The sequence below is a fragment of the Geotrypetes seraphini genome, chromosome 11 (assembly GCF_902459505.1).
Source record: "Geotrypetes seraphini chromosome 11, aGeoSer1.1, whole genome shotgun sequence".
In the NCBI taxonomy this organism is placed as follows: Eukaryota; Metazoa; Chordata; class Amphibia; order Gymnophiona; family Dermophiidae; genus Geotrypetes; species Geotrypetes seraphini.
This window is the reverse complement of record NC_047094.1, coordinates 9305648-9882363: the sequence shown is the minus strand read 5'-3', so window position 1 is coordinate 9882363 and position 576716 is coordinate 9305648. Positions and strand designations below refer to the sequence as shown.

The window sequence follows — 576716 nt, the reverse complement described above, 5'->3', positions numbered from 1 at the left end:
GAATTGATACATAAACACTGCGTAACATGCACTATTAAATACACAATTAATACATGAAACAATCATTCCCCCCTCCCAATTATTAATAGAAGAAGAACTATTATGTGAATATAATTATAATAATAACAAAAATGGTTAAGTTCTATGTTAAACTGTACCTGTATATACCAGCATTGGGTGAATTTTCTTCATATAGACGGTTCATATATCCCAATAAATACGCTGCATCTGTCTTCAAAGTCACCATTTTCTGGATTCTATATATTCAGCGTGCTGCAAACTTTTTAAAGCTGCAGCACACTGAACGCTGGGTTCGCCGCTGGAGGGCATCCGGAAGTGCGCGGGCGTCGACATGACGACGTCATGCGCACGTGTGATTGTCCGATCACGTAGACATCTGCGGATGTGTTCCAGCCATGGTCCCCGGTTCTCCCATTGCCACCAGTGGTGGGGGTTCTGGAAAGATTCCAGGTGTTCTGCGAGACGCCCGATGGAGAGGCACCGGCGCAGGCTTCACTGCCTATAGGACGCGCCTCTCACTCACAAGGGAGCGGTTTCCTGTAAGCAGTCTGCCGTCACCTCTGGTCCTCGGGCGTCTCGCGGCACACCTGGAATCGGCAGCGGCACTTTGCTTTAACACCGGCACTCAAAGTTATGAATGCAATTTTAAATGAGTAAGGAGCCAATAGTGGTAAGAATTGTGGGATTATGGTTACTTTATTTATATCCAGCCTTTCTCCAAGGCAGGTGCCACTCAAATCCACACACAAGAAAATTCACAAAGAAGATACAAAGTGTGTAAGTAAAACCGCAGGGAAATATATATTAAATCTAAGCAGTTCAAACATTCTTGGCAATTTAATTTACACTTCTCCCTCGTCATTCGCGGGGGATATGGGCAGAGCCGGACCGCGAATGGTGAAAAATCGCGATTATCTGGCTCTGACCCACCCCCACCTCCCTGCCGCCTTGATGCCCTTACCTGGTGGTCTAGAGGGCTTTCGGGGCAGGAGCGATCTTCCAATGCTCCTGCCCCATGCAGATCGCCATCAGGAAATGGCTGTAGGGAGTTCCCGACATAGTCCTCGAGAGACTACGGGAACGCCCAGCAGCCATTTCCTCATGGCGATCTGCATGGGGCAGGGAGCGTAGGAAGATCGCTCCTGCCCGAAAGCCCGCTAGACCACCAGGTAAGGCCGGGAAGGCGGCAGGGAAGGATAAAATATGGGGTTTTTAAAAGTTTAGGACTGTTTTTTTAATTTTCCCCTCCCCAGAAAAAAATCATAATTATCTGAAACCGCAAATGGAGAAACCGCGAATGGGGGAGGGGGGAAGTGTATTTAGATTTTTATCCCGTCCTCCCAGTAGCTCAGAATGGTCTACAAGCAAACATTCACAGTGGAGTACATTTGGACAATACAAAGACTATACAGTAGTTTAAGTAGAAGTTTATAATGGAGAAGAGAGGGTTGAGGGGAGGGGGATTTAAGGGGGGCGAGGCGTAGACTGCGGTTGAATTTTAGTTGAAGAGGAGGGTCTTTACCGCTTTCTGGAAGGTCATCAATCAGTTCTGTAATACTAAAAAAAAAGCATAATTCGTTCCAGAAATATGCTCGTAAACCAAATTGCTCGTATATGTAATGTAATGTAATGTAATTTATTTCTTATATACCGCTACATCCGTTAGGTTCTAAGCGGTTTGAAGAAAATATACATTAAGTTTATAAATGAGAAGTAAGAAGGTACTTAAAAAAATTCCCTTACTGTCCCGAAGGCTCACAATCTAACTAAAGTACCTGGAAATTAATAAAGAAGAGAAAAATAAAGATGGTTGAAAAAAGAAAAATTCTATGTGAACTTATAGGATGGAAATGAAACTGACAGTGAAGAACTGTATGAAAAATACATATGAATGCAGTTAGAGAGGGTAGGTTACAATCTATTGATGGTATTTGTTTAATTGGAAGGTGTTAAGGTGGGTCATTTGGGGGAAGGTTATCTGAAGGTCAAAGAGGAGGGGTTAAGATATTTGGATGAATTTTTTGAAAAGCAGGGTTTTGATTTCTTTTCTGAATGTTTTGAAGTTGTCTGATATTGTCATGAGATTGGAGATGGAATGGTTGATTTTTGCTGCTTGTGTTGCCAGAAGGTTGTCAAACATTTTCTTGCGTTGTGTGCCTTTGAGTGGGGGGGAAGGCGAAAGGGTTCGAGGTTCTTCTAGTGTCTTGAGGTGGAGATTTGGTTTAAGCGGTTGTTTAGATAGGAGGGGGGAAGAGCCGTGTAATGCTTTGAATATCAGGCAGTGGAATTTGAATATGGATTCGTGCTTGTATGGGTAGCCAGTGAGAGTCTAAGAAGGAAGTAAGTAAGTAAGGGAAACTTGCTTTGATTCGTTCCACCTCCTTCCTCCCCCTGAGGCTACCGGCGCTGCTCCATAACCCCCCTCCCCCCCCCCCCCGCGATCCTACATCTCCCCCACCGAGCACCGAAATAACATCCCTTACCCCGATTTGACATCAGCACCGCACCAACACACAGGACATGCCGGTGCCCGAAGATCCTCCCTCTTGGCTGTGCTGGGCTGGGCGGATCTGAGAATCCCGGAGAGAGCGAGACCAGAAGGCCTTGAGCATGCGCAAATGCTCAAGGCCCAGTCCAGCCCAGCACAGGCAAGAGGGAGGATCTTCGAGCACGGTAACAAATCGGGGTAAGGGATGTTATTTTGGTGCTCGGGGGGGGAGATGTAGGATCATTGGGGGGGACATGAGCGGGGGGGATGCCGGATCGTGGGGTTGGCGCTTGTAAATCGAGTCAAACTTGGTTTCCGAGGTGCCGATTTTGCGAATGTTTTGCTCGTCTTTCAAAACACTCGTAACCGAGGTTTGACTGTACTAAAAAATAATAAAATGTTCATTTAAACTATTTAGATACCACTTATAGCCAGCCTTAGGTGGTTTACAATCAGGTACTCAAGCATTTTTTCCCTGTGTCCAGACGGGCCTCACACTATCTAATGCAGTGTTTCTCAATTTGGTCCTGGAGTCCCCCCCCCTTGTCAGTCAGGTTTTCAAGATATCTACAATGAATATGCATCAACTTGATTTGCATACACTGCCTCCATTATATGCAAATTTCTTGAATGCATATTCATTGTGGATACCCTGAAAACCTGACTGGCAAGGGGGGGGGGTTCTCCAGGACCGAGTTGAGAAACACTGATCTAATGGACCTGGGGCAATGGGGGATTAGGCAACTTGTCCGGGGTCACAAGGAGCAACCTGGGATTTGAACCCACAACCTCATGGTGCTGAGGCTGTAGCTCTAACCACTGCGCCACACACTCCCCATAATGAGAACATAGCTTAAGAATAGCTTTACTGGGTTAGACCAATGGTCCATCTAGCCCAGAATCTTGTTTCTAACAGTGGCCTATCCAGGTCCAAGTACCCGGCAAGATCCCAAGGAGAAAAACAGATTTTATGCTGCTTGTCCTAGGAATAAGCAGTGGATTTCCCCAAGCCATTTCAATAATGGCCTATGGACTTCTCTTTAAGGAAATTATTGAAACCTTTTTAAACCCCGTTAAGCTGATTTCACACATTCTCTGGCAACAAATTCCAGATTTTAATTGCATGTGTGAAGAAATATTTTCTCCAGTTTATTTTAAATCTGCTACTTAGTAGCTTCATCGCATACCCCCTAGTCCTAATACTTTGAAAGAGTAAAGAAGCGATTCACATCTTCCCTTTCCACTCCACTCAGTATTTTATAGACCTCTAACATATCTCCCTTGAGCTGCCTCTTCTCCAAGCTGAAGAGCCCTAGTCATTTTAGCCTTTCCTCAAAGAGAAATCGTTCCCATCCCTTTATATCATTTTGGTTGCCCTTCTCTGTACCTTTTCTACATCTTTTTTGAGATACGGTGACCAGCACTGCACCTAGTATTTGAGGCGTGGCGATACCATAGAGCAGGGGTGTCATAAAGTCCCTCCTCGAGGGCCGCAATCCAGTCGGGTTTTCAGGATTTCCCCAATGAATGTGCATGGAGATCTATTAGCATACAATGAAAGCAGTGCATGCAAATTCATTGGGGAAATCCTGAAACCCAACTGGACTGCGGCACTCCAGGAGGGGACTTTGACACCCCTGTTCTATTTGCTTCCCACTTTAACTGAGGGTTTCAACAATGGACATTTAGATCCTTTTCCTGGGCGATGACTTCTAACGTGAAACACTGCATTCATGTTCTGCTCATCTCATGATATTCCCAATTTGGCTGCATGTTTTAGAATCCAGGGGAGTTTCCTCTCTGATGGATGTAGCAGGACACAGGGTAGGTCTACGCCCTAAGGCCACCTACCCTGGAAGCGTGAGAATGGCCAGTGCTGCAGACACAAGGATGAAAGGTGACGTTTCTAAGTTCAGACACAACCAGGGCGGACAAAATCAATGATTTAAAAAATAAAAATAAAAAAAAATTTAATTAGATTTTGTAATTTAAATTGGATTTTTTTTTTGGTTTTTTTTTTAAATCTATCTAAAGATAATTTTCTATTTAATCATACAGTATGGTCCAAAAGTTATTCGTCACAAAATAAGGATTAGTTTTTAATTAAGCAGCATGAGCCTGCATATTCATGCAATGTTTAAATTTTTTAAGAAATAGATACCATTAATCCATTTATGTCGTCACAGACATGATTTAAATCAAGCCTTTCTGACTAGTAATTTAAATCAAATCCGCCCTGGACAGAACCAACGTTCACGGGTAACATTCAAAGAATTGCTGGCAGAACACAGACCTTGAGTATCTGCATTTTTCCTACTCTGTATCTCTCTTATTTTTTCTTTTCTTTTTTTTTTTTTGGGGGGGGGGGAGTTCCACCTGCCTGTCTTTAAGTCTAAACTTAAACTGTACCTATCCATTAAAGCATTCAGGCCACTGGATGCCTGTTACTGTCTGCTTGGATTTGCAGATTTAGCTCTGCGGTGTCGGAAAGTCAGTCTAAGTTTTTCTCTCTCTGGCTCTCTGTACCTTCTGTCTTCTCTTTCCTGTATTAATGAAGTTCCTTTCATTGCTTGTGATTTACTTAATTCCAAACTGCTCTAATAGTTTTCTCTATTAAGGCCAAGTCCATTTTTACTGGGCTTTTTAAAAGAAAGAAATGTAATGGACTGCTAAGGTTACAGAGTGTATCGCAGATCATCTAGAAATGAGCAAAGTTCCAGACATGGGGGAAAAGGAGACGTGACAGACCTATTTCTGACATTAATGGGAATACTCTCGATGGCTACACCACACACTGTCCCTGACCTCGTGCTCCATAAACATCCTCTCGTGTAGGCAGAGATAGTAGAAATGTGTAAAAGAGATATTGCCGAATAGAATAGGCCAAGATGTATTGCTTTCATTCCAGCATCTATTGACGTATACAGTTGAATAAACGGTAGTTTTTAATATAATCTAAAAATACAGCCTAGAGAACACTGTAATAACAGATTGAGTAGCTGCTTCCAATGCCCTTGGACAGCCTCTAAACTTAATCTGCCTGGAGGTTGCACTTAATCAGAATCTGTAGCACGAGATATATTTCAATTTCATTTGATAATGTGCCTTTTGCCACCATCCTTAAAAATTATCAAGACTCTTTAAACCGAGACAAAATACAGAATCGGCCTTTTAATAACGTATCTTAAAATATCGTCCAGCAAAACCCCTGAGAATTAGGGGCTTGGACGATCAAAAAGACAGGTCATCCAAGTGCTGACATTCGAAACGGATTTTAGACGTATCTAAAAATGACAAAGGCCTTTTCAGTGTTGGAGTACGCCCAGAGTAAAAAGGGGCATTTTTGAAGGAGTGGTTAAGGCGGGAGGTAGGCAGGATGTGGGCCAACCCTAGACTTAGTCGTCCTGCAGTGATAATCGAAAAGTTCAACGAGACTTCGTAGACAAAATTCATACGTTGTGACTTAGGTCAGTGGTTCCCAACCCTGTCCTGGAGGACTACCAGGCCAGTCGGGTTTTCAGGCTAGCCCTAATGAATATGCATGGAGCAGATTTGCATACCATTATATCCAGATCTCTCTCATGCATATTCATTAGGGCTAGCCTGAAAACCCGACTGGCCTGGTGGTCCTCCAGGAGAGGGTTGGGAACCACTGACTTAGGCGATTTAAAAACAGGTCTAAGTGCCCAGAAGGTATCCAAAGTGACTAGATAACAACTGTAGGTACAAAGCACAGACTCCCACACTCTCCCCCAGTGATCACGGACCCCTCCCTCCTAACCACCATAAAAATTGGAATAAAAATGTACATAGCTTCCTCCATAACATCAGCACCTGGCATAAGAAAGCCTAGTAGAGCAGCACAGAGGTGGCTTATGTAGTCGGGGGGGGGGGGGGGGGGGGGGGGGGCTAGTGAACCATAGAGAGGAGGATCCAGGCCCATAAGCCACTCTAACCACAACATTCATATGAGCCCACCAAACCCCCCTCTCCAACCCTACTGTACTGCCTTAGAGATGGCACCTGCAGCCATAAGGGCTATTGGGGTGGTAGACATGTGGGTATAGTGGGTTTTGGGGGGGCTCACTATGACCTATAAGGGAGTTGTGGCGAAATGTTTGTCACCCATTTTGTGAACTTACTGGGGTTGGATATTCATCATCGGTCTTTTCATGAATATTTTATTCAATACAGGCACAATTGCTTTTTAATTATTTTTATGTGGTAGCTCACTTATCTTTTCAGCCCGACGGCTACCCAGCCATTTCACTGCTCTCCTCGGGGCTAATACTCTTCAAAATGTCACTCTGCCCTGCGTCAGAAACATGAATTGCATTACAGTATAATTTCGCATTATACTAAACTAAAACTTTAGGTTTGTATACTGCATCTTCTCCGCAATCGTAGAGCTCGGCACGGTTTACAGGGCTAAGATAGAAAGGAACTCCAAAGGAGGGTTAAAGGATTAAGTGTAGAGAAGATATAGAGGGTTTTAGGGTGCCAGAGAGGGGGGGGGAAGTGTTACATTTTTGAGAAAAGCCAAGTTTTCAGATGTTATAACAGACTTCAAGGGAACCTGGAAACACAGTCCGTTATATCCAGAGTCTGTTATATCTAGAGTTGCATTTTTTTAAAACTTATTTAGATCAACTTGAAACAACGTTCAATCGATGAACAACAGTCACTGCACAAGCATATCGGCAACATCACTAGCGAAACTCTGCTAGCCGCGAGTAGCCCGCCGTGGAGCGGTGAACGGCCTTGTCCCTGCAGATAAGGGAGGGAACGTGCGCGGTCACTGATCGTGCGCAGCCCCTTCCCTCCTTCCTACGAATTTATCTCCCTCCCTCCCCCTTACCTTTGCGGCGCATTTTAAGGTTTCAGAGTACTTGTTGAAAGCCACCGGAGCCTACGTGCATCGCGTGCGTGTGTGGGCAGAAGCTTCTCCTCTGACGCAACTTCCGGTTGCATCAGAGGAGAAGCTTCCACACACACACGCATGCAGGCTCCGGCGGCTTTCAACGAGTATTCTGAAACCTTAAAACGTGCAAAGAAGGGGGAGGGAGGGAGATGCACGGAACGCGTGAGGGGTGCCAAAGGGCAGTGAGGTGGCGAGAGGGAAGGGTGGATGTTGCAGGGACAGGGGGGACGGGGTGGTGACAGTGACAGAATTTTTTCCCCGTGTCATTCTCTCATTTGGACTACCCTTTTTTGTGAAGCCATCATGTTTCTACGATTCTATGAAAAAACATGCACTGCCAAGGATAACTTATGCAAATTGTAACCTGGAAACTAGTTGATACAACTAGTAAACTTGTTCTGTAATTATGTCAAATTGTAACATGTCAACTATATAATATATATATATGTTTAATCTTTAAAGCCGTTCTGAGCTCTTTGGAGGACAACGGAATAGAAAACTAATTAAATAAATAAATAAGTGGGAGGCAGGCCTGAGACCCTCCCCTTCCCCTTCCATGCTCCTCCCCTTCCCCTCTCATGCTCCTCCCCCTTGCTTTTAAGCCTTGTGCCACTTACATGAGCCCTTACAGAATACCCTTGCAGGCACTCTGCACATTTACATGCCCAAGTGGCAAATGCTGTTGCCCAGTTACAGAACACAGTAACATAGTAAATGACGGCAGATAAATACCCAAGTGGTCCATCCAGTCTGCCCAACCATACATGCTCCATTAATTAATTTAGCTGAAATGGTCCTTTTTCTTAGATATTTCTGGGCCAGAAACCCAGAGCCCTGCACTGTCGTGAGCTTAGGTTCCATCTACTGGAGGCTCCATCAAAGCTCACTCCAGCCCATCTTAACCATCCCAGCCTTCGAAACCCTCCCCAGCCCGTCCTCTACCGAATGTCCATATATGGGACACAGGCTGTGCAAGTCTTCCCAGTGCTGGCCTTAGTTCCTTCAATGTATATCCATTATTTTCTGATTCGAGATCCTCTGTGTTCATCCCACACTTGTTGGAACTCTGTCACCGTTTTCTTCTCCACCACCTCCCTCAGGAGCGCATTCCTCCTTTTATGTGTGGTGAAAAACTAACTCGCTTGAAAAATTTAAAGCCAAACTTAAAAACTTTCCTCTTTAAAGATGCCTTTACTCTTTAGTATCAGCTTCCGCCTTCTAATCCCTTCATTCTTGTGAAGCTTTGAAACATCTAATACTTCTCTTGAAGCAATTCCCATCCTAATGTTTTTGCCACTCCCTATTTACCGTCCTTTTTTTTTTTTTTATTAATTTTACTTCGATGTATTTTAAATAACCTCTCCCTTTTAAATAACTTTCCTTTTGTTTCATGTACATTAACCTAAATTTGTCTAGGATTTTTAATATTTGATAAAATAGTGCTTTTATTTATTTATTTTAACTGTTCTCTTTATAATCTTTTTATATTGTCCACCGTTTAAAACACTTGTTTTGATAGACAGTATATCAAAAATAAAGAAACCTGAAACAAAGCACATCACCATGCTACACCATTGCTAACTTCACGAAGGGTGGTAGCAGCAGGATTTTATGAGGAAGATTAAGGGAAAGATGGAGTGCGCAAAGTATTTGCAGGTCTGGGAAAAAGCAGCTCGTCCGCCACAGAATTGGGACTGGGAAGACAATTCATCTTTCGGCAGGGCAAGGAGACTAAGAACAAAACGGCGAGAGTCCCAGTCTAAGCCTAGAAAATCTACAAGACTCAAGCTCTTCTGACAAGTAGGATGTGCAAAACTGCACCGTCCCGCTGTGCCATGCAGAGATGCCTGATGCATGGCTGTTACTGCTGCAAAAGGACTTCGGCCAAGAACTGAATCAAGGGCAGTCAAGCCCTTTTTTGGATTTTTGGCCTCATTCTTAATTTCTTTGAATTAGAGAATGACATGTGGACACATTTTTCCTCGTCCCCGCAGGAACTCATTTTCCCATCCTGTCCCGTCGAGTTCTTTTCCTGTCCCTGCCCCATTCCTGCAAGCTCCGTCCTCATCTGCACAAGCCTCAAACAATTTAAAATCATAAGGGTTCGAAGCTTGTGCGCTTAAGGCAGAGCTTACAGGAATAGGACAGAGACAGGGACAAGCGATAGGGACAAAACTCACAGGGATGGAAAGCAGAAACTGACTTCCGGTGGGGACAGGGAAAAATTTGTCCCCGTGTCATTCTCTACACTGCACCACTCTAGAAATCAAAATGTAGTAAAAGTGAGTCAAGTATAGGACAATCCAGCCATTGTGACATCACTGATGAGGTTGGCTCTTATTGGTGGAATGAGGCGCGCCTTTGTCACAATACCTGCTCTGGTTATCAGAGGCTGAAACTTTTCACACTATTTATGTATTCAGTTTTCTATACCAGTGTTCTTCAACCTTTTTACACCAGTGGACCGGCAGAAAAAAAAGAATTATTTTGTGGACCGGCAAACTACTAGGACTAAAATTTAAAAACCCCATTTCCGCCCCATCTCCGCGAGCTCGGTCCCCACAAATCATCTGATCCCATCCACACAAGCCTCAGTTATGATTTTATATTGAATGTATTTTATTAAAGTATAAAAAGAAACAATATTCTGTACAATTGTCATTTTATAAATACAAATAATTCAGAGCAGGATCAACAAAACCCCTGTCTCCCCTCCTCTTCACATATATCCCCTCTACTATCAAGAAAACTGAACAAGCCAAATTATTACAGAATGCTACATAGAAATATCATGCTAACAGAATACTGCAGTCACACATGACAGGAATAGTTTTAGGGGAGTGCAACTAGGGCAACTGCCCCCTGGTCAGAGAGCGCCCTAAGCCAGCTGGAAGCTAAAGAAGCACTGCCTGGGTTTTGCAGTCCCCAGTTATGTCTAACACCAGCTCTAGCAGGATATATATTTCAAATCTGATATATTCTAATCACAAAATAGAAATAAAATTATTTTTTTCTACCTTTTGTCGTCTCTGGTTTCTGCTTTCAATCTTCTTTTCACTCTCTTCCTTCCAGCGTCTGCCCTCTCTGTCTCTTCAATCCAGCATCTGCCCCTTCCATTCACTGTCTGTCCTCTCCCCCTTCCATATGGTATCTGTCTTCTTTCTATGCCCCTCTCCCCTTTCCATCCAGCTTGTGCCCCCTCTCTCCTTTTTACATGATTCATTCCAGCTTCACTGCTCTTCATTTTTATCTCTCCTACACCAGATCTATCATCGTTGTCCCTCTCTGCTTATTTTTCTGCTGACCCCTTCCTATCATCAATCTCTCTACTTTCTCATGCCTGTGTCTCCCCTTCCCCTCCTCTAATCTCTCTGCCAGCTGTTTCCTTCCTTTTTTCATTCTCCCTTCCCTCCTCCTCCTGTCCAGCAGTAACTCTCTTCCCTTCCTCCCCTCCCAGCAGCATCTCTCCTCCCTCTCCAGTAGCAGCTGTCCCTTTTTTCCCTTGCCCTGGAGCTTCCCAGATTCCTATCCCTCCTCCCCTCCCAGAAGCATCTCTCCTTCTCCTTCTCCCTCTCCAGTAGCAGCTGTCCCTTTTTTTCCTTGCCCAGCAGCTTCCCAGATTCCTTTCCCTCCTCCCCTCCCAGAAGCATCTCTCCTTCTCCCTCTCCAGTAGCAGCTGTCCCTTTTTTTCCCCCGCCCAGCAGCTTCCCAGATTCCTTTCCCTCCTCCCCTCCCAGAAGCATCTCTCCTTCTCCCTCTCCAGTAGCAGCTGTCCCTTTTCCCCCCCTGCCCAGCAGCTTCCCAGACTCTGATAGTGGTTTTCTCCCCTCCCAGCAGCTCTTCTTACTTCCCAGCGCAGCGATTCACGAAGGCAGCCTCGGGTCCTTTGTTGGGTCGCGCCGCCTCTGAGGAAAGAGGAAGTTGCATCATCAGAGGCAGCCGCGACTCATCAAAAGCCCCGAGGCTGCCTTCGTGAATCGCTGCGCTGGGAAGTAAAGGAGAGCTGCAGAGAGGGGAGAAAGCCACTGTCGGAGGCTCCCCAAGATCTCTCCGTCCCAGCGCAGACTTCGGATGTTGATCTTGCCGGCCCTGCGCGGACCGGCAGGAAGTTGAAGTCAGTCAGTCTTGCCGGCCCTGTGCGGACTGGCAAAAATTTCCTGCGGACCGACACCGGTCCGCGGACCAGCGGTTGAAGAACTGTGTTCTATACCGTTCTCCCAGGGAGCTCAGAATGGTTTACATTAATTTATTCAGGTACTGAAGCATTTTCCCTGTCTGTCCTGGTGGGCTCACAATCTATCTAATGTACCTGGGGCAATAGGGAGATTAAACTCTTTGTAAGGCTAATATCTTAATGCATTCTGCTTCATTTTTTCAATCAAGTTCCTTAGATTCAACTTGAGGTATTTTATCTGTTCTATGTATTACTTCTTTCCCTGCCATTATATTGTAAATGCTTTCTGTCTTTATCTGTTTTTAAGTGCATTATTCTAATTTGTATTTTAGCTGTATCCCATGTATTAAGCTCACCTTGTTGTGAACTGCCTAGAACTTTTTCGGTATGGCGGTATATAAGAATAAAATTATTATTATTAAATGACAAGGAGCAGCATGGGTTTGAACCCACAACCTTGGAGTGCTGAGGCTGTAGCTTTAACCACTGCGCCACTCTAGAAATCAAAATGTAGCAAAAGTGAGACAAGTGTAGGACAATCAAGCCATTGTGACATCACTGATGAGGATGGCTCTTATTGGTGGAATGAGGCATTATGACATCACAATACCAGCTCTGGCTATCAGAGTCTGAAGCTTTCCACACTATTTATTCAATTTTCTATACTGTTCTCCCAAGTAGAGAATGACATGGGGACAAATTTTTCCTGTCCCTGCCTCATTCCTGCAAGCTCTGTCCTCATCTGCATAAGCCTCAAACACTTTGAAATCATCAGTGTCCGAGGCTTGTGCAGTTAGGGCAGAGTTTACAGGAATGGAGTAAGGTCAGGGACAGTGACAAAACTCACAGGGACGTGACAGGAAAATTGAGTTCCTGCTGGGACGGGGCCAGATTTGTCCCCGTGTCATTCTCTACTTTGAATACTTGCACCATCGTTCTTTCGTAGTAAATGTATAAGCAGGGTATGCAGCGTAGCTAGCAGAAAGCGCCCAGCAAAACGAAGTAAAATGAGATACCGGTTTGCTTGCGTGAACTGCAAATGGGAACTGAAGTTTGACTTTTAAAAAACAACACACTTATTGCTCAGCCCCAGTGTACTGTAACTTTTCAGCGCTGGGATGCGAGAAATCACAATAGGATCGCCTCTGGACCCTTCGTACTAGCATGAGCCTTCCCTAAGCTGCCAGAGAAATCCACAGAAGAGCAAAATAGAAATCTAATCTGTTGCGTCTTCACAGTGTAGCTCTAACTCATCTGAAGGCAATGTTTATGGCACTGGATTCATGGAGTGCAGGACACTGCCAAAGACTCAGGTACAGACCTAATCAATGTATCATGTTCCTTTTTCTCTGCCTGGCAACGCACTCTATGGAACATTTCTCATGAACCTCGGAGGACAATAGTATTTATGCTTTTCCCCGTAAGGTAAAAGGACAGCTAGAGATGCACAGGCAGATCTCGGATACAGCTCCCTCTTGTCAATGATCTGTGTAGACCTCCTACCAGACAAGCCAAAGCTAGACAAGAGAAAGATCTACTAGCTGCTTTGGCTGAGGCTCATTGGTTGAGCTGCTGTCTCTGCACCCAGAGGTTGTGAGATCAAATCCCGGCGCTGCTACTTGTGACCCTGAGCAAGGGTGACCTGGTCGACATCGTATATCTAGATTTTCAGAAGGCTTTCGACAAGGTCCTGCATGAAAAATTGCAAGCCATGGAATCGAGGGCGATATATTCACGTGGATTAAAAACTGGTTGGCGGATAGGAAACAGAGAGGGAGGGGGGGGTAAATGGGCAATACTCAGACTGGAAAAGCGTCACGAGTGGAGTGCCGCAGGGTTCAGTGCTAGGACCCGTGCTCTTCAACATAAACGACCTAGAAATTGGCACAACGAGTGAAGTGATTAAATTTGCGGACGATACAAAGTTATTCGGAGTGGTGACTACACAGAAGGATTACGAAGACCTACGAGACAAACACACTCGCGGAATGGGCCACGAAATGGCAAATGAGGTTCAACGTGGATAAGTGCAAAGTGATGCATGTCGGTATCAAAAATCATATGCACGAATACAGGATGTCCGGTGGTATACTCTGGGAGAGCCCCCGGGAAAGAGATTTGGGAGTACTTGTAGACAATGTGTGGCAGCAGCAGCGGCGGCGAAGAGGGCAAACAGAATGCTAGGAATGATTAAAAAGGGGATTAGAGAATGAAAAGGGGAAAAAAAATCTGTCCCCGTCACTGCACCATCCCTGGCCCAACGTCCCATTCATCGTCTCGTCACCGTCCCCGCAGCATCCATACAAACCTCAGTACTGCAATATTTAGCTTATTCCTTCCTTAGAAATCAAAGTTCTGGCTGCTGAAATGGAGAAAGAGATGTTCATCTGGCAGGGGTTTGTTTATAAATTTTTATCAACACAACTAATATACTACTTTATCCTGAAGCAAAAAAGAAAAAAAAAAAAAGAAATAGATTTTTTTTTTCTACCTTTGTTGTCTGGTTTCTGCTTTCCTCATCTTCTCATTCAATTCCTTCCATCCACTGTCTCTCTTCTCTCTGCGTCTTCCATTTCTTCTATTACTGTGCCCTTTCTCCCCCCCCCTGCAAATTGGTCTGGCACCCATCTTCTTCCCTCCACTCCCCCCTTAGTCTGGCATCTCTGTCTTCTTCCCTGCCAGCATCTTCTCCCCACTCTCTCTTCCCCATTTCCCTTCAGCATCCTTCTCCCCCCCCTGTCTTCCTCATGTGCTTTCAGCGGTCCTTCTCCCCCCTGTCTTCCCCATGTGCTTTCAGCGTCCTTCTCCCCCTCTGTCTTCCCCATGTGCTTTCAGCGTCCTTCTCCCCCCTCTGTCTTCCCCATGTGCTTTCAGCATCCTTCTCCCCCTCTGTCTTCCCCATGTGCTTTCAGTGTCCTTCTCCCCCTCTGTCTTCCCCATGTGCTTTCAGCATCCTTCTCCCCCCCTGTCTTCCTCATGTGCTTTCAGCGTCCTTCTCCCCCCCTCTGTCTTCCCCATGTGCTTTCAGCATCCTTCTCCCCCCCTGTCTTCCCCATGTGCTTTCAGCATCCTTCTACCAACTCTGTCTTCCTCATGTCCTTTCAGCGTCCTTCTCCCAACTCTGTCTTCCCCATGTCCTTTCAGCGTCCTTCTTCCCACTCTGTTTTACCCATTTCCTTTCAGCATCTTTTCCTCTCCACCCCACCTTTCCTCTCTTTCTCCCTCCCTGCCCCTTGCCTTTGTGGCGCTTTCACCCTTCCACCCCCCCCAACTGCAGTGAGAACACCTCTTAGCGAGCGAAGTGAGCGCTGCCAGGTGCCCTGCAAAGCAGACACCATGGCAAACCACCCCCCACTGGCCACTTCATCGATAGCTGTGGTTCGCAAACTTTACGAAACCATGGCTTGAGGGCAACTGGAGGTGTGTGGATGTCGTCGCAACGACATCACATGCATGCATGACATCATCACATCGACACCTGAATCTCGTGCTGCACACTAGTGTGCCACGGCACACCGATGTATAGTTTCACACTTTGTTGCTTGGATATAAACAGTTGGAACACTTCTTTTTCTGGTGTGGATATTACGATGCCTCCTTATCTTGCATTTTTATCTACTGTATCAACTCATATATTTTTGTTAATAGAACCGTGAAGTGAAAAGAGCTTTGTCTGATTTTGTTTCATCTTCTTCAATGAGGAACATTAGTTTAGTTTAGGTCTGATAATTCTTGTGTATTGGGTTGACAGCCTTTATCTAGAGCAGGGGTGTCAAAGTCCCTCCTCGAGGGCCATAATTCAGTTGGGTTTTCAGGATTTCCCCAATGAATTTGCATGAGATTTGCATGCACTGCTTTCATTGTATGCTAATAGATCTCATGCATATTCATTGGGGAAATCCTGAAAACCCGACTGGATTGCGACCCTCGAGGAGGGACTTTGACACCCCTGGTCTAGAGGAAGCTCTGGTTAGTACTAGTCAGTATTTGAAGAGGTGTCATGATCTACAGCTGTTATCAACCTAGCTGCAGAATTCATTAATAACGGCTAGGCCTGACTCTTTGTATTAGCCACGCCAAGAAATAGGGCATTACAGTAATCCAATCTAGCCAGTATCATCCCCTGGGTCAACAATTCAAAAATCATGATATATCATGGATTTCAACCTACGCAAGAGGTGTAATTGAGCATAACCTATTTGAATGGTTAGACCAGCATCCACATTGACCCCTAACGACGACGTATCCTTTTTTACAATCAGCTGGACACCCATCGCATTCAAGCATTCTGGACATAACGTATCTTTATCTTTTCCCACTATTAGCATCTCAGTCTTGCCGACATTTAATTTTAATCCGTGAATTGTCATCCCAATCACAACATTCTTCGTGCACAAATCCAATCTCGTCCCAACTCCTTGACATTGTTTTCATTAAGGAAAGAAAACCAATATATCACCTGCATATAATCTGTAATGCACTCCTACGGTTGCCATGTAAAGATTAAACAACAAAGCCAAAAGGGACAATATCCCTGTGGAACCGGTAGCGAAGTAAAGAGGGGGGGACCGCCTTGGGTGCTGTGTCAGTGGGGGTGCCAGCACCTCCGCCCCACCCTGCCACATCATGCTCGCACCATCCTTCCCCCCCACCCCATACCTCTGTAGATCTTCTCCTGCCTGTTGCTCACGCCAGCCTGGTTCCCCTCTGAATCACTTCCGGGTCACGGGGTCAGGAAGTGACGACAGAGGGAAATCCAACGCTGACACGAGGAGCATGCTGCAGCAGTCACTTGCGCTGGTGAAGGTTTAGAGGTATGGGGCGCAGGGAGAGCGAACGTGTGGAGTGCGGCGGCGGGGAGGAGGCACGGAAGGAGCACCCCCTACCCTTACTATTAGTCGCCACTTTGTGGAACACCTCTCCCTATCAAAACTCTTTTCGAAATCATATTTACATGCCATCTACTATTCCTTCCTCTCCCTTAGAAATCCAAAGTACTTATTTATTGATTGATAGAAACGTAGAAAAATGAAGGCAAGTTACGCCTCTGCTTTTTCATTGTTGACTACCCTTCCTGAATCACTCCAGGCTGAATTGGAACATTAAAAATTCAGGACGTCTTTAAAAAACTCTCTTTACTCTAGCTTTTGAACAAAAGAGTCTCAGAGAACAGCAGGAAGGGCATGAAACCCAGGCCCCGTTTAATGAACACTGCATCTCCTCCTATTCCCCCTCCTGCACCTCCTGATTTCAATCTTTCCAGCCTCTGATGAGGCTCTCAGGGCACACCTAGTTTTTTGGGTTTTTTTGGCAACACGAGGCTTCACCATGAACACTTCCAGTTCTACAGAGGCCAAGGTGCTACACAACCCTTTGGAAAATGCAGGTGTGGCCGGGGCTCAGAAAGGGTGGGAAGCGCTGCAAAAGACATGTACTTAAGAACATAAGAATAGCCTTACTGGCTATTGGTCCATCTAGCTCCGTATCCCGTCTTCACGGAGGCCAATCCAAGTCACAAGTTCCTGGCAAAAACCCAAATAGTAGCAGCATTCCAGAACCCCAAAGAGTAGCAACATTCCATGCGGAATCCCCATAGAGTAGCAACATTCCATGCCACCGATCCAGGACACGCAGTGGCTTCCCCTATATCTGTCTGAACAGCGGACTATGGACTTTTCCTCCAGGAACTTGTCTAAATCTTTTTTTAAAACCAGCTACGCTAACTGCTCTTACCACATCCTCTGGGCAACGCATTCCAGAGCTTAACTCCCAGGGCAGGGGTAGTATTTGAATTTGGCTGCAAATATCGAACCACGCTCAGATTTGTAAAAAGAGACAACCCACAGAAGATGCAGAATCAAACCAAATGGACAGATTTCAATCAATCAGCCGACAACCAAAAGCAAGGGGTTAGTTACCAGGTCCTGCCAGACGTCCAATTTCCATAAACCACCACAAATCATACGTGAAGAGAGAAAGCTTTGAATTTGAGAAATTATTAGGACTTTGATGAAGCAGAGCACTTAATTTCCATGCTGAAGGCAGCGACTGCTGTGGGCATGGAGCATGGTTCAGTTTAAGAGTACACAGAAGAAAAAAAAACCTGCATATTCTGCCAGCACACAAATCAACCACTCCATTAAATGTTAAGTGCATCACATCGATATTTTCTGTGTTATGGACAGGGAATGGTGAAAAGATTTCCAGGTACTGCAATTACTCCTCAGAGACATACAAAGTGCTCCTCATTTAACATTTTGCTAAGCATGGGGTGAGAACCTGAGACACATGTCACTGGCCAGCAAGCCCAGAGACTCCATTTCATCGATTTTTTTTCCTGCCTCTCAAGCTGAAAGCCCTTTCTGCCTAGCAAATGGACCCGCTTTTGCAGACTCGCCTCTCTGTTCTTTGGCAGGTTTCAGGAGAAGTAATCCAGAGATATGTTTCCTATGGTCTCTATCTTGTCTTGATTAGATTCTATAGACAGAGGACAGTTGCTCACATACCACATATTTGTTCAGTGCTGTGTACATCAAGTGGTCTGCTATAAAACCAAGCACACTATAGACCCCCATATACAAGGATATGTATTACAAGCACCCTGAGCCAGTGTCTCACCTGGTCCAGCAGGGAGATACGAGAGAGAGAGAGAGAGAGAAAGAGAGACAAGGTGAGAGGGAAAGGAAAGATATTATGAGCGGGTGGGCAGGGCTGTGGAGTCGGAGTCGGAGGAAATTTCGGGTACCTGGAGTCGGAGTCAGATGTACAAAAAACTGAGGAGTCGGAACATTTATCTACCGACTCCATTTTTGAACTTGGCATACCAATCACGAGCGATTCTTTCAGCTATAGCACCCACTATATACACAGCACAAATGTTGCGAGCAGCTTCTGCGGCCTTAGAACCTTGATTAAAAGCAAAAAGGAAGGTGGTGTCGAAAATGCTCATTTCTCTCAACTTGACATTTCATTTTAACGATCTGAAAATTAACCAGTGCTGTGGAGTCGGAGTCGGAGTCAGAGGAAATTTAGGGTACCTGGAGTTGGAGTTGGAGTCGGAGTCTGAAGTACAAAAAACTGAGGAGTCGGAACATTTATCTACCGACTCCACAGCCCTGCGGGTGGGAATGCCAATGCAACAAGTTGGCTCAGGGTGCCACAGTCCCTTAACATAGAAGCATAGAAACATGACGGCAGATAAAGGCCAAATGGCCCATCCAGTCTGCCCATCCACAGTAACCATTGTCTCTTTCTTTCTCCGAGAGATCCCATGTGCCTATCCCACGCTGTCTCTGTCTCCACCACCTCTTCCGGGAGGCTGTTCCCCTTCATCCGTAAAAAAGTATTTTCTCAGATTACTCCAGAGCCTTTCGCCTCTTAACTTCATCCTATGCCCTCTCATTCCAGAACTTCCTTTCAAATGAGACTCGACTCTTGCGCATTTACATCATATAGGCATTTAAACATCTCTATCCTATCTCCCCTCTCCCGCCTTTCCTCCAAAGTCTGTCCCCATATGCCTTAAGATGAAGACGACACACCATTTTAGTAGCCTTCCTCTGGACCGACTCCATCCTTTTTATCTAATCTAATCTTCTATTTATGCATCACTCATACCTATACAGGCTCAAGGCGACTGTAAAGAGAGGTAAGAGGGGAGAGAAAGAGGAGGGAAGAGAGGGGAGGTGGATAGGTAGGAGGGAGAGGAAAGGGAGAGAGGAGGAAGGGGAAAGGGAGAGAGGAGAGGGTAAAGGAGATTAACTATCGAACAGATGGGTTTTCAGTTTTCTTCCGAAGATGATGTGGCAAGGTTCAGTTCTGGTCCTTTCTGTAAGGCCATTCCAAGTTTTGACTCAGGAAGGTAAGCATGGAGTGGAAAACTCTTTTATAGTGAAGATCTTTAGTGGATGGGAGATTTAGTAGCATCCGGTTGAGGGTTCGGCGGGAAGTAGACCATGCTATTGAGAAAAGCTGGATGAGGTGCGACCTCCAAAATTGTACACAATATTCTTTTTTTTTTCTCCACTCTTTAATGACTGCTACATCATGTATAACAATTCTAAATGGAGATTTCAAAAGCTTTGCCTCCAGCCTCATTTTTGTATACTGCGTTCTCTGATTTCCAGCTCAGAAACAGCTCTCCTACTTCTGGTTGCACCATTTAGCGATTCTGTTGTTGATTGGAGTTTTTATATAGCGATCAGACTTCATGTAGGCGGCGATCGTGTCCAAAGCCTCAACACGGTCAAGAAATGATGTCAGGTTTTGAAACTGCTCAAGGCATTTGGGCTCAAGCATTCGATGCTGATCCAGAACATCATACATAACGAAATCAACAAAGGTAATCTTCTCTCCGGCAAACCACTTCCTTTCGCACAAGAACTTGGAAAACTGCCTCAGTTTTTCAGGAAGTGCGTCAAGATAAGGCCCTTTCAGAATTTCAAAATTGGGATTATAGGCAATGGTTACAAGGCCCATTCGAAAGTCCAGAGCCTGATACAGGACCATATCCACCTTCATGATCTCCTCCTCATTCTCTCCACACAGCTTGTGTTTGCGCCCTATGTAGCGCAGAATGGCATGACTCTGAGTGAGTTTTTTATCACCATCAATTAGATATGTGATATTTGGAAAGTCCAGTCCCAGTTTCTCTTTGTCCTTGAGCCACTCACTTTTGTCATAGTCGGGAGCTTTTCCGCAGGAGTAGCGCTTTTCCTGGTACTTGGTGTCAGTGTATTCCAGCAGCATACGGATGGGATGTGCCAGCCCTCGGATGTCCCAGTAGCCCAGTATCATCGCCATCTTGGCTCAGTTGCGAACGAACTTGCTGGTTGTGGCGTCCGAGGCGAGCGGTACACAATATTCTAAATGAGGTCTCACCAGAGCCTTATACTTCCTTTTTCCTACTGGCCATACCTCTCCCTATGCACCCTAGTATCCTTCTAGCTTTTGCCGTCACCTTTTCGGCCACCTTAAGATCATCACATACAATCCCATCCAAGTTCCACTCCATCACATTAACCCAGAATATCATCGGTGGTTGTCGGAGGGGAGGAAGTTTGTTTTACCGCTGTATGAATCAGTTTGTTTTAGGATGATAATGTAGCTGTGTCATTTAACAGTGGTTCTAAGTTTTTATTTATACAGTTTATGATATCTCGTAGCTGTGTTATTTCTTTGGAGAAAGAAGGTGTGGCCTAGTGGTTAGAGCTGCAGCCTCAGCACCCTGAGGTTGTGGGTTCAAATCCCATACTGCTCCTGGGCAAGTCACTTAATCCTCCATTGTCCCAAGTACGTTAGGTAGATTGTGAGCCCGTTAGGACAGAGAGCGAGAATGCTTGAGGACCTAAATGTTAACTGCTTAGACAACCCTTTAGCGATTTATCAGCAATTCTGCTTTCAAGAAAGATATAGCGGCACTAGAAAAGGTTCAAAGAAGAGCGACCAAGACGGTAAAGGGGATGGAACTCCTCTCGTACGAGGAAAGACTAAAACAGTTACGCTCTTCAGCTTGGAAAAGAGACGGCTGAGGGGAGATAGGATTGAAGTCTACAAAATCCGGAGTGGAGTAGAACGGGTACAAGTGGATCGATTTTTCACTCCGTCAAAAATTACAAAGACTAGGGGGACACTCGGTGAAGTTACAGGGAAATATTTTTAAAACCAATAGGAGGAAATATTTTTTCACTCGGAGAATAGTTAAGCTCTGGAACGCGTTGCCAGAGGTTGTGGTAAAAGCGGATAGTGTGGCTGGTTTTAAGAAAGGTTTGGACAAGTTCCTGGAGGAAAAGTCCATAGTTTGTTATTAAGACATGGGGGAAGCCATTGCTTGCCCTGGATCGGTAGCATGGAATGTTGCTATTCTTTGGGGATTCTGCATGGAATGTTGCACCTATTTGGGGTTCCGGAATGTTGCTAATCTTTGAGATTCTGGAATGTTGCTACTCTGGGGATTCCGGAATCTTGCTACTCTTTGGGGATTCTGCATGGAATGTTGCACCTATTTGGGGTTCCGGAATGTTGCTAATCTTTGAGATTCTGGAATGTTGCTACTCTGGGGATTCCGGAATCTTGCTACTCTTTGAGATTTTGGAATGTTGCTACTCTTTGGGGATTCTGCATGGATTGTTGCACCTATTTGGGGTTCCGGAATGTTGCTAATCTTTGAGATTCTGGAATGTTGCTACTCTGGGGATTCCGGAATCTTGCTACTCTTTGGGGATTCTGCATGGAATGTTGCACCTATTTGGGGTTCCGGAATGTTGCTAATCTTTGAGATTCTGGAATGTTGCTACTCCTTGGGTTTTGGCCAGGTACTAGTGACCTGGATTGGCCACCGTGAGAACGGGCTACTGGGCTTGATGGACCATTGGCCTGACCCAGTAAGGCTATTCTTATGTTCTTACAGTATGTAGTTAAGAGTTCAGAAAATAATTTTTTTTTAAAGTTAAAACTGCTGAAATATTAGACGCAGGTAAACAGTGAACATAATGTAAAAAGTGATTAGAAAAGACGAAGCTCATTCTCTCTCTTCCCGGCTGTGCCATAGGCTTCGCAGCATGCTCCATATATGACCCAATTTTCCTACTTTTCTTTTCACAGCGGTCAGCGGTGTTGTGGCTTCAGATCTAAATTTAGCCCCCAAACAGCTGCGCAGTAAACTCACAAAGACAGAGAGAGGAAGAACCCTGTGGCACGGCCTAACAGAGACATTTAGCATACTTGAATAAAATAAATGACATATAATCTCGCATTACTGGATCACTTGTTTCATGCCCTGAAGCCAAGCAAGGAATCAATATTATACTGTTCAGTTGCGATAAAAAACACAGAAAAGTTATCAGTATTCTGACGGCTGACATAGAAAATTAAGCACACGGATAAGTGCTTTTATTTTAACCGAGTTTAAAATTAAAACTTATTAATTCAATTGAAAATAAACTGCATAAAGCTTAGTCAGTGAGGAGTGCTTCGTAACGACTAAAACTTTAAAATCGTTACCAAAGCTTGCGTAAGTTTCTGCTGATTAAAAGTGATCAAGAAACGGAAAAGCACATCTGATGACCTAAGTCAGGGGTAGGCAATTCCGGTCCTCAAGAGCCAGAGCCAGGCCAGGTTTTCAGGATATCCACAATGAATATGCATGAGAGAGATTTGCATCTCAAGGAGGCAGTGCATGCAAATCCATCTCATACATATTCATTGTGGATATCTTGAAAACCTGACCTGGCTCCGGCTCTCAAGGACTGGAATTGCCTACCCCTGGGTTAGTTCACACAGGGGTGGGCAACTCTGGTCCTCGAGGGCTGGAATCCAGTCGGGTTTTCAGGATTTCCCCAATGAATATGCATGAGATAGATTTGCATCTCAAGGAGGCAGTGCATGCAAATCCATCTCATACATATTCATTGTGGATATCTTGAAAACCTGACCTGGCTCCGGCTCTCAAGGACTGGAATTGCCTACCCCTGGGTTAGTTCACACAGGGGTGGGCAACTCCGGTCCTCGAGGGCTGGAATCCAGTCGGGTTTTCAGGATTTCCCCAATGAATATGCATGAGATAGATTTGCATCTCAAGGAGGCAGTGCATGCAAATCCATCTCATACATATTCATTGTGGATATCCTGAAAACCTGACCTGGCTCCGGCTCTCGAGGACCAGAATTGCCTACCCCTGACCTAAGTAATAGGTATTATGAAGAGATTATTGTTTATATTACTGGATTACTGTAATATTGTTTACTTGGCAGGAATACAGAAAAACTTGCAGAGACTGCGCATTGTTCAAAATGCAGCCGTCAGGCTGATTTTTGGCCTGAAGAGGTTTGATCATGTCACTGCTTTCTTCCACGAATTGAGTCGGTTGCCAGTGAAGGCTCGGATTAAGTTTAAGTTTGGATGCTTTTGTGACCAAATCCTATTTGGACTTATTCCCAATTATCTCACAAATTCATTTTCATTCACCACTGGTAAATATACTAGACTAGTGATTCCCAACCCTGTCCTGGAGGAACACCAGGCCAATCGGGTTTTCAGGCTAGCCCTAATGAATATGCATGAGAGAGATTTGCATATGATGGAAGTGATAGGCATGCAAATTTGCTTCATGCATATTCATTAGGGCTAGCCTGAAAACCCGATTGGCCTGGTGTTCCTCCAGGACAGGGTTGGGAACCACTGCCCTAATGAATATGCATGAGAGAGATTTGCATATGATGGAAGTGATAGGCATGCAAATTTGCTTCATGCATATTCATTAGGGCTAGCCTGAAAACCCGATTGGCCTGGTGTTCCTCCAGGACAGGGTTGGGAACCACTGCCCTAATGAATATGCATGAGAGAGATTTGCATATGATGGAAGTGATAGGCATGCAAATTTGCTTCATGCATATTCATTAGGGCTAGCCTGAAAACCCAATTGGCCTGGTGTTCCTCCAGGACAGGGTTGGGAACCACTGCCCTAATGAATATGCATGAGAGAGATTTGCATATGATGGAAGTGATAGGCATGCAAATTTGCTTCATGCATATTCATTAGGGCTAGCCTGAAAACCCGATTGGCCTGGTGTTCCTCCAGGACAGGGTTGGGAACCACTGCCCTAATGAATATGCATGAGAGAGATTTGCATATGATGGAAGTGATAGGCATGCAAATTTGCTTCATGCATATTCATTAGGGCTAGCCTGAAAACCCGATTGGCCTGGTGTTCCTCCAGGACAGGGTTGGGAACCACTGTACTAGACATTCAAACGCCAATTTTATTTTTCCATCTGTAAGAGGATGTAAATTGTAAAAGTTAGACAAGTTCCGGCTGAACCAGAACGTACTCAGGTAGGGCTGGTCTTTGACCTAAGGGCCACGGCGGGAACGGACTGCTGGGCACGATGGACCACAGGTCTGACCCAGCAGCGGTAATTCTTATGTACCACTCTTACCGGGCTGCGTCCTGGGGTAAATGTTTAAGTCTTTTAATCATGACTTCCAGTACCTTACATGGATTTTAGGAGGCATCTGGAAATGGTAATTAAGTTAATTCATCTCATTGTTTAAATTTCTTTTTTTTTGTAAACCGCGTAGAACTTTTCGGTCTTGCGGTATATAAGCGAATTGTAATGTAATGTTTGGTGTTAGGATAGTTACTGCATGTAATTAGCGTTACGAGACGTCCGGATTTACCGGGACAGGCCCTATTTTTAGAGAACATGTCCAGGCATCTGGCACTTTGTCCAGGTTTTGAAAAGCTTTGAGCTGGGAGCAGCTTTAGGGGGGCATCTTATTTATTTTATCTATTTATTCAATTTTCTATACCGTTCTCCCAAGGGAGCTCAGAACGGTTTACATGAAATTATTCATTTTTCCCAGTACCTGGGGCAAAGGGGAGGATTAGGTGACCTGCCCAGGGTCACAAGGAGCAGGGTGGGATTAGAACCCACAACCACAGGGTGCTGAGGCTGTAGCTTTAACCACTGTGCCACACACATCTCCCCCCCTGCACATGCGTGGATGCAACACAGTGACAAACAAGTGAACAGGTTGAGGGGGGCAGGGCAGAATTGGGTGGGCCTGGGGGTATGGTCATGTGTCCGGATTTTACTTCCATAAAATCTGGTAACCCTACATGTAATTAACTAGTCTTAGGGTCTACAATTGCCTATCCTAACTAACAAAAACTGTTTGTCCAGGGTTATCTCTTGGCAGAATTATTTTAAAAAGAATGAATTAACCCATTTGTGACCTAATAAGCAGACCGAGTGAACAGGAAACTGCAGGGCCAAGGAATAGAAGGAGATATACTAAGATGGATAGGCAAATGGCTGGAGAACAGAAGGCAGAGAGTGGGCATAAATGGGAAGTGACTAGCGGTGTGCCCCAGGGCTAGGTACTTGGGCCCATCTTATTTAATATTTTCATCAACAACCTAGAAGATGGAACATCAAGTGAGATCATCAAGCTTGCAGATGACACAAAGCTACACTGGGCCATCAAATCGCAGAAGGACAGTGAGGAACTCCAGAGTGACTTGAGCCGATTGGAGAATTGGGCAGATAAATGGCAGATGAAGTTTAATGTGGAAAAATGCAAAGTGATGCATTTAGGCAGAAAAAATAAGGAACACAAGTACAGTATGTCAGGTGCAACTCTGGGAAAAACCGAACAGGAAAAGGACCTGGGCGTATTAATCAATAGGACTCTGAAGCCGTTGGCGCAATGTGCAGCAGCAGCGAATAACACAAATAGAATGCTAGGCATGATAAAGAAGGGAATCATGAGTAGATCGGAGAAAGTTATAATGCCGCTTTATAGAGCATTGATCAGACCACACTTGGAATACTGTGTCCAACATTGGTCTCCCAACCTAAAGAAGGACATAAAACTGCTGGAGGGTGCAGAGACGAGCAACAAAGCTGGTGAAAGGGATGGAGAACCTGGATTACGAGGAACGACTTAAGAGACTGGGGTTGTTCTCCCTTGAGAAAAGGAGACTGCGAGGGGATATGATCGAGACTTTCAAAATACTGAAAGGAATCGACAAAATAGAGCAGGAAGAAAAATTATTTACAATGTCCAATGTGACAACAGACAAGAGGACATGGACTGAAGCTAAGGGGGGACAAGCCCAGGACAAATATCAGGAAGTTCTGCTTCACGCAACGAATGGTGGACACCTGGAATGCTCTCCCAAAGGAGGTTATTGCGGAATTCACCGTTCTACGATTTAAGGGTAAGTTAGACGTACATCTCCTTATGAGTGGCATAGAGTGACATGGGTAAAGGTAAGCTAGATGCACTTCTCTTTACGAGAAGTTTAAGAGTGATATGGGGGACTAAAACTATGCCAGGGTACACCTGGCAGGGCCTCCGCGTGTGCAGATCACCGGACTTGATGGACCTAGGGTCTGATCCAGAGATGGCACTTCTTATGTTCTAAATCATTATGATTTTAAAACTAGAAGCTGTGAACTGCTGAGTTTCAATTTTCCACTGACCATCAGGACCCCTCAGCAAAGTAAACTAAACTAAACTAAACCTTGGGTTTATATACCGCACCATCTCCACGAATGCGGAGCTCGGCACGGTTTACAGGAAGAAGGATGAGAGAGGAACTACAGTGGAGAGATTAAAGAGTTAGGTGTAAAGGGGGAAGGTGAGAGGCCTAAGAGGGGGGAAGTGTTACAGTTTTGAGAATAGCCAGGTTTTTAGGTGTTTGCGGAAGAGTTGGAGGGAGCTTGAGGTTCGGAGCGGGGAGGAAAGGTTATTCCAGAGCTCAGTGATTCTAAAGGGGAGGGATGACCCAAGTTTGCCTACATGGGAAATACCTTTTATGGAAGTGAAGGATAGTTTAAAAATTTGGGAGGATCTGGAGGAAGTAGGGGTTGGGGAGTTCCAGGATAGAGGGATAACGGCAGTACTGCTGAAACACGGCCTGTGTAGGGTCCAGTTATTAATTACCATTCCTGGGAGCAATTAGTGTATTGTGAAATGACTTTGGAATACGTTTCTTCTGCATCTAGGACCTTTCAGTTTTGAATTTTATGACTCCTGTTTCATCCAGGAGCTATTGTTTCACTTTTTTCACTTTTGATTTTAAAACCGAGGCAGAAGCTGCATGGAAAGCCTCAATCTACGCAGACACAGGACGGGTGGGAGGCAGAGCAAGAAGCAACTTGGCCCACGCCTACAGGTAGGCAGTGCAACAGAACCCCACGCCTTATGAGGGCAATTTTATAAGTGGCTGCCCCTAACAGGGCAGGAAAACACCTTTTTGTTTCTTATTAAGACACAGACTGCAGGGTGCCTGTGTGTCTCGAAAATAATGGCACCCACAAAGGACAAATTGCGCCTAGATTCTGTAGAGGTCACCCAAAGTGGAGCACAGATCACAGATCCAAACGCAAACTAATGAGCTAATTGGTAGTAATTAGGATTTATGCACCGATCTACTCCCATCAACAATTCTGAGCGGCGTACAACAAAAATCCACAAAGAGCAGCATAATCAAAGCATACGACTAAGTCCGATTTGGACGTAAGGCGCTAGCCGCCCAAAGTTGGCAGTGGAAAAATGTCCATTCTCGAAAAAATAAGTCCAAAGTAAAAAAAATTTTCTGAAAATCGTCCATTTTCCGAAAATCATCCAGCTGTTTGATCGTTGAGCCCTCCGGAACGTCTATCTTTATACCACATTCTCAGTCAAAAACTTGTCCAAGTCACAAACGTCCAGAACAAGACCTTTTAGACGTGGGAGGGACCGGCACTGTGATGGGCTGGTCACCCAGACATGGCAACACAGCGGTGGGGCACTTCACAGGGCACTGCTGTGAACTTCACCAAAAAGGGTGCCACATAAGCATCTCACAACTCCCTTATAGGTTAGGTTGAGCCCCCACAAAACTCACTATACCTAGCAATCTACAGCCCCAAAAGCCCTTATAGCTGCAGGTGGCACCTATATGGCAGGACAGTAGGGTTTTAGGGGGTTCACATTTTCCACCATAAATGTAGTGGTTGGAGCGTCTTATGGGCCTGGGTCCTCCTCTCTATGGTTCACTAGCCCCTCCCCCACAAACTACTTAAGCCACCTCTATGCAGGTCTACTAGGCTTTCCTATGCCAGGTGCTGACGTTCCGGAGGCAGGTATATACCATTTGAGGTGGTCAGTGATCACTGGGGGAGTGTGTGCGAGCATAAGAGGATCGCTCCTGTCCCGGTTCACTGCTGGACCACCAAGGGGTGCAAGGCAAGTCTTTTCAGGTGTGGTAGGGAGGTGGGGTGGTGAGGAGCTAGCCGGGACAGGACACGGGAGGGCTTACTCCTGTCCCTGCTTACCAATGGACCACCAGGGCTGAAGGTAGGTCCGGAAGATACCTGCAACCAGTCCGGGCCAGGGGGGGGGGGAATAACTTGAATATACAGTAAACCGAGACCCCCATTTTTGGCCCATTTCTTTTGCTGACAAAATTAGTAATTTGAATCACTTTTATTAATATAAGTAATAATGGACTTGTTTGCAAAATCAGAAAACCGATAAGCCTGAAAACAGAAATTTTATGCTTAATATATTACCTAAATTCATTATGTATGCAGCCACTTTAAAAGTACAGAAAGAAAGCAATTCCGCCTCTCGAACATTCAAATAAGTTTGATAAAAAGCCCCATAAAATTTTCAGAGCCCTCCCTAAATTCTGAATTTACGTGAGGCCCTAAGCTGTAGCTCATTTGTCTTCTAGGTAAATCTGGCACACGTGTAAACATAGACACACTCGCATATATTTCACTAAAGACACACAACCCACGACTCCACCCTAACGCCACCTCCGAGCACGCCTACCAAACACGCATATGCCAGCTTCTACTGTACATACTTCTTGACATGACCAAATTTTATGAGTCCTTTTCCATACATAAATCAGTGTTTTACGCAAGAAAAGGTTTTATTAAATCACCCTCTACAGGTCTCTTTAGAAGTATGCACTGTCAAAACTGTGATAGAAGTACCAGGAAACAGAAGTAACAGCAAGCCAAAAGTTAGGGAAAAAAAATCGTATAGATTAAGTCAGGGACGGATGACAAGTTTGTGGGCCCCTGGACCAACTAGCTCAGACAGACCCCCTGCCCCTTCTATGACATCAGGAGTACAATATATACATCAGCACAAGTGTTTTGCATTTATACAAGTGCTTGGACCAGTCTCACGGAAGAGATGGTGGAGACAGAGACTGTCTGAATTCAAGAAAGCCTGGGATAGTAACATAGTAACATAGTAGATGACGGCAGATAAAGACCCGAATGGTCCATCCAGTCTGCCCAACCTGATTCAATTTAAATTTTTTTTTTTTTTCTTCTTAGCTATTTCTGGGCGAGAATCCAAAGCTTTACCCGGTACTGTGCTTGGGATCCAACTGCCGAAATCTCTGTTAAGACTTACTCCAGCCCATCTACACCCTCCCAGCCATTGAAGCCCTCCCCAGCCCATCCCCCACCAAACGGCCATACATAGACGCAGACCGTACAAGTCTGCCCAGTAACTGGCCTAGTTCAATCTTTAATATTATTTTCTGATTCTAAATCTTCTGTGTTCATCCCACGCTTCTTTGAACTCAATCACAGTTTTACTCTCCACCACCTCTCTCGGGAGCGCATTCCAGGCATCCACCACCCTCTCCGTAAAGTAGAATTTCCTAACATTGCCTTTGAATCTACCACCCCTCAACCTCATATTATATCCTCTGGTTTTACCATTTTCCTTTCTCTGGAAAAGATTTTGTTCTACGTTAATACCCTTTAAGTATTTGAACATCTGAATCATATCTCTTAATCATATCACGTGGGATCTCTTAAGAGAGAGGAAGAGATAATGGTTACTGCAGATGAGCAGCCTGGATGGGTCATTTGGCCTTTATCTGCCTTCATGTTACAATGTTTTTGTAACCATAAGGTTCTATGACATCACAATGCAGGTGTAAAGAGCCTTAGCCTATAGGAAGAGGAGATGCAAATGTTAAGAGCCTTAGCCTATAGGGAGAGGAGGAGACAGTGGATGCTGCGGATGTGCCATTTGGCCTTTATCTGCCATCATGTTTCTATGACCTCACAATGCAGGTGTTAAGAGCCTTAGCCAATAGGAAGAGGAGATGCAAATGTTAAGAGCCTTAGCCAATAGGGAGAGGAGATAGTGGATGCTGCGGATGGGCCATTTAGCCTTTATCTGCCATCATGTTTCTATGTCCTCACAATGCAGGTGTTAAGAGCCTTAGCCAATAGGAAGAGGAGATGCAAATGTTAAGAGCCTTAGCCAATAGGGAGAGGAGATAGTGGATGCTGCGGATGGGCCATTTGGCCTTTATCTGCCATCATGTTTCTATGACCTCAAAATGCAGATGTAAAGAGCCTTAGCCTATAGGAAGAGGAGATGCCAATGTTAAGAGCCTTAGCCTATAGGGAGACGAGGAGATAGTGAATGCTGCGGATGGGCCATTTGGCTTGTATCTGCCGTCGTGTTTCCATGAAGTTACTGTTAGTGTTATAGGATTGACATGAGCATTAATAAACAGTAAACATCAGGGTTTCAGCGGAGTTTATAAATATATTTACCATGTTTCTGAAAAACACAACCACCAGACTGTACAGGTAAGCTGTTACGCAAAGCCCATCTCGATAATGAGAAGAGCCCCCCCGCCAGACCTTTGGATCGATCTCTGGGTAACACCAGACAGCAATGAATGTCTGCAATGTTACAAGAGGAAGAGGGAAAGACAGACCAGGAGGGCCGGTGCCATGAAGTTCTATTTACAGCTAAGAAACTACATTACGTGAAGCCACTGCATATCTAGAGATCAATGAAATCTGTCTGTGGCCTCAGTGCGTCACACACCGAGATGGCTGCTCACTAAGTGCCATTTATTCCTTCTAAAGAGTTGCATCTCTTTTATAAGATTTATTTTTCCTGCCTTGGGCTCTGAACTTTTTTCCCTTGCACTTCATAACTACGTCATCGCTGTCTCCACATACTAGAAGCTGCGAACCTATTATATAAGCCACAGATTCTGCCACAGCAAAACAAGGGTTCAATTAAATGCCAAAAGGAAATGATTTCACAATTTTCACCATAAATCAGGCTGTCTTCCTGATGATTTTTCCTTTTACAGATGCAAAAAAATTCATCCATTAAAGACAGGTTGAGTCCTTACCTGCAGAAAATACTTCTTGAGCTGTAGAGGTTCCTTTCGATTCGTCATTTTCATTTGAACCTCAAATTAATAATTTATTTAGGAGAAAGGAGTTTTTGGTTTGTTTTTTTTAGCTTAAACAACTCTAGTTCACTCATATTTTTGTGAACAAAATATTGTTCTGTCACTATAGTCCTTAATTACTTTCTCAGTTGGATTATTGCAATTCATTCTACTCGGATTCTTTCCTTAAAATGCAGAGGCAAACAGAATGCTAGGCATAATCAAGAAGGGTATTACAACCAGAACGAAAGAAGTTATCCTGCCATTGTATCGGGAAATGGTGCGCCCGCATCTGGAATACTGCGTCCAATATTGGTCACCGTACCTTAAGAAGGACATGGCGTTACTCGAGAGGGTTCAGAGGAGAGCGACGCGTCTGATAAAGGGGATGGAAAACCTTTCATACGCTGAGAGATTGGAGAAACTGGGACTCTTTTCCCTGGAGAAGAGGAGACTTAGAGGGGATATGATAGAGACTTATAAGATCATGAGGGGCATAGAGAGGGACAGATTCTTCAAACTTTCGAATAATAAAAGAACAAGAGGGCACTCGGAAAAGTTGAAAGGGGACAGATTCAAAACCAATGCTTGGAAGTTCTTCTTTACCCAACGTGTGGTGGACACCTGGAATGCGCTTCCAGAGGGCGTGATAGGGCAGAGTACGGTACTGGGGTTCAAGAAAGGATTGGACAATTTTCTGCTGGAAAAGGGGATAGAGGGGTACAGATAGAGGATTACTGCACAGGTCCTGGACCTGTTGGGCCGCCGCGTGAGCGGACTGCTGGGCATGATGGACCTCAGGTCTGACCCAGCAGAGGCATTGCTTATGTTCTTAGAAGGTTCCAGTTATTGCAGAATACAGCAGTCCGGATCATTCTTAGATCTAAAAACTATGATAGAGCATTTCCACTGTTGATAAGGTTTCACTGGATTAAGAACATAAGAATAGACTTACCAGGTCAGACCAATGGTCCCATCAAGCCCAGTAGCCAACTTGATCACTGTAACATTTTAGCCTATTTAGCAATTTCCCAAAAGAATATGCGATGTTTACAATTAATGCAAAATGCAGCGGTCAGACTGATCTTCGGGCTAAAGAAATTTGATCACGTGACACCTTATTACCGGCAGCTGCATTGGCTACCGATGGAAGCACGCGTAAAGTTTAAGTTCACCTGCCTCTGCTTTAAAGTACTATACAGACTAACCCCTAAATACATAACTGACCTTTTCTCCTTCTCAGTCAACAGACACAAGAGAAGCTCACATTTAAACTTCATTCCCCCCCAGTTAAAGGATGTAAACTGAAAAAACACCACCACCACCTTCTCTCACATCAGGCAGCATTATGGGGTAAAGATCTAGAACAATTGCTTTCACCCACTACTTATGAGGAATTCAGGAAGCGCCTAAAAACATATCTGTTCCTGAAGAATCTAGACAATTGACTCGTACAACTCATTCTCTTCACCTATTAACCACTTTCTTCCACCTCTGTTAAGTTCAATCAATTTGTACCTTTCTTTTATTCTTTTGTAAACCCCTTAGAACTTCACGGTCCTGCGGTATATAAACTGTTATTATTATTATTAGCCCATTCTCACGATGGCCAATCCAGGTCACTAGTACCTGGTAAAAACCCAAAAGAGTAGCAACAATCCAGAATCTCAAAGATTAGCAAGATTCCGGAACCCAAATAGGAGCAACATTCCATGCGGAATCCCCAACGTAGCAACATTCCATGCTACCAATCCAGGGCAAGCAAGGCTTCCCCCCCACCCCCCATGTCTTAATAACAGACTATGGACTTTTCCTCCAGGAATTTATCCAAACCAAGTTTGCATTGTTGCCCAATATTTAAGAGTCTGCAAAATTTGGCAAATCTGAATATTTGATTCACTTGTTAAAGTGGTTCATCTTGTGGTCAGACTTATTATTCATCAGACTGTGGTTTATTAAAACTTTTTTTTGGTTAAAAGTTTGTATTTTTAATGGGTTTTACACAGTTCTCTCTTATACCTCGCATTTCGTAAACATCTAAAAAAGCATTTCTTTTTTAGAACTATTTGATCCCAGGTTAAAGACCGTATTATCTTAATATTATTTCTAGTTAGTGTAATTTTTTAATGATTATTTTTGGGACAAAGCGGATTAATAATGCTCGAGATGAGTTTAGAAAAGCATCAACTAGTCGAACACCTTTGCCATTAATCTTATAAGACTTCTTACCAGATACCATTAGAAGATAAGAGGACTTCTCTTGTGTTCTTAAAGTGATAAGACCATTGGTCGTTGTGGTCCTTTGAGTGTGAAATAACCTGTAAGATGCTGAACCAAAGTATCAGAATGTTCCTGAATCAGGTTTTAAACCTCAGCAAATTTGGAACTCATGAAACAAGGGCCTCCAGGTACTGTATTTCATTTGTCTTAATAATGGCGAATTGACATCTGTTTTTGAAGATTATCCAGACTTTTTTTTTATTTTTTAAACCCTGCTAAGCTAACTGCTTTCCTGTGGACTTAGAACATTTTGATTCAATGGCAAATCAAGTCCATTGTAACTTTACTACCACAATGGACAATATGCGGCCAGATTCAAGCGGAAACTATTCTTCCTGCACATTCAAGCCTAGATTCAGTAAATTACGCCTCAAGTCAGGTGCCGTTATAATCTATGCTACAATAATATTCTGTAAAAGGTGCTCTTAGCTTTGGGCATGTGTGCTTACCCCTGCCAAAAGGTGGAGTAAATGCTGCTGCCCAACTGATAGCAATCCAAGTATTCCATAACACGGCATCTAATTTCTGGAAACACCTCTGCCCTCCTCATGCCCCTCCTACAGCCACTCCCCCTTTTGAGTTGCCTGCTACAAAATATAGTCATGCATGTTGTAGAGTAGGACATAGAGCAGATGTATGTGTAGCTCTTAATTAGTAACAATTAAATCCAACAACCAATTGACTAATTAGTTTATAGACGCATCTGCGATCCACGCCAAAATCTGGGTGACCTATACAGAGTATGGAGACAATGCAATCCCCCTTTCATTTGCCATGCTTCAATTCTTTGCATGCAGGGTCCGAGTCAGCTGTGGCAGTGTGGCACCAGTAAAGAAAAATAGAATATAAAAGCAGTGTCTCTCAAACTGTGTGCCACAGGAGATTCCAGAGCTTTATTTTTAAAAATTCCTTTCATAAGTATACACTAGAATAGATGGCATGTATGTCACATATGCAAGAGTCTGTCAATCTGTGTGCTTAAAGATACATCTCCCCGGACAAGCATCATTCTATGACATGTTTGGTCCTTGAAAATAGAGAATGACACGTTGACAAAATTCATCACCGTTCCCATCCCTGCGGATAACCATGGGAAAACATCTCGTGTCCTTTAATGTTTATCTCAACCTCAGTCCTTCTAAACCAGCATTCTTCAATGTAAGCCTTGAGGGTCAGTGGCTGGGCCCATTCATAGGATACTGAAGCCATTGTGACATCACTGATGAAGTTGGCTCTTATTGGTGGAATGAAGCATTATGACATCACAGTATCAGCTCTGGATACCAGAGACTGTCATTCTTTAGTGTCTGTCTCAACCTCAGTCCTTCTACACCAGTGTTCTTCAATGCAAGGCTTGAGGGTCAGTGGCTGGGCCCATTCATAGGATAATGAAGCCATTGTGACATCACTGACGAGGTTGGCTCTTATTGGTGGAATGAAGCATTATGACATCACAGTATCAGCTCTGGATACCAGAGACTGTCATTCTTTAGTGTCTACCTCAACCTCAGTCCTCCTACACCAGTGTTCTTCAATGCAAGGCTTGAGGGTCAGCAGCTGGGCCCATTTATCCTCTGATTCTTCCCTCTCTCCCATGGTTATTCATGGGGATGAGAACAGTGATGAATTCTGTCACCGTACCATTTTCTACTTGAAAACTAATGGCAAGCAATTTTATTTTTTTATGCAGCAGTTATCCTAACCTGAACAACAAAACAAATCAAGGCTTTGTTACTGTTTGGATCTTCTTATCTTTGCAAACTTAGATTTTCAGCTCAGAGTAATTAAATTGAAAAAAAGAGAACACCTGCAGATGGTGGATGTCAACTATCGAGACACATTTTGAGTTAATTTGCACTCAAAAACAAGCACATCCATCGCATTAATTAGCAATTCTATTATATCTACTTTAGTTTCACCATTACACTACATTGATGTCTTCTATTCCGCCAATACCTTTCAGTTCTAGGCAGTTTACAACAAGAAATTAGCCTGGGCATTCCCAGGGAGATTACAAGGTTGATAGCTATAGTATGCGTCGGGATCTGGGAAGGGTTGATACGGTTTGGTTAGATCTTTTGACAAATTTCTTGAATAGTAAGTATGTTTTTCAGTTCTTTCCTGAACGTTTTGTAGTTGGGCGTCGTGGTCAGCAGTTTAAAGAACTTTAAATAAATAACTCTCAAATTTTCCTCCCCTTTTACAAAACCGCGCAAGTTTTTAGTACCGGCCAGCGCACTTGAATGCTATGAACGTCAGAGCAGCACAGAGCATTCAGCGTGCCGGCCAGAACTAAAAAAAAACTCTCGCACGATTTTGTAAAAAAGAGTGGAGGAGGGTTAATTTTTTGTTGGTTTTGCAATATTATAATGTCAATTATAATGTGCCACGACAAACATTTGCTCCATTTAGTGTGCCGGAGTTTTAAAAAAGTTTGACACTGATGAAAGCATATATAGTTTATGAAATTGCACTATTACCAATGAAAATACTTCCCCCCAAAAAGGCATCTTGATGGTACGAGGTAGATGAATGCTGTGTGGATAAGGGGCAAGGGAAGATGGTTGAAGCACTAATAAAGGATAGCATAGTGCAACATCTGGAAAATCACGACCTGATGAGAGCTAGTCAACACGGCTTCAGGAAAGGGAAGTCATGTTTGACAAATTTAATTCAATTTTTTGAGGAGGTGAACAAACAAATCGATAACGGTGAACCGGTAGATATAATATATTTGGACTTCCAGAAAGCATTCGACAAGGTTCCACATGCAAGGCTTCTGAAGAAACTACAAAGCCATGGAATAGAAGGGGGATATACTAAGATGGATAGGCGGACGGTTGGAAAACAGATTGCAGAGGGTGGGCATAAATGGGAAGTTCTCGGATTGGGAAAAGGTGACAAGCGGTGTGCCCCAGGGTTCGGTTCTTGGGCCAATCTTGTTCAATATTTTCATAAACGACTTGGAAGAAGAAACAACAAAAGGACAGAGAAGAACTCCAGAGAGATTTGAACCAGCTAGAGAAATGGGCGGAAAATTGGCAGATGAAGTTTAATATAGAAAAATGCAAAGTGATGCACCTGGGCAAGAAGAACAAGGAACATGAATACAAAATGTTAGGTGCAGCATTGGGAAAGAGCGAGCAAGAAAGGGATCTGGGGGTACTGATAGACAAGAACCTGAAGCCGTCGGCTCAATGCGCAGCGGCGGCAAAGAAAGCAAACAGGATGTTGGGCATGATAAAGAAAGGAATCACGAGCAGATCGGTGGACGTCATAATGCCGCTTTACAGAGCAATGGTCAGACCACACTTGGAATACTGTATCCAACATTGGTCTCCCTACCTGAAGAAGGATATAACCCTGTTGGAAAGGGTGCAGAGGCGAGCCACGAAGCTAGTAAGAGGCATCGAGAATTTGGGCTACAATGAACGCCTCGAGAAGGCTGCGAGGGGATATGATAGAGACTTTCAAAATACTAAAAGGATTTGACAAAATAGAGCAACAAACATCGTTATTCACATTGTCAAATGTGATTTGGACAAGGGGTCATGGACTGAAACTGAGGGGCAACAGGCCCAGGACAAATATCAGAAAGTTCTGTTTCTCACAGCGAGTGGTGGACGCTTGGAATGCTCTCCCGGAGGGGGTTGTGTCTGAGACCACCATTTCAGGATTCATAGGCAAGTTGGATGCACACCTTCTTGCAAACCACATTGAGGGATACGGGTAAACAAGGTCTCAGTATGGAACCCCGGAATTGGCCTCCGCGTGTGCGGGTCGCCGGACAGGATGGACCTAGGGTCTGATCCGGCGAAGGCATTTCTTATGTTCTTATGCTAAATTTATTACAGAAAAAGGGGGAAAAAGCAGGTGAAGCACGGCTCATGGAATGCTTTCCAGCCCCTTCGTATGTGTGCGTATGCTTTGTGGTCTAGATATATGGGATGTCTCTACCTATACAGGAGAAGGGAGGGGCGATTTAAATGAAGCAATATCCAACTCTTTATTGGTACGAAAAGCTAATAGCACCTTCTATTTGTGTAGGGTGGATCAGTGCTTAAAAAGTATACACAAATATTTAGCCTTTTACAAAGAACCATGCCCCAATTATACATTCCAAGAAATGCTCTGAATGCTTACGCTCTTGGGTTCCACCTGCAACTGCTTTGGGCATATCCTGTGTAATTTAGGAAAACAAATCTGGTTGGCAACTATCCACTGGAGAAGTCTCGTACTAGCAGGTGCCTAATGAATCAGGTTCACCGACCTTCATGGTCGTGCAACCAAAAAAAAAAAAAGGCACAAGATACAACCAAAAAGGGGTTGAGATGAGACGACATATAAATGGCTGAAACAACCAGGCTTGACAAAAGTACTAGATAACACATAGCAGTGTTCAAAGAACCATGCCTGCCCCATGCACCGAGTCAGCAGAGCCAAAACAGGAGTGAAGCTGCAGCCGGAGCTGGACCGAGCCATGCTAGCAGGCCATGCGGAGATAGAGAATATTGAAGTACCAGCAAGCTGTATACATGGTACAGCTCAGCTTTGTGCTCTCTATCTCCACCTGCTGGTAGGTGGACATAATCCACTCATCTGGATTCATCGCAATATTTTAATTCATTCTTTAGTAATAGCAAAAATAGATTATTGCAATTCTTTGTTGCTTAATATCACTCAAAAAGAAAAACGACAACTGCAAATTGTTCAAAACACTGCTATAAAATTAATCTATGATGCCAGGAAATTCGACCATGTAACTCCATTTTTCATTGATGCACATTGGCTTCCTATTTGCCAGCGCATACAGTTTAAGGTTTTGCTACTTATATTTAAAAATTTGATATTCAATGAACCTCAGTGCATCTCAAAAATGTTAATTCCCCATAGTTCCGCACGCGCACTTAGATCATCTTCCCAAAATCTATTAGTTGTTCCCTCTTTAAAAATAATAGGCACTCGTAGATTAGATATGTTCTCTGTAGTGGGCCCCCAATGGTGGAATTCATTGCCCCAATACATAAAAATTGAAAAAGACATTTCCTCCTTCAAGAAATCCCTGAAAACATTTCTTTTTAAACAGGCTTTTAATATATAAAATTTATTTTATTATATCAATTTTTGTTTTAAGAATCCCCTTGCTCCTCAATGTTTTTCCCTTAAATGTGTTTCTCAATATAACAGATGTAACTTTAACCCCCCTTATCTTCCAATTGTTGTTGGTCTTGTCTTACTTCTAATGTTTATATATATACTGTATGTATTTTAACTTAACTTATTTTATTATTATGTACATTGCTTTGTATAAAGATATAGCGATTCATCAAATATTTAATAAACCTTGAAACCTTGAAATTGTTATTCTTGGAAGAATGAAGCTGGCAAGACTCTGACCACAGAGAATCTGAGTTTAAGCTTTAAAGGCAAGCTCATGAGGTTGAGCTTTTGGAAGATCTGAATATGTCTAGAGAGGGAATATTACAATTCTAGGCACATGGCACAGCAAGGTGGAAACCTCCAATGACTCTGGTTTCTGTGGCCTTGGAGGATAAGCAGCAGTCCCTACGCAGGAAAGGACGCAGTAGCCCAGGTTTAGGTCAGGATTACACACTCTCTCCCTTATCTCTGGAATTTTGTGTAACAGAACAGCAGCGTGGTGTTCAAAAACAAACATTCCTACATTATGTATGTGTGGATGGGTTCAGAGCAGGCGACAACATCTGAGAGCAAAACTCATATCCAGCAAGTATGGGTGGGAGGAAGAAATGGTGCTACTCAGAGCTTTAAAGACCTGCTGGGAAGTTACTGCAGAAATGGAGCTATTGAGACAGGCCAGGTGACTGACAGAACAGATCCCAGACGTTTTCAGTCACCAGTGGGCACTCCAGCTGCTTGTAACATTATTCTTCACATTCATCTGCAGAAGCCATGTCAGATTGGCGTACAGCAGAAAGGAGGTTTCACTGACTAGTTACAACAGCAGACTAAAAGCCAGGGAAGCTAGGGTTCAAATCTTGCCTCTGATATTAAAATGATAGCGTATAAAAAAATAAACAAACAAAAAAATCATCAACGTGGCCCATTCAGTCAGCCCAGGACAGATTCATCATCTTGGTTCTAGACGTACATATCAAATTTTAACTATGATCCTACACCCATATTCCCCATCTAATCTCTTAGGCCTTTTCTCAAATCTTTACAGAGAATGGCCAAAACCCTTCATGGCATTCGGGAGCTCACTTAAATTTTGTCGGCTTTATTGAAAAGTTTTGGTGTGGTTCCTGAGGAAGGGGCTTTTGTCCCTGAAACCAAGCCTGGTCGGACCTTTTCTGAAACAAGAGTTTCAGAAGCAAATAATTTCCAGTGATTCAGATTTAGTCTGTGAATTAACTTTGGACTAGAGAATGACACGGGAACAAATTTGTCCCCACCCAAACTCAAATTTTTCCACCCCGTCCCTGCGAGTTTTGTCGCTGTCCCTGTCCCATAAGTTCTTCCTTAATCGCACCAGTCTCGAACACATGATTTTTAAGCATTTGAGGCTTGTGCAGATGAGGACGGAGCTTAGGCATTGGTGGAATGAGGCCTTATGACATCACAATCTGAGTTCTAGCATGTTGCTACTTATGGTTTTAAAGTGTTTGAAGCTTGTGCAGATGAGGACGGAACTTAGGCATTGATGGAATGAGGCCTTATGACATCACAATCTGAGCTCTAGAATGTTGCTACTTAGGATTTTAAAGGGTCTGAGGCTTGTGCAGATGAGGACGGAGCTTGCAGGAAAGGGCCAGGGACAGGAAAAGAACTCACGGGGATGGGATGGAAAAATGAGTTCTCGTAGGGATGGGGAAAAATTTGTCCCCGTGTCATTCTCTACTTTGGACACTAAACTGCATACAAGCTAACTAAGTCCTGCTTACCTAATGCTTTTTCAGCTTCCTGTTCGGCTTCAGTTCTCAAGGCAAGTACAGGGTAAGAGCGCTACATAAACCTGTGTTTATTTGATGTTTGATAAAATTACACATTATAATTTTGCACTTCAGCACACATGTGAATTCGCAAGATGGTGTGTAGCTTATTGTGAGCTTTGCTCTCTTTGGAAAAGCCTTAGAAGCATCGCACTTGGGGCCCTTTGGAACTTTCTAAGCACTAATGCCTAAACCTCACACTGAGGATACACTTCACTCATATAATCTCCATTTTGAGTTTCTGTGGCACCTTTCCTGTACATATAGGCAAGTCTGCTCTGTGAACGTAGAGAGAGACGTTTAAATATATCACGGGACGCATCGAGGTGGAAGACGATATCTTCTTTCTTAAAGGACCTTCGACCTCAAGAGGTCATCCGCTGAAAATCAAAGGCGGGCAATTTCATGGCGACGCCAGGAAGTATTTCTTCACCGAAAGGGTGGTCGATCATTGGAATGAACTTCCACTGCAGGTGATTAACGCCAGCAGCGTGCTCGATTTTAAAAAGAAATGGGATATGCATGTGGGATCGCTAGCGGGGTGAAGTCTGAGGGTGGGTCATTAGCGTGGGCAGACTTGATGGGCTATAGCCCTTTTCTGCCGTCATATTCTATGTTTCTATGTTATAGCAGCAAAATAGGGTTGTAGGGGAGGATCTATTCATAAAACAGGAATCTGTCTTTTAAACAGGCAGTTCTGTAGACACACCATAACTTCAGGACCTTACTTTCACTTTTTGCGAACAAGTCATCAGATAACAAAGAACACCTCTAATGAATAATCTCAACAAGCATGTGAGATGGCAGACTTTGTACGCACTGCCCCTGCTTCACTCTAACAGATGAATTTGAGGTAAAACAAAGGAAAATTAATACACATATCCCTGGTAATGTATGCGAGTTACTGCTCACCCTACCTCATAAATATCTTGACAAAGAGCAGATAAGTGTATCCGCTTTTTGTATGATAGATCCCCTTCAACCTACCTCTAAGACTTCTGAACTGTCCTTGCAATGCACACACGGAGGGATTAGGAAGAAATTGGGAACAGATCATTTGTAAGAAACCCACCAAATTACTTTGACACGGTAACCTCAAATATCAAAAAGCTGTTCTTTCCTCTGACAGATGTTTACCACTAAAGCACAGGAGACAGGGTGAGGACACATTTTTATCTAATCCCTGTATGAGTCAGCAGAATTCCGGGTGGGCCTGAGTCCAATTCTGGGTGTTGGGGGCTTCTTGAGCCCATAGCTTGAAAATGATACGGGGAAAAATTTTTCCCCGTCCCCGTTGGAACTCATTTTCCTGTCCTTGCCCCGTTTCTGAAAGCTCCTCATCTGCACAAGCCTCAAACACTTTAAAATCATAAGTTTTCGAGGCTTGTGCGGTTAAGGCAGAGCTTACAGGAATGGGGCAGGGACAGGAAAAGAACTCGCAGGGACGGGATGGGAAAATGAGTTCCTACGGGGATGGGGATAAATTTGTCCCCGTGTCATCCTTTATCCAAAGCGGATGGGCATGATATTTTCTTTCCTGCCTCTCCCCCACCCCCAAACTCAAAATATAAATACCTAAGATGGCGAAACCGAAAACTACTTCCTCCAGTGGCTAGAACTCCTTCCAAGCTCAGCAGTCAGCAGCCACTGCTGGCCCCTCATACGTGCTCAGTTTTCGTGCACATGCGAGAGCTTGAAATGACAGCAGCAGCAGCAGCTCAGGGACACTGTCACCGGCTCCCGGAGGAGGAAGTCTTCAGCTGGGAGGGCTTGGGGATCCCTGCCAGCCGCAGCAAGAGTATGTCAATTTTAGATGGGCCTAAGCCCAATGTGGATGGGTCCCTGCCCATCCATGGCTACATCACTGGATCAGATATTTAAAAAAATAAAATAAAATTACTTAACCCCTTTCCTCTCCCATAAATTAACCCCCTTGGTATATCATACTTACCACATTCCAGAAAAGTGGGTTGAAAATAACGGACAGAACAGCTATAGCGAAATTTGAATCCATCAAATCGATGTACTTAAATGCTCCTGTCATAACTGAGTAATCAACCTGCAGGACACAGATCAGAATCTATTCAAATATCCACCTGTCTCTTCACCAAATCATTGTAACATGATCCGACGCCATCACATTAAAAATCATAAAATTATACTGCTGTGTCACCTTCTGATCACCCATCTCTCATCCCCTGTTTCTCACCCTCCTACCTTTTCCCTTGAAACCATCATTGAAATACTTAACCCTTCCCCCCCAACTTTACAAAGCCATGGTAGCAGCTGCCACACGGCAAACGTTCCGATGCCCTTTAAATCCCTAGGGGCATCGAAGCAATTACCACAGTGGCAGCTATGTAAAAGGCCCCCTTAATATGTTTCACTTATATATTCTGATACTGTCATCTTTTGCTCATGTCCTGACCAGATACTTGGAAAATGTAGTTTTAGTCCAATAAAAAAGGGAATCATCTTTTTCTTTTTTTTACACTTATTTTTCCTTTAAAATGGATTAACATGGCAATCATACTATTTTATCCAAAAAAACACTGAATCACTTTTTCACAGCAGTAAGCAATATAAATATACCAATTCAAATGCTGCTCTACATAACCTGAACTTATTTTAATGGTGAAAGACAAAGGAGTCCAACCAGTCTGTAGTGAATGTCAAAAGAAAAATCCACCGTCTGAAGAGCAGAGACCCAGCACGGTCCGTGTTTCGATTAACACCATCTTCCTCAGGGGTCGACAGAAAAGTGATCGCTGTGGGAAAAAAATGTCTTGAAAAACATTGCTTGAGATATTTTCTCTCCACAGCGATCACTTTTGTGTCGACCCCTGAGGAAGATATGTGAATCCATCCAAGGGTTCTGAAAGAATTAAAGGAGGAGATAGCGGAACTACTGCAGCAAATTTGCAACCTATCCCTGAAAACAGGAGTGATTCTGGAGGATTGGAAGATAGCCAACGTCACGCTCATCTTTAAAAAGGGATCAAGAGGTGACCCGGGAAACTACAGGCCAGTGAGTCTCACCTTGGTTCCGGGGAAAATGGCGGAAGCACTGATAAAAAAGAACATCGATGAACATTTGGAAAGAAACGAACTTCTGATAACCAGCCAACATGGTTTCTGCAGGGGGAGATCGTGCCTAACTAACTTATTGCACTTCTTCGAAGGAATTAACAAACAGATGAACAAAGGAGACCCCATAGACATCATATACCTGGATTTCCAAAAAGCCTTTGACAAGGTGTCTCACGAGCGTCTACTCCGGAAACTGAAGAACCATGGGGTGGACGGAGACGTACATAGATGAATCAGAAACTGGTTGGCGGGTAGGAAACAGAGGGTAGGTGTGAAGGGCCACTACTCGGACTGGAGGAGGGTCACGAGTGATGTTCCGCAGGGCTCGGTGCTCGGGCTGCTGCTATTTAATATATTCATAAATGATCCAGAAACAGGGACGAAGTGTGAGATAATAAAATTTGCGGATGACACCAAACTATTTAGTGGAGCTCGGACTAAAGAGGACTGCAAAGAATTGTAAAGGGACTTGAGCAAACTAGGGGAATGGGCAACGAGATGGCAGATGAAGTTCAACATTGAGAAATGTAAAGTATTGCATCTGGGAAGCAGAAACCCGAGGTACAACTATACAATGGGAGGGATGTTAGTGAACGAGAGTACCCAAGAAGGGACTTGGGGGTAATGGTGGACATGACAATGAAGCCGATGGCACAGTGAGCAGCGGCCGCTAAGAGAGCGAATAGAAAGCGAGGTATAATCAAAAAGGGTATTACGACCAGGACGAAAGAAGTTATCCTGCCACTGTATCAGGAAATGGTGCGCCCGCATCTGGAATACTGCGTCCAATATTGTCGCCGTACCTTAAGAAGGATATGGCGTTACTCGAGAGGGTTCAGAGGAGAGCGACACGTCTGATAAAAGGGATGGAAAACCTTTCATACGCCGAGAGATTGGAGAAACTGGGTCTCTTTTCCCTGGAGAAGAGGAGACTTAGAGGGGATATGATAGAGACTTATAAGATCATGAGGGGCATAGAGAAGGACAGATTCTTCAAACTTTCAAAAAATATAAGAACAAGAGGGCATTCAGAAAAACTGAAAGGGGACAGATTCAAGACAAATGCTAGGAAGTTCTTCTTTACCCAGCGTGTGGTGGACACCTGGAATGCGCTGCCAGAGGACGTAATAGGGCAGAGTAAGGTATTGGTGTTTAAGAAAGGATTGGACAATTTCCTGCTGGAAAAGGGGATAGAAAGGTATAAATAAAGGATCACTGCACAGTTCCTGGACCTGTTGGGCCACCGCATGAGCGGGCTGCTGGGCAAGATGGACCTCAGGTCTGACCCAGCAGAGGCATTGCTTATGTTCTTATGTGTAGGGTCCCCGCTCTTCAGAAGGTGGATTTTCTTTAATGCAACATTTTATTGACTGAATAAAGTGCCCACATCTTGTACGCCTGTTCCCTAGCATATGTCCATAAAATAATTTGGAAAACAGCTTGCTAAAAATTAATGCATTATTATTTAAAAAATAAAGACAAATATGGACGCTACTTCTACACTCTGTTGGGGGCTGAGCATCCATCCTTACAAGGAGACAGAACACCTTTTTTTTTTTTTGTTTTAAATAAATAGAACTTGATTTATGTAATAATTATTCTTAAGTCAAATATTTAAACTGCAATGTACTAGAATAAAAAGCACCTACAAAGTTTCAATTACTAGGTCTTTATAGCTGTGCCAAACTGAGATCTGAAAAATAAGTGTGTAAACAGGCCACTCTTAGGAAGGGAAGCAAAGAAATAAAGTTGCAATACAGCTGCCCGTAAAATGTGTGGTGCTTTCTCCAAGTGGATTCTACTGGCTTCAACGCCCAGAAAGAAAAGGCCTTCATTGCACAACTCTCATTTGGTCTTTGATGCTAATGTCTCCACTGTATAATTCCTTGCACTTATCCACAGTGAAAGGTGGCACAGATAAGGAAACCTAGGAAATGTCCAATTAATCAATCAATATAAGATGCAAGATAGAGTCGGGTGTTGTTCACTTGATGCAGGTTTTGTCAGTTTGCAAAGCACTGCTCATAAGGGAAGTGAGGTGGTCTCTGCAATCCCCACCCCCACCCCACTCCCCCGAGTGTCTTTTGATCCCCCCCCCCCTTCCCAGTAAGTAACCATGAAGAATACCTTCCTAAAATCCAAATTACTCAGCCCTCCACAGCAATCCAACTGTAACGCGGGAACTGCTAGCGCTAAAGAGCCCACAGGGTCCACCCGATCGCTCACGACCACCGCCATGAATAGCCTTTAGGCGGGGTTAAAGCGCCTCAGCCCACACGGCGGGAACACGTGGCTCCCCCTGAGCGAGCGACAGGCCACTTCCGCAAACCCGGCCGCCGTCCTCCCATTGGCCCGGCCGAGCAGCTCGGGGGATCCGATTGGTCCGACTCCTGCGCTGGAGCTCGCGCGCAGGCCCCAGGCGGCCGTTGAAGCTATTGTTAGCTCGGAAGCAGGAACTAGGCAAACGCCTGCTACAGCCTGGCTTCTCGGGGCAGTGGCAGTGGCAGACGTCGTTGCCTGGAATCAATTACCCGTGTTTGGCTTTCAAGCCCCTTCCCTTGTTTAAAAGCAGACGGAAAACCCAGTCCTTAACCTCACTCCTCTGCCCTCAAACCCGGACCCCTTAACGGTATCCATGATATCCTGTTTGTCAGTTTAGATTGTAAGCTCTTTGGAGCAGGGACTGTTTTCTTCTTTGCGACTCTGTACAGCGCTGTGTGCGTTTGGTAGCGCTATAGAAATACAGTAATTCATAGTAATAGTGTGAAGAGTTTCAGTCTTTGGGAAGCAGAACTGAGCTTGTGATGTCATAATGCCTCATTCCACCAATAAGAGCCAACCTCATCAGTGATGTCACAATGGCTTGATTGTCCTGTTCTCCCTCTGCATTCCAACCCAGCCAGCAGATTAACCCTTCCCCTTAACTATCCATGACATCCTGTTTGTTTAGATTGTAAGCTCTTTGGAGAAGGGACTGTCTTCTTTGTGACTCTGTACAGCACTGCATGTGTCTGGTAGCATTATGAAAATAATTCATAGTAGTAGTGTGAAGAGTTTCAGTCTTTGGAAAACAGAGCTGAGCTTGTGATGTCATAATGCCTCATTCCACCAATAAGAGCCAACCTCATCAGTGATGTCACAATGGCTTGATTGTCCTGTTCTCCCTCTGCATTCCAACCCAGCCAGCAGATTAACCCTTCCCCTTAACTGTATCCATGACATCCTGTTTGTTTGTCTTGGCTGTTTAGATTGTAAGCTCTTTCCAGCAGGGACTGTCTTCTTCCTTGTGACTCTGTACAGTGCTGTGTACGTCTGGTAGCGCTATAGAAATAATAGTTCTAGTTGCAAACCTAATCTTAAAAAAAACACACCCAGTTTGAGCCCCCTTAAATCTAATTGCACCACTTTCTCTCCTGAAATAGCCAGAATTCATGCTATTCTGGAATAATGAGGACTCATACTTTTGTTTGAAAGAAAAAAAAAATAGCTTCCACAAATTCCAAATTTTGGAAACAAGATGGGTCCTAATTCCCTATCCTTTTCCCCTTCAGTGATACATGTTGTACTCACTTTCATTCTCTTGCTAGACTGACCGGGTCACTGACCTCCTTGTTATGCTGTCAGTCCTAAAAGCTACAGGACAGGTCATGCATTGCACAACTGTCTGGGTAGGTTGCAGCTGCCTTGGTGTGTTATGGCAGCTGTTCAGGATGAATGCTCATTGTCTAAAACCTAAGAGTACTTGAGGCATGGGGAGGAAGTCTGGATGTTTTCCTTTTGCTGAAGTGACCCTCAATTTCAAATTTAATGAGAAGTGATCAGAGCTATATAATGATTTACATTGTTTTACATGATTGCTTTTAGGTAACACCATTTTGGACGATAAGGGGAAGCAGTTTATAAATGTTACAGAGCTGCCAAATTACCCATTTCTAAATTGAATAATCTAAGGAATACTTTTTTACAGAAAGGTTGTAGAGGTGGTGGGACAAAGACTGTCTGAATTCAAGAAAGTGTGGGACAACACGTGGGATCTCAGAGAGAGAGGAGGAGATAGTGATTGCTTCAGATGGGCAGACTGGATGGGCCATTTGGCTTTTATCTGCCATCAAGTTTCTATAACTATCAAGTTCTATGACATCACAATGTAGGTGTAAAGAGCCTTAGCCTATAGGAAGAGGAGATGCAAATGTTAAGAGTCTTAGCCAATAGGGAGAGGAGGATATAGTGGATGGGCACACTGGATGGGCTATTTGGTCTTTATCTGCCAGGGGTTCCCAAACCTCAGCCAGTCAGATTTTCTGGAAGCACTGCATGCAAATCAATCTCATGAATATTCATTGAAGATATCCTGGCTGGGATTCCCCCAGGACAAGTTTGGGAACCACTGGTTCTAAACGGAGAATCACCACAATCTGTAAACATGAGGCTTTCAACTATCTGTATCAGTCCAGTCTTTGGGACACACCCAGCCAGTCCAGCTTTCAGGATACCCATGATGAATATGCATGAGACAAATCTACATACAATATAGGTAGGGCACACGTTTATCTCATGCATATTCATTGCGGATATCCTGAAAATCTGACTGGCTAGGTGTGTCCCAAGGGTTGGGTTAACACCCTTTATCTATTTGGATTGGAACAAAATCCCCATCTCCCCCCCCAAAAAAAAAGTATTAAGAAAGAATTGAGAATGACCCATTTGGGGGTCTTTTTTTCTTTTTTTCTGCATTTGAAGTGACCGGATTGTGGTGACTGCAGCTTGTCTGTCAGTATTTCTCTGATTGGACCAGCTGGAAGAAAAAGGAGTGGCCAGTTTCACAGCTGAATGGCATCCCATGCTCATCCCTTTCAATGCACCGCAGCCTGTGTGAAAGAGGGATAAACAGAAAGGGATGCTTTCTTTTCCACTTGCTCTAAGATGAATTTGCAGTTTGAGAAGCTGCTCTGATTTTAAGAGTGTGCCTGCTCTGTCTTGCATTTTGTAGAAGACCCTGAGCTCTTTCAGAAGTCATATGGGTACACAGATCTGTACAGGCCACAATGCAACTTGTTCTGTTGAATGGAAACAATAGCGGTTCTGTGCTTGTTGCAGGTTTCCGGGTCTCATTGCGTCTTGTCAGGTAGAAACCGACGTTTCAGCCACCTGACAAGATGCAGTGAGACCCGAAAACCTGCAGCAAGCACAATGCCAGCTGCAGAAACCCTGAGAGAACAGGGAGAACGTCTTTAAACCCACCAGAGACTTTTCCATTCTATGGAAAAAAAGAGACCGACTGACTTTCACAACAAAATTCAAATTTCTGACCAACTGACTTTCCCCGCCACATTTCAGATTGGTGGACTGCCCTGTTCCCAATCAGGTCAGTAAACCCACTGTTTACAAAGACAAACTGCAGAGCTCACAGCATACCCTGAAGAAAGCCACAGCATGGTGGCTGAAACATCGGTTTCTAGACACAGCGAGACCCGGAAACCTGCAACCAGCACAATGTCAACTGCGGAAACCCTGAGATGTCTCTGGCTTCCATCTTCTTCCAAAGGCTGACAGAACCTAATATGGCCTCTGCAACCGGATTTTCAAATGTGTGCACTGTAGCAGTATCCTTAGACGGGCGTCTTCTCGAAATAAAGCGTTCTACTTTGCAGTTCCAAATTTATGGAACCATATGCCACGAGAGTTGAGATCAGAGGCAAATTAAAAAAAATTTAAAAATTATGGGCTCCTTTTATCAAGGTGCGGTAGGCGGTTAACGTGCGAAATACCGCGCGTTCAACCGCCTGCCGCGCTAGTCGCTAATGCCTCCATTGACCAGGCGTTAGTTTTTTGGCTTGTCGCAGGGATTAGCGCGTGATGAAATGTCCGACGCGCTAACCCCCCTTGATAAAAGGAGCCCTATGTTAAAAACAGTTTGTTTTAAAAGAAGCATTCGGGCATGATTTAAGTCAATCCGATATTACTCATATACTCTGAAATGTTCTTGATCTTCAGTTAGAAGTCGGGTGGAATTTTAAAGCTCAATGGTATTGTATGATCTTACTTAGGAGTGAATGCTTTTTGTAAGCGTGAATGTTCCTTAGTACGTTTGCTGTTTATATGAGCTAGGTCTATACTATCTAATTTTATTTTATTTTACTTTTAATGCATTCAGTTTGCAATTACACTCAGGTAGCAAAGCATTAGGAAGTAAAAAATGATTTTTCGGTGTCCCGCAGAGGCAGAGCTGGAATCCTAGTGTACAGGCTCATGTTTCTGCACACTGCTTCCCTGCGCTAAGGGCCAGATGAAACGAGAGCCAGTCGTGAGAGTTGTCTTTATATATAACAAACAGGTGTTTAAGCCTGTTACATTAACGGGTGCTAGAATATATATCTGTCTGTCTTTCTGTGTCTCTCCCTGCCCCTGTCTCTTTCTTCCTTTCTGTTTCTCTCCTTTCTTTCTATCTCTCTCCCTCCCGCTGTCTGTCTTTCTTTCTTTCTGTCTCTCTCCCTGCCTGCTGTCTTTTGTTCTCGTGCGCTGCCTGCCTGTCTTTCTTTGATCACGGATCACGCAGGTAGGAGTGCGCATGCATACTTAGGGTTTTATTATTAGTGATTTGCATTTTTTAAAACCCTTTTATGGATGACAAATTTTTATTTTTTTTTTTAGCTTTTCACATATTATACAGCCCAAAATAAAGTCACATCACCTCTTGGCCACCTCTGCCCACCTTCATTCTTTATTTAATTTCACTACCAAAACATTTAAACTGCTTAAAATCTGCCTCCCCCCCAAAGCAAACTCCCCTGTCCCACAGCACACCCCTCCCCCCAAAGCAAAGCAAGTTCACTCCCTGGCCCCCTTTCCCTCTCCCCCCCCTTCCTGTGCAGCAGCAGCATTTCCCTCCCCCCTTCCCTGTGCAGCAGCAGCATTCCCTCCTCCTCCAATCCCCTGTGTAGTGCTTGGGGCCGGTTCTGTACGTCGGGTGCCAAGGGCAGTGCTCAGGGCTTTCCTCTTCGTTGGCTTGCTGGTCCTCGGAGCGGCATGCAGGGCTACTGGTGCAGTGGGGGATCCCCCGGTTTTGCAGTGTCAGATCCGGCGCTAGTCGGGGTCGCTGATGCTGGCCTCCTCTCGTTGGGTCCCCACGCCGTCTGTGCATGCCGTGCATGAGGCCGCCAGTCCCGCCTCCTTTTTCTGCAGTTTGTATCTCCCGCCAGTACTGTTGGCTGCCTCGGCCCAGCTGGTTCCTAGACTGAACAGCGTGGGCCCCTTGCAGCAGGAGCTGAAAGCAGCGCTGGGGGGAGGGACGCTTACAGGGATCCTGTCCCTGGTGCAGAAGGAGCGGGCGGTGGGGAGGGCTATAGACATTGTATGCGTGCATGCGCACTCCTGCCGGCCATGGACCTACAGATGAGGGATCACGGATCACGCAGGTAAGAGTGCGCATGCGCGCTTAGGGTTTTATTACAGTAGATATGAGAACAGGTTTCAAACACAGCTCTAGTGTTTTAATTAAATTGAGAGGAAAAGATCTCAGATGCCTGCGCTGAATTAGAATAGAGATTCGCAGGTCAAGTTATCTTTCATTGATCGGAAAAACTTCTCAATTGATAAACATGAAATGTATAATAAATACTTGAAAATATTGATAATTCTTTTAAATAGCTTTTAAACCAGCAGTAAAAAAAGCATTAAATCAATGCACTTAAATCAAAGCTTGAAACTATTGTAAAACCCGACAGGACCTGTTTCACCAACGTTCTTGGCTTCTTCAGGGAACGTAAATACTAAAAAGAGACAAGTGCTGGTGAAAATATTGCCTTAAAATCACCAAACGTTGTTAACTATATTACAAAATTACATTGTACTCACTGTGTACAGCTTGACTGTCACTCCAATTCAAAATGGCGTCAGTGAATATCAGACGCCGAGCATGCGCTTTAAAACTAACGGAATGTGTGACGCCATGGCCCATTTAAAAAAGGAACCACTACTAGAAAATCTTCATTGTGATTTTTTTTTTTTTTTTACTGAAACAAGGGGATCAAACAAAGGAATTCCAGTCAACTGAACTGTTCAAACCAGAAGGTTGTAGAGAATTTAGCCTGAAGGGCCGCCGTGATTCGCGCAGTAATAATTTTCTTTGACGATCACCTCCCCGAACACACCTCTCTTCTTTATCAATGCATAGACATTTTAAATCTTCAAATCTGTGCTTAAAATGTATACAATGATCCACTATCGGGGCATTGGATTTACCTTTTTTAAGATGAGATTTATGCTCACACATTCTGCCAACTTGTATATGGCTAAATTTGAAGACATTTGGCTATTTCACTCTCATTTTTTGAATCGTTATTCGAATTCAGCGCAGTTCATCTGAGATCTTTTCCTTTCAATTGAATTAAAACACTAGAGCTGTGTTTGAAACCTGTTCTCATATTTGTTTATAGCAATTGAGGTTTCTTCCATGGTTTCATGAGTTGGTGTTTCTTTATATAAAACAGCCAAATGCCTTGAACTGGCCAGGTTAGAGTTTGCATGCTGTGGACCCCAGCTCAGGTTGTGCAGCTCTTTAAATGCATTTCAGAATTTCATTATATGTCTTAATAAGGCAAAGAGTCTAAATGGATGTGCAGACATACATGGAATCAGTAAAGCAGGATTTAATCAAGTTTTGTGTGCATTGTATACAATTAGCATTCAGAATTGTGCCCTTTTTCGAATTAATGAGTATTGCAAAATAATTGTCTTTTATTTTTATCATCTATTAAACATACAATACATTATCCTAACAGAGTATTAGGGTCTATCGAACATATTCTCTGTTCTTTTTTTTGCCCTTAATAGCCGCTAAACATTCCCATGGTAACAGAGGGACTACAACGATGATTATTATTATTACTACCATTTTAAGCTTATTGCACAAGAACTGGAACCAGTATCTACGTATAAAGCAAAAGTAAGCATAAGGGGCTACTGATGTTTTGGAGCAAAGAAAATAAAAATAAAAATCCTCACTTCCCGCTGTGTCTTTGGGGGGTGGGGGGTGTTTATATAGAGCATATTTATAGAGTAGGTTTATGTATGTGTATGTCTGTTGGTTATGTTTGTGTGCATGTGCATTTATGGTTCGTGTGTGTGTGTCCGGTACCTTTTTTATTTACATTTTACTTCAGAAGAAAACATAGATGATAAAGGGGATGGCACTCCTCTCGTATGAGGAAAGACTAAAATGGTTAGGGCTCTTCAGCTTGGAAAAGAGACGGCTGAGGGGAGATAGGATTGAAGTCTACAAAATCCTGAGTGGAGTAGAACGGGGTACAAGTGGATCGATTTTTCACTCCGTCAAAAATTACAAAGACATGGGGACACTCAATTAAGTTACAGGGAAATACTCTTAAAACCAATAGGAGGAATATTTTTTTCACTCAGAGAATAGTTAAGCTCTGGAACGTGTTGCCAGAGGTTTTGGTAAGAGCGGATAACGTAGCTGGTTTTAAGAAAGTTCCTGGAGGAAAAGTCCATAGTCTGTTATTGAGAAAGACGTGGGGGAAGCCACTGCTTGCCCTGGAAATGTACTATGGAATGTTACTACTCTGGGGATTCCCCCTTCCTCTCTCCCTCCCCTGCCCTGCATGTCTCTGCATCCAGTCTCACTCCCTCCCTGCCAGGTTCTGTACCCTGTCCCCCCCTCCCACCCAATGACTTGCAGGCCTCCACCTGGCCTGCCGTGAGACCTGGTGGTCCATTGGTGGCTGGGACAGGAGGGATCCCTCCCACCTCCTGTCCCAGCTGATTCTAAGAATTTTTACCTCCCTTCTGCCTCCCCCGCATACTTTTAGTATCCCTGGTGGTCCAGCGGTGAATCGTGGCAGAAGAGACCTTCCTTTGCTCCTGTCCATGCAGATCCGATAGGTGACTGGCTGCTGAAAGTTCATGGCAGTAAATCAGCTAGTGGCAGGCCAGCAACAGGTATGAGATGGGGGCGGGTCAGCGCTGACCCAAAATAATCTGAGACCCCATATTTGGGCCATTTTTTGGCCCCAAAATCTCAGTTTACATTCGATCATACACGGTACGTTTTAGCTGCACAACTGGGGATTGGGGGAGGTGCAGAAAATTCCCCCCTACAATGACAAAAGGAGAAATGTAGACGCTAAGAATTTGCCTTCTGAGAAATATGGAGTAAGAAAGTACAGTCAGGGCTGGTTTCCAGGGCAGTCAATATTCATCACATAGATTTGATTACATTTGGTAAATTTTCCAGTGGAACTATTTATGAGCAGAAGGTTCCTATGACATGGAACGACCTGGATCACAGCAGCTTATTAATCATGAATTAAGTGCATGTTGTACACATAGCAGCCTACGTGCTCATAATGGAGGAATAATGCAGGCATCAAACAGAACATTTTTGACATCTTCTCACATGCAGCTTAGGACACCAACCTCATAATATCTTTGCCCTAGAAAGCAGATCCATCCGTGGAGCTGAGCCCCACCATATTGATTCATAGGCCATGCATGCAAAACTCATGGAAGTGCAGCATGAACAATCCATAGGACCAGCCTATATGTACCCGAGGACAAATGAAACATAGAAACATGATGGCAGATAAAGGCCAAATGGCCCATCTCCATCATCCACTATCTCCTTCTCTCCCTATTGGCTATGGCTCTTAACATTTGCATCTCCTCTTCCTATTGGCTAAGGCTCTTCACACCTGCATTGTGAGGTCATAGAGCTTTATGGTTATAGAAACATGATGGCAGATAAAGGCCAAATGGCCCATCTGCAGCATCCACTATCTCCTCCTCTCCCTATTGGCTAAGGCTCTTAACATTTGCATCTCCTCTCCCTATTGGCTAAGGCTCTTCACACCTGCATTGTGAGGTCATAGAGCTTTATGGTTATAGAAACATGAAGGCAGATAAAGGCCAAATGGCCCATCCGCAGCATCCACTATCTCCTCCTCTCCCTAATGGTAAGGCTCTAAACATTTGCATCTCCTCTTCCTATAGGCTAAGGCTCTTTACACCTGCATTGTGAGGTCATAGAACTTTATGGTTATAGAAACATGATGGCAGATAAAGGCCAAATGGCCCATCCAGTCTGCCCATCCACAGTAACGAATATCTCTTTCTCTCTCTGAGAGTTCCCATGTGCCTATCCCAGGCCCTGTCTCCACAACCTCTTCCGGGAGACTGTTCCATGCATCTACCACCCTTTCTTGCAGAATTTGGGGGTTAGTTTCACTGTGCTCCAAGCATGTTTTGATGCAAAACAAAACAAAAAAAGCAAAAATATAAAAGTAAATATTGACTGCTGGCTTATGTCTCCAATTCTGGTAGCCTCAGAGAGCAATCCTATTGGATAATATTTCAGCTTTGCTCATTTATTACAGAACTGTAAACAAAAGGATACTTCGTTGTCCAAAATTGAGACTTTTTTTTTTTTTTTTTTTTAAGAGCAATTAAAAGAAACTTGCGATTCCATGGCAGCGAAGTGCAGAGGTACAAATGGGCACACTGGGTGACTTATTTCTGCCAACATTGTCTATGACGGCAAACCAAAAATTCTGGAATCTTATTTGAGTGGGTTGGGCAATCAAAGCTAAGGTCCAAATGGCAGTCCCAGGCCAACCAAAGCCAAATCAGCACTCGCCCAGAAATCCAGAGGAGATATATGACACTGGAGCAGAGAGACTGATAGCGCATCTCAGAAGAGAGACCTCGAGGTGATTGTGTCTAAGGATCGCGAGGCGGAAAAACAAGGTGACAAGGCTGTGGCTGGAGCCAGTAGGATGCTAGATAAGGTTACCAGGAGTCCGGATTTACCAGGACATGCCCTCTTTTTAAAGGGCATGTCTGGGCGTCTTTTCAAAACTGGGCACTTATTCCGGGTTTTGAAAAGCAGATTGCGTCAGGAGAGGCGTCTACGCTTGCAACACAGTGATGTCATCACTTCGCATGCGCTGGTGCCCTCCCTCCCGACGAGTAGGCTGAGGGGGGCGGAGCTAGGGGGTGAGGCTTAGGCGTGGCGTGGGCGTAATGGAGCAGGGATGGTTGGAACTGGGGGGGGCGGGTCTACGGGTCGTAAAATCTGGAACACCTACATAAAGAGGTATAACTAGCAAAAGAAAGGAGGTGTCGCTCCTGCACAAATTACCGGAGGTGTCCCATTTAGAGGACTGAGTTCAGTTTTGGAGGCTGTTATCTTGCTCAGGACATGAGAAAGACTTGAAGCAGTTTAGAGAAAAGTGACAAAAATGATATAGGGTTTGCGTGAAAAGACCTTCAAGAAGAGACTCGAGGACTTGGACATGTATATCCTAGAGGAAAGGAGGGATAGGGGTGATATGATAGAGATGCTATTAACATAGTAAATGACGGTAGATAAAGACCCGAACGGTCCATCCAATCGGCCCATTAGTTGTACCCATTAAAAAAATACATGATTAAATTAACTTGTCTCTTCTTTGATATTTCTGGGCCGTAGACTGTAAAGTCTGGTATTGTCCTAGGTTCCAAATGCTGACGTTGCCATCTAATCAAGCCATTGTGACATCACTGCTGAGGTTGGCTCTCAGGCATTGGTGGAATGAGGCATTATGACATCACAATCTCAGCTCTAGAATGTTGCTACTTAGGATTTTAAAGGGTTTGAGGCTTGTGCAGATGAGGATGGAGCTCAGGCATTGGTGGAATGAGGCATTATGACATCACAATCTGAGCTCTAGAATGTTGCTACTTAGGATTTTAAAGCATTTGAGGCTTGTGCAGATGAGGACGGGAGCTTAGGCATTAGCGGAATGAGGCATTATGACATCACAATCGGAGCTCTAGAATGTTGTTCCTTAGGATTTGAAAGGGTTTGAGGCTTGTGCAGATGAGGATAGAGCTCAGGCATTGGTGGAATGAGGCATTATGACATCACAATCTGAGCTCTAGAATGTTGCTACTTAGGATTTTAAAGCATTTGAGGCTTGTGCAGATGAGGACTGGAGCTTAGGCATTAGTGGAATGAGGCATTATGATATCACAATCTCAGCTCTGGAATATTGCTACTCTTTGGGTTTCTGCCAGGTAACATAGGAAATGACGGCAGATAAAGACCTGAACGGTCCATCCAGTCGGCCCATTAGTTATTCTCATTAAAAATACATGATTAAATTAACTTGTTTCTTCTTTTATACTTCTGGGCCATAGACTGTAAAGTCTGGTATTGTCCTAGGTTTCAAATGCTGAAGTTATCGTCCAAGCTCACTCCAGCCTATCCAACCAAACCGTTGTTTGCAGGATGTCTACCGTAAAGTCTGACCAGAAACGTCCTCATGTTCTATATTAGTGGAGTTCCCATTGATGCCCTCCCCAGCCCATCCTACACAGAATCACCATATATGGGACACAGACCGCACAAGTCTGTCCAATATCAGCCTTAGTTCTTTAATTTACATCCTTCATTTTCTAATTAGAGATCCTGTATTTTTATCCAGAGAAGGGTCCGCCCCGAGTGCATGCTCCAAGGGGGTGTACAGCTGGCCGCCTTCCTGCGCTGCTCCAAACGGCACCTCAGTGCGGCTGCCGTACTTAGAGCAGAGTCGGCAGTCGCGCTGAAATGAATGAAGGTCCCATGATGACTACGCCATCTACCGTCTCTGTTCCGGAAGAGGTAAGTGATGTCGGAGGGGGGGGGGGAGAGAGGAGGACTGGCAGCTGCAGTCATCGCGGGATCTTGCCGCAACTCCCTGCGTCTGCTTACCTCTTTCATCCGAAGCAGAACCGTGCTGATTTGGGATGGAGAAAGAAAGGAGCATAGTAGGGTGGTGAAGGGAGAGAACGGAGGTCAGGGTGTTATGGAAGGGTGTGGAGGGTGAGAAAGGGGGGTCAGGGTGGTATGGAAGTGTGTGGAGGGTGAGAAAGGGGGGTCAGGGTGGTATGGAAACATGGTGAAGGGTGAGAAAGGGGGTCAGGGTGGTATGGAAACATGGTGAAGGGTGAGAAATGGGACGCCAAATCGCCTCACGCATCTGAAATGGATTCCACAAGGTGGCTCTGAATTTGAACAATTCCGGTGAGGAGACGTCAGCACCGGAAATCCGTCATCACAGACGCTATTGCTGAGACAGAAGGTTAATGCTATCAGCATATTATTATTATTACAGGGGCGTCCCATTTTGAAAGGTATGTCCTTCTGATTTCGTTTGAGCTATATGAATTTTCACTTTGTTTAGAACACATAAGAATGCAAGGAAGAGATTTTTACTCGTGTGTTTTTCTAGAAGTCTGATCGGTCGGGATACACCCTGAGGCAGCATTGGTGTACCGATCAGCTGAAGATAAGTTGAAATATTTCTTCTATCTTTTATTTTTCATTAGCGAAGCACAGCATAAGGCTTTAACATACACTGAAGGTTTTTTGCCAATGAGGTGACCGCTCGACCCCCTTTAACAAAACACTTCGGTGGAGGTGGGAGAGCCCTTTCTGAGGCTTTTTCCTTCATTTTTGAGTTATTTTATAGCCTATGTTGTTCTGATATCATATTATAGGACATCACAGCAATCACTATTGAAAGTGTTTATATCTTTACATATGCTAGGTATGCCACTGGTAAGTACCGAAACTGTGGAACTAGAGGACATGAATTGAGGTTACAGGGGGGCTTGACCTAGGAGTAATGTCAGGAACTACTTTTTCACAGGATTCCTGAAAGAAAGAAAAGAAATCCAAACAACTTAGCCATGCTTAAGCGGCACATGAAGGAAGGCCAGTGCCAGGCAAATTTTTACAGTCTGTGCCCCGATTATGGAGCTCACTGGGCCGGAGCAGGCTTTGGCAACTGCCTTAGTTGAAAATGAAGCCAGTGCAGGGCAAACGTCTACAGTCTATGCCCTGAAAATGGCAAGGAGAGCTCAAAGACTATCCACCCAATATTCAGACCTTGGAAGGCGGCCGGCTGCCTCCTGCGGTCTGCGGTAAACCTGGACATTGAGTGTCAGCGCCATATCTAGTCACTGGCATTGAATTTCCAGGAAGGAAACAAACGAATGTTTTGGCTGTCATCACAGTACATAAGAACATATGAATTGCCGCTGCTGGGTCAGACCAATGGTCGGTCCATCGTGCCCAGCAGTCCGCTCACGCGGCGGCCCTCTGGTGAAAGACCAGCGCCCTAACTGAGACTAGCCCTACCTGCGTACGTCCTGGTTCAGCAGGAACTTGTCTAACTTTGTCTTGAATCCCTGGAGGAGAACCTCTCAAAACACCTTTCTAGACCAGTGTTCTTCAACCACCGGTCCATGGACCAGTGCCGGTCCACAGAAATTTCCTGCCGGTCCACAGGGCCAGCACGTGCATCAGGCTCAAAACAGTGTTCTTCAACCGCCGGTCCACGGTGCGATCGATGCGGCATTATCTTCGAGCCAGCTCCCTCTTCCTAACTGATTCAGTGCACAAAGCCACGGGCAGCGGCTCCTACGGGCATCCTGCGCCTGAACCGGAAGCCTTCTCTCTGACGTTGCAACGTCGGAGGGAAGGCTTCCAGATGAGGCACGGGACGTGCAAGGTGCAATTAGTACTATTATGGGGGCGAGGTCTGGGGTGGAGATTGGGTAGAGATGGGCGGGGTCTGGCCCACGACTTAGCCCAGTGTTCTTCAACCGCCGGTCCATGGACCGATGCCAGTCCACAGAATAATTCTTTTATTTCTGCCGGTCCATAGGTGTAAAAAGGTTGAAAAACACTGTTCTAGACCACCTCCACCTAGAAGACTCCGCTAGCAACAATCTTTGCTCGGTAAGAGAGGTCCCATATAGGGCTGGATTCATTCAGCCTTTCACCCGCTTGCTGTCGGTGGGGTCAAGGGTTAGTAAAGCAGCTCCTAGTCGGAAGTTTCATGGCACTAATACAATGGGAAATCCAACTGTTTTGCTTGAATTAGAACCATTTACTCCTATCTGTGTTTGCACAACCTAGCGGCCTGCAAGTAAGTTTCTGTTAAGGGAGCTGCTTTCTCTTGTAGCTTGTTCATGTATATAGTGGTCAATCATTTACCCAGATAAATGCCGATTGCTGTTATCTCATATCTGGTAATTACAGAATTAACAGTTAGAAACACAGAGTATGACGGCAGAAAAGGGCCGGCGGCCCAACAAGTCTGCCCACTCAAGAACCCTCCCTCCTTTGAGAATCCATCTTTTAAGCATAACTCTGCAGCAACCCCGCCTGTTTGTCCCATCGTCTCTTGAAGTCGAGCAGGTTACTGGCCTCGACCACCCGGCGTGGAAGACCATTCCATCGATCAATCACCCTTTCGGTGAAGAAGTATTTCCTGGTGTCACCATGAAATCTTCCCCCCTTAAGTTTTAGCGGATGCCCTCTTGTTGCTGTGGGACCCGTGATAAAAAAGATTTCTTCCTCCACCTCAATGCGGCCCGTGATATATTTGAATATTTCTATCATGTCCTCCCTTTCTCTGCGCTCTTCGAGAGAGTACAAGCGCATTTCTGCCAGATCTGCTTTATCTTGAACTGTTATTTACCAAAACCTCTCTCTCCCCACCACCATTATTTCATTTAGTTTGGAGGGAGGGGAGGAATTGTGACTTTTCTTCCTAGATTTAATGTATGTTTCCTGCACGGTTTTGTTTCTTGCTAAGTGTTAATGTTTAAAGGTTGGCCTCTTGCGAAAAACGCCTCTTTCCATAAATACTCTGGTTTGCCGCCCCTTTATGAGTTATTGCTGGACAGCTCCACAGGGCCCCCAGATGGCTGTAAATCAGGCGCCAGGGTCAGGTCCAAGTTCTCGTCATGTGTCAGTGCCAGCTTCTTCTTTTCTTCCCAGCTGAGAGGCGCAGCCTGAAGGAAGCGGGCAACAGCTGTCACTGGGGTGCCCCTATGAAGCTTTCATCAGCCATAGCCATGACTTCGGAAAATTCTGACTTTTTGGAAGTTAGCAAAAGCCATTTGCGCAGTCAGATAGCAATTTAATCTGGTACAAAGGCTCATCTACAGACCACGGTTCTCTTGCTGACTAAAAGCACATGTGATGGTATTTTCAAAACGACAAGAAAGTTGACCCTGATCCCTCCACAAAAGGAGATGCAACCCCAAAAAAAAACCCCACCTTGTGGAGAGTTGATGCCCAAGATGAAGGCTTTATTAGAACAAATAAATAATCCACATAAAAATGTCGAGGGCCTGAACCACTGGAAACATATGGACCCAACAGGGGTTCCTATAGGTCCTATAAGCAGACTTGTGGATTAAATAAAAGCAATTTACCTCTGCACTGGCGAGATGTACTCAAAAGCGAAAGTGAGAACATCTCGCCAGTGCAGAGATAATTGCTTTTATTTAATCCACAAGTCTGCTTATAGGACCTATAAGGACCCCTGAGGAAGACAATACAGTAGTGTCGAAACCTTGAATCAGCTAAAGCGAGGCAGTCAGTTGCAATATGTTAAACCACTGATGACCATACCACAAGCATGCTGAGTTTTCCCATGAGAACGGAGCATGCTCGTGGCGCCAGCATCAGTGGCTCAACAGGCTTTTCTGACTGGGCTGGGCTCTGGATTTCTTCAGCTGCCGGAGCTTGGGGATCTCCACCATAGTAACATAGTAACAAAGTAACATAGTAGATGACGGCAGATAAAGACCCGAATGGTCCATCCAGTCTGCCCAACCTGATTCAATTTAAATTTTTTAATTTTTTTCTTCTTAGCTATTTCTGGGCAAGAATCCATAGCTCTACCCGGTTCTGTGCTTGGGTTCCAACTGCCGAAATCTCTGTTAAGACTTACTCCAGCTCATCTACACTCTCCCGGCCATTGAAGCCCTCCCCAGCCCATCCTCCCCCAAACGGCCATACACAGACACAGACCATGCAAGTCTGCCCAGTTCTGGCCTTAGTTCAATATCTAATATTATTTTCTGATTCTAGATCCTCTGTGTTCATCCCACGCTTCTTTGAACTCAATCACAGTTTTCCTCTCCACCACCTCTCTCGGGAGCACATTCCAGGCATCCACCACCCTCTCCTTAAAGTAGAATTTCCTAACATTGCCTTTGAATCTACCACCCCTCAACCTCAAATTATGTCCTCTGGTTTTACCATTTTCCTTTCTCTGAAAAAGATTTTGTTCTACGTTAATACCCTTCAAGTATTTGAACGTCTGAATCATATCTCCCCTGTCTCTCCTTTCCTCTAGGGTATACATATTCAGGGCTTCCAGTCTCTCCTCATACGTCTCCTGGCGCAAGCCTCCTATCATTTTCGTCGCCCTCCTCTGGACCGCCTCAAGTCTTCTTACGTCTTTCGCCAGATACGGTCTCCAAAACTGAACACAATACTCCAAGTGGGGCCTCACCAATGACCTGTACAGGGGCATCAACACCTTCTTCCTTCTACTGACTACGCCTCTGTTTATACAGCCCAGAATCCTTCTGGCAGCAGCCACTGCCTTTTCACACTGTTTTTTCACCTTAGATCTTTGGACACTATCACCTCAAGGTCCCTCTCCCTGTCCGTGCATATCAGCTTCTCTCCTCCCAGCATATACGGTTCCTTCCTATTAATCCCCAAATGCATTACTCTGCATTTCTTTGCATTGAATTTTAGTTGCCAGGCATTAGACCATTCCTCTAACTTTTGCAGATCCTTTTTCATATTTTCCACTCCCTCTTCGGTGTCTACTCTGTTACAAATCTTGGTATCATCTGCAAAAAGGCACACTTTTCCTTCTAACCCTTCAGCAATGTCACTCACAAACATATTGAACAGGATTGGCCCCAGCACTGATCCCTGAGGGACTCCACTACTCACCTTTCTTTCCTTCGAGCGATTTCCATTAACCACCACCCTCTGGCGTCTGTCCGACAGCCAGTTTCTGACCCAGTTCACCACTTTGAGTCCTAACTTCAGCCCTTCAAGTTTGTTCGATGATTGATGTCCCTGACCACTGGGTGGGCCGGAGGCAAAAGTGGGTGGGCCCAGGCCCATCTGTGGCTACACTCTCGGGTCAGAGAAGGGAAAGTAATATGAATGCATGATTTTTCCACAACTACAACACTGGAAACTGGTACGACGAGTGAGGTGATTGCATTTCCGGATGATACAAAGTTATTCAGAGTAGTGAAGACACAGGGGGATTGCGAAGATCTGCAACGTGATATAACCACACTCGAGAAATGGGCAGCGACATGGCAAATGCGGTTCAACGTGGATAAGTGTAAGGTGATGCATGTTGGTAACAAAAATCTCAAGCACGAATACTTGGAGAGACCCCCCAGGAAAGAGACTTGGGAGTACTGGTCGACAAGTCGATGAAGCCGTCCGCACAATGCGCGGCAGCGGTGAAAAGGGCGAACAGAATGCTAGGAATGATTAAGAAGGGGATCGCAAACAGATCAGTGAAGGTTATCATGCTGCTGTACCGGGCCATGGTGCGCCCTCACCTGGAGTACTACATCTAACACTGGTCGCCGTACATGAAGAAGGACACGGTACTACTCGAAAGGGTCCAGAGAAGAGCGACTAGGATGGTTAAGGGGCTGGAGGAGTTGCTGTACAGTGAGAGATTAGAGGAACTGGGCCTCTTCATCCTTGAAAAGAGGAGACTGAGAGGGGACATGATCAAAACATTCAAGATACTGAAAGGAATAAACTTAGTAGATAAGGACAGGTTGTTCACCCTCTCCAAGGTAAGGAGAACGAGAGGGCACTCTCTAAAGTTAAAAGGGGATAGATTCCGTACAAATGTAAGGAAGTTCTTCTTCACCCAGAGAGTGGTGGAAAACTGGAACGCTCTTACGGAGACTGTTAATAGGGGAAAACATCCTCCAGGGATTCAAGACAAAGTTGGACAAGTTCCTGATTGAGAGGGGACATGATCAAAACATTCAAGGTACTGAAGGGAATAGACTTAGTAGAGAAAGAGAGATTGTTCACCCTCTCCAAGGTGAAAAGAACGAGAGGGCACTCTCTAAAGTTGAGAGGGGATAGATTTCGTACAAACGTAAGGAAGTTCTTCTTCACCCAGAGAGTGGTGGAAAACTGGAACGCTCTTACGGAGGCTGTTAATAGGGGAAAACACCCTCCAGGGATTCAAGACAAAGTTAGACAAGTTCCTGCTGAACTGGAACATATGCACCTGAGGCTGGACTCATTTAGAGCACTGGTCTTTGACCTAGGGGCCGCCACCTGAGCGGACTGCTGGGCACGATGGACCACTTGTCTGACCCAGCAGCGGCAATTCTTACGCTCATATGTGTTCCCCTTTTGACCATCTACGGAAAGGAGCAGGCACAATATACGTGGCCGCTTTTAGTTCTCTGAAAATATGCAAGTGAAAGGCAGTTCACATAACTGCACAGAAAAGTGTCACTGCACACTATTGAAACACCATTACAGAACATAAGAACATAAGAAGTTGCCACCACTGGGTCAGACCATTGGTCCATCGCGCCCAGCGGTCCGCTCTCGCGGCGGCCCGTCAGGTCTATGACCTGTAATGTGGTTCCTGTCCGTTTCTGTAACCCTCAATCCCCTTTTCTTTTAGGAACTTGTCTAAACCTTCCTTGAAACCCTGCAATGTGCTCTGGGCTATCACAACCTCCGGAAGCGTGTTCCATGTGTCCACCACCCTCTGGGTAAAAAAGAACCTTTGCAGAGGGTCATGTAGATCGCTCTGAATTGACTCTCCAGTCATTAGTGTTTCTGACGCTCTGCTTACCAGCAGGCGAAAGGGATTTAAAATGTCTCTTTTTAACTTTCTGGCACTGTTTATAATTCCTCTTGCTTGACAAGCAAATGAATCATTGTTTTAGATTTTCATAATGACAATCTAATTTGTTATAAGCAGCACTTGGTTGAATTTCACCATAAGAACATAAGACTTTCCATACTGGGACATAGCACAAGCCCAGCTTCCTGTTTCCAACAGTGGCCAACCCAGATCCCAACTACCTACTAGATCCCAAGTAGTTAAACAGGTTTTATGCTGCTTCTCCTAGGAATAAGCAGTGGATTTCCCCGAGCCATCCCAATAATGGCCTATGGACTTCTCTTTTAGGAAATTATCCAAGCCTTTTTTAAACCCCGCTAAGCTGATTTCACCACTTTCTCCGGCAATGAATTCCAGAGTTGAATTACACATTATGTAAAGAAATATTTTCTCCAGTTTGTTTTAAATCTACTACTTAGTAGCTTCATCATAAGCCCCCTAGTCCTAGTATTTACCCTTTTCCATTGAGAATATTGACCATGTAGACCTACTCTCTGTTTTCTGTCTTTCAACCAGCTCTTAATCCATAATAGGACATTTCCTCCTATCCCATGACTTTCTAATTTCCTCGGAAGTCTTTCATGAGATACTTTGTCAAACGCCTTTTCAAAACCCAAATACATATCAACCGGCTCATCTTTATCCACGTTTATTCACCCCTTTGGAGAAATGCAGTAGATTGGTAAGATTTCCCTTGATTAAATCCATGTTGGCTAGTGTACCATGTAACATGGGTGATAACTTTCACCATGCAAGAGTCAACTGGGAGTTAAATGTTATCAAGGTGGAAAAAATAAATCCCTTTCAGGTGGTATAAATTGCTTCTGGTACGGCTTTGCTTTTTCATTCTGACTTTATCATCCCGTGTGAAGCCTTAAATGTTTGATCCCTAAGGAACTACAAAGGGTGGCGATATCTGCTTTTTCATGCAGCAGTGCTCAAACACAATGGTAGGCTCTGATGTCTTTGAGCTGTTTTCAGTTTTAAACCCTGCTAAACACTGGGCTTTTCTCCAGCCTTGGCTCAATCTTGCATTTTGGCACTGGCCACCGTGGCTCTTTCCTCTAAAATAGGGAAGTTTTCTGGATGTGACAGAAGGAACACTTATGAACTATGTCACGCAGGGCGTGAATTCTGGTTCAATTTCACAAAACAGGGCTCACTTCAAGCTCTCCAACATCCCCTTCTAGCTCAAAACAACACATTATTTGAATTTAGCTCACATCTGTTTCTGTCGTAACTCAAGGTGACTGGCATTCAGAAACATTATGGACCGGATGTTTAGCCAGCAGAGGGCAGCATTTCTGGCGACTGTCTCTGAATTAGAGAGTTGCACGGGGACAGAAATTCCACCCATCCCCGCCAGGATCCTCTCCGTCCCTACCTGTCCCCGCCAGGATCCTTTCCATCCCCACCCGTCCCCGTCAGGATCCTCTCCGTCCCCACCCATCCCCGCAAGGAATTACCTCCATCCCCGCCCATCCCCATAAAAAGCAGCAATTACTTCCGACAGGATCATCAATTCCACAGTTTCTTTTGTGTTTGCACTGCTGTTTTCCTTGTGGAATCTCTTTGGTGGAACCCTTTTTTTGTTTTCTGTTCAGGTAATTAATTTATAAACCCCCTCTTTCTCAAAGGCTGACGTGTCCATTATATTATATGGACGAACCCTGCTTCCAAAGCCTTCCATCTCTTTGGGAGTCCCGTGGGCCAGAGGGGGATCCCCATGGGAGTCCCGTGGGTTAGGGGGATTCCCGCGGGACCCCCGCAGGACCCATGGGATTCCTGCGATTCCCGTTCCTGTGCAGACCTCTACTCTGAATATCAAGTTTCATTTATGGCTGGGGCAACTTAACTAGTTATTCCAATATTACGCATTAACCGGTTAAAGATAGGTGTAAAGAGGCAAAATCAAAAAAACGTCTAAGTCCGTTTTGGGCCTAGGGCGCTAGTCGCCCAAAGTCGACAGTTTCCAAAGTCCATTACTGAAAAATACGTCCAAAAATTAATTTTTCAAAAATCATCTACTTCGACGTCCAGTCGTTTGATTATACTTTACATTCTCATCCACAAAACTGTCCAAGTTCCAAACGCCTAGAACAAGAGCTTTTGGGCGTGGCAGGGAGCCAGCATTGTGATGGACTGGCCATCCAGACATGGCAACAGAGCAGTGGGGCACTTTACAGGGCACTGCTGTGAACTTCACAAAAAGGGTGCCATATAAACATCTCACCACAACTCCCTTGCAGGTCATGGACAGCCCCCCAAAACCTACTAGACCACCTGTCTACAATCCCAATAGCCCTTATGGCTGCAGAGTAAAGTTTTGGGTTTTTTTTGGTGGACTCAATTTTCCACCATAAATGTAGTGGTTAGAGTGGCTTATGGGCCTGGGTCCTCCTCTCTATGGTTCACTAGCCCAACCCCCAGACTATTTAACCCACCTCTGTGCAGCTCTACTAGGCTTTCCTATGCCAGGTGCTAATGTTCTGGAGGCAGGTATGTGCGTTTTTATTCCGATTTTTATGGCGGTGTGTGTGGGGGGGTGTCAGTGATCACTGAGGGAATGTGTGGGGGTCTGTATTTTATGTCTGCAGTGGTTATTTGGTCACTCTGAATACCTCCTAGGCACTTAGACCTGTTTTTAGATCGCCTAAGTCACAACGTATAAATTCCGTCTAGTCAGCCTCGTAAAACTTTCGATTATCCCAGCAGTACGACTAAGTCTAGGTCGGCCTACATCTCGCCCACCACTCCTTCAAAAATGCCCTTCAGCTCTGGGCGCACAGCGGGATTCAGAGACCTAAAAAAAATCTCTGGATGCATCTGAAAACCCGTTTTGATTATCAGCACTTGGACAACCTGTCTTTTAGGATTTGGGTGGGTTTTTAGACATTTTTCTGTTTCAATTATGAGCTCCATACTGTTTAGGTGGCCTATTTTAGCCTCTAAACATAGCTAGTTTGACGTTGAATATCCACGCATAGCCGCCTATGTCATGTGGCTAACGTGGATGAGAAAGCCAGTTATTCCCCGCTGAATACTCGCAGTTAGGTGCTAAAATCTAATCTAATCTAATCCTTAGGTTTGTATACCGCATCATCTCCACGTTCGTAGAGCTCGACGCGGTTTACAGTAGGAGAAATAGGAAGGAACTACAACAGAGGGTTAGAGGTAGAAGTGTGATGAAAATTTAGAGTTTCTTTGATTCCTAAGTTGGAGGGAGACTTACATTTTTTGAGAAAAGCCAGGTTTTCAGATGTTTGCGGAAAACTTGGAGAGAGCTCAAGTTCCGAAGAGGGGAGGTAAGGTTGTTCCAGAGCTCAGTGATTTTGAAGTGGAGGGAGGTCCCTAGCTTTCCTGTGTGGGAAATGCCTTTTAGCGAGGGGAAGGATAGTTTTAATTTGTGGGAGGATCTGGTGATATTAGGGTTTGAGGAATTCCAAGAAAGAGGGATAAAGGGAGGGAGGATACCATGTAGGATTTTGAAAGCTAAACAGGCGCATTTATGGTGGACCCTGGCGATTATCGGAAGCCAGTGGAGCTTGGCCAGGAGCAGGGAGACATGGCCAAATTTACTTTTAGCGAAGATGAGCTTGGCCGCGGCATTCTGAATCTGTTGGAGTCTGTGGAGGTTTTTCTTAGTTAGGCTTAAGTAGATAGAGTTGCAATAGTCCAATCTGGAGAGGATGATGGATTGGACAAGGAGGGCAAAATGTTTTTGATGGAAGCAGGATCTAACTTTCCTCAGCATGTGAAGACTGAAAAAGCATTTTTTTAACCAAAGATTGGAGGTGGTCATTGAAGGACAATGTGGAATCAATGATGATGCCCAATACCTTGCTCGAGAACTCAAGCTGCAGAGAGGAGCCAGAGGGTAGTGGGATAGCCTGGAGCTGTTTCTAGCCAGTCAAATAATTTTGAATATCAGCCTTTCCCTATCCTCAGAAGACGTTAAAATTTAATTTTTGTACCTGAGGCTCTAGAGAAGTTAAGAGATTTGACTGAGATCGCAAGTAGCATCGGTGGGTTTGGAATTGGGCTTCCCTGGCTGTTGGCCTGGAGTCTTAAACGCTAGGCCACTCTTTTGTTCCTTACGTGTCAGAACGCAAAGTTCAAAAAGCCATTTCTAAGACAACTTTCTCCAACATTTCCATAAAAGCACCGAGGATCTTGAGCAAGTTCAGCCATAATTATTTCCAAGAGGTCTTAAAAGATCAAAACTGCCTGTGGGTGTCTCTCCCTTGCCTGAGAACTTTAACTGCAGATAACGCCTCTGTTTACTATTTTGGAAGCACTGACATTTACTATGGGTAGTTCTTTTGGGGCAAGGCCTGTGAAAAGAGCAGAATGCAGATCCCTGATATTGAGGGTAATGAAGAACTGGGTTCAATTGTAAGCATGCACAAAAACAGAGCAAAACAATATCACTGCGAACGGAGGGAAAGCCTCAAAATCCCATCAGGGAGGAAACCCTCCTCTGGCCAGACAGGGCAAATCACTTCATAGGCATAAACTGTGTAAACAAATGTGTATATTGCACTTAAGCAAGTCACTTAAATCTTTAATCACTTGAATCTTTAAATGACGCTTATCTTTTAGTGGGTCTCCAAGAAGGGTGGCATAGAAAGTTGAAATATATCATAACTGTGTGGATTTAATTGGTGGTGTGATGGTGATGGTGTCTAGGAGTGCGGGGTAGACTGTAAATTAAATGAAAGAAAAATAAAATAAAATAAAAAAAATATATAGTATTTGTGTTTCTTTTTTTTTTCTATTTACAAGACCTAAATGACACAGAAAATGTTGTTTTAATGAAAGTGCATGGGTAAGTAGGTGGTACTTCCAGAAAGGTTTGGGAAACTCCAATCTACCTCGGAGCCAAACGATCCTGAAGGAGAAATAACAGCCCCGGTGGAGTTTCCTTCCAGTCTCCAGCCCTCACAGGTCAGGGGGCGGAGTTTCCTTCCAGTCTCCAGCCCTCACAGGTCAGGGGGTGGAGTTTAATTCCAGTCTCCAGCCCTCACAGGTCAGGGGGCGGAGTTTTATTCCAGTCTCCAGCCCTCACAGGTCAGGGGGCGGAGTTTCCTTCCAGTCTCTAGCCCTCACAGGTCAGACCTCAGCAGGTCTGCTTGGGGTTTAGTACCAGGCCTTCTGAAGGAAACCAGTCCCCTGACCTACTACTGGTAATGTTTCCCTGTGTCCCATTGTGACTACCATGTCTTCTACCAAGGAAAAATAGAATAGCCATTGCTTCGCATCTGCAGTTACTCCATGGATTTTAAAGTAAGTTTAAATAACCACATCTGAAGGAAGACATGATTAAAGAAGAACCCAAGAAGAAAAATCTTTGGTGTGTAAGACTTACAAAGAGTAAAAATCTAGATTTTCACTGGAAGGATGACCTATTTACCTTATCCAGAGGTCATCACAGACCGTCTTTGGTTCAGATGTTTACCGAAGGTGACTGTACGGTGTTTACATTTTCTCAGGACAAGATAATCGAAGAGAGTGGAACAGGAAAGAAGGCTGTTTACTAAAAGTTCATGTTTATGCAGTGAAACCTGTCTCTGATTACATTCGTCTGTGAACTGTTTTCACTTCTGGCCCATCCAATATAGAACCTTTAAGACATTAGTTTAGTGAGTCTGCATGTAATTCAGTCAGCGTAAAGGACGCCTTTAGTTAAACCGGATGACCTCAGCTAATCCTAAAGCACAGAGGGAAAGAAGTTTCTAGAAGCAGGTGCCATAGAAGCGAGACTTGGCACCAGTATAAGATCCCCAGAAGATACTAACCTAAGTCTACCTCTGAAGAGTGAGGTCGCCAAATTAATTTGTTCTTAGTGCAAGCATGAAACCTTGTTCTTCCATCAGACTCAGGATTTTGATGCAGATGCACTAGCCATGCGATAAAAATAACATCCCCCACCCCTGCAAAATCTCTTTATTTATTGCATTTCATATAATGCAGTAGGGGAGAGGAGACTGGGAGGTCAGAGTGGGGAAAGGCAGGCTATAAAGTTTTAATGAGGGTGTCATAAACTTTGGAGAGGTCTTAATTTGAATACTGTACATCAGATCCAAGGAAGAGAAGCAGAAGCATTACATTCACCTATCAAATATACATGAAATTAAAGAGGTGGGAATTAAAAGTGATCAGGAGAGGGAGAAAATTTTGTTTTGTAATAGTGACCCATGTCAGACGATCGCAGCCTGGCTCTTGAACAATTGCTTGGACTTAGATTTCATTCAGCTATCAATTGTTATGAGAAAAGGTTCCTTCAAGAGGTGCAGCAGAACATTGACTGTTCTGGGTTTATGGGCTATTAGGTCCCCAGCATTCTGCGATCCGCGTACAACAGAGACGGCACAGAAACAGACAGAAGTTGCCCACGCTAGCAGAGATAATACGGAGGTATGGGATAGGGGGGAAGGGATGGCGCGAGGGTGGCTTGGTGTGGCAGAGAGGTGCCAGTGCCCCCACCGACTTGGCGTCTGGAGCGGGCCGCACCCATCTTACTATGCCACTATCCCACTGCCAGACCTGCTGCCACCGTCCTCCCTCCTTCCAGGCCCAAAGCTATACACTTCTCCCTCCGTATTCGCTGTGATGGAGGATTAACAGACCCGCAAATGATTTTTTCCTGTTATTCGCGGTTTTCTATTAAAAACCATCGTGAATACAGTGAAACCACGAATAACATGGTGGGAAACCTGGCCTGTTACGGAAGGAGAGGCAAAACACGGTGAAGAAAGTGCCGGGAATCAGCAATTTTTTTCTGTAAGCGCTTGGAATCAGTGATTTCTCTTTGCAAGCTGATGTAATTTGGGGGGAGGAGCCAGCAAGCTACAAACCGCAAATAATCGAAACCACGATTGCTGAAACCGCGAATACGGAGGGAGAAGTGTAATGGGTTCAGCATTGATGAGCCTGGGCTCAAAGTGCTGCCTTCCTGCTGAGAGGTGGGGATGTGACAGCTTTTGAGATCACGCCTATAATAAAAAGACTATTAATGCACTGCCACTCTTCAAATTCTGCTCCCCTAGGCGGGTGCCTAGTACAGCTGCCTGTATTCTGTATCCTTTTCTCCCTTCCCAGCAAAGATTCCCTTTCTCCCCCCAAAAGCGCTGAATAACTGGGTACTCAAGAAATACCAGAAAAATCGCTTTAAAAATCCTAAAGTCTAAAAAGGGCAAAATTTATTTAATAGGGAAATATTTGCAAAATTGATGCCTTACTGGGCCAGGCCAATGGTCCATCAAGCCCAGCAGCCCGTTCTCACGGTGGCCAATCCAGGTCCCTAGTACCTGGCCAAAACCCAAGGAGTAGCAACATTCCAGAATCTCAAAGATTAGCAAGATTCCAGAACCCCAAATAGGAGCAACATTCCATGCGGAATCCCCAGAGTAGCAACATTCCATGCTACCGATCCAGGGCAAGCAGAGGCTTCCCCCATGTCTGTCTCAATAAGAAACTACGAGGGCTGTTCAAAAAGTATCAGACCTTTATCCATAAAAAATACTCGTATTCGGATACAATAATCTTATACTAATCTCCAAAGTTGTCCCCGTGGGCTCTCACACACTTCTTCCAACGGTTCTGCCGCTGTCAAAAGCAGCGCTGGAACGCTTCTTTTGAGATTGCTTGCAACTGGTCCGTCGCATTCTGCATGATGTCTTCTCTTGACTGAAATCTAGTCCCTTTCAGGGGCATTTTCAGCTTGGGGAAAAGCCAGAAGTCAGACGGAGCCCTGTCGGGAGAGTAGGGAGCCTGAGGAATCACAGGTGTGTTGTATTTGGCCAGGAAACTCCGTATCAAATGTGAATAATGGGCAAGTGCGTTATCGTGATGGAGCTGCCAATTGCCCACTGCCCACAGCTCCGGCCTTTTGCATCTCACAGCGTTACAAAGGCAACGCAGAACCACTTGGTAGTACCCCTTGGTGCTGTGTGGTGTGTACTCGTGATGAACCATGCCACTGGAGTCAAAGAAACCAATCGGCATGACTTTGACATTGCTGCGGACCTGCCTTGTTTTTTTTTGGCTTCAAGGATGTTGAATGCTTCCATTGTGATGACATCAACTTGGTTTCTGGGTCATACCCATAAACCCAGGACTCATCGCCAGTGATCACTGTGCTGAGGAAGTTGGGATCACTGTTGACAGTTTCCAGCATGTCCTGCGCGATCTCCAAACGGAGTTGCTTCTGCCCGATCGTTAAGCAGCTTTGGCACGAACTTCGCTGAAATTCTCCTGAAGCCCAAATCCTCAGTCAAAATGGAATGAACGGTTCCAATGCTGATGCTCGCCTCGTCTGCAAGTTCTCTGAACGTGATTCGACGGTCCTGCATCACCAGGGCCCTCACTTGGTCAATGACGATCTCATTTCTGGTTGTTGAGGGCCTACTAGAACATGCTTCACTCTCCACTGATGTGCGGCCATCTCTGGAGCGGTTGTACCATGCCTTTATCTGTGTGGTGCACATTGCTTCATCCCCGAAGGCCTGTTGAATCTTGCGGATCGTTTCCACTTGGGAATCACCAAGCTATACACAAAATTTAATGCAGTAGCGTTGTTCAACTTTTTCTGTCATTTTGTCAAAAATGAAAATCGGATGGCGCTCACTTACACTTCCTCACTTATCGGCGGTCTGCCGGCGACTGACAGCTACTGTAGGCGGGAAAAGATTCAAACATGCACATTAGGGTCGCCTACATACGTCCACCAAACCATGCCTCCCTAGCTTTATTTGTTTACGCAAGAAAAATTAAGGTCTGATACTTTTTGAACTGCCCTCTTATATAAGAGGGGACATGATCAAAACATTCAAAATACTGAAGGGAATAGACTTAGCAGATAAAGACAGATTGTTCACCCTCTCCAAGGTAGAGAGAACGAGAGGGCACGCTCTAAAGTTGAAAGGGGATAGATTCCGTACGAACATAAGGAGGTTCTTCTTCACCCAGAGAGTGATAGAAATCTGGAACGCTCTTCCGGAGGCTGTTATAGGGGAAAACACCCTCCAGGGTTTCAAGACAAAGTTGGACAAGTTCCTGCTAAACTGGAACGTAAGCAAGTGAGGCTGGACTCGTTTAGAGCACTGGTCTTTGACCTGGGGGGCCGCCGTGTGAGCAGACTGCTGGACACAATGGACCACTGGTCTGACCCAGCAGTGGTAATTCTTGTTCTTGTGAAAATCTAGTAACATAGTAACATAGTAGATGACGGCAGATAAAGACCCGAATGGTCCATCCAGTCTGCCCAACCTGATTCAATTTACATTTTTTAAAAAATTTATTTTTTTTTTTAAATTTTTTTTCTTCTTAGCTATTTCTGGGCAAGAATCCAAAGCTTTACCCGGTACTGTGCTTGGGTTCCAACTGCCGAAATCTCTGTTAAGACTTACTCCAGTCCATCTACACCCTCCCAGCCATTGAAGTCCTCCCCAGCCCATCCTCCACCAAACGGCCATATGCTAGTAATTGCCATACAATCTTGAGAGGTCTGCTAGGCAGGGCAGGATTAATTCGTCGAGGGCCCCTAGGCACACAAGAACACTGGGCCCCCTGCCCCGCGCCACCCCACCATGCGCCCAGACAGAAACAGGAAGCTGCGTCAGAGGGAAGCTTTGGGCAAGCAGCACTTGCAAAATTACAGTTCCCGTTGCCTTTCTTACCCATGTTGCTTGCTTGTCTTACTTTCTGTCGATGGGGGAGGGGCGTGTTGCCGATCAGGGGGGGGTCCCGCGTTGCCGATCGATGCTGGAGGGGTCCATTGCCGTTAGGAAAAAACAATGTTGCTGCCCTCCTTCATTGGGCCCCCCTGACCATTTTGGGCCCTAGGCAGGTGCCTACTAGGCCTATTGGTTAATCCTGCCCTGCCTCTAGGGTAAACCATGGGGCTGGGACTATACTGCTAGTCTGGACTAGCAGCCCTAACTCATCTTCCTCCCTCCCCACCCCTCTGTCTACTTTTTTGTCCCTAATCCATCAGAAAAGGCATGTTTCCCCCACGTGGTGGCACAAGAGATGGTGATACCACGTCATACCATTCCACTAGTACAGCCTTGTTCCCACCTGATGATGAAAAGAGTGTTTCAGGGCTTTCAAACTGCATGGCAATTGAGTTGCACTGAGAAAAAGAGAAACTCGGCTGCCCAAGCGATCGTTTCAGAAAACACACTTCTGAATAAACGACATAAAAGTGGCCGAAGGCTGGGGGGCAAAGAAGAGCGTTCTATTGCATGGTTTTGGCTGCTTCTTCTTATTTTATTGCAACACAGATCGTGGCTGGGATAGTCAATGTGGGACCTGTTCGAACCCCTCCCCCCCAAAAAAAAAAGGTCTGCATATTTCAGGGGTCTCAAAGTCCCTCCTTGAGGGCCGCAATCCAGTCGGGTTGTCAGGATTTCCCCAATGAATCTGCATGAGATCTATGTGCATGCACTGCTTTCAATGCATATTCATTGGGGAAATCCTGAAAACCCGACTGGATTGCAGCCCCTCAAGGAGGGACTTTGAGATCCCTGGCATATTTGTATCTATTTGCTCCCCCCAGTCCGGGACTTCTGTCGAAGTAGCATTGTACTGAAAACTCAGCGCCGGGTCATTTCGAGCTGGATCTCACAAGATCCGATTCCTCAGAGTTTACAACCCCGCCCCCCTGAGTGTCAGTCATTGTGCAATAGTGACACCTAGTGGCTGGGTTGTTGTTGTGTTTTTTTGTCCATGATTTACAGGGCTCCTCAAGGTAGGGCTGGGCTCATGCAAGTTGGGACTGAGGAACTATGAAATAGGAACAACTTCCCTGGTAGTTGTGAGTGAAGGAATGCAGGTAAAAATAAAAATGCTGGCTAGTACTTGGCTTTTTTCCAGGAAAAAGTCAAGTTCAAAAATCTTGGCATCCACAGGCTTTAAATGTATCTGAAATGCAAAAATAGGCAAAAGGAATTTATAGGTCTTAAAGTACAAATGTTTCCTGACAGAGGAATTTTTGTTAATGAAGCCTGGGATTACATCTATGGGTGCCACCTTTTATTTGAGGCACCCTTGTAAATGTATTGTTCTATATCAAGCTCTTAAATATGTCTCCTATGAACCAATCCAGTTGACAACCTTTTCGTCTTTATCCGGCTTGGAAAAAGAACAATCCTGAGCCCTGTTAACTCAATGCTTTGCCCAGCCTTTAAATCTTAAATTTGCTTTCGTTTCTCACTAGATTATAACATTTTGAATCTAATTTGAGGACTTGAGCATAATTAGTCTAATTCATTTTTTATTTTTTTTTTAATATTGTCTACAACGATGGAATATTTATATAACTAATTTTGCTTTCTGTACAAGTTATACTTGGTAATTAAGATTGAAAATCTAATAAATAAAAAATGCTGGCTAGTGGAAGAGTCTTAATCCCATTCCGATTTTTGTATTTAGTTTAAAATGTATCCCCTGCCTAAAAAGAGAACTAAACGGCTTACAATTCAAACATACATAACATAACATTGTGCTTGTTGACTGCGTAACCATTAGTTCAAAAAATTACTTATGAAAATCATAATAAATGGGATGAAAAAAGTTAATTGGTCAAGTATTTAGAAAATAGATAGGTTTTCAATTGAGATTTAAAGTCTTTACAAGAGTGCGCTGCAACCAACAAAGCTGCTTGGGATGCCGAAGTGTAATTGAGAAATTTTATACTTTTACAACCCAGGATTGAAGGACAATTAAACAAAAAATTGGTTTTTCTACTCTATCTGTATGAAGCCAAGGAAAATCTATTAACCAAGAAGTTATCCTGCCATTGTATCGGGCGATGGTGCGTCCGCATCTGGAGTACTGCGTCCAGTATTGGTCGCCGTATCTTAAGAAGGACATGGCGTTACTCGAGAGGGTTCAGAGGAGAGCGACGCGTCTGATAAAGGGGATGGAAAACCTTTCATACGCTGAGAAATTGGAGAAACTGGGTCTCTTTTCCCTGGAGAAGAGGAGACTTAGAGGGGATATGATAGAGACTTATAAGATCATGAAGGGCATAGAGAGAGTAGAGAGGGACAGAAAGAGAGAGAGAAAGGGAGACAGAGAGAAATAGAGAGAGAGAGAGAAAGGGAGACAGAGAGAAATAGAGAGAGAGATAGAAAAAAAGAGAGAGAGAAAGGGAGAGAGACAGAAATAGAGAGAGATAGATAGAGAAAGATTGGAGAAACTGGGACTCTTATCCCTGGAGAAGAGGAGACTTAGAGGGGATATGATAGAGACTTACAAGATCATGAAGGGCATAGAGGAAGTAGAGAGGAATAGATTCTTCAAACTTACAAAAAATAAAAGAATACGAGCAGTGGCGTACCTAGGGTATGTGGCACCCGGGGCCCATCATTTTTTGACACCCCCCCCCCCCCCCTCATGGAAAATTTTTTTTTTTTTTTTTTTTTGCAATAACCATGAAATGGAATAAATGGTCAGAATAGAAACAGGCAGTGAAAATTTTCTTTTATTGAACCTCATTTATGTAACCATTATTCCAAACATAACATAACATAAATTATGTCGGAATTGTCATGACATCAGAAGTACATATGGAGTAGTTGCAGGTGATGCTTGGGACAGTTCTGATTATGTTAGTTTGGTTTTATGTGTTTTTTGAATAGAAGGGTTTTTATTTCTTTTTTTAAGGTTTTGTAGTTTGTGGTCGAGGTCAATAGGTTGTAGAGTTGGGGGTCAAGTGTTGCAGCTCGAATGGCTAGGAGGTTGTCGAACAGTTTTTTTCTTTTGACGTTTTTGGTTGGAGGGTGTGTGAATGGTGCGTGAGTTCTCCTATGTCTGTTTGAAGTGGATTGAATTATTTAGCTGAAGAAATTAGTTACCCCCCCATTCCACACACATTAATTCTCTTCCATTTTTGTTCCCATTATAAAAAAACACTGATAAGTTCCCAGGAAAAAAATACATTAAAATAAGAAGTGAAAACAAAGGCCCCTACAGATGAGAACATAACATAAGAATAGCCTAACTGGGTCACACCAATGGTCCATCATGCCCAGTAGCCCATTCTCATGGTAGCCAATAGTGCTGCCCGATTCAGAGAAAAATATTTCATTCGATTCGATTCACCCTGTTGAATCGATTTTTCGATTAGATTCACTGTTAATGACACCGCTTTTTAAGTTTAAACAAAGTATAACAATAAATTTCACAACAACAATAAATTTCACAAAGTACTTAAAAAAAAAAAATCACATTTTTCCATTAAAGCAGTTCTGGAGACATTTGCTTGAACAGTCTTTTTTCCCAGTCCATAAGCAAGCAATATGAAAAAGATTTCCTTAATTATCTACTCAAACATTTTTGCTATTTACTTTCATTGTACCTAGACTATTATTCAGTAGAAAAAATTTAGTTTGTTCAATCAAGCAGAACATTCACTCATAGAAGTCCAATGTCCACACAGGATTTGATTGAACAAACCATATTTTTTCTACTGAATAATAGTTTAGGTATACTGAATAGCAAAAATGTTAAAGCCACACAGAAAAGCAGTAAAAGTCAATAGGTTCTCCAAGTGGGAACAACCTGATGTCTCAGCACTTGAGGAAAAGACCACGTAATAATGTTTATAAGATAAATCATATAAATGATTATACTGAAGCAGGGTGTCCTCAGCGTGAGAGGTAAGCGAGAGGAGAGAATTCTCCAGTGCTTTACACAATAAGGCTCCTCTGCCTGCAGTGCACACCATCATAGGACACCTCAGGTGTGCTCAAATTAATCAATGTGATAAATTAAACAGTGATAAACAATTGGTCAATCACAAGAGTGCAAGATCAAACAGGTTGTTCCCACTCAGAGAACCTATTGACTTTACTGCTTTTCTGTGTGAGTAGATAATTAAGCAAATTTCTGATAGCCTACAGAACTGATTCTCACCTTCCATCCCCAGCCCCCAAGACTTACCAGACCCCCCCTGCCGATGCATTTACTTACTGCCTGAACTGGATATTAAATCGTGGGGAAGAGAGGAGAAATGCGGGGAAAGAGCCAGCCAAAACTAGTATTTGTTGCTGCTGAGTGCACCAATCCAGGGCAAGCAGACGCTTCCCCCATGTCTTAATAACAGACAATGGACTTTTCCTCCAGGAATTTGTCCAAACCTTTCTTAAAACCAGCTACGCTATCTACTTTTAACATAACTTCTGGCCACTTCATTTTTAAGCTTAGATCTTTCCTTCCAAACAGAGACCTTGCTAGATGTCAAATACAGCACAAGGTAACTTCACATGGACTTAACTGTGCAGGAAATGAATCTCCTCATACACCCACCATATAGTGCAAAAATGTGCAAAGGTCTGTTTTTTTCTTTCGATCACTACATAGCCTAATGCCACACAAGCAGCGCTGTTACAAACATATTCTGAAGGTCAATGCTAAGGTTGACAAAGTTTCCTTCCTTGGACCAGAAGGAGATACTGACAAACCACTGGAAGAGATTCTAAAACAACTACCCAGAAATAACACCCAAAGACCCACTCAGTGTGTGAACCAGTTGAGTGGAGTGGACTAACTGGGGTGGAAATGGGCCCAGAGTTTGCTCAGCAGAATTTCCCAGACTACCTCTTCCTCTCAACACACTGACATGCTACCACCACCACCAACACTAGGAACACCTCACCGAGTATGCCAGCAATGCTTATAAACTTTATAAAACACATTATTATATTTTCTTATAAAGCATATATTTTAACTGAACTCAGCCTTGCCATTCACAAAAATAGAAAAGTTCCCATTTCAAGCTGTCTCATGTACACTTTTCAAATCTAACATATTGTAATCACAAAACAGAAAATAAAATTATTTTTTCTACCTTTTGTTCTCTGATCAATATTCAAATCTTGTTGGTCCCAGGCTCTTGTTGTCTTGCTTGCCAGGGTCTCCTTTCTCCATGCTAACCATCCGTCTGCCATCTCTGTTCTCCCCTTCCGTTTCCCTTCCCTCTCCCGGAGATCTGGCATCTTTCCTTTTTTTTGTCTCCATCCACAGATTCACCTTTTCTCAACTCCCCACCACCCCAGGATCCACCATCTCTCCCTTTCTGTTTCCAACTATCCTCCTATCCAGTATCTCTATCCCCCCTCCACACCATCCCCTGTTTCCAAGTTCTCTCCCTTTCTGTTCCTTCCCTCCCTAAATCCCATTATGCACCATCTCTCTCCCACTCCTCTGTTTTTAGACCCATTATTTCTAACCCCCAAAGTCTGGCATATGCACGTATCTTTGAACCCCCCCCTTCCCTCTCTCCCTCTGTGTACTTTTACACCAGGACCCCCCCTCCCCCGAAGGTCTGTCCCCCCTCAGAAGGGCTACACCCCACCCCTGAAGACCTGCACCCCCCGAAGGACTTTACCTCCCACCCGAAGGTCTGTCCCCCTCTGAACGCCTAAACCCCACCCCTGAAGGCCTGCACCCTCCCCGAAGGATTGTACCCCCCACCCGAAGGTCTGTCCCCCCCCTGAAGCCTGCACCCATCCCGAAGGCCTGCACCCACCCCGAATGCCTGCACCCACCCCGAAGGCCTGCACCCACCCCGAAGGCCTGCACCCCCGAAGGCCTGTCCCCCCCCTTGAAGGCCTGACCCCCCCTTGAAGGCCTGCCTGCTTGTCCCCCCTTGAAGGCCTATCCCCCCTTAAAGGTCTGCCTGTCCCACCCCCTTGTAGGCCTGTCCCCCCTTAAAGGTCTGCCTGTCCCACCCCCTTGTAGGCCTGTCCCCCCCTTGAAGGCCTGACCCCCCCTTGAAGGCCTGCCTGCTTGTCCCCCCTTGAAGGCCTGTCCCCCCCTTGAAGGTTGGCACCCCCCCAAAGGCCTGCACCCCCTTGAAGGCCTGTCCCACCCCCTTGTAGGCCTGTCCCCCCCTTGAAGGCCTGCCTGCTTGTCCCCCCTTGAAGGCCTGTCCCCCCCCTTGAAGGCCTGCACCCCCCCTTGAAGGTTGGCACCCCCCCAAAGGCCTGCACCCCCTTGAAGGCCTGTCCCACCCCCTTGTAGGCCTGTCCCCCCCTTGAAGGCCTGCCTGCCTGTCCCCCCCTTGAAGGCCTGCACCCCCTTGAAGGTCTGCACCCCCCCCGAAGGCCTGCACCCCCCCGAAGGCCTGTCCCCCCACTTGAAGGCCTGCCTGCCTGTCCCCCCCTTGAAGGCCTGCACCCCCTTGAAGGTCGGCACCCCCCCCTGAAGGCATGCACCCCCCCTGAAGGCCTGTCCGCCCTTGAAGGCCTGTCCCCCCCCCTTGTAGGCCTGCACCCCCTTGTAGGCCTGTCCCCCCCCCCCTTGTAGGCCTGTCCCCCCCTTGAAGGCCTGCCTGCCTGTCCCCCCCTTGAAGGCCTGCACCCCCTTGAAGGTCTGCACCCCCCCCCGAAGACCTGCACCCCCCCTTGAAGGCCTGCCTGCCTGCCTGTCACCCCCCTCCCCCTTGAAAGTCTGCCTGCCCGCCCGCCCACCCCACCCTGAAGGCCTGATGCCCCGACCCACCCCGAAGGACCATTCGCCCCCCTGGCCTCCCCGCACTACCTATGAAGCAGCCGCAGCAGGATCGCGACGTCAGCTATCTTTGCGCTGCTTAGGAGCTGCTTCCTGCGCCGGGCTACCTTAAGCTACTGCCCCCCCCCCACGCCCGAAGGACCGCTCGCCCCACTGACCTTCCAGCACACCTATGAAGCAGCCCGCAGCAGGATCGCGACGTCAGCAATCCCTCAGCTGCTTGGGCGCTGCTTCCTGCGCCGCGGTCCCGCCCCCTCCTCTGACGTCAGAGGAGGGACGGGACCGCGGCGCAGGAAGCAGCGCCCAAGCAGCTGAGGGATTGCTGACGTCGCGATCCTGCTGCGGGCTGCTTCATAGGTGTGCTGGAAGGTCAGTGGGGCGAGCGGTCCTTCGGGCGTGGGGGGGGGACTGAGCGGCAAGGCCGGGAACACCCCCTCAGGGCTGGTACCCGGGGCGGCCCGCCCCCCCCCGCCCCCCCCCTAGGTACGCCACTGAATACGAGGGCATTCAGAAAAGTTGAAAGGGGACAGATTCAAAACGAATGCTAGGAAGTTCTTCTTTACCCAACGTGTGGTGGACACCTGGAATGCGCTTCCAGAGAGCGTAATAGGGCAGAGTACGGTACTGGGGTTCAAGAAAGGATTGGACAATTTCCTGCTGGAAAAGGGGATAGAGGGTATAGATAGAAGATTACTGCACAGGTCCTGGACCTGTTGGGCCGCCATGTGAGCGGACTGCTGGGCAAGATGGACCTCAGGTCTGACCCAGCAGAGGCATTGCTTATGTTTTTATGTTCTTAAGTAATGAGGGGCTGTGGCGTAAAGAACCTTGTAACAGAAGCAGCCCAACTTGAACAACCCATGAGCCTCCATAGGCAGCCAGTGCAACTCACGGTAAAAAGGCGTGACGTGATCATACTTCTTCGAGCCATAGATCATTCGGACCGCTGTGTTCTGTACTAATACAAGTCTTGCTAGTTCTTTCTTAGTAATTGGCAGATAAATAATATTACAATAATCAAGAAGGCTTAGTAAAAGCGATTGACCCAATAATCTAAAAGCAGCAAATTCAAAATAAGATCTGATAGTTCGTAGTTTCCAAAGAGTGAAATAGCTTTTACGTACTACAGCATCTGTCTGAGTTTTCATAGCCCAGATTCGGGCAAATCTGGGCAGGTCTGACAAATTCAGGAAAGGAAATATGCAGATGGGGGCGACCGGAGGAACGCACCCATCTGCCCGCCCGTATCGCTGATGTGCGATCCCCGCGCATGCGTAGACATCTGCTTTCTCTGCAGATGGTCTGTGCATGTGTTTTGTGTCTTTTTTTTTTTTACTGGTTTTTGGACCCGACTCTCCTGCTCCTATCTCTGGCCAAGGTGGTCTGATCAAGCCAGGAGCGGCGAGCAGAAACTGCGGGGGTAAGGACGGCGAGGCAGAGGCTCCCGGGCTGAAAGGCTCTGCCTGCCTCTGGCACCCGGGCAGTAGCCTGCAGCTCTTTTGTAAAATGTGCCAGCAAGTGGCCTGCAGATAGTGCATGGCTGGGGAGCATAAGGGTTTATTCCATTGTTGGGGCACCTGGTAATTGCGACTCTTCCCTCTAAGATGGTTAAGGGGCTGGAGGAGTTGACATACAGTGAAAGATTAGAGAAACTGGGCCTTTTCTCCCTCGAACAGAGGAGATTGAGAGGGGACATGATCGAAACATTCAAGGTACTGAAGGGAATAGACTTAGTAGATAAGGACAGGTTGTTCACCCTCTCCAAGGTAGGGAGAACGAGAGGGCACTCCCTAAAGCTGAAAGGGGATAGATTCCATAGAAACGTAAGGAAGTTCTTCTTCACCCAGAGAGTGGCAGAAAACTGGAACGCTCTTCCGGAGTCTGTCATAGGGGAAAACACCCTCCAGGGATTCAAGACAAAGTTGGACAAGTTCCTGCTGAACTGGAACATACGCAGTTAGGGCACTGGTCTTTGACCTAAGGGCCACCACGTGACCGGACCGCTGGGCACGATGGACCACTGGTCTGACCCAACAGTGGCAATTCTTATGTTCTGGCTACGGTGCTAAATTGATTATGCAAGTTTAATTTTTGATCAACGATCATACCGAGGATTTTAATCTTATCTACCTCTTGATGTGTGTTATCTTTGATTCCGATAGGTGTTGCAAGCTGGAGACTGTCTCTCCAGGGGAAAAACATGGTTTTGGATTTTGCAGCATTCAAGGATAACATTCATTTAGCCAGTGGCAAATTTTAACAAGTTTCTGATTAAAATTGGAAATCTCTTCTGCTGCATTCTTCTTAACTTTCTCCTGACCATCTATAATAATAAAATGCTAAGCGCGCATGCGCACTCTCACCGCGTGTTCCCTGAGATCTGATCTGTCGGGAGGTGCCGGCAAGAGTGCGCATGCATGCTTACTACATATCCGAAGGTGCACTAGTGATGCGACAGGCGCGTTCGGCGGCGGGACATTTAGAGGCAGCCACAGAGGGGGAAAATAAAAGTGTACCATAGTCGTCAGAGGGCGCGGGGCAGCGGTCCGGGAATGACAGAAAAGGAGAAGCGAGAGTTGATGTCACTTGGAGATGGCCGCCGCAGCCCCTGTCACCGCCTAGGCCTCCCAGCTTTTCACACGCACCCTCCGAAGGGCTGGGGCACAAAGAGCGCCTTCTGCCCCCCCCCTCCCCGGGACGAACTGAGAAAGGGAGCCAGCCCGGCCTCCGCGACAGACCTGAGGAGCCCAGCAACTTTACGCCCTGGCTCTTGCGCTGACCCCGCCGCCCGGGACCCGAGTCCTTTGCTGCCTCCCCCCTTCCCTTCCCTTCCCTTCCCGCAGTCCTGACTACGAACCTGGCGATTCCAGCAGCGTGTGCAGCAGTCTTCACATGCTGCTTCGGGCCTTTCTACTGCCCTGATTTGCTCTGCCGCGTCTCTGACTGGAATCGCCGGGTTCGTAGTCGGGACCACGGGAAGGGAAAGGAAGGGGGGGGGCGGTAAGGGACTAAGGGAACTGGACAGACCGCGAGAAGGGAAAGGGGGGTAGGGGATACGCTACTGCTGCTGCATAGGGAAATGTTGTGGGGGGAGGGAATGCTGCTTTGGCTGCTGCACAGGGAAGTGGTGGGAGAGAAATGCTGTTGCATAGGAGGCAGGGAGAGAGACAGATAGATAGAAAGACAGACAGACAGACAGCGGGAGGAAGGGAGACAGAACGAAAAGAAGAAAGACACAGGGGCAGGGTGAGACACAGAAAGACAGACAGACAAAGGGGGCCAGGGACAGAGACAGACAGAAAGAAAGACAGTGGGAGGGAGAGAGAGACAGAAATAAAGACAGACATATATTCTAGCACCCGTTAATGTAACAGCTAAAATACTAGTCTCAAAGAATACCGTCAAGAACCTAACGGATGTAGCGGTATATAAGAAATAAATTACATTACATTACAAGCAAAATGATGCATCCAGATTATATGTGACCTACAGCTCTCCAGCACTTTTCAGACTTATTTCTTTCTGTTCTGTTTTCATTATTCAGTCACAACTCATCTTGTACCAGAATTGATGATAGATTATATGACAAAGCACGAAAAGATGTACCTGTCTGGACTACTTGCAGTTCTGCTTTAGGGCAGCTTTTGGGGGATTCAGTATGGTGCAGAACATTACGTGTGGTCAGATATGAGCTTAAAAAGCAATTTCGTTGCCTTTTATCCAAGTTCAGAAAAATGCGATGCAGTGATCTGGCTTAATTAGGAATTTTCTTCCACTGTTCATCGGCTTCAGTGTAATTAAGCTCTGGAGATGCAGCACAGAGGGACCTCAGCAATTAACTAGTTGGGCGAGTCAACCAATGAAAACCGTCCGCTCCTCCAGTGTCTGCAACAGCGCTCCCAACCAATTCAACGTGTAAAGGCCGGCAACGGCGGCTTAGTGCGTTTCATTCATACCGAGCGCACACAAACATGGACATTGTGTTTTGTAACGTCTGTGTCCTAGTTAGTTTGAAAGAGAAAGCACACGTTGCCCTCCCGGCCAGGCAGGTGCATGCTACATTAACAAGTACCGATTCAGTCCTTCGCCTATCAGAGCACACTGTTTCTGATGACCAAGTCCCAAGGTGTGTGTTTGGAAGGACTATTAGGTGAACTGTGTACCTTCATCATTGTTATTGGGTCTGCTTTTTTCACAAGGACAAGCTGTAGAGTGCAGGATGGTCCCCGAAGAGCAGAAGTAGTAGTCGGGGGTCCGAGGGGATGCCTGTTTTAGGCTGGGACTAAGACACGGAGACAGAATTTGCCCCCGTCCCCGTGAATAACCAGGGGAAACCATCCCGTGTCGTGCTTTAGTGTCTATCTCAACCTCAGTCCTTCTACACCAGAATTCTTCAATGCAAGGCTTGAGGGTCAGTGGCTGGGCCATTCGTACTATGATTCTTCCCTCTCTCCTTAAAGAATGACAGTGATTAACTGTGGGGACGGAGATAAATTCTGTCCCCATGTCATTCTCTAGAAGTACCTGGCAGAAACCCAAAGAGTAGCAACATTCCAGAGCTGAACTTCTGATGTCATAATGCCTCATTCCACCAATGCTTAAGAGCCAACCTCATCAGTGATGTCACAATGGCTTGACTGTCCTATACTTGGTTCACATAAGAATATAAGAATAGCCATACTAGGACAAAGTGAAGGTCCATCAAGCCCAGTATCCTGTTTCCAACAGTGGCCAACCCAGGTCCTGTTCTTTAGTGTCTGTCTCAACCTCAGTCCTTCTACACCAGAATTCTTCAATGCAAGGCTTGAGGGTCAGTGGCTGGGCCATTCGTACTATGATTCTTCCCTCTCTCCTTAAAGAATGACATGATGATGGTTTCCCATAGTTAACCGTTGGGACGGGGGCAGGGACAAATTCTTTACCTATTCAGTTCAAGGTGGAATTACATTACAAGAGGTTGGGTCAGGAACTCAGGAAGTTACGTTGGATAGTTTGATATGGGCATTCAATAGAGTTGCTGGTACAGGTTGATCAGTACACTTCAATCCCGTCTTTCTTGCCACACCATATGCCTGGAACAGGTTGCCTGAGTCAATACGTAATGGTCCGCCTCTAGCAGGAATGAAATCCAAGCTAAAAGCCCACTTTTTCGAAGCTGCTTAACTCCCACTCACTGTCAGATATCTTTACCCATTGGATCATTCCTTCTGCCAGAAACTCCCCAACCCTGAGATGTCGTGTGTCTGTCCAAATTAGATTGTAAGCTCTTCTGAGCAGGGGCAATCTATTGAATGTTCAATGTACAGTGCTGAGTATGCCTTTCAACGCTATAGAAATGATAATTAGTAGTAGTAGTATTAATAATTAATACAGTTAGGTCATAATAATAATTTATTCTTATACTAGTATTTTAGCCCGTTACATTAACGGGTGCTAGAATATATGTCTGTCTGTCTTTATTTCTGTCTCTCTCTCCCTCCTGCTGTCTTTCTTTCTGTCTGTCTCTGTCCCTGGCCCCCTTTGTCTGTCTGTCTTTCTGTGTCTCTCCCTGCCCCTGTATCTTTCTTCTTTTCTTTCTGTCTCCCTTCCTCCCGCTGTCTGTCTGTCTGTCTTTCTGTGTCTCTCCCTGCCCCTGTGTCTTTCTTCTTTTCGTTCTGTCTCCCTTCCTCCCGCTGTTTGTCTGTCTGTCTTTCTATCTATCTGTCTCTCTCCCTGCCTCCTATGCAGCAGCATTTCTCTCCCACCACTTCCCTGTGCAGCAGCCAAATCAGCATTCCCTCCCCTCCATTTCCCTCCCCCCACACCACTTCCCTGTGCAGCAGCACTAAGGTTTCCTCTACCCCCATTTCCCTTCCCGCGGTCTGTCCGGCTCCCTTAGTCCCTTTCTGCCCCCCTTCCTTTCCCTTCCCACGGTCCCGACTACGAACCTGGCGATTCCAGTCAGAGACGCGGCAGAGCAAATCAGGGCAGTAGAAGGGCCCGAAGCAGCGTGTGAAGACTGCTGCACACGCTGCTAGAATCGCCAGGTTGGTAGTTGGGACCGCGGGAAGGGAAGGGAAGGGGGGAGGCGGCAAAGGACTCGGTCCCGGGCGGCGGGATCAGCGCAAGAGACAGGGCAGAAAGTTGCTGGGCTCCTCAGTTCTGTCGCGGAGGCTGGGCTGGCTTCGTTTCTCAGTTCGTCCCGGGGAGTGGGGGGGGGAGGGTCAGAAGGCGCTCTTTGTGCCCCAGCCCTTCGGAGGGTACGTGTGAATAGCTGGGAGGCCTAGGCGGTGACAGGGGCTGCGGCGGCCGTCTCCGAGTGACACCAACTCTCGCTTCTCCTTTTCTGTCACTCCCGGACCGCTGCCCCGCGCCCTCTGATGACTATGGTACACTTTTATTTCCCCCCCTCTGTGACTGCCTCTAAATGTCCCGCCGCTGAATGCGCTTGTCGCGTCTCTAGTGCACCTTCGGATACGTAGTAAGCATGCATGCGCACTCTTGCCGGCACCTCCCGACAGATCAGATCTCAGGGAACACACAGTGAGAGTGCGCTTGCGCGTGTGCGCATTTTATTATTATAGATACTGCCAGACCATTAGTTCAAGGCAGTTTACAACTAGAGAAAACTGTATAATCAGTGGATCACAGACATAAATGTGTCAAATATCTCTCGGCAAATACAACAATAGCAACCAAGTCAGATATTTGCCAAACAGGTAAGTTTTCAAAAATGCTCTAAATGAGTGGAAAGACTTTGCATGGGGAATGAGAATATTCCAGCAAGAATTCATTGCACTGTCATCTGGACCTTTAATACTTACCTTTTGGAGATCTATTTGGGGACATATTAATTTGATTTTAGAGACTGTGATTCCGTTATCTTACGAAACAGTAATTTGTGGGACATTATCATCCCCTAAGCCACCAAGAGATAGACATAAAAACAGACTGTATCGGGCAATGGTGCGTCCACATCTTGAGTACTGAGTCCAGTATTGGTCACAATACCTTAAGAAGGATATGGCGTTACTCGAGAGAGTTCAGAGGAGAGCGACACGACTAATCAAGGGGATGGAAAGCCTTTCATACGCTGAGAGGTTGGAAAAACTGGGACTCTTTTCCCTGGAAAAGAGAAGATTAAGAGGGGATATGATAGAGACTTACAAGATCATGAAGGGCATAGAGAGAGTAGAGAGGGACAGATTCTTCAAACTTTCAGAAAATAAAAAAACAAGAGGGCATTCGGAAAAGTTGAGAGGGGACAAATTCAAAACAAATGCTAGGAAGTTCTTCTTTACACAGCGTGTGATGGACATCTGGAATGCGCTTCCAGATAGCGTAATAGGGCAGAGTACGGTACTGGGGTTTAAGAAAGGATTGGACAAATTCCTGCTGGAAAAGGGGATAGAGGGGTACAGATAGAGGATTACTGCACAGGTCCTGGACCTGTTGGGCCGCCGCATGAGCGGACTGCTGGGCACGATGGACCTCAGGTCTGACCCAGCGGAGGCATTTCTTATGTTCTTATGACTGTTTGGGATTATGACTGGGATAAATTGGAAAAACTTTGATCGCTTGAATTTTAGTTTCTGGTGGCACTGGTGTCTTTGTTATAGGATGGAACAAATGATCAACGGGGTAATACTACGGTATTTCAACTAACATGGGGTCCGTTGACTAATTTTATTAATAATAATTGAATGATTTATTAATACATTTCTGGTTATAACTTACCCATCCAAGGGGTGGGTGGGAGGGCTGGGGATATCTAAGATTTTTACAGATGTTATATTGGGAAAGGTTAATGAAGGAATCTCTCTCTATATATATAATAACTTTATTTTTCTAGGCGGTTCACATAGAAAGAAGGCTGGACAATCAGCGAATTACAGAATGCAAGAAGAAGGATGTTACATAATACATTGGGGTTATAAGGGGAAAGAATACTCGAGAGAGGTCATCTGATTAGGCGAGGAATTTGTCAAATAGAGCGGTTTGAATTGATTTTCGGAATGCGTTGTAGGTCCGTCTGGCTTTATTTATGTGGTTCCCAGCCAGGATCGCTCACTGTTTGCTTAGAACATGAAGGTTCTGTCTAGGAAGGATTTGTATTTGCAGCCTGTGATCTTTGGGTATGCAAAGATGTTTTTTTGTTTTTATTTTTGGGTATGCAAAGATGTTTTTGTATTTTTGTTTTTGGGTATGCAAAGATGTTTTTGTGTTTTTGTTTTTGGGTATGCAAAGATGTTTTTTGTTTTTGTTTTTGGGTATGCAAAGATGTTTTTGTGGTTTTGTTTTTGGGTATGCAAAGATGTTTTTTGTTTTTGTTTTTGGGTATGCAAAGATGTTTTTTGTTTTTGTGTATACAAAGATGTTTTTGTGTTTTTGGGTATGCAAAGATGTTTTTGTTTTTGTGTATGTAAAGATGTTTTTTGTTTTTGTTTTTGGGTATGCAAAGATGTTTTTTGTTTTTGTTTTTGGGTATGCAAAGATGTTTTTGTGCTTTTGTTTTTGGGTAAGCAAAGATGTTTTTGTTTTTGGGTATGCAAAGATGTTTTTGTGCTTTTGTTTTTGGGTAAGCAAAGATGTTTTTGTTTTTGGGTATGCAAAGATGTTTTTGTGCTTTTGTTTTTGGGTATGCAAAGATGTTTTTGTTTTTGGGTATGCAAAGATGTTTTTGTGTTTTTGTTTTTGGGTATGCAAAGATGTTTTTTTGTTTTTTGTTTTTGGGTATGCAAAGATGTTTTTTTGTTTTTGTTTTTGGGTATGTAAAGATGTTTTTTTGTTTTTTGTTTTTGGGTATGCAAAGATGTTTTTTTTGTTTTTGGGTATGCAAAGATGTTTTTGTGTTTTTGTTTTTGGGTATGCAAAGATGTTTTTGTTTTTGTGTATGCAAAGATGTTTTTGTTTTTGTGTATGCAAAGATGTTTTTTGTTTTTGTTTTTGGGTATGTAAAGATGTTTTTGTTTTTGAGTATGCAAAGATGTTTTTGTTTTTTTGTTTTTGGGTATGGAAAGATGCTTTTTATGTTTTCCTGTATAGTCACTTGGGGGGGGGGGAGGTGGGTAAAAATGATTGTTCATGTTTTCTGAAAGATGAATGTGCTTTTTCTTGACTCATTATATGTACATCTAATTGTTTATGGCATCGTTGATGGTTTGGAAAATCAATAAATTTTTTTTTTTTTAAAGAATTCATTGCACTAGCCTAGTTACAAAGACATATCCCTCTGTTTTACTACGCTAATCGCTAACGCGTCCATAAACTAACATGCACGCGTTAACGTTCAGCGCGTGCTAAATCGATTAGCGCACCTTAGTAAAAGAGCACCATAGTTCCAAGTTTAAGTAGGTCATCTTTGGCTCATCATTATGTCCCAGGAGTTGCATTGGACCGTTTAGTAACCGTTACGGTTACTTCTGGGCCGGCTCCCTGTCTTGGTGTAGAGGGCGGGGATAGCCCTAAGGCAAAAGGAGCAGGAGGCATAAGCTCGGGGTGGATGTGAATTATGAGGCCCTTATGAACCTGAAAAGCTCAACACTTAACACTGAAGAAGGGCTAGAATTATTTCCGTTTGCTGCACCGACTTTTTCCTTCCTACAGATGCAGGGCCGAGGGCAAGTAGCCTCATTACCCCAGCCTAAGGTCACCCCAAGGAGAGAAATCAGGATCAGAAACAGGGATAGGAGCAAGTGATGTTACTTTAAGGAAATTGGCAACCGGAGTCTTGGGCCAGCCCAGCAAAGCACAAGTCCACGCGGCCTGACTCAGCATGTGCAGGAACACGGTGCGCTCTACTGTTTATAAACACACAATCATTACTTTTTGCTGGGTGGCACATTAAGCTGAGTCGTGGTCAGCCATGCAAAAGGAAGTGACTCATGCCTTTCCCCTCTGATTGCCCCATGTGTGTGTTTGAGACCAGCTGGTCGTTTCTGCTTGCTACCAGTTTAATTAGAGATGTCAAGTGCTTAGTGATAGCCAGGCAAATCAGTGAAAATAATGGGTGGGATCAGGATGTTTTCGGTTAGGCATGTTGTAGGCTGCAAACAGCAAGTGAAGTAACGGACCTGGGCTTTCAGGGTGCCCAGACGGATTTCCAAAACCCGGCAGTCTGTCCGGAGGTTGGAAAGTCCCCAAGCTCGAGGCTGCGTCTGGAGGCCCTCAGCGCGTGCGTGGATGTTGGCGCAATGACATCAAATGCGCGTGCACGTGCATGTAATGTCATCGCATCAACGTCCGTGCATACACAGATGCCCTCCAGATGCCCTCTTGGGGCAGGAGACAGGAGGTTTGGCTGGGGATGGGGTAGGGCAGAGCTGGAGGCGGAACAGGGTGGAATGGGGCAAGGCCAGATGTTCACTGTTGTTTGTTTTATAGGAACTCTGGCAACCCTATCCTTACAATCTATCAGCTGGTAAACACAGCAAAATCCTCTGATCTCTACCCATTCCATCTGTACAACATTCCATGCAGCATCCCCCAAAGAGTAGCAAGATTCCAGAATCCCCAGAGTAGCAACATTCCATGCAGAATCCCCCAAAGAGTAGCAAGATTCCGGAATCCCCAGAGTAGCAACATTCCATGCAGAATCCCCCAAAGAGTAGCAAGATTCCGGAATCCCCAGAGTAGCAACATTCCATGCAGAATCCCCCAAAGAGTAGCAAGATTCCAGAATCCCCAGAGTAGCAACATTCCATGCAGAATCCCCCAAAGAGTAGCAAGATTCCGGAATCCCCAGAGTAGCAACATTCCATGCAGAATCCCCCAAAGAGTAGCAAGATTCCGGAATCCCCAGAGTAGCAACATTCCATGCAGAATCCCCCAAAGAGTAGCAAGATTCCGGAATCCCCAGAGTAGCAACATTCCATGCAGAATCCCCCAAAGAGTAGCAAGATTCCGGAATCCCCAGAGTAGCAACATTCCATGCAGAATCCCCCAAAGAGTAGCAAGATTCCAGAATCCCCAGAGTAGCAACATTCCATGCAGAATCCCCCAAAGAGTAGCAAGATTCCGGAATCCCCAGAGTAGCAACATTCCATGCAGAATCCCCCAAAGAGTAGCAAGATTCCTGAATCCCCAGAGTAGCAACATTCCATACAGAATCCCCCAAAGAGTAGCAAGATTTCAGAATCCCCAGAGTAGCAACATTCCATGCTACCGATCCAGAGCAATCAGTGGCTTCTCCCATGTCTTTCTGAATAAGAGACTATGGATTTTTCATCCAGGAATTTGTCCAAACCTTTCTTAAAACCAGACAAATCTGATCAGCTTCTGTTACTGGGTGACCAGAGAATTGGACAGAGAGTGCTAGACGTGGTGTATTTAGATTTTAACAAAGCCTTTGACGGTGTTCCACACAGGCATCTCATAAATAAACGGAGTGCTTTCAGGATGAGCCCCAAAGTGACGGACTGGGTCAGGAACTGCTTGAATGGAAGACGACAGAGGGTAGTGGTCAGTGGTTCTTGGGCCTGTTCTTTTTAACATTTTTGTAAGCGGTATTGCTGAAGGGCTGTCGGGTAAGATTTGTCTCGTTGCAGATATTAAATCTGCAATAGAACAGGCAATCCTGATAGTGTGAATAACATGAGGAAGGACCTAGCGAAGCATGAAAAATAGTCTGAAATTTGGCAGCTAAGATTTAATGCTGACATGTAAGGTCAGGCATTTGGGCTGCAAAAATCTGAGTGAACAGCACAGTTTAGGGCAGTGGTCTCAAACTCGTGGCCCGGGGGCCACATGCGGCCCGCCAGGTACTATTTTGAGGCCTTCGGTATGTTTATTATAATCACAAAAGTAAAATATGTCTCTTTAGCTATAAATTACAATATTATTATTAAAACTTAGCAAAAAGGAAAGAATTATAAACTATAAAGAGTTTTACCTCATGCAGAATTGTCATTTCTTTAATAAGACATTAACTATTTTTTTCTGCGGCCCTCCAAGTACCGCCATATCCAAAATGTGGCCCTGCAAAGGGTTTGAGTTTGAGACCACTGGTTTAGGGGGTGAAGAACTTTTGTGCACAAAAGAGGAGTGGGACTTCGGCATGATAGTATGTGATGATCTTAACAGGTTGAAAAGGCAACGGCGAAAGCTAGAAGGATATTAGGGAAAGATCTGGCCAGTAGGAAAAAGGAGGTATTGATGCACCTTTCTAAGACTCTGGGGAGACCTAATTTGGAATATTGTGTACAATTTTGGAGGCCGCACCTTCAAAAAGATAAAACCAGGATGGAGTCGGTCCAGAGGAAGGCTACTAAAATGGGGCATGGTCTTTGTCATAAGGCATATGGGGACAGACATAAGGATCTCAATATGTATACTTTAGAGGAAAGGCAGGAGAGGGGAGATATGATAGAGATGTTTAAATCTCAGTGTTATTAACCTAGTGGTGAAGAAGCTTCAACTGCATTAAAAAATGCTTTCAATATCAGATGGCAACCCAACGGGTTAGATTGAATTTTTGTTATTATATTATTTTTCTTGAGAGACGTTTAAATACCTACGTGGTGTAAATGCGCAAGAGTCGAGTCTTTCATTTGAAAGGAAGCTCTGGAATGAGAGGGCAGAGGATGAAGTTAAGAGATGATAGGCTGTGGAGTAATCTGAGGAAATACTTTTTAACAGAAAGGGTGGTAGATGCATGAAACAGTCTCCCAGAAGAGGTGGTGGAGACAGAGACTGTCTGAATTCAAGAAAGCGTGGAACAAGCACATGGGATCTTTTAGGGAGAGGAGGAGATAGTGGATGTGCAGATGGGCAGACTGGATGGGCCATTTGGCCTTTATCTGCCATCATGTTTCTATAACCATCAAGTTCTATGACATCACAATGCAGGTGTAAAGAGCCTTAGCCTATAGGAAGAGGAGATGCAAATGTTAAGAGCCTTAGCCAATAGAGAGAGGAGATAGTGGATGCTGCAGATGGGCCATTTGGCCTTTATCTGTCTTCACGTTTCTTTGTGTCTATGTAACATAAGAATAGCCATACTGGGTTAGACCAGTGGTCCAGCTAGTCCAGTTTCCTGTTTCCAACAGTCACCAATTCAGATCACAGTATCTGGCAGAAATCCAAATGTTAGCAACACTCCATGCTTCTGATCCAGGGCAAGAAGTGGTTTTCCCTATGCCTGTCTCAATAGCAGACTATAGAAATTTAAAAAAAAAAAAAAAAAGTAGCAGAAAAGGGCTATAGCCCACCAAGTCTGCCCATTCCAAGTATCCCCTCCCCTGAATTTACTCCCTTAAAGATCCCACGTGAGCATCCCATTTTCTCTTAAAATCCGTCACGCTGCTGGCCTTTATCACCTGGAGTGGGAGTCTGTTCCAATGATCCACTACTCTTTCGGTGAAGAAGTACTTCCTGGAGTCGCCATGAAACTTCCCTCCCCTGATTTTCAGCGGATGCCCTCTGGTGGTCGAAGGTCCCATGAGCCAGAAGATATCATCTTCTGACTCGATGCGTCCCGTGATGTACTTATATGTTTCAATCATATCTCCCTGTTCTCTTCTTTCCTCAAGTGAGTACAGCCGCAATTTTTTAAATCTTTCTTCATACGTGAGATCCTTGAGCCCCAAGACCATCCTGGTGGCCGTTCGCTGAACCGACTCGATCCTCAGCACGTCCTTTCGGTAGTGTGGTCTCCAAAACTGAACACAGTACTCCAAGTGAGGCCTCACCATGGCTCTGTACAACGGCATCATAACTTCAGGTCTCCTGCTGACGAAACCTCTGCGGATACACCCCATCATTTGTCTTGCCCTGGAGGAAGCCTTCTCCACTTGATTGGCAACCTTCATGTCCTCACTAATGATCACCCCTAGGTCGCGTTCCGCCGTGGTCCTAACCAAGGTCTCACCATTTAGTACATAAGTTCTACGCGGGTTTCTCTTACCCAGGTGCATTATCTTGCATTTTTTAGCATTGAAGCCTAGCTGCCAAGTAGTTGACCATTGTTCCAGCAACAGTAGGTCGTGTGTCATATTATCAGGTAATAAGCTTTTGCCTACTATGTTGCAAAGTTTGGCGTCGTCGGCGAACAGTGATACCCTTCCTCTAAGTCCTTGCGTCATATCTCTTATGAATAAGTTAAATAGAATCGGGTCCAGGACCAAGCCCTGCGGCACTCCACTGATCACGTCCGATGCTTCGGATGGGGTACCGTTCACCACCACCTTCTGAAGTCTACCGCTCAGCCAATCCCCAACCCATGTAGTTAGAGTGTCTCCTAATCCTATCGATTTCAGCTTGTTCAGTAATCTTCGATGAGGGACGCTATCAAATGCTTTACTGAAGTCCAAATATACCATGTCCAGTGACTCTCCGGCGTCCAGTTGTCTAGTAACCCAGTCAAAAAAGCTAATCAGATTAGATTGGCAGGATCTGCCCTGGGTGAACCCGTGTTGATGTGGATCACGCAGTTTTTCTTCGTCTAGGATTGTGTCAAGATTCTGTTTGATCAGTGTTTCCATGAGTTTACACACTATAGACGTGAGACTCACTGGTCTGTAGTTTGCTGTCTCTGTCCTGCAGCCCTTTTTGTGGAGTGGGATTACGTTGGCGGTTTTCCAGTCCAAGGGGACCCTTCCTGTGCTTAGGGAAAGATTGAAAAGAACAGATAATGGTTCTGCCAGGACTTCCCTTAACTCCCTGAGCATTCTGGGGTGTAGGTTATCCGGTCCCATGGCTTTGTTTACCTTGAGTCTTGATAGTTCGTCATAGACGCTACTGGGCGTAAATTCAAAATCTTGAAACGGGTCTTTCTGGTTATCTCCCGTCTGCAGCTGTGGACCAACTCCCGGCGCTTCGCGGGTGAACACTGAACAGAAGTATTTGTTTAGTAGTTCTGCCTTCTCAGAATCTGATTCCGCAAAGTTACCGTCCGATTGCTTCAGGCGTACTATCCCATCTTTGTTTCTTTTCCTGTCACTAATATAGCTGAAGAAAAATTTATCCCCTTTCTTAATTTTCCGTGCTAGCTCTTCCTCCATTCGGAGTTTGGCTTCTCTGACTGCTGTTTTGACAGCTTTAGATCTGCCTAGATAGTCCTCTTTCGCCCCATACCTCCAGGAACTTCTCCAATCCTTTTTTTAAACCCTGGAACACTTTCATTTATATCAGAACATAACAGCAGCCATACTGGGTCAGACCAATGGTCCATGTAGCCCTGTTTCCATCAGTTGCCAAACCCAAATAGTATAAACATTCCATGCTACTGATACCGATCCAGAGTAAGAAGTGGCTTCCCCAATGACTGTCTCAATAGCAGATTATGGACTTTTCCTCCAGGGACTTGTCCATACCTTAAACCCAGCTATGCTAAGTGATGTAACCTCATCCTCTGGCAAAGAGTTCCAGAGCTTAACTATTCTTTGAGAAAGACGCAAGGAGATGGAACAAGAGGTGAATCATCCTCTTTTGCTTCACCCCAACTAAAAACATTTGAGGAATTTTAGATCATGTTAGGTCAGTGTGTGATGCAGGGATGGTGTGAGGGGGGGGGTCTGTGTGTGATGCGTGCGTGTGTGATATGTGGATGAGATGTGTGGGGGAGGGTGCATAAGAAAGTCTATTGAAAAGTGCCTTGGGCTATGAACGCTATTCGTTAATGTCAGACAAAGTCATTGCAAAAGTGAGAGAAAGTCAATTAGTAGAAAATGTACAATCAGGAAAAGGTCAAAGGCAGAATATTCACCGTTTAATCAGATCATTAACTCTGCCAATAAGAGAAAACAAGAAGCAACAGAGCAGATTAAAAAAAAAAAAAAAATACCTTTGTCCAGAGATTCAGAACTGGTCTGCATTTAACACTGTCCTGGTCCACAGCTGGACCCCTAACTCCATCTTCCTTCATATGTTCTAGTCTTCCTTGCTGTCCTCAGTCACCGGACTATTCTAGAAGCAGCAGAATGCTACTACTACTACCACTTATCCTTTCTATCGTGCTGCCAGATGTACACAGCACTGTACATTAAACATATGAGACAATCCCTGCTCAATAGAGCTTACAATTAGAGAATGACACAGGGACAAATTTATCCCCATCCCTGTGGGAACTCATTTTCTCGTCCCATCCTGGCAAGTTTTTCCCCTGTCTCTGCCCCATTCCTACAAGCTCTGCTTCATCTGCACAAGCCTCAAACCCTTTAAAATCCTAAGTAGCAACATTCTAGAGCTCAGATTGTGATGTCATAATGCCTCATTCCACCAATGCCTAAGCTCCGTCCTCGTCTGCACAAGCCTCAAACCCTTTAAAATCCTAAGTAGCAACATTCTAGAGCTCAGATTGTGATGTCATAATGCCTCATTCCACCAATGTCTAAGCTCCGTCCTCATCTGTACAAGCCTCAAACCCTTTAAAATCCTAAGTAGCAACATTCTAGAGCTCAGGTTGTGATGTCATAATGCCTCATTCCACCAATGTCTAAGCTCCGTCCTCATCTGTACAAGCCTCAAACCCTTTAAAATCCTAAGTAGCAACATTCTAGAGCTCAGACTGTGATGTCATAATGCCTCATTCCACCAATGCCTAAGCTCCGTCCTCATCTGCACAAGCCTCAAACCCTTTAAAATCCTAAGTAGCAACATTCTAGAGCTCAGACTGTGATGTCATAATGCCTCATTCCACCAATGCCTAAGCTCCGTCCTCGTCTGCACAAGCCTCAAACCCTTTAAAATCCTAAGTAGCAACATTCTAGAGCTCAGATTGTGATGTCATAATGCCTCATTCCACCAATGTCTAAGCTCCGTCCTCGTCTGCACAAGCCTCAAACCCTTTAAAATCCTAAGTAGCAACATTCTAGAGCTCAGACTGTGATGTCATAATGCCTCATTCCACCAATGCCTAAGCTCCGTCCTCGTCTGCACAAGCCTCAAACCCTTTAAAATCCTAAGTAGCAACATTCTAGAGCTCAGATTGTGATGTCATAATGCCTCATTCCACCAATGTCTAAGCTCCGTCCTCATCTGTACAAGCCTCAAACCCTTTAAAATCCTAAGTAGCAACATTCTAGAGCTCAGACTGTGATGTCATAATGCCTCATTCCACCAATGCCTAAGCTCCGTCCTCGTCTGCACAAGCCTCAAACCCTTTAAAATCCTAAGTAGCAACATTCTAGAGCTCAGATTGTGATGTCATAATGCCTCATTCCACCAATGTCTAAGCTCCGTCCTCATCTGTACAAGCCTCAAACCCTTTAAAATCCTAAGTAGCAACATTCTAGAGCTCAGACTGTGATGTCATAATGCCTCATTCCACCAATGCCTAAGCTCCGTCCTCGTCTGCACAAGCCTCAAACCCTTTAAAATCCTAAGTAGCAACATTCTAGAGCTCAGATTGTGATGTCATAATGCCTCATTCCACCAATGTCTAAGCTCCGTCCTCGTCTGCACAAGCCTCAAACCCTTTAAAATCCTAAGTAGCAACATTCTAGAGCTCAGACTGTGATGTCATAATGCCTCATTCCACCAATGCCTAAGCTCCGTCCTCGTCTGCACAAGCCTCAAACCCTTTAAAATCCTAAGTAGCAACATTCTAGAGCTCAGATTGTGATGTCATAATGCCTCATTCCACCAATGTCTAAGCTCCGTCCTCATCTGTACAAGCCTCAAACCCTTTAAAATCCTAAGTAGCAACATTCTAGAGCTCAGACTGTGATGTCATAATGCCTCATTCCACCAATGCCTAAGCTCCGTCCTCGTCTGCACAAGCCTCAAACCCTTTAAAATCCTAAGTAGCAACATTCTAGAGCTCAGATTGTGATGTCATAATGCCTCATTCCACCAATGTCTAAGCTCCGTCCTCGTCTGCACAAGCCTCAAACACTTTAAAATCATAAGTGTTCAAGGCTTGTGCGGTTAAGGCAGAGCTTACAGGAATGGGGAAGGGATGGGACAGATGGAGAAATTGAGTTCCTGCGGGGACAGGGACAAAATATTTCCTCCTATCGATTTTTAAAGGATGATGGGTCTTATCGAATACCTTTCTTTGAAAGCTGTATGACCTGCTTTTTCTTGTTATGTAGTTTTCATGATGTTTTAAATTTATGTGTTACTGTGTGTGTTTCTCTTTTTTCTCTCTCTCTTTTTCTGGCTTTTGCCAGAGAGGTTCTGTTTGGTGATGATTTGTTAAAGTATGTTTTGTATTTTATTTGATTATGTATGTAACATTGGAACCCGCTTAGCATTTTTGGATTAGCGGGATATAAATATTTTAAATAAATAAATTTCCCTGTAACTTCATCAAGTGTCCCCTAGTCTTTGTAATTTGTGACGGAGTGAAGAATCGATCCGCTTGTACCTGTTCTATTCTTCTCACTTTTTCTGTTTTTAATATTCCAGCTATTGCTATTATATAAAATGGCGCCTCAGTGTCATGGTTATTAATGGCGATAGCGATTATTAGTGCAGGGAGCCACGCTGAATGCTCTGCGTTGCTCCCGATTCTCATAGAGTTCCTATGAGCGTCAGGAGCAGCGCGGAGCATTCAGCGTGGCTCCCTGCGCTAATAACCGCAATCACGGTTTGGTAAAAAGGGGGCATAATTTGCAGATGGGTATTCACATGTGCGGGTTCTGGGCAGAAATCAGCAAACATTTACACCCATAGGTCTTTTGCGGTTGAGGAAACGATTGCTCCCATTACCTCTACGACTGGTATGAGGGATCATCCCTTCATTCTAGGGGCATCCTCAATTCGTTCTGCTAGTATTCTATGAGGAAAAGTGCATGCGTTTTTTTCTTTCCAGAATACAGATGTTCATCCCTTTGTAATACTAAATGAAGAAAGAAAAGCCGCAGATGTTCATGAGGGAGAAACTCCAGAGTGGATCGATTTTTCACTAGGGGACACTCAATGAAGTTACAGGGAAATACTTTTAAAACCATTAGGAGGAAATATTTTTTCCCCTCAGAGAATAGTTAAGCTCTGGAACGCAGAGCTGGTTTTAAGAAAGGTTTGGACAAGTTCCTGGAGGAAAAGTCCATAGTCTGTTATTGAGAAAGACAAGGGGGAAGCCACTTCTCGCCCTGGATGGGTAGCATGGAATGTTTCTACTCTTTGGGAATTTTGCATGGAATGTTGCACCTATTTGGGGTTCTGGAATCTTGCTAATCTTTGAGATTCTGGAATGTTGTTACTCTGGGGATTCCGGAATCTTGCTACTCTTTGGGGATTCTGCATGGAATGTTGCTCCTATTTGGGGTTCCGGAATCTTGCTACTCTTTGGGGATTCTGCATAGAATGTTGCTCATATTTAGGGTTCCGGAATCTTGCTACTCTTTGGGGATTCTGCATAGAATGTTGCTCCTATTTGGGGTTCCGGAATCTTGCTACTCTTTGGGGATTCTACATAGAATGTTGCTCCTATTTGGGGTTCCGGAATCTTGCTACTCTTTGGGGATTCTGCATGGAAAGATGCTCCTATTTGGGGTTCTGGAATCTTGCTATCTTTGGGGATTCTGCATGGAATGTTGCTCCTATTTGGGGTTCCGGAATCTTGCTACTCTTTGGGGATTCTGCATGGAATGTTGCTCCTATTTGGGGTTCCGGAATCTTGCTACTCTTTGGGGATTCTGCATGGAATGTTGCTCCTATTTGGGGTTCCGGAATCTTGCTACTCTTTGGGGATTCTGCATGGAATGTTGCTCCTATTTGGGGTTCCGGAATCTTGCTACTCTTTGGGGATTCTGCATGGAATGTTGCTCCTATTTGGGGTTCTGGAATCTTGCTAATCTTTGAAATGCTGGAATGTTGCTACTCCTTGTGTTTTGGCCAGGTACTAGGGACCTGGATAGGCCACCGTGAGAACGGGCTACTGAGCTTGATGGACCATTGGTCTGATCCAGTAAGGCTATTCTTATATTCTTAAATACCATTGAGAGTTGCAAGAAGAGAACACGGCAGAGCTGGAGACTTGTGATCATGGCTCATCCCTATAATATGAGCAATCGACTGTTTTCTTTTACCGATGAGCTGATTCAATTTAAATTGCACACTGATGCAAAGAGAAATCACAGTAAGCTTCCTCCATCAGTACAGCTCACCGTGCACAGTACTGATAGGGAAATGAGAGGCAATCTATCACTGCAAGAGCTCTGTTTTCAGGCACAGTGTGTGAGCCTTGCTTACAGGCTCACCAGTCATCGCTGGCTTAGAGTCTATAAATGGAGATGTTTCTAAATTTGTCGGATCCATACTTGTCATACATGCTCATCTCTGCCACGACTCTCCCTCCTCTGTGCTCGTTCATTAAGAAATAAAAAAAAGAGCTCAAATTCATTTCAATCGATAGCAAAGACTCCAATGTTTCATGGTTCTAGGGCAGGGGTGGGCAACTCTGGTCCTCGAGGGCCGGAGTCCAGTCGGGTTTTCAGGATTTCCCCAATGAATATGCATTGAAAGCAGTGCATGCAAATAGATCTCATGCATATTCATTGTGGAAATCCTGAAAACCCGACTAGATTCCAGCCCTCGAGGACCGGAGTGGCAACCCCTGGTCTAGGGCTTCAGTCGGTTAAAACTCCTCAAATTCACATAGTGCAGGGAGGCTCATGATATCATCTTCAGTACTTCACACTGGTCCTGCCCTGTATTACTCTCGTCTGTGATGTTGTACACTCAGTGGTATAATAGGGGGGGGGGGGTGCGGACCACCCTGGATGCCAATTCGATGGGGGCACTGGCATCTCCCCGCCCTGCCACACCACGCCACCCTTGCGCCCTCTCTCACCCCCTACCTTGTACCTCCGCTAGCACAAGCAACGTCTGGCTTTTGCTTTCGTCAGCCTGGTTCCCCTCTGAATCACTTCTGGGTCACGGGGTCAAGGAAGTGATGTCAGAGGGAAATCCAATGCTGGCGTGAGGAGCATGCTGGCAGAAGCCACTCATGCTGGTGAACTTTAAGCGGTGCGGGGGCGGGGGGAGAGCAAGTGTGGAATGGGGGCAGGAAGGAGCGGGGGAGGGGAGCGGGAAAAGTTGGAGGTGGGCCGCCGTCGCCTCGGGTGCCTCCTACCTTTACTTCGCCACTGCGTACACTCTTCCAAATTTTGCACTATATGAGACCAACTGTGAGCAGAGGATTGATCTATTTCAATTTAGCTCACTCCTTGTGAATAGTATACAGTAGTCTTCCTCTACTGGCCCTCACCAGGTCAGGTTTTCAGGATTTCCCCCATGAATATGCATGAGATCTATTTTTGCAAATACAGTACCGTAATGGAGGCAATGCATGCAAATAGATCTCATGCATATTCATTGGGGAAATCCTGAAGCCAGTAGTGTGTGAAATCCCACACTATACAGCATACAACAGGGGTAGAGAACTCCGGTCCTCGAGAGCCGTATTCCAGTCGGGTTTTCAGGATTTCCCCAATGAATATGCATGAGATCTATTTGCATGCACTGCTTTCAATGCATATTCATTGGGGAAATCCAGACAACCCGACTGGATAGCGGCCCTTGAGGACCAATGTTGGACAACTCTGCTCTGCCATTTACCTTTGCAGCCCCCTCCCCCTCCCCCTCCCAAAACATGGCTGCCATTGCCTCTCTGAACCTGGGCATAGGAGCCATCTCTAAGGGAGCTGTGGGTACTTGAGCACCCCAAGTATTGAATAAGCGTCTTCATGTATTCATTTAATATACACTGTCACTTTACAGAGAGTATAAGCGGTTTACAACATTAAAATAACCATTATGAAGAAAAGAACGCCATAATACACATAGATAAAGACCCACCCGAGAAACCATCCCAGAGAGGACTCCTAAGAAAAACCCCGTTTAAACATCTTAGAAGCTTAAAAAAGAACACAGCCCCCCCTGTTCACATTCAGTCCTATCACTAGGCAACGGTCTCTGTTTCTGCTACAACCGTTTCAACCTTCCTTGAGAACAATCCCATTAGGCCTGAAGGAACAACTAGGCCTTTAAACGCTTTATCAATTGAGAAAAATATAACTCTTCCCTTAAGTTTTGTGGCAATGAATTCCACATACTTGGCATGACACACACACAGAAAGGCACCTTTCCAATTTTGCATATTTAAACTCTGGGACTTTAAGAAGAGAAGACCGGTTCAAACGTTGTATACAACTTTATTAATATAGCGAGCCTGATTGGCAAGCTTAGATGTCGAGCTGCAAGCACAATCGCCATTCGTTTGAGTCTTATACTGGCAACCAGTGATGCGTACCAGCAACGTGGTGACGTGGTCAGGCCGTCCACTTCCGTGAACCAACCGAATTGCAACATTCTGCAAAGTTTGCTGATCCAGGGAGAAATCATTTCCATTGGGTTTAGCAAATCCCGCCCCCCCAATAATTTTGAAAAGTTAGCATTGTAGTTGATTACTGAGCTGCATAAAATGTAGAAGTGATAATTTTCAGGTCAAGCTTCGACTCTCCCAGCCTTCATTGCCTTCTCCCCCAAGAGAATCAGTAGAGGGTGAAGAGAATCGGAATGCATTAAGTGGATAACACATTCATGCCCATTCCCCACCCCTGACACACCCCCTCCAGATAATAATACAAAAATATATATATTACACGCTTTACAGCAAGTGTTTCCATGTTAGGCTTAATGTCCTTTTGTAGACACACCCCTAAATTCTATATTTGGGACATAAGAACATAAGAATAGCCCAGATGGCCCATCAAGCCCAGCAGCCCGTTTCCACGGTGGTCAATCCAGGTCCCTAGTACCTGGCCAAAACCCAAGGAATAGCAACATTCCAGAATCTCAAACATTAGCAAGATTCCGGAACCCCAAATAGGAGCAACATTCCATGCAGAATCCCCAAAGAGTAGCAAGATTCCGGAATCCCCAGAGTAGCAACATTCCATGCTACCCATCCAGGGCAAGCAGTGGCTTCCCCCTTGTCTTGCTCAATAACAGACTATGGACTTTTCCTCCAGGAACTTGTCCAAACCTTTCTTAAAACCAGCTACGCTATCCGCTCTTACCACAACCTCTGGCAATGCGTTCCAGAGCTGAATTAGTCTCTGAGTGAAAAAATATTTCCTCCTATTGGTTTTAAAACTGATCTAAGGAGCCATAGTGGGAACTGAACCCAATTCCCATTGCTCTCAGCCCACCATTAGGCTGTTCCTCCACTCACTATCCTAGTCTGGGTTATGTTGTTCCAAAAAGGGTATCACAATCTTCAGATAATTTACACCTGACACAGGAAAGTTCTGGAATTAATGGAATGTTTGCCATTTAACTGCACTTGTTTTCAACAGGAATTGTTGCACAACTATGTTGCATGAGCTTCTGTTGAGACAATAACAGCAGTTACTGGAGATACAAAGTGTATCCACCATCTGCAATTCCTCTACAAAGAAGGTCTTTTAGAAGCCGGGCTGGCACGTGAACGAATCTGTCAGATTCGGGAAATTCTGCATGTGAGCTAGGAAAAAAAAGCCCAAGTGAGCTCATAAGCCTGATTGATCAGAAGGCGGCACGTGAGACGCAGGCATGAGCCGAAATCACAACAGCTCCAGGGCAGGCAGGGCAAAGCCCGTTGCAAGGATTAAAGAAGCGTCTTGCTTTGTTTTGTTTTTAACATAACATAACTTTATTCTTCTATACCTCCACAAATCAATCGAATTCTAGGCGGTTTACACAGAAGAGGGCTGGACAATCAGCAAAATACAATTAATTAAAAATACAATAGAATTCCTAAAATAGTCCATATAAAATTTTGATTAACAATGATGTCTCCATTTAGGAAATAAATTTATCAAACAACGTTGACTTGATTACTTTTCGAAACGCACCATATGACAACGTAACTCTACCAATACAATGACCCCACCAGGCCTGCTGATTACGGTGTCAGGTCAAAAGTGCGCCGGGACAAAGGTGCGCGCAGACAATTGAGCGCAGCGTGGAGGCGTGCACCACAGAAAATTACTGTTTTTAGGGCTTCGATGCGGGGGCGGCACTTTACTTAATAGAGATCACGCCGTGTTGTGGGGGCGTTGTGGGGGGTTTGGGGGGTTATAACCCCCCACATTTTACTGAAAACTTCACTTTTTCCCTGTTTTTAGGGAAAAAGTTAAGTTTACAGTAAAATGTGGGGGGTTACAACCCCCCAAACCCCCCACAATGCCGGCGCGATCTCTATTAAGTAAACTGGGGGGGGGGGGGCTCCCCAACAAAACCCCCCGTCGGAGCCCCTCGATAAAACTTTCGCCTTCTAAGCAGCCAAGCTGAACCCATGGCTAGCCCAAATGATATTCGAGGCCCCCACTTACCTTGCCTTCAGAAAACTACTCAAAACTTACCTATTCAGCAAACACGACCCTTAATTATCCCCTCACCCCTCATAACACCTCGCCCACCCCTGCTCCTCTCCTCCTTCACTTTTTTCCTACTCTCTACATCCTTTGTCTAGTTCGATCAAAGCTGCAATTTCTGATAAGTTGTTGTAAATCTACCCTTCATTGCAGACTGTTGTAAATTGTTGTAAATCTACCCTTCATTGCAGACTGTTGTAAATTGTTGTAAATCTACCCTTCATTGCAGACTGTTGTAAATTGTTGTAAATCTACCCTTCATTGCAGACTGTTGTAAATTGTTGTAAATCTACCCTTCATTGCAGACTGTTGTAAATTGTTGTAAATCTACCCTTCATTGCAGACTGTTGTAAATTGTTGTAAATCTACCCTTCATTGCAGACTGTTGTAAATTGTTGTAAATCTGCTTGTCAATGCAAGTCATTTTCTAATTGATGTAAACCGCCTAGAACTCGCTGGGTATGGCGGTATATAAGAATAAAATTATTATTATTATTATTAAAAACAGTAATTTTCTTCAGCGCGCGCCTCCATCTTGCGCTCAGTTGTCGGCGTGAGCCTTTGTCTTTCGCGGTGTTGTCTATGAACCGCTGATTACTTGCTTGAAATGCAAGAGTCCTATCCCAAAAAGTCTGATATCTGCAGCCAGTAATTTTTGGATAAACAAATAAATTGCTTTGCTAGTGAAAACATTTTGTTCTCTTGATCTCTGCAGACTGTGGATTCGGGTCTGTCTTCCATGCACCACATGTGCTGTGTGACGTAGAGATGTTTAAAAAGCAGGAGCACCAGTGACTTACTGGGCTAAGGATTATTACCGGAGCTCTTTTTAAGAAGACATATACCTTCCTATGTTGTTTGGATACAACAGGCCTAAGAGAGCAGGGTTTTAACTTTTACGTAGGTCAGAGGTGTCAAAGTCCCTCCTCGAAGGCCACAATCCAGTCGGTTTTTCAGGATTTTCGCAATGAATATGCATGAGATCTATTAGCATACAATGAAAGCAGTGCATGCAAATAAATCTCATGCATATTCATTGGGGAAATCCTGAAAACCCGACTGGATTGCGGCCCTTGAGGAGGGACTTTGACACCCCTGATGTAGGTGCTACATAAGTAGGGTTGCCATATGGCTCCAGAAAAAGGAGGACGGATTGAAACATCCAGGTTTTACTTCCAGTGAAAGCAACCTAATAGGACTCTGAGATCATATAACTTATGGGCAGACTGGATGAACCGTTCAGGTCTTTATCTGCCGTCATGTGCTATGTTACATCAAAATCAGCTTGAAGTCCCTGGATCAAGAGCTTCCTCAGATGCAGTTCCTAACCTTTTGAACGTCAGGCTTCACGGCTTCCTAGAGGAAACATCCCACTTCTCCTTCCAAAAACTGTTGAAATCAATTCTATTTCATCAGCATTATGGAACTCTATGCGATACGCCCCATAATCCGCAAATGAGCGTCTCCCACTAAATGCAATTTCTCCCTCTGACTATTTTGGTTTTATTTTGCTGGGTTTGTCTTATTTTATTTTATTTTTTTCTATTTCTTTTCTCCTGCCTGATATAGTCATTTATATCTATCTTGTTAAATTTAGTAACATAGTAGATGATGGCAGATAAAGACCCAAATGGTCCATCCAGTCTGCCCAACCTGATTCAATTAAAATTTTTTCTTCTTAGCTATTTCTGGGCAAGAATCCAAAGCTCTAACTGGTACTGTGCTTGGGTTCCAACTGCCGAAATCTCCGTCAAACCCTACTCCAGCCCATCTACACCCTCCCAGCCATTGAAACCCTCCCCAGCCCATCCTCCCCCAAATGGCCATATACAGACACAGACCGTGCAAGTCTGCCCAGTACTGGCCTATCTTTTTCTCTCTGCTTCCCTTTCCCTGGTTCTCTATATCCCTCGGGAGCTCCTTCTTCCTTGTCATCTTTCTGTTTTATATCTTTAATATATGAACGATGTTCTTTATCTCATAAATGCTTTAGTTTAGATTGTGAGTCCATTTGAGACAGAGAGTGAAGTCCAAAATTTCTAATGTATTTAACCCCCCTCCCTTTTACAAAACCGCAATAGCGGATTTTAGCGCAGGCTGGCACGCTGAATGCTCTGCGCTGCTCCCGACACTCATAGCCTTTATTCGTTGATAAACATGGTCCCAACAAGAAAGACATGGGGCAAGTCACTGCTTGCCCGGGATCGGTAGCACGGAATGTTGCTGCTCTGGGGATTCCGGAATCTTGCTACTCTTTGGGGATTCTACATGGAATGTTGCTCCTATTTAGGGTTCTGGAATCTTGCTACTCTTTGGGGATTCTGCATGGAATGTTGCTCCTAATTGGAGTTCCGGAATCTTGAGATTCTGGAATGTTGCTACTCCTTGGGTTTTGGCCAGGTACTAGGGACCTGGATTGGCCACCGTGAGATCGGGCTGCTGGGCTTTATGGACCATTGGTCTGACCCAGTAAGGCTAGTCTTTAAAAATTGTTAGACTCAACTCTTTGATAGACTGGTAACTTAATGCATTCTGCTTCATTTTTTCAATCAAGTTCCTTATATTCAACTTGATGTATTTTATCTGTTCAATGTATTTGAATCAAGAGTTCTGTTTAAGTTTTCATAATTTGTTGAATTTTTTTTTAAATAACCTGTACTGTTTGTATCATGTTCAATTGTTGTGAACCGCCTAGAACTTTCGGGTATGGCGGTATATAGAAATAAATGTATTATTATTATTAGTAGTCTTATGTTTTATGTCTCTGAACTGTATATTTGATATTCATATTTGGTGAATCATCTTTCTTGTTATATTTCGATATATTAAAGAGGCTTTGCTTTCCCTCTTTTTCAGTCATACAGGCCCATATACATCATTTGTTTAGCTCCTGAATAGCTTTGCTTTGGAGACTTTTCTCCTGATCATTTTCAAACCACTTCCTTGGGTGTACAGCGCTTTCCGCTGTATTCGCCTAAGAGCAGATCACGACCTCCCGAAACAAGCGTGGTTTTCAAAGGCAATATTTTTTGCACTTTTGTGTCATTGAGATGGTTAGACATACTGCAATCATGTCCGATGAATCACTAACCTTTCAGTGCATCGCTGGAGGCTGCATTAGAGAGGGAAAAAAAAATTAAAAGTTATTATTTCAAATTACGATTGCAACATGCAAAGCCAAGCCGTCTCAACCGTTTATTGTGTCTCCTTCACATTCTTCCATCTCACTCAAGTATAGCCCCTGGGCCCGATAAATGAGTTTCATATGAAATTAACTATTTGAGCACCGAGGGCGATCAGTGAAAATAAGAGATTACTAGCACAGAATTGAAATGATGTGCAATTGTGCCCAGTCCGAAGGAGCTGGAAGAACTGGATGCCCTCGTCGTTCTCAAGGCTTACGCCTAGGTCATTAGAGATGAATGTTTGTTAACTCCTGAACTCTTAATAAATCAGAAAAGACCATTTTGAAATTAAATTGTCAATGCTCAGATGGACCAGGAATGCTGGAGAGGATTCTTTCCATCCCAAATCCTCACGTATCTTCCCCCTTCCCATTTATTTTTAAATTTTATATTTTTAGTACTGTACACTTCTCCCTCCGCGGTTTCTATTATTCATGGTTTTTATCCTGCTGCTCCACCCCCTAATTATGTCAGAGGAAGATTCTAAACCAAACCTTAAGTTTATATACCGCAACCTCTCCACGGAAGTGGAGCTTGGCACGGTTTACAAGAACTTAAAATATAAGAAGAGAAAGGAAAAGGTTTACATGAGCTTATATATAGAATGGAAGAGTAAGGGGGAAAATAGAATTACATGTTAGAGAAGAGCCAAGTTTTCAGTTGCTTGCAGAATAGTTGGAGAGAGCCCAGGTTCCGCAACGGGATAGAAAGGTCGTTCCAGAGACCTGTGATTTTGAAGAAAAGAGATTTTCCGAGAATACCGCGTAGAGAGGGGAAGGATAGTTTATATCTTTGGGCGAGTCTGGTGGAGTCAGGACTCGAGGAGTTAAAGGATACTGGGATTAAGGGAGGAAGGATTCCGTGAATGATCTTAAAAGCCAGGCAGGAGCATTTGAAATGGATTCTGGATATCACTGGGAGCCAGTGAAGATTGGACAGGAGTGGGGAGACATGGTCAGATTTGCGTTTTGCAAAGATCAACTTGGCTGCAGTATTCTGGATAAGCTGGAGTCTTTGAAGACTTTATTTGTTAGGCATAAGTAAATGGCATTGCAGTAGTCGAGTTTGGAGAGGATGATGGATTGGACGAGGATGGCGAAATGTTTTTGGCAAAAGTAGGATCTTACTTTCCTCAGCATGTGGAGGCTGAAAAAGCATTCTCTAATATTGGCGGTTAAAATCGCGGCTGTAAATGGAATGATTTCAAAAATACGAGTCGTTCTAAAACAAACACGCATGCAAATGAGGTTTGTGGAGGGACACTACTAAATTTACATGAGATGAGTCACTGGCGATAGCAATCAGCGCATGCACCGAATAGACCACGGTAAGAGACACACATGTGCGCATGGGCCAGGAAAAGTACGCCGTAGGCATACATATCGTATGCATACGTCACATGAGGGGCAAAGAACTACCAGCAAACACCGCTTCGTTGTGTCATCATAGGCATGCCAATGCTATTGGATGAAGAGGAAGGGAAGGAAGAGGAGGTACAAGCGTCATCTTTCAACAAGCGCGCATAAGACATGCATTTAATACAAGCGCTCGAGAAGCGTGCTTTTGAGATCGTTTCCCCCCCCCCCCCCAAACTACTATATTCTATTTTACTGGAAAACAATTTTTTTAAAATTTTATGATGAGCTACAGCCATAAACACACACCTGAGACGTGCTTTGCACAGTACCAGCACCCCCGGACCAGCCAGTAATTTTTGGTCATCTTTCACCGGCGCTATGCTTGGGGAATCACCCAGCAATGATAGAGAATTGCCCCCGAGTGCTCCTTTAAATGAGGATGAGCCCATTTGACTACCACTTTAATATTTAAATATATTTGCATGGCAGAGTCGGAGTCTGCCAGGAAGCGACCATAGTGAGCTGTTCTGACAATTGGCTGGTAAGTTTTGAGAATCCTCCCCTTAGTGGCATTCTAAGACCGAATGGGTACGAGCCATTTAGTCTGTCTGCACCAACATTCTCAGGGTCAGATTTGTGTAATATAATATCCCAGAATCCTTTGCTTACACTCTGGACAGTGGCAGCACATAGCAATGTAATGCTGCCAGTGGCATTGAGGGTCATAAAACAACTTTCCAAGAAAATTTGTTTCTGATATACGAGAAGAAGCACCTAGAAGATGGTGTTTCAAGAAGCCAACCCTACGTGTAACACAAAAATGCCTAATTCGTTCTATCTCCTCTCTTCTCGACCTCCCTTCAATCAACATACTGATTCATTCCCTCGTCATCTCGACCCTAGACTATTGTAATGCTCTCTACCAAGGAATAACCCAGAAGCAAACCCGTCGCCTTCAATTAATACAAAACACCACTGTTAAACTTATCTACAAAAATACAATCATGTTACCCCTCTTTTCCATAAAGCCCATTGGTTGCCCATTACACACCGCTTCACCTATAAAATATTACTTCTTGCCTTTAAAACAAAGAACTCCCATCAACCAGCTTTCATCGATAAACTTTTAATCCCGTAGGCATCTTGCAGGACCCTTCGATCTAGCAATCAAAACCTGCTCACCATCCCTCCAATACGAGAACCCTTTTACGACGCCTTTCGCAAATCCATCTTCTCTGTCACAGCTCCCACATTGTGGAATGCTCTTCCCACCGATCTTCGTCTAGAAAACTCTTTAGATAGATTTAAATCCAAACTTAAAACGTTTCTTTTTAAAGACGCCTTTAATCCGTAAATCCCATTTCTTATGAAAATTGATTAGCCTTTGCCGAATTCTCAAGACAACCAAAACGCTTCCTTTGAAGCGACCCCCCCCCCCCAACCTAACTGTATTTCCCTTTCCCATTTTCCTCTTTTATTTTTATTTTCATCTCGATGTATTTATTCATCTCTCCCTCCCATCTTTTCCTAATGTATCATGTATGTTCACGCGTAAATGCTCCCCATTTTCTTAATTTAGTTAAGTTTTTTTTTTCTTTTCTTTTTTAAAATATTTATTACATTTTATTGTAAACCATCTAGATACCTGTATGATAAACGGTATATCGAAAATAAAGAAACATAGGTGCACTGTTTATAGAATACCGGCTAAAGATTACATGCATCGCTCCGTCATTGGCACACATGTACTATGTGCACTAGTATTGTATATACGGGGCTACATTTAGGCATTGTATTTATAGAATTGACTTTTGTTCTTATAAATTTATGCCTAATTTTTGAGCCCAGTGCTGAAAATCAGTGCTAAGCGGTGGCGTAGTAAGAGGAGGGAGGGGACGAAGGGCAGACCACCCCAGGCACCGTCTTGGTGGAGGTGCCAACACCTCTCCATTTCCCCGCCGCATTCGCGCCCTCGCTTCCCCACCCCCACCTCGCTAAATCTGTGCCAGCGCGAGCAGCTTTCCCAGCCTGCTGCTTGACGCTGGCCTGGCTCCCCTCCGAAATCACTTCCAGGTCACGGGGCCAGGAAGGGGCATCAGAGGCAAAGCCAACGCCGGCGCAAGCAGCAGGCCAGAGAAGCTGCTCGTGCTAGTGAAAATGTAACGAGGTACCGAGGGAAGGGAGTACGCGAGTGTGGGGTGGGTGTGGGGAAGAAGCGAGGGGGAGTTGAGAGGAGGGGGCAGGCGTGCACCTGCGAGGAAGTGCAAACCTATCTGTGAAATGTGTAGAAAAAGCAAGCAAGCATTTTGCAGGTCATTGCACGCCACAAAGACTGTGCACCTTGCACCATCACTGTGCGATTTTCTGGTGTGAACCTTGACACAGAAAAGATTTCCTTATTGCGGTCCCACAGGTAGAGCAACGTGTTCTTCATTTTCAAGGCCAAATGTGGATAGCACATCTTTAGAGAAGTCACAGGCTTGACGGTGACAGGTGACAGAAATTTATGGTTTCATTCAGGCTCGAACTGCTGCCTGGACAAGGTTCATCGACCTATCAAAAAAACATAAATGCAGCACCTCAGTAAAGCCGCGGCTCTGGCCTGTCATCAGAGAACATGTTGTGCCTCCATAAAAATTCTTCCTGTCCCATAGGAAGGAAGTCAGGAGAAGATGAATGAGGGTAGAATGAACTGTCGGTAAACCATGTTTAATAAACTTCATCAGAAAATATGAATGAGAGAAAGAAAGAAAGCACGGAAGGCCTGTGAAATATAAAACGTTGGTAAAGAACACGCAGGGCAGTGTTTCTCCACTCGGCCCTGGAGTCTCCCTTGCCAGTCAGGTTTTCAGGATATCCACAATGAATGTGCATGAAAGAAATCTGCTTATAATGGAGGCAGTGAATGCAAATCAAGTTGATGCATATTCATTGTGGAGGTCCTGAAACCCTGACTGGCAAGGGGGGACTCCAGGACTGAGTTGAGAAACACTGCCCTAGGGCTCAGAATCCAAAGGAGCTACACATGTGGAAGCATAAGAACATAAGAGTTGCCTCCACTGGGTCAGACCAGAGGTCCATCCCGCCCAGCGGTCCGCTCCCGCGGTGGCCCATCAGGTCCGCGACCTATGAAGTGGTTTCTGACCACTTTTATAACCTACCTCAAGTTCTATCTGTACCCCTCTATCCCCTTATCCTCCAGGAACCTATCCAAACCTTCCTTGAACCCCTGTACAGTGGAAGCTGCCATTAAATGTATAAGTTCCCATTTAGTTGATTTTCCATGGCACTGGGTTGATGTCCAGAAGGATTACAGAGACAAGTCGATAAAGCCGTCCACACAATGTGCTGCGGCGGCAAAAAGAGCGAACAGAATGCTAGGAATGATAAGGGGATCACAAACAGATCGGAGAAGGTGAGGGTGCACCATGGCCCGGTACAGCGGCATGTTGTACCGGGCCATGGTGTGCCCTCACCTGGAGTACTGGCCGCACTGGTTGCCGTACATAAAGAAGGAGATGGTACTACTCGAAAGGCTCCAGAGAAGAGCGACTAAGATGGTTAAGGGGCTGGAGGAGCTGCCGTACAGTGAAAGATTAGAGAAACTGGGCCTTTTCTCCCTCAAACGGAGGAGATTGAGAGGGGACATGATCGAAACATTCAAGGTACTGAAGTGAATAGACTTAGTAGATAAGGACAGGTTGTTCACCTTCTCCAAGGTAGGGAGAACGAGAGGGGACTCTCTAAAGTTGAAAGGAGATAGATTCTGTGTAAACGTAAGGAAGTTCTTCTTCACCCAGAGAGTGGTAGAAAGCTGGAATGCTCTTCCAGAGTCTGTCATAAGGGAAAACACCCTCCAGGGATTCAAGACAAAGTTAGACAAGTTCCTGCTGAACCAGAACATACTCAAGTAGAAATAGTCTCAGGGCGCTGGTCTTTGACCAGAGGGCTGCCGCGTGAGCGGACTGCTGGGCACGATATACCACTGGTCTGACCCAGCAGTGACAGTTCTTATGTTCTTAGGTAGCAGCCTCATGAGTTTTCATAGCTGTTTAGATTGTTACAAAGCTTGATGAGCGGATACGGGGATTCAACCAATGTTGGATTGAGTATGAGGATTTGGGTGCTTACCTAGAATGGTCAAAGACCAAAAACAGGGAGAGGCAGTATTCAGTGGGATAGCTGCCTCGTAAAAATATTCAGAGAAGTTGTCCAGGTATTTTATGTGGATTGTCAACCGATTTACCTGTATAAATTGGACCGCTGGCAAGAGCAGACATAGAGGGACCTTGTCGTCTGCATTTATCCCATAGCTGAAGAAAACTCTTCTCAGACAAGACTCATCCAGCCCATTCTTAGGTTGGAATTCCTTCAAGAAACCAGATTGGGATTACTTTAAAAGACTGTTTTGGCCAGGTACTAGTGACCTGGATTGTCCACCGTGAGAACGAGCTACTGGGCTTGATGGACCATTGGTCTGACCCAGTAAGACTATTCGTATGTTCTTAAGTACGTGAATTCGTATTGTTATTTAGGTTACTGTTCACCAAACATTATGAAACTAGCTCCACTGGATTTTCAATTAGATTTATTTAACTGGTTGCCCTATATGCTGGAGACAGGCGCATTTCGTACATATTGTAATCACCCCCATAGTTAAAAACTCTAAAGACTCAATTTCGTTAGTCAATAACTACAGACCAATAGCATCCATCCCTTTCTTTGTTCAATTAATGGAAGGTTTGGTCTACTTGGAGCACCATTCACTCTTACATGACTCTCAATCAGGCTTTCGTCCTTTGTACAGCACTAAAACGGTACTAGTAGCCATCTTGGATTTTTTTTTTACATATTTTGATTAGTAAGGGCACTAGTGCTTTGATAATTCAGTTTGACCTGAGCAGTGCATTTGATCTAGTTGATCATACAAAACCACTAGAATGCCTGGATGCTATCGCCCTTCAAGATAAAGTATACAATTGGTTTCAAGGATTTCTTTCCTTGCGTTCCTATCAGGTTCGGTTTAACGATGTCTGTTCTGGTAAGTGGAATAGTTCATGCGGTGTTCCGCAGGGCTTTCTGCTCTCTCCTCTGATTTTTCATGTATACCTGTCTTCACTGGGCTCTAGACCGTTTAATCGTGGGATTATACTGTTTAGTTATGCCAATGATATTTCGATTGTAATCCCTACTGTATCAGTCCTATAGTTGTCGAGGTATTTCAGATCATAGAAAAGTGAATGATGGAATTCAAGTAGAAACTTAATCCAGAGAAAACAAAATTCTTCTTTGCATCACCTTGCAAAAACAACATTGAGACCCCCCTAAGATGAAATGCAAGTACCTATCCGATCCAACCAACTATTAAGATCTCGGGGGTGATTCCGGATTAGAGAGTTGCACGGGGACAGAAATCCCACCCATCCCCGCCTGTCCCCGCCAGGATCCTCTCCATCCCCACCCGTCCCCGACAGGATCCTCTCCATCCCCACCCGTCCCTACCAGGATCCTCTCTGTCCCCACCCGTCCCCGACAGGATCCTTTCCGTTCCCACCCATCCCCGCAAGGAATTACTCCATCCCCGCCCGTCCCCATAAAAAGCAGCAATTACTTCTGACAGGATCATCAATTCCACAGTTTCTTTTGCTGTTTTCCTTGTGGAATCTCTTTGGTGGAACCCTTTTTTTGTTTTCTGTTCAGGTAATTAACTTATAAATCCCGTCTTTTACTAAGGCTGATGTGTCCATTATATTATATGGACGAACCCTGCTTCCAAAGCCTTCCATCCCCGTGGGAGTCCCGTTGGCTAGAGGGGGGTCCCCGTGGGAGTCCTGTGGGCCAGAGGGGGATCCCAGTGGGAGTCTCGTGGGTTGGGGGGGATTCCCGCGGGACCCCCGCGATCCCCGTTCCCGTGCAGACCTCTATTCCGGATCAGAATTTAACTATGAAAAATCAGGTCAATGCACTAGTGCGAAAGGGCTTCCACACGCTGTGGAAAGTGTGCACTATAATAAGAGCTTATCTTGACGCATCATCTTTCAAATTGTTGGTACAATCTCTAATGCTAAGTCAGCTGGATTATTTATTTATTTATATACTGCCTATCAAGGTTATTTAAGTGATTTACAATCAGGTACTCAGGCATTTTCCATGTCTGTCCCAGTGGGCTCAATGGAGGATTGAGTGACTTGGCCAGGGTTACAAGGAGCAGAGCGGGATTTGAACCCACAACCTCAGGGTGCTGAGACTGTAACACTGTCTATTTTACGGGTATCCAAAAGAATCTTTCTAGATGCAGAAGACTTAGACATCATTGGAATCTCTGAAACATGGTGGAATGAGGAAAGCAAATGGGATACAGCACTGCCGGGATTTAAGCTCTATCGCCAGGACAGGTCAGGACAGAAAGGAGGTGGAATAGCCCTATACATAAAAGAAACCATACAATCGACAAGAATAGACACAGCGGAGACGACCAACAAGTTGGAATCGCTATGGGTTAAAATACCAGGAAGAAAGGGACATGAAATAAAAATGGGCCTATACTATCGCCCACCCGGGCAAACTGGAGATATCGATAAGGAAATGGAAGCCGAGATGAAACAAGAATGCAAAAACGGTTGCACAGTTATTATGGGAGATTTCAACTACCCCGGGATAGACTGGAGTCTTGGAAACTCAAAATGCGCTAGGGAAACAGAATTCCTGGAGGCTACACAAGATTGCTTCATGGAGCAGCTTGTTAGAGAACCGACGAGAGGAAATGCCACTTTGGATCTAATCCTAAATGGGTTAATGGGACCAGCAAAGGAAGTGGAAGCAGTGGGACCGTTGGGAAACAGTGACCATAACATGATCAAGTTCAAGGTTGAAGCAGGAATACCAAAAGGAAAGAGAACCATGGCGACAACTTTCAACTTCAGAAAAGGAAACTATGAAGCAATGAAGAAAATGGTAAGGAAGAAACTTAGGAACACTTCCAAGAAATGGAGGATGGTAGAACATGCCTGGTCTTTTTTCAAGGACACGGTGAGCGAGGCGCAAAATCTGTACATCCCCAGATTCAGAAAGGGGAGCAAAAAGAGTCGAATAAAGGACCTGATATGGATGACTAAAATAGTGAAGGAAGCGATAAGTAATAAGAAAAATTCATTCAGGAGATGGAAAAAGGACAAAACTGAAGGAAACTGGATAGAGCACAGGAAGTATCAAAAAGAATGTCACCGTGTGGTTCGAAAAGCTAAAAGAGAGTATGAAGAGAAGTTAGCCAGGGAGACTCGTAATTTCAAACCGTTCTTCAGATATGTTAAAGGGAAACAGCCAGCTAGGGAGGAGGTGGGACCGCTGAATGATGGAGTCAGGAAGGGAGTAGTGAAGGAGGAGAAAGAAGTCGCGGAAAGACTGAACATGTTCTTTTCGTCTGTATTTACAAACGAAGACACAACCAACATACCGGAACCTGAGCAATTCTTCAATGGAAATCAAGTAGAAAAATTAACATTCATGGAAGTGAGCCTTGAAGATGTGCGCAGGCAGATAGAAAAACTAAAAATAGACAAATCTCCAGGTCCGGACGGAATCCATCCAAGGGTTCTGAAGGAACTAAAGGAGGAGATAGTAGAACTACTGCAGCAAATATGCAATCTATCCCTGAAAACAGGCGTGATCCCGGAGGATTGGAAGACGGCCAACATCACGCCCATCTTTAAAAAGGGATCAAGAGGTGACCCGGGAAACTACAGACTAGTGAGTCTGACCTTGGTTTCCGGAAAAATGGCGGAAGCACTGATAAAAGAAAGCATTGATGATCACTTGGAAAGAAACAAACTTCTTATAACCAGCCAACATGGTTTCTGCAGGGGGAGATCGTGCCTAACCAACTTACTACACTTCTTCGAAGGAATTAACAAACAGATGGACAGAGGTGACCCCATAGACATCATATACCTTGATTTCCAAAAAGCCTTTGACAAGGTGCCCCATGAACAATTACTCCGGAAACTGAAGAACCATGGGGTGGACGGAGACGTACATAGGTTTGATCAGAAACTGGTTGGCAGGTAGGAAACAAAGGGTAGGGTTGAAGGGACACTACTCTGACTGGAGGAGGGTCACGAGTGGTGTTCCGCAGGGCTCGGTGCTTGGGCCGCTGTTATTTAATATATTCATAAATGATCTAGAAACAGGGACGAAGTGTGAGATAATAAAATTTGCAGATGACACCAAACTATTTAGGGAAGCTCGGACTAAAGAGGACTGTGAGGAATTGCAAAGGGACTTGAACAAACTAGGAGAATGGGTGACAAAATGGCAAATGAAGTTCAACGTTGAGAAATGTAAAGTATTGCATGTGGGAAGCAGAAACCCGAGGTACAACTATACGATGGGAGGGATGTCATTGAATGAGAGTACCCAAGAGAGGGACTTGGGGGTAATGGTGGACAGGTCAATGAAGCCGACTGCACAGTGCGTAGCAGCCGCTAAGAGAGCGAATAAAATGCTAGGTATAATCAAGAAGGGTATTACAGCCAGGACGAAAGAAGTTATCCTGCCGCTGTATCGGGCGATGGTGCGCCCACATCTGGAATACTGTGTCCAGTTTGGTCGCCATATCTTAAGAAGGATATGGCTTTACTTGAGAGAGTTCAGAGAAGAGCGACACGTCTGATAAAAGGGATGGAAAACCTTTCGTACGCTGAGAGATTGGAGAAACTGGGTCTCTTTTCCCTGGAGAAGAGGAGACTTAGAGGGGATATGATAGAGACTTATAAGATCATGAGGGGCATAGAGAGAGTAGAGAGGGACAGATTCTTCAAACTTTCAAAAAATAAAAGAACAAGAGGCCATTCGGAAAAGTTGAAAGGGGACAGATTCAATACAAATGCCAGGAAGTTCTTCTTTACCCAACGTGTGGTGGACACTTGGAATGCGCTTCCAGAGGACGTTATAGGGCAGAATACAGTACTGGGATTTAAGAGAGGATTGGACATTTTCCTGCTGGAAAAGGGAATAGAAGGGTATAAATAGAGGATTACTGCTCAGGTCCTGGACCTGTTGGGCCGCCGCGTGAGTGGACTGCTGGGCACGATGGACCTCAGGTCTGACCCAGCAGAGGCATTGCTTATGTTGTTATGTTCTTATGTTCTTAGATTGTGTATCATTCATAACGCAGCTGTTTGACTCGTATTCGGTCAAGAAAGATGGACCATGTCAGCCCTATTCATCGTGAGCCACACTGGCTTCCTGTCGAGGCTCATGTGAAGTTTTAGTTTGGATGTATTTGTTATAAAATTTCATCCGGGCTAGAACCTAATTACTTAATAGATTCATTTCTTTTTGTCAATTCAAAGAGGTCCAGAGGTTCACATGCTTTTTTCACTTTCCCACCAGTTAAGGTTGTCAGTTTATTGTCAAATACTGTATATTTTATTGAGCTCAACAAAGAAAGACAGAATCACAATGCAATACAGAGAACAAGCTCGCATTTTGACAGGTAAAGCCACAACACAACTCCACCACTCCCACCCTCCCAACCCCCCCCCCAGTCCTCCTTCAAACTACAAACCATGGAGTGAACCACATGGGAAGTCATGTACAAAGACTCATAGATATGTAAGAACTGAAAAAGAGGTAAAGAACAGTATATCAACAGTTCAATAAGCAGCTACGAGCCAGGGGACGCATGGTGTTCCAAAATGGCTCCCAAATGCGCTGGAAAGAGCGCCCCCTGGCGAGGGGAGAAATCCAGCACACCCCTTTGTTCCCACCTCAGGAGTGTAATCAGACGACACCGCCACAGGGAGTAATCCAGCGCCTTCACCTCCAGCCATTCGAGCAGAATGCATTTCAGAGCAACGAGGAAAACAGCGGGGGGGAAATCATGGAGAGAAGCACCAAATAGAAACAATGGAGAACGTTGTATAGTGACGTTCCAGAGGCGCTCCACAAAAAGAAATATGGCGTCCCAAAAGGACCGAATAGTAAGACAGGTCCAAAACATATGTCCCAAACCAGCCTCAGGGGCCTGACAGCTAAGACAGGCAGCCGACGCTCGAAACCCAGAGAGATAAGCCCTCTTAGGAGAAATGTACAATCGTAAGACCAACTTATAATGTTGTTCCCAAAAAGTAGTATATTATGGGGTTTGGTTGTGTGTGGCTGCTGGTATGGATGAGTGTGTGTGTAGGGGGGGATGCTGTTCATAATTTGAGAAGGATAGGGGGTGGTTTCTGTGGGAGGAAGGGTGGGTTTGAGGCCGTCTCTGTTCGACGCTCGCTGAGAGGCATAAGAACACAGCTAGTGCAGTGGTCATTATGGTCTGGGTTTTGTTATTCTGGGAGGTGGGGGTTGGTGGGGCTTGGGGTGCGAGTTGGGCTCTTTTGGGGGTGGCTTGGGTACAGGTTGACCGCTTATAAGGGGGGGAAGCAGGGTGGGGGGAATAATTGCAAATCACTTATTGTACTATTTGGGGTTTTTTTGACCTTGTTGCGCTTCTGCTTTGTTGCCTTTGCTGGTTGTACGACAGTAAAAAACGATTTTCACTAAAAGTAGCATATTTACAAAAAGCAGACAATTTTCTAACAGCTTGTAATATCACATCAGCAGGCGATTCAGTATTGAGATCACCAGTCCAGGCATCTCGCAATCCAGAATGGTCAAGGAAAGGGGGTGTCAATTTATAAAGTACCATCCAGCATCCTGGGGCAAAGATCTTAAGTTAATGATTCTGGCCTCCGTTTCTTATCAAGATTTTAGGAAACAATTGAAAACACATTTATTTTCTGAATTTTTAGGGCACTGAAATATTTAATCATCTGGTTGTTTATTTAATTTTTGTGAACCGCAAAGAACTTAACAGTTTTGCGACAGAGAAATTTTATGTTATGTTCAGAAGAGAAACATCTCAGAGTCTCCCTCCCAGTCTTCAAATGAAATACCACATCTCGGTGTCTTCCCACTCAGAAATGAAACACCTCAGAGTCTCCATGTCCTTCCATTTATGGGGTTCAGAAGGGAAACACAGTCTCCAGTCGTCCATATCCCAGTGAACGATATTGGTCCACCATGAGGCCTTTTTTTCATTCACCTATATTTCTAGAAATTTACAATGTTATCCTTGGAAAAAGCTGGTTAGATGTATCCTAAAATATTTCCTTAGGGTCAACTTAATCCAGAAGAATCTCAATCCAACAGCTTTGAACTGGATCCCACCAACACTTCCTAAAATCCAGCATAAACAGATGGCTTCCTGACTACAGAGTCCTCACTGGGTCGCCTCCACCTGTGTCAAGTCAAGTCAGCATCACTCGATCCGTTCTTAATGAAATGTCATTGTTCTATTCTCGTTGTGGCGATCAAGGTGATTCACGGTCTCAGCGCTTGACAGACAAATGACAGAAACTGGGACTGTAAAGGGGTTGGTTGGCTGACTCTCCCTTTCATGTCTTCTCGACGCCAAGGTCACTGAGCCGAGCCAGGTTTTATGAAAGACTTGACATTCTCTATAAAGAAGAAAGAGGAATGTTAATTGGGCCTCTAATTACATGAGGTGAAGTTTATGACATGTGCTTGTTTTGAACACGTGTTTTTGGCAGCATGAGGACAGGAGAGGCTGGAAAGCGCCGGCTGGTTATTTAAGAGAGGAGATTTTACAGGGGCAGTGTTTCTGGCATAACAATGGCCGGAGAGATGTTTATACCCCACAAAATGAATGGAAGGCAGGTGCAATTTGTTCCTCCAGGTAATAGAATCCTTTATTTGGGTAATCAGCTGCACTTACAGGCCAGGGCAGGACGCCCTCCTGATCTCCACAAAGTGGATGGAAACAGGGCCTTCAATCATCGCTGGAAAGGCTGAAGAAACTGCCAGCGTGCATCAGATCACCCACCCTCCCATTCAATAAAGCTCGGCGCCGACAGTGGCGTAGCGAGGGTGAGAGGCACCCTTCCCCCACTCTGTTCTCTGCCCCCTCCCCCACATTTTCCCCGCCCCTCCCCCTTCCCTACCGCATACCTCTTTAAAATTCCCTGCCGCGAGCAGCGTCACCAACTTGCTGTCACGTTGGCTTCAGCTCTCTTGGCGCGGGACCCGTAAGCGACATCGGAGGGAGAGCAGGCGGTACTTTTTGGCCAGCTCAGGGGTTAACGCGTTAACCCCGCTAGCGCGGCTTGATAAAAGGAGCCCTAAGCCTTGGGTGCCAGGCCCCATTGGGGCTCGATCAGAACTCTTCTGATATCAGATCTGATACTCCTCTTACTCCTGCTCAGTACAAATGGATAGAGAAGATCAAGCTGCGTACTCCTGATCAAAAGTAGTCTATGGCAGAACAAGCGGAGGACAGGGTCGCTAATGTTACATTAAATGTGATTAGGAAGATTATACTCTGGATCCTTCCTGACTGGAAAGCTGAACGTTAATGACCTAAAAGTCATAAAGCAGCTGCTCTTATGCGTGGAAGCCGAAATGTCATTTCTGTGAAGTGATTTTTATCATTCTAGAGGCGTCTTCTGTAACACAGTAACCCAGCGTGGTAACCATGGCCACCTCCTGCGCTTTATTCCAGCCTTCTGAGAGGCCTGATGGTGCTGTGCACCACTGATCTTTGGGTCATAACCAAGTCTCAGATTGTATAAACTAAAAACACACTCAGAATTATTATTATTTCTCATGGGTTCTTCATCCGTCATGGGCAGAGAGAGGGTGTTCTCGCATTATCTACATTACCACCTGCTAACTCAGGGGTGCCCACACTTTTTGGGCTTGCGAGCTACTTTTAAAATGACCAAATCAAAATGATCTACCAACAATAACATTTTTAAAAAACACAAAGCACGCTGTACGCAGAGAAAATGTTAATTATCATTTATATTCCGCGGGTTTTCAAAGAGGTCAAGGCAGATGACTTTATGCAATGTCACCTCAGTAACAACTATACAAAAAATAGACAAATATACCCCTTCCCTTTTTACTAAACCGCGATAGCGGTTTTTAGCGCAGAGAGCTGCGCTGAATGCCCTGCGCTGCTCTCGATGCTCATAGGCTCCCTGCACTAAAAACCGCTATTGCGGTTTAGTAAAAGGGGACCATAGTACAAAATATAGGCAGTAGATATAAATTCTCAAAGCGGACACATTTTGATCACTAAATTGAAAATAAAATCATTTTTCCTACCTTTGTTGTCTGGTGATTTCATGAGTCTCTGGTTGCACTTTATTCTTCTGACTGTGCATCCAATATTTCTTCCCTTCTTTCAGCCTGCTGTATGCTTCCAGACCTCATTCCCTCCGCCAACTTTTTCTTCCTCTCTCCCTGCTCCCCTCCCCTTTCTTTCTTTCTGTCTCCCTGCCCCTTTCTTTCTTTCTTTTTCCCTTCTTTCTTTCTGTCTCCCTGCTCCCCCTTCTTTCTGTCTCCCTGCCTGCTCCCAAGCCACTACCGCCACCATCAGGGGACAGGCCTCCAAACCACCATCGCCGCAATCAAGGGAACAAGCCTCCAAACCACCACTGCCCCAAGCTCTTCCTGCTTCCCCACACAGAAGCGTCGGGCCGACCAGATTTTCTCTCCCCGATGTCATTTCTGACGTCGGAGAGGAAGTTCTGGGCCAGCCAGGCAGCAATTGGCTGGCCCGGAACTTCCTCTCCGACGTCAGAATTGACGTTGGGTGGGGGAAGTTGGTCGGCTTGGCGCTTCTGAGTCGGGAAGCAAGTAGAACGCGAAGGCTACGCGATCAACTTGCGTTGCCATCACGATCTACCGGTCGATCGCGATCAACCTTTTGGGCACCCCTGTGTTAACTGATTAGCACAGGAATACCGTAATCATTTTTGCATAAATTGCAAACTTTACAAAATACTGCGATTCAGTTGATTGTGGGGTTGAATAAAGGAGACAGAATTACACTGCGTTTGATAAAGCCTCCATTGGCGTCCAGTAGAAGCCAGGATACGCTTTACATTTTTTCATACGCAGTTTAAAATACACAAAGGCCATGCTATTCTGAAATAAGATCAGTGGCGTAGCGAGGGTAAGAGCCCCCCCCCCCCGGGGTCCTGCCACCGCCTGCACCCTCCTCTCTGTCCCCCCGCTCCTCCCGCACCAATCCCCCACCCCATGCCCTTCTTTCCACACACACACACACACACAAACCCGTTCCTTCCGCACCCCCATGTCACACTCGCACCATCCATTTTCACCCCGTACCTCTTGCAGCGTCAGAGAGAGAAGAACCATCGGCTCAGTTGTGGTGATGTGACGCGTGTAAACTGTATGTACTCGTATTGCAAGACCTCGCTCGTTTAGAACAGTCACTACACTCCCGCAGCGTCAGAGAGAGAAGAACCATTAGCTCAGTCGTGATGATGTGACGCGTGTATACTGTATGTACTCGTATTGCAAGACCTCGCTCGTTTAGAACAGTCACTACACTCTTGCAGTGTCAGAGAGAGAAGAACCATCGGCTCAGTCATGATGATGTGACGCGTGTATACGGTATGTACTCTTATTGCAAGACATTGCTTGTATATCAAGTTAAAATGTAATAAAATGTTTTGCTTGTCTTGTAAAACGCTTGCAATCCAAGGTTTTACTGTATATATATATACTATAATTATTGTTTCTGTATTGTCATATACTCATCTTTCTGTGTATTATTAGAAAGGCCAAATAGATTAGGAAAACAAGATGGCCCATAGCTCACACCGTAAACATTTGATTTCCTGTACTGAAGCCAGCAAAAACTGTGCGCAAGTTCAAGGTGAAGCAAATTCTTGCCTTTTAGGATATAAATCACAAATGTGTGCACAAAGGGCTTGAAATGTTCCCACTGGGATGATGAACAACCTTTGGTTTACAACCTGGTCTTAACTTTTGCTCTGCTCTCTGTGGAGTCCAACAGGTGAGATACATGGCTGCACACCTGCAGCCTCACATACCTCTGGCAGTGTCAACAACTACCTCCATGCCCTGCCCGTCCGGATGGTTTGCAGAGAAGTGAAAGCTATTTGGTAGAAGCTGTACTGGGGGGGGGGGGGGATAGGGCAATCAAAATTGCTGACTTTTTGTCTCATCTTGTCTTCTTTATTTAATCCACAACAAAAAGACAAACTTTTCTGCTGTCAATAAAAGCCTTGATGTTCAATATTCAGAACAGGACTGAAAATTCTAGTGGGCCTGGACCCACAGCTCACCTCATTGCTCTGAAAATGAGGGGAGTGTGTGGTGCAGTGATTAGAGCTGAAGCCTCAGCACCCTGAGGTCGTGGGTTCAAATCCCACACTGCTCCTTGTGACCCTGGGCAAGTCACTTAATCCCCCCATTGCCCCAGGTACATTAGATAGATTGTGAGCCCACTGGGACAGACAGGGAAAAATGCTTAAGTACCTGAATGTAAACCACATGCCTATAAGTGGTATATAGATACTATTAATAATTTTGAAACCTGAAAGAATGGCAAAAACACTTTAATTGAATTGGGACTATAAGAAAACTATGATAACACCGTTGTAGTTGAAAACAGGCCTATGAAGTTTCAAGTTTCATTAATTTTAATATACCGACCTTCGACGTGCACCTGGCCGGTTTACAATGCTAAAAATGAAAGGTTAAAATAAACTTTTGTAGGGGGAGGGGGGAATGTGAACAGTTAAACAAGTTCCTGCTGAACAAGAACGCGCGCTGGTAGGGCTAGTCGCAGTTAGGGCGCTGGTCTTTGACCAGAGGGCCGCCACGTGAGCGGACTGCTGGGCGCGATGGACCACTGGTCTGACCTAGCAGCGGCAAATCTTATGTTCTTATGAACATTAAATAGACAAATTACAAATACGAACATGAGCCTGAGGGGAAAGTTAATAATGACATCATTAAAAACAAATTAATTAAAGGGAAGGGGGGGGGGAGGATAAAACACCAGGAATGGGGATCCCTTCTTAAAAGCGGTTCGTGTTGATTTTGCAGTACAACACGGAACTGCATATATTTACCTGTGTCTGATGGTCCACAAAAATTCTCGACAGTTTCTCCAACAGACCAGGAAATTCTTTTTTCACCGAAAGGGTGGTTGATCGCTGGAATAGTCTTCCACTGGGGGCGATTGAGGCCAGCAGCGTGCCTGATTTTAAGGCCAAACGCGATCGACACGTGGGATCTATTCACAAGGCAAAGGTAGGGGAAGGTCATTGGGGTGGGCAGACTGGATGGGCCGTGGCCCTTATCTGCCCTCTATTTCTATGTTTCTATGTCCATCACTTTGGAGAAAAAGCTGACCCTCGTTGGCAGGGCTGGTCGTAGGCAGGGGCGAGAGGAGTGCTCGCGTAGGACCTTGCGGCCCCAGCGTGTAGAGAATGACACGGTTACCGGGACCGTGGATGTACTGCGGCAACCCAGGGTAAATCCCTTTCACACTTTCTTTTTAACCATAGGAACAAAACAAAGGACTCCTTTTATTAAGCCGCATTAGGGCTTTAGAAACATAGAAACATAGAAACATAGAAATAGACGGCAGATAAGGGCCACGGCCCATCTAGTCTGCCCACCCCAATGACCCTCCCCTACCTTTCTCTGTGAAGAGAACCCACGTGACGATCCCATTTTGTCTTAAAATCAGGCACGCTGCTGGCCTCAATCACCTGAAGTGGAAGACCATTCCAGCCATCTACCACTCTTTCGGTGAAAAAGTATTTTCTGGTGTCACCGTGCAGCTTCCCTCCTCTGATTTAACGGGGGGAATAGCGTGAACTAAAAACGCTTAGTAAGAGAAGCCCAAAGTCTTTTGCTCTCTTCCTCCTCCCCACCGATCTCGTACCTTTAACTAGCTGCAGCTCGTAACGCATTTTCCTGTGGCCAGCAGCAACTCACACGGGCTGCCTCCATGGCCTCCCTTCTGCCACTTCCCGCCCTCGCACTGTATTTTCCTGTTTAGCCTCATCCCTGGATCTTTTCTGAGTTATTATTTTCCCGTTATTCTCCTCTACGTTATGAGAATTGCAATTCCTAACTGTAATGGACTTGAACCGAATAATTTCTGGTTATTTTCAGGCGCCGTCTTGGTGAGGGTGCCAGCACGCCACGCTCGCGCCCTTCCTTCCCCGCCTGCCCCGCACCGCTTTAAAATCTTTGCCAGCGCGAGCAACTACTCTAGCCTGTTGTTCGCTCTGACCTGGCTCCCTCTGAAATCACTTCCAGGTCGCGGGGCCAGGAAATGACATCGGAGGGAAAGCCAATGCCAGCGCGGCAGCAGGCCGGAGAAGCTGCTCTTGCTGGCAAAGATGGGGATGGGAAGGGAGGACGTGCGTGTGGTGTGGGGGCGCAGAAGGAGCGGGGGGATGGAGAGGAGGGTACCGGGGTGCGCCATTCCTCCCTAGGCGCTGCCTACCCTTGCAATGCCACTGTTCCTATGGTAGCATTTTGCTTATTTGAACCAGTTTTTCTGTACAAGTGTTGCTTCGTTAGTCTTGAGTTGGGAGAGTTTGTTAGGCCATTGGACGTAACTTTTGCGCTATGTGCTAAGCCATTCCCAATTGTCTGGATTGCTTAAGAATTGTGCCTGGAGGTTGGCAAAAAAGAGGTGGAATAGGGTAGGGGTGGATGCAGAATGGAACGGGTTGGAGGCAGAGCAAGGCGGGGATGGGGACAGGTCCATGCGTCCAGGTTTTCCCATCCTTAAATATGGTAACCCTATACTGAGAGATAATACAAATTTTTCTGTAGAGATAAATAGTGCTTCTTTTAAGAATTGGGTGGAGTGGTGATAGAGGAGGATGAGGGTGTAGCTAAGGTTGTAAAGAAGTAAAAGTGTTTTTTCGTATTCCTGTTCGTTGTTTATTCTTGGTTCTTAGTAAACAATATGAGAAAAAGAAAGGGGGACAAGCAAGGGCGAAATGGTGACATTAAGAAAGCAATATCCATTAGGTTATATGGACATATTAAGACACTGCTTCTATAAGATTTGTAAGAGGATAAAAAAGAGGAGGGCGCCCCCTGATGGACTATGAGCAGAAAGCAGGGATGTGGACATAGGATTTTGGTGTGCAGGAAAGAATTTAGGTGGGAGAGGGGAGATATGATAGAGACGTTTAAATCAAAAATCTAGAACAAATGTTATTCGCCAAGTGGTGGAAATGCTCACAGAAAACCATTTCCTCAAAAGTGGAGAAAAGGCCTCAACTCTGTAATATGCAGACGGCAACCCAATGAGTTTTTAAGCCCTTCTTATTCTGTATCACAGGCAAAAAACTCCACTTATTTCAAAATGTTATTTTCAAAAACCAGGAAACATCCCACCACTGTGCACAGGGAAAAGGAAAAATAAACAAGAGACTAGAGATCACACTTATCTTCACAGTTGTTACACGGATCCATCCAGTCACATGATGTTCTTATTAAGTCACCTACAAATTTCCAGTGAAGATAAATGGCTGTACTTCCAACAAGGCTCTTGTTTCGCCAAACTATGGCTGCAAAGGGGAAATTCCACGACAAGCTCTCGTTCATTCTTGCTCCGTCCACTACTGGAAGTACAGCCATTTATCTTCACTGGAAATTTGTAGGTGACTTAATAAGAACATCACATCACTGTCATATTTCTATAAAGTTCTATGACATCACAATGCAGGGGTAAAGAGCCTTATTCTATTGGAAGAGGAGATACAAATGTTAAGAGCTATAGCCAATAGGGAGAGGAGGAGACAGTGGATGCTGTGGCCATTTGGCCTTTATCTGCCCTCATGTTTCTATAACCATAAAGCTCTATGACCTCACAATGCAGGTGTAAAGAGCCTTAGCCTATAGGAAGAGGAGATGCAAATGTTAAGAGCCTTAGCCAATAGGGAGAGGAGGAGATAGTGGACGCTGCAGATGGGCCATTTGGCCTTTATCTGCCATTATGTTTCTATAACCATCAAGTTCTATGACATCACAATGCAGGTGTAAGGAGCCTTAGCCAATAGGAAGAGGAGATGCAAATGTTAAGAGCCTTAGCCAATAGGGAGAGGAGGAGATAGTGGATGCTACGGATGGGCCATGTGGCCTATATCTGCCGCCATGTTTCTATAAATTACTGCATATATGCGAATTGAAAAGACTACACAAAGCTAAACTGCACCACATAAATAAGCCACCACATTTTGGCAAGTTTCCACTGAGGGAAACTCAATTCCCTCTGCAGGGTGTCCATATGGGCATCCTGGCACCCTGTCAGGAGCACAGAAAGTCTTTTTTCTTTTTTACTGAAAATTAGTTTCATCACCAGCACCTGCAAGTCTCAATTTGCCTTCGGTCTGGTAGATCAGGGGTGCCCAATACGTTGATCGCGATCGACCACTGATTGGGAAGACAATGCGAGTTGATTGCAGAGCCCATTCCTGGCTCTTTGATAGACTCGTGTTGCCGTCCCAATCTACCGGGGCAATCAGCCTTCCTCTCCCCAAAGTCCTCCACCGTTGCCCCAAGCTCTCCCTGCAGAAGCATCGGACCGAGCAGCATTCCGCTCCCCGACGTCAATTCTGATGTTGGAAAGGAAGTCCTGGGCCAGCCAATCGCTGCCTGGCTGGCCCGGAACTTCCTCTCTGATGTCAGAATTGACGTTGGGGAGCGGAATGCTGGTCAGCGCGACGCTTCTGCAGGGAGAGCTTGGGGCGGTGGTGGCTTGGAGGCCTGTTCCCCGATGGTGGCGGCGATAAACCTAGTGGCTTGGGGGACGGCAGAAAGAAAGAAAGAAGGGGGGCAGGGAGACAAAGAAAGAATGGAGACAGAAGGAAAGGGGGCATGAAGAGAGAAAGAAAGAAAGGGAGGCAGGGAGACAGAATGAAAGAAGGGGGCAGGGAGAAAAAAAGAAAAAGTTGGACTCATGGAAGGACAGAGATGTTGGTTGGGGAATGGAATGAGATCTGAAGTAGACGAAGCATACAGGAGGCTGAAAGAAGGGAAGAAATATTGGATGCACAGTCAGAAGAAGAAAGTGCAACCAGAGACTCATGAAATCACCAGACAAAAAGGTAGGAAAAATGATTTTATTTTCAATTTAGGGATCAAAATGTGTCCGTTTTGAGAATCTATATCTGCTGTCTATATTTTGCACTATGGCCCCCTTTTACTAAACCGCAATAGTGGTTTTTAGTGCAGGGAGCCTATGAACGTCGAGAGCAGCGCGGAGAATTCAGCACAGCTCCCTGCGCTAAAAACTGCTATCATGGTTTAGTAAAAAGGGAGGGGGGTATAGTTGTCTATATTTGTATGGTTGTTACTGAGATGACATTGCATAAAGTCATCTCCCTTGACCTCTTTGAAACCCCCCCCCCCCAAAAAAAAAATATGAATGATAATTAACATTTTCTCTGCCTTTCAGTGTGCTTTGTGTTTCTTTTTAAATTTTATTGTTGGTAGATCATTTTGACTTGGATATTTTAAAAGTAGCTCGCAAGCCCAAAAAGTGTGGGCACCCCTGAGGTAAATCATACCAAATTAGTGGCTTGCTTGGATGCTTTTGGCCTACAGGGTAATGTTCTCCGGTGGTTTAAAGGGTTCTTGGAATCCAGACAATATCAGGTTAAGTTTGATAATCAGTTTTCCTTTAACTGGAAAAACCCGAGTGGTGTGCCTCAGGGTTCCCCACTTTCACCCACATTATTTAATGTATATCTTTCCTTCCTGGGTTACAGCTTGGCTTTTCTCCAAAATGTAACCACTCCCTCCCTCTCCTCTACACTTAATCCCTTCTCTCTCCTCTTATTGCCAAGCTCCTCTTCTTCCCATTGTAACTCCTTTCTTTTGTAATTCCTGTAAACCGTGTCGAGCTCTACTTCTGTGGAGATGATGCGGTATACAAACTTAAGGTTTAGTTTAGTTTAGTTTAGTTTAACCTAGGTATAGAACTGTTCAGCTAAGCTGATGATATCACAATTATTATACCTTGAGGTACAGTTCTATCCAGGGCCGGATTGAGATGAAAAGAGGCCCTAGGCTATTCCACTTATGAGGCCCTTTCACCTCCCATTTTTAAGTTTGTAAATTACATGAGAGATAATAAAATACATCATTACTGTGATATATATCAATATGTTAAATGAAACATGTTGTTATTGGTACTAACTTTTATAAAAAATGTGACACGGATAACAAATAAAAAAAGTCGAGAACACTTATTTGGACATTTATTCTCAGCACCATATAAAGTACTTGTAACAATAACTAATCAAACATAACACACAACATTGCCCCTTCCTATGTCCATAGTGCCCCCAGTGCGTCCTTCCTCACCTCATCCCCCCTCCGATGCACGCCTGCCTCCCATCCCCCTTCCATTGAACACCCCCCCAATGCCATCCTACCTGCCTGCCTTCCATTAAACCCCCCCCACTCCACCTCCGATGCCAGCCTGACTGCCTCCCATCCCCCTTCCACTGAAACCCCCCACCCCCGATGCCAGTCTGGGCCGCCCTGTCCTGACGGAGCCACGTTTTGCCTCTCTCCCCGCGGGGCTGGGCTTTGCCCAGCTGTTTCCGGACTGACGTCTTTCCCTCCCCGATCCTCCTCCCAGGGCGAGAAAAAGAAAGGGAGAAGCCGAGTCGGCGCCCCCGTTGTGGCCGGAGCCGGTTCTGATCCCGAAGCGTAGAATTTCTCCTTATTTTCGGTTCAGTGTTTTAGTGTTCACTGTTTTTAGAATAGTGTAATTTTAATTTTGCTAACAATTTGAATGTAGGCCCCTCTTGATCTTGAGGCCCTAGGCTGAAGCCTAGTTAGCCTATAGGAAAATCCGGCCCTGGTTCTATCTCATATTTCTCATAAAATTGAGTCTGTGTTGAAACTGATGAGCTCTTGGATGCAGGACTTTAAACTCAAGCTCAACCCTGATAAGACAAAGTTTTTTTGTTGTGTCGCCACATGAGATAACTCACGAGCCATCGATTAATATAAATTCTACCTTATATATAATCCAACCAACAATTAAAATACTGGGAGCCATTTTTGATGAGCATCTGACCATGAAAAACCAAATAGATGCTGTGATACGCTTTGGAAATTGCTTCTTTGGGTTTTCTGCTTTTAAACTGTTGGTACAGTCTCTGTTACCGAGTCTTTTGGATTATTGCAATATTGTATACTTAACAATTCCAAAGAAAGACATGGCTAGACTTATACTGATCCAAAATACAGCGGTTAGAATGATCCTTGGTCTTAAAAAGTACGATCATGTAACTCCATTGTATTGTGAGCTGCATTGGTTGCCAACGGAGGCTCGTGTTTTGTTCAAGGTAGGTTGCTTTTGCTACAAGGTTATGTATGGAACCGCTCCATCTTCCATGGTTAACAGATTTTCTTTAGCATCTTATAAATACAGTAGGAAATCTCGTGCCCTGTTTACCTTTCCGTCCATACAGGGCTGTAAAAGTAAGCAATTTCATGACCATATTCTAGCATTCCAAGCGGCTTCACATGATAAAGAATTTCGATTATTATTGCTTGAAGCCCATTCTTACAAACATTTCAGAACTCAACTGAAAACCTATCTCTTTTCAAAATACTTGATCAAATAATTTCTCTCTAGTCATCCTTAAATTGTTCTTTTTTTTTATAATTCTTTATTCATTTTCAAACTTACAATAAGTGTGACAATATGTCCAAACAAATTAACAATAAAAATATATCACTTAATAATCATAAATGATACAAATGATATGTTCTTATCTCCCAACCTTCCCACCCTTTTCTAGCATATAATCAATACCTTATACAATATGTAACAATAAAATTACCCCCCTCCCCTCACAATTGAACTTGTAAATTTAAGGGAAAAAATGTCATCTAATCAGTACAATACTTTGTTAATGGCTCCCACACATCTTGAAATTTCCTGAAACATCCCCGCTGTATTGCAATAAATCTCTCCATTTTATAAACATGACATAAGGAATTCCACCAGAAATTATATTTTAATCTACTCCAATTTTTGGCTAGAATGGCAACTCGTTACAGTAAAGATAACAGAATATTAGCTGATACATGGAAAACATTGAGTTATATAAGTAATTTAACAACTATTCCAATTCACAAATCTACAAATCAATCTATATGGCTGAACTCTAAGATTCAAATTGGCGGAGAAAGGCTCGCCTGGAAGCATGGGATGATAGCAGGAATACGTCTATTAGATGATGTTATCTCTAATGGTAAAATGCTTGAATTTTCACAGTTGCAACATAAATATGGTCTTAATAAATCAGAATGTTTTAGATCAAGTTTATTCAAGTTTATTAAAAATTTGATTAATCGCTTAATCCACATTCTAAGCGATGTACATGTTACTAAAATTACAATAAAAGGGGAATAATACACTGAATAAAACTGAACATATTATTGACAAAAAAAAAAAAATACTATTGACAAAAACGAATAAAAAAAAACAAAACAAAACATGATACATGAGGAAAAGCGTGGGTAAAAGTTACAATATATTTTAAAGATAGAAGAACAAGTAGGGAAAATACATAAGGAAAGGAAAAGGCTGAATATTTCAGTAAAAGATTAGAGGTAAAAGAATTATTATTAATTTGAGTAGAAATGATTAAGTAGATGGTTGCAACTGAAGCAGGCCATTCAGGCGGGGTTTCCTGACTGGAAAAACCTTAATAATCATTTTAGTATGGAGTTCTTATGCTTTCAGGCGGACTTCTTGGGTCACCTTAAATTGTTCTTAATTTTTTTAACAAAATCTTTTGTAAACCGCGTAGAACTTATGCTTACGCAGTTAAGAAGTACGATGTTATGTTACCTTCCTTCACCTTGCTTTTTAAGCATGTAACTAAAGTCCTGTTTCAATAAATGCATCCAAAAAGCAGGCCTGGAAACTTGAGGAGAATGTGAAACCTGAGTGTTTGATTTCTTTAAGTGTGGTTTCAACCGTTGATTCTTTCAGTGCAGAAGGGAATAAACCCCTGAGACAGAGAAGTATTTACCATACTGGAAAGTCATGGTACAGCAGAAGTTTTGCAACCTCTGGATCCAGTTCACGGAAAGAAGGTTCAAAGCGCATGAGCAGGCTTTCCACTACTTGATTACTAAGGCAGTGGAAAGAATGCGAGACAAAGTGAGAAGTCAAATTCTCTCTTTAATGCAAACCTGAAATTTAATTTTTTCTTTTTAATCTTATTTAATTCACTTTCTATTCTGTTCTCCACAATGAGCTCAGAAAGGGCTACAGGTTAACATACATGGAGGGGCATTCCCACCCATGACATCTTTATTTATTTAAAAATTTCTTACTCACTGGGCAGGAGTGCGGAAAGATCGCTCCTGCCCACTGCTCCCCTGGACCACCAGGGATCAAATTTTTAGGGAGGCTATGCCCCCCCCCCCCCATTCTGGCACCTATGGATGTCACAATGGCTTGATTGTCCTATACTTGGCTCACTTTTGCTACATTTTGATTTCTAGAGTGGCGCAGTGGTTAAAGCTGCAGCCTCAGCACCCTGCGGTTGAGGGTTCAAACCCACACTGTTCCTTGTGACCCTGGGCAAGGTCACTTAATCCCCCCATTGCCCCAGGTACATTAGCTAGATTGTGAGCCCACCAGGACAGACAGAGAAAAATGCTTAAGTACCTGAATAAATTCATGTAAACAGGTCTGAGCTCCCCTGAGAGAACGGTATAGAAAACTGAATAAATCAATCAATCTTGTTTCCTCTTGGGCACCTGGGAGATATTGGTGAGGGGGGGGGGGATCAGGTCATATAACAATCCACCTGCTTAGTTCTGGATTCTACATCATTCTTAAGAACATAAGAACTGCCGCTGCTGGGTCAGACCAGTAGTCCTTCGTGCCCAGTAGTCCACTCCTGCGGCAGCCCTCTGGTCAAACACCAGCGCCCTAACTGAGTCCAGCCCTAGCTGCGTACGTTCCAGTTCCGCAGGGCTTGTCTATCTTTGTCTTGAATCCCTTGAGGGTGTTTTCCCCTACGACAGCCTCCAGAAGAGCGTTCCAGTTCTCTACCACCCTCTGGGTGAAGAAGAACTTCCTTACGTTTGTACAGAATCTATCTCCTTTTAACTTTAGAGAGTGCCCTCTCGTTCTCCCTACCTTGGAGAGTGTAAACAATCTGTCTTTATCTACTAAGTCTATTCCCTTCTTTATCTTCAGTGTTTCAATCATGTCCCCTCTGAGTCTCCTCTTTTCAAGGGAGAAGAGGCCCAGTTTCTCTAATCTCTCACTGTACGGCAACTCCTCCAGCCCCTTAACCACGTTCTGGTTCAGCAGGAACTTGTTCAACTTTGTCTTGAATCCCTGGAGGGTGTTTTCCCCAACGACGGCCTCCGGAAGAGTATTCCAGTTTTCTACCACTCTCTGGGTGAAGAAGAACTTCCTTACATTTCTACAGAATCGATCCCCTTTCAACTTTAAAGAGTGCTATCTCGTTCTCTCTACCTTGGAGAGGGTGAACAACCTGTCTTTATCTACTAAGTCTATTCCCTTCAGTATTTTGAATGTTTCTCCCACACTTTATACAAGTCGGCTCAAAGGTTTGCTTTGCTTATTCCAAGCATAATTTTTTTGGACACAGTGGAAAGTTGTGACGTCTTTCTGACTGAGGAGAGTTTTCCTGAGCCCTATACCTGGCTCTCACGTGCTTAGTGATTTTTCATCATACGCAGGTCAAGCAACAGAAAATGAATGGCCTTTTGCAAGCCAGAACTAATGAAAATTAGAGGGTGTGGCTTCCTGCCTGGGACATACTGTTCACAGGTCCTTTACTAAACGGATTTAGCACATTTGAACACAAACAGTGATATAAGACATTGGTCCAAAGTCAAATTGCAAAACACTTTATTTTTTGTCAAGAAAAATTTTCCCATAGAATATTTTGGCCTTGAATTACACAATAGTGAGTTAATTGCCCAGGCTGTCCGTGTTACACTGATGCAATGACTCCAATTAAGGTTTAATGATTTTATTAGTCTTTCCAGTTTGTGTAAGATAGGGTTCTTTTCTTCCTAGATCTACCATGAACAGCTGATAATCAAAAGTTCAGCCCAAGGAAACTTAAGCAACTTTCTAAGGCCACATGACAAGTGAAGGATAGAAGGGATTTCAAGGGGGGGGGGGGGTCTCAGAGCTCGATTAACACTATATTAGGTCCTGGGCAATCATATATCTGTAGAACCACTTACCATGGAGTTCCTCTCCCCCTCTCTCACATTTCTCCTCTTCATAATGAGCCGGGAAACCTGCAGAGTCTAGGCGTGGCCGCAGTCATAGTGTGTGAGTGAATATGGGGACCAGGTAAGCACATGCTTGGAATGGAATGGCTCAGTGGAGAGAACCAGAGAGCTGCCAAGTTACCCGATTCCGGGAGGGAGATTTATGACCAGTCCAGGATTTCTGATCACCTTAACCTGGTACATTATGGATAACCACGGGAAACCATTCCCATGTCATTCTTTAAAGAGACGGGGAAGAATCCGAGTATGAATGGGCACAGCTACTGACCCTCAAGGACATGGGTTGGCCACTGTTGGAAACAGGATTCTGGGCTTGATGGACCTTCGGTCTGTCCTAGTATGGCAATTCTTATGTTCTTATGTGAGCCAAGTGTAGGGTAGTTGAGCCACTGTGACATCACTGATGAGGTTGACTCTTAGGCATTGGTGGAATGAGGCATTATGACATCACAGTCTCAGCTCTGAAATGTTGCTACTATTTGGATTTCTGCCAGGTTCTTCTAGAGAATGACACAAGGACAGAATTTGTCCCTGTCCCTGTGGTTAACCACGAGAAACCATCCCCATGTCATTCTTTAAGGAGAGAGGGAAGAATCAGAGTACGAATGGGCCCAGCCACTGACTGACCCTCAAGCCTTGCATTGAAGAATTCTGGTGTAGAAGGACTGGGGCTGAGACAGACACTAAAGAAGGACAGTCTCTGGTATCCAGAGTTGATACTGTGATATCATAATGCTTCATTCCACCAATAACAGCCAACCTCATCAGTGATGTCACAATGGGTTCATTATCCTATACTTGGCTCACATAAGAATCAGAGTATGAATAGGTCCCACCTCTGACCCTCAAGCCTTGCACTGAAGAATGCTGGTGTAGAAGGACTAAGGTTGAGACAGACACTAAAGAAGGACATAGGATGGTTTTCCGCAGTTACCCATGGGGACAGGGACAATGACAAATTCTGTCATCGTGACATTCTCTTAAGCACTGATAGTTTCCTATGTGGAACCTTCACTTTGGAACTCTTTGCCCGAAGAATTTCACACTGCGTTATCTTACCTTGGTTTTCACGAACCCCCCACGAATCTCCCCTCACCACCCACCTCCCTGAGCCCCTGAGCCCTCAGCTCCCCCACTCTCTCTTCCCCTTCTCCTGTGCTCCAGGTCTCTCTTGTTCATTCTTTCTCTCTCTTTCCCTTCCCTCAGCTCCCCCACTCTCTCTTCCCCTTCTCCTGTGCTCCAGGTCTCTCTTGTTCACTCTTTCTCTCACTCTCTATTCCTTCTGTTCTCCGCCCCCTGCACCAGGGTCCATCATTTTTCCACTTTCCCCCTCATGATCCCTTGAGCCCACATAGATCCAACATCTGTAGGGAGCCCCACTATTTGCCCTTCTCCAGAATACTGACCATTTTACCCTACATTCTGTTTTCTATCTTTTAACCAGTTCTTAATCCATAATAAGACATTACCTCCAATCGCAAGACTTTCTAATATCCTCAGGAGTCTATCATGAGGTACTTTGTCAAATGCCTTTTGAAAATCCAAACATACGATATCAATCGTCTCGCCTTTATCCACATGTTTATTCACCCTTTCAAAGAAATATAGTAGTTTGGTGAGGAAAGATTTCCCTTGACTAAATCCATGTTGGCTTTGCCTCATTGAACTCCAGTAGCTGGGATGTATGGTCAGCGCCAGGCAGACCTCTATAGTCATGAAAATGGACACGACAGATCAGACTCGCGTATGCGTATTATATTCCACCTTGTTGGCAAGACTGGATGGACCCTGAAGATCTTTATCTGCCATCACCTCCTATGTTACTATTTCCTCCCATTTATTTTGAACGTCTTACTTTTATCATTGGCACTCAAATGCCCATCAATTCCTTCTTCCCAAGTTGGAGGGGGGTAAGGACCACTGAAACAACTTTCAATGTGGATTAAGCATTAGGTGGTCTCTGTACAGTCATTAAAGTAATCTGATTAGTGATTTACCAAATTCACCCACACAATACCATCTACATGCCAACTCAGACTACCATTAAGACCTGCTTCTGAACTGGGCCACTCAATTAGATGGTGACAATCTGGTTAAAATGAGGTAGCTGTAACCAGGGCAGGATTAATTCGTGGAGGGCCCCTAGGCACACAAGTACACTGGGCCCCCTGCGCCCAGGCGGAAACAGGAAGCTGCGTCAGAGGGAAGCAGCACCGCTTGCACAATTACAGTTCCCGTTGCCTTTCTTACCCGCGTTGCTTGCTTGTCTTACTTTCCGTTGATGGGGGGGCTGCGTTGCCGATTGGGGTGGGGCCCACATTGCCAATCGGGAGGCCTGCTTTGCCGATCGATGCTGGAGGGGCCCATTGCCGTTTGGAAAAAACAATGTTGATGCCCTCCTTCATCAGGCCCCCCTGACAATTTTGGGCCCTAGGCACGTGCCTACTTGGCCTATTGGTTAATCCTGCCCTGGCTGTAACCTGCGATTCCTTTAAACTTCTCCACTACCTATGGTATAGAAACATGATGGCAGATAAAGGCCACTATCTCCTCCTCTCCCTAATGGTTAAGGCTCTAACCATTTGCATCTTCTCTTCCTATAGGCTAAGGCTCTTTACACCTGTATTGTGAGGTCATAGAACTTTATGGTTATAGAAACATGATGGCAGATAACGGCCAAAAGGCCCATCCGCAGCATCCACTATCTCCTCCTCTCCCTATTGGCTAAGGCTCTTAACATTTGCATCTCCTCTTCCTATAGGCTAAGGCTCTTTACACCTGCATTGTGATGTCATAGAACTTGATGGTTATAGAAACATGATGGCAGATAAAGGCCCATCTGCAGCATCCACTATCTCCTCCTCTCCCTATTGGCTAAGGCTCTTAACATTTGCATCTCCTCTCCCTATTGGCTAAGGCTCTTAACATTTGCATCTCCTCTTCCTATAGGCTAAGGCTCTTTACACCTGCATTGTGATGTCATAGAACTTGATGGTTATAGAAACATGATGGCAGATAAAGGCCCATCTGCAGCATCCACTATCTCCTCCTCTCCCTATTGGCTAAGGCTCTTAACATTTGCATCTCCTCTCCCTATTGGCTAAGGCTCTTAACATTTGCATCTCCTCTTCCTATAGGCTAAGGCTCTTTACACCTGCATTGTGATGTCATAGAACTTGATGGTTATAGAAACATGATGGCAGATAAAGGCCCATCTGCAGCATCCACTATCTCCTCCTCTCCCTATTGGCTAAGGCTCTTAACATTTGCATCTCCTCTCCCTATTGGCTAAGGCTCTTAACATTTGCATCTCCTCTTCCTATAGGCTAAGGCTCTTTACACCTGCATTGTGATGTCATAGAACTTGATGGTTATAGAAACATGATGGCAGATAAAGGCCCATCTGCAGCATCCACTATCTCCTCCTCTCCCTATTGGCTAAGGCTCTTAACATTTGCATCTCCTCTCCCTATTGGCTAAGGCTCTTAACATTTGCATCTCCTCTTCCTTTAGGCTAAGGCTCTTTACACCTGCATTGTGATGTCATAGAACTTGATGGTTATAGAAACATGATGGCAGATAAAGGCCCATCTGCAGCATCCACTATCTCCTCCTCTCCCTATTGGCTAAGGCTCTTTACACCTGCATTGTGAGGTCATAGAGCTTTATGGTTATAGAAACATGATGGCAGCTAAAGGCCAAATGGCCCATCCAGTCTGCCCATCTGCAGTAACCATGATCTCTTGCTCTCTCTAAGAGATCCCACATGACTATCCCAAGCTTTCTTAAATTCAGACAGATTACTCTGGAGCCTATCACCTCTTAACTTCATCCTATGCCCTCTCATTCTAGAGCTTCCTTTCAAATGAAAGAGATTCTAAACTAAACTAAACCTTAGGTTTATATACCGCACCATCTCCGTAGACACAGAGCTCGGCACGGTTTACAGGATTTAGGATTCGTCTTTTGAAAATGTGCTCAGCTGAACCGTTGCTGCAATTCAAAATAACGCCATGGAAAAATTGAGATGGGCCTCCCTATAACACCAGCGATAGTTCAGCTGAGCACATTTTCATAAGACCCCCTGAAGAAGCCAAACGGGTCCCATCGGGCTTTACAGCATAGAAGAGCACTAAGATAAGTGCATCTATTTATTTATTCAATGCTGATTTAACAAGTACTTCACTATAAGCATATATTTTAAGTTCAGCATCTGAGAGGTTTTGGGGATCAATGAAAGATAACCTGACCTGCAAATGTTATTTGAATTTCTATTCTAAACAAACGCAGGCATCTGAGATCTTTTCCTCTCAATTAGTCGATCTCTTCAGTTGTGTTATAGAAACCTATTTTGATTTGTGTTGACACCACACAAAATCAAAATAGGTTTTTTCCGTTTATTATTAGCGTTCCACGCTTTAAAACAGCCACAGTAAAACCCCCTGACCCTCAGACGTTCACCTCCTGACCCTTTGTTGTTAAGCTTCCATTCTTGGATGTTGTGGGAATCCTCATACATCCGCAGGTTCTAATCGTTTCCCATTTCTCCCTGCTTTTTGGTAGAGCAGATATGAGGGATTCCTTAATCCTCTCTAAGCCGAGGTTGTCACTTCCCTCCTCTCAACGGCCCTACTCAGGTGAGACCTCCAGCTCCAAATGTAGAAGTCTAGATGGCGTCTTTCCAGCAATGTAGGAAAGGCAACGTTGCTTTATTTTTTTCTATGTTGAAATATCTCTGTATATGTCCATTCCAGACACACTTTATTGTACATTTGCGGGCAGTTTTCATTAATTGCTTTCAGTTGGTTCAATGGTGGAAAGATGGACAATATCATAGAGTACCATGAGCACTGAACTGAATAAAGAGAGAACATAAGGGGAGATATTATTAATATCATACCCTGTTCCTCTCTGTAGTTTTCCAGATGGTTGATCTTAAGTTTATGCCTACAACTGAGGAGCAATGGATCAGTGGACCCACAGTTTGTTGACTGAAGTTTGTTTAATTAAGATGATTTACTGACGAATCTTTTCCCATTCAGAGGCTCTCATACACTCAGTGGCAGAAAGGAGCCCTGGGACAGCTAAGGCTAAAAGTTACCCTTGGACCGGAGGGGAAGTTGGCGATGGTCAAAATATAAAGAGATCTCCCATGTTCCTACATCTCAGGGTGTCTGACATACTTTTGATACAAATCGAGTCGAGCTTTCTTGGACTGATGTCTCAGTATATAAAACCAAGCCTTAGATTAGATTAGATTAGATGTTCTTGGATTTGCAGACTTAAAGAGCTAACAGGAACTTACTGGAAGAGTTTGCAGTGAATACCGAGGAGCATCCTTCAGCCAACTCAAACAGAAAAATGTTCAGGTAAAGCTGGCAATAAGATCAATGCTCCCAAGGCCAGATTTCCTGTGAGGTAGAATAACAAGCAGACTCGTGACCTCTGCTGTCTGGCGGGCTTTGTACATCTGGAGGAATACCCTGCATGGTCACTGGTAGAGAGCAAAACTGACTCTGCAGCCATAATTCACTGCTCATTCAGCCAAAGGGGAAAATGAAAAGCCCGACCACCAAATGAGAGCAGCCTCCTCTCCCCCCAGAACAAGAAAAGCCCCCCTCCCAGAACCACTCGTAGGCCTTTCCCCCTGGAATTACTGTAACCCTAGTAGTCTAATGACTAGTCAGGGCAGGAGAGGTTCCCAGTTGCTTCTGCCGAGGCCCTCTGCCAAAATGGCTGCCATGATCTCTAGCAGCAGTCTCACCATCGCTCCTGTCCATGCTGCGGCTCCAATCTCAAAATGGTTGCTACAACCTCCAGCAGCAGTCTCGTGAGACTGCTATTAGAGATCGCTGTAGTGAAGGGGACACGGGCAGTCTGACCTGAGCCAGAGACGTACCTTGTGCAACATTCTCCTTAGTGTTCCCACCCTGCCTGGTGTAACATAGCCAAACAGGAGAGACAGGGCACAAGTTTGATGCCTTCATCTTCTTGGCTAAGGTATCCAGTAATCTGACCATGAGCGTCTTTGTTTAAGTTCATTTGATATTTCTGCCTCTTTCCAGAGAAAAGTACAAGACACACTAGATAAATAACATAAAATAAAGCAAAATGTTGAGCTGATTGGTCGTACTTAATTGTACGCTGGGTAGAAGGATGAAGCAAGATTCATTGAGCTACAAATTGAGGGGGGGGGGGAGAGAAGAATCTTGAAAGACATTGAACCTTCAAGAAGGAACTCCCGGCTAAAGGATGTGGAGGCAAATAGGAAATTCATAAAAAGAAATCTTCTTCCTTCAGATCAATGTCTTAAATGTGCATATTCTCCGGCCACTCTTGGACACCAGTTTAGGACATGTCCTATGGAGACCACTTTTTGGAAGCAGATGCATCAGCATATTGTTGACATTATACTTTTGTGATTGGACCGGAAAAGTTGTTTCCTTTGGACAATCTGCCACGTTTTTCTCCTAAAGGCTTTCAAGGATTCATGGATCGCGCTGTTCTGCTGGGAAAGAAAGTGATTTTGCATTGCTGGATCTCTCCCAATTCCTCTTCTCTTGCTCATTGGTGCACGCTTATGATACAGTAAGCGTCTATGGAAAGACTGTTGTTGACCTCTTTGGAAACCCTACCTGAACGGACGTTTTGCGCTCGGCGGGAGACGTTTTGGTCCACTTTAACTTCTAGGGCACGATACAAATTCAGAATGGACTTAAGAGAATTTTTGTCATTACACTTCAAGTGACTTTGATTGAAATGAACTATAAATTTCTTCTTCGACTCCATAGGTCCCCAGCTTATCTCCATTGAGCTAAAATTAGCCCCACAGACACTTGTCTTAAATGTAATCAACCCTCGGCCACATTGGGACATCAATTTTGGGCTTGTCCCATGGTGCAGGGCTTTTGGACTCAGCTGCAACAACACATTACCTCTATGTGGCATCATGGTTATACTCATGGTCCGGAGATGCTTTTTACCTTGGAACATCTTCCTCGGGTGTCCCCGAGGGGTTTCCGGGGATTCTTGGAAAGAGCCCTCTTGCTGGGGAAAAAAACTATTCTTCATTGTTGGATTGTACTGGACTCGCCAACCTTGTCCCATTGGCATACCCTTATAATCCATCAGGCTTCTATGGAGCGTCTTTCTTTGTCATCGTTGGATACGCCTAGGGGACGTATATATTGTTCCATTTGGGAGCCCTTTTGGCTCACTTTAACTCATAAAGCTCGTAGTAATTTGTTGAACCCATGACTTTTCAATTCTCTGGAAGATGGATTTCATCCTCATTGTGGAATTTGGGTGGGGGACGGGAGGGTGGAGGGGGGGGTGCACTTGTTATGCTCTTATGTACATTTCCTGTTCTTGAGATGTTAGTTTATTTTGGAAATTTTCAATAAAAACATTTAAATATAACTTCTAGGGCACGAAGTCATTTGTTAAATGTTTAATCTTCTTGAATCGTGACACACTGAAGCTGGATCGCATTTTGGTTACTGATTGATTGTAGAGGATGGGTAGGGGGAAGGGTGGGGGGATGGATGGGTGGGTTTCACTTGCTTATGTATATTCTTGTATTTTTGTGTACATCACTTGGTTTTCTTTGCATTGAAATTTAATAAAACACATTTTGGAAAAAAACCCAAAAAAGAAATCTCTTAAGAGGAAGGGTTGATTGAGGAGAGTAAGATAACAGCTATCCATGCATTGTGTCCTAGAAGTATTTTATTCCTAATGAATGACGCTTCAAGCACTTATCTTAGTGAGGCAAGGGACCGGGAAAGCAGAACAGTCTGCTCAGATGCAATCAGAGTTCTTTAATTGGGTTATTTTAGCACATACCTTGCCACAAATGACCCTCACTCCAAACCCAGGGTACGTGGAGAATGAGCTCAATCTCTCAGATGGAGCGCCAACACTTCAAAATTCCATTCTGACGCAGATCTTTGTTGAACTGGAATTAATTCCATTAAGAAACACGGTTGCCCTGGGCAGAGGAGAACCTAGAATTATCAATGATATTTCCACAATATCTCACCTGCACTCAACTCAAGCTGCCTTCTCCTCAACTACCCTTTCCTTCCAAAGCAGAGTAAAATTCTGGGTAGCATGGGTCCTGCTAATAGAAAGATCTAGTTTTAGGCCCCCACCCCCCAAAGAACATGCCACAGTTCAGATCTGTCTTATAACAAGAGACAGCGTGTTTCTATTATAATTTGTAAGTGATGTGCACAACTCAAGTACCCATGATCGGGGGGAGTTTCACATAGGAGACTTAGTTCAAAAGGGGCTTTTTCTTCATTTTGTACCTACAGAAAATAACTAATTTTTTGCGCAATGTTCACACAAAAAATATTATTCTCTTGCAGCAGGACTTGTGGAATGTCATCCTGTCCGCTGTAAATATTCTATTTTGTCCTCCTCAATTAAATAGAGAGAGGAGGAAATCAGAGGAAGCAATTAGGTCAGTCAGCAGAATCAGGAACAACTTGTACCAATCCAGCCCGGCATCCAGGTCTCCCATTGGTCTCTTTCTCCGAGTTCTGTTCTCTGTCAAGGTCTTTGAACTTTGTCATTCCTTAAACGGCAGGACCATCGGCTGGAATTCAGAGGGCACCTTGCCCTGATGGCTGTCTTTCACTTGCTGAAGCAGAAATCACAAATACTCTTTTATTTTTGGCATATGAGCAGATGCTGGAAAATGAGAAAACGCTTGAAAAGATGATGAGCAGGCTCAGAGAATAGTTAAGCTCTGGAACGCGTTGCCAGAGGTTGTGGTAAGAGTGGATAGCGTAGCTGGTTTTAAGAAAGGTTTGGACAAGTTCCTGGAGGAAAAGTCCACAGTCTGTTATTGAGAAAGACATGGGCGAAGCCTTGGAATGTTGCTACTCCTTGGGGTTCCAGAATCTTCAGGAAACCATACGGGTTGGAATTCTAAACTCCGAAAATGGTTTGTCAGCAAGAGCGGGTGAGATTCTGAAAAACATTAATTCTATCATCTTCCAGAGGCTGTTAAACAGTGATTTTGAGAGCCTCTGTAAGAAGGAAGGATTCATGTTTTTCAGAATCTCACCCGCTCTTGCTGACAAACCATTTTCGGACTTTAGAATTCCAGCCTGTATGGTTTCCTGAAGCAGCAGTCGAAACATGCCACGTCGAAACCAACCATTAGTTAAGTGGTTTTTCACTTCTTAAATATCTTTGAAGAGTGTTCAAGTTTTATTAATCACAAGTGACATTTTGCAAGAAAATTTAAAAATGGAGGATCAAGCAATGATTGGTTGGTTTGTTGACCCCTCCATGTCTCTGAGCTATATCCTACCAACACATAAAAATGGTTTTGTGAATGATTTTTGCCATTTAAATTTATAGTTTGATAAGCAGAGATCAGCAGTGGCTTTCTTACTGCTGAACCCAGAACCGAGGGCTGCTGACTCTTGCTCCACCAGCTCCTCACAGAGAAACAGAAAAGAAGTTACCCTTCTCTCACTGGAATTGCCTCATGGACATATTGACCAGTTCCTCTGCTACATTATTGTGGTCAGTCCTGGAGGGCAGTCCCTTCTACCCAAACCCCATCTGCTAGACACACAGACTGTGGCAAAGATGCAAACACCCTTTTCAGTTACAAGTAGAAAACAATGGGAGCAATTCATTGTGCCAGAGTGAATTTATTTTTATGGGCAGAAGACTTTTACGTGAATGTTCACAGAATTAGCTACATTAATAGCTCTCAAACCTGTTCCAGTGATCCCCAGCTAAATCAGCATATCTGTAATGAATATTCGTGAACTCAATTTGCATGGAGATTTCTCGCATGCTTGTTCATTCCTTTCTGGAAACGTCAATCGCTCCTCCTAAACTTACTTGCTCCACTTCATCACTGACGCTGAAACCGTGGATTGAAGACAAAGTTTTATTTTATTTTTCTTTCCAGCTTATGATTTATCTTTAATCTTATCTATTGTTTTGCCTTTTGTCTTAGTTTTGTTCTATTTCTATCATTTAAATTTCTCCAGAATTCTACTGTTCAACGGCTCCCCCTTCTGCTTCTATTCCTTTCTCTCCTCTCTTCTACCTTCCAAAGTATTTAGATCAATGCTGTCTTGTTAAAATGTTTATTTTATTTTTATTTTTCCTCTAACTCTACTTTTCACTTCTCTATTACCCTCCAGGTACTTTAGTTAGATTGTGAGCCTTCGGGACAGTAAGGGAATTTTTCAAGTACCTTTCTTATTTCTAATCTTAATGTATATTTTCTGTAAACCGCTTAGAACCTAACGGATGTAGCGGTATATAAGAAATAAATTACATTACATTACATTACATGGACCATTTGGCCTTCATTTGCCATCATGTTTCTAGGTTTCTATAACCATAAAGCTCTATGACATCACAATGCAGGCAAAGAGCCTTAGCCAATGGGAAGAAGATATGCAAATGTTAAGAGCCTTAGCCAATAGGGAGAGGAGGAGATAGTGGATGCTGCAGAATTCTACTGTTCAATGGCTCCCCCTTCTGCTTCTATTCCTTTCTCTCCTCTCTTCTACCTTCCAAAGTATTTAGATCAATGCTGTCTTGTTAAAATGTTTATTTTATTTTTATTTTTCCTCTAACTCTACTTTTCACTTCTCTATTACCCTCCAGGTACTTTAGTTAGATTGTGAGCCTTCGGGACAGTAAGGGAATTTTTCAAGTACCTTTCTTATTTCTAATCTTAATGTATATTTTCTGTAAACCGCTTAGAACCTAACGGATGTAGCGGTATATAAGAAATAAATTACATTACATTACATTACATATCTCTGAAACCCCCGATAAGGTTTGGGAAACTCTGATTTAAATCACTGACAGGACTAGATGTAAATGTTAATCTCTCTTCTCTCCTTTCCCTCACTCTCAACCATCCCCTCTTTTCACTTCTTCTCGCCCTAGTAAAACTTTTTCACTTTTCTTTTAAGTTTCAAGTTTAATGGTATGGTTTATGGTTTAAATTTATTTAATATACCACCCTTCCTTAAACAATGACAGAGCAATTAACAGTAATAAAATAACAATAAAAGATTAAAAATACACAACACACACACAAAACAAAACAACAGAAGAATGAACTCCAGCAATGATAAGAACTGGAAAACAATACAGAGAAGGAACATAAGAACATAAGAAAAGTCTTACTGGGTCAGACCAATGGTCCATCAAGCCCAATAGCCCGTTCTCATGGTGGCCAGTCCAGGTCCCTAGTACCTGGCCAAAACCCAAAGAGTCTCTCAAAGAGAATCTCAAAGATTTATTTATTTATTCAATTTTCTATACCGTTCTCCCAGGGAAGCATTTATTCAGGTACTCAAGCTAAACTAAACTAAACTAAACCTTAAGTTTATATACCGTGTCATCTCCACAGAAGTGGAGCTCGACACGGTTTACAGGAATTAAGAACAAAGAAAGGAACTCCAATGGAAGGAAGGAGGGCTTGGTAAACAGGAGAGAGGGGAGGGGGAAGTTACATTTTGGAGAAGAGCCAGGTTTTCAGATGTTTTCTGAAGTGTTGGAGGGAGGTCGAACTCCGAAGATGGGCAGTAAAGCTGTTCCACAGTTCGGTGATCCTGAAGAGGAGGGATGTTCCAAGTTTTCCTGTATGGGAAATGCCATTTAGAGAAGGGAAGAAGGATAGTTTGAATTTCTGAGTGGATCTGGTGGAATGGGTACTCGAGAGCCAAGATAGAGGAAAGAGGGGAGGAAGGATACCGTGAAGAGATTTGAAGGTAAGACAGGCGCATTTGTAACGAACCCTGAGGAAGACTGGGAGCCAGTGAAGCTTAGACAGAAGCGGGGAGACATGGTCGAATTTGCCTTTTGCGAAGATTAGTTTAGCTGCGGTGTTCTGAATCCGTTGAAGTCTGATAAGACTTTTCTTTGTTAGGCTTAGGTAGATGGAGTTGCAGTAATCAAGTCTGGAAAGAATGATGGATTGGACAAGGACAGCGAAATGTTGCTGGTGGAAGCAGGATCTGACTTTCCTTAGCATATGAAGATTGAAAAAGCATTTTTTTACTAGGGAGTTGATGTGGTCGTTAAAGGACAATGTAGAGTCAATGATGATTCCCAGAACTTTGCTAGAGTGCTCAAGCTGCAGATTGGTGCCGGAGGAAAGAGGGATGAGGGAGGGTAGATGATCCAATTTCGGGCCAAGCCAAAGAAGTTTTGTTTTGGTCTCATTTAGTTTCATTTGAACGGAGAGAGCCCAGGATTGGAGATTTGTTATGCAAGTTGAGATGTTATCAGAGAGGTTGGTGAGGTTAGAGTCAGTTTCAAGAAGGATAAGGATGTCGTCGGCATAGGTGTAGAGTGTCTCAGAGGTAGATAGTTGGAGGAGTTTCAGGGAGGACATATAGACATTGAAAAGAATCGGGGATAGAGGTGAACCCTGGGGGACTCCGCAGAGCGGTTTCCAAGGGGAGGATGAGGTATCATTCATGTTAACAAAGTAGGAGCGGGAACGTAAGAATTTTGAGAACCAATCTAGGACTGTGGAGTTTATGCCAATTTCGGAAAGTTGGAGGATTAGTATGTCGTGGTGGACAATGTCGAAAGCAGCAGAGAGGTCGAATTGAAGAAGGACAGCGAACTTGTTGCAGGAGTGGAGTTGTTGGACCTTTGAAATTAAAGAGGCTAAAAGAGATTCAGTGCTGTAGTTGGGTCTGAATCCATGTTGGTAGGGTAGGAGAATGGAGAATCTCTCAAGATAGGATGAGAGTTGGGTGGCGATGATGGATTCCAGCATTTTGGTCAGGAGTGGAATGTTGGCTATTGGGCGATAGCTGGAAGGAGTGGAGGGGTCCAGATCAGCTTTTTTCAAGAGAGGGGATAGGGAAATGTGTCCCATTTCTGTCGAAAATAGGCCTGAGAGCAGGGCGGAGTTTAAGAGTTTGGTGAGAGATGAGATGGCCAGCGCTGGAATGTTCTCGTATAAGTAGGAGGGGAAAGGATACAAGGTGCAGTTGCAAGATTTTAACTTGAGGCAGTTTTCCCTTTCTGTCCCAGCGGGCTCACAATTTATCTAACATACCTGGGGCAATTGGGGGATTGAGTGACTTGCCCAGGGTCACGAGGAGCAGCGTGGGTTTGAACCCACAACCTCAGGGTGCTGAGGCTGGAGCTTTAACCACAGAACCCCAAACTAGGAGCAACATTCCATGCAGAATCCCCAAAGAGTAGCAACATTCCAAAATCTCAAAGATTGGCAAGATTCCGGAACCCCCAACTAGGAGCAACATTCCATGCAGAATCCCCAAAGAGTAGCAAGATTCCGGAATCCCCAGAGTAGCAACATTCCATGCTACCAATCCAGGGCAAGCAGTGGCTTCCCCTATGTCTTTCTCAATAACAGACTATGGACTTTTCCTCCAGGAATTTGTCCAAACCTTTCTTAAAACCAGCTATGCTATCCACTTTTAACACAACCTCTGGCAACGTGTTCCAGAGCTTAACTATTCTCTGAGTGAAAAAATATTTCCTCCTATTGGTTTTTAAAGTATTTCCCTGTAACCTTGAGTGTTCCCTAAGCTAAGGATGGTAAGATCTTTAGTCCCTCTTCTCTAGACTCCAAATCTCTTATAATATCTAAAATCAACTACTATAATTCATTATATAAAGGATTGTATCAGATAGCTATCAGATGTCTCCAACTTATTCAAAATACGGATATAAAAATTATCACAAACTCAAAAAAATGTGATCATGTCACTCCCTCATTGAAGAATGTTCATTGGTTGCCCATCCATCATCGGATCATTTATAAAATCGCTCTTCTTACTTTCAAAAGTCAACAGACTAACACTCCAGCATTTATAGATAGAATCCTTATTCCATACGATCCCCTTGAATCCTAAGGTCTGCATCTCAACACACTCTTAATGTCCCTTCACTAAAAATAATTGGCACTTATCACGCATCGGTAACGGCATCTTCAATCTGGAACTCACTTCCTTTATACATAAGAGCAGAACAGAGTTGGATAAATTTAAAGAGTAGTTTAAAATGCTTTCTTTTTAAAGATACCTTTTAATTTATTTTATTCTTTTATTTTTTTTGTCCTAAAATTAAACTTTTCCTCATCTTATCCTTTTGTTTTTATACTTATGTTTTATTTTTTTTTAAGAATTGTAATTTTTTCACTTCTATCCTATTGTTACCCTCTCCCTCCAAGTTAATCTGTCCTGTATGGTATATGTTTATTTTTCGTTGTTTGTTCCAATTTTAGATTTTATGGTACAACACTTTGAAACTTTATATTAAGCATTTAATCAAATTTTAATAATAATAAACTATTGTAATTTTTGATGGAGTGAAAAATCGATCCACTTGTACCCGTTCTAATCCATTTAGGATTTTGTAGACTTCAATCCTATCTCCCCTCAGCTATCTCTTTTCCAAGCTGAAGAGCCCTAACCGTTTTCGTCTTTCCTCATTCGAGAGGAGTCCCATCCCCTTTACCATCTTGGTCGCTCTTCTTTGAACCTTTTCTAGCGCTACTATATCTTTCTTGAGATAAGGAGACCCGATTTGAATGCAATACTCCAGATGAGGTTGCACCATGGAGCGATACAGATAATATCTTTAGTCTTGTTAACCATCTTTTTTAATAATTCCCAGCATCCTGTTTGCTTTTTTGGCTGCCGCCACACATTGGGCGGAAGGTTTCATCGTATTGTGTACAATGACACCCAGATCCCTTTCTTGGGCACTAACCCCCAAAGTGGACCCTAGTGTCCGGTAACTGTGATTTGGGTTATTCTTCCCAATTTCCTAAGGCCTGCCTGCAATTTTTCACAATCCGCACATGTTTTAACAAACTGCAAATATAATAAATCCTCATGGCACAAAAACGATCCCGCTCCACAGAGAGGGGCTTTTCAAAAAGATATGTCTTCAAAAAAGATCTAAATTTGAGATAAACTGACTCCAGTCGAACTAAACTGGGGAAGGGGGGGGCGTGGATTCCATAAGGAAGGAGAGGTACAAAAGAAAACTCATCCTAGTGAGCTCATAATGAACTGAGCGAACTGGAGGGATATGAAGGCGTTGATCGTTTGAGGAACAGGCAGGTCTAGTCATACAATAGGAACAGATGAGGGAGGGTAAATAGGATGGAACAATGCAGTGGATGGATTTGAAGGTTAAAATTAGAATCTTGAATTGAATACGAGATGAAATGAGAAGCCACCGATGTTGAATGAATAGGAGTAATCCTGTCAAATCATGAAGCATGGGAGAGAGGGTGAATAGCTTTGTTCTGAATAATCAGCAATTTGTGAAACTGATTTTGGGGGGGGAATCCTGAAAAGACACTGGCATTTCTTATTCCGCCTTTCGATTGCTCTTCGGAGCAGTTTACGCTTTACAAGTAAAAGAAATACATTTTAGGAAAGCGTAGCAGAGCCCAGAGTTGACCAATTCCGCTCACGCGGTGGCCCATCAGGTCTAGAACCAAAGCTGATAAATTGGCAGTCTTGACCCCCCCTCATTATGGCATTTTGATAGATGGTCAGTTACTGGTGCGTAGGAAGGGAAGAATACAACATGTTCCAGTGAATAAGCCATCCCCATCAATCTGTGACATACCATATGGCTCCATCCTCTCGCCAGTCCTCGTTTGCATCTATTTGAGGCCATTACTTGATGTAATTAGCCAACACGATCTGAGGTACTTTGCATACGTTAATGATGTTCAGGTCGTTATATTCTCGGGAGCAGATGTTGTACATTAAACATGTAAGAGACAATCCCTACTCAATAGAGCTTACAATCTAATCAAAACCGTCAAATGGGAGAAATAGGGGTTAGGGAATTTCTCACAGAGGAAATGATAGAACAGACATTGGTAAGAATTAGAAGCAGCCTTGAAAAGTGGGCTTATAGCCTAGATGGTGAAATAACTTTTTCAAAAAAAACAAATGTCTTACTGGAATTTTGAACCGAGTAGCCATTAATAAATCAACATTAAACCCAAATAGAATGGAAGTGTTACCTGCAGGTGGTGCTGCTGCTGTTGGGTTTCTCATCGCAATGCATCGGTCAGGAAACCCTGTTGTACATTCTATGTAACTCTGTTTGCAAAGACTAAAGAAGTCTGGTTTTGAAAGTTTCAACTGGCTTCTTGTCCTTTGCAGGGATTTGCAGAATTAGCAAAGGTTCAAAGAAGAGCGACCAAGATAATAAAGGGGATGGAATTCCTCTCGAATGAGGAAAAGCCAAAGAAGTTAAGGCTCTTCAGTTGGAAAAGGGGATATGTTTGAGGTCTACTAAATCCTGAGTGGTGTAGAACAGGTAAAAATGAATCAATTTTTTACTGCATCAAAAATTACAAAGAATAGTTAAGCTCTAGAACACATTGCCAGAGGATGTGATAATGGTGGTTAATGTAGATAGGTTTGAAAAAGGTTTCAAAAGTTCCTGGAGAAAAAAGTTCATAGTCTGCTGTTGAGACAGACATGGAGGAAACTGCTGCATGCCCTGTGATTGGTAGTATGAAATGTTGCTACTGTTTGGGGTTCCAGAATCTTGCTTACTCTTTGAGATTCTGGAACGTTGCTACTGTTTGGGGTTCCGGAATCTTGCTTACTCTTTGATATTCTGGAACGTTGCTACTGTTTGGGGTTCCGGAATCTTGTTTACTCTTTGAGATTCTGGAACGTTGCTACTGTTTGGGGTTCCGGAATCTTGCTTACTCTTTGAGATTCTGGAACGTTGCTACTGTTTGGAGTTCCGGAATCTTGTTTACTCTTTGAGATTCTGGAATGTTGCTACTGTTTGGGGTTCCGGAATCTTGCTTACTCTTTGAGATTCTGGAACGTTGCTACTGTTTGGGGTTCCGGAATCTTGCTTACTCTTTGAGATTCTGGAACGTTGCTACTGTTTGGGGTTCCGGAATCTTGCTTACTCTTTGTGATTCTGGAACGTTGCTACTGTTTGGGGTTCCGGAATCTTGCTTACTCTTTGAGATTCTGGAACGTTGCTACTGTTTGGGGTTCCGGAATCTTGCTTACTCTTTGTGATTCTGGAACGTTGCTACTGTTTGGGGTTCCGGAATCTTGCTTACTCTTTGAGATTCTGGAACGTTGCTACTGTTTGGGGTTCCGGAATCTTGCTTACTCTTTGAGATTCTGGAACGTTGCTACTGTTTGGGGTTCCGGAATCTTGCTTACTCTTTGAGATTCTGGAACGTTGCTACTGTTTGAGGTTCCTGAATCTTGTTTACTCTTTGAGATTCTGGAACGTTGCTACTGTTTGGGGTTCCGAAATCTTGCTTACTCTTTGAGATTCTGGAACGTTGCTACTGTTTGGGGTTCCGGAATCTTGCTTACTCTTTGAGATTCTGGAACGTTGCTACTGTTTGGGGTTCCGGAATCTTGCTTACTCTTTGAGATTCTGGAACGTTGCTACTGTTTGGGGTTCCGGAATCTTGCTTACTCTTTGAGATTCTGGAACGTTGCTACTGTTTGGGGTTCCTGAATCTTGTTTACTCTTTGAGATTCTGGAACGTTGCTACTGTTTGGGGTTCCGAAATCTTGCTTACTCTTTGAGATTCTGGAACGTTGCTACTGTTTGGGGTTCCGGAATCTTGCTTACTCTTTGAGATTCTGGAACGTTGCTACTGTTTGGGGTTCCGGAATCTTGCTTACTCTTTGAGATTCTGGAACGTTGCTACTGTTTGGGGTTCCGGAATCTTGCTTACTCTTTGAGATTCTGGAACGTTGCTACTGTTTGGGGTTCTGGAATCTTGCTTACTCTTTGAGATTCTGGAACGTTGCTACTGTTTGGGGTTCCGGAATCTTGCTTATTCTTTGTGATTCTGGAACGTTGCTACTGTTTGGGGTTCCGGAATCTTGCTTACTCTTTGTGATTCTGGAACGTTGCTACTGTTTGGGGTTCCGGAATCTTGCTTACTCTTTGTGATTCTGGAACGTTGCTACTGTTTGGGGTTCCGGAATCTTGCTTACTCTTTGAGATTCTGGAACGTTGCTACTGTTTGGGGTTCCGGAATCTTGCTTACTCTTTGAGATTCTGGAACGTTGCTACTGTTTGGGGTTCCTGAATCTTGTTTACTCTTTGAGATTCTGGAACGTTGCTACTGTTTGGGGTTCCGAAATCTTGCTTACTCTTTGAGATTCTGGAACGTTGCTACTGTTTGGGGTTCCGGAATCTTGCTTACTCTTTGAGATTCTGGAACGTTGCTACTGTTTGGGGTTCCGGAATCTTGCTTACTCTTTGAGATTCTGGAACGTTGCTACTGTTTGGGGTTCCGGAATCTTGCTTACTCTTTGAGATTCTGGAACGTTGCTACTGTTTGGGGTTCCGGAATCTTGCTTACTCTTTGAGATTCTGGAACGTTGCTACTGTTTGGGGTTCCTGAATCTTGTTTACTCTTTGAGATTCTGGAACGTTGCTACTGTTTGGGGTTCCGGAATCTTGCTTACTCTTTGAGATTCAGGAATGTTGCTACTGTTTGGATCAGGTCAGCAGCTGTGACAGGAAAACCACGCCCCCGCAAACATTCCTGGCAGAAGGAATGCCCAATCCCTTCTGCTGCCCCCCCCCCCCCGGAAACAATCACCAGCAGGAGGGATGCCCACTTCCTTTTGCTTCCACCTCTGAAACAACCCCCAGCAGGAGGGAGGCCCACTCTGAACACATGACACCATAACCCCCCCCCCAACACTCCCCTCCCCCCAAACCCTGATCTGCCACCCCACAAAGCCCACCCGGACCTTTTTCAAGGCCAGTTGGAGGGATGTCTACTCTCTTGCCGGCAGGCCCGCCTCTTCAGAATGGCTAGTCTTCCCCTTTCTGGTGTGTCTTACAAAATAAGTATTTGGTATGTGCTCAGATAAGAACATAAGAATTTGCCTCTCCTGGGTCAGACCAAGGGTCCATCGAGCCCAGCGGTCCGCTCCTGCGGCGGCCCATCAGGTCCATGACCTGTAGAGTGACCTTTTGTCTAACCCGTTGATTCCTACTCCTTTATATCCTGAAAAACCCCTTTTTCCCTTTTATCTATACCCTTTTTTTTTTTTTGCTCCTGTGTCTTCCTTTATCTGTAGCCTTCAATCTCCTTATCCTTCAGGAATTTATCTAGTCCCTCTTTGAAACCCCTTAATGTAGTCTGTCCTATTACATCTTCTGGAAGCGCATTCCAGGCAGGGAAGATTGACCCTACCATCTCCAATCTACTGATCAAAACAACAGACATTAAAGTATTCCGAAAAGAAATCAAAACTCATCTCTTCAAAAAACACTTCCCATCATTTTAACCTCACTATAGCACTAGAAAATTCTCTCATGAACACCACCACCACCACCACAGCAACACCTTCAACATTGTACAACTCAGTACTGTATCACGATTGTACTATTATTCATCACAGTAACCTATTATATACTTACTCTTTACTTTATAATTCTCCTGGAAATGTCCAGACTTCTAATTTGTAATCCGCTTAGAACCGAAAGGCACAAGCGGAATAGAAATCACTAATGTAATGTAATTCAGGAAATGGAAAATCAGCCATTTTCTAGCTGTGTTTAAAAAAAAAATAAAAAAAATAGCCTTAGCACGTGGGAAAGACCAGCACAAGAGCACTCTAAGACCACTTTGTAAAAGGAGCCCTAAATAATCAAACCCTGTTCGAAGCAGACTTCTGATGCCATGAGAGTAATTAGCGCAGTTCTACCATGTGGGTTTTACCAGGCAGGAATCAAACCGACATCAAGTCCTGGAACATGACTAAACACTACCCAGAGGTCCCTAAGATTAACTTGTAAGGTGGAAACAAGACTTTGTGTACCTGGATTCGCTCTGGTGCTGCCAGGGATGAAGAAAGAGGTAAGTTTGATGCTTATTTAATTTCTATATTTCAACTCAGTCACCCATCATCAATTCTACCCAGAGGGAATTATATTGAAAAAGCATAAACAACATCAATGCTTTAACATGTGGCATCACCAAATGCAGAAAAAAAAAAGATGATGATCTGTTTCTGGAAACAGCTAATTCTCCAGGAGGACCTACAATTCCCATCTCTGGCACTGGGCAAAGAGCTGCCCCAGCTCTGCCTTTAGGGTTCTTCGTGGGAGTCAAAGGTCGTGCGGTTTTCAAAAGCGAACGTATCGGAGATCTCAGCAGGACTAAGGGCCGGAGAACTGCTTGGCCAACGGTATGAGATTTAGGAGCTGTAAAGAGAAGAGGCTCCTTACACCGCTTTTATGTGTTTTGACATCAGGGCCAGCGTTAGGGGCGGGCAAACAGGGCCCCAAACCCGCCTGACTTTAAAAGAGGGACAACCTGCAAGCAAGCTTTAGGGCCCCCCCCTAGCGTCTGCACCAGCCCTGTATGACATGCTAACTACAGACCTGATTCTTCAATAGTGTTTTAGGAGTTTCAGGATTTCCCCAATGAATATGCATTGAAAGCACTGCATGCAAATAGCTCTCATGCATATTCATTAGGGAAATCCTGAAAACCCGACTGGAATACGGCTCTCGAGGACCGGAGTTCCCTACCCCTGCATTAAGTAATAAACTGCCTTTCCTTCATCCTGGGGGTCAGGAGTGCTTCTCTGTAGAAATGGCAATCGATAACCCAAGCAATAATAGTATGATACCAAGGCTAGGAGCAGGCTGTCATAATTCATTATTCATTCTGCATAATAATGAGCTGCTTTGAATTCATTTGCATGCTTTGCAGCTCACTGTCATTTCACATGTGTTTTTTAACATAGCAAAATAGTAAATGACGGCAGGTAAAGACCCGATTGGTCCATCCAGTCTGCCCAACCATGCATGCTCCATAAATTAATTACTTTAAATGGTCTTTTTTGTTACATATTTCTGGGCCAGAAACCCAGAGCCCTGCCCGGCCGTGTGCTTAGATTCCATCTACTGGAGTCTCCATCTACACCCTCTCAGCCCATCCTCCCCCAAACGGCCATATACAGACAGAGACCATGAAAGTCTGCCCAGTACTGGCCTTAGTTCTTCAATATTTACAATTATTTTCTGATTCTAGATCCTCTGTGTTCATCCCATGCTTCTTTGAACTCAGTCACCGTTTTTCTCTCCACCACCTCTCTCGGGAGCGCATTCCAGGCATCCACCACCCTCTCCGTAAACTAGAATTTCCTAACATTGCTCTTGAATCTACCACCCCTCAACCTCAAATTTTGTCCTCTGGTTTTACCATTTTCCTTTCTCTGGAAAAGATTTTGCTCTACGTTAATCCCCTTCAAGTATTTGAACATCTGAACCATAACTTCCCTGTCCCTCCTTTCCTCTAGGGTCGACATATTCAGGACTTCCAGTCTCTCCTCAACCTGTATTATTGGCAATTAACACACATTATTACTGTAAATATTAAAATATTACCTTCCCTCCCCTCCCCCCCCCCAAAATTTTTTTTTTTTTAACTTGACAGTCGGTGTTTCTTGTGTTTAAAGTTATACTGGGGAATCTGATGCCAGGCCTTGCCCAGATACCACACTGTATAAGCTGCCCACCAACCCTTATCCAGATATGATCGTTGTTCAGCACCAGCACCTGGTTGAGATCCAAGTACGTCAGGATAGCAATTTTGATATCCTAATTTACCCGGATAAGATCCAGCTCTGCCCCGGACTACCTGACATTATCAGAGGCCAACTTTGAGAGTTATAAGGGCCCTAAATTTTGAACTATTCCAAGGGCTGATCTCACAAGACCTGATATACGAAACATTGGTGTCTATACAAAATGCTTTCTTCTGAGGTTCCAGTGTCAATTTTTTTTTACTGTAAACTTGCCAAATACTGCCATCTAATGGCAGAATTGAAGAATATAGCTATTAAAAAAACAAGAGGATGTAAGATAAGGAGAATAAAAGTTGGAAAAATCTTTCATATCTTTTCTTCAGGGTCAGCACTAGGGAGATACAACCAGGCTAACTAACCTGAGCTCCCATTACACAGGAAACCCTGAAAGGTGCATGAAACTGAAGGAGGCACTGCTTACTGGAGGCTTTGAGGCTCCTCCCCAAATATCTTAACATATATAACACCAGATCTGCTCTTCTCTATTCCAAAATATTTTTTAAAACCCCAAAAGATTAATATGACTCAGGTACACTGCATAAGAACATAAGAATAGCCTCACTGGGTCAGACCAATGGTCCATCAAGCCCAGCAGCCCGTTCTCACGGTGGCCAATCCAGGTCCCTAGTACCTGGCCAAAGAGTAGCAACATTCCATCATCTGAAAGAATAGCAAGATTCCGGAACCCCAAATAGGAGCAACATTCCATACAGAATCCCCAAAGATTAGCAAGATTCCGGAACCCCAAATAGGAGCAACATTCCATGCAGAATCCCCAAAGATTAGCAAGATTCCGGAATCCCCAGAGTAGCAACATTCCAGCATCTGAAAGAATAGCAAGATTCCGGAACCCCAAATAGGAGCAACATTCCATGCAGAATCCCCAAAGATTAGCAAGATTCCAGAATCCCCAGAGTAGCAACATTCCAGCATCTGAAAGAATAGTAAGATTCCGGAACCCCAAATAGGAGCAACATTCCATGCAGAATCCCCAAAGAGTAGCAAGATTCCGGAATCCCCAGAGTAGCAACATTCCAGCATCTGAAAGAATAGCAAGATTCTGGAACCCCAAATAGGAGCAACATTCCATGCAGAATCCCCAAAGAGTAGCAAGATTCCATGCTACCGATCCAGGGCAAGCAGTGGCTTCCCCCGTGTCTTTCTCAATAACTGACTATGGACTTTTCCTCCAGAACTTGTCCTAAACCTTTCTTAAAACCAGCTACGCTATCCGCTCTTACCACTTCCTCTGCTTTCTATGCCTCCTCATATATAGAGCGCTACTAGACATACGCAGCGCTGTATATCAAAACACAGAAGAGACAGTCCCTGCTCAAAAGAGCTTACAATCTAGTCAAGAAGGTGCATTACTACACAGTACCCAGGTGGGGGAATGATTAGCAGGTGGGCTGGAGTTTGGACCTGAAGCAGCTTCAAAGAAGTGGGTGTTGAGTGTGGATTTGAAAGCTGCCAGACACGAAGTTTGAAGCACCGAGTCAGGTAGTTTGTCCAGGCAAACGGGTGCAGCAAGGCAGAAGGGGCGGAGTCTGAAGTCTCTTCCTGTTTCCCAGGTGAGCTGGGTAATCTCCCCAACCTACTAATCATTTGTATAGTGCTACTGGATATATGCAGTGCTGTACACTCTATTTGCAGGCACTGTCTCTGTCCCTAATGAGCTCACAATCTAAGTTGTTTTTTTGTATGAAACACGGACTGTGTTAGGTCCTGCCTTAGACTTTCACTGTCATCCACATTTGAGACTATGGGCTCCTTTTACTAAGCTGCGATAGTGTTTTTAACGCGTGCAGAATTGCCCCACGCGCCAGACGCCAACGCCAGCACTGAGCTGGCATTAGTTCTAGCCGCATAGCACAGCTTTAACGCACACGGCAATTCTGCGTGCGCTAAAAAACGCAATTGCAGCTTAGTAAAAGGAGCCCTATGTTTCATAAAAAAATTGTCTTTGCTTCTTCCAGATACTGTGGTTGTTTTCCCCCATTTATGGTGTCTTTCTGATTTTTACGGCTGCTTCCCTGCTGATTTCCAACACATAGATACCGCTGTCGGTTAAGTGCAGTGATTCGTCCAAAGGGAGCATTTCTGCGGTAGGGTGTGCAATGCACACATAGCGACTTCTACTCTGCTGTTTTCCAACCGAGAGATACCAATTCAGTTCAGCGAAGTACATATCCTCAGCCATGTGGACAGAGGAACTGCATGGAGTAGACAATCGGACAGCGGTTTCCTGACATCAATTACTATGTGGATCTCAGGACTGGTCTAGCAGAAGATCCTATGGGGCAGTGGTGGAGATGTATTCAGGGCAGGATTAACCAATAGGCCCAGTAGGCACGTGCCTAGGGCCCAAAATGGTCAGGGGGGCCCGATAAAGGAGGGCATCAACATTGTTTTTTCCAAACGGCGATGGGCCCCTCCAGCATCGATCTGCAATGCGGGCTCCCCCCCATCAGCAACGCGCCCCCCCCCCCGATCGGAACGCGGACCCTCCCCATCAACAGAAAGTAAGACAAGCAAGTAACGAGGGTAAGAAAGGCAACGGGAACTGTAATTTTGCAAGCGGTGCTGCTTGCCCAAAGCTTCCCTCTGATGCAGCTTCCTGTTTCCACCTGGGCGCATGGTGGGGTGGGGCGGGGCATGGGGCCCAATGTACTTGGGTGCCTAGAGGCCCTCGACGAATCAATCCTGCCCTGGATGTATTGGTGGATTTTAGAGTTATATACGAGTGTAAAATTAAATATGGTCATTTTTATTCTGCTTAACAGCTAAAAATAGAAATGGGGCTGATCTCATTTATTTACAATAAATTTAAGAGTAATAAAAATTCTGAAATAAATACCTGACAAATACTGAGCAAAAAACTTAAGATTTGATAGATCTCCTAAATGCATTGTAACAAGCGATTTCTCAAATTTCATACAGTAGTTTGTTCCACAATCTTCGTGATAGCAATTATTAGCGCAGGGAGCCATGCTGAATGCTCCACGCTGCTCCCAATGCTCATAGAAACATAGAAACATAGAAAGATGACAGCAGAAAGGGGCTACAGCCCATCAAGTCTGCCCACTCTACTGACCCACCCCCTTAAGTCTGTGCCTTAATGACCCAATTCCTTAACTCGACCCTCGTAGGGATCCTGCATAGGTGTCCCATTTATTCTTAAAGTCAGGCACGCTGGTGGCTTCGACCACCTGCACTGGAAGCTTGTTCCAGTGATCTACCACTCTTTCCGTGAAGAAATACTTCCTGGTGTCGCCATGAAATTTCCCGCCTCTGAGTTTGAGCGGGTGCCCTCTTGTGGCCGAGGGTCCTTTGAGAAAGAAAATGTCATCTTCCACCTCGACATGTCCTGTGATGTACTTAAATGTCTCAATCATGTCCCCCCTCTCCCTACGTTCTTCGAGAGTGTAGAGCTCCAATTTGTTCAGTCTCTCTTTGTACGAGAGACCCTTGAGACCCTTAAACCCTGGTGGCCATCCGTTGAACCGACTCGACTCTGAGAGTGTCGAGAGCAGTGCGGAGCATTCAACGCGGCTCCCTGCGCTAATAACCAGGGGAGATTCCAGTCTAGTAATGGATTTCTGACAAGCAGAAGTAGACGGTATCTTTAATCTAACTTTCTGAGATGAACGTAATGGGTCTTGTCAAAGAGAAATTATATTGTGAAGTTAATCTGGAGCTAATCTATACAGTATCTTGGACATAAACATAAGTAACTTAAATTTGATTCTTGGAGTCATGATCCGTATATCTTTCCCCCAGAATCAATTTTGCCGCTGCATTTTGAATAATGTGTATTCGCTGGAGTTGTGAATCTGGTAATCGTAACTGAACAATATTGCAATAGTCTAGTTGACTCGTAATCGTTGCTTGCAATGCAGTAATTGAGAACATTCTAGGAATGGTTTAATTTGGCATAAAAGTTTGAGTTTAATAAACTTTCCTATTTCATTGACATACTTTTCCACTCTCTCTGTCTCTATCTATATGTAAATCCATTTTTGTCTCCTTCCCGCCTTTATTTTCTCATTCTCCCCATTGCTTCCTCCCCTCCTCACCACCCAGCTTCTCAGAAAACTATCCGCATTTCCAAAGCAAAATGTGATCCAGCCACTAGAACCTGGAATGGTCTCCCTACAACCATTAGGACTGAGCTGACCCACCTTAACTTTCAAAAAAAACCTGAAAACTTTCCTATTTGACAAACACCTACAAAGCAATAACAAAACCACACCATATTGCCTAGAACTCCCCACTTCTCTATGCTGGACTGTTAATGTATATTACCTTGACCCTGTATCTGATTGCCTATATGTAAATACACTATCATACCTTGCAAACAATGTAAATATCATACTGCTTATCTTATAAAAGACTTTATGCTGTAAAAAATCACTTGGCTATACTTTTCAAATCTTGTAAATGTAATTCCCCGTAATTTGTATGGGCCTCTTTGCTTATAAATTGCCTAGAACCTGTACTGGATAAGAGCAATACAGAAATTCAGATTAGATTAGAAATTTGTCACACACTGTTAGTTTAATAGTGTTTTGCTGCCCCCTGGTGTTGGAAAAGGAGAAGACCTCACAATTATTCTTTGTATTCATCTCTCAGCTTGTTCATAGCATAGCTCAAGCTGGTAATGTTTGGGGTACATTTGGTATGGTTCTCCCTCCTCCCCTTCCCTCATATTCAGGCTATGACTCTTTTTAGCAGCAGTCAAAAGATGAAAGACAGTTTACTCTTCCAGTAGATCTAAAGGTAAATCCAGCATGCAAAATGTATTTAATACATTGGTCTCCCTCTAGGAATTCTGACTAATTGAGATGGAACATCACATAAGAATATTAAATCCATGTTGCAGTGTGCCGAATGATAGCAGATAGCCCCTCCCTCAGGATAATTATATTTGGGGGGTTCAGTACCAAATCAGTCAAGGCCCTCCCTCTCATCATGTTTGAACAATAAGTCCTGATGCAACAGTTTCCCTGCACAGAAATGTCAGGTCAATCTACAGAACGGTCAGCTCATTCAGGGCCTCCAGAAATGGTGGAGACCATGCTTAATTGCATTGGCTGCTAGAGACTTAAATAGGCACCGTGCCCCCTATCCCCCAGTGTTGGTGTCACATTGATGATTCATGTATAGCATGAATACAGCACGGAGAGCTGAAGAGATCTTCATTACAATCATATGCATGTTGCTGGAGATTGACCAACCGCACAGCATTTAGGATAAGTTGATTTGCAGTCTGTTACTGCTCTTTTTGAGTGATTTAGGGCGGTGCGGGACCGTGGAAGCGCTATGATGGTCCCGATGGCAACCTCTGCTTGATTTATTATATTAAAGCACCGGGTTGAGGGTCTGAGCACAACACATTTCACTATTATAACTTGAGGCTCCTTTTACTAAGGTGCGTTAGGGCCTTAAGGCGTTGAATAGCGTGCACTAAATTGTCACGCGTGTTAGACCTTAACGCCAGCATTGAGCTGGCGTTAAGAGGTCTTTTTATGAAGCCGCAGTGAGCAGTAACACGTACTTACCATGGCAAAAAATAGTAAACTGTGGGGTGGGCTGAGATGCCCCAAGGTAATTTTGGGATGTGCAGGTGCTACCCACACGCTAAAAAATAAAATGATTTTATAGCACTGGGGGTGGGGAATGGGCGTGTTTTTCTGTTAGTTGTTCATTGTGGAAAGAAGTTGAGTTTTAATCCGAGTAAAATGGAAATTATGATTGTTTCCAGAGCTTTAATTGATGGTGCTAAAATCAAAATCTCCTCAGAAGTTTGGGCATAATTTAGACTCCAGGCTTTCAATACAACTACTACTTTTTATAATTTATATAATGCTTCCAGACATATACAGCGCTGTACATTAAACAGGTACGAGACAATCCCTTCTCATTTATTTGGGAACTTTTAAGAAAACCGAGTTATTCAAAATTCGGCAGTTCGATTGATCTTTGGTTTGAAAAAAATGGGAACATAAGAAGCGCCATCTCCGGATCAGACCTTCGGTCCATCTAGTCCGGCGATCCGCACACGCGGAGGCCCTGCCAGGTGTACACCTGGCGTAATTTTTAGTCACCCATATCCTTCTATGCCTCCTAAGAACATAAAACATAAGAAGTTGCCTCCGCTGGGTCAGATCAGAGGTCCAACGCACTCAGCAGCCCGCACCCGCGGCGGCCCAGCAGGTCTATGACCTGTCAGGTGTTCCTTGACTTAGCCCTATGATCCCCCTTTTTCTTCTATCTATACTATCATATAAGTCCCTATTATCAAAAACTACTCTGGCTGCCCCTGGAAGCAAGAGTTTTGTTTAAATTTTTTTGTCTTTGTTTTAAATCTGTATTTGGTTTGGTCCCTACGTACTTATCCAACAATAAAGGCCTGCCGTTAAAAAAGATTCCTGGACAGAACTCTTGCTTTCCAGGCAGGTAAATTGAACGACTGGCTGGGTAACATTATCATGAACTCCTCATCCTATTTTAGTTTTAGAAAATCAGTAAAAATAAAATTGTTTAATTGATTTGTAACCTAAGAATTTTACTGTTTTTATTTCTTTTATTCTGTATGCATGTATTTGATGATTTTACATTGTGACTATTTCTCTGATTGTCCAGCACTTCTTATTGTAAACCGCCTCGAACTATTATGGCTTTGGCGGTATCTAAGAATAAATTATTATTATTATTAAACATGTAAGAGACAATCCCTTCTCGAAAGAGCTTAAAATCTAATCAAAACACACGGGACGAATACGGGGGTTAGAGAACTTCTCACGGAGGGAATGATAACACAGACATTGGTAAGGGTTTGGAGTTACAAGCAGCCTTGGAAAAAGTGGGCTTTTATCCTGGATTTGAACACTGCCAGAGACGGAGTCTGACGTACTGACTCAGACAGTCTGTTCCAGGCTTATGATGCAGCAAGATAGAACGGACAGCGTCTGCAGCTGGCAGTAGAGGAGAAGGGTACAGATATGAGACACTTACCTGATGAACGGAGCTCCCAGGGAGGAGTATAGGGAGAGATACCGAGGAGCTACAGAGTGAATGCACTTGTAAGAGGATGGGACTTATATACCGCCTTTTTGTGGTCACACATTCAAAGCGTTTCACATACAGTATATACAGGTATTTATTTTGTACCTGGGGCAATGGAGGATTAAGTGACTTGCCAGGGTCACAAGCAGCAGCACTGGGATTTGAACCCACAACCGCAGGGTGCGGAGGCAGCAGCTCTACCACTAGGCCACGCTTCGATAAGAGGTGTTCGAATGTTATGCAGAAATGGAAAGGGAGCCAATGAAGTGACTTGAGGAGAGGGTGATGTGAGCATATAAGACATACAGCAGAATTTTGAATGGACTGAAGGGGAGAGAGATGGTCCCAAGCTGTACTGTAGGTGAATCTCATCATGAAGGTAGCTAATAATTCCCAAGAAATAAATTAGGTCAGTTAAGGACTCCTGTTCTAGGCATTTTAACTTTATAGGATTAAACCAATGTTGTCAATTGGAGACTTTCTTACGGTTTTACAAAGTTTGATTTTGTGTTAACAAATTATAAAAGGACGCACAACCTATAATATGTTCATATAATGAGTCAAAATGTTGTGTGATCGTGGCACCGAGGTACCCCCCTCTTCAAATCCTGCGTTTGATTTTGACCATGGTTGGTTATTCTTTGTATCTAGGTCTTTCTCAACTGAATTTGAGACCTCTCCAGAATGGAACCGCATGTGTACTTTCAAGCATTTCTCAGTTTGTCTAAATATCACCTACTTTGCAAGCATTACATTGGCTGCCTTCTATCTTTCATATTATGTTTAAAATTTTAATGTATTGAGGTCGTTTTGCTTACCAGCTATTCTGAAGGTCTATAATCCAAGTAGAACTTTGAGATCTCATGGGACATATTGGCTTTCCATTCCATCTGTCGCTAAACTCAATTGCTGACCCAGAAGCATGGAACAAGTTACCCCTGACACTGTGTAGAAAGCATTACAAATCATCTTAAGAAGGGTCTAAAGACCTATTTATTTGAGCTGGTGAAAGCTACAGAATGAAGTTTAGCAGAATATGGTTTTCTGAGTATATGTTTTGCATTTAGAATGGCTAGTTAAGGTCCTATGGTTAGGAATTAGACACTAATGGACCTCCATAGCAATCAAAAATTAGAGAAGTTGTTTCGGCTCCAGAAACAAATATGAATTAGACTCAAAAATTGCAAACAACATAAAGGAAATTTCATAATAAATGTCCAAAGTAGAGCTAAAAGATAGGTTTATTTAAAAAAAAGAAGGAAAATATATATCTTTTAAATATAAAGAGGATTAATTTTTATATAATAAAATAAATAATGAAGTAAGAAAGCTGAGGGAGGGGTATGGATGCCAGTCTGATTTTATGTCTTCAAGTTATCGTAATATAAAAAGGGAGGGTTTATGGGAGGGCATAGGGAAGGGTTTTGGGGTTCTTAGAAATATAACATTTAATAGAATAAGGAAATATAGGGATGTTACACATAGTAAATTAAGGGAAAAGAAATACATATAGAAAAATTATAATTACAATAAGATAAAGTATTTGATGTGGTTCAAGTGTTCAGTAAGTAAATATCTTAATGGAGCTTAAATTATTTTTCCTAAATGTTAATGGCCTTAACCATCCAATAAAAAGGAAGAAAACACTTTTATTTTTAAAACAACAGAATGTAGATATATGTTACATTCAAGAGACTCACCTATCAGCTTTAGAATCAAAAAAATTAGAAGGAGATTGGGTAAAACATTGTTTTTATGCCCCAGCCCAGGGAAAAAAAGCAGGTTTAGCAATTTTAGTAAATAAAAAATGTAATGCTATATTTAATATGATTGATGCTGATCCTTTAGGAAGGTGGTTACATGTAGACATAAAACTGGGAAATACTACGCTGGCACTTTTTAATGTATATGCACCTAATTTGAACCAAATTGAATTTTTAAAATCTCTACAGCAATTGTTACTACCACTGGCTGTTTCTAATTTAGTTGTGGCAGGGGATTTTAATGCTGTTATAGATCCTTTAATGGATAAAAAACCTAGTAGAATTATGAAGTCACTAGGATTAGAGAATTTGATACAAAATTGTGATTTGAAAGATATATGGCGAATATTTCATTTTAATGATCGGGAATTTTCATTTTGCTCCCATGTTCATAATTCTTTTTCAAGAATAGATTATATATTTGTTTCAAATAAATTAGCTCAACAAGTAACACAAGCCTCCATAGATCCAATTATTTTGTCTGATCATGGTGGTATGTGGATTAAAATGAAAATAATTGTTCAAGATGATAGTAGACCTGTATGGAGATTTGATAATACATTGCTGGCAGAACCAAATTTCATTGAGGAAATTCAGTTAAAAATAAATGATTATTTTCAAATTAATAATGCGAAAGATATCTCCATGGAAACTCTTTGGGATGCTTTTAAGGCAACCATGAGAGGGCAAATTATTTCCTTTTCGGCATACATTAAGAAACAAATTAAAAAACAATTTTCCAGTTTGGAACAAGACATAAAGTTATTGGAATCAAAATTGATTGACAAATGGGAATACTCTACATTACAAGATCTCTTGAAAGCCAAAGGGAAATATAATGAAATTTCTTCTAAACTGATAAGAAAAGATTTATTTTCCCAACAGGCATGGTATTATGGAAATTCAAATAAGGCAGGAAGATTATTGGCAAATTATCTAAAAGCAAAAAAACGGAAAACAAAAATAATGGCAATAAAAGATGAAAAAGGGAATACATATTCTCAAATTGGACTGATTTAAAAAACAATTTTTAAATTTTTACAAAGACCTGTATTCTTCTGAGCCTTATTTAGATAAAGAAGGTTTAGAATTTTTAAAATTAATTAAGGGACCAAAAATTCCAGAGCATATAAAAGAAAGTTTAGAAAAGCCAATATCACTAAAAGAATTGAAAACAACTTTGAAATCCCTTAGAGTTGGATCCGCTCCAGGTGGTGATGGTTTCACAGTAGAGTTTTATAAATCATTTCAAAATATCCTATTACCTTATCTGTTAAATTTATATCAGGTCCAACTAACTAATGGTTGTATCATAGGTACTATGACATAATCTGTTACTATAGTTTTGCCGAAGCCAAATAAAGATCCTACATTGGTTTCAAATTACAGGCCTATTTCCTTAATTAATGTAGATGGAAAACTTCTAGCTAAAACATTGGCTTTACGCTTGGCCAAGGCTTTCCCTTTTATCGTTGGTATGCACCAAACAGTTTGTTGTTCAGAGACATTCCTCTAATAACACCAGATTAGCTTTTCACATGTTAAATTTAACAAAAGCTATGAATGATCCTGCTTTTTATTTATCCTTAGATGCAGAGAAGGCTTTTGATCGGATGGAGTGGGCCTTCATGTATCAAGCAATGGAATGGTTTGGTATAGGTTCAGGATTTATAGAAATGATCCAAACTTTGTATAGCTCCCCTGCTGCTAGATTATATATTAATAATAATTTCTCAGAGCGTTTTAATCTGCAGAGGGGGGTTAGACAAGGCTGTCCTTTGTCTCCTTTACTTTTTGATATTGTATTAGAACCCTTGTTATTAGCTATTCAGCAAGTGAAGGAGATACAGGGTATTCCTTATTCAGATCGGGAATATAAAGTTTCCGCTTATGCGAATGATATATTGCTTCATTTGAGGAATCTGGAAACAACCATTCCAAGCTTATTAGAATTGATAGAGAAATTTGGAAAATTTTCAGGGTACAAGATAAAATTGGAGTAAATCAGAAGTTCTTCCACTTAATGTCCATTGTACAGAAGGATTATTTGAAACATTCCCCTTTCTATGGAAAGAAGACAGAATAAAATATTTAGGCATTTGGATAAAGAACACGTTGGAAGAAACAATGAAAGTGAATGAAAAATTTTTATTACAGAAAGCAACAGAAATGTGTGAGCAATGGAATCCTTTACATCTATCTTGGTGGGGGAGAGTCCAAACTATTAAAATGATGATTTTGCCTGTGGTTTGTTATCAAATGGGTATGTTACCGGGTTTTTTTCAGGGGTCCTTTTATAAAAAGTTAAATTGTATTCTAACAAAATTTATTTGGCTGGGTAAAAAGACTAGAATTGCTTTAGTATCTTTACAAAAACCGATTACAGAGGGAGGGGTAAATTTTCCCAACTTCTATAGGTATCATCAATCCTATATTATGCGCCAGGGTATGTATTGGATCCTCCCAGAGCTTGTTGTTAATATCCCAGATTGGTTTTGGCTAGAATGGCGCCTTATGTTTCCTCTGCGATTATGCCATGTACTTAGTATCAAAATGCCTAGAGTATATAAAGAAAATAGACTACTTGTAGACACATGGAAAAGAATAAGATATGTGAGCAATCTAACACCTATTCCAATTAATAAATCAACAAATCAAACTATATGGCTGAACTCCAAGATTCAAATTGGAGGATATAAAGTCATCTGGAAGCATTGGATGATTGCAGGAATACGTGTATTAGATGTTATTTCTAATGGTAAACTGCTTGAGTTTTCACAGTTGCAACATAAATATGGTCTTAATAATTCACAAAGTTATAGATGGTTGCAACTGAAGCAGGCTATTCAGGCGGGGTTCCCTGAATGGAAAAATCTCACTAATCAATATAGTTTAGAGTTCTTATGCTTTCAGGTGGACTTCCTGGGACATCAGGCTGCACAGTGGTATAAATTAATATCTGGATTTATAAATAAAAAACCAAAAAATGGTCTTTGGGACATTTGGAGCATTGAGATCAAGCATCAAATTACGGTGTCTCAGTGGCCACAAATTCACTTACTGTATTCACTTACTGTATTACATAGTTTGCCGATGACGCCAAACTATGTAATACAGTAAGTGAATGCAATTTGCAGGATAGTATGGCACAGGACCTGCTTACATTGGAAAGATGGTCCTCGACCTGGCAGCTGAGCTTCAACGCTAAGAAATGTAAGGTCATGCACCTCAGTAGCGGAAATCCATGCAAAACTTACACCTTGAATGGAGAAACTTTAACTAGGACTTCAGCAGAACGAGATTTAGGAGTAATCATCAGCGCAGACATGAAAACTGCCAATCAAGTGGAGAAGGCTTCATCTAAGGCAAGGCAGATGATGGTTTGTATCAGCAGAAGCTTCGTCAGCCGGAAGCCTGAAGTCATAATGCCATTGTACAGAACCATGGTGAGACCTCATCTGGAATACTGTGTGCAATTCGTGAGGCCACATTACCGTAAAGATGTGCTCAGAGTCGAATCGGTTCAGCGGATGGCCACCAGGATGATATCAGGGTTCAAGGGTCTCTCGTACGAAGAAAGCCTGAACAAATTGCAGCTCTACACTCTCGAGGAACGTAGGGAGAGGGGAGACATGATTGAGGCATTTAAATATATCACAGGACGTAACATAGAAACATAGATCATGACGGCAGAAAAGGGCCACGGCCCATCTAGTCTGCCCACACTAATGGCCTACCCCCTAACTACCTCCATGAAGAGATCCCACATGCCAATCCCATCTTTTCTTAAAATCTGGCACACTGCTTGCCTCAATTACCTGTTGTGGAAGATTATTCCAGCGATCAACCACCCTTTTTGTGAAGAAATATTTTCTGGTGTCGCCATGAAATTTCCCACCCCTGATTTTCAACGGATGCCCTCTTGTTGCCATGGGTCCTTTAAGGAAAAAGAGATCCTCTTCTACCTCGATACAGCCTGTGACATATTTGAACGTCTCGATCATGTCTCCCCTCTCTCTGCGTTCCTCGAGTGAGTACAGCTGCAACTTACCCAGTCGTTCCTCATATGGGAGATCCTTGAGTCCTGAGACCATCCTGGTGGCCATTCGCTGAACCGACTCAACTCTCCGCACATCTTTTTGATAATGCGACCTCCAGAATTGTACCCAGTATTCCAGATGGGGTCTCACCATGGATCTGTACAACGGCATTATGACCTTGGGCTTATGGCTGACGAAACTTCTACGGATACAGCCCATGATTTGTCTAGCCCTGGATGAAGCTTTCTCCACTTGATTGGCAGTCTTATTGTCTTCGCTAAAGATCACCCACAAGTCACGTTCTGCTACAGTCCTTGCTAGGATCTCACCATTTAGGGTGTAAGTCCTGCATGGATTTTTGCCACCAAGGTGCATGACCTTGCATTTTTTGGCATTGAAACTTAGTTGCCAAGTATCGAGGTGGAAGATGATATCTTCTTTCTCAAAGGACCCTCGGCCACAAGAGGGCATCCGCTCAAACTCAGGGGCGGGAAATTTCATGGCGACATCAGGAAGTATTTCTTCACGGAAAGAGTGGTTGACCGTTGGAATAAGCTTCCAGTGCAGGTGATCGAAGCCAGCAGCGTGCTTGACTTTAAGAATAAATGGGATGCCTATGTGGGATCCCTACGAGGGTCGAGCTGAGGAATTGGTCATTAGGGCATAGACTTAAGAGGATGGGTCAGTAGAGTGGGCAGACTTTATCTTTCTATGTTTCTATGTTTCTAATTTGGTCTTGGAGGATGAGATGTTCAGTGTCTGCATCTATGAGACAAACTTGTTTTTTTCTGTTACATAGAGCATTTTGGACCCCTGTTCGTTTACATAAATTAGATAGCTCTAAGTCTGATAGATGTTGGCACTGCAATCTCGAAGCTGGGACTTTAGATCATCTATTATTCTATTGTCCATTTATTTTGGATTTCTGGAAATCATTATGGGGCCAAATAAATAGTTTATTGGAAAATCCGGTGGCCCTATCATATGATACTATTTTATTTAGCATGTCAATGAAGGCAAAAAGTCAAATATCCACAAAAAATAATAAGCTCTTGCTAATTATGACTGGAGTCGCCATTCAACAAATTACCTTTAATTGGAAGAATTGGAGTAGATTAAACTTTAATTTCTGGTGGAATTCTTTATGCCATATATATAAGATGGAAAGAATATTAGCTATACAGAAAGGACATTTTAATAAATTCAAAGATGTTTGGGGACCATTAACAGATTATTGTAATGAGTAAATAACACTTTCCCCTTATTTACATAAGTGTAACTGAGAGGGTGGGGGTGGGGGGGTTTCTGATTTTACATTATATGCTTGGATTAATAGAAAAGAATATATTATATGATATACGTGATTACATATGATATGGGAAGGGGGGGATACATTTCATTTCATTAATATAAGATGATTGTAATAGAAATTCAAGTGATGTCTGTAAGTTTGTAAGTTTAAATGTTATTTCTGTTTACACTTGTTGTAAGTTGTAAAAATGAATAAAGAATTAAAAAAAAAAAAAAAGAATTACACTTTCCAAGTTGTGTGCATAACTTTTAATTAGTCCTGATTGGTTTCAATGACGAGGCGTTAATTACCAATTATCATGCCAATTAATCTGCGCATGTACTTTGGCTACATACACCAATGTACCTATACAGAATTTGGGGTAAGTTTATAGCAAGGGGCAAAAGCCATTTACAGATGTAACTATACATTAGGGCCTATTATTGTTTGTTGACGACAACTGTTCATACTTAAGACCAACGTTGCACCAATTAGAGAATTTAGTTCTATATATGAATGACCCCTGCGTACCCAATTGCATGCCTAATTTTTAGTGTCCTTTATAGAATTTGTGAGTAAATGCTCCCCTAAGATCATAAGAACCTAAAAATTGCCATATTGGGTCTAACCGAAGGTCCATCAAGTCCAGCATCCTGTTTCCAACAGTGGCCAACCCAGGTCCCAAATACCTGGCAAGATCACAAGTAATAGAACAGATTTTATGCTGCTTATCCTAGGAATAAGCAGTGGATTCCCCAAGCCATCTCAATAATGGCCTATGGACTTCTCTTTTAGGAAATTATCCAAGCCGTTTTTAAACCCCGCTAAGCTAACTGATTTCACCACATTCTCTGGCAACAAATTCCAAAGTTTAAGTGCACGTTGTGCGAAGAAATATTTTCTCCGGTTTGTTTTAAATCTACTACTTAGTAGCTTCATCGCATGTCCCCCTTGTCCTAGTCTTTTGGGAAAGAGTGAACAAGCGATTCACATCGACCCTTTCCACTCCACTGAGTATTTTATAGACCTCTATTATATCACCCCTTGAGCTGTCTCTTCTCCAAGCTGAGGAGCCCAAGCCCTAGAGCTCCAACAGAGCTGAGGCTTTTCAAGCTCCAATCTACCCAGGTCTCACCAAGTCTGCAGCGATCCGCAGGTCCAAAATATATCCATATGAATAATGCACACTGGTTATATCAAAAGGTAAATCGTATTTAATCACAAAAAACTTAAGTTCAACACGTATTGCAAATGATGATAGGGAGAAGGGATTCGTTCATACCAAAAAGGACAGAAAAAGACTGTTGACAAAATCATAAAACACAACGGAGAAAAATAAACCTCAATTGAGAGCAGCCAGGGCTACACAAGTGCCCTAAGCCGCTCTCATCATCACGGGTTTATAAAAAAACAAACTCCGTACAATTATAAATAACTTTCATACATCAAAGTGTTAGATTTTTTTCTAATTTTTCAATCTTTGAATTCTCCTCCTTGTTTTGGACAGATCCAATAAGTGATATTTTGGAATAAAAAAAAAAAGATTGAAAAATTGGAAAAAAATCTAACACTTTGATGTATGAAAGTTATTTATAATTGTACGGAGTTTTTTTTATAAACCTGTGATGATGAGAGCGGCTTAGGGCACTTGTGTAGCCCCGGCTGCTCTCAATTGAGGTTTATTTTTCTCCGTTGCGTTTTATGATTTTGTCAACAGTCTTTTTCTGTCCTTTTTGGTATGAATGAATCCCTTCTCCCTATCATCATTTGCAATACGTGTTGAACTTAAGTTTTTTGTAATGCACACTGGTGACATACCCTGGCAGCTTTAAATTCCCGGAATCCTATCCGAAACTGACAGCTGCCCAGGTAAAAAAAAACCAACCAACCCTAAAAACCTAAACTTTAACCTCTTGTTACATTATCACTTTCTCTTTCTGCTGTTTTTGTACTTTTATATTTATTTGGTTCGTTTTATACCATGTCATCCCCAGCGAGCTCAGAACGGGTAACAAGGTTGACCTTCGTTTTTATTTTATTTATTTATATATTTATTTTTTATCCTTATTTTTATTTCTATTTTTATTCCTAATTTAATTTATTCAATGAATTCTTGATGGGACGTTTCATATCTTGTTTCTATCTCTGTCTTTATAGTTCACATCTTTACTATTTATTAATTGTTTTTCTCAGGTACTTTAGCTAGATTGTGAGCCTTCGGGGAGCGCAGAGAGAGGGGAGACATGATCGAGACGTTCAAGTATCTCACGGGCCGCATCGATGCAGAGGAGGATATCTTCTTTTTCAAGGGTCCCACGGCAACAAGAGGACATCCGTGGAAAATCAGAGGCAGGAAACTGCGCGGTGACACCAGGAAATTCTTTTTCACCGAAAGGGTGGTTGATCGCTGGAATGGTCTTCCACTTCAGGTGATTGAGGCCAGCAGCGTGCCTGATTTTAAGGCCAAATGGGATCGAAACGTGGGTTCTATTCGCAGGGTAAAGGCAGGGGAGGGTCATTAGGGTGGGCAGACTGGATGGGCCGTGGCCCTTATCTGCCGTCAATTTCTATGTTTCTATGTTGCTATGTTTCTATCTTATTTAATTGTATCTTTAATGTATCTTTATTGTAAACCGCTTCGAACCTCACGTTATAGCGGTATATAAGAAATAAAATAAAATCAAAATCAAACACATAATGCATAGACAAACAGGGTTTCCAGCCATCTGGATCTCCCCAGACGGCTTTTCAAAACCCGGTGCTTTGTCTGGGTTTAGAAAAGCCTCCTCAAATCATGTCGTCGGGCAGAGAGGAAGTCCACGTATGTGCCACACTTCCTCTCTGCCCATGAGCAGGCAGCGGGGGCGGGGCTAGGGTGGGATTAGGGCATTACAGAGCGGGGATGGGCAGAACTGGCAACCCTAGACAAACAAATGATCAATTTACATGTATACGGCAACGTTAGATATCCAGAGAGTCAAGTTTAGCATACAATTTGGTCATTTGATGGTTATTTCCATCTTCACTTAACAACCAGAGTGGATCTAGTTCAGCCTACATTCGAATACACATGGTCTGAAGGGAGTGACTGGATCTAGGGGACGAGGTAAGCTTTTATTGATTTCCTGAAGTTCAGAAGTCCTTTGACGGATCTGATGCGAGGAGGCAGTTGAGTCCAATAAGCTGGTATGAAGTGGGAGTGGGATTGGCGTCTGCGCTCTGGGGTCAGAGGGCGCGACCAGGAGGGTTGGATTGGATTGTATACGATGCGATATTTGAGGCCTTAGCCCCTGCCGTGCCACGTTGTTTTGTCACCTTGAGATCCTCCGACGCTGTTACCCTGAGGTCCCTTTCCTGGTTCGGACACGTCAGTCTTTCTCCTTCTATTGAATTCGGCTCTTTTGGATCTCTGCATTCCAAAGGCATCACATTAACTGCCAAGCATTTAATTAATTTATTTAATATACCACTACTTATATCCTAAGTGGTTTTACATTCAGGTAAAATGACATTATTCGTCGATGACGCCAAACTGGACAATGTAGTGGGCAAAAGCACAACGGACATAAATTCAATGCCCGACAACATGATGCATGACCTACTCCTACTGGAGCGCTGGTCTAGGTCCTGGCAACTCAGCTTCAATGCCAAAAAATGCAAAGTCATGCACCTGGGCAGCCAAAATCCATGCAAGACTTACACCCTTAATGGCAAGATCCTAACAAGAACTGAAGCAGAACGAGATTCAGGGGTGATCGTCAGTGAGAACATGAAGACTGCCAATCAAGTGGAGCAAGCTTCATCCAAGGCAAGGCAAATCATAGGTTGCATATGCAGGAGTTTCGTCAGCCGTTAGCCTGAAGTCATTATGCCGTTGTATAGATCCATGGTGAGGCCCCACCTGGAATACTGTGTGCAATTCTGGAGGCCGCATTACTGTAAGGATGTGCTGAAACTTGAGTCAGTCCAGAGAATGGCCACCAGGATGGTCTCGGGACTCAATGATCTCCCGTACGAGGAACGGCTGGATAAGTTCCAGCTGTACTCACTCGAGGAACGCAGAGAGAGGAGTGACATGATCGAGACATTCAAGTATCTCACAGGCCGCATCAAGGTGGAAGAAGATATCTTCTTTTTCAAGGGTCCCGCGGCGACAAGGGGGCATCCGTGGAAAATCAGGGGCGGGAAACTGCACGGGGACACCGGGAAATTCTTTTTCACTGAAAGGGTGGTTGATCGCTGGAATAGTCTTCCACTTCAGGTTATTGAGGCCAGCAGCGTGCCTGATTTTAAGACCAAATGGGACAGACACGTGGGATCTATTCACAGAGAAAGGTAGGGGAGGGTCTTTGGGGTGGGCAGACTAGATGGGCCGTGGCCCTTATCTGCCGTCTATTTCTGTTTCTATGTTTCTATATCATATTTCCCTCAAACTCTATCTAGTGTAACCTGGGGCAATGGGGGGATTACGTGACTTGCCCAGGGTCACAAGGAGCAGCGAGAGATTTGAACCCACAACCTCAGATTGCTGAGGCTATAGCTCCAACCACTGCCCCACGCACTCCCATTTGCCCACCCTTCTGATTTTCTTAAAACAGATCTCATGCTTTTCCCTCCTTCCAAGATGCCCGCTCTGTTGCTAGTCATCCCGAAGAAGGCATGATCTTACTTCTAACCCTTCAGCAATATTATTCACAAAATTATTGAACAGGATGGATCCCTCAGGCACTCAGCTGCTCTTTGCTTCTTCCAAGTCAATTCCATCTACCACCCTCCTCGGTCATCTGTCAGCCAAGCAATTTCTGATCCGTGTAACCACTTTGGATCCTATCCTCAAGCCGCTCAATTTATTCACGAGCCGCCGCCGAGGAACGGTGTCAAAGGCTTTGCTGAAATCTAAATGGACAACGTCCAGCGCACGTCTCCAGTCCAATTCTATTGTCAGCCAGTCTAAGGGATCAGATTTGTTTGGTATCGTCCACCTGCGGTGAATCCATGTTGCCTCAGATCTTGCATCCCACCTGACTACAGAAAGTTCTCCACCTTTTTCCTTCTCCCGCTTCCTTTCACACCACCGAGGTTAGACTTGCTGGACTGTAGTTGCCTAGCGATTTTTCTCTTCCCGCGTTTATAAAGCGTCAGCCTCTTCTCCAGTCCTGCAAAGCACCCCCTGTTTGTCAGGATCTGTTAAACACATCTTGTCGGGTCCCGTGGCTTTGTCCACGTTCAGCTTTGCAAGTTGTTCATACCGCAAATCTCGGCTAGGATTCAAGGCGGTCTACAAGATGATTAAGAACAAGACATGAACATTGAATGAAGGCCAGGAGGTAGGTGCCTGAGATTTCGCCCAAGGAGCTGATAAGGATAACGTGGAATTGCTTAACGAATGTTTCTGTTCACCTGACAAATGCCTTGTCTCCTTGCTTTCTATATTTAGCCATTTTTTTACTTCCGTCTACGCTTTTGCCTTCCTGATGTCTTCCCGCTTTATATGGCATTCTCGTTTGCGTCTGTTCATATAAACAGGTGCAGCAGCCCGACAGCAAGCAGCGCATTACTTGGGGGGAGGAGGGGATCGGGATTACACGTTATTATTCATGGCTACCGTGATGGGTTAAGTTCAGCATGAAAGATGGGCTGGAGGAGCCGGGCGTTGCAGCTGGAATCTCTGTGGCTTTGCTGACACTTCTGGGCTCCTTAACAGCCCTGATTTACCTCCAGCGATCAATGCAAAACATTTTATCAGCTTTTCCCAAGCGACGGCATCTTCTGGCTCCTCTCGTTTTGGTTGCTATGGCGACATTTTCCGGGTCCTCTCATTTCTGTTACTATGGTGACATCTTCTGGGCTCCTTTGGCGGCTCATGGTTTTCCTGAAGGATTTTTTTTTTTTTTTTTTTTTAATCATTATTATTATTTTTTTCCATGCCATAAAGCCAGTAGAAAAGGGTGGCAGCCAGGCTCATTGCATCACTGCAGCCTTTGGGTCTGATGACCCAACACAGAAAGCACAATGCAACTGATGCAACCAGTCACGGGGGAGGCTTTCTTTCGATCAGAAATACACTGCGATGCTTGCTGGCAGGGTTCCACGGTTGATCTATATACCAGGAGAGCAGAGGGCAGAGGCACGAACCCAACAGTTCCTGGTTCTTTGTAGTGTTGTAAAGCACTTGGATTTTTTGGGGACAGAGCAGTATAGCCCGTTCTGCAAATGAGCTCAAACATAAAAAGGGATGGCACTTGATATACAGTCTGTTTTCGCTCTTCGCAGGAGTACGGCTCACGAAAATGTTCACAAACCGTGAAATCACAAATAACAAAACACTGAGTCTCTGGGAAAGTAGAGGTAAAGATTCCAAGGAGTAAACCTTTTCGCCTCAAAACCGCGAAAAGTGAACCGTGGATCCTAGTGGGAGAATAGGGTTAGGCTCCTGCATGGGACAGACATTGAAGTACCCATAATTCACTCTCCGGACGCCTGGGGGGCCAGATCTGGAAGCGAAGCCCGACAGTGAGGAGAAAGCGAAAGCTGGTCCACAAACATACCAGCATGAATGGGGAATAGGGATTGCAATTGATGCAACCGCAAATGCGTGGATAACGAGAACAGACTGAACCGCCTTTCTGTGGTTGCAATCAAAGCCGTTTACCTATTCTAGACAGGTACCTGGGTCAATGGAGGGCAGAGTGACCTGCCCAGAGGGAGAAGGGAATCAGACCCAGTTCTCCAGGTTCTCAGGCCACTGCACTAACCATTAGGTAACTCCTTCGCGCTATCTACTGCTGCGGTACGGTCTTTCAGTACTAGTGCGTAATGCATGTCTCAGGTACACTCTTACTCAGGGGTAGGGTTGCCAGATTTTCTGTCTGGAAAATTCGGACCCTAGACCTGCTCCCCTCAAGCTTGCCGAGTTCCACCCATCCCCACCCTGTCACGCCCCGGTCACGCCCCCCGCTGCTTGCTCTCGTTGGGCAAGACATCTGCTCATGCGTGGATGCATTGAGATGACATCACGTGCGTGCAACGTCATCGCATCGAACCTGCGCATGCGTGGATGCTCTACTGCGTGAAGGAAAGCTTTTCCAAACCCGGACAAAATGCCGGGTTTTGAAAAGCCATCTGGACCCCCAGATATCCTCAAAGGGAGGACACATCCGGAAAAATCCAGACGTCTGGTAACCCTACCCAGGGGCATAGTAAGTGGAAGGGGGGGGGAGACCAGTTTGGGCACTCTCTTGGTAGGGGCGTCAGCACCTCTCCTCTTTCCTGCTCCTTCCCACCCCTCACCCTCCACGCCCACGCCTTCACTTCCCCGTAGCTCTAGCTCTTCGCTAGCGCAAGCAGCAGTTCCGACCTGCTGCTTGTGCCGGCCTCAGCTCTCCCTCTGATGTCACTTCCTGCTCCCGCGACCAGGAAATGATGCATGAGGGAGAGCAGAGGCTGGAGATGTTGCTCACGTCAGGGAAATTAAAGAGGTCCGGAATCAGGGAAGAGGTGCACACGAGTGTGGCGTGGGGGGGGGGGAGGGGAAAGTAGCAGGGAGCGGAGAAGAGGGCGGGGAGCCTTCCTCCCTCACGGTGCTACTGCTCTTACCCTCGGATTCTAATTATGGTGCTCGAAATTGCTCATGCAGATTCAGACAGGTGCCCAATTAGCATACGCAATTTGAGTAACAAGCCAATTAGCGCCGGCGATCGGGTGCTAGCAATCAATTATTATCCTGAATTGGCAACCATTTGGATTTAGGTGCGCATCTTGCTAAGCTCCACTCTATAAAGAAGTAGTTACAAATTTCTTAGTGTGCACCCAAAAGTGGGTGTGGCCTTGGGAGGAGCATGGGCGTGGTCAGGGGCATTCACTAAAGTCGCACGCAGTGTGATAGATTTCAGGGGAGATCTATTGGGCCTGTCAGGATTGAAACATCAATGATGTCTGTGGCCGGTGTGAAACTTTGGAATTCTGCGATTTTGGGCGGGGAAGATCAATTTTAAGAAAATGTTAAAAGCTTTTTGTCAATGCCTTCCTATGCTAATGTTCGAGTAGTCTTATCAGTTTTAAGATTTCGTGTTAAAGAATATTTTGCCTTGAACGTAACATTCAATGCTTTTTTGCTTTCTAATTGTCAAAAGATTTGCCGCTGCTGGGCCAGACCGGTGGTCCATCAGGCCCAGCAGTCTGCCCACGCGGCGGCCTTCTGGTCAAAGACCAGCGCCCTAACTGAGACCGGCCCTACCTGCGTACGTTCTGGTTCAGCAGGAATTTGTCTAACTTTGTCTTGAATCCCTGGAGGGAGAAGAGGCCCAATTTCTCCAATCTTTCACTGTACGGCAACTCCTCCAGTCCCTTAACCATTTTACTTGCTCTTCTCTGGACCCTTTTGAGTAATACTGTGTCCTTCTTCATGTATAGTGACCAGTGCTGGACGCAGTATTCCAGGTGAGGGCGTCCCATGGCCCGGTACAGCAGCATGATAACCTTCTCCGATCTGTTTGTGATCCCCTTCTTAATCATTCCTAGCATTCTGTTCACCCTTTTTGCCGCCACCGCACATTGCGCGGACGGCTTCATTGACTTGTCAACCAGTACTCCCAGGTCTCTTTCCTGGGGGATCTCTACAAGTACTGCATTGGACATCCTGTATTCGTGTATAAGATTTTTGTTAACCGACATGCATCACCTTACACTGATCCATGTTAAACCTCATGTGCCATGTCACGGCCCATTTCTCGAGCGTGTTTATATCATGTTCCAGGTCTTCACAATCCTTTTGTATCTTCACTACTCTGAATAACTTCGTATTGCCTGCAAATATAATCACCTCACTCATCGTACCAATTTCCAGGTCGTTTATAAATATGTTGAAGAGCACAGGCCCAAGCACCGAGCCCTGTGGCACCCCACTGGTGACGCTCTTCTAGTCCGAGTATTGTCCATTTACCCCCACTCTCTGTTTCCTATGCTCCAGCCAGTTTTTAATCCACGCGAGTATTTCACCCTCGGTTCCATGGCTAGCAATTTTTCAAAGTAGACGTTCATACAGGACCTTGTCGAAAGCCTTCTGAACATAAGAACATAAGAAGTTGCCTCCGCTGAGGCAGACCAGAGGTCCATCTCGCCCAGCGGTCCGCTCGCGCGGTGGCCCATCAGGCCTATTGCCTGAGCAGTGGTCCCTGACTAGCTCTATAACCTATCTCTACTCCTATTCCTGTAAATTACCTCTACTCCTATCCCTAAAACCCATATCTACACCTATCTATACCCCTCAATCCCTTTGTCCTCTAGGAACCTATCCAAACCTTCTTTGAAGCCCTGTACAGTGCTTCTGTCTACCACAGCCTCTGGAAGCACATTCCATGTATCCACCACCCTCTGGGTGAAAAAGAACTTCCTAGCGCTTTGTTCTAAACCTGTCCCCTTTCAATTTCTCCGAGTGCCCCCTTGTACTTGTGGTTCCCCTTAGTTTGAAAAATCTGTCCCTGTCTACTTTCTCTATGCCTTTCAGGATCTTGAAGGTTTCTATCATGTCTCCTCTAAGTCTCCGCTTCTCCAGGGAGAACAGTCCTAACTGTTTCAATCTGTCAGTATACGAGAGGTTTTCCATACCCTTTATCAGCTTAGTTGCTCTTCTCTGGACTCCCTCAAGTACTGCCATGTCCTTCTTGAGGTACGGCGACCAGTACTGGGCACAGTATTCCAGATGCAGCCGCACCATTGCACGATACAGTGGCAGGATGACTTCCTTCGTCCTGGTCGTGATACCCTTTTTAATGATACCCAGATATACAATGTCGACCGGGTCACCCTTGTCTATCTACCTGTTTACTCCCTCGAAGAAGTGCAGCAAGTTCGTCAAGCAAGATCTTCCTCTGCTGACGCCGTGCTGACTGGTCCTCATCAGATCGTGTCCGTCAAGGTGCTCAATGATGTGGTCCTTTATCAGCGCCTCTACCATCTTTCCCGGTACTGAGGTCAGACTCATCGGTCTGTAGTTTCCCGGATCTCCCCTGGAATCTTTCTTGAAGATCAGCGTAACATTCGCCACTTTCCATTCTTCTGGAATCTTTCCTAATTTTTAATACTTATTGTGAATGTACTATTGTAACCCACCTCGTTAAAGAGGGGCTAGAACTATAAGGGCTATTCGGGTTGTACACAAGTGGGTATAGTGGGTTTTGGGGGGCTCACCATAACCTAGAAGGGAGTTCTGGTGAGATGTTTATGTGGCACCCTTTATGTGAAGTTCACAGCAGTGCCCTCTAAGTTTCCCCACTGCTCTGTTGCCATGTCTGGGTGGCCAGTCCTTTACAGGACTGGCCCCTCCCAGGTCCAAATGGTCTTAGTGTGGGCATTTGGGACTTGGATGAAATTTTGATCGAAAACGTGGTATAAAGATAGAACGCCACGGCTAAGCTTATTTTCGCAAAAAGCAAATTTGATCACGTCTCGCCACTCCTGTCTAAGCACCATTGGCTCCCAATAATCCCCAGGATCCACTTCAAATGTGCATGCCTAGCTTTCAAGATCCTACATGGCATCCTTCCTGCCGTTATCCCTCTATCCTGGAACTCCGCAACTCCTACCTCCTCCAGATCCTCCCAAACTCTTAAACTATCCTTCCCTTCCATAAAAGGTATTTCCCATGTAGGCAAACTTGGGTCATCCCTCCCCTTTAGAATCACTGAGATCTGGAATAACCTCACCTCCCCTCCCCACTCCGAACCTCAAACTCCCTCCAACTCTTCCGCAAACACCTAAAAATCTGGCTATTCTCAGAACTGTAACACTTCCTCCCTCTTTGGCCTCTCCCACCCATCCACACCCTCTTTCACCTAATCCTTAAACCCTCCACTGGAGTTCCTTTCTCATCCTAATTCCTGTAAACCGTGCCGAGCTCTGCATCTACGGAGATGGTGCGGTATATAAACCTAAGGTTTAGTTTAGTTTAGTCCTGGCGGTCTGGGCGTCCCAATGGCCTGGACATCCAGATAGAGGATTTGGAAAAAGAAAAAAAAATAGTTCTAGACCTATGGGGCTCCTTTTACGAAGGCGCGTTAGGGCCTTAACGCGCGTAATAGCGTGCGCTAAAACGCCGTGCGTGCTAGCCGCTACCGCCTCCTCTTGAGCAGGCGGTAGTTTTTCGGCTAGTGTGCGCTAAAAACGCTAGCGCACCTTTGTAAAAGGAGCCCGTGGTGGTTTGCCTTTCAAAAATAGCCATTTTCTTACTGCCGACTTTGGAGGTGTTGCGCCATACGTCCAAATTGGACTTAGACGTATGTTTTGAAAATGCCCCTCAAATGATATAAGATGTAGAAGGAAATTAAAAAAAACCATTTATTTATGTTCAATAATTTTTATTGAGTTTAAAAAATAAAATATACATAACAAGAATCTTACAAAGAATATCATCTCAACTCAGTTAATACATTGTAGATCTATAAATTCAAAGAAATCAACAATCAATTATCATCACAATACAAACACGATAAAGCACCTCCCAACACTCCCTCCTCCCTTCCCCCATCCCATTTCCAAATATTACTAATAAATAGTGCTTCACTTTCTGATTACTCCAAAACTGCCTGCTCTGACTGATAATTGCTGTATATAAGGTTCCCAGGTCATCCCAAATTTACTCTGGGGGGTCGCCCTAGCTTCCATAATCATAAGAGCATGAAACGCTGCCCTCCAATGCCAAAATGAGGGTGGACTTTCTTCCAACCAATGTGGTAAAATACATTTTTGACCTATAATAAAGGATTTACGAAATAATTCCCGAACCCCTTTCTTAAAAATCCTGTTCCATTGAAGAAATAATACCATCTGGGGGGAAGGAACCACAATTCTAGAAATAATGGATCCAAGAAAAACACAAACAGCATTCCACAATTTCTGAATTCTGGGACATAACCAAAAAGCATGGCCCAATGTATTATCCATTTTTTTTTAACATTTTAGGCATATTCTTATCTCAACACAACCAAAATGTAAAGCCTGAACTTCAGAAACATAAGCTCTCATAACCATTTATTTAATCAATAGCTTGGAGTATACATTTTAAGTTACGTTAAATTTGTATATTCTCAGTTTGATGTCTGCTCAGTCTTTTTGTAATCCACATCGAACCTTTTGAGAGGTAACTGCAGAATGCAGCATTGTTTTGAATTGTTGGATTGAGTTATCCAGCTCCGGGCTGGAGATTTTGGGACACTCCTAGGTTTCTGGCTACCCCATTCTGGTGCATTATGGGACTCGGAGCATTGAGTTTAATGGGCAAGATTACATTAGAGATTTCTATTCCGCCATTGCCTTGCGGTTCAAGGCGGATTACAAAAGAATTACAAAAAATGTATTGCAAGAAGAAGATATCTGGTAATTTCTAGAGGAGATAAAGAGTAGATGAGGTTGCTTTGGGGAATCGGGAAGGCTTTGGGAAGTGGGAAGGAGCTGGCGGTATTAAGTCGTTTGCAGGAATTTCTTGAAAAGTAGTGTCTTTACTTCTTTTCTGAATGTTTTGTAGTCTGGGGTCATAATCAGTAGATTGGAGATTTGGTTGTCGACATCTGGCACCATGTATCCCACACTGCATTTGGAAGGAAGGTCAAAACCAGGTCTGGCCCAAAAAGGTCTCCAGCCTGGAACTGGATAATTTGGCAGCTCTGTTATATCTGGTGCCAATTTCTGGGGTTTCTGGCTCGATCTTAGTGTGGAAAGTCTGAAGGTTCGGTCTCTTCACTGGGACAGTAAAGAGTCGTGAATGGGTTTCTGTGAGGTGTGGGAGGACTTGGAACCAGGCATAATGTCAGCTCTTTAACTCAAATACTGGTGTCCTGGATTCAAGATGGCATCGAGGACGGACACTTGCTGACTTTTTTTCACTTACCACAGCAGATTTTGACTCGTAATGGGGAAAGGAAAGGGGACAGTTCGCCGTAACCCTCCAATGTCTGGCGCTCCGCAGACGATTTTGGCTGCCTTTGCCCGTTCAGCTGTGGAGACACACTCTATCTCGGAGGTGAGCCCGGAGTTGTCGGGAGACCTCGGCGCTGGACTAGCCTGGACAATTCTGAGTCTGGAGCAAAGGTCAACTCCTCCCCATCCAGGAAGTTTGGTGGTACAGGGAGCTGTGGGAGCCCAGCAGCCTGTCGAGGGGAATATGGACTCCAGCAGAGGAGGGATGCCAACGCTGGAAACTCAGCAGGAAGGTGTTGGCTTGGAAGTTAAACTAACCCCCACTACCAGTGAAGTAGAGGTGAGAGGAACTTCTAGTGGGAACAACATTGGTTTTGGGGAGTTGAAAAGACCAGGAAAGATTGACATGGAAGCGCTGTGGCAGGCCATATCTATCATGGACGCCAACCTAAAACTGAGTCTTTCAGCTATTAAAAATGATTATGGAACTATCTATTCCAAAGTAGAACAGCAAGGTCTGCAACTATCTAAATTAAGTGAAAAATTGGAGAAACAGGAAGAAAATTTGAAAGAAGTAAAGACTGTCCAGTTGGAATTGGTAAAGGAAAGATCATTTATCTCCCGCAAGTTGGAAAACTTTGAAAACTCACTTAGAAAAAATAATTTAAGACGTTTGAATTTTCCCAAATGCCCAGTGGAGATGGCGAGAAAATATTTTCAAGAAGTCCTAGCCATCCCTTTGGAAAATTTTCCTCCAATTGTTAGGGCTTATTACCTGGATATAAAGAGACCTCATTTATCTTGACTTCCAAACAGCCTTTGACAAGGTACCCCATGAGCGGCCACTAAGGAAGCTGCGGAACCACGGGGTGGAGGGGGATGTGCACAGATGGATTAAACACTGGCTGGCGGGCAGAAAGCAAAGGGTTGGAGTGAAGGGCCACTACTCGGACTGGCGGAGGGTCACGAGCGGTGTTCCCCAGGGGTCGGTACTCGGACCACTGTTGTTCAATGTATTTATAAACGACCTGGAAACGGGGACGAAGTGTGAAAATATAAAATTTGCAGATGACACTAAACAGCGGAGGATTGCGAAGACCTACAAAGGGACCTAAGCAAACTGGAGGAGTGGGCAAATAAATGGCAAATGAAATTTAACATAGAGAAATGCAAGGTCATGCACTTGGGGAAAAAGAACCCAATGTTCAGCTACAAAATGGGGGGGGATCAGTGCTAGGGGCAAGCAACCTTGAAAAGGACTTGGGTGTGCTGGTGGATACAACAATGAAACCAGCGGCACAATGCGCAGCAGCCTCAAAGAAAGCAAATAGAATGTTGGGCATCATTAAGAAGGGTATCACAACCAGGACGAAGGATGTGATCATGCCGCTGTATCGTGCAATGGTGCGCCCACATCTGGAGTACTGTGTCCAGTATTGGTCACCTTACCTCAAGAAGGACATGGCGATACTTAAGAGGGTTCAGAGAAGAGCGACAAAACTGATAAAAGGTATGGAAAACCTTTCATACGCTGACAGGTTGGAAAGGCTGGGGCTCTTCTCCCTGGAGAAGCGGAGACTCAGAGGAGACATGATAGAAACTTTCAAGATCACGAAGGGCATAGAGAAGGTAGAAAGGGACAGATTCTTCAGACTATTGGGGACCACAAGTACAAGGGGGCACTTGGAGAAACTGAAAGGGGACAATTTTAGAACCAATGCTAGGAAGTTCTTTTTCACCCAGAGGGTGGTGGACACCTGGAATGCGCTTCCGGAGGTTGTGATAGGACAGAGTACACTACGGGGGTTCAAAGAAGGATTGGACAAATTCCTGAAGGATAGTGGGATTGAGGGATACAGATAAAGGTAGGGACAGCTTATGAAAAGGATAAGGATAAAGGGGATACAAGGGTGTAGACAAGGATCTCCTTAAATGTTATGGACCTGGTGGGCCGCGGCGGGAGCGGATCGCTGGGCGCGATGGACCTCTTGGTCTGACCCAGCAGAGACAACTTCTTATGTTCTAAGGAAACATCTAAGGACAATGTTGATTTGTCTTTATTTTTGGAGAGTTCTCTTGAGGTGGTTACAGACAGAACCACCCTTTTGCCGACTTTAGCCTTGGAAAGTGATAGGGAATATGTTTTACGCTTATATTTCTTCCGTCATTTAAATGGCAAATTTTTGGGCTCAAATGTTAGAATTTTTCCAGACTTAGCACAAAAAACCCAGAGGCGTAGAAAGGAGTTCTTGGCATTGAAGCCTAGAACCCTAGGCCTTGGAGCTACTTTTTGGTTAAAGTTTCCAGCAAAATGTTTTATTTCCTATCAAAATAAAAATTTTCTTTTTTTTTTTTTGAGCCTAAACAGGTAGCAGATTTTTTAGGACCAAAAGAAGGGTTGGTTTAGTCCATTGATGAAAGACCTGACTATCGGCTGTAGGGTGGATAACCATTGCCGTTACTCTAAATTAGAATAATTTTCTTATTATATTGGAATGTATTTTTTTTTTTTCTTGAATCCATTATTTGTGGACTAAATAACTGATTGTATTTCTAACATACACTTACGTGTATGTATATGTTCAATTTTTTATTTGTGAATATTCTGATCCTTTGTCAAGATTGTTATGTTTGATGAAAATATAAAAGCATATAAATAATAATAATAAAAAAAATATGTAAAATAATGAGTGGTATTGTCCTAATAAGACTGATGGACCCAAATGATTATCTAAAATGTCCTTTTACTCATCCAATGTTCAAATGACTTTATTCATCCAATAGCTCGATGACATGTACATGTTTCGGCCACCCAGGCCTGCTTCAGGAGTCTCTTGAGAATCTACTAAGATATAACGGAAAGTGTCTTGAATAAATAGGCTCGCAGTCCAGTGATACGGTGCTGTGACTGGTTATCATTGGACTGCGAGCCTATTTATTCAAGACACTTTCCGTTATATCTTAGTAGGCCTGTGTGGCCAAAACACGTACATATCGAGTCATTGAGCTATTGGATGAATAAAGTCATTGGATGAGTGAAAGGACATTTTTTATAATCATTTGTGTCCATCAGTCTTATTAGGGCAATTCCACTCATTATTTTACGTATTTGAGTTTGTGGTTTTGTTTCCCCTGTTTTACCTCTTTAACCCAAGACCCCAAGACACAAGATTGAGGAGGGGGGGGGAGGGGTTAGGAGGAACAGGAGGCAGAAAAAGCTGGGGGTCCTGCTGGAGTATAGAGAGCAGATCCCCCTTGTGACCTGGACCAATTTACCCACCACTGCTTCAGATAAAACTTAGATTATGGCCCAATGTAACTACTGACAAGGGCCTGACCTTAATCCAAAAGCCATCAAATTATTTATCAATGATCGATAATATTCTGTCATTTAAACAATAAATAAAAGCTGCAGAATTTTAAAATATTATGGTCAATATTCAGCTGTATTGGGAGGGGGGGGGGGAAACTGATTCCTGCCTCACGTCCAGTGCGCCTGCTCTGGATTGGAGGGGGGTAATTAATTCTTGCCTATGGGGACAACTGGTTCCTATCTAATGCCCTTCTTGTCTGGGGGGTAGCCGATTGTGCCTCATGCCCAGTGCCCCTGTATTGGAGGGGTAATTGATTCTTGCCTATGGGGGTAACTGATTCCTGTCTCATGCCCTTGTTTTCCTGGGGGGGTAACTGATTCTTGCCTATGGTGGTAACTAATTCCTGTCTCATGCCCTTGTTTTCCTGGGGGGGGTAACTGATTTGTGCCTATGGGGGTAACTGATTCCTGTCTCATGCCCTTGTTTTCCTGGGGGGGTAACTGATTCGTGCTATGGGGGTATCTGAATCCTCTCTCATGCCATTGTTTTCCTGGGGGGGGGGGGGTAACTGATTTGTGCCTATGGGGGTAACTGATTCCTGTCTCATGCCCTTGTTATCCTGGGGGGGGGGGGGGGTGTAACTGATTCATGCTATAGAGGTATCTGATTCCTGTCTCATGCCCTTGTTATCCTGGGGGGGGGGGGTAACTGATTTGTGCCTATGGGGGTATCTGATTCCTGTCCTATGCCCTTCTTGTCCTGGGGGGGGGGGGTTAACTGATTCGTGCTATGGGGGTATTTGAATCCTCTCTCATGCTCTTGTTTTCCTGGGGGGGGGGGTAACTGATTTGTGCCTATGGGGGTAACTGATTCCTGTCTCATGCCCTTGTTTTCCTGGGGGGGGGGGGGTAACTGATTCGTGCTATGGGTGTATCTGAATCCTCTCTCATGCCCTTGTTTTCCTGGGGGAGGGGTAACTGATTTGTGCCTATGGGGGTATCTGATTCCTCTCTCATGCCCTTGTTGTCCTGGGGGGGGGGGTAACTGATTTGAGCCTATGGTGGTAACTGATTCCTGTCTCATGCCCTTGTTGTCCTGGGGGGGGGGGTAATTGATTCTTGCTTATGGGGGTATCTCATTCCTGTCTCACATCTAGTGTCCCTGCTCTGTATGGGGGGGGGGGATAATTGATTCTTGCAATGGGGTATCTGATTCCTGTCTCACGCCCAGTGCCCCTTCTCTGTATTGGGGGGGGGGGGTTTAATTGATTCTTGCATATGGAGGTATCTGAGGGCTGTCTCACGCCTAGTGCCCCTGCTCTGTATTTTTTTTTTTTTTTTGGGGGGGGTAACTGATTTGTGCCTATGGGGTATCTCAGTCCTGTCTCACATCTAGTGTCCCTGCTCTGTATTGGGGGGGGGGGGAACTGATTCTTGCAATGGGGTATCTGATTCCTGTCTCACACCCAGTGCCCCTTCTCTGTATTGGGGGGGGGGGGGGTAATTGATTATTGCCTATGGGGGTATCTCAGTCCTGTCTCACGCCTAGTGCCCCTGCTCTGTATTTTTTTTGGGGGGGTAACTGATTCTTGCCTATAGGGGTATCTCAGTCCTGTCTTACGCCTAGTGCCCCTGATCTGTATTTTTTTTGGGGGGTAACTGATTCTTGCCTATAGGGGTATCTCAGTCCTGTCTTACGCCTAGTGCCCCTGATCTGTATTTTTTTTGGGGGGTAACTGATTCTTGCCTAAGGGGGAGCCGGTTCCTGCCTCTCTCCCGGCACCCACAGCTCCTCTTCCTTTGCCAGTCGGGCCACTAGATGGTGGTCTCGGCTCAGGGCAGAGCTCGCGTTTGTCCCGGAGGGGCTGCCCAAGGCGAGCCGGGAGAGTCCGCTCAGCCGCCGCTGGTGGCCCCGTCCGCTCGCCAGCCGGCCTCCGTCGCCCGGGATCTGCCCTCTTCCTCCTCCTCCTCCTCCGCCCCTTCCTCCGGGGGAGATGCCTGACTGGGGCGCCGCAGGAGGAAGCGGCCGCCGCCGGAGCCGGGCCGGGAGCAGCCATCGGAGCGCCGCCTCGCCTCGCCCATCCTTTTTCTGCTGAGCCATCATGGCCGAGGGTCGGGGGACTCTGCCCTCGAGCCCGACCGCCCGGGCAAGAGCGAGGTAAGACGGGGATCGGGGGAAGCTGGGCTCAGACAAAGACTTTGCAGCTTGGCCCGGGGACTCCGAGGTGCTGTCAGAGGGTCGGGGGCAGCTGCTCCCCTGTCTCTCTGTAGCCTGCTTGGCTCCCCCCCTGGGGCAGGTGGGCAGGCTGGCTCCTCGGTGCCAGGCACCTGGGTGGCAGGCCCCAAGGCCTCTGTAGGGGAAGGTGGCAAAGATTGAAGTCGAGAAAGGAAGTTCCAAATGAAACATAAACATTGACAGTCGCTCCCTAAACACATTTGATCCCTGAAATGGTGGAGGTTCTTTTAAACGAGACCCCATCTCTTGTCATTGTCTTCCAGTCCCTTGTTTGTTTTTTAAACTGAACTCTCTCTCCCTCCCCCCACCTCTGAACCTTCCCTCTCTCTCATATTATGTTACTCAGATTCTCCAATATATTAAGTTTCACTGTGCTGAACTTTCAGCCTCCCCCTTAATCACATTTTCTATTCCCAAAAGCTCCTCCTTTTCTTGCCTGAACACTCTTCTCTCTGTAAAGTGCTCCCAGGGCTGAAAGCTCGACCTCTCCCTGCCTCTCTGGCTCTCCCTCCTCAGCCCCTCTTTTCACCTGCTACAGTTCCAGCTTGCTCCCTTGGCTCCTGAAATGTTACTAGGACTAGGGGGCATGCGATGAAGCTACTAAGTAATAGATTTAAAACAGATCATGTAATTAAACTCTGGAATTTGTTGCCAGAGAATGTAATGAAATCAGTTAGCTTAGCAGGGTTTAAAAAAAGGTTTGGATAATTTCCTAAAAGAGAATTCCATAGGCCATTATTGAGTTGGCTTGGGGAAGTTCACTGCTCATTCCTAGGATAAGCAGCATAAAAATTTGTTTTACTCGATGAAACTGCAGGGAAATACTTTTAAAACCAATAGGAGGAAATATTTTTTTCACTCAGAGAATAGTTAAGCTCTGGAACGCGTTGCCAGAGGTTCTGGTAAGAGTGGATAGCGTATCTGGTTTGGACAATTTCTTGGAGGAAAAGCCCGTAGTCTGTTATTGAGAAAGACATGGGGGAAGCCTCTGCTTGCCCTGGGTCGGTAGCATGGAATGTTGCTCCTCTTTGGGGATTCTGCATGGAATGTTGCTCCTATTTGGGGTTCCGGAATCTTGCTAATATTTGAGATTCTGGAATGTTGCTACTCTGGGGATTCCGGAATCTAGCTATCTTTGAGATTCTACATGGAATTTTACTACTCTTTGGGGATTCTGCACGGAATGTTGCTCCTATTTGGGGTTCCAGAATCTTGCTAATCTTTGAGATGCTGGAATGTTGCTACTCGTTGGGTTTTGGCCAGGTACTAGTGACTAGTGAGAATGGGCTACTGAACTTGATGGACCATTGGTCTGACCCAGTAAGGCTGTTCTTATGTTCTTAAGGGATCTAACTAGGTACTTGGGACCTGGGTTGTCCACTATTCGAAACGTTCGGTCTGTCCCATTATGGCAGTTCTTATGTTCCTCTTCCAGTCTGCTGCCCCCTTTTTCCTTCACATTTCTCATATCTTTCAGATTTGACTCCCTCCCCCTCCTTATTCACAGTGTTTTTCTTTCCTGTTTTCTCTTCCCCCTTCCCCCTATACACACAAACCTTTGACCCACTGATACTTCATATTCCAGTATCTTTCAAGAAGTTCATGTCATAAGTCCCCGAACATAGTAGTCACTTCCAACTTAACTTCTCTCCTGTTAACTCCACTTCGCCCACCTTCAACATGTTTTCCACCAGCATCCCACAGTGGAAATGACTTTTCTCTCTACTTCCTCATCTCTGTCCCTGGCTAGGTATGAGAGACACCTAAAGAGAGTGAGGCGAGAGTTCTGTTGGGGAGTGACCCACAGATTTCTCAAACTCCTTGACAAGATCTACATACATGGAGCAGAATTTCCTGCATTTTGAAAAAGGATGACTTTTTAAAGGGGGTCTCTCTTTCCATTCTTTGGCTAAAATGCTTAAGTGAGATCTTATGGGGAGGCTTGTGCAACTTACATGGGGAGCCCAGCTCATAGGCTTGAGCTTGGTCTTATATAGGAACCCTACTCATAGTCTTGAGTAAGGTTTTGCATGAGGGAGCTCCACTCATAGGCTTCAGCAAGGTCTTGCATGGGGGAGCTCCACTCATAGGCTTCAGCAAGGTCTTGCATGGGGGAGCTCCACTCATAGGCTTTGTCAAGGTCTTTCATAAGGGAGCTCCACTCATAGGCTTGAGTAAGGTATTGCATGTGGGGAGCTCAGCTTTGAGGCTTGAGTAAAGTCTTGTATAAAAGAGCCCCACTCATAGGCTTGAGTAAGGTCTTGCATAAAGAAGCCCCACTCACAGTCTTGAGTAGGCTCTTGCATGGGGGAGCTCCACTCATAGGATTCAGCAAGGTCTTGCATGGGGGAGCTGCACTCATAGGCTTCAGCAAGGTCTTGCATGGGGGAGCTCCACTCATAGGCTTTGTCAAAGTCTTTCATAAGGGAGCTCCACTCATAGGCTTGAATAAGGTATTGCATGTGGGAGCTCAGCTTTGAGGCTTGAGTAAAGTCTTGTATAAAAGAGCCCCACTCATAAGCTTGAGTAAGGTCTTGCATAAAGAAGCCCCACTCACAATCTTGAGTAGGCTCTTGCATGGGGGAGCTCCACTCATAGGCTTCAGCAAGGTCTTGCATGGGGGAGCTCCACTCATAGGCTTTTTGTCAAGGTCTTACATAAGGGAGCTTAGCTTATAGGCTTCAGTGAAGTCTTAATGGGAATCTGCACTCATAGGCTTGAGCTTGGTCTTAAACAGGGAGCCCTGCTCATAGGATCTTGCATGAGGGAGCCCCACTCACAAACTTGAGCAAGATTTTGCATGGGGAAACTTTTTTTTACATGGGGAGCTGAGCTTATAGGTTTTTATGAGAAGTCTTGTATGGAGAGTCCAACTCATAGGCTTAAATTAAGACTTAAGGAGGGAGCTTTGCTCTTAGGCTTAAGCAAGGTCTCGTGCAGAGTGTCTTGCTCATTGGCTTGAGTAAGATCTTATACAGGAAGCTCCATTTGTGTTCATGTGTATTAGATTCATGATACTGTATATTCCCTTCTGTGGTACAATCAAACTGATTTACATATTACATATACCGGTAGGTACTTTCTATGTCCCTAGAGGGCTCATAATCCGAGTTAGGCTTAAGTGAGGTCTTTGGGAAATGCAGCTCATGTTTGAACAAGGTCTTGCACAGGGAGCTGTGCTCTTAGGCTTGAATGAGGTATTAACCTTTTTAGAGTATCCTCCCTACATCTATCCCAGCTGTTCCCGTGGAGAGATCAAGCTTCCGAGGGTCGGAATGTATGGAAGTTAAATGTATAGTGAAAGAAAGGAAAGGCCACAACGGAACAGGTGGTAGAAAGACAAGAAAAACAGTAAAGGCGACCTGTGGTTGCTCAAGTCTTTATTGCCTCGATTAAGACTCTAGCACAGACAAGGGCAATTCCGGTCCTCGAAGGCCGGAATCCAGTCGGGTTTTCAGGATTTCCCCCAATGAATAGGCATGAGATCTATTTGCATGCACTGCTTTCAATGCCTATTCATTGGGGAAATCCTGAAAACCTGATTTCCCATGTCTGCTCTAGCAGCTGAAAGTTTTTTTTTCCACAAGAAGACACATTTCAGTCTTCTTTCCAGCACATCAGTAAGGCCAGTAACATAGCAGATATTTTCTTTTATAAGTTCCAGATTCAGACTCCTGAGGCAGGCCATAGTGGCCGAAACACGTATGTGTCGAGTCTTAATCGATGAAATAAAGGATTGACCACCACAGGTCACCTTTGCTGCTTTTCTTGAAGGAAAACTAAACTAAACTAAACTAAGCCTTAAGTTTATATACCGCATCATCTCCACGGAAGTGGAGCTCGACACGGTTTACAAAGCTTAAAAAATAAGAAGAGAGGGGAGAAGGGTTTACAAAAGCATATAAAAAGAAGGGATGTAGACAGAAGGAGAGAAAGTTATATGCTAGGGAAAAGCCAGGTTTTCAGTTGTTTTCGCAATAGTTGGAGGGAACCCAGGTTCCGCAGCGGGACAGTGAGATTGTTCCAAAGGCCCGTGATTTTGGAGAGGAGGGATTTTCCCAGTTTACCTGCATGGAGGATGCCGTGTGGAGAGGGGAAGGATAGTTTACGTCTGTGGGCTGATCTGGTGGTGGCAGGCGTCTGGGCAAGGAAGGATAGAGGGATTAGTGGCGGAAGGATGCCCTGAATGATCTTGAAGGCTAGGCATTATAGATACATTATAACTCTAGATTAAAAAGTAATTTAGGGGCCTTTTACTGAAATGCACTAAGTTAAAAACATAGAAATATACGGCAGATAAGGGCCACGGCCCATCTAGTCTGCCCACCCCAATGACCCTCCCCTGCCTTTCTCTGTGAATAGATCCCACGTGTCGATCCCATTTGGCCTTAAAATCAGGCACGCTGCTGGCCTCAATCACCTGAAGTGGAAGACTATTCCAGCGATCAACCACCCTTTCAGTGAAAAAGAATTTCCTGATGTCCCCGTGCAGTTTCCCGCCCCTGATTTTCCACAGATGCCCCCTTGTTGCCGCGGGACCCTTGAAAAAGAAGATATCTTCCTCCACCTCGATGCGGCCCGCGAGATACTTGAATGTTTCGATCATGTCACCCCTCTCTGGGCTGAACAGATTTTAATTTAGGATTTCAACACATGGCAAGCCCAAGAAGGGAGGTTCCCGGTATTTTTTTAATTCCAAGTCATGGGGTAATGGGACAGGACCATTTACTGTCTCCTATTTAAGAGAAGCTAATGCTTCCATGCTCCCACTGCCCATGCCAGGCCCTCTGACAGAAAAATCCAGTAGCTTACAGTTTAATGCACGGTAGCCGCTTTGCCAAAAGCATTAACACGGTAGTCCGTTTCCGCACTTCATATTTTGCCTAGCGGGGAACGCAGATTCCTGGGAAAGGCTTATTTGGTGGGGGGGAAAAGAGCATTCTAAATTACTGATTACAAGAGCAGCCTCCATCCTTTCGGTATTGAATTGCATGCCCTGATATTATGGGAATTCTATGGGGTACGTGGTCGCTGCATAAAATCAAAAATCGTTTTTACAGATCAGGGATAGCTATATATAGACTCGAGAGCATGAAATCAAACACTGAACGGATTTTCTGATCTACTCTGATCTTGCTAGGTCAGGGGTAGGCAATTCCGGTCCGCGAGAGCCGGAGCCAGGTCAGGTTTTCAGGATATCCACAATGAATGTATATGAGATGGATTAGCATGCACTGCCTCTATCTCATGGGAAGGAGGAAAGGGGGAGGGGGGAAGGTGGGTTGGCTGGGGTTTGGTTCTTTAGGGCAGTGTTTCTCAACTCGGTCCTGGAGCCCCCCCTTGCCAGTCAGGTTTTCAAGATATCCACAATGAATATGCATGAAAGAGACAATGTATGCAAATCAAGTTTATGCAAATTCAATGTGGACATCCTGAAAACCTGACTGGCAAGGGGGGGGGGCTCCAGGACCGAGTTGAGAAACAGCGCTGTAGGGGGAAGGTCCATAAGACTTTGTTATATAGCTGGGGTGTCTAAGAGCATCATCGTCCTGGCCATTCGAATCTTTAGAGGAGGGGGGATTGGAACCTAGGCAGTAATTATGGAGGGTTACAGGAGATTATATTATATCAGTGGTTCCCAAACCTGTCCTGGGGGAATATGCATGAGAGAGATTTGCATACCTGCCACTTCCATTATATGCAAATCTCTCTCATGCATATTCATTAGGGATATCTTGAAAACCTGACTGGCTGGGGGTCCCCCAGGACAGGTTTGGGAACCACTGTATTATATGATCCACTTGTGCAGCGTGTATGGCTAGATTTCTATTTTTAGAGTGCTGTACTGTTTTTGCTCGTTTGGTTTATAATAAAAAAAGAATTTTGATAAATGCTTACCGCACTTTAGAAAAAGGCTCCCTTAAGGGCCGAATTCTCAAACCTTTCCGTGCCTTTAACGATGGTGGCTAAACCAGCTGGGGTAGCACGCCAGTATTTTACCGGCTGATTATCAGAACGGCTCGCCGCGGTCTGTTCCGCGCTTCTTGGCAGCCTCCGGCTCTGCTGTGCAAATGTAGTGCGACCAGGCCATTAATATTAAAAATAGTAGCAAAATGGGCTCATTAAGATTTAAACGAGCACTTGGGAAGATTCTCCGTCATTGCCGGGTGATTCTCCAAATGAAGCGCTGGCTTTTAACGCCAAAAATTACTGGCTAGTCCGGAGGTGCTGGTACTGTGAAAAGCGCCTCTCGGGTGCATGTTTCTGGCTATGGCTCATGCTAAAAATTAAAGGAAACTCACTAGTCACATAAATGATAGTAATATAGTGATAGGAAAAACATCTCCAAAGCATGCTTCTCCAGCATGTGTATAAAGGCAGCTTTCAGCAAGCACGAATAATTTATTTATGTAATTTTCTATGCCGTTCTCCCGGCGGAGCTCAAAACAGTTTACATGAATTTATTCAGGTACTCGAGTATGTTTCCCTGTCTGTCCCAGTGGGCTCACAATCGATCTAATGTACTTGGGGCAATGGGGGGATTAAGTGACTTGTCCAGGGTCACAAGGAGCAGCACGGGTTTGAACCCACAACCTCAGGGTGCTGAAGCTGTAGCTTTAACCACTGCACCACTCTAGAAACCAAAATGTAGTAAAAGTGAGTCTAGTACAGGACAATCAAGCCATTGTGACATCACTGATGAGGTTGGCTCTCAGGCATTGGTGGAATGAGGCATTATGATGTCATAATACCAGCTGTAGTTATCAGGGGGGCTCAGAACAGTTTACCTGAATTTATTCAGGTCCTCAGCATTTTTCCCTCTCTGTCCTGGCAGGCTCACAATCTATCTAATGAACCTGGGGCAATGGGGGGATTAAGTGACTTGCCCAGGGTCACAAGGAGCAGCACGGGTTTGAACCCACAACCTCAGGGTGCTGAGGCTGCAGCTTTAACCACTGCACCACTCTAGAAACCAAAATGTAGTAAAAGTGAGTCTAGTACAGGACAATCAAGCCACTGTGACATCACTGATGAGGTTGGCTCTTATTGGTGGAATGAGGCATTATGATGTCACAATACCAGCTCTGGTTATTAGAACCTGAAACTCTTCACACTATTTAGTCAGTTTTCTATACCATTTTCCCAGGGGAGCTCAGAATGGTTTTACATGAATTTATTTTGTGAACTTTAAGCATTTTTCCCTGTCTGTCCCAGTGGGCTCACAATCTGTCTAATGTTCCTGGGGCAATGGCGGGATTAAGTGACTTGCCCAGGGTCACAAGGAGCATTGTGGGTTTGAGGGTGCTGAGGTTGTAGCTTTAACCACTGTGCCACACCTTTAATACACGTGAGATTTTTTTCCCATCACTATATTGCAGCTCCCCTCTGTTCCCCTCCATCCAATATCGTTGGCATGCCTATGATTGACAGAATGACGTAGCGTTTGCTGGTTGTTCTCCGCCCCTCCTATCCACCCAAGCTTCTTTCCACGGACTATTCTGCACCTGCGCTGAGCACTGTCACCAGCAACTGATCTCATGTAAATGTGACAAACCTCCGCGAACCTCATTTGCATGTGCGGCTCTTTGAGAATAGCTCGTCTTTTTTGAGTCGTTAGATTTGTGGACGATACAGCGGTCTGTCGGATTTTACCAGTCATATTAGAGAATCCGGCCTTTAGTACAGTGGTCTCCAACCTTGTCCTGGGGGACCACTAGCCAGTCAGATTTTTGGGATAGCACTAATGAATATGCATGGGGCAGATCTGCATCCCTTTCTATTGCAAACGCAAGCAGTGTCTCATTTCCGGTTCACCACACAATTGTTTCCCACGTACTCACCTTTATAGGACCCCCAGGGACCCCTGAAGAAGACTCTTTGTCAAAACACGGACTGCGTTGGGTCCTGTATCCCTAGCGGACTAGGTCCTTTAAGGCTCTTATGTGGATGGAATTATTTTATGTGGATGATTTCAGTGTACCTTTGGAACTTTGACACTTTCAAATAAAGTCCATTTAGGAACATCGTTACTTCACAGAGTTTTTTGGTATTCTCTGGATTTTCTTCTTTGTGGGTATTTTGGGGTCAATTCCTTTTGTTTTTGCTACTTATGATTTTAAAGTGTTTGAGGCTTGTGCATATGAGGACAGAGCTTAGGCATTGGTGGAATGAGGCATTATGACATCACAGTCTGAGCTCTAGAATGTTGCAAACACAAGCAGTGTCTCACTTCCGGCTCACCACACAATTGTTTCCCACGTATTCCCCTTTATAGGACCCCCAGGGATGCCTGAAGAAGACTTTTTATCGAAATGCGGACTGTGTTGGGTCCTGTATCCCTAGCGGACTAGGTCCTTTAAGGCTCTTATGTGGATGATTTACTTTTATGTGGATGGAATTATTTCATGTGGATGATTTTAGTGTACCTTTGGAACTTTGATACTTTCAAATAAAGTCCATTTAGGAACATCGTCACTCCACAGTTTTTTTTTTTGTTTTCTCTGGATTTTCTTCTCTGTGGATATCTTGGGGTCAGTTCCTTTTGTTTTCTAGATCTGCATGCCTATCATCTTCAATACATGCAGCTCTCTTTCATGCATATTCATTAGGACTATCCCGAAAACCTGACTGGCTGGTGGTCCTCCAGGACAGGGTTGGGAACCACTGCTTTAGTAAATTATATTAACATTTTTAGTGCAGATCTGGTAGCCCTATTGGCCAAAGAGAAGACTGGGATCTCTCTAGATTGTGATATGTTTAGGTGACCGACAGATAGATCTCGAAGGTCAGGACATGAACTTTCAAGACCACATGAAGAAGTCTCAAAAGCTGATTTTGCTGGTTCTCTAAAGATGTCTCAGCCTACCAAGATTCCTGGCCTTTCTTTTTCCCACCCCGATATTCCGCTTGCTGTAGTGAACTTTCACAATCCACAAGGATTGGCCATGGCCTTTGACTTGAGGTTTGAGGTTAAGAGACAGAGACCATGCCATTATTTTGGGAAGGGATTGGCTGGGAATGCCATTCATTTTCTGCACCCAAATCTTGGTGGGCAGGCACGTAGAATTTTTTTTTTTATTGTTCTGTTCTGTACATTTTGATATTTATAGATGGTCCCTGCTCGGAAGAGCTTACAATCTAACTTGGACAGACAGACATGACATATGCTTTACTATTGTATGGGGAGTAAGCTGTTAATAGAAAATGACATGGTGACAAAATTCATTACCGTTTCCGTCCCCGCAGATAACTGCGGGAAACAATCCTGTGTCATTCTTTAGTGTCTGTCTCAACCTCAGTCCTTCTACACTAGCATTCTTCAATGCAAGGCTTGAGGGTCAGTGGCTGGGCCCATTCATAGGATAATCAAGCCATTGTGACATCACTGACGAGGTTGGCTCTTATTTGTGGAATGAAGCATTATGACATCACAGTATCGGCTCTGGATACCAGAGACTGTCATTCTTTACTGTCTAATCTCAACCTCAGTCCTTCTACACTAGCATTCTTCAATGCAAGACTTGAGGGTCAGCGGCTGGGCCCATTCATAGGATAATCAAGCCATTGTGACATCACTGACGAGGTTGGCTCTTATTGGTGGAATGAAGCATTATGACATCACAGTATCGGCTCTGGATACCAGAGACTGTCATTCTTTACTGTCTAATCTCAACCTCAGTCCTTCTACACTAGCATTCTTCAATGCAAGGCTTGAGGGTCAGTGGCTGGGCCCATTCATAGGATAATCAAGCCATTGTGACATCACTGATGAGGTTGGCTCTTATTGGTGGAATGAAGCATTATGACATCACAGTATCAGCTCTGGATACCAGAGACTGTCATTCTTTACTGTCTAATCTCAACCTCAGTCCTTCTACACTAGCATTCTTCAATGCAAGGCTTGAGGGTCAGCGGCTGGGCCCATTCAGACTCTGATTCTTCCCTCTCTCTTTAAAGAATGACATGGAGATGGTTTCCTGTGGTTATTGGAACGGTGATGAATTTGGTCCCTGTGTCATTCTCTAGCTGTTAACAAATCTGCTATATCATTTATTTATTTATTCAATTTTCTATTCCATTCTCCCAGGGGTGGCTCAGAACGGTTTACATGAGTTTATTCAGATACTGAAGCATTTTTCCCTGTCTGTCCCAGTGGGCTCACAATCTATCTAATGTACCCGGGGCAATGGGGGGATTAAGCGACTTGCCCAGGGTCACTGAACCCACAACCCCAGGGTGCTGAGGCTGTAGCTTTAACCACTGTGCCACCCTCTCCCCCCATAGTGGATAGCCACCAACAGTTGGGACTGTCTGAGTGCGTAGGTGGTTCACTTCTAGGAATATTGGGCAGTTTTAAGACATATTCCATTGTAAACTGGTGGGACCTGGGAGCCACATTCAAGGAATGGTGTTATCTCACCGAGGCTGTAGGACATTGGCTGGTACTATAAGCGTCACACCTTGTGATGCCCACAAAGTCAAGTATAGAAACATAGAAACATAGAAGATGAGGGCAGAAAAGGGCTCCAGCCCATCAAGTCTGCCCACTCTGCTTACCCACCCCCTGTCTATGCCCTAATGACCCAATTTCCTTATCTTGACCCTCGTAGGGATCCCACATGGGTATCCCATTTATTCTTAAAGTCTGGCACGCTGTCTGCCTCGATCACCTGCACTGGAAGCTTGTTCCAATGATCAACCACTCTCTCTGTGAAGAAATACTTTCTGGTGTCGCCATGAAATTTTCCGCCCCTGAGTTTGAGCGGGTGCCCTCTTGTGGCCGAGGGTCCCTTGAGAATGAAAATATCATCTTCCACTTCGACACGTCCCGTGAGGTACTTAAATGTTTCGATCATGTCTCCTCTCTCCCTACGTTCCTCGAGAGTGTAGAGCTGCAATTTGTTCAGTCTCTCTTCGTACGAGAGACCCTTGAGCCCAGAGATCATCCTGGTGGCCGTCCGCTGAACCGATTCAATTCTGCACACATCTTTACTGTAATGTGGCCTGCAGAATTGCACACAGTACTCCAGATGAGGTCTCACCATGGCCCTGTACAACGGCATTATGACTTTAGGCTTTCGGCTGACGAAACTTCTATTGATACAACCCAATATCTGCCTTGCCTTAGATGAAGTACTCCATGTCTGCTCAATGCTGGTGACCATAAGTGCCCAAATCCAACCGAAGGGATCACTGGCTCTGTAGTTTGCTTGCCACTTTGTGCCACCTGAATTCAAAGTGGTTCATATTACATTACATTACATTACATTACTGGCTTCTATTCCGCCTGTACCTTTCAGTTCTAAGCGGATTACATCACTGGACATTTCCAGGAAGAGAAATACAAATTACAATTAAGGCGTAAGGTCTAAAGCAATTTTGATGAGTGGGTTCTAAGAGGGGGAGAGAGGGGGAAAGGAAGGGATTAGGACGTTTGGGTGAATTTCTTGAATAGTAGGGTCTTGATTTCTAGAGGGAGGAGTTTTTAGTAGCCTAAAACTGACTCCACTAGCTTTCGGTGCCCCCAGCGCCATGTTTTCCATTAAAAGCACAGGGAATCCTGAGATCTGAGGGAAGGGTTGGGCTGACGGAATCCGGAAGGAGCCCGAATAACACTGTGATGTTTCCACAGCTGCTGCTGCAGAGAGGGAAGGGACAAAACCGTAACAGGAAAAAAAAAAAAAATGGCAGTGCAGACGCCAGACTGGATATGGATACATGCACAACATCTGGACAGCATTAGGAGCTCAAGATGTACTGTTATGTCAGAAAGACAACCAAACCTAGATCAAAATGATCGAAGCTAAACTGACAACTGAAGAGGGGTGAACACCACACAGGGCCTCCCCTACCCTTGGCGCTGTCATCCTCAAATCCATAAACAGGAGATATGGGAGGGGAGGGAAGGGGAGGGGAGGGAAGGGAAGGGGAGGGGAGAAGGAGGCTTGGAATGAATCTAGGAAGTGAAAGCCAGAAATCATGTGTCTGGCAGCGATCTTCCGCCAGACACATCCCAGTTCAGCTGCTGCCACCACCTCTGTCAGAGGGCCTCAGATGTAGCAAATGCACCTAGCAGAGGTCCCGGGCGACTGTCATCTGCGAGAACCCGAAGCATTCGCAGTTTTCATTGCTGGTTTGTTCTTGGCATGATTATGCCATGGCAGAGAAAAAATAGCTCATTCGTCAGGCTGTAATGTAATTAGTCTGTCAGTCCTCTCCCTTCTGATGGGCAATGATTGGACGGTCTGATCTGCGGGCACGCTGATCAGATTGTGTGGCATCTGCAGTGTTTGGTCTCTGGCATGGCTGCAGGCCGTCTCATGGGATCACAGTGACAGGAAGAGACAGGATCGTGCCGAAAAGGCGGTGCGGGAGGGGGACTGGGGAGGAACAGAGAAGGCTTAGCTCCCGATTAACTACAATTCTCCCCCTCCCCCAAGGCTTCCGAGTCCAGCTTTAGAGCTAAGGAATTAGATGTATCAAGGAATGTAGGTTTTGTTTCTGCCACGGGCTTCTGCCCTCTGCTGGCAGCACTTGGCACAGTTTAGGACCTCTGAGGGACTTCTCAGCCATAACACCCACTGATTTGGTCCTTGCTAGTGGTGGTCCAATAAGCCCTTCTCTTTCCTTCACAGGATTTGGAGGGATTGCTCCTTAACTCTGCAGTAAATCATAACAGCGTTATTCATTTATCAAATATTTAAGTGGGTTCCACTTTGCATTAACAACGCAAACAAATCATGGGGCAGGGATGTCTTTGGCGACTTGATTCATTCGTTTGATGCTCTGCTGGCGTGGTTCACACTCAGGGTTTTTTTTAAAGGTGGTGTAAGGGATTGTAGAGGTCTCCCAGACTGGCTGATAGAGGAGAGGGAAGATAATACTTCTTTGCCGAGAGGGTGGTGGGTGTCTGGAATCTCCTGTCAGCAAGTGACAGCAGCGAGAGAATTCAGAAATGTCTGGGCCAGGTAGGAGGATGACTCGAGGCCCGTACCGTCTGCAGTGACAGCTGGGCTTTCTGGGTGGCCCAGGAAGTCCTGATCTGCCAGCGATTGGTAAGGAGAAATGAAGGCTCCCTAAGTCAGGAGAGTCGACTCTGTGATTAGAGACGGATTCTGTGTGTGTGTGTGTGGGTAAGTGTGCAGTCAGACAGTATCTGGAGCGGTTCTGCCGATGTTTGTAAATGGTGTTTTGCCCTAAAACGTGCAAATCTCCTTTTCAATATTTTTGTCTGTGAGCGGGTCACAGGGACAAGGAAATCGAAGAAGGTACAGAGGCAGTTTACAACCCTGGTGCTGCTACAAATTAACCCAGTCCCAGGAGTTTCTGCACAGACCAGGCTTGGAGAAATGGGGGCGTGGAGGGGGGGGGGAGACAGAAAAAGGTGTCACAGCACCCTGAGTGACAGAGGGGACAGCAGGAATGGATTCGAGCGCTGGTGGGGGAAGGGGGAGCGCTGGTTCAAGCCAAGACTTTCTTTCGGCTTAGTGAGCGCTTTGATTCATGGTCAGTCACTTGGAATGAAATAGGTTCAGGCGTTCAGCGGTATGAAAAAAAAAAAGCAGCAAGGTTAGAAGCAAAGGTGATGCTTTTAGGAAGAGGCTTGCGACAGACTGCTCATTCGGTTGGATTTGGGGCTTAGGTCCCCTGCCCAGGAAATGGCTGGGTGGTTTTTGGTGTTTTCCTGAAAGGATACGTCCTGGAATTCTTTAGAGAGCTGCAACCTCCTGGTGACTGTGGTGGTGGTTGGGGGGGGGGGGGGGGACCTCCCTGTCTCCATGGCAACTGCTCATGTCTTGGTTAACCTTCCTGATTTTTCGGTTAGCGTCCAGCTCCGTTTGGACATTTCCATTCTTGGCCTTATTGTGTTCAGTCAATTTCAGCTTCTCCTCATTCCCTCAAAGATTCGGGTATTAGATAGCAGCAAACAACAGACCCAAGGAATGGGATGGAGGCCTCAGAAGAACATTGTCACTCACAACATGCTAAATTAACGAGACCCGATGTGTCTAAAAGCTGTGGAGGGCGGAAAGGGACGATTCATCATTGCCAGTTCATGGCGGGACATTTCATTGCTGCCGTGCTGAAGCGGCCACGCTGAATCGTCCCTGCACTTCTCCTTCGCATGCTGCAGGCCCTCCAGTCCCGGGGGCCCCCGTCTCTGAAACTGGAGGCAAGAGAGAGAGAGAGAAAGGAGCTGGGACTCTGCTGAGGTGTGATGTCATAATGCCTCATTCCACCAGTGCCTAAGAGCCAATCACATCAGTGATGTCACAATGACTTCATTATCCTTGGCTCACATAAGAATCAGAGTATGAATGGCCACAACCACTGACCCGCAAGCTTTGCTTTGAAGAATAGAAATAGACACTAAAAAAATGACATGGGATTATTTCCCGCGGTTATCCGCGAGGACGGGAACGGTGATAAATTTTGTCACCGTGTCATTCTCTATCCCAGAACCTCTAAGGAGTGAAGCGGTTCGGGTGAGGCAGCAGGCTGCTCTCTCTTCTCGGGATCGACCGAGCCAGATGCCTGCGGAAGATCTCTGGGTCTCCTCCTCCCCTCCCTTTTTATTAGGGGTAGGGGAAATTACCCCCCATATATTGCAGATAGGGAGGAGAGGGGGATGGTACAATTTTAGGGGAGGAGGCATCGCCCCACCCCTCACAGACAAGGAGGAGAGCGGGAGTATAGAATTTTAGGGCTTGGGAAAGTCATCGCGGCCAATTTATTTAACGCTGAAAACAGCCACACTGAACTGGCCGCAATGAAATGGCCATGAGAAATTGTCCTGGACTTGTGGAGAGAGGGCGGAGGAGAGGAGTGGACTCTTCATCCACTTTATCTCCCTTCTTCTTTTTACTCGTAACACATCTGCCACGCAACTTCCGCAGGTGATCCCGGTTTCTCCCAAAGAACTTGTGTCCTCCGTTGCCTGGAGCTTGTCGTGAGCACGGAGCTTCTTTTGCTGTTCCCAAAAGCCTGGGTTCGGCGGGGGTCTCGGTGCTAGGTGGCAGGGTGGGGGAGGGTAAGGAGCCTGGGGTCTCAATCCTAGAGTGGAGATTTGGAGGGCAGTGCCAGGAGGGAGCCCCTAACCTTTCTCATTGTACACTTCTTGAAAGATCTAGTGCAGGGTAGCCAAAATGCAGGGCCTGGTTTGGCGCCTATAGCCAGGACCGAACAGCAAGGGGGGAGGGTCCGCAGTAGAGGTGGCTCAAAAGCATTCAGCCCAGGTGTTTGACGCTTTCAAAATCTGGTGCCCGCAGTTGTCTGTGCCCATATCTAGACCTTCCTGAGAACATGCATGAGTGCGCCGGCCATCATGGGAAAAGGAACCAGTGCCTCAAAATGATTGGGGGGGGGGGGGGCTGCACTCAATACATATTAACCCCTCCCTGGAAAGAGAGAAGGAGTTTGCTCGGTCTTGAGGGCACTTAACCACCTACTGCACCCACAAAGCTGCCATCTACGATCAGGGCTTCTTCCGGCAGAGTGTGAGGAGCCAGAAATATTCAAGAGGTGCCGGGATTGTACTAGTATCGTGCAGGGGTGTCCAGCTCAATCACTTAGGGGGCCGAAATCTAAAACACAGGCTAAGTCGCGGGACAAATTTTTTATTACGCTATGTGGATAATGGTTGAGTGGTATTGAAAGAATGGATATGTATTGTATGTTCATGTATGAATGTTGATATGGTATTTCACTCTCTGCAAATGGGTTTGGGAATAGTTCATTATAAGATTTTTTAAAAAAATTTATAACCTGCCTTTCCCAAGACGGCTCACAATATTATAAACATACATAATAAAAAAACGGCGACTGGCGCTTTCCTAAAATACAAATGTCTTAATGCCCATATTTCATCTTGCAAAATAAATGCCGCTTCAGTAATTCAGTATTTCATGAATATCCCTTGCATTGTGATGGTATCGTCTGTGAAAAGACTTTTTAGAAGGTATATTCTCTCATGTTTGAATGTTATGTTAATTATATAATCTATATATATAAAATCGGAGGTATGTACGTGTGTGTGTGTGTATGTGTGTGTGTGTGTATGTGCCGCGATCACGCAAAAACGGCTTGACCGATTTGAACGAAACTTGGTATGCAGATCCCTCACTACCTGGGGTGATATGTTCTGGGGGTCTCGCGGCCCACCTGCACACGTGGGCGGAGCTACAAACATAAATTCAGATTTCACCCATTCCTGTCAATGGAAAAAATGTAAAAAGCTGCCATTCTCACAGTAATTCAAAAACGGCTTGACCGATTTGAACGAAACTTGGTATGCAGATCCCTCACTACCTGGGGTGATATGTTCTGGGGGTCTCGCGGCCCACCTGCTCACGTGGGCGGAGCTACAAACAGAAAATCAGATTTCACCCATTCCTGTCAATGGAAAAAATGTAAAAAGCTGCCATTCTCACAGTAATTCAAAAACGGCTTGACCGATTTGAACGAAACTTGGTATGCAGATCCCTCACTACCTGGGGTGATATGTTCTGGGGGGTCTCGCGGCCCACAACTCTATGTTGCTTGCTCAAGGCTGGGTTCACCCAATAATTTATATGTTCTTGCTCTAGGAGGTGAAACTAAAATTGTTGTTTATAATCACGTTTTGCGTTAGTTGTATTGTATTCATTTTGTCAAATATTTCACATTATAATTTGAATATTGTACTTTTTATTAAGCTGTAAAAAAATAATTTCATTCACCACTATAAATCCATTTACAGTGTTATTGCTATAATTAAATACCCGTGCAACGCCGGGGCATCAGCTAGTATTCAATAAAGATTTTGGAACAAAAAAAAAAAAAGATACTTAGTCTTAGAAGAAGTAGAGATCCTTCTTCACCCTGAGACACCGTATCAGCCTGGAGACATTGGTACTTGTAGGATCCCACTGAGGCTCCATACCTGTGTAGTTTGATCGGGACTCGGCAGGGAAGGGGTGTGCAGAAGCAAGGGCGTGAAGAAGCATAGAAACATGATGGCAGATAAAGGCCAAATGGCCCATCCACAGCATCCACTATCTCCTCCTCTCCCTATTGGCTAAGGCTCTTAACACTTGCATCTCCTCTTCCTATAGGCTAAGGCTCTTAAAACCTGCATTGTGAGGTCATAGAAACATGATGGCAGATAAAGGCCAAATGGCCCATCCACAGCATCCACTATCTCCTCCTCTCCCTATTGGCTAAGGCTCTTAACACTTGCATCTCCTCTTCCTATAGGCTAAGGCTCTTAAAACCTGCATTGTGAGGTCATAGAAACATGATGGCAGATAAAGGCCAAATGGCCCATCCACAGCATCCACTATCTCCTCCTCTCCCTATTGGCTAAGGCTCTTAACACTTGCATCTCCTCTTCCTATAGGCTAAGGCTCTTAAAACCTGCATTGTGATGTCATAGAGCTTTATGGTTATAGAAACATGATGGCAGATAAAGGCCAAATGGCCCATCCACAGCATCCACTATCTCCTCCTCTCCCTATTGGCTAAGGCTCTTAACACTTGCATCTCCTCTTCCTATAGGCTAAGGCTCTTAAAACATGCATTGTGAGGTCATAGAAACATGATGGCAGATAAAGGCCAAATGGCCCATCCACAGCATCCACTATCTCCTCCTCTCCCTATTGGCTAAGGCTCTTAACATTTGCATCTCCTCTTCCTATAGACTAAGGCTCTTCACATCTGCATTGTGAGGTCATAGAGCTTTATGGTTATAGAAACAGAAACATGATGGCAGATAAAGGCCAAATGGCCCATCTACTCTGTCCATCCGCAGTAACCATTATTTCTGTCTCTCTCCCATGTGCCTATTCCAGGCCCTCTTGAATTCAGACACAATCTCTGTCTCCTCCACCTCTTCCTACACTAAACTAAACTAAAGATAGGTTGTTCACCCTCTCCAAGGTAGGGAGAACGAGAGGGCACTCTCTAAAGTTGAAAGGGGATAGATTGCGTACAAACGTAAGGAAGTTCTTCTTCACCCAGAGAGTGGTGGAAAACTTGAACGCTCTTCAGGAGGCTGTCATAGGGAAAACACCCTCCAGGGATTCAAGACAAAGTTAGACAAGTCCCTGCAGAACTGGAACGTACGCAGGTAGGGCTAGTCTCAGTAAGGACGCTGGTCTTTGACCTAGTGGCCGCCGCGGGAGCGGACTTCTGGGCACGATGGACCACTGGTCTAACCCAGCAGGGGCAATTCTTATGTTCTTAAACCTTAAGCTTATATACTGCATCTTCTGTAATGTAATGTAATGTAATTTATTTCTTATATACCGCTACATCCGTTAGGTTCTGAGCGGTTTCTCTATAGAGATAGAGCTCGGCACGGTTTACAAGAGTTTTAAAGAAAGGAAAATATTATAAGAATTAGTGATTATATAGAGAGCAGAGGAATTTACATTTTTGAAAATAGCCACGTTTTCAGATGTTTTCGAAGTAAAATTGGAAAGAGTCTCTTCCACGCATCTACCACCCTTTCCTTAAAAAAAGTACCGTATTTGCCGGCGTATAAGACGACCCCCCAACTGTTACAGTTAAAATATAGAGTTTGTTATATACTCGCCGTATAAGACTACCCCTTCTTCCGCACACCTTCTGCACAACAAATAAAACTTAAAAGAACATCAGAATTTATTTCAACAATTTTAATTAATTCACTAAAGCTGAATAGAACAATAAACCCATGGGAGCTGCCATGCTATTTGTTTTCTAAACTGTTAACCAAACTGAAACTGTCAATGATAGAAGGAAGATAACACATAGAGGGAGAGAGCAAGTGCCGGGCAAGTCCCTAGCAAGTTTGCTGGCATGACAGTTTCCCTTTAAAAAGCCTTCAAAAGCCTCCTGTTCGCCCCCGCCACTTCCTTAAGGGCTAGACTCCACACACGGCCGCATGTGCGAGAGACGTAGTCAAGAGAAAAGGGGTGGGGCCAGAGCGCCGCTGCTTCCCGCTGCGCAGGATGAAGGAGCTGGCACCCTTGTCACACTGATGTCCCGCCACGGCCCCGCTGATGTCCCGGCAGGTTTACTAGTACCGTAAGCACCGTAAGGAGGTAAGGAAGGAGATGTTAGGGCATGTAAAGTAAGGGCATGTAAACAGTACCCGGCGTATAAGACGACCCCCGACTTTGGGGAGGATTTTAAGGTACTGAAAAGTTGTCTTATACGCCGGCAAATACGGTATTTCCTCAGATTACTCCGGAGCCTTTCACCTCTTCATTTCATCCTATGCCCTCTCATTGCAGAGTCTCCTTTCAAACGAAAGAGACTCGACTCATGCGCATGTATGCCACGTAGGTATTTAAACATCTCTATCATGTCACTGTTTACGACTGGGTCCTTCTGACTGTTGTGCGATCAGGCACTTTGTGTGGGGCGCCCTGCTCCTACCTAGCTTTCTGGAACTGGGTCCTTCTGTGTTCAAATGGGTACTGGGGCAGTTCGTACAGGCACTTGGAGCGCTGTTGGGACCGGGGCTGCACGGTGAGGCGCTTGGATGCGGCATAGTCACCGCGGGCCGCATAAAACGGCCAGGCGGGCCTTGTGTTTGACATGTGTGGTCTGTAGCATCACACCGAACATCTGAAAAAAAAATAAAAAATACTGTAAGACTACCAGCAAACGTGAGAGAGGCAGACGCCCTTGAGGAGAATTAATGCCGTGTTTTATGGTCGGGGAGCAGGGCTAGCGGTGTGTCCAGGAATCTCTTCGCACGATGAGGGACGCAAGTTCGCACTGCTCCAAGGCTACCGGCGAGGGATGTTGGTTTTTACGAACGCAGAAAATCCATTAGCACTTCACATGGAACAAATCTTTTGCCTTCTCTTCAGACTGAAGTGGAGCATCACTCGTGGCCTCCTTTTGATTAGAGTTTAAATGCTGGATCTGAACTGTGAGCCAAGGATGGTTCTCGTCACAGCTGTGAAGCACAGTGAGGGGTGGCTGGGGGTTAGGGTCCTGCTACTCAGCACAGCTCAGGACATGATCACTGCTGCCGAAACCGGAGAGCGAAACCTTCCCTCCAACGGATGAAAGATCCAGAGCTTACAAGACAGTCAGTCACTTACAGCACTGTTTCTCAACTCGGTCCTGGAGGTCCCCCCTTTGCCGGTCAGGTTTTCGGGATAACCACAGTGAATGCGCAAGAAAGAAATTTGCATATAATGGAGGCAGTGTATGCGAATCAAGTTCACGCGTATTCACTGTGGATATCCCGAAAACCTGACCGGCAAAGGGGGGACCTCCAGGACCGAGTTGAGAAATGCTGTTCTAGAGTAGAGAATGACTCGGGGGGGGGGGGGGACAAATTTTTTCCCGTCCCCGCAGGAACTCACTTTCCCTGTCCCGTCCTCGTGAGTTTTTGTCGCTCTCCCTGCCCCATTCCTGTAAACTCTGCCTTAACTGCACAAACCGCCAACACACGGTTTTAAAGTGTTTAAGGCTTGTGCAGATGAGGACGGAGCTTGCAGGAATGGGGCAGGGACGGGACGGGAAAATATTTGCCCCCATGTCATTCTCTATTCCAGGTACATAGACGAAAGCGCGCGAGACAAAGACGACAAAGCCGCCCGGACAATTGCGCACAGGACGTCAGCGCGCTGGATTTAAACACTCCGAGGGTGTGTGTGAGGGGGGAACATCCTCAATTTACTTAGAACTGTTGGTGCTCCTGTTGGGGGGGGTTCCACCCCCCCCCCCCATTACAGAGCAAACCGTAATTTTTCCCTAACAAAGAGTAGGTATAATGTATAATGTATAATGGGGTGTTTTCCCCCAACACCCTCCCCCCAACGGGAATGCCAACAGATCTAAGTAAAGTGGGGGTGTTCCTCCCTCACACACCCCCCCTCGGAGCGCTTTAAAATAGTGTTTAAATCCAGCGCGCTGACGTCCTGCACGCGATTGTCCGGGCGGCTTTGTCATCTTTGTCTCGCGCATTTTCATCTATGTACCTTTTCGTTATATCCCGCCTTCCCCAGAGAGCTCAGAAGGGGTTACAGTTTAACATTCACAGTGTTACAATATAACATTACATAGGGTTACAACTCTCCAACCCCATGCCGACGCTGTGGTGTAAACACGATAAAGAAAAAAAAAGAACTTTTCTCCTCTCTCTTAGGTCCTAGTTCACGCTCGCTGTCTAACACCAGCTCTGGCAGGATACACATTTCAAACCTGACCTATTGTAATCACAAGATAGGCAATAAAATGATTTTTTTCTCTACCTTTTGTTGTCTGGGCATTTTATTATTCAAATCATGTTGGTCCCAGGCTCTGGCTTCTGTTTGTCTCTGAAGTGTGTTACTCAGGTGTCTCATTTGGAATGGCAATCCCAAAGAAAGCGAGTTTTCAAAACATATTCTTGGAGGGTTGTACAGTAGAATCAATATTACTATTCATTTTTAATACCCAGCCTAAACAAGCAGGTCAAGGCTGTTCACAAAGTTAGTCGTATGTTCAAGCTTGAAACCTTTTGATGGTCCTCAGAGCTTTCTCGTATTCTCACTGAGGCCCTTATTAGCAGTATATTATAACACTGTACTCCAGAGTATCTTACATACGACTTAATCCTATTCGTCACAATACCCTGCGCTCTGCTACGCATGGAGGGGCATTTTCAAAACATACGTCTAAGTCCGATTTGGACTTATGGCGCTAGATGTCCAAAGTCAGCAGTAAGCCAAAATGCCTATGTTCGAAAGTCAAACCACCCTACGTCTAGAAATATTCTTTTTTGAAAATCCTCTATCTGGACGTCCAGGCCATCGGGACGCCCAGACCACCGGGACATCTATCTTTATACCAAGTTTTCGACCAAAATTTCATCCAGATCCCAAACACACAGAATAAGCCAATGTGGACGTGGGAGGGGCCAGTCCTGTAATGGACTGGCCACCCAGACATGGCAACAGAGCAGTGGGTCACCTTACTGAACTTCACAAAAAGGGTACCAGATAAACATCTCACCAGAACTCCCTTCTAGGTTATGGTGAGCCCCCCCAAAACCCACTCTTCCCACCTGTCTACAACCCCAATAGCCCTTATGGCTGCAGGTGGCACCTCTATGGCAGTAGAGTAGGGTTTGGGAGGACTTTGGTGGGCTCACATTTTCCTCTATAAATGTAGTGGTTAGAGTGACTTGTGGGCCTGGGTCCTCCTCTCTGTGGCTCACTAGCCCACTCCCTAGTCTACTTAAGACACCTGTATGCAGCTCTACTAGAGACCTTTTTGTTCCCATTTTTGTGTGGTGGAAGGGGGAGTGTGGGGGTGTCTTACCTTGATGCATGCAGTGCTCATCTGGTCATCGTGGGCACCTTTGTGGCACTTGGACCCTTCTAAAACAGGTCTAGGTCCAAACGTATAAGTTCCATCCAGGATGTCTTGCAAAATGTTTATCGCTGCAAGACGTCAATGTCTAACCCGCCCTTGAGACCGCCCAAAGCCCGCCCATAACACACCTCCACCACGCCCATCTCATACTCTGAACGTACAGAGGCTGGAGCACTTGGTTGGATGTACAGAAAAACGATTTCAATTATCGGCACTTGGACGTCCTGGCGATTAGGACGTCCCAAGTGCCGATTTAGGATGCTTTTTGGATGTTTATGATTTTTGATTATGAGCCTGATATCTCGCCTGTTACCAGAACATTCTTGCACTTTACACATCCTTTCGAATTCCCGACACATTACTTACGCTATGTAATACCTTGTGCTGTGTTACATCCAGTCCCACATGTTACCTAAACCACATACTTTTTAATACCCTAAACACTACCTGATCCTATGGTGCACTGTGTGCTATGTCCGTGGTCTCAAATTTGCGGCCCGCCAGGTACTATTTTGAGGCCCTCAGTATGTTTATCATAGTCACAAAAGTAAAATGAAACAGTTTCTTGATCTTATGTCTCTTTAGCTATAACATTATTATTATTATTAAGACTTAGCCAAAAGGAAAGATTTATATACTATAAAGAGTTTTACCTCCTGCAAAATTGTCACTTCTTTAATAAGACATTAACTATTTTTTCTGAGGCCCTCCAAGTCCCAAATGTGGCCCTGCAAAGGGTTGGAGTTGGAGACCACTGGCCTTTAGGAAAAGGAGATGCAAATGTTAAGAGCCTTAACCAATAGGGAGAGGAGGAGATAGTGGATGCTGTGGATGGGCCATTTGGCCTTTATCTGCCATCATGTTTCTATAACCATAAAGCTCTATGACCTCACAATGCTGGTGTAAAGAGCCTTAGCCTATAGGAAAAGGAGATGCAAATGTTAAGAGCCTTAACCAATAGGGAGAGGAGGAGATAGTGGATGCTGTGGATGGGCCAATTGGCCTTTATCTGCCATCATGTTACTGTGTTTCTAACCATAAAGTTCTATGACATCACAATGCAGGTGTAAAGAGCCTTAGCCTATAGCAGTGGTTTCAAACTCGCAGCCCGCCAGATACTATTTTGAGGCCCTTGGTATGTTTATCATAGCAGTGTTCGCCCCAGAAATTTTTTCCAGCCGGGTGGCATAAAAAAGTAGCCGGGTGGGGCGGGATGGGGAAATTTGGTGGTGGGGAAAATTAACCCCCTCTTTTACTAAGGTGCGCTAGCATTTATAGCATGCGCAAACCCCTGCGCTACGTGGGAAAACTAACGCCAGCTCAATGCTGGCATTAGCATCTAGCGCGTGTGGCAATTCCTCCGTGCACTAAGCGCACGCTAAAACCACTATCGTAACTTAGTAAAAGGAGCCCTAAATGTGTACTATTTTTATTAGTTAATTATTATTATTTTCCAATGCTCAATATGACTTCCTTTTTTAAGGTTTGACACTTGTGCCAGAATATTTTTACTAAATTTAAGAAGTATTTGCCCTCTTTCAAATGGTATAGAGGTTAAAAAAGGGAAAGGCGTTAATGAAGTCATTAGGTTCAATCTAGCCATTTATTTCTGCATGAATTTAAACAACTAAAAAAAAAGATAAATATAGCTCATCCAGTCATACAAGAAATGCCTCTACAGCAGGGGTGCCCACACTTTTTGGGCTTGCGAGCTACTTTTAAAATGATCAAGTCAAAATGATCTACCAACAATAAAATTTTTTAAAAAACACAAAGCACACTGTACGCAGAGAAAATGTTAATTATCATTTATATTCCGCGGGTTTTCAAAGAGGTCAAGGTAGACGATTCTATGCAATGTCACCTCAGGAACAACTATACAAAAATAGACAAATATACCCCCTCCCTTTTTACTAAATCGCAATAGCGGTTTTTAGAGTAGGGAGATGCACTGAATGCCCTGCGCTGCTCTCGATGCTCATAGGTTCCCTGCGCTAAAAACCGCTATTGCGGTTTAGTATAAGGGGGCCATAGTGCAAAATATAGACAGCAGATATAAATTCTCAAAACAGACACATTTTGATCACTAAACTGAAAATAAAATCATTTTTCCTACCTTTTTGTCTGGTGATTTCATGAGTCTCTGTTTGCACTTCCTTCTTCTGACTATAAGTCCAATATTTTTTTCTTTCTGCCCCTCCCCTTTTCTTTCTGTCTCTCTCCCCCTGTCCCCCCAAGCCATCGCGCCAATTTCTCCACTTCCCCGATTCTTTCCCTACCCCCTAAGCCACCATGCCGATTTCTCCCTGCTTCCACGAGCCAGGCCAGGAATGTACAAGCGCCGGACTCACAAGACTTCACCTCTGATGTCAATTCTAACATCAGAGAGGAAGTTCCAGGCCAGCCAGGCAGCGATTGGCTCGCCCAGAACTTCCTCTCTGACGTCAGAATTGACGTCTGAGGTGAAGTCTTGTGAGTCCGGCGCTTGTACTCGCCTGGCCTGGCTCAGGGAGGCAGGAAGAAAAAGATTGCCAAGGCATCACGATCAACTCACATTGCCTTTGCGATCTACTGGTCGATCGCGCTCGACCATTTGGGCACCCCTGCTGTTATGGTATCCTGTTCTGACCTGACCCTCTGCTCCCTTTTCTCCTTCTGTCACCCAAGGCCTGGCGTCCTGAACTTCTTCAGGCAGCAGCATTCACAATTCACTGCTGTTGCCAGCTTCGGGCCTTCTTCTCTGTCAGGTCCTGCCTTCATGGAAACAGAAGTAGGCAGGACCCGGCAGAGAGGAAGGCCTGAAGCTGACAACAGTAGTGAATTGTAAATGCTGTTGCTAGCCAAAGAAGTTCATGACACCAGGCTGAGCACCCGGAGCAGACTGCTACTCTCTCCCCCCCCCCCCCCACGACCCTCCTATCTCTCCCTCCTTCCCATCACAAGACTCTAAACAGCACTGCTCTACTCTAAGCAGGCTGCTTCAGGGCTTTCTCCTGCCATGATTCCCTCTGGCACATCACTGATGAGGGAAGGAGGTAAAGGAGGGTAGGATCGGGTTGGGGGGGCGCCCGGGATGATGATGAGGTTGCTACTGCCAGCGAATCCAGCAAGATTAAGGCCCCAAAGCACAGCACTGGCGAGACCCTCCTGACCATTTTGGGCCCTAGGTCTGTGCCTACTGGGCCTATCCTTTAATCCGGCCCTGCTTCCCCCCCCCCCCATATGCCCTGACATCTCTCTCTTCCACTCCATGGTATGGTATCTTCTTTCCCTCCCTCCCATGGTCTTTGCATCTCTTTCCTCCTTTTCCTGATCTTCCTTCTCCCTCCTTCCCTCTCTCTCCCCAATTGGGTGCAGCAGCATTTCTCTTCCCCCTCCCCCCATTGGGTACAGCAGTATTATCAGCATTTCTCTTCCCTCCCCCCAATTGGGTACAGCAGAAGCAGCATTTATGTTCACCCTCCCCCTTAATTGGGTGCAGCAGCATGACTCTTCCCCCTCCCCCTATTGGGTACAGCAGCATCATCATCAGCATTTCTCTTAAAACCCCCCCCCACACACACACAATTGGGTATAGCAGAAGCACCAGCATTTCTCTTCCCCCTCCCCTCTAATTGGGTACAGCAGCTTTTCTCCTCCCATTCCCGCCCCCCCCCCCCCCCCGTCTCACACACCCGGCAGATTCCTACAGACAAAGGCAAGTTGCAAGTTTCCCTTCGTCGCTGACCTATCTCCCAAAGGTCAGCGACGGAGGGAAGCTTACAACTTGCTACTCTTGCTTACTTCGGGCCTTTCTCGTTGCCGGGTCCTGCCTTCGCGGAAACAGAAAGTAGGCAGGACCCGGCAGCGAGAAATGCCTGAAGTAAACAAGAGTAAGTAAGCTTCCCTCCGTGGCTGGCCTATCTTCAGCATGCTCCGGGGCTCTAATGGTCCGTGCCGGCTTCTCTTCCCTACCCCCCCCCCGACGTAACTTCCGGTTTCGGAGGGAAGCCGGCTTCGAGTTGTTTGCTGGGTTTGGGTTTAAGTCGGGCGGGAGTCTTTCGGCGGCTCTTCAGGCTGCGCGTTAAGCAGTGGCGACAGCAGGATTCGGCAGATGACAGCTGGGCGGACATCTAAATTTGCTGGGCGGAGCGCCCGGCTGAAAAGCGCTGGGGAGAACACTGCATAGTCACAAAAGTAAAATAAAACAGTTTCTTGATCATATGTCTCTTTACAATATTATTATTAAGACTTAGCCAAAAAGAAAGATTTATAAAACCATAAAGAGTTTTACCTCCTGCAAAATTGTCATTTCTTTAATAAGACATTAACTCTTTTTTTCGGAGGCTCTCCAAGTACCGACAAATCCAAAATGTGGCCCTGCAAAGGGTTTGAGTTGGAGACCACTGGCCTACACCATAGACTAGGTTAGACCACACTATACACTAGCAAATATTACCGTACACCCAAATACTCATTGTATTTCACACTGCTTATACCATACCTTATCCCACCATGTACTACACTGCTTATAACTCTATTGTACTTTATATTACCGAAACTTATTGTACGCTGCACTGCACCTTATCCTATATTACGCATAGCCTAATCCTAGTGTCCGCTGCAGAATTCCCTAGTTTTTATTTAGTTGAGGTGTTATCTGCGCTTTTCTTGGAGTTGTTCTTTCCCGGATCTTGTTTCCGTCTCCGAAAATGATGTTCCTTCAATGGGATGGGCCTTTTAAGAAAGGGGTAAGGGGGATTGTGTCGCAAGGCCTTTATTGTGGGTCCGAAATGTATCTTTCAACATTGCTTAGAGGAATATCCACCCTCTTTTTGGCAAGGGAGGGCAGCATTTCATGCTCTTCTGCTGATGGGAGCTAGGGCGACCTTCCCCTTCAAATAAACAACAACGTAGGTTTTGGATGAACCGGGAACCCTTTATCCAGCAGCTATCGGCCAGAGCACGTAGCTTTGTTGCAAACTCATTACATTTGTAATCAGGAAGTGAAGCACATTTGATTAGTAACATTTGGGAATAGGAGGGTGGAGGGGTGGGGGGATGGGATGGGATGTTATTGGTAGATATATTACTGTTATGTAAAGGCTCCTTTTATCAAGCCGCGCTAGCGGGATTAGCGCGTTGGACATTTCATCACGCGCTAACCCCCGCGGCCGGCTAAAAAATGAATGCCTGCTCAATGCAGGTGTTAGCAGCTAGCATGGCAGACGGTTTAACGCGCGGTATTACGCGCATTAAACTCCTACCGCAGCTTGATAAAAGGACCCCTAAGTCTCTTTTCTTATGTTCAAGTATTTATCTTTTATTCTTAACTTTAACGGTGACAGGTCAAAAACGCGCAAGACAATCGCGCGCAGACAAAATCGCGCAGACAAATAAGCGCAAAGACAATTGCGCGCCAGACAATTCAGCGCACCGACAACCCAGCGCAAGACAACTGAGCGCAAGACAACTGAGCGCGCCACTAGAGGCCGCTTGCCCATCGGAGGACACGTGCACGTACAGCACGTGAACACGTCATCACGTCGACGTGTGTTCAGTATCATTCCCTTTCCCTTCCCCATGCTAGGATCCGTCAGAGTTAAATTCTCATACGGTGCCAGGTCAAAAGCGCGCCGGCGCGCCGGCTCAAAGGCGTGCCCAGACAATTGAGCGCAGCGCGCGCCGCCGCGCCGTTCTAAATTACTGTTTTTAGGGCTCCGACTGGGGTTCATAGACGATTGTGCGCAAACCGCGCCGCTCTAAATGACCGTTTTTAGGGCTCCGACGGGGGGCGTGGGGGGGGGAACCCCCCACTTTACTATAATGTGAAGGGTTACGACCCCCCAAACCATGTAGGCGAAATATTCTTTGTAAGATTTATTATATGTATGGTTTTTATTATTAAAATTCAATAAAAAAAATTATTGAACATAAAAATTTCTAATCCACCTATCGACTAGGCTACACTACAATCGGTACAACATTTCTTCCGTTCAGTGTGTCGTAGCTAAAAAAGTTTGAGAGACACTGGATCAGGCCAAGGTTGTCCATCCCCGAGGGCCACAATCCAGTCGGGCTTTCAAGATTTCCCCCACGACTTTGCGTGAGATCTGTTTGCACGCTCTGCTTCCGTTGTATGCAAATAGATCTCATGCAGATTCATTTGGGAAATCCTGAAAACCCGACCTGGCGAGGGCCGAGGTTGGACACCCCTGCCATCAGGGAAATGAGAGCCACTCCTGTTTTTTCTCAGGCACCTCTCCCTCCCCCCCCCCCCCCCGCAAGTTGAAATATGGGATTTACAGGCCATGATTGCCTGATGTAGTCTTCAAATGCATTGTGCCACAGTGAAAAGGAAAACCAGATTCGGCCTAAAAGAGCCATCTGGCATCCTTCCATCAATGAAAGACGAAATGCACCTCGTTGGAGAAATGCGACGGTCGTGAAGTTTGGACTTTGTACAGCACTGTCAGAGCCCGTATCGTCTTCTGATTAGATAGAGGCCTTTGCCACATCTGGAATTTGCAGCACTGCAAGGCACAGTACGCAGTGTGCTTGGATCCACTGGGGGCGGAGGGGGGGGAACTGGGATTAGGGGAATGGTCCAGCTGTTGTCATAACGTCACTGAAATACACACGCACACACACGGACATGCATTTGCATATATTATTTGGGGGGGAACAAGCAGCTGCGGAGAAGTGTGTTAGGACCAAAGAGAGGATGGGCCGTTCAGTCTGTCTTTCCTTGTGTGTGTATACGCGTGTGAGATGGGGGGGGGGGGGGGGGGAGGGGAGGACCCCTGCATCATAACCGCTTCTAGTTCTTATGCTAATGAAATACATTAATGCTTAATGACTGTGACCAGGCTTGTTTAACTGTACCTATCTGAGCAGGAGTTATGAGGGAATGCCCTCCCGGACAGTCTTAATTACGTGTAAAACGGACGTGATATATAAAACACCAGGCTGGTGATTAGTTTGGGGAGGCAGGTGGCACATTGCAATTCTGAGCCTCATCTCTCAAGCAGAGGGAGGAAGAGGGTGATGGCGAGTTGTCTCGCGTGCGGTAGAGAAAACACCAGACCCGGATCGGGATTCGCTTTGGATTTCATGTTGGTTGGTACATTCTGCTTGTCCAGGAAAATAAAAGAGCCTCCCTCTGAGGGCGCATGCCGAGTACGGAGTGAGCTCGTTACAGCTGGGTATATGAGTATCACCCTTGGGTGAGGGTACGGGCAGTGATTGGGGGCTGCTCTGTCAAAAGCCCTGCAACCAAACCTTCTACTGCTATCAGACACATATATATATGTTCAGTAAAACCTTGGTTTACGAGCATAATTCGTTCCAGAAGCAGGCTTGTAATCCAAAACACTCGTATATCAAAGCGAATTTCCCTATAAGAAATAATGGAAACTCAGACGATTCGTTCCACAACCCAAAAACTTTAATACAAAATACTGTATGTACTCGTATTGCAAGACCTCGCTCGTTTAGAACAGTCGCTACACTCCCGCAGCGTCAGAGAGAGAAGAACCATTGGCTCAGTCGTGATGATGTGACGCGTGTATACTGTATGTACTCGTATTGCGAGACCTTGCTCATTTAGAACAGTCACTATACTCTCGGAGCGTCAGAGAGAGAAGAACCATTGGCTCAGTCGTGATGATGTGCCGCGTGTATACTGTATGTACTCGTATTGCAAGACTTTGCTCGTTTAGAACAGTCACTACACGCCTGCAGCGTCAGAGAGAGAAGAACCATCGGCTCAGTTGTGATGACGTGACGTGAACGAATTATGCTCGCAAACCAAGGTTTTACTGTACTTGCTTTCAAAACAAAACACTCCCACCATCCAGCTTTGATTGATAAACTTCTAATTCCGTACGCATCCTTTAGGACTCTTCGAACTAGTAATCAAAATCTACTCATCATCCCCTCGATAAGAGAACTCTTCTACGACACCTCTGGCAAATCCATCTTCTCCGTTACAGCCCCCACCCTGTGGAAGGCCCTTCCTGCCGACCTTCGTTTCGAAAACTCTTTAGACACATTTGAAATCAAACTCAAAACTTTCCCTGATTCCCACAACGATTGTTCCTCTTTTGTAGAACCTCTTTGACAATCGAAACGCTTCTTTCGAAGCGACCCCTCCCCCTCCCCAAATGTTCTTCCCATTCCATTTTGCCTCCCTTTATTTTTATTTTCCTTTTTGATGTATTTAATCATTTTCCTTATGTACGTCAATGCGTAAATGCTTCCTCTTTTTAGCTTAGCCATGTTTTTCATTTTGTTTTTACATTCGATTTTATTAACCGTTTAAATCCCTGTATGAAAAACGGTAGATGAAAAATAAAGAAACTTGAAACAGGAAAATACCTCCCGTACCCTGAATGCGCACTGCTTGCTTTGATAGCTTTCTGGTTTGCAGGTGGTATATAAGAAATATATCATGTTTTTTTTTTTTTTTTTTTATTAACTTTTCAGATCATTATACAATCCGTAAAACAACAAAGACAATGGAAATCATTATACATCAGTCAAAGGAAAACTTACTAATAAAACAAAAGGAAAATCCATCAAGTCCTCTTCAAGGAAGGAGTCTTTCTTAAACTTGAAAGAGCGCGGCTAACTAGGTGATTAAATTTGCGGACGATACAAAGTTATTCAGAGTAGTGAAGACGCAGGGGGGATTGCGAAGATCTGCAACGTGACATAATCAAGCTCGAGGAATGGGCATCGACATGGCAGATGAGGTTAAACATGGGTAAATCTCATGCACGAATACAGGATGTCCGGGGCGGTACTTGGAGAGACCTCCCAGGAAAGAGACTTGGGAGTTCTGATCGACAAGTCGATGAAGCGGCAATGTGCGGCGGAGGCAAAAAGAGTGAACAGAATGCTAGGAACGACAAAGAAGGGGATCATGAACAGATCAGAGAAGGTTATCATGCCGCTGTACCGGGCCATGGTACGCCCTCACCTGGAGTACTGCGTCCAGCACTGGTCGCCGTACCTGAAGAAGGACACTTGAAAGGGTCCAGAGAAGAGCGACTAAGATGGTTGAGGGGCTGGAGGAGCTGCGAAAGATTAGAGAAACTGGGCCTCTTCTCTCTCGAACAGAGGAGATTGAGAGGGGGACATGATCGAAACATTCAAGGTACTGAAGGGGATAGACTTAGTAGATAAGGACAGGTTGTTCACCCTCTCCAAGGTACAGAGAAAGAGAGGGAACTCTCTAAAATTGAAAGGGGATAGATTCCGTACAAATGTAAGGAAGTTCTTCTTCACCAGAGGATGGTAGAAAACTGGAACGCTCTTCCTGAGTCTGTCATAGGGGAAAACACCCTCCAGGGATTCAGGACAAAGTTAGACAAGTTTCTGTTGAACAAGAACGTGCGCTGGTAGGGCTAGTCTCAATTAGAGTGCTGGTCTTAGACCAGAGGGCTGCCGCGTGAGCTGGGCATGATGGACCATGGGTCTGACTCAGCAATTCTTATGTTCTGTTCCACTTCAGGACTGTACATTCTCATGGTCTTTCAGAAATCTTTCCAATTGTAGCGGATCCCCAGAATATAAAATCATTATTCCGAAAATTCAATACGCATTTGCACGGAAATTTTAAAAAAAGAACGTGGCTTTCAGGTCAACCACTCAAGCCTTCAAGGCCAAGAAGGCCTTTCGCCTAAGTTGAGTCACCCTGGCCACGTCTGGGCTAAGTGGGCAGCATTTTTGTGGTTGCTGCTTGCGTTGGGCCTGGATGTTCAACGCCAGATCCTGTCCGGGCCCTGCCATTGAATATCCGGTTACGTGTGACTGGTTGTCCCTTATGTGGCTAAGTGCGATCAGTAGTGTAGCAAGAGTAGAAGGCGCCTGGGGTAATGGTGCCCCCTGTGCCCTCCTCAACACCCCCCAATCCTTTCCCACTCCCACGCCACACTCGCGCCCTTCCTTCTCCCCCTGTATCTCTTTAAATCTTTGCCAGCGCAAGCATCTGTTTGCACCGGTGTTGGCGTTTTCGGAGGGGAGCCATGACCAGTGCAAGCAGCAGGCTGGACAAGTTTCTCATGCTGGTGATGATTTTAAGAGGTACGGGGAAGAAGGGAAGGCGCGGGCGTGGCTTGGGGAGGGTGGTGAGGTGCTAGCGAGTCCACTGAGACAGTGCCTGGGGCAGGCCACCCCCTTTGCCCCTCCCTTACTGCGCCACTGAGTGTGGTATTTATCACGTAACTGCCTAAGTGAAACAGGACAAAGATTGGACTAAGGGAAAGGGGGAAGGGAAAGTGATGGGATTTGATCCGCTGCCTTTCTGTGGTTACAATCAAAATGGTTTACATATATTTTGTACCTGGGGCAGTGGAAGGTTAGGTTACTTGCCCAGGATCATAAGGAGCTGCAGTGGGAATCGCGCCCAGGAGTTGCCTACTGAGCTAAGATCTGGGTTCAATTGCCATTGCATCTCCTTGTGACCTGGAGCAAGTCACTTAACCCTCCATAGCTCCAAGTACAAAATAAGTCCCTGTATATAATATGTAAAGTGCTTTGGAACCACATAAAATCCCATTCCCTTCCCTCTCTGCCTCCTTCCACGCAGCATCTCTCCCCCTCCCCCCTTCCAGCCAATGTGTTCCCACTGCATCTCCTTGTGACCTGGAGCAAGTCACTTAACCCTCCATAGCCCCAAGTACAAAATAAGTCCCTGTATATATTATGTAAAGCGCTTTGGAACCACATCAAATCCCATTCCCTTCCCTCTCTGTCTCCTTCCACGCAGCATCTCTCCCCCTCCCTCCTTCCAGCCAATGTGTTCCCACTGCATCTCCTTGTGACCTGGAGCAAGTCACTTAACCCTCCATAGCCCCAAGTACAAAATAAGTCCCTGTATATAATATGTAAAGCGCTTTGGAACCACAGAAGAGTGGTACATCAAATCCCATTCCCTTCCCTTCCCTTCCCTCTCTGCCTCCTTCCATGCAGCATCTCTCCCCCTCCCCCCTTCCAGCCAGTGTGTTCCCACTGCAGCTCCTTGTGACCTGGGCAAGTCGCTTAACCCCCTATTGTCCCAGGCACAGAACTTAGTCTGTACCTGAGACAGAAAAAAAAAAAAAGCACTGCTTTTATTGTACCCGTAGAAAGGCAGTATATCATCTCCATGGCTCTACGCTTTTCTGCATTCCCGGAATTAATAATCTTGTTAAAATAGTTACAAGCTTACAGTATTCCTGAGGATACATTGTTTCTTCCTGGAGGTTATCTTCCTCTAGAGACAGATTTTAAATTCAAGAGATATACAGTATGTCTGAGGAGTCTGATCTCTGTGAAAGGCATCTCTGTCTCCTTTTGGGAAGGGAAGGGAAGGAGATTTGCTATACCGCCTTTCTGCGGTTACAATGCAGCAGGTTTATTTTTAAGAAGAGAAGATAGTATGATGTTTTGGCTTTTTTTGGTATTCACCAGTTCCACTGGGAGACGGTTTCAGGCCTTGCCATCCTTGTCTGTAATTCTTATAAGGCAAGAGCCAGCAACACAGCCCCTATCCTGGGTCTTGACACCAGGTCATGCAGCCTTTGAAATTTGGGAGCCCGTTGCCCAAAACGTCGGCCAGTTCCCCCCCCCCCCGCCCCCTCTCCCCCCCCACTCACTGCTGCTTGTTAAAACTGGTGGAGGAAGGAAATCTGTTGGTTACATCTTTAAATGATTTGGAACTTTTTGAGACAATACCACCTTTGATATAACGCTTTGAATTAAGGATTTGGTTCCCTGAAGCAGGATCGAAACGGGCCACGTCGGAACCTGTAATTCAAGATAAGTTTATTATTTTGGTACTTCTAACCTTATTTTTTTTGTTCAATAAGTTTTTTTATTATAGTTTGAATAGTACATTATCCAATTATATAAAGGAAAAAAAGAGAATCTACAAACAAAATACATAATATATCATACATAAATCCTTTTTAAGCCCACTAAAAGGGGAAGACAGGATACTACATTCGACGAAAAAAAGTAAAGAAAAGATAAAGGAAATAATTCTCAGTTCACCTATGCGAACCTTGTATTATTCCTTACTGTTTTAGGGACATTCCTCCTCAATAACTTAGCAATGAAACATGCAAGAAAAATAATACTCATTTCTGCTCACGAGCAACTAGAAATTGTTGTAACTGGATGGGATCCCAGAAGACATATTCTACATCAGTGTTTTTCAACCTTTTTACACCTATGGACCGGCAGAAATAAAAGAATTATTCTGTGGACCGGCATCGGTCCGTGGACCGGCGGTTGAAGAACACTGGGCTAAGTCATGGGCCAGACCCCTCCCATCTCTACCCAATGTCCACCCCAGACCCCGCCCCTTTAATAGTACTAATTGCACCTTGCACGTCCCGTGCCTCATCTGGAAGCCTTCCCTCTGACGTTGCAACGTCAGAGAGAAGGCTTCCGGTTCATTTGCAGGACGCCCGTAGGAGCCACTGCCCGTGGCTTTTTGCACTGAATCAGTTAGGAAGAGGGAGCTGGCTCGAAGATAACGCCGCATCGATCGCACTGTGGACTGGCGGTTGAAGAACACTGTTTTGGGCCTCATGTACGTGCTGGGCCTGTGAACCGGCAGGAAATTTCTGTGGACCGGCACTGGTCCATGGACCGGTGGTTGAAGAACACTGTTCTACATCATGTAACTTAACTAAACATTAGCAAGAAAATGGTGCTTCTAACCTTATGAGAACGTGATAGACATTGGGTTCACAGCATAGTGAAAACTTTATGATATCAACTGAAATATATTGACTATGCGATGATTGGGTGGTGAGGCGTCATTCTTGGGGTTCGCCCCTTGTCATCGCCTTCATGTCTCTGAGCACAAGTTTCATTATAAGTTGATATGATTTCTAAAAGTAACATCTGAACATAGCAGAGTGACTTTGCATCAGATTTGCCATATCTCCTCTAATCACGCACATAATATAGCCTACCTAGCTTGTGGTCCCCCTTATCAATTCATTTGGCTTGTTTTAACCATGCAGGACAGCCACAGTCTCCACGGAAACTCTTAGAGCTGTAAATCTGCTCCGTGCGCGCTGCCTCGGCGCTGTGAGGCTTGCTAACATGACCGTCTATAGCCAGGGATCTCAAAGTCCCTCCTTGAGGGCCACAATCCAGTCGGGTTTTCAGGATTTCCCCAATGAATATGCATGAGATCTATGTGCATGCACTGCTTTCAATGCATATTCATGGGGGAAATCCTGAAAACCGGACTGGATTGCGGCCCTCAAGGAGGGACTTTGAGACCCCTGGATACCCATAATGCTGATTTTAGAATTACAGGCTAGTGTGATGCACTGATGTCTCTAGTCTCTGCTTCAGGGACGGACTGACCATTGGGAAAATAGGGCCCAGCAGATGGTAAGTGGAAATCACAATCGGGGGCCCCCTCTCGCCCAGCCTCCATCAAGTTTAATCCCTTTTGATAGGTGGTTATGGGCCCATGACCCTTGCTGCCCACCCCTGCTATGCCTTTTTGACTTGTATTCTCCCTCCTCTGACCCTTCAAAGTCTCTTGTGGCATGAGGAAACACTCAGGCCCCTCCATTTCCTCTACCAGTTACCAGAGCTCCCAGTTTCCTGCAGCAGCGTTTTCCATATTCTCTCCCCTTTTCCCATTCCTCTTGCTCACTCACTGTCCCTCCCCCTTTTCCCCCCATACATTCGTGCGTTTTTCTTTAGCCCTTTCTCCACTCACTTGATTTCCACTTACTATCTCCTATCCCCGACTCCCTTCCTCATTCCCTAAAAAGCTCTCCCTTAACCCCATTCCCATTCAGCGTCTTCGAATACCCCCGGGTTCAAGGCCGGCAGCGGCACCGTCCCCTTCTCTCTCCCTCTGTTCTGCACTCCCTCTTTCTCAGTGGCACTATCCCCACCCGTGTCCCCCCACGCTCTCTGTCTCATGCGCATGTGGTTTGTGCTGTCGCTCTCTGGCTCTGTCTTTCCCAGCGGCACTGCTCCCCTCCCTCTCTCTTGACTCTCTCAGTGGCCTCGCCCCCCCCCCCCAACTTCTATGCTGAGCTCTCTTTGTCCCTCAGATTCCTGCCCTCTATTTCAGAAGCAGATTTGCAGCTGGGGAGAGCGGCAGAACGTGGAATCGCCTCCCTGGGAATGCAGCTGAATGTCAGACACTCCAGGTTGGAAGCTGCAAGTCCGTACCTGCTGCCTGATTGCTGGTAATTACCGGAGGCCTCAACTCCCTTCCTTCTGCTCCTGCACTGGAGGGAACCTGCTCGTGGGGCTTATTTCCACCCCCCCCTCCTTTTTTTCCCCTTTTGTTTGTGAGATAAAGTTCCAGCTGATCTCTTTGGATTCCTGCACTGTCTGAATTTCCATTTTGTACGCATCTCGTGTCTCTCGGGTTGGCACGTGAACGATCATGGTAGAGAATCTGTTTTCTTTGAGCAGTAGCCGGGAAGGTGGGGGTGTGAATTAAACCGAAGAGATCTTCCCGAGACCTCACGTGGCAGTCAGACATTTGAAAGATGCAGGACGCGCTGCCTGTTCTTTTATTGATAGCGGCCTGGACACCCCTTTCCGTCCATGGAGAATTATGGGCAGCGCTGTACCTGAGTTATTAACTTCTGCAGAGGCAGGGGAAGCGTGTTTGGGGCTGGGGCTGCAGTTATGAGCTGGCCTGGTTCTGCTCCCGTGGGCTCTACAGCAGTAATAATTCCAGGAACATGGATGCAGTGGAGTGGAACCAGGACCGCTGAGCCTGTCCCTTGTGGAGCTTACTGGTAATCCCAGTTGAAGGATTTTATGGAACGCTCTTCGTAGAAGCTGTTCCCTTTCTTACTCTCTGCTAGCACTGGAATCTGAATCGCTCACCAAAAAAGAGGTAATAAGTGCCCCCTCCCCCCCCAAAAAAAAAACTTATCCAGTAATGCAAAAGAAACATCCTTGGGTGCCTCTAGGATTCCCAAACTAAGGTGATCATTTATTAGCTTGATTTAGGATACTTGACTCGTTTCCACATCACCACCCTGATAGTTGGGGCTCATTTGGCCCCTGCTGTGCCCAGAATTCAGTTTTAATCCACGTCGTTTCTGGTTTTGGTAGTGATTTCACTGTGTGCAGTAAACATTTTTTGCTGGCTGGGGGAACCTTAGTGACGCGTATCACGATATAGATAGGTAGGGCTGACCCTAGGGCATTTTGGATTATCTGACACTGGCCCACTGCTCTGCCACATGTGCAAGGAGCCCACAGAGCACTCTTCCGTTGTCCTGAACCTTCCCAGGCACCTCTTTGGCTATGACAAATTTTTCCCTGTCCCCACGGGAACTCATTTTCCTGTCCCGTCCACGCGAGCTCTTTTCCTGTCCCTGCCCCATTCCTGCAAGCTCCGTCATCATCTGCACAAGCCTCAAATACTTTAAAATCATAAGTGTCCGAGGCTTGTGTGGTTAAGGCAGAGCTTACAGGAATGGGGAAGGGACTGAGTTCCTGTGGGGACAAGGAAAAATTTGTCCCCGTGTCATTCTCTAGCTGTGACTGCTCTGGATTATGCAATCTTCAGGCCTATGATAGCAAATGAAGCTGCTTTTTCTAATGCATGAGCTCACATGTGGCTAATGAGTCCATCTCTTCTTCCCTGTGGACCATTGCACAGCTGATGGATCCCTGGGGTTACAAGACTGTCTGGGTGTCCAGATGGATCTTTTATCTGGGTTTTCAAGTTCAGAGCCGTGTCTGGAGAGCCTCCGAGCATGCACAGGTGTGACGCAATGATAATAATAACTTTATTCTTTTATACCGCCATAACCAAACGTTCTAGGCGGTTTACACACACAAAAAATCCTGAACAATCAGCGAAATACAGTAATACAGTAAAAAATACAAATATTTGTAAAATAGAATTTCAGTAATAAAACTCTCATTAAGTAATAAACTTATCGAACAAAGTGGTCTTAATTAACTTCCGTTAATATAGCTTGCTGAATGCATTTACCTAACCTGCTAACCAAGATTGTTGCCTACCAGCTTGAAATGCCAGGGTCCTATCTAAGAAGGTCTTATATCTACACCCATTAATTTTTGGATAAGCAAATAAGTAGAAGTTTCTAGATTCTCTGGATGGTCTATGCAACACAAAATGAGGAAAAAGGTCGCATGCTTGCGTGCATGCATGCGATGCCATTGCACCACATCTGCATATGCTTGGAAGCCAGTAGCTCCGAGCTCGAGGAGAAGAGGTTTGGGGGGGCAGTGCTTGAATGGGGCGGGGCCACATGTTCTCATTTTGAGCTTAACAAAATCTAGTAACCCTACGGATACCTATTCCTGCAGCCATTAAAGCTCCTATGCACAGCTCCTCTCTCTTCACCCCAGGGCATGAGGATTGGAGCAGTTGCCCTGCTTTTGACCCTCTGCCAGCTCCAGGGTGGTCCTATAGATCTCTTGCATGTTCTCTTGCAGTTTGAGATGTTGGCTCATGGCATAGGCAGCGGGACGCTGCTTGGTTTTGGGGGGCCCAGGAGCTCCGCCCTTGCCCCGCGGAATCCTACGGTGTCGACTGTTCCCAACTCTCAACTCCCCACCTACCTCCTATGGTGCCATACTTTAAAATCTTCCAGCAGCTGCCAGAAGATTTAAAAATTAGAACACCCAAGAAGCGGGTGGGAGGGCGGGCACCAATCAAGAGACCTCCAATCTTTGGAGTGGCCACGGCCCCTTTGGCCTCCCCCGTTCCGACACCTATGCAGTCATGGCATTGAAAATGAGCATTACAAAGATTTGGGACACAGCATTTTATCTGGAAAAATATCTGGATGTGTGGATCATAGACGTAGGCATCTTTCATTGTACAGCTGTACCTAGGGTTACCATATTTGAAATGGTAAAATCCCAGACACAAGGCCCCACCCCATCCCGCCTCCAGCCCCGCCCCATCCCACCTCCAGCCCCGCCCCATCCCGCCTCCAGCCCCGCCCCATCCCACCTCCAACCCCGCCCCATCCCCGCCCCATCCCGCTTCTAACCCAGCCCCATCCCGCCTCCAGCCCCACCCCATCCCGCCTCCAACCCCACCCCATCCCGCCTCCAGCCCCACCCCATCCCACCTCCAGCCCCGCCCCATCCCGCTTCTAACCCAGCCCCTTTCCGCCCCATTCTGCCGCTCAGACCCAGACATCTGGTAACCTTAGCTGTACTGAATAGCATATTTCACTGTTTGGCCAAATACCAAATATGAATAACTGGCATTCAGCTTTAACATAATAAATAATAAGTGAAGCAATGTGAAGTCAGAGATCAAGTGTTATTTCAGTAGGATTTAGCACAGCACAGCCTCGGAGTGTTTGTATTCAAATTTAAATCACTATTTAGCCGAATACGAAGAATGCATTCAGAAAAAGGACGGGTTAAGACATCCGGGTTTTACTCGCATCGAAAGCAATGGAAGTAAGGAAGAACGATGGAGATGTCTGGGTTGTACTTGCATTGCTTTCGCCATTGCGTTCGATGGAAGTAAGACCTGGATATCTCAATCTGTCCTCCTTTTTCAGGAGCTATATGGAAACCCAAGCTATTTGGAATTGAATCAAATCAAATACAGATATTCAGTTCAGGCTTAGCTTTATTCATTCACCTTTCTATTCCATTCTCCCAGGGAAGCCCAGAACGGTTTACATGAATTTATTCAGGTCCTCAAGCGTTTTTCCCTGTCTGTCCCGGTGGGCTCACAATCTATCTAATGTACCTGGGGAGAGATTAAGTGACTTGCCCAGGGTCACAGGGAGCAGCGTGGGGTTTGAACCCACAACCTCGGGGTGCTGAGGCTGTAGCTTTAACCACTGCATCACTCTAGAAATCAAAATGTAGTAAAAGTGAGCCAAGTCTAGGACAATGAAGCCATTGTGACATCACTGATGAGGTTGGCTCTTATTGGTGGAATGAGGCATTATGACGTCACAATACTAGGTCTGGTTATCAGAGGCTGAAACTTTTCACACTATTTACTTAATTTTCTATACCATTCTCCCATGGGAGCTCAGAATGGTTTACATGAATTTATTCAGGTACTCAAGCATTTTTCCTGGTGGGCTCACAGACTGGGGCAATGGGGGGATTAAGTGACTTGCCCAGGGTCACGAGGAGCAGCGTGGGGTTGAACCCACAACTTCAGGGTATTGAGGCTGTCACTTTAACCACTGTGCCATACTTCCTTTTCCCATAGACTGTGGGCCACCTCGGCTTATCAGGCATTTGCTAAGTCTCACTGAGTGAGCCTTAAGCTCTTAGGAGAAGGCGTGTGGTCAGCTCAACACAGCAGGCACTGAGAGATGGGTCAGGAATTGGCACTGCTTTTTCTTCCTCTCTTCTCATGGCTTTTTTTTCTCTCTGCTTTAACCTGCCTCTTCCGACAGGTTTATGCAGATACGAAGGGTATTGGAAAAGTTTGGTAAAAAAATGCAAGTCTCCATCAAGGGTTTCCAGTTTTTTTCTTAAGCTTGTAGGTCATAGGAACATAAGAATTGCTGCTCTGTCCGCTCACGCGGCGGCCCTCTGGTCAAAGACCAGCACCCTAATTAAGACTAGCCTTACCAGTGTACGTTCTTGTTCAGCAGGAACTTGTCTAACTTTGTCTTGAATCCCTGGAGGGTGTTCTCCCCTATTACAGACTCCGGAAGAGAGTTCCAGTTTTCCACCACTCTCTGGGTGAAGAAGAACCTCCTTATGTTCGTACGGAATCTATCCCCTTTCAACTTTAGAGCGTGCCCTCTCGTTCTTCCTACCTTGGAGAGGGTGAACAACCTGTCTTTATCTACTAAATCTATTCCCTTCAGTACCTTGAATGTTTCGATCATGCCCCCTCTCAGTCTCCTCTTTTCAAGGGAGAAGAGGCCCAGTTTCTCTAATCTCTCACTGTACGGCAACTCCTCCAGCCCCTTAACCATTTAGAGCACTGGTCTTTGACCTAGGGGCCGCCGCGTGAGCTGACTGTTGGGCACGATGGACCACTGGTCTGACCCAGCAGCGGCAATTCTTATGTTCTTATGTCTCTGATTGGAGGGTATGTGAATGGTGTCTGGGTTCTCCTGTGTCTGGTTGTGGTAGTTTGGATTAGGCGGTTGTTCAAGTACATAAGAATAGCCTTACTGGGTCGGACCAATGGTCCATCAAGCCCAGTAGCCCGTTCTCACTGTGGCCAATCCAGGTCCCTAGTACCTGGCTAAAACCCAAGGAGTAGAAATATTCCATGCAGAATCCCCAAAGAGTAGCAAGATTCCGGAATCCCAAATAGGAGTAACATTCCATGCAGAATCCCCAAAGAGTAGCAAGATTCCGGAATCCCAAATAGGAGTAACATTCCATGCAGAATCCCCAAAGAGTAGCAAGATTCCGGAACCCCAAATAGGAGCAACATTCTATGCGGAATCCCCAAAGAGTAGCAAGATTCCGGAACCCCAAATAGGAGCAACATTCTATGCGGAATCCCCAAAGAGTAGCAAGATTCCGGAATCCCAAATAGGAGTAACATTCCATGCAGAATCCCCAAAGAGTAGCAAGATTCCGGAACCCCAAATAGGAGCAACATTCTATGCGGAATCCCCAAAGAGTAGCAAGATTCCGGAACCCCAAATAGGAGCAACATTCTATGCGGAATCCCCAAAGAGTAGCAAGATTCCGGAATCCCAAATAGGAGTAACATTCCATGCAGAATCCCCAAAGAGTAGCAAGATTCCGGAACCCCAAATAGGAGCAACATTCTATGCGGAATCCCCAAAGAGTAGCAAGATTCCGGAATTCCAAATAGGAGTAACATTCCATGCAGAATCCCCAAAGAGTAGCAAGATTCCGGAACCCCAAATAGGAGCAACATTCTATGCGGAATCCCCAAAGAGTAGCAAGATTCCGGAACCCCAAATAGGAGCAACATTCTATGCGGAATCCCCAAAGAGTAGCAAGATTCTGGAACCTCAAATAGGAGCAACATTCTATGTAGAATCCCCAAAGAGTAGCAAGATTCCGGAACCCCAAATAGGAGCAATATTCTATGCGGAATCCCCAAGAGTAGCAAGATTCCGGAACCCCAAATAGGAGCAACATTCTATGCGGAATCCCCAAAGAATAGCAAGATTCTGGAACCTCAAATAGGAGCAACATTCTATGCGGAATCCCCAAAGAGTAGCAAGATTCCGGAATCCCCAGAGTAGCAACATTCCAGGCTACCGATCCAGGGCAAGCAGTGGCTTCCCCCATGTCTTTCTCAATAAGAGACTATGGCCTTTTCCTCCAGGAACTTAATAGATGCCTCTTAGGACAACATGTCAAGTGCCAAGAAAGAAAGAAATAAAACCAATTACAATAGTGGCCTTCTCCAACTGTTCGACTTTCCTGAACCTCTCACATAACCTTCTGTTGGACAGTCAGCTGCAGTCTCTTCTTCACATTATCCTGAGACTGCTCACTAGGAGGTGGATGTAGTGTGGGTGTGTGGGGGGGGGGGTAAACTAGTAAATTTCATTACAGAAACCTCAGGTAAAGAGCTTAAGTCCTTTGATTTTGCAGACATTGAGAGCAGGAAGCAGGATTATCTGGAAATGGAGAAAAGGTTAGGGATTTATCTCTCTGAATGTGAAAAAAATGGAAATGTTCCTCCACCCTCTTCCCCCCCTTTCCCCCCCCCCAGCTTTAGCAGCTTTCTCTGCCAATGTCGCTCCACCTGTCTCTGGAATCAAAGGCATCGAGAGCCAGCTTTATGGATTTTACAATTAAATTTTTCTCATTCCCTTCTGTCCCTTCATTCGCCAGCTCTTCCAAGCTAGTGACATTTTGGTCCTGGCGATCACTGACACCCTGCACTTCCACAACTCTGGTGTGTAAATGGGGGTGCAGAATCCACCCCCACCCCACGGAGTTCACCTCTGGCCAGTATCCATTGTCTCAGACACATCTCCTGCTAATAAGCTCAGATTAATTACACCATTGTGTGACTTCTTTTTGTCTAACGGCGCCAGTTGGAGGTGACGAAGACCAACTTGCTGTCACATTTCATGTCTCATGAGCAACTTCCAGCTCCTGAGACCCGCATAGGCCAGCACCTGAGATGGGTCGTTTTTGATAATTTTGCTGTAGGCATGCCACCCCAAGGGTACAGGGTTGATAATGTGCCTTCTCTTGCACCAGTGGTTCCCAAACCTGTCCTGGGGGGAACCCCAGCCAGTCAGGTTTTCAGGATATTCATGAGATTAATTTGCATGCAAATTTCCCTCATGTGTATTCAGTCGATGGCACCTACATAAGATTTGCCACACCAGGACAGACCGAAGGTCCATCTAGTCCTTTATCCTGTTTCCAACATTGGCCAACCCTGGTCCCAAGTACCTGTCAGAAACCCAAAGAGTAGCAACATTCCAGAGCAGAGATTGTGATGTCATAATGCCTCATTCCACCAGTGCCTAAGAGCCAACCTCAGCAGTGATGTCACAATGGCTCAATTGCCCTATACTTGGCTCACATAAGAACATAGTGGGACAGACTGAAGGTTAGCGTCGCTGAATGTCCCTGCAAACTGATCATCCCATAACCAACTAGGATAAGGGCCCGCTCTGGGCAATGCCGCAGCTTAGCCAGTTAGCAGAGACATTCAGCTGTCCTAACTCATATGGTGCCTGATTAACTTTGGGTTGGCAGCCATACTTAGCTATTCAATGCCGGGGCCTGCGTGTCCCCCAACATTGACTATCTGGGGTTAGTTCAGCCTGCAGTTGGACGTGACTTCCTTGCTGCTTTCTCACTAGCATTTATGCATGGATGTGCCCACGTAAGCGCCTAAATGCTAGCATGCAAATACCGATTTAATTTACCCACAAGGGGCAGGGCATTGTCAGGGCTCCCAATTATGCATAGGTACACACATCCAAGTTACACATAGGTGTGTGCACTTACACTGACGGTGTGGCTGGCATAAGTGCAAGCACCTACACTTTACGCATGTAGACAGACAATTGCACTAGTATTCCGTTGGAATGTTTATAGCCAATTATGCTGGGATTCGATAAGAGACCATTGATAGTTCTATAACTTAATAGTGATAGTCAGTTACGTTGGTATTCTATAAGGGAATGTTGATAGCTAATCATGGTAGCATTCCATAATGGAATGTTGATAGTCAATTATGTTAATGTTCTATAAGAGAATATTGATCATCAATTACACTAGATTTCTATAATGGAATGTTGATAGTCAATTATGTTAATGTTTTATAAGGGAATATTGATCGTCAATTACAATTTCTATAAGAGAATGTTGATATTCAATTGCACTAGTGTTCTATAATGCAATGTTGATAGTTAATTTATGTTTATGTTTATTTAAGATTTGATCTACCGCTCCTGCATTTTACTGTATCAAACTAAAATGAAATTAGGTACTTGAGAAAAACTACCCTATCTGTCCCGAAGGCTCACAATCTAGCTAGTATTCTATAATGGAATGTTGATAGTTGATTACGCTAGTGTTCTACAATGGAATGTTGATATTCAATTGAGCTAATGTTCTACAATGGAATGTTGATAATCAATTTAAACTAGTATTCTATAATGGAATGTTGATATTCAATTGCGCGAGTGTTCTATAATGGAATGTTGATAGTTAATTACGCTAGTGTTCTATAATGGAATGTTGATATTCAATTGCGCTAGTGTTCTACAATGGAATGTTGATATTCAATTGAGCTAATGTTCTACAATGGAATGTTGATAATCAATTTAAACTAGTATTCTATAATGGAATGTTGATATTCAATTGCGCGAGTGTTCTATAATGGAATGTTGATAATCAATTTAAACTAGTATTCTATAATGGAATGTTGATATTCAATGCGCTAGTGTTCTATAATGGAATGTTGATAGTTGATTACGCTAGCATTCTCTAACAGAACCTAGAATAGAACCCTAGATTGTGCCCTCTGGACATCTAAATGTTATACAATTGCCCCTCAGTAGTGGAGGGAGGAAGAAGACCAGAGTCTAAGTAAAAGCAGTGGTCATAACATTAGATAGGTACGTGGGCAGACTGGGATGACCAAAAGATCTTTATATATTCACCTCTTCCCTTTCTACTCCTCCAAATCCAGACTCTCTCCCTCTCTTTAGACACTCGTCCTCATGCAACGCAATTCATCCATTCTGTAGAAAACATTAGCAGAGCCCCTCTTAACTGGCACCCACCCTCACTCTGCCTATGGACACTTAACCTCATTCCATAGAAATCTACTCATTGAAGGCATTATCAAAGCCTGCACCTGACCCCCCCCCAATAGACACCTATCTTCAGTCCACACAAATCAACCAATCTGCAGAAAGCATTACCAGAACCCTATACTTTCCATACCATGTCAAACCTAACACGTGTTATCATGCACTGTTAGAAACATAGAAACATGACGGCAAATAAAAGCCCAGTGGCCCATCCAGGCTGCCCTTCCCCACCATCCATTATCTTCTCTTCTCCCCAAGAGATCCCACATGCCTGTCCCAGGCTGTCTTGAATTCAGATGCAGTCTTCATCTCCATTCCGTGCATCTGCCACCCTTTCTGTAAAGAAGTATTTTCTGTTATCCACTATCTTGCCATGCCACGAACTGCTGAGACTTCCACACTTTGCCAGACATTCCATGCTATACCACAACTAGAATATATTATCCTGCCATGCTCCTGCATGTACTGCTCCGTTATGCACTGCCTTACCACGCTTCGTACTGTCAGGCACTATAATGTACCGTCAAGTTCTATTAGCTATCGCAGTGTGACACCAAACTCATGACATCACCTCCCCATTCTGTATGAGGCCTTCTCCTATTAAACATTTCCATGCTTTTGACTACCTACATGCTCCCCTTTGTATTGTCTAGGGTTACCAGAGGTCTGGATTTCCCCGGACATGTATGGGGGTCCGGACGGCTTTTCAAAACCCGGCACTTTGTCCGGATTTTGAAAAGCCTCCTCTCAATTGCGTCGGGCAGGAGACAATCCGTGTATGCGTGGATTGCCTTCTGCCCGGCCAAAGCAGGTAGTGAGGGGGTGGTGGAGCTAGGGCGGGACTGGGGTGGAGATGGGCAGGCCTGGGGGGGGGCGGGTCTAGGGTGTCCGGATTTTACAATCGTAAAATCTGGCAACCCTAGTCCTGTCGTGTCATGACCCAAAGTGCACTGTCATGCTCTAAATTACTATACCCTGTTATGTTTTCTGTATGCATGTTAACCTTGTAATCCTTTCTGAGTTCTTCTGGGAGGACAGGATATCAGTCCGAATAAATAAATCAAATAAATTGGTCCTTTCCTACTCTCCGGATACCTACCCTCCTTCAAAAAAAAAATCTACCCATTTTAAAAAAGGCATTATCAGAGCCCTCCCCCCCTCAGGCATCTCCCTCGCCACCCTTAAATCTACCCATCCTGCACCCACCCTTCACAGAAATCTACCCATTCAGCAGAAGGCATTATCAAAGTTACCCCTGCCTTACAGACACCCACCCTCACCTCACACAAATCTTCCCATTCTGGGGAGAGCGTTATAACCCCTCCTCCCGTCACCTACCCTCACCTCACACCGTACATCCTATAGAAAGCATCATCAGAAATACTCCCAGACACCCCCCCCCCTCGCTCAACACAAATTATCCATTCTGCACAAAGCATTAGGACACCCCCCCAGACTCCCACCCTCCACACAAATGTACCCCAGCTGCAGATGACATTATCAGAGCCCCTGTAAATGATACCCACCAGTCTATCCATCCTGCAGAAAACATGGTCAGAGCCCCCCTTAAATGACACTCACCCTCACTCCACACCAATGTACCTATCCTGCAGAAAGCATAATCAGAATTCCCCTTCTCCCCTGATATCCCCTCCGTTCCTCTCAACCCAGTCTCAGGGCACACCAAGCCAAGTTGGGTTTTCAAAAAATCCATTCTTAATACGCATGACATAAATTTTCAGGCACTGCCTCCATTGTACGCAAATCTATCTATCTCGTCTCGAATTCCTGACAGGATGGGCGTGTTCTGAGAACTGGCTGGAGAACCCTTGGTGCGCACATATCGATCCTTCGTGCACTTGACATCGGATCCCCCTTAAATAAACATTTTGAGAGAATGTGGACAATGGTTCCGTGGTTCAGCATTGCTGGTGTCTCTTTGTCAGAAGAGGTTCTGAAGAAGACAAGCATCAGAGCCTCCCTCTGGTACATGGCTATGGGCTCCTTTTACTAAGCTGTGATAGTGTTTTTAGCGATAGCGTTTTAAAATCACAGCCCTTGATCTTTTCTCTCTTCTGTTATATTTGTATTGTTTTTTGCGTATTCCTTTTTCATTCTTTATATTTAAATTTAATAAAATGTTTAAACTCAAAGAATGGTTAAGGCAAAATCCAGAGTGTTGGCAAGCAGAATGAAAGGAATTCAGGCTCCATCTTGGACTGATTAGGGAGCTGGAGGTTCCTAGATCCTCCGTGAAAAAACACACCTCCCACCCCCACCCACCCTATCAATCTCTTCACGCTCATGTTGAAGACGGACAGAAGATCTGTTTCATGGGTAGAAGCAACGTGCGCAAATGTTTCATCTGTTTGTGGTAGCCACGAAAACAAAAATGGCCACCGATAAACCATTTCCCTCCCATTCAACACCTTTACGCTATTTTCAAGCATCAACTATAACACTGCACAACAAAGTTTTTGCTTCCTGAACACTGCTGGGTGTTTCTTATAGAATTTTGGGTGCTGATCATGAATATTACATCAAAAATTACCCATCACGTACCATTTCAGAGAAATCTTCAATTTTGTCGTGATTTTTTCTTATATTTGGATGCAAACAATTTTTTCTCCCATAAGTGTCTTATCAACAACGGTTTGTGCCGCCTGGGTATGTCCATGCATAAAATCTAGCCAGGTTGGAAGCTGTTTTATGGAAGATGACATCCTGGGCATGTCTGGGCAGGTCTGAACGAGCTTGCGCTGTCTCACCATGCTATAATGGTGGCTTCCATACACCGATCCTGCTCATTTGGTTAATATAGATAGTCCGTATGTGTATATAGTATCAGTATAGTAAAGTATAGTAGTATAGTAGCTGTAGCAATATAACAGTAAGTAAGCTTGATGCTATAGACGTTTTGGTGTCGGGCAATATGTCTCGTCGGTGTCGTAACAGCCGCGACACATTCTGCTATATCTGTGGGGAATATACACTTACGCCTCAGAGACGTTCGATGACTGCCCTTGTAAAGAAAGCCTATCATCTGTATTTTGGCTGCAAAATAGGTGATCAAGACAAGCAATGGGCGCCTCACATTTGCTGTGCGACATGTGCTGTTAGTCTGAGAGCCTGGCTCAGAGGTACTCGAAAGACGATGCCATTTGCTGTTCCGATGATATGGCGAGAACAGAAAGACCATGTGACGGACTGTTATTTCTGTTTGACTAATGTGTCTGGTTTCTCTGCCAAAAACAAGAAGTCAATTGAATATCCTAATCTGCCTTCAGCAATGAGACCCATGCCACATGATGACAGTCTTCCAGTTCCGAAACCACCAGAGGATTGGACCTTAGACGAACCAGATGAAGAAACTGCAGTGCAGGGTTCTAACAGTGACATTGACCCGGATTTTGAACCATCCTCATCAGGCGATCCACATCTGATAACACAGTCCGAATTGAACGATTTGGTCAGAGATTTGGGTCTGTCAAAAGCAAAAGCTGAGCTGCTAGGTTCGAGACTGCAGGAATGGTGTTTGCTATCACCAGGTACGAAAATTTCTGTGTTTCGAGACCGGCATCATGATATAACCAAATTTTTTGCACAAGTCGACACTCTCTGTTTCTGTTGTGACATTGAAGGATTGTTCTCGGTCTTTGGTTGTGATCACAACCCGGAAGAGTGGCGTCTTTTCATTGATTCGTCAATGTTAAGCCTGAAAGCTGTTCTGTTGCACAATGGCAACGTTTATCCTTCAGTACCTGTTGGCTATGCAGCACATATGAAAGAAACATATGAGAATATGGAAATGTTACTAAAGTATGTCCAGTATACCAGGTATAACTGGAATATCTGTGGAGACCTCAAAGTCGTTGCTCTGTTACTAGGACTGCAGCTTGGCTATACAAAGTACTGCTGTTTCATCTGCGAATGGGACAGCCGAGACAGAGAGTCGCACTATTCTAGAAAGAACTGGCCACTCCGTAAAAAGTTAGTTCCAGGACAGAAAAATGTAGCACATGAATCGCTTGTTGACCCGACAAAGATATTTTTGCCTCCTCTTCACATTAAACTGGGACTCATGAAGAATTTTGTGAAAGCAATGAACAAGGAAGGGGAAGGTTTTCGTTATTTAAGACAGATGTTCCCAAGAATAACTGATGCCAAGATCAAAGAGGGTATTTTTGTTGGCCCCCAGATCAGACATGTTATGAGTGACAAGCGATTTGAAGATCTGTTAGTTGGGCCGGAAAAAATTGGCTGGAAAGCCTTGAAAGACGTTGTTGACAATTTTCTGGGCAATTACAGAGCCCCAAACTACATTCAGCTGGTAGACAAACTTCTCAAAGCATACAAGAGAATGAAGTGCAATATGTCACTCAAGATTCATTTCCTCCATTCACACTTGGACTTCTTCCCCGCAAATCTCGGTGCTGTGAGTGACGAGCACGGTGAAAGGTTTCATCAAGACATAGCTACGATGGATAAACGATACCAGGGCAATTGGAATCCGTCAATGCTTGCCGACTATTGTTGGATGCTACAACGTGATGCACCAGACACTGAATATAAAAGAAACTCGGGAGCAAAACACTTTTAATTCTGTTTCATTTAGTCGCTTGTGCGAAACGTAAACTTGACTATATATTTTATTGTCAGTAAACATAAAAATGTCTATTTCTCATAGTTCTTACGTGATGCAGTAAAACCAAAACCATATTTGAGCATACCAAGTTGGTACCTGTCATAATCACCAAAAACTTTTCAGGAATCAAGACTTAACCAAAAAATTGTTGTGCAGTGTAATTTAATATACCAAAAAAAAAAATCTATTTCTTATACTGCAATGCCATTAAATTCTATGTGGTTTACAAATGAGAATAAAAAAACTGCACATATACAGTTGAATGTAATGCAGAACTACCCTGAAATTCGCAGGGGTTATGTTCTTGGAGTGACCGCGAATTTTGAAAAACCGCGAATAGAAGATGAAGCAGACGTGGGCTGTTTCTGCTGGCCTCACACTGGCTTCATGAAAACCGACGGGGGAGGTGTTCTGCAAGCCTCTGGAGCCGGTTTCTTCTTTTTCGTGCTAACCTAGCAACCACCTGGTTAAAGAGGCTGTCAATTGCTGCAAAAAAAAAATAAATAATCTCAGCGGTGTTGCCTCTAATCTAATCTGATCCTTAGGTTTGTATATCGCATCATCTCCATGTTTGTAGAGCTCGGCGCGGTTTAGAGTAGATGAAATAGGAAGGAACTACAACAAAGGGTTAGAGGTCAAAGTATGAAGAATATTTAGAGGACTTGGGATGCCAGATATGAAGAGTTTTTGAGGACTTGGGATACCAAAGTTGGGCTTTGGCACCTGTGAAAAACCATGAGCGACTGAGGCTTCGAACTCTGAACCGCGAATTTGCGGGGCGATACTGTATATTAATTTGCTAAAAAAATCTTGTAAACAAATACGTTTTCAGTTGTCTCCTAAAATGCTGATATGAGCAAGAGGTCGCCATTAGAGAATTCAAATCTTTATCCCATATTGCGGCTTGAAACGACAGAAGACGTTGATGGTATTTTTTTATAGTGACAATCTTTGACTGAAGGAAAGGTAAATAGAGCCTGCGAGCGTCGAGGGTGCTTTGAATTTACAAATGCGAACGAATCCACAAGATAATTAGGTGCAAAGCTGAAAAATACCTTATAACAAATGCAACCAAATTTAAATTTCACACGAACCTTGACTAGCAACCAACGCAATACATGGAAAAAAGAACCGAAAAGTGAGAAAAAAATGAAAATTAAAAAACACAGGACAATGTGCTGTGTCTGAGAACTTGTAAACCACTATGATGCGCTTATTGAATAAGTGAATGAATGCGTGGAAGATGGGGGGGGGGGTACATTAAATCCAGTTTTATAGGAGAGGACATTCAAGTTATAAATTAGACCTGCTCTGATAAAATGCATGCTTTACTTTTAAAACCAATAGGAGGAAATATTTTTTCACTCAGAGAATAGTTAAGTTCTGGAACGCGTTGCCAGAGGTTGTGGTAAGAGCGGATAGCGTAGCTGGTTTTAAGGAAGGTTTGGACAATTTCCTGGGGAAAGGTCCATAATCTGTTATTGAGAAAGACATGGGGGAAGCCATTGCTTGCCCTGGATCGGTGGCATGGAATGTTGCTACTCTGGGGATTCCAGAATCTTGCTACTCTTTGGGGATTCCGCGTGGAATGTTGCTCCTGTTTGTGGTTCCGGAATCTTGCTAATCTTTGGGATTCTGGAATGTTGCTACTCCTTGGGTTTTGGCCAGGTATTAGGGTGGATTGTCCACCGTGAGAACGAGCTACTGGGCATGATGGTCCATTGGTCTGACCCAGTAAGGCTATTCTGATGTTCCAAGGCCTTCAAGCAGCACATCTGTTGAATTCTCAGAAAACTTCCCTAAACCCCCAAAGGGTATCACTATAGCATTGTCAGATGTCTTTCCCAATTCCTCACAGTGTCACTATAGCATTCTGAGAGACCTTCTTCAACCCTCCACCGGGCACCATTATAGCATCCTTAGAGGCCTTTCCTGACCCTCCACAGGATATTGCTATTTTAATTTCAGAAGCATTTCCTGACCCTTTACAGGGTATTGCTAAAGTATTCTCATAGGCATTTTCCTACCTTCCACAGGGTATTACTATGACATTTCTAGAGTTCTTCCCCCAACCCACCACAAGAGTATTGCAATAGCATTATCAGAGGTTTTCTGCAACCTTCCACAGGGTATCACCATAGCATTCTCAAAGACCTTCTTCAGCTTCAACATAGGGCATCACTATTTTATTTTCAGAGGTCTTTGCCGACCCTCTGTAGGGTTTGCTGTAGAATTCTCAGAGGCCTTCTTCAATCCTCCATAGAGTATTGCTGTAACATCTCAGAGACCTTCTCTGACCCTCCAAAGGGTATCACTGTAGCATTCTCAGAGGCTTTTCCCAAACCTCCATAGGGTATTAGTGTATCATCCCCAGAGGTCTTTCCCAACTCTCTACCGGGTATCGCTGAAGCATTCTCAGAGGTCTTTCTGGACTCTTTACAACCTCGGCCCTCACCAGGATGGGTTTTCAAGATTTCCCAAACGAAAAGGCATGATGTCTATTTGCATACAGTGGAAGCAGTGCATGCAAACAGATCCCATGCAAATTCATTGGAGAAATCCTGACAACCCGTCTGGATTGCGGCCCTCGAGGACCAATGTTGGACAACTCTGCTCAACAGGGTATCGCTAGAGCATCCTCAGAGTCTTTCTCCAATTCTCCAAAGGGCATCGCTAGAGCATTCTCAGAGGCCTTCTTCCCCCCCACCACGGGGCATCGCTAGAGCATTCTCAGAGGCCTTCCTCAACCTTTCCATAGGGCATTGCTATTGTATTTTCTCAGAGGCTTTCCCTAAGCATTGAAGGGCACAGCTGTAGTATTCTCAGAACCCTTCCCAAAGATTGGCTGTAGCAGCCTCTGTGGCCTTTTCAGAAGAGAGCTGCAGGTTTTCCAGATCATTTATTTTTGCAATGCTGAGAAAGGAAGCAATTTCTTCCAAGGGCAGCCAGGAATAGAAAGTCCAGACAAAGTTTTTAGAGCCATTAGAAAACACCACATACACTCATAAATCCTAAAAAAAAAACAACGCAGCTGGCCCACGCAGGATTTCGCTTGTCTTCGGGAGGTGGCCAGGTGGCTGGGGCCCAACCAGTCTGCTGAAAAACCGAGCAGCAGCATGCTAGAAATGCTGAAACAAGTCCTGGGAGTTTGCTCAACTTTGTAGACTCTGCCCCTTATAAAGAGCCATGAACAGGCGCAGTGAAAGGTAGCCACAGAACAGTTTTTAAGAATGGACAGAATTATAGTTTGGAAATGCCGAGGCGTGGAGTGGATCATGTATCCCGGGCCTTTGCTGCGAAACGTTAGACTAAGGTGAAAGGAATCTCTCTTGCTGGGGTTACCAGATTTCCTCTTTAAAAAAGGAGGACACCTGGCCCCACTCAGTTGTGCTCCAAGCTCCGCCCTCAGCCCCGCTTTGCTCCGCCCCCCATGTCTCCTTCCCCAAACTCGGGGTTGTGTCTGGCTCTCCTATGCGCACACACAGATGTTGATGTGATGACCGCGCGCCTGTACGCATGCATGTGACATATAATCTTGTATGTCCAATTACACTCCGTTGTGAATGTTTACTTGTAGACCGTTCTGAGCTACTGGGAGGACGGGATAAAAATCTAAATAAATAAATAAATCACGTTGACGTCCGCGCGTGCGCAGAGGACATCCGGACGTGGCCCCCGAGCTCAGGGCCTTCCAAAACCTGCACAAACTACTGGGTTTTGGAAGTCCCTTGGGGCAGCTGGACAGCCCTTTAAAAGGAAGCCATGTCCGGGTTTTTCCTATCTCTGGCTAAGAAATTCATCCCTGTCTTTTGCTGTGGTCATGGAAGTCTCAGCAGTGAAGGTCACGGTGCCTGAGTACTGCAGCCTTGGTGCATTTCACCCCTGATGTTTGGATCACGTATTGAATTCTTGACTTGTGCTGGAATGCGCCATGTGCAGAATCCTACCCAGTGCTACAGATGTGAGCTTAGCCGTTCCAGCTGCACATTTGCAGTGCTGGGTTGGATGTCCTTGAGAAACAAAGGACGTTGACTGACTTGCTGATTCCTAGTTCAATAATTCTATACATTTGCATTTTGGGTGGCGAGCGGATCCATTCTACCAGGATGAGCCTATTAGAATTTATAGGGAAGACATGTTTAGATTTAAACTTAGAGTGACATTTTAATAGTAGACTGGGGTGTCCGGTGGGAGGTGTCCTCTGTTAATGAACAGCATAGAATACGCCTGGCAGAATTCTGCGCAAACATTTTGAAAATCCTGCAAAGTTTATTTGAAGTGTTTTGCATAGAATTACCCTATCCTGAGGCCTGAAATTCCTTCCTCAGGTTCCACCCTCCTCAGTTCCCTCACTAACTCCAACTGCGGTTCTGTCTCCCTCTGAATCCCCTCCTTGGCCCTCACAGTCTGGCATCTCTCTCTCCCTCTCTTCCTCCCTTCGCATCCCCTTTCTGGTCTTGGTCACTTTGTCTTCTTCTCTCTACCATCCCCTTACCCCCACTTGCAGATCCAGCATCCACGTCCCCTCACCCTACTCACCATCTCTGTAGCTTGCACCCTGAATCCGTTCCTTGGCATCTCTCTCTCCCTCTCTTTATGGTCAAGCATCTCTTCTCCCCCCCCCCCCCCCGCCTCTGTTCTGGCTTGGGTTTCCTACTCACCCCCTTTCCCCTCTACTTTCAGGTCCAGTATCCATGTCCCCTGCCCTCTCCTCCTCCCCCTAAATCCCCTCCTTGGCCCTCACAGTCTGGCATCTCTCTCTCCCTCTCTTCCTCCCTTCGCATCCCCATTCTGGTCTTGGTCACTTTGTCTTCTTCTCTCTACCATCCCCTTACCCCCACTTGCAGATCCAGCATCCACGTCCCCTCACCCTACTCACCATCTCTGTAGCTTGCACCCTGAATCCGTTCCTTGGCATCTCTCTCTCCCTCTCTTTATGGTCAAGCATCTCTTCACCCCCCCCCCCCGCCTCTGTTCTGGCTTGGGTTTCCTACTCACCCCCTTTCCCCTCTACTTTCAGGTCCAGTATCCATGTCCCCTGCCCTCTCCTCCTCCCCCTAAATCCCCTCCTTGGCCCTCACAGTCTGGCATCTCTCTCTCCCTCTCTTCCTCCCTTCGCATCCCCATTCTGGTCTTGGTCACTTTGTCTTCTTCTCTCTACCATCCCCTTACCCCCACTTGCAGATCCAGCATCCACGTCCCCTCACCCTACTCACCATCTCTGTAGCTTGCACCCTGAATCCGTTCCTTGGCATCTCTCTCTCCCTCTCTTTATGGTCAAGCATCTCTTCTCCCCCCCCCCCCCGCCTCTGTTCTGGCTTGGGTTTCCTACTCACCCCCTTTCCCCTCTACTTTCAGGTCCAGTATCCATGTCCCCTGCCCTCTCCTCCTCCCCCTCAAGTCTACCATCTATGTCACCTCCTCCCCCCCCTGCAGGTCTAGCATCCATGTCCCCTTTTCCTCCCCCCCACAACTTGCAGTCTCCTCCTCTCCTCCCCTCCACTTGCAGTCCAAGATCCATGTTGCCTTCTCTCCCTCTAAGGGCCTAGCATCCATGTTCCCCCCCCTCCCCATGAAATCAGACATACCTGTGGGTCTCCTAAAGTAGCAGTAACGGTGGCAGCTGGCCAGCAGAAGCAGCACTGTGAAGAGGGTGCTTTCAACTTTCCGCGCTAGGCCCTTCCCTCTGCCATGTCATCTGTCTACAGGAAGTGAAATGATGCGGCAGAGGGAAGGCCCTGGCGGGGCCAACTGCAAGCAGCCCGTTCACAGCGGTGCCTCTGTCAGCCAGCTGCCACTGCTGCCACTTCCTTGGGAGGCCCGCAGGTATGTCCGATCTCACAGGTGGGGGAGGTGTTAAAGGACGGGAGAAAGGCAGGGAGAAAAAGGGGGGCAGGGGCAGAACAGAAGGTTTGTGCAGAATTTTGCACAGCATGTGTAAAATTCCGCGGGGACGGGGGAATTCCACGCTGCGCAGTTGCGCAGAATTCCGCCGGGAGTAATAGAGGCCAATGAGTCAGGCACGCAAAGGCATTAGACAAGTTTGCGGAGGACAGATCGGTCAGAAGCCATTAAAGCAGTCAAGGATATAAGCCTTGATTCGAGGCATCCATAAACCATGACCGCTTAGACGGTGGATGACGGTCAGTGGGCAACTCTTTAGGACCTCTAGCACCTGCTGCTTGCCAGTGTCAGAAACAGGATGCCGGATCATAAACCTGGTTAGATTTTCTTGCAGGGGCACTAAGGTTTTGAACTAATCCTCGCAGAGGAGCGCACTTCGTTCCCTGAATTACGAGAGAATGCAGGCGACGTTTCTCTACTTTGCCCGGGTGCGCCTTTAAGTGCATCGCTGAAGGGTTCATGTGCCACGTGGGAAAACCGCAGAAATTCCTCGGAGCCTACTGAAGACGTCTCCAGTCATGATTTCCGTGAAAACGAAGTATGCGCTCACAATGAAATGCCTTCGAATGTTTTCGTAGGCTTGCCAAGCGTCCTGGGTCCCGGTTTCCTATTATATTACAAGGTGATCTCCACAACACTCAGATTCTCTGTAGTTTTTATTTGAATCTCTTGTGTATGGTTTGGGGGTGGTTGTTTTTTTTTAATTCTCTTTCCATGAAAAAACCCTGCTTGGAGATTTGTTGCCGTCAGATCTCATTTGTCAGCCTCTGTCCTGTCACTCCACCTAAATCCCAGAGCACAGACAACGCCAAGACTCTTGCTATAGTTTTCCTATCCATCTCCGCAGGGTCAAGAGAGAGAGACGGTCTCCTCCTACTCTTCCTCTTTCTCCTCTGTTTCCCTTCCTCCAGCCTTCCACCTCTTTCCATGTTTTCGTTTCTCTCCCTCTTCTCTTCCTTTTTCCCCTCCTTCTGTGTCTTCTTCATTTCCTCCCTTTGTCTTAGTTCTCTTGGCTCTGCTTGGTCCCTTTGTCTCTTTCCCCTTTTCCCCCTTCGAGCCATCCGTCTCTCTTTCTGTTCTGCTTTTTCCCTGCATCGTTCTTCCTCTAAAATCATGTTTTCCTCTCCATACTCTTTCTGAGGCACTCCCCCCCCTCCATTCTCCCTTTGCCTTCATTGTTTATGATAGCAGATCCAATATCAGATGAGGAAGTCTCTCTCTCTCTCTTTCTTTCTCTTCCCATCCACCCTCCCCCTTCCATCCAAAGCTGAGAAACCGGTGCTTGGAAGGTTTTATAGATATGATTTGTTGAGGCTGGGAGAAGGGGAAAATTAAAACGGAAAGAACCAGCAATGTTTTTCCCACCTCCTCTAGAGAACTGAAGGGAGAGAGGACAAAAAAATAACCCCCCCCCCCAATTCTCTGGCTTTCAGTTGACCGTGCACGATGGCATTTCGGCGCTCTTGTGTGCACCTGCTGATTTGCTATTCCTGGAACAAACGCACACACAGAGCATCCTATGGATCGCAGAAGCAAGGCAAGCGCCAGCCACCCTCTCCCAAAATAAAAGATACCGTGCCAACAGCCCTGCAGCGCCCTGGCACCGTCTCTGCCGACCTGCCACTTCTCTAGTGAGATTGGAAGAACAGCTTCCCCCCCCCCTCTTTCCCTAGCACTGGTGTCAGAGCTCGCAGCTCACCACCCCCACAACCCCCACCACCCCTTCTCCCCCTCGCCAACACCACTCCTGCCACCGGTATTACATTTTCAGGCTTGATGCTATAGGGCTGGTTCTAATTACCTTATATCCCCTAGTGGTCCATGAATAATCACTGCCGAAGGAGCTCTGAAGGGTTGCCGAGGAAGAAAGGGGGGGAGGGAAAAAAAGATTTGTACTATTTCTCACGTTTTTTTTTCCTAAGGATCTAATCTGGCCACTGTTTTCTGGAAGAGCAGGAAGGAAGGACAGATAAAGGGAGACAGGAGCGGAGAAAGCAGGTATTGTTACATGCCAGAAAATCTTCTTGTGTTTGTGTTTATGTTTGTTTGCCGTGTAGTGGAGACTTCTCTGCCTTTGCAACTTGTCCCATCCTGTGTCTTTTGGATTAAAAGATTATCTTTTTTTCTCCCTTTCTTTCTTTTCCTTGTTGTTGTTGTTTTTTTTTTTTGGTCTTGCTAGCGTTAACTGGGATTTTCATAGGGCTGGTTTCTTTGCGTTTGATTTATTTACGCTCGGGCTGTTGCCTCTGATGGATTCTGGATTTGTTGCATATTTCTAGACACCTATTCTGCTCACGAGATGTAAGCTCGGCTTCATTTTCTCTCAGGCGCCCAGCTGACAAGGCACGCATGTACTTCTCAGCCCGCACAAACCTAGACGATCTTCAAAGCAGGTCGTACACTGATGTCTGCTTGTTAACCCAGCCGTAAGCTCCCTACCCTCACAAGGTGCTGGACGACGGCGCAAAATGTGTAGGGTAGCGGAACGCCTACCACGGGTGAACATGTTTGGAAGGGAAATGTACATGTGCGATCTCCAAGCACGCCCCCAAAACACCCCTCTCCCCTGAAGCAGCTCCGTTCCATGCAACCCAAAGTCCATACATCATGAAAGCCGACACATGTTTGGTTAAAGGTCCACTTACCCCGATCTTGTCGATTTAGCCCGCTTAATTCCGTTTTTACCCCCTGCAAATGGTGCCCAAGTCTGTGAACATTTACGCGGTTGTATTTCTGGATGATACCGTGACCAGGAGTGAGTTCTCCAGCATCAGATTAGGATAAAAGGCACTTTTAGTTTTTCTGGATCTGGGTTTTTGGTTGTTGTTTTTTTTTCTTGTTTCCAGTACAAGAGTCTGGTTAATTCTAACTATAGGTATTTTGGAGTTGCAATATGGAAATATAATTACAACTTGCTTGGCAGGATGTGTTTACTGTGGTTGGTTTGTGATGGAAGTTTTGGGCAGGGGGGGAAAAAAACTTTGGGGGGATGGATTTGAGCTCGAATCCTGTGAGGTTTGCCATTTCTGCTCATTTGGTTGTTACCCAAAGGACCGCTTGTTGAGACGCTGGTTGTCCCGGTGGACGTCCCAGACCACATTGTTTCAAATGAATGCTACAGAGAAGAAGGGGTGTGTGTGTGGGGGGGGGGAACCCCCTTATCCCTGAATCCAGATCCCTCACTGTGCATTTGAAAACCACTGCGTGGGGGCTTAGGATTTCTAAACGCTCATTAGAGGGAAAAAAGAGAGCCAGCTTCTTTCATTAGGGGACCTCACCTCCAAGTGACTTAAGTGACGGTCTGTACTTCTGCGCTCCAAATGCGGCTTTTTTTCTGTGCTAAGCCAAGGGAGGGACGTGATTGAAGGTGCCTGACAGGGACGCAGGGCTGAGCAAGAGTTTCCTAATGAAAATGCTTATTGCTTCAGAAGAGACGCTTGAGTGAGCGTGGAGCGCCTGACATCAGAAGAGAGGCAGCGAGCTGCTTCTTCGGCTATTTCACGACACACAGGGGTTGGTGTCAGCGGGCAGGGAGGGAAAGGCAAGCAGAATGGCTAGGCATGGGGAAAACGCAGTCACGCCACATAATGCCTAGGGAAACGCCACTCTGGACCTGTGAGCCGACGCTTTTCCATGCACCCAAACATGGTGTAGCATCTGCAAAAAAAAAAAAAGCACAGCCTGCTGGTGTCTGCCAGGCTCGTTATTCCTTTAGGAGAAAGAGAACTATTGCAATGTGACCTCAACAGCTCCTGGTACAACATGACCATTTGGATAATTCACAACCTACAAGGAATCTGTGTGATGTATTTTTCCAGGGCAGGCACCAGCAGTCTGTGGTCCCGGGGTGCCTTTTTAGAAGTGTAACCGATTCGCTTGCTCCAGGCACAAAGTTATGGCGCCTCAAAATAGAAAATCAGCCTTAAGCGAGTTATGCTGCTAAGTGTATACAATGTCCTTTCAGAGGGCAATAGGATGCTAGGAATGATACCAGGCAAAAATCATAATCGTTTTAATTCAATCATGTCACAAAGAGGTTTCTACCATGACACCTGGAATAATGATCAAGACTTCCCAGGCTGCCACCATGTGCGTGGTAGAAAGTCAATGTATCCCACTTTTTTTTTTCAAGATTGTACAGCATGTTAGGCATCAGTAGGAACCTCCAGTCGGTGGAGAGAGCCATTTTGTTTACTGAGAATGATGACATGCATCTTTGTGCCTCAAGTCAGCCTTTTACCACACTTCCTTCCAGTCTGCCCGGAAAGAAACAATGGGAAGTTGAGGAAAACACGAGAGACTGCCACACTCAACAAACTTGTGAGGCATGATGCAGTTCGCCGATGACATCACCGGGTGACAAAATGGCCGCCTCCATGCCAGTTGGCCTAGGTAACAACCTCTTGGTGGAAAATTTGAAGAAGACGGAATAATAGCGGAACTTGACTGCGCAGTTGCTTTGCCATTGCTTTAATGTGCAATGTACCCAAACAGGCCAAGAAGATGATTCCGTTCTACGAGAAAAACGTCAAAGTATGGTGGATCGTCGACATTTATTCAGGGACCAAGGATCATGAGACTTTAGAAACCGGGAAAAGCATTCTGGAGATATTTGTAAATGCCAAAAGAAGGATTGTTCAGCATCTGTATCTCATCTTTAGAAATCTGAAGGAGGACGCTGGGATTTTCTGAGGGCGAGGCCTGGGGGGGTGGTACAGAGAGAGAGGGTGAGATGGACATTTAGTTTAAATTGGAGTTAATGGATTCCTAGTGTAGCTCTTCCAGATAGAAGTCAGAGTGAGAGACCGTTTGGGTCTCTGCTGACCTGAGAGCTTTTTTCCCCTTCCTGTATTTAAGAGAGAAAATCAAACAGAATACTACTACTATTAATTATTTCTATAGCGTTCCCAGATGCACGCAGCGCTTGCGCAGAGTCACAAAGAAGAAGAAAACAGTCCCTGCTCCAAAGAGCTTACAATCTAAACAAACAGGATGTCATGGATACAGTTAAGGGGAACGGTTAATCTGGAGGGCAGAGGAGAGTACAGGACAATCAAGCCATTGTGACATCACTGACGAGGTTGGCTCTTATTGGTGGAATGAGGCGTTATGACATCACAATCTCAGCTCTGCTTCCCAAAGACCAAAACTCTTCACACTACTACTATGAATTATTTCTATAGTGCTGCCAGACACACGCAGCGCTGTACAGAGTCACAAAGAAGACAGTCCCTGCTCCAAAGAGCTTACAATCTAAACAAACAGGAATTCATGGATACAGTTAAGGGGAAGGGTTAATGAGCTTCCTGGGTTGGAGGGCAGAGGAGTAAGGTTAAGGATTGAAGGCTATAGCAATGCAGTTGCTTTTCTTATTGTTTTCCTCTTTTTCCAGATTATAGATATAGACAGTTACTTATAGACATAGGATGTAGAAGTTAAGTCAATTTTCATTTAAATGTTCCAATTATTCCTATACTCAGTGGCACCTCATGTAAACAGTAGCTATATTGCTGACAAAGACTGGTATTCAGTGGGAGAGGTCCCTGATGCAGTCTTCTACTTGTGATCTCCTGCCAATCAGCTGATCCCTAGATTTTCAGTGGTACGAAACCAGACGGTGGCCGCTGCATTATCCAGTTTATGTTGGTGTGCCCAAGGGTGGGGTCGCAGTGAAGCTCTCAATATTCTTCAGCGGCACCTGGACATCAATTCGATTAACGCAGAAGAGCAAAAAAAGGCGCCCTTGATTAAATGGATACCTGACCATGCGCCTCCCCATTGAATATGGAAAGTACCCAGGTAACGCCTGGCAGGCTGCTCATGGTGGAAGAGGAGATGGCATGGGATGCCCATGGGGCAATTTAGCCAGCAGCAGCTCGCATTTAAAAAACACACTGACTGCTGCTGTCTGAAAGTTACCCCCTTAGAAGAGCAGTTCTGTAACAGGGCCAGGGTTGGGGTGAGGGGGGCAGTCCATCTCAGGCGCCATGTAGGTGGGGACGCTGGAACCCCTCCTCCTCTTCCCTTTCCACGATTCAAGCTTCCGAGTTTATGAAAATTTTGATAAAACACCAATTATAATTTCTAAGCGTTTTACAAGCGATCGATCGAAAACAAGACAGGCTTGACGTACATAAAACAAGAGGAAAGTAGGGAGAAGTGGCCCCTCCTTCCCTTCCCCCATGCCTCTAGTTGAAGTTGTTCGTGGCGGTCATCAACATGCTTTTCGCGACCCCCCCCTTGGCTCTCCCGCTGATGCCACTTCTGCGTGCCGCGCGTAGGAAGTGACATCGGAGGGAGAGTCGACGGGTCGCGAGGAGCACATTGTTGACTGCCGTGAATGACAAGGGAAGGAAAGGGGGGGGCGCACGTCAGGTGGAATTAGGAAAGGAGCGGGGGGGGGGGGCAGGGGTGCCACCGTCCAAGGCGCCTGTCACCCTCACTACACCACTGTACAGGGCGTCTTCAGAGGGCATGTGGTAGGAGACACGCTATTAAGGAAAGTTGACGCCTACTTCTATTATACAAGACTAGCATGCGAAGGCACGTGAGGGCAACCACGTAGGGGCGAGCACTTGACCTGACGTAGTGCCGGTGTAAATGTGAGAACCTGAAGAACTTAGGGTGTTATGGAGGTTCCGCGCATACGTTTCAGTCCTGCCCAAGCTTCACCTGTGCGCACACCCCGTTCGCAAATACGTGCTACAAAATGAAAGCGTCTTGCAGAGCGCTGGCAGTTGCCCGTGCACGCGCATTAATGCTGTTACTCTAAACACTGAGACATTTAAGTTACTTAACAAGCGCCGTTTAAAATGGCAAAACACGGCACCGTTAAAGCGCCTACGAACGCCTAAATAATACATGCCAGAATCGGGCCCACATTGGCACTTTAGGTCACCAAACGCTACTAGGGGGCGTGGCTAGTGCCGGAAGTGGCGTTAGGCGGCCTAAAGCGTCTACATAGACGTGATTCGCGACAAAGACAGGCACCCGAAATTTAAGCCCGGAAAAACATGACCTACATTTCTGGTGCCTGTCTCTTTGCGGAGGCGCCATTCTCTATAGGGTGCCGTCACGTGATTGACACACAATCAGCGGTCACACCAATATCAATTCCCTACAGAGGATCCAGCCCATAATGCTTGCTGGGGTCACAGAACTGCTTCCTAAATTTATAAGCATATGTACAGTATGTGTACAATATTTGATGATCAGGGATTATATATGTGGTTTATTGAAAGCTTCTATACCGCTGCTAATGACTGGGGGAGTGAATTCATAATGGTTTATATGAGCTTTGTAATGGTGCTACAATACAGAGTTTGCGTTTCCTGGGATGATTTCAATACAGACATTATTAACCCATAATCAATCCTCTTTCTTATTTCCGCCTATAATATATAATCAATCTACCTGCTTGTACATACCTATATAAAATGTCATATATTTATTCGTATTATACTTTCTTATACCTATAAGCTTCTGGATATTGGTGCTATATAGATAAGTTATATGTTTGACTTGGGTGGCGGATGATTGACAATTGCGCTGTTTATAGACTCAAGGCCTAAGTCCGAGTCCCGTTGATAAGTTTATATGGCGGAAAGCTAAGTTTACGCCTGCAGAAAGAACCGAAGATTGCAAATAATTCAAAACACGACAATAAAAATGATTACAAATTCAAAAAAGTTCGACCGTGTGACACTCCTTTTAAAAAATGCACCATGGCTTCCAATTTCTTATAGAATCATCTATAAAATGGTACCGTAAATATTGAGCGCAGGACAAAAGCGCTCCGACAAAGGCGCGCCGACAATTGCGCGCAAGACGTATGCACGCTGCTTTAATGTCTGTGATGGGGGTATGGGGGGAACCTCCCCCCCCCAGTACATGTACAAGTCCTCGCGCTCCCGTTGAGGGGTGGTTAGGGGGAGGAACCCGAAGCACACTGAAAACTTCCGTTTTCCTTTCAGTTTTCGGTGGTCGGCAGTTTTTCAGTGTAGTGGGGGTTTCCCCCCCACATCGGGAGTGCGAGGGCTTGTACATGTAGTTGGGGGGGATTTCCCTCCACACCCCCCCTCACAGCACTAACGGTAAGGCTTTAAAGCAGCAGGACCGGCGGCGTACAAACGTCTTGCGCGCAAATTTTGACGCGCCTTTGTCGGCGCACCAAAGTCTGGCGCGCTTTTGACGGGTCACCTATGAAACAGCCCTAATAATTTTCAAAATCCGGTTATCAAATTCTCGATCGTCTCCTTATACCAGGACATTGAGATCAACAGAGCACCATCGTCTTACCGTTCCTTCCTTAAAGATGATTTGTACAAGGCGATCTGCCGGGGTTTTTTTTTTTCAGTGACAGCCCCACGGCTTTGGAACGCTTTACCATTTTACTTGCGTAATGAAACGTCATTGGACAGATTGAAAGGCTCCCTAAAAAGGATGCCTTTGAAACGCAGGGCTCCTTTTACTAAGCTGCGATAGGGTTTTTAGCGCGTGCTAAACCCGTGCTACGTGGCTAGAGCTAATGCCAGCTCAATGCTGGCGTTAGCGTCTAATGACGGAAAGACCAAGACTCTCCTAGAGTCTTCACTTCTTCTTAGTATATATTCTTCCACATGTTTCTATTTTTACCTCTTTCCTCTCCTGGCTGTGTTATCCCTATTGGTCCTTTCTACGCTATAATTATCGTAGCTCATCCTGTCTTCCAATTTGACTGTCCGTCTGAAATTTTGTCTATGTATTGTACTGTTTCCCCCATTTTAGAATTATAATACGCTTTGAAATATTTGACAATGCGTGTACATCAAATTTTAAATAGAAACTTGGATTATGCCTGGCAGTGCTTTATCTTTATTTAAGTATTTGTTTAAACGCTTATCCAAGAGTACAAAGCGTTGTACAAAATATTGAAAAATAGCTGGAAGATAAACATTTCAACTTATTAGATATACATAAACTAATTACTGGACATACGTGATCAATGGGAAAAGGGGGGGAGAACCACAATTTTTCTAGAAAGAATACATAGAAGGAAAAGCAGTATTCAGGAACTATGCGTGCGACTTTACGGAACACCCTCTGGCCACGCCCATAGCCACGCCTCCTTTGAGTTACACACTAGTAGAGTTAGATGTCAAGTCTTATAGTGTAGACTTGTGCACAGTCAGATGCACCCGGAAATTTGAATGGGTACCAATTGACATCGATAGTTGGTTCTTACACTAGAGAGTTGCGCGGGGACAGAAATCCCACCCATCCCCGCCCGTCCCCGCAAGGATCCTCTCCGTCCCCACCTATCCACGCCAGGATCCTCTCCGTCCCCACCCATCCCCACAAGGAATTACCTCCATCCCCGCCCATCCCCATAAAAAGCAACAATTACTTCTGACAGGATCATCAATTCCACAGTTTCTTTTGCTGTTTTCCTTGTGGAATCTCTTTGGTGGAACCCTTTTTTGTTCAGGTAATTAACTTATAAACCCCCTCTTTTACTAAGGCTGACGTGTCCATTATATTATATGGATGAACCCTGCTTCCAAAGCCTTCCATCCCCATGGGGGTCCTGTTGGCTAGAGGGGGGTCCCCGTGGGAGTCCCGTGGGCCAGAGGGGGGTCCCTGTGGGAGTTCCGTGGGTTACGGGGGGGATTCCCGCGGGACCTGCGGAATTCCCGTGATCCCCGTTCCCGTGCAGACCTCTATCTTACACCCAATTATTGTTGTTAATTACCTCATTAGCCAATTAATTTGGGGCGCACATCTCGGAAACGTGCCCAAATCCACGTTTGGTGATCTGTACATACTTGTGGCCAGTGGCGCGGTGAGGGCAGCAGGTGTCTGGAGCGGTGGCGGCCCCCCTCCCCCGCCACACATTTGCCTTCCCTTCACCCTGTACTTAAGTTAGTTCTAGAAGCGTAGCGCGCGGTAATTTCCTGCGTGTTCTAAAAACGCTAGCGCACTTTGGTAAAAGGAGCCCTAGATCGCCTTGTCTATTTTTTTTATTGTTTCTCAAATTACTATTGAGGTCTAATTAAGTTAAAAGAGTATGTTTAATCTTTATTTCTAACTCAAAAATTTATATTTTATTCATATTTGGTTTTTTTGAAATTCTTTATTACTTTGAGTTGGAAATCTCCTTTTTTCTTTTTTATTGTATATTCTGATTTTCTGTAACAAGAAGATTCTTGTGACTTTGTTGAAAAAAAAACGCCTAAATAAATAATTTTTTTAAAAAAAAATCTGCTTACGCTAACTGTAAACCGCATAGAACTTCATGGTATTGCGGTATATAAGCTGTTATTATTATTATTATTACTATGCCATATCATAAGCTGTTCCAGACAAACTACCAGACATGTGAAAGGCAAAGAGTGGGCAAACTCAGGCGTGGCGTGCCAAGGTTACACTTAGGGCTCCTTTTACTAAGCTGCGTTAGGGCATTAACACGCGGAATAGTGCACGCTACAATGCCCCCACCGCGCTAGACGCTAACGCCAGCATTGAGCTGGCGTTAGTTCTAGCCGTGGAGCGCGGGCTTAGCGCACGCTAATCTGCTGCCTGCCTTAAAAACGCTAGCGCACCTTAGTAAAAGAAGCCGTTAAACTTCCGCCAGAAATCGATTTTATTTTCATTCTTATTTCAGGTATTACAGTATTTCCTTATTTTATGTTTGCTGGTTGCTTGAGAGTTCTGGTTGCTTGAGTTCCAGTTAACAGAGAGTCTGCTGTATTTTGTACCCTCAAAGAACCCGTCGCAGACTGGAAAATAAACGGCGGACCTCGCACTTTCTAAATGATAATTTATAGAAGCCCTATGGGGGACAGCTGTTGAGGCTTATAGTGGTCAAATATTTCCCTCTCCCCAGGGGAGGTAATAGGGAATGAGGAGGTTACACTGCCCAGAGCTGATCACAGTTCCCTCCCCGCAGGGTCCCCTCTTTTCCTGCCGTAGAACCCAAGTTGATGGTCTTCATGGATTCCAGCGGATAGTTCTGGACAAATGCATGACACGGGACTTAATGATGTCCACTCTGTTGAACCTTTAGCAAATAGTCAAGAAATAATATGGTTCTTGTAGTGTGACAGCCCATGAAGCAGCAGGTAGAACCTAAAAAAAAAAAAAAAAAAAAGGCACAGAGAGGGTTAACTCACACAGAACAGCACGTACAGCCCTAAACGAAGGCACAGAGGTGGGGTAACCTGCATGGAGTGGCCATTACAGCTCTAGCTACCTTTTTAAGCAAACTAGATTGACCTCTGGTCTTTGTCCGCTATCATGAATTATGTGTCTGTGTTCCTATAAAAACATATAAAGATCACAAGAGTGTGTGTGCAAGTCGTAGGTACACAGTGCGCCAGCTGTATCGGGGGGAGGACTTGGTTTGACCTTAAGATGTCTGTGAGGACATGGAGCCGCTCACCATTTTGATGCATCACACATGGCAGATCATTTTCTTTGATAAGAATCTTATTTTAACTATTATGAATCATTTCAAGTCACTTAACCAGTTGAAAGCTGTCCGTCCCATATGTGTGCGAGAGAATCTCTTTCTGGCGAGGGAAAAAAAAAATAGTCAAAACTCTGTGAAAAAGCAAATTAATTGGGAAACAACAAAATCTGGTCAATGTTGTTACTCTTTGATTAGCTAATGTCTGACTGATAGGCAGCCGTTTGATATTCACGAGGCATCTGGTTCATCTTTCACGGCTAGATACAAATTCTGTTGAAAAACGTCGAGAAATGCCGGTGGTGGCATCTTTCCGTTGTTCTGCTTGGAGCAGGGATGAGTAGCCTCTGTCCTCTAGGGCTGCAACTCAATCGGGGCGGGGGGGTGTGGGGGGGGGGGGGTCAGGATTTCAACTGGTTTAACCAAAAGATGGTCTACTCTATGGGATCAAAAGGAAACAATCCAGTGGTGTGTGAAATCCCACAATATATACAGCATAGAATGTGAGTAAAAGGTGGTTGAGGATCTCAGACACCGGCTTGGAAGTCGGTAAATATAACCTTTAACCAAGACTTACAGGTTCCATATTATAACACTGTGCAACAGAGGTTTTGGGACATGAATTGTAGAGGGTGTTTTATAGTGATTTGAGGGTCGCTAAATTCAAAACTTGACCGTAATTTTTCAGTATAACCTTCAGATTTTTGGCAAAAGAGCATTATAATGCAAAAATTAACATTTTTGCTATATTTTCTAATGCTTGGAGTAAATGTTATAACAGTCTGTGAAATATTAAACAGTTTGCCTCAAATTAGATTTTTAAGCCAAAGTGAGAAAAGTGTATGGATAGCATTGAAGAATGCAGTCGAGAATGTTCTGGCAAATACGATGTCCAAATGGTGGAGACGATGCTTAAAAGCATTCTGTGATCTCAAATGCAACATGTCACAAAAATTCATTTTCTCCACTCGCGTCTGGATTCCCCCCCCCCCAATAATCTTGGTAGTGTCAGTGATGAGCACGGGGAAAGGTTTCACCAGGACATTGCTCCAACGGAGAAACGATATCGGGGCAGAGGGAATTCATCAATGCTGGCCGACTATTGTTGGACATTAATTAGAGACGCTCCTAATCTCGTTTATAAACGCACTTCAACAGCAAAACGATTCTAGAAAGTAATATTTATAGGAACTCTTAAATCGGCGCAATGCGTTACATTATGACTTCTCACGCTATAAATATTTGCGATTTGCTCAAAAACGATACGTGATAGAAGAAAACTGCGGCTATTATCATACACAGGAGGTCAAATTGTATAAAGTAAACCTGATTTTCTTCTTGCCCCAGAAAAAAAAGTTAAAATTTGTTGCACAGATCCTCTAAACCTTCCCTCCTTATTCTAAAACTCCCTTACTGTGTTAAAATTTCTTTATTGTTTAAAATTCTTCCAACATAAATATTTCATATCTGACTTTCCATATCTATATATCTTAAACCCAGCGAAGGAACTAAATGACTTATCTTAAACAGATGCACCCAGCCTGAACCGGGAGTGACAGCTAAAAATAGATGCAGTGCCACTATTGAACCCTTGAAAAAAAAAAAAAAAAGGGGTAGGGGGCGAAATGGATCCCGTCGGACTATGGATCTCTGCATCTGTTTAAGATAAATCATTTAGTTCCCTTGCTGGGTTTAACATATATAGATATGGAAAGTCAGATATGAAATATTTATGGTTGGAAGAATTTTAAAGCACAATAAAGAGTTTTTAACACAGCAAGGGAGTTTTAGAATAAGGAAGGGGAGGTTTAGAGCAGTGGTTCCCAAACCTGTCCTGGGGGACCCCCAGCCAGTCAGGTTTTCCAGATATCCCTAATGAATATGCATGAGAGAGATTTGCATACCTGTCACTTCCATTATATGCAAATCTCTCTCATGCATATTCATTAGGGATATCTGGAAAACCTGACTGGCTGGGGGTCCCCCAGGACAGGTTTGGGAACCACTGGTTTAGAGGATCAATGATTATAATATGGAACCTGTAAGTCTTGGTTAAAGGTTATATTTACCGACTTCCAAGCCGGTGTCTGAGATCCTCAACCACTTTATACTCACATTGTACGCCAGGGGTAGGGAACTCCGGTCCTCGAGAGCCGTATTCCAGTCGGGTTTTCAGGATTTCCCCAATGAATATGCATTGAAAGCAGTGCATGCAAATAGATCTCATACATATTCACCGAAAGAGTGGTGGATCATTGGAACAGACTCCCACTCCAGGTGATAGAGGCCAGCAGCGTGACGGATTTTAAGAGAAAATGGGATACTCATGTGGGATCATTAAGGGAGTAAACTCAGGGGGGAGGGATATTTGGAATGGGCAGACTTGGTGGGCTATAGCCCTTTTCTGCCGCTTTTTTCTATGTTTCTATGTTTCTATATTCATTGAGGAAATCCTGAAAACCCGACTGGAATACGGCTCTCGAGGACCGGAGTTCCCTACCCCTGTTGTACGCTGTATATTGTGGGATTTCACACACTACTGGCTTCAGGATTTCCCCCAATGAATATGCATGAGATCTATTTGCATACATTGCCTCCATTACGGTATTTGCAAAAATAGATCTCATGCATATTCATGGGGGAAATCTTGAAAACCAGAGTGGGCTGTGGCCTTCAAGGACCGAGGTTGCACACTCCTGGCCTAAGAAACAGAGTAACATAACGGCAGAGAAAGGCCAAATGGCCCATCTAGTCTGCCCATGCACAGTAACCATTATCTCTTTCTCTCTCTGAGAGATCCCACGTTTTGGATTCATCCTCTAGGGCAGGGGTAGGCAATGCCGGTCCTCGAGAGCCACAGGCAGACCAGGTTTTCAGGATATCCATAATAAATATGCATGAGCTAGATTTGCATCTCAAGGAGGCAGTGCCTGTGGCTACCCCTGCTCTAGGGTATTTCCAGTCTACTCAGGCGTGCTGAGCTTCAGATCTTCATGGGGGAGAGCCGAATATACTACAGGTCAGCTGAAGAAAAGGTGCTGATCCAAATATATCCAGATATCTGTTCGTTTGTGTGGCTTTCGATTTTTTGCAGGGTAGGAACTGAACTGAAGCCGTTGCCTTCTCCATAACAAAGGCTTTCCGTGTGCTCAGAGGCAGGATTCAGAATTTGTGGCCTCTTTAAATTTTAACAAGGCATTAAATCAAGACGCACGTTTGCCTAACGTCATGGGCTGATCTGCTCATGCACATTCGGATGACTCTGCTTGCATGCTTAGAACCACGTGCCAGTCATGGTACCTGACCTGGAAGAGAGAGTTTCTCCGTTTTTTATGGCGAAGGAGGATACCCAGAGCTGATTATTCTGCATCGAAAGGGAACATGTGCAAAAAGGAAAGATCACAGCTGCCAAACTCCAAGAGGTATTCTGTGCCCGCGCATTTCTAATGCCTTGGAAATGCTTTATAGAACTGAAAGGCTCTAGATTCCCCTTGGCCGTGACGGGCTGCACAGTGAACCAAATGGTCAGTTCCTCAAATCAGACCATGCTTGCAAAAATTCCCAAAGGCCACCTAAAGCGCAGCGGGAATTGTTTGGTGGTGTTTTGGTTTGTTTGGTTTTTTTTTGCATAAAAGATTTCTTCCAGAAGGAGACGTTAAAATCCTGTTAATAGATTCTTGACCAGTTATCTGGAAGTGGACTACACTCCAGCTACACCACAGAATGCTTTCAGATTTCCAGGTCAAAAATACTGATAGCAGATTGTAGAGAAAGGAGCCACACAGCAACGAGATTTAGGAGTAATCATCAGTGCAGACATGAAAACTGCCAATCAAGTGGAGAAGGCTTCATCTAAGGCAAGGCAGATATTGGGTTGTATCAATAGAAGTTTCGTCAGCCGAAAGCCTGAAGTCATAATGCCGTTGTACAGGGCCATGGTGAGACCTCATCTGGAGTACTGTGTGCAATTCTGGAGGCCACATTACAGTAAAGATGTGCGCAGAATTGAATCGGTTCAGCGGACGGCCACCAGGATGATCTCTGGGCTCAAGGGTCTCTCGTACGAAGAGAGACTTAACAAATTGCAGCTCTACACTCTCAAGGAACGTAGGGAGAGGGGAGACATGATCGAAACATTTAAGTACCTCACGGGACGTGTCGAAGTGGAAGATGATATTTTCTTTCTCAAGGGACCCTCGGCCACAAGAGGGCACCCGCTCAAACTCAGGGGCAGAAAATTTCATGGCGACACCAGAAAGTATTTCTTCACAGAGAGAGTGGTTGATCATTGGAAGAAGCTTCCAGTGCAGGTGATCGAGGCAGACAGCGTGCCAGACTTTAAGAATAAATGGGATACCCATGTGGGATCCCTACGAGGGTCAAGATAAGGAAATTGGGTCATTAGGGCATAGACAGGGGGTGGGTAAGCAGAGTGGGCAGACTTGATGGGCTGTAGCCCTTTTCTGCCGTCATCTTCTATGTTATGTTTCTATGTTTCATTATGCAAAAGGGAGCAGTGAGTGAGGTGGTCAGATTTGCAAATGGCATGCAACTGTTTGACGTCATTAAATCACACTCAGATTGTGGAGAGTTGCAACCAGCAAAAATAAAAATTCAAACTGCCTACCAGCGCCTAAACAAACCGTGCCGAAATCGCGCCTCCGGAAGCACCTCCTGGCACTTACCGCCTTTATTTGCGTGGCTAATGCTGGAAGTGGTGTTAGGCGTGATTCATGTCAAAGGTAGGCCTTGGATATTATGTAGGCCTTGAAAACCCTGGCCGACATTTCCAGTGCGTACCGTTGCCAGAGGCGCGATTCTCTAAACGGCGCCATTGCGTGATTGGCAAGCGAGCGCCAGCTGCCGACAATGGCGCCGTCTAGAGAATCCGGGAGTTAGTGTGCAAACGGTGGTTACATTTACGTGCTGTAGACTGAGGGGAGAAGAGGACAATTTTATAAATCTGGGCGTGCAAAATGCTGATTTATGCGGGGAAACGGGTTCCTATAATACGAGGTCATGCCTAGAAGTACAGACTGCGCAAGCAGGGGGCAGAGTTTGGGCAGAGCGTGGCTAGCGTTACGACTTCTGTACATGCCTCAATGTTCTATTTAGGCCGCCCAAATTTGAGCCCAGACCCCAGATGCGTGCGTAAACTCATTTGTGAATTGAGGGTCAGCAACCAGTTACTGAGGTTAATTAAGAGTTAATTGGCACATCATTGGATCTACGCTCACATTTGCCTATGCGATATTCTATAATGCTGGGTGGCCAAAGTGTCTTACGCACAACCCAAAAGGGGACGAAGCCGTGTGAGGGGCTTAGGCAGGTCAGGGATGTATCAAGTATTTAGATGCGGTGTTATAGAATATTGGGGTCATATGGCCAATTTGTGCATCAGGAGTTACCCCAGGATTCAGCTGGCATAAACCCTCGTGCCCAAAGTTAGATGCCAGGATTCAGCTATCATAAGCCCTCGTGCCCAAAGTTAGGTGCGATGGGGAAGCATGGAGTGTTGCTACTCTTTGGGGGTCTGAAATGTTGCTACTATTTGGGATTCTGGAATCTTGCTATTGTTTGGGATTCTACATGAAATATTGCTACTGTTTGGGTTCCTGCCAGGTTCTTATGACCTGGATCGACCTGTTACAGAATCATAAGAACATAAGCAGTGCCTCTACTGGGTCAGACCTGAGGTCCATCGTGCCCAGCAGACCGCTCACGCGGTGGCCCAACAGGTCCAGGACCTGTGCAGTAATCCTCTATCTATACCCCTCTATCCCTTTTTCCAGCAGGAAATTGTCCAATCCTTTCTTGAACCCCAGTACCGTACTCTGCCCTATTACGCCCTCTGGAAGCGCATTCCAGGTGTCCAACACACGTTGGGTAAAGAAGAACTTCCTAGCATTCATTTTGAATCTGTCTCCTTCCAACTTTTCCGAATGCCCTCTTGTTCTTCTATGTTTTGAAAGTTTGAAGAATCTATCCCTCTCTACTCTCTCTATGCCCTTCATGATCTTGTAGGTCTCTATCATGTCTCCTCTGAGTCTCCGCTTTTCCAGGGAGAAGAGCTCCAGCCTCTCCAATCTTTCAGTGTATGAAAGGTTTTCCATGCCTTTAATCATTCGTGTCGCTCTCTTCTGGACCCTCTCAAGTATTGCCATATCCTTCTTAAGGTAGGTGACCAATACTGAACACAGTACTCCAGATGTGGGCGCACCATTGCCCGATACAATGGCAATGGTGCGCTCGCATCTGGAGTACTGTGTTCAGTATTGGTCAAGCCCAGGAGGCAGACTTTCCAACAGAAACACGGCCGTTGGCGAGTCATGTGAATGTTTTAGCTTGTATGATTGCTATTAAAGCAGGGGTGTCCAACCTGCGGCCCCGCTAAGTATTTTGTGCGGCCCCGGTCGAGGGCGATGCAGTGTTTTCCTCTGCTGCCCCCGGGTGTTTACCGTCTTGCCGGCTCCCTCCTCTGTCTCGCTGCAGCGTTTGCGCGGTCCCAGAAACATTTTTTTTTGGCCAATGCGGCCCAGGGAAGCCAAAAGGTTGGACACCCCTGTATTAAAGTTTCCTTGGCGTGAAGACCTGGACTTCTCTGCTTTTTCATTTGGACTCTTTTGGGTAATTTTGAGAAACATTTCTGTAGCTAAAAGAGTATTTTACCCACAGAAATAAGTTTTAAAAAAAACCGCATTAGGGGCCAGATATTCAGCCTGTGGCATTCAGTGTTTTGCTGACCGCCATCAGCATTAGCCCTGAAAATTCATTACTTGGCTTTGTCCAGGCTCTGGCGTTGAATTACTAGGTATATGAAGCTGGGGAAAACATAAGAATATAAGACTAGCCATCCTGGGTCAGTATCCTGTTTCAACAGTGACCAGTCCAAGTGACAAGTACCTGGCAGAAAACCAGATAGTAGCAACATTCCAGAATCCCTGAGTAACAAGATTCCTGGACCCCCCAACGAGTAGTAACATTCCGTGTGGAATCCTCAAAGAGTATCAACATTCCATGCTACCGATCCCAGGGCAAACAGAGACTTCCCCTATGTCTTTCTCAATAGCAAGACTATGGACTTTTCCTCCTGGAATTTGTCCAAAGCTTTTTTTAAAAACAATTACGTTAACTGCTGTTACCACATCCTTTGAATATCTGTGTGTGTAAACTTGGTCATTTCGGGGGGCAGGATAAGGAAGCAGTACAAAACTATTCAAGTGTATATGCACAAGATAATGCTGAAAATAGGTATTTGCTCAAGCGCAGATGAAAATGTAAGTGCATGGTTTCTGTTTTATCCAACGTGAAAGCACACAATTAATTTCCATGAAAATCTGGCCACGTTTGCACAGAGAAAACTGTGTGTGCTTTTTATGCATGTAAGCAGTTATCAAATTTACCCCCCCCCCCCCAAAAAAAAAAAAAAAAAAATTATTTATATAGAATCTATTATACACTGGAGCATCTCCACAGAGCAGGTCAGAAGAATAACAATTTATGGAATCACTGGAAAATAGATACAAGTGTTCACACAGATGATTAGAAGGTGTCTGAGAATGTTTGCTCATTGTTTTACTAAAGGCCCATCCATAGCATCCACTATTGGCTAAGGCTCTTAAATATTTGCATCTGCTCTTCCTATAGGCTAAGGCTCTTTACACCTGCATTGTGAGGTCATAGAGCTTTATGGTTATAGAAATATGATGGCAGATAAAGGCCAAATGGCCCATCTGCATCATCCACTATCTCCTCCTCTCCCTATTGGCTAAGGCTCTTAACATTTGCATCTCCTCTCCCTATAAGCTAAGACTCTTTACACCTGCATTGTGATGTCATAGAACTTTATGGTTATAAAACATAGAAACATGATGGCAGATAAAGGCCAAATGGTCCATCCACTGCATCCACCATCTCCTCTTCTCCCTATTGGCTAAGGCTCTTAACATTTGCATCTCCTCTTCCTATTGGCTAAGGCTCTTAACACCTGCATTGTGAGGTCATAGAGCTTTATGGTTATAAAACATAGAAACATGATGGCAGATAAAGGCCAAATGGCCCATCCGCAGCATCCACTGTCTCCTCCTCTCCCTATTGGCTAAGGCTCTTAACATTTGCATCTCCTCTTCCTATAGGCTAAGGCTCTTGCATTGTGAGGTCAGAGAGCTTTAGGGTTATAGAAACATGATGGCAGATAAAGGCCAAATGGTCCATCCGCAATATCCACTATGTCCTCCTCTTCCTAAGAGATCACACATGCTTGTCCCATGCTTTATTTAGTCCATCTTCTATTCTGTTCTCCCAGGGGAGCTCAGAATGGTTTATATGAATTTATTCAGGTACTCCAGCATTTTTCCTTGTCTGTCCTGTTGGGCTCACACTCTAATGTCCCTGGGGCAATGGGAGACTTGCCTAGGATCACAAGGAGCAGCGTGGGCTTGAACCCACAATCTCAGGGTGCTGAGGCTTTAACCACAGCACCACACTCTCCCCTTTTGTTTTCTTTTTTTTCTTAGACAGTGTGAAGGTCATTTGTCTCCACCACCTCTACCAGGAGACTTTTCCCACACATCTACCACCCTTTCTGTAAAAAAAGTATTTCCTTAGATTACTCCTGAGCCTATCACCGCTTAACCTCATTCTATGCCCTCTCACTCTGGAGTTTCCTTTCAGATGAAAGAGACTTACCTAATGCATATTTATGCCACGTAGGTATTTAAATGTCTGTATCGTATCTCCTCTTGCCCTCCAAAGTAGACATATTGAGATCTTTGACCTGTATGCCTTATGATGTAGACCACCAACAATTTTAGTTGCCTTCTTCTGGACTGTCTCCAGTCTGTTTATATCTTTTTGAAGGTGGGGGTCTCCAGAATTGCACACAATATTCTAAATAAGGTCCCACCAGAGTCTCCCCAGGGGGCATCAATATCTCTTTTTTCCTACTGGCCATACCTCTCCCTATGCAACCAACATCCTTCTAGCTTTTGCCGTCACCTTTTCAAGCTGTTTTGCCACCTTTAGATCATCACATATTATCATACCCAAGTCCCATTCCTCTTTCGAGCACAAAAATGTCTTCATCCCCTAAACTACCATTTCCAAATGTATGATCTTGCATTTCTTAGTATTAAACCTTAGGTGCCAAATTTCAGACCATTCCTCAGGCTTTTTACTAGGTCGTTTCTCATGTTTTTCATACCATCAGGGGTGTCTATTGTAGATTTTGGTCTCATCTGCAAAGAGGCAAATCTTACTAGTCAGCCTGTTAGCAATATCGCTTACAAAAATGTTAATAAGAATAGGCCCAAGAGCCGAAACTTGTAACATCCCTTTCCTCAAAGTGATCTCCATTGACCACTACCTTCTGTTGCCTTTCACTCAACCAATTCCTGACCCAGTTTGGTACTTTGGGGCCCATCCCAAGGGCATTCACTTTATTTGACGCCTGTGTGGAACACTGTCGAAGAGAATTGGTGTATTTAGATTTGCTACTTCTAGGAGATCCAGCAATAGAGATACCCCAATCAACAAGAAACTGGGAAGAGAATCGGTTGGGCCGCTAGTTGACCAAGGGATAAAAAGGGCTCTCAGGGAAGACAAGGCCACAGCGAAGACAGTAAATTAATTCTTTCCTTCAGTCTTCATCAAGGAAGAGGTGGGTGAGTTACTGGTGCTAGAAATGGTATTCAATTCTGATGAATCAGAGAAACTCAAATAAATCTCTGTAACACTGGAAGATGTAATGGGGTCATTTTGACAAATTGAACAGTAGCAAATCACCTGGACCAGATGGTATACATCCCAGAGTGCTGAGAGAATTGAAAAATGAACTTGCAAAGCTACTGTTAGTAATTTGTAATTTTTCTTTAAAATCTAGCATAGTACCAGAAGACTGGAGGGTGACCAACGTGATGCCGATTTTTAAAGAATTCCAGAGGTGATCCGGGAAATTATAGACTGGTGAGTCTGACATCGGTGCCAGGCAAAATGGTTTAGACTATTATAAAGAACACAGAACATATACATAAGCATAGATTAACGAGAGAAAGCCAACATGGATTTTAGTCAAGGGAAATCTTACCTCACCAATCTACTGCATTTCTTTGAAGGGGTGAATGAACATGTGGATAAAGGTGAATCGGTTGATATTGTGTATTTGGATTTTCAAAAGGCATTCCGAGGAAATTAGAAAGTCATGGGATAGGAGGCAATGTCCTATTATGGATTAAGAACTGGTTGAAAGACAGAAAACAAAGAGTGGGTTTAAATGGTCAGTATTCTCAATGGAGAAGGGTAAATAGTGGAGTTCCTCAGGGGTCTGTGCAGGGACCACTGTTTTTTAAACATATTTATCAATGATCTAGAGATGGGAATAACTAGTAAGATGACATCACCTTAATCTTTCCCCTAACCAACATAATCCCTGAGATAAACAATCTCCTACCAACAATCCTAATGCAAATCGAACTATGGATGAAACTGAAACTCAACTCAGATAAAAACAAATTCTTCCTGGCGAGTCCAAATGACAAAATCAAAGACCCTTCAATCTCCCTGAATGGCCAAGTCTTTCCCATAACAAACTCCTTAAAAATACTAGGAGTGACTCTCAACCGCAAACCTTACCTTCGAAACCCACACCAACCTTCTGGTCAGAAAAGGCTTCTCCACCCTATGGAAGCTAAGATCCATCAGAAAGTACTTCGACGCCCCCCTCATTCAACTTACTTGTGCAATCCTCCATCTTAAGTCTACTCGACTACTGCAACATCATCTACCTGGGGTCTTTAAAAAAAACACTCAAAGATTGTGAATCATCCAAAACACGGCAATCTGACTGATCTTCGGCCTAAAAAAATGGGAACACCTAACTCCCTACTACTAAAAACTTCACTGGCTACCCTTGGAAGCAAGAGTTCGCCTGTCTCTGTTTCAAATCCATCCTTGGCTTGGCCCCCCCTTTACTTGGTACCCCATTTTATCCTAGACCGCCCATCCAAACTCACGTGCAGAACCCACCTGTTCAGCTATCCTACCCTAAAGGCTTGCCATTACAAAAGTTATCTAAACAGAACTCTTGCCTTCCAAGCAGGTCAGCTCAACAACTGGCTGGCCCACATCATCTCTCGCACTTCATCAGACTTCAGGAAACTACTAAAAACTAATCTATTCACCCGATTCACACCCTAATACCCCTATACGCAGATTGTCTTGACCTTCTTCCCTGTACCATTTTGCCCTAATTGCACCTTTTGTAGCTGACTGTACCATTTTTTTTCGCCGATTGTACCACTGTTCGCTGATTGTTCCTATTTTCTCTGTTTGTACCATTTTCTTCCCTGGTACACATTTTCTCTGATTGTACCTTTGTACCATTTTCACTGATTGTCCAGCCCTTCTTCGTTGTAAACCGCCTCGAACTACTATGGCTTTGGCGGTATATAAAAAATAAAATTATTATTATTATTACAAAAAAACTCAAAATTACATTAGCATATTCATCACCAGTATCCAAATAGTTGCTGGCATCAAATATCTGGATTCAGCATTGACTACTGGCCAAGGGATTCACCCCACCCCCTAAAGGCCCTGAGGGCACTGCTCTGAATTTGATTGGTCGAGCAGGCAACAGGCAGATGCCGCTCAGCCAATCAAATTCAGATCAGTATTGTCAGGGCCTTCATGGGGTTCGGAGAATCCCAAGAGCTCTGCTTTTTTTGTTTGTTTGTTTCTTTACTTTTTGTATAATGTAGTTCGACTGGTTGATCAGGCTGCCTACTCAAGCAGGGCAGTAGAGCTGGGGATTCACTGAATTCCCTGGAAGCCCTCACTGCACGCCACTGCCGTTGGCATTATTGCATCTCAGTGGTCTTTAGCCTGATGTATGGACATCTAATCGGAGAAAATTGGTGCGGCATTCTTGCGTTTTCTGATTTGCGAACTGAATATTGCCACTAGCCAGATAACTGAGAGAACCACCCTCGTTCCACTGACAGACTATCCCAGTGCCATTCTGATAATGCTGGGAAAGTCTCCGAGATTTACCTTAAAAGCCCACTTTTTCAAAGCTTAACTTTTTCAACTCTTAACTCTCACTCACTGTCGGATACTTTTACCCATTGTATCATTCCTTCTACCAGAAACTCCCCAACCCTAAGATTCCCTGTGTCTGTCTGTCCAAATTAGATTGTAAGCTCTTCTGTGCAGGGACCATCTGTTGAATGTTAAATGTGCAGCACTGAGTACTGGCCTTTCAGCACTATAGAAATGATAAATAGTGGTAGTAGTTCTGCACCATCACCTAGACCAGGGATAGGCAATTCCAGTCTTCTAGAGCTGGAGCCAGGTCAGGTTTTCAGGATATCTACAATAGATATGCATGAGATAGATTTGCATCTCAAGGAGGCAGTGCATGCAGATACATTCATTATGGATATCCTGAAAACCTGACCTGCCTGTGGCTCTCGAGGACCGGAATTGCCAATGCCGACCCCTGTTCTAGACCAGGGGTTTCCAAACCTGTTCTGGGGAACTCCAACCAGTCAGGTTTTCAGGATATCCACAATGAATATGCACGAGATAGATTTGCATACCAAGCCGCGGGATCTTAATATCCCCGCCCTATCCCATTCCTGCAAGCTCTGCTTTAACCGCACAAGCTTTGAACGCTTATGATTTTAAAGTGTTCATTTTGTATATGCAAACTGGGTGTCAGGTCAAAAGCGCGCTGGGACAAAGGCGCGCCCAGACAATTGAGCGCAGCGCGGAGGTGCGCGCCGCTCAAAATTACTGTTTTTAGGGCTCCGACGGGGGGGCGTGGGGGGAATCCCCCCACTTTACTTAATAGACATCGCGCCGCGTTGTGGGGGCGTTGTGGGGGCATTGTGGGGGGTGGGGGGGTTGTAACCCCCCACATTTTACTGAAAACTTAACTTTTTCCCTGTTTTTAGGGAAAAAGTTAAGTTTACAGTAAAATGTGGAGGGTTACAACCCCCCAAACCCCCCATAATGCCGGCGCGATGTCTATTAAGTAAAGTGGGGGGGTTCCCCAACAAAACCCCCCGTCGGAGCCCCTAAAAACTGTAATTTTGAGCGGCGCGCACCTCCGTCTTGCGCTCAGTTGTCGGCGCGCGCCTTTGTCTTTCGCGCCGTTGTCTATGAACCTGCAAACTGATCTCATGCATATTCATTGTGGATATCCTGAAAACCTGACTGACCAGGGTTCCCCGGGACAGGTCTGGGAATCTCGGATCCAAGCGGTGTTGCTGAAAATCCAGGCCCAGCCCAAGTCAGCACTACTTACCCAGTACAGTTTTAAATATTGGCCTGCAAGGACATGAAAATTATGGCAAAGTGATAATGGGATTTTTTTGTAGCAGAACAAAGAACCTGGTTGCTGTGTTAGTCTATTTCAATATTTAGAAATAAGAATCAGCCAATAAATTGTAGGTGATATCTTTTCCCCCTTGTGCCAGAGGAACTTTTGGTTTTGTAAACTGTCACAGAGCTGTAAAGGATGGTAATTCGAATGCTGAGAAGTAACATAATATTTCTCTTGGGCTGGAATGGCGCAGTAAGTCGTAGTTGACAGTATTGTCTGAATTGTAGTTCCCGGTTGTAATTAAACCAAATAAAAATCATTACAGGAATGCATTTTGGAATGCAGAGCAGGGAACCTAATGCAGAGCCCTGAAGCCGTGCTGCCTCCCTGACCCCACCAGCAGGGGGCAGTCAATGGAGCAGAATGGCGCACTCGTAAGAATTAACACCAAGGTTCAAATTGATTGGCGCTTGGTCCTGTTCAGAGAGCAGGAGATTAGCTCCTCCGTCCTTTTCCTCGAGCATCCTTTGGGTCTTCAGACGGGCACACTCTAGGACAAGAACGAGAAAAGACCGGCTCCTGCCTTCCCTACCAGCGAAGGTGGAAAATCGCAGTGACTATGAGCTCTGATCATTAAAATAGAACCCTGACTGTTCTTCTATACAGCGATCATTAAAACGCCTCAGCTGTAGGGACCTGAATACTCTATCAAAAGCTTTTAGAGCTGGCTCTTCAAAAGGCAAGTGCCTGGTGTCACGCACAGAAGGAAAACCAGGGTGGGGGGAGGAGAAAGTGAATTCCATGGGGTGCCCATTGGAGTTTCTGCATCAGGATTGCACCGGGGAGGGCCCAGCCTATTTCAGAAGTCAAACAGCAAAAGACACATATGGCGAAAGTGCTGTGACACAGAGACAGGCTTCTTATGTCGAATCCCCAAATGCTCTGAAATCCCTCCCCCCAGAACTGGTGTGGAGCAGCTGGAAATGGATGAAAGCTGGGAGAGGGTGAATGTGATTTTTTTTAAAAAATGCATTAGAGCTTGGAAAAGAATGATAAACCGTTCTTTCCTGTTTTAGGAAAAAGTCTCCTCTGTATCTTCTAGGTGTTTATTGCCTTAAACTGGACTTGCCCAAATATAAACCAGCATAGAAACCTAGAAGATGACGGCAGATAAGGGCCATAGCCCATCAGGTCTGCCCACTCTACTGACCCACCCCCAAGTCTACTATCCTAGGGATCCCACTCCTGGTGACAGGTTCCCTTGGCTTAACCCTCTAAGGCAGTGGTTCTTAACCTTGTTGGAGGTACTGAACCCCACCAGTTTCATATGCGTGTTCACCGAACCCTTCTTTATTGGAAAAATAAAATATGATTTTTACAAATTCAAAACATAGGTATACAGTGAGGGAAAAAATTATATCAATTTTGAAAACAAAAAAGTTCTCCTATATTTCGAATAATAATAACAACATAATAATGAAATTTACTGCAAATCAGTGTGACTTCTGCTGTTGCCTCTCAGAGACCAGTTCAGAAATGCGCGGCTTTACCTTGGCAAGTGCCACTGTCATGTCATTTTCGCAACAAAGTCTGTTTCTTTTCTTCGTTTTTATGTCCAGCATCCTCGAAAAGGATTGCGCGCTATATGAGTCGGAGGTGTGTTTTGACCTACGCCGAACCCGCGAGTGACTCACCGAACCCCCTGGGGTTCGGTCGAACCCAAGTTAAGAACCTCTGCTCTAAGGGATCCCAAATGGGCATCCCATTTGCTCTCAAATTCTTGCATGCTGTTTGCCTCAATCACCTACACCGGGAGCTCGTTCCAAGGATCAACCACTCTCTCGGTGAACAAATATTTCCTGGTGTCGCCATGAAATTTCCCGCCCCTGAGTTTGAGCGGATGCCCTCTTGTGGCCGAGGGTCCTTTGAGAAATGTTGTGGAAGCATAAACTCTGGAGACCGCAGGGTCCCTGCATGTGATTTATAAAGGGGCTTCTGTGGTCCGAGCAGCCCGAGCACTCCAGCGTTTCTGGATTATTCTTATGTGTCCAATAAACACTGCCAGAAAGAATATAAGAATAACCTTACTGGGTCAGACCAATGGTCCATCAATCCCAGTAGCCCATTCTCATGGTGGCCAGTCCAGGTCACTAGTACCTGGTCAAAATCCAAGGAGTAGCAACATTCCAGAATCTCATAGATTAACAAGATTCCGGAACCCCAAATAGGAGCAACATTCCATGCAGAATTCCCAAAGAGTAGCAACATTCCAGAATCTCAAAGATTAGCAAGATTCCAGAACCCCAAATAGGAGCAACATTCCATGCAGAATTCCCAAAGAGTAGCAACATTCCAGAATCTCAAAGAGTAGCAAGATTCCAGAATCCCCAGAGTAGCAACATTCCATGCTACCGATCCAGGGCAAGCAGTGGCTTCCCCCTGAAGTATTTTGTGTGGCCCTGGTCGAGGGCAATGCAGTGTTTTCCACTGCTGTCCCCGGGTATTTACCGTCTTGCCGGCTGCCTCCTCTGTCTTGCTGCAGTGTTTGCGCATTTGTGCGGCCCTAGAAACATTTTTTTCGGCCAATGCGGCCCAGGGAAGCCAAAAGGTTGGACTCCCCTGCTCTAATCTGCTTCCTTGCTCCAGAAAACTTCATAGATAGATTCAGACTTTTCCTGTTTTGTTTTGTTTTTGCTAAATCTGTGCAGAAGACATATTAAACCTTAACTATGCATAGGCTCTAAGGGGTTAATATTCAGCCACTGGCGCTGCCGGCATTTGGAAGCTATCCAGATAGGCTGATATTCAGTGAGTACCCTTGTTGCTAACTGCTATGCGGAGACTGGCACCAGTGCTTAAATGTCCTAACTCCGCCCCAAACTGCCCTGGTACTAAATGCAGAGTGCCACATTGGCACAGTGGATAGTCAGTGGGCACTCTCCGGCTGAATATCTCTGCTCCTGACCCCCCCCTCAACTTTTGCCTTTATAACTGGAGATGACTGAGTTCAAAGATTGAGAAAATCGAGTCATACGATTTGTCAGTTATCACCATGTGCGTCATTAAGGGTTCCGTTTATCAAGGCGCGCTACGGGGGGTTAGCGTGACGGACATTTCATCACACGCTAACCCCCGCGGCAAGCCAAAAAACTAACGCCTCCTCGATGGAGGCGTTAGCGACTAGCGCGGCAGGCGGTTGAACGCGCGGTATTGATAAAAGGAGCCCTAAATGTTGAGTAATAAGGCATCCAGGCCGCCTGCTTGATGACATCCACAGTATGCAAAGCCCACCTGCCAATGGAAGGGCGGCTTTTGACAATGATCAGTGACATCAAAATTGCGCGTGCGTATATAGGTGCGTGCCCAATTTGCATGTGAAATTTAAGGGTGTGATGAGCCAATTAGCACCAGTAACTGGGCATTAATATTCACTTATTGGCTTTAATTCACAGCATCATGCTAGTCGCTATTGTATAAAAGATACGCATGCAAATCTATTAGCACGCTGCTGAAAAGGGGGGGTGGCCAAGGGAGGGCCATAGGCAGGTCAGGGGCGTTCAATAAAAATGCTTAAAAGTATTATAGAATTCAGGGAATTTGCGCCTCATTTACGTGTGAGGATTTCGGTTAATGTAAATCCCCACGCCAAAAGCTAGGCACAGATCCCGACACTCTGCGCTCTGTCGTAAACAGCGCCCAACTCAGAGTGCTCGGCATTTTTGGGTGGGGTGGCCAAATTTGGGCATAATTTACTGGATCTTCCCACCTAAACCCACTTTCCCCCTCCCTCCGTTCTGTGTTTCTGTGGACATAAGAACATGAGAATTGCCGCTGCTGGGTCAGAGCAGTGGTCCATCGCGCCCAGCAATCCGCTCCCGCGGAGGCCCTTAGGTCAAAAACCAGCGCCCTAACTGAGTCTAGCCTTACCTGCGTACGTTCTAGTTCAGCAGGAACTTGTCCAACTTTGTCTTGAATCCCTGGAGGGTGTTTTCCCTTATGACAGACTCCGGAAGAGCGTTCCAGTTTTCTACCACTCTCTGGGTGAAGAAGAACTTCCTTACGTTTGTACGGAATCTATCCCCTTTCAACTTTAGAGAGTGCCCTCTCGTTCTCCCTACCTTGGAGAAGTTGAACAACCTGTCTTTTATCTACTTTGTCTTGAATCCCTGGAGGGTGTTTTCCCCTATGACAGACTCCGGAAGAGCGTTCCAGTTTTCTACCACTCTCTGGGTGAAGAAGAACTTCCTTACGTTTGTACGGAATCTATCCCCTTTCAACTTTAGAGAGTGCCCTCTCGTTCTCTCCACCTTGGAGAGGGTGAACAACCTGTCTTTATCTACTAAGTCTATTCCCTTCATTATCTTGAATGTTTCAATCATGTCCCCTCTCAATCTCCTTTTTTCAAGGGAGAAGAGGCCCAGTTTCTCTAATCTCTCGCTGTACGGCAACTCCTCCAGCCCTTTAATCATTTTAGTCGCTCTTCTCTGGACCCTTTCAAGTAGTACCTTGTCCTTCTTCATGTACGGCGACCAGTGCTAGACGCAGTATTCCAGGTGAGGGCCTGTCCTGTCAGCTTGCAACCTCCGGGTCATCTTTGCCTCCTCTCTCCCCTTCCCCACTCAGATCCAACAAATCGCTAAAGCCTGTCACTTCTCCCTCTATGATATCACCAAAACCCGAGCTTTCCTCTCCAAGCACACTTCTTAAACCCTTATCCACACTCTCATCACCTCTCGCTTAGACTACTGCAACTTCCGCTCAACCACCTCTCTCCCCTTCAATCCGTCCAAAATTCTGCTGCACAGCTTATATTCCCCGAGAGCTGCCATGCTCACTTTACCCCTCGCCTCAAACCGCGTCATTGGCTCCCCATCTGTTTCCGAATAGAGTTCAAACTCTTCTTTCTGACCTACAAGTGCATTCCCTCGTCACTTATCTCCCCCTACGCTCCCTTCCATGAACTCCATTCATCGGGTAAGTCCCTCCTACCCGTTTCCTTCTCTCCCACTGCCAACTCCAGACCCTGTATGCCTGGAACAGACTGCCCGAGTCATTACGTCAAGCTCCATCTCTAGCAGTATTCAAATCCAAGCGAAAAGCTCCCATTTTCGAGTCTGCATTTTTTTTTTGTTCAAATGTTTTTTATTGTTTCAACAGTAAACACTCAACACAATCAGCAGCATAGTTCAGTAAACAATGATGCAACTATCCCCCCCCCTCCCATCTCTCCCCACCCCAGGAGTCCAGTGCCAGATCAGACTTAAATATTCAAAAGTCTACTACGTGCATGCGGGGTGAGATCCTGCCAGAAACATTCCCAGGTCTGACGAAATTTACGACCCGGACCACGATCCAAGTCTCCTACTATTCTCCGCTCTAGCGTGGCGTGGATTATCATCAAGGATCTCCATTGGGCATAAGTCGGGGGAGTACTAGACAGCCAGTTGGTGAGAATGGCTTTTTTCCCCATCAAGAGTGCTCTGGTTATGAAAGCGGACATACCCTTGGGTTTAGGCGTGGCTATATTGTAATACCCAAATAATGCTCTCGGTTGCGGTAGCCAACGCCTCCCCCAAAGCAGCGTTATATATTGTCCCAGGTGACTCCAAAACTGTAAAATTTTAGGGCAGGCCCAAAGCGTATGACCCAAAGAGGCATGAGCATGGTCACATTTCGGGCATGAATGAGACGGCGTGATCCCCGTCCGGGCTGCACGTTTTCGAGTCTGCTTTTAACTCCCACTCCCCATAAGATACCCCATCTTACCATTCTCTCCCCAACCGCTATATGTCCCGTCTGTCTGTCTAAATAAGATCAAGTTTCAAGTTTATTGGTGCTTGAAATACCGCATATAACGACCTAAGCGGTTTACATTAAGACATAGAATAGAACTCTCTCATACCAAGCTGGCAGATGGACAAACTGCCTGACCACCCTCATCTCATCTGCCCCATCTTACTCATCCTTCAGGAAATCTCTCAAATCTTCCCTCTATGACAAGTGTCTGGAACCCCCCTCATCACCAAATAATCAAATACTTCCATCCTATAACTGATACTGGTTGTCTTCTTGACATTCACCACCCTGCATTGGTTTTGTACACTGCTTTGTTCTTTATAATGCCTATCGCACTGCCTCTCCACTATATACATATCTCTGCTGTATATGTACAGTCTCCTGCATGGTAAATCTACACTGTTCTTTGCTGTATAAACACCTTTACTGAATATGTACAGTTCGCATTGTATCTTCGCTGTAAATGTACAGTCTCTTACACTGTAAACCTCTTTGAACTGTTTGTGGTACTGCGGTATATAAAAATAAAGTTATTATTATTTATTATTATAGTTTAAAAAAAGAAAATATGTATTTACACGGAGGGGTAACACAAACTCTTTTAAGATAGAGGGGGAGACTTCACAGGAGACAGGAGGGAAACTTTTTTTAAATGGACGGGGCAGGGAAAAACAACGTAGGGTAGAGATATGCATAAAGTTTAAATGATGTTGTAAATCTTAATCTATATGATGAAAGCATCTCTAAGAAGGAAGGTTTTTAGGTCCGATTGTAAGCTCTTCAGAGCAGGGATTGTTTATTACATGTTAAGTGGTCATGTACAGTGCTGTGTACGCCTTTCAGCGCTTTAGAAATAGTAGTAGTCATCTGTTTATTTATATCCCACTCAGTGGCATAGCGAGGGGAAGAGGCGTCCGGGGCAGTGGCGCCGCCCCCTCCTCTCCACTTTCCCCCCGCTCCACCCCCGCCCGCCAGTCCACTAGTCACCCAGCCACACTCTAAATCTTCACCTGTGCGAGCAGCTTCTCTGGCCTGTTGCTTGCACTGGCATTCCCTCTGAAGTCACTTCCAGGCCTTGCGACCCGTAAGTAATTTCAGAGGAAGCCAGGCCGGCGCAAGCAGCACGCTAGAATAGTTGCTTGCACTGGTGAAGATGTTTAAAGAGGTATGTGGGGGGCGAGGAAGAAAGAGTGAGAGCATGGCGTGGAGGGGGGCGAGGAAGGAAGAGTGCGAGTATGGCGTGGAGGGGGGGCGGAAAGGTGGTATGTGGGGGCGAGGAAGAAAGAGTGCGAGCGTGGCGTGGAGGGGGGCAGAAAGGTGATATGTGGGGGCGAGGAAGAGAGAGTTGAGCATGGCGTGGAGGGGGGCGAGGAAGGAAGAGTGCGAGTATGGCATGGAGGGGGGGGCGGAAAGGTGGTATGTGGGGGGCGAGGAAGAGAGAGTGCGAGCGTGGCATGGGAGGGCGGAAAGGTACCGGCACCTCCACCAAGACTATGCCAGGGGCGGTCCACCCTCCTCTTATTACGCCACTGATCTCACTAAATAATTACTAAGTAGTTCCCATAAAAATTTACATACATAATAAAATGATAAACCTGGAGTTGCATCCTTCGACCAAAATGTTTTGCCTTCACTGATGGGGCCAGAAACAATTAGCGAGAACATCGGATAGGACCTGAGTTAATCGTTTTCTTGGGAGCTCTGCAGGTTCCCAGGGCTTGTGGAGTGAGGTTAGGTTCCCCCTGTCTGGCTTAACGCCCCCTAACTGCTCCGAAAAGCTAGATTTGCTACCCTGCAAGTCCCTCCACACAGTCCCTGCACTCCTCCACCTGCTCCGCTTTGCTCCGCAGCCGGGAAAGAGAGAGGTGCAGCAAGAGAGAGCCGAGAGACAGCCACACGGAAAACAACAGATAAATCGGAGAAAGATTCGGTGGCTTCAGATGGTTTTTCAGTGATCTTTAAAAATAGGTTTTTAAGATTCTAGCAGTGGTGACTCGTGCGTAGGTGAAATGGTGTGATTGCAGTACCGAAATAAAACCCCAACGTGAAGCAAAATGTGTAACAAAGAAGAATAATGGAGGGGTCCTGGAAGGAAGAAGAGCGGAGAAGGCTACCAGGTAACATGTGGGAGGAAGTGACTAGCGTTTGCTGTACCACTTGCTTTAGGACTCTCCAGCTGACCCTATTCTCTCGGTGCAATAGCTGGTGTGGGCAGTTTGTTTCTTATGCCAACTCTGTGCCCTGAAGAATTCGACTCCCCTTTTGTGGCATTTCCGGATCGGCATCCTCTGATGCCAGATGGCTTCTTAGCTCTGGCAGTGGTGGGCAGGACTGCCCCGAGCCGGAAATGTACCCCGTGTGGCACATCTCCCAGAGCTCATAGCCCGCCCTCCGCAATGCAGTTAATCAGGGAAGGCACAATTTTGGAGCCCCTGCCTCCCTTGAGCCCTGAGCGGCCACTCTGCAACGCACACAGCCCGCTACGGTCCTGCGGATGGGGTGTAGCTCTGTTTAGAGACACAGGGCATGCGAGATGTGATATAGCCTGCTAATCGATGTATCGGCTGCGATACGTCTGTTTTATATCAGTGTTATTCTTCATGGTGTAGCTAACTAAAAACATTCTAAGTAAAAAAATAAATCCACAGTGCGGCTCTCAGATTTGATTCTCTACATCAAAGGAGAAGCATCCAGGAAGAGCAAACCCTTCCGTACAACCAGGTTCCAGGAAGTGCCCAAGATGTCTCTAAATGACCCATTGACCTATAGCAGGGCCTTCTGACTCGAGCAGTGATGTGTGTCAAGCAGCAGTGAATAGAGAAAGCAAAAGAGCGATTGTGCTAGGCCAACCGTCGTAGACTGGTTGAAGCTTTTTCGGACGTCGGTCATAACCAACAACAAAGCAGCGTATAGCGAGAATATGTGTTAACGGCCTGGGAGAATGAGAGGGCATTCTCTAAAGTTAAAAGGGAATCAATTCCAGTACAAACATAAGGAAGTTCTTCTTCACCCAGAGAGTGGTAGAAAACTGGAACGCTCTTCTGGAGGCTGTTATAGGGGAAAACACCCTCCAGGGATTCAAGACAAAGTTGGACAAGTTCCTGATTGAGAGGGGACATGATTGAAACCATTCACGGTACTGAAGGGGATAGACTTAGCAGATAAGGACAGGTTTCACCCTCTCCAAGGTAGGGAGAACGAGAGGGCAACTCTCTAAAGTTGAAAGGGGATCGATTCCGTACAAACGTAAGGAAGTTCTTCTTCACCCAGAGAGTGGTAGAAAACTGGAACGCTCTTCCGGAGTCTGTTATAGGGGAAAACACCCTCCAGGGACTCAAGACAAAGTAGATAAAGACAGACTGTTCACACTCTCCAAGATAGAAAGAACGAGAGGACACTCTCTAAAGCTGAAAGGGAATAGATTCCGTACAAACGTAAGGAAGTTCTTCTTCACCCAGAGAGTGGTAGAAAACTGGAACGCTCTTCCGGAGTCTGTTATAGGGGAAAACACCCTCCAGGGACTCAAGACAAAGTAGATAAAGACAGACTGTTCACACTCTCCAAGATAGAAAGAACGAGAGGACACTCTCTAAAGCTGAAAGGTGATGGATTACGTACAAACATAAGGAAGTTCTTCTTCACCTAGAGAGTGGTAGAAAACTGGAACGCTCTTCCGGAGTCTGTCATAGGGGAAAACACCCTGCAGGGATTCAAGACAAAGTTAGACAAGTTCCTGCTGAACCAGAACGTACGCAGGTAGGGCTAGTCTCAGTTAGGGCGCTGGTCTTTGACCTAGGGGCCGCCGCGGGAGCGGACTGCTGGGCACGATGGACCACTGGTCTGACCCAGCCGTGGCAATTTTTATATTTTTATGTTCTTATGTCTGCAGCAGGGGCTCCCTGAACCTGCGGATGGTGGAAGTGGCAGAATTGGTTCTGGGGCTCATTCTATTTAGTACATTTGTGAGAAGCATTTCTGAAGGGTTAGAAGGAAACGTTTGCCTCTGTGGATGACACCATGATAGCCAATAGAGTGGATACAGCGGCATAGCAAGGCTGAGAGGCGCCCCGTCCTTTGTCTCTGCCCCCCTGACCACCCCCTGCCGCCCGCGTGCCCCCCCCCCTTCCCTTGTACGTCTAGTTGTTCACTGCCGCGAGCAACAAGAAATTCAACGTGCTCTACCTCTGATATCACTTTCTGTGCACGGCTCTTGGAAGTGACGTCAGCAGGAGAGACGACGCGGTCGCGAGGAGCACGGTTGAAGTTGTTGCGGGGGAAGGGAGGGGAATAGAAAGCATGAGGTGTCCAAAAATTAAAAGAATGGTCATAGATCCGACAGTTGAAATTTACTGCGGGGAACTCAGAGGAGATGTACGAGATACACAGCTCAGAAGAGGGACATTGGGGTGACGGTGTCTGAGGAGCTCAAGGTGACAAAACTGTGTGACACGGTGGTGGTCACAGATGGAAGGATGCTAGGTTGCATAGAGAGGAGAATAACCATCAGAAGAAAGGAGGTGCCGATGCCCTTCTACAAGTCATTGGTGAGGCCTCACTTGGAGCATTGTGTTAAGTTGTGGAGGACGAAAACAGGCTTGAAGTGATTCCGAGAAGGCGACCAACACGGTGTGGGGTTTGCGCCAAAAGACATATGAGGAGAGTCTTGATGATCTGAAGGAAAGAAGAGACCGCGGTGATACGATACAGACATTCAAATCTTGAAAAGGCAATTTGCAAACAAACCTTTTCTAGAAAAAGAGAAACACGAATTTAGGTTGCAGGGGGGACCAGCACCCTGGGGTTGTGGGTTCCAACCCCGTGCTGCTCCTTGTGATCCTGGGCAAGTCACTTAATCCTCCATACCCCCAGGTACGTTAGATAGATTGTGACAGAGAGGGAAAATGCTTGAGTACCTGATTGTAAAAAACGCTTAGATAACCTTGATAGGCGGTATATAAAATCCGAATAATGTCAGGAAGTAACTTTTTCGTGGAGAGGGCGCTGGATAGTGGCGTAACGAGGGTGAGAGGCGCCAGGGGAGGTGCCACCCCTCCCCATCCTCTTCTCCACACCTCTGTAACGTTCCTGGTGTGAGCAGCAATCCCCAAAACTAAACTAAACTAAAGCTTAACTTTGTCTACCGAGTCATCATTCTGAGAAAACTCGACTCAGTTTACAGCAATTAAACAGGGAATGATTTACAAATGATAAATAGAAGATAATAGCAAAATTTCAAAAGAATTAATTTTCAAAATGTTTGGCAAACAGAGTAGTTTTTAAAGATTTATGGAAAAATTGATACAAACTGGAACTCCTTAAAAAAAAGGGGAGAGAATTTAAAGACCAAAGATTGACTGAAGATCTTGACTCCTTTCATCCCTTTCTTAGAAGGAAGGGAGAGTTTAAATTGTTGGCTACCTCTTGCAAAGGAGAATCGGTAAACGTTCCAAAATAAAGGAATAAGAGGATTAAAGATACCATGTAGAATTTTAAAAGAAATACAAGCGCATTTCAATTGAATTCTAAAATAAACCGGGAGCCAATGAAGACTCTGAAGCAAAGGGGTCACATGGTCAAATTTACGTTTTCCAAAGATCAGCTTCGCTGCGGTATTCTGAACTAATTGTAATCTATGAAGACAAATTTTTGTAATGCCGAGGTAGATAGCGTTACAGTAATCAAGACGAGATGTTAGAATTGATTGAACTAAGATAGAAAAATGACGGGGATGAAAAAGATGTCTAACCTTCCTCAGCATTTGTAAACTAAAGAAGCATTTCTTGGCCAAGGAATTTATTTGGTCCTTAAAGGAAAGAGAGGAATCAAAAAAAAACTCCCAATATCTTGGCAGAGAACTCAATTGGTAAGGAGGACCCAGATATCAAGCTGCTGTCACTCCAGCGTCGGCTCTTCCTGTGATGTCACATCCTAGGCGCGGGTCCAGGGACGTTTCAGAGGTACAGGAGAAGGGAAGCAGCATGCATGTGCAGCAATGGGGAGGGGGATGGAGATGAGGATGGGTACCTGCACCCTCACCAAGATGGCTCCTGGGGTGGATGGCCCAACTCCTTTACTACACCAGTGGTGCTAGATGCCTGGAATGCCCCTCCACCCCCATGGGAGGTGGTAATGGAATTCCAAAATATGTGCGATAAACAAAAAGGTATCCTGTATGGAAGGCGTGGAAGCAAAGAAATTTTGCTGTGAGGGTCTATAGCCCGATTTTGGCGGGAGAAATTTGGAAGGGTTGGATGGGGGCTTTGACGACAGCTTCAGTAGCTGGAGAACGAGGCTGGAGCTGGGCAGACTTCTGCGGTCTGTAGAATAACCAGGTTACCCATTCCAGAGAGGGGGAGATTTGTTGGCCAGTCCTGGATTTCTGCCAACCTCATCCTGGTGCATTATGGGACCTACAGCACTGATTTCAACGGATAGAATCATGGACTACAAATACTGCACTGCTTTGGAATGCCGTTTTAAAACCAGGACTGGCCAACAAGTCTCCCTTCTGGAATGGGTATCCTGCTCACCCTAATGGTCTGTGTCCTGAAAATGTCAAAGACAAATCAAGATGAAGCATGAGAACATAAGAATTGCCGTTGCTGGGTTAGACCAGTGGTCCATCGTGTCCAACAGTCCGCTCACGCGGCGGCCCCCAGGTCAAAGACCAGTGCTCTAAATGAGTCCAGCCTCACCTGCGTACGTCCCAGTTTATCCAGCTTAGTCTTGAAACCCTGGAGGGTATTTTCCCCTACAACAGACTCCGGAAGAGCGTTCCAGCTCTCCACCACTCTGGGTGAAGAACTTCCTTACGTTTGTACGGAATCTATCCCCTTTCAATTTTAGAGAGTGCCCTTTCATTCTCCCTACCCTAGAGAGGGTGAACAACCTGTCTTTATCTACTAAGTCTCTTCCCTTCAGTACCCTTCATATGTGGTATCATATGATACCTTATGCTATGAGTTATTTATTTAAAAAGCACCCGCCTAAAACCTAAGCGGATTAAAAAATACATACATACAGAACATTTAAATCTTAGCAGCTTTCTCCAACAATAACATCATGGCAGAAAAATGAAAGACATCTTTCGTCTTCAGCATCACTGCTGTAAGTTCATTAGCTTAATGAAGCTACATCGTTACTTAAAAAAAAAAAAAGACAACGGCCAAAAGAATGCAGATTTCTTTTTTTTTTTTTTTTTAATCTTTATTAATTTTCAAATGTTAACAGTGCCATACAATGAATTTAAACATAAACACTACTTAGAATGCACTTTAAATACACAAATAATTAAAAAAACAATAATTTTCTCCCCCCTCCTCCCCATAATTAATAGAAGTACGTATTTAATTTCAATAATATAGATAATTAAGTATAGCACCAATCTGCTATCTACGACCACAGACTACAAAACCTTCAAAAAAGAAACGAAAACCCTACTCTTCAAAAAACACATAAAACCTGTTTAAGACGACCAGTTCCTTCCCTAACTCCACCTACCACACACTCCACCCATAACTAATCTAAAATGTTTCTAATTACCCAACATGTTACTCCTTAAGTTCTCGACAATTCTTATGTAATGCTTACGACAATTCTTATGTAATGTTACAATTCTTGTAACCTCCTGACAACTCTTGTGTAATCCGTCTTGAACCGCAAGGTAATGGCGGAATAGAAATCACTAATGTAATGTAATGTATAGCAAACAATAAAACATTCCCCACCCTGGATGCAGATTTCACTTCAGAAAACACAGAAAGAAAAGGTATCTGCTTTTCCTACTCCAAACCTACTTACAAGGATTTGTAACTGGCAAATAAAGAGAATTCTTTAAAAAACATACATAAAATACAAAGTAAAATCAGTAGCATAAAATAACAAACAGTAATAACGTAAGAATTTCTCATCTTGTTGGGCAGACCGAATGGACTATACATCATCTGCCATCATCTACTATATTACTATGTAAGTAATAGCATATAAAGACCAAAGTGACCTGTTGGGGGAGGGGGGAGAAGATATAGGACCAGATGTAAGTTCTATTAAGAGTTGCACTGAGCTAGCATTCAAGTTTCAAGTTTATTAGATGACTTGATAAATCGCTTAATCAAATATTCTAAGCGATGTACACTTTAAATTTAACAATTATTAAATATAAAAAACAAAAACAAACAATACAGTACATACAATTATTAAATAATGGGTAAGAACTCATGATTATTAACATTGATAAATGGGAAAGAAGGGATGAACTACAATTCATAAAGTAAAGAAGAAACATTGAGGGGAAACACAAAAGGAAATGATTAACACATGTTTGGGGTACTCTGCGCTTGATTTGGGGTACGAGATCATATGGCTGCCAAAAGTTGGTGGAGACGCTGGCACCCAACTGATGGCCCTCAGGTGCACAAATGACGGTGTTCTATAACAGTGTCTCTCAACTCGGTCCTGGAGTCCCCCCTCGCCAGTCAGGTTTTCAGGATCTCCACCATGAATATGCATGAAAGAAATTTGCATAGAATGGAGGCGGCGCATGCAAATCAAGTTGATGCATATTCATGGTGGAGATCCCGAAAACCTGGCTGGCAAGGGGGCACTCCAGGACCGAGTCGAGGGACAACGCTCTATAACATCGTGCCAGATCTTTGGAAGCGTTCATGCCCCTCCCATGGCCTCCCCCCCCATTGGAGTTGCATGAGATTAAATTTATACATACTTGTTATAGAGTGTAGGGCAGATGCCTAAGTCCTTGTTAGTGGCAATTAATTGCAATCATTTACTGTTCACAACTAATTGACTAATTGGTTTGCATATGCATCTACGAAGCACACCCGGATGTGGGCGACTTGCACATGATCCAGGGATTAAGGTGCTTTGAAAGCTGTATGCCAGCGTGCTCATAGTTGTTGAGTCCTTTGAGGGAGAATTAGACTCTGAATTAGATATTTTTTTACAGAAAGGGTGGTAAATGCATGGAACAGTCTTCCAGAAGAGGTGGTGGAGACAGAGACCTTGTCTGAATTCAAGAAAGCCTGGGATAGGCACGTGGGATTTCTCGGAGAGAGAAAGAGATAATGGTTACTACGGATGGGCAGACTAGATGGGCCAATTGGCCTTTATCTGCCATCATGTTTCTATGTTTCTATAACCATAAAGCTCTATGACCTCACAATGCAGGTGTAAAAAGCATTAGCCAATAGGGAGAGGAGGAGATAGTTGATGCTGTGGATGGACAGACTGGATGGGCCATTTGGCCTTTATCTGCCATCATGTTTCTATGTTACTATAGTTCTATGACCTCACAATGCAGGTGTAAAGAGCCTTAGCCTATAGGAAGAGGAGATGCAAATTAGAGAATGACACGGTGAAAAAATTGGTCCCCGTCACCGCCCCGTCCCCGTCTCACCATCCCCGTCACCGCCCCGTCCCCGTCTCACCATCCCCGTCACCGCCCCGTCTCCGTCTCACCATCCTCTTCACCGCCCCGTCACCGCCACTGCCACCCCATTCACCGCCCCGTCACCGCCACTGCAATCCCATTCACTTTTCTTTATTTACGTATAAAGGAAACATTCTTTAAAACTTTAAAACTTAGTTAAATATTAGTTAATAACTATACAAAAACAAAACACGCAGAGAAAAAATTAATTAATATAAATTCCCTGACTTCCCTGCACTGTCCCCCCTTGAAGGTCTGTCCCCATCCTGAAAGCCTGATGCCCCCCCCCCGATGTCCGATACATCCCTCCCCCCGAAGGACCGCCGACTCCCCAACAATATCGGGCCAGGAGGGAGCCCAAATCCTCCTGGCCACGGCGACCCCCTAACCCCACCCCGCACTACATTACGGGCAGGAGGGATCCCAGGCCCTCCTGCCCTCGACGCAAACCCCCCTCCCCCCAACGACCGCCCCCCCCAGCTTCAAAATGATGCCTGAAGTTACCTTGGGGGTTCTGAGCACTATTAATTTTAATTTATTACAGCACTCCAGAAATATTTTTCTAATTGTTTTAACTTGGAAAAGCGAACCAGGATTGTCTTAATGAAAGGCTTATGTTCTGCACTGCAGCCCTCCTGCCCTCGACGCAACCCCCCCTCCCCCCAACGCCCGCCCCCCCCAGCCGACCCGCGGCCCCCCTGGCGACCCCCACGACCCCCCCACCCCCCTGCCCCGTACCTTTGGTAGTTGGCCGGACAGACGGGAGCCAAACCCGCCTGTCCGGCAGGCAGCCAACGAAGGAATGAGGCCGGATTGGCCCATCCATCCTAAAGCTCCGCCTACTGGTGGGGCCTAAGGCGCGTGGGCCAATCAGAATAGGCCCTGGAGCCTTAGGTCCCACCTGGGGGCGTGGCCTGAGGCACATGGTCGGGTGGGGCCCATGTGCCTCAGGCCGCGCCCCCAGGTGGGTCCTAAGGCTCCAGGGCCTATTCTGATTGGCCCACGCGCCTTAGGCCCCACCAGTAGGCGGAGCTTTAGGATGGATGGGCCAATCCGGCCTCATTCCTTCGTTGGCTGCCTGCCGGACAGGCGGGTTTGGCTCCCGTCTGTCCGGCCAACTACCAAAGGTACGGGGAAGGGGGGTGGGGGGGTCGTGGGGGTCGCCAGGGGGGTCGCGGGTCGGCTGGGGGGGGCGGTCGGAGGTTCTTGGGGGGGGCGGTCGTTGGGGGGGAGGGGGGTTTGCGTCGAGGGCAGGAGGGCCTGGGATCCCTCCTGCCCGTAATGTAGTGCGGGGTGGGGTTAGGGGGTCGCCGTGGCCAGGAGGGTTTGGGCTCCCTTCTGGCCCGATATTGTCGGGAAGTCGGCGGTCCTTCGGGGTGGGGGTGCGAGTGGTCCTGCCGGGGGGGGGATGTATCGGACGTCGGGGAGTCGGCCGGGCAAGAGGGCTTGGGCTCCCTCTTGCTCCGATCGCGGGTGCGGGTGGGAGCGCGTGCGAGCGGTCGTTCGGGGTGGGGGTGCGAGCGGTCCTGCTGGGGGGGTGAATCGGGCGTCGGGCGGTAAATAGCGGTTCCTAGAAGGGGGTACATTGGCCCGCGGGGACAAACCTGTTCACCGTTTCCACGGTCGGTGAATGGCCTTGTCCCCGTCACCGCAGCGACTGCTAGTTTTCTTCCCCGTTTTCGGCGGTGACCCGCGGCTTAAATGCGGTGGCCGCGGGTAAACCGTCACCGTGTCATTCTCTAATGCAAATGTTAAGCGCCTTAGCCAATAGGGAGAGGAGGAGATATTGGATGCTCTGGATGAGCCTTTTGGCCTTTATCTGCCATCATGTTTCTGTGTTTCTATAACCATCAAGTTCTATGACATCACAATGCAAGTATAAAGAGCCTTAGCCTATAGGAAGAGGAGATGCAAATGTTAAGAGCCTTAGCCAATAGGGAGAGGAGGAGAGAGTGGATGCTGCGGATGGGCCTTTTGGCCTTTATCTGCCATCATGTTTCTGTGTTTCTATAACCATCAAGTTCTATGACATCACAATGCAAGTATAAAGAGCCTTAGCCTATAGGAAGAGGAGATGCAAATGTTAAGAGCCTTAGCCAATAGGGAGAGGAGGAGAGAGTGGATGCTGCGGATGGGCCTTTTGGCCTTTATCTGCCATCAGGTTTCTATGTTTCTATGCATATATGGGGCAAAATGGGTTTTTGTTTTAATTTTTATTTTGAAATGTGCATGCATTTATGATATGTATTTGATTGCTTAGCGATGTGCCCACTCTGACATTGTTCGAAGGGTGGTTTATCAAGTCTGTTAAACTATTAAAGAGTTCTTGATGAACAGATTGAATACAGACTTATTTGTAGGTTGCATGGGACTCTGGTGCTATCCTCTAAGATGGGGGGGGGGGAGATGCACATTCTTTTATGGGTGAGACTGTAGGGTGATGCAAAGATTCTGGAAGGGAGAAATATCACAGATAAAGATCGTTTTGGGGGGCACCAGCATCCCTCCTCCTTTCTGCCCCGCCTCTTCCCACCATGCACGTGCCCCCCCCCTTTCCCTTCCCCCGTGCTTCTAGTTGTTCATCGCCACGAGAAACAACTTCAGCGAGCTCCTCGTGACCGCGTCATTTCCCCCGCCGAAGTCACTTCCGGGTGCCACGCATAGGAAGTGACGTCAGAGGGAGAGCCGACGGGGTTGCGACGAGCACGTTGAAGTTCCTGTTCCTCGTGGTGGTGAACAACTAGAGGCACAGGAGGAAGGGATCGGGGAAGTAGCAGGGGAGGGGCGGAGTTGAGGGCGGGGGAGAGGCGCCTCTCACCCTCACTATGCCACTGGATGGCTTTACTGGAGCTGGAGACAGGGGTGGGTGGGTGGAGATTAACTGGTTGGCTGCAAGTGGTGGTATGAACAGTGCTAGTAAGAGCTTGGAAGAGGAACGAGCGGTCAGGTGCAGTGGAATGGTTCTCAGAAGCTGGGGAGATGAGATGCTTCGATAAGTTGAAATGTATACTGAAAGGAGACTTTCTGGCAAAAAAAATAAATAAATTAGGGCTTCCTTCTGCTGTTTTAAATGCAGCCACGGAAATCAGCTGGAGGGGCTATTGGCATGATCGAGGATGAACTGACGAAGACCTGGGTCCGTGGGCCCCTAACTATCGATCAAAAGTTATTAAACCAGACAGAGACTATGGGAGGGTGGGAGCCCTCGGTATGGCCCTATTATCTATCACTAAGACAGTACGAAGATACGGGGTGAAGCATGAATGCATTCTAGCACTTTGTTTCGCTGTTTATTTGCTTATCTGGTTTTGGTTCTGTGTTTCAACTGTCTGCTGGTATGTGGGAATTATGGTGCCTTATACTGTTGTAGTCAATCTGGCAGATTGTGTGTGGTGAGGTTCGGGAAGGATATGGAGAAAACTTGTTTGGTGGAGAAACTCGCTTGTATAAAGTCAAACAGTAAAATATTGGTTGGCGGATGGGTGGGGGGAGACTGAAATGACCCAAGGGTCCTAACCAGAAAGGTGTTTGGCAGCCAGCTGCTGATCCTTGCCAGTCGTGGGCCCTGTGCCTTTGTTACCACTGCCCCCTCGTTTCCATCCGCTTCCCATGTAGAGATGCTCTGTGTTTCTCTCACTTTCTTTGGAATTCCACCACTACCTCCTCTGGGAGGGCATCGCAGGCATCCATCACCCTTTCTCTACAACTGTCTTTCCTCATGTTGCGTCTGAGTTCGCCTCCTTACGGCCCAAGTTCTCTTGTTTTCATGGGCTTATGTTTATTAAAAGTTAGAACCGCACTTCGGATTGTCAACAGCACGGTATACAAAATATATGTATTTAAAAACAAACAAACCCCAAAGCGAAAAGAACGCCTTATCAAATAAGAAAGCAAAGAGAAAACAATAGCGAGAGAAGAAAAATAAAATTAATTAAATCTAAGTAATCTAAATATTCTAAAAAAAAAAAAAAAAAAAAATTTTGTTTAAATAGTTGCCAAAACACAGGATCCCAATTCACCAAACTTCTCATAAAAATGTGAAACCAAAAAGATGCATCTTAACCTTACATCTGAATTTTACATAAGATAACTCTGAACGAATCATAACTAGGAGAGAGAATTCCACAGGCGAGGAAAGGGCAGACTTTTGCGTAGATTCCAAACGCACAAAATGAACAGCAGGCAAAGCCAGTCGGTGAGCAGTCGATGAACGTAGGCTACGAGAAGGCTGATAGGGAACTAATCATTTTCCTAAGTAGTCTGGTTGACCTGATTGTAATGCTTTATATGCAAGCGTTAAAGCCTTATGCATAAGGCGAAATTGAATGAGGCGTCAATGGTACTCCTTTAAAAAAGGAGAAATGTAATCGAACCCCCGAGCATTAACATGGCCCTCCTCTCCTCTACGTCTACATGTATATATATAGGTCTTCAAGTCTCTTACACGGTGATAAAGCAGATGACAGCAGATAAAGGCCAAAGTGAAGGACATAAGAATACTTGAAGCGGTCCAGAGGAGGGCGACGAAAATGATAGTAGGTTTGCGTCCGAAGACATATGAGGAGAGACTGGAAACCCCGAACATATATACCCTAGAAGAAAAGAGGGACTAGGGAGATATGATTCAGACGTTCAAATACTTGAAGGGTATTAACGTAGAACAAAATCTTTTCCAGAGAAAGAAAAATGGTAAAACCAGAGGACATAATTTGAGGTTGAGGGGTGGTAGATTCAAAGGCAATGTTAGGAAATTCTACTTTACGGAGAGAGTGGTGGATGCCTGGAATGCGCTCCCGAGAGAGGTGGTGGAGAGTAAAACTGTGACTGAGTTCAAAGAAGCGTGGGATGAACACAGAGGATCTAGAATCAGAAAATAATATTAAAGATTGAACTAGGCCAGTTACTGGGCAGACTTGCACGGTCTGTGTTTGTATATGGCCGTTTGATGGAGGATGGGCAGGGGAGGGCTTCAATGGCTGGGAGGGTGTAGATGGGCTGGAGTAGGTTTTGACGAAGATTTCGGCACAGTACCAGGTAGAGCTTTGGATTCTTGCCCAGAAATAGCTAAGAAGAAAAAAATTTAAATTGAATCAGGTTGGGCAGACTGGATGGACCATTCGGGTCTTTATCTGCCGTCATCTACTATGTTACTATGGTTTTGTTTTTTTTTTAAAGTGCTAAGTACGGTAGTTAAGGAGTTAACTGTTGCTCCATACAGGTTATCCCACCCACCCCCCGGCCTTCACTTGAAGATGTAATTGTGCATGCCTTCATTTGGGGTTGCAACTGCCCTTCCGTGCAAGTTACCTCCATGCTTTTGTTTGGGGTCGTGACTGCCGCTCTGTAGTACAGCTTCTTCTTGTATGTCTTCTACTGCTGGGCTCTTTCGGTTGCCTTTCTCCGGACTGCTTCTACCTCTTTGTACCCTTAAGATATAAATGGAACACAGTGCGTCAAGTGATGCATCGGTGATGTGCATCAAGAGTACAGTTACAGCTTAAACAGCTGATAAGGGATCTCAGGGGAGAAGGCTTTTTATTCTTTCCAGCCCAGCAAAGGTTTGCAAGGAATTATATATAAGCGTTGAGAATGTCTATCTATCTGGGAGCAAAATAACGCTCTGAAAATGTAACAGAATTGCGAGGAAAAAGACGTGAAAAGATTAAGTGTGGTGGGGGGAGAGGTGGAAAGATTACTACTACTGCTATTAACGGGACAGATCAGACCAGAGTTCCAGAGTAGAGAATGACACGGTGACAAAATTCATCACCGTTCCCGTCCCCGCGGATAACCGCGGGAAATAATCCCATGTCATTTTCTAGTGTCTATTTCAGCCTCGGTCCTTCTACACCAGCATTCTTCAAAGCAAAGCTTGCGGGTCAGTGGTTGTGGCCATTCATACTCTGATTCTTATGGGAGCCAAGGATAATGAAGCCATTGTGACATCACTGATGTGATTGGCTCTTAGGCACTGGTGGAATGAGGCATTATGACATCACAATATCTGGATACCAGAGACTGTCATTCTGTAGTGTCTGTTTCAACCTCAGTCCTTCTACACCAGCATTCTTCAAAGCAAAGCTTGCGGGTCAGTGGTTGTGGCCGTTCATACTCTGATTCTTCCCTCTCTCCTTAAAGAATGACATGAAGATGGTTTCCCGCGGTTATCCGCGGGGACGGGGACGGTGATGAATTTTGTCACCGTGTCATTCTCTATTCCAGAGAACTAAGGCCCCCCCCACACACACAAAATAGTCCAATGCATTTCTAGGGGGGGAAACAGTTCCAGCTTCTGCAGCATAAAAACTTTGATACAGGGAAAAATAGCTGCCAAGGACTTGCCCCTTTCATGTTTTACGGCCTCTTTTACCAAGCTTCCACTCAGCGACAGCCCCAAAGCCCTTTAAATCTCTATGGGCTTCGGGGCCGCTAGCGCGGCTTTGTAAAAAGAGGCCGTAAATATTATAATTGAAATGATAAAATTGCAAAACCAACAAAAAAGTAAATTTGAGAGTTATTTATTTCAAGTTCTTTAAGCTATGTCTGGGTATTTGTAAGAACGGTGAAGTAGATAAAATTTCTAATCAATGTGGTGGAAGGTGCTTGGTTTTGAGTGCAAATGAACTCAAACCGCGGCTCAATGGTCGGTTGACGAGCAAACATGCATTTCATCATCCACCTTCTACAGGCGCTCTCTTTCTTCAAATTAATTTCTGTCATATCTGAATATCCAAAGATCAGACGAGCCAAACGGTAGCAAAGCCTCAATGGCTTTGTTGCTCAAGTTAGGATAACGACTGCATAAAAAAAATAAAACTAAATTGACTTGGCATTAGTTTTCAAGGACCAATCACGTCAAAGAATGATGCTTGTCCGGGCGGTTGTATCCTTAAGCACACAAACGCGTAAAAAATTGACAGACTCTTGCGTATGTGACGTTTATGTCATCTAGTCTAGTGTATTCTTATGAAGGGAATTTTTTTAAATAAAGGAAAACTCTCCCCTGGGAGAACGGTATAGAAAATTGAATAAACTCTGTATTGTAACACCACTACAGAGCTCCGTGTTTTCAGTATAGAGCCCATGTATTGTAACACCTCGCAGAAGCTCTTTGTAAGTCAGTATGGTAACATCTCTACAGAAGCTCATGTGGTGTAACACCTTTGCAGAAGCCCAAGTAAACCCCTCTGAATTGACTCCCCAGTCATTAGTAGTGGCATAGAAGCTCACAACAAACATAAAATGTTACAATAGCCCCCCACTTGTAAGTATTGGAATAATCCAGTGCCACAAAGAGGAAAGAAGAATGGAAAATGGAAGCTAAAACAGAGTCATTCAGATATCTAGCGGGCTTCAGTAGAGCGCCAAAAGAGGAGGCATTTTCCATAGAATGAGAAACATGAGGAGCAGGATGTGATGCCATGAAATTGAAAGGACTTGAGAAGAAAAGTGAGGAAATCATTGTCTCTTGAAAGTATGGTGTATTCCTGAAATCCGCCAGCAGACGTGGAAGCAACAGGAGCAGTGGGAGAATTCAAGCGTGCTTAGGACATATAAGGACGCTGGTGGGAATGCAAGAGAGGGAGACTATGGGAGATTGGGGAGGATTTACAGGGATACAACAAGTAAATGGCAACTGGTCAGACTAGGAAAAGTCCATAGTCTGTTATTGAGAAAGACATGGGGGAAGCCACTGCTTGCCCTGGATCAGTAGCATGGAATGTTGCTACTCTGGGGATTCCAGAATGTTGCTACTCTTTGGGGATTCCGCATGGAATGTTGCTCCTATTTGGGGTTCCGGAATCTTGCTACTCTTTGGGGATTCTGCATGGAATGTTGCTCCTATTTGGGGTTCCGGAATGTTGCTACTCTTTGGGGATTCCGCATGGAATGTTGCTCCTATTTGGGGTTCTGTAATCTTGCTAATCTTTGGGGATTGTGCATGGAATGTTGCTCCTATTTGGGGTTCCGGAATCTTGCTACTCTTTGGGGATTCTGCATGGAATGTTGCTCCTATTTGGGGTTCTGGAATCTTGCTAATCTTTGGGGATTGTGCATGGAATGTTGCTCCTATTTGGGGTTCCGAAATCTTGCTACTCTTTGGGGATTCCGCATGGAATGTTGCTCCTATTTGGGGTTCTGGAATCTTGCTAATCTTTGGGGATTGTGCATGGAATGTTGCTCCTATTTGGGGTTCCGGAATCTTGCTACTCTTTGGGGATTCCGCATGGAATGTTGCTCCTATTTGGGGTTCTGGAATCTTGCTAATCTTTGGGGATTGTGCATGGAATGTTGCTCCTATTTGGGGTTCTGGAATCTTGCTACTCTTTGGGGATTCCGCATGGAATGTTGCTCCTATTTGGGGTTCTAGAATCTTGCTAATCTTTGGGGATTGTGCATGGAATGTTGCTCCTATTTGGGGTTCCGGAATCTTGCTACTCTTTGGGGATTCCGCATGGAATGTTGCTCCTATTTGGGGTTCTGGAATCTTGCTAATCTTTGGGGATTGTGCATGGAATGTTGCTCCTATTTGGGGTTCCGGAATCTTGCTACTCTTTGGGGATTCCGCATGGAATGTTGCTCCTATTTGGGGTTCTGGAATCTTGCTAATCTTTGGGGATTGTGCATGGAATGTTGCTCCTATTTGGGGTTCTGGAATCTTGCTACTCTTTGGGGATTCCGCATGGAATGTTGCTCCTATTTGGGGTTCTAGAATCTTGCTAATCTTTGGGGATTGTGCATGGAATGTTGCTCCTATTTGGGGTTCCGGAATCTTGCTACTCTTTGGGGATTCCGCATGGAATGTTGCTCCTATTTGGGGTTCTGGAATCTTGCTAATCTTTGGGGATTGTGCATGGAATGTTGCTCCTATTTGGGGTTCCGGAATCTTGCTACTCTTTGGGGATTCCGCATGGAATGTTGCTCCTATTTGGGGTTCTAGAATCTTGCTAATCTTTGGGGATTGTGCATGGAATGTTGCTCCTATTTGGGGTTCCGGAATCTTGCTACTCTTTGGGGATTCCGCATGGAATGTTGCTCCTAGTTGGGGTTCTGGAATCTTGCTACTCTTTGGGGATTCCGCATGGAATGTTGCTCCTATTTGGGGTTCCGGAATCTTGCTACTCTTTGGGGATTCCGCATGGAATGTTGCTCCTAGTTGGGGTTCTGAAATCTTGCTAATCTTTGAGATGCTGGAATGTTGCTACTCATTGGGTTTTGGCCAGGTACTAGGGACCTGGATTGGCCATTGTGAGAATAGGATATTGGGTGTGATGGACCATTGGTCTGACCCAGTAAGGCTATTCTTACGTTCTTTTGTTAGATGGTTCGGGCAGGCTTTCTCTCCCAGCAAATCCAGAGAATGATTTTCTACATTTTGAAGCAGCACCTGGACAAGTTTAGATTTTTAAAGAGCAGTTTGAGAATCCATGGAGTCGATAGGGATCACATCAAAGGGCATGAAGGAGCTTTCTCGTGATTTGTTTTCATGGATTACTCCAGAACTCCCCCCCCTTGCTCTTAAAAAACTGAATTTTCAAAAACTGACCCTGACAAATAGAACAAAAAAAATCCCTAAAACAAAAAAATATGTTTTTAATGTAATTTTAATGAGCAGATATCCTGGGAACTGCTGAGAAAATGCAAAATGATCATGAATGTTATTAACCCTACCCACGGCACCTTCAGCCACGTTCTCGCCCGTCCAGTTTAGTTTGTGGTGCATATGACCTCTCCCCCCTTCTTGATTTGCTTAATGACCTTGCATGGTTGTGCATCTGGAATATATAAAAGGTTTTAGAGGCTGTGTTTAGCTTGTTCAGTACAGCAGCAATGAACGGATTGAAGGAAATGGATTTCAGGGCAGATGCTTGCATTCAGGTGCTGTTGCATATGTCATTCTGCTTCTCGGGACACAGAACAGCAGCTTCTCCTTCTGAAACAACCGCTGTATTATATTTGTCTTTTATTGAGATGTATGGTTATGAAACGTAAGCCAGAAGTGGCTGTTGATAGCCACGTCTGTCTTTCTGATGCGTTGAAGCTTCAGCCCCCTTCACTGCTGCCTCAAACAAGCTGCTGCAGACCCAGCAGAGCAACGAGACTTGAAAGGACCAGGCTAGTGTAAAAGCTGGTAAGTGTCCCTCTTTTGCTGGCTAATTCGGGGTGGGGGGCGTCTGTAGAAAGGTGTCCAATAGGGACAGGCAGTCAGAAAACTGGCAGGGAGGAAATACTCCGCAGACTAGCACTTGGTTGCTCTTCAATGAAGGCTCTCGACAAAGTATTCAAAGGCAAGGAATTAACACTCCAAACGAAGATCGGGCTTGTCCACGCACTCATTTTCTCAGCGGTCAATTATGGACACCACGGAAACAAGACAGAAAGAAGATTGACTCATTTGAGCTTTAGTGTTGGAGAAGGATTTTATGCGTACCGTGGACCGCCAGAAGAACTAACAAATCGATTCTGGAAGCCCAGACGATGAAGTTACGACTGACTTATTTTGGTCACACCATCAGAAGAGAGAGATCACTGGAGAAGGACATCGTGTTTGGGAAGATCGAAGGAACCGGGCAGAGAGAGCGACCTGCAATCAGATGGCTGGACCTTTCCGGACTAGCACAAAAGCGATTTCTTTTTGGATCCACAATTCATGAAGTCGCTAGGACTCGAGCGCAAATCGATGGCACCCAACGAACAAAACAAAAAAAAAAAAAATCGTTTCCCTTGTCGTTCTGGGAATGTTCATTTGATTCATTTGGCCAATTTCTCTTCATGGGAGCAAAGTTGTTGATTAAAGAGGGTATACTATGGACAATGGACACCCCCTTTGCCATTCTCTTGAAAGACTTCACACTATTATTGACAAATGATAAAACATTAATCTATCATTTTTTCTGCTTCTTTCATTTGATATTTCTCATGCTGTTGCAAACCAATATCCATCGCTAGTGCCCAGTAGGGTGAGTGATAAAGGTAGGGGAGAACTCCGACTCAGACAACTGATCATAAGAACAGGACCTTGCCAGATCATGTCCAGGTTCTGAGGAGAGCACGCTAAGGGATTTGGGAGTTGTTCAAAGTAGAAGAACAAGGAACAGAAGCTGGAAGGGATGAGAAATTTGCTGAGGAGGGATAGGCCTAAACCCCCTGCAAGTTGGTTTGGATGGTGGTGTCACGGAAATCCAGGCAGGGTACACAATAGTGTGTGGGTGTGATTCTGTGGTCAGTAGTCTCTTTTTCCTTCTGTATAGTTGCCTTTGCCTGTTTATGTGACAAAATGAAGAGGTGGGATTGGGGAGGGGGTAAGAATAGGGTGCTCGGCGCTGCATTTTAAACACTTCTTTTTATCCGGCCACCAGAGACTAATGCGCAGAGCATAGCAAACCAGAGATCATTAACTGGAAGCATCAGACAGATCCTTAAAAGGGTTGTGTCTGATTCCAGTATCGATCTCAGTTTGATTTAGAAGGCGGAGGGGGGATGGGAGAGAGAGAGTGGGAGAGAGAGCGAGCAGGTCAGGGTTCATGAATTATTGGATGGGGAGTGGGGGAGGGTTAAAGACCACAACAGAGATCAGCTTTTAGCTGCGACAGTAAGAAATGCATTTTCTGTTCCAGCTGCACAAATTTCAAGATCTTGTACAGAAGACAGACGTTGCATGGAATACCTTGTAGACGTCTGCTATGTGCAAGAGCGTTCCAGACTAACTTTGGGGCGTTTATCCGAATCAGCCGTAAAATGAACTATGCATAGATGAGATTAATTGTTTAGTTGGAGAGCAGGGAGGTCATATTGGTTAATTTAGCAAAGCCCTTTGAATTTTTGCAGACTGGCACTGTCATTAAACTAAACTAACTAAACTAAACCTTAGGTTTGTATACCGCACCATCTCCGCGTGCGCAGAGCTCGGCACGGTTTACAGAGTTTGAAAGGAAAGGAACTACAAAGACGGATATAGGAGAGGGACTGAGGAGATAGAGGGGGACAGGATACTAAAGCACGGGAGGTGATTAGATTTTTGAAAAGAGCCAAGTTTTCAAGTGTTTGCGGAAGGATTGGAAGGAGCTAGAATTTCTGAGCGGGGATGAAAGATTGTTCCAGAGTTCTATGGTTCTAAAGGGGAGGGATGTTCCAAGTTTTCCTGCGCGGGATATACCTTTTATAGAAGGGAAAGATAGTTTCAGTTTTTGGGAGGATCTAGTCGAGAGCGGGTTTGAGGAATTCCAGAAGAGTGGGATAATGGGAGGGAGGACGCCATGTAGAATCTTGAAGGCTATGCAGGCGCATTTATAGAGGACTCTGGAGTATACTGGGAGCCAATGAAGCTTGAAGAGGAGTGGGGAAACGTGGTCGAACTTGCCTTTTGCGAAAATAAGCTTGGCTGCGGCGTTCTGAATTAGTTGAAGTCTTTGGAGGTTTTTCTTAGTTAGTTAGGCCGCCTTAGTTCACTAAGACAACGGCGATGGAGAAGGTTGTGCCGTGCTTGAGTCTCAGGATTAATGCAGAAAGATAACAGTGCATGAAAGCAGATGCAAGACTCCAGCTCGTTCTCACCTCTACGTATTTCTCTACCCACCGCAGTACCACCTAGACCAGGGGTGTCCAACCTGCGGCCCCGTGAAGTATTTTGTGCGGCCCCGGTCGAGGGCGATGCAGTGCTTTCCTCTGCTGCCCCCGGGTGTTGACCGTCTTGCTGGCTCCCTCCTCTGTCTTGCTGCTGCATTTGTGCGGCCCCAGAAACATTTTTTCCCGGCAATGCGGCCCAGGGAAGCCAAAAGGTGGGCCACCCCTGACCTAGACCTTTCCCGATCATTCGGTACCCCTTCCTTCCCCGTGGCTAAGGATCGTCTGGACTTATCCCAGGCTTTTGCTCCCATGATTTCTCCAGGGAGCCTCTTCCAAGCCTGGAAAGCTGGTTTTCTTGTAATCTGCCCTGAGGTGTTTTGAAAGGGCCGAAACATTGAGTTTTAATAAATAAATCCAGCACCCTCTCCGTGAAATCCCCCCCCCCCCCCACTTCTCTGCATTATTCCCATATTCATCGTATACACCGCTTCATCCCAAATAGCCTCAGAGCAGTTTGCAACAACAGTAAAACCATAAAAATAAATAAAGACATTTCTTTAACAATAGCTGCTAAAAATTAATCATAAACAGACTAGAAGAACTAAAATTTACAAAGCTTACTTAACTCCAGTCCTTGGGATCCACAGGCAGGTCAGGTTTTCAGGATATCTGCCTCCTTGGCATGCAAATCTCTCTCATGCATATTCATTGTGGACATCCTGGAAGCCTAGCCTCCCTTTGGACCTAGAGGACCAGAATTGAGTAATCCCTGGAATAAAGGGTGCTAAGCCCTTGATGCATGCTTAATGTATGAAAACAGGCTACAGAGCACCCATGTTGAGGAGTTTTTTGGTAGCTTGCCTGTTTCTGTGTATTAGACCATGAGTCGCTTGTGATTTCAAAATGTGATTATTGTAACTCCTTATATAAGGGTATACTACAGAAAGAGATCAGACGTCTACAGCTCATCCACAATACTGCTATCAAAGTTAACACAGAATCTAAGAAATATGACCACGTTACTCTGGTGTTGAAGAATACTCATTGGCTCCCCATCTCACGCAGAATAATGTACAAATTTGCCATGCTAATTTTCAAAACACACAAAACCAATGAACCAGCGTTTATTGATCAACTAATTATTCCACGTGAGCCACCCAGAGTTCTAAGATTAGAGAAACTGGGCCTTTCCTCTCTCGAACAGAGGAGATTGAGAGGGGACATGATTGAAACATTCAAGGTACTGAAGGGAATAGACTTGGTAGATAAGGACAGGTTGTTCAACCTCTCCAAGGTAGAGAGAATGAGAGGGCACTCTCTAAAGTTGAAAGGGGATAGATTCCGTACAAACATAAGGAGGTTCTTCTTCACCCAGAGAGTGGCAGAAAACTGGAACGCTCTTCCGGAGTCTGTCATAGGGGAAAACACCCTCCAGGGATTCAAGACAAAGTTGGACAAGTTCCTGCTCAACTGGAACGTATGCAGGTGAGGCTGGACTCATTTAGAGCATTGGTCTTTGACCTGGGGGCCACCGCATGAGCGGACTGCTGGACACAATGGACCACTGGTCTGACCCAGCAGCGGCAGTTCTTATGTTCTTATGTACATCTTTTCTACATACCCTCGCGAAAGATGATCAGTACTCGCCGTACAACATCATTCTCTGTGACCGCCCCCACAATTTGCAACTCTTTGCCTTTACACTTAAGATCAGAAAATAACTTGGAGAAATCCAAAGGAGCATTAAAATGTTTCCTTTATAAAGACACTTTTGAACATTAATGTTCCCCCTCTTAAATCGCTGCTGACCATTTATCTCTTTCTTTTCCCCTTCTTCTTCTCTTTTCTTAATTTCTGCTTCCGAGCTAAAGAGATACAGCAGTATAATATATGTTTCCCTATTCCCATTGTTCTTTCCATCAATGTCGTCTTTCCTTCTCCTTCCCTTCTGTTAACTGTCTTTTTTGTTCTTGTCTTTGTAGTCAGTTTGTATATGTCTTTGTCCTAATTTTCGTATTCCCTATTTTTAATCATTGTATTTTTGCCTAGAATTCAGGATAGGCGAGTAATCAAATTTTAAATAAACTATGAAACTATGGGTGGAGAATGGGTGTGGAAGCCTTAACCAGCTAAGAATAATAATAATAATAATATTATTTTTATATACCACCCTCCCACATAGTTCTAGGCAGTTCACATACAGTGCTAAAATTATACAATAAATGAATAAAATACAATTTGCTAAAATACAATAAAAATTCCACAAAAAAGTACTAGCTATAAGATCAATCAGTTTTTAGTAGTTTCCTAAAAGACATATATGAGTGGGCCTGAGAAAGCTAACACTTTACAGTTACTGCATGCTAACTGGCTAACGCAGAGTTAACGTGTTAGATGGGAGGTGGTAAGTGGTCCTGCATTAACTCTCAGAAGGTATCAAGCAGTGCAGATAAGGAGACCCCCTAAAGCCACAAGAGAAGCTAAGGGAACACTTAAAACTCCGCAAGTAAGAGCCCTAGTGAGTAGAGGAAGGAGCAACAATCAAAGCGTAAATCATTGAGAAAAATGATCAGTAAAGAATATTACAGGAGACTGAAAGGTGGATTAGCATTACGGAATAAGATATAATTGGTACAGAGAGGGAATCGAAGTACAAACCACACAAATAACAGGAATAAAAGGACCAAGGACCTTCATGTTAGGGGCAATCAACCTTCTTTTTACTGAGGGACCCACACAGGCCGTGTTTCAGCGTAACTACCTGCATCAGGGGGTCTCAGGCAGAATAAGATATAAGCCATTAGTCAACTGGCAATTTCCATATTTTCATACTGTTTTAGAGCTGTGGATTGTGCTTTAAAGATATTGAAAAACTGGATGTACAAACAAGATAGCTCCTCCATGCCCATAAGGTAACTCTGATATGTTGATAATTTGATAAATCGCTGTGAACCGCCTAGAACTCCCTGGGTATGGCGGTATACAAGAATAAAGTTGTTATTATTATTATTATATAAGAAGCAGTGTATGCAGAGACTGCGCATTGCTTGAGATTTTATATTAGTATGTATTATTATTGTCTTGTATTATTATTTTTATGTATGTTGTTTTTTTGTAAACCGCTTAGTTGTAGGTGGGCTATAAATGTATAACATGAATAAATAAAGAGTTACAGCAAACTTTCGAATTTACATTGGCTTGTTAAGTTTAGACAGGTTTATCTGGTTCACTGGTCTGAAGGCACTCCAGTGTCCTTGGCATATGCAATCAGGTCTGAAGACACAAAGGCATCCAAGGCACATGAGTTGGGAAACGTTGGCTTAGCTGGATGTCTTACCCATATCCGTGAAGCAACCAAAACCTTCAAAATTAAGTGAAATACTGTTTCAACCTGGTGATGAAGAGGGAGGTTAATTTACTTTCATTCGATGTCATGGAAATGCCAAAGGAAGGAAAAATCATTTTTAAAGAACTTTGTAGTTTATCACTGGTTCTGCAACATTTGATTTCTCAACATTTGGAAGTCCTTCCTAGTCTAACTGATAGAACTTGACATTAACTTACCAAGAAGCAAAATTGGAATCGGGCATCCCGTTGTTCGACACTTCTTTGTCTATGGTTGGGGGGGTGTCTTCTGTATGATGTCTATTTACATTCTATACAATCTCAAAATCCTTGGTGGATAAACAAAACACGCATAATTTTTAAAAACATACAATAAAAAAAAACTATTCAAACTCCATCAGAACAGCTCTGCTCGTAATACCATAAAAATGTTTTCAGCTCCTTCTTAAACAGCCCCACATTTTGAATCAATCTTACCTTAAGTAGAAAAGAGTTCCATAACTTAGGGCCAACCGTGTTAAAAATAGAAGCTTAATATTTCACCAGTCTCACCTTGAGAAAAGAAGGTTTTTCTAATAACGCCATCTTGGCCAATCTCAAGGCCCTCGATGGTTGATAAAGTCAAAGGCTCGCTGAAATAATCATTATTTAGGACTTGAAACACCAAAAGTAGAATTTTAAATTACATTTTCTGTTCTATCAATAACCACTGTAAATTCTTTAAGACTGGAGAAATTTGAGAAAACCATGTAAGAACTCTCACAGAGAGAGAGGAGATATGATAGAGACGTTCAAATATGTAACTGGCCATATTGAGGTAGAAGAAGATATCTTTTTCCTTACAGGACCTACGGCAACAAGAGGGCATCCGTTGAAACTCAGGGGTGGGAAATTTCATAGCAACACTAGGAAATATTTCTTCACTGAAAGGGTGGTTGATCTTCCACTTCAGGTAATTGAGGCAAGCACCGTGCTCGATTTTAAGAAAAAACGGGATAAGCATGTGGGTTCACTTCGTGGAAGTGCTTAGGGGGGAGGATCCTTAGAGTGGGCAGACTTGTTGGGCCAGTGGCCCTTTTCTGCCGTCATATTCTGTTTCTATGTTGTGCGGGATAATAAGACAGTGTTTTCTGTATAGGGCCCTATTTGCTGGAATAAGCTGTCATTTGACCTTAGACAAACCTGCTGTACTATAGTTCAGGAAGGTACACCGTCAAAAGCGCGCCAACAATCCCGCGGCGATATTTGCGCACAGGAGATATGTGTACCGCCGCTTTGAAGCCTTCCCGTTAGCACTGTGAGAGGGGGGGGAACCCCGCCAGTTTGGGCGCTTTTGACAGGTCACCGTTCAGGAAAGGGCTTAAAGCTGTATTGTTTTCACGCCCTTCCAAAATTTGGAAGTAGTGGATGATATGCCAACTGTCAGTTTTCAGTGAAGTAGGAAAAGGCGAAAAGTTGTATTGTTGCAGGGAACAAATGCCAGGAAGTTCTTCTTTACCCAACGTGTGGTGGACACCTGGAATGCGCTTCCAGAGGACGTAATAGGGCAGAGTACAGTACTGGGGTTCAAGAAAGGATTGGACAATTTCCTGCTGGAAAAGGGGATAGAGGGGTATAGATAGAGGATTACTGCACAGGTCCTGGACTTGTTGGGCCGCCGTGTGAGCGGACTGCTGGGCACGATGGATCTCAGGTCTGACCCAGCAGAGGCATTGCTTATGTTCTTATGGGAGAGGAGGAGATAGTGGATGCTGCGGATGGACCATTTGGCCTTTATCTGCCATCAAGTTTCTATGTTACTAAAGTTCTGTGACATCACAATGCAGGTGCAAAAAGCTTTAGCTTATAGGAAGAGGAAATGCAAATTTTAAGAGCCTTAGCCAATAGGGAGAGGAGGAGATAGTGGATGCTGTGGATGGACCATTTGGCCTTTATCTGCCATCATGTTTCTATAACCATAAAGCTCTATGACATCACAATGCAGGTGCAAAGAGCCTTAGCCTATAGGAAGAGGAGATGCAAATGTTAAGAGCCTTAGCCAATGCGCTTCCAGAGGGCGTAATAGGGCAGAGTACAGTACTGGGGTTTAAGAAAGGATTGGACAATTTCCTGCTGGAAAAGGGGATTGAAGGGTATTAATAGAGGATTACTGCACAGGTCCTGGACCTGTCGGGCCGCCGCGTGAGCGGGCTGCTGGGCGCGATGGACCACAGGTCTGACCCAGCGGAGGCATTGCTTATGTTCTTATGATAGTTTTTATGATTTTATTTGTTTTATTCGTGTCTGTAATTTTGTTAGGTTGTAAATTGTTATTTGAATGTCCTCTTGTATTTTGGATGTTTTTTGTAGGATAGGCGGAATATACATTTTTAAAATAAATAAGCTAAAATACTTTCAGGATCCCAATCAGTTTGGCCATTACAGTAATCGAAGCAAGGAACGATGATACTTTGACCCACTCGTCTAAAATTAGTCCTATTGACAGAGTCTCTTAATCTCCTAATCATTTTCACTTTAGAAAAAAAAAAAAACATGCCAGTAATTTTATAAACCTGAGATTTCATGGTCAGTGCAGAGTCTAACATTACTCCCAAATTCTGAGAGAGATTTGAGAAACTGGCATCAGGCCCAGCTCAAGAGACTGTGGCATCCTGAGTCAGCTTTTACATTGGTACCTGCAGTCTGACATCTCTTCCTCCATAACACCCCCTTCTCCTGCCTGTGATCCGGCATTTTCCCTACTCTCTCAAGGACCCCCCCTCCTCCCCCGCTGGACCAGGTGAGGCAAAGGCTCAGGACCATAAATGTTGCCAAAATCTCAGTCTGGCATCTGTCCCTATCAGGAGTTTGAAGGTAGACCAGACTGGGATTTTGGCACCCTTTCTCATCGGCGCCCTAGGCCAGTGCCTCACCTGGTCCACAGGTTGAGCTGGCTCTCTCTGTCTTAAGCTTAAACTAGGTTGGAAAAGCGCATACTGACTCTCCGGCAGAAATGAGATGTCTTCAGGTAGCACATCTAGCACAAGAGACGGCCAGACACTGTGAAGCCAGCAGCTGCATTCACCTCTTTGTAAAGCACACCAGCATTGGAACTTTGGATTAGAGAATGACACGGGGATAAATTTTTCCCCATCCCATCCCAGCGGGTTCTTTTCCTGTCCCTGCCCCATTCTTGCAAGCTCCGTCCTCATCTACACAAGCCTCAAACACTAAAATCCTAAGTAGCAACATTCTAGAGCTCAGATTATGATGTCATAATGCCTCATTCCACCAATGCCTTAGCTCCGTTCACATCTGCACAAGCCTCAAACGCTTTCAAATCCTAAGTAGCAACATTCTAGAGCTCTGAGTGTGATGTCATAATGCCTCATTCCACCAATGCCTAAGCTTCGTCCTCATCTGCACAAGCCTCAAACGCTTTCAAATCCTAAGTAGCAACGTTCTAGAGCTTAGACTGTGATGTCATAATGGCTCATTTCACCAATGCCTAAGCTCCGTCCTCATCTGCACAAGCCTCAAACACTTTCAAATCCTAAGTAGCAACGTTCTAGAGCTCAGATTGTGATGTCATAATGCCTCATTCCACCAATGCCTAAGCTCCGTCCTCATCTGCACAAGCCTCAAACCCTTTAAAATCCTAAGTAGCAACATTCTAGAGCTCCGATTGTGATGTCATAATGCCTCATTCCACCAATGCCTAAGCTCCGTCCTCATCTGCACAAGCCTCAAACCCTTTAAAATCCTAAGTAGCAACATTCTAGAGCTCAGATTATAATGTCATAATGCCTCATTCCACCAATGCCTTAGCTCCGTTCACATCTGCACAAGCCTCAAACGCTTTCAAATCCTAAGTAGCAACATTCTAGAGCTCTGAGTGTGATGTCATAATGCCTCATTCCACCAATGCCTAAGCTCCGTCCTCATCTGCACAAGCCTCAAACGCTTTCAAATCCTAAGTAGCAACATTCTAGAGCTTAGACTGTGATGTCATAATGGCTCATTTCACCAATGCCTGAGCTCCGTCCTCATCTGCACAAGCCTCAAACCCTTTAAAATCCTAAGTAGCAACATTCTAGAGCTCAGATTGTGATGTCATAATGCCTCATTCCACCAATGCTTAAGCTCCGTCCTCATCTGCACAAGCCTCAAACCCTTTAAAATCATAAGTGTTTGAGGCTTGTGCAGTTAAGGCCAAACTTACAGGAATGGGACAGGGACAGGGACAAAACTCGTGAGGATGGGACGGGAGAATTGAGTTCCTGTGGGGATGGGAAAAAATGTGTCCCCGTGTCATTCTCTAGTCAGCATATCAGCTTTGTGTGGTTGCATTGGTGGATTTGTAGCTCTGATTTCTCTAGGGAGAGCTGGTCTTCATGTCCATGCATGCAGCGGAGTAAAACTGGGCCTCCTCAACCTCTAAGCTGGCCTAGGTCAGGTGGAGTGCTCTCGTTGTATACGTCCTCTGTTTGTGGGGGAGGGGGTTGGGGGAGGAGGGAAGTTTGATGACCCTCATTCCTCGTCTTTATTTCTTGCTGTGCCTTTGTATGGATTAGTACAGTTGATCTCAATTCTGGTGCCCCTGCAGCCTTCCCAAATAGATCTGCTTTTCAGGTCAATCAAAAAATTGCAAATCAGACCCGTCACTGATGTTTCTAGAGATTTGTATCCCTTAGGAATAGGCTGAAAACCCAACCTGTCTGGGGGCCCCCAAGGGCTGGACTTGAGGATTTCAGACTGTTTCAGAACAGTCATTGGATGGAGATTAGTGGCTGGTCCTGATTTTTTTTAAACTTTGTCGCAGTGCATTATGGGATTTGTTGACCAGCAGCTATCATTTGAAATCAGCACTACATGTACCAGAATGCCTTAGGAGGAGACACGGGAAAGCCAAGACACCGAGGTCTATGTGCCTTTCTCTCCATCTGAATGTCCAATTCAGATAAGCAGAAGGAAGACAACTTTAGCCCAATTAAGAGGGATGAAGTCAATGTTTGGGGTGCTTAAAACTTAAGTAAAAATCAAAAGATTTTTCTGCTGGTTTGCACCTGTGGGAAATCAATCCCCTGTTGAGAATTGTGCATGTCTCTGAAGAAGGTCCCTGGTTGATTCTTTTTTAAAATAATTTAAATTTCAAATTAAATACAAGAATCCTCTTGATACAGCAATATAGAACATTATTCATGAAGAATACTTATGACTTATTAGCATATAATAGTAATTAAGAAATCACAGCCAATGTTGAAGAAAAATCATTAAAAAGGTCCCAACAAGTCATATAAACATTAACAAAGTATCTAAACTCTTCCTTAGACCCCTTTTGTCCTAAGTCAGGGGTGTCAAAGTCCCTCCTCAAGGGCCACAATCCAGTCGGGTTTTCAGGATTTCCCCAAATGAATATGCATGAGATCTATTATCGTACAATGAAAGCAGTGCATGCAAATAGATCTCATGCATATTCATTGGGGAAATCCTGAAAACCCGACTGGATTGCGGCCCTCAAAGAGGGACTTTGACACCCCTGTCCTAAAGAGAAGCAAAATAGTAGATAAGGAGCTCTTATAATAACAAAATTAAATTTAAGGAAAGGCCCTTTCTTTTTCTCAGCTCTAATCAAACTTGCAATAATTTTTTTTGCGTCCAAAAAAGTTCAAAGCTGCTCTGACGTAAAGAAAACATATTTTCTCCCAGCATATTTCATCTGACATTTACATGGCTAACTTAGCAAGAAATTTGCACCCAATTTTACTGTTTCTTCCCGCATAGCAAGAAATAATTTTCTGCGGTCCTGAGTTACTTTTTGTCACGTCCAGGAATATCCTAATTTCCTGGCTGATTCTTAAGAGACAGGTCTTTCGTACCTCAGATTGAGTCAGGAGACAAGCCTTCAAGGTTTGCTAGGCATCAGGGTAATCAATAGTGATCCTTGATGGCTGGATTTAGGGCCTGGAAGAAACCCTGGAGCACAGCTCTAGCCCCAGGACATTACTGCAGTGATCAAACTAGGAGGGCTGAAGTCCATGTGCCTTTCCTCCCCATCCTAGAATCGATTTATTAATTTGGATTTTGCTCACATGTTTTTCAGTAGTCGTTCAACGTGAGTTACATTCAGCTATATTAGGTATTTCTCTGCCTAGCTTCCAATCTAATTTTTGTACTTGCTGAAGATCAAAAAAAGCAGCAATGGGATTTGAACCGGGTACCCCTGGGTGCTCCTCCCTAAAGGCTGATGGTGGCAGAATCGTAACTGATTCTAACAGAGCCAAAAGAGATCAGGAAAAGGTGGAACATGGGCCAAAATCAAAGAAGGCAAATGGTGCCCAGCAGGGTGGATTTGATTTAAATAAAATTAATTTAAATCACTAGTTAGAAAGACTTGATGTTAATCATGGCTTGCTGTGGAAAGATTCATTCTTAAAATATTCCCAAACTAGATCTGTTTTACAGACCGCTGCCATTATAAGTTTTCTCCTCCAAGGAGAGAATAATATGATAAACCTCAGGCTATATACAAAAAGATCCCAAGACTTGTGGAGTATTCTGTTCAAAAAGTTTCACTTTCATTTTTACTTCTTGCCTCTCCCTCCTCACACTTAGCTCCTTGTGCAGATATATCAACTTAGGGCTCTTTTTACTAAGGTGCGCTAGCGTTTTTAGCACGCACTAAACAACAAATACTCTATGGAGGCGTTAGCGTTTAGTACACGCTAAAACTGTGAGCGCACCTTAGTAAAAGGAGCCCTTAGCATTTTTGGGGTTAATTCTTTGTACATCAATTTGCAAAAGAACAGTGGGGCGAAGGTCTTTTTCTCCACTCTGTAATTTATAACATTTTTTTTGCTGTGATCTTTGCAGACACAAATTCACAGTTCTGAGAAATGCAAAACCAACCATCCGTGACAACTTCTTCTTGATTGGTGGTCTTTATTCATTTTTAAGGGGGCCATTTTGGATTGTAATGATCTGAAGGAGAACCGCCAAATACCTTCCCATGCAGGGCCACGTTACTGCAGACCAGTGTGTGCCCGTGATTTCCCACCAGTCCGTGTTCAAATTTCACTGGGGGGGGAGGGGAGAGTGTCCTCAAGATTGTGAGCATTTCCAAATACATTCTCTTTTGTCTAGTGAGAAATGCCTTGTCTTTCAAGCCTGTGGCTCTTCCCTCCAACCCAACCCCCACCCCCTTTCTTCTTTCTGTCCAAAGCCTTGGTAGAGAGGCAGAGTAGCAGGAAAAACCCCCGAAAGACAAGGGGGGGATGCCATTGAGCGCCAGGCCTTGCATTGAAGAACTCTTTTCTAGATAGAAAAATTGCCCGTGACATTAAGAATGGATTAATGGAATCATTCACCAAAAAATGTAACCATTGTATGACTGCTGTACGTAAAGTTTCTCTTGATTGTATCTACAATTTCTTTGACTGTATTTAAAGTTCTCTCTTGATTGTATTTACAGTTTCTTTTATTGTAAACCGCCTAGAAGTCGCAAGATTGTTGGCGGTATATAAGAATAAATTTATTATTATTATTGTTATACAGCCTTGTGCTACATAATTAAAAACTAATCCTTATTTAATGATGAATAACTTTTGGACTATAATGTATCTTAAATAGAAAAGTTATCTTTAGATAGATTTTTCCTCAAAAAAGCATGTCATTTAAATATCATTGGATTGTTATCCACTCTGGCCCCCAGGCTGGGAGGCTTCAGCTTCCTCACCAGTGGCTCCCAATCAAGTCTTCCGGCCTTCCCTAGCTTGTCCAGCCTTTAGGCTATCTGCAGTGGATAATATGCATCAAGCACATTTGCATAGGCAGATCTAGCTCATGCATATTCATCCTGGATAGCCTGAAGACCAGACCGGCCAGGGTGCAGAGGACTGGGTTGGCTTAATGGGATTATCTGTACAACTTTCAGCCGTCAGGCTTTTTCAATTCAGTCCCAGTAAACTCTGACCCCCCCCCCCCCCCACCCTCCCCTAGCTGTGCCTGAGCAAGTCTAATAACCGTGCTGTAAAGGCAGCCTGAGCAGGCCCTTTTCTGGTAGTGGAGCAGGATTCACAGTGCTATTAGCAGTATGTCAGCAGGGAAAGTGGTGAGGCTCTGATTGTTTCCTGCAGGAAGGATAAGAGCTGAGGCCGAGACGTCTTAAATCACGCAGCAGAGCTATAAAACTCTCCGGGAGCGCAGGCTCTCTGCAGGTTATCACTTGTCGGGTCTCCTTTCAACCTGCATTCTTCCTTTCAGGGGTGGCTGTGAATAAAAGCAGCCTGAGCTTTCCCCTTTCCCCCCCCCACCCCCTTGGAATCAGAAGGTGATTGCTGGGTTAGGGGCTGTATCCTTGGCTGCCATTGTTCCTGAATAGAGGGAGCTCTGGGTAATTATTTCTGGTTCCTAATTGAAATTTCAGCCTCAGTGGTTTAGGGCAGGGAAGGAAAAGAAGGGATGTGACTGGAAATCCAGGGCTTTAGCCGAGGGGGGAGTGGCACCGTTGTATCTGCTAGCTGGTGGGTGAAATTGTAGCTGTGTGAGGGGCTGAACGCTCCCCCTCCCCCCCCCCCCCAGCAAGAGATTATCCTGCGGTGGTGCTGTTAGTCTCATTCTAGGATAACAGAGGCATCGTGGGTATGCCGACTGCGCCACGCAGAAGATACGCATGCAAGTGTAGGCATATCTACTAGAAATTTATTGGGGAATACCCCCCACCCCCCTGCAGAAAGCTTTCTTTCCATCCAGCCGTTTCCTCCAGCTCAGGGCTAGGAGCTTTTGTAATTACCCAGAGATCTTTCCCTCTGTTTTATTAATAAGCTCCCCCCAAATCATTGTCACTAGAGTTCTTGGCTGATGGCCATACACTAGGGCACCTTCTGGAACCTATAATCATGGCCCCTAATGTGGCCACAAGCTTGTGCCACACAAGTCCTCTTTTCCCCCTCCCCCACCCTCAAGATCTATGAACATCGTGCTCGGTCTCAGCATCGCCAGGCCTCGCTGATCTCCGAAGGGGAGGATCTGTGCTGGCAATTGAACCCAGATCCCTCCTCCCCCCTCATTACTCCACTACCAGACCATCCCCCAGATAGTCATAAGTCATTTTATTTTGGGTATGCTGCAAAGTCACAAGGAATATCTAAGCAGTTCATATAATATTGGTTTTAATGTTTAAATGACCAGAAGACAGATGTGTTTGCTCTCAATCTCTCTTCACCTTGACTTGCTTATTTGCAGGAACACGGGTTGGGGGATAATTGTTCTTGCTCCATCTTCAATCTGTCAGATCCTTGAACCTGCTGTAACCACATCCATACATAGCTTGACAATTTCCTGTGGGAAATATTCGCTTGGACACAGATCTCCCTCTGCCCACAGCTTGCAGCAGTGTCTCTCAAACTATGTGCTCCAAAGAGATTCTGGGTGTGCCACAAGAGATTCCAGAATTTTATTTTATTTTTAGAAATTCTCTTCAAAAGTATCGTATTTTTCACTCCATAAGACGCACCTGACCTTAAGACGCACCCTAGATTTAGAGGAGGAAAACAAGAAAAAAAACAATTCTCCCTACCAGGCTCTGCACCCAACTCCACACTCCTTGCCAGGCTCTGCACCCTGTCCCCCCTCCCTGCCAGGCTTTGTACCCTGTCCCCCCTCTGGTGGTCTAGTGGTAGGCTGGGACAGGGCACAGATGTCAAGGCAGATGACTTTTTAAAATATGCAGTGTCACCTCAGTAACAACTATAGAAAAATAGACAAATATAGTGCAAAATATAGACAGCAGATATAAATTCTCAAAACTGACACCTTTTGATCACTAATTTGAAAATAAAATCATTTTTCCTAGCTTTGGTTGTCTGGTGATTTCTTTCTTTCTTTCCTTCCTCAGGCCCAACAATTGTCCCTTCTTCCCTCCCTCCTATGTTCTCCTCACTGCCTTTGTCATCTTCCCCCCCCCAACTCAGGCCCAACAATTGTCCCTTCCTCCCTCCCTCCCGCCTATGTTCCTCTCACTGCTTTCCAGCCTGTCCTCTTCTGCCCCCCCCCCCAAGCCTGCCTGCCCGCTGGTTTAAATTGCCTCCCGCTGCTGCTGCTGTGAGAACACGTCCACGAAGCAGCAGCGACAGGGGGGACTCCTGGCTAAAGCAGCGGGTCGAACTCTTAAGCGTGGCACCAAGAGCGACTGAGAGCGAGGGATGAGCGGGACCCAGCGGCGCTTCACCCCGACAAACAAAACCAATGGCTGGGAAGGGCCAGGCGGGTGCAGCGATTGCACGCCGCCGGCCCAGAAGCCTTAGGACCTTCTGTCTGACGTCAGAATTGCAATCGCTGCACCCGCCTGGCCCTTCTCTTCCTCTACTTGCAGTGAACCACCAGTAGCTGCAGTGGCGGCATTGGGCGAGAGCTGGGCGCCGATCTAAATAAGGTAATGGGCGGGGGGGTTGGGTATTCGCTCCATAGGGCGCACCCTTTTCTCCACCCACTTTTGGGGGGGAAAAAGTGCATCTTATGGAGCGAACAATACGATATACACTAGAATAGATGACATGTACGTTGCGTACTCAAGAGTCTATCAATGTTTTGAGCGTCTGTGTGCGTAAGGAAACAACGGCCCAGACAAGCATTAAACTAACGGCAAGTCATTTTAGGTTTAATTTTTATGAAGTAGTTATTCTAACTTAAGCAACATAGCAAGTGAGGCTTTGTTACCGTTTGGATCTTCTTATCTTTGCAAACTTGGATTTTCAGCTCTGACAGAAATTAAATTGAAAACAAGGGAACGACTGCAGATGGTGGATGATGAAATCCATGTTTGCTTGTCGACTATCGAGCTGCGTTTTCAGTTAATTTGCCCTCAAAAACAAGCACATCCATCGCATTGATTAACAATTCTATTCTATCTACTTTAGTTCCACCTTTGTTACAATTATCCATACATAGCTTAAAGAACTTTAAATAAATAACTCTCAATTTTAATTTTTTGTTGGTTTTGCAATTTTATAAATTTCAACTATAATGTGCCGCGAAATACATTTGCTTTGTTTAGTGTGCCAGAGCTAAAAAAAGAGACACTGGACTAGAGCAATGCACGCCATCATCCGCTGTCCCTTTGATAAAAACCCGCAGAAGCAGTCACAACGTAAAAACTGGAGAGAGATTCCCAGCGCTGTCCACGACTGAGGTGCAGCCCAGTGAGCGGCTAAGCACAGATAAAACGTAACCACAGCCGCGCTCCCCCTTGGAAGGTAGGGGTGTAAGTATTAGGTACATTAGCAGTAAATCTGACAAATCCAGACCTTCCCACTAACACAGCATCTGATGCAGAAAGCCTCAGGGTCGAGCCATTCACCACTGGCTGAGCACACGACGTCTACTGGAAACTTTGCGCCGACGCATTAAGGTTATGATATGCAAATTGGAAGCATGCAGACCTCATAACACACCCTGAAGAAAACCATAACATGATGGCTGAAACGTTGGTTCTATCTAGGGTTGCCAAATGTCTGAGAAAACCCGGACGGGTCCTCTTTTTAGAGGACCGTCTGGGTGCCCAGACGGGCTTTCCAAAACCTGGTAGTTTTCCAGGGTTTGGAAATCCCTGACCTCCCGGTCACGTCTGGAGGTCCTCCGAGCATGTGTGGATGACATCACACACATCTGCACATTCTCAGAGGTCATAAAGCTCTATGACTTCACAATGCAGGTGTAAAGAGCCTTAGCCATTAGGGAGAGGAAGAGATACTGGATGCTGTGGATGGGCCATTTGGCCTTTATCTGCCATCATATTTCTATAACCATAAAGCTCTATGACCTCACAATGCAGGTGTAAAGAGCCGTGGCCTATAGGAAGAGGAGATGCAAATGTTATGATCCTTAGCCAATAGGGAGAGGAGGAGATAGTAGTGGATGCTGCAGATGGGCCATTTGTCCTTTATCTGCCGTCATGTTTCTATGGATGAAGTTCTGCACTGATCCTCTTTCTGCACTCGGTGACGTATGTGTAGACCTCTTGGTAACCACTCGTGTCTTTTCTCGGTGGCTTTCTGCATCAGCCCTGCAGTGCACAGATAAGTTCGCTTGGAGACTAAGATGTTTGGCGCTTGATGGGAGGATGCAGTGCATATAGAAAACAGGAGAATAATAAGTCCCTTTGGAGTTATGTCTTACTGACCCTGTAGTCGAGTGGCTGTAAGGCAGACATTGTGCTGGTAGAAATAGCATTCAGCGCAGGGTTTATTTCAGATCTTCGTAGCCTGAATTACTGCAGCTCAGACTTTACAAGCACCAGGTCCCAGTGAAAAGCTTATAGGTAAACAGCAGCCTCTGATAATCCTGCGGTTAGTCTAATTACAGGGCACCAGGGCCTGCCGAGGGTCTGTGTTTTCTCTGCTCTGCTGCGTCCGTCAAGTGCCGTGTCCTTGGGAAAACTGAGCTTTGCTTTTTTATTTTGTCTCTTCTCAGAACTTCATCTGTTTCCTGTTTCTTTCTTCGAATTTTCTGATCATTGAACACTAAGGCCTCGAAGCTCAAAAGCTTTCCATGCTGGTAAGACTCATTAAACTAGTCTTACGTGGCACGGAAATTCTACCTCCGATGCTCAAAAGGGTTCTGGGGGGGGGGAGGGAGGCTGTTACTGATCCTTCTCGTAATAGCCACCGAGAACCCTATGCAAATGCTTTGCAAGGAGCTCAGTAATATTTAAATTAGTTCTCCTTGTGATGAAGAAAAGAAGCGATTCCCCCCCCCCACACACACACACACTTTTACAGGCCTGCTGGTAGCTCTTGTGCTGGTGTTGTGTGAGTGCATGTCCCACCCCTATGCATGGGACACAAACGTGCAACAGCTGCATCTATTTTTAACACCCTCCCCCCCCCTAAAACCCCTCAAAACCTCATAAACTACTTTTTGCCCTGCTTGCGATCAGCTGAGCTGGCAGGGGAGAAGAGAAAAGCAGCACAAACTGCTACTGTTGTGCTGAGCATTATCCGGTAAATGAAAAATCGCTCCCAACACGGTGTTTATTAGCGTGTTGTCGGAGCTTTGTGCATCCTGCCCTGAGGGGCCAATACATAAAACAGGGCGCTAAAGACCAGAACACAAGAACACCGCAGAACAACGCTCAAAGGGAAACATATGGTAATGACGTAGGCAGTAGGGAAAAGGGTTTAATAATTTATATTCCACATATCCTACAATTCTATGCAGATTAACATAGTAGAGGACGGCAGATAAAGACCCGAATGGTCCATCCAGTCTGCCCCGCCTGATTCAATTAAAATTTTTTAAATTTTTTCTTCTTAGCTATTTCTGGGCAATAATCCAAAGCTCTACCCGGTACTGTGCTTGGGTTCCAACTGCCGAAATCTCTGTCAAAACCTACTCCAGCCCTTCTACACCCTCCCAGCCACTGAAGCCCTCCCCAGCCCATCTCCCACCAAACGGCCATACACAGACACAGACCGTGCAAGTCTGCCCAGTACTGGCCTTAGTTCAATATTTAATATTATTTTCTGATTCTAGATCCTCTGTGTTCATCCCACGCTTTACAAATTATTCAGGTACTCAAGCATTTTTCCCTGTCTGTCCCGATGGGCTCACAATCTATCTAATGTACCTGGGGCAATGGGGGGATTAAGTGACTTGCCCAGGGTCACAAGGAGCAGCACAGGATTTGAACCCACAACCTCAGGGTGCCGAGGCCGTAGCTCTAACCACGGCATCACGCACTCCCACCTGCGCACAAAGCCGTAGCAAAAAGCACGACCCTTGTGTGCGTGCCCGGACAAAAAACCCAGGAGAGCGAGCACATGACGGTCCCTATTTAAGCGCAGAAAACCAGGCCGCCGATGTATGCGTTCACGTCCGGTTTTTGATCGGACACGCGCACTTTGGTTTCTCGCTGTCTGCGCTTCAAGCTGCCGCGGACTTCCTTTGGTTTGTGAAACCAGACAAAACCTGCCGTTCAATATGAGATTTCGCCAAGAAGTCTTGTCCTCAAAACCTTCTATGAGACCTCTGAGCTGGCGATAGGTTTTCAGCGTTACAGGCCATCGTTTGTTTTTGCCCATCGCAGCGTTTCCGTCTGACCATTGGAAGGGAATACCCGCTGACCTTATGAACAGCATTTAAATACATTAGAATGCCATTTGCTGCCGTCTTTTGCGCATGTCAGCACATTCAGTGTTAACCCCTTTTCCCGCTGGCATTCATTTTGAGCATCGACCCCCCTGAGCTCTTTGTACTGTGCTCTTTTTGGAGGCCTCTTGCATTGGGGCGACTTCCTATTTTCTGGCTTGTGCCCCTGCAGCATCTTAGCTGTGTCTTTCTTATGCTGCCAGCTGTGAATGCATATAAAATAGGGTTTCGGCAGAGGCGAGACTGTGCTGCCGTGGATTACTGCTTTATTTAGCTTGGAAACCTGCAGCAGTTATTTAGGGCATGGTGGGAGTAGAACTCAAGTCCCGGGGGACCTTATGAGTCAGGCATTCCTGCTCGGATGGAATAGGTCACTGCCTGTTTGTTGGTTACCTGCCTGACGTGTGTTTTTCTCTACGCCTTTTCTAGGTTCCGAAACCCAGTCCTTGAAAGCCTGCAGAATCATCACAATGAATATGCAGTAGATAGATTTGACTAAAAAAAAAATTGAAGGGAGACAGATTCGGAACAAATGCTAGGAAGTTCTTCTTCACTCTGGAATGCGCTTCCAGAAGAGGTGGTAAAGCAGAGTACGATTTTGGGTTTCAAAATGGGATTGGAGAAAGGGATTGAAGGGTATAATTAGAGGGTTACTATACAGTACAAAATGCTTTAGAGCAGTGATCTCAAACTCAAACCCTTTGCAGGGCCACATTTTGGATTTGTAGGTACTTGGAGGGCCTCAGAAAAAATAGTTAATGTCTTATTAAAGAAATGACAATTTTGCATGAGGTAAAACTCTATAGTTTATAAATCTTTCCTTTTGGCTAAGTCTTAATAATAATATTGTAATTTATAGCTAAAGAGACATATGATCAAGAAACTGTTTTATTTTACTTTTGTGATTATGATAAACATACTGAGGGCCTCAAAATAGTACCTGGCGGGCCGCATGTGGCCCCCGGGCCGCGAGTTTGAGACCACTGCTTTAGAGTAATAGATCACTTACAAGTCGTTGACCTGGGAGACCGCCGCGGGAGCGGACTGCCGGGCATGATGGACCTATGGTCTGACTCGGCAGAGACGATGCTTATGTGCTTATGTTTATCTCAGCTGCTTTTAGGGCCCGAGAACAGGGCCAGGTGCTTTCTAGCTGTGTATGAAGGAGCTTCTGTGTTGATGGTTTTGAGAGTCCTGAGATTTTTCCGTGGAAGCCGTTATAGAAATTCGATAGATAAAGCCATGTCGTTTCTCTCCTTGTGTCCTCACAGGTCAGTGATGAGGCGTTCTGCAGAATTCACAGGTTATTAGTGATCTGACAGGTGCTGTGGTGTGTGCACAACCGATCTGAGACTGCCAGCTGATTTCGTATACATTGTTTGAGCTGGCATTTGAACAGGTGGCTTAAAGACATGTGCAATGCTTGAGACTTTGACGGCAGGGGTGGGGTGGAGGGGTCTGTGCCTCTCTAGGTACTTTGCTGGTAATGCCAGTGCCACAGAAAACACATCCTGCGCTTCGTAGTCTGATTCCTCTGGTCAGCACGTGTGAGTCAACGACACAACAGAGGAAAGCAGAAATGGAGATCTGAGCGCAGATTGAAATTTTAGCTTGTGGCGCTAGAAAAGCATGATCAGAGGGGGGCCACGTCTTGGGGAAAGTTGGGGACGGGGGGCCACAGCAAGTTGTCGAAGTTGGCTGAACGTGGGGGGGGGAGAAATGGGAGAGAACACCTGGATAGCAGCAGACAGCAGCTGGAGCGAGTCTCCCGTGTGACTGGCTGCTGCACAGCTTTGCGTGTCCTCTATTAAATCTGCTCAGAGACACATTAACACCAGAAGCACGTAGACCGGACCCTCTGTCTAACAGAGCTGCAGCCTGACCCTGCTTTGTACTGGGGGGGGGAAGCATGCTGTATCACTCCAGCTGTACTGTCAGTAATAGTGAAAGTCATGTGAGTTCCCCTGAATGGGGGAGAGAATATTGAGTGAAAATTAAAATCCGATACTGCTTCGCAGTGCGTTTGCCTGTGAGCAGATGCGGGCAGCAAAGGGATAACCTCTTGTAATCCACCACCTCCCCTGTATATTATGCCCTTTTGATACACTGGTGGTTGGGATGGTAACTGCTTGCACTGGACCTGGTAAATGAGCCTCAAACTCCGGTGGGCGCTTGTGCTGACAGCCCTCTAGGGCCACACACTGGCCTGACTTCCAGAGTTAATTATGCATGTGCAATTAAAGCTATTCATATGGAAACAGGGCCACCTCTCAGGTGTGTGCATCATGGGTTTCCTCCTGTGTACCCACTTGGCACTTAACCCGTCCATCTCTCTCACAGCACCAGTCTGGCAGCCAAAGGGGTTTTTTTTCACCTAAGCCTAGAGCTTCCCAAACCTGTTTCGGCGACTCCTGCGGCCAGCTGGGTTTTCAGAAGATCCGCCATACATATGCATGCGGTGAATTTGCATAGCAGTCTCTTTTATTCTGCACATTCATTGGAAATATCCTGAAAACCGATTGCTTATCTGGCCCCCCACCGAGACAGATTTTTTTTTTTTGAAGACGTGATATAATCGGAGCAGCTTTGCTCGGGCCTCGATTGTGCCGTCAGCAGAGTGGAAGAAAAAGCCGTAGCAGTCAGTCTACCACATAAGCACATAGTCATATGTACATTCAACAACATATGTTTTAAGAAACAAGGATCGGAAAACATTATAAACATATGGTTCCACGTTCTTTTTAGCGGGGAGAGGGTGTCCTCAGGGCTGGCTCGAGAGACCAGGAAACCATGCATGTGCTTGGAGTGGCACATTTCTGGGGCACCGTTTCAGCTATCACTTTTTTTCCTGGAAAAATCCAAACAAAACATGAAAAACAACAATGTTCGGGCCAGGATACACAAAGCTTTTGCAACCCGGTAAAAAATTTTAGGTCGGGAATAATTTTTTTTTTTTAAATCGGATGATATTCACCACAAATAGCATATATAGGGTTGCCAGATTTTACTTTTGTAAAATGCGGACCCATGACCGCATTCCCTTCACCCCCTTTTTGTAACGAGGGTTTAATTGGGTTTTAATGGCGCAACCAATGGTCATGCCACTTAAACCCAATTAAGTTAGGTGGAGGTAGGGTGGCTACCGTTGCATAACTCTCATCGGCTTTTGAAGAATCTGGCCCTAAAAGGGCCCGTTTTACAAAGATGCGGTGGTTCTTCTCCTGTGGCAAATGCACCAAAGCCCATCCAGTTCCTATGAGTGCCGGAGCATTTGCCTCGGGAGAATCTCTGTTGCTGCTTTGTAAGAGGGACCCTAACACTTTGCTCTGGCACAGTATATATAAAAATCATTTTTAACCCCAAATTTTGTCACTGTGATTTTCTTAACGTTACGTGTGAAATTGTTCTTTTGAGCTTGGTGGCCTCTAATGTTTTTAATAAATATGATGCCGGGCTGTTTGATGTTTTAACGGGGCTGGTAATTCAACAAAATTTTTGGCTAATTGGAAACACAGTGCTGAACTTTCTAAGGGTGCCTGGTGGAATGCTGTGGGTTTAGGCATATGAGGAGAGACTGGAAGCCCTGAACATGTATACCCTAGAGGAAAGGAGGGACAGGAGAGATATGATTCAGACGTTCAAATACTTGAAGGGTATTAACGTAGAACAAAATCTTTTCCAGAGAAAGGAAAATGGTAAAACCAGAGGACATAATTTAAGGTTGAGGGGTGGTAGATTCAGGGGCAATGTTAGGAAATTCTACTTTACGGAGAGGGTGGTGGATGCCTGGAATGCGCTCTCGAGGGAGGTGGTGGAGAGGAAGACAGTGACGGAGTTAAAAAAAGCGTGGGATGAACACAGAGGATCTAGAATCAGAAAATAATATTAAATATTGAACTAAGGCCAGTACTGGGCAGACTTGCATGGTCTCTGTCTGTATATGGCCATTTGGGGCAGGATGGGCTGGAGAGGGCTTCAATGTCTGGGAGGGTGTAGATGGGCTGGAGTCGGTTTTAATGGAGATTTCGGCAGTTGGAACCCAAGCACAGTACCGGGTAGAGCTTTGGATTCTTGCCCAGAAATAGCTAAAAAAGAAAAAATTTAAAATGAATCAGGTTGGGCACACTGGATGGACCATTCGAGTCTTTATCTGCCGTCATCTACTATGTTACTATGTACGGAAATAAACATTACCGTTTGCTGCATTTCTGTAAGGTTTGGTGTTTGGGCTGCTTCTGTTATAAGGCTCTTTACTGCTCACAGCTCATTGTTACAAACATTTTAGAATATAATTTCTAAGCATTTGACTAACTAATTCGTTTTATTCCATGCATTATGTTTATTGTTATTAATCTTTTGTAAACCCCGTTGAACTTATGGTTACGCGGTTAACAAGCACAATTTTATGTTATATTAGACTTTTTTTTTTTTTTGTAAATCTTTATTAGTTTTCAATTATTAACAGTGCAATACAGTGAATTTAAACATAAACGAATCAAACGAAAGCACTTTAAATATACAAATATTTCAACAACAAACATTTTCACACACCCTTCCTCCCCTTAACTAATGAAAATAAAACCACATGTATAATTTCAATAAAATAGAAATAATTAATAATAATTCTAATGTTTTCCCATCTCCCTCCCTCCCACCCTGGATGTGTAAGGAGGACAGATAAAAAGAAAAGGTACATGACAGCTATTGTGACTCAATAAATGATGCCAATGGGCTCCACACCCTTTCAAATGCATTACTAATATCCTAAAATTTCAGCATTCATTCTTTCATATTTGTCGCTAGAACATAAGTTTGCCCACCAGAAAATATAATTAAGTCTATCATAACTCTTCCAGTTGCGTGTTATCATCTGGATAGCTATTCCCGTCATTATTAAGAAAAACCGGCTTAGGAGACTGGGATTGTTCTCCCTTGAGAAAAGGAGACTGCGAGGGGATATGATTGAGACTTTCAAAATACTGAAAGGAATCGACAAAATAGAGCAGGAAAAAACATTACTTACAATGTCCAATATGACATGGACTGAAGCTAAGGGGGGACAAGTCCAGGACAAATATCAGGAAGTTCTGCTTCACACAACGAGTGGTGGACACCTGGAATGCTCTCCCAGAAGAGGTTATTGCGGAATCCACCGTTCTAGGATTTAAAAGCAAACTAGACGCGCATCTCCTTACGAGAGGCATAGAGGGATATGGGTGACTAAAATTACGCCAGGTGTACACCTGGCTGGGCCTCCGGACTTGATGGACCAAAGGTCTGATCCGGAGATGGCAGTTCTTATGTTCTTATAATGCCTCATTCCACAGTGCCTCAGAGCCAACCTCATCAGTGATGTTCCAATGGAGTAGCAACATTCCAGAATCCCAAAGAGTAACAAAAGATTCTAGAACCCCAAACAGTATCAAGATTACAGGCAGAATCTCAAAGAATAGCAACATTCCAGAGCTGAGATTGTGACATGGACAAGAGGACATGGACTGAAGCTAAGGGGGGGACAAGTCCAGGACAAATATCAGGAAGTTCTGCTTCACGCAACGAGTGGTGGACTCCTGGAATGCTCTCCCAGAAGAGGTTATTGCGGAATCCACTGTTCTAGGATTTAAAAGCAAACTAGATGCACATCTCCTTACGAGAGGCATAGAGGGATATGGGTGACTAAAATGACGCCAGGTGTACACCTAGCTGGGCCTCCCCGTGTGCGGATCGCCGGACTCAATGGACCAAAGGTCTGATCCGGAGATGGCAGTTCTTATGTTCTTATGATGCCTCATTCCACAGTACCTTAGAGCCAACCTCATTAGTGATGTTACAATGGAGTAGCAACATTCCAGAATCCCAAAGAGTAACAAAAGATTCCAGAACCCCAAAGAGCAGCAACATTCCAGAGCTGAGATTGTGACATGGACAAGAGGACATGGACTGAAGCTAAGGGGGGACAAGTCCAGGACAAATGTTAGGAAGTTCTGCTTCACGCAACGAGTGGTAGACACCTGGAATGTTCTCCCAGAGGAGGTTATTGCGGAATCCACCGTTCTAGGATTTAAAAGCAAACTAGACGCGCATCTCCTTACGAGAGGCATAGAGGGATATGGGTGACTAAAATTACGCCAGGTGTACACCTGGCTGGGCCTCCGGACTTGATGGACCGAAGGTCTGATCCGGAGATGGCAGTTCTTATGTTCTTATAATGCCTCATTCCACAGTGCCTCAGAGCCAACCTCATCAGTGATGTTCCAATGGAGTAGCAACATTCCAGAATCCCAAAGAGTAACAAAAGATTCTAGAACCCCAAACAGTATCAAGATTACAGGCAGAATCTCAAAGAATAGCAACATTCCAGAGCTGAGATTGTGACATGGACAAGAGGACATGGACTGAAGCTAAGGGGGGGACAAGTCCAGGACAAATATCAGGAAGTTCTGCTTCACGCAACGAGTGGTGGACTCCTGGAATGCTCTCCCAGAAGAGGTTATTGCGGAATCCACTGTTCTAGGATTTAAAAGCAAACTAGATGCACATCTCCTTACGAGAGGCATAGAGGGATATGGGTGACTAAAATGACGCCAGGTGTACACCTAGCTGGGCCTCCTCGTGTGCGGATCGCCGGACTCAATGGACCAAAGGTCTGATCCGGAGATGGCAGTTCTTATGTTCTTATGATGCCTCATTCCACAGTACCTTAGAGCCAACCTCATTAGTGATGTTACAATGGAGTAGCAACATTCCAGAATCCCAAAGAGTAACAAAAGATTCCAGAACCCCAAAGAGCAGCAACATTCCAGAGCTGAGATTGTGACATGGACAAGAGGACATGGACTGAAGCTAAGGGGGGACAAGTCCAGGACAAATGTTAGGAAGTTCTGCTTCACGCAACGAGTGGTAGACACCTGGAATGTTCTCCCAGAGGAGGTTATTGCGGAATCCACCATTCTAGGATTTAAAAGCAAACTAGATGTGCATCTCCTTACGAGAGGCATAGAGGGATATGGGTGACTAAAATTACGCCAGGTGTACACCTGGCTGGGCCTCGCGTGTGCGGATCGTCGGACTTGATGGACCAAAGGTCTGATCCGGAGATGGCAGTTCTTATGTAACTTATAGTGATCCAAAGAAGGTTTAGCATGTAATAGAGTACCAGAAATGATGGCTTCGTAAGTCAGTGGTATTGATGGCCCAAGTGCTATGTTATGTTAGATTCTTATTTGATCAATGATTGGATGATTCTTTGGGAAACTTGGCCATTACAAGGGTGGTTTGAAAAATTTGGTAAAAAAAGCAAGTTAAACAATGCAGTCTCCCATCAGGGGCCATACACTTAGGGGTCCTTTTACAAAGGCACGCCAGCCATTTTAGTGCACGCTAAATGCTAACATGTCCATTATATCCTATGGACACGTTTGCGTTTAGCGCAGAAACGGCTAGCACCCCTTAGTAAAAGGACCCCTTCGTCCAGCGAGTTTCCAGTTTTTTCGTAAGCTGTTTTTCCTATGATACGAAAAACCTGGAACGAAGGGGTCCTTTTATTCAGGCGCGCTAACTGATTTAGCGCCCACTAAAGATTAGCGCATGCTAAATGCTAAGGCATCCATTATATTAGCATTTAGCTCATGCTAAATCGCTTAACGTACTTTAATAAAAGGACCCCTGAGTTTAGAGTAGAGAGTTGCACAGGGACAGAAATCCCACCCATCCCCGCCCGTCCCCACCAGGATCCTCTCCGTCCCCACCCGTCCGCGTCAGGATCCTCTTCGTCCCCACCCGTCCGCGTCAGGATCCTCTTCGTCCCCACCCGTCCCCGTCAGGATCCTCTCCATCCCCACCTGTCCCCATCAGGATCCTCTCCGTCCCCACCCATCCCCGTCAGGATCCTCTCCATCCCCACCTGTCCCCATCAGGATCCTCTCCGTCCCCACCTGTCCCCGTCAGGATCCTCTCCGTCCCCACCCGTCCCCGTCAGGATCCTCTCCATCCCCACCTGTCCCCATCAGGATCCTCTCCGTCCCCACCTGTCCCCGTCAGGAACCTCTCCGTCCCCACCCATCCCCGTCAGGATCCTCTCCATCCCCACCTGTCCCCATCAGGATCCTCTCCGTCCCCACCTGTCCCCGTCAGGATCCTCTCCATCCCCACCTGTCCCCGTCAGGATCCTCTCCATCCCCACCTGTCCCCATCAGGATCCTCTCCGTCCCCACCTGTCCCCGTCAGGAACCTCTCCATCCCCACCCATCCGCGTCAGGATCCTCTTCGTCCCCACCCGTCCCTGTCAGGATCCTCCCATCCCCACCCGTCCCCGTCAGGATCCTCTCCATCCCCACCTGTCCCCATCAGGATCCTCTCCGTCCCCACCTGTCCCCGTCAGGATCCTCTCCGTCCCCACCTGTCCCCGTCAGGATCCTCTCCGTCCCCACCCGTCCCCGTCAGGATCCTCTCCATCCCCACCTGTCCCTGTCAGGATCCTCTCCGTCCCCACCTGTCCCCGTCAGGATCCTCTCCATCCCCACCTGTCCCCACCAGGATCCTCTCCGTCCCCGTCAGTATCTTCTCCGTCCCCACCCATCCCTGCAAGGAATTACCTCCATCCCCGCCCGTCCCCATAAAAAGCAGCAATTACTTCTGACAGGATCATCAATTCCACAGTTTCTTTTGCTGTTTTCCTTGTGGAATCTCTTTGGTGGAAACCTTTTTTTGGTTTTCTGTTCAGGTAATTAACTTATAAACCCCCTCTTTTACTAAGGCTGACGTGTCCATTATATTATATGGACGAACCCTGCTTCCAAAGCCTTCCATCCCGTGGGAGTCCCGTGGGCCAGAGGGGGGGGGTCCCCATGTGAATCTCGTGGGTTAGGGGGGATTCCCGCGGGACCTCCGCGGGAACCGCGGGATTCCTGCGATCCCCGTTCCCTTGCAGACTTCTAGTGTAGAGCCCTTGATGGAGATTACCGTATGTTGTTTAACTTGTTTACCAAATTTTCAAACCACCCTCATGGGTTGGGGGTGGTTATATGAGGAGGTGCTGAAAAGTTCTCAGTCATATCAACCAATTTCCTAAATTCTGAGTGTTCTTTTGCCACTGGAGCTGAAAAGAGTTCTCTTATTTCGTTAAGTGCCAATTTGCAGAAACAAAATTCTCTGTTTTGACATTGTTTCAGATCATTGATTGAACCATATCCACGACAAAGAAGCACCCAAAGATGCCACGAGTTTAATGGACACTGCTCAGGATACAGTTGCTTCCCCCTCCACGCCAGGAATGGGCAAGTCAAAGATTTTATTGTCTTTTAAAGTGACTTTTCCGGTGTTTCGGTTCCCATTTGTCATTTGTGTTGTTGTTAGCCAAAGTAGGACCCCCGAAGAAGGTTGTTTAGCCAAAACACGAGCTGTGTTAGGTCCACCCTATATGGGTTCACACCCTACATTGATTGTGGCTGTTGTCTCCTCAATACTTTCACCTATACATATACTGTGGTACCTTGGGATCTGAACTTAATCCGTTCCAGAACCCCGTTCAAGTTCCAGGACATTTTTTCCCATTAAAAATAATAGAAACTGGATTAATCCCTTCCTTGGTCCCACAAACTCAGATTTCCCAATAAATTTAACAGAGGCAGCAAGATCGGGTCCCCCTGGCAGAGGCAGCAAGATCAGCAACGGTAAGCGGTGCTCAGCCCAAAGCTTCCCTTCCAGGCAGAAACAGGAAGTTGCGTTAGAGGTAACGTGACCATTTATTTTTGTCATCAAAACGGGACATCTATTAATATTCAGTCCCGCACCCAATCCCGCCCTAGCCCGCCCCCAATTTCTTCCATTCATTTTTCATGTATACACAATATCTTATTATTTCATGGTAATCATAAAATTTTAAAAAACACAAAGCACCCTATACGCAGAGAAAATGTTAATTATCATTTATATTTGGGGGCGTTTCAACGATGTCACCTCAGTAACTATAGAAAAATAGACAAATATAGGGCAAAATATAGACAGCAGATATAAATTCTCAAAACTGACACATTTTTATCACTAAATTGAAAATAAAATCATTTTTCCTACCTTTGCTGTCTGGTGATTTCATGAGTCTCTGGTTGCGTTTTCTTCTGACTGTGCATCCTATCTTTCATTTCTTTCTGCACTCAGGCCCAACAATTGTCCCTTTCTATTCCCTCCCTCCTTCCTTCCTATATCCTTAGTGCCCCCAGTGCCTTCCTATGTCTTTAGTGTCCCCAGTGCCTCCTTCCTATGTCCTTAGTGCCCCCAATGCCTCCTTCCTATGTCCTTAATGCCCCCAGTGCCTCCTTCCTATGTCCTTAGTGCCCCCAGATCCAGTGTCAGTTCTCCTTTGTACCTTTGTTCCAGGTCTCCCTCTCTCCCTCCTTTGTTATGATCTTGCCTCTCTCTGCTCTTCCTCAGGGGCTCTTCCCCTCTGTCTGCACCTCCCAAAATCCTGCTTCTGCCTCCTGTCTTTCCCCTTTGGTCCAGGCCTTTATCTCTCTAGTCTTTCTTCTACTTACAACCCTCCCCCCCCTTCTCTGCCATTTTCTCTCCTTCCTTCCTTCATCCCTCCTTCCTATGTCCCCTCACTGCCTTCTAGCCTTTGTCCCAGCCCCTCCCAAAAAGCCTGCCAGCCTACCTCCCCCAAAGCCAGCCTGCCTGTCTCCCGAAGCTGTGTGTGACGTCCCGAAGCTGTGTGTGGCGTCCCGAAGCTGCGTGTGGTGACAACGGGACAGGGGATCCGAAAACTAGACTGTCCCGTTCAAAACGGGACGTATGGTCACCTTAGTCAGAGGGGAAGCTTTGGGCTGGGCAACGCTTGCCGTTCCCGTACGTTCGGATTCCAAAGCAGCGTTCGGATTCCGAGGCAAAATTTAGTTTAAAAAAAAAAAAAAAAGTTTGGATTCCAAGTTGTTCGAGTTCTGGGGCGTTCGGATTCTGAACTACCATTGTATTGCATTTTATCACCTGCATTACAACTGTTTTACAAGAGCATCGACTCCACAGTGTTCGCCTTTTGTTTTGGGTGAACCCTATCCACGTCATTCTCTTGGTTGGGCTGAGAACTTTTCAGCTGCCCCTCGTACATTAAAAACACCAAAATTGTTAATACGTGGAAGCAGTTGCCCGAGGCATCCTCTGACTTGTCAGACTATTTAAGACTAATTTAAGACTATTTAAGACTAATTACATTATTTGTTTCTGTGTTGGGCCCTCGGCCTCCTTCGTGGCCAGCTGTTACTTCTACTCTCCTGCATTTCTTGGTCTCCTTTGTCCTGTGGCAGGTTTTGCACCCTTTCTGCTCCTTCGTGTCTCTCAAGCTTGAGGGTCATCTCAGAGCTCCTGGCCTCCTCTTTCTGAAATACTCAGGTCTAGGGCTTCTGATATGCCCACTCGGTGCTCCCTGCTGTTCCTCCATACTGGTCAGTCTGGACCCCCCCAGACACCTCCCTATTTCTCTCCAATTCCCAATGCACTCTTACTATTGAGGCCTTCACAGACTAGCCTACCCCTTCATTAGTTTGACTGGCAGCCATCTGGAGCAGGGACCCAGAATGTTCTGAATGTTACTGCAAGGAAAGCACATCTTGGCATCCTGCTACATGCTGTGATGATGAGGAAACACCAAGACATGTCATGCAATGCTCCCTCCTACAGCAGCTCAGTCCACTTCCTTCCGGAGTCTGTCAGAAGTACCTGAAGCCTTTCAGGTCTTTTTCCGTAGAGCTGCTCTCACCGTTAGGAGCTGGTAATAAATCTGGGAGGCCCCATGCTACTTGTCACCACAACCCAGTCTTGGCTGCAGCCCCGATATACCCAGAGCCCGATCTGAGCTCTTGTTGACAACTGAAGTCTGATCTCAGGGGTGTGGGTAGCAGTTGGTGCCAGCTCTTGCTTTCTTGGAAATGAAGGGCATAAAACAGAGAGTTTTGCCCACAGAAGGAAGGAGAATCGGGATTGACAGAGGAAATAAACGAGTTTTCAGGCCTTCTGGTGCTATAAAGCTTTGGTGCCACCCAGCCCTGGAAAAAAAATCTTGAAATAATTCGTTGGGCAGCTCATATCAATTATTTCATTAAGGTCTTCGTTTCTGTGATGACTCTTTTGTTTTCATTTCTGAGATCTTGAAGCCCTGCTATCCTAAATGTAGGTAGACTGCTGGCGCTGCTGTTCTGCTCGTCATCAGAAGCTCAGTGGAAATGTCACCTTGAAGCCTTCAGTGTACGGCTAAATATAAATGACTGATGACTGAACCCCAGGAAGGAGGTTGTCAAGACTCTGAACATATGTACATTCATTTCAAATTTAAAAAAAAAAACCCAAACAAACCCCAACAACAACACAGAAGAGAGAGACGCTAGACTGAACCAAGGAATCAGCTAGTTTCTTTCTAGAGACTTGGTCTGTGCACATGGCTTTAAGTGCCTTTAAATCCTGCATGATGTAGGAGTCCCAGCTGGCCCTCGTCTCTTTGGCACAGCTGCTGGAGCGAGGAGCAGAGAAAGGGCTAATCGCAAAAGCTTAATAACTGCAGAGCGGAGAGGAGAGGCCCAGGGCGCCACCTCTGGGCAGTGGCAGACCTTTTAAGCAGACGTGCTTGGCTTGGAGCGTGTGCCCACTGGCTTCTGAGCCTGCCCAGACGTTGAGTGCAGAGTCACGCTTCGACTTCCAGCGCACACACAGTCCAACCCAGAGGACCTGTGGCCCTGCCAGTCCTCTCCCTCCTCCCGTTCCTGCTCCAAGGCTCCGATGCTGACTTACCAGCATCGATCCTTTATCCGCCTTAACTGTTCTGATGAGTAAGGTGGCTACTTTTAACATTATAATAAGAATAGCCTTACTGGGGGCAATTTTGCTCAGTCTTCACCCACGAAGCGCCAGGATCCGGACCTCAGCTACAGACAAAGGGGTGCTCGGAGAACCCATTCCGGGACTTTGCATTTACCGCGGGCAATGTCTACCACGAGCTATCAAAAGCTAAAAGCGAACAAAGCTATGGGCCCAGATAATCTACACCCCAGAGTAGTTCGGGAATTGAGAGATGGCCTAGCAGAACCGTTAGCCAAGCTTTTTAATCTTTCCCTAAGCAAGGGAAAAGTTCCCTTGGACTGGAAAACTGCCAACGTTATTCCGCTCCATAAAAAGGGACGCAGGTCAGAGGCCGAAAATTACAGACCAGTGAGTCTCACATCAATAGTACGTAAACTTATGGAAACGATCAAAAACAGATTGGACACGTTTCTGGATGACGAAAGACTAAGGGATCCCCACCAATGTGGCTTTACTAAGGGAAGGTCTTGTCAATCCAATCTGATAAACTTCTTTGACTGGGTGACAAAGAAACTGGATAAGGGAGAGTCCCTGGACATCGTGTATTTAGACTTCAGTAAGGCTTTTGATAGTGTCCCACACCGGAGGTTATTGAACAAGATGAATGCGATGGGCCTAGGAGAAACACTGACCGCATGGGAAGAAGACTGGCTTAGCGGCAGACTTCAAAGGGTGATGGTGAACGGTACTCCCTCAAACACGTCGGAAGTGACCAGTGGAGTACCGCAGGGCCCGGTCTTGGGCCCAGTACTATTCAATATCTTTGTAAGGGATCTGCCTCAGGGACTTCGAGGCAAAATTACATTATTCGCTGATGACGCTAAACTATGCAACGTTGTGGGCAGCGCGGCAGAACCTAATGGCGCAACCATGCCCAGCACCATGGAACAGGACCTACTTTTACTAGAACAATGGTCCAGTACTTGGCAACTGAATTTTAATGCCAAAAAATGTAAGGTAATGCTCCTTGGTAGCGGAAATCCATGCAGAACGTACACCCTGAATGGTGAAAACCTAACCAGAACTGCAGCAGAACGGGACTTGGGAGTAATCCTCCGGGGAGATATGAAAGTTGCCAATCAGGTGGAGAAAGCTTCAACAAAGACTAGACAAATGCTGGGATGCATTAGAAGAAGCTTTATCAGCCGAAAGCCTGAAGTTATACTGCCGTTATACAGATCCATGGTGAGACCTCACCTGGAGTACTGTGTTCAGTTTTGGAGGCCACATTATCAAAAGGATGTGAAGAGAATGGAGTCGATTCAGCGAATGGCCATTAGGATGGTTTCAGGACTCAAGGATCTCCCATACAAAGAACGTCTGAACAGGCTGCGCTTATATTCTCTCGAAGAGCGCAGAGAAAGGGGGGACATGATAGAAACATTCAAATATGTCACGGGCCGCATTGAGGTGGAGGAAGAAATCTTTTATCCTATGGGTCCCACGGTGACAAGAGGGCACCCGCTAAAACTCAGGAGGGGGGTGAAGATTTCATGGGGACACCAGGAAATACTTCTTCCCTGAAAGGGTAATTGATCGATGGAATAGTCTTCTACGTCAGGTAGTTGAGGCCAGTAACACGCTCGACTTCAAGGGATAATGGGACTGTCTGGTGGGGTCGCTCCAGAGGAATGCTTAAAAGATGGATTCTCGAGGAGGGAGGGTTCTTGAGTGGGCAGACTTGTTGGGCCGTCGGCCCTTTTCTGCCGTCATACTCTATGTTTCTATGGTCAGACCAATGGTCCATCAAGCCCAGTAGCCCGTTCTCATGGTGGCTGATCCAGGAAACTAGTACCTGGCCAAAACCCAAAGAGTAGCAACATTCCATTCAGAATCCTAAAGAATAGCAAGATTCCGGATTCCCAGAGAGTAACAAGATTCTAGAATCCCAAAGAGTATCAACATTCCACGCAGAATCCTAAAGAATAGCAAGATTCCGGAATCCCAGAGAGTAACAAGATTCTAGAATCCCCAGAGTAGCAACATTCCATTCAGAATCCTAAAGAATAGCAAGATTCCGGAATCCCAGAGAGTAACAAGATTCTAGAATCCCCAGAGTAGCAACATTCCATTCAGAATCCTAAAGAATAGCAAGATTCCGGAATCCCAAAGAGTAACAACATTCCATGCTACCGATCCAGGGCAAGTAGCGGCTTCCCCCATGTCATAATGAGAAACATTTCAGTAAACCCCTCCCCACCCAGAGATCAATTTAACCCATGTGATGCTCTGTCTGAGTAGGACTCTTAGGTTACCACAGACCATCAGTGGTATCAGTGCAGTGGTAAATTACTGACTCACTGTTATTAATGCAGTGTGCACTGCTTTAATAAACTAACACCTTAGCAGTATAATTGGGGCAGTGCGCAAGTTCTTGTGGCATCTTAGTGTTATCAAGACAGTGTACGCTCATAAACTGGCAGCATCTCTGTGTTATAAGAACATAAGAGCTGCCCTACTGGGACAGACCGAAGGTCCATCAAGCCCAGGATCCTGTTTCCAACAATGGCCAACCCAGGTCCCAAGTACCTGGCAGAAACCCAAAGAGTAGCAACATTCCAGAGCTCAGATTGTGATGTCATAATGCCTCATTCCACCAATGCCTAAGAGCCAACCTCAGCAGTGATGTCACAATGGCTTGATTGCCCTAGTCCTGGTTCACACGAGAACATAAGAGTTGCCATACTAAAGGTCCATCAAGCCCAATGGACAACCCAGCTCCCAGGTGGGGCATATACTGCTGAGATGCATCAGTGCCAAGAGGCCACCTGTTTGGCTATTGCCTTCATGCTGCAGTGAGTGCTCCTGGGGTACCTTTCTCCCTTACGCTCCATTAGTGTTGTGTTTCCACAAAGATACAGTAGACTCTGTTAACCGGAACTCACAAGCAACAAGAAGAAAAGAAAATCAATTTCTGGTGGCAATTTAAATGTAAATTTGGCATGCCACACCTGACTACGCCCACGCTTTGCCTACTGCATGTCCCGTTTATGGTACGGGGTATAATATTAGTTAGGCCTGTTTTTAATAGTAACTCTCAAGCAACCAGAAACTACATTTATCCGGCATCTATCCGAAATTTCTAAGAGATACAAGGCGTGACCCCTGAATTTAGCCTACGCCTGTCTTGCGCTGCACATCTGGATGTGTTAACCTTGCGGAGCCCTGAATGCCTACATCAGCAGCCTTAATTTGCAACCTTGCTGGGCGGTTTCTGTTCATTAGCCCCCCCCCCCCCAACCACCCACACCGTCCCCCCCTTGGCATAAAGGTCTGGTTCAGTCGGGCACGGTTTACTCTGCTTTAATAAGGTGACGGTGACCCTGACGCTGTTGCTAGTGAGAGAGCCACAGAATCCCAGGTTACCCTAATTACCTCCCATCTGGTGTCTCTGGTGTCAGCGCTCTCGGCCGTCTCCATTCTGAGACGGTTGCAGCTGAAGAGGTTTCCAGAGTTTGTACCTCTCTAATGCAGGGAGACGGGTGGGGGGGGGGGAGGGAAGGTGACCTTTGTGTTTGCAGTGGAAGGACAGGATGGCTATGGAGCGCTTCCCTTTCAGTCGAGAGGCTGACTTTCTGCCTCATTTTCAGTATGATATGGGAAAGGCTCTGATAGATTTGAAGTAGCCACGGGCAGGTCTTTCTATCAGTCTGGCTTATTGAAAAAAACAAAACCCAGACTTTTTCTCTTCCCCCCTCCTTATCACTGTGCTCAGATTTTCATTTGGATTTTAGATTGAATAACTCGCCTTTCGAAACACCAAAACATGAAAATGGGCGTCATCAGTATTCCGGGGAGCAGGGACAGATTTGTCACTGCTGTAGGTTGTCAGGAAACCTAGCTGCATCCCAGGCAGCCTGGGAAAAGTGTTCTGCCGCCTCTCGCCTCCACCGGTATCATTTCGGCACACCATGGGGGCAAACTGTCAGAATTCCGGCCAGCGCGATGCCCTTCTCCTGAAACCAGAAGAGCTCGTTCAAAAGCCAGCGAAAGCGTCCTGAGCAAGTCCACGCTCTCCAGCATTGAACGTCTCCGAGAAACACATTTCGGCTCCCTGGCTTTGGAACGGTTTTCTGTGCCCTTTTCATTTTCTAATAACAAGGAATTACGTGCGCCGCAAAGCCAGTAACGAGTTTCGCTGTCATTATCTTTCGTGCAGACCATAATTCTTGCCTCGGTTGCCCGTCTGCCTACCTGATTATATGGGAGGAATCCGGTATGTGAAGGTCCCAGATGGAGTCTTGCATGATAAGCTAAAGACTAGGGGGAGAGATGATTTTGGGGATTGCCAATGTCTGCAGAGGTTGTGATAATTCTGGTGCTGGCTGTTCATTTTTTTTTTGCAGAGCCTAAGCTGTCAGGGTTTTGCGGATTTAGCCCGTGTCATGTGGCAAATGTAACTGCTTTTATTTATTTCATTTTCTGTACCATTCTCCCAGGGGAGCTCAGAATGGCTTACATGAATTAATTCAGGTACTCAAGCATTTTTCCTGGTGGGCTCACAATCTGGGGCAATGGGGGGATTAAGTGATTTGCCCAGGGTCACGAGGAGCAGCACGGGTTTGAACCCACAACCTTGGGGTGCTGAGGCTGTAGCTTTAACCACTGCATCACTCTAGAAATCAAAATGTAGTCAAAGTGAGCCACGTAAAGGACAATCCAGCCATTGTGACATCACTGCTGAGGTTGGCTCTTATTGGTGGGATGAGGCATTATGATGTCACAATACCTGCTCTGGTGATCAGAGGCTGAAACTTTTCACACTATTTATGTATTCAGTTTTCTCTACTGTTCTCCCCAGAGGAGCTCAGAACGGTTTACATGAATTTATTCAGGTACTCAAGCATTTTCCCTGTCTGTCCCGGTGGGCTCACAATCTATCTAATGTACCTGGGGCAAAGGGGGGGATTAAGTGACTTGCCCAGGGTCACAAGGAGCAGCGTAGGTTTGAACCCACAACCTTGGGGTGCTGAGGCTGTAGCTTTAACCACTGCGCCACGCTCTCCCCCTTGTCTGTGAGGCTTCTGTCAATTCTTCTGCACATCTCTGAGACTCAGCTTTGACCACCAGGTCACTCTGTGGTTTGCATGAAAAAAATGATTTTATGTGTCCTCAAAAAGATCAGTCGCCTAATGTAATGTAATGTAATGTAATTTATTTCTTATATACCGCTACATCCGTTAAGTTCTAAGCGGTTTACAGAAAATATACATTAAAATTAAAGATATGAAAATAATAAAGGTACTTAAAAAAAAAAAAAAAATTCCCTTTCTGTCCCGAAGGCTCACAATCTAACTAAAGTACCTGTGGATTAATAAATTAATTAAAATAAAGATAGAAGAGGGAATAGAAATAAACATTTTAACAAGACAGCATTGAGTGTATCTGAATGAGTGGCATAGCAAGGGCGAGAGGTGCCCCTCCCATATCTCCGCCTCCCCGCTCCTTCCCCGATACCTCTAGTTGTTCACCGCTGCAAGCAATCTGTGGCATGGCAATCTCAGAGGATGGCTGAAACGTCGGTTCTGCCCACCCAAACATGGCGAGACCCAACAACTGCTACTTTCCAGAATAACTTAAGTTCAAATTTGCAGGAATGCATTCTGTCCTCGGTGGCATAGGGAGGGTGAGAGTTACCCGGGGGTGGAGGCATCTGTTCCCCGCCCTTGTCTCTGCCTCCCCTTCCCTTCCCCCATACCTCTAGATTTTCACTGCCGCGAGTAATAACTTCAATGTGCTCCCCGCGACCTCGGCAGCTCTCCCCTTGATGTCACGTCCAATGTGTGGCACCCGGAAGTGACGTCAGCGGGAGAGCTGACGCGGTCACGAGGAACACATTGAAGTTGTTGCTCGGGGCGGTGAAAATCTAGAGGTGGGGGGAAGGAGGCATGTACGTGGCGAGGGAAGGAGTGAGAAGGGGCGGAAAGGAGGAAGGGTGCTGGCACCAACATGGCGCCCGGAGAGGATCACCCCCTTCCTTCCCCCTTACTACAATACTGCCCAGTGGACCATGTGCTTCTGAAGTAGAGAATGACACGGTGACCCGTTCCTGCGGCAAACTGCGGGTGACCACAGTAAAACTGCAGGAATGGGTAAAATCAATATCTGTTGACTGCCGGTATGGGGACAAACCTTTTCACCGCTCCACTGAGCGGTGTAAAGGTTTGTCCCTGCAGGGAACCCCACCCACCACAGCTCCACAATATTCCACCATCATGGGTCTGGCGGCTCCAGCCCCTCCTCGCTCATGGGTCCAGCAGATCCAGCCCCCCTCCCCTCGCTCATGGGTCCAGCGGATCCAGCCGGCTTCCCTTCCTCCCTGCCATTGGCACATACCTTGCAGAGCGAGCCGATCTCTACACAGGACTGCTGAACTGTTCTCACGGCCTTCCCTCTTCTGGGCTCCTCCTTATGATGCAACTTTCTTTTTTTCGCAAAGAAAAAAAGTTGCGTCATAAGGAGGAGCCTGTTAGAGGAAAGGCCACGAGCATCGTCGAGTAAGCTTGTGTTCGTAGTCTTTCCTCGTATGAGAGGAGTTCCATCCCCTTTACCATCTTGGTTGCTCTTCTTTGAACCTTTTCTAGCGCCATTATATCTTTCTTGAGATAAGGAGACCAGAATTAAACGCAATACTCCAGATGAGGTCGCACCATGGAGTGATACAGGGGCATTATAACATTCTTAGTCTTCCATTGGCTGGCCGACGTGCCTCCCTCCATTTGGTATTGGAGAAATAAATTACATGAGTTGGTATGTTGGGAGGCCCGGCTGGCTTGTTCCTCTGCTCGTAAGAGCCGTGATTTTATCTGCACTTGGTCTCCTTACTTGGACTGTTTGCCCCCACGCAGTCGTAGTCAAATTGTGAATAGATTGCAACTGTACTCTGCACCACCTCTCTGACCTGGGACATTTTCTGTGGGGGTGGGGGAGGAGGGGGGTGGGGGGGCTCCGGGGGGGGGGGGGTTTGGGCCAGTTGGGGGGAGTTTGGGCCTTTTTGTTTCCTGAAGAGGACATCAGAGTCCAGTCCTCTTTGGGGGGAGGGGGTCCTCATTTGATTGTTTTTGGAAATGTTTCTAATCCTTGTCTGTATTCTATGCTTGTGAGATGTTATTCCATTTGTCAATAAAAAAAGTTCTATAATAATAATAACATTCTTAGTCTTGTTAACCATCCCTTTTCTAATAATTCCTAGCATCCTGCTTTCTTTTTTGACCACCGCCGCACATTGGGCGGAAGGTTTCATCGTATTGTCTATGATGATACCCAGATCCTTTTCTTGGGCGCTAATCCCCAAGGTAGACCTTAGCATTCGGTAACTGTGATTCAGGTTATTCTTCCCAGTGTGCATCACTTTGCATTTGTCTACATTTGTCCAGAAGTTGGATCCAAAGGGGGGGGGGGGGATAGAGATACTGGATGGAAAGGCAGTTTGGAAAAAGAAAGGGAGAGGTGATTGACCCTCGTGTGGTGGGGAAGGAGGGAGAGATGCTGGATGAAAGGGTAGTTGAGAAAAGAAGAGATGGATTTGTGGATGGTGGGCTACATTGCTGCAGCCGCTCTTTCATTCTTCGGGCTGCTGGCAGCATGAGTGAAGTGAACACCTTGCCTTCCACTGCTAGAAGCTTTCCCTCTGTTACTGCTTTCTGGTCTCATTTAGGTGTGAAGCAGTAGCAGAGGGAAAGCTTCACTCACGCTGCCGGTGGCCCGAAGAGCATAAAACTGCCTTATCAGATCCCATGGAGGAGAGGAATGCAAGGGAGGAGGGTCACTGGATGATCGCAGTGGGGGGGGGGGGGGGGGGAATGGTCATTAGAGAAATTCTGGGCCGTGGGGATGGAGACTGAAAAAAGGAAAGATGCCAGACCTCCAGAGGAGGGGAGGGAAGGGAAGGGGAAGGCAGAGATGGAAGATGGATGGTGAGCACAGAGAAAGAAGAAAATGTCAAATGGGCAGGAGACCCTGGCAAGTGATTTAACAGAAACCAGAGCCTGGGACCAACATGATTTGAATAATGACCAGACTACAAAAAGTAAAAAAATAATTTTCTAATTTTATGATTAGAATATATAAGAATTGAAATGTTTATCCTGCCAGTGCTGGTGTTAAACATGGGTAGGGCCCAAGGCAGAAATTTTTGAGGGGACCCCAAAACCCTCTACTAGCCCATGCTATCATCAGCTTCTAACAGGCTTAGGGCTTTCTCTAGCCAGGGGGCAGTTGCTCTAATTGCACTGCTTGGCCTGAAGGCTACTAAAATGGTACGTGGTCTATGTCACAAGGCATATGGGGACAGACTTAAAGATCTCAGCCTATATACTTTGGAGGAAAGGTGAGAGAGGGGAGATGTGATAGAGACGTTTAAATACCTACATAATATAAATGCACATGAGGCGAGTCTCTTTCATTTGAAAGGAAGCTCTGCAATGAGAGGGCATAGGATGAAGTGAAGAGGTGATAGGCTCCGGAGTAATCTGAGGAAATAATTTTTTACAGAAAGGGTGGTGGATGCATGAAACAGTCTCCTGGAAGAGGTGGTGGACACAGAAACTCTGTCTGAATTCAAGAGGGCCTGGGATAGGCATGTGGGATTTCTTAGAGAGAGAAAGAGATGATTACTGCGGATGGGCAGACTAGATGGGCCATTTGGTCTTTAGCTGCCATCATGTTTCTATAACCATAAAGCTCTATGACCTCACAATGCAGGTGTAAAGAGCCTTAGCCTATAGGAAGAGGAGATGCAAATGTTAAGAGCCTTAGCCAATAGGGAGATGAGGAGATAGTGGATGCTGCAATGGGCCATTTGGCCTTTATCTGCCATCATGTTTCTATGACCTCACAATGCAGGTGTAAAGAGGCTTAGCCTATAGGAAGAGGAGATGCAAATGTTTAGAGCCTTAGCCAATAGGGAGAGGAGGAGATAGTGGATGCTGCGGATGGGCCATTTGGCCTTTATCTGTCATCATGTTTCTATAACCTCACAATGCAAGTGTAAAGAGGCTTAGCCTATAGGAAGAGGAGATGCATATGTTAAGAGCCTTAGCCAATAGGGAGATGAGGAGATAGTGGATGCTGCAATGGGCCATTCGGCCTTTTTCTGCCATCATGTTTCTATAACCATAAAGCTCTATGACCTCACAATGCAGGTGTAGCCTTAGCCTATAGGAAGAGGAGATGCAAATGTTAAGAGCCTTAGCCAATAGGGAGAGGAGGAGACAGTGGATGATACAGATGGACCATTTGGCCTTTATCTGCCATCATGTTTCTTTGTTAACACCATCCCTGGCATATGTGACCTTTATAGGAGGAAATGAATCTTTTTATTTCTTTGGTGTTGTACTATATGGAAGGTATGGCTTCTTGGGATTTTGGTTTAATTTAAGTTTATCATTTTTGGTCAATTATTGTGCATTTGTGTGACTCAGGTATTCTGTTAGGGTGAATTTTCTATGTAGCATTCAGTTTTCCTGACAGTGGAGGGAGACGGGTTTTGTTGAACCTTTTTCTGTATTTGTGATTTATAAAATGACAGTTGTACAGCTTATTGTTCCTATTCATACTTTAATAAAACGATTTCAATATAAAATAACTATTGAAGACTTGTGGGGATGGGACGGAGACAGGGACAAATCCCCCCCCCCCCCCCCGCGTCATTCTCTATTCTCAAGTCCTGCTGTATCTGAAGCCCCAACACACTGATTTTCAGAGAATATTTTTGTTTCTGGGTCATTATAGCACTCTACATTCACAGGTAGCATTCAGCCAGCTGCCCTCCTGCTTGAATTACGTTCAAATGCTTCTCACATCTGTGTGACGCTGCAGGGACACGAAGCGTACAGTCTGTCACCTAAGGAACTCTCTTGAGAAATGCCCTGAAGATGTCTATTCAGGGATAAGAATGTGTGGCACAGTGGTTAAAAGCATTAGCTTCAGCGTCCTGAAGTTGTGGGTTCAAACCCACACGACTCTTTGAGACCCTGGGCATGTCACTTAATCCCCCCATTGCCCACCAGGACAGACAGGGAAAAATGCTTGAGTACCTGAATAAATTCATGTAAACCGTTCTGAGCTCCCCTGGGAGAACGGTATAGCAAACTGAGTAAATAAATAGTGTGAAAAGTTTCAGCCTCTGAGAACCAGAGCTGGTATTATGACATCATAATGCCTCATTCCACCAATAAGAGCCAACCTCATCAGTGATGTCACAATGGCTTCATTGTCCTAGACTTGGCTCACTTTTACTACATTTTGATTTCTAGAGTGGTGCAGTGGTTAAAGCCTCAGCACCCTGAGGTTGTGGGTTCAAATCCCTCACTGCTCCTTGTGACCCTGGGCAAGTCACTTAATCCCTTCATTGCCCCAGGTACACTAGATAGAGTTTGAGCCCACCAGGACAGACAGGGAAAAATGCTTGAGTACCTGAATAAATTCATGTAAACCGTTTCTGAGCTCCCCTGAGAGAACGGTATGGAAAAGCGAATAAATAAAAAGAATCTTCCAATATTACTGGGGTTTTCTTCGATGTTTTGGGGAACTGGGCTAAATCTGCTGAATGCTGATGTCTGTCAAAATGTCTTCGACCCTCCATTGTTGTCTGTCGGTTTCTGTCGGTTCTGAGGAGGTTTCTCTCCTGGTTTTTGCTTTAACCCTTTCAGGACCAAGGGACCTATTTGTCCCATAACTTTAAAATCCTATAAATTTTGATTGGGATAGTCTACAGTTCTAAATTTGATATGTACGGATTCCATATGATACTGCCTTTATGTAAACAAACTGGTTCCGACATTCATTCATTAGCGTCGTTGCCAGATTGACGAGAAGATTCACTTGCCACACTGTCCATAAGCCAGAAGTGTGATTTTTTTTAAATAAAAATAATGATATTTCACCAAAAAAAAATCAATTTTTTGGCATCTGCAAGCCCTTTTTACCATAAAAATGTCGTCAAAACCACAAAAATTGGCCTACGATCCTTATGGTCCTGAAAGGGTTAAGAAACCTGTGAGCCAGGTGAAATCATGCTTAGAAACCCACAGTAGGCCATGCTGGCTCTTTGAGAATGGATGCATGGGCGCTAACGCCTTTCGATTAGGGTGGCGGTATATTTCTGGGTTAAACCCTTTCAGGACCATAAGGACCGTAGGCCAATTTTTGTGGTTTTGACGACATTTTTATGGTAAAAAGGGCTTGCAGATGCCAAAAAATTGATTTTTTTTTGTGAAATATCATTATTTTTATTTAAAAAAAATCACACTTCTGGCTTATGGACAGTGTGGCAAGTGAATCTTCTCGTCCATCTGGCAACGACGCTAATGAATGAATGTCGGAACCAGTTTGTTTACATAAAGGCAGTATCCTATGGAATCCGTACATATCCAATTTAGAACTGTAAGACTATCCCAATCAAAATTGATAGGATTTTAAAGTTATGGGACAAATATGTCCCTTGGTCCTGAAAGGGTTAAAAAGTGTGCCGCTCGCTGCAGTCTCGCCTCAGTAACACCGGCTCTGCTTCTCTGTGGTAGCGTGGGCCCTGAGCTGAGACCACAAGTCGTGCCAGCCCTTGTGAATGAAGAGATGGAAAAGCAGGAATCTCCCAAGAGCAGGCCCATGTTGAACTTGCTTCTCTTTTTGGAGACCTTCCGAAGGATTCTTGGAGCCCTCTCTACTCCTAATTAGGGAGGATGAGGCCTGTTCTGGATCTCATACTGTAGCAGTTCCACTTAGTGCTGGAGGCAGGTGCTTCCTCCAGACCCTTGTTTCATTAACCTCAAGGCGTAACCCTGATGATGGAAGCCTACATCACCCCTACCACTTCCTTCCTTCCCCCATAACACCTTGGCACTAGGAGCACTGCTGTTCCTTTATCACCTCTTCCCTCCCCCCCCCCCCCCCCAATTCCCAAATTGCAAGTTCTGAGTTTTGACAGATTCCGGACTGATTCACAGACCACCTGATAGATAGGGAATAGCATCTTGCCACCCACCAACCTCCCCCCCCCCCCCCATCTCTGCAGATGTCTCCCTTCCACATCACCTTGCCTGCCCCCAGGTGGGCAGGGCAGGAATTTCTGGACACTACTTCACTTTCCAACTTTCTGGTTACCTATGTAAATTTATCTTCATTTAATCCGTGCCTCACGTATGGTTTCTGGGGATGGGGTTGAGGAGGGGGGGTTAGCATTTTCAAAGCCATTCGCGCTCATGTTTGACAATAAAATGTGCTGCGTTGTAGCCCGCAGCCTGTGGCTTTTTAATTGAGGTTTCAGGTAGCCATGGTTACCCCCTGCTCCTCGGCAAAAGATGACTTTTATTTCCTGCCTCTCAAAGGTGCATCCCCCCCCCCCCCCCGAATCATAATTGCCATTCACACTTTGGAGTGAGGGGGCGAGGGGCTGGATGGAGCCAGGGTCCTAGCTCTCTGCTTCTCCGAAAGACCCTCGCACTTTGGGGCACCTCTCTCTCAGGTCTTAAAACTGGGTTTAGCGTAATTTAGTGAGAGATCATGAGAGGCTCCGCTTTGCTTCCTCCCACCTATCCTCTGGATTAAAAGATGCATTTGGGTTTCTTTTTGTTTAGGTTGGGGTTTTGTTTTTTGTTTTTTTTTTGCATCTTTTGTTTTATAGTATTCTATTTTTCCTTTTCATTAATTTTTTTTTTCAGTTAGCCCTATAAAATCATAACCTCTATCTATCTCCCAGATCCCTTCCCAATATCTTTTGAGGCATTATAATGATTTCAGCCCTAGATGGTTCAAAATCTGGTGAGCTCTGCCACACACTTCTCATGCTGGGCCACTTTGGTTCCCTGGGAATCTCCAAGCATTCAAAGCACGTTGTGATGCCACTGAGAATTTTGAAAGCTGCCCTGCCGACAGAGGGTATTTTGAAAGCTTGCCTTCGATTGGTTGATAGTGTTGTTAGAGAAGCCTTTTTGGCCACTAGGATGGATTATCGAGAGGATGTAGACAAGGCTAGAAGGGATTTTTATATCTTCAGGATCCCATTGGTAATAAGTCAGTCATGGGAACTGTTGTCGGTAGTATGTGATTTGATGATTTTAACGATTCTGCTTTATGCCATCGATCAGTTCTGTACAAGTGAAGGCTGAGGGGGAGATATGATTGAAGTCTACAAAATCCTAGGTGCAGTAGAACGGGTACAAGTGGATCGATTTTTCACTCCGTCAAAAATGACAAAGACTAGGGGACACTCGAAGTTACAGGGAAATACTTTTAAAACCAATAGGAGGAAATTTTTTTTTCACTCAGAGAATAGTTAAGCTCTAGAATGCGTTGCCAGAGGTTGTGGTAAGAGCATAGCTGGTTTTAAGAAAGGTTTGGACAAATTCCTGGAGGAAAAGTCCATAGTCTGTTATTGAGAAAGACATGGGGGGAAGCCTCTGCTTGCCCTGGATCGGTAGCGTGGAATGTTGCTACTCCTTGGGTTTTGGCCAGGTACTAGGGACCTGGATTGGCCACCCTGAGAACGGGCTAGGCGGTGGGAGGGTTATAGATGACATGCTACTTGACCTTTTCAGCAGGTCTCAGCTGAAGGGGAGGCATTGGCTTTAGAAAGTCTATCATCCTGTGCCCTCGATACATGCCCCACACAGATGGTGAAGCAGGAGTGGTTCATTTTGCAGAACATTTTTTCTGCTGTAAATAATGAATGGCCGAGGCAGGCTTTTGTCCCTGCTTCTCTAAAATAGTCCACAGCGCAGTCTGCTCTGAAGGAAAGCAGCTTGGATCCCTCACAGCCCGCTTCTTATCGACCTATTTCCAGTCTGCCTTTCTTGGCCGATTTACTTGAAGCGACAGTATCACAGCATTTGCAAGATTTTCTGGCTTTTGTCTTGTTTTCTTCACCTGCGCTAGTCAGGTTTCCGACAGGGTTAGAGCAATGAGGATTAGATTAGGGGATTGTGGTTTCATTAGATATTTCTTCTGTATTTCATACCCTAAATCAGTGGTATTCAACCCAGGGACCACCTGGCTACTCAGGTTTTCAGGATATCCACAATGAATATGGACGACAGGGACTTTTGAAAACCCAGGTGGTCCCGAAGGACTGGGTTGAATGCCACTGCCCTAAATCTTGATGTTCTCTATGGGTGTCTACAATGAGTGAAGAACTGGATTACTGCATGGTTTAGTTTTTAAGGGTCAAAGCAACTTGACACGTACATGTTTCGGCCCTCAGGCCTGCATCAGGAGTCTCGATTTCATCACATAAACAATCAAAATCAATCCTAAGTGCTGATGCAATGTTAATGCCAGAGTCTAATAAAGAGATGTAGCGCTCGCCTGCAAACCACAGAAGCGTAAGCCAGATGTAACAATGGAATATATGACTTAAAATAAAGCATATCGAATACCGTCTGGCATTAACTTTGGATTGATTTTAATTGTTTATATAGGATAACATCGAGACTCCTGATGCAGGCCTAAGGGCCGAAACACGTATGTCCGAGTCACTTTGAGCAATAAAGTATAGCAGTTTCATACGTTCACCACCACTGTTTTCGCTGTGTGATTTTCATCTTGTGGAGGTAGTTCTCCTGTTGTGTGACTGTGTTAGATTTTAAGGGACCATGTGCAGCAGGTAGGTTGTGGGGAGGGGTGTTGAGTTGAGTAGTGTAGCATCAGGAATTCCCCAAGACTCCTCCTTATTGCACCTCCCCTCCCCCCCCCCCCCCCATTTAATATGTACTTATTGGGAGTCATGGGAGGTTTTGCCTTATTTGTGTTGATGTTTTGATGGTGGGTTCTATAAAGGAATCCATGGATGGGGTTAAAAAGGTGCTTTGCATTGGCTTGAGTTGGCTGGGGAGGGATGGAATATGGTCTCCAAGAATAAAATATGTTTATTGGTGACAGTACTTTATTACTTGAAACACTACTTGCCACTGCTTGCCCTGTATCGGTAGCATGGAATGTTGCTACACCTTGGGTTTTGGCCAGGTACTAGGGACTTGGATTGGCCACCATGAGAACAGGCTACTGGACCATTGGTCTGACCCAGTAAGGCTATTCTTATGTTCAATTCGATTTTATAAACCATCACGGCATCTAGTATCACCTCTAAGTTCTGATAGTTTGACGGTATAGGCAGTGTCAGCCACGTAATCCATAGCTTTTATGATATGTGGATTATTGATATGATAAATTCTGGGCAAGCTTTATGATAGTTTTGTTTTGTTTAATATTACTATGTATGTTTTATTGTAAGATGCTTGGTTTCAGGCTAGGGCTATCATATGGCTCCAGAAAAAGGAGGACAGATTGAGACATCTGGATTTCGAATAGAAGTAAAACCCACGTGTCTCAATCTGCCCTCCTTTTTCTGGAGCCATATGGTAACCCTATTTCAGGCAGGATATAAATGTTATAAATAAATAAATAAATAAAATATTGAGGTTTTTTTTTTTTGGGGGGGGGGTTGGCAGCCAGCATGTATTGGCCCAGTGCTGAAAGTGATGACCCATAGAGGTTGGAGGTAAAGGACCAGATACACTGGTGGGGGATGGAATTGAATCCCTTTTTATCTAAGAGGGCCAGAGTTATTGAAACTGCATATTTTTAATGGTTGATGAGAGCCCTACATTGCTAGCTGGCAGCATTTTTTGTTGGCCTAACCAATGTCAGCAAAGGCCTATGGGAAATTGATATTAAACCGATCTGACCCTGGTAATGTCAGTGCAGACAAACCTTAGGGCTCTGTCTTGGTTAGTGTCAATCAAGAGCCATTGTTTCAAACAGAATCCAGGTGACACAGAGAGATGCTGGAAAATAATAGAAACTCAAACCTATGAGGGACAGGCCTTGCCCCTGGTTTTGCTGTCTTTCTCTTCTCCAGGTTTTTCACACCTCATATACCCTCCCCCCACCCACCCATGAAGTCACAGAAGCAGCATTCAGATAAAACCTCTTGCCTGCTTTTTCCAGGTCCTCCCTTCCTTCTTTTTATCTTCAGCTTCACATATACAAATTTTCCCACTCTCTGGAGCCTTCTTTACTACCCCCTCTCTCTGGGCTTTTCTCTCTTTTCCTCTCTGGATTCTCGCTTTCTTGATTCTTGGCCCTTGGCTCTCTCTCTCTCTCTGCCTCTCTTCTCCTTCTCAGCCCCTCACACCTCCACAGCTCATGTATTCAGAGACACACATTCATGCAGGTAAACTATCCTTTCTCTCTTATTTACACACACAGAAGTAGTCTCTAAAACTAACACTATACTCTGTACTTGTAAAAGTGAGTTTCTATATCTATAATAGAATATTTTTCTGTACTTTAGTAACAAGCATTGCATCTCTTATATTAAGCCTATTTGTACACAATATATTTTATGACAAAGACCCTGTACCATTTTAGTAGCCTTCCTCTGGACTGACTCCATCCTTTTTATATCTTTTTGAAGGTGCAGCTTCCAGAATTGTACACAATATTCTAAATGAGGTCTCACCAGAGTCTTATACAGGGGCATCAATACCTCCTTTTTCCTACAGGCCATACATCTCCCTATGCAACCTAGCATCCTTCTAGCTTTCGCCATCACCTTTTCAACCTGTTTGGCCACCTTAAGATCATCACAAACTTTCCTGTTTTATTGGGTCCCAAACAATTTCTCAGTTTGGAACAAATGAGTCCAAAGGAAGAGAATATTCTTCCTATAGCAACAGAAGCAGCTACTTCTGTTAAAAGTTAAATCATTATTTCAATGGACTCTAAATCCAAATGCTTAATAAGTGACCTTCACCAGTTCACTGGTGTTATTTTCTTTAAAAAACATCATTGGCAAACATATATTTCTTTAATACTTCCCCCTTAGCTATGAAGTTTATTATAGTTGGCATAACAGATGTATAATTCCTTGATACCCATGTCATAACTCTTCTTCTTCAGCACTTAAAATTTGATCCTGGTAATGGATATTGACAATGTTTGCAACAAAATGAGCTGGAGACAGTGCTTGTCCCATTTGTTTTTTAACGTTTTTAATTTAATTCTGTCATTGTGCAGTTCTGTTTTTAAGTGCTCACTCAGTTCCTTCTAAATTTCTACAGTAAAAGCAATAAAACAGCTGTTTCTCTGTATTTTGTTTAAAACTTCAGAAATCAATTTCAGGATTCTCAGCATGTCTTCAACATTTCTTTTAAGCCCTGTGTTGAGGATTTTGGCCATAGCAGTGCCTTCTACTTTCTCTCAATTTTGTTCACAAACTCTCATCTCTATAGGCTAGTTTATTTATTTTAAGCGGTTTACAGTCAGGTACTCCAGAATTTTCCCTATATGTCCTGGTGGGATCACAATCTATCTAACATACCTGGGGCATTGGAGGATTGAGTGACTTGCCCAGAGTCACAAGGAGCAGTGTGGGATTTGAACTCACAACCTCAGGGTGCTGAGGCTGTAGCTTTAACCACTATGTCACTCCTTCTTGGTATACTGCTCAAAGCAGTCCAGTACAGAGTTCCATCTACCATCTTGTAGGAGCATTAGCTTGGTTCCACCCATTCTTTTCAGAGTTTCCACTACAAAATGATTGTTAACAGAAGTGTTTAGCTATTTCAGTGACATTAGTCTTTATTTCTGGGATATTGAAGTCTTTGGTTAGGAGGTGCAGCAAATGAGCCCTGCAACCAAATGTTATTAGCTTGGTATTCTCTTCACGCTCTTCTAAATTTCTTCTCATCATGGATACATTTGCAGCATTGTCTGTGACTAAACTGTGCATTAGACATTTGAATTTTTGTTCACATTTTATTATAGCTTTTGCTGCTATTTCCTATAAGTATTCTACTGTATGTGCATTTCCTGAGGCATCAATTTTTTCTGCAAGAAAGGCATTCCCTTCTTCTGTTGTTATATAAGCACATACAACAGGATCATTGTGGACATTACTCCACCCATCAAGATTTAGGTTAACAATTTTGCCCTCTAGACCTGTTGCACATTGCTCTGTTTGGTTTGGTTTATTTATATATATCCCACCCTTATCCAGGGTGGGTTACAAACTCTCTATTATACACTTTATCCATCAGTTTCCCTGCAACATCTGCTCTGCTGGGAGGACTGTATCCTGGTATGGTGACTGTAATGAAGTATGGGTTTTCAGTCAGACAGAAAAAAGAGTTTGTCGCATAAATAAACTGGGCAATTTTATCAATTACCTCTTTTTCTAATCTGCTGGGGGGGGGGGGTTATCATGGATGGTTGGATATTTTCTTTCTTTTAGGTAATATATTATGAATATGTGATGTACATGATGTGACCAAAACACTATCCTGGACAGTTAACTCTGAAACTGCAGAACAGGAGGATGGTGATCTCATAGCTGGGTAGTTTCCAGAATCCTTTAGGTTGATGCTAGATTCCCCTAAACAAAAATGTCAATGCTGTTATTTTATTATTGATCCCATTTCTGTTTATTTAATATTACTCGTTGTATTTACTGCCACTCAGTACTGCCCAAAAATTAATATTTGCTTGTTTCAACTCTTTATTTCTTCATAACAACTGGATCAAAATGACAGTAATATGAAGTAATAATAACAAATATATTTTTGCTCAAATATGATCATTTTCCAAGGCAGTCTTTAAGAAATATGATGAAATCAAAACATTTACCAACCTAAAGATCCTCCTACCTGTCCAAACATATTCCTTTTGTCATCTTCATTAGAACACTTCTCATGATGTGGTTCACAATGAGTGTTATGCTTCTTGTTAGCTTGATTTATTTGGATATAAGACTCTCTTGAATCATTTCATTATTTAAGTGACTGTGGATTGATATTGCGGTGTTTGGGTTTTTTTGCGTACCATTATATGAAGTGCCATTCTCCAAACAACAGAATATATTGGCACTTTAGTGAGTCTGATGTTTGTTTTAGTGCAATAAAATCCCAGATGAAGCATCTCTTTCATCTCTATTTTTGTTGATTGAGTGTGATATTTCGTAGAGGTGTTTCTCTGTTTCTTTTGTGTTGTTTCATTTGGGCCACCAGGCCTTGCATTTTTTTGTTGCAGTGTTTGTATTTTGCATGCATTCCTCTTTTCCCATAGCTAGAGAGATTTCATTAAAATATTCCCAGACTGGATCTCTTTTACGGCCTTCTGCCGTTATAGGGTTTCTCCTCCAAGGAGAGAATAATATGATAAACCTCAGGCTATACACACAAAGATTCCAAGACTTGTGGAGTATTCTGCTCACAAGGTTTCATTTTCATTTTTACTGCTTACCCCTCCTTCCTCACACTTAGCTCCTTATGCAGATATATAAACTTGGCACTTAAGAGGTAAGGGGTTGATTCTGTGAACATCGATTTACAAAGGAACAATGGGGCTAAGGTCTTTTTCTCAACTCTATATATTTTATAACATTTTTGCTGTAAAGAAGAAGCATGTTATCTCTGCAGACACAAATTCACAGTTTTGAGAAATGCAAAACCAAGCATCTGTGATAATATCTTCTAAACAGAAAACTTGCCTGTGACATTATGAATGGATTAATGGAATTCATTTACCAAAAAAAATTTAAAACATTGCATGAATATACAGCTTCGTGCTACATAATTAAAAACTAATCCTTATTTCATGATGAATAACTTTTGGACTATAATGTATCTTAAATAGAAAACTATCTTTAGCTAAATTTTTCCTCAAAAGAGCATTTAATTAAAAAGTGTAATCCAATTTAAATTTTTTAAAAATCTGATTTAAAAAATTATTGATTTTTATCTACCCTGTGAAGTACACCGATCGACATAAGTACTTGAATAATCTATGCACAGAAATTTACATCAGCTCTTGAGCAGATTTTATAGATTATAATGTCACATAGGTGTCTACTTGTCTTGATAGTATAGCATCCATGTAGCTATTGACTTGAACCAGATGCCCTGTTGTAAAATTGTCACCATAGAGTGTAGTGAGTGAGGGTGGGGTGTGGGAAGGACATGCCTGGAATCAGCGAAATGGGACCCTACAGGGAGGACTAGAACAGAGGTTCTTGTGATTGCTTTCAAATCTACTGACAACATTTGGAGGGAACCTAGTACAGCTCACTGTGAATCTGAACAGGGAAAATCTCTGCAATTATTGCACCATGGGGAAGCACGACAGAAGAAGCACCTGAAAGAATGAAGGAGAATTCTTGCCCTGGGCACAGAAAAAAAGTCCTTCATGGAATAAAAAGGCGAGGACTTGACTGTATGAGAGAAAAGTGAGACACTGGCTTTCATGGATCAGCTCAGAGAACCCAGAAGTGACTGATGATGTAAGCAAGGAGACCGTGGCTACTATTGCAGTTTGTGGTATAGCGAGAGTTGGATGGGGTAAAAAGAATCTCTGGATCAAGCCAAACATCTCTGCTGTAGGAATTGGGGGTAGGGGGAGAGAGAAAGCCATAATGCCCTACAGTTACAAGCTTGTAAACCAAAAGAGATGCTCTTTGGAAACCCATTCTAAAGAAACTGGCCTGCTAGCTTTTGAAACGCCTTTGATCTTCCCCATCCTTCTGGTCTCTTCTACCTTTACCTGTGATTACAAAGAATTCAGGAGAGTCTTTCCAGGGCCTGTGTGGCTTAAAATAATACTAAATATATTTGATCAGCAAGAGAGGGAACAGATCTGACAATGCAGATATGAGGAATGGCAGACGGAAACGTCAAATCACCCTTCCAGGGCCTAAAAGGATTGTTTTTGTTGCTTTGTTTTATAAGGGGGAAGGAGGGGTTGCTAATTGTCTTGCTTTTGAAAGAAGAGGCTATAGTTGCTGGCTTCTTTTCCAAGACCAGTGGCATTTATTAGCTGTCAAGAGAGATAAATCGAGGAGGCTGTGAGGAGTCACACACAGCTCTCTGCTTCTGGCTAGTGACTGAGGGTCTGTTATTGGCTCTGGCTGGTTGGCATTACACATCCTTTGCCCGGAGGTCACGGGCCCTTCTGGGGTACTGGTCAGCTCCCTCCTCCCTCCTTTCCCTCAGGTAGTTTTCTAATGTGAAATGAAAGAAAAGTCAGGGATGAACTGGGGTCTGTGGCTTTGCACCAGGCATGAAATTGAGCAGAGATGAGATGGGCTGAGCCTCATAGTCCCCAAGTACCATTTCATTCTGCGTTTCTCTAATGCAAGAATTTACAGGGCTGCAGCGAGCCTCTTTCTCAGCATGAACTCTTCTGGGAGCTGTGAGATTGGTACAAGGTGGGGGAGGACAGTAGAGAGAAGGGTTTCCTAATGAGGATTGAGGGCCGGAGAAGGCCGGGCCACCGTCTTTTTTCATGATTAATCCCATTCATGCACTCGGATGGATCTGCGGCTTCACATCTCAGCGGTTCGCGCCAAGCACCCGGCGTGATTAGGGAAGCGGCGACTGTGCCGGAGAGAGATTGGAAGGACAGCTAAGCGACGCAGCCAGTCGCGGCCCTCGGGTGCCTTTCCAGCTTGGCGAGGTGACGGTTTTGTCTGCCTCTCGGTTAAGGTGTGCTTCTCCTGGAACTTTTTTCCTTGCAAAATGTGACTGACACGTAGTCCGTGCGGAGTTCAAATTCTTTTATATTTCTGGAACACACTGCGGACAGCTTGTAGCACTTATGGAGCTCTGCCAGTCCTGCAGGAAAATGGAACCTTGTCAGGCTGCAATAACCTTTTATTGGACTGGCTACGAGAATTATCCTGAGGTCAGAGAGGTTACATCTGAAGACGAGAAGGAATGTGCTCTGCATAATTCTTAGGGTGATCTGCTAATAGCTTGTCTCTTAACCTGCTTAAAATCTAGACTCTTTTGAGGGAAGATGATGCTGTCATTTTGTTTGCTGTGGAGCGTGTGGCCCAGTGGTTAGAGCTAAAGCCTCAGCACCCTGAGGTGGTGGGTTCACATCCCACACTGCTCCTTATGACCTTGGGCAAGTCACTTAATCCCCCCATTGCCCACCGAGACAGATAAGGAAAAATGCTTGAGTACCTGAATGTAAGCCACTTAGATAATAAGTTGTATATAAATACTAAAATAAATTAATTAACTGGAGGCCACATTACAGTAAAGATGTGCGCAGAATTGAATCGGTTCAGCGGACGGCCACCAGGATGATCTCGGGGCTCAAGGGTCTCTCGTACGAAGAGAGACTGAACAAATTGCAGCTCTACTCTCTCGAGGAACGTAGGGAGAGGGGAGACATGATCGAAACATTTAAGTACCTCACGGGACGTGTCGAAGTGGAAGATGATATTTTCTTTCTCAAGGGACCCTCGGCCACAAGAGGGCACCCGCTCAAACTCAGGGGCGGAAAATTTCATGGCGACACCAGAAAGTATTTCTTCACAGAGAGAGTGGTTGATCATTGGAAGAAGCTTCCAGTGCAGGTGATCGAGGCAGACAGCGTGCCAGACTTTAAGAATAAATGGGATACCCATGTGGGATCCCTACGAGGGTCAAGATAAGGAAATTGGGTCATTAGGGCATAGACAGGGGGTGGGTAAGCAGATTGGGCAGACTTGATGGGCTGTAGCCCTTTTCTGCCGTCATCTTCTATGTTTCTAGGTTTCTATGATGGGTCATTTGGCCTTTATCTGCCATCATGTTTCTATGTTTCTATAATCAGAAAGTTCTATGACCTCACAATGCAGGTGTAAAGAGCCTTAGCCTATAGGAAGAGGAGATGCAAATGTTAAGAGCCTTAGCCAATAGGGAGAGGAGAGAGTGGCTGCTGCAGACACCAGAAAGTATTTCTTCACAGAGAGAGTGGTTGATCATTGGAACAAGCTTCCAGTGCAGGTGATCGAGGCAGACAGCGTGCCAGACTTTAAGAATAAATGGGATCCCCATGTGGGATCCCTACGAGGGTCAAGATAAGGAAATTGGGTCATTAGGGCATAGACAGGGGGTGGGTAAGCAGAGTGGGCAGACTTGATGGGCTGTAGCCCTTTTCTGCCGTCATCTTCTATGTTTCTATGTTAATATACATAGATATGTGTCCCAATGTCAGTAAGAACATAAGAACATAAGAAGTTGCCTCCGCTGAGGCAGACCAGAGGTCCATCTCGCCCAGCGGTCCGCTCTCGCAGCGGCCCATCAGACCCACTGCCTGAACAGTGGTCTCTGACTAATTTTACCATTTACCTCTAATCCTATCCCTATAACCTTACCTCTACTCTTATCTGTACCCCTCAATCCCTTGGTCCTCCAGGTACCTGTCCAGACCTTCTTTGAAGCCCTGTAGCGTGCTTCTGCTTATCACATCTTCCAGTAGCGCGTTCCATGTTTCCACCACCCTCTGGATGAAAAAGAACTTCCTGACATTTGTTCTAAACCTTTCCCCTCTCAATTTCACTGAGTGCCCCCTTGTACTTGTGGTTCCCCATAGTTTGAAAAATCTGTCCCTGTCCACTTTTTCTATGCCCTTCATGATCTTGAAGGTTTCTATCATGTCTCCTCTAAGTCGTCGCTTTTCCAGCGAGAAAAGCCCCAGCTTTTTCAGTCTGTCAGTATATGAGAGGTCCCCCATACCCTTTATTAGCTTAGTTGCTCTTCTCTGGACTCTCTCAAGTACCGCCATGTCCTTCTTGAGGTACGGCGACCAGTACTGGACACAGTACTCCAAGTGCGGGCGCACCATTGCACGATACAGTGGCAGGATGACTAATACCCATATCTGCACATCCTGGTATCTTTAAAACATAAACAAATGCATCTGGGTCTTGAAGCCCACGAGCGAATCCCAGTGTCTTCATGCCCATTGTGATGGTTCAAGAGCGGTCCTTGCCAGAACTTCTCGACAATTTACCCAGCCATGTTTCCGCTTCTTCTGCTTTCCTGACACTTTCCCCTGTCCCGCTGACCAGAACCAACCTGATACCACTTGACCCCCAAAAGTGACTTTTGAGCACCAAACGTTACCTGCGCATTTTCTGGTCCCGCTGACCAAAATCAACTTGATACCACGTGACTCCAAAAGTCTCTTTTTGGTGCCAAACGTTACCTGTGCATTTCTCGGTTCCGCTGACTAAAAATCAACCCGATACCACATGACTGCTAAACATCACTTTTCATCACCAGTCCCATTGACCAGAACCAGCCCGATACCATGTGATTCCAAAACATCACTTTTCTGCACCAAAGTGATTATAAATTTCATCTACTTGAGGTGTTGGGTAGCCAAGGAGCAGGTCAAGCTCCTTGGGGTAAAATCTGTGGGGGCGTATCTTTACCTTTTTCCAATACAGTATAAGGGACCTGGAAAAACAGTCCGTTATATCCAAAGTTCCATTTTTTTAAAACTTTATTTAGGGCAACTTGAAACAATGTAAATCGATGAACAACAGTCACTGCACAAGCATATCAGCAACATCAATAACAAAACTCAGCAAAACATTGGTATAGCACGAAATGATTGCAAACTAGAACATTGTACTGCAAAGAAAAATACTCTGCCATTTTCTTCTGAGCTGCATTTTTATACTATATCACCGGCATGCCACGTGCCTTGTAGGCGGATCTTGCATGTCCGTTATAGCCGAATAAAACTACAGCTAAAAGCGGCTACCAAAATAGCGGGAACCAAAATAGTTGTCCAGTATATCCGAAAGTCTGTTATATGTGAGTCCACTATATCCGATGATTTTCTGTATGTTTATAATGGCACTCGGCCGGCACCAGCGGACCTCGTCCGCTATATGCGAGGTTCCGTTATAAGCGAGTCTGGTATAACGGGATTATACTGTAGTTAATGTCCTTCTAACCTCTCTCTCTGTCTTTTCTTATTCTCAATCCATTTTTTCACCTGTGTCTACTTTCTCTTTCATCGAGGATGGCGTCACCACAACCTATTCCTACTCCTTGGAGCTACCAACCATCCTGTTTCACCAGGACACCGCATTGGAGGGAGGTGAGTAACCTTCTGGAATACTGAATCAACACATCTCCTCTACCCTCTACCACACTATCCTGTAGTCTCTTGAATTATTGTTCCTTGTTCACTAAACCTTCTCTGGTAACTGATCTTATGATGTCTTCCCACATTGAACCTGGCTTCGTCCAGTTGGGGAATCCTTTCTGTTTCAATGCCTCTCACCAAGTTTCTCGGCTCATTACTCAATTCGGTTAATTAAACGAGCTGGAGGTCTTGGTTGCCATTCAACCAAACTCCCTTTTAAAGAACTTTCTTTGTCAGTTCTTCCTTATCCAGAGCTTTTTACTTGTAGGAATTGGCGCTCATTCCACTATTTGTCTTCTCTATTATCCGCCCTCTTTTTTTCCATGCCAGAGTGGGAACTAGTCTATCAAACAATTGCCAACACCAAATACTCCTCACTGATCATACGAGGGCGGTTTGATAAGTTTGGTAAAAACGCAAGTTCAACAATGTGGTCTCCATGGAGGGCTATGTGCTTAGTTCAGCGAGTTTCCAGCTTTTTCGTAAGCTATTTTTCCTACGATACAAAAACACTGCTCTTAGCTGTACCCTTCTCCTCCACTGCCAATTCCAGACTTCGTTCCTTTCATCCAGCTGCCCCCTATGTCAGGAATAAATTACCCAAGTTTGTCCATCAAGCCCCTTCCCTTCCCTTGTTTGAAAGGAGACTGAAAACCCACCTTCCTTAACCCTATTCCTCTGCCCTCTAACCCAGCCAGCTGATTAACCGTTCTCCTTAACTGTATCCATGACATCCTGTTTGTCTGTCTTAGCTGTTTAGATTGTAAGCTCTTTGGAGCAGGGACTGTTTTCTTTTTTGTGACTCTGTACAGCGCTGCGTATATCTGGTAGCACTATAGAAATAATTAATAGTAGTAGGGTGAAGAGTTTCAGTCTTTGGGAAGCAGAGCTGAGCTTGTGATGTCATAATGCCTCTTTCCACCAATAAGAGCCAACCTCATCCGTGATGTCACAATGGCTTGATTGTCCTGGACTCCCCTCTGCCCCCAACCCAGCCAGCAGATTAACCTCAGCCCTTAACTGTATCCATGACATCCTGTTTGTCTGTCTCGTCTGTTTACATTGTAAGCTCTTTGGAGCAGCGACTGTTTTCTTCTTTGGGACTCTGTACAGCACTGCATACGTCTGGTAGCGCTATAGAAATAATTCATAGTAGCTGTTTTATGCCAGGGAACACACTATCTGTGTTTTTATGCCATTAATGTATGTATCAGTGTGTTGCAGTGTCTGTATACCTGGACCCCTATCACACGTATCTGTATGCCACTAACACACGTGTGTCTGCATGTCTCAGTGTCTTTGTGCATATGGACGGAAAGGACTTTGGACTATATTCACTAAGCCCACTGATCAAGTCCTGATCCTTTGTGACCCAATTTTCCTCCGACCCGATTCACTAACTTCTGTCTCGATCATCCTCTGATCCGTGCATGCAAATGAGGGGGAAAGGTATTCAAATGTAGGCAGGCAGCAATTCACTAAACAAATCTGGAACACCGACTGGGCTGGCCGATCAACAAAAGAAGCGACTGCTGGGGACCAGTCGCTCACTGCTTTCTGACTGCATCTCCTGCTCTCTGCCGCGATTCTCCTGCTCTCCTGCCCTATCTCTCCTCTTGCTGCCCTGACTCGCCGCCCTGCTCTCGCCCCGAATCTCTCCTGCCTGCTGCTCCGACTCAATGCCTGCTTTCGCCCCAAATCTCTCCTGCCCTTCCCCGCACTGCGAGCCCGTGGTTTAAACCCACGGGTTAAAACCACGGGCTCATGAAGAAAAAGAGAAGCAAAAAAAATTTAAAAAAAGGTTGCTGCTCTGTAAGCATTCACAGACCATCTACAGATGGTCTGTGCATGCGTCGGGATCGCTATTCACCGATCACTGTAGGCGTTTGGGGGTGTGGTTCTGAGCGTCCTCATTTGCATGAGTATGTGTTGTGACCCGGATCGGATCTGGATTGGATCGGACCTGGACCCGGATCGGACCTGGATTGGATCCGGATCGGATCAGTAGGTCCGTTTAGTGAATCCCCACCTCCCATTATCGCTCTACATAATGGGACCACCTCTGGAAAGAGCATTCCTTCCCCTAGCAGGGTGTTCTTCATGGACAGGGTCTCCAGTAGAGAATAACACAGGGACAAATTTTTCCCTATCCTTGCGGGAACTCAATTTTCCCATCCCGTCCCCTAGAGTTTTGTCGCTATCCCTGCCCCATTCCTGCAAGCTCTGCATTAACCGCACAAGCCTTGAATGCTTATGATTTTAAAGTGTTTGAGGCTTGTGAAGTTGAGGACGGAGCTTAGGCATTGGTGGAATGAGGCATTATGACATCACAATCTGAACTCTAGAATGTTGCTACTTAGGATTTTCAAGTGTTTGAGGCTTGTGCAGATGAGGACGGAGCTTAGGCATTGGTGGAATGAGGCATTATGACATCACAGTCTGAGCTCTAGAATGTTGCTACTTAGGATTTTAAAGGGTTTGAGGCTTGTGCAGATGAGGGCGGAGCTTAGGCATTGGTGGAATGAGGCATTATGACATCACAATCTGAGCTCTAGAATTTTGCTACTTAGGATTTTCAAGTGTTTGAGGCTTGTGCAGATGAGGACGGAGCTTAGGCATTGGTGGAATGAGGCATTATGACATCACAGTCTGAGCTCTAGAATGTTGCCACTTAGGATTTTAAAGGGTTTGAGGCTTGTGCAGATGAGGACGGAGCTTGCAGGGACAGGAAAAGAACTCGCGGGGACGGGAAAATAAGATCCCGCAGGGATGGGGAAAAATTTATCCCCATGTCATTCTCTAGTCTCCAGTTCGTAGGTAACAATTTGCAATTTGGTTGTGTTTTAAAATAGAGCGTGTGATCCATCTCAGGGCCCCTTCTTAAAAGCGCACATGAAGCAGATCAGTCCAGGAGGAAGACTGATAAATCAGACGTCTTCCTCCTGAACTGATCCGCTTTGTGTGTGTTTTGTGCGTTTTGCAGCAGATTCTGGCTTCTATTCTGTGTGTAATGTCCCCTTCTTAAAAGGACCCAGACAGTCAGTATTTGTAAGGTCAGAGATTGCTAAGAAACTTCATTATATCCTGGTTCCACTTCCTCTCACCTGCTTGCCTGGCATCTTCCCTCTGGCCTTTTGGATACATTTTTAATCGTTTTTCATGAACGTGTAACTGGTTTAGGGTTCTGGTGTGTTACATTGTAGTGACTTACTGTGTTCATACAAAGGCGGAAATAAGCAAACTGTGTGAAAAAAAGAACAGAGATTTTCCTTATCTGCTTGTAGTAAGTGTTGCAGAATCAGACATTCTGGTGCAACCTTGGGGGGGGGGGGGGAAGCTGTGGCCCAAATTAGCTTGCAGGTGGGCATGCCTCAGTTTGTGGGCAGCCTTGTGTGTTCATTTGACTGCATATGCATGCTGTTCTTGTGTGGGATACCTAATTGCACTTGTGTGATATGTAGCTTTATATAAATGTGTGTGATTGGGTGTTTGAGGATTTGCTGGCTTTGGCCAATCGCTATGTCCTTCTGCCAAGGGAAATAGTTTGATTCAATATCTGCTACCTTTTTTTGTGGTGTGATTTTTTAAAAATGTTTTATTTATACAGTTTAAAACAGATAAGCAATACCAGCTTAACTGAAAATATAATTTCTCTGCTTGACTATTGTCACGCCATTTACTCTGGTATAACAAAAATTCAGCTGCGTCACCTTCAAACACGCCAAAGTACAGCAGCTTGTCTGCTATGCAGAGCCCAGAAATATAATCGCAGTTCTCCATTGTTTGAAAGCTGCACTGGTTCCCTGTCCAATCTACGCAGCTGGTTCAAAACTTTATGCCTTACTCATAAAGCATCTAAAAAATATAAATATATATATTTATTTAATTTTCTATACTGTTCTCCCAGGGGAGCTTGGAATGGTTTAGTCTTTGGGAAGCAGAGCTGAGCTTGTGATGTCATAATGCCTCATTCCACCAATAAGAGCCAACCTCATCAGTGATGTCACAATGGCTTGATTGTCCTGGACTCCCCTCTGCCCTCCAACCCAGCCAGCTCATTAACCCTTCCCCTTAACTGTATCCATGACATCCTGTTTGTTTAGATTGTAAGCTCTTTGGAGCAGGGACTGTCTTCTTTGTGACTCTGTACAGCGCTGCGTGTGTCTGGGAGCATTATAGAAATAATTCATAGTAGTGTGAAGAGTTTCAGTCTTTGGGAAGCAGAGCTGAGCTTGTGATGTCATAATGCCCCATTCCACCAATAAGAGCCAACCTCATCAGTGATGTCACAATGGCTTGATTGTCCTGTACTCCCCTCTGCCCTCCAGATTAACCGTTCCCCTTAACTGTATCCATGACATCCTGTTTGTTTAGATTGTAAGCTCTTTGGAGCAGGGACTGTTTTCTTCTTTGTGACTCTGTACAGTTCTGTGTGCGTCTGGTAGCGCTATAGAAATAATTCATAGTAGTAGTGGTCCTCCAGGACAGGGTAGGGAACCACTTTAATAGGTGAACATTTATTTGCCCCATGTAAATGCTTATGAAAGGTTAGGTGCCATTGACTCGTGTTCAGTCCTAGCGACTTGATGAATTACAGATCTAAAAAGAAATCTGTTTTGTACTAGTCCGGAAAGGTCCTCCAGCGTCATCTTTATGGTTGGTTTTAATGTGTCCAGCCATCTGATTGTAGGTCGCCCTCTTCGCCTGGATCCTTCAGTTTTCCCAATCATGATGTCCTTCTCCTGTGATCTCTCTCTTCTGATGGTTTGACCAAAATAAGACAGTCAGAACTTCCTTATTTGGGCTTCTAGTGACATAGCTAGTTTGATCTCTTCCACAATCGATTTGTTAGTTCTTCTGGCGGTCCACGGTACGCCTAAAATCCTTCTCCAACACCAAAGCTCAAATGAGTCAATCTTCTTTCTGTCTTGTTTCTTCTGTAGTGTCCGCCATTCGCATCCATAATTGACCGCTGAGAAAATGAGGACATGGACAAGTCTGATCTTCGTTTTGCAGGGCTATTTCCATGCCTTAGAATACTTTATCGAGAGCCTTCATTGAAGAGCGACCGAGTGCAATCCTGCCGAGTATGTTTTCCCTTCTAGTTTACCGTCCCTCAAAAGCCAAGAGAATAAGAGGGCAGAGAATTTGAGTTTCCGTTTGATCCGGTGGTGGCTCCGAACACCGTGCCGGCTTTCAGGTCAGTGGCAGCCCAGAAGGGAAAATGCCACCTACCAAATCTACAACACCCATTCCCTCTGGGGGGGTCAAGTCTGTCCCTGGAGTCCCAAGGGATACAGAGCTACCCGCCGTCAGGAAATTTCAATAGGAGCGGCCCTTATGAATAATTTCACATCAGTGAAAACATCACGCGGGCTGAATCTTCAATGCTGTGAGCTCAAGCTTTTCCAGATGTGGACGTCAGAGACTGTGCCTCGGAGCATAAAGGAACGAATCTCAGCATTAGGTCCAGCTATGCAGAAAATTGTAACAGTAAAACTTGTATCGGGAAAAAGTTACACTGTAGTCAAATATATTTTCCCAAGCTGGCAGCCATGATGGGGTCCCTGCATTCCTTAAGAAAAAAACCCCAGCTGAACAGCTGGTGTTTCTCTGTATGAGCAGTTACCAGGGAAGAGCTAAACGGAGGCAACCGAGTTTATTTCACTTCTGACCTAGAGAACTCATCGACTCTCTGTTCTTCCCCCTCCTTGCCAGGAATGATTCAGGAATGGAGTAAGAAATATTGCACAGCTGGTTTCATACAGCCACTAACCCACCCACCCCTGCAATCCACAGCAACAGCCTGACACAGATTCCACACGGACATGCATGTGAGTGTACAGACACATACACTCACCATGGAAACCAGTGGTGTGCCGCAAAGAGATTCCGGGGGTGCTACGAGAGATTCCAGAATTTTACTTTTAAGTCTAAAAATTCCCTTCATAAGTACACTTCCCCCTCCCCATTCGCGGTTCCTGCACTCGCGGTTTCATATAATCGCAATTTTTTTCTGGGGAGGAGGAAAATAAAAAAAACAGTTTTAATGTTTAAAAAATCATCTTTTTTTTCCTCCCTACCGCCTTCCCAGCCTTACCTGGTGGTCTAGAGGGCTTTCGGGGCAGGAGCGATCTTTCTACGCTCCTGCCCCGTGCAGATCGCCATGAGGAAATGGCTGCTGGGAGTTCCCGTAGTCTCTTGAGACTACGTCGGGAACTCCCTGATCTGCATGGGGCAGGAGCGTAGGAAGATCGCTCCTGCCCCGAAAGCCCTCTAGACCACCAGGTAAGGCCGGGAAGGCGGCAGGGAGGTGGGGGTGGGTCAGAGCCGGATAATCGCGATTTTTCAGCATTCGCGGTCCGGCTCTGCCCGTAACCCCCGCGAATGACGAGGGAGAAGTGGTATATACTAGAATGTTCAAATCCCAGCTAAAGGCCCACTTTTTGAAACTGCTTTCAACTCCTCCTCACTGTTGTCAGATACCTAGACCCACTATAACCTCCTCAACCCTGAAATGTCCTGTCTAAATTAGATTGTAAGCTCTTCTGAGTAGGGACTGTCTATTGTAAAGGCTCCTTTGCATTACACTCTTTAGAAATTCGACTCTTAAACTCCCCCTCACTGCTGTCAGAAACCTAGACCCGCTATAACCTCCCTAACCCTGAAATGTCCTGTCTAAATTAGATTGTAAGCTCTTCTGAGCAGGGACTGTATTGTATGTTAAAATGTACAGCGCTGCGTGCGCTTTTCAGCGCTATAGAAATAATAAATCATAATAGTAGAATAGATGATATGTACATCATGTACGCAAGAGTCTGTCAATGTTAATAATAATAACTTTACTCTTTTATACCGGTTTACACTAAAAAAAAGCTGGACAATCAGCGAAATACAATAATACAGTAAAAAGTACAAATATTTGTAAAATAGAATTTCAATAATAAAACTCTCATTAAGTAATAAACTTATTGAAAAAGTGGTCTTAATTAACTTCCGTTAATATAGCTTGCTGAATGCATTTACCTAACCAAGATTGTTGCCTAGGGTCCTATCTAAGAAGGTCTTATATCTACACCCATTAATTTTTGAATAAGCAAATAAGTAGAAGTTTCTAGATTCTCTTGATGGTCTATGCAACACAAAATGAGGAAAAAGGTAAGCTGGAGACAATCCCGATATCAGCTTAAAGCAAATACAGGAAAATTTGAATAATACTGTTGCCTCCAAAGGCAGCCAATGAAGGTTTTTTAAAAAAATTTATTTATTTATTTATAAGTTTTCAAATATATTCACAAGAATACCTCTTGTTACATGAAATACAGGGAAAGCAAAATAAATTTTACAAATAAGAGCAATAGGAAATCAAAAGCTTTCCTTCAAATACATTTTCAACCCCTTCTTAGACCACAAGAAAAGGGGGAGGCCATAAATGATTATTGAAGATAATTAAAGAAACATTCACATTAAAAAAGAAGGCTTAGTATGCAAACAGTTAAATCTTTTTTTTTCTACTTTTTCATTCCTTAGTGATCTTTTTAACATCTATAAACTCCTTCAAATGAACTGGCGAAAAAAAAGTATATTTGACTCCCAGATATCTAACCAGGCATTTACAAGGATATGCAAGCAGGAATGATGCGCCCAATTTAATAGTGTCCTGACGCAAGGAAAGAAAATCTTTTCTCCGCTCCTGAGTAGTTTTAGACACATCCGGATATAGCCACACTTTATGGTCCCCAAATGGTTTCTGAGCATTCCTAAAGTACAACCTTAAAATCATATTTAAATCCTGTTCAAATACAAAGAAGACAGTCCCTGCTCCAAAGAGCTTACAATCTAAACAGACAAACAGGATGTCATGGATACAGTTAAGGGGAAGGGTTAATCTGCTGGCTGGGTTGGAGGGCAGAGGGGAGTCCAGGACAATCAAGCCATTGTGACATCACGGATGAGGTTGGCTCTTATTGGTGGAATAAGACATTATGACATCACAAGCTCAGCTCTGCTTCCCAAAGACTAAACCATTCCAAGCTCCTCTGGGAGAACAGTATAGAAAATTAAATAAATATATCTTTTTTTTTAGATGCTTTATGAGTAAGGTATAAAGTTTTGAACCAGCTGCGTAGATTGGACAGGGAACCAAAGTTCGAATACAATAATAATAATAACAGTTTATATGCCGCAGGACCGTGAAGTTCTATGCGGTTTACAATGATTAAAAATATTACAGATTGAGTAGTACTAACAGAGTTGACATTTAGCGATCAGTTGTGGGGAAAGATTGTGCAGTGCAGCTGCCTACGTACTTTAGGAACAGATACGTTTTTAGGTGTTTCCTGAATTCCCCATAAGTATTCGCAAGCATGAGTAATTGTTTCAGGTCTTTACCCCATAATGCTGCCTGATATGAGAAGAGTAGTTCTTTCGGGCAGCCAATGAAGTAAACGATAATATGGACTAATATGGTCGTTCTTTTTTAAACCCAAAATCAGTCGAACAGCTGTATTCTGAATTATCCTTAATTTCCTTAGAATTTTTTGGGGTGCTCCTAAATAGATGATGTTACAATAGTCTAAAACAGATAAAGCTAATGCCTGCACCAATAGTCTAGACCAGGGGTGCCCACACTTTTTTGACTTGCGAGCTACTTTTAAAATGACCAAATCAAAATGATCTACCAACAATAAAATTTTTAAAAAAACACAACGCACACTGTACGCATAGAAGTGTTAATTATCATTCCTATTCCGGGGTTTTTTCAAAGAGGTCAAAGCAGATGACTCTATGCACTGTCATCTCAGTAACAACCATACAAAAATAGACAAATACCCACCCCCTCCCTTTTTACTAAACAACAATAGCAGTTTTTAGCACAGGGAGCTGCGCTGAATGCCCAGCGCTGCTCTCGACGCTTATAGGCTCCCTGCGCTAAAAACCACTATTGCAGTTTAGTAAAAGGGGACCATATTGTAAAATATAGACAGCAGATATAAATTCAGACACATTTTGATCACTAAATTTAAAATAAAATCATTTTTCCTACCTTGTCTGGTGATTTCATGAGTCTCTGGTTGCACTTTCTTCTTCTGACTGTGCATCCAATCTTTCTTTCAGCCTGTATGCTTCCTCTCCTCCACACCTCATTCCTCCCCCAACTTTTTCTTCCTCTCTCCCTGACCTTTCTTTCTCTCTTCATGCCCCCTTTCTTTTTTTCTGTTTCTCTTCTTTCCTTCTGTTTCCCTGCCTGCCCCCTTTCTTTCTTTCTCCCTGCCCTTCCCCAAGCCACTGCCACTGCCGCTGCCATCGGGGAACAGGACCCAAACGCCACCAATGGATAACGCCGACGACGCCCCATGCTCTCTCTGCTTCGGGCCGATCAATCTTCCTCTCCCCGACGTCAATTCTGCCATCGGAGAGGAAGTTCCGCCCAGCCAGGCAGCGATTGGCTGGCCCGAACTTCCTCTCCGACGGCAGAATTGACGTCGGGGAGAGGAAGATTGATCGGCCCGATAGATCGCCAAGGCAAAGGGAGTCCTGGATGATCGACTCACTTTGCCTTGGCGAGCTACCGGTCAATCGCGATCGACCTATTGGGCACCCCTGGTCTAAACGATAAAGGATCCAAATATGTTTTTATGGTTCTTAATTTCCACAATATAAAATAGCGTCCTTGTGTGTGAGGATACAACCGCCCAGAGAAGCATCATTCTTTGACGTACTTGGTCCTTGAAAACTTACGGCAAGTCATTTTAATTTTAGTTCCATTTTGCATGCAGTCGTTATCCTAACTTGAGCAACAAAGCAATCAAAGCTTTACCATTTGGATCTTCTTCTCTTTGCGAACTTGGATTTTCAGCTCTGACAGAAATTAAATTGAAAAAAAAAAAAAAAAAAAGAGAGCGACTGCAGATGGTGGATGATGAAATGCGCGTTTGCTTGTCGACTATCGAGCCACGTTTTCAGTTAATTTGCACTCAAAAACAAGCTCATCCATCGCATTGATTAGCAATTTTATTACATTGCATTACATTAGTGATTTTTTTATTCCGATATTACCTTGTGGTTCAAGGCGGATTACAGAGGAGGATTTCTGGACACGTCCAGAGGTGTTACAGAGTCGAGCGGGTTGCTTCAGAGGATTGAAATGTTTCATACGGTGTGTGTTAGTCTTCATGGATTTCATGAATAGCAGGGTTTTTATTTCTTTTCTGAAAATTTTCTAGTCTGGGGTCGCGATTAGTAGATTAGAGAGTTGGTGGCCTAGTTTTGCTGCCTTTGTGGCTAGAAGCCATCGTACAGTTTTTTCCGTTTGACGTCTCTGATTGGAGGGTATGTGAATGGTGTCTGGGTTCTCCGGTGTCTGGTTGGGGTAGTTTGGATTAGGCGGTTGTTCAAGTAGGCCGGGCTGTCACCACTTATGGAGAGTGTGGCACAGTGGTTAAAGCTGCAGCCTCAGTACCCTGAGGTTGTGGGTTCAAACCCCGGCTGCTCCTTGTGACCCTGGGCAAGTCACTTAATCCCCCCATTGCCCCAGGTACGTTAGATAGATTGTGAGAGGGAAAACTGCTTGAGTAACTGTTCTGAGCTCCCCTGGGAGAAAACTGACTAAAAAAATAAATAGTAGACAGTAGAATTTAAATAGTATTCTTGCTTGAATTGGGAGCCAGTGTGAGTCAACGTAGGCCTTGGTGATGTGGTCGTGTTTTCTTAGTGAATAGATTAGTCTCAGGGCTGTGTTTTGTACTGTTTGTAGTTGAGTTAAAGGATGTTGCAGTAGTCGATGGGCAGACTAGTTGGGCCATTTGGCCTTTATCTGCCGTCATGTTTCTATAAGACCTAGGACTGGGGATTGGACCAGTCTGTTCAATCTGTCTGTGTTGATGCCCTTTTAATTGTATACATTTTTAAAGATATGTGCATCGCTTAGAAATTCGAGTAAGCGATTAATCAGATATACAATAAACTTGAAACTTGACTTGAAACCATGAGCTGGAATTGTTTTCTGTCGAAAAATTTTCAAACTTGCCTTAGGTTTCTCGAATGATTTCTGTGTTGTTTTGTTGATTTGTGGTTGCATGGTGCAGCCTCTGTCTATCGTCATTCCCAGATGTTTGAGAGTGGGTTGTGAATGGGGTATGTGATTGAGTTTATTACTAGGTTTGTTATGGTTGGGGGTTTTATTTTTTTCCGAGAAGTATGAATTTTCTTTTGTCTGGGTTTCAGCTTTAGTTTGTGGTCTTTCATCCATGTTGCCACTGTTTCTAGAGTTCTGTGGACTGTGTCTGTCATGGGGAGGCGACTACTTTAATTTCACCGTTGTTACAATTATACATACGAAGTAGAGAATGACACGGTGACAAAATTCATCACTGTTCCCGTCCCCGCGGATAATCCCATGTCATTTTCTAGTGTCTATTTCAACCTCGGTCCTTCTACACCAGCATTCTTCAAAGCAAAGCTTGCAGGTCAGTGGTTGTGGCCATTCATACTCTGATTCTTATGGGAGCCAAGGATAATGAAGCCATTGTGACATCACTGATGTGATTGGCTCTTAGGCACTGGTGGAATGAGGCATTATGACATCACAATATCTGCTCTGGATACCAGAGACTGTCATTCTGTAGTGTCTGTTTCAACCTCAGTCCTTCTACACCAGCATTCTTCAAAGCAAAGCTTGCAGGTCAGTGGTTGTGGCCATTCATACTCTGATTCTTATGGGAGCCAAGGATAATGAAGCCATTGTGACATCACTGATGTGATTGGTTCTTAGGCACTGGTGGAATGAGGCATTATGACATCACAATATCTGCTCTGGATACCAGAGACTGTCATTCTGTAGTGTCTGTTTCAACCTCAGTCCTTCTACACCAGCATTCTTCAAAGCAAAGCTTGCGGGTCAGTGGTTGTGGCCATTCATACTCTGATTCTTATGTGAGCCAAGGATAATGAAGCCATTGTGACATCACTGATGTGATTGGCTCTTTGGCACTGGTGGAATGAGGCATTATGACATCACAAGATCTGCTCTGGAATGTTGCTGCTCAATCTCAGCATTCTTCAAAGCAAAGCTTGCGGGTCAGTGGTTGTGGCCATTCATACTCTGATTCTTCCCTCTCTCCTTAACGAATGACATGAAGATGGATTCCCGCGGTTATCCATGGGGACGGGAACAGTGATGAATTTTTTTCACCGTGTCATTCTCTAATACGAAGCTTAAAGAACTTTAAATAAACACTCGTAACTCCAAATTTAATTTTTTGTTGGTTTTGCAATTTTATAATTTTAATTACAATGCGCCGCGAGAAACATTTGCTCTGTTAACATAAGAGCATAAGAATTGCCGCTGCTGGGTCAGACCAGTGGTCCATCATGCCCAGCAGTCCGCACACGCGGCAGCCCTTAGGTCAAAGACCAGCGCCCTAACTGAGACTAGCCCTACCAGCGCACTTCTTGCTAAGCAGGATCCTGTCCAACCCTGTCTTGAATCCCTGGAGGGTGTTTTCCCCTTTGACAGACTCCGGAAGAATGTTCCAGTTTTCCACCACTCTCTGGGGGAAGAAGAACTTCCTTACGTTCGTCCGGAATCTATCCCCTTTAAGTATGCCGAAGCTAAAAAAAGTTTGAGATACACTTGATGTAAACCAAGGGTAAGCCGCACATAGTCAAAAGACACCCCCCTACCCCCACCCAAAAAAACCACCTTCCCTCCACTATCCAAACCAGAAAAGCAACCAAAACTGGACCTTAAGAAGAAAAGAATTTCAACTGGCTGAACAACATCCCCCCACCCCCACCCCTAAAATAAAACCCTAAGGGCTAGCAGTTTTAGCGCGTTAAAACGCCCCACGCGCTAGACCAGGGGTGTCCAACCTGCGGCCCAGTGAAGTATTTTGTGCGGCCCTGGTCGAGGGCGATGCAGTGTTTTCCTCTGCTGCCCCTGGGTGTTTGTCTTGCTGGCTCCCTCCTCTGTCTTGCTGCCGCGTTTGCACGGCCCCAGAAACATTATTTTTTTGGCCAATGCGGCCCAGGGAAGCCAAAAGGTCGGACACCCCTGCACTGGACGCTAACGCCTCCATTGAGCTGACGTTAGTTTTTTCGCGTGGCGCAGGGGTTAGCACGCGTGAGAAACGCTACCGCAGCTTAGTAAAAGGAGCTTTAAAATCCTTTTCTCTCTTCTTCCCTCCTCTTTTGGGGGTTGTCTGACAATTTAGCCAGTGACCTGCTTAAAGTGTTATGTAGGTTAAAACAATTCCCCTCCACTCTTAGGCAGTCAGTCATTAAGTGCTTCGGATCAGCAGCTCATACTTTATCGCTTTAATAACTGAGTATAAGAAAGGTCGCCCTGTAAGTGATAACGTGCATATTTTCTGTAACTTAATTAATACTGCTTATATACTGGTGTCTCCGTCAGCTGGGGTGAGATCCCACCTGCGTACAGAAGAATACAGATTGCTCACCTGGCCATATATTCCTGGCCGCAGGCCCCCAAAGGCAGAAGCCGGCACCCTATAACTTGCTCAGGATCATATCATAGCCCCATTTTCTTATTAGATCTAGTTTTCAAAAACTTTTCCAAGACCATTTCTGGCCAGCATGGTCAGAATACAAATCTTGAAGACACTGGAGAATTGAGTTGGTGATACCTGGTCAGGGTTAAGAACATAAGAAGTTGCCCCTGCTGAGTCAGACCAGAGGTCCATCCTGCCCAGCGGTCCGCTCCATCAGCGGCCCATCAGGCCTAGTGCCTGAACAGTGATCCCTGATTAATTTTATAATTTTACCTCTAATCCCATCCCTATAATCTACCTCTACTCTTATCTGTGAATGCAAATACTGTAGCATGGCCAAAACTTATTTTTTGGGGGGGACCAAAACTTATTTTCTTCTGTCCCCTCTTCTCTGTCGCCACAGCCGACTCATATCTGTGCTGGTGGGGAATGTTCTCTGCCACAGTCCTTGTCTTTGCTCCAGAAAGCCGGCGGAATGCTCCAACCTTTGACGCCGGCACTTCTGCACATGCTCAGTTTAAATGCATGAACTGAGCACGTGCAGAGGTGCCAGCATGGGGTGGATGGAGCACTCCACCGGCTCAGGCGGCATGAGCTTCAAATTTTGTTTGGCTGGCAGGACTTGAGCAAACCACCAGTCATGAATCTGTTGCTACAGTTTTTGAGGGGGGCCTGAGCTCCTACTGGGGAGTGAGTGCCTCTCTTGTCGTTTTCTAAGCCAGCTGCTTCGTAAAGTAGTCCTTGATCTCATCAAGGGATTTCACCTCCCTAGCATGTCCTTATGTCACATTTACCCAGTCAATTTGGGGGTAATTGAAATCACCCATTATTATTCTGTTACCCAGTTTGTAAGCCTTCCTAATATCTGATAACATTTCAGCATATAACCCGGGCAACCAGATGCCAGCTCTGTGGATACTTGAGAAGCCTCAATATTGCGCAAATACCTTCCCTTTGTCCAAGGAGAAGAGTTCAGCACCTGGAATCATTCTGGAAATCAGCTCCCAGGTCCACATTAGTGGCTGTTTCTAGGGTTACCATATGGCTCCAGAAAAAGGGGGACAGATTGAGACAGTGACATAGCAGATGACGGCAGATAAAGACCCGAATGGCCCATCCAGTCTGCCCAACCTGATTCAATCTAAAAAAAAAATTTTTTTTTTCTTCTTAGCGATTTCTGGCCAATCTGGTCTTTACTTCCATTGAAAACAATAGAAGTAAAACCCGGATGTCTCAATCCGTCCTCCTTTTTCTGGAGCCATATGGTAACCCTGTTTGTAAACCTACTCCCATGCTGGCAATTTTCAAATAGAATCTTTAGCCTGTCTCTTCCGTACTACTTTTCAAACAGAAAATCTCATAGATAGCTTTTCTCTGACAGTTACCTGTATTTTGAAGCTGCTATTTGGGTGCGTTGGGGGAGGGGAGGGTAAAACAGTTTACAGACCACTTTCATATGCTGCCTTACTTAGCGTTACCATATTTCTCCAGGAAAAAAAGAGGACCAATTTGTATCATATGTGATAAGGATCTTAGCACATTATCTCATATTTTTGGCTGTGTCCTCTAATCAAGTCTTTCTGGTCTGCCATCCTATTATTTTTGGGTTCTTTATGGAGTTGTCCTGTTGTGGGTTCTCCAAGGGGAGTCATTTTTGGTAAAGCAGCAGCTTGTGGGGTATTTGGCCAAGGGAAATGTCTTTTATTTCAGAAGGCGTGTGTTATGCAATTTTGGCTACAGAAAGAATCTCCAAGCTTCTGGCTTTGGAGGAACCAGTTGCATCGTTTACTTTTATTTGAGATTTGGGAAGTTCGGCGATCGTCTAGAACAGTGGTTCCCAACCCTGTCCTGGAGGACTACCAGGCCAATCGGGTTTTCAGGATAGCCCTAATGAATTTGCATGAGAGAGATTTGCATATAATGGAAGTGAGGCATGCAAATCTGCGCCATGAAAACCCGATTGGCCTGGTGGTCCTCCAGGACAGGGTTGGGAACCACTGATCTAGAAGAACTCGTCTTTTTATGGAAGTTTGGGATCCTTATATTCAAAATCTTTTACCTAGAGCAAGAAGTTTAATTCTCAATGATTTACATTGAAGCTAAGGTTGTCTAAATTACATTCCAGATCTTTATTTTTGTCAACTTTCATCCGGGGGGAGGGGGAATTGATTATGGGATGGGGGGGATTATGGTTTATTACAGTGGTTCCCAAACCTGTCCTGGGGGACCCCCAGCCAGTCAGGTTTTCAAGATATCCCTAATGAATATGCATGAGAGAGATTTGCATACCTGTCACTTCCATTATATATTATATATTGCCCATGGTGGGCAATCCAGGTCCCTAGCACCTGGCCAAAGCCCAAAGAGTAGCAACATTTCATGCCACCGATCCAGGGCAAGAAGTAGCTTCCCCAATGTCTATCTCAATAACAGACTATGGGCTTTTCCTCCAGGAACTTGTCCAAACCTTTCTTAAAACCAGCTACGCTATCCACTCTTACCACATCCTCTGGCAACGCGTTCCAGAGTTTAACTATTCTCTGAGTGAAAAAATATTTCCTCCTAGTGGTTTTAGAAGTCCCTGTAACTTCGAGTGTCCCCTGGTCTTTGTCATTTTTGGTGGAGTGAAAAATCGATCCTCTTGTACCCGCTCTACTCCATTCAGGATTTTGTAGACTTCAATCCTATCTCCCCCCTCAGCCGTCTCTTTTCCAAGCTGAGGAGCCCTAACCTTTTTAGTCTTTCTTCATATGAGAGGAGTTCCATCCCCTTTATCATCTTGGTCGCTCTTCTTTGAACCTTTTCTAGCGCCGCTATATTTTTGTGATAAGGAGACCAGAATTCAACACAATACTCCAGGTGAGGTTGCACTATCGAGCGATACAGGGGCATTATGACATTCTTAGTCTTGTTAACCCTCCCTTTTTAAATAATTCCTAGCATCCTGTTTGCTTTTTTTTGGGCCATCGCCGCACATTGGGCGGAAGGTTTCATCATGTGGAGGGAGAGAACAGGGCCGTAGCAAGGTGTGGGCGAGCAGCACAGTCGCTCGGGGCGCAAGAGAGGCGGGGGTGCAGGGTGCCTCGCTGCCTCCCTTCTGTCCCTTCCCCCTAGCTGACGGTGCGGAGTCTCTGCCTATCCCTTACCTGCGTCCCCCTCTCCAAGACTTCCATTTGTGGGTGAGGGACCATGTTCTGCAGGCGCAGCGGCGCTCCATGGAGCCCCATGCTCGGGCGCATTCCAGGCATCGATGAGCCCCGCCCCCTTTGATGCGCACTTCCTCTTCCTGTTGCTGTGTAGTCAGGACCCGGCAGTGCTTGGATGTGCTTGAGTGGGAGGTTCTGCGGTGGGCATGTCTTATGCCTGCAGGTGAGGACTTTGGAGAGGGGGGGATTCGGCGGGGGGGGGGACGACACCAGTGTGTGATTTCATAGGGCAGAGTTATGGCTTCCTATGTCCCTGGGAGGGAGCAGAAAGGCTTCATGTAAAAGAGAGAATGAGGGAAGTTTATTATAATATAATATGCTATAATAAAAATATGTAATATCAGTTAAAAGAGAGAAAAAAAAATTGAAAATGGGGACAATGGTGGGATTGTGTGGCACAGTGGTTAGAGCTACAGCCTCGGCACCCTGAGGTTGTGGGTTTGAATCCCGCACTGCTCCTTGTGACCCTGGGCTTAATCCCCATTGCCCCAGGTATATTAGATAGAGCGGGAGCCCGCCGGGACAGTTAGGGAAAAATGCTCGAGTTCCTGAATAATTTGTAATCCACATGGAATTGTAGGACATGCGGAATATGAATTATTTTAAAAATAGGGAGGGAGGGGAACTGGAAAGCAAAACATACATCGAAGTCAAAAGAGGGAAGGGAAGAGAAAGGGCGGGGGGCAGGCACAGTAGGGAGGGGAATGGAGAGAGTGCAGAGAGGAGCCCTGAAAGACCAGGAGAAAATAAAGAGTGGAGGGGGGGGGAGAGAGGGCACTGAAACAGCATCAGGGCTAGACGTCAAGCTTCCCATTGGGCCTCTTTGATGCAGTAGAAACATTGCAAAGTCTCTCAGAATCAAGCAGAGCTAAACTCCTGGCTTCTAGATGAAAAAGAAGACCAGGCAGCTGTGGCTTGCTGGGCTCGGATCACCCCTAAGTGGCTTATGGAAGGAAGAAGGTTGAGCACCTGTGACTTGAGAAGCTGTATCTGGAGCGAGGATTTGGAGGGCTGGGGGGGGGGAGGGGAGAGAGTCTGCCGAGAGCTGCTGGCCTTGGCAAGAGGTAAAAAAAGGCCTTTAGTATTCAGGACACCAACCTACAGCGGGCAATGCCCTCTGCCGGGGTGGGCAAACAAAATTTAATCTGGAGCTGGAATCATCTGCGCTCGTGATGCTAATTAAACAAAAAAAAGAAAAGAATAATTAAGGCTGATATCTCTCCTCCTCCTCCCTCCCCCCCCCCCCCCAGCATGGACCTGGGGCGAGCTCTCATGGCAGGATCTGAGCATTGGCACCAGGCTTCAGCTCAGCAGCGGGAGGTTGGCCTACGCAGGTGGAGCGCTGCCTCCCGAGCACTGTGCAGACATAAAGAAGCCTTGATTAAAAGCTGACTGACAGGCGGCGAGTTGCAGGGACGTCGGCCCTTCAATCTAATGGGAGCTCACGCTGCCGCAGCGGCGGCGGGCACATCCATCCTTAGACATCAATCATAGACAGAGAAGGGGAGGGAAACACGGTCCCGGGGAGAAGCGGGGATGCAAGGAAACTCCACCTAGACTAGCATAGAGGACCACCAGATCTAAAGAGGGGGGTGGGGGGGGGACCAGCGTCTTCTCAAAACACTCGCCAGCTGCAAGCAAGCTTCGTCTCATTCCTGATCTCACAGGCCACGACCACTGCTGAACATTTCTTCAGCACTGTACAGGCTCCGTCGAGTTCGCAGTCTAGATGAGAGACAGATGCGACGAGAAACATCAGGAAATGGATTTATTATATGGTGCAAGGTTAACATCGACAAGGGAAGGGCGAGGAAATTGAAGAAGCTAGATTTTCAGTAAGGAGGATGCAACGTGGCCATGAAACAAACGTGTGGTGCTGACTTGAAGAAGCCTTTCGGAGGCAGACAGCAGAGCACCGTGGAAATTAGAGTCAGGAGGGAGGTGATGGAGAAGAACACAGATAGAGGATTTGGAGGGTTTTTTTAATATGTCGTCTGTGCAGAACTGTGTCATAGGCATTGCTGAAATCTTAGTACACAATAAGGCGTATGGAGACAGACTTACAGATCTCAATCTGTAGACTTTGGAGGAAAGGCGGGAGAGGGGAGATGTGATAGAGGCGTTTAAATACCTATGTGATGTAAATTTGCATGAGTCGAGTCTCTCATTTGAAAGGAAGCTCCGGAATGAGAGGACATAGGTTGAAGTTAAGAGGCGACAGGCTCCGGAGTAATCTAAGGAAATACTTTTTTGCAGAAAGGGTGGTAGATTTGTGGAACAGTCTCCCAGAAGAGGTGGTGGAGACAGAGACTGTGTCTGAATTCACGTGGGATCTCTCAGAGAGAGAAAGAGATAATGGTTACTGCGGATGGGCAGACTGGATGGGCCATTTGGCCTTTATCTGCCATCATGTTTCTATTTAGCACTCTCCCTTTATCCAACTTTAGTCACCCAGTCAAAGAAATTAATCAGATTTGCCTTTAGTAAAGTTTCCAAGTTTCCAAGTTTATTAGTTTTTCATATCCCGATCATAAAATGAATATCTGACCGGTTTACAATTATAAAAAAAACAGAATTTAATATAGAGTAGAGAGAAATAAAAGAGAGTGTAAAAGAGTAGATAGAGTGAACAAGTATGACATTTACAGACAAACGAGAAAGTGAGGAAAGATGGGGAGGTGGGAAAAAGTTACATAATTAAAGAAGAAAAAAGGATATAGAGGGGAAAGGGGATGACACATAAGGGGTGGGGGCATAATAAAGAGGAAGGTGGACTGCTCTAAAAAAAAAAAAAAGATGATTTTAAGATTAGGATTTATCGTATGCGTCTTGAAAAAGGAAAGTTTTGAGATTGATCTTAAATTTTGGTAGTTGTAGTTCATCACGAAGATATTGAGGGAGAGAGTTCCATAAGGTGGGTGCTGTTATTGCGAAATTAGTTTTTCTAGTGTAATAGGATTCTTTTAAGGATGGTATATAGAGAAGTTTTTGATCAGTAGATCTTAAAGAGCGAGGTGAACTTTGGGGTATTAATAATTTATCAAGAAATGACGGTAAGTGAGAGTTTTTAATTTTGAAAGAGAGGAGAATAATTTTATAAGTTATACGGTGAGTGATAGGAAGCCAGTGAGCCTCTTTAAGCCAGGCTTCATTGGGACCTGCAATCCGTTGAATTCCTGAAACGATTTTAGAAGCGTTTCCATTCATTTACTTACCACAGAGATCAGACGAACCGGCCTATATTTTTCAGCCTCCTCCTTATTTCTGCTTTTGTGGAGAGGGACCACTACCCGCCTTCTCCAGTCCTCCAGGACCAATCCTGACTCTGGAGAAGCAATGAAAATCATTCAGGGCCTACCGCACTTCCATTTCTATTTGCGTTTCACCCGTGAACACAGGGCAGAAATATTTGCCACTTTTGTACTTCCTCCGATTACTAATATACCTAAAAAATGCCTTGTTCTCAGTGGCATAGCGACGGAGGTTGGCACTTGGGGTAGTGTTGCCTAGCACCACCGCACCGTGTGCCCCCTACATGTCTCTGCCTCGCCATATGCTCCCCTGCCCCCACGCACTTCTTGAAATGTTCACCAGCGCACTAGCCTGGGTTCCCTTTTGACGTCATATCCTGGTCACCATTTTGAGCCAATCAGGGCCTTTGGCCCCTCCCACTGCATCAACAGGCAATGTCAGAGCATCGCTCAGAGCACTAATTTTAATATTAATGACCTTCGATCCATAAGCACCCTAGTCAGCTGATTAACCATCCCCCCTAACTGTGTCCCTGGCATCCTGTTTGTCTACCTTCTCTGTTTAGATTGTAAGCTCTTTTGAGCAGGGACCGTCTTCTTCGTGACTCTGTACAGCGCTGCGTAAGTCTGGTAGCGCTATAGAAATAGTAGTTGTACTACGCTTACTTAGCAGAGTTGGAGGCGGCAAGGAAGCACGGGAAAGACCGCGGTGCGCTAATATTTCTACGCTAAACCAGTAAGATCTGCTTTAGCGTCGATTGTTAAAGGCACAGTGCAGTGGCGTAGTGAGGGTGAGAGGCACCCAAGGTGGTGGCATTCTTCCCCTGCCCTCGGCTCCGCCCCTGCGCCCCCCCCCCCCGCTCCTTCCCCGATTCCACCTGCCGCACACCCTCCCTTCCCTCGCGGCCGTCAACAATGTGCTCCTCACGACCACGTCGGCTCTCCCTGCGACATCACTTCCTATGCGAGGCACCTGGAAGTGACGTCAATGAGAGAACCGACGGGTTCACAAAGAGCACGTTGACCGCAGCGAGCAACAAGTTCAACTAGAGATACAGGGGAAGGGAAGGGGGGCGTATGCATGGAGGGGAGGAGGAGAGGTGCTGGCGCCAGGGCGGACGCCCCCCCCCCCCCACACACACACACATACACACACACACACTTACTATGCCACTGGCATAGTGAATTTAGAGCATCCGGGCCTAAAAGGACTCCTTGGGCAAACTGAAAGTCAGTTGGCATTGAAGCAGGCGTTAAGAGGTCAAGGGAGCAGAGACGTCTTTATCCCTCCCATTTCCAATTTAAAGGATAGGAAGGTGTCAAGTCAGGCATCTGATCGCTAATTGACTGAGCCTTTTCTTGAAAAGCCTTCGCAAAAGCCCCAGGGGAGAGGAGAGATGGGAAAGGGGAGGCTGGCTGAGCGAGCTTCCTCAGTATCCCAAAACGTCTCCGAGGACCAGTGTTGCAATTAATTAAAGAGGTGAAATAAGCCCCTTTTGCAGTTTGCACCACCGGGGGAATACGATGCAAAGGTGTTCATGATCATAATGACATTGGAGAGCGATGAACGTACTCCGTCCTGCCTAAGTCAGAGAGCCGAACCCCCCCCCCCCCCCCCCCCCCCCCCCCCCCCCCCCCCCCCCCCCCGTTTGTCTTGCAGTAATGTCTGCTCTGCCTCTCTCAGCCGGGCTGCACATTTTAAAGGAAATACTGAAGCTGATATTCAAAGGGTTTAGGCTTCCAGATTGCCCTCGTTGAACATGGGTTTCGGGCTGCCTAGATTTAAGCGATTATGGTAATGGAGGTGCCATAGAGATCCCAAATAATAATGGAGGGACTGGAGTCACTCAAAAGGAAAAAAAAACAAACGTTGGCAAATAATCCAAAATACCGCAATTAAAATTATTCACAATGGTAAAAAAATACGATCACGTAACACCTTTTTTAATAGACTCTCACTGGCTTCCCTTTAATCAACGAATAACATACAAAATACTACTCTTAACATTTAAAACATTATCCACCAACGAACCACAATTCATAGACCGGTTTCTAGTTCCATATAACTCGACTCGTTCCCTGCGGTCCACGACACAAGGGCTGCTTATGGTTCCTTCCTTGAAAATCATTGGAACCAGACGTCATGACATATTTTCAGTTATGGCCCCTCTTACCTGGAATACTCTCCCCTTATACATAAGAGAAGCTAAAGATCTTAATTTATTTAAAACCAATTTAAAAACTCTTCTTTTCAAAGCTTCTTTTAATCTTTAAAATAACTCTTTTTATCCATTTTATCCAATCCTAATGTTTTTTACTCTACTCGGCTTTTGCTCTCTTTTCTCTTGAAAAACAGCAATTTTGAAACTTTTTGCCCACCTTTGCCCTTTCCTTATGTATCTAAGTTCGTCTGTATTGTTTTCTTTCCCCCTTTTGTAAGGTTGTATACAATATATTTTTAAATGTTACTCGCTTAGTATGCAATAAGCGATTTATCAAATTCAATAAAACTTGAAACTTGAGTAAAGAACTTAGGTAGAACTTATGGCAATTTTACTCAGCGTTTAATGCTGGAGGAAATATTGTGTGTATTATTATTTGGTACCATAGAGATGACATGTCTCCAGTCTTCTGCCCACCTTTCCTGCGACTCTTCAACCGGGTATGATGAGTTCCCAGGAACCTGCATGCTGAAGGCAAACTCAGAACCTTCCGGGCCCTCATAGAGAACATGACACCCTGACTCCGCTGTGCAGAGTTTCTCTGCAGGGTGGTTCACTTGTTACCCAAGCCCCGATACTCTAAAATCGCTGTTAAAATCCCTTGGGATGGTGTAGTGCCGGTAAATTTAACGATTTCAAAATGACGAGCGATGCCCAAAGAGCCTCGCATACAAATGAGGTGTGCGGAGGTCATAAGAACATAAGAATCGCCGCTGCTGGGTCAGACCAGTGGTCCGTCGTGCCCAGCAGTCCGTTTCCGCCGCGGCCTCCAGGTCAAAGGCCAGCGCCCCAACCGAGACCAGCCCTACCTGCGTACGTTCCAGTTTAGCAGGAACTTGTCCAACTTTGCCTTGAAACCCTGGAGGGTGTTTTCCCCTATAATAGACTCCGGAAGAGCGTTCCAGTTTTCCACCACTCTCTGGGTGAAGAAATCCCATCCGATCAGTTACTGGAGAAAGCGGCTGACACGTTCTCGGAATAGACCAGTGTCTCAGCCTGCCTGTCCGACTTTGCCACCTGGATGTCTCACCGCCATTTAAAATTGAATAGGGATAAAACAGAGCTGCTCATCTTCCCGCTTAAACCCACCTCTCTGCTTACTCACGTTACCCCTCTCCTGAAGTCACTTCAATGGCTTCCCATCCGTTTCCGAATACATTTCAAACTCCACTGTACATCGCACTCACTCGGCTGCCCCTCACTCCCCCTCTTCACTTATCTCCCCCTATGATCCCCCACATGAGCTCCGCTCAGCTGGTACATCCCTCCTATCTGTGCCCTTCTCTTCAACTGCCAACTCCAGACTCTGTCCCTTCTGCCTTGCTGCGCCATATGCTTGGAACAAGCTCCCAAATCTCTACGGCAGGCTCCATCTCTGCAGCTTTCAAGGCCCACTTAAAAGCCCACCTCTTCGAGAGTGCTTTTGACTCCTAACTCCTCTCACCTTGGGTTCTGCTTCCCCAACCCTATATGTAATGTCTGTCTGTCCAAGTTAGATTGTAAGCTCTTCCAAGCAGGGACCGTCTATTAAATGTCAACCCACCTCTTTGAGACTGCTTTTGACTCCTAACTCCTCTCACCTTGGGTTCTGCATCCCCAACCCTATATGTCATGTCTGTCCAAGTTGGATTGTAAGCTCTTCAGAGCAGGGACCGTCTATAAATGTCAGCCCACCTCTTCGAGAGTGCTTTCGACTCCTAACTCCTCTCACCTTGGGTTCTGCTTCCCCAATCCTATATGTCATGTCTGTCTGTCCAAGTTAGATTGTAAGCTCTTCATAGGAGGGACCGTCTATTAAATGTCAACCCACCTCTTTGAGAGTGCTTTCGACTCCTAATTCCTCTCACCTTGGGTTCTGCTTCCCCAACCCTATATGTCATGTCTGTCCAAGTTGGATTGTAAGCTCTTCTGAGCAGGGACCGTCTATAAATGTCAGCCCACCTCTTCGAGAGTGCTTTCGACTCCTAACTCCTCTCACCTTGGGCTCTGCATCCCCAACCCTATATGTCATGTCTGTCCAAGTTGGATTGTAAGCTCTTCTGAGCAGGGACCGTCTATAAATGTCAGCCCACCTCTTTGAGAGTGCTTTCGACTCCTAACTCCTCTCACCTTGGGTTCTGCATCCCCAACCCTATATGTCATGTCTGTCCAAGTTGGATTGTAAGCTCTTCAGAGCAGGTACTGTCTATAAATGTCAGCCCACCTCTTCGAGAGTGCTTTCGACTCCTAACTCCTCTCACCTTGGGTTCTGCTTCCCCAACCCTATATGTCATGTCTGTCTGTCCAAATTAGATTGTAAGCTCTTCAGAGCAGGTACTGTCTATAAATGTCAGCCCACCTCTTCGAGAGTGCTTTCGACTCCTAACTCCTCTCACCTTGGGTTCTGCTTCCCCAACCCTATATGTCATGTCTGTCTATCCAAATTAGATTGTAAGCTCTTCTGAGCAGGGATCGTCTATAAATGTCGAAATGTACAGTACTGCGTACGCCTTTCAACGCTATATAAGTGATTAGTAGTCGTAGTAGAAAGAGGATTGTGAAGTCAGGAAATGCTACACCGTAGATACACATGTGTCAATCATAGGCGTGCCGATGCTATTTGATGGAGGGGAAGGGAGGGGAGAGGGCGGAGAGCTACCAGCAAACTAGGCAATCGGCAGCTTTCAATGAATGCACATAAGACGCGCCTTTAATACACTTTTCGTTTGCTATTTTGAGATTTCTTTTCCGTTGGTGAAGTCGATCGGCAGCTTTCAACAGACGCGCATAAGACGCGCTTTTAATGTACGCGCTTGAGACACGGTTTTAACACATGCGCGCATTTTCATTTGCCATTTTGAGAATTTTTTCCCAGTTGGTGAATGTAAGATAAATTTACTGAGAACTATGATGCTGACATCTACCAGGTTTTGGAGGATTATTATTTTTTTTTTTAATTTCCATATCATGCAATTGTCAGCCCCGGCCCTAGACACACGCCCGAGACGCCCTTTTAACAGTACCAGCACCCTCGGATCAATCCGTAACTTTGGGGCGTTAAAAATTGGTGCTTCAGTTTGTGCATCGCCAGGCGATGTCAGAGCACTGCCTGGAGTGCTTGTTTTAATATTAATGATCTCATTGTACTACATTTGCATAGCAGTCTGAGGCTGCCACGGAGCATGGAAAAGACCGCAATGAGCCATGTACATCGGTAGGTCAAATACTTTGACACTAAACTGGTTAGAACTGGTTTAGCATTGATCGTTAAATACACGGTAGGTGTAGAACATCGGAGCCCCAGTTATTTAAATACCTAATTCTAATTAGCCAATTAGGGGTAGATGACGGCAGATAAAGACCCAAATGGTCCATCCACTGATTCTGAATTGTCTAATTGCTGCTACTTTGTACATTATTGCATCCCAAGAGATCCCTCACTGTTTAATTTATACCTTTTTATTGCATAAGACAAGACTGGTTTCAATTAAGCCGGGGTGTGATGTAAGAACTTGTAATTCTTATACTTAGGGTTCACAGACTTTTTCTTGGCACTGTGTATTTTCGGGCTGGGCACTTCTTTATTTCCGACTTGCCGACTCCTGCCTTTACGAATTTAGCAGTCAGATTCTGTGAGTTTACCACCCTACTCTGTCCTCACCATTTGATTTGATAGAGCTTAACCAGGTGACACTTCTGTAGGACATTGCGAGACCAGAGCCTGCCTTTGTGACTTTATGGGAAGAATACTAAAAAGGAATTTTAAAACAATCCAGGAACGTAGAACCTTTGAAGTTGAAATGCTGAAATATTTTGACACCCGCCAGACAGGACAAAACCAGTATCCAGATTTCCTATTACATAAATCACCCTCCCACCCCTACGTTTCCCTGTGAGACTGTCATTGGAATATTTTTTTATTTCACGTATATATTCTGATCTGAAGAAGAAAGTAGTACTAAACTAAACTAAACCTTAAGTTTATATACCGCGTCATCTCCACGGATGTTGTGGAGCTCGGCACGGTTTACAAGAACTTAAAATATAGGAAGAGAAGGAAAATAAAAGATTTACTTGAACTTATATATAGAAGAGAAGATTAAGGGGGGATAGAATTACATTTTAGTGAAAAGCCAGGTTTTCAGTTGCTTGCAGAATAATTGGAGGGAGCCCAGGTTCCGCAGCGGGGTAGTAAGGTCGTTCCAAAGACCTGTGATTCTGAAGAGAAGGGATTTTCCCAGTTTGCCTGCGTAGCGAATACCATGTAGAGAGGGGAAGGATAGTTTATACCTTTGGGCGGGTCTGGTAGAGTCAGGACTCGAGGAGTTATAAAGCTAATCAAAAAATATCATATTTTTTGTTTTATTTCTATTAGTTACCTTGATGAAAAAAGAAGTGTTGACTCCAGCTGCAGTTAACTCATGATTAGAAAACACTGAAATGGGCAGAGTTATGAGCTGGGGAAGAGATCGTAAGCAGTGGGAGGCTGACCCCAGTAAGGCTGTTAGAAGTTAGCGACTGGTATGAAATGCTGTAAGATCATAATGCATCTTCCAGGTTGGGCGAGATGCAGCACAGTGGTTAAAGCTACAGCCTCTGTACTCTGAAGTTGTGGGTTCAAATCCACCCTGCTCCTTGTGACCCTGGGCAAGTTACTCAATCTCCCCTTTGCCCCAGGTGCATTAGATAGATTGTGAGCCCAGCAGGACAGACAGGGGGAAACGGTGGAGTACCTAAATAAATTTATGTAAACCATTCTGAGCTCTCCTGGGAGAACAGTACAGAAAATTGAAAAAATAAATAACTCTTGGCCAGTGGCAAGCAAGAGTAGGCGGCTCCTTCCCCACGCCACGCTTGCTCCCCCTGTACCTCCCTAAATTTTTGCCAGCACAAGCCGTTTTCGTCTGCTGCTCGCGCCGGCGTTGGCTTTTCCTCTGACATCACCTTCTGGCCACACGACCCGGAAGTGATTGCAGAGAGGATCCAGGTCGGAGAAGTTGCTCGTGCTGGCAAAGATTTAAAGGGAGAGGCGGACGGGAGATCACAAGTGTGGCATGGGGACAGAGAGCTGCTGCAAGGAGGGAAGGGAGTAGAGGTGCTCCTGGACAAGGGAGGGGAAGGGGCTACTGCTGGCAGGGGAGAAGGGAAAGGGAAGGGATGAGAATTACTGTTGGAAAAGGGGAAGAGGAAAGGGAGAAGGGGTATTCCTGGACAAGGGAGGGGAAGGGGCTACTGCTGGCAGGGGAGAAGGGAAAGGGAAGGGATGAGAATTACTGTTGGAAAAGGGGAAGAGGAAAGGGAGAAGGGGTATTCCTGGACAAGGGAGGGGAAGGGGCTACTGCTGACAGGGGAGAAGAGGAAGGGAAGAGAGTTACTGTTGGATAAGGGGAGGAAGAAAGGGAGAAGGTACTGCTGGACAAGGAAGGAGGAACATTGGAAGGAAACAGCTGGCAGGGAGATTAGAGGAGGGGAAGGAGTCAGGATGGAATGGAGAGATCAGATGAGGGAAAGGGGAGAGACAGAGGAATGACAGGGTAGAGAGAGATTGATGCTGGGAAGGGGGGTCAGATGAAAAATAAGGAAAGAGGGACAAAGATGCTAGATCTGGTGTAGGACAGAGGGGCATAGAAAGAACGCAGATACCATATGGGAGGGGGAGGGGTAGAGGGCAGACAGTGGATGGAAGAGGCAGATGCTGGATTGAAGAGACAGAGAGCAGACGCTGGATGGAAGAGAGTGAAAAGACGATGAAAACATAAACCAGAGACGACACCCCCTTACTTGGCACTGTGCAGCTCAGGATAGAAAAGCCAAGAACCCACCTTTTCCCCAGTGAGATTACTTATTCTGCTCGCTCCTTTCTCTGATTTCATTAACATCGCACAGGGAATGGAAACTGGACATAGATCTGTAGAGCTGAATTTAACAAGATGTCAACCAGGCAAGACTTACTTTGTGCACCTGCTAGAAGGGGAAAACTCGCCAATCCCTGCAGTGACCGAGTCACTCAGAAGCACAGGCCAGTTTTTGTAAAGGTGCAAACACTTGACGATGTGTTTGCCGTGCGCCGTGGTGTCGCCGCTCTCGTTTCCAAAACATTCCAGATCAAACCGCTTCAAAGGGTAAAGCATCAGATAGTCTAAAACCTTCATCTGTTATCCATCGCGGTGGCGTTTTCCACCCCCGAATGTTTTATCTAGCAACTGGTGTGAAGACAGACTAGGTCTTCCGCGGCTGCTCGAATCGTGGGGTTGCAGCCCCCGTTGTCCACCGGCGGCCGCTGCTAGCTGAGGTGACGTTCAGTTTGGAAAGATACGTCTTTGGTGAATAGACGTGAACCTGAGCCCCATAGATGGGGGGGGGGGAGGGCCCTCTGTACCCTCCGCTCTCGAAAGCTGCACCCGAATCCCTTCAGTAACCAACCGAACTGGAGGCAATGAATTCGTACTGCACCAAAGAAAGAGATTTTGGCGGTATGCATGGTTTACCTAACTAAGCAGAAAGAAATATTGCATGCACCGACGGGCATGGGGGTCTTCGTGTCATACATAAATCCCCTGCGACAATGAATTTCCTGATGTAGTGATACAGGTACAATACAGACATCGGGCCTCACATGTACATATATATATTCCCCACGGCCTGTCTGCTCAAACGGCAAAGTCAAATGAGCTGGAGCAGCATAGATGAAGTAGAGCTTCCTGGATTAAAGAGCTCCCTTCTCCTACAAGGTCACAAGTCTCTGCTTCAAGTCTGCCTCCCACTTTACAGTTCAAGAAGTCATAAATATTCTAACATCCAGATTTTTGCTCATCAGATGCAGAGTGGATGAAGTAGCATCGCCTGCAGCTCCCACCGGCGTAGAAGCTGTTCTGCCAGACCGCCCAGTCCGACCCAGGACCTGCATCAGACCCATTTGATGAACGCAACATTATTTCCTGCATGCAACTAGGCCAGTGGTGAAACGGCCTCTTCAGCTTGCATCTCGGGTTGTCTCTTGGGCCTGGCACATTTTCACAGTCTTGTCAGGAAAGCAAACATCACCAAAGACTCTGATTTCTAAAGAAAACCATAATCCCATGAATACACAATGGTTTTTTTTTGTTTTTTTTTACAAACTCAGAACCTCACTGTTCACTGCCTGGCCTTGTCTTCCAGCCTCCTGACCTCTCGTAGCAGCACAATGGAATTTGACTTTGTGTTTCAGCTTCTGGTTTCTGAGGATAACGGGGATTTTTGTTTTCCACCAAGTACAATCGGGTCTCACTTAAGCTTTCCGTGGAGCTTTCTCCCTCACATAGATTTGTAAATCAAGCTCTTTGAAATTCGCAGCCCCTTACAGGGTTCCAGAAACTCCTGGGGGCCCATTTACAAAGACTAGGGGAGCCTTGATGAAGTTACAGGGAAACACTTTTAAAACCAGTAGGAGGAAATAGTTAAGCTCTGGAACGCATTGCCAGAGGTTGTGGTAAGAGTGGATTAGTTTTAAGAAGGGTTTGGACAAATTCCTGGAGGAAAAGTCCATAGTCTGCTATTGAGACAGACATGGGGGAAGCCACTGCTTGCCCTGGATCGGTAGCATGGAATGTTGCTACTCTGGGGATTCTGGAATCGTGCTACTCTTTGGGGATTCGGCATGGAATGTTGCTCTTATTTGGGGTTTTGGAATCTTGCTAATCTTTGAGATTCTGGAATGTTGCTAATATGGGGATTCCGGAATCTTGCTACTCTTTGGGGATTCCGCATGGAATGTTGCTCCTATTTGGGGTTCTGGAATCTTGCTAATCTTTGAGATTCTGGAATGTTGCTACTCTGGGATTCTGGAATCTTGCTACTCTTTGGGGATTCCACATGGAATGTTGCTCCTATTTGGGGTTCCAGAATTTTGCTACTCTTCGGGGATTCTGCATGGAATGTTGCTCCTATTTGGGGTTCCGGAATCTTGCTACTCTTTGGGGATTCCGCATGGAATGTTGCTCCTATTTGGGGTTCCAGAATCTTGCTACTCTTTGGGGATTCCGCATGGAATGTTGCTCCTATTTGTTGTTCCAGAATCTTGCTACTCTTTGGGGATTCTGCACGGAATGTTGCTCCTATATGGGGTTCCGGAATCTTGCTACTCTTTGGGGATTCCGCATGGAATGTTGCTACTATTTGGGGTTCCGGAATCTTGCTAATCTTTGAGATTCTGGAATGCTGCTACTCTGGGGATTCTGGAATCTTGCTGCTCTTTGGGGATTCTGCACGGAATGTTGCTCCTATTTGGGATTCTGGAATCTTGCTGCTCTTTGGGGATTCTGCACGGAATGTTGCTCCTATTTGGGATTCCGGAATCTTGCTACTCTTTGGGGATTCTGCACGGAATGTTGCTCCTATTTGGGGTTCCGGAATCTTGCTAATCTTTGAGATTCTGGAACGTTGCTACTCTTTGGGTTTAGGCCAGATACTAGTGGCCTGGAGTGGCCACTGTGAGAATGGGCTAGTGGGCTCGATGAACCGTTGCTCTGACCCAGTAAGGCTATTCTTATGTTCTTATGTTAACTGTTAACATGACAAACAATACATGTTACTATTACTATTAATTATTTCGAGAGTGTTGCCAGATATACACAGCGCTGTACAGAGTCACGAAGGAGACAATCCCTGCTCGAAAGAGCTTACAGTCTAAATAGAGAAGACAGACAAACAGGATGCCAGGCTGGAGGAGTCTGCTGGCTAGGGTGGTGAGCAGTGGGCAATGGGGAGTAGGGTTATGGACTGGGCTCTATCAAAAAGGTGGGTTTTCAGTCTGCTTTTAAACAAAGTAAAGGAGGGGCCTTTATTCCAGTCATAGGGGGCCTGTATACTTTGGAGGAAAGGGGTTGGGAGATATGATAGAGACATTTAAATACCTACGTAATGTAAATGCACATGAATCGAGTCTCTTTTATTTGAAAGGAAACTCTGCAATGAGAGGACATAGGATGAAGTTAATAATAATAATAATTTATTCTTATATACCGCCAGACCAGAAATGGTTCTAGGCGCTTCACAACAAATAGAGCTGAACATGCAGCGAAAAATACAATTCATAATAGAAATACATCAAATTGTAAAATATAAGAAATACATAAGATTTGCCACTGCTGGGTCAGACCAGTAGTCCATCGTGCCCAGAAGCCCGCTCACGCGACGGTCCTTAGGTCAAAGACCAGTGCCCTATTTGAGTTTAGCCTTACTTGCGAATGTTCTGTTCCAGTAGTAACTTATTCAACCTTGTCTTGAATCCCTGAAGGGTGCTTTCCCCTATAACAGCCTCCGGGAGAGTGTTCCAGACCTCATACATGTGAAAATCATTATTCTTTATCCTTGGGACTTAATACATTTAGGGATGTTATGACCACCTACGGGAGTATGCTCCAGGAGATAAGATATGCAGTCAAGTCATCTGCAAGAGTGAGGAAGTGAAGAGGTGATAAGCTCCGGAGTTATCTAAGGAAATACTTTTTTACAGAAAGGGTGGTAGATGCGTGGAACAGTCTCCCGGAAGAAGTGGTGGAGACAGAGATTGTGTCTGATTTCAAGAATGTGTGGGACAGGCACGTGGGATCTCTGAGAGAGAGGACGCAGATGGTTACTGTGGATGGGCAGACTGGATGGTCCATTTGGCCTTTAGCTGCCATCATGTTTCTCTGTTTCTATAAACATAAAGCTCTATGACCTCACAATGTAGGTGTAAAGAGCCTTAGCCAATAGGAAGAGGAGATGCAAATGTTAAGAGCCTTAGCCAATAGGGAGAGGAGGAGATAGTGGAGCTGCGGATGGGCCATTTGGCCTTTATCTGCCATCAAGTTTCTATGTTCCTATAGTTGTATGACCTCACAATGCAGGTGTAAAGAGCCTTAGCCAATAGGAAGAGGAGATGCAAATGTTAAGAGCCTTAGCCAATAGGGAGAGGAGGAGATAGTGGATGCTGCGGATGGGCCATTTGGCCGTTATCTGCCATCATGTTTCTATAACCATAAAGTTCTATGACCTCACAATACAGGTGTAAAGAGCCTTAGCCTATAGGAAGAGAAGATGCAAATGGTAAGAGCCTTAACCATTAGGGAGAGGAGGAGATAGTGGATGCTGCGGATGGGCCATTTGGCCTTTATCTGCCATCATGTTTCTATGTTCCTATAGTTGTATGACCTCACAATGCAGGTGTAACGAGCCTTAGCCAATAGGAAGAGGAGATGCAAATGTTAAGAGCCTTAGCCAATAGGGAGAGGAGGAGATAGTGGATGCTGCGGATGGGCCATTTGGCCGTTATCTGCCATCATGTTTCTATAACCATAAAGTTCTATGACCTCACAATGCAGGTGTAAAGAGCCTTAGCCTATCGGAAGAGGAGATGCAAATGTTAAGAGCCTTAGCCAATAGGGAGAGGAGGAGGTAGTGGATGCTGTGGATGGGCCATTTGGCCTTTATCCGCCATCATGTTTCTATGTTCCTATAGTTCTATGACCTCACAATGCAGATGTAAAGACCCTTAGCCTTTAGGAAGAGGAGATGCAAATGTTAAGATGAAAGGAATGAAGTCTGGAATTGGCAGTGGAGGAGAAGGGTAACGCTAAGAGTGATTTATCTGAGGAACGGAGGAGTATGAGGAGAGATATTGAGGGGCAGCAGAATGAACACACTGGTAAGTCAGCAATAGGAGTTTGAACTGTACGCGAAGGCGGAGCCAGTGAAAACATGAACATGGACGCCGCATTAACAGTGAGCTTTAATTTCTGAATTATTCATCTAATGCGGGAGGGGTGCCATATGAAATTCCAATAAACATAAGCTGTATAAAATTAAAACACATATTGGAAGCTCTGTGATGTAAATAGGGGAGACGTAATGACTGGCACACCTTGCTTCAACCAATTAAATTCTTGCCGTGCCCAGATTAACCCCTTCACTCTGACAGAACAGGAAAACCTTAGTGAGCAATACATTTTTATTTGCATACTGCCAATACCTCTTCGAAGTTCACAGCAGTTCACAAACAATAAAATGTCTGCTATGGCCGCTTGGAAACGTCCCTGCCTGTCCAACGGACTCACAATCTAGCTAAAGCACCTGAACAAACAATTACTTTCAATAACGAGGATTGCAAAAGGGAAAAAAAAAAAAAAGACAATAAATTCAAAACAAAACCAGTTCCTGCCTCACATCTAGCTGGAGGTTGTTCCTCATCTTGGTTATCGCCGCAGAAAGACCCCAGCGTAATACGCAGTATCCTCAAATGCAGCAGGGACGTTAAGGAAGTTCTCTTCGCTGGATCGCAGCTGTCTGCCCAACTGCAATGCAAATACCATCAAGAGCTTAAATTTGCCCTTTCGGTGGGCTGGCAGCCAGTGTGAGGCTGTGCATTCATTTGAAACCGCGCGGAAAAATGTCAGCAACGTTTCTTTGATGTTCCCTGTTCTAAAGCCAAAAGAACAGGAGAAAAAAAAAAAATCCAAACTTTGTCACTATCGTTCACTGTTTCTCACCAATAGGGTGCACTTTTGGAACAACAGTGTACGTCCTTGTGCAACCACCTGCACTAGTGACCCTGAAACAACAACAAAAAGATGTTCTCTCAGGGTTTCCGCAGCTGGCATTGTGCTTGTTGCAGGCTTCCGGGTCTCGCTGCGTCTTTGTCGGGTAGAAACCAACATTTCAGCCACCATTCTTCAGGGTATGCTCTGAAGTCTGCAGTGTGACTTTGGAAATAGTGGGGTCACTGACCTGATTGGGAACGGGGCAATCCACCAATTTGAATTTTGGCGGGAAAGTCGGTTGGTCAGAAATTTGAATTTTGGCGGGAAAGTCCATAGAATGAAAAAAATCTCTGGTAGGTTTAAAGATGATCTCACCATGGCGCTGGATTAGATGTTCTCTCAGGGTTTCCGCAGCTGGCATTGTGCTTGTTGCAGGTTTCCGGGTCTTTCATAACAAAATTCAAATATCTGACCAACTAACTTTCCCGCCAAAATTCAAATTGGTGGACTGCCCGTTCCCAATCAGATCAGTGGACCCACTATTTACAAAATGGCTGAAATGTCGGTTTCTACCTGACAAAGACGTAGGAGATCAGCCCTTTTCTCGTCTTTCTCTCACCCCCATCACTGTTCCTGCCAGAGTCCAACATCAATGCGTACTCCACCTCGAATGTTAGAGTGGCGGGATATAAATATACAAATCTAAAAAAAACTCCCCTTTTTCCTTCCTCAGCAGTTCTCCTACTTTGCCGCTGGATCAGGCATGCAGAACCCTTCACAGGAAAAGTTAAGATAAAAAGGAAGTGCAAGATCTTAAGCCTAGGCCACTCTGGTCACCTAACGTATTCCTGTTCACTAAAATAGTGCATGGTCTTTGTCATAAGGCGTATGGGGACAGACTTAAAGACCTCAATCTGTATACTTTGGAGGAAAGGGGTTGGGAGATATGATAGAGACATTGAAATACCTACATAATGTAAATGCACCAGTCTCTAATTTGAAAGGAAACTCTGCAATGAGAGGACATAGAATGAAATTAAGAGGTGATAGGCTCAGGAGTAATCTAAGAAAATACTTTTATACAGATAGGGTGGTAGATGCGTAGAACAGTCTCCCCGTAGAGGTGGTAGAGATAGAGACTGTCTGAACTCAAGAAAGCCTGGGATAGGCACTTGGGATCTCTTAGAGAGGAAGAGATAATGGTTACTGCGGATGGGCAGACTGGATGGGCCATTTGGCCTTTATCTGCCATCATGTTTCTATGTTTTATAACCATAAAGTTCTATGACATCACAATGCAGGCATAAAGAGCCTTAGCCTATAGGAAGAGGAGATGCAAATGTTAAGAGCCTTAGCCAATAGGGAGAGGAGGAGATGGTGGATGCTGTGGATGGGCCATTTGGCCTTTATCTGCCATCATGTTTCTATAACCATCAAGTTCTATGACATCGCAATGCAGGTGTAAAGAGCCTTAGCCTATAGGAAGAGGAGATGCAAATGTTAAGAGTCTTAGCCAATAGGGAGAGGAGGAGATAGTGGATGCTTTGGATGGGCCATTTGGCCTTTATCTGCCATCATGTTCCTATAACCATAAAGCTCTCCGACCTCACAATGCAGTTGTAAAGAGCCTTAGCCTATAGGAAGAGGAGATGCAAATGTTAAGAGCCTTAGCTAATATGGAGAGGAGGAGAGAGTGGATGCTGCGGATGGGCCATTTGGCCTTTATCTGCCATCATGTTTCTATGACCTCACAATGCAGGTGTTAAGAGCCTTAGCCAATAGGAAGAGGAGATGCAAATGTTAAGAGCCTTAGCCAATAGGGAGAGGAGATAGTGGATGCTTTGGATGGGCCATTTGGCCTTTATCTGCCATCATGTTCCTATAACCATAAAGCTCTCTGACCTCACAATGCAGTTGTAAAGAGCCTTAGCCTATAGGAAGAGGAGATGCAAATGTTAAGAGCCTTAGCCAATAGGGAGAGGAGGAGATAGTGGATGCTGCGGATGGGCCTTTTGGCCCTTATCTGCCATCATGTTTCTATGTAACACAGGCTTCCTGTTTTGGATAGTGGTAGAAATGTAGGTTGGTATTCTCTGTGTCAGATGTCTGAAACTCTAGTTGATTTGTCTGCTTTCTTCTCTGTGTGAACGTGGATGTCTCGGAACTGCTGAATTCTGTCCCCTGTCATCTCTCTCCCTGATGGCATACCTATGGGGGTCACTTGTTCACAGTCTGACCAAAGTTGTAACGTGATGACGCTCACGGCCCAGAGTTCCTGCTGTCAGTCCTCTCCTGGAAGGTGAACGTCCCAGAGGGTTTCCCACAAGGGACCTCTCATTCCCGTTCTAGTTGGTAGACAAGAATGCAGCCCCTAGGCCCCGTCAGAGCGGTTTTTGTAGCTCTCCTTGCGAGCAGGGCCTGTTTCAACCTCAGTCACCCATGACTCTGAGGGTTTTGCCAAGAACACCCCCAGCACGCCAGACCCAGGGACTGAATCTTTTGCAGCTTCCATGAAGTGGAACCTGTGCAGACACTACTACTATTTATTAGTTCTATAGCGCTGGAAGGCGTATGCAGTGCTGTGCATTTTAACATACAATAGACCAGTGGTTCCCAACCCTGGAGGACCACCAGGCCAGTCAGGTTTTCAGGCTAGCCCTAATGAATATTCAAGAGAGAGATCTGCATATAGTGGAGGTGCCAGGCATGCCGATCTGCTCCATGCATATTCATTAGGGCTATCTTGAAAACCCGACTGGCCTGGTGGTCCTCCAGGACAGGGTTGGGAACCACCGCAATAGACAGTCCCTGCCCAGAAGAGCTTACAATCTAATTTAGATAGGACATTTCAGGGTTGGGGAGGTTATAGTGGGTCTAGGTATCTGACAGCAGTTTAAGCGTTGAAAGCCGTTTCAAAAAAGTGGGCCTTTGGCTTGGATTTGAACACTGCCAGGGATGGCGCGCGACGTATTGACTCAGGCAACCTGTTCCAGGCATACGGCGCCGCAAGAAAGAAGGGACGGAGTCTGTAGTTGGGAGTGGAAGAGAAGGGTTGACCATGTTGGGCAGACTGGAGGGACCGTGGAGGTCTTTATTGGCTGGTGCTTACTACGTTACCATCTCCCTCTATTACTAAGGCGAGCTAAACTTACTAAAAGGACCCCTATGTAAATTAAGGGTCTCTGAATGCAAGGTCCCAAAACAGCAGGTGGTCTGAGGGCCTGGCCTTTTACTTGGGTGCAACAAAGCTAATTTTCAGTCCGTTGAATCAGTGGTGGAAGTTATAACCTTGAATTGGTATACATTTTTACACATATGGAAGGGCTGTAACTGCGCCTCTTGTTCAAATAGGACCTCCTCAAGTGACATTCAGGAGGTGACATCTAGGGTTGCACCAAATGTTCATGTTCAATTTGATTCGGCCAAATACTGATTCAGATAGTCCGGGACTGGGGCTACACTGTGCTATATCGTACTGAAGTAAACACTTGATCTCTGATTTCACGTGGTTTCTTTTATTATTTGTTATTTTAAAGCTCAAAGCTATTCTTATATACCGCCATAACGAAAAGGTTCTAGATGGTTCACAACAAACAGAACTAATACATACAATGCAGATAAAATATATCAAATTATAAATGAAAAAGAACTTAGTAAAAGTTAAAACAGGATGCATTAAGATAACCAACCTATCAAATAGTTGTGTCTTTAACAGTTTTCTAAAATCAGAATAAGAAGAAACCTCTAACATCATTTTCCCAAGCCATACATTCAATTTAGCGGCCTGAAACGAGAGGGTTCTCTCAAGGAACTTCTTGTAACGACAAGATTTTATGGAGGGATATGTGAACAAATGCGCTCTGCGTGTACTCTTATTAGAGTGGCTCAAAGAGAAGTGAGGAACAAGATAGCCTGGTGACATACCAAAGACTGATTTATAACAAAAGCATGAAAATTTAAACTAAATTCTAAACTATCGGTAGCCAATGGAGTTTCTGAAAAAGGAGTAATATGCTCCCATTTTTTTTAAAGCAAAAATGAGGCAGACAGCAGTATTCTGAACTAGAGAATGACACGGTGACAAAATTCATCACCGTTCCCATCCCCGAGGATAACCACGGGAAATAATCCCATGTCATTTTCTAGTGTCTATCTCAACCTCAGTCCTTCTACACCAGCATTCTTCAAAGCAAAGCTTGAGGGTCGGTGGTTGTGGCCATTCATACTCTGATTCTTTCCTCTCTTCTTAAAGAATGACATGAAGATGGTTTCCCGCGGTTATCCGCGGGTACGGGAACAGTGATGAATTTTGTCACCGTGTCATTCTCTATTCTGAACCACTCAATTTTTTGAGAATTTTCTTATAAGCACCTAAGTCTATAATATTACAGTAATCAAGAATGCTCAAGATGGAGGACTGTACCAGCAAACGAAAAGAGGCTTCATCAAAATATTTCTTAATGGAGCAAAGCTTCCAAAGCACCGAGAAACATTTCTTAAATAATATATCAGTATGCTGTTCCAATGTAAGATGTTTCTCCAAAGTCACTCCCAATATTTTTATATATTCATTTCAACAGCCAAATAATGTTTTTCATTATTCATATTCGGCCAGATAGTAAAATATGAGAGGGGTGCTAAAAAATTCTCAGCCCAACCAAGACGAGAATGACGCGGATACGGTTCAATCAATGATCTGAAACAAGGTCAACACATAGAATTTCGTTTCTGCAAATTGGCACTTAACGAAATAAGAGAACGCTCTTTTCCATTACAGTGGCAAAATAACGCTCAGAATTTAGGAAGCTGGTTGGTTGGGTTGAGATCTTTTCAGCACCCTTTGTAGGCCGAAGAAGTTCTCAATATGGGCTGTCATTAAGATTGGTCATTTTACCATCAACTGTGTTATCTTATCACAGGTCCCATATTACGCAATAAGAATAGTGGTAACAGTTCAATAATGTGTCTTAACAGTAGCCCAAGTTAATAACTTTTCCCCTTTAATTAAAGAAAAAAAAGAAATCACTGTTATATGTAATAAAACTGAGCCAAGCACAGGACAATCAAGCCATTGTGACATCACTGAGGAGGTTGGCTCTTATTGGTGGAATGCGGCATTGTGACATCACAATCTCAGCTCTTTACACTACCAGGGGGTGCTGAAAAGTTCTCGGCCCAACCAAGAAGAGAATGACCTGGATAGGGTTCAATCGATCTGAAACAAGGTCAAACAGAGAATTTCCTTTCTGAAAAAAATTGGCACTTAAGGAAATAAGATAACACTCTTTTCTGCTCCAGGGGCAAAAGAAAGCTCAGAATTGAGGAGGTTGGTTGGTTGGGCTGAGAGCTTTCCTGCACCCCCTCATATGCTATTTAGTACAGGTCTAGTCATATCATCTTCCCTTACTTCCCTCTGTCCAGATGTGAGGTGGTCATTAGAATGACAGTATTGCCTCTTCTTCCCTCCACCCCTTGGTGGCTGCCATTAAAATGATTAGCCAGACCTTCGGCTCTAGTATAGTTGTTCATATTTTGGGGAATGTTTCTTTTTTTGTTATATATTTGGAAAGGTTGAATGATACTTCAGCTTGGGAAAAAGACGGCTGAGGGGAGATAGGATTGAAGTCTACAAAATCCTGAGTGGAGTAGAACGGGTACAAGTGGATCGGTTTTTCACTCCGTCAAAAATTGCAAAGACTAGGGGACACTCGATGAAGTTACAGGGAAATACTTTTAAAACCAATAGGAGGCAATATTTTTTCACTCAGAGAATAGGAACGCATTGACAGAGGTTGTGGTAAGAGCGGATAGCGTAGCTGGTTTTAAGAAAGGTTTGGACAAGTTCCTGGAGGAAAAGTCCATAGTCTGTTATTGAGACAGACATGGGAGAAGTTACTGCTAATATTTGGGTTTTTGCCAGGTCCTTGTGACCTGGATTGGCCACTGTGAGGACGAGATACTGGGCTACATGGACCATTGGTCTGATCCAGTAAGGCTGTTCTTATCTTCTCATGATACTTGAATTTCCGCATTTGAGAAAGCAGAAGTTTTGGTATTCACACGGTGTTGGGTGTCATTCTCATTAAAGCCGGCTTGCTTCTCTTCTTCACATCGACACACAGGGCTGTGATGAATTATACATCTGTAAAATGTTTTGGGCCCTGTGCTGAAGGGAATTTTTCCGATTCGGTCTTAAGGAAGAGGAGGAAGTTGCGCAGGACCCCAGCTGGCACAGGCCGGTGTCATTCACGGGCGCACTGGAGCATTCCGCTTCATTACCGAGCTGTCTGCTTCTCTCCACGATGTGACTTAGAGCTCTGCTGGCAGCGCTACAGCGGACTACGTCTCTGGCGCACGGACCTGTCTGTAGGCAGACGCCAGAGCTCAGTCTCTAATCGGCAAGGGACAGAGAGAAGGAGAACTTCCTAAATTCTAAAACGGTGAAAACTGTTGTTTTTTTTTTAAAAAAAAAACAAAACAAAACACAAGGCACCTTAGCCCGGATGATGATGTCGAGGGTGCCGGGATCATTTCTTCAATCTGGCTCTTCCCTTGTTCTTTAAAGATTCATCATCCGTGAAAAGAAAATAGAGCAAGAGAAGCTATGAATGCGAAATATGCCCAGCCTGCTTTCTGTGGATTATTGAATCACTGAGGCACTGCAGGGTGAGTGTTTGCTGGTAGGAGATGGTTGTAAGCCTCGGCCCCCCCTCCCAAGAAGACACCCAGGAAGTACATATGTACAAGCAGAGTGACAGGAGAGTGCTGACTGGTAATAGGAAGACAACACAGCCGTTCTCAGTTGTAGGGTGCTCGCTTACAAACCAGTGGGAATCTGAATTTTGAGGTTGGTACTGGGAGGATGTGACTGCAGAAATGCAGCCACGTTGTCAACATTTGGTGAGCAGAATAACTCTCCAAAGTTTGGATGGTCTCAAAGATATGTACTCGCTTCTCATGGGTGGAAAACCTCTGGCATTCTTCCTCAAACCCCTCCCCCCCTGCCAGCATGCACATCTGTATAAGCATCCCTTATTATTCTCGCTATAAATCATGAGACATCTGCAGCTGAATCACTCCTCATACAAGCCACTGTCTATCACCTTACTTCTCCAATCCCCCCCGCCCTCTTGGGTAAATAAGAACTAGAGAATGACATGGAGACAAATTTTTCTCCGTCCCTGCGAGTTTTGCCACTGATCCTGTCTCTACCCCATTCCTGTAAGCTCTGCCTTAACTGCACAAGCTTCGAGCACTTAGGATTTTAAAGCGTTTGAGGCTTGTGCAGATGAGGACGGAGCTCAGGCATTGGTGGAATGAGGCATTATGACATCACAGGCTGAGCTCTTATGATTTTAAAGTGTTTGAGGCGTGTGCAGATGAGGACGGAGCTCAGGCATTGGTGGAAGGAGGAATTATGACATCACAGTCTGAGCTCTAGAATGTTGCCACTTAGGATTTTAAAGGGTTTGAGGCTTGTGCAGATGGGGACGGAGCTTAGGCAATGGTGGAATGAGGCATTATGACATCACAATCTGAGCTCTAGAATGTTGCCACTTAGGATTTTAAAGGGTTTGAGGCTTGTGCAGATGACGAAGCTTAGGCATTGGTGGAATGAGGCATTATGACATCACAGTCTGAGCTCTTATGATTTTAAAGTGTTTGAGGCTTGTGCAGATGAGGACGGAGCTCAGGCATTGGTGGAAGGAGGCATTATGACATCACAGTCTGAGCTCTAGAATGTTGCCACTTAGGATTTTAAAGCGTTTGAGGCTTGTGCAGATAAGGACAGAGCTTGCAGGGATGGGGCAGGGACAGGAAAAGAACCTGCGTGGACAGGAAAATGAGTTCCTGCAGGGATGGGGAAAAATTTGTCCCCATGTCATTCTCTAATAAGAATACACAGCCTGTTGTTTAGTTCACCCCCACCACCCCTCTCTTCCCACGTCGAACCACAAATTTGTATAATACCTAAATTGATACCACTACTGGTGTGGGTTTTGCCCTGTTATGCCAACCTAGCGAGCACAAGAAATGCATGGTCTGCCAGGTCGACCCAGCTCTATAAGCACCTGTGTTTCTGCTCAGACTTCTAATTATCAGTGTACGTGCGGAGCATCTGGGGAGTCTTGTAAAGCATGGAAAAGAACCCATTCCCATTCATCAACTTCTGAAAGGAGAAATGTCACGGGGGCCCAGGAGCCATATGGCCTCCAGATCCAGCAGACACAGATTAAACAGTTCAAATGCTTCTCCAGCGATCCTTCTGCAGCTCTGGCTGGTGCTTTTCAGGGCTGCAGTGTCGGCTTCTAGCCTCGGATCACACTATCTGCATCTCGCAAAGCGCTTAGGATGGATTATAGCCATTGGAATTCATGTCCTGTATTAGGAGATCTCATCCTCCCACTCCTGCGTCTGCAGCAGAGCAGGGGGCTTTCTAGCCTCCGAAACTGCCTGTCTCTCAGGGCTGCCGGCGAATGCCCTTTGACTGCGGATAAGTGCAGGGGGATGCACGCAGGGAAAAAAAATAATCCCGACTACAGGTACAAAATGCTAGGTTTTTGAGTCAGGAGTCGCAGCCCATGAAAAGAGATCTTGGAGTCAGTTTGGATAATTTGTTGAAATATTCAATCCATTGTGCTGCAGCCCCCCCGCAAATAGAATGCTAGGCATTACCCCCAAAAAGCTGGGGAGCAAAATGGAGGCTGTCGTTAGGTCTTTCTGTTAGTCCATGGTATACCACCACCGTGAGTATTGTCAGTGGCCTAGAAAGGGAAGCTTGGATACAGGGCGGAGGAACCCAGCACCCCTGGTGTGGTGGTGGGGGGGGGGTCTCTTAGATGCACTCTTTCCCCACCACAAGATTCTGAAAACCCAAAGAGGGCTTCCCCCATGTCTTTCTCAATAACTGTCTATGGATTTTTCCTCCAGGAAATTGTCTAAACCTTTTTTAAACCCAGCTATGCTAAATTCTGTTACCACATCCTCAGGCTAGAAGTTACGAAATAAGGCATTTAAGCAAAAGAATGGGGCAACACAGTTATATAGAAACATGATGGCTTATAAAGGCCAAATGGCCCATCCAGTCTGTTCATGCGCAGTAACCATTACTTTCCTCTCTCTAAGAGATCCCATGTGTGGTGGTGGTGGGTGTTCATAAATGCACTCTTCCCTGCACCCCATATCTCTTCAAGTCTTCCTTTCTTCACTGGGTCTCCTATTTACTGCTCGTGCCTGAGCCTGCCCTCTGATGTCACTTCCTGGTCCTTGGAACAGGAAGTAATGTCAGAGGGAGGGCTGGGGCCGGCCTGAGCAGCAGGAAGGTGTTCCTACTCACTGCTGGGGAAGACTAGGAGTGGTACCAGGAGGAATGTATTTAATTGTCCCTTCCTTCGGTAGGGAGAAAGGAGAAATGCCTACGTCTCCCCCCCAAAAAAAAAAAAACCCAGCCCCCCCCCCCAACCGCCCCTTACCATGCCAGTGAGTATTATGTGCAATTCCGGAAGCCCCAACTCAAAAAGGATAAAAATAGATTCAGAGAAGGGAGACAAAAATGATAAAAGGGGGCGGGGCTCTTGGTTTGCAGAAAAGACAAACGAGAGGGGACAGGGAATGTGTATAATTACGAGTGAGGTGGATGGTTTTAAACCTGTCAACACAAACCAGGGCTCCGTGTACTAAGCTGTGCTAGCGTTTTTAGCACATCCAGGATTTTAGCATGCGCTAAGCTTCTAGAACTAACGCCAGCTCAATGCTGGCGTTAAGGTCTAGCGCACATTAAGGCCCTTACGCAGCTTAGAGAAAGGAACACGCATGAAACTATTGACCAGCAGATTGCAAACAAATCCTAGAAAGGTTTTGGGGGGGGGGGGTTTCTAAAGCTGTAGAACTTATTGACGGAGGATGTGGTCAAGATGACCAGCATAGAAGGATTCAAAAGAGGAGTGAGTAAGTTCCTGGAGGAAAAGTCCACCCAAAATAATTATTAGCCAGGTAGACTTGAGAGAGCCGTTGTGCATCCCACGAATGGGCCAAAGGGCACTAGATCTACTTTTTGAGCTCTGTTGGGACTTGTGACTCAGACAGGCCGTTGTCAGAGACAAGACTTTGGCCTAATTCAGTACATTTTTCTTTTGTAAACTTCCCTATCTTGCGGCAGGACTGACATTGTCAGTTCCAGGAGGTTTGCGGCCTGAGCCTGAGGAGAGACCACCCTCCCTGCTCCCCAAAGACATTGTGTTAACCGGGCAGGCTTGGCTGCCATGCTGAGCGCATCCTATCTGAAAATCTTGGCCCAGTTGAAACAAAAGAACGACGGCCCCTTTGTCTTGTTTTACTTTTCAGGACTTGGCTGCTAAAAACCACCGCCCACACTTTTATTAAGCAGGGGTAGAGGTTTCTGCCGTGGCCCAGAGAGCTAAACACTCAGAGAACTCCTGTGAATGTCGGAGCATTTAGAGCAGCGGTAGAAACCTCTACCATGGCCTAATTTCTGGAGTTCTGTTGGAAGATTAGCAGCAATGAAGCATCTTGGGTTCTTGTAAACCTTTTTGTCAGCTTTCAGGATGGTAATTTTGCCCTATATAACCCTGATCACCTGAAACTATTTCTCAGAGATGAAGTTACTTTGGTCCGAGACTGTCCTAGTCAGCTCTGGCCTTGTAAGTTTGATCCTTGTGACTAATATGTATATATTTTTATTTATTTTGCGGCCTCTGAGATCATTTCATTTGAATAATAATCTGTCTTTTCCTTGTCTCATTTAGCTCAGGTATTATCTATGAATTAATCGTCCCTGAGTATATTTTCAGTGTACAGTGGTGCCTCGCATAAAGAACGCCTCGCACAGCGAACGCTGCACACAACGAACTTCATGTCATGATTCATACAACGAACTTCGTTTCACACAACGAAGTCGCCCGAGCTTCCACGATCGCTGCCGATGTATTGCATCCTTCCGTGCAGGCACTGCAGGCAGTCGTTAGTCACTGCGCTTAACGCGTTTCACATAACGAACTTTTCGCATAACAAACTTGCTCCTGGAACGAATTAAGTTCGTTGTGTGAGGCACCACTGTAATCTGATAATTCTAGGACATAAAAGGGAAAATTCTATATGTGGCATCCCAAAAATTGGGGCGGAAAAAAACCTGCTTAGCGCTATTCTATAAACTTCGTTTAAAGTTAAGCACAATTTATAGAATGATGCTTACCATTAAGACCTGCGACTAAAACTTGGTGTAAATCCCCGCGCCCAATTTATGTGGGGGTTGGGTATACAGTATTTTGGCCTGTCAAGAGGCAGGAGAGGGCGGCTGGAGCGCCGGCAGGTGAAGGAAATCATTCCAGGTTAAGGCAGAGCTCGCAGGAATGGGACAGGGGCAACGATAAGATTTGCGGGGATGGGGGGCGGGGAAATTGAGTTCCTGCAGGGACGCGGACAAATTTGTCTCCGTGTCATTCTCTAGTTATGGCGTCAGTGTGGCCTGTGTGGTCCAATGACGGTGCCGCCCTGTGTACAGACATGGTCAGGACCCCTAGCGATGATTTGGGGTTTGCAACCAGCAGTTTCTAAAACACTGTGCCAAATAAATCCCCAGACTTACTCTGGGGTCCTGCCTGTGATATGTAGATCTGAGGTCTGGTATGGGTGACCTCCGTCAGTGCAGCAACAGGGGGGGGAGGGGCGTTAAAACTTTCAGCACGAGTCTGGTAGCGCTATAGAAATAATTATATTTAAAACTTTCAAGGCTCTGTTTAATAACTGGTTTTACATTTTGTCCTTTCAAGTATTGAGAGAGAAAGCATGAGATCTGAAGCTTATTGGAGAAACAGGACTGGGCCAGTTATCAGGCGAGATTAGGTGGTTGCCTAGGGTAGTAGCTTCTTGGGGAAGGGAAGGAGCTGCGGTTAAACCATAATAGATCCTGACAGCTACACAGATTCAAAGAATCATCAGCGTATACTTTAACTATTAGGAAGGTTGGGCAATTTTCAAAATACCCCCCCCCCCCACCTCCACCCACACATTCATGATGTCCTGGGTGCTTAATTCCCTTGCACTGGTCCTAAGGAGAAAGGTGAGTCTGGTTTAAAACCACAAGTGCAGAGGAAGGTGAGATTAAAGACCCCAGAGGCAGGCCAACAGGAATCTGTGCGGACTCAGAGAAATCGATTCAGCTGTCATCCAGAAATTCAATTTCCTCTGTGAAATTTAGGATGGATGCAGCTATGGAGTGCACTTGGTCTGGCATTTCTCTCCATGCTACGATTTGGTTTGATTCACACCCGGCCAGATGTGCTTTGGGTTTAGGAAATGGTCCAGCCACTGTGCCAGCCAAGCTCATTTTTCCGCCGGGGGCTGCCTTTTCTGTCCAGCGGTTTGCATAAGCGGCAAATGCAGAACCTGGAAATTGTACGAGGGAGGTGCTTTCAAGAGCGTGCTGTACAGGAAGCCTTAGCGATTAGGAGCAGCGTTGGTGTAGGAATCAAAGAGGCAAAAAAAAACAAAACATGAAATTAAATTGCACAGCGAATAAATGAGGGGAGAGGTCAGCCTGAATCTGCTCACAGAAGGAGCTGAAGTGCTAGAATGTAAGAAAAGATCCTCAGGAAGAAAAAAAAGTTTGATTGCAAATACAGAAGAAGCTTGTGGTTTTGATCATCACTTCAAAATCTGGTAGGCATCTGTCAAAAAAGAGGGCGTGATGAGAGTACCCACTGTATCATTTCCTCTACCATAATCTCCCCAACCCTGAAATGTCCTGTCTAAATTAAATTGTAAGCTCTTCTGAACAGGGACTGTATTGTATGTTAAAATGTCAGGCCTAGACCCACTGTATCATTTCCTCTACCATAATCTCCCCAACCCTGAAATGTCCTGTCTAAATTAAATTGTAAGCTCTTCTGAACAGGGACTGTATTGTATGTTAAAATGTCAGGTACCTAGACCCACTGTATCATTTCCTCTACCATAATCTCCCCAACCCTGAAATGTCCTGTCTAAATTTGATTGTAAGCTCTTCTGAACAGGGACCGAATTGTATGTTAAAATGTACAGCGCTGTGCACGCCTTTTCAGAAGGCACTCCATGACTCTATCCACTGAAATCAGTGTTGCAGGTCCCATAATGCACCAGGATGAGGTTGGCAGAAATCCAGGACTGGCCAAAAAGTCTTCCTCCTGGAATGGGTAACCTGGTCACCCTAGGTGGGAGGGTAAAGAATATGTGCCAACCTGCCAGAGGCTGAGAGCCGGCTAACCCTGTTCTGGGCATTCGTGCTCCTTTGTGAGATTGCAATCTCCCCCGCCCCACCACCACACACCAGCATCAGACTGGAAGGGAAGAGATTAGCACAGCCTGGCAGAGGGGGCAGAGGCAGGCGAAGGGCTCTGGCATCTGTTCTGCTGGCTCGAGGGAGCCGTGCGAGGGATGGAGAGCCCCAGCTGCATTGTAAATGGCTTTACCTGCGCTCCTGGGCTGCCGTGTAACGCTGCCTGAATAATCAAGTGATGAAATGAATCATTAGGATTTGGGTAATAAAGCCTTCCCTCTGCCCTAAATCCAGATTATTAAAGGCAACTGACAGCCTAGATATCTGCGTCCTGCAGTGAGTAGAACTGGGACTGTAAATTCTGAAATGGCGCAAGACACATTTGGGCTCGGTGCCTCCCCAGGTTTGGGGATCTCCAGTGCAGGCGGTATGCTTTGAGCAAAAGACTTGCAAAGGTCCACACGAAGGAGCAATTAAAAGCACAATTTCTAATAATCAGTCCGCATGGGAGGGGGAGGGAAAACACAGCGGCATTGAGAGCTGCAGGTTAGAGAAGGGACGGTGGGCATTTCCCAGCAGCGGGCTAGTTTCCTCACCATAGGACAGGAGGTGTCAAAGTCCCTCCTCGAGGGCCGCAGTCCAGTCGGGTTTTCAGGATTTCCCCAATGAATATGCATGAGATCTGTTTGCATGCACTGCTTTCATGGTATGCTGATCGATCTCATGCATATTCATTGGGGAAATCCTGAAAACCCGACTGGATTGCGGCCCTCGAGGAGGGACTTTGACACCCCTGCCAAAGGAAAGGGAGGGGAGGGCAGCTCAGAAGAGAGAGGAGGAAATATTTGTTTTTAAAAAGTTTTTATTTCTTTGGATCATTAACACAAAATACAAGTTCCTCAAGAAATTCGTGTCAGAGGAGCCCTTTTGGTAAGCTTCAGTTTAAAAAAAAAATGGCCTTCGCATGCCTTTGTGCAGGTTTTTCCCATGTGTTAAGGCTATTTTTGCTATAGCCATAAGAACATTACAATAATTATACTGGGTCAGACCAATGGTCCATCAAGCCCTGTATCCTGTTTCCAACAGTGGTTAACCCAGGTTCAAGTACCTGGCAGAAACCCAAAGAGTAGCAACATTCCAGAATCTCAAAGAGTGACAAGATTCCGGAATACCAAAGAGTAGCAACATTCCAGAATCTCAAAGAGTGACAAGATTCCGGAATATCAAAGAGTGGCAACATTCCAGAATCTCAAAGAGTGACAAGATTCCGGAATACCAAAGAGTAGCAACATTCCAGAATCTCAAAGAGTGACAAGATTCCGGAATACCAAAGAGTGGCAACATTCCAGAATCTCAAAGAGTGACAAGATTCCGGAATACCAAAGAGTGGCAACATCCCAGAATCTCAAAGAGTGACAAGATTCCGGAATACCAAAGAGTGGCAACATTCCATCCGGACTCCCCAAAGAGTGGCAACACTCAATGCTACCGATCCCAGGGCAAGCAGTAGCTACCCCTATGTCTGTCTCAATAGCTGATTATGAACTTTTCCTCCAGAAACTTGTCCAAACCTTTCTTAAAACCAGCTACGCTATTTGCTCTTACCACATCCTCTGGCAACGCGTTCCAGAGCTTAACTATTCTCTGAGTGAAAAAAAAAATTCCTCCTATTGATTTTAAAAGTATTTCCCTGTAACTTCATTGAGTGTCCCCTAGTCTTTGTAATTTTTGACGGAGTGAAAAATCGATCCACTTGTACCTGTTCTATTCCACTCCTGATTTTATAGACTTCAATCCTATCTCCCCTCAGCCGTCTCTTTTCCAAGCTGAAGAGCCCTAACCTGTTTAGTCTTTCCTAATACGAGAGGAGTTCCATCCCCTTTACCATCTTGGTCGCTCTTTGAACCTTTTCAAGTGCCGCTATATCTTTTTTCAGATAAGACGACCAGAATTGAACGCAATACTCCAGGTGAGGCATTATAACCTTCTTACTCTTGTTTACCGTGCCTTTTTAAAATCATTCCTAGCATCTTGTTTGCTTTTCGGCCACTGCAGCACATTGAGCAAAAGGTTTCTACTTTTTTGTATTACTGGCCAGGCACTAATGATGACATTTTAAAAATGTGCCTGCGTGCCCTTCCTGACACCCAGTTTGTTGGTGGTAAGAGCTCACAGCCTATTTCTGCGCTAATTATGCGGTAATCTAGTTGTGTTGAATAGCGCTGGAACACCCTCTCTCCACCTTGGCCATGCCCTCTCAAAAGAAATGAAAAATCATATTTTTTTCGCATGCGGGTACAGCACGCACATTTGTCTCGTAGCATAGGATGCCTGAATGAGTCTGGCAGAATGGTATTTTAAGCTGCGTTAGGTGTAAATCAACACCTAAGACAGCTTAGTTAAAGGTCCCCAATATTAAGTGGCTGAATCATTTCACTACAGTGGAAAGCGTACCTGTTTCCTGAAAGCCTCGGAGTAAGATAAGAACATAAGCACATAAGCCGTGCCTCTGCTGGGTCAGACCTGAGGTCCATCATGCCCAACAGTCCGCTCACGCGGCGGCCCATCAGGTCCAGGACCTGTATACTAGCCCTCTATCTATACCCTTCTATCCCCTTTTCCTTCAGGAAATTGTCCAATCCCTTCTTGAACCCCAATACCATACTCTGTCCTATCACCCCCTCTGGAAATGCGTTCCAGGTGTCCACCACCCGTTCGGTGAAGAAGAACTTCCTAGCATTGGTTCTGAATCTGTCCCCTTTTAATTTTTCAGAATGCCCTCTCATTCTTGTAGTTGTCGAAAGTTTGAAGAATCTGTCCCTCTCCACTTTCTCTATGCCCTTCGTGATCTTGTAAGTCTCTATCATGTCCCCTCTAAGTCTCCGCTTCTCCAGCGAAAAAAGCCCCAGTCTCTCTAATCTTTCAGCGTATGAAAGGTTTTCCCTACCTTTTATCAAACGCGTCGCTCTCTTCTGAACCCTCTCGAGTAACGCCATGTCCTTCTTAAGGTACGGCGACCAATATTGGACGCAGTACTCCAGATGCGGGCGCACCATCGCCCGATACAACGGCAGGATAACTTATTTTGTTCTGCTTGTAATACCCTTCTTGATTATTCCTAGCATTCTATTCGCTTTCTTGAGCAGTTGAGCAACATTCCATGCAGAATCCCCAAAGAGTAGCAAGATTCGGGAATCCCCAGAGTAGCAACATTCCAAAATCTCAAAGATTAGCAAGATTCTGGAACCCCAAATAGGAGCAACATTCCATGCAGAATCCCCAAAGAATAGCAAGATTCCGGAACCCCAAATAGGAGCAACATTCCATGCAGAATCCCCAAAGAATAGCAGGATTCCGGAACCACAAATAGGAGCAACATTCCAGCATCTGAAAGATTAGCAAGATTCCGGAACCCCAAATAGGAGCAACATACCATGCGGAATCCCCAAAGAGCAGCAAGATTCCGGAACCCCAAATAGGAGCAACATTCCATGCAGAATCCCCAAAGAGCAGCAAGATTCCGGAATCCCCAGAGTTGCAACATTCCAAAATCTCAAAGATTAGCAAGATTCCGGAACCCCAAATAGGAGCAACATTCCATGCAGAATCCCCAAAGAATAGCAGGATTCCGGAACCACAAATAGGAGCAACATTCCAGCATCTGAAAGATTAGCAAGATTCCGGAACCCCAAATAGGAGCAACATACCATGCGGAATCCCCAAAGAATAGCAAGATTCCGGAACCCCAAATAGGAGCAACATTCCATGCAGAATCCCCAAAGAGCAGCAAGATTCCGGAATCCCCAGAGTTGCAACATTCCATGCTACCGATCCAGGGTAAGCAGTGGCTTCCCCCATGTCTGACTTAATAACAGACTATGTATGGAATTTTCCTCCAGGAAATTGTCCAAACCTTTCTTAAATCCAGCTCTTACCACAACCTCTGGCAATGTGTTCCAGAGATTAACTATTCTCTGACTGAAAAAAATGCAGTTTTTGGCACCCAGAGGCAGGAAATAGTGTACATTGCTCCTGTGTCCTTCAAGGTATGGGGTGGCAGGGGCTAGGTTTGGCTGAGGGTTGCTAGACTGCCAGGGAATTTTGGGGAGTTAGGGGTGAGGGAGAGGCTGTTAGAGAAGAGGGTGTTATTTTTATTACTAGGGGAGCGAGGTTGGGCAAGGGGGGGGCTGGAGTTCCATTAGACCAGTGTTCTTCAACCGCCAGTCCGCAGAAATTTCCTGCCGGTCCACAGGGCCCCAGGGTGCATCGAGCCCCAGACAGTGCGCTTCAGCTGCCGGTCCACGATATGGTGTTGTCTTCGGGCCGGCTCCCTCTTCCTCAGTGCTGCAGAGGCTCCTACATGCGTCCTGCGCCTGAACCGGAAGCCTTCTCTCTGACGTCGCAACGTCAGAGGGAAGGCTTTTAGATGAGGCGTGGGTCACGCGAGGAGCCGCTGCAGCCCTGAGGAAGAGGGAGCCAGCCCGAAGATAACACCGGCGGGGGGGGGGGGGGGGGGGCAGGCCATAAGGCAAGGCACAGCATGGAGGGAGGGAGACAACAACGGTAGGGGGAATGATTTTATTTTTTAATTTAGTGATTGATTTACATCTGCTGTCTGTCTGCATTGGTTTCTTTTCCTCTGGGTTTGTACTGCTTGCAGAGTCTTGTTTGTATATATTAGTACAGTTAAACCTTGGTTTGCGAGCATAATTCGTTCCGGAAGTATGGCTTGTAATCCAAAGCACTTATATATCAAATTTCCCCATAGGAAATAATGGAAACTCAGATGATTTGTTCCACAACCCAAAAACGAATACAAAATACTATACTTACTTGTATTGCAAGACCTCGCTCAATTAGAAAAGTCACTATACTCCCGCAGACTCAGCGAGAGAAGAACCATCGGCTCAGTTGTGATGATGTGACGCGTGTATACTGTATGTACTCGTATTGCAAGACATTGCTTGTATATCAAGTTAAAATTTAATCAAATGTTTTGCTTGTCTTGCAAAACACTTGCAAACCAAGTTACTTGCAATCCAAGGTTTTACTGTACTTTTAATTTTTGGTCCCGTATTTGCATGGAGTTATCTGTGTTCTGGCAGGAATGAATATTGAGAAGCATACAGTGTGCTTTGTGTAGTTTAATTTTGTGGTTAACCATTATGTGTTGTTAACACAATTAAATTGTGTGCGTATATATGAAAAATGAATGGAAAAAATGGTGTTATAATTAGTACTATTATGGGGGCGGAGTTTGGGGCAGAGATGGGCGGGATCTGGCCTACAACTTAGCCTAGTGTTCTTCAACTGCCGGTCCGCAGAATAATTATTTTATTTCCGCCAGTCCATAGGTGTCAGAAGGTTGAAGGACACTGCACTGGACTACTAGGGCACTTTTTTTTAAATGTTTGCGATAGAATGTGGCTCAGTTCTGGAGGGAGTGTTTGTGTAGGTTGCACAAAGCAGTCTGGGGCAGGGTGGTCGAGCTGGACTGAGAGAAGGGGTCCACTAGATACTTCTCCTCTTAACCCACTCTTTTAGGCTACCCCAGATCTGGTGAAAAGTTTCCCATGCTAAACATGGGTGAGAAACTTTTTTTTGGGGGGGAGGAGAATATGGCTACAGGGTAGATAATGGATTTTAATTCGATCCATGGTAATGGCTTCGGCACAAGTTAATAGCTGCGCTGAAACCATTTAAGCATTCAGCACGCAATGACACGGACGCAAACCCGGCGTTTGCTCGTGGTGGTTTTGAGCATCAGCCCCCTTAAATCTCAAGGTGTTGGGGCTGTTTAGTGTAGACGCAGATTAATGCACAGAAGACTAGAAGGCTGAACCAAGGGTGGCTTGAACTCCAGATTTGAGGAGGGAAAAAAAGATAATTGCATTCTTCTGCCATCAGCTTTAGAAATTCATGCCTCTCTTCTGTTTCGTGTGAGCATGGAAGAGACCCACAACTTTTTCTGCGTTCCATAAAACAGCAGGAGATGACGAGCGAGGAGATTATATTGTCAAGCATGGGGTTAAGGGGGGGTGGGATGCAGTGACTGTGAAATGATCGGCAATCTGCTCAGCTGCAGAAATGTATCTGATATCATCCCAGTGACGCACATGGAAGAATTACACTCTGAAATCCAGATAGGCATAAGAACATAAGAATTTCCATACCGAAACAGGCCGAAGGTCCATCGCCCAGCATCCTCTCTCCAACAGCTGCCAACCCAGGTCCCAAAGAGAAGCAACATTCCAGAGCTGAGATTGTGATGTCATAATGCCTCATTCCACCAATGCCTAAGAGCCAACCTCGTCAGTGATGTCACAATGGCTTGACTCTCCTGTACTTAGCTCACGAAAGAACATAACAGCTGCCATACTGGAACAGACCGAAGGTCCATCAAGCCCACTATCCTGTTTCCAACAGTGGCCAACCCAGGTCCCAAGTACCTGGCAGAAACCCAGAGAGTAGCAACATTCCAGAACTGAGATTGTGATGTCATAATGCCTCATTCCATCATTGCCTCAGAGCCAACCTCAGCAATGATGTCACAATGGCTTGATTGTCCTATACTTGGCTCACATAAGAATTGCCATACTGGGACAGACCGAAGGTCCATCAAGCCCATCATTAGAGAATGACACGGTGACAAAATTCATCACCGTTCCCGTCCCCGCGGATAACTGCGGGAAATAATCCCATGTCATTTTCTAGTGTCTATTTCAACCTCGGTCCTTCTACATCAGCATTCTTCAAAGCAAAGCTTGCGGGTCAATGGTTGTGCCCAATTATACTCTGATTCTTCCCTCTCTCCTTAAAGAATGACATGAAGATGGTTTCCCGCGGTTATCCGCGGGAACGGTGATGAATTTTGTCACCGTGTCATTCTCTACCCAGCATCCTCTTTCCAACAGTCCCAAGTACCCGTCAGAAACCCAAAAAGAAGCAACATTCCAGAGCTGAGATTGTGATGTCATAAAGCCTCATTCCACCAATGCCTAAGAGCCAACCTCGTCAGTGATGTCACAATGGTTCAATTATCTTATACTTGGCTCATATAAAAACATAAGAGTTGCCATACTATATTTCTTCTATATTTTTGCTTTCTTAAAGTCTCTGCACTCTATTTCCTCTGACTATCTGCATATTGTAATTCGCTGAATGTCCAGCTCTCTTAATTGTAAACCGCTTAGAAGTCGCAAGATTGTGGCGGTATAGAAGAATAAAGTTATTATTATTATTATTATACTGGGACAGACCGAAGGTCCATCAGCCCAGTATCCTGTTTCCAACAGTGACCAACCCAGGTCCCAAGTACATAGCTAGATCCCAAATAGTAAAACAAATTTTATGCTGCTCATCCTAGGAATAAGCGGTGGATTTCCCCAAGCCATCTCAATAATGGCCTATGAACTTCTCCTTTAGGAAGTTATTCAAACCTTTTTTAAACCCTGCTAAGCTAACTCTCCGGCAAGGAAGTCCAGAGTTTAATTGAAATCCATTGAAATTCTAGAGTTTATCTACTGTGCATCATAATGCATGCACTTCTCTGGGTCCTGGTGTAACCTGTGTACAAAATATGAATTCTGACCCACACACAACACACTAGTGTATATGTTTCCAGGGCAAAATGACTAGTTTCGTTTCTGCACATGTTTCTGCATGCCCATTGTTTGCATACGATTTGTTGACTGCGTCAGGTCAGGTGTGAAAGGACTTTTCTTTCTGTGCTTTAGTGAACTTGTTCCTAGGATATGGGGAACTGGGAGAGGGGGCTTGAATGGAGACAAAAGGCGTGTTGAATCTGGATAGCCCAGTCTCAGAAGCCTTATGTAAGCTTTCCATTAGCAGGGATTGTCACTAGCTGCTTAGAACAGAGGAAGGCTTTTGTGAATGGTTGGTGGGAGGCACAGAGGAGACAGACAGGGGCTCAGCGAGTGACTCCCAGGGGAGGAGAGCCTGGGGCTGTATGTCTTTCTCTACACAGGCTGATCACTCACTGTCAGGGCACGGTGATTTGCCACTGTTCATTTACATCTTTTGGATGGGCTGCCTAGGAGGGGTGCTTGCAGGGGGTAGCTGCCATCTTCTGCTACTTACAGAGAAGTGAGCCCTGCAAGGGTCTAGCATTGGAAATTGGGTCTATTTTAAGAATCACTTTGCCTTATTTTGGATTTTGTTTAAAGCACCAGAGATAACAGGAGCCGGACTTGCGATGGCTCTGCAAGAACACGGCTCTGCGTGTGGAAAGAGCTGGAATGTCTCTGCAGGAAAACAGCTGCATGTGTAGAAGGGCTGGGTGCCTGCGAGAACACTGTTTCCCATGTGATGGGGAAGGAGCGTCTCTTCAAGAGCATGGCTCTCTGCAGAAACGGCGCTTTGCATGTGGAAAGGGTAGGAATGTCTCCGCAGGAACACAGTTCCATGTGATATTAGAGAATGGCACGGGGACAAAGTTTGTCCGCCCCCATCCCTGCTGGCTCTGTCCTCATTTGCACAAGCCTCGAACGCGTATGAAAAATTGCAAGAGGTCCTTGGGAGACTGGGCGTCAAAATGGCAGATGACGTTTAAGGCGAACAAGTGCAAAGTGATGCATGTGGGAAAGAGGAACACGAGCTCTAGCTACACGATGCATGGTTCCAGGCCACTGCCCAGGAAAAGGATCTAGGTGTCATCATTGAGGATACGTTGAAAAGAACCCTCATCTCGGTGTACGGCGGCTGCTAAGAACGCAAATAGAATGTTAGGAATGGAAAACAAAGACGAAAATGTTATACTGCCCTTGTTTCGCTCTATGGTACGGCCTCACCGTGAATACGGCGCGCGGGTCTGGTCACTGTATCTCAAAAGAGATATAGCAGAATTAGCAAAGGTGCGGAGAAGGGTGAAAAAAAATGATAAAAACGATGGGACGACTTCCCTATGAGGAAAGACTAAAGCAGCTAGGGGAGACTTAGAGGGGACATGATAGAAACCTTCAAAATCCTTAAGGGCATAGAGAGAGTAAATAAGGACAGATTCTTCAAACTGAGGGGAGCCACAAGCACTAGGGGTCACTCAGAGAAATTGAAAGGGGACAGGTTTAGAACAAATGCTAGAAAGTTCTTTTTTACGCAGAGGGTGGTGGACACATGGAACGCGCTTCCGGAGGAAGTGATAGGCCAGAACTCTGTACAGGGGTTCAAGAAGGGTTTGGATAGGTTCCTGGAGGATAAAGGGATAGAGGGGTACAGATAGAACTTGAGGTAGGTTATAGAAGTGGTCAAAAACCACTTCACAGGTCGCGGACCTGATGGGCCGCCGCGGGAGCGGACCGCTGGGCGAGATGGACCTCGGTCTGACCCAGTGGAGGCAACTTCTTATGTTCTTATGTTCTTCGGTGTGGAAAAGAGGCCTATAAAATACTGAGTGGAGTGGGCGCGGTTAGATAGGGGAGAGTGTGGCGCAGTGGTTAAAGCTACAGCCTCAGCACCCTTGGGTTCAAACCCACGCTGCTCCTTGTGACCCTGGGAAAGTCACTTAATCCCCCCCCCCATTGCCCCAGGTACATTAGATAAATTGTGAGCCCACCGGAACAGACAGGGAATAAACTCATGTAAACCGTACTGAGTTCTCCTGAGCGAACGGTATCGAAAATTAAATATAGAAAAGATGTGAATCACTTGTTCACTCTTTCCCAAAATTCTAGGACTTTGGGGCATGCGATGAAGATGCTAAGGGCTGCTTTAAGGCGTGGAATAGCGCGCGCTGCATTGAGCTGGCGTTAGTTCTAGAAGCGTAGTGCACGGTGTAGCGCGCGGTAATTTCCTGCGTGCGCCAAAAGCGCCGGCGCATCTCAGTAAAAGCAGCCCAAAATGGTAGATTTAAAACAAAACCAGAGAAAATATTTCTTCGCGCAACATTGGACGGTCTTCCTCCAACTGTAACTTTGGATTCCGGGGTCTCCCTGCAGACCGAGTTCTCATCGACTCTTCCCTTCCTGGTAAAGATCAAATAAACTCTCTTGTCAAGAAGTGCTTTTTGAGCCTTCGAATGTTGAGGAAGGTCAGAAACCTTTTCCACCAACAACACTTCTCTGTTCTGCTCCAATCTATCATACTATCCCGGCTAGATTACTGTAATGCTGTCTATCGCGGCATAACAAAGACTGATACAAAATACCGCTGCGAAATTAATTTTTTGAAAAACTTAAATTTGCTTTTAAACCTTCACTGGCTTCTGGCCTGTCTCAGGATTCTCTATAAATGTGCATGTATTAAATTTAAAATTTTATGTGGTATCTTCATCCCTCTTGTCCCTTTATTATGGAATTCTTATAGATTCTCCTATGCAGGACAGTGCTGCGGGAGGATGTTCAGGACAGATTTCAGGAGGCTCTTTCCCTTACAGCTCAGGAACCAATACCGCTGAGATTCTATCATAAGTGGTTGCAGGAACATGCTGGCGACTTGGACTTTTTAACCTTGGCACAGAAATGGTCCATAGATCTCCAGATATCTATTTCAGTTGATATGATTCGTAAAAGTATTCGTCTCGGAAATGCCTCCCTCATGTCATCGGTGGAGAGAGAGAGAGAAATTACAAGTTCTTGTTACGTGCCTTTTACACCCCTAAGAGAGCACTTGTGATGGGGATTAGTGTGGGACATTGTTGTGGGAAGTGTGCACATCCTATGGCTTCCTTTGGACACATGTTCTGGACTTGCCCTTTGGTATCTTCCTTTTGGATACAATTGGTGTCTTCAGAGCTGTTCTTGGAGATTGCACCCCAGTTTTCTCTTCACCTTACAAATTCGTTTCCATCCAGCTAGACCAGGTTGCGCAGCCTTCCTTCGAAAAACTGTGTTGCTGGGACGAAAATGTATTTTATCACAGTGGCTCTCACCACAACCTCCGTCTATTCCTCAATGGAGAGCGTTGATGTTACATCAAATGTTAATGGAACGACGAGATATTATGGACATGTCAACCAAAGCTGGACGATTGTTTTACCAATGCTGGTATCTTTTTAGTTTGACTTTTACGCCCTATGTTCAACAAAAAATTTGGGAAATTTAACTAGTTTGACTCTTACAATATTCCTTTCCTTTCTTTGAATTTCCACTACCGCTGCTGCTTGGGGGGGGGGGGGGTTGGGAGGGTGGATGGTTGGGAGGGTAGGGATTGGAGTTGTACTATGTTTCTGAAAATGTGATCTGTTGCATTTTGTATTGCATTTGCGGTATGTAATAAAATTATTTAAACATAGATTCTCCTATGCAAGAAGCACCCAACAATTCAAACTCTCCCTTCCTTCAGTGAAAGGAATCAAAGGAGTCAAGAATTTAAAGTCAATCCTTGGTTTTCAAATTTTCTTAACTTCCTCTTATTTTAAGGGGTCCTGGTCCTTTTCAACTTTTTCGTAAATCTTTAAAAACTATTTTATTTGCCAAACACTTCGGAAACTAGTCATATTAATATTTTCTGATTGTTACTTTTTAAAGTATTTTTTTCAGTTACTGTTAACCGAGTCGAGCTCCTTTCTGGTTGAAGACCCGGTATACAAAGCTAAGTTTTAGTTTAGTTTAGTAATTAAACTCTGGAATTCATTGCCGAACAATGTGGTGAAATTGGTTAGCTTAGTGGAGTTTAAAAAAGGTTTGGATAAATTCCTAAAAGGGAAGTCCATAGGCTATCATTAAGATGGCTTCGAGAAATCCACTCCTTATTCCTAGGATAAGCAGCGTAAAATCTGTTTTACTACTTGGGATCCAGCTGGGTAATTTTGACCTGGGGTTGGCCACTGTTGGAAAAAGGATACTGAACTGATGGGCCTTCAGTCTGTCCCAGTATGGCAACTCTTATGTTTCTATGTGAGCCAAATATAAGATAATCAAACCGTTGTGACATCACTGACGAGGTTGGCTCTTAGGCATTGGTGGAATGAGGCATTATGACATCACAATCTCAGCTCTGGAATGTTGCTGCTCTTTGGGTTTCTGCCAGGTACTTGGGACCTGGGTTGGCCACTGTTGGAAACAAGATACTGGGCTTAATGGACCTTCAATCTTTCCCAGTATGGCAGCTTTATGTTCTTATGTGAGCCAAGTATAGAACAATGAAGCCATTGTGACATCACAGATGAGGTTGGCTCTTAGGCATTGGTGGAATGAGGCATTATGACATCACAGCTCTGGAATGTTGCTGCTCTTTGGGTTTCTGCCAGGTACTTGGGACCTGGGTTGGCCACTGTTGGGAACAGGATGCTGAGCTTGATGGACCTCTCCTCTGTCCCAGTTTGGCAATTCTTATGTTCTTATAAAAGCTGGTTTTGGTACAACCTTCCCAAAGATTCAGTTGCCTGTGTTGTTACATCATCTGGGAGGGTAATTGGAGTGTCTTTCAGACAAGGGTGTAGAAGAGAACCTAAACTGTGTAGTGGATGAACAGGAAAATAAGTGTCTATTATATACTGGAAATGTTCTTTGATGCCAGCAACGATGGATCAATCTGTTGCAGTAACAGTAAGATGCTTGAGCAGCTGGGCACATGATGGAAGAACATTGCAGAAGGCAGACAAGACACAAATGGTGTCATTTAACAGTAGTTCATTGAATTCAGTTGCCGATTGCCTAAGATGCGTTAAATTTAGCTCTGTCCCCGCCCCATAGTATGGTTAAGAGTCCCTGCCGAAACACGGCTTCAGGTGTGATGGAGGTTTGTCTTTTCAGGAACGCAGCTGCCTAGGGGAAGTTGTTCCAGTGTCCCTGAACTAAGTTCTCCCTCCTGCAGCAAAATCTCTCAGATAAGGAAGGGCTGGTTTTCTAGATCTCCCTTACCCCGACCCCCAGTTGTCCCCCTCCCCAGCTCCTACCAGGATACAGGCTTCTCATCTCTTCCCCCCCAAAACTTAATTTCTGGCCAGACTTGGCAGATCAGGAGATGGTGATCTTTGTCCCTTTGACCTGTGCAACACTTAAGAGCCAACATTTAATAAGTGATGCTGGGAAACGGTCTAATCTCTTGTCTGAGCAGAAATGAGAGGGACTTGTCAGATCTTAATGATTAGTCTGTCTGAAGGGAGGTTCAAATTAACCCAGGAGGAAAGCTTCTAGGTTTCCTGATTCACCTGCCTAGAAATGTGACTCTTTCTTCAGCCTTAATTATAAGGCTGTGAATAAGGGTGAGAGCTTGTATTTGGAGCAAACCAATAACGTCTGTGAGTTTCCCAGGCCACACAGGGACCCCATCTGTTCTTTTGCACCAGGGGCCACAGTACCCCACATATTTTTCAGACATTCAGCTGCCTGGGGGAAGGTAACGACTGGTGGAGGGACTTCTTTTCTACATTTTTAATCTAATCTAATCCTTAAATTTATATACAGGATCATTCCCATAGGGACTCAGTCTGGTTAACGAAATTATTGAGTGTTTAAGCCCGTTACATTAACGGGTGCTAGAATATATGCCTGTCTGTCTTTCTTTATTTATGTCTCTCTCCCTGCTCCTGTCTCTTTCTTCCTTTCTTTCTGTCTCTCTTCCTCCTGCTATTTTTCTCTCTCTCTCCCTGGCACCCTTTGTCTGTCTGTCTTTTTTTCTGTCTGTCTCTCTGGTCCCCTGTCTGTCTTTATTTCTGTCTGTCTCTCTCCATGGCCTCCTTTGTCTGTCTGTATTTCTTTCTGTCTCTCCCCCCCCCCCCCCCACTTTCCTTTGCAGAAGCAGCAGTGATATTTCCCTTCCCCTCCAGATCCCTGTGAAGTAGTAGCAGCATTTTCCCCCACCCACCCCCCATTCCCTTCTCTCCCCCCCCCCCCCCCACTTTCCTTTGCAGAAGCAGCAGCGGTATTTCCCTTCCCCTCCAGGTCCCTGCTGAAGCAGTAGCAGCATTTTCTCCCAACCCCCATTCCCTTCTCTTACCATGAGCTGCCCTGCTCCGTAAGGCCCCTCCCCCTTCCCTTCCCGCGGGCTGGCCTTCTGCGGCTGAAGGTTTTTTTTGGCGGCTCTTCTCACGATCCCCGTGGTGGCTGATTCTCCTGTAAAGAGCAGCCTGCGATGGTGTCCGGCTTTAGCGAACCTCGCAGGCCGCTCTCCAACTCGGTAGCACGTTCCCTCTGACGCGATCCCGTGCATCAGAGGGAACGTGCTACCGAGGTTGGAGAGCGGCCTGCGAGGTTCGCTAAAGCCGGACACCATCGCAGGCTGTTCTTTACAGCGGCAGCGGCGAGTTAGAACGGGAGGTGTGTTCCCTGCTGAGGTCGCGGGCAGGGGAGAGCTTGCCTGGCTTCCATGGTGAGTGAGGGCGGGAGGAGGGGAGTGGCCAGAATGTTCCCTGCCGCCAGATTGGCTGCCACGGATCAGCAATCACGGCGGCAGAGATCATGAAATTTCAAGAGCGCATGAGCGCTCTAGGGTTTTATTACATAGGATGAACAATAATACAAAGAGGATCAGTAGATAATACTATAAAATGATCAGCTAAACATTTTAACCGTTATTTGTAAGGTATTTTGTAAAAAAAATATGTTTTTAAGGTTTTTCTAAAACTGGATGAGACAAGAGTTCTAATATCTGGAGGGATCTTCACCATTGCAAAGGCTAAGGAGTGTGAAAATCTGCTTAAAGTCTGAATCCCTTGGGAGTAGCAGTTTATGCATATACCTCGTTGAATCAAAGTGGTTAGAGTTGAAAGAAAGTGGCAATAATGGGGAAAAAAATCCCATATAAACTTTTGGAAAATCACATTTAAGAACATAAGAACTGCCGCTGCTGGGTCAGACCAGTGGTCCATTGTGTCCAGCAGTCCGCTCATGCGGTGGCCCCCAGGTCAAAGACCAATGCTCTAAATGAGTCCAGCCTCACCTGCGTACGTTCCAGTTTAGCAGGCACTTGTCCAACTTTGTCTTGAATCCCTGGAGGGTGTTTTCCCCTACAACAGACTCTGGGAGAGCGTTCCAGTTTTCTACCACTCTCTGGGTGAAGAAGAACTTCCTTACGTTTGTACGGAATCTATCCCCTTTCAACTTTAGAGAGTGCCCTCTCGTTCTCCCTACCTTGGAGAGGGTGAACAGCCTGTCCTTATCTACTAAGTCTATTCCCTTCAGTACCTTGAATGTTTCGATCATGTTCCCTCTCAGTCTCCTCTTTTCAAGGGAGAAGAGGCCCAGTTTCTCTCCAGTATATCGGGAGCCAGTGCAGAGCCCTCAATAATGGGGTGACATGATCGTATTTATTTTTCCCAAATATTACTTTAGCTGCCATATTCTGAATGAGTTGTAATCTCTTCAGGTTACTTTTACTTAGGGAATTGGCATAATCCAGATAAGCCAATATTATACCCTGAACCAATATTGCAAAATGATGCTGATGAAAAAAACAACGTCCTCTCCTTAACATCCGTAAACTGAAGAAACATTTTTTAGATATGTTATTATTGGGTCTGAGACATGTCAGCTCATTTCACTTAGGGCTACAGGCCCCGATGCACAAAAGATTTCCTTGCAAGTAAGACTGGTTTTAACTAGTCTTGCAAGGAAACTTTCCTGCCCATGCACACAACACAAGAACAAAAGCTGTGCCCTTTTAAAAAAAACACGCCTCTTTCTCCTTCCCTCCCATCTGATTTGCTGCTTTCCCTGCCAGCTCTGAAACCATGAGTCAGCTGATTGGGGCTTCTCCCCCCCCCCCTCCTCCCGCTGCCAGTGTAGACTCCACCCCTCAATCCTCCATACCTTCTAGTGAAAACTGGGATGCACTGGGAGGGGGCCTAACCCTGGTTCAGATGCCTAAAGTACAAAGGGGTCAGGGGGTGTAGGGAGGAGTGAGGAGTCTGAGCAACAATGACTGAATTTGGAGGGGTCCAGGCAGTGACGACCGAGTGGGTTTAGCTCCCCTAATCATTTTAAAAAGTTGGCTCCTGTGCTTAGAACTCCTGAAACCATATTTGTTGATGGAAATGGCTTTTGCAGAGGAGGCTGGTTTGAACCCAGAGCGAGCAAGAAGATAGAATTCCTCTCCTAAGAGGAAGGACTACAGAGGTTAGAACTCTTCAGCTTGGAAAAGAGACGGCTGAGGGGAGATAGGACTGAAGTCTACAAAATCCTGAGTGGAGTAGAACGGGTACAAGTGGATCGATTTTTCACTCCGTCAAAAATGACAAAGACTAGGGGACACCTGATGAAGTTACAGGGAAATACTTTTAAAACCAATAGGAGTAAATAATTTTTTCACTCAGAGAATAGTTAAGCTCTGGAACGCGTTGCCAGAGGTTGTGGTAAGAGCAGTTAATGTAGCGGGTTTTAAAAAAGGCTTGGACAAGTTCCTGGAGGAAAAGTCCATAGTCTGCTATTGAGACAGACATCAGAACATAAGAATAGCCTTACTGGGTCAGACCAATGGTTCATTAAGCCCAGTAACCCGTTCTCACAGTGGCAAATCCAGGGGGGTTGCCACTGCTTGCCTTGGAATATTTGGGTTACCAGATGTCCAGGAAAACCCAGACATGTTCTCTTTTTAGTGGACCGTCTGGGCTTCCGGACGGACTTTCCAAAACCCCGCATTTTGGAAAGCCCCTACAAGTTCTGGCCGCATCTGGAGGGCCTCTGAGCATCCGTGGATGATGTCACACGCATCCGCGCATGCTCCAGGCCCTTCGGATGCGGCCAGAGCTCCTCGCAAAGAGAGGAAGCTTTCTGGAGGCGGAACCAGGCGGAGCTGGGGCAGAACGGAGCAGGGGTGGAGGCGGAACAGGGCGGTGTTATGTGTCCAGAGTTTTGGTGTGTTTTTTTTTTTTTAATACGGTAATCCTATGAATTGTACAGAAGACCCTATGAATTGGCGACTGTGAAGATGGGTTCTAGATGGACCATTGATCTGACTAAAGGCTATTCTTCTGTTCTTGCGCCTAGGTTTTAGGCATTCTCTGAGCCCCCCCATCATTCTCTGAGCCCCCCCCATCATCCTACACCAACTCGAGGTGGGAATAGCAATGACAATGCTAAGAAGGCCTGGTAGATTTTTGATGATGTTTGATATGTTTGATGTTTAAAAGCAAACTCGATGCACATCTCCTAACGAGAGGCATAGAGGGATATGGATGACTAAAATTACGCCAGGTGTAGACCTGGCTGGGCCTCCGCGTGTGCGGATCGCCGGACTTGATGGACCAAAGGTCTGATCCGGAGATGGCAGTCCTTATGTTCTTATGATATAACTTGCTCTCTCCAACCCCTCCACACATAAACTACGATCCCAGAGGTGCAAAGGGGCCAGAAAATGCAGCCTCAGAAATGCAGTTATCCAGAGGCCATCAGGCCTCCCTGCTCTGCTGTTTGTTTGATGTGCAGAGGGACAAACTTTGCTGCTAAAAATCTGAGCAGGATGGAGTTTGAATGCGGCAGCAGTGCCTCGTGAGCTTCCTTACGACACCAGTCTTTTGGATCTGTGCAATGCAGATGGCGCGTGTTGTTTAACTCTGGACTCATGGCTAAATAGTGCAAGGATCTTAAGCTGAGGGCCGGGCTTCCACCTACACCAGCCCTCCCCCATTGCACAAAACCTGCCCACCCTCGCACTCTTCAGCATGAAGCTAGCAACCTTGCTTATGAAGTCACTCAGCTGCCAGGGATGAAATGGACAGGAAAGCTATCCATTATTAACCGTCCTTAATGGGCAGACACGGCAGGGAACCAGGAGGGGGGGGCATTGACTGTGCTCACTGTGGATCAATGCCTTAACGCCTCTGGACTCAGATGCGACACCAGCCTCTTGGGCTGCAGGGATACAGAACATATTGGCAGTGGGGCTAAGGGGTGATGTGCGTTCACCTCTGGCGGGGATCTGAGAGTGGGAAAGCCAGCTGTGGAGGTCTGCTGCCGTAACTGAGCCCCCTTTCTTCCCCCCCCCCCTCTAAAAGAGAGAAAATAAGCCCTAGGGACACATGAACTTCACAAAGCAGCTCATCTTTGTAGAGAGGTTGGGGGTCTGTGGGAGAGAGAGAGAGACGATCCCAAGCTGACTGATTCCTCGGTGGGGGTAATAGAAGATGAACCTGCCTCCTTCCCCCTCCCTCCTTCTGAACAGCCCCATCTTCATTTATCATCATCTGTGGTCAAGTGAAGTGTGCAAGAAGCGCTGGCTGCACTCCACTGATTTCAGATGAGCGCAGTGTCTTGTGAGCTGAAAACATGAGTGATGAGGAGGTATCAGTCTCGCTCTTCCCCCCCTCCCCTCAGCTTCTCCTGCCTGCAGCCTCTCTTTCTCTCTGTGGGAGGGGGGATGGAGGGATTCTCTCCTGCCTTCTGCAGAGAAACATCACTTTGCCCCTTGGAAATGATCACTGCTCACTGCCCGGAGTTCAGCCTCTGGGACACAGTTTCACCCAGGTGAGCCAGTTACTGCTGGAATTTGGCTCCCAAGGGGTTGGGGGGGGTGTCTTACTTTTTTTTTTTTTTTTTACTAGGTTCCTCCTTTTTTGTGCATCCAGTTTCTCAGAGATTGACCTCTGTTGAATACGACACCTTAAGCCTTCATTCCCAAGTACCCAGGGAACAGTTCTGCTATCCTGTCTGCCCCGTCAACTTATTCTAGTCATAAATATTACTGCTAAAGTGCTGAAAGGCGTAAGCAGCCCTGTACATTATTAACATGTAATAGATGGTCCCTGCTCAAAAGAGCTTACAATCTAATTGGATAGATAGAACCTATAGGGGTTGGGGAGTAGAAAGAATGATAGGATGGACATAGGTACCATATCATCTAATACAGGAGTCCCCAAAGTCCCTCCTTGAGGGCCGAATCCAGTCAGGTTTTCAGGATTTCCCCAATGAATATGCATGAGATCTATGTGCATGCACTGCTTTCAATGCCTATTCATTGGGGAAATCCTGAAAACCCGACTGGATTTGGCCCTCAAGGAGGGACTTTGGGGACCCCTGATCTAATAGATGAGGGTGCAAAAATCAAAGGTTCCAAGAAGAGCGACCAAGGTGATAAAGGGGATGGCACTCCTCTCGTATGAGGAAAGTCTAAAACGGTTAGGGCTCTTCAGCTTGGAAAAGAGATGGCTGAGGGGAGATAGGATTGAAGTCTACAAAATCCTGAGTGGAGTAGAACGGGTACAAGTGGATCGATTTTTTTATTGCATCAATATTTACAAAGACTAGGGACATGTGTTGTTTGTCATGTTAACTGCTAACATAGCCTAGTAGATAAGAACATAAGAATAGCCTCACTGGGTCAGACCTAGGGTCCATCAAACCCAGTAGCCCGTTCTCACGATGGCCAATCCAGGTCACTAGCACTTGGCCAAAACCCAAGGAGTAGCAACATTCCAGAATCTCAAAGAATAGCAAGATTCTGGAACCCCAAATAGGAGCAACATTCCATACGGAATCCCCAAAGAGTAGCAAGATTCCAGAATCCCCAGAGTAGCAGCATTTCATACTACCGATCCAGGGCAAATAGTGGCTTCCCCCATGTCAATAGGAGGAAATATTTTTTCACTTAGAGAACAGTTAAGCTCTGGAACGCATTGCCAGAGGATGTGGTAAGATCGGTTAATGTAGCTGGGTTTAAAAAAGGTTTGGACAAGTTCCCAGAGGAAAAGTCAATATGCTGTTGAGACAGACATGGGGGAAACCACGGTTTGCCCTGGATTGGTGACGTAGAATGCTGCTACTATTTGGTTTATTTGCCAGGTACTTGTGACTTGGATTGGCTTCTGCGAAAATGGAATACTGGGCTAGATGGAGCATTGGTCTGATCCAAAAAGGCTATTCTTATGTTCAGGGGGGCTTGGACCTGGGAGGGGCATGGGTGAGTCAGGGGAGTTTCACTAGCATTTACATGCCTAAGGGCCCGATTTTATAAACAGTGCCCTAGTTAGGCGCCATAATTGAGGCCGCCTAGCAACTCTCAACTAAAATCTGTACCTAACCTAAATTAAATCAATTAGCTTAAATGGCAAAAAAATTAAAAAAATTACAATGAAAACTTAGGCGTGGAATTCTGCATGGTGCCTAGCGATGCCTAAGTGGAAGCGCCTTACAATGCCCGCCTGAAATGTAGGTGTAATTGGGGGTGAAGAATAGGCATGGTTGAGTTAGGTATCATTTGGCCTCTGAGATAGGCGCCAGTAAATTAGGCCAATGAAAACCTGGCCTAAATCTGCTTAGGCGCCAGTAAATTAGGCCAATGAAAACCTGGCCTAAATCTGCTTAGGCGCCAGTAAATTAGGCCAATGAAAACCTGGCCTAAATCTGCTTAGGCGCCACTAAATTAGGCCAATGAAAACCTGGCCTAAATCTGCTTAGGCGCCAGTAAATTAGGCCAATGAAAACCTGGCCTAAATCTGCTTAGGCGCCAGTAAATTAGGCCAATGAAAACCTGGCCTAAATCTGCTTAGGCGCCACTAAATTAGGCCAATGAAAACCTGGCCTAAATCTGCTTAGGCGCCAGTAAATTAGGCCAATGAAAACCTGGCCTAAATCTGCTTAGGCGCCAGTAAATTAGGCCAATGAAAACCTGGCCTAAATCTGCTTAGGCGCCAGTAAATTAGGCCAATGAAAACCTGGCCTAAATCTGCTTAGGCGCCAGTAAATTAGGCCAATGAAAACCTGGCCTAAATCTGCTTAGGCGCCAGTAAATTAGGCCAATGAAAACCTGGCCTAAATCTGCTTAGGCGCCAGTAAATTAGGCCAATGAAAACCTGGCCTAAATCTGCTTAGGCGCCAGTAAATTAGGCCAATGAAAACCTGGCCTAAATCTGCTTAGGCGCCAGTAAATTAGGCCAATGAAAACCTGGCCTAAATCTGCTTAGGCGCCAGTAAATTAAGCCAATGAAAACCTGGCCTAAATCTGCTTAGGCGCCAGTAAATTAAGCCAATGAAAACCTGGCCTAAATCTGCATAGGCGCCAGTAAATTAGGCCAATGAAAACCTGGCCTAAATCTGCTTTTAGGCGCCACTAGGCATGATTCTATAAATGGCACCTAGCAGTTGATTGAATCAGACCCTATGGCCTGGATTCTCATAACGGCGCTAGAACCGGCCAGCACCTGAGAAAACTGTGCCGGTCGCACGTCACTCAAACTACAATTCAGGCCTCCATTACCAACACTGATCTTCGAATCATGCTTAGCGGCACCGAACAACGACTCCCCCCTCTTGACGTTTGGCGCTGGTAAGCGTCTGCGCAGAAGCGAGTCAGGCGCCCTTTTTTTTGTAGATGCCTCGTGGCGCCTACTTTTTTTTTTTTTTCTTAATTAGTTTTTAACGGCACGGTCAATTACCATACCGTTAATGGCCAATTCAAACATTTAACTTAGGTGCCGTTCGTGCCCCTGCCGGCGCCTTCTGAATGGCTCCATTTTGAGAATCCAGGCCTAACTTCCTACAATCAGGCACAATATTTGTGTCGGCCATTGAGCACCTGGCTCGGGCCTAAAATTGAGGTGAATTCATGATACGCATGCATAAAATTTCGGTAACCTTTTGAGAATTTATCCCTAGGTGTCTCCCATGGTGTAATGACTTCAACTCTCCATCCTGCAGTGCCCCAGATCCGCTGACCTGGAAAATAATAGTAAACGTTATTTTTGTATACCGCCATACCATGAGTTCTAAGCGGTTTAGATCAAGAAAAGCCGGGCAATCAGCGAATCATATAAATACAACACATGGGGCTCCTTTTACTAAAGTGCGTTAGGGCTTTAACGCGTGGATTAGCATGCGCTAAATTGCCGCGCGCTAGACCTTAACGCCAGCATTGAGCTGACGTTATTCTAGAAGCGTACCGCGCAGTTTAGCGCACGGTAATTTTGTGCATGCGCTAAAAACACGCACCCAAGTAAAAGGAGCATATAGACATATAAATACAATGTTAAAAAACAGTTAAGATATAAATTTATCAAACAAGTAGGTTTTTAATGCTTTTCTGAAAGCAAGATAAGATTGATCTTGAGGAATTAGGGAACTCCGCCAGGTATTCATTTCCCTTGCTTGGAATGCTAAAGTTTGATCAAAAAATCTTGCATAACGGCAAGCTTTAGGTTATGGAAATGCAAACCGGTAAGATTTGCGTGTATTCGCGTTCGTTCTATGAAATTCAAAACGAGAAACCAGATAAGCTGGGGCTAAGCCAAGCAGTTTAAAGTTTAAAGCCAAACAGTTTAAAGTTTAAAGCAAATGCAGCCAAATTTAAATTAAACTCTTGCATCAAACGGCAACCAATGAGGCTGTCTATAGTAAGAAGTAACATGGTCGTATTTTTTCAGACCAAAGATCAAACGAACCGCGGAATTTTGTATTATTCTTAATCTGTTGAGAACTTTCTTGTGGGATCCCAAATAGATTATATTACAATAATCCAGCACAGACAGGACTGAAGAGTGAAGCAATAGCCTAAACGACGGCTGGATTGAAATATTTCCAAAGAACAGAAAAGCATTTCTTTATCATTAGATCCGTCTGATCATCTAAGGTGAGATGACGATCTAAAACGACTCCCAATATTTTAATAGTATTAGATATCGGGGCAGAATGTCCATTAAGCTGAAGTACATTTTCCGTGCTATTATCATTTGGACACAGGAGTCACCCTCTCGGTTTCTGCCCCTATCATTGCGTCGGATTTCAAGACACAACGGGACTGAAAGGGTACAAACATTCAATTGCACGGAATAAAAAGGTTGCCGGGATTTTGGAACCCACAATTTTCAACCCGGTTCTCCTAGCTTGCTCCAGACGTGGCGGCCTTTTGGTTATATTCACGTGGGCTAGCTTTGTGAAATTTAGATTTGAAAGCTTTGTTTGCAAAGTATAAAGGAAATCTCTTCTGGCACGGTGTCGCCATGGAGACTAGCTGGCCTGCATGTTTGAACACACTAGCGCCATGGATGTTCATTCTCAATAGCTCAGTACGCCATAGAGGCTGGTACAAAGCGTGTTCCCAGAGCACTGAGAACACAATTGGTCATCTTTCCTGCCCGTGGCACTACGGCAAACATCAGTAGCCCTGGTCCAGGCTGGCCTTTACTGCTCTGGCCTGCTTGATATCGCTTCTGGATTTTAAAAGCCGGCTCTTCAGTCGACAGCAAGGCAGCTATGGTTTGTACATAAGAATTGCCATCTCTGGATCAGACCCTGGGTCCTTCAAGTCCGGTGATCCGCACACGCGGAGGCCCCGCCAGGTGTGCCCTGGCATGGATCAAGTCCCCATGTCACTGTATGCTTCCCAAGGGAGATGTGCACCTAATATACCCTTACCCGTGTCACTCTATGCCACTCCTAAGGAGATGTGTATCTAGTTTACCCTTAAATCCTAGAACGGTGGATTCTGCAATTACTTCCTCCGGGAGAGCATTCCAGGCGTCCACCACTCGCTGATATTCGTCCTGGACCTGTCCCCCCTCAGCTTCAGACTGTGTCCTCTTGTCCGTGTCACATTGGACATTGTAAATAGCTGCTTTCCCTGCTCTATTATGTCGAATCCTTTCAGTATTTTGAAAGTCTCGATCAGGTCCCCCCCGCAGTCTCCTCTTCTCGAGGGAGAACAGTCCCAGTCTCCTAAGTCGTTCCTCGTAGTCCAGGTTCTCCATACCTTTCACTAGCTTTGTTGCTCGTCTCTGCACCCTCTCTAGCAGTTTTATATCCTTCTTTAGGTAAGGGGACCAATGCTGGACGCAGCATTCCAGGTGCGGTCTGACCATGGCTCTGTTGAGCGGTATTATAACTTTCTCTGATCTACTCGTAATTCCCTTCTTTATCACGCCTAGCATTCTATTTGCTTTTTTTCGCTGCCGCTGCACATTGCGCTGACGGCTTCAGGGTCCTATCAGTACACCCAGGTCCCTTTCCTGTTCGGTCTTTTCCAGAGTTACACCTGACATACTATACTTGTGATCTTTATTTTTTCTGCCCAGATGCATCACTTTGTATTTTTCCACATTAAACTTCATCTGCCATTTGTCTGCCCACTTTTCTAATTGATTTAAGTCGCTCTGGAGTTCTTTGCTGTCCCTCTGCGATCTGATTGCCCAGCATAGCTTTGTGTCGTCTGCGAACTTGATTATTTCACTGGATATTCCTTCTTCTAGGTCATGGTAGTGATGGTTTGCAGCAGGGGTGTCCAACATTTTGGCTTCCCTGAGCCGCATTGGCTGAAAAAAATGTTTCTGGGGCTGCGCAAACGCTGCAGCAAGACAGAGGAGGGAGCCGGCAAGACGATAAACACCCGGGGGCAGCAGAGAAAAACACTGCAACACCCTCGACCAGGACCACACAAAATACTTCACGGGGGCCGCAGATTGGAACCCCTAGTTTACAGCTAATTGGTAGCACCGATGTTCAGAGCAGGACGGTAACAGCAGGACTGTGCAGGGGAGAACAGGAATTAGGTATCTGGGCAACCACACATCAAGAAAGATGCCCTCCAGCCACACCTCAAATTATCTGGACCCCTTCCTCTCTCCTCTGTATACCATAGTCTGTTATTGAGAAAGACATGGAGAAAACCATTGATTGGCTCTGGAATGTTGCTACTCTGGGGATTCTGGAATCTTGCGACTCTTTGGGGATTCTGCATGGAATGTTGCTCCTATTTGGGGTTCCGGAATCTTGCTATTCTTTGAGATGCTGGAATGTTACTACTCTGGGGATTCCGGAATCTTGCGACGCTTTGGGGATTCTGCATGGAATGTTGCTCCTATTTGGGGTTCCGGAATCTTGCTATTCTTTGAGATGCTGGAATGTTACTACTCTGGGGATTCCGGAATCTTGCGACGCTTTGGGGTTCTGCATGGAATGTTGCTCCTATTTGGGGTTCCGGAATCTTGCTATTCTTTGAGATGCTGGAATGTTACTACTCTGGGGATTCCGGAATCTTGCGACTCTTTGGGGATTCTGCATGGAATGTTGCTCCTATTTGGGGTTCCGGAATCTTGCTATTCTTTGAGATGCTGGAATGTTGCTACTCTGGGGATTCCGGAATCTTGCGACTCTTTGGGGATTCTGCATGGAATGTTGCTCCTATTTGGGGTTCCAGAATCTTGCTACTCTTTGGGGATTCTGGAATGTTACTACTCCTTGGGTTTTGGCCAGGTACTGGGGACCTGGATAGGCCACCATGAGAACGGGCTACTGGGCTTGATGGACCATTGGTCTGACCCAGTAAGGCTAGTCTTATGTTCTCCCCCACATCTCCAGGTTCAACCCTGAGTGGCAACCCATTACCCACAGGAGGTAGCATCTAAACCAGCATGGTATCTCGTAGAAATTGTTCAGACCTAAATGCATTTGTGATTAAAGAACCTTCTTTATGACTTGCTGGAATCAATAAATTCCTAATCATGGACCCTCTTCAACCCGGAGGGGATTATGACGGAGACCTGTAAAATCATGCCATAGTGCAGGGGTAGGGAACTCCGGTCCTCGAGAGCCATATTCCAGTCGGGTTTTCAGGATTTCCCTAATGACTATGCATTGAAAGCAGTGCATGCAAATAGATCTCATGCATATTCATTGGGGACATCCTGAAACCCCGACTGGAATACGGCTCTCAAGGACCCTGCCATAGTGGAACAGGGGCCGCTTACGCTTTCAGACAGTCCCAAGACCAGGGGACAAGGCAGTCCATTTAAATAAAGCAGAGGAAGTATTTTTTTTCATTCATTGTGTGATTCAGCTGCAGAATGTATTGCTGGAAGAGAGGGATCAAGGACGCTAACACAGCTGAGTTCCAAAAGAGCTAGACAAGTTTTTGGAGAAAAAGTCCATTGCAGTTATTAGACAAGTAGTCTAGGAAAGTCTGTTGCCTTTGTCTTGGTTAGAGAGTGACATGGGGACGAGGTTCATCTCCATCCCTACCCTGTCCTTGCAAGCTTTGACCACCCCCATCCCCCCATCTCTGCAAACTCCTCCGCACTTGTTCCATCATTTGCTATAAAAGACAATTGCTTGCTTTTTGTTTGAATGAGATTTTGGACTGTTAAGAGCATAAGAGTTGCCATAGTGGAACAGACTATCCTGTTTCAAGCAGTGGCCATTCCAGGTCACAATTACCTGGCAAGATCCCAAAGAGTAAACCAGATTTCATGCTGCTGATCCTAGCAAAGGATTTCCCTAAGTTCATCTTAATAACGGCTGATGGACTTTTAGGAAATTACCCAAACTGTTTTTAAACTCTGCTAAGCTAACTGCTTTCACCACATTCTCTGGCAGTGAAATCCAGAGTTTAATTGCATGTTGAGTGAAGAAATGGTTTCTCTAGTTTGTTTTAAATCTAATACTTAATAGCTTCCTTGCATGCCCCCTAGTCCTCCTCCTCGTTTCTATAATGCCACTAGACATACGCAGCACTGTGCATCAAAAAACAGAGAAGAGAGTCCCTGCTCAAAAGAGCTTACAATCTAATCAAGACAGACAAGAAGGTGCATCAATACACAGTGCTCAGGTGAGGGAATTATAAAGGGAGTTACTTGGGATCTAGCCAGGTACTTGGGATCTGGGTTGGCCACTGTTGGAAACAGGATACTGGGCTTAATGGACCTTCAATCTTTCCCAGTATGGCAGCTTTACGTTCTTATGTGAGCCAAGTATAGAACAATGAAGCCATTGTGACATCACAGACGAGGTTGGCTCTTAGGCATTGGTGGAATGAGGCATTATGACATCACAATCTCAGCTCTGGAATGTTGCTGCTCTTTGGGTTTCTGCCAGGTACTTGGGACCTGGGTTGGCCACTGTTAGGAACAGGATACTGGGCTTGATAGCCGTGCGGTCTGTCCCTGTATGGCAGCTCTTATGTGAGCCAAGTATAGGACAATTGAGCCAATGTGACATCACTGAGGAGGTTGGCTCATAGGCATTGGTGGAATGAGGCATTATGACATCACAATCTCAGCTCTGGAATGTTGCTGCTCTTTGGGTTTCTGCCAGATACTTGGGACCTGGGTTGGCCACTGTTGGGAACAGGATACTGGGCTTGATGGCCGTGCGGTCTGTCCCAGTATGGCAGCTCTTATGTGAGCCAAGTATAGGACAAATGAGCCATTGTGACATCACTGCTGAGGTTGGCTCTGAGGCACTGATGGAATGAGGCACTATGACATCACAATCTCAGCTCTGGAAGGTTGCTACTCTTTGGGTTTCTGCCAGATACTTGGGACCTGGGTTGGCCACTATTGGGAACAGGATACTGGGCTTGATGGACCTTCAATCTGTCCCAGTATGGCAGCTCTTATGTTTTGTTCTATGTTTCTAGGAATGTTCATTTTGATCATTTGTGTTGGCTGTTTTTTTCATCACCAGAGCAAAGTCGCCATGTGCGCATTCTTTTGAAAGAAGACGCACTAATTGGAAAAAGGGTGCACTCTTTCTGAAAGCGCGCACTCTTTTCCTGACAGCATGCGCATGCGTCATATCAGGAAAAGGGCACACACGGTGTCTGAAAAAGTGCGCCGTTGCTTTCATACACCACGCATTTTCATGGGCTTCTTTCTTCACGCTTATATTCTGATACAAGCGACGAGCGATATGTCGCTGGCATTTCCCAACCCCTCAACCACTACGCTCACTTCTTCAATGCAGTAAAGACAAATCTTTTCTTTTTTTTTTTTTTTTTTTCAGTAAGAGCAGAGTTGAAGAGAGCCCAAAACTTCTTTCATCTGCCCGGTTTTCACTGCCTTGATTTGTACTGAATGGCATTTGAATGCATTTCCCATTAAGTCTGAACGCTGCAATCATGCGTGGATTCATTAGCGAGAAATATTTCTAGCCAGACGGTGCATGAATGTGATATGAAATGGGGGGGGAATGTGAATATTAATCTGTTAGGATTTCTCTTGTCTTTGCTCTCTCTGTCTCTCCAGCAGGCTGGTGACATGAGGTTGGGGTTATGGGCCGGCACGCCCCCCTCCCCCAACCTTTATACAGTTATTAAGATGATGCCAGGGCTGCTTGTTGATCATTTCTACTGGTACTTGAGAGACTGCGCTGAAGAATTACAGAGGTGGTAATTAGTACTGAGTGGTGCCGACAGGCTGAGCAAAGCTAAAGGGAGAGGGGGCAGGGAGCTACTTTAGGAAGAGGCAGCCAAGGAGATTCTCCAGCTTTACATCATCACCCCAGAGCAGGGCTGTGGCTGGATCACAGGGGTGTGTGTGTCTGGGAGAGACAGAGAGACACACAGATTTTCTCACCTTGCATCATCGCTCCACATTAGGATTGTAACAGGGGAAAGACGGGGTGTAATAGAGAAAGACATCCAGGATTCTGCAACCTTGCATTATCACCCCAGGGTAGGATCTCTTGGGGAGAAGGAGAAGACTGACAGACACACACAGAATTCTCTCTCTTTGCATCATCACCCAAGAGTGGGACTGTGGCAGGTTTGAGGCGTTGAGGTTTGAGGGTCACCCAAGGGTGCTCTGTCCTTGCATCATCAGTTTGGAGTAGGAGCATCTTCTTGGTTGGAAGATCCAAACAAAGCAGGCACACAGACAGACAGACAGACACAGACAGAGAGAGACACACACACAGACAGACACACAGACAGACAGAGAGAGACACACACACACACAGACAAACACACACACAGGCAGACACACACACAGACAGACACAGAGAGAAACACATAGACAGACAGACAGACACACACACACATACATACAGACAGACACACACAGACACACACACACACAAACAGACAGACAGACACACACACACACACTCACTCACACACACACACGCACACACACAGACACACACTCACTCACACGTACAGACACAGACACACACACACACACATAGACAGACACACACACACACTCTCACACTCAAACGCACACACACTCTCTACCCCAGAGCAGGGTTGAGGCTGGATCCCAGTTTTGTGTCAGAGTCTCTTTCTGCCGCAGCATCTCTCACCAGACCTAATCGTCAGCCCAGAAGCCTGTGAAGACAAAGTAGGAGATGAAAGTGAGAGTGTGTATGTGAGTGGGGGGGGGGGGGGAAGGAGTGCAGGTCACAGTTTGAAAGGGAAATTTTGCCGGGTCTTGAGGGACTTTTTCTCTTTATTTTCTTCTGCTTTCATCTAAAAAGGACCCACAGATGCAACTTGGTTCTTCCTCCCCCCCTTTAACAGAGCCCAGAATGGAAAGTTCATGAAGCTGATACATTAACCCTTCGCACCCCTTGTCTCAGCAGCTGGCTTGAATCTGATTCTTTCTTTCCCCCACTTTCAGTGTTTTATGTGACAATCCTACTGTCCCTTCCTAGGACATGTGTCACTTAATTTGATTTATATCGTATTGTGATGACCCTTCTTGAATGCCCTTCGACTTTTCTTGAGCCGCTGAACTGGTCATTAGCCCGAGTCTTGTCTGTGGTGCAGGGCGGAGAGGAACATAAGAACATAAGAATTGCCGCTGTTGGGTCAGACCCATGGTCCATCATGCCCAGCAATCCGCTCACGCGGCGGCCCCCAGGTCAAAGACCAGTGCTCTAAATGAGTCCAGCCTCACGTGCATACGTTCCGGTTCAGCAGGAACTTGTCCAGCCTTGTCATGAATCCCTGGAGGGTGTTTTCCCCTACGACAGCCTCCGGAAGAGCGTTCCAGTTTTCTACCATTCTTTGGGTGAAGAAGAACTTCCTTACGTTTGTACGGAATCGATCCCCTGTTAACTTTAGAGAGTGCCCTCTCATTCTCTCCACCTTGGAGAGGGTGAACAACCTGTCTTTATCCACTACGTCTAGTCCCTTCATTATCTTGAATGTTTCGATCATGTCCCATCTTAGTGTCCTCTTTCCAAGGGAGAAGAGGCCCAGTTTCTCTAACCTCTCACTGTACGGCAGCTCCTCCAGCCCCTTAACCATCTTAGTCGCTCTTCTCTGGACCCTTTCGAGTAGTACTGTGTCCTTCTTCATGTGTGGCGACCAGTGCTGGACGCAGTACTCCAGGTGAGGGCGCACCATGGCCCGGTACAGCAGCATGATAGCCTTCACTGATCTGTTTGCGATCTCCTTCTTAATCATTCCTAGCGCCATTTGAATGCATTTCCCATTAAGCCTGAATATAGCGATCATGTGCGCAGGCAGCGAGTGGCCATACATGCATGAATTATAGTAATTAATGGTGTTCTGGCTAACATCTAGTGATAGGGATTAGCTCTAGGACTGGTTTAAGTGATCAATTTAGGTGTTACAGCATGTCAGGCAGTGGTGTAATAAGCGAGGGTGTTGCGAACCACCCTGAGTGCTGTTTTTACGGGGGGGGGGGGGCAGGGGCAGTGCCTGTGCCGGCACCTCTACACCCCTTCCCGCTTACCTCTTGAAACATTTACCGGCGCAAGCAGCATCTTCTACTTGCTGCTTGCACCAGCCTTGGCTCCCTTCTGACGCCACGTCCTGGTCACGGACGTGACGTAAGAAGAGAGCCAAGGCCGAGGCGAGCAGCAGGTGGAAAATGCTGCTCATGCCAGTGACCACTTCAAGAGGGACTTGGGGGAGGTGCTCAAGTAGCAGGGGGGGGGGGGAGGTGCATGGCATGGCCATGCCGCGTGCCATCGGCCTGGAAGCCAACCTCCCTAGCAACGCCACTGATATGCTACCACCAGAGCGGCAGGGGTGAAGCTTTGGAATAATCTGGTTGGACTATTGAGAATGAATAATAACTTTCACTGGCCTAAAAACTACCGCCTGCTCAAGGGAGGCGGTAGCGGGTAGCGCGGCCGGCAGTTTAGCGCGTGGTATTCCGCGCGTTATACCGCTAGCGTGGCTTGATAAAAGGAGCCCTCAGAGTTTAGAAAAGTATTAAAAACATCTCTTTTTGTAGAAGTTTTTCAAGTGGTTAAGAAGCAGTGACTGAAGGAAGGAAGTGATTCATGGAAATGTTATCTGAATATTGTGTTTTATATGGTTTGGGGGTATCACTCGGTATCACTCTAGACACACACCTAACCATGACTGACCTAGTGAAAAACTCACTAGTGAAAAAATGTTTCTTCACGCTGTGGAAACTAAGGACCATTAAAAAATACTTCGAGCCAACATCCTTCAGGTTGCTGGTGCAGTCGCTGATCCTATCCATTCTTGACTACTGCAACATCATCTACCTGGGTATCCCACAAAAGACAGTAAAAAAAACTGAGATTAGTACAAAACACCGCCGTTCGCCTAATCTTTGGACTAAGAAAAAAATGACCACATTAGCCCCTACTATAAAAAATTGCATTGGCTACCAATAGAAGCGCGACTACTATTCAAATTTGCTTGCACCTGTTTCAGGCAAGTCTGGGGACTAGCACCTTCCTACCTGCAAACTCACTTCATCCTACACAACCCCACCCGAACAACCAGAAACAAAAACATCTTTGTCTACCCAAAGATCACAGGCTGTAGATACAAATCATACCTGGACAGAACCTTTAAGTTCTAAGCGAACAGACAGCAAGTCTGGCTGAGAAACTACATAAATGAACCCAATCTGACTTACAGTGCATTCCGAAAATCAATTAAAACCGCCCTATTCGCCAAATTCATTGACTAAAACTGTCCTCTCCCTCACTAAGATTTCCCCCGCTGTAAACGCCTTTTCTTTTCTCTCAAGAAGCTCCTGTCATTTACCCATGGAACTCCAAGTAGTATGTAAGCTTTCTATTTAGACTTATTGTTATTCGCTGACTGTCCAGCCTTCTTTCAATGTGAATCGCCTAGAAGTCGCCTGACTATGGCGGTATAGAAAAATAAAGTTATGATTATTATTATTATTTTTATCTTATGATTATGTTTGGTTTTTTTGTAATCTGCTTAGGTATAAGCTGAATATAAGTTTTTTGAATAAATACATTTTTCTGCCACTTGTCCTATTCTGTAAAGAACAGCAGGATCTGTGTAGACTAGTCGTGAAATCGGAGCCTGCTTACCGATGTGCGCCCAATGTGCAGCGGAGGCCAGAGAAGCAAACAAGATGCTAGGAATTATTAAAAAAAGGGATGGTAAACAAGAGTAAAAAGGTTATAATGCCCATGTATCTCGCTCCCTGGTGCGACCTCATCTGGGGTATTGCGTTCAATTCTGGTCTCCTTATCTCAAGAAAGATATAGCGGCACTAGAAAAGGTTCAAAGAAGAGCGACCAAGATGGTGAAGGGGATGGAACTCCTCTTGTATGAGGAAAGACTAAAACGGTTAGGGCTCTTCAGCTTGGAAAAGAGACGGCTGAGGGGAGATACGATCGAAGTCTACAAAATCCTGAATGGAGTAGAAGTGGATCAATTTTTCACTCCATCAAAAATTACAAAGACTAGGGGACACTCGATGAAGTTGCAGGGAAATACTTTTAAAACCAATTGGAGGAAAAAGATTTTCTCTCAGAGAATAGTTAAGCTCTGGAACGCGTTGCCAGAGGATGTGGTAAGAGCGGATAGAGTAGCTGGTTTTAAGAAGGGTTTGGACAAATTCCTGGAGGAAAAGTCCATAATCTGCTATTGAGAAAGACACGGGGGAAGCAACTGATGCCCTGGATCGGTAGCATGGAATCTTGCTACACATTGGGGATTCCGCATGGAATGTTGCTCCTAATTGAAGTTCCGGAATCTTGCTATTCTTTGAGATTCTGGAATGTTGTTACTCTGGGGATTCCGGAATCTTGCTGCTCTTTGGGGATTCCGCGTGGAATGTTGCTCCTAGTTGGGGTTCCAGAATCTTGCTAATCTTTGAGATTCTGGAATGTTGCTACTCCTTGGTTTTTGGCCAGGTACTAGGGACCTGGATTGGCCACAGTGAGAATGGGCTACTGGGCTTGATGGACCATTGGTCTGACCCAGGGAGGCTCTTCTGATGTTTGCTTATCCTAGGTGCCCTACTTTAGAATTACCCCGTGTATTGCGTGGACTCTGTTTTGCAGTTAACATGCAGTAGCATACTGTGTTAACTGTTATTATAGCCATAATGCAGATCACTTAACCACATGTCAATGAATGGCATTAAGGGAGGGGCTCAGTAAGTGGTGCCCAAGTTAGGAAACAAGAAGATCCATTCTAAACTAGTACAGTACCCCCTCCATATTTGCAGGGGTTAGGGGCGCAACTCCCTTGCGAATACCATAAATTTGCAAATAGCCATCCAATGAAACTAACATAGTAACATAGTAGATGACGGCGGATAAAAACCCGAATGGTCCATCCAGTCTGCCCAACCTGATTCAATTTAAATTTTTTCTTCTTAGCTATTTCTGGGCAAGAATCCAAAGCTCTACCCGGTACTGTGCTTGGGTCCCAACTGCCGAAATCTCCGTCAAAATCTACTCCAGCCCATCTACACCCTCCCCAGCCCATCCTCCCCCATATACAGACACAGACCGTGCAAGTCTGCCCAGTACTGGCCTTAGTTCTTCAATATTTACAATTATTTTCTAATTCTAGATCCTCTGTGTTCATCCCATGCTTCTTTGAACTCAGTCACCGTTTTCCTCTCCACCACCTTTCTCGGGAAAGAACGTCGAGAACTAGAGAAATTAAAACGCTCAACTAAATACCCTGGAGCCATGCCTACACTGCCTTAAAACATGGATATCCAAATTTAAACAGCGCCCTTGTCTCAAAAGATAACCAGTGTTGCTCTGCAAAATATTCTCATTTAGTTACTGCTGGAACACTAGCAAATAACTGAAGTCATGGACGCCGAACCCGCGCAGAACACCCTTTGAGAACGCTAGCTTAGTGCGGATCTCAAACCTAAGTTTCAGTGCGAGTACTTACGCCAGTGGAAACTCGGTGTAAATGCTGACGTGCAACTAATGACAGTTGGGCGTCTAAATGAAAATATTCTATAACATCAAATAACAAAAATTAAGGTCCCAGAATAAAGGAAGTCCAAGAAATCCAAAAGACTTTTATTCCAAATGGTCAGAGTCAATTATAGTCCGTTGTCATTATTCCCAGGTTCACGACGCACAATTTCGCCTATCTATGGTTGCATCAGTTGCAACCAATATTCCCCGTTCGCATCATATATTTGTGGACCAGTTTGTTAAAAAAGAGAAACACGGCTTTTTTTGCTTTCACTTTCACCTCAGTTAGGCTTTGCTTCCAGATTAGAGAATGGCACGGGGACAAATTTTTCCCCGTCCCCACGGGAACTCATTTTCCTATCCCATCCCGAAGAGTTCTTTTCCTGTCCCTGCTCCATTCCTACAAGCTCCGTCCTCATCTGCGCAAGCCTCAAACCCTTTAAAATCCTAAGTAGCAACATTCTAGAGCTCAGATAGTGATGTCATAATGCCTCATTCCACCAATGCCTAAGCTCCGTCCTCATCTGCGCAAGCCTCAAACCCTTTAAAATCCTAAGTAGCAACATTCTAGAGCTCAGATTGTGATGTCATAATGCCTCATTCCACCAATGCCTAAGCTCCGTCCTCATCTGCGCAAGCCTCAAACCCTTTAAAATCCTAAGTAGCAACATTCTAGAGCTCAGATAGTGATGTCATAATGCCTCATTCCACCAATGTCTAAGCTCCGTCCTCATCTGCACAAGCTTTTAACCCTTTAAAATCCTAAGTAGCAACATTCTAGAGCTCAGATTGTGATGTCATAATGCCTCATTCCACCAATGCCTAAGCTCCGTCCTCATCTGCACAAGCCTCAAACTTCAAAATCCTAAGTAGCAACATTCTAGAGCTCAGATTGTGATGTCATAATGCCTCATTCCACCAATGCCTAAGCTCCGTCCTCATCTGCACAAGCCTCAAACACTTTAAAATCCTAAGTAGCAACATTCTAGAGCTCAGATTGTGATGTCATAATGCCTCATTCCACCAATGCCTAAGCTCCGTCCTCATCTGCACAAGCGTCAAACACTTTAAAATCCTAAGTAGCAACATTCTAGAGCTCAGGTTGTGATGTCATAATGCCTCATTCCACCAATGCCTAAGCTCCGTCCTCATCTGCACAAGCCTCAGGCACTTTAAGATCCTAAGTGCTCGAGGCTTGTGCAGTTAAGGCAGAGCTTACAGGAATGGGGCGGGGACAGCGACAAAACTCGCGGGGACGGGACGGGGAAATTGAGTTCCTGTGGGAACGGGGATAAATTTGTCCCCGTGTCATTCTCTATTCCAGGTTTGAGAATGACACAGGGGCAAATTTTTCCCCGTCCCCGCAGGTAATCAATTTTCCCGTCCCGTCCCCGCGAGTTTTGTTGCCGTCCCTGTCTCTGTTCCATTCCTGTAAGCTCTGCCTTAACTGCACAAGCCTCGAACACTGAAGTGACCCTGCGTGAGTGTTTTGGGACTCAGCGGAGGGGCACTTTTTCAGTAACTGTTGATGTTTAAATGATCCTGTGGTGTGAATCAATGACAGGGTTCCAGTTTTTCTGCTGCTTGTCGGACGTGGAAGTGTATGATAATCAGATTTTATATTCGGCTGTTCTTGTGGAGCGCAAACTCACTTCTCAGCAGAGACTTTATTGATGAATATTTTGCTTTATGGACTCTGTATTTTGGTGGGTTTTATTTTGCTTCTAAGAAAATTCTTTGACCAAGCCCAACTTAGACTAATCGTCCAATCCCTAGTCTTAGGTCTGCTGGATTATTGCAACTCCCTATATCTTCCTTGTCCAGCCACTATGATAAAACAACTCCAGACCATACAAAACACCGCCCTCAGATTGATCTACTCACTCAAAAAATATGATCACATAACAACTGCCTTCTTAGACTCTCACTGGCTACCCATACAAGCACGAATCCAATTCAAATTCCACTGCCTGATATTCAAAGCATTACACGGCTCTTCCCCCTCCTATCTAAACAACCGCTTAAACCAAATCTCCACCTCAAGACACAGAAGAACCTCGAACCCTTTCGCCTTCCCCCCACTCAAAGGCACACAACGCAAGAAAATGTTTGACAACCTTCTGGCAACACAAGCAGCAAAAATCAACCATTCCATCTCCAATCTCATGACAATATCAGACAACTTCAAAACATTCAGAAAAGAAATCAAAACCCTGCTTTTCAAAAAATTCATCCAAATATCTTAACCCCTCCTCTTTGACCTTCAGATAACCTTCCCCCAAATGACCCACCTTAACACCTTCCAATTAAACAAATACCATCAATAGATTGTAACCTACCCTCTCTAACTGCATTCCATATGTATTTTTCATACAGTTCTTCACTGTCAGTTTCATTTCCATCCTATAAGTTCACATAGAATTTTTCAACCATCTTTATTTTCTCTTCTTTATTAATTTCCAGGTACTTTAGTTAGATTGTGAGCCTTCGGGACAGTAAGGGAATTTTTTTAAGTACCTTCTTACTTCTCATTTATAAACTTAATGTATATTTTCTTCAAACCGCTTAGAACCTAACGGATGTAGCGGTATATAAGAAATAAATTACATTACATTTAACTTACTTACATCCCTACATTTTCATCAGAACCTCACATCTGGAGGTAATTTTTAAGATAAAGCAGAAGAAGCAGAAGCAAAGGAGGGGGGTGGAGGGAATCGGGAGAAGTTAAAGTGGTTAAGGAAAAAACCCCATGTGAGACTGGGTGGAAGGGATGAAAGAAAAGATGTGAAAAGTCTGAAAAAGGGACGAAGGGCTCCTTTTACTAAGCTGCGTTAGCGTTTTTAGCACGTGCTAAACCCACGCTTCGCGGCTAGAACCAACGCCGGCTCAATGCTGGCGTTAGCATCTAGCACGCACGGAAATCAGGGGTGGGAAATTTCATGGCGACACCAGAAAATATTTCTTCACTGAAAGGGTGGTTGATCGCTGGAATAATCTTCCACAACAGGTCATTGAGGCCAGCAGCGTGCCAGATTTTAAGAAAAGATGGGATTGGCCTATGGGATCTCTTCTTGGAGGTAGTTAGGGGGTGGGCCATTAGGGTGGGCAGACTAGATGGGCCGTGGCCCTTTTCTGCCGTCATGTTCTATGTTTCTATGCTATTCTGTGCGTTAATGCCGTAATGCGACTTAATAAAAGGAGCCTAAGGGTAGCAGGGAAGGAGGACAGTATTGGGGGAGGGGGGTTTTCAGTATTTAAGATGGCTAGTGTAGTTTTCATCTAAAATGGACTGTCGGGCTCCAGAGAGCCAGGTTTTTCATCGTTTTTTGGAAAGCTAGCATGTTAAGTATTGGACTGAACAGTGTGAGGTCTTTTTAGTACTGGTAAGGTCTTTGGCCCCTGGGCCGCGAGTTTGAGACCACTGAAGTAAACCAACCCCACGTTGAATAATTCAGAAAAAAAGAAACCAAGTTTGCAGTGGGACAATTTTATTGAGGTAAATTCAAAGAACAACTGAGCACATATGTGAATACAGAAATAGCATTTGAGGACATTTTATTTCTGTATTCATATATGTGCTCATTTTGTTTGAATCTACCTCAATAAAATTGTTGTCTCCAAGGCTGATGTGTACAAGTCCCACTGCCCACTTGCTTTCTTTTTTTCTGATTTATTCAACGTGGGGTTGGTTTACCTCAGTGGTCTCAAACTATTTTGGTATGTTTATCATAATCACAAAGGTAAAATAAAAGTTTCTTGATCATATATTTCTTTAGCTATAAATGACAATATTATTATTATTAAGACTTAGCCAAAAGGAAAGATTTATAAACTATATAGAGTTTTTTACCTCATGCAAAATTGTCATTTCTTTCTATTTTTTCTGAGGCCCTCCAAGTACCTACAAATCCCAAAAGTGGCTCTGCAAAGGGTTTGAGTTGGAGACCACTAGTTTACCTGGTCTTTTGTGGGTTTGAAGTAGTGAAGAGATAACAAATACACAGTTGACAGTTTTGGAATCTGTCTGCCATATTTTCCTGCTGGTTTTGACCTGGCAGTCTGTGTTATACCCCCCTAACACCTCCTTCCTCCCAGCCAGGGCATCTAGTTGGTCGGGGGAGGGGGGGGCACGCACCAGGGCTCATTCTGGAACTCTGCGGTCAGGGGTCCTGAATCGGGCCACTAGCTGTCACACACACCACATGCACACACACATACATACATAAGTAGGATGATTGACTATGGTATAAATGTGTCTGCATTGAAAACCATCTCAAAAAAACACTAACTGTAACACCTTTATGGAAGCTCCTGTAAACCGCTCTGAATTGACTCCCCAGTCATTAGTAGCAGTGTAGAAGCTTTCAATAAACATATACACACATGTGCAAACACCCCCACACGTGCATACGTTCACATACACACGCAGTGGGAGGAGCTGTGAGCACTCCGTCTGCAGCTGAACCATAGGCCTTGTGCCTGGGAGCTGCATCCTACTATTATGTAATCACTAGTGATGAAGAATGATCTCCAGTGACATCTCTTTGCTTTGTCTCTACCTAGGACACAATAACGTCATGTCTCCTTTTTCCTTCTCTAAAATAGTTCCAGATTCTTAAGGTAACTCTTATCTTGCAGTGTCCGTAATCCACTCTCCAGACATTAAGGGCTTCTCTTCCCCGGGCAGGACACTAGAGACCTTGGCGTGCACGCTTTGTAACCACTACTTGCTTCTCTCCCATAGGCCTGTTCCATGGTTTCAGATTTTTGTCCCCCCTTTATTTTCACAAAGATCCATTTCTTTATTATACCTCTGTGGTCTTTTTGCATCTTTTACCACTGTTCTGCTTTTGATGTTAACAGTCTCGGTCTCTGGAGAAGACGGTGTAAGAATAGCATTGCGTTAAACGGAGCTGAGAAGCAACTCCATCACGTTTGTTATTCGACTTTTCTCCACAAACAGGCAGGACAGAATCAAGTACAAATAAGTGATGCCATTGGACAATGCCATGGACAGATTAGACCCCCCCCCCCCTTCCAGAGCCCCGAAAAGCTCTGTCTGTTCTATCCATCCAGTCAGATCATAAGAACATAAATAGACCAAAGGTCCATCAAGCCCAATATCTGGTTCCCAACAGTGGCCAATCCTGTTCTGTGGAATTTTTCTGATTCTTCCTCTTACTTGTGCTGGTCTTTCCCTCAGGTAAACAACAAAAGGAATTGACCCCAAAATATCCACAAAGAAGAAAATCCAGAGAAAACCAAAAAAACTCTGTGGAGTGACGATGTTCCCAAATGGACTTTATTTGAAAGTACCAAAGTTCCAAAGGTACACTGAAATCATCCACATAAGAGCCTTAAAGGACCTAGTCCGCTAGGGATACAGGACCCAACACGGTCCGCGTTTCGACAAAAAGTCTTCTTCAGGGGTCCCAAGACTGAAGAAACGCTTCACTAACAAATCACCGATGGACCTTTCCTTTAAAACAAATACAGTAGGCTCTCTGTTAACCGGCACTCGGGCAACCAGCATTAAAAAATCCAAGAAATCTATATATATAAAATCGGAGGTATGTATGTGTGTATGTATGTGTGTGTGTGTGTATGTGCCGCGATCACGCAAAAACGGCTTGACCAATTTGAACGAAACTTGGTATGCAGATCCCTCATTACCTGGGGTGATATGTTCTGGGGGTCTCGCGGCCCACCTGTACACGTGGGCGGAGCTACAAACAGAACATCAGATTTCACCCATTCATGTCAATGGAAAAAATGTAAAAAGCTGCCATTCTCACAGTAATTCAAAAACGGCTTGACCGATTTGAACGAAACTTGGTATGCAGATCCCTCACTACCTGGGGTGATATGTTCTGGGGGTCTCGCGGCCCACCTGCACACGTGGGCGGAGCTACAAACAGAACATCAGATTTCACCCATTCATGTCAATGGAAAAAATGTAAAAAGCTGCCATTCTCACTGTAATTCAAAAACGGCTTGACCGATTTGAACGAAACTTGGTATGCAGATCCCTCACTAACTGGGGTGATATGTTCTGGGGGTCTCGCGGCCCACCTGCACACGTGGGCGGAGCTACAAACAGAAAATCAGATTTCACCCATTCATGTCAATGGAAAAAATGTAAAAAGCTGCCATTCTCACTGTAATTCAAAAACGGCTTGACCGATTTGAACGAAACTTGGTATGCAGATCCCTCACTACCTGGGGTGATATGTTCTGGGGGTCTCTCGGCCCACAACTCTATGTTGCTTGCTCAGGGCTGGGTTCACCCAAGAATTTATATGTTCTTGCTCCAGGAGGTGAAACTAAAATTGTTGTTTATAATCACGTTTTGCGTTAGTTGTATTGTATTCATTTTGTCAAATATTTCACATTATAATTTGAATATTGTACTTTTTATTAAGCTGTAAAAAAATAATTTCATTCACCACTATAAAGTATCTTTATTTGAATCCATTTACAGTGTTATTGCTATAATTAAATACCCGTGCAACGCCGGGGCATCAGCTAGTACTAAATAAAAATGAAAATAAAATCAATTTCTGCCAGAAATTTAAGTGTATACTTGGCATGCCACACCTGAGTACGCCCACGCTTTGCCTACCACATGTTCGATAGTTTGTCTGGAACAGTGTATGGCAGGGCTGGCCAAGTCTGGTCCTCGAGATCTATTGGCAGGCCAGGTTTTCAGGATATCCACAATGAATATGCATGAGAGAGATTTGCATACCAAGAAGGCAGTGCAGGCAAATCTCTCTCATGCATATTCATTGTGGATATCCTGAAAACCTAGCCTGCCAGTAGATCTCAAGGACTGGACTTGAGCAGCCCTGGTTTAATTTATAACAATTTTTGTTGAAAGAATCAAATAAGAAATACAATCAGATAATACAAAAATACATTCAATACAATAAGAATCACAATAATAATATTTCATACATATTTATATCATTCCTTCAAATTAAATTTCCACATGATCTAATCCATCCCCTACCCCCCTACCTTTCCCCCCAAATGAAATCCCCCCACCCCGGATGAAAGTTGACAAAAATAAAGAAATAAAATAAATATCTGGAATGTAATTAGAAAACCTAAGTTTCATCATAAATCATTGAGAACCAAACTTCTTATTCTTGGTGAAAGATTCTGAATATAAGGATCCCAAACCTCCATAAAAAGACGAGTTTTTCTAGGCGAACGTCGAACCTTCCAACTCGCAAATAAAAATAAATGATGCAATTGATTCCTCCAATGCCAGAAACTTGGAGATTCTTTCTGTAGCCAAAATTGCATAATACATTTATGCCCAATCATACAGGCTTTCTGAAATAAAAGACATTTCATTTGGCCAAAAACCCCATAAGCTGATGCTTTATCCAAAATTATTCCCCTAGGACAACCCACTACCGAATTACCCCATAAAGAACCCAAAAATAATAAGATGGCAGACCAAAATGATTTGATTAAAGGACATAACCAAAAAGCATGAGATAATGTGCCAGGATCTTTATTACATTTAATACAAATTGGGGTATCAATTAAACCCGCATGAAAAGCTTGAATTTGAGAAAAATAGTTCCTATGTAAAACTCTATAAGTACATTCTCTCCAAACAAACCCAGTAATAACTTTTGGTAATCTATTAATAGATTGAGTAAAATCAAGAAGAGAAATCTGAATTCCCAATTCCTCATTCCAATTTTGTAGAATTTTCCCATATGTACGAGTAGCCCAGGTTTATGGTATGGCATAGTATGGGGGTATAATATTAGGCCTGTTTTTAATAGTAACTCTCAATTAACCAGAAACTACATTCGTCCAGCATCTATCATCCCCAGGGTTGCCAGTTAACTGAGAGTCTACTGTAAGAGGAAATATTTTTTTCACTCAAAGAATAGTTCAGCTCTGGAACACTTTTGTTTTGTTTTGTAATCGTAATTGTTGAATTTTTGAAAGTAGGGAGATCAGCAAGGTTTCGGTGCTGAAATTTGAACAAAATCCATGTTGAAATGGTTGAAGTATTGAAAATTTTTCAAGATAGGTAGAAAGTTGACTAGCGATGATTGATTCTATCGTTTTTGTCAACAAAGGTATGTTGGCAATTGGTTGATGAGAGGAAATGGTAGGACCTAGATCTCGTTTTTTAGAAGAGGGGTGAGCGTGCCTAGCCTACAAGATCCTACATGGCATCCTTCCTGCCGTTATCCCTCTATCCTGGAACTCCCCAACCCCTACCTCCTCCAGATCCTCCCAAACTCTTAAACTATCCTTCCCTTCCACAAAAGGTATTTCTCATGCAGGCAAACTAGGGTCATCCCTCCCCTTTAGAATCACTGAGCTCTGGAATAACCTTTCCTCCCCGCTCCGAACCTCAAGCTCCCTCCAACTTTTCCATAAACACCTAAAAACCTGGCTATTCTCAAAACTGTAACACTTCCCCCCTCTTAGGCCTCTCCCACCATCCCCACCCTTTTACACCTAACTCTTAAACTCTCCACTGGAGTTCCTCTCTCATCCTATTTCCTGTAAACCGTGCCGAGCTCTGCAACTATGGAGATGGTGCGGTATATAAACCAGTGAGTAGTTCAAAAGAGTAGTCAACCAAATTATTGCTTGTGAGGGAATACTTGCAGATAGATATGATGGAAAAGGGTCCAGAGAGCATTTACACTTTCTCATCTTTTCATACAATTTAGAAACTTGAAGTTCGGATGCTGGATTGAAAGAGCACCAGAAACGATCTGCTGGGAACTCCATTGCGGGATCCTTAGAGTATATAGAAAAATATCCGATATCTACTGCAGGAAAGGATTGCCTGATAAGAGAAATTTTAGCTTAGAAGAAGCAAGCCAGAACATCAGCTGAGGGAGATGGAGATTGATCAGATTTAGAATTTGAACTGATCAGAGAGCGCCAAAGTTTGAATAGGATGTTACTCTGATTATCAGACTTGGCATAATAAGTTTTTCTCGCTTTCTTTAGTTCTAAGTTGTATTTTCTGATCATATACCTCCAATTTAATTTATCTGGGTCTGAATGAGATTTTTTTTCCATTTTCTTTCTAGCTTCCTGCTTTAGGACTCTATGAATGGGTAAAAACCACGGTGCATTCCGAGCATAAGAGATTGTTTTGGAGATTAATGGCGCCAGAGATTGATAATAATAATGATAGTTTATTTTTATATACTGTACCGCCATACCCGGGAGTTCTAGGCAGTTCACATCAATCAATCATTATACATACAGTACAAATAGATATTTAAAATTGAAATCATCTAAAATTTCGGCAAAGTTAAAAGCTTGCAGTGGGAAGATACAAACAATTTAAAATGAGATAAAAATTATAAGTAAGTAATAAAATACATTAGGTTGCCAATCTCTTGAATAATTGAGTTTTTATCTGTTTTCTAAAATCAAGAGAAGAGGAAGCTTCTAAGGCAATTTTGGCAAGCCATGTATTCAGTGTGGCCGCCTGAAAAGAAAAGGTTCTGTCGAGGAACCTTTTGTAATGACAGGATTTTATTGAGGGATATGCAAACAAGTGTACTCTTCGAGAGCTCTTATTAATGTAACTCAGGGTAAAATGAGGGGTAAGATGGCCTGGTAGCAGATACATGAGAACTTAAATAAGACTCTGGATTCCAATGGCAGCCAATGAAGCTTTTGATAGAATGGAGTCATATGCTCACATTTTTTTTAAAACCAAAAATAAGACGAACAGCCGTATTCTGAACTACTCTCAACTTTTTGAGAATTTTCTTGAAAGCGCCCAAATATGTGATGTTGCAGTAGTCTAGAGTACTTAAAATGGAAGATTGAGTTAACAAGCGAAAAGAGGCTTCATCAAAGTACTTCTTGATGGTGCGGAGCTTCCAAAGCACTGAAATGCTTTTTTTAAATATTAAATCGTTCTGTAAGAAATCTCCAATTATTCCAACTGTCATCAATAGAATGTCCTCTAGGTGAATGAGGGAGAGAGGCTTGGACTTGAGAGCAGACATTTTGAGTTTTACTTTCATTGAACAGCAATGGAGGTAAAACCCAGATATCTCACTCCGTCCTCCTCTTTCTGAAGCCAGATGGTAACCCTGACTAAGATATCAAACTGGACAGGGTGAGTTACCCTGAGTGAGGTGATACGTACCAAATAAACATAGTAACATAGTAGATGACGGCAGATAAAGACCCGAATGGTCCATCCAGTCTGCCCAACCTGATTCAATTTAAATTTTTTTTTCTTAGCTATTTCTGGGCAAGAATCCAAAGCTTTACCCGGTACTGTGCTTGGGTTCCAACTGCCGAAATCTCTGTTAAGACTTACTCCAGCCCATCTACACCCTCCTAGCCATTGAAGCCCTCCCCTGCTCATCCTCCACCAAACGGCCATACACAGACACAGACTGTGCAAGTCTGCCCAGTAACTGGCCCAGTTCAATATTTAATATTATTTTCTGATTCTAAATCTTCTGTGTTCATCCCACGCTTCTTTGAACTCAGTCACAGTTTTACTCTCCACCACCTCTCTCGGGAGCGCATTCCAGGCATCCACCACCCTCTCCGTAAAGTAGAATTTCCTAACATTGCCCCTGAATCTACCACCCCTCAACCTCAAATTACGTCCTCTGGTTTTACCATTTTCCTTTCTCTGGAAAATATTTTGTTCTACGTTGGCAGACACTGGAAAAGAAGCAGTTAGCAGAACAGCGGTGATGGGGACTCAGGCCCCAATACTCAAAAACTTTCCATGCTGGTAAGACTCGTTAAAGCAGTCTTACTGGCACGGAAGCTCAACTTCCAATGCACAAAAGGGTTCTCCATGGCTGCTACAGATTCCTATGCATTACAAGGAGATCATTAGTGTTCCAATGCTCAAAAGGAAATGAATGCCCACTTTTTATGGTCAAAATTTTCCAGCAGGCCAGGAGCTTACCTGTTTGTGCACGTGTTGTGTGCTTGTATGTCCAGCACACATAACGCCCGGCCATCGAGCGCCGTAATCCAGTCAGGTTTTCAGGATTTCTCTGCACTGCTTCCATTGTATGCACATTGATCTCATGCATATTCATGTGGGAAAACCTGACCTGGTGAGGGCCGAAGTTGGGCACCATGGCCTTCCTTCACTCCCCTTCTGGCTCTCCAGCGATCTCTGATAACGCACAAATTTTAACGTTTTCTATGTGCATGTCCCCCTGTGGAGTGCGTGGCCTACTTGAGGCAGCTTTTAATGTTTACTGCAGTGGTTCCCAACTCTGTCCTGGGGGAACCCCAGCCATTCGGGTTTTCAGGATATCCCTAATGAATACGCATGAGAGATTTGCAAACCTGACATATCCATTATATGCAAATCTCGCTCATGCATTTTCATTAGGGATATCTTGAAAACCCGACTGGCTAGGGGTCCCCCAGAACAGGATTGGAAACCACTGATGAGTGGAACAGTCTCCCTGAAGAGGTGTTGGAAACAGAGTCTGTGTCTGAATTCAAGAGGGCCTGGGATAGGCAAGTGGGATCTCTCAGAGAGAGAAAGAGATAATGGTTACTGTGGATGGGCAGACTGGATGGGCCATTTGGCCTTTATCTGCCATCATGTTTTTATAACCATAAAGCTCTATGACCTCACAATGCAGGTGTAAAGAGTCTTAGCCTATAGGAAGAGGAGATGCAAATGTTAAGAGCCTTAGCCAATAGGGAGAGGAGATAGTGGATGCTGCAGATGGGCCATTTGGCCTTTATCTGCCGTCATGTTTCTGTACCTCGTCTTGTCTGTCATTTTATTGTGATTTGCTGTAAACCTGATCAAGGAAGAGGTGCATTTTGATAAACAATTCCTCTCCCCATCTCGGATCTACATCCTGGTCTTGCTTATGAGCTCCAAAATCTTTATTATCTGACCCTGCGCCTGGGATCCTGCCGAAAAGACCCCTCCCCTCCCCTCGCCTCTACCACAAACCTATTTTCTCTCCCATTTACCCTTTCCTCTCTTCTCTCCCTCCTCTTCTTTTTCCCTTTCTATCCCCTTCCTTTTGTTTTCCTTTTTCTCCAGCGCTTTGTCCTTTTTGCCTTTTGCAATTAAGCCTTTTGAAGTGATTAGCAGTAGTAATAGGGGTCAGGTGTCTTGATTTATACAGGAATATCCTGTTTCTATTTTCACAAATTGTCCTGGGTCCTGTTTAATGAAGAACTAGAGACACAGTTCTCCCGCTTCTCTTACACATCTGAAAAATGTGGTGGAATGGAAGGGCTCCACCCCTCCCTTGTCCAGTTTCTCTCTTCTCCAGGATTTTCTGCTGTTTCCCCTCAGTTATCTCTCCATTCCCCTTCCTCCTTGAAATAATAATTCTCCTTTTCCCCTGGCCACTGATTTGTCTAACCCCCCCCTCCCCTTTCCATCTCTTGGATTCCTCTCTTTCTCCCCAGATTCTTCTCCTTCAAGCTCACCTGGATTTATTGGTGAAGGGTACAACCAGCTCCCAGTGCCCTTGGCTGCCCTCCATTTTTATGTATAATTGGACATTGTGAGGTAGTTATTCAGAAGCCCTTTTGTGGTCAGCTGTGGCATTAATTGTGCAATGACTTAAAAAAAAAAAAAATCTATACAGATAATTATGGCCAAAGTCTGGACATTTAAATTACTATATGGGACTGTCCCTGTGAAAATGTGACAGAAGTAACGATCCAAAATGTTGAGAATGTCCCGTTTTTCATATCATAAGCGGTCTGCAAAAAAGTTATAAGTTTGAACTTCTTTTCCTTTTTCATTTTTTCACATAAAAGGATGCTGTATTGCAAATTGCTTGCTTTAACACAATTCATTAAAACCTTTTTTTTTGTTGTTGTTCCTGGAGACTTTTAGTCACTTTTTCCCATAGATGGTCACATATGGTCATATAAACTGAAATGGCATTTTGAGCTGGCCCGAGGTGGAGCTAAAACTGAATTTATTCCGTGGCTAAACAGATTAATAACATATGTGGCGAGTCTGACCTTACGTGGGTAAGTTATGCATTTAAAGTTAAGCTTTAATATTCAGGCCACCTGACTTAAATACATGGGCTAACTGGATATAAGCGTAAAGTCATATGCCGGACTTTTTCTTGCTAAATTACGTACAGAAATTATAGTGACTGATGAATGGGGCGGTTGGTTGAAAGTAATCCCTGAAATGGCTGACTGGCTTGAACTTGGATGCTCCTCCTTACTACTCACTAGAGAATGACACAGGGACAAATTTGTCCCTGTCCCTGCAGGAACTCAATTTTCCCACCCCCGGCCCTGCAAGTTTTGTCCCTGTCCCTGTTTCATTCTTGTAAGCTCGGCCTTAACCGCACAAGTCTCGAACACTTATGATTTTAAAGAGTTTGAGGCTTGTGCAGATGAGGACAGAGCTTAGGCATTGGTGGAATGAGGCATTATGACATCACAATCTGAGCTCTAGAATGTTGCTACTTATGGTTTTAAAGTGTTTGAGGCTTGGGCAGATGAGGACGGAGCTTAGGCATTGGTGGAATGAGACATTATGACATCACAATCTGAGCTCTAGAATGTTGCTACTTATGGTTTTAAAGTGTTTGAGGCTTGTGCAGATGAGGATGGAGCTTGCAGGAATGGGGCAGGGACAGGAAAAGAACTCTCTGGGACAGGAAAATTAGTTTTCACGGGGATGGGGAAAAATTTGTCCCCATGCCATTCTATACTACTCACCAAAGAAAAAAAAGTTCAAATTCCCTTGTCACTTCAATAACAGTGGCAAAAATTATTTCCATTAGCAAAAATACTTTGTGAAAGGATGCAGAGCCCGAAGTGAAGTCACTCTGGACCTAAATTCCAAACTCGCACTGGTATCCACAACTGAAACACACTGTAGGAAAAGACAGCAATGTAGATCAAAAAGGTATAAAAAGGATGGAGTCGGTCCAGAGGAAGGCCACTGAAATGGTGCGTGGTCTTTGTGATAAGGCATATGTGGACAGGCTTAAAGATCTCAATCTGTAGACTTTGGAGGAATGGCAGGAGAGGGGAGATATGATAGACATTTAACCTATATGATGTAAATGTGCATGAGTCGAGTCTCTTTCATTTGAAAGGAAGCTCTGCAATGAGAGGGCATAGGATGAAGTTAAGAGGTGATAGGCTCTGGAGTAATCTAAGGAAATACTTTTTTACAGAAAGGGTGGTAGATGCGTGGAACAGTCTCCTGGAAGAGGTGGTGGAGACAGAGACTGTGTCTGAATTCAAGAGGGCCTGGGATAGGCACGTGGGATCTCTTAGAGTAGGGATCTCAAAGTCCCTCCTTGAGGGCCGCAATCCAGTCGGGTTTTCAGGATTTCCCCAATAAATATGCATTGAAAGCAGTGCATGCACATAGATCTCATGCATATTCATTGGAGAAATCTTGAAAACCCGACTGGATTGCGGCCCTCAAGGAGGGACTTTGAGACCCCTGTCTTAGAGAAAGAGGAAGAGATAATGGATACTGCGGATGGGCAGACTGGATGGGCCATTTGGCCTTTATCTGCCATCATGTTTCTGTATTTCTATAACCATAAAGTTCTATGACCTCACAATGCAGGTGTAAAGAGCCTTAGCCTATAGGAAGAGGAGATGCAAATATTAAGAGCCTTAGCCAATAGGGATGCTGCGGATGGGCCATTTGGCCTTTATCTGCCATCATGTTTCTAGGAGCCCTAGAACCCCAAAACTCATCCTACTGGGAAACCAGAATAAGTGATTCAAATTAGTAATTTGCCCTGGGAGCCAAGCTAGGGATGGAGAAGGGAACGTCATGCTACCCTTATGAGTTAGTCTGTGAGTACATAAGCTCAGAGGGGAAGGGGGACACTGAAAGCAAGCCTAACCCTTGGCACTGTTTCTGCAGCCACTACCCTGCACCTGGGTCAGGAAATCCTGGGCTTTAATCTTGCCTGTGTCACTTACCTCAGCAGTCAGCTTCTCTCTCCTCTTACCTAGAGGAAAGAGATCTTGATTGCCTGCTGTGTACATAGAGCAATTACCTGTCTGGCTGCAAGGAAGGTGCTTCTTAAGGAGGAATCAAGAAAAAAAAAATTGAACTAGGAAGAGAGATGCCTAATTTTCAAGCTCATCACGTGCCTTGTCAGAATGTTTTTTATGCTTTGCTTCCATGCTGTATGTTTGTTATTTTCCAATTTGATTTTGTAATTGTAGGGGGGGGGGGATGGTTTAATTATATATTTTTAAAACGCAGGCACATTTCTCTCCAAGCTAGTGATTGGATGAGGCCTATGCCTTAGCATATGAGCAAGGATGCCAACACAGCTCCAAATAGAGGAGGTTAGCCACTGCCACTCCACCCCCTCACCCCCACCCCTTTGTACAGACACTGGAGCCAGCTTCCGGCCCTCGGGCTTAGTCCATGATGTGGTGCAGAGCTCTGATCCATAAACTAGTACTTGCTCTTACAGCAAGGAGAGCATAAATTCAAAAGGGCCTGGGATAGGCAGGTGGGATCTCTCCGAGAGAGAAAGCGATAATGGTGACTGCGGATGGGCAGACTGGATGGGCCAGTTGGCCTTTATCTGCCGTCATATTTCTATGTTTTATAACCATAAAGTTCTATGACATCACAATGCAGGCGTAAAGAGCCTTAGCCTATAGGAAGAGGAGATGCAAATGTTTAGAGCCTTAGCCAATAGGGAGAGGAGGAGATAGTGGATGCTGCAGATAGGCCATTTGGCCTTTATCTGCCATCATGTTTATAAAGCTATCGGAATAGGCCTGAGCCCTCTGTAATAGAATTCTGACTCCTCTCTCTACCCTGATTAGGGCTGACGGTTGAATTATCTTTCTAACATCCTTCCTCTGCTTCCTGATTCTGTGCATGGATGTCACCGCACCTGGGCACACTTTCTTTCACAGAATTTAATACCAGAGCGCAAATGTGAAGAGCATATATAGTAAAGTCTAGTAGTTGGTGTGGCTGGACAGACAGAATAGGCGGTCTGGTTTTAATCTGACATCATTTTTCAATGTTTTTGCATTTCTATATAAGGCCTGTATAACTGAAAGCAAGGACGATACTCCGATCTCCTCCTGTCAGCTCTTCCTTTCTCTCCGACCTACACTTCTACCATCACCTTGGCTCTTCTTCACACCTCTCTGCTTCTCCCTCCCCATCTCTCATTTTGATTTAAACCCTTCAAGGTGTCCCCTCCTCCCCTTCCCACCACACACACACTCACTCAGAAAGTGAAAATAGTGACTTAAATCAGTAGTTCTCAAAGCAGTCCTGAGGAGTCACCAGCCTGTTAGGTTTTCAGGATGTCCCTAATGAATAGATTATGAGACAGATTTGCATGCCTGTCATCTCCATTGTATACAAATCTCTTCATGCATATTTATTAGACACAGCCTGAAAACCTGACTGGTTGATGGCTTCCTAGGACAGGTTTGCGAACCAGACTTAAATTCCACCCAAGCAGTCCTCTAGTCCAGAGGAGCCCATTTGCAGGCGCTCAGGGCCACTGGTAAATTGGGATATCATTGGGGCAAGGTTCTCAATTCAGGGCATACTCAACTGGTCAGGTTTTTAAGACATCCATAATGAATATGCATGAGATATTTGCATACAGTAGAGGCAGTGCATGTCAGTCTGTCTCATATATAGTCATTATTAGGGTTATCATATGGCTCCAGAAAAAGGAGGACGGATTAAAACACCCGGGTTTTACTTCAATTACTTTCAATGGAAGTAAAACCCAGATGTCTCTATCTGTCCTCATTGCTTCCATCGGAAAGTAAAACCCAGATGTGTCAATCCGTCCTCCTTTTTCTGGAGCCATATGGTAACCCTAGTCATTATGGATATGTCCCATATGGAGAGCCTGCTCCAAATTAAGGGTTTACAGATAGCCCCCCTGTCATATGGTAAAGGCTGAACCAGGCCTGAGTTGTTCCATCATAACTATAGACTTGTGGTTCTTGTTTCTCTAGGCAAGCAAGAAGAATATAGTCAAACTGGGATTTGTTCAGCCATGGGACCCATCTGTGGCCAAATCCCCAATTACCATTGAACTACTGGCAGCTGATGAACTTCAGGAACCCATTATGTATAATTTCCAAAGGAATCAGTCTTTGGGATCAGGCACCTGCAAGACTCAAGGAAAGGAGCAATTTTCGGAACTCTGTGTAGCTGGAAAGCCCGTGGGTCTTGTTCCTCATTTTCCAGGCATCCCAACCTCTTTCAATATTGTCTACAGCTACAGGGATACCTCTGGGCATTGCACCCACTTTCTCTGTTGGCAGAACTTTTGCTGGACGACACATCTGGAAATCTACGTAGACACTTAATGCAATGTTTTCCTACCAGCCCTCTCGCTGCCTCTAGAGACCTCTTGCCCCCAATTCAGCTAAATATATGAGTATTGCAGATTAGAGAATGACACGGGGACAAATTTTTCCCTGTCCCTGCAGGAACTCATTTCCCATCCCGTCCTGGAGAGATCTTTTCCTGTCCCTGCCCCATTCCTGCACGCTCCGACCTCATCTGCACAAGCCTCAAACCCTTTAAAATCCTAAGTAGCAACATTCTAGAGCTCAGATTGTGATGTTATAATGCCTCATTCCACCAATGTCTAAGCTTCGTCCTCATCTGCACAAGCCTCAAACCCTTTAAAATCCTAAGTAGCAACATTCTAGAGCTCAGATTGTGATGTCATAATGCCTCATTCCACCAATGTCTAAGCTTCGTCCTCATCTGCACAAGCCTCAAACCCTTTAAAATCCTAAGTAGCAACATTCTAGAGCTCAGATTGTGATGTCATAATGCCTCATTCCACCAATGCCTAAGCTCCGCCCTCATCTGCACAAGCCTCAAACCCTTTAAAATCCTAAGTACTTGAAATTTCCTTGTAAATGTTTGGTTAAGTTGCAAGATATTGAGTATGTTTTTTGGGACCCCATACAATTACAGCAATTTTTAGTAGTGAGAGAACAGAAATGATTTTGTTTCATCTGTAGAGAATAAGAGGAGAAATTAGAATCCCTATTAGTAAGGAATGATTCAAGGTTCGCTAGGACGAACTGAGAATTTTGTCCTTAATCTTTTCCTTTAAACTTTGTTTGTTTAGAAATTGTAACATGTTTCCCCATAAGGTGGGCTTTAAAAAAATTTTGTATGAATGAATGATTATGAATTGTTTTGAGAGATTTTTCTTTTTTTCCTTGAATTATTGGATATTGTAAATGTATTCAAAAGTATTAAAAAAAAATATATCCTAAGTAGCAACATTCTAGAGCTCATATTATGATGTCCGCGTTTTGACAAAAAGTCTTCTTCAGGGGTCCCTGGGGGTCCTTTCCATTGCAAACGCAAGCAGTGTCTCACTTCCGGCTCACCACACAATTGTTTCACACATACTCACCTTTATAGGACCCCCAGGGACAGCTGAAGAAGACTTTTTGTCGAAACGCGGACCATGTTGGGTCCTGTATCCCTAGGTCCTTTAAGGCTCTTATGTGGATGATGTACTTTTATGTGGATGGAATTATTTTATGTGGATGATTTCAGTGTACGTTTGGAACTTTGATACTTTCAAATAAAGTCCATTTAGGAACATCGTCACTCCACAGAGTGTTTTTTTTATTTTCTATGGATTTTCTTCTTTGTGGATATTTTGGGGTCAATTCCTTTTGTTTTTTTACTCTTTGGGATTCTGCCAAGTACTGGATAGACCATTGTTGGACGCAGGATAGTGGGCTAAATGGACCATCGGTTTGACCCAGTATGGTTATTCTAATGTTCTTGTGAATGTGCTTGAGGCCTTAGCACTAAGAAGGGAAGGTGTGTCAACTGTACCGAAGGGCTTCAGTGCATGGAAGGAAGCTTTACTAGGTTCTCAATCGCCTAGCTGTAAAATTAGAAAGTGCGTAGCTGGTTTTAAGAAAGGTTTGGACAAGTTCCTGGAGGAAAAGTCCATAGTCTGTTGTTGAGAAAGACATGGGGGAAGCCACTGCTTGCCCTGGATCAGTAGCATGGAATGTTGCTACTCTGGAGATTCTGGAATCTTTCTACTCTCTTTGGGGATCTGCATAGAATGTTGCTCCTATTTGGGGTTCCGGAATCTTGCTACTCTTTGGGGATTCTACATAGAATGTTGCTCCTATTTGAGGTTCCGGAATCTTGCTACTCTTTGGGGATTCTACATAGAATGTTGCTCCTATTTGAGGTTCCGGAATCTTGCTACTCTTTGGGGATTCTACATAGAATGTTGCTCCTATTTGAGGTTCCGGAATCTTGCTACTCTTTGGGGATTCTGCATGGAATGTTGCTACTGTGGGGATTCCGGAATCTTTTACTCTCTTTGGGGATCTGCATGGAATGTTGCTCCTATTTGAGGTTCCGGAATCTTGCTACTCTTTGGGGATTCTACATAGAATGTTGCTCCTATTTGAGGTTCCGGAATCTTGCTACTCTTTGGGGATTCTGCATGGAATGTTGCTACTGTGGGGATTCCGGAATCTTGCTACTCTTTGGGGATTCTGCATAGAATGTTGCTCCTATTTGGGGTTCCGGAATCTTGCTACTCTTTGGGGATCTGCATGGAATGTTGCTCCTATTTGAGGTTCCGGAATCTTGCTACTCTTTGGGGATTCTGCATGGAATGTTGCTCCTATATGGGGTTCCGGAATCTTGCTAATCTGTGAAATTTTGGAATGTTGCTACTCTTTGGGTTTTGGCCAGGTACTAATGACCTGGATTGGCCACCGTGAGAAGGGGCTTGATGGACCTTTGGTCCGACCCAGTAAAGGCTATTCTTATGCTTTTATGCTGCTTTACGGGAGGGTCACCAGCAGGCTGGCTGTCTCTTCACCTACTGGTGGTCACTGGTGTTTCATGAGCCAAGAGCAGGACAACCCTAACTCCTGAATCTCAGGGCCTCAGGACTGTCATTTTTCTGGTGAAAGTCCTGGTGTGGGGGGAGTTTAATAACCCAAAAACCCCATACAGGGATGTGTGTTCTCTTAGGCCTCTGACTGCAGCTGTCCAGGTCTTGCTGTATATGGGAGGGATAGAATGTAGGAATCCCCTGAATTGTTCTGAAACTTCTGTGGGGTGGGGGGGGGGGGGGGAGGGAGGGGAGAGCAGGTGATCCAGCCCCGACTGGGAGCAGTCTCTGCGCATTGTGTAGCCCAGTTCTTCTGCCTCAGTCTGACCTCATCTGTGCTTTAAAAAAGACTGCGATAGCAAATGGCTGAGAAATCAACCACTTACTTGCTGTGCCAGAGAGAGACAAGCTTTAACCTCACTTTAATACGGAATGTGGCTCGCCTGAATGTTAATAAGGAAACAGGCAGAGCCAGGCAGGAGCATCTGTCTTATTGCATCAGCTCCGAAGGCCGCAGGCAGACAAGAGCCAGGAGGGGAAGAGGTGAGGGACTGGGGTTGTGCATCTGAGAAAAAGCAGAGCCAGGCTGTCTCTCTCCATCATACCGGGGAGTCTCTTGGCAGCAGGCGCTTAGAAGAAAGACTACAGGAAAGGAAGGGATGTGCTGTTTGCTTCAGGCACGTGACAAAGAGACATCTTTGATACTCATGGGAGGCATCGAACTGACAGATCCTGAGCAACCAAATAACACACCTGTACATCCAGAGCGCACACGCTGCATCCGCAAGGCAGATCAGCTGCAGCGCAGACAGGACAAACACACACACACACTCACAGCCCCAGCACAGAACAGGTGACGCAGGCTGCCTTCATCGCACACCGTCCCATCTGCCGCATCCCACTCCCAAAGCAAGTGTCATGCGAGAAATTCTGCGTCGCGCTGCCGACTTTGGTTTTCCAGTAAAGACAAATATTCTCTGTGGGCCTAATGGAACGATGAACCCGTTTGTGCGGTTCTGTGGAGAAGGTACTGAGAGTGTCATATCCGGGCCGCCTCCGCTCCCTGTCCGGACGGAGCCGGTCTCCTCTCGGCACGGTTTTACGGGCCATGAGGTCAGCTGGCATGGAAGCTTCTAGAGGTCGGAGGTCTGACGCTGTGTTATGTCACTGACAAGTAAGATGGGCTCGGTGGCATAGTAAGGGTGAGGGGCGTCCGGGGCGGTGGTTCCCCTCCCCCGCGGCATGCACACCCCTTTTCCCCAGGGAAATCTGGGCATCTGATAACCCTAGATCCAGCAGAGATTTTTGTGTAATTTTGTCAGCTTAGTGTGAAGCATTAATCAGGGCCAGTACTGAACTGTCTTTCACCCTTTAGGTTTCTCCCCTCTCCCCAATGTCTTCTAATCTGTAAAATAGGATGGAACAGTCTCTCGCTTCTCCCTCCGCCATTCACCCAAACCTGGAACGGGGACTGTTTTTTGTAACTGTCGCATATTCGCTGGATGTTCAGCCTTATCTGCTGTGAACCGCCTAGAACCATTCGTGGTCTGGCGGTATTTAAGAAATAAAATTATTATTATATTTATGGACTGGAGGGTGCTCACTACAGGAATGTGAAGACCCAATCTCAACACAGAGGCTTGCTTGTTGTGATCTTTGTGAGTTCCTTTTGTACTAGTCATAGTAAGATTGTAAATGACGGCAGAGAAAGACTAATATGGCCTATCACGTCTGTTCAGGGAGGTTTTGGGGGTTTCTAACTTCTGTTGTTAGGGCTGTACCTGTGGTTTTTCTTTCATCTCTTAGCCAGTCAAGGTACAAGTGCTGGGTAGGAGGGGCCAAGCCTTTGACTGACAACTGATGAATGCATACCACCCCCTCCCCCAAAGGCCTGCAACCTCTCACATCATGGACTCTTCAGCAGCTGTTGGAAAGCCACCTTGAAACTTAGAAACATAGAATATGACGGCAGAAAAGGGCTGACGGCCCAACAAGTCTGCCCACTTGAGAACCCTCCCTCCAACTAGTCTGCCCACTCAAGGACCCTTCCTCCCTGGAGTATCTATCGATTGAGCATAACTCTGTAGTACTCCCACTTGTTTGTCCCATCGACTCTTGAAGTCGAGCACGCTACTGGCCTCGACGACTTGGCGGGGTAGATCATTCCATCGATCAATTACCCGTTCGGTGAAGAAGTATTTCCTGGTGTCACCATGAAATCTTCCCCCCTTAAGTTTTAGTGGATGCCCTCTTGTCGCTGTGGGACCCTATAGAAAAAAGATTTCCTCTTCCACTTTGATGTGGCCCATGATGTATTTGAATGTTTCTATCATGTCCCCCCTTTCTCTGCGCTCTTCAAGAGAATATAAGCGCAGTCTGATCAGACGTTCTTTAAATCCTGAGACCATCCTAGTGGCCATTCTCTGTATCAACTCCATTCTCTTCACATCTTTTTGATAATGTGACCTCCAAAACTGGACACAGTACTCCAGGTGAGGTCTCACCATGGATCTGTATAACGGTAGTATGACTTCCGGCTTTCGGCTGATTTGTCTGGCCTTCGCTGAAGCTTTCTCCACCTGATTAGCAGCTTTCATATCTTCCCGGATGAGAACTCCCAAGTCCCTTTCTGCAGTAGTTCTTGTTAAGTTTTCACCATTCAAAGTGTATGTTTTGCATGGATTTCCGCTCCCAAGGTGCATTACTTTACATTTCTTGGCATTAAAGTTTAGTTGCCAAGTACTGGACCATTTTTCCAATACAAGCAGGTCTTGCTCCATAGTGTTGGGCCTGGTTGCACTGTCAGGTTTTGAGGCCCTGCCCACAACGCTGCATAGTTTAGCGTCGTCGGCAAATAGTGTAATTTTGCCTCGAAGTCCCTTTGGTACATTTCTGGCAGGGGTGCAGTGCATGGACTGAACTGGCCCTCAGATGGCCTGTCCCAGCAATATCAACTTAACCCAGTTCCAGGCTGGAGACCTTTTGGCCAGTCCTGGTTTTGAACTTACTTCCCAAAGGAGTGGGATTTGTAGTGCTTGATCTCAGTGCTGCAAGTCCTCTAATGCCCCAGGATGGAGTGGTGAAATCTCCAGGATTAAGGCCCCAGAAAAAGGAGGATGGATTGAGATATCCGTGTTTTACTTCCATTGAATGGAATGGAAGTAAAACCCAGATAGCGGATAGCGTAGCTGGTTTTAAGAAAGGCTTGGACAAGTTCCTGGAGGAAAAGTCCATAGTCTGTTATTGAGAAAGACATGGGGGAAGCCACTGCTTGCCCTGAATCGGTAGCCTGGAATGTTGCTACTCTGGGGATTCTGGAATCTTGCTACTCTTTGGGTATTCCGCACAGAATGTTGCGTCTATTTGGGGTTCCAGAATCTTGCTACTCTTTGGGGATTCCGCATGGAATGTTGCTCCTATTTGGGGTTCCGGAATCTTGCTACTCTTTGGGGATTCTGCATGGAATGTTGCTCCTATTTGGTGTTCCAAAATCTTGCTACTCTTTGGGGATTCCGCACGGAATGTTGCTCCTATTTGGGGTTCCGGAATCTTGCTACTCTTTGGGGATTCTGCATGGAATGTTGCTCCTATTTGGGGTTCCGGAATCTTGCTACTCTTTGGGGATTCCGCATGGAATGTTGCTCCTAGTTGGGGTTCTGGAATCTTGCTACTCTTTGGGGATTCTGCATGGAATGTTGCTCCTATTTGGGGTTCCGGAATCTTGCTACTCTTTGGGGATTCCGCATGGAATGTTGCTCCTAGTTGGGGTTCTGGAATCTTGCTACTCTTTGAGATTCTGGAATATTGCTACTCCTTGGTTTTTGGCCAGGTACTAGTGACCTGGATTGGCCACCGTGAGTACGGGCTACTGGGCTGGATGGACCATCAGTCTGACCCAGTAAGGCTATTCTTATATTCTTAAAACCAGCAGAGAGGTAGCCAACAGCAGCTGCTTATCAGTGCCTTCTCCCTCACGTTAATAACACTTCTACTAATGCATTTCCACGACTGTAGATCCCCCTCCTCACTCCCCCTCCCAGAAATGTAAATGATATCCACAGGACACTCGGCAGGAAATGAGAACAAGCTGGTACGAGCTGAAACATTCTGTGTGCAGATCTGCCAGGCCCAGGCGAGAGGTGACAGTAGCCGCATTTCAAACAGGTTGGCGTGCCATAAAGACGCCGGATGCAGCAGAATGAGAGCAGCGCAACTTTGCAGGAGGCGAGACAGGACATGCCAGGCTTTAGGCCACGTTGAGAGCTCGCCATCCTTTGATAATGGAAAAGGGTGAGGCTGGGAGAGAGCTTTACCACACTTCCCCTTGCAGTAGGACGTCTGTTTTTGGCCCGAGGAAAAGATCAACAGTTTCCTTGTTCATCTGAAGCCGTAGGTACCATCCCTAGATCTGTTTTTATCAAACCTACCGTTGCGAGCTAGAGGAGGGGGCTGAGATGGGTCCAGCAGCAGCAAAGGGCAGGTAACATTCAAGCAGTACATCCTGTGTACACTTACCCTGTTTCCCTGAAAATAAGAGCTAGCATGATTTTTAAAGATGCTCCTAATATAAGCCCTACCCCCAAAATAAGCCCTAGTTAAGATCAGCCCCCAACACTCCCCAACTCCATCCCTGACACTAGTGCTGCCCGATTCACTGAAAAAAATTGACTATTCAGCGACCCCCCACCCCGGTGAGGCCTGACATACCTCCGCTCTGAGGCTTCCTAAAGAAGCAGCGGTGGCAGCGCTCTGAACAGGCTCCTTCGCAGCCTTCCCCACCGGGGCCTTCCCTGATGACATCATCAGTGATGCGGCAGAGGGATGGCCCCGGCGGGGAAGACCTCAAAGCAGTCCATTCAGAGCACTGCCCCCACTGCTGTTTTTGGAGGCCTTGGAGGTATGTCAGTCTGAGGGTGGGTGGGGTTTTGCTGCACAGGGGGACGGGAGGGAGGGCTAGAAAGATGCTGCAGAAGAGGATGGGTGAGGGGAGGAAAGATGCTGCACATGGTGGTGGGGGGAGGGGGGGACGAGAAAGGAAAGAGAAAAGAATTGGGATGAAGGAGAGGAAGGGAGAGATGATTGTTGTACATGAATAAAAAAAAACATCCCCCCAAAATAAGCCCTAATGTGTTTTTTGGACCCAAAATTAATATAAGACACTGTCTTATTTTGGGGGAAACACGGGTATCACCTACATCGGCGCAAAGACCTGGAACAGCCTCCCGACAGCCAAAAATGGAGCCCCGTTATCTCAAGTTTTGAAAGAAACTAAAGACTCCTCTCTTCAACGCAATATATTCCATTGGACAGTCAGTAGCCGTCATCGTGCTGGTTGCAGGTTTCCGGGACTCGCTGCGTCTTTGTCGGGTAGAAACCGACGTTTCAGCCACCATGCTGTGGCTTTCTTCAGGGTATGCTGTGAGGTCTGCAGTTTGTCTTTGTAAACAGTGGGTTTATTGACCTGATTGGGAACAGGGCAGTCCACCCATCTGAATTTTGGCGGGAAAGTCAGTTGGTCAGAAATTTGAATATTGTTGTGAAAGTCCATAGAATGGAAAAGTCTCAGTAACCTGTTCTAACTCTCAGATTTCCTCCCCTCCGATGCAAATTGTACTTCAGATATCTCCTCCATATATTCCCTGTTAGAGGACTTCACCCCTCCTTTCTCCCCTGCTATCCCTCCTCTCACCCATTTCTCCCATCTTTTGCTAGTTCTTGAATTTTACGTCGCCTTGAACCTATGTACGTTTAGAGCGACTCACAAATCGTAGATTAGATTAGATTACACCTGTAATCACTTCAGAAAGCACTGAATGATGTGAACATGTATGCACATTAACGGGGGGGGGGGGGGGGGGAAACCATAGTATTTTACAAAATATGCCCAAGAAAGCAGTGTCAGGGGCAATTGTGTCTACTCGGCCAGACATTGATTTATAGTTCAGGAGGTCCAGCACATCTCCAGCCTTCCTTCTTCCCAACTTTTGTCAATGCTGCCACTGGCCCCAACGCCAGGCACACTGTGGTACCCGTCATGTAGTTGTGTGTTCTCACACCCTAAAAAAAACACCCAAGGCACACCCGCCAATGAAGTAATTTGAGCACTGGGGCAGGTAATCATTCCAAATATTGCTTCTAAAGAAGCCAGCTAGAGCAACCCACTGCACCCTATGTTTCCTCATATCCAAACCTTTTTAAAACCCCGCTAAGCTAACTGACTTCACATTCTCCAGCAAAGAATTCCAGAGTTTAATTACACATTGTGTGAAGAAATATTTTCTCTGGTTTGTTTTAAATCTACTACTTAGTAGCTTCATCGCATGTCCCCTAATCCTAGTAATTTTGGGAAGAGTGGAATGTTTATTTATTTATTTTTTTAATTTATCTGGATACTCCCTTTCAACAGCTGTCTCAGCGGTGTTTATCCGGATAGAAGGTGCTTTTAATTTATAACATTTTTATTGATGAAATCAGTAAATATACAATAATATAATACAATAAAATAGTCATTAAATTAAAATTCATCATATTAATTTCTATCAAATATCTTTCATTTCTTCAAAATATATTTCCAAAATAACCATTATATCTCTCAATACCCTCCCCTAATTCCTAACCCCCTTCCCTTTTCCCTATTCACCCCCCCCCCTAAATTTAGTTTATAACATTTTATTGAAGGAATCATATTAAACCCCCCAAACCCAATGAAAGTTGACAAAAATAAAGAATAATAATAAAAAAATAAAGAACTGGAATTTTAAATAAACAATCATAGCTTCAATGTAAATCATTAAGAATTGAACTTTTTGCCTTTAGAAGGTGCTTTTAAATAGGCCCAAAGCTTTTTGGGGCATTAGACTAGAATTCTGTGACCGTTTTCAGTGAATCTTCTGGTCGTCTCTTCAGCTTGGGCCTCTGTCAGTCTGTCTCTCCCCTACCAACCTTCTTGGAGTTCCACTGAAAAGTGAGGGATCAATTGGGTTCATGCCCCTCTGTAACCTGGTGATGGATTTAGCCGCACTGGAGCTGATATGGGGGCAGGAGCGTGCTGATGTTGCCGAGAGGCCCGGCGTGCTGTCGGTTGGGTGAAGGGAGTGCAAAGAGAGCCGTGCAGGTGTTTCAGTGGGATTCAGAGAGGAAGGCTGGGGGGCCCAACCTGTGGTTTACGGCTGTGTATAGAAAGGATGCGGGAGGGGGGGGGTGACAGACAGGCTTACACATCCGCTGAGATGCACCCCCACACACTCAGCGACTGACACACACGGTGCCACGGGCGTGCGGTACCACAGAGCTACAAATGACAGAAGCACAAACTGTCTCCTCTATACCACCCCGTCTCCTCACTCTCTCCCCCCCACCGCCCGTCTGCCACTTAGCTGCATCTGTGAATAGATGAAGGACTCAGCATCAAGTGCTGATTCTTCTCTCTCTCTCTCATACGCATGCATCCGGCGATACAGAACACAGAGCGCAAGCCCTAGTCTGTGCGAGAAGAGGATAAAAAGAGAGAGTTTATGGCTTATTACTTTTCCTGCAATGGGCTTCTGAGTAGACCGGCTTTGGTCTTAACCTGTCATTTTCTTTAAATAATTCAGGAACTTAGTCTCAACAAAAGCACTAAAGATTTCTGCTCAAGCCATGAAGCAAAAAACCCCCACAAAAAACCTGTTTTGAAACGTTTACCCAAGTGGCCACGGCTGCCATTGTGGACTGTAGTGAATGAGGGTGCTGTGCTGTTTGTAATAGGAACTATGCCAGAGAAACACCATCTTATAAATTAGGATTCTATTTGGGAGCCTTTTTGGACCACATTGTCTCCGGTGGCCCGTAGCCGCCTTTTGAACTGCTAGCCCCTTGGTATTTGTATTGCATATCTAGTTTCTCAATAAATTATTATTATTTTTTTTTTAATTGTTTAGCATCAGTGAGAGTGGGTGGGGGGAAGAATGGATTATCGGTGGGGTAGGTTTGTCGGTTTTTGGTGTGAAATTTTGAGCTGCCTTGTTGCTCTTTGACCTTGTTTTGGATTGTTGTTTTTCTTGGTGCTCAATAAAATATATTTGATGATAAATTAGGATTCTTGTTCTGAAGAGCAGACCCAGAGGAGCGCCGTCGGAGGGGGGGGGGAGCGCTTTATGAAAAGGGTTCCTACTTGTCTCTCCCAAAGCAAATGAAGATAAAGAGTTCAGAGAGCGACAAACAAGAGATCCAAGAAAAAGAAAAGCTAAGAACTCAGGCTGACATTTGGGAGATAATAAATTTTTCCACTGAGGAGTTACCGGTAGATTTTATCATCCTAATGAACCTTTGCAGACATTAAGAAGTTTTCTAAGGCAAGAATGGATTTAACCCTTTCCAATCCAGCCAAGTTTGGATGGAGAAAATAAAAGTACTTTGAAGTGTATCCCGTTATATCAGTGGTTCCCAAACCTGTCCTGGGGAACCCCAGCCAGTCAGCTTTTCAAGATATCCCTAATGAATATGCATGAGAGAGATTTGCATACCTGTCACTTCCATTATGTGCAAATCTCTCTCATGCATATTCATTAGGGATATCTTGAAAACCTGACTGGCTGGGGGTCCCCCAGGACAGGTTTGGGAACCACTGCGTTATATCCTCACCAAATCCAGGGTCCTTTTTAGTAAGGCGCGCTCACCGATTTAGCGCCCGCTAAATGCTAAAGCACCCGTAGAATATAATCTTTAGCACGCGATAAATCGGTGAGCGCACCTTAATAAAAGCACCCCTTAGTTCAGGGATCTCAAAGTCCCTCCTTGAGGGCCGCAATCCAGTCAGGTTTTCAGGATTTCCCCAATGAATATGCATTGAAAGCAGTGCTTGCACATAGATCTCATTCTCATGCATATTCATTGGGGAAATCCTGAAAACCCGACTGGATTGCTGCCCTCAAGGAGGGACTTTGAGACCCCTGGTCTAGATCAGGGGTGGGCAACTCCGGTCCTCGAGGGCCAGAATCCAGTCGGGTTTTCAGGATTTCCCCAATGAATTAGGGTTATGGCCTAGGGCAGGGGTAGGCAATTCCAATCCTCGAGAGCCAGAGCCAGGTCAGGTTTTCAGGATATCTACAATAAATATGCATGAGATAGATTTGCATCTCAAGGAGGCAGTGCATGCAAATCCGTCTCATACATATTCATTGTGGAGATCCTGAAACCTGACCTGGCTCCGGCTCTCGCGGACTGGAATTGCCTACCCCAGGTCTAGGGCAGTGGTCTCAAACTCGTGGCCCAGGGGCCACATGCAGCCTTCCAGGTACCATTTTGAGGCCCTCAGTATGTTTATCATAACCACAAAAATAAAATAAAACAGTTTATTGATCATATGTCTCTTTAGCTGTAAATGACAATATTATTATTAAGATTTAGCCAAAAGGAAAGATTTATAAACTATAAAAAGTTTTTACCTCATGCAAAATTGTCATTTCTTTAATAAGACATTAACTATTTTTTCTGAGGCCCTCCAAGTACCTACAAATTCAAAATGTGGCTCTGCAAAGGGTTTGAGTTTGAGACCATTGATTCTAGGGTTACCATATGGCTCCAGAAAAAGGAGGATGGATTGAGACATCCGGGTTTTACTTCTACTGACAGTAATGGAAGTAAAACCCAGATGTCTCAATCCATCCTCCTTTTTCTGGAGCCATATGGTAACCCTATACCCCAGGGATCTAAAAGTCCCTCCTTGAGGGCCGCAATCCAATCGGTTTTTCAGGATTTCCCCAATAAATATGCATTGAAAGCAGTGCATACACATAGATCTCATGCATTCATTAGGGAAATCCTGAAAAAACGACTGGATTGCGGCCCTCTAGGAGGGACTTTAAGACCCCTGCTATACCCTGATTATCACTTCAGGAGACCCTATAGGTTTTCAGTTACCATGTGATAGGTTCAGGAGAAGGTCTGGCTTCCTATCCCATTTTTAAGTAGGATTGTTGAAAAAATCCCAAATGGTGGTCTCTGCAGTTCTCAGAGGCTACCCAGTTCCAGACTGGAGATTTTGGGCAGTCCTGGATATCTGAGCACCACCTCATCCTGGTGCATTATGGGACTTGCAACACTGATTTCAATGGTCAGAATCAGGCACTACAAATCCCACGCTGCTTTGTAATGTAAATTGAAAACCAGGACTGGCTATGAAGCCCCAGCTTGGAACTGGGTAACTTGGAATCTGTGAGTTCTGCTTCCATATAGAAGACTTTTTAAGTTTAAATGTTATCATGAGTGCTTCCATATGACATTGTGCCAAAAAGTGAGGGGAGCAGGTGGAGCCATTTGTGATAAGGCACAGGGGAGGGAAGTCATCAGAGGACAGAGTATGATTAGTGGGATTTTATTAGTATGCATCTTTGTGCCCTGTGCCACAGCTCCTCTGGCACCTCTATCTCCCTGTCTCTGTTTACCTGCAGGCCTATTGTGCGGGGGGAAATAAAGTTTTGAAAGCAACATTTTGGGAGAGGGATACCTAGATATCACCGAATAGCCTGGCCCGCCTTTATGTGCAAAACCATTCCGTGGAGTCAGGGAGGTGAGCGTGTCAGAGGCCTGCAATCTCCTGACAGCAGCATTTCTAAGTTAAACTGTGCTTCACACAGGGAAAGAGAGAGGGTGGGGGGGGGAGGTCCTGCCAAGCAATTTTCCACTGGAAGAGGGCAGGAGATGCTTAAGGAGCTGGTCAACCAGGGCACCTTCTTCTGCCAGGCTGATTGCCATCCTTGGAAAGGGCTGAGAACCACAGCAAAAATTCTGCAGCCTGGCCTAGAAGCTTGGTGGGGGAGAGGACAGTGCATCGAGGACTGGAGGGAAGAGGCGCTTGTTGTCTGTCACATTCGTAGGGGGGGGGGAATCAGACTTGCGCAGACTTAAAAACAAAACTGGAGAGGCCTAGGGAATGCAAGCATTTGAATTCTTCCTATCTTCTTTTCACAGATAACAAGCCCCAGCCATGCAGTCTTTTCGAGAAAGGTGTGGTTTCCATGGCAACCAGCCGAACTACCAGCAGGTTTCACAAGATTCATCACGCCTGGAGAATTACAGGCATCAAAGTCAGCCAGGGCTGAACTGTGAGCGCCAGAGGCTGGTGGCCAAGGAGTACTACAACCAGCAGTCTTACCAAGGGTATGAAAACAGGGCCGCGGAGAAGTATCACAGGGGCAGCAAGCAATTGCCCGGCCAGCAGCTGCAAGGCCGGCCCTCGTTCTCAAACTATGGCATCCAGGAGAACAAAAGCTACCCGACAGCACAGTACTCTGGGGAGGAGAGTCTACAGAACTGGGGAGCCTCTCCGCAGCAGTCTTTGGTTGGGGACTTGGCGAAGTACGAAGCGGACCTGATGAAAAAGGCCGCTGCTGGTCCCTCTGGCAGCCGGCAGTACCAGGAGCAAGCTGCCCAGCTTTCGTTCAGAGCCCATTCCCTTCACCTCCCTCAGCAGTCCACTGTGCCATACCCCAAGCTTCAGCGGCAGAAGATCCAGAACGAGGTCTCGGCCCCTCCCTTGCCCTTTTCCCAAAGTACTCACTTCACGCAGCATTCCCAGACATTTCCAGCCTCCTTGACGTACTCCTCTGCTCAAGGGGCTACGCAGAGCGTCCATTCCTACAAAAGCTGCACCGCCCCGTCCAACCAGCACCATGAACGGGTGCTTCCAAGTGCTAGCATGGCCCCTGGCCAAAGGGTGCAGAGCCTGCATGGCTATCAGCCAAATAGGATTGGATATGACCAGTCGCAGCAACAGCAGCAACAGCCCTTGGCCAGCAGACATCATGGCCAAGAAACGATTCATTACCAAAACCTTACGAAATATCAACATTATAACCAGCCAGGCCAAACCTATTGCCAGTCAGAAGCTCCTGTGCGAACCCCAGAGCAATACTACCAGACATTTAGTCCCGGCTCAAGCCATTCACCAGCCCGGTCAGTAGGCAGATCCCCATCATATAGCTCCACGCCTTCTCCGCTGATGCCAAACCTTGAGAACTTCCAGTATAACCAACAGTCTCTCAACAGTGGAGCGTTCCCGGCAGGCATCGCAGAACATAGTCACTTTATGCCCCTACTGAATCCTTCCCCGACAGATACATCCAGTCCAGACCCTCAGTCCGGGAACTGCAAAAACTTACGAAAGGATAAAATTGCAGAGAAGCTGCTGTCTGACCTCAATCTGCAAAGCCTTACCGCACTAACATCTCAAGTGGACAACATCTCCAATGCTGTCCAACTTCTTTCCAAATCCGGGATGCCTCAAAAGAAGAACATCAAAACTCCTGCCAGAACACCAGAGCAGCTAAAAGGCCAGCACTGCAGTCCAGAGAGCAGTACGTACTCTGCCGAACAGATAGGGACCCCCATGTCGGAACCTCTAGGAACACCTCAGTCAGTTCACACTGAAGCCCTCGATGCTGATTACCTCAGTGGCTCGGAAGACCAGCTGGAAAGGAGCTACCTTTATTGCAGCTCAAGCAGGAGTCCGGCGAGAGCCAGCAACTGCAAGACCAAGCCCGAGTCTGTATCGACCTGTTCCTTGACTTCGCCAGATGATTTGTCCACCAAATCAGACGATTCCTTCCAGAGCATCCATGCCACCTTACCCTTGGAAACGTTGGCCAAATATGTGAGCAATGAGAGGGAATGTCCCCAGTTAATGGTGGGTTCTCTGTCCCAGGAAGACCTTTCCTCTGAAATGATTGCCCTACAAGAGGCAATTGATAATGACAAGACAGACAAAGTCTGGAGTAGCTCGTCTGCCTTAGAAAAAAATGACTCCATAAAATCCCCTTTGCACTTAGAAAATCATAGACCGTGTCTAGACCCCTCAGCACAGAGCTCCTGGTCCAACCAAGGGGATACCAGTGCAGTTACTGAGGCTTTAAAACTAGACAAACCCCCAATAAAAAGCAATTGTAAGGAATTTAGTGATGGACCTTATGAGAACACTCCAGTACAGTTCCCAGCGGCTGAAACGAAGAATGTCCAGATGGTAGCAAGCACTCCTGCCTCTTCTGCCAGCTATAGCTGCTATTCAAACACCACAGCAAACTCCATGTGTTCCAAGACCGCAGACCATTTTGTCTGGCCAGACAAGAGCATTGAATCTTGCTTGAGGTGGAAAGAACTACAGCTGGGCCTGAACTCCTCAGACCTTCCAAAGGGTTTGTTTCAAAGCAAGTTTGTTGGGTCTGACAAAGAGAAAAAAAATGCCTGCCCTTTAATCTTCCAGGGTGATGACCCACCGATGGACATTGAACCAAGCGAAGACTTCAACAAGGAAGAGAAGGAGGGAGAGAACTTGTCTTTCAGGGAAGACGGCAAAACTGATAGTGAACTATGGCTTGAGGACGCCAGGCAGTGCTGCGACAGTGATGAATTTCAAGAGATCTCAATGATAGCTTCTCCAGACCTGAAGGAGTCTGATTTGGAACCTGAAGATTATTCACCTCTGTGTGACTTGACCAGCTTGGAGAGGAAGTCAGTGATTTACGAGGCATCTCTTCCCAAATCTTCAGAGAAAACGCCAGCGGTGTCTTCCAAGGATGGCCAGGAAGCTGCATCGGAAAGCATAAATGCAGAGGAGAAAGAGAACTCAGTTCCTTCCCCTCACCTGTCTGGCCAGTCTGTGATTCTCTTGGGTCCAGCAGTAGGCACTGACTCTAAAGTGAAGAGTTGGTTTGAATCGTCTCTGCCTCACATGAATCCTGAAGAAGAAATAGGAGGGAATGAAGACACAGATGTAGAGAAAACAGAAGACCAAGAAGCTCCCTTGGCTGTGCCATTACAAGATCAAAAGGCACCTGAAGACACATCACAAATAATGGCAGAGGAACTCTTGAAGGCCAAGTCTCTGCGCACCAAGAGAATTCCCTGCAGGGTGTTGGAGGGAGATGAGTGCAAAGAACCATTGCAGACCTCTGTGAAAGACCTACAGGCAGCTAATGATCCAGACGACAAAGGCAGAGTCCTGGAGATCCCGTCAGAACCAACTATATGTAAAAGCTCATATGGGCAAACTGCTAAAGTAACTTCGGAAGACCTACCAGCCAGGATGTGCACACGCTCCTTCTCGGCTTCAGCTGACTCTAAAGCAAACGGCCCACTGAGTGGACTAAAAGCGTCCCATCAAGACAAGTTAACCAAAAGAGGTGCATTCATTATGAAGCAGAAAGTTGTGTTCAAAGCAGGGAAACGGACCAGGAAGGTGACTCCAAAAGCAATCCAGGCTTCCAGTGATCAGAATGCTTTCCCATATCCCAATGTGGTGCAGAACAGTGAACCCGGTGACCAGGATGCCAAAGACATGGGTCCGAAAAATGTAACTGTGAAAGACCAGAGGTCCATGATACTGAGGTCCAGAACCAGGACTCAGGAGCTGTTTCACGTGAAGAAGAGGAGAGAGAAACGAACAGGAGACAGCAGGCACAAACACCGCAGAACCGCCAAGAAAATCGTTCCCAACCACTACATTTCGTCTGCTGCTTTCAAGATTCCTGCTCCCAACGCTCCGAGAGCAGGGAAAGGGAGCAAGAGGGCGAAGCTGCCCAAATCCGGAGCCGGGGTCGGTGGGAAAACGTCAGAGCGCCCTCTGCACTCCCTGAAAAGAAAGTCAGCTTTCATTTCTCCAGTACCTGCAAAGAAAAGAAGCTTAATCTTGAGGAGTGCAAGCGTAAAGGAGGAGAAATCAGAGACCCCACCCAGTCTGTTTAAAAAAATGCCATTGTCGAAAAAGGAAAAAGCTAAGCTCCCTGGGAGGAAATCCTGTGAAGTCATTGTAAAATGTCCAGTGGCCAAAGGCACACCTGACGGGTGTCTTAAATTCTCTTCTCGTGCCACGTTCCAGGGGCCTGTGAAGACTAAGGTGTTACCACCACGGAAGGGTCGAGGCCTCAAACTGGAAGCGATTGTGCAAAAAATTGCATCACCTAATTTGAAGAAGTTTGCCTGCACCGCCGCTGCCACCTTAGCCGCGGTCGGCACCACAGCCCGCGGGACCTTCAAGAGTGCCGCATCAGACACAGAGCGAACCTTAAGGCATGCAGGCGTGGCCTCAGTGATGGAGGAAGTTAGGCCAGTGGACCAAGACCCCGTACAAAAAGCATTTGCGGCAAAGAGGGGGGAGCAGTCGTGCAGAAACTCAACAAAGAGATCTTTAAAAGGAAGGCCAGTGAGTGGGAGGAAATTACCCTCCGACTGTCACAAGGCCGAAACCTACTTGTCTCCTGAGACAATGCAGCACAGCGGTGAGACCAGTATGACAGCAAAGTGTGTCAGCCTTGGCCCGAAGAGGAGGAGCAGGAAAGGGAAGCCTGCCGTTCTCAGCAAAGCCAAAAGTACACAGGATACCCCTGTACGTGTATCTCCCTCTGCTCACTCGACTCCTAAGGAAGGAGTAGTGTCAGGAAACACCCTAGCTACGTATGTGAAAGACAGGCCTGGAGAAGGTAAACAGCCAAAGACGGAAGACCAGCAGTTTCTGTCCGAAAAAGGAGAAGGGAGGTGTTCTCAAACGCGGGCGCAGAAGCGCGTCAATCACGCCAGCTTCAACGGCTATTCCAAGAGGCAAAGGAAGAGCCTCTCTCGGAAGAAGTCGAACAGCAGGGCCCGGAGGAGGCGCCAGGCCCCGCTGGTTAACCCCATCGAGCCGGAAATTAAGCTGAAGTATGTGTCGTGCAAGCCACTGCGGGTGGACAACCGAGCCAAGCCCTTTGTCCCTTACATTCGGGTAGAAAAGAGAAATGAGTTCACCACAAGCTGTGACATCATCAACTTCCTGGGGGAGGAGTCCAGATTTCACCTGGAGCAAGGCTCGGCGCTGGCTGGTGCCCCAGCCAGTAAGATCACCCTGCCCCCCTCCTCCGTAATGCAGCTGGGGCCATTGGTGTCCAAGGCCTTAAGTACGAGCTGCATTGTGTGTTGCCTGTGCTGGAATCCTGCCAATTACAAAGACCTTGGAGACCTCTGTGGGCCTTACTACCCCGAGGACTGTCTGCCAAAAAAGAAATCAAAGCCCAAGGATAGGGTGAGGGCAGACAGCCAAGGAGGAGAGGCGCCACAGCCACACTCCACAGAAAGAACACTCAAAGTGTCAGATAGTAACTGTACCCTCAACGGGAAACAGCCCAAGATGGACAATGCCTGTGCTGACACAGGCAAGCAGAGCAGCCTCCGGTCCAGTACGAGGGGCATGTACAGAAAACTGCAGAGCTGCTACTGTTGCAACAGGAAGGCTGAGGGCGAGGAGGCCGAGAAGCCCAAGAGACATCAATGCAGCAAAGCATCCGAGCCCCTGCCTGAGGAGCCCTCGGTGGAGACGCAGGAACACTGGGTGCACGAGGCCTGTACTGTATGGGCCGGTGGGGTTTATCTCATAGCTGGCAAGCTATATGGACTCAAAGAGGCCATCGAGGTGGCTGCGGATGTGGTAAGTTTGTTTCTCATTAGGATTTGCTGTACCTCGTTCTTCAGAATGTCTAAATTGGGGCTACTCTTTAATTCAGTACTGTTTGTTAATTAGAAATGTAATCCTTCTCCCTCGCATGGGTTGCAAAATGTGATGAGCTGTTGGGGCCGTGGCCCTAACCAGTGGTGTAGTAAGGGTAGAAGACGTCCGGGGTGGTGGCCCCCCCTGCACCCACAGCTCCTTTCTGTCCCCATTCCATACTTGCGCTTCCCCCTTCCCCGTACCTCTTAATCTTCGCCAGCGCGAGTGGCTTCTGCAAGCATGCTCCTTGCGCCAGCGTTGGATTCCCTCTGACCTCACCTCCTGGCCCCGTGACCCGGAAGTGATTCAGAGGGGAACCAGGCCGGCATGAGCAACAGACAGAAGTATAGGAGGGATGGGATGGGGAAAGGAGGGATAGCGCAAGGATGGTATGGTGTGATAGGGCGGGGCGGAGAGGTGCCAACAGCCCCACCGACTTGTTGCCCGGGGGGGGGGGTCTGCTCCTTCCTTATTACGCCACTGGACCCAACTAACTTTTTGCCCCATGTACTGATCTACCTGTAGTAGCAACCCTATTGAAAGTCCATTGTAACTTCCAGGGTACCTGAGTCAACCTCTTGTAACGTGATCCGACCTTGAACTGAATAGGTAAAGGCGGAATAGAAAATCAGATTAATGTAACATATCGTAGCGACTAGGGGTGGAAAGAGAGGGGGTGTTTGGCCCCCCCTCAACCAAACAGGGGTTCTGCTGCCAAAGTTCAAACACTTTCGTGTCCCCAGTAAGATCCGGTTGGAGGGTGTTAACCCCTCCATATTGTAAAGGTTTTCAATCCCAGCTAAAAAAGCCAAGAAGAGGTTGTCCTTGGCTCAGGGCTCAGGGCTCAGACCTTACATTTGCTCTTAGACCAATGGCTGAGAAGTTCATGTCTCTGCAGTTTATTGGTTGATACCAGGTTTTTTGTACACAGAAGCATTTCTACAGGTCAATGAGTGCTTTATCTGCAGGGACAGAGCCAGCTCATGGCGGTTTGGGCATTCTCAGCCAACTCGTTCTTAGGTGCCCCCATCTTGGGGACAGTCTTGTGGTATGAATTGTGGAGATGATGGGGGTCATACTGTGAAGATGGCCCCACACTTAGGGTTGCCAGATTTTACTTATGTAAAATATGGACCCCCCCCCCAGACCCGCACCCCAGGCCCACCCAGTTCCACCCCGCCCCAGTCCTGCCCCCAATCCTGCTCCAGCTGCTGCCCGATGCGATTTAGAGAAGGCTTTTCAAAACCCCGACAAAGTGCCATCTGGGGAAATCCGGACGTCTGGTAACCCTATCCACACTAGAAGGTATCTTTGTTGTCCGCCATTTTATTTTTCCATTCAGGTTGGTCCAGGTCTATCTTTACTATTTCCTCTTGATGGTTTTCTCCTAAGTCTTTTTTCTTTTCAGAATCATATTTCCACTTTCTCTTTCTTCACTCTTTCTGGCTTCTTTCCTTCCACTCCTACATCTGTCTCTCATGTTTATTCTTCTAGTTCAGCATTTTTCTTCCTTTTATCTCCTTGCCCCCTCTCCAGTCTTCCTCTTTTCACTTATGTATCATTTTTCTGTTTCCCATTCTTCCATTCTTAGTACTCTCATTCCTGAACATAAGAATTGCCGCTGCTGGGTCAGACCAGTGGTCCATCATGAGCAGCAGTCCGCTCACCAGTGCCCTAACTGAGACCAGCCCTACCTGCATTTGTTCCGGTTCAGCAGGAACATGTCCAACCTTGTCTTGAATGCCTGGAGGGTGTTTTCCCTTATAACAGACTCCGGAAGAGCGTTCCAGACTTCTACCACTCTCTGGGTGAAGAAGAACTTCCTTACGTTTGTACGGAATCTATCCCCTTTTAACTTTAGAGAGTGCCCTCTCGTTCTCTCTACCTTGAAGAGGGTAAACAACCTGTCCTTATCTACTAAGTCTATTCCCTTCATTATCTTGAATGTTTCGATCATGTCCCTCTCAGTCTCCTCTTTTCAAGGGAGAAGAGGGCCAGTTTCTCCAATCTCTCACTGTACGGCAGCTCCTCCAGCCCCTTAACCATCTTAGTCGCTCTTCTCTGGATCCTTTCGAGTAGTACCGTGTCCTTCTTCATGTACGGCGACCAGTGCTGGACGCAGTACTCCAGGTGAGGTCGCACCATGGCCCGGTACAGCGGCATGATAACCTTCTCTGATCTGTTCGTGATCCCCTTCTTTATCATTCCTAGCATTCTGTTCGCCCTTTTCGCCACCACCGCACATTGCGCGGACAGCTTCATCGACTTGACCATTACTCCCAAGTCCCTTTCCTGGGGGGTTTCTCCAAGTACTGCCTCGGACATCTTGTATTTGTGTATGGGATTTCTGATACCGACATGCATTACCTTACAGTTATCCACATTGAACCTCATCTGCCATTTCACTGCCCATTCCTTGAGCATGGTTATGTCGCGTTGCAGATCTTCATAATCCCCCTGCGTCTTCACTACTCTGAATAACTTCATATCGTCCACAGATTTAATCACCTCACGCGTCGTACCCATTTCCAGATCGTTTATGAATATGTTGAAGAGCACGGGTCCAAGCACCGAGCTCTGCGGCACCCCACTGGTGACGTTCCCCAGCCTCTGTGCTTATCCTCCTCACCCTCATCTACTGTCTCCTCTTACCAGCTCCTTCCCTGTCTTTCATCCTCTCCAGTCACTTTCTTATGTCTTATTCATATTCCCATTCCCCCTTCAATCTCCCCCATTTCCCGCCTGCTTTAATAAACTGGACCCCTCCTATGATGTTATGCTTTGTTATGTTATTAGAGATTTGCATCCCTCCCTAGCCCTGGAAAAAAAGGTTCAGAGCAGGTCACTTTGGGGCTTATTCTACAAACAGTGTCCCAAGTGTAGGCGTCTTACCGCCGTCTCACCAGCCAATCGGGATGCATGGCTTTTTTAAAATGGATGTGGCAAACGACGCCAATATTGTAGGCGTCTGTTTCGCACCTACGGAGACGCATAGGGACTTATACGGACACCCAAGGCCGGCGTGAGCATGGTTTCCAGCAGAGGTGGCCTTGGGCGTCCGTAAGTGTCCATATGCATCTTCATAGGCGTGAAACAGACCCCTTAAATATAGGCCTGTAAAATACTGACCTTCATTTAAGGCATGGATGTCAAAGTCCCTTCTCAAGGGCCGCAATCCAATCGGGTTTTCAGGATTTCCCCAATGAATATGCATGAGATCTATTAGCATACAATGAAAGCAGTGCATGCAAATAGATCTCAGCATATTCATTGGGGAAATCCTGAAAACCTGACTGGATTGCGGCCCTCAAGGAGGGACTTTGACACCCCTGATTTAAGGTATCTGTTAGAAAAAAAGACACGATTCTCGAAAGGATGATGATGCATGATTGACACAGGATCGGCGGCTGCTTCTTAGGCGGCGGCTGAGATCGGCGTCCTTTAGAGAATTAGACCCTTGTCTCTCACTTTCTCCATATCTCTGTTCCTTTCAACTGCCTCCCAACCCCTTCAGGTCCCTCAGATCATCTCTGCTCCCTATTTTCATGCACTCATTGTCAGAGCCCGAGTTATACTCATCACCCAATCCCCGAGGCCCTCTTGTTTTCCTGATTCCGCTCATTTACTGAGTCCTCACTCTTCCTCCAGCTAATTCTCAAGTCTTAACTCTTCCACCCTGCTAAATCCCTGAATGATTACTCATAATCCCACCCAATCCCTCAGTCCCCATTTACACTCCCAGTACCCAGCCAGTCTTAGTCTGTTGTCTCCTATTCTCCTTCCCAATCCCTGTATCCACCTGTTACTGCTCTCCTGCATTCCCATATCTCTAGTATCTGCCCTGCTGCATCCTGCTCCTCTTTCCTAGACATCCGTTGTTCCGTTCTTTTCCCCATACCTATTTTTCTCTCATTCCTTAGCCATTTCTCCTCCATATGTTCTTGCTTCTCCCTCCACCTTCACAATGTCTGTCCTCCTCTCCCTTCTTCCAGCATTGACATCAACCTCCTAGCATCAGTCCTCCCAGACTCCAGATTTACCCCCCCTCCACTTTATCGGCTATCTCTTCCTCTTCCTCTTCCTCTTCCTCCATGTCCCATGCTGTCTTCAATTCAGATACAGTTAGGGTTACCCTCGTATTTTTCACCTGCAAAAAGAGGACACATGACCCTGCCGTACCCTCAGCTCCGCCCTCCAGAAGCTAGATTGACAGGGTCGGCTTACGAAGAATCCGGTGGCTCTCCCCCTCTTACCTCCTCAAAAGTGCCTTTCTATTTTCTCTGGGTTGCCAGCAGCTCAGTGACATGAGCCTGCTGCTGTTGGCCTGCTCCAGAAGCTACCTCTCTGCCGCGACTTCCTGTTCCCGAGGAAGCAGGACCTGCAGAGAGGTGGCTTCCGGGCTAGGTCGATGGCAGCAGGCTAATATCGCTGAGCTGATGGCAGCCCAGAGAAAATAGAATCGCAATGCCAAGGAGGAAAGAGGGGAAGAACCACCGGATTCTTTGTAAGCCGGCCCTATCAAACCCGGACAGACTCCACTTTAAAAAAAAAAAAAAAACGTTCAGACACCCGGACAGTCCTCTAATAAGAAGACAAGTCTGGGTTTCCCTGGATGTAAGGTAACCCCAGATACAGTTCTTGTTTCCGACGGCTTTTTGCAGTGGTGAATTTCGACGTCGCTCATACTTTGCTGCTACTCCACAATTTTTTGTGACTTTTTTTGTTATTCCCCCTTTTTTACCATGGACCCCTGATGAAGGTTTGTCCGAAACACGGACCGTGTCGGGTCCCTTGATTGGTAAAAGGGTTTGCATATAATTATTTTGTCACAATAAATTTTGCCTACGTCTTGTACAGATCTGCAGTTCTGTTTTGTTTGCTCTCGGTTGTTTCTTACTGCCGTTTAAATTGGAACTTTTTTCTTTTGTTTTGTTGCACAGTTCTTGTTTCCACCACCGCCCCCTGGAAGTTGTTCCATGCGTCCGCCATCCTTTCCATGAAAAAGTATTTCCTCAGAATACTTTTGAATCTGTCCCCGTTCAATTTCATTTTATGCCCCCTCGTTCCAGAGCTTCCTTTCAGTGGAAAGAGACTCGCCTCCTGCATTTATGCTGTGGAGATATTTAAATGCCTTTAGTTAGGTCTCCTCTCTCTCGTCTTTCTTCCAAAGTATACATTTTGAGGCCTATGAGTCTGTCTGTGAACCATTTTAGCAGTCTTCCTCTGGATCGGGTTACCATATTTCTTCCTGCAAAAAAAGTGGCGATGTGGCCCTTCCCCCAACCACGCCCCGTTTCGTCCCAGCCCCACCCCATTCTTCGGATTGCCAGATTTTCCTTTTGGAAAATCCGGAACCCTAGCCCCGCCCCCCAGGCCTGCCTATTTATTCCCACCCCTGCCCTAATTCCGCCCCCAAGCCCACCCTAGCCTTGCAACCATCCACCCCCGCTGCCTGCTCAAGTCGAGCAGGGAGGAAGTCTGCGCATGTGTGGCCATCATGTGATTAAAGTCTTTGCATGATGGCCACGCATGCGTAGAATTTCTCCCTACCTGACATAGCTTTTCAAAACTCGGACGGACCCCCTGACATGTCTTTGGAAATCCGGACGTCTGGTAACTCTACTGAAACGAACAAGATCCGTTTCTTGGTCCCGAAATCGTCTCTCACTCCTTCCTAACCCTATCTCATCACTATACAGAGACATCTGCTGTCCTTTCAGGCGGCATTATGGGATAAGGATTTGAAGTGCTTAATTATGTCGACTGACTCTTATCTACAATTTGGACGTGTTTTAAAAACGTATCTTTTTACGGAATACTTTGGAAATTAGGCACGCTCTGCCTCTCGTCTCGTCTTTTGAGAACCGCACAGAACTGAGCAATAATTGCGGTATAAAAGTGTTATGTTATGAGTTTTATGCCTGGGCGTTTAGAGGGATTTTTGGCAACGCCGTCCATAAAAGTCCACTGGAAATCCAGCTCTAGGGACATAAATGTCCTGTGGAGTTCTGGCCTGGTATTCTCCTTTCTAAGTCATTGTATAAGCAACAGAACTGAGGGATTGCTGGTCACTGGTGGTCAGTCTGGGGAAGGGAAAAGGCCGGAGTCCAAGAGGTCGTGGCTGGGTCTAACATCTTTATCAGGGGAATTGCAGAAATCAAAAATATGTCGACGGATGACACAAAACTTTGTTACAGGTTACTGCAGTGGTCTCAAACCCGCAGCCTGGGGTCCACATGCGGTCCGCCAGGTACTATTTTGAGGCCCTCGGTATGTTTTATCATAAACACAAAAGTAAAATAAAACCGTTTCTTGATCATATGTCTCTTTAGCTATAAATGACAATATTATTATTAAGACTTGGCCAAAAGGAAAGTTTTATAAACTATAAAGAGTTTTACCTCATGCAAAATTGTCATTTCTTTTATAAGACATGAACTATTTTTTTCTGAGGACCTCCAAGGACCTAAAAATCCCAAATGTGGCCCTGCAAAGGGTTTGAGTTGGAGACCACTGGCCTATAGGAAGAGGAGATGCAAATGTTAAGAGCCTTAGCCAATAGGGAGAGGAGGAGATAGTGGATGCTCTGGATGGGCCAATTGGCCTTTATCTGCCATAATGTTACTATGTACGGTATCTAACCATAAAGTTCTGTGACATCACAATGCAGGCATAAAGAGCCTTAGCCTATAGGAAGAGGAGATGCAAATGTTAAGAGCCTTAGCCAATAGGGAGAGGAGGAGATAGTGGAAGCTGCGGATGGGTCATTTGGCCTTTATCTGCCATCATGTTACTATGTTTCTAACCATAAAGTTCTATGACATCACAATGCAGGTGTAAAGAGCCTTAGCTTATAGAAAGAGGAGATACAAATGTTAAGAGGTTTTGCCAATAGGGAGAGGAGGAGATAGTGGATGCTGTGGATGGACCATTTGGTCTTTATCTGCCATCATGTTTCTATAACCATAAAGCTCTATGACATCACAATGCAGGCATAAAGAGCCTTAGCCTATAGGAAGAGGAGATGCAAATGTTAAGAGCCTTAGCCAATAGGGAGAGGAGGAGATAGTGGAAGCTGCGGATGGGTCATTTGGCCTTTATCTGCCATCATGTTACTATGTATCTAACCATAAAGTTCTGTGACATCACAATGCAGGCATAAAGAGCCTTAGCCTATAGGAAGAGGAGATGCAAATGTTAAGAGCCTTAGCCAATAGGGAGAGGAGGAGATAGTGGATGCTGTGGATGGACCATTTGGTCTTTATCTGCCATCATGTTTCTATAACCATAAAGCTCTATGACATCACAATGCAGGCATAAAGAGCCTTAGCCTATAGGAAGAGGAGATGCAAATGTTAAGAGCCTTAGCCAATAGGGAGAGGAGGAGATAGTGGAAGCTGCGGATGGGTCATTTGGCCTTTATCTGCCATCATGTTACTATGTATCTAACCATAAAGTTCTGTGACATCACAATGCAGGCATAAAGAGCCTTAGCCTATAGGAAGAGGAGATGCAAATGTTAAGAGCCTTAGCCAATAGGGAGAGGAGGAGATAGTGGATGCTGTGGATGGACCATTTGGTCTTTATCTGCCATCATGTTTCTATAACCATAAAGCTCTATGACATCACAATGCAGGTGTAAAGAGCCTTAGCCTATAGCAGTGGTCTCAAACTTGCAGCCCGCCAGGTACTATTTTGAGGCCCTCGGTATGTTTATCATAATCACAAAAGTAAAATAAAACAGTTTCTTGATCGTGTGTCTCTTTAGCCATAAATGGCATTATTATTATTAAAACTTAGCCAAAAAGAAAGATTTATAAAACCATAAAGAATTTTATCTCCTGCAAAATTGTCATTTCTTTCATAAGACATTAACTATTTTTTCTGAGGCCCTCCAAGTACCTATGAATCCAAAATGTGGCCCTGCAAAGGGTTTGAGTTGGAGACCACTGGGCTAGAGGCACTGGGAGGAATGAGAGGAGCTTGTACCTCTCTTTAAGGCATAAAACAACGCTCTTCATTATTTGTCTCCCATGTTTCATGTTTACTTGACTTGCCGGAAATCATAAATAGCCATCTAAGAAGCCATTCACATAAGAAAAGACTAAGGGCTCCTTTTACAAAAGTGCGCTAAGGCTTTAACGCGTGGAATAGCGTGCACTAGACGCTGACGCCATCCTCGAGTTAGTTCTAGCCGTGTAGCATGCGGTAATATCCTGCGTGCGCTAAAAACGCTAGCGCACCTTAGGAAAAGGGGCCCTAAGAGAGAGGGGTGGGGTGCAAATGCGCAGAGCCAACACACTAGGGAGCAGGTCAGAAGGTAAATCGATGGTTAACAAGTTAATATAATGTGAAACTGGTAAAGTGAAAGGATAAAAGGCAGGATTGAAGCCTCGGACAACCTGGTGAACTTAGAGAAGCTATAAACGGTGACGAGACAATCGCGCGCCAGACACTAGCGCGCCGACAATGGAGCGCTGACAATTCGGCGCAAGACACAAGCGCGCCACGGGAAAACTTAGTGTTAAAGAGCTGTGATGGGAGGTGTGGGGGGAACACCCCCCCCAACTTTACTGCATAGTGTTCACGCTGCCGTTGGGGGGGCGTAGGGGGTGCAAACCCCACATTATAAAGAAAATGGAACTTTTCCCGAAAAAATCTGAAAAAGTTCCGTTTTTCTCTATAATGGAGGGTTCCAACCCCCCCCCCACAACGGCAGCACAAACACTATGCAGTAAAGTGGGGGGGTGTTCCCCACTCACACCCCGCTTCAGAGCTCTTTAAAACTAAGTTTTTGTACGGAGCACTTGTATCTCGCGCCGAATTGTCAGTGCTCGATTGTCGGCACGCTGGTGTCTGGCGCTCGACTAACAATGAACCCTATAAATGGCTCAGGAAACACTACTGTGAAAAAAAAGCCAAACCAAGCTTTAGCTCTCTGTTTCTCTTTCCCCCATGCAGGCTCGCCCAGAAGCTGCTTCTAGCGCAACCTCTGAGCCAGCTGTTCTGTATTTCTAGACGCCTGATGAGTTTTGTCCTCAGGAGACTGGAAGGAGGGAGCAGGAGGTCAGGCTCCATGTGGAAAGACAAGCAAACTACTGGCAGGAAGCGTCTGGACAGGGTGGGAAGCATCAGCAGAGCGGGGGGGAGCGCCAACTGGGGGAGGGGATAAGATTGGGGACTGGAGGAGAGGAGCTGAGGTGAGGGAGCGTTGCGGGGCGCAGCGGTGGGGAGCCAAGCTGCGGGAAGAGGATAGGAAGGAGACAGGCTGCGTGAGGGACAGAGAGAAAGATGGGAAAGAGAGCATGCAGAGTTAGTTAACAGTTCAGTCTGAGTTGACAGCTGGCCCAGTCATTGGAGGGAAATAGGGAGATTCCTCTCGCCCAAGGCAGTGGCTACTGGGCAAAACTAATCCAACCATTAGGCCAGAGCAGTGGTTCCCAAACCTGTCCTGGAGGACCACCAGCCAGTCAGGTTTTCAAGATATCCCTAATGAATATGCATGAGAGAGATTTGCATATAATGGAAGTGACAGGTATGCAAATCTCTCTCATGCATATTCATTAGGGCTATCCCGAAAACCTGACTGGCTGGTGGTCCTCCAGGACAGGGATGGGAACCATTGCCCTAGACTAGGAGTGTCAAAGTCGGTCCTCGAGGGCCGCAATCCAATCGGGTTTTCAGGATTTCCCCAATGAATCTGCACGAGATCTATTTGCATGCACTGCTTTCATGGTATGCTAATAGATCTCATGCATATTCATTGGGGAAATCCTGAAAACCCGACTGGATTGCGGCCCTCGAGGAGGGACTTTGACATCCCTGCCTAGAGGAACCTCCAGTCTTGCGCCTCCTTCGATTAAATTTCTCACCTTCGATCCAGTTCCCATCCTCCGAGCAATTGGAATGATTAATAAACTTGAAACTTGATTCCACAAGAGCCCTAAATGCATATTCGGCTTGCTGCATCCCAAGAAGCCATTGCCCTAGGCAGTCCTAGGCAAACATCCAGTTATGCCTAAGGACTGGGCCAGTTCTGCGACTATGCTGGCTTTCACATTGAAGAGGGGATTTTTTTTTTTTCTATAGCTGCTTCTGCTTGAAAACCAGTTACTTCTGCAGGAATCTCGTGCCCCTGCGTCATGCAGAATTCTCCTGTGCGCATTTTTGCACGGGTGTCTGGAGGCAGTCGTGGTTGGCCTCTGCTTCCCAAACTTGCCCACTTCCCCCTCCCCCTCTCCTTCCTCAGTGCTGACCAGCGCAAAAGGAAGTAAAGAAGAACAGGCGTGCATCAAGCCGTGCCCCCCTCCCCCCCCCCCCCCCCACTCCTCTCCTTCACGGATCTGCTAAATTTCAACTGCCGGACTGTATGTTGATCTGGACGACTCAAATTCAGCAATTAGAGACAAGGCAGTGGAGCAGTTTCCCGCAAACTTTCTTGAGCCGCGGCACACTAAAGGTAGTGGCCGTGGCTCGAGGCACCTGGAAGTGCGTGGATATCGCCGTGATGACATTACGCGCATATGTGACGTCATCCTGTCGATGTCCGCGTGCGTGTGCAGGCCCTCCAGGTGGGCCCTGAGACGCCAGTGGGGGGGGGGGGGGGTGCCAGATGGGAAGAGGGCCAGAGAGAAGGATAGGTGCTGGGGCCCACTGATTGCCTACAAGACGTGCCTCTCGCCACGAGAGGCGTGTCCTGTAGGCAGTCAGCTAGCGCTGGTGCCTCTCCTCCTCCCCAGTGTACCGCGGCACACGGTGACGGGTCAAAAGCGCGTGAGGACAAAGGCGCGCAGACAATCCAGCGCAGTCAACTGAGGCAGGGCTTGATTGCGCCAAAGAAAACCTGTATTTTAAAGGGTTCTGACTGGGGGTGTGGGGGGGGGACTCTACTTAATAAGGATCGCATTTCCTCACGCTGCCATGTTGGGGGGGTGGGGGGGGTGTAACCCCCCCACATTATACTGAAAACTTAACTTTTTCCCTAAAAAACAGGGAAAAAGTTAAGTTTCCAGTATAATGAGGGGGGTTACAACCCCCCACAACGCCAGCGCGATCTCTATTAAGTAAAGTGGGGGGGTTCCCCACCAACACCCCCTGTCGGACCCCTTTAAAACGGTTTTTCTTCGGCGCGATTAAGTCCTGTACTCAGTTGTCTGCGCTCGGTTGTCGGCGCGCGCTTTTGACTATGAATCGCGGCACACAGTTTGAGATACACTGCTGTAGAGGAAGAAAAGGAGGAAGACACAGCCTGATATGCAGCCCTCTCCTTGTGCAAGCAGGGCGAAGGGAAGAGAGCAAGCTTGGCATGAGTGTCACAGGGGATGGGGGGATTCAGAAAATATTTATTTAATTTTCTATACTGTTCTCCTCAGGGAGCTCAGAACTATTGACATGAATTTATTCAGGTACGCAAGCACTTTTCCCTGTCTGTCCTGGCGGGCTCACAATCTTTCTAATGTACCTGGGGGGCAATGGGGGGATTAAGTAACTTGCCCAGGGTCACAAGGAGCAGGGTGGGTTTGAACCCAGAACGTCAGGGTGCTGAGGCTGTAGCTTTAAGCACTGCGCCACCCATCTGTGGGGTCAGGGGAACGGGATTTGAGAGGGAGCTATTGGGGTGTCAAGGAGAGGGTTGAGAAATAAGAGGGGCATCAAAAGAACTGGGGGTCTCTTTGGAAGACAGGAAAAGAGGCAAAGAAAGTTGAAGGGTGTCCACCCAGGAGAGGGAGAGGGGGCAGAGGGAGCTGGTGATTGAACCGGATGGGAGAACTAGAGGGTAAGGTTGACCTTCAAGCCAAGCTGGGGAGTGAGAGTGCTGGGCACAAGGAGACCCCCCCTACTTGACTGCTATTCTGGGGGTCAGACCTTCACATCAAAGGCATAGAAATAATTTAGATCTAGGCAGGGTCACTTTTACCAGTGGACAAAGGTTAGGGATACCGGATTTTACTCCTGTAAAATCCAGACTCATTGCTCTGCCCTAGGCCCATCCAGGTCCACCCAGCTCGGCCCCTTTCCGCCTGTCACACCCTGTTGCGCCCTAGCCTTGCCCCCAGCCCCCCCCCCCCTCAATTTGTTCTTGTCCTCGGGACTGTGTCGGGAGGGCATCTGCGCATTCACGGATGCAATGCGATAATGGAAATGAGGTGGGCAAAACTGAAAGGTGTATGGGGACAGACTTAAAGATCTCAGTCTGTAGACTTTAGAGGAAAGGCGGGAGAGAGGAGATGTGATAGAGACGTTTAAATACCTACATAATATAAATGCACATGAGGCGAGTCTCTTTCATTTGAAAGGAAGCTCTGCAATGAGAGGGCATAGGATGAAGTTAAGAGATGACAGGCTCCGGAGTAATATGAGGAAATAATTTTTTACAGAAAGGGTGGTAGATGCATGAAACAGTCCTGGAAGAGACAGAGACTGTGTCTGAATTCAAGAGGGCCTGGGATAGGCATGTGGGATCTCTTGGAGAGAGAAAGAAATAATGGTGACTGTGGATGGGCCATTTGGCCTTTGTCTGCCATCATGTTACTATATTTTATAACCATAAATTCTATGGCCTCACAATGCAGGTATAAAGAGCCTTAGCCTATAGGAAGAGGAGATGCAAATGTTAAGAGCCTTAGCCAATAGGGAGAGGAGGAGATAGTGGATGCTGCGGATGGGTCATTTGGCCTTTATCTGCCATCATGTTACTATATTTTATAACCATAAATTCTATGGCCTCACAATGCAGGTGTAAAGAGCCTTAGCCTATAGGAAGAGGAGATGCAAATGTTAAGAGCCTTAGCCAATAGGGAGAGGAGGAGATAGTGGATGCTGCGGATGGGCCATTTGGCCTTTATCTGCCATCAGGTTTCTATGACCTCACAATGCAGGTGTAAAGAGCCTTAGCCAATAGGAAGAGGAGATGCAAATGTTAAGAGTCTTAGCCAATAGGGAAAGGAGGAGGTAGTGGATGCTGCGGATGGGCCATTTGGCCTTTATCTGCCATCATGTTTCTAAATATGGTCTGCAGTATCCCAGTACATGGGGCAGCTGGTCAGACTGATTGGGCCCAAGAGACTTATGTGTGACGGTGACTCTGACCCTCACTTAGTGCCCAGCGTCTGCCCTCTGCCCTGCCCTGTCAGTACCTCAGGGACCTCTTGGCCACTCTTGTCCTCGCAGACCGTCCAGTTTGAAGCTACCCCATGTCCTATTTCGAGCTGCCCTGTCTTAACCCCGTTTATCTTTCTGCTTTTAAAGGTATGTTCTAGTTGCCAACGAACAGGAGCAAGTATAAGCTGCTGCCATAAGGGGTGTCCCCAAAGTTATCACTACCCGTGTGCCAATGACACAGGTAAGACACGAGCTGATGATTGGGACGGGGGTGGGGGGATGCTGCAGGGGCGTTCCGGAAGGCCATGAGTTGGTGGGGGGAAGGGAGAGGCCCTCAGTAAAGTGGATGAGGCCTTCTGAGTATGGACACCGCCCACATGGTGTCAGGTCAAAAGCGCGCCGGGACAAAGGCGCGAGCAGACAACTGAGTGCAGCGTGGTGGCTCGTGCCGAAGAAAAAGACTGTTTTTAGGGGCTACGACGGGGGGTATGGGGGAACCCCCCCACTTTACTTTATAATAATAATAATAACTTTATTTTTCTATACCGCCATAGTCAGGTGACTTCTAGGCGGTTTACATTGTAAGAGGGCTGGACATTCAGCGAATAACAAAAGGTCTTAATACAAAACAGATCATGCCGCATTGTGGGGGGTTTGGGGGGTTGTAACCCCCCACATTTTAGTGAAAACTTAACTTTTTCCCTGTTTTTAGGGAAAAAGTTACGTTTTCACTAAAATATGGGGGGTTACAACCCCCCACAATGCTGCTGCAATCTGTATTAAGTGGGGGGGGGGCTCCCCAACAAAACCCCCCGTCGCAGCCCCTAAAAACAGTCTTTTTCTTTGGCGCGCGCCTCCGTCTTGCGCTCAGTTGTCGGCGCGCGCCTTTGTCTTCCGCGTTACTGTCTATGAACCGCCCACACCCCTGTCTGAAAAGTATTTTGGGAGGGTGATTTTCAAAGGGGTGTTCAGTTCCCCCAGGCTGTCCTTTATCCCGGTGAAACGAGACACATTTGACTACAGCAGAAAAGCGTGGGGGGGGGGGGGGCAGTAGATCGAGAGAGATAAAGCACCCACAAGGATGCCAAGCCTCTGAACCCTAAATTTTCAAAAGGAAGCTCCATGCGGGAGATTTCTTTTAAAAATCAGCTTCCATGAAGTATTTTTCTGTATTATTTTGAGGGTTATAGTTTACTTAACATTGCTCTGCTCAGCTCAGATTTTCTACTGGAGGCAGACGGGGGTGGGGGGTGGGGTGGGGGGGTCTAGCAGAGAAGATAGATCTCTTCGAAGCAATGGAGAATCACACACGGCTGTTCTGTGTCTTGTAGGTTGCTTGTTGAGTGAGGAGAACTTTTCTTTGAAATGTCTCAGACACAAGGTAAGGCCTGACTCAAGTCACAGAGTAACAAGCCAAATGGAGGGGGGAGGGGGGATGGTTGCCCCTCAACACACCGCCCAGTGCATCAGAGGCGCATTTAGGAGCCGTGAGGTGTATCAGATATCCTGACAATAAGCCTGGCTCTTTGAAATCTCTCCCCTGCTACTGCTGTGAGCAGCCGTGTTTCAGAGCTGTGCAAATGACATCATGCAAACACACTGGCATTTAAAAAAAAAAATAATTTATATATCTTACAATTCTATGCGGATTACAAATTATTCCCTAACTGTCTCGGTGGGCTCCTACTCTGTCTAATGTACCAGTGGGGATTGTGCGACTTGCCCAGGGTCACAAGGAGCAGTGCGGGATTCAAACCCACAACCTCAGGGTGCCAAGGCTGTAGCTCTAACCACTGCACCACACACTCCCATTTGATTGGGCCCTTTAATGATTTCACTGATGACATCGTACCGAATCCAGATGAATCAGATGCCATGTATGTGATATGATTTCTGCTCCTCGGGTGATGGCAGATTTTCACAGAATAGGATGACGAATGTTTGGAATTGACACTGGATGCTTGTTCTGGTTTTCGGTACACTCGCTCCACTCCCTTCGTCTCTCTCCCCTTCTTTAAATCACAATCTCTTTCCTGTCCCCTCTCGTTCACTCTCTCCATCTCTCTCCCCCCTGCCTCTCTATCTCTCCTCCTTATCTCTCTGCACTGCTCCCTCCCTTTCCTCCTCTCTCTGTCTCTCTCCTTCTCCTCCTCCTCTCTTCCTGCCTCTCACCCTCCCCTCTTCTTTCTCTCTCTGCCTCTCACTCTTTCCCTCTCAATCTCGCCATTCCTAATCCTCTCAATATCCCCTTTTATGTGTTCCTCTATCCAATTCCTTTTTCACTCTATTTCATACTCCTTCTGTCTCTTATTTCACTATCTGTGTGTCTCTCTTATATTCCATCTCTTCTATGTCTTTCGCTTATCTCACCTTAGTTCTTTCTTACAACCCCCACACGTACACATGCTGGTCCGATTTTATCCCAGTAGAAACTACATCTCCCTGCAGGCAATGGGGCAAAACCAGGACAGGATTAAGGCATAGACAAATTAGGCACGTGCCGAGGACCCAAATATTTAGAAGGGGCCCTCTGAGATGTGCTAATTCAATAACTCCATGTCAGGTTTTTGCCACAGTAAGTCAGTTGCAGGTAGAAACAATAGGGAGGTGGACTGGTGAATAGAGGCTACCTCTGCCCACAGGGTCTATTCTTCTCCCTATGTAGTGAATTTGGTCCTCCAACTGACAGGGGGAGCCAGTGAGCAGCACATTGCTTCCTCCTTTGCCAGGTTTCCTCTCCACTCAGAGAACCAGGCAGGTTCCTATTTGTGGGATTCTGAAAGTGTATTTATCTCAGGGTTAGGGTTGCCAGATGTTCAGGAGGACTGTTCGGATGCCCAGAGGGATTTCCAAAACCCAGCAGTGTGTCCGGGTTTTAGAAGGTCCCGAGCTCGGGGCCACATCTGGAGGGCCTCTACACATAAGCAGACGTCAACGTGATAATGTCACATGCGCGTGATGTTATCACGTCGACATCCGTGTTTGCGAAAAGGCCTTCCAGACGCGGACCCAAGCTCGGAGAAGGAGACACGAGGTTTGAGTGGGGGCGGGGCTGGGGTAGAGAAGGGCCAGGCCGGGCCGGGTGTCCTCTGTTTTTTAAGAGGAAACCTGGTAACTCTACTCAAGGTTTTCCAGGTATCCACAGTGAGCATGTAGGAGATAGATTTACATCCTTTGGAAGCCGTGCATGCAAATTTCTCTTTGCATATTTATTGTGGTTATCCTCAAAAACCACGAGTGTCTTTCAAGGACTGGACTGAGATCTCCTGCTTCTAACCAATCCGTCACTGCCAAAAGAAAGACAACACTAAAATTTAAAAACCAGTTTCTGTCTTTCATTAATTTATTTCCACGGAAACTTGGAACAGCCAAGGAGATGCACAGTTCGCCCCCCTCCCCTCGCTCATACCAGGGTTCATATTTTTATAATTCCTGTGAAGCTGGAAAAGTAACCCATTTGGGGTTGAACTTTGTTCAAGGAAAGCGCTCTATAAATAAAACCCAGCATGCTGAGCAAGGCATTTGGAGGATTGTGGCTTTAATACACAACCTCCCCCCCCCCAAACCAAATCCAGGCATAGACCATCCAAAGAGTGTTAGACAGCAAGGCTGCCCTCTAGTGGTATACAAAAATCACACACCTGCTTTAGAAAATGTAAATTTAAAGGAGCCACAGCATCTCTAAGCAAATCATCCAACTCAGCATCCGCAGAGCTGGTGTTACGTAGGGACCCAGGATAGAAAGTGGGCGTCCCAAAAGCCTGCCTTTAGGCTATGCCACTTTGAGATGGAGGCAGACTTGAGGAGGTAAGGGGGACACTAGTTGCCATCCTCTAACACTGGCTGGGCACAACCCTAGATTGCCAAGAGGACTCCGTCTTTAAGAGGGAGATTTTAAGCCATGCTTCCAGACCCGCCTGTGCCAGGTCTCTGGCGCCACCTCAGATGTGGCTCCAACAAGCAAAATGTCATCTTGGGACCAGTCCTGCGATTACAGCTGTAAGATTTTGCAGTGACATTGGTCATGCAATAGCAGGAAATGACATTGTATTAATACACTCGTTTCTGCTGATGGTAAGGGACTCTTCTCAGCAGGAGTGCGGGAGAGGGACTGGGAAAGCAGGAGACTTGCCAGGTCTGCATCCCATGCTTTGGCTGACAGTACAGTCAATTGAGTTCTCAGGATAAACCACAGAACAGTGGTTCTCAACCCAACCCGTCGGGTTTATAGGTTATCCCTAGTGAATATGCATGAAACATATCTATATGCCTTTCTCCTCCATTATATGCAGATCTCTCATTACTCTCAATAGCCAAAGAAGCTATTACCCCATTCACCAACCAATTTTTAATAATAATATTTTATAAATAGAACATATATAGAGAAACTAACAAGTCCCTGCTTACAAAGTTGCTGAGATGAATGCCGATGGAAAGGGTTATTGGGGGGGTTGCCAGTTGATGTTCCTCGACAAAACCTTCGCCTTCCAGGTGGCCAAACAGAACACATGGCTAGCCCAAATTGTGCTCGAGGCCCCCACCTACCTCGACTTCAGAAAACTACTCAAAACTCATTTATTCCACGGACAGAACCCCTAATCCCCCATAAGAACATAAGAAGTTGCCTCCGCTGAGGCAGACCAGAGGTCGATCTCGCCCAGCGGTCCGCTCCCGCGGCGGCCCATCAGGCCCATTTGAGCAATGGTCCCAGACTATCCCTATAACCTACCGCTACTCCTATCTGTACCCCTCAATTCCTTTATCCTCTAGGAACCTATCCAAACCTTCTTTGAAGCCTTGTAACGTGCTCCGGCCTATCACAGCCTCCGGAAGCGCGTTCCATGTGTCCACCACCCTCTGGGTGAAAAAGAACTTTCTGGCATTTGTTTTAAACCTGTCCCCTTTTAATTTCTCCGAGTGCCCCCTTGTACTTGTGGTTCCCCATAATCTGAAAAATCTGTCCCTGTCTTCCACCTCTCTCACCCCTTCCACCAATGATCTGAACTCTCCTCTTACTCCTTCTTATTGTTCATTCCCAACCTGCTAACTCCAATGACTTGTACATTCCTTTCATGCTTACCTCAACGTTGCTTGTAAATCTGATTAATTGATGTGAACCGCCTAGAACTCCTTGGGTATGGCGGTATACAAAAATAAAGTTATTATTATTAAAGTGTAAAAGTGAATTGTTAGTTTCGATATCTGTTCTATTTATGATATATTATATTATATTATTAAAAATTGTTTGGTGGATTGGGTAATAGCTTCTTTGGACATTGAGAGTTTTGGAAACTGAAGCTATTAATTAGCAAATGGTGGTCTCACAATAGAGATAGCATGCATAGTCCTTAGGGATATCCTGAAAACCTGACTGGCTTTGGGTCCCCCAGGACAGGATTAAGAGCCACTGCCCCAGAATACACAGGAACAGATGCACATTAACTGGACTTCCAAGGCAGACCTTCTCAACCCGGTCCACAGGACATAAGAACATAAAAATTGCCGCTGCTGGGTCAGATCCATCATGCCCAGCAGTCCGCTCACGCAGCGGCCCTTAGGTCAAAGACCAGTGCCCTAACTGAGACTAGCCTTCCTGTGTACGTTCTGGTTGTGCAGGAACTTGTCTAATTTCGTCTTGAGTCCCTGGAGGATGTTTCTCCCTATAACAGCTTCTGGAAGAGTGTTCCAGTTTTCCACCACTCTCTGGGTGAAGAACTTCCTTACGTTTGCCCTAACTGAGACTAGCCTCACCTGCGTACGTTCTGGTTCAGCAGGAACTTGTCTAACTTTGTCTTGAATCCCTGGAGGGTGTTTTCCCTTATGACAGACTCCGGAAAAGCGTTCCAGTTTTCTACCACTCTCTTGGTGAAGAAGAACTTCCTTACGTTTGTACGGAATCTATCCCCTTTTTTGCTTTAGAGAGTGCCCTCTCGTTCTCCCTACTTTGGAGAGGGTGAGCAACCTGTCTTTATCTACTAAGTCTATTCCCTTCATTATCTTGAATGTTTCGATCATGTCCCCTCTCAGTCTCCTCTTTTCAAGGGAGAAGAGGCCCAGTTACTCCAATCTCTCACTGTACGGCAACTCCTCCAGCCCCTTAACCATTTTAGTCGCTCTTCTCTGGCCCCTTTTGAGTAGTACCATTAGGTTCCCGGATATCCACAATGAATATGGATGAAATAGATTTGCATGCCACTCTGTCTCATGCATATTCACTCTGGATATCCTGAAATCCCAATAGGATTTGGTGTACCCCAGGGATTGGGTTAAGAAGTCCTGTTCATGTCCAGCATGTAGATTTCCTGCAAAACCTGTCTGACAGTGGAGTCACTAAGGACACGTTTGGGAAGTCCCTCCCAGCTAGAGCCACCAGATGGCTTCAGAAAAAGGAGGACGGTTTAAGATCCGGATGTCTCTATCTTTGTGGAATCCACAACACATGAACTCAAGAAGGGTTTTGACTTTGGGTGATCATGGCCTCCACTTCTGGCTACATCTGCCAATTAAATCTGCTTTGCGTGGCAGCATGGCTTGCTGCCGCCGATATGACAGGGAAGAAGGACAGATACTAAAGCAAAATCTCCAAAACAGAAAGACAGTGTCAGATTTTGGTTTTCCAGTGACACAACCTCAGGCCAGACCAGCTGAACTGGTTGTGCCTCACTGCACACATACATTTGAAAATTTGACATCCCAATTCTTTCCTGTAAGAAATTCAGAGCCAGAAACCCAGCATGTAGGACTCATCATGGGAGGGGGAGGAGGGGTAGGAGGCTTGCGGTTGTGGGTTTGTTTGTTTTTTTTAAATGGGGCAGATATTGTGCATGTGTAACACACACACAGAATCTGTGTCTATTTTAAAAAAATGTTATGGCATGTTATAGAAACATGATGGCAGCTAAAGGCCAAATGGCCCATCCACTCTGCCCATCCACAGTAACCATTATCTCTTCCTCTCTCTAAGAGATCCTACATGCCTATCCCAGGCCCTCTTGAATTCAGACACAGTTTCTGTCTCCACCACCATTTCTGGGAGACTGTTCCACGCACCTACCACCCTTTCTGTAAAAAAGTATTTCCTTAGATTACTCCGGAGCCTATCACCTCTTAACTTCATCCTATGCCCTCTCATTCCGGAGCTTCCTTTCAAATGAAACAGACTCGACTCATGCGCATTTACATCACGTAGGTATTTAAATGTCTCTATCATATCTCCCCTCTCCCACCTTTCCTCCAAAGTCTACAGATTGAGATCTTTAAGTCTATCCCCCATACGCCTTATGACGAAGACCACCCACCATTTTAGTAGCCTTCCTCTGGACCAGGGGTCTCAAAGTCCCTCCTTGAGGGCCGAAATCCAGTCGGGTTTTCAGGATTTCCCCAATGAATATGCATGAGATCTATGTGCATGCACTGCTTTCAATGCATATTCATTGGGGAAATCCTGAAAACCCGACTGGATTGCGGCCCTCAAGGAGGGACTTTGACACCCCTGCTCTGGACCGACTCCATCCTTTTTATATATTTTTAAAGGTGAAGCCTCCAGAATTGTACACAATATTCTAAATGAGGTCTCGCCAAAGTCTTATACAGGGGCATCAATACCTCCTTTTTCCTACTGGCCAAACCTCTCCCTATGCCAGGGGTGTCCAATGTCGGTCCTCGAGGGCCGCAATCCAGTCGGGTTTTCAGGATTTCCCCAATGAATATGCATTGAAAGCAGTGCATGCAAATAGATCTCATGCATATTCATTGGGGAAATCCTGAAAACCCGACTGGACTGCGGCCCTCGAGGACCGACATTGGACACCCCTGCCCTATGCAATCCAGCATCCTTCTAGCTTTCGCCATCACCTTTTCAACCTGTTTGGCCACCTTAAGATCTTCACATACAATCCCACCCAAGTCCTGCTTTTCTGTCGTGCACATAAGCTCTTCACTCCCTAATCTGTACCGTTTCCCTCAGGTTTTTGCAGCCCAAATGCACGACTTTGCATTTCTTAGCATTAAATTTTAGCTGCCAAATTTCAAACCTTTCTTCCAGCTTCGCCAGGTCTTTCTTCATGTTATTCACACCATCCGGCGTGTCTACTCTAGTGCAAATTTTTGTATCATCCGCAAAGAGGCAAATCTTACCCGACAACCCTTCAGCAATATCGTTTATAATAATGTTAAAAAGAACCCAAGAACAGAACCTTGAGGTACACCGTTCTTGACCCAGCCCGTCACTTTGGGACTCATCCCAAGGACACTCAGTTTATTTATTAGTCTGTGTGGAACACTGTCAAAGGCTTTGCTACAATCTAAATCCACCACATCTAGCATATATCCTCTATCCAATTCACCCAGTCAAAGAAATTGATCAGATTTGTCTGACAAGACCTACCTCTAGTGAATCCATGTTGCCTCCGATCCAGGATTCCAGAAACTTGACCGTTCTCTGTTTTAAAAGCATGTCCATTAATTTGTTTACCACAGAAGTCAGACTTACCGGCCTGTAATTACCTACTTCTTCCTTACTTCCAGGTAAGTGACTGGTCTTCACCAGTCGCTTTTTTCGGATCACTAAAAGAAGGGGTGCCCACACTTTTGGGGCTTGCGAGCTATTTTTAAAATGACCAAGTCAAAATGATCTACCAACAATAAAATTTTTTTTAAAAAAACCACAAACCACAAAGCACACTGTACACAGAGAAAATGTTAATTATCATTTATATTCTGGGGTTTTTTCAAAGAGGTCAAGGCAGATGACTTTATGCAATGTCACCTCAGTAACAACTATACAGAAATAGACTAATATACCTCCTCCCTTTGTACTAAACCGCGATAGTGGATTTTAGCGCAGGGAGCTGCGCTGAATGCCTCGCACTCTCTCGACGCTTATAGGCTCCCTACGCTAAAAACCGCTATTGCGGTTTAGTAAAAAGAGGCCATAGTGCAAAATATAGACAGCAGATATAAATTCTCAAAACTGACACATTTTGATCACTAAATTGAAAATAAAATCATTTTTCCTACCTTTGTTGTCTGATGATTTCATGAGTCTCTGGTTGCACTTTATTCTTCTGACTGTGCATCCAATATTTCTTCCCTTCTTTCAGCCTCCTGTATGCTTCCTCTCCTCCAGACTTCATTCTGATGTCGGGACGTCGGAGGGGGGGGGGAAGGCTGGTCGGCCCAGCGCTTCTGCATCCTGTTTACCGCTTAGGGAACCGGGTAGAATGCGAAGGCAACACGAGTCTTTCACGGAGCCCGGGATGGGCTCCACGATCGACTCGCGTTGCCTTTGCAATCTACTGGTCAATCTACTGGTCGATCGCACCCCTGACTAAAAGCGATCACTTTTTTTTTGTGCATCGCAGAACCATGCTAGAGCATCAGTCGCTCTGCTAGTTTACATGGCATTTCAGTATTAATGACCTTATTTGCATGGCCGGTTTGGAGAATGAGCAATCCTGCAGAAAACATTCAGAGAGCCGTTTTGTGCATCAGGTTGGCAAACCTGATCCTCACTAAATCAGTCAAAACCGGTTTAGCGACGATCATTAGACGATCGCTGACTTTAGTGCATCTGGGCCTGAATGGTTAAAGCTGTTACCTCAGTATCCTGAGGTTGTGAGTTTGACTCAGCCACTTAACTCTCCATTGTCCAGGTACTACTGCCTGCTGGGATAGATAGGGAAAATACTTAAAGAGTACTTGATTGCTATTCAGTGTTTTGTAAACTGCTTTGGGTGAATTTCTTCATGAAAAGGCAGTTATTAAATCCCAATAAATAATAAATAAATACACTTCTCCCTCCAAATTCGCAGGTTTAGGACTCATGACTTCAGTTATTCATGAGTTTCTAAACCCTGACCCACCCCCCGCCTCCCGGACCTCTCCACACCATACCTGGTGGCCTAGCGGGGCAGGAGCGATCTTCCTACGCTCCTGCCCCATGCAGAGACGTCAACATAAATGGCTGCTGTTAGTTCCCGTGGTCTCACTACAGCAGTTCAAGGCAGCCATTTTCGTTCATGGCTCAGCACGGCGTGGGAGCGTTGGAGGATCACTCCTGCCTCATTTCACTGCTAGACTGCCAGGTAAGGTGTGGAGATGTCCAGGAGGCAGGGATGGGTCAGAATCGGCCCTAAAAGTTATTTATGGGCCAGCTCTGCCCCTAACTCCCGCGAATATGGAAGAAGAAGTGTAGAAAAACAACCTCTTCACACAGACGCTTCTCACCAACTGAGGTGAAGAAAGAGGTTTCAGTGAACAAATGAGCATGTGCAGTGCTTCAGTGCTGCCATCTGTTGATAGAATATGGAGGTGCAACAGACACTACTTTTCACGTTGCTCTATCTATTGGAAACTAAAGGCCATTTATTTATAGTGCATAATATCAGAAAATTCTGGTAAAAATTAAAAATAATCTTCATGAGGCCGTAGTCTGTCTCACCCATTCTGAACATAGTATAACTTGCTTTTTCTTTTTTTCTTCCCCAGCGGCAGGCTCTGTAATCCATGTGCCCGAAAACCTTCTCCATTCTGCAGGAAAGAGCCAACTTCCATTCCACTGTCTCGCTGCAGCAACTGCTTTTCAGCAACACCTTGAAAGGAAACCGATATCGAGGGGGAACGGAGAAGGGAACACAGGGACACCCCACGTCCTGCCTGCTTCTCCGGCAGGAATGCCACTCCATTCCCAGTGAGGGCAAGCAGTTTTTCACTGCAGCATCACAGTGACACGTCAGACTGTGGAGACCTCAGCGGGGGTGGGGTGGGGGGGCAGAACTGGAAACAGTGAAAGTCTCCTGCAGGGGGGGCGCTTGTGCGAACTGTGGAGTTCTCTGGAGGGACACTGGTGCGGACTCTGAGAAGAAGCAGGTCTCATTGTGCGCAGCCCTGGATTATTCTTACACTGGGAGCCCTAAGGCTTGTTATAAAGAACTGCTTTTTACTCAGTGAAGGTGTCATATAAGGCCAGGGTAACGTATGGAAATCATACTGTGCCGATTGCCAGTTTTCCAGGATCTAAGGTTACATTTTAGTATCAAATCTAGGCTGTCTGTTTTCTGGACTGGGGATGTCATGAGCAATTTTAGCTCAGTAAAAATCTCTTACACTGACTTGCTGATTTCACTCTTACTTGTTCTAAATGTTGTGGGTACAGAGCAGGGAAAGGGATTTTCCTTAAAAGCTGGCCCGAGTGTGGGAAACCCCTTTTCTTTATCTTATTGTGATTGGAAAATGACAAATAACCAGTCCAACCAGTCTGCAGAGTTATTTCAGTCCATCTGCTGAGGATACATCCCGGCTACCATGTCACTCCTTATCTAAGCCATCTATAGTCATTTTCCTCCCAGCAAATGAGAACACAAAGACCCCTTTATTCCTACATGCCCTGCACCCCCCATCTTCCCAAGTCTAACCACAACGTTACCAGTTCTGCTGTGGTACCAGTTCTGCTGTGGATGTTGTTCAAACATTTAGCCTCCTAGGTCCCTAAGGCCTCATTGGACAGTACCCTGCCGCCATCCACTCGCTATTCCAGACCAGCTAGTACTAAGTAGTAGATTGAAAACAAACCACAGAAAATATTTCTTTCACTCGCTGTGTAATTAAACTTTGGAATTTGTCGCCGGAAAATGTAGTGAAGTCAGTTAGCTTAGCAGGGTTTAAAGAAGGTTTGGATAATCTCCTAAAAGAGAAGTCCATAGGCCATTATTGAGATGACGTAACATAACATGTCACTTGTATGTCGCAAAACCATATGGATCCTTGCCATTTACAATAAGCAAGAAAGGCTGAACATCAAACAGTGAATTATAATTTGACATATCATAAGTTACCGATTATAAAAATTTACCATATAAATAAGCTTTGAGCAGTTTTCTAAAGTTTGCGTAAGATGTGGAAGTGGGAAATAATCGATGAAAAACAGAATCCCAAGTGGCTGCCTGATAAGAGGGTAATCTGTTGTGGAATCTTTGGGGCCGGCATCCCCTAACCAATGGAAAATCAAATATTGTTTGTATTCGGGAACTAGAGAAATTCAAAATGCTCAATTAGATAAGCTGGGGCCATGCCCTACACTGCCTTATAACATAGGCATCCAGAATTAAACAGCACCTCACCTCGAAAGGTAACCATTGTAACTCTCTATAATAGAAGGTTACGTAATCTGGCTTTTGTAGCCTAAAAATTAGACGAACTGCAGTGTTTTGCATCCTAGGATAGGCAGCATGGAATCTGTTTTGGTACTTGGGACCTGAGTTGGCCACTGTTGGAGAATGCCAATTCTTATGTCAATCCCCCTCTGACCTGCCCTGCCCTGCCTCTAGGCTCTGCATCTGCTTTCCCTTCACTCCCCTCTGTACAAAGCCGATTTGAATGCTTTAAGAAAGCATTCTATACATCCATCACCCTCTCCCTGGAACATATTTTCCCATATTGCACTTCTGTAACTTCACATCATGACGCCATATTGCAAAACTTCCTTTCTGTGGGGAAAAGATGACCATTGTTTTGTACTGTAAGTACCTTCAGTTTTTTTTTAATGTCTCCCATATCCCCTTTGTCTCTCCTCTAGGATATGCGTATTTAGATTGGATTACCATATGGCTCCAGAAAAAAAAAAAAAAAAGAAGATGGATTGAGACATCTGGGTTTTACTTCTGTTGCTTTCAGTGGAAGTAAAACCCGGATGTCTCAATCCGTCCTCCTTTTTCTGGAGCCATATGGTAACCCTAAACTTAGAACAATAGGGCTCATCCCTCTAGGGCAGGGGTGTCAAAGTCCCTCCTCGAGGGTCGCAATCCAGTCGGGATTTCAAGATTTCCCCGATGAATATGCATGAGATCTATTAGCATACAACGAAAGCAGTGCATGCACATAGATCTCATGCATATTCATCGGGGAAATCCTGAAAACCCGACTGGATTGCGGCCCTCGAGGAGGGACTTTGACACCCCTGCCCTAGGGCTTAGGGACTCAAACTATAGCCTATGGCAAGTAGGACTTCTAGGACTCGCCAAAGATGAAGACGTTGGGAAAAAGAAAAAAAGTCCCACATGGCCACGTTTCAGCTAATACCTTCTTCAGGGGCAACGTTGATACCCAGATCTCTAAAGGTCACAAGAAAATGAAGAAATGCCTTCTCACAATCAATTCTGAAACATATTTCATCCCTTTAGAGAGCGAGAGCTTGACTCGGTATTAGTTGTGCTTTTAAGATGTGTTGCTTTAAGCTAGAGCTGGAGTTTATGTTTAATAATATTTGTTATCACGCTTCAGCATATCACAGATCTAAGCGGTTACAAATAAAATTAGGTACTTAGAACTTCCCTATCTGACCCGAAGGCTCACAATCCTGAGTAAACGGTTATTGAAATAGTAAAGATACAACAAAAGTCCAAGAATGGTGAGGGAAGGGTACAATTTAAATAATCCGAAATAAAAAGAATAAAATTAAAATAAATAAAAAACCTTAGCGTCCCAAAGCAAGACAGAATAGAAGTCCGTTAGGCTCTAATCTCTGGGTGAAGGTGATCACTGGATCCCAATCGTGGGTGAGGGCTAACGGCCAAAGATTGCAGGACAGTGGTGTGGCTACGGGTAGGTTCTGGTTCGCCTAATTCCTGAAGACCTAGAATGTGGCTGGCGGGGATCCCTCAAGTCCCGCCTGCTGAAAACGCCCGGCATTCCTCCCCTCGCGTACCTTTTAAATGCAACTTCGCCAGCAGCGAGCAGTGATCAATGCAAGCTGCTCCGTGCTGGCTCATTGCCCTCCCTCTGATATAGGCCCGCCTATGCGGAAACAGGAAGTTGCGTCAGAAGGAAGGCTGTGAGCCGACGCTGAACAGCTTCACATCGATCATCGCTCATGGCCGGCGAAGTGGCCTTTAAAAGGAGTTGAGATCCCGGATGGCGGAGGGGGAGGGGTGGGAGTTGACAGACGGATCACCTGGGACAGATGCTGAAAGCGCCCAGATCGCATGCAGGGTGGGAGGAAGAGATGCCAGGCCCAGCCAAAATCGGACCCATGTTAGGTCCAGGTCCGCCCAAAATTGGGGGGTCTGCCTCTGCAGTAAAATGGCTCTTACTGTACTGTTGCGGACTTTCTTCCTTTTCCCAGCTTATCGTCATCCTTGTCCCATCGTTGGTTGGAATTAGCCCTTGTTTCCTGTACAGCTTCTAGAACTGGACAGATACTCCACGCGAGGTTTCATTCTACAATGGCATAATCATTCCTTTTTTCCAGGCCCACTCTGCCTCTCCTTGGGCATACTTGCGCCGTGCCAGCTCTGACCACCACCTTGTCACGTCCTTTCATTTTCCTGAAATCATGCGGTAGAATCGCCCTTGCATCTCTCTCCTGCTTCGTGAGTATCGGTATCTGCCCTTTCCGCACTGGGAGTAATTTTATAAGAGCGCAATGTCAAAAGTCCAAAAAGGCACCTGTTTTATGAAGGCAGCATGTGCCAGTCCGAGAATCGTTCTGTTGGGATATAGAATAAAGACTTTTATTGAGAACCAGGTCTCCTCGGTTTCCTCCTTCCGTCTGGTCATTCCTATATTTTTTATTCCTCTCTCCAGAATACTGCAGAAATTCTACAAGTGGATCGACTTTTCACTCCGTCGAAAATGACAAAGACTAGGGGCCACTCGATGAAGTTACAGGGAAATACTTTTAAAACCAATAGGAGGAAATATTTTTTGCTCAGAGAGTAGTTAAGCTCTGGAAAGCATTGCCTGAGGACGTGGTAAGAGCGGATAGCGTAGCTGGTTTTAAGAAGGGTTTGGACAATTCCCTGGAGGAAAAGTTCATTGTCTGTTATTGAGAGGGACATGGGGGAAGCCTCTGCTTGCCCTGAATCGGTGGCATGGAATGTTGCAACTCTGGGGATTCCGGAATGTTGCTACTCTGGGGATTCCAGAATGTTGCTACTCTGGGGATTCCGCATGGAATGTTGCTACTCTTTGGGATTCCGGAATCTTGCTAATCTTTCAGATTCTGGAATGTTGCTATTCCATGAGTTTTGGCCAGGTACTAGGGGCCTGGATTAGCCATCGTGAGAACGGGCTACTTTTTAGATGGTCCATTGGTCTGACCCTGTAAGGCTATTCTTATGTTCTTATGTAATTCTCACACACAAATTTATATCTGTTGTGAATATATTTATTCTATACAGATGTATGTAGTTTGTACATCAAAAATCTGCCTCACTCTAGGCCACGCCCCCTAGCAATGCCTACACGTGGGACTAGATTCGGCAGGTGGAGCCCAACCTTTAGTGCCGAAAAAAACGAGCACCGAGTTATTTTATAAACCGCTCCAACACATATACGAGAGCGGATTGAAAAGTAATGAGACTGTGTTCTTTATTCAGAATCAGATGACTCCACTGCACATTTTTCTTTTTCAAAATTGCGTCCTTCGCACTCAGTACATTTTTTTGCAGCGTTTCAAAACCAATTCAAAGACGTGCAGTAGACTTTCGTGACGTCGCTTATAGAGCTGCGGCTGTGGCGCTTTTGGCTTCATCCGAAGAGAACTTCTTTCCATGCAGCCGTTTTTTTTTTTTTTTCAGGGTTGTGAATTCTTCTCGGTCTTGCACACGTCAACCCGTCGTTGCATCTGCTCATCTGGATACCCGCCTGGCGCTCGCGCCTTCCTCCTCTGCCCCTGACGAAACGTACGAAGTTCTTCCTCTCGCCGTGACTCAACCATGAAGGCCGCGGCAGTCCGACTGCAGGTTCAGAAACGTCGACATGTGAGCTTACTAAAGATGGGGCCCTCTTTCATTCAAACGTCAAGGCGTTCCACAGCAAGAGCGCCTTGCGCTGCAGTCATCGAATGACGATGACACCCTAATCTCACCTGCTTCAAGAATGGAAGCGTAATGTGCGAGTTGGCTGATATTGGTTAAAAAGATTGCTCATCGCTGCCGGCTGCTTATTTATTTTATTTATTTAAAAATTTATATAACGTATATTACCTATATGGTTTACATAATAACAGGCATAAAATATTAACAAACCTACATAGTTCAATTATTGCAGAAGAACTCTCCCTTACATATGGTCAATAAGCGTCAAAACATTTTCAAATCTAGTTGGAATAAAAGATTCAACTCAAAGAAGCATCCACAGCTTTTTAAATCCAACAAAGCACTTTAAACTCTCTATTTATAGTAACATAGTAAATGACGGCAGATAACGACCCAAATGGTCCATCCAGTCTGCCCAACCAGGTACAGATAACCAATGAAAACTGAGTAAAATTGGGGTAATGCAATACTGGAATTCAGCTTCCAGGGTTGGCTCAAAGGATTGTGGTACCATGCAGTGGCGTAGCTGGGGAGGCTGGCACACGGGGTGGTGATGCCCAGCTTTGCCCTGCTATTCCCCCCCTCCCCCCCACCTTTTGAAACGTTTGCTGGAGCAAGCAGCATCTTCCGCCTGCTGCTCATGCCGGCCTCGGCTTTCTTCTGACGTCACATCCTGGTTACATAGAAACATAGAAATTGACGGCAGAAAAGGGCCATAGCCCATCGAGTCTGCCCTTACCAATGACCCACTCCCTGACTTTTACTCCCCTATAGATCCCACGTGAATATCCCATTTTCTCTTAAAATCTGACACGCTGTTGGCCTCAATCACCTGCTGAGGCAGCTCGTTCCAATGATCGACCACCCTTTCGGTGAAGAAGTACTTTCTAGCATCACCCTGAAATTTCCCTCCCCTGATTTTCAGCGAGTGTCCTCTGGTCACCGAGGGCCCTGTAAGACTGAAGATATCATCTTTCACCTCTATACGCCCCGTGATATACTTAAAGGTCTCAATCATGTCCCCCCTCTCTCTTCGCTCCTCCAGTGAGTACATCCGCAGTTTTTTTAGCCTTTCTTCATACGTGAGATCCCTGAGCCCCAAGACCATCCTGGTAGCCATTCGCTGAACCGACTCAATTCTCAACACATCTTTCCGGTAGTGTGGTCTCCAGAATTGAACACAATACTCGAGATGAGGTCTCACCATGGATCTGTACAGTGGTATTATGACTTCAGGTTTTCTGCTGACAAAACCCCTACGGATGCAGCCCATTATTTGTCTTGCCTTGGACGAAGCCTTCTCCACATGATTAGCAGCCTTCATATCATCGCTAATGGTTCCGCGAACATTTGAAGAGGTACGTTGAGGGAGAGAAGAGAGGCACCGGTGCCCCCACAAAGATGGCACCCGGGGTGGTCTGCACCACTGGTGCCATGAAACAACTTTCACGTTGATGCTCCTGTCCTGGGGCTTACATCTGCTACCCCCCCCCCACCCCCTTCAGTCAACTCCAGAGATGCCAAGGGTCAACCATCCCAAAGAGTGAGATTTACTAGGTCAAGAAATGAGATCGAAGGCCAAAGGGTGAGACTTTTCAGACACTAAATATAGCCAGGGTATAAATCTAGAATGATTTCTGTGTAGTGTTTGCTTTGCAAAAATGGTATTGGTTTTCCTTTGGAGCTTCTGAAAGAATACAGACAAAGTGGGGAGCATTTGGGGGTAAATTTTTTTCATTAATATTTGTCTTCCACCCAGAGGGTGTGGGGGAGGGGGTGGTCCACCCGGGGTGTGGTCTTCCTAAGGGCGGGACACTCCTCCCCTTCTCCGCCCCGCTCGCTCCTCTCCTTGCCACATGCACACCCCTTGCTTTCCCCCTGTACTGTTTCAACTTCCCCAGCGCGAGGTTGCTGCCCGCGTCGGCATCGGCGCTCTCTCTGACGTCATTTCCAGGACCCGCGCCTAGAAAGTGATGTCAAAGGGTGAGCCGACACCTACGTGGGCATGCTGTTCATGCCGGAGGAGTTAAAAAGGTAAGGGAAAGGGGGTGCATGTGTGCGCTGCAGGGGGGGGGGAGGTGTGCCACCCCTACTGTGCCACTGCTTCCACCCAGTAGTTAAAAGTATGTAACATCGGTTTCAGAGCACAGGTACTTAAAGTAAAGGGAAAAGGGCAGGCAGGTTCTCAAGAGTGCTCCGAGTTCTTCCGGGTCGAACCATTTGGTGTTCTTCTCTAAGGCTTCCCCTCTCACAATCAAGACCAGGGCGGTGATGCTGATGCGTGAGAGTGAGAACGCTTTAAAAATGCGCCCGACCTGCTCCTCGCGAGTGAGACTTGGTATCTCCGCTGCTCCTTTCCGGCCAGTTCCCCCCACCACCACATGCGTCGGCCCCCTACCAGCAGCGAAAGCGTGCTGCTGTGGTCCCGTCGCCGCGATATCTCCCCTGCGTTGACCACCGCAGCTTTAAACACAAAAGCCGGCACATCCTTTTTCTCACAGCAACAGGAAGCGTGTCGGCTTTGAGCCTGTGATTGTACCAGCAGTGGCGCAGGGAAGAGAGCGGTGTGAGAAGACGGCGGACACTAAAGCGTTTTCTGTTGTTTTTGAGGATTTTCTTCCCCATCTCCAAGCACTTTGGAGTTTTCTTGACCACAAATCCCAGAAGGCATTGGTGTAGAATACAAACCATGAAAAGATCACATGGAGTAAAATGCTACATGGCAGACTCATCGGAAATCCACCACGGAGAGGTACACTTTGCACGCAGAGTTCAATCCTTCACGCAGTCTCTGTCTGGCACCAATGCATGAAGGAGGGGGTGGTGGGATTGGGAGGCATCTTATTCTGAGTGATGCCTCAGAACTGACAAACCTTTAGACTTTGAAACTGCAGATGGGGTTTATGTTATTTCTAAATCAGAGGGTGTCCCTTGGATCAGACAGCAAAACACAGGAACAGAGATGGTACATAGAGAATGATACGGAGACAGATTTTTCCCCATCCCCGTGGGAATTAATTTTCCCGTCCCATCCCCGCGAGTTCTTTTCCTGTGCCTGCCCCATTCCTGCAAGCTCCGTCCTCATCTGCACAAGCCTCAAACACTTTCAGATCCTAAGTAGCAACATTCTAGAGCTCAGATTGTGATGTCATAATGCCTCATTCCACCAATGCCTGAGCTCCGTCCTCATCTGCACAAGCCTCAAACACTTTCAAATCCTAAGTGGCAACATTCTAGAGCTCAGACTGTGATGTCATAATGCCTCATTCCACCAATGCCTGAGCTCCGTCCTCATCTGCACAAGCCTCAGACACTTTAAAATCCTAAGTAGCAACATTCTAGAGCTCAGATTGTGATGTCATAATGCCTCATTCCACCAATGCCTGAGCTCCGTCCTCATCTGCACAAGCCTCAGACACTTTAAAATCCTAAGTGGCAACATTCTAGAGCTCAGATTGTGATGTCATAATGCCTCATTCCACCAATGCCTAAGCTCCGTTCTCATCTGCACAAGCCTCAAACATTTTCAAATCCTAAGTGGCAACATTCTAGAGCTCAGACTGTGATGTCATAATGCCTCATTCCACCAATGCCTAAGCTCCGTCCTCATCCGCACAAGCCTCGAACGCTTTAAAATCCTAAGTAGCAACATTCTAGAGCTCAGATTGTGATGTCATAATGCCTCATTCCACCAATGCCTGAGCTCCGTCCTCATCTGCACAAGCCTCAGACACTTTAAAATCCTAAGTGGCAACATTCTAGAGCTCAGATTGTGATGTCATAATGCCTCATTCCACCAATGCCTGAGCTCCGTCCTCATCTGCACAAGCCTCAGACACTTTAAAATCCTAAGTGGCAACATTCTAGAGCTCAGATTGTGATGTCATAATGCCTCATTCCACCAATGCCTAAGCTCCGTTCTCATCTGCACAAGCCTCAAACACTTTGAAATCTTAAGTGTCCGAGGCTTGTGCGGTTAAGGCAGAGCTTACAGGAATGGAGCAGGGACAGCGACAGCGACAAAACTCACGGGGGACGGGATGGGGAAATTGAGTTCCAGCGGGGACGGGGACAAATTTGTCCCCGTGTCATTCTCTACACTGCACCAGTCTAGAAATCAAAATGTAGCAAAAGCGAGCCGAGTTTAGGACAATCGAGCCATTGTGACATCACTGATGAGATTGGCTCTTATTGGTGGAATGAGGCATTATGACATCACAACTCTAGCTCTGGTTATCAGAGGCTGAAACTTTTCACACTATTTATTTATTCAATTTTCTCTACTGTTCTCCACGGGGTCAAATTTTTCCCCGTCCCCGTGGGAACTCATTTTCATTTCCCTGCGAGTTCTTTTCCCGTCCCCGCCCCATTCCTGCAAGCTCCGTCCTCACCTGCCCAAGTGTTTGAGGCTGGTGCATTTAAGGCAGAGCTTACAGGAATGGGGCAGGGACAGAGAAATTGAGTTCCTATGGGGTCAAATTTGTCCCTGTGTCATGATACATGAGTGCCCAAGACATCCTCCCTGGCTTGCTAGCACTGAGTGCATCTGTACGAACACCCAGAAAAGTCCAGCCTTTCTCTAGTTTCAAAGTGAAGTGGAACACTGGGATCTCCCGACGGAAGGCTGCCTTGTTGGCAGTTTCTTCTAGTGGGTGTGTGATCGATCGATGGTCAGCGAGTGTAATCCTGGTTTCTCTCTCTGTGATTTGGGTCCTTATGAAGGTCGAAAGAACCTTTACCCCTTTCCCAGCACCACATCAGCCCCCAGTTGGACGTGTAGAAAGTTGTTTGTTTCTCCCGATGCCAGCTGGGGGCCTGAAACAAGCCCCTAATTTAGTTACGGAAATCTAATATTTAGTTCAGAATGCATTTTTTTTCTGCAGATGAGCAGCGTGGAGAGGGGGAGCAATGCTAGCCCTCTAGACAACTTCTCTCCCTTTTATGATCAACTACCTTGAAATGTCTCGCTAATATTGCTCAAAAGATCTGACAGTGGGGTTGGTTTTTTTTAATTATTATTTCTTGCCTTTAATTTGCTCCAAACGTTTTACTCTTGTTCCACTTTTCCCCTTCAAGACAATGCCGTTGGAAAGCAGAACATTCATGACTCACTAAACCGGCAAGCATCCGAGCATATGCATCCACCTCCGCCCCCAACACAAGGCTCCCACTCGACCAACTCGATGAGCGACGCTCAACGGCCTTCGAAAACACAGCAAGAACTCGGATCTACCCTCCCCTTCCCCACTGATGATGAAAGGGGAAGGGAAGGTGAGGCGGAGTGGAGGGCCTACCTCCCCCTGGGTCTGGAAAGTCACAAGAGACCTTGGCGGAAAGGTTCACTGGACAGAAACGAGACTGGTTTCCGCAGTCTCAAGCCTAGGCCTGGCTGCAAATCAAGGCAGATAAAGACCTTATGGCCTCTCTGTAAAATGGTAAACTGTGTGTATTATATAATTGCCTCATTATATAGTGTATATATATATATGTATACTTATACATATATATATAATATATATGAAGACTGTAAATGTTTTGATTTAGTGTTCTTAGTACAATGCTTCACACTGAAGACTGTGTGACCAGCTGTTTCTAAAAGATGTTTATTTTACTTAAGAGTTAAAACCCAGGTCATTGCATTCAAAACGTCAATAAAGATCCGATTGTTTTTTGGAGGAAGTTGCTGAGGTGATGGCGCCTGTGTTTTGTGTCACCTGCCCCAGGGACCCGCCGTAGGGATGTATTTCCTGCTAGGAGATGCTCCGAGGACTTTTCCTGTCGAGCATCTGCTCCCTCAAGGCTGAGACGCCCTCTCTGCGATGGCGTGGCGGGGTCAGTTTCTGGCTCTGCTGGCGACGGTGCATGTTTCGACCCCCATTTACATTCCTGAGTCTGAGCCCCCCCCCCGCCACACCTTGGAGGCAGAGTGGGGATTGGCTGGGCTGCAGAAGACATCTGGAAGGACCATCACAGTCGCTTGGTGGGTTGAGCTCAAGACCAGCTAAGCCTATGGACCAGGTGTGCACTGGCTCAGGGCATACAGTGATAATGGATGCCAAAACCCCAATCTGGCATTTGTCCCTCCATTGCCTCCATCCCCGCATAGCTTCTCTCAAATCTCTCTACCCCAAGTCTACCTTCACATTCTAGAGAACGCCGGCAGGAACACCAGCGGTGATCCATGAAGGCTGCCTGCACCCATCCTCGAGTCTTCCCTCTGCCTCTTCCCATCCCCTGTGATGCAACTTCCTGTTTCTAGCAGGGCGAGGTGCGGCAGACGGAAGGCTCGGCGCGGCAGACGGAAGGCTCGGCGCAGGCAGATCACTGCTGCCGCTGTCTAGAATGTGAAGGCACACGGGAAGGAGGGAGGGTTGAGATAGAAGAGGAGATAGTGGATTGTAAGTGGGGGTAGGGGGATGCAAAAGTTGTTCAACCTTCCCCAAGCCCTTGAGCGGACCCTGGCTGTGATTGCCAGTGTTATAGACAACATACATTGCAACATCACTGCCCCTACGAGCTAGGAATCTCCCAAGAAGAATTAAACAGCTGATACAAGATGCAAGAGCAGACCGTCTCAAAGAGTGAGATTATTCAGACTGTGTGTCTGGGGTTTGATTCTAGAACAATTTCAGTGTTCTATAAAAGGATTTTTGCTTTTCTCTGGTGCCTACGAAAGGACATTATACAGTAGACAGAGCGGAAGTAATATGAGACAATTTTCAGAGGAATCAGAAATAAGCAGTTACCTGAAAATAGCCCCTGCATAGGTTTCTTATAGAAGCAGGGTTTGGGGGTGCCCAGATTTCTTCTGGTTGAGCCACCTGGGTTTTCTTCTCTCAGGCTTGTCTCATTGAAGCAGTGAGGCTCTAATGAATGAGAAAAGGTGGGGGTGGGGGTGGGGGTGTCCGAGAGTGAGATAGCCTTCAAATGAATGTGACATACTGTTGAGTGACACAAGGGACTCAGAGAGTGAGAGCATTCCAATGAGGGTGATATGCAGTGGCAGAGCGAGGGTGAGAGGCACCCCCCGCTCCTTCCCCGATCTCACCTGCTACGTGACCCCCCTGCTTCTTCCCCGATGCTGCCTGCCACGCGCTCTCTTCTCCTTCCCCAATCCCATCTGGTGCCGTCTCCCCCTTCCCCGATCCCACCTGCTACGTGACCTCCCTATTCCTTCCCTGATCTCACCTTCTAAATGCCCCCCCTGCTCCTTCCCCGATGCCGCCTGCCATGCACTCCCCGCTCCTTCCCCGATCTCACCTGCTGCATGCTCTCTGCTCCTTCCCCGATCCCACCTGCTGCATGCCCCCCCCCGCTCCTTCCTCGATCTCACCTGCTACACGCTCTCTGCTCCTTCCCCAATTTCACCTGCTACGTGACCCCCCTGCTCCTTCCCCGATGCTGCCTACCACGCGCTTTCTTCCCCGATCCCACCTGCTGCGTGCCCCCTTCCCCAATCTCACCTGCTACGTGACCCCCCTATTCCTTCCCTGATCTCACTTGCTACATGATCCCCCTGCTCCTTCCCCGATGCTGCCTGCCATGCGCTCTCTGCTCCTTCCCCGATCCCACCTGCTGCATGCCCCCCTTCTCCAATCTCACCTGCTATGTGACCCCCTTATTCCTTCCCTGATCTTACTTGCTACATGCCCCCCTGCTCCTTCCCTGATGCTGCCTGCCATGCACTCCCGCTCCTGCCTTCTGTGTGTGCCCCCTTCCTTTCCTTTCCCTTGTACCTCTAGTTGGAGTTGCTCTTAATGGTCAACATGGTGGTCCACATGACCCCATGGCTCTTCCTCGGACATAACTTCCTATGCACAGCACTCATGTCACGTCAGCGGGAGAGCCAATGGGGTCGCAAAGAGCCTGTTGTTGACTGCAGCAAACAACTTCAACTAGAGATATGGGGGAAGGGGGACGCATGCGTGGAGGGGAGGAATGGGAAGAGGCAGAGAGGAGAAGGGGTGCTGGTGCCCCCCCAACATGGCACCCAGGGCAGACCACCCCCCTCACCCCTCCTCACTATGCCACTGATGATACGCTAGATTGAGAGGGGGGATAGAATGGAAAGAGCGTTAAGGGTGCAAGAGACTTCAAATAAGTGCGGCATACTCCTAATGCGTGAGAAAAGGGACCGAGGGCCAGATTCTCAAAACTTAAGGTTGCCTTTAACGCGGTCGGTTTAGAGAGCATGTATTTTAGCAGCGAATTATCAAAATGGCTTACCGTGGTCTTTTCTGATATTCCTAGCGATCTCTGACTCCGCCATGCAAGTGAGCTCATCAGTATTTAAACAAGCACGCCGGTGGATTCGTCAGCATTGCAGAGTGATTCTCCAAGTGCGGCGTCAGAAATCAGCGACTAGTCCAGGGGTGCCAGTAGGGTGAAAAGCGCATCTGTGGCGTGTGTTTTGACTGGCTCATGAAAAAAAAACAACTACATGATTCACATATAGTCCTTTTTGGGGGGAGGGGATGTGGACAAAAGCGCGCTTCTTGAGCGCATGTATTATGTGTTTCTGGCTGTGCTTCATGATAAAATTTGACATTAAAAAATTACAAGATTTATATGAATTATAGCAGTTGTAGGGGGAGAAAAGGCAGGTTTTATGCACGCTTGTTGAAAGCCGATGTTACATCTCCCCTCCCATTCCCCTCATCCAGTAGCTCTGGCACGCCTATGATTGACACACCGCTTACGGCGTTGCTTTTCCCGGCACATGCGCACATTTACACCTCTTTTGTGAAGCATTCTGCGCATGCGCCAATCACTACCACCAGCGACTCATCTCATGTAAATGTAGCGAACCTTTGCTACTCTCCGCCAACCTCATTTGCACGCGTTTTTTTCTTGAGAATCACTCACCTTTTTTTTTTTTAAACGGTACAACAGCCAAGACAGTGGTCCGTCCGTTTTTACCGCAAAGTTTTGAGAATCTAGCCCTCTGTGAACCTTCAAATGAGTGTGACACCCTCTTAATGGGTGAAAGAAGGGGCTGAGTGTGAGAGTGAGACAGACTGCTAATACGCAAGACTTGACATCTGTGCAAATGTGATTTGAGTAGTGGGTTGGGGGGGGGGTTATTTGAAACAGGAGCTTTTTTTTTTTGTAATTTTCCCTACAGTGGCTGAGGTTGTAAGATATATATGTCTTTCCTAACTTTGAATCCAAAGTGGTTTATATCAGTGGTTCCCAACCCTGTCCTGGAGGACTCCCAGGCCAGTCGGGTTTTCAGGATAGCCCTAATGAATATGCATGAGAGAGATCTGCATATAATGGAGGTGCCAGGCATATTCGTTAAGATTATCCTGAAAACTGGTCTGGGAGTCCTCCAGGACAGGGTTGAGAACCACTGGTTTATATCTACTTTCAAATACAATCATTCAAATGCTTGCTGAATAGACAGTATATCTCCATCCCCCGCTCATTGGGGAAGGGGATCATTTGCATAATACGAGCAAACTCCCCTTCCAAAATATCAAGGCGTGAAACGCTGTGGTGGCCCACTTTGCAAGATAACATATAGCAGGGGTGTCCAATGTCGGTCCTCGAGGGCCGCAGTCCAGTCGGATTTTCAGGATTTCCCCAATGAATATACATGAGGTCTATTTGCATGCACTGCTTTCATTGTATGCTAATAGATCTCATGCATATTCATTGGGGAAATCCTGAAAACCCGACTGGATTGCGGCCCTCGAGGACCGACATTGGACACCCCTGACATATAAAAACAAAACACTCCCCCCCCCTCTTTCATGAATGCATGGCGGTGGTAACTGCGTTACTCGAGAGGGTTCAGAGGAGAGCGACACGCTTGATAAAAGGGATGGAAAACCTCTCATACGCTGAGAGATTGGAGAAACTGGGTCTCTTTTCCCTGGAGAAGAGGAGACTTAGAGGGGATATGATAGAGACTTATAAGATCATGAAGGGCATAGAGAGAGTAGAGAAGGACAGATTCTTCAAACTTTCGAAAAATAAAAGAACAAGAGGACACTTGGAAAAGTTGAAAGGGGACAGATTTAAAACGAATGCTAGGAAGTTCTTCTTTACCCAACGAGTGGTGGACACCTGGAATGCGCTTCCAGAGGGCGTAATAGGGCAGAGTACAGTACAGGGGTTTAAGAAAGGATTGGACATTTTCCTGCTGGAAAAGGGGATAGAAGGGTATAGATAGAGGATTACTGCACAGGTCCTGGACCTGTTGGGCCACCGCGTGTGCGGACTGCTGGGCACGATGGACCTCTGGTCTGACCCAGCAGAGGCATTGCTTATGTTCTTATGTTCTTATGACGCTCAGACTTCCATGGGCATCGGAGCAGTTACCGCCGCTGCCGGTGCTAAAACCCGCACCATGTGTTCGTAAACGAGGGGGAAAGGAAATAAGGTAATACTCGAGGCATTTTATGAACCCATCGTCTTCAGATCAGAAAATATCAAGGCCAATGGACCTTGAAAAACTCACTTGTTCATGGCATCTTGGCCATTCTCTCCTTTTAACACCCAGAGACGTAAAACATCCACGCTCCCCTCTCTTCCAGCTGCTCCCAGACACTCAAGGGCTGCCAAGCTGAAATGACGGCTCTCTGCAAATGTTAATGCAGATTTACTGACTTCAACAGCTTGAAAATAATACGGCTGGTAATACGGCAGGTGGAAAACATGGACCTGCGTCCAACTGATGTATTTTTTTTAAAGTTATTAATGAAGCCCAAAAGATTTAGGGGCTTAATTACTAAGCTGCGTTGAGCACTAACGCAAGCTGATTCGGGAAACACTAACCCCCTCTTCTATTAAACTGCGCTAGGAACTCTATGAGCGTCGGGAGCAGCGCGGGTCATTCAGCGCGGCTCACCGCGCTATAAACTGCTAGCGCAGTTTCGTAAAAGAGGGGGGTAAAGTTTTCTGCGTTAGTTTTGCCATCTGCGTGCGCTAAGCGTGTGGCACCTTTATTTTGGAGGAGGGGGAGGAGGGGCGTCGGGGACAAAGAATGGGAGTGGAAGCCCAATGATATTACCACTGCACTAATTGGCTAGTTGCATCTATGGTACAGGAGCCCTTGAAGCCTCTTGAAAAGGTGCGAGGCGGGGGGGCGGTCCGCCCCGGGCACCAACACCCCTCCTCCTCTCCGCCCCCTGCCTCTTCCCGTTCCGCCCCTCCACGTGTGCGCCCCCCCCCTTCCCCGTACCTCCAGTTGACGTTGGTGCTCACTTCCAGGTGCCACGCATATGACGTGACGTCAGAGGGAGAGCCGACAGGGTCGCGTGGAGCACGTTGTTGACCGCCGCGAGCAACGACCTCAACTAGTACGAGGGAAGGAGCAGGGGGCCGGAAACAAGGGCAGGTGATGGTTGCCATCACCCCAGGTGCCCTTTATCCTCGTTACGCCACTGGCGGTAAGAGTCAGATTCTATAAACTTGCTCAGCGTGAACTGTCAATCAAGCGCTAGGCGCCATGGGTAGAATCCTGCCTAGCGGTGCCTAGGAGTACTTAGGTGTCCTGGAGGTAGGTGCCAGTATATTAGGAAAGGCTTAACTTGGCCTAACAACGCCTACGTCAACCACGCCTAGTCCTCGCCTCTAACCAGGCTTACTTTTCGGATACGTATCGCTAGGCATAATTTTTAAAAAAATGCACGTCCGAAAAGCTTCCTAAATCGGTACCTGGACGTCCTAATCGCCAGGACGTCCAAGTGCCGATAATCAAAATCATTTTTCTGCACATCTAGCGAGATGTTCCAGCCTTTCTACGTTCAGAGCACGAGATGAGGGTGGTGGGGGGGTGTCATGGGCGGGCTTTGGGCGGTCTCGAGGGCGGGTTAGACACTGACATCTTGCAGCGATAAACATTTTGCAAGACATCCTGGACGGAACTTATACGTTTGGACCTAGACCTGTTTTAGAAGGGTCTAAGTGCCACAAAGGTGCCCACGCTGACCACTGCATGCATCAAGGTAAGACACCCCCACACTCCCCCCAGTGCTCACGGACCCCCTTCCACCACACAGAAATGGGAACAAAAAGATCTCTAGAATAACATCATCTGCTATGGGGAAGCCTAGAAGAGCTGCATACAGGTGTCTTAAGTAGCCTAGGGAGTGGGCTAGTGAGCCACAGCGAGGAGGACCCAGGCCCCTAAGCTTTTCATAACCCAAACGAGTTTGGAAAAGCCACCCGGACCCCCCGGAAATCCTCTTCCTGTTATTATCTGACACAGCAGTAAGTGAAACCAAAGATTGTTAAAGCCTCCACCCACTTTCATCCCAGAAAAAGGGGGAGGTGGTCGGTTTGGAGGGGCAGACTGGGTGGGTTTCTAGGTCCCTTCGAAGCCCCCTCAACCCAAGCAACTGCGACCAGGCCAGACAAAGTCCACAAGAGGCAGAGAGAATACTGAGATTTATTCTTTCAAATGCATTTTCTGCAAACCTTTCCCTATTTCTTTCTAAATGAAGTGCTCAGTAGCTTTTTTTTTTTTTAAATCCATTGATATGATGGAATATGATACATATATATATTTATATTTTAATTGTTATCATTAGATTTTGACTAAAGCTTTGAGCATGTGAGAGTGACACAGAAGCAGATGGGAAAGGGATGCTTCTCATAACTACAAAACACTCTTTATTTTTCTCTTCATAGCAAAAAAGGGGGGGGGGGGTTTATCCTTAAAAAATTATAAATATTCTTATTTTTCTCTTCTTTAATTGCCTGTACAAAAAAAGTCTTTCAAACTATAAAAATAAAGTTTGAAAAGGAAATAGTGCCATCATTCTGAACAGATCACAAGACTGTAAAAAGAAGTTAACAGCAGCCAGGGCTGTGTGTGGCAATAATGATGCCAAGGGCCTGGCCCTTCCCCGTCACAGCAGCAAGGGCTGTTCTCAAATGTCACAAGTTCAAACCAAAGCTAGAGCAACGTGTAAAAGGTTACAAATGTGAAATGCACACTGCTTCAGTGGTCAGTCCTCGGTGTCCTAGGCCCTCACCAGGTACAACTGCTTATAAAATATTCTATTTTTTTTTTAAAAAGGGTTAAACCCAGTACCCATCTCTGACTTTACAAGTTTTGTAGCCAGTGGTTTTGAAAAACACTTGGTAAGATGACAGGCTGCAGAAGGATTGGGGGCTAAAATAATGAGGCGGTGAGAGAAAAAAGACCCCTTTTCCTCTGACCACGGGAATCAGGAATCACCCACAGCTTGCAGTGCTACAAAATGCTCACTAGAGGTCACCACTGCCACATAGAACGAATATTCCTGCCCTTTGCTGATCCGTTGTCCAATTCCTGGGAGCTGTCGGTTTTCTAGACCTGCTTTGCGCCACATTCCCGGTTTGATTAGCCGAAAACACCCGTTTCAGCTCTTTCATTTACAAGCAAAGGCTGACTGGCCCTCCTAACTACTAAAATTATCCAAATGCAAGCATGCCAAACCTTTCAAGCAACTTTTTAACCTCCCTTGTGGAACAAGTATGACAAATAAATTCGACAGCCGGGTCCTTGCGAGTGTGAGAGAGGGCACTTAAAAGAAACCGTCATCTACAGACTGTCCTGTCAAGTCCTTGGGCGGGACAGTAGCCCTGGTATGCCTCAGTGCCCTGAGAGATACATGTGGCCCAAGTCACATCACACATACACACTGATAGTGCCGCTGACATGATAAAGCAGTCAGATCATCTGTGGCAATGATGTGATTTGGGACATTGTTTCAGCAGGCTGGCAGGGCTACAGAGTGGCCACAATCTCTTGGTCAACTGGTGGATTCTGAGGCGAGAACAGCTAACAGTGGAGAGGTTTTTGGCAGCGTTCTCCTCCTCCCCCTTCTGGATTTGCAGCTGTTCGTTACAAAAAGTAGGACGCCATCAGTCTGTGACTGCTACAACTCTGCTGGGGTCTCCGGTGGATTGGCCGTTGCGTATCCCATTAGGCATGATGTCAAGAGCGGAGGTGGGGCCTGGCCCTCCTAGCTGGAAGCGACAGTGGTTCCACTGCCCAGCTTCACAATCATTTGCTGACAGTCGTGCAACGTACGCTTGTCTCCCAACTTCTCTAGAGTGCGAGCTGCTTCGGCAAGCATCCCCACCCGCTGGCCTGGCGCTGAGAGAAAGGCCGGGGGTAGGTAGCGGCAAGCTAACAGGAGTGCCTCCGCGTGCTCTCGGTGAGTGGGGTGCGTCTCCACCTCAGCTGCTGGGAAAGCAAAGAATCAAACGGTTAGTATCCCAACCTCACGGGCCAGCATCCCAGGGGGCGCCCACATACCCCTTAGCAGAATCTGCAACAAAGGGTAAAGGGTCATGGATCTGATATACTGGTTTACGTTTATTATTTCTATTTATTTTAAAATTTATAGGCCCCTTAACATACATAATATTTAGTCAAACCATATATTACACATGTTATAACTATTATGACCAATTTAATAAAATATGCTCAACATAAATTCAAACTTAAAATCCCTTCATATCCCTCAACCTATAGGTGGTATATAAAAACCTAATAAAAACTTGAAAACATTCTGGGTAAGGGCGAGAGTAAAAATCATCAGATTTCGGTTCAATATACTGTATCATGAATCATTCTTCCATGCTATATCATAAAAAGGCATCAACAAACTGTGCTTTCAGCATTTTTTTTTTGAATGCACACAATCCATACAAATCCTCAGGGTTCCAGGGAGAGAATTCCAGAGCTTCACCCCAGCTATAGAAAGCATAGACGCTCTAGATTAGAGAATAACATGGGGACACATTTGTCCCCATTCCTGCAGGAGCTCAATTTCTCCGTCCCATCCCTATGAGTTTTGCCGCTGTACCTGTCCCTGCCTTAACAGCACGAGTCTCGATCTCGAACGCTTATGATTTTAAAGGGTTTGAGGCTTGTGCAGATGAGAACGGAGCTTAGGCATTGGTGGAATGAGGCATTATGTCATCACAATCTGAGCTCTAGAATGTTGCCACTTAGGATTTTAAAGCGTTTGAGGCTTGTGCAGATGAGGGCGGAGCTTAGTCATTGGTGGAATGAGGCATTATGTCATCACAATCTGAGCTCTAGAATGTTGCCACTTAGGATTTTAAAGCGTTTGAGGCTTGTGCAGATGAGGGCGGAGCTTAGGCATTGGTGGAATGAGGTATTATGACATCACAATCAGAGCTCTAGAATGTTGCCACTTAGGATTTTAAAGCGTTTGAGGCTTGTGCAGATGAGGGCGGAGCTTAGGCATTGGTGGAATGAGGCATTATGTCATCACAATCTGAGCTCTAGAATGTTGCTACTTAGGATTTTATAGTGTTTGCGGCTTGTGCAGATGAGGACGGAGCTTAGGCATTGGTGGAATGAGGCATTATGACATCACAATCTGAGCTCTAGAATGTTGCTACTTAGGAATTTAAAGGGTTTGAGGCTTGTGCAGATGAGCTTGCAGGAATGAGACAGGGACAGGGACAGGAAAAGAACTTACGGGATGGGAAAATGAGTTCCTACATGGATGGAGAAACATTTGTCCCTGTGTCATTCTCTCCTTGGGAGAACAGTATAGAAAATTGAATCAATAAATAGTGTGAAGAATTTCAGCCTCTGATAGTATTCAATTGTCAGAGCGCATCTGACAGGTCACCTCCCATTCAGTACGCGCATTTGTCGTGCACGCAATTGTCTGGGTGCAACTGTTATGCGCGTATTTGATGGGTCACCTTACTGCAGAGGTGACGTGCTCTGTTCTGGAGGAGGGGTGGTCTGTCAGAACCCAGAAGGCCCACAGGGCAGGCTGAAGTAAGCAAGGGTCAGTTTTAAGCACCGGATTCTGTTACCTGCGGGGATTGCGAGGGGCCTCTCACTGGACAATGCAGAAACAGCAACATAAGGTGACACCCAAGAGCTGTTGCCAGCAAAGGCCTTGAAAGCAGCAGCTTGGATTCCCCACCCCCCACCCAGCCCAACAATCTGCTCCTCACCTGCTTTGCTGCTCTGTGGTCCCCGGCGTCTCAGGGTACGATCCAGTAACTGATGGGTTCGTGTCGGGCTAGCTCCTGCCATCAGTCGGGCTGTGGCTTCGTGAAGAAACACCTGGAATAACCAGAGGCAGAAAGAGAGTCAGAGAGCAGCTACGTGGGTGGGGTATGCAGGAACCACTCCCCACAGTGGCGCCCCACCCCTGCCGCGTATGCAACCTTCCCTCACCCGTACTTTTGTAACTGTTAGCCAGCATGGGCATCTCAAGCTTGTAGCCCGTGCCGGTGTCGGCTCTCCCTCTAAGGTTACTTCCTGGTCCCACGATCCAGAATTGACTTTGGCGGGACAGCCGAAGCCGGCGCAAGCGGCGGGTTGGACATTTGCTTGCGCTGGTGAAGAGCCAAGAAAATATGGGGGGAGGGCAGGGTGGCAAAGAGGAGAAGTGCCGGCGCCCCCCCCCCCAAGATGCCACCCCTCACTACGACACTGGCTCCCCATTCTCTGTCTGCCATGACCAGGGATCGTAGACTGCAGCGGGAAGCAAGGATTGAAGACCTAGACCAGGGGTGGGCAACGAAGGCCGCAATCCAGTCGGGGTTTTAGAATTTCCCCAATGAATATGCATGAAATCTATTTGCATGCACTGCCTCCCATTGTATGCAAATAGATCTCATGCATATTCATTGGGGAAATCCTAAAAACCCGACTGGTTGCCCACCCCTGACCTAGACTCTCAATAGCTCGTGGTGGGTTGTACTCCGTCAGAATTCAGGAGCCTCTCACCCGGCGCATGGCGGGCCGGAAGGACTGGGCCAGCCTGCGCAGGCTGCTCAGATCATTCTGGAAACCCCGAAGCTCCAGGGGCGAGGCCTGGCACCCGTTGCCCAGCTGCTGTCCAACACCGCCCATCTGCTGTTGCCAGATGTTGGTCCTAGTCACCAAGAGGAAATCGGAGATGAGGAGCTGCACAGCCTGGAAGAAGCACAGCAAAGAACAGGTGAGCCCCAATCCACACCCCAGTTCCTAGCCACCCCCTGCAAGCATTCAATCCCAGCAGAAATGTCCCAGGCTTGAGGTGAAGCACCATTACCCCATTCTGAATCTCTCTCCACAGCTGGACCCCAATACTTTTCAAACCTCGACTCTCTATTAAGGACACGTCCTTATTAAACAAATTGCCCTCATGTTTCTATCCACCCCAGTAATCTATCATTTGAAGTACCATTACACACGACTATTGTGAATCCTTTTAAAACTAGGATGTCTTTACTACAAAGGTCTGGTGCCTTCTTATCTGACTGACCTGTTTTGTCTTTCTTCTTTACATTATTCAGAAAGTACTAAAGCCTTATTTGGTTTTCCACCAGTCAAGGGCTGAAGATATGAGATACCATGAGTTTCAAGAGTTTCAAGTTGATTTAAAAAAGTGTTTTATACCGCTCAATCAAACTTCTAAGCGGTGCACAAGTAAGTGCTAATGGGAAACCAAAGACACAGGCTTTCATAGGTAGAACTTGAGATAAGTTACAAGACAACTATCTCATAACATATAAACCAGGGATCTCAAAGTCCCTCCTTGAGGGCTGCAATCCAGTCGGGTTTTCAGGATTTCCCCAATAAATGTGCATTGAAAGCAGTGCATGCACATGGATCTCATGCATATTCATTGGGGAAATCCTGAAAACCCGACTGGATTGCGACCCTCAAGGATGGACTTTGAGACCTTTGATATAAACGAACGGGCACAAGAGGAAAGAGGGAGGAGCTACAATAATCAAGTAAAATTAACATAAAAGGAATGAAAAAAATTTAAAATAAATAATAATGATAACAAAATATGTACAAATTTAAAAGTTTTTGCCCTACTAAGGGCAGTTAGGTGTCAAAAGCATCTTGAAATAGAAGGCACTATGGGACAACAGTCTGCACAATAAACACGAACCGCGATCTCCATTCCTGGGGTTTTATCCTCCCCCCTTCCCTTTAATTAATTTGTTTTTAATGATGTAATTATTAACTTCCCCCCCTTTCCCCTCAAGCTCATGTTCGTATTTGTTGGTTTTTGGGTTTTTTTTAAATTCTTTATTCAGTTTTAACTCTTGCAACAAGTGTACAAAATTCAATCAAATAATTGGTACAAATCACTTGACATTCTAACAATTATTGTCAAATGCATATAAAAAAGACCCCTCCCCCACCCATCCCATTCATCAGGAATAAACCCATTAAATCACATAACATATCTCCCCATCCCCACATTAAATATAGTCCTATGTAATAAAAAGGTGTCCAAGGTGTCTAATCATTAGAATATGCAATCAATGGCCCCAAAATCTTTTTGAAACTATTTTTTTTTTTAATTTCTTTATTCTTTTTCAAACTTACATCAAGTGCACAAAAAGAACAACATGAAATACTATCGTATAACACTTGAACATCATACATTATATTCTTAATATGTATCATGTTCGTATTTTTAATCTGTCTATTTAATGTTCACATTTCCCCCCCTACAAAAATGTAATGTAATGTAATTTATTTCTTATATACCGCTACATCCGTTAGGTTCTAAGCGGTTTGAAGAAAATATACATTAAGATTATAAATGAGAAGTAAGAAGGTACTTAAAAAATTCCCTTACTGTCCCGAAGGCTCACAATCTAACTAAAGTACCTGGAAATTAATAAAGAAGAGAAAATAAAGATGGTTGAAAAAAGAAAAATTCTATGTGAACTTATAGGATGGAAATTAAACTGACAGTGAAGAACTGTATGAAAAATACATATGAATGCAGTTAGAGAGGGTAGGTTACAATCTATTGATGGTATTTGTTTAATTGGAAGGTGTTAAGGTGGGTCATTTGGGGGAAGGTTATCTGAAGGTCAAAGAGGAGGGGTTAAGATATTTGGATGAATTTTTTGAAAAGCAGGGTTTTGATTTCTTTTCTGAATGTTTTGAAGTTGTCTGATATTGTCATGAGATTGGAGATGGAATGGTTTTAACCTTTCATTTTTAGCATTGTAAACCGGCCAAGTGCAGATGGTCGGCCGGTATCTTTAAAATTAATTAAACTCGAAGCGTCGGCTATCAAAATCCATTTCTTATCTTCATTCTAGAAAACAACGTAAGACTTTTTTTGTTTTGAAGTTTTTCAGTTCTTAAAGATTAATTTATCTGTCTACCTAAATTTCTAGCTAGTCTTTGAACTCTACGGTAATTGCGGTCTAGAAATCAATTCTTAGGTTATGTTATTTACCTCCACATTAAGATGAACTTGACTGAAATGCACACGTATGTTACTGTCCTCATAACACAGGTTGCTCTTCGATGATCCAGTTCTTCAGACAGCTGTTGTCGTTGACGGCGAGTCTGCCTCTGTGTTGCACTGCCGACGCATTGCACCCCTGTCGCCCATGCAATGCAACCACAATGCACCACAGCTGCAGCTGCAGTGAAGCTTGGCACCTGCAAGACATCTGGGATGCCCACTGGGCACTGTAGCGTCAAGAACCAGGAAATCCCTTTGATTGTGTAAACCACCCAGAGAAAGTGGTCTATCAAGTCCTTTACCCTTTATAATTAAGCTACTGTGATATCATTGATGAGGTTGACTCTTATTGGTGGAATGAGGCGTTGTGACATCACAATCTCAGCTCTGGTTATCTGAGTCTGAAACTCTTCACACTAAGAGTGGGGGAGGGGAGAAGTTAGCAACCCAGGCCATTGGGAGAAGAGGAGTGGCCCAGAGGTTAGAGCAATTGCCTCAACACCCTGAGCTTGTGAGTTCATTTCCCACTGCAGCTCCCTGTGACCCTGGGAAAGTCACTTAACACCTCATTGTCCCAGGTACGAAATAAGTACCTGTCTACGATATGTAAACCCCTTTGATTGTAACCACACAGAAAAGGTGGTATGTCAAGTCCTTTACCCTTTACAATGAAGCTATTGTGACATCACTGATGAGGTTGGCTCTTATTGGTGGAGTGAGGCATTATGACATCACAATCTCAGCTCTGGTTACCACAGACTGAAACTCTTCACAGCTAGCAACATAAGCCATGAGGAGTGGCCCAGTGGTTAGAGCGGCTGCCTCAGCACCCTGAGGTTGTGAGTTTGATTCCTTGGGACTCTGGGCAAGTCACTTAACACCTCATTGTCCCAGGTACGAAATAAGTACCTGTCTACGATATGTAAACCCCTTTGATTGTAACCACACAGAAAAAGGAGTATGTCAAGTCCTTTACCCTTTACAATCAAGCCATTGTGACATCATTGATGAGGCTGACTCTTATTGGTAGAGTGAGGCATTATGACATCACAATCTCAGCTCTGGTTATCCGAGTCTGAAACTCTTCACACTAAGAGTGGGGAGGGGAGAAGTTAGCAACCCAGGCCATTGGGAGTAGAGGAGTGGCCCAGTGGTTAGAGCAATTGCCTCAACTCCCTGAGCTTGTGAGTTCATTTCCCACTGCAGCTCCCTGTGACCCTGGGAAAGTCACTTAACACCTCATTGCTCCAGGTACGAAATAAGTACCTGTCTACGATATGTAAACCCCTTTGATTGTAACCACACAGAAAAGGTGGTATGTCAAGTCCTTTACCCTTTACAATGAAGCTATTGTGACATCACTGATGAGGTTGGCTCTTATTGGTGGAATGATGCATTATGACATCACAATATCAGCTCTGGTTACCACAGACTGAAACTCTTCACAGCTAGCAACATAAGCCATGAGGAGTGGCCCAGTGGTTAGAGCGGCTGCCTCAGCACCCTGAGGTTGTGAGTTTGATTCCTTGGGACTCTGAGCAAGTCACTTAACACCTCATTGCTCCAGGTACAAAATAAGTACCTGTCTAAAATATGTAAACTGCACAGAAAAAGTCCCGTGGCCCAAGTACTACTGACTGTCAGCTCCACAGGGATGATTTAAGCAGCCAGTTGTCTCTTCAGCCCAGTTAAATCACTTTTGAATAACAATCTCATAATTATTATTAAGCTGGGCCCTCTGCAAGCAGACCCAGACCACAGCACTGATCTAGCTGGCGGCAATTACCTGCATAGTCACTGACATCTCACCTTATCAATTGCGCCGTTGGCAGGACAGGTCATGTTGAGGCTGTCTCTCAGGTAGCCGCTGGCTTTCTCGCACTGGGCCAGGCTGACCTGGCTATTGTCCTGTTTTGCCAGCAAGGCGCGCGCAGCCTTGAACAGAGCCAGGGCCGCCCTCGGCAGTGGATTCCTGCAGCCCACAACACAGAACAGGCAAAGTCAGGGCAAAGAAAGCTTCACTCACCCCCAGCAGATGAAACGAGGGAAGTAAGAGGCCCACTGGTGAATTTGGGAAGGAAGGTGGGAGATACGCGAGAGAGGTTTAAATACCTACGTGGCATCTGGAAGCTCTACCCTCAATTTCATATTTTAAAAAGACTCTTGATAAACGGATTGCAGATAAGTGGACTGAGGAATGGGGAGTGGGAATTAGTGAGGTAATAATAGAAAAAGCTCTTCAATTAGGCATTTCATCAATTATAGAAAGAGCCCATTTCGAATGGTTATGAGAGCTTTTGTTTCTCAAGTTGAGACAAGAATATGCCTAAAATGTAAAAAAATGGATAATACATTGGGTCATGCTTTTTGGTTATGTCCCAGAATTCAGAAATTTTGGAATGCTGTTTGTATTTTTCTTGGATCAATTATTTCTAGAATTGTGGTTCCTTCCCCCCAGATGGTATTATTTCTTCAATGGAACAGGATTTTTAAGAAAGGGGTTAGGGAATTATTTTGTAAATCCTTTATTATAGGTCAAAAATGTATTTTACCACATTGGTTGGAAGAAAGTCCACCCTCATTTTGGCATTGGAGGGCAGCGTTTCATGCTCTTATGATTATGGAAGCCAGGGCGACCCCCCCATCTTATAAAAACCAGAGTAAATTTGGGATGACCTGGGAACCTTATATACAGCAATTATCAGTCAGAGCAGGCAGTTTTGGAGTGAACTCATTACAATTGTAATCAGAAAGTGAAGCACTATTTATTAGTAATATTTGGAAATGGGATGGGGGAAGGGAGGAAGGCGTGTTGGGAGGTATTTTATCGTGTTTGTATTGTGATGATAATTGATTGTTGATTTCTTTGAATTTATAGATCTACAATGTATTAATTGAGTTGAGATGATATTCTTTGTAAGATTTTTGTTATGTATATTTTATTTTTAAAACTCAATAAAAATTATTGAACAGGTGAGTCTTTCAATTGAAACGGAGCTCTGGAATGAGGGGGCATAGGGTGAAGGTGAAAGGGACAGACTCAGAAGAATCTAAGGAAATACTTCTTCATGGAAAGGATGGCGAATTTGTGGCACGGCCTGCTGGTGGAGACGGAGACTGTATCTGAATTCAAGAAATCTTGGGACAAGTACACGGGACGGGCAGACTAGATAGGCCACAAGGTCTTTATCCAACTTCATTTTTCTCCGTTTCAGGATTTGAAAAAGAAAACACTAATTCTACATATCTGAAACGGAGAAGAAATAGTTTCATATTTATGGAGCTCAAAGGTTTCCAGGGGCTGGGAGACAGAGCCTCACTCACCCGATCTTTTTCTCTCTTTACTCCCAGATAATCTCAGGTGCCAGAGAGGAAATCTCCAGGGCTGAACCCCACAATGTTGTTCCTTCCGAGGGAGGTGGTGGAGACGAAAACGGTGACAGAGTTCAAACAAGCGTGGGATGAACACAATGGGTATACATTGAGGGAACTAAGACCAGTACTGGGCGGGCTTGCACGGCCTGTGTCCCATATATGGACATTCGGTTGAGGACGGGCTGGGGAGGGTTTCGATGGCCGGGATGGTCAAGATGGGCTGGAGTGAGTAGATGGAACCTAAGCACACTACCGGGCAGGTTTCTGGCCCAGAAATATCTAAGAAAAAGGACCATTTAAACTAAATAATTAATTTATGGAGCATGTATGGTTGGGAAGACTGGATGGACCACTCGGGTCTTTATCTGCCGTCATTTACTATGTTACTATAGCAATTTGCCGAATGGGAGACCACTGTTGTAACGCACAGCTATCTACAACACTCTCTCCCTCATCCCACTGCACTAGGGACACCCACACGCTTTGGACAAGGCTCGATTCCCAGCGTGTTAATTTGGGTTTGGTGGGGCTGGTCTATTTCTTTCTGGTGACCCGTTATTTAACGGTATGTGGAGAAGAGATGTCGCCATGCTTCAGAAAACAGGGCACTGAAAGAGCGAGAGCACTCACTCAGATGCATGTAGACTCTTCGGCATGTGTTCTGCCAGTGGGTACAGTCTCTCCGCGGCCTCATCGTCCCCCTGGAGCCAGTTAATAGCCACGATGATGATGGAGGCCCACCACTTAGCGACAGGGTCAGTCCCTACAAAGAAGAATGAGGCACCGCATGAGAACAAAAAGTGCGGGCAACGATGGGAAGATGTGTGCAAAACTCAACAGTCCCTCACCCCTTCATTGGAGGACCCCCATTGCTGAGAGAAATTCAAAATGGAAGACCCCCCCCCCCTCCCCAGGATTTATCGATAGATTGACTTAGACCCTATGGTTCTTCTAGAACTCTCCGATGCGATAACTGACATCTTCTCAATATCCCCTCACTACGCCATATATTTTACGACTTCACCAGAAAAAAAGATTTTTCCAACTCTTTGGAACTCTGTCCCTACGCATCTTCGGGAAGAGACCCACACACTTACAAAATTCTTATTTAAAGATGCTTTTGATCTGTAATCCCCTGTGCCAGACTAATAAAAATGAATGAAGAGCACCTCCTCCCCTTCATGTACTGATCCTTCTAGAACTCCTTTAACCCTGTATTTTTCCTTCCTTTCCTGCTTGTTTCTGTACGTCCTGTATTTGTTTTTGGCTTAACTACGTTTCCCCCAAGATTTTAGAAATTTTATATTAGGACTCTGAAAGCCACTTAGAGCAGTGTCCTTCAACCTTTTAACACCTATGAACCGGCGGAAATAAAATAATTATTTTGTGGACCAGTACCGGTCCACAGACTGGCAGTTGAAGAACACTGGGCTAAGTTGTAGGCCAGACCCCGCCTATCTCCACCCAATCTCCGCCCCAGATCCCACCCCCATAATAGTACTAATTGTAACACCATTTTTTTCAATCATTTTTCATATACACATACACACAATATAATCGTATTAACAACACATAATGGTTAACCACAAAATTAAACTACACAAAGCACACCGTATGCTTCTCAATATTCATTCCTACCAGAACACAGATAACCTATGCAAATACGGGACCAAAAACTAAAAGTACTAATATATACAAACAAGCCCTAAGATGCAAGATGCTGCAGGTAGTACAATCCCAGAAAAACTGATGGCCTGGGTCAAAATAGAGGTTCTGTTCATACCATAGATCCCATGAGCACAAATACAGTCCTATAGGAGGCCCCAGCTGGGGTCTGTGGCTCCCAGGCCACCCTATAGCAGAAATGGAAGTCATCAGATAAGACATGCAATATTTACATGCTCGGATCACATAGAGTAGTGGTTACCAATCCTGTCCTGGAGGACCACCAGGCCAGTCAGGTTTTTAGGATAGCCCTAATGAATATGCATGGGGCAGATTTGCATGCCTGAAATCTCCATTAGATGCAAATCTCTCTCATGCATATTCATTAGGGCTAGCCTGAAAACCTGACTGGCCTGGTGGTCCTTCAGGACAGGGTTGGGAACCACTGACATAGAGATGAATGTGCAATTTGGCCAGCAGACGGGGGGGAAAAAACCTCAGGGGGAGGGATACTGTTTGCGTTCTTCTCATGAATTCTGATTTGTAATGGTGGAGAGGTTAATCGGCGATGCTGCCGTGCTTTTCGTTATTCAGCTCCATGCAGACATTGTAGCAGTAGAGCGCAGCTGAAAGATTTTCAAATCACTGAAGCAGTGCCGGTTCAGAAGAAAGTTGTACACTTTATCCTGGCCTGCTTCGTGGACTGCAAAGGACATTCCCTGAGCTCCCCAAGAGGGCCGCCGCGTGAGCGGACTGCTGGGCACGATGGACCACAGGTCTGACCCAGCAGCAGCAATTCTTAGGTTCTTAATCAAGGATGAAAAGAGTGAACCCCGCTGTCAGGTATCGAGGCCACGAGCTGTGCTCTCACCTGTGAAACATGCCATGCTAGAGCTGATGGAGAAGGTGTGGTTGGGTGTGGCGGCAGCCGCATCTGAACAGCCATTCAGCAACTGCAGATACTCCAGAGCGTCCGAGAACTCCCTGCTAGGACACACACAAAAAAAAACATATCTATGGCTTAGAGACAGAAAGAGCAAGATGTAAGGCATTCCTGGATAGCAGTACGACCCTTCTTCAGGGCAAGACTTGGCTGCTGGCATCACCGAGCTACACCCTGACCTTCTCTATACCCAACTTACAAGATCATAAAGGGTATAGAGAAGGTAGAGAGGGGCAGATTCTTCTGACTGGCGGGGGAAACAAAAACAATAGGGAACGCAAGAAAATTGAAGGGAGACAGATTCAGAACAAATGCTAGGAAGTTCTTCTTCACTCAGAGGGTGGTGGATACCTGGAATGCGCTTGCAGAGGAGGTGGTAAGGCAGAGTACGATTTTGGGTTTCAAAAAGGGGTTGGACATGTTCTTGAAGGAAAAGGGGATTGAGGGGTATAGTTAGTTAGAAGGGTACTATATAGGATAAAATGTCTTAAGTAAAGGATCACTACAGGTCACGGACCTGGGGGGCCGCCGCGAGTGCGGACTGCTGAGCACGATGGACCTATAGTCTGACTCGGCAGAGGCGATGCTTATGTTCTTATGTTGTAGGGACTTTATTTCTGTTTCCAGGAAAATGTGAAAACTTTTCTCCAGCCTTGTCTTCCTTACTAAGGATGCACTGAGACAGCAAATTGGTACGAAAGAGGGACAGGAAGAGGGGAGGGATGGGGAGGGGAGGGGAGGGAAGAGAAGGGAAGGGAAGGAGAGCACCAGGGAGCCTTCAGGAACTCCATGTATTTTTCAGCACAAGTGTATATTTTCCATGTCCCTGATGTATATGTTTGTATCGACAGCATATGTATCCGTAGGAGGTGTATATGACACCCGGGTACATGTTACTTGGACACGAATACAGCAGCAGCATATATCCCGGTGTCGCCAGTGAACACATTCATATCGACAGTGCACCTATCTGTGTTGGACATGCATATAATAATAATAATTTATTTTCTTGTATACCGCCCCACCAGCCGTTCTAGGCGGTTCACAACAGAAGAACTGATACATTTCAGTTAAAAAAATACAATTAAAAAAAACCCCAAGTATTATAACTACTATATCCATTAAATACAGCATCAGATAAAAAGTATATGACACCAGCAGCAGTGCATGTGGTCTTGTACATGTTTGTATTGATGGGGGTCTGTGTCTGTGTTGGGTGTGTATATTTTCATGACTTGTGTGCAGGTCTGTTTTGAACATGTGTATTGCATTAACAGCCGTAGGTATTTCAGTCCAGCACCACGTGTGTTCCCGACAGCAGCATTCGGTATTTTCAACGGCGTATATTCCAGCAGCACAATTGGCTTCTTACTTACCCATCTGCCTCGTGTGGAGGCTTGACCTGCTCTGGTTTGGCTACACAACAGAGGGCTTTCTCCAAGAGGTGCTCCCGGAACGCCTGCGTGACTTGAGCAAGAGGGTCAACTGTTCCCAGAGGAAAAGAAACAATCACAGTCAGCTCCACTAGCCTTTCTGACGTGCGCATCAGCGAGTTCTAATCCCACCACCCCTTGGACTAAGCATGCGTGCCAACGGTGCATGAAGACAGAAGTGGGGTTCTCGTGGCTAACCTGCACTGCCGGCCGAGCTGTAGATACTGTCCCTCGAGGTGCTTTTAATGGACCAGTCTCCATCCACGAAGAAACGGTGCCCCAGGGGGTGACAGAGCCACTGCATGGTAGGTGGGACTGTGCCACTCTGGGAGAGACAGACCTGCCTGGCACTGCACAAAAAGAACCGCTAAAGGAAAGAAGGAATGAGGTTGACAACGTGGACAGCGGATGCTCCGCACAGCTTCCCAGAACCACCACGACAAACGATACAGCCCCATAAATCCCTCCCCCAGAGTCTGTGCCAAGGAACCACTGCAAAGGAGACCTTCCCCACCCCCTTTGGCACTCACCACCATTCCCACTCACCGCCAGGAAGTGGAAGCCGCGGTACAGGCTGGCCTTTATGCGCAGCGCAGCTCCCACGTAAATCTCAGCCAGCATTCCCATGGAGATGGTGTCCCCTGCGCACTCCGCCAGATTCACTGCACTCAGAGCCATGTTGATTGCAGAAAGGTGGCTTCCGACGTGCTTTCCTGCAGGGAACAGGGCAAGCGTTTACTGTACTTCCAGACCATTCTTTTTTTTTTTTAACTATCTTTATTGACAAATAAAATGCAATAGCACTTGCACTGTGGTGAAAAGAAGGGAAGGGACATATTTCCTCACCTGTCATATGCAGCTGATGCAGCCTCTGATAGACCAGCGCAGCATCCCTGCTGCTCTTCTGTGCATCGCCCTTCAGCTCCTGGTCCCGGCGGAAGCCTCCTGCCCGTGCCGCCAGCCATCGACCCACCCAGAGTCGCTGCAGCACAAGCCGAACCAAGTTCCACATCAGACTGCAGCTCAGGTCCAAGTGCGAGATGGGAAGGGGGCGCCCTAAGGCCTTCAGGGCAGCCCACAGGTTCTGGGATGCTTGAGCAAAATCCCCCTTTAAGAAATGCACATGCAGAATGTGAGACAAGAGCTCAGTGGTGAACACGTTGTCATTCAAAATCATTTCAGGGATGGCTGGATTTTCCCCTCTATTCCACCCTCTGCTGTGAGGAATGGGCAGGGGCCAGGTCAGCTTAATACACTTCTTAACCTCTTGCTGTGACCAATACCCAGAGTCCCATGTCCAATTAACCTGCTCCCCTCACTGAACCCCAATTTGTTGTTCTGGTCAGGTTGCAGGAGGTAACAAAAGGTACAATGTGTGCAGGTCATTCCAGAAAGTCAATCCATCACGAGAGACAAACTTTTTGTCTGCATACCCAGTGGTTTATTTATACTGAGGGTCAGTAGGAGGTTTAGACATATAGGCAGCTGTTTGGGGTTTTAAAAAAACGTCAGTCAACATTGTCTAGAACACATGTGTCAAACTCAAGGCCTGCGGGCCAAATCCAGCACGCCTGGTCATTTTATTTGGCCCGCGGTCCGATGCACCCAGTGTTACCTTGTGGTCGGTTCCCTCCTCCTCACAGCTGTGTGCACGGAGCCGCGTGTGGCGGCTCCTTGCGCATTCCATACCTCATCCAGAAGCATTCCCTCTGACGTTGCGACGTCAGAGAGAAGGCTTCTGGTTCAGGTGCAGGACGCATGAGGAGCCGCCACACGCGGCTCCGTGCACACTACGGCTGTGAGGAAGAGGGAGCCGGCCACAAAATGACACCAGGGGGGGTGCATTGGACCGTGGGCCGCATAAAACGGCCAGGTTGGAGCTGGCCAGAAAGTTAGACACCCGCTGGAGGGAGGCTCAGCATGGAGGGAGGGAGCCAACAAAGGTAGGGAGAATGATTTTATTTTCAAGTTACTGTTTGAATTGTGTCAATTTTGAGCATTTTAATCTGCTGTCTATCTTTTGCACTGCTCAGGAAGAAATACATTTGTTTTTTTTCTCTTGGGGTTGTACTGCATGCAGAATCTTGAATCTTAGGGTGTTTATAAAAATACTAGTCTTTAAGCCCGTTACATTAACGGGTGATAGAATAGATGTGTCTGTCTCTCTGTGTTTCTTTATCTCTCTCTCCTTGGCCGCTGTCTGTGTCCTTCTGTCTCCCCCCCTCCCCGAGCAAAGCTGTCTGCCCCCAGCACACACCTGCCCCCAAAGCAGCCCCCTTTCCCTCTCCCTAACTGTCTCTCCATGGCCCTCTTCTGTCTTCCCCCCAGAGCAAAGCTGTTTGCCCTAAGCACACCCCTCCCCTCAAAGCAGCCCCCTTTCCCTCTCCCTGTCTGTCAATGGCCCCTTCTGTCTCCCCCCCGAGCAAAACTGTCTGTCCCCAGCACACCTCCCCCCCAAAGCAGCCCCTTTTCCCTCTCCCTATCTCTCCATGGCCCCTTCTGTCTCCCCCCCAGCACACCCCTCCCTCAAAGCAGCCCCCTTTCCTTCTCCCTGTCTCTCCATAGCTCCCTCTGTCTTCCCCCCAGAGTAAAACTGTCTGTCCCTAGCACACCTCCCCCTCAAAGCAGCCCCCTTTCCCTCTCCCTATCTCTCCATGGCCCCTACTGTCTCCCCCAGCACACCTCCCCCCCAAAGCAGTCCCCTTTCCCTCTCCCTGTCTCTCCATGGCCCCTTCTGTCTTCCCCCCAGAGTAAAACTGTCTGTCCCCAGCACACCTCCCCCCCCAAAGCAGCCCCCTTTCCCTCTCCCTATCTCTCCATGGCCCCTTCTGTCTCCCCCAGCACACCTCCCCCCAAAGCAGCCCCCTTTCCCTCTCCCTCTGGCCCCCTGAATTAATCCTCCTGCTTACCCTCCCTCCATCCCGGCGTCTTCTGGCCTGCTCCTCTTCAAAGCAGGCTGCGATCGTGGTGGCCGGCCCCAGAGAACTTCGCAGGCCGCTCCCCAACCTGGAAGCATGCTCCCCCCCCCGACGTGATCCCGTGCGTCAGAGGGAACGTGCCACCAAGGCCGGAAAGCGGCCCGTGAGGCCTGCCAAAGCCGGCTACGATCGCAGGCTGCCCTGAAGAGGAGGATCAGCGGCAGCGGCAGCAGCGGTGAGCAAGGGCGGGAGGTATGTTTCAGCTTGCTTCGGGTTGGTAAGGTGAGGGCGGGAGGTGTGTTGAGCTTGCTTCGGGTTGGTGAGGGCGAGAGGAGGGGAGTGGCCAGAGTGATCCCTTGCCGGGTTCTAAAATGGAACAAGGCCACGGATCACACACCACAGCGGCAGTAATCACGCTTTTTTAAAAGCGCATGCGCCGCTAACGTTTTATTATATAGGATATTAGTACTTTTAGTTTTTGATCCCGCATATGCATAGGGGTTAGCTGTGTTCTGGTAGGAATGAATATTGAGAAGCATACACTGTGCTTTGTGTAATTTAATTTTGTGGTTAACCATTACCATTATGTGTTAATAAGATTATATTGTGTGTGTATATATGAAAAATGAATGGAAAAAACTGTTATAATTAGTATTATTATGGGGCGGAGATTGGGCGGGGTCTGGCCCACGACTTAACTTGTGTTTTGGATTTCGGCCCCTTAATGTGATTGAGTTTCACACCCCTGGTCTAGAATATGTGCTTCTTGGCAGAGTACGATGGTGGCCAAAAATCGGCCTAGCCATGAGGATCCTCTCCTCCGTTTCTCTCTTATCCCCTGCCCACCTAACCTTGGTAATGCCTCCCCTATTTAGGGTTACATTACATTAGTGATTTCTATTCCGCCAATGCCTTGCGGTTCAAGGCGGAGTACATCAAAGTTACCAAGAATTACATTAAAAGTTTGAAGGAATAGCAGATGTCCAGGAAAACCCGGACACGGCCTCTTTTTAGAGGGCTGTCTAGGTGCCTGGCGGTTTGTCCGGGTTTTGGAAGGTCCCCCGAGCTCGGGGCCACGTCTGGAGGACCTCCAAGCATGCGCGGATGTGACGGCATGATGTCACACGCATGCTTACACGCACGCGATGTCCTCGCGTCACATCCGCGCACACTCAGAAGCCCTCTAGACGCGGCCCAGACAGGGAAGAAGAGATGAGGTTTGTGTGGGGACGGAATGGGGTAGGAAAGCCACAGGGCGGGGACAGAGGCAGAACAGGATGGGGTCGCATGTTCTCTTCTTTTTTTTTTTTTTTTTTTAAAATAAAGAAATCTGGTCAGCTTACTCCTATTGCTTCAGACTGTGGCTGCTGTGGCACCCCCACACCCCGTGCTGCGTGAACCCTGCCTGCCACTGATGTAACTAAACTGCTGAAATGGTGAATTCCTTGGAGTCCGCCCTCTTAAAGGCGCAAGAGCTCAGGAACAGGCAGCTGCTGGTATACAACTGGCCTGCAGACTCTGCAGCTTTAAAAGGACAGACTTACTGCAACTTGTTTGCATCAAAAGCCAGGGAGAAGGGAAGGGTCAAAATACCCCATCCCCAGATAGGGCAGCCTGTCCCTGGTTCTTGGTATGACCTCAAAGATGGTTCCTGCTCCTGAAACCTGATTAGGGTGGTAGATGTATGGAACAGTCTCCCGGAAGAGGTGGTGGAGACAGAGACTGTGTCTGAATTCAAAAGGGCCTGGGATAGGCACATGGGATCTCTCGAAGAGAGAAAGAGATATTAGTTACTGTGGATGGGCAGACTGGATGGGCCATTTGGCCTTTATCTGCCAACATTTTACAATTTTCCTATAACCATGAAGCTCTAAGATATCACAATGCAGGTGTAAAGAGCCTTAGCCTATAGGAAGAGGAGATGCAAATGTTAAGAGCCTTAGCCAATAGGGAGAGGAGGAGATAGTGGATGCTGCGGATGGGCCATTTGGCCTTTATCTGCCATCATGTTCCTATAACCATAAAGCTCTATGACCTCACAATGCTGTTGTAAAAAGCCTTAGCCTATAGGAAGAGGAGATGCAAATGTTGAGAGCCTTAGCCAATAGGGAGAGAAGAAGATAGTGGATGCTGCGGATGGGCTATTTGTCCTTTATCTGCCATCATGTTTCTATAACCATAAAGCTCTATGACATCACAATGCAGGTGTAAAAAGCCTTAGCCAATAGGGAGAAGAGGAGATAGTGGATGCTGCGGATGGGCCATTTGGCCTTTATCTGCCATCACGTTTCTATCCTTGATATTGTCCTAGAAAGACTTAAGCTCCCTTCTCCTCACCCTTGCCAGATCCAGGTCAGCTTGCTTGCGGTGCCGCCAGAACAGGACCGAGGAATCCGAGTGCAGTCGGGTCACTGGCTCGCCGTAGATAAAGAGACGGATGGAGACAGCCAGAACCAGAAGACTATTGAGCAGCCAGAGAAGAAGGGTGGGAAGTAGCCACTGGAACCAGCCTGGAGCCTCCGCTGCAAGAGAGATGGGATAAGCATGAGGAACAGGTTTCGTACTCAGCACAGGCTGCCTGCCAGGTCTCCGGAACACATCCGAGAAGAGGCATCCAACGCTTCTCACATAATCAGAAATCCACGTGTGGTCAGGCCATATGAACATTTTAGGCTTTTGCAGCATGGTTTATACTACTACTATTAATTATTTCTATTGTGCTACCAGACACACGCAGAACTGTACAGAGTCACAAAGAAGAAGATAGTCCCTGCTCCAAAGAGCTTACAATCTAAACAAACAGGATGTCATGGATACAGTTAAGGGGAAGGGTTAATCTGCTGGCTGGGTTGGAGGGCAGAGGGAATACAGGACAATCAAGCCATTGTGACATCACTGATGAGGTTGGCTCTTATTGGTGGAATGAGGCATTATGACATCACAAGCTCAGCTCTGCTTCCCAAAGACTGAAACTCTTCCCACTACTACTATTATGAATTAATTCTATAGTGCTACCAGACGCACGCAGAACTGTACAGAGTTACAAAGAAGAAAACAGTCCCTGCTCAAAAGAGCTTACAATCTATAGCGCTGAAGGGCATATGCAGCGCTGTACATCTTGACATTAAATAGACAGTCCCTGCCCCGAAGAGCTTACAATCTAAACAAACAGGATGTCATGGATACAGTTAAGGGGAAGGGTTAATCTGCTGGCTGGGTTGGAGGGCAGAGGGGAGTCCAGGACAATCAAGCCATTGTGACATCATTGATGAGGTTGGCTCTTAATAGTGGAATGAGGCATTATGACATCACAATCTCAGTTCTGCTTCCCAAAGACTGAAACTGTTCACACTACTACTATAAATTATTTCTAGAGCGCTACCAGATGCACGCAGCACTGTACAGAGTCACGAACAAGACGGTCCCTACCCAAAAGAGCTTCCAATCTAAACAGACAAGGGGAACGGTTAATCAGCTGGCTGGGTTGGTGGGCAGAGGAGTGGGGCTAAGGATTGAAGGCTACATCAAAAAGGTGGGAATGTGTGAAACATATCTGAAACTGGCTTCACATACAATGTGTCGGAATCATGAATGTTCACTAATTAGGTTTAAATCTCAAGGCGGTCCCTTGCTGGACGCCCCTACACTAAAAAGCAGTGGAAATATAGCACAAGCGATATACATTCCAGGAGAACACGACAGCCTAGCAGATTCCCTCAGCAGGAAGCTCGATCCTCATGAGTGGACTCTCGATCCTGCCATCATTCAACAAATCTCCTAGCAATGGGGAACCCCCTCGGGCGGACCTTTTAGCTCTTCCAGACAATGCCCAATGCAGCCGATTTTGCTCGTTCCATTCAGCTCCTCAAGCCCTGTTAAGAGACGCTTTCTCCATTCACTGGGGGAACAATCTGATGTATGCTTTCCTCCCCCCCCCCACTCCATTTCCAGAGTACTTCAGAAAATTCTCAGAGACAAAGCACATGTTGTACTCATAGCGCCTTGTTGGCTCAGGCGGATTTGGCATCCACTCTTCCTGGGCCTAAGATGTTCCTCCAAATCCTTAAGGAGTCCATCCTTCCCTCCTTTCTCAGAAGAACGGTCATTTACTGCTCCCCAATTTGCACAGTCTCAACCTGACGTCTTGGGAATTGAAAGCTCACTCCTGACACACCTTCCTCTTTCTCTACCTCCTCCCCCCCTCCCCCCACTTGGTCTCTCTCTTGTTATCTCATACCTTCTAACCCTACCTTCTGTATTACCGTTACCTCTGCTAAATCTCAGTTAAAGAGTTCCCCACGCCCCCCACTTCATTGCCTGTAACTTTGTTAACATTTTGTAAATCCGTGTGTCATCGTGGACCTTTATTAATGGATGTGAACCGCCTAGAACTTTTTGGGTATGGCGGTATACAAGAATAAAATTATTATTATTATTACTAGTGAAAGCAGTTCTCCTTGCAGCACTTCATTCTTCTACCAGAAAATCCTACCAATCTAAATGGAAACCAAGCTCTTCTGAGCAGGGAACGTCCATTGAAAGTTAAATGTACAGCACTGCGTATGCCTTTCAGCATTATAGGATTCATAAATAGTGGTAGTCACTTGTGTGCTTTGGGGGGAAGGGAAGCCAATAGAAGGCACCCAAAGTCAGACACTAGGAAGATCCACGCCAAAATAATACTCTGCAAAGAGCGCCCTGCGTAGTGCACTCTTTACAGAATACTAGCCCTTATGCCTGTTGAAATTTGGTATAAATGCTGGAGCAGAACTACGAGGGGCCGCTGAAAAGTTCTCAGCCCAACCAGGAAGAGAACGATGTGGAGCCAGGAAACTTACAAGTTCTTCCACACTTTTCTCGACACTTTGTTTCAGTGAGGCAAATGCATCTAGTAAATGGGCACCAGTATAGGGAAACCAAGCCATTATGACATCACCGATGAGGTTGGCTCTTAGGCATTGGTGGAAGGAGGCATTATGACATCACAATACAAGGGGCCGCTGAAAAGTTCTCAGCTCAACCAAGAAGAGAATGATGTGGAGCCAGGAAACTTACAAGTTCTTCCACACTTTTCTGGATACTTTTTGTTTCAATGATATGAAATGAAACAAAAAGTGTCAAGAAAAGTGTGGAATAACTTGTAAGTTTCCTGGCTCCACCTCATTCTCTTCTTGGTTGAGCTGAGAACTTTTCAGTGGCCCCTTGTAACGTGGTTTGACATATAAATGATCCCTATACTAATAAGAACGTGCCTAATTTCTGGGAACGCCCCTGACCCGACCATGCCCTTCCCATGGCCACGCCCCCTTTTTGAGTAGCATGCCATCAAATGTAGGTGGGCATGTTATGGAATAGGATTGCGTAAACCCAAGAGTGCCAATTAATACCAATTATCGAATGTCAACGGTTCGTTGACCAATTAGTTTGCCTGTGGATCTGGGATTTGCACCCAAATTGGGGGATGCCTAAATCCGAGTGATCTATAAAAAAAAGTTCAGGGTTTCACAACTCCTGACCGCTGGATGCCACCTTCTGTGCCATCTTACCTGCTGTATTCATGCCCAAAATAATTCTGTTAGGGCCGTGGTAGCCTGTACTTTCTGTGGCTCCCCAGCTGCTGAAACTGGCCATCAGGAATGCCAGGGGGTTGAAGGAGAGGCAGAAGAATACGAAGGCGCACAGCGCCATCCGCGAGCGGTCCAACATGCCCAGGGTGGCAGGAGATGGAAGCTCCTGCTTCACTTGGATCTACAAGAGAATGTGGATTTGTGGTTAATGCCAGCAAAGGGAGGTGGGGGTGCGGCGCAAGATAAAGGGAATGGGTCGGAAAACGGGGGAGGAAGGAATGGGTGTGGGAGGGGAGGGGAGGTTGGAAAGTAGGGCATAGAGAACAAGAGGCAGAGGCGTAGTGAGGGTGAGAGGGGCCCATCCCCCGCCCTCGTCTCCGTTCCCCCCTTCCCTTCGCCCAGACCTCAAGCTGTTCACCGCCACGAGCAACAAGAAATTCAACGTGATCCTTGTGACCCCGTCTCTCCCACTGACTTCACCTCCTATGCGCAGCTGGAAGGATGACGCAGTCGTGAGGAGCACGTTAAAGCTGCTGCTCGTGGCGGTGAACACAGAGGTACGGGGGAAGGGAAGGGGGCATGCGCATGACCAGAAGTGATGGGGGTGGAGAGGAGGAGGAGTGCCGATGCCCCCAACAACATGGCGCCTGGGGCAGACTGCCCCCACCCCTTACTACGCCACTGACAAGAAGGGTGACGATATACAACTTCTTTGTCCCGATCGATCCCTCTAACCCAGGGGTGTCAAATGTCGGACCTCGAGGATTTCCCCAGTGACTATGCATGAGATCTATTTGCATGCACTGCTTTCATTATATGCTAATAGATCTCATGCATATTCATCGGGGAGATCCTGAAAACCCGACTGGATTTTGGCCCTCGAGGATCGACATTTGACACCCCTGCTCAGCAATTGGTGCTCATCGGTCACTCATTCAGATTTCTTCCTGGTTACAAGACAACCCCCGTCCAAGAAGCAGTGCGGCGTCTGCGCTGAAGCAGCTCAGAGAATGAGCCCTTGACAGCACTAACCTTGGCGTCGTCGAAGAAGGGGCTGTCTGGCTCCGAGTCACTGCTGCTACACTGGGAACTACTGTGGGATGGAGAACCAGCATCCGAAGGCGGAGGGGTCAACACGTCCATCATGTCCGGTTTCAGTCCATCCATTGCCACATCCACATTCCCAGCACCAGAAGCTACCAGGTCCTTCAGGGACTCTGTGAGAGAGCGCAGAAGCAATGCATCATGGTCCCTAGTGGTCCATACACACCTCGCAATATTACAGTACCCCCATGCTGCATGGCTCAAACTGTGATCTAGAATCTTCTATCCTACGCTGCGGAGATCCCAAACTACAGACCACAAGAAAGAGATTATTTTCACATTTGTGGCTTCTACCGGGAGAAGGCATCAGCCAAGCACCGGATTTATTGACTTTATATAGCTGAATTGTAATAGTAACGTTAGCAGGGCAGCCTCATGGCTCAGTGGCAGACAGAGTGCACGGTTATGTGCAGGAGCCACGTCAGAGCTGGCGCAGGGGCAGTAATAGGAGAGAGAGAGATTGTGTGTGGACATAACCTGGTGATGATTGTGGTGTGAGGGTCAGTTGGCGTGACGAGGCATTGGATGTGGTTTGGGGTCAGCTGGTGTGATGAGGCATTGAGTGTGGTGTGGGGGGGTCAGTTGGTGTGACGAAGCATTGAGTGTGGTGGGGGGTCAGTTGGCATGACGAGGCATTGAGTGTGGTGTGGAGGGGTCAGCTGGTGTGACGAGGCATTGAGTGTGGTGTGGAGGGGTCAGCTGATGTTACGAGGCATTGAGTGTGGTGGGGGGGTCAGCTGGTGTGACGAGGCATTGAGTGTGGTGGGGGGGTCAGTTGGTGTGATGAGGCATTGAGTGTGGTGGAGGGGTCAGTTGGCGTGACGAGGCATTGAGTGTGGTGGGGGTCAGTTGGCGTGACGAGGCATTGAGTGTGGTGGGGGGTCAGTTGGCGTGATGAGGCATTGAGTGTGGTGGCGGGTCGGTTGGCGTGACGAGGCATTGAGTGTGGTGGCGGGTCGGTTGGCGTGACGAGGCATTGAGTGTGGTGGGGGGGTCAGTTGGTGTGACGAGGCATTGAGTATGGTGTGGAGGGGTCAGCTGGTGTGATGAGGCATTGAGTGTGGTGGGGGGGTCAGCTGGTGTGATGAGGCATTGAGTGTGGTGTGGAGGGGTCAGCTGGTGTGATGAGGCATTGAGTGTGGTGGGGGGGTCAGTTGGCGTGACGAGGCATTGAGTGTGGTGGGGGGATCAGTTGGAGTGACGAGGCATTGAGTATGGTGTGGAGGGGTCAGCTGGTGTGATGAGGCATTGAGTGTGGTGGGGGGTCAGCTGGCGTGATGAGGCATTGAGTGTGGTGTGGAGGGGTCAGCTGGTGTGATGAGGCATTGAGTGTGGTGGGGGGGTCAGTTGGCGTGACGAGGCATTGAGTGTGGTGGGGGGATCAGTTGGCGTGACGAGGCATTGAGTATGGTGTGGAGGGGTCAGCTGGTGTGATGAGGCATTGAGTGTGGTGGGGGGGTCAGCTGGCGTGATGAGGCATTGAGTGTGGTGTGGAGGGGTCAGCTGGTGTGATGAGGCATTGAGTGTGGTGGGGGGATCAGTTGGCGTGACGAGGCATTGAGTGTGGTGGGGGGATCAGTTGGCGTGACGAGGCATTGAGTATGGTGTGGAGGGGTCAGCTGGTGTGATGAGGCATTGAGTGTGGTGTGAGGGACAGTCACTGTGTTCAGGTGATGAGTGCAGTATTTGGGGGAATGTATACGGCACAAGGAGAAGGCAATGGGTGTGGTGGTGATAGCGTGGCAAGGGTTGGCAGTGCCAGTCTCCCCGCCCTTCCTCCTGCGTGTACTCACTGTTTTTCTGAGTTGCCATCTTTAGTACCAGGTTCTCCTGCTTCAGCTTCTGATTGCTTTGCTTTAGGAAGCGAATGCAGTCGATGGCCTTTCTCAGCACCGCAGACTTATTCAGCTGTCGGGAACACAACGGCACTGCTTTGAGCCAACCTCCGAAACCCTCCAGATCCCCAAAGCTGCCTCTGTGCGTTCACAGCTGGTTGGGAAGGGCCCTGGGAGCTTCCTGCAGCTGGAATACGCTCTTTGCAAGCTACGGCAGCGTTAACGACATGAACAGAACACGTGGGAAAGGTTCAATTGCCAGAGGGACTGCACGGAGAGGCACCGGCTTCCCCCTTCTCTAAATGTCGGTAGCAGCACCTGTACGCTGCCGTCTCCGACTCCCCTCCCCCCCAAACACATATACACGGAGTGATCATTACAGGTTTCACCATTTACCCATCCCACGTGTGGCGCCTCCATCACCCACTACGACCCGCTAAGAGCTGTTCAGCGTATGCAACAGACTGCAAACGTGCAAAAAAGGGCGAGAGAGAGACCTGGTCATAAGACTGTCTCCCCCTAATCCTAGAAATGGCAGCACACTTTGAAAATAGTACATTCACATATAGCACAGTTACTTACCGTAACAGGTGTTATCCAGGGACAGCAGGCAGATATTCTTAACACATGGGTGACGTCACCGACGGAGCCCTCGGTACGGACCTTTTAACTAGAAGTTTCTAGTTGGCCGCACCGCGCGTGCGCGAGTGCCTTCCCGCCCGACGGAGGAGTGCGTGGTCCCCAGTTAGGATAAGCCAGCTAAGAAGCCAACCCGGGGAGGTGGGTGGGACTTAAGAATATCTGCCTGCTGTCCCTGGATAACACCTGTTACGGTAAGTAACTGTGCTTTATCCCAGGACAAGCAGGCAGCATATTCTTAACACATGGGTGACCTCCAAGCTAACAAAGAGGGAGGAGGGATGGTTGGCCATTAGGAAAATAAATTTTGTAACACAGATTGGCCGAAGTGTCCATCCCGTCTGGAGAATGCATCCAGACAGTAGTGAGTAGTGAACGTGTGAACTGAGGACCAAGTGGCCGCCTTGCAGATTTCCTCGATGGGCGTGGAACGGAGGAAAGCCACAGAAGCAGCCATAGCTCGGACTCTGTGGGCCGTGACAGATCCTTCCAGTGAGAGACCGGCCCGAGCATAACAGAAGGCAATACAGGCAGCAAGCCAATTTGAAAGTGTCCGTTTGGAGACAGGACGGCCCAAACGGTTGGGATCGAAAGACAAAAAGAGCTGAGGGGATGTTCGGTGAGCTCTGGTACGATCAAGGTAGTAAGCAAGGGCACGCTTACAATCCAGCGTGTGCAACGCCTGTTCTCCAGGATGCGAGTGAGGCTTAGGGAAGAAGACGGGAAGCACAATGGACTGGTTGAGGTGAAAAGCTGAGACCACCTTGGGAAGGAATTTAGGGTGGGTACGCAGAACAACCTTGTCATGGTGAAAAACAGTGAACGGTGGGTCGGCAACCAGTGCATGCAGTTCGCTAACCCTCCTGGCAGAGGTGATGGCAATTAGGAAAAGCACCTTCCAGGTAAGAAGCCTGAATGAAGTTGTGGCAAGAGGCTCAAACGGAGGCTTCATAAGGGCAGAGAGAACCACATTCAGGTCCCAGACGACGGGAGGAGGCTTGAGAGGCGGTTTGATGTTGAAGAGCCCTCTCATAAATCTTGAAACCAGAGGATGAGCCGTGAGGGGTTTTCCGAGAATAGGCTCGTGAAACGCAGTGATGGCACTGAGGTGGACTCTGATGGAAGTGGTTTTGAGGCCAGCGTTGGACAGCGAGAGCAAATAGTCCAAGACAGTTTCCACCGCCAAAGAGGTGGGTTCTTGATGATGCCGGAGACACCACGAGGAGAATCTGGTCCACTTCTGATGGTAACATTGAAGAGTGGCCGGTTTCCTGGAGGCGTCCAAAATGAGGCGGACCGGTTGAGATAGATTCTCCGGAGAGGTCAGCCCGAGAGAAACCAAGCTGTCAGGTGGAGGGAAGACAGGTTGGGATGTAGTAGAGACTGATTCTGCTGTGTAAGTAGAGTAGGAAACACAGGAAGAGGAATGGGCTCCCTGGAGCTGAGTTGAAGCAGAAGGGAGAACCAGTGTTGACGAGGCCACCGAGGGGCGATGAGGATCATGGTGGCATTGTCCTTGCGGAGTTTGGACAAGGTCCGCAACATCAAAGGAAGTGGAGGGAAGGCATAGAGGAACCGATCCCTCCAGTCGAGCAGGAATGCATCCGGGGCCAGACGGTGAGGAGAGAAGAGTCTGGAACAGAATTGGGGCAGCTGATGGTTGTGAGGTGCTGCAAAGAGGTCCACCTGCGGAGTGCCCCATCGAGCAAAGATGGAGAGTAGAGTCGGAGGGTCCAACGTCCACTCGTGAGGTTGAAGGATGCGGCTGAGATTGTCGGCCAGAGAGTTCTGTTCGCCCTGGATATAGACCGCCCTGAGAAAGAGATTGCGGTCCGTGGCCCAGGTCCAGATGCGCAGAGCCTCCAGACAAAGGGGGCGAGATCCGGTGCCGCCCTGCTTGTTTATGTAGTACATGGCGACTTGATTGTCTGTGCACAGGAGGAGGACTTGAGGACAGAGAAGATGCTGGAAAGCCTTGAGGGCGTAGAATATGGCTCTGAGTTCCAGGAAATTGATGTGATGACGACGCTCCTGTGGGGTCCAAAGTCCCTGGGTGCGTAGATCTCCCAGGTGAGCTCCCCACGCGTAGGGGGACGCATCTGTGGTGATGATCATAGAGTGGGGGGGCAGATGGAAAAGTAGACCCCTGGAAAGATTTGAGGAGTTCAACCACCATTGGAGAGATTGCTGAAGAGATGATGTCACAGAGATGGGATGAGAAAGAAGATCCGTAGTCTGTGACCACTGGTTGGCGAGCGTCCACTGAGGTGTACGAAGGTGGAGACGAGCCAGAGGAAGGACATGCACTGTCGAGGCCATGTGACCCAGGAGGACCATCATCTGTCGAGCAGGAATGGAGGGATGCATGAGTACCTGACGGCAGAGATGGAGCAGGGTCTGCTTGCGATCGGAGGGGAGAAAAGCCCTCATTAGCGTGGTGTCCAGAACTGCTCCAATGAATTGAAGTCGCTGGGTGGGAAGCAGATGCGACTTGGGGTAGTTGATCTCGAACCCCAGGAGGTGGAGGAGAGAGATGGTGTGATGAGTAGCCTGTAGCACAAGTGGAGACGTAGGTGCTTTCACCAACCAATCGTCCAAATAGGGGAACACCTGGAGGTTGTGAGACCTGAGGAAGGCCGCTACCACTATAAGGCACTTGGTGAAGACCCTGGGTGAGGAGGCGAGGCCGAACGGTAGCACCTTGTACTGATAGTGGTGGTGCAGTACCTGGAATCGCAGGTAGCGGCGAGAATGTTGATTGATGGAGATGTGAGTGTAGGCCTCTTTGAGGTCCAGGGAACATAGCCAGTCGTGTTGAGAAAGAAGAGGATAGAGCGTGGCAAGGGAGAGCATTCTGAACTTCTCCTTGACCAGACACTTGTTGAGGTCCCTGAGATCGAGAATGGGACGGAGGTCTCCCGTCTTTTTGGGTACCAGGAAGTAGCGGGAGTAGAATCCCTGCCCCCTTTGATCTGGAGGTACTTCTTCGATGGCATTGAGAAGGAGGAGGGATTGAACCTCCCTCAGGAGGAGGGGGGTTTGAGATGAGTTTGAAGCAGACTCTACGGGAAGGTTGTCCGGAGGCAGAGTCTGGAAGTTGAGAGAGTAGCCGTGGCGGATGATGTTGAGGACCCACTGGTCCGACGTGATGACTTCCCAACGGCTTGAGAAAATGGTGAGACGACCCCCGATAGGCTGTGGAAGAGGCAGCGAGGGTGGATGACTGGCTATGCCCTGGAGAGAAGAGTCAAAAGGGCTGAGATTGTTTAGCAGGCTGAGGAGGCTTGGAGGGTTGGGTGGCCTGAGACCGAGCCTGGGCATGGTGCTGCTGTTGACGGGGTCGCCGAGATTGTTGGGGAGGCGGATTGAGTGGCCTGGCTGAGAACCTCCGCTGGTAGGATGATTGAGGCCGATAGGGTCGAGCAGGCGGAGCCTTCTTTTTCGGCTTGATTAGGGTGTCCCACCTAGTCTCATGGGCGGAGAGTTTCTGGGTGGTGGAATCCAGTGACTCTCCAAAAAGCTCATCCCCGAGACAGGGGGCGTTGGCCAGGCGGTCCTGGTGGTTGATGTCCAGGTCGGAGACTCTGAGCCAGGCCAAGCGACGCATGGCTACAGCCATGGCAGAGGCCCGAGAGGTGAGCTCGAAGGAGTCGTAGATCGAGCGGACCATATACTTGCGCATTTGGAGAAGGCCAGATATGTGCTGCTGGAATAGCGGGACCTTGCGCTCAGGAAGGTACTTCTGGAGGGCAGACAGCTGTTGGACCAAGTGTTTGAGATAAAAGGAAAAATGGAAGGAATAGTTGTTTGCCCTGTTGGCAAGCATGGCATTTTGGTAAAGCCTCTTGCCAAACTTGTCCATGGTCTTACCTTCTCTGCCAGGAGGGGTAGAGGCATAGACACTGGAGCCCTGAGTCTTTTTTAAGGTGGATTCCACCAGAAGGGACTCATGGGGCAATTGAGATTTGTCGAATCCTGGAATAGGGATGACACGGTAAAGGTTGTCCAGTTTACGGGGAGCTCCCGGTACCGTGAGGGGATTTTCCAAATTTTTGTAGAATGTCTCCCGTAAGATGTCATGTACGGGAAGTTTGAGGAACTCTTTAGGAGGTTGCTCAAAGTCTAAGGCTTCTAAAAAGGCTTGGGACTTTTTGGAGTCAGATTCAAGGGGAAGTGACAGAGCAGCAGACATTTCCCTCAGAAATTTAGAAAAAGAGGACTGCTCAGGTTTAGAGGAGGCATCAGGCGCCGATGGTTCCTCATCAGATGAGGAGGGATCCTCCTCGGTACCGAGAGGAGTCTCCTCCCATAAATCCGGATCCCTGACTTCTGGTGCGTGTCGGGACACCGGGGTGGAGGGTGCGGTGTGGTGAGTTTTGGACAAAGATTTACCAGAGCGCACCGAAACGGCACCAGGGGAGGACGATCGGCGTCGTTCTCGGTCCCGAGAAGAGTGCCGTACCGCCTGGTGCCGAGCAGGATCCACTGTGGTTCGAGAATGAACCACAGGATCATCAGGAAGTTGTTGTGCCGAAAGGATCGGCATCGAGGTGTTTACCGGTACCGAAGGAGTGGACACCGGGGGCTCGGTGCGGGGCTCGGGCCGGTCTGGTACCGGAAGGAGCGGTGCCAGGATAGAGGGTAGCAGTTGTTCAAGCTGTTTCTTCAACTGCTCCTGAAGCTGAGTTTGTAGGATGGCCGAGATACGGTCATCCAGGGGTGGCATCGGAACCGCTTTCTTTTTCTTCGGTTCCTTGGATGCCGCTCCACGCCCCGGCGATGAGGAGGCCGATGACGAGGCACTCACCGTTATCGGGGCGGAGCGTTTACGGGACCGGTGCGATGCCGGTATGGACGGTGTCGTCACCGTAGCTGGAGGGCGCTCGAGGGAAGAGGAAGGCTTCTTAGCCGGCTTACCTGGCGCCAGTGGCGCTGATGCGGGATCGGTCGGTGTCGAGCTGGACGGTGCCGATTTCTGCGGTACCGCCGCTGAGGGTGATGAATCCATCGCCGACTCGGAGCCGAAGAGCAGGGTTTGCTGGATTCTTCGGTTTTTAAGAGTACGTTTTTGTAAAGTGGCACAGCGGGTGCAGGAGTCTGCCCGATGCTCCGGACCCAGGCACTGCAAACACCAATTGTGTGGGTCAGAAACGGAGATCGGGCGTGCACACCGCTGGCACTTCTTAAAACCGACCTGCGGGGGCATGAAGGGGAAGATAGCCTCCGCAAAATCGAAGTCCGAGGCCTGTATAATGGCAACAGGCCCCGCCGGGGCAAAAACGAAAGAAACAATAAAAATCAAAGTTTTTTTTTTTTTTTTTTTTTTTGTAATTGAAAGAAAAAGGAAACCCGGAGGTAGAGGAAGAAAAAAATATAACAAAAGCGCGAGCGGGAAGGCAAAAAGTGATTTCAACGGCCGTTGAAAAAATACACGCGTCTTCTTCGCTCCGCGGAAACGAAGAAACTGGGGACCACGCACTCCTCCGTCGGGCGGGAAGGCACTCGCGCACGCGCGGTGCGGCCAACTAGAAACTTCTAGTTAAAAGGTCCGTACCGAGGGCTCCGTCGGTGACGTCACCCATGTGTTAAGAATATGCTGCCTGCTTGTCCTGGGATAAAATTTCATTACCTAATTGGCCCTTGATTTGCATTTAATTAGAGGCAATTATCCACAAGTGGTAGTAATTTGCGGTGACGTGCGTGAGTGAGTGTAAATTGTCTTGCGTGTAACTGCAAAGGGAGCGTTTGGGGGGGGGGGGGTCATGGGTATTCCAACTTTACGGAATGCAATCAGTTACAGGCGCAAGATGTCTGAGTGAAGTGTGAGCGTTTACACCTGCTATTGACACGGTTCTTCCCATCTCTCAGTCTCTTCCCCCCATCCAAATACCTCCCTCTCCCTGGCCCTTTCCTCACTACCCAAATATCCCCCACCCCAACCCCTTCCTCCAGTACCTAATTACCTTCCCCTCCCTAGCCCCTCCCCCACTACCCAAATATCTGCACTTCCAGCCCCTTCCTCCACCACCCAAGTACCTCCCCCTCCCCAGCCCCTTCCTCCATTACCCAAGAACCTCTTCTCCCCAGTCTCTTCTCCCACTACTTAAGTACCTCCCCTTCTCCAGCCCCTTCCTCCACTACCCAAGAACCTCCCCCTCCCTAGCCTCTTCTCCACTACCCAAATATCTCCCTTCTCCAGCCCCTTCCTCCACCACCCAAGTATCTTCCCCTCCCCAGTCTCTTCTCCCACTACCCAAGTATCTCTTCTCCCCTTCCTCCACTACCCAAGAACCTCCCTCTCCCTAGCCCCTCCCCCACTACCCAAATATCTGCACTTCCAGCCCCTTCCTCCACCACCCAAGAACCTTCCCCTCCCTAGCCCCTTCTCCACTACCCAAATATCTCCCTTCTCCAGCCCCTTCCTCCACCACCAAAATACCTCCCCCTCCCCAGTCTCTTCTCCCACTACCCAAGTACCTCCCCTTCTCCAGACCCTTCCTCTCTAGTCCCTTCCCCATCACCCAAGCGTCTCTGCCTCTGACCCTCCCCCACTAGATACATACCTTTGCCTCAGTGCCAATGACCAGGTCTTTCAGCTCTATGATCTTGTCATTGATGGAGGACCGGTAGCGTTTTTCGATGGCATTGTGTGCTGTTCGTTTCTCACCTTTGCCCTGGATCAACACTGGCTTGCCGTTGGCTGTGAGTCTATTGATGGGCAATTTATCAGCATCGACGACCATGGGCACAGTGGTGAGAATGGTGCTGCCGCTCACAAGAGTCTGATAATACACAACCACATTTCTTTGAATAAAAATGGTAGGAGCGTGATTTGTCCCAACTAAGGCACATCAGGATTCCGTCCTGGGCTATGTTAATTTTTACCTCTCGTGCCTCGTCACTGCTCGTGGAGGAACAGCCACTGGTGCCTCTCTGAACTTAAACTTTGATCTCCCCTCTCTTCCCCCCTCCTTCACCCCCCTGAATTTACAGCACTGTGATATATATTCTGTTATCTTCATCTTATCGTAATTTTATGTTGCTATTTATTCCAAAAAGGTCCTGTCGGACATTACCTACAAAAATGTACATCTTATATTTTTGCTCAGCAAATTGTATTTCTATACTACTGCCTTCTTAAGGTCTCCGCTCTCTTTATTTCCTCTGAATATCTGCATATTGTATTTCGCTGAATGTCCAGCACTCTTGATTGTAAACCGCCTAGAAGTCGCAAGATTGTGGCGGTATAGAAGAATAAAGTTATTATTATTATTATTATTATGATCCCTAATGATAGCGCACGCAACACTGGAGAGACGCATGGTGGGAGACTTGACTCTTGGCCCAGGTCGCAAATTTTGTCAGGTGTGGGAGCACTTCTGGCGGGACCTCACACCGCGTGCTCGCAGTAGACTTTTGAATCTTTAAGATTTTATTCCCACTCTCAGCTATTGGACTGGCCATGGATTCTTGGGGAGGGGAGAGGACGGGAGGGGAGGGGAGGGGGGGATGGGAGGGGAACTGATTATATTGTTGAAAATGTTATTTCCTGAATAGTACTACTGTTTGTATTTGCTTCTTACTGCTGGAATAATAAAAATCATTTAAACACATTATTATTATTATTAAATCACAGTTTTTAATGTGAAATAGAATCAGAGTACAGCGTTGGTTGAATGGTCCCTACTAGGCACCCCAACCTGAGGCCCTAAGTAATAGGGGTTCTCTCCAGTCCTTGAGGTGACATGCAAATTAGTCGTCATATAAATTAGCCTTGATCTAAGACCCCCTGCAGGCAAATTCATTGTGGCTATTTCAAAAAACAAAGCACTCGGTGGCCCTTGCCAACAGCCTATATACTAGAACAGCGTCTGGCAAACTGTGTGCCAAAGAGATTTTAAGTATATACAATAGACTACATGTACGTCACATATGCAAGAGTCTGTCAATGTTATGAGCGTCTGTGTGCATAAGGATACGACCCCCCCCAGACAAGCATCATTCTTTGACCCGATTGGTCCTTGAAAACTAACGGCAAATCATTTTAGTTTTATTTTTTTTATGAGCAACATAGCAATTGAGGCTTTGTTACCGTTTGGATCTTCTTATCTTTGCAAACTTGGATTTTCAGCTCTGACAGAAATTAAATTGAAAACAAGGGAACGACTGCAGATGGTGGATGATGAAATGCACGTTTGCTTGTCGACTATCGAGCCGCATTTTCAGTTAATTTGCCCTCCAAAACAAGCACATCCATCGCATTGATTAACACTTCTATTCTATTTACTCTAGTTTCACCATTGTTACAATTACCAATACATAGCTTAATGCAGTGGCTCCCAACCCTGTCTTGGAGGACCACCGGCCAGTCAGGTTTTCAGAATAGCCCCAATGAACATGCATGAGAGATTTGCATATAATGGAGGTAACAGGCATGCAAATCTGCCTCATGCATATTCATTAGGGCTATTCTGAAAACCTGACTGGCTGGACAGGGTAGAAATCACTGGCTTAAAGAACTTGAAATAAATAACTCTCCAATTTAATTTTTGGTTGGTTTAGCAATTTTATCATTTCAATTACAATGTTGCCGTGAGAAACATTTGCTCTGTTTAGTGTGTTGGAGCTAAAAAAAAGAGTTTGAGAGGCACTGCTCTAGAACCTATAGCATGGGGCAAATTCAACACCCTTCTCTAGCGAGGAAGGGATGCAACCGTTACTGCCCTAGGGACATGGAAGGCATTCCAGTATCAAAATGGAAGCTGTGCAGACATGTCATGTTATCCAGTTCCAGGCTGCCGATTTTGGGAAAAGTCCTGGTTTTGAACTTACACTCCAAAGCACTATGAGACTTGTAGTCAGGGCTGACCCTGTGAGGCACTGGCCCAGGGAGCTGGTGATACAGGGAAGGGCATCAAAATCCCAGTTCGGTCTACCTTCGGACTTCTAGAGGGACGGATGCTAGACTGGGATTTTGGCCACCTCTATCACCAGCGCCTCGCCTTGTTCAGCGGGATGGGAGGGACTTGAGAGAGAGGGGGGAGATACTGAATCACAGGCAGGGAAGGGAGAATGGAGGGCGAGATACTAGATTATAGGGGGGGAGGGGCAGAGCAGGGCGCCAATGCAAAAGCCGTCCCTTGAGCTGACCCTGCTTGTAGTACCCAATTCTGTCCGTTAAAATCAGTGCTGCAAGACCCAAAATGCACCACGATGAGGTGGTCAGAAATCCAGGACTGTCCCAAAATCTCCAGCCTGGAACTGAGAACTTGGCATCTCTGGCTGTTCCCCCATCATGCACTGTTCAGGTGAAGGTCACCGTCCATGCAAATGTGTCACTTACCGACATCTGAAGGGGAGCCGACTGGATGGCACTTGTGGTTGCCAACGACGAGATACTCGGGGTATTCACTGCTGGCACGACACTGCCAACATCTGTCTTCACAGCAGCCAGAAGCAAGGAATCAGCCTTGATGAAATGGGGCTGCAGAATGACCTGTAAGGGACAAGGAGAATTGGGACTACACGATTGTACCGTATATATTCAAATATAAACCGACCAGAATATAAACCGAGATAACCTATTTCGCCCGAAAAAAGGTTGACTCGAATATAAACCAGAAAGGGGGGGGGGGTTTTAATATTCAAGTGCAGTGCCTTGCCTTGCCCTGTCAGGCTCTGCATCCAGCCCCCTCACTCACTCCCTCTCCTGCCAATCTCTGCACCCAGACCCACTTCCTCCCTGCCAGGTTCTGTCCCCTGTCCCCCCTCCCTCCCGATTATTTGCAGGCCTCCACCTGGCCTGCCGTGAGACCTGGTGGTCCAGCAGTGGCCGGGACAGCTCCCGCCTCCTGCCGATTCTAAGAATTTTTGCCTTCCCCACATACCTTTACTAGCCCTGGTGGTCCAGCGGTGAATTGCAGCAAGAGTGACCTTCCTTCGCTCCTGCCTGTGCAGAGCCACAAGCTGATTGGCTGCCATGAGTTCGCAGCTAGCGACTCTGCAAGGGCAGGAATCAAGGAAGGTCGCTCCTGCCGCTGTTCACCAGGAATAATAAAGGTCCATGGGGGGGAGGCAGGAGAGAGGTAAAAATTCTTAGAATCGGCTGGGACAGGAGGCGGGAGGGATCCCTCCTTTCCCTGTCATTGCTGGACCATCAGGTCTCGCAGCAGGCTCGGCAGAGGCCTGCAAAAGGTTCAGGAGGGGGATGGGTCAGCGCTGACCTGAATATAAACCGAGACCCCCCCATTTTTGGGCCCAAAATCTCGGTTTATATTCGAGTATATAAGGTAATACTGTGTCTGCCGTGCTATGTTTTGCCGTTCTGCGCTCACCGTACCATGTTTTGCCATCTCTATGGTTGCCTTGTCTGAGAATGTGGTGCAGGGGTTATAACTACAGCCTTGATATCCTGTAGCTGTGGGTTCAAACCCATGCTGCTCCTTGTAAATAAATAAATACAGCTGGTATCTCTTAGCAAAGAGGGAAATACAGATGTTCCCAAGCCATTAAGCAGATTCCACCAGCACAGCCAATTAATCTTGGAGACATTAGAACTATTAGGTTAAATTGCCCCATCTGGGGTAGATGTTATAAGAGACTAGGAGCTCTTTGATGGGGTGAGACTGGGGGTAATAGGAGACAGCATGGGGCTAAGTGGTCTCTGATGGGGTTGGGTGGGGGTAATAGAGGTCAACCTGGTTCAAATCCCTCTGTGGTTCCTTGTGAGCTTGGTAAAGTCACTTAACCCCCTCCCCTCTTTGCTTCCGTTACAAGAAACAGAAAAACTGAAACAGGAAATTACCTCTTATGCCTGTATGTGATTCATTTTGGAAAAAAGAAATAAGCCAAATTCTTTAAGTACTAGATCCCGAAAGAGTTTCACACTTACTGGGACTTGATGGATCTGGGGAGCCACAGACTGGGTAGCGCTTGGCGTGGCAGCTGCCAGTATCTGCTGGGTCGAGAGGTTTTGTATTTGGGCCTGGATGGCGACTGGTTGTATGTGCTGCGCAGGGGGCAGAGTCGGCAGCTGCTGGCTCAGGACTCCTTGCTGCACTGCTCGGCACAAAAATAGTTTGTAAAGAGCACAGAACAAAGTTTAAAAATGGAGCAAATTATAGTAGAAAAACAAAACAAAGACCCCCCCTCCCACCAAACTAAGAGACACAGCGCACAGCATCTCAGCGGTGAGAAAGATCCTCGGGGGCCTGGAAGCCATGAAGATTAATCTCACTAGAAGAAAAGATTAGCGTTTAATCACAATCCTTTTATATCAAATGAAATCCAGAATCTGCAATGGAAATGCCTTCCTTGTCTTCCCCATCCAGTACTGATTCTATCAGCTCTCCTCATGCTGCCTGGGGGGTGGGAGGGGGAAGAGGTCTCCTATGCTCCCAGTGCTGCATTTTGTCACATAGCTGAAAGGATCCTTTACATATATCCCCAAAGCAACATAGCAAAACTTCAGATCTCCCGAAACGCTCAGCTCAGTGATAGGGTTATCAGACGCCTGGATTTCCACGGACGTCCTCCTTTTGAGGACACGTCCGGGGGTACGGACGGCTTTTCAAAACCCGGCACTTTGAAATCGCGTCGGGAGGCAATGGCACATGGCACATGCGCGGATGCCTTCCTGCCCAGCGAACAGGCAGTGAGGGGCGGGGCTGGGAGGTGGAGCTGAGGTGTAATGGAGTGGGGATGGGTGGAGCTGGGTTTTACTAACCTAAAATCTGGTCACCCCATCTCAGTGACATTTACTGGGGAAGCTTCTTGCACTCAAAACCTGCACCATGACAAAGCTGTGTGTTCCTGGAGCCAGTGGACCTAAGGTGGTGCCAGTGCAGGAATATTCATCAGCCAGGTGTTAAGCTATTATCAAACAGCTCTGATATAGTTTTAATTTTTTTATATAAAGCAGAGTTACATAGTAACATAGTAACATAGTAGATGACGGCAGATAAAGACCCGAATGGTCCATCCAGTCTGCCCAACCTGATTCAATTTAAATTTTTTTGTTTGTTTGTTTATTTTTTCTTCTTAGCTATTTCTGGGCAAAAATCCAAAGCTTTACCCGGTACTGTGCTTGGGTTTTAAACCAATCTTCGGGACACACCTAGCCAGTCAGGTTTTCAGGATATTTCTAAGGAATACAATAGAGGCAGGGCATGCAAATTTTTCTCATGTATGTTCATTGTGAAAACCTGATTGGCCAGGTATGTCCCAAGGACTGAGTTCAGAACCCCCTGTTATAAAGCGATCAATCCCCGATATGCATCTTATATAAGGAAGTCAACCGAATCCAGTTTCGCAGTCCTGGGTTTACCCCAGTGCATGCTGGAACTTGAAGTCTTGCTTTTCTTAGGGCTTGCAATGGGGAACTCAGAACTACAAGTCCCTGCAACGCACCGGGGTAAACCCAGGATTGGATTAACCATGTCCTGCAAATCTGGATCCTGTTAGCAACCTTAACCTTGTGAGATGTTTCCTTCTTCACCCCTCCCCCCCTATGCACCAGTTCTGACCTGTGAATCCACTCGGGTTCTGGTAGCTCAGTACCGGCTGTGAACTAAACTGGGGCTGAGCGGCTGCCAGGAAGCTTTGAGCGGTCATCACGCTCTGCTGTGGCTGTTTCGGCTGGGCAGCTGGCGGTAGCGGTGACGGTGGCTTCGGTTGCTGTACAATATTCACCGCCATTGGCTCCTCTTTGACAGGCTGCGGAGGCTGCTTTGGCGACTGTATGCCCAACAGCTGAGCCTCAGGTGCTGACGGTGGTGCCACCTGCTGGTAGCTCTGCAACGTGGGCTGGTACATGTTTGTAGAGACTGCAGGTGCCGGCTTGGTCCCCCCAAGGAAGCTGTCCAAAGAAGGGCTGAGTCCAGTGGATGCTGGAAGCAAGGCTGTAGGGTTGGCATCTTGGACAGAGGAGCTGAAGCTGCCAAAGGGGGTGTCGAACAGGCCAGGAAAATCATTGTCTTGGTTGTTGATCAGCTGTAGCATATCTGAATATAGAGATAATTTTGTGTTAAAATTGTATCATCAAACTTTGAAAAAATGAATTTATCCTTCTACTTTCCAACAGTGGGTTTTGGGTTTTTTAAAATTTAACTCCAGGCTCAAATCAGAGGAGTCCATTTTCAGCATATTTCTTTGTCTTTCACCCGATCACCATCATTGTTCAAGGCACTCATCGAATGTTGGCAAAAATACACAACTTAGCAGGCCACACTTAAACAATGAAATGCACCCCGCCCCCATCTTCCATCATGTCCAAACCTTGGAAACCGGCAACTAGAGCAGTGTCTCTCAAACTTTTTTTTTTAGCTCTGCCACACTAAACAGAGCAAATGTTTTTTGCGGCACATTATCATTGAAATGATAAAATTGCAAAACCAACAAAAATTAGCCCTCCCTCTTACAAAACTGTAGCACGGTTTTTAGCATCGGCCGTGGAGGTAACATATGAGCATCAGAATGGTTACCACTGCTATGTATGGGTAATTGTAACAATGGTGAAATTAAGTAGATAGAATAGAATTGCTAATCAATGCGATGGATGGGCTTGGTTTTGAGTTCAAATTAAGTCAAAACATGGCTCGATATTTGCAAGCATTTCATCATCCAGCATCTGCAGTCTTTCTCTTTGAAAATCCAAGCTCACAAAGATAAGAAGATCCAAACGGTAACAAAGCCTCGATTGCTTTGTTGCTCAAGTTAGGATAACTGATGCATAAAAAAATAAAGCTAAAATTACTTGCCGTTAGTTTTCAAGGACCAATCACGTCAAAGAACGATGCTTAGTAGATAAAGACAGACTGTTCACACTCTCCAAGGTAGGGAGAACGAGAGGGCACTCTCTAAAGTTGAAAGGGAATAGATTCCGTACAAAAGTAAAGGAAGTTCTTCTTCACCCAGCGAGTGGTGGAAAACTGGAACGCTCTTCCGGAGTCTGTCATAAGGGAAAACACCCTCCAGGGACTCAAGACAAAGTAGATAAAGACAGGTTGTTCACCCTCTCCAAGGTAGGGAGAACGAGAGGGCACTCTCTAAAGTTGAAAGGGAATAGATTCCGTACAAAAGTAAAGGAAGTTCTTCTTCACCCAGCGAGTGGTGGAAAACTGGAACGCTCTTCCGGAGTCTGTCATAAGGGAAAACACCCTCCAGGGACTCAAGACAAAGTAGATAAAGACAGGTTGTTCACCCTCTCCAAGGTAGGGAGAACGAGAGGACACTCTCTAAAGTTGAAAGGGAATAGATTCCGTACAAAAGTAAAGGAAGTTCTTCTTCACCCAGCGAGTGGTGGTAAACTGGAACGCTCTTCCGGAGTCTGTCATAAGGGAAAACACCCTCCAGGGACTCAAGACAAAGTAGATAAAGACAGACTGTTCACCCTCTCCAAGATAGAAAGAACGAGAGGACACTCTCTAAAGCTGAAAGGTGATGGATTACGTACAAACATAAGGAAGTTCTTCTTCACCCAGAGAGTGGTAGAAAACTGGAACGCTCTTCCGGAGTCTGTTATAGGGGAAAACACCCTCCAGGGACTCAAGACAAAGTAGATAAAGACAGACTGTTCACACTCTCCAAGATAGAAAGAACGAGAGGACACTCTCTAAAGCTGAAAGGTGATGGATTACGTACAAACATAAGGAAGTTCTTCTTCACCCAGAGAGTGGTAGAAAACTGGAACGCTCTTCCGGAGTCTGTTATAGGGGAAAACACCCTCCAGGGATTCAAGACAAAGTTGGACAAGTTCCTGCTAAACTGGGACGTACGCAGATGAGGCTGGACTCATTTAGAGCACTGGTATTTGACCTGGGGGCCGCCGCGTAAGCGGACTGTTGGGCACGATGGACCACTGGTCTGACCCAGCAGCGGTAATTCTTTTGTTCTTATGCTTGTCTGGGTGGCTGTACATGAAGAAGGACACGGTACTACTCGAAAGGGTCTAGAGAAGAGCGACTAAAATGGTTAAGGGGCTGGAGGAGTTGCCGTACAGTGAGAGATTGGAGAAACTGGGCCTCTTCTCTCTTTTACAGAGGTGCGCTAGAGTTTTTAGCGCACGCACAGGATTAGCGCGTGCTAGCCGAAAAACTACCACCTGCTCAAGAGGAGGCGGTAGCGGCTAGCGCGCGTGGAATTTTAGCACGCTATTCTGCGCGTTAAGGCCCTAACGTGCCTTTGTAAAAGGAGCCCTAAATGGACCAGACAAGATCATTTCATTCCCAGTTCATGTATGGATTGCCAGGCAGGATATGAACCACTGCACTTAGGGTATCCCAAACCTCAGTGTCAGCACTATGGAATTTCAGAGACGTGCAGCGCATTCGTCAAGGCCAACTGGTTTACGTTCTCAGCCCAACCAAGAAGAGAATGACCTGGATATGGGATATGGTTCAATCAAAGATCTGAAACAAGGTCAAAACAGAGAATTTCGTATATAACACTCTTTTCAGCTCCAGTGGCAAAATGGCGCTCAGAATTTAAGTTGGTTGGTTGGGCTGAGAACTTTTCAGCTCCCCCTTGTATGTAATGAAAGTGAGCCAGGTGCAAGATTATCAAGGCATTGTGGCATCACTGATGAGGTTGGCTCTTATTGGTGGAATGAGGCATTATGACATCACAATCTCAGCTCTTTACACTACCAGGGGGTGCTGAAAATTTCTCGGCCCAACCAAGAAGAGAATGACCTGGATAGGGTTCAATCAATGAAACAAGGTCAAAACAGAGAATTTTGTTTCTGCAACTTGGCACCTAGCGAAATAAGAGAACGCTCTTTTCAGCTACAGTGGCATAAGAACGCTCAGAATTTTGGAGGTTGGTTGGGCTGAGAACTTTTCAGCACCCCCTTGTATGTAATGAAAGTGAGCCAAGTGCAAGATAATCAAGCCATTGTGACATCACTGATGAGGTTGGCTCTTATTGGTGGAATGAGGCATTATGACATCACAATCTCAGCTCTGGTTGCCAGAGACTGAAATGCTTTACTCTGCCAAGGGGGTGTTGAAAGGTTCTCAGCCCAGCCAAGAAGAGAATGACCTGGATATGGTTCGATCAATGATCTGAAACAAGGTCAAAACAGAGAATTTTGTTTCTGCAAATTGGCACTTAAGGAAATAAGAGAACGCTCTTTTCAGCTATGGTGGCAAAATGACGCTCAGAATTTTGGAGGTTGGTTGCTTGGGTTGAGAACTTTTCAGCACCCCCTTGAATGTAATACAAGTGAGCCAAGTACAGGACTAAACTAAACTAAACCTTGGGTTTGTATACCGCACCATCTCCGTAGTTGTGGAGCTCGGCACGGTTTACAGGAATTGTAATAAGAAAGGAACTCCAAGGAAGGGCTAGGTGAAGATCAGAGGAGAGGAGAATGTAAGAGGGCTAGGATGTCAGAAGAGGGGGGAGTGTTAGGTTTTAGAGAAAAGCCAGGTTTACGGAAGGGTTGGAGAGCACTCAGGTTTCGAAGGGGGGAGATAAGGTTGTTCCAAAGCTCGATGAGTCTGAAGGAGAGGGAAGCTTTTTTCAGCTCCAGTGGCAAAATGACGCTCAGGATTTAGGAAGTTGGTTGGTTGGGCTGAGAACTTTTCAGCACCCCCTTATACTGTCACTATTCTCAAAGGTTGTTTTGCGTTACCCTCCTCCTTGCCCCCCCCCCCCATTAGAATGACAAGGTATCTTAGTACTTATCATTTCTTTATTTTTTTTTTCTCCGAATAGTTATTAAATTTAAATTAGCTGCATTCCAAAAGATTCATAAGCAGAGTTAACAATGAACATACACATGCTTGCATATGATAAAGTACAAAAAACCAGAATAAAGAAAATTGTTCCCGAGTTATGAAAGATCTAATCTAATCAGTAATCTTATGTTCAAATCTATTTTATTAAGCAACAGCAAATGCAACAGCAATAACAACCATGGGATACATTTTCATCAAACACCCGCGGAGGACTGGACTCTTATGTCCTCCCCGGACCCACCATACCCCCACCCCCCGACAAAGAAGCCCCTACCCCCCACCCACCCCTCCCCATCCCCCCACAGTTACAGAAAAACTCGTAAGCAGGGAACAGCATAGACACCGAGTAGCACTGTTTCAGAGATGGAGTCTATTCAAGACCCGACTACGACTCACAGGAGTCAAAATGTTCAAATACGGAGTCCAAGTGTGAACAAAGTCTCTGCTCCGGCGTCGAGAAGGACGAGCCAAACGGGCCTCCCAACCCATAAGTTCATGAAGGCGATTCCTCCAGTACCAGAATGAAGGTGGTTCAGAAGACAGCCAGCAACACAAGATACATTTCTTCCCCAAAATAAAACATTTACTAAGAAATAATTTTTCATAAGAATTGTACATATATAAGAATGAAAAATGGGCAAACAGCATAGACTGCACGGATACCGGCACAGGGGTCCGTAACAAGCCCTGTAAAAAGGAGGCCATTTCCGTCCAGAAGGTCTGAATCCCCTCACAACTTAATCAGTAATCTTATATTCCGCTGTTTTTCAATTCAAAGTGGATTAAAACAAGAAAAACCTGTTAAGGGGAGCTCACATACTTAAAAATTATTACTCAAAAGAGTTAAAATAGCAAAAATAACATTTAGCAACAAAGTAGGTCTTTAAAGCTTCTTATTTCTAAAAGAAGACTGTTCGCTCTAAAAACAGGTGGAAACTGAAGTTTAAAAATGCAATTACTCCATTTAGTAATAAACCCCCTCTTACCTTTTTTTATTTTTTTAATATTTTTTATTAGTTTAACACAAAACACAACAGTTAGAAACAGAAACAAGTGATAAGAAAGTCTATCGCGTTGTTCTTCGCGCAGACCGTAAATACCCCAAAACATACCTCAACTACCCCCCACCCGCTCCCAACCCACCCCCAGCACACCAGTGTCAAAAGTTCAGGAGAGTACTTCGGGCTCCATGGGATAAATTGCCCCAAACTGGCGCCCAAATAGACCAAAATCTCCCAGGACCACCATGTTTAACATCCAAATATTCATATTTTAACAAAATAAACACCTCATTTCTCCACATGGTAACAGTAGGAACTTCAGCCTGTCTCCACAATAAAAGAATATATTTCCTAGCCAACAGGGAAGCTTTTTGTAACAGTTGAGAATGACCCCTAGACAGTCCCAGGGAAGAAAATTGTGAAAAAAAGCATAACATCCGTCTGCAGATAGAGACAGAGGGAAGGGGTAAAACGCGGACCTCATGGACCTGACGGACCTCGCGGATCTAAACCCGTACGGCCTTAAAAATCTGAGGTCCGTGTCGGTCCATGTCCGTGCCGCTTGTTTCTGTTGCTGACAGACCTTGATGAGATTTGAGCGCTGACGGATCCGTCTCAGCATAGGGAGGGAAAAGGGAAAGGGGTAAAACGCGGACCTGACGGACCTGACGGACCTCGCGGGTCTAAACCCGTACGGCCTGAAAAATCTGAGGTCCGTGTCGGTCCGTGTCCGTGCCGCTTGTTTCTGTTGCTGGCAGACCTTGATGAGATTTGAGCGCTGACCGATCCGTCCCAGCATAGGGAGGGAAAAGGGAAAGGGGTAAAACGCGGACCTGACGGACCTGACGGACCTCGCGGGTCTAAACCCGTACGGCCTTAAAAATCTGAGGTCCGTGTCGGTCCGTGTCCGTGCCGCTTGTTTCTGTTGCTGACAGACCTTGATGAGATTTGAGCGCTGACGGATCCGTCTCAGCATAGGGAGGGAAAAGGGAAAGGGGTAAAACGCGGACCTGACGGACCTCGCGGGTCTAAACCCGTACGGCCTTAAAAATCTGAGGTCCGTGTCGGTCCGTGTCCGTGCCGCTTGTTTCTGTTGCTGACAGACCTTGATGAGATTTGAGCGCTGACGGATCCGTCTCAGCATAGGGAGGGAAAAGGGAAAGGGGTAAAACGCGGACCTGACGGACCTGACGGACCTCGCGGGTCTAAACCCGTACGGCCTTAAAAATCTGAGGTCCGTGTCGGTCCGTGTCCGTGCCGCTTGTTTCTGTTGCTGACAGACCTTGATGAGATTTGAGCGCTGACGGATCCGTCTCAGCATAGGGAGGGAAAAGGGAAAGGGGTAAAACGCGGACCTGACGGACCTGACGGACCTCGCGGGTCTAAACCCGTACGGCCTTAAAAATCTGAGGTCCGTGTCGGTCCGTGTCCGTGCCGCTTGTTTCTGTTGCTGACAGACCTTGATGAGATTTGAGCGCTGACGGATCCGTCTCAGCATAGGGAGGGAAAAGGGAAAGGGGTAAAACGCGGACCTGACGGACCTGACGGACCTCGCGGGTCTAAACCCGTACGGCCTTAAAAATCTGAGGTCCGTGTCGGTCCGTGTCCGTGCCGCTTGTTTCTGTTGCTGACAGACCTTGATGAGATTTGAGCGCTGACGGATCCGTCTCAGCATAGGGAGGGAAAAGGGAAAGGGGTAAAACGCGGACCTGACGGACCTCGCGGGTCTAAACCCGTACGGCCTTAAAAATCTGAGGTCCGTGTCGGTCCGTGTCCGTGCCGCTTGTTTCTGTTGCTGACAGACCTTGATGAGATTTGAGCGCTGACGGATCCGTCTCAGCATAGGGAGGGAAAAGGGAAAGGGGTAAAACGCGGACCTGACGGACCTGACGGACCTCGCGGGTCTAAACCCGTACGGCCTTAAAAATCTGAGGTCCGTGTCGGTCCGTGTCCGTGCCGCTTGTTTCTGTTGCTGACAGACCTTGATGAGATTTGAGCGCTGACGGATCCGTCTCAGCATAGGGAGGGAAAAGGGAAAGGGGTAAAACGCGGACCTGACGGACCTGACGGACCTCGCGGGTCTAAACCCGTACGGCCTTAAAAATCTGAGGTCCGTGTCGGTCCGTGTCCGTGGCGCTTGTAGTTTCTGTCGCTGACAGACCTTGATGAGATTTTAGCACTGACGGATCCGTCTTAGGATCCGTCAGCGCTAAAAATCTCTTCAAGGTCTGTCAGAGCCAGAGACTCGTGCTGGAGCGGCAGAGAAGAAGCCAAGAGAGCGGGGACATAGGTTTTGGACGTGCGTTATGGAAAAGAAGTCTCCAAACTCCAGCACGAGTCTCTGGCTCTGACAGACCTCGAAGAGATTTTAGCATTGACGGATTCTAAGACGGATCCGTCAGTGCTAAAATCTCATCAAGGTCTGTCAGCGACAGAAACTACAAGCGCCATGGACACGGACCGACACGGACCTCAGATTTTTAAGGCCGTACGGGTTTAGATTTGCCAGGTCCGTCAGGTCCGCGTTTTACCCCTTCCCAGGGAAAAGTGTTAGGATCTGTCAGCGCTAAAAATCTCTTCGAGGTCTGTCAGAGCCAGAGACTCGTGCTGGAGTTTGGAGACTTCTTTTCCATAACGCACGTCCAAAACCTGTGTCACCGCTCTGCCGCTCCAGCACTAGTCTCTGGCTCTGACAGACCTGGAAGAGATTTTTAGCGCTGACGGATCCTAACACTTTTCCCTCCCTATGCTGAGACGGATCCGTCAGCGCAAAAATCTCATCAAGGTCTGTCAGCAACAGCAATTACAAACGCCACGGACACGGACCGACATGGACCTCAGATTTTTAAGGCCGTACGGGTTTAGGTCCGCGAAGTCCGTCAGGTCCGCGTTTTACCCCTTCCCAGAGACAGACAAAAGACCCAAAGTTTTGCACTCGGTCACAGGACCAGAACATATGGAACAAACCAGCTGGTGTAGACGGGCACTTTGGACAACAGACGTGGCAAGCAAATCCCGCCAGGTACGCCTTATAAGGGGATATATAGAGCCGTAATAAAAAACCCTGTAATGTTGTTCCCGCGAAACAACCGGCGTTCGGCCTTTTTTTTATCGCGGCGGTCCGATGCTCATAGAATTCCAATGAGTGTCAATGCTAATACCGCCGTAACCAAACGATTTCTAGGCGGTTTACACAGAAGAAGGCTGGACCACCAGCGAAATACAAATAGTTAAAAATACAACAGTTACTTAGATATACTCAAAGTGGAGTTTTGCAAACAATAAAGAAATAAATTTCTCAAAGAGCGCTGATTTAATTTCTTTACGACATAGCCTTATATGCCTTAGAAGAGGAAACGTAGAGCCGTAATAAAAACGTGTAATGTCGTTCTTGCAAAACAATTGGCGTTCGGCTTTTTTTAGCGCGCCGGTCCGATGCTCATAGAATTCCTATCAGCGTCAAAGCTAATACCGCGCCATGAGCAGCGGTAAAAAAGCCTAATGTGGCTTCGTAAAAGAGGGGGGGGGGGGGGGAATTAGCTGGAACATATGAAAGAGGTGGAGCATCACCAAGACACCTTAAGCCAGTGCAAGATCCGCCAGGTCCGTCAGATCCGGGTTTTACCCTTCCCGTCTGGCGGCTCTATTTTGATCTTTTGCAAAGGGGGAGATCGCTGCACCTCAAAGCACCCGAATCCCAGCAGCTGGGAAGAATTGGGGGGGGGGGGGGAGGGAGGGTCTTTGCAAGGTGCACTCTGAAGGGCTCCAAGCCCCGGTGCCGAGTACCTTCAAAGGTGCAGTCCATGGTGGAAGCCCCGGTGGCTGGATTTGCACTCGGGACGGCCCCGGAGAGAGGAATCGGGAATCAGCCCCTGGCATGAGGTGATCCCTCGCAGCCAATCGGCGCCATCCCCCGCCGCTAGACAAGGTGAGGTTACTAGAGGGCATCGTGCCTTAACCCCTCCCGCGCCGGCTCCGGGTTACTCCGGGTCAGCCGCTCCCAGGCAGAAAGATCAGAGGAGGCTGAGCCGGGGCTACCGCAACAGCCTTTACGCGGCCTCAATGCGCGCAAATCATTGCAGCATTTTAGCCACAACAACGACTCTTAGCAAATGCTCGGGCTCAATATACTTTCTTTTATTCTACTTATTACTTAGGCAGCGCTGTACATTTGGACATTTATAGACGGTCCTTGTTCTGAAGAGCTTACAGTCCAACTTGGACAGACATGACAAAGAGGGTTGGGGGATGCAGAACCCAAGGTGAGAGGAGTCGAAAGCACTCTCAAAGAGGTGGGCTGACATTTATAGACAGTCCCTGCTCTGAAGAGCTTACAGTCCAACTTGGACAGACATGACATAGGGTGGGGGATGCAGAACCCAAGGTGAGAGCAGTTAGGAGTGGAAAACAGTCTCAAAGAGGTGGGCTGACATTTATAGACGGCCCCTGCTCAGAAGAGCTTACAATCCAACTTGGACAGACAGGACATATAGGGTTGGGGATGCAGAGCCCAAGGTGAGAGGAGATAGGAGTCGAAAGCACTCTCGAAGAGGTGGGCTGACATTTATAGACGGTCCCTGCTCTGAAGAGCTTACAGTCCAACTTGGACAGACAGGACATATAGGGTTGGGGATGCAGAGCCCAAGGTGAGAGGAGTTAGGAGTCAAAAGCACTCTCAAAGAGCTGGACTTTTAAACAGGCCTTGAACACTGCCTTGAACTACCCTTGCATATAAGCATGGGATAAATCTGAATAATAAATAAGTCATTAATTACTGAAAAAAAGCTTCAAACACTCTTCTTTCCTTCCTCTTTTACTCCCCTCCCTCCCCCCACATACACACCCCCATTTTACAAAATCATAGCACCAGCCGCAGCTGGTAACAGCTCTGATATTCATAGAATTCCTATGAGCGTCAGAGCTGTTACCGTCGCAGCCAGCGCTGAAAACCGCGCTATGGTTTTGTAAAAAGGAAGGAGAGGGGGCTTGCAAGGACATCATTGAATATGGCTTTCCTTTCAGACTAACTCCTGTTCCCCAGCATCAGCACTAGGGAAATGTGTACTTCATGCCCTGATCCAAATCACATTTCCTCATGAAGGAAAAAAGCAGGACTTCCACAAAACATTGCATCCTCAGAGAACAGGGCACTTGCCCCCTGGGCTCCCACGCTCCAGGAAGCTAAGCTAAAGAAGCCACATCTGCTGGATAGGCTTTGAGGCCCCTTCCAGCTTTCTGTCCTGGGCCCTAGAACACTAGTTCCCAACCTTGTCCTGGAGGACTACCAGGCCAATCGGGTTTTCAGGCTAGCCCTAATGAATATGCATGAGAGAGATTTGCATACAATGGAAGTGAGAGGCATGCAAATCTGCCCCATGCATATTCATTAGGGCTAGCCTGAAAACCCGATTGGGCTGGTGGTCCTCCAAGACAGGGTTGGGAACCACTGGTCTAGAATATCTAACTAGAACTATGGCACTACTTTCAGTAGTCCTTATTCCAGTATAAGTCCAGAACTATTATAAAAAGTGTATACTGGATAAGAATCTTAACCTTGCAGATTCATGAGTGGATAAATGAAAAAGCCTCAGCCCCACCACTCCACCGCTGTAATATCTTGTTACTGCGGGAAGAAATTACGTGGTGCAATCATCACGTGGCAAGCACCACGTAATTTCTTCCTGCAGTAACAAGATATTACAGCGGTGGAGTGGTGGGGCTGAGGCTTTTTCATTTATCCACTCATGAATCTGCAAGGTTAAGATTCTTATCTAGAATATCTAACAGCAGCCCTGCCAGGAGGCTGAATTTCCTCTTGAAGGGGTTCTGGTTGTAGTATCAGATCAAGTTTAATAAAAATTTGATTAATCGCCTATCATTGGATTCTAGGCGATATACGATATAAAATTAAATTAAAAAAAAAAAAAACATAAACAAATTACACGGACAAAGACTGAACTACAAGAAAATCAAGAAACGAGAACATATCGGGGGAAAACAAGAGGAAGCGTGAAGATGGGCTCGAATCAGTGCTCAAAAGGTGTCTTTGAACAGGAAACATTTCAAAGCCCCCTGACATTTTCTCCAAGTTTATTTCCTCCCTGATATGAAGGGGCAAAGAGTTCCAAGTAAGGGGGGGGGGGGCAGTTACTGTGCGGCAAGTGCTAATAGTCTTAAGTGAGGGTACGAAAGATAAATGTCCACTGCGGGCCACTGAGCGCCAAGTCTTGTGTATGCTTGGTTTGCCAACACTGTCACCCCTATCCACATGGAAGACTCCTCTAGTTGCCCCAGACAAGGATGGGCAAGCTCCATCAGGAAATGTGGCTAATATCAGAATCGCAAACCAAAATCCATCAGACACGCCAAGGATGGTCCACTGCAGCCACAGGACAAACAGTTCTGTGGGCACATCTACGCTCACCAAACAGCTCCAGTCTGGCTGCGGGAAGGGGTAAAACGCGGACCTGACGGACCTCGCGGATCTAAAACCGCACGTCCTTAAAAATCTGAGGTCCGTGCCTCTTGTAGTTAGTTTCTGGTTCTGACAGACCTCGATGACAATTTAGCGCTGACGGATCCATCTCAGCATAGGGAGGGAAAAGTATTAGGATCCGTCAGCGCTAAATTGTCATTGAGGTCTGTCAGAGCCAGAAACTAACTACAAGTGGCACGGACCTCAGATTTTTAAGGACGTGCGGTTTTAGATCCGCAAGTTCCGTCAGGTCCGCATTTTACCCCTTCCCTCTGGCTGCTAATGTCTCCGCACCGGTCTTAGTGAGATCAGTCCAAATGCTTCCCAAACTCCCTTGCTGTTTACACAGTTTGCAAGAATAGTCTGGAGTTTGGGCAAAGGTTGTCTTGAGCTCATTGAGAGACGACTGGAGTGGTTAGAACATAGTAGATGACGGCAGATAAAGACCCGAATGGTCCATTTAGTCTGCCCAACCTGATTCAATCTGAAAATTTGTTGGGGGGAGGGGTTCCTTCTTCTTCTTAGCTATTTCTGGGCAAGAATCCAAAGCTCTACCCGGATCTGTGCTTGGGTTCCTACTGCCGAAATCTCCGTCAAAACCTACTCCAGCCCATCTACACCCTCCCAGCCATTGAAGCCCTCCCCAGCCCATCCTCCACCAAACGGCCATATACAGACACAGACCGTGCAAGTCTGCCCAGTAACTGGCCTAGTTCAATATTTCATATTATTTTCTGATTCTAGATCCTCTGTGTTCATCCCACGCTTCTTTGAACTCCGTCACCGTTTTCCTCTCCACCACCTCTCTCGGGAGCGCATTCCAGGCATCCACCACCCTCTCCGTAAAGTAGAATTTCTTTACATTGCTCTTGATTCACCTCAAATTATGTCCTCTGGTTTTACCATTTTCCTTTCTCTGGAAAAGACAGACCAGATGCTATAGAGATACAGCCAGCAGCAAGTTTCTGGGAAGTTAAAGGGAGAGTCTGCACTGGGGAAAGAGCCACACTTAGGGTTAATGGAAAGTTCTACTGGACCCCAAGCCCAATGTACTAAGCCAGAGTTCTTCGATGGAAAGCCCAGGGGCCAGTGGCAACCTCTAGGAGTGTCCCTCAACATCATTCTGTTGGGTTTTTATTTTTTGTTGCTGCTTTCTGCCTCTTTACCCAAGCTCAGGACAGAAAGAGGGAAGAAGATGGGAGGAAAAGCCACCTGGCTTGGAGGCCAAAGCATTTCTCAATAGACGAAGAGAATATATTTGGAAATGCCCACCTCACACAGTAAAAAGTCTGAAGGCAGACTGCTGGACTGGGCATCATTGACGTAGACCAAGGGTGTCAAAGTCCCTCCTCGAGGGCCGCAATCCAGTCGAGTTTTCAGGATTTCCCCAAAGAATGTGCATGAGATCTATTAGCATACAATGAAAGCAGTGCATGCAAATTCATTGGGGAAATCCTGAAACCCCGACACGATTGCGGCCCTCGAGGAGGGACTTTGACACCCCTGATGTAGACTGATCACTGATCAGCAGTGTTGAGGCCTCTCATGAGAATAGATTTGGTAGCTCTTCTTTAGCAAGTAAAAATGAGCAAAGTCCGCTGTGGTAAGTATCTCCCCACTGAAACAAAATGGGACACAAGTCTGTGTTTCCATGTTCCTTACAAAGGCATGGAAAGCGCCCTGATGCCCACTGAATCTCTATGGGCGTCAGAGTGATTGCTGCCTCTGTAAAAGAGGGTCTAGGTTATTAGTATTCCACCAATCCAAGAGAAATTGCCGCTCAGTGACATATAATGTTCCAACATCAAATATAAAAACCAACAGATTGCACACCATAAACACGAATGCTACAATTAGACGGATTAAATAACATATAGTAACATAGTAGATGACGGCAGATAAAGACCCAAATGGTCCATCCAGTCTGCCCAACCTGATTCAATTTTTTTTTTAATTTTTTTCTTCTTAGCTATTTCTGGGCGAGAATCCAAAGCTTTACCCGGTACTGTGCTTGGGTTCCAACTGCCGAAATCTCTGTTAAGACTTACTCCAGCCCATCTACACCCTCCCAGCCATTGAAGCCCTCCCCAGCCCATCCTCCACCAAACGGCCATACATAGACGCAGACCGTACAAGTCTGCCCAGTAACTGGCCTAGTTCAATCTTTAATATTATTTTCTGATTCTAAATCTTCTGTGTTCATCCCACGCTTCTTTGAACTCAGTCACAGTTTTCCTCTCCACCACCTCTCTCGGGAGCGCATTCCAGGCATCCACCACCCTCTCCGTAAAGTAGAATTTCCTAACATTGCCTTTGAATCTACCACCCCTCAACCTCAAATTATGTCCTCTGGTTTTACCATTTTCCTTTCTCTGGAAAAGATTTTGTTCTACGTTAATACCCTTCAAGTATTTGAACGTCTGAATCATATTACAGATTCATCTGGTTCCTGATGAAACGAGCCTAAAGCTGACTCACGTTGAAGTGTTTGTTTAAGGGTCCAGTTCTTCAATAATCAGCCCTAGGACTTCTGTACCTTTAGACCTAAAATTGATCTCATTCCGCCACTTTCTCTCTCACTAGTGGGCTCACGATCTGCGCTAATGGCCCCGAAGCCCATAGAGATTTAAAGGGCTTCGGGACTGTTGCCGCTCAGCAGCCACTAGCACGGTTTCGTAAAAGAGGCCGTAAGGTTTGTACCTGGGGCAACGGAGAGTTGGACGACGTGCCCTGGGTCAGAGGGAGATGCGGTGGGAACCGAACCACTGCACTAACCATTAGGGCCTACTCCTTAAACTAGGAAAACATCGCTCCTTAACCCTTTCAGGACCATAAGGATCGTAGGCCAATTTTTGTGGTTTTGACGACATTTTTATGGTAAAAAGGGCTTGCAGATGCCAAAAAATTGATTTTTTTTGGTGAAATATCATTATTTTTATTTAAAAAAATCACACTTCTGGCTTATGGACAGTGTGGCAAGTGAATCTTCTCGTCAATCTGGCAACGACGCTAATGAATGAATGTCGGAACCAGTTTGTTTACATAAAGGCAGTATCCTATGGAATCCGTACATATCAAATTTAGAACTGTAGACTATCCCAAACAAAATTTATAGGATTTTAAAGTTATGGGACAAATAGGTCCCTTGGTCCTGAAAGGGTTAACTACACTGCATTAACAATGTGCGTTAGTGCGGCATTGTGGTTAGCCGTGGCATGGTAAGGGGGGGTCCCAGGTGCCGTCTTGGTGGGGGCAGCCCCCTTGCTCCTTCCCTTCCCCTGGATCTGTTTAACATTCCCGGTACCTAGGAAGGGTCGTCAGAGGAAGCGCCAATGCTGGCGCAAGCAGCAGGATGGGTGCTAGCGCGCATGGTAGGAGGAAGCAGGGAAGGAGCGGATGGGGGTGGGGGCGGGGGAGGGACGCCTCTCATCCTTGCTACGTCAAACCCCGTGCTGCTTCCTGTGACCCTGGGCAAATCACTTAATCCCCCCACTGCCCCAGGTACATTAGATAGATCGTGAGCCCACCAGGACAGACAGGGAAAATGCTTGAGTACCTGCATGTAAACCGCTTTGAGTGCGGGTGTATAACTCCAAAAAGGCAGGCTACAACTCCCAATCCCTTTCCCTGATGTCCCAATGCCAGGCAGAAACCCAGAGTATCAACATTCCAGAGTTGAGATTGTGATGTCATAATGCCTCATTCCACCAACCAACCTCAACAGTGATGTCACAATGACTTCATTGTTCTATACTTGGCTCACTTGTAACATTGTATTGGAGGAGTGTGGCCCAGTGGTTAGAGCTACAGCCTCAGCACCCTGAGGTTGTGGGTTCAAATCCTGTGCTGCTCCTTGTGACCCTGGGAAGTCCCTTAATCCCCCCATCGCCCCAGGTACATTAGATAGATTGTGAGCCCACTGGGACAGACAGGGATACCTGTATGTAAACCGTTTTGAGTGTGGTTGTAAAACTATAAAAAGGTGGTTTACAAGTCCCAATCCCTTTCCCTGATGTCATAATGCCTGGCAGAAACCCAAAGAGTAGCAACATTCCAGAGCTCACTTTGTGATGTCATAATGCCTCATTCCTCCAATGCCTGAGAGCCAACCTCAGCAGTGATGTCACAATGGCTTCACTGTTCTAGACTTGGCTCACTTGTAATATTGTATTGGAGGAGAGTGTAGTCCGGTGGTTAGAGCTACAGCCTCGGCACCCTGAGGTTGTGGGTTCAAATCCCATTCTGCTCCCTGTGATCCTGGGCAAGTCACTTAATCCTCCGCTGCTCCAGGTACATTAGACAGATTGGGAGCCTGCCAGGACAGATATGCGTGGAGTTGCATAACTATAGAAAGGTGGTATAGAAGTCCTCCAATCACTTTCTGTTTAGCAAGAGATTTCCTTCCCACAGAGAAATATTTCACCCTAGCATTTACACAAAGGACTGGAATAGCGGTATTGGAAGGAGAGTCTGGCAGGAATAATCAGTGAGGTCAAACATTCAAGTTAGTCAGATAGGGCAAAATGTTGGACTACCTGAATAAGTGGTATCGAAATACGAAAACGAAATAGCCACACCCGTCTCTAAACATCAATTTTTAAAAAAAAAAGATTTCTAAGCTCGACAACTTAAAAGAATGTTAAGGGGACTAAAATTGCTCATCTTATTTTATCACTTATTCTAGAAAAGCAAAGCTTGAGGGATCTGCATCTCTGCAAAGTCCTGTGAACTGGTCCCCTGGAGGGAATGAACGCTAGTAACCCCCGGTGACGTCGGCGACGGGGCGGGGCCACAGCCCAACATAACTCCAGGGCTGGCGCGGTGCCAGGGGCAGCTGCAACGCCCACGCTCTTGCCAGCACCCCTCAATAACGCTGCCACCCCAGGCAGACGCGTCTTTGCGTTGGCTTGAACCCAAAGCAGCCCCAGCATGAAATCTCCCTGGATTGCACAATTGCAGCATTTGGCCCGGCCAAAAAACCCGCCCAAGCCCCGTTTGAAAGAAACCGTGCGGCGGAGAGAATGCCTTACCATCAATGTCACTCAGCAGGGCTGTGTCTATGTCACTGGCCTCCTGGAGAGCCAGGGACGGGTCAAAGTTGTCCAGGCAGGTCTCCTCGTCAAACGCCAGCTGGTTCATCCCGGGATCTGTTGCTGGCTTTTGCCCGGCCGGGAAGCCCCTCAATCGGTTGCTCTCAGCAGGCTGCTCCCATGCCTTTCCTCACTCAGAAAAGTTGGCCAGTAAAACTGAGGATCAAACCTGCTACCAGGGCAGGGAGAGGCGGGCCCAGGAGAGCCAAGTGCCCTCCCCCGGCACTGACTGACAGCTGGCTGGGACCAGCTCCCCGGGCTCTGGGCAGCTAGGAGCGATGCACAGTCAGTGCAACCGGACCCGGAGACGGATAACGCATGCACTTGCAGACGATGGCTTCTGTTGACTGGCTTGCACCCCCCTCCCCCCATTATTATACTGCTTTAACAATTTCTCTGTTTCAGGGATGCAGGGGATGGACTCCCCCCCCCCCCCAGGGTGAGACGTGTAAGAAATGTGAATTGCTTAATCAGGATGACTGTATTTGCTCCTGTTCAATGACAAGACGAATTTTGCAATATTTCACTTTCCCTGGATGTTGTCTGAGGAAAGTTTCATAGTAACATAGTAGATGACGGCAGATAAAGACCCGAATGGTCCATCCAGTCTGCCCAACCTGATTCAATTTAAATTTATTTATTTTTTTTTCTTCTTAGCTATTTCTGGGCAAGAATCCTTTTCCTTTAACTTTTGCTTATCATTTTGACTCTCCGCTTGTGCGATATTTAACCCTCGCCGTAATTTTATTTTTGCAATTTCTCCGTTAGAGGCCTGCAGTAATACCGTTTCACTTCACTGCTTTTACTAGGGCTTTGCATGCGTTTATTGATCTCAGTGTGTGGCAACCTAACCCTTTCTACCTCCCCGATGGGAGTGTTTTGAAGGGGGGGGGGGGAGTAGGGTTGGATAGATTTTTGCATTCCCAAAGCAACGTAGCAGAGCTCTACAAACATCACCCCAGTCCCTTTCCACCGCTCAGAATGAATGGACAGGCCCTAAAGAAAAAATGAAGAGCACTTTTGCATCAAGAACTAAAAAGGATCATCGCTTTTCAAGATTCACAGAATGCTATTTGGGACCATACAGTAACATAGTAGCATAGTAGATGACGGCAGATAAAGACCCGAATGGGCCATCCAGTCTGCCCAACCTGATTCCATTTAAATTTTTTTTTTTTTTCTTCTTAGCTATTTCTGGGCAAGTTATATTTGCATTTCTTTTTTTTTTCCCCATTGTGCATGTTTAATCTTTCTACTTTAACAATGACGGTTAAGGGTGTTTTCGGTGGAGATTCTCAAGCTGAACCCAAAGGGCTTGATTTTAGGAAAAAAGGTCAAGAACTGTATTATTCCCTAAAAAAAAAGCTAAGATGAAAGGTGGAGGTTTTGTTAGGGTTTTTTTAATACAAGTTGTTCAGGTTTCGGACATCCCTGAAACATCTCTGACAAGGGGGAGCATTCATTTGGGTTGAGTGTAGCACTCTTGTTATTTTGGAAAAGTTGGCTCCGAAGAGGGCTCCTTCCTTCCTCCCTCGCAGGGTGTTTGAGCAAGGCTTAAGACTGGTCTGTTATTTAGAACACTACTTAGTACATAGTAACATAGTAGATGACGGCAGATAAAGACCCGAATGGTCCATCCAGTCTGCCCAACCTGATTCAATTTAATTTTTTTTTCTTCTTAGCTATTTCTGGGCAAGAATCCAAAGCTTTACCCGGTACTGTGCTTGGGTTCCAACTGCCAAAATCTCTGTTAAGATCAGGGATGGAAAAAAGTCATTCTCACTTCTCAGGGACAGCTTTTGGAGTGTGTGACTTGGGAAGGGGAGGGGGAGCTGACCCTGGGAAGCACAGGACAATGCCCGAGGGCCCCAGCTCTCCTTCTTTCCATCTGATCACTTTTGATAGATGGTTAAGGATCCATGGCCATTATTGCCGGTACTGCTGAAGGCCCCAAATGCACTAGTTCCACGGGGCACCGGTGATTCAACGCAGCAGATCCAGCTTTTGCATAGTGTCCAAAAGGCTGCATAATCATAACCTATAAAAAGCAGCTGAAAATGCATAAGGGCGATCAGCCCGCAGCAGCACCTCGTTCAGTTTAAAACGCTTTTGTTTGCAGCCAATTTGGGAAAGTCTGGCTCTGCTTGCAGTTGCAATAAGAGCATTAAGGCAGGGCACGTCTAATGCACGTTTCAAAGGCGTCTTTCTGCAGTGCAAACGACTTTAAGGACAAGAAACCAACAATTCGTTTGCAATTTAAAGGGAATTTGCAGCACGAGCCCTATAAGCGCAAACAGGTGATCACCGGCGCGCAGAGGGCGACGCAAGCTCAGGCAGAGCGTCTTATACAGGATCTCCTCCTCAGAGGGCGGGGCTACTCCAGCCCACCAATTAGATGAGAGGCAGGAGGGACATTCCACAGGTAGTTAGGTTGACTCGCAGAAAGAAACCCCGCCTCTAGAACGAGGCAGGCTCGACCAATGGGAGAGTAGGAGCTGGTGGGGTGATTGTGCATCATCGGCGAAGCTCTGTCATTACGTCATATCTTGGTCCGAGCCGTGGGACGTGTTGATTCCTTGGTTCTAGGGGGCAGGGAAATAAGGTTTCGGCTCTCCTGTTCATTCAGGCTTTTGCCAAATGTTTCTTGAATTAATTCAGGTGACAGGCCACACTAGTATCTTGAGCAGAAAAAGGAGGAGAGAGCATTGCTCCTGCCAAAAAGTCTATTGAAAGGCTCTGCAGCTGAGAATGGGGGCCAGTGGTGCATTTTCCACCTGTGCCAGGGTCTTAGGTGCTGAAATGCAAGCAGGGTGGCACAGGGGTTAAAGCTGCAGCCTCAGCACTCTCCAGTTGTAGGTTCAAACTCATGCTGCTCCTTGTGACCTCAGGCAGGTCACCTAATCCTCCATTGCCCTAGGGACAAATTGGACTCCCAGCCCCACAGGAACACAATTTCCCCATTCTGTTTCCACAAATTTTGGCACTGTCCCTGTCCCATTCCTGTAAGCTCTGCCTTAACCGCACAAGCTTGGGACACAGGATTTTAAAGAGTTTGAGGCTTGTGCAGATGAGGACGGAGCTTAGGCATTGGTGGAATGAGGCATTATGACATCACAATCTGAGCTCTAGAACGTTGCTACTTAGGATTTTAAAGGGTTTGAGGCTTGCGCAGATGAGGACGGAGCTTAGGCACTGGTGAAATGAGGCATTATGACATCACAATCTGAGCTCTAGAATGTTGCTACTTAGGATTTTAAAGGGTTTGAGGCTTGTGCAGATGAGGACGGAGCTCAGGCATTGGTGGAATGAGGCATTATGACATCACAATCTGAGCTCTAGAATGTTGCTACTTAGGATTTTAAAGGGTTTGAGGCTTGTGCAGATGAGGACGGAGCTTAGGCATTGGTGGAATGAGGCATTATGACATCACAATCTGAGCTCTAGAATGTTGCTACTTAGGATTTTAAAGGGTTTGAGGCTTGTGCAGATGAGGACGGAGCTTAGGCATTGGTGGAATGAGGCATTATGACATCACAATCTGAGCTCTAGAATGTTGCTACTTAGGATTTTAAAGGGTTTGAGGCTTGTGCAGATGAGGACAGAGCTTAGGCATTGGTGGAATGAGGCATTATGACATCACAATCGGAGCTCTAGAATGTTGTTACTTAGGATTTGAAAGCATTTGAGGCTTGTGCAGATGAGGACGGAGCTTAGGCATTGGTGGAATGAGGCATTATGACATCACAATATGAGCTCTAGAACGTTGCCACTTAGGATTTTAAAGGGTTTGAGGCTTGTGCAGATGAGGATGGAACTTGCAGGAATGGGGCAGGGACAGGAAAAGAACTCGCAGGGCCGGACGAAAAAATGAGTTCCCCTTGAGGACAGGGAAACATTTGTCTATGTGTTATTCTCTACCCCAGGTCCATTAGATAGACTGTGAGACCACTAGGACAGACAGGGAAAAATGTTTGAGTACCTGAATAAATACGTGTAAACCGTTTTGAGTTCTCTTGGGAGAATGGTATAGAAAATTAAGAAAGACTTACATAGTGTGTTGAAAATAAAATACTTCCCTTTTTGTCGTTGCCTCTGAAAGGATGGCAGATGATCACCCACTACATAAAAACCACTCTCCCCATTCACCTATCGAAAGGCACCTTCTCTTTCATATCAACATTGCAAAGGTCTTTTATTAAATACCTTTTCCTTCTGACTGCACACAAATATAAATAGATGTTCAATTTCCTCTTAAGCTCTGCCGTTCTAGGGCCTTAATATTATTTTTAGGAAAACAGTGGATGTGACAAAACAGGATTTCACTTTTGTTTCTGGCTACTACCTCTGCTATTGCTTTTCTTGACATATCTTTTGTGTGGGGTTTTTTTTTTGTTTGTTTTTTAATGATAGCCATAAGGGGTCAGACTATTGGTTCATCTAGGCCAGTATCCTGTTGCCATAGTGACCAATCTAGGGTTACCAGACGTTGGGATTTACCCAGACATGTCCTTTTTTTAGAGGGATGTTCAGGTGTCTGAACGGGTTTTCAAAACCTGGCAGTTTGTTTGAGTTTTGAAAACCATTGAGCTCGGGGTCGCATCTGTGTGACATCATCGCGTCCTATCCGCGCATGCGCAGATGCGGCCCTGAAGAGACAAGGTTTGTGTGGGACTGGGGTTGCGGGGTAAAATGAGCCAGGGACATGTCTTTCTTTTTTTTTTGTTAGAAACAAAAATCTGGTAACCCTAGACCAATCGAGATCACAACTACCTGCCAAAAACCCAAATAATAGCAACATTCCAGAATCTGAAAGTAGCAAGATTACAGAAGCCCAAATAGTACCAGTGCTCCATGTGGAATCCCCAAAGAGTAGAAACATTCCATGGCACCAATCCCAGGGCAATCAGTGGCTTCCCCCATGTCTGTCTATGGACTTTTCCCCCAGGAACTTGTCCAAATCTTTTTAAAACCCAGCTACACTAACTTCTGTTACCACATCCTCTGGAAACCAATTATAGTGCTTAAACTATTCACGTATTCTTCCTATTTGTTTTAAAAGTATTCCCATGTAACTTCATTTAGTGTCCCCTAATCTGTGTAATTTTTGAAAGAGTAAAAAATCAATTCACTTTTACCTGTTCTATACCATCTCTTTTCCAAGTTGAAGGGGCCTAACCTTTTTAGTCCTTCCTCATACTTAATGTGACCATTTTTTCCCTCAAAACGGGACAGGACCCCCCTCCCCCCAGTACCTTTTTTTAATCCCGGCAGCTGCCTCTCTCTTTCCCTCCCTTGCCAACCCCCCTGGCCAATGCAGCCTCTCCCTTTCCCTTCCTCCTCCCCCCAAGCCTGTGCAGCCTCTCTCTTCCTCTTCAGGCCACTGGCAGTAGGTCCTATATGCTGCCGGTGGCTGACCCAGAAGCCTTCGCTCTAATGCAAAAGTGTCGGAGGGAAGGCTTCAGGATTAGCCACTGGCAACGTGCAGGATCCACTGCTGGTGGCCTGAAGGAGAGGCTGCACGGGGTGGGAAAGGAGGGAAAGATAGAGGCTGCACAGGCTAGGGGGGAGGTGGACAGGCCTGAGCCCACATTGGGTGGGCCAGGCCCACCCATGGATACACCTCTGCTGGGACGGATTTGTCACATTCACTACAGCTGGAGCACTCTTGTTAAATATAAGAAGGTGAGAGGTTGGGTTCTATAAAGTACTCATTATCTTGTGCTAATTTCTGAACTTTCGATCCTCCCAGTCCTTGCTGGTGCCCTCATGTTTTCTTGCTGTTGGTAATGTAACGCCAGGTCTACTGTCCAGCCAGACTACAGGTCAGGTCAAAGCTTTCCAAAGCACAAATGGTACAAAGAATGAGGCATAAATTATATATAAAGAGGGGACAGAAAGTGCAATTAGCCAGTTTATATCCCCATTAAACATACCAGGTCTGTCGAAGGCATGCTAGCTACACAGACAGGCCCACCAGAGTCTGTGCTTTGGTAGTGACAATGTTAACACCTCTGCTAGACTCTGTTACACCAGTTTTTAGGACTTTGGATATTCTCCTTGTAACATTTTCCCTTTCAAATATTATTCTAAAAAATCTGCACAGCATTTGGCTTTTTATAGCTGCCACAGACACATTGATACGTATGTTCTCTTAGGCTTCTATGGCTGGCGTCATGATTGGTGAAGTTGCCCAGATCTCCCCATGTCTGGTTAAGTAGAACCGATGTTTCAGCCTTCATGCTGTGGTTTTCTTCAGGGTTTGCTGTGAGGTCTGAAATTTGTCTTTATATATATACACTTCCCCCTCCGTATTCCCGGTTCCGTACCTACGGATTCACTTATTTGCGATTTTAAACCTAAAATTCCTTTTTCTTTTTTGGGGCTATTTTAAGCCCTGTAAGCCCCCCCCCCCCCCTTAAGCCTTACCCGGTGGTCTAACGGGTTTTCGGGGCAGGAGCGATCTTCCCACGCTCCTGCCCCCGTGCAGATCGCTCACAGGAAATGGCTCGAGAGACTACGGGAGCTCAAGGCAGCCATTTCCTGTGAGCGATCTGCACGGGGCAGGAGCGTGGGAAGATCGCTCCTGCCCGAAAACCCGCTAGATCACCAGGTAAGGCTTAAGGGGCTTAAAATAACTGGGGGGAAGTGGGGGTTAGGGGCAGAACCGGCCCAAATACGGAGGGAGAAGTGTAATAGGTGCTCAAGCCAGCTTTACAGGGACATTTTTAAAATTCAAATTTGTGACCAATGGACTTTCCTGCCTCGATCACGTCAAGCCCCAGCCAATCAGGTTTGAGGAACCACTATATATAAAGACAAACTGCAGACCCCATAGCACACCATGAAGAACGCCACAGCACGATGGCTGAAACGTCAGTTTTGCCTACCCAGACGGGGCGAGACCTGGACAACTGCAACAATCACATTGACAAGTATTGTGTAGCAAGACAAAATGGATCATTTTTCTCCTTTAAAGCTCATTCAAGGTACATTTCAGCACATAGAACAGTAACATTTGTACAACAGAGTTAAAATCTCATCTGACAAAAGGGTCTTTCTACCAAACTGTGGATTTGTACTGCAGCAATACAAATGGCTTTTTTCCATATTAATGACCAAGAGTTTATGTTGCCTTTAAAAACATTAGCATGTATCATAGGCCAGGGGTAGGCAATTCCAGTCCTCGAGAGCCAGGTCAGGTTTTCAGGCTATCCACGATAAATATGCATGAGATAGATTTGCATCTCAAGGAGGCAGGACATGCAAATCCATCTCATACATATTCATTGTGGATATCCTGAAAACCTGACCTGCCTGTGGCTCTGGAGGACCGGAATTGCCTACCCCAGGCATAGGCGGTACAGGTTTATGTGCTATTCTGGTAACAAGAGATGCCTACTCCTTGCCCCCAAACACCCCCCCTCAAAAAAAGTTAGCTTGTGCACATTTGGCACTTAGCAAAGGATGCCTGTATGTGCCCTGCAGAATGCCATTTTAAGCTGCGTTAGGCCTACATCAGGGATCTCAAAGTCCCTCATCGAGGGCCGCAATCCAGTTGGGTTTTCAGGATTTCCCCCATGAATATGCATTGAAAGCAGTGCATGCACATAGATCTCATGCATATTCATTGGAGAAATCCTGAAAACCCGACTGGATTGCGGCCCTCGAGGAGGGACTTTGAGATCCCTGGCCTACATTAATGTCCAATGCGGTTTAGTAAAAGAGCCCCTAAGTTTCTTAACCATTCACAGGGTTATTTAGAATTTTAAGAAACAAAATGTTTTTGTATAATTTACCTCCCACACCCCCCTTTATGAAGCCGTGTTAGGCCTTTTTATTGCCGGCTGTGGCGGTGATGGCTCTGACGCTCATAGTGTCGGAGCTAATACCGCCGTGGACAGCGATAAAAAAGCCTAATGCAGCTTCATAAAAGGTGATCAACGATTTCTGTTTTGTTGGCAGGTCATGCTGTCCCCTCCCCCCCCAATCTTATTTTATGAATTTGTTTCCAGCCCATCACTATTTTTAAAGTTCCTGTATTAACCTTGTTTATCCGCTGAGAGAAATGTCATTTTTGCCATGTTTGTGGAGGAAAAGCATGGATTAACTATGGGAGTTTTGAACTTTTAGATGACTGGCCTGATTCACAAATCTATCTCAAAATCAGTTGAAAATATAAGTAACTGAAATCAGACATATACTGTAGCTGGTTTTCAGAAACAAATATACATTTGTGGCCACGGTTGCAAAAAAGTCGGAAACGGCGGGATCCGTCACTCAGTCCTCCATAGCCCACCGGGACAGAGAGGGAAAATGCTTGAGTACCTGATTGTAAAAACCGCTTAGATAACCTTGATAGGCGGTATATAAAATCCTAATCAACCTAGAGGAAAATGCTGCAATCCAATAACCAGAGTGATTCTTTCCTTCTAGTCAAGGATGTGTCTGGTGCTAATTTTCCCCCCCCCAAAAAAAATATTGTTCTAATAACCTTCCCCTATAACAGGCTGCCTGACAATATGTGGTATGTTACTATTTTGTGGAAC

General features: G+C 45.7%; 4 protein-coding genes across 12 annotated transcripts in view; 1 reads left to right on the top strand and 3 right to left on the bottom strand.

Moving 5' to 3' along the window:
• PEMT (phosphatidylethanolamine N-methyltransferase) overlaps positions 1-45985 on the bottom strand; it is a 156889-nt gene extending 110904 nt beyond the window's left edge. For 2 of the 3 annotated variants that reach the window (XR_004536508.1, XM_033914942.1), the window contains exons 1-2: positions 45803-45985; positions 42537-42644 (exon numbers count right to left, since the gene is read on the bottom strand). Coding sequence is in view for 2 of the 3 variants with exons in the window: in XM_033914942.1 (XP_033770833.1) it covers positions 42537-42644; positions 45803-45913 (219 nt within the window). In the remaining variant the exon portion in view is untranslated. The remainder of the gene's footprint in view (positions 1-42536; positions 42645-45802) is intronic. The other variant, XM_033914944.1, reaches the window with a different exon arrangement.
• On the bottom strand, positions 19730-20418 carry LOC117345790 (glutathione S-transferase Mu 5-like). Its single transcript, XM_033914945.1, has one exon. The coding sequence runs from the start codon at positions 20404-20406 to the stop codon at positions 19747-19749; it is 660 nt and encodes a 219-aa protein (XP_033770836.1). The 5' UTR covers positions 20407-20418; the 3' UTR covers positions 19730-19746.
• Positions 45986-189861: 143876 nt separating the features above from the next.
• On the top strand, positions 189862-495468 carry RAI1 (retinoic acid induced 1). Of its 3 annotated transcripts, none has more exons than XM_033963668.1 (6): positions 189862-190170; positions 325587-325691; positions 465715-471196; positions 484505-484598; positions 485689-485738; positions 494846-495468. In XM_033963668.1, the coding sequence occupies exons 3-6, from the start codon at positions 465731-465733 to the stop codon at positions 494858-494860; spliced, it is 5625 nt and encodes a 1874-aa protein (XP_033819559.1). In that variant the 5' UTR covers positions 189862-190170; positions 325587-325691; positions 465715-465730; the 3' UTR covers positions 494861-495468. The 3 variants fall into 3 exon arrangements, with proteins under 3 accessions (XP_033819559.1, XP_033819557.1, XP_033819556.1); XM_033963666.1 differs by lacking the exon at positions 325587-325691 and adding an exon at positions 248292-248367; XM_033963665.1 differs by lacking the exon at positions 325587-325691.
• Positions 495469-512830: 17362 nt separating this feature from the next.
• SREBF1 (sterol regulatory element binding transcription factor 1) lies at positions 512831-568411 on the bottom strand. 5 transcript variants are annotated; one of them, XM_033914048.1, is made up of 19 exons: positions 568111-568411; positions 551390-551866; positions 549757-549923; positions 548209-548361; positions 545429-545647; positions 538185-538299; positions 536320-536504; positions 535267-535468; positions 532058-532242; positions 527649-527910; positions 527349-527515; positions 527001-527169; positions 526746-526854; positions 525298-525413; positions 523392-523524; positions 521196-521358; positions 516902-517090; positions 516121-516232; positions 512831-514354 (listed from the first exon to the last, which is right to left on the bottom strand). In XM_033914048.1, the coding sequence occupies exons 1-19, from the start codon at positions 568217-568219 to the stop codon at positions 514134-514136; spliced, it is 3453 nt and encodes a 1150-aa protein (XP_033769939.1). In that variant the 5' UTR covers positions 568220-568411; the 3' UTR covers positions 512831-514133. The 5 variants fall into 5 exon arrangements, with proteins under 5 accessions (XP_033769939.1, XP_033769940.1, XP_033819941.1 ...); XM_033914049.1 differs by having other exon boundaries at positions 525298-525410; XM_033964050.1 differs by having other exon boundaries at positions 512831-514357; positions 568111-568409.
• Between the last annotated feature and the right edge of the window lie 8305 nt (positions 568412-576716).

What these genes read in the sequence shown, in the direction of transcription:
- SREBF1 (XM_033964050.1), bottom strand. Translation starts at nt 568,219, where the DNA reads ATGAACCAGCTGGCGTTTGACGAGGAGACCTGCCTGGACAACTTTGAC. An exon ending in CGGCTCCCCTTCAGATGTCG is followed by an intron (nt 545,648 to 548,208) that starts GTAAGTGACACA and finishes GTGTATTATCAG; the next exon opens with ACTCTTGTGAGCGGCAGCAC. An exon ending in AAGAGTCTACATGCATCTGA is followed by an intron (nt 521,359 to 523,391) that starts GTGAGTGCTCTC and finishes TGTGGGCTGCAG; the next exon opens with GAATCCACTGCCGAGGGCGG.
- RAI1 (XM_033963665.1), top strand. Translation starts at nt 465,731, where the DNA reads ATGCAGTCTTTTCGAGAAAGGTGTGGTTTCCATGGCAACCAGCCGAAC. An exon ending in TCGAGGTGGCTGCGGATGTG is followed by an intron (nt 471,197 to 484,504) that starts GTAAGTTTGTTT and finishes CTGCTTTTAAAG; the next exon opens with GTATGTTCTAGTTGCCAACG. An exon ending in CCCGTGTGCCAATGACACAG is followed by an intron (nt 484,599 to 485,688) that starts GTAAGACACGAG and finishes TGTGTCTTGTAG; the next exon opens with GTTGCTTGTTGAGTGAGGAG.
- LOC117345790 (XM_033914945.1), bottom strand. Translation starts at nt 20,406, where the DNA reads ATGGCGATGATACTGGGCTACTGGGACATCCGAGGGCTGGCACATCCC.